At 29.7% G+C, this 519,349-nt stretch overlaps 7 protein-coding genes, 2 long non-coding RNA genes and 2 other non-coding genes across 21 annotated transcripts; 5 read left to right on the top strand and 6 right to left on the bottom strand.

Annotated features, from left to right (window-relative positions):
- Window positions 1-25,391: 25,391 nt before the first annotated feature.
- Window positions 25,392-37,662, top strand: LOC135128697 (uncharacterized). The gene is made up of 4 exons (XM_064055721.1): window positions 25,392-25,878; window positions 36,629-36,803; window positions 36,856-37,249; window positions 37,304-37,662. The coding sequence occupies exons 1-4, from the start codon at window positions 25,828-25,830 to the stop codon at window positions 37,536-37,538; spliced, it is 855 nt and encodes a 284-aa protein (XP_063911791.1). The 5' UTR covers window positions 25,392-25,827; the 3' UTR covers window positions 37,539-37,662.
- Window positions 35,551-79,124, bottom strand: LOC135128703 (uncharacterized). The gene is made up of 3 exons (XR_010280457.1): window positions 79,081-79,124; window positions 78,957-79,028; window positions 35,551-35,779 (listed from the first exon to the last, which is right to left on the bottom strand). It is a non-coding gene; the product is annotated as an uncharacterized LOC135128703 (long non-coding RNA).
- Window positions 57,925-58,946, bottom strand: LOC135129092 (protein spaetzle-like). The gene is made up of 3 exons (XM_064056174.1): window positions 58,902-58,946; window positions 58,570-58,845; window positions 57,925-58,507 (listed from the first exon to the last, which is right to left on the bottom strand). The coding sequence occupies exons 2-3, from the start codon at window positions 58,637-58,639 to the stop codon at window positions 57,984-57,986; spliced, it is 594 nt and encodes a 197-aa protein (XP_063912244.1). The 5' UTR covers window positions 58,640-58,845; window positions 58,902-58,946; the 3' UTR covers window positions 57,925-57,983.
- Window positions 70,983-78,348, top strand: LOC135129062 (protein spaetzle-like). The gene is made up of 6 exons (XM_064056144.1): window positions 70,983-71,067; window positions 71,137-71,194; window positions 71,347-71,713; window positions 71,772-72,020; window positions 72,072-72,237; window positions 78,097-78,348. Exons 1-4 carry the CDS (start codon window positions 71,029-71,031, stop codon window positions 71,968-71,970), a joined length of 663 nt encoding a protein of 220 aa, XP_063912214.1. The 5' UTR covers window positions 70,983-71,028; the 3' UTR covers window positions 71,971-72,020; window positions 72,072-72,237; window positions 78,097-78,348.
- Trnaf-gaa (transfer RNA phenylalanine (anticodon GAA)) lies at window positions 72,273-72,354 on the bottom strand. The gene is given in 2 exon segments: window positions 72,273-72,308; window positions 72,317-72,354. It is a non-coding gene; the product is annotated as a tRNA-Phe (tRNA).
- Window positions 78,787-426,010, top strand: LOC135128696 (RYamide receptor-like). Of its 6 annotated transcripts, none has more exons than XM_064055715.1 (8): window positions 78,809-78,872; window positions 167,466-167,585; window positions 194,017-194,449; window positions 215,443-215,669; window positions 276,794-276,998; window positions 412,068-412,136; window positions 419,584-419,794; window positions 425,683-426,010. In XM_064055715.1, exons 3-8 carry the CDS (start codon window positions 194,120-194,122, stop codon window positions 425,889-425,891), a joined length of 1,251 nt encoding a protein of 416 aa, XP_063911785.1. In that variant the 5' UTR covers window positions 78,809-78,872; window positions 167,466-167,585; window positions 194,017-194,119; the 3' UTR covers window positions 425,892-426,010. The 6 variants fall into 6 exon arrangements, with proteins under 6 accessions (XP_063911787.1, XP_063911785.1, XP_063911789.1 ...); XM_064055719.1 differs by having other exon boundaries at window positions 425,692-426,010; XM_064055720.1 differs by having other exon boundaries at window positions 425,696-425,851.
- Trnaf-gaa (transfer RNA phenylalanine (anticodon GAA)) lies at window positions 184,541-184,613 on the bottom strand. The gene has a single exon. It is a non-coding gene; the product is annotated as a tRNA-Phe (tRNA).
- LOC135128695 (luciferin 4-monooxygenase-like) lies at window positions 332,755-412,645 on the bottom strand. 3 transcript variants are annotated; one of them, XM_064055711.1, is made up of 5 exons: window positions 348,469-348,952; window positions 348,292-348,413; window positions 340,236-340,931; window positions 333,395-333,691; window positions 332,755-333,342 (listed from the first exon to the last, which is right to left on the bottom strand). In XM_064055711.1, the coding sequence occupies exons 1-5, from the start codon at window positions 348,482-348,484 to the stop codon at window positions 332,830-332,832; spliced, it is 1,644 nt and encodes a 547-aa protein (XP_063911781.1). In that variant the 5' UTR covers window positions 348,485-348,952; the 3' UTR covers window positions 332,755-332,829. The 3 variants fall into 3 exon arrangements, with proteins under 3 accessions (XP_063911781.1, XP_063911783.1, XP_063911782.1); XM_064055713.1 differs by lacking the exons at window positions 348,292-348,413; window positions 348,469-348,952 and adding an exon at window positions 412,396-412,645; XM_064055712.1 differs by lacking the exon at window positions 348,292-348,413.
- Window positions 426,011-426,270: 260 nt separating the features above from the next.
- On the bottom strand, window positions 426,271-466,890 carry LOC135128702 (uncharacterized). The gene is made up of 2 exons (XR_010280456.1): window positions 466,795-466,890; window positions 426,271-426,964 (listed from the first exon to the last, which is right to left on the bottom strand). It is a non-coding gene; the product is annotated as an uncharacterized LOC135128702 (long non-coding RNA).
- LOC135128698 (leucine-rich melanocyte differentiation-associated protein-like) lies at window positions 436,289-465,985 on the top strand. 3 transcript variants are annotated; one of them, XM_064055723.1, is made up of 5 exons: window positions 436,289-436,555; window positions 449,453-449,680; window positions 449,747-449,886; window positions 456,914-457,125; window positions 465,868-465,985. In XM_064055723.1, exons 1-5 carry the CDS (start codon window positions 436,493-436,495, stop codon window positions 465,945-465,947), a joined length of 723 nt encoding a protein of 240 aa, XP_063911793.1. In that variant the 5' UTR covers window positions 436,289-436,492; the 3' UTR covers window positions 465,948-465,985. The 3 variants fall into 3 exon arrangements, 2 of the variants coding, with proteins under 2 accessions (XP_063911793.1, XP_063911792.1); XR_010280455.1 differs by lacking the exon at window positions 436,289-436,555 and adding an exon at window positions 448,989-449,150 and having other exon boundaries at window positions 456,955-457,125; XM_064055722.1 differs by lacking the exon at window positions 436,289-436,555 and adding an exon at window positions 448,989-449,150.
- Window positions 466,891-474,125: 7,235 nt separating the features above from the next.
- LOC135128704 (SH3 domain-containing kinase-binding protein 1-like) lies at window positions 474,126-515,751 on the top strand. Of its 2 annotated transcripts, none has more exons than XM_064055728.1 (4): window positions 474,126-474,281; window positions 474,342-474,815; window positions 493,673-494,251; window positions 514,028-515,751. In XM_064055728.1, exons 1-4 carry the CDS (start codon window positions 474,278-474,280, stop codon window positions 514,732-514,734), a joined length of 1,764 nt encoding a protein of 587 aa, XP_063911798.1. In that variant the 5' UTR covers window positions 474,126-474,277; the 3' UTR covers window positions 514,735-515,751. The 2 variants fall into 2 exon arrangements, with proteins under 2 accessions (XP_063911798.1, XP_063911799.1); XM_064055729.1 differs by having other exon boundaries at window positions 474,345-474,815.
- Window positions 515,752-519,349: the final 3,598 nt, after the last annotated feature.

Here is a 519,349-nt window from a genome sequence, read left to right on the forward strand (position 1 = left end):
AGTATTATACGTAGGAATTTCCTTTGAGTGAGAGTGAAATGAACTTATAGCCAAATTTGCTTAAACCAGTCAGTCAAATGTAGCTCCATGATGAGCAACGTGGTCAGTGACCACAACCCTCCGAAAATTTTTAAAGACCAACAACTTTAAATAATAATAACTCCTATTCATTTACTAGAATATTCAAACCAGTTTGTCTGGAACCTATCAGAAAACAATTCTTTGTGCATTGTTATTGTCCGTTTTTGTTTATTTATGCCCATAAATCTCTTTACTTCTTGCAAAGGTGAACCAGACGGAAGATTTTGTTGTTTTCGGAACGTGTTTGTCGAATACATTATACAATACATAGTAAAATTCATTTACACCACAATCTACATGATGCACGTAGTTTGGATAAAAGCAGTCGATGCTACATAATGCATGGAAAAGTTTGTTTTGTGAAAACAACTTTACGATCTACACGAACAATATTGTAGTGACCTAGTAAAAATTCATGATTAAATAGAGAACTTCGATAAAACATTTGACACACAAAGAACTTCTGGATACATTTTCATAAACCGTCTACTAATGGTCGACCAGATTTAACTTGTTGTTCGGTCAAACTCATATCCGAAACCAAATCAGCAAACAATTTAGCATATTGATCTAGGTATTCCTGCTTGGAATTACCGCTTTCAATTCCGTGTGTGGTATTAAATTATTTAGTCTGTTATTATCTGCCGAAATTTCCTTACTAATTTTTTTTCGTGCTTAATAGAAGAAATTATTACACTTCAAGTTTCAATAGGAAGTTTCAGACTGGATTTATTATGTACCATAAATATTGCTGACTGATAATATTACTCAATAACCGCAAATTGTCTCATTTGTCTGTTTTAATTCTCGTTGAAACCACTTGACTAAGTCATGTTTATTTCTAAGGATTTTAACACTTTTTCCAGGAAAGTACTCCAGATCAAAGAAATACTTAGTAATAATATCTTTATGCCCATTTATAGTGGGATTGTGGTCTATGTTTGTTACCAAAAATACGTCATTTCTATTTGGACATGTACATACATCGATGTGTCAACTACACTGAAATAGGGTTTAAACACCTCCAAACCTCAACATTTCCATCTGGTGGTCTCTAAATGTCAATATATTATAAATTAGTCTACTTATCAGTACCACGAACAGTACCATAAATCTTTCTAACCACTTTCCTGTAGGTTCGCCACTGGAATGCTGTTTATTTGCCAACTTGACATTTCAAGAATCCACCACGCTTGCTGGTGTCTTCAGGAAGATGGAATATTGTGGTGAAATTGTTCATTTGCGTATTTTCAGCGTTTTTAGAGTACTAATTTCAGCAGTAAAATAATTACATTTTAGTATTTCTCCAAGTTTTCTGGTTTTGGCTATTAATAATTAAACTCAATTGCCTCTGTCGAGTGATTTTCTTGTCCAAAAAACACCATAGACCTCCTAGATTCTTTCAAATTCTATTACCCAAAAAAAAAAACAAATTTTTTTTCAAGAAAACATTAGAGATCCTCGAAATTTTGTCAAATTCTTCGAAACAAGACCATCTACCACAAAAAATATTTTCAATTCTTCAAGAAAGTTTCTTTAAAATTTTTCAAAAAAAAAAATGGAGGCCACCGATATTTTTTTGTATTCTTAAAAAAGACCACTGGGATCTCTAAAATTCTTTTAAATTTTTAAAAACAAAAGACCAGAGACTTCCGAGATTCTTTCAAATTCTTCAAAAACAAAATACCATGAACCACCGAATTCTTTGCAGTTCTTAAAAAAAAAGAAGAGTTTTCAATTTTTAACTTTTTGATTTGCAATTTTTTCATTTGGTTTTTATTTTTTTCGTTTTTTAATTATTCGATTTTTCAATGTTTTGATTTTTTAATTTTAATTTTTTCAATTTTTCGTTTCTTCAGTTTTTCATTTTGCGATTTTTCTGCTTCATTTTTCTTGTTTCTTTATTTTTTAGTTTTACAATTTTTCCATTTAAAATTTGAAAGTTTTAAAGCTCTCAATGTTTAATTTTTCAATTTTTAGATCCTCAAATTTTTTATTGCTCCGAATTTTGGATTGGAAATTTTTCATTTCTGTTTTTCATTTACTTTATTTTTCTTTTTTGCAAGGTGATACTTTTTGATTTTTCAACTTTCAGACTTTTTATTTTTCGTTTCTTCGATTTTTGATTAGAAATTTTTCTAGTTTTCATTTTAAATATGTATCTAATAATTATAATAATTATTGAAATTTTGTTAATTTTTTCAATTTTTCAAGATTTTAGAATTTTTCCATTTTTCAATTTTTAGATTTTAAAACTCTTTCATTTATTTGGTTTTTCAATTTTACACCTTTTGAATTTTTCAAATTTTTGGATTTTGCAATTTTCCGATTTGAGTCTCTCGAGTTTTCAATTTTGAATTTTTCGATTTGAAATTTTTCGTTTCGGTTTCTATTTTCTATATTCTTTCGATGGTTCTGTGTTTTTTTGTGTTTTAAATGTTAATTTTTTTAATTTTCCATCTCTTTAGTTTTTCAATTTGCGATTTTTGAATGTTTCATTTTTCTTATTTCTTCAGTTTTGGTTTTTGGAGTTTTCAATTTTAATTTTTCAGATTCTCCAATTTTTCATTTCTTCAAATTTGCGACATGCAATTTTTCGTTTCGTTTTTTTATTTTCTTTATTTTTCAACTTTTCGGTTTTTCAATATTTCATTGGGAAATTTTTAAATTTCTCGATTTGCAATTTTTCTGTGCTGAATTTTTCGATTGTTTTAAATTTTAGATTTTTTCAATTTTAAATTTTTAGTTACTCGATTTTTCAATTTTGCCTTAATTTTTTATTTGCAATTTTTCATTTTAAATGTCTAATAATTATAATTTTTAAATTTTAATTTTTCAATTTTTTCGGTTATTAAATTTTGAATTTCCCGATATTTAATTTTTCAATTTTTTGATTTTTCAATGTCACATTTTTCCACTTTACAATTTTGACGATTCTATATAATTTTTCGATTTTACAATTTTTGGGTTTTTTAATTTTTCGATTCGACTCGTCGTTTCTTTTTTCCAATTTTTTCGATTCTTTTTTAACAATACACCAGAGATTTCCAAATTCTTTCATGTTGCTCAAAAAAAAAAACATAACAGACAACATCGACCTCAAATCCTCAGAACACTATAATCCTCAAATGTTTAAAATAACGTAATCCCGAATTTGTCAGAACACCGTAATCCTCAGATCCTTAAAACATCATAATCTTCAAATTATTAGAACAACATAATCCTCAAATTCCCAAAACACCCGATCGTCAAATTTTGAAAACGCCATAAACTTCAAGTCCTTAGAACACCATAATATTTAAATCCTAAGAACACTATAAGGCTCGAAACCTCAAAACACCATAATCATACAATCCTCAGAAAACCAGAATTCGCAAATCCTCAGAACAACATAAACTCAAAATCCTCAAAACTCCAAAATCCTCAAAATTCAGAACACCAAAATGCTCGCATCCTTAAAACATCATAATCCTCAAATCCTCAGAGCACGATATTACCCGAATCCGCAAAACATTATAATCATATACGGATTCCTGAAATTCTTCAAAAACAAAAGACTAAGGCCAACAGGAATTTTTTATTTCTTAAAAAAACATTAAGAGTCTTAAGGTTGTTTCAAATTTTCTCTAACGAAACACCTGGACCTCCAAGAATTTTCCATATTTTCGAAAAATAAAATCATCGAGATTCTTTTAAATTGTTAAAAAATGTCCATGGAGAGCTCTAAAATTCTTCCAAATTTTTTTAAGAAAACACCAGAGACCATCGAGATTCTAACAAATTTTTCAAAAACAAAAGTACCACGGACCACAAAGATTATTTTCAATTTTACAAAAAAGACACAAATAGCCTCCGATATTCAAGTAAAATTAAAAAAGAAAGACAAAGTCGATATTCTTTAAAATCCTTAAAAAGGACACTGGCATCCCTAAAATTCTATCAAATTTTTTAAAAACAAATCGCTAGAGATCTCTGAGATTAATAAAAATTATTCAAAAACGAAACAGCATTGACTACTGTAGAATCTAGAATTCTTAACAAAGACGCAAACAACCTGGATGTTCTTTTAAAACAACCATTGAATTTCTTTCTTTTACTCTTGAAAAAAGAACACAGGTTGCTATAAAATTGAATTCTTTAAAGTTTTTTTAACAAAACATCAGGAATTCCCAAGATTCTTCCATATTCTTCAAAAAAAAAACAACAGAGACCTTCGACGACAAATCCTCAGAACACTGTAATCTTTTAATCCCTAAAAGATCATAATTTTCAGTTTATCAGAACACCATAATCCTCAAAATCTCAGAACACCATAACCCCAAAATAATTAATCAAATCACCATAATCCCCAGATCCTCAGAACGCCATATTCCTCAAATACTCAGAATACCATAATGCTTTAATGCTTAAAACATCTTAATCCTCAAATGCTTAAAACATCATAATCCTCAAATAGTCAGAACACCATAATCCTCAAATACTCACAACTCCATAATCCTCAGATACTCAGAATACCATAATCCTTAAATACTGAGAACAGAATAATACTCAAATCCTCAGCACACTAGAATCCTCAAATCCTCAAAACACCATAATTCTTAAATCGTCAGAATACCACAATCCTCAAATCCTCAGAACACCATAATCCTTAAATCACCATAATCACCAAATCCCCATAATACCATAATCATCAAATAAACAAAACATCATAATCCTCAGATACTCAGAACTCAATAATCCTCAGTTACTCAGCACACCCATAATCCTCAGATCTTCAGAATACCATAATCCTCAAATCCTCAGAACAACATAATCCTCAAATCCTCAGAACAACATAATCCTCAAATCCTCAGAACTAAATAATCCTCAAATCCTCAGAACACCATATTGGTCGAATACTCAAAACATAATAATCCTCAAATCCCCAGAACACCATCATCCTCAAATCACAGAACACCATAATCCTCAAATTCTCGGAACACCATATTCCTCAAATCCTCAGAATAACATAATCCTCAAATTCTCAAAACTCCATAATCCTCAAATACTCAGAATAGCATTATACTCAAATACTCAAAACACCATAATACTTAAATTCTCAGAACACCATAATCTTTAAATCCACAGAACACTATAACCTTTACATCTTCAGAATTTCATAATTCTCAAATAATCAGAATAGCATAATCCTCAAATCCTCAGAATATCATAATCCCTAAAACCTCAAAACCCCATAATCCTTAAATCCTCGGAACATCATGGTCCTCAAATCCTCAGAACAGCATAATCTTCTAATTCTCTGTACACCAGGATTATGGTGTACAGAGAATTAGAAGATCCCCAGAACACTCTATTGCTCGAATCCTTAAAACATCATAATCCTCAAAACCTCACAACACCAGACTCCTCAAAACTTCAGAAAACCATAATCTTCAAATCTTCAGAACTCCATAATCCTAAAATACTCAGAACACTATAATCCTTAGATCATTAGAACTCCATAATCCTCAGTTACTCAGAACATCATAATCCTCAAATACTCAGAATACCATAATACTCAAATCCTCAGAACACTATAATCCCGAAATCCTCAGACCACCATGATCCTTAAATACTTAAAAAACCATGATCCTCAAATCCTCAGGACTCCATACTCCTCAAATCTTCAGAACACTAAAAACATCATCATCCTCAAATCCTCAGAACACCATAATCTTCAAATCCTCAAAACACCATAATCCTCAAATCGTCAGAATATCATAATCTTAAAATTCTCTGAACACCATACTCCTCAAATCACCAGATTCCTCAAACCTTGAGAACATCATAATACTCAAATCTTCAGAACTCCATAATCCTCAAATACTCAGAATAGCATAATAGTCAAATACTTAGAACGCCATATTCCTGGAATCCCCAAAACTTCAAAATCCTCAAATCCTCAGAACACCGTAATCCTTAAATCCCCAGAACATTGTATTACTCTCATTCTCAAAACATCTTAATGCTCAAATCCTCAAAACACCATAACCTTCTAATCCTCAGGACACTATAATCCTCAAATCCTTAGAATTCCATAACCCTTAAACACTCAACAGAATAGCACAACACTCATACACTCAGAACACCATAATCGCCAAATCACCATAATCCTCCAATTCTCAGAGCACCATATTGCTCGAATCTTCAAAACATCATAATCCTCAAATCATCAAATCATCATAATCCTCAGAACACCATAATCCTCAAATCCTCAAAACATCACAATCCTTAAATCCTTGGAACACCATATTCTTCAAATCCTGAGACTCCATTACCTCGAGATACTCAGAATAGTATAATAGTCAAATCCTCAGGACACCATAATCCTCAAATCCTTAAAACTTCAAAATCTTCAAATCCTCAGAACACCATAATACTCAAATCCCCAGAACACTATATTACTCGAATCCTCAAAGCATCATAAATCTCAAAACCTCAAAATACCAGATTACTCAAATCTTCAGAACACCATAATCCTCAAATCCTCAGAACATCTAAATCCTCAAAACACTATAATCCTTAAATCCTCAGAACACAAATTTCAAATTCTCTGAATACATAATCCTCAAATTCTCAGAACCCAATATTGCTCGAATCCTCAAAACATCATGTTCCTCAAATCCTCAAAACACCACATTCCTCAAATCTTCACAACACCATAATCCTCAAATCCTCTGTGCACCATAATCCTCGAATCCCCAGAACATTATATTCCTCAAATTCTCAAAACATCCTATTCTCAGATCCTCAAGAGACCATAATCTGCAAATTCTCAAGACAGTATTATCCTCAAATCCTCAAAACTCCAAAATCCTTCAATACTCAAAATAACATGATACTCAAATCCTCAGTACATCATAATCGTCAACCCGTCAAATCACCATAATCCTCAAATCGTCAGAACACCATATTGCTTGTTCTAAAAAACATCATAATCTTCAAATCGTCAAATCACCATAATCCTCAGAACACCATAATCCTCAAATCGTCTGTACACCATGATCCTCAAATCCTCAGAACATTATATTATTCGAATTGTCAAAACCTCATATTCCTGAAATCCTCAAAACACCATAATCCTCAAATCCCCAGGACACTATCATCCTCAAATCCTCAGAATTCCATAATCCTTAAATACCGAGAATAGCATAATCCTCACCTCCTCAGAACAGCATAATCCTCAAATCGTCAAATCACCGTATTCTTCAAATCCTCAGAACACCATAATCCTCAAATCATCAGAACAGGGTAATCCTTAAATCCTCAAAACTCCATAACCCTAAAATCCTCAAAACTCCATAATCCTCAAATACTCAGAACACTATAATTCTTAGATCCTCAGAACTCCATAATACTCAGATACTCATAATACCATAATCCTCAAATCGTGTGTACACTATAATCCTCAAATCCCCAGAACACTATATTTCTCGAATCCTCAAAGCATCATAAACCTCAAAACCTCGAAGTACCAGATTCCTCAAAATTTCAGAATTCCATAATCCTCAAATATTAAGAACACTAAATCCTTACATTCTCAGAACACCATAATCCTCAAATCGTCTGTACACCATAATCCTCAAATAGTTTGTACACCATAATCTTCAAATCCTCAAAACACCATATTGCTCGAATCCTCAAAACAACATAGTTCTCAAATCCTCAAAAAACCATGTTCTTCAAATCGTCAGAATACCATAATTCCCCAAAACTTCCGGAACTCCATAAACCTCAAATCCTAAGAACACCATAATTCTCTAATCCCCAGAACACCATACTCCTCCAATGCGCAAAACTCCATAATCTTCAAATACACAGAATATCATATTCCCTAAATCTTCAGACCACTATAATCCTTAAATCCTCAAAACACTATAATCCTTACATTCTCAAAACACAATTTTCAAATTCTCTGAACACCATAATGCTCAAATTCTCAGAACACAATATTGCTCGAATCCTCAAAACACCATAATCCTCAAATCTTTAAAACATCATAATCCTCAAATCCTATGGCACCATAATCCTCGAATCCCCAGAACATTATATTCCTCGAATTCTCAAAACATCCTATCCTCATATCCTCAAAACACCATAATCTGCAAATCCTCAGGGCAGTATAATCCTCAAATCCTCAAAACTCCAAAATCCTTCAATACTCAAAAGAACATGATACTCAAATCCTCAGTTCATCACGATCGTCAAATCGTCAAATCACCATATTCCTCAAATCCTCAGAACACCATATTGCTTGTTCTAAAGAACATCATAATCCTCAAATCGTCAAATCACCATAATCCTCAAATCGTCTGTACACCATGATCCTCAAATCCTCAGAACATTATATTATTCGAATTGTCAAAACCTCATATTCCTGAAATCCTCAAAACACCATAATCCTCAAATCCCCAGGACACTATAATCCTCAAATCCTCAGAACTCAATAATCCATAAATACTCAGAATAGCATAATCCTCAAATCCTCAGAACACCATAATCCTCAAATCGTCAAATCACCGTATTCTTCAAATCCTCAGAACACCATAATCCTCAAATCATCAGAACAGGGTAATCCTTAAATCCTCAAAACTCCATAACCCTAAAATCCTCAAAACTCCATAATCCTCAAATACTCAGAACACTATAATTCTTAGATCCTCAGAACTCCATAATACTCAGATACTCATAATACCATAATCCTCAAATCGTGTGTACACTATAATCCTCAAATCCCCAGAACACTATATTTCTCGAATCCTCAAAGCATCATAAACCTCAAAACCTCGAAGTACCAGATTCCTCAAAATTTCAGAATTCCATAATCCTCAAATATTAAGAACACTAAATCCTTACATTCTCAGAACACCATAATCCTCAAATCGTCTGTACACCATAATCCTCAAATAGTTTGTACACCATAATCTTCAAATCCTCAAAACACCATATTGCTCGAATCCTCAAAACAACATAGTTCTCAAATCCTCAAAAAACCATGTTCTTCAAATCGTCAGAATACCATAATTCCCCAAAACTTCCGGAACTCCATAAACCTCAAATCCTAAGAACACCATAATTCTCTAATCCCCAGAACACCATACTCCTCCAATGCGCAAAACTCCATAATCTTCAAATACACAGAATATCATATTCCCTAAATCTTCAGACCACTATAATCCTTAAATCCTCAAAACACTATAATCCTTACATTCTCAAAACACAATTTTCAAATTCTCTGAACACCATAATGCTCAAATTCTCAGAACACAATATTGCTCGAATCCTCAAAACACCATAATCCTCAAATCTTTAAAACATCATAATCCTCAAATCCTATGGCACCATAATCCTCGAATCCCCAGAACATTATATTCCTCGAATTCTCAAAACATCCTATCCTCATATCCTCAAAACACCATAATCTGCAAATCCTCAGGGCAGTATAATCCTCAAATCCTCAAAACTCCAAAATCCTTCAATACTCAAAAGAACATGATACTCAAATCCTCAGTTCATCACGATCGTCAAATCGTCAAATCACCATATTCCTCAAATCCTCAGAACACCATATTGCTTGTTCTAAAGAACATCATAATCCTCAAATCGTCAAATCACCATAATCCTCAAATCGTCTGTACACCATGATCCTCAAATCCTCAGAACATTATATTATTCGAATTGTCAAAACCTCATATTCCTGAAATCCTCAAAACACCATAATCCTCAAATCCCCAGGACACTATAATCCTCAAATCCTCAGAACTCAATAATCCATAAATACTCAGAATAGCATAATCCTCAAATCCTCAGAACACCATAATCCTCAAATCGTCAAATCACCGTATTCTTCAAATCCTCAGAACACCATAATCCTCAAATCATCAGAACAGGGTAATCCTTAAATCCTCAAAACTCCATAACCCTAAAATCCTCAAAACTCCATAATCCTCAAATACTCAGAACACTATAATTCTTAGATCCTCAGAACTCCATAATACTCAGATACTCATAATACCATAATCCTCAAATCGTGTGTACACTATAATCCTCAAATCCCCAGAACACTATATTTCTCGAATCCTCAAAGCATCATAAACCTCAAAACCTCGAAGTACCAGATTCCTCAAAATTTCAGAATTCCATAATTCTCAAATATTAAGAACACTAAATCCTTACATTCTCAGAACACCATAATCCTCAAATCGTCTGTACACCATAATCCTCAAATAGTTTGTACACCATAATCTTCAAATCCTCAAAACACCATATTGCTCGAATCCTCAAAACATCATAGTACTCAAATCCTCAAAAAACCATGTTCCTCAAATCGTCAGAATACCATAATTCCCCAAAACTTCCGGAACTCCATAATCCTCAAATCCTAAGAACACCATAATCCTCTAATCCCCAGAACACCATACTCCTCCAATGCGCAAAACTCCATAATCTTCAAATACACAGAATAGCATATTCCCTAAATCTTCAGACCACTATAATCCTTAAATCCTCAAAACACTATAATCCTTAAATTCTCAAAACACAATTTTCAAATTCTCTGAACACCATAATCCTCAAATCCTCAAAACTCCAAAATCCTTCAATACTCAAAAGAACATGATAATCAAACCCTCAGTTCATCACGATCGTCAAATCGTCAAATCACCATATTCCTCAAATCCTCAGAACACCATATTGCTTGTTCTAAAGAACATCATAATCCTCAAATCGTCAAATCACCATAATCCTCAAATCGTCTGTACACCATGATCCTCAAATCCTCAGAACATTATATTATTCGAATTGTCAAAACCTCATATTCCTGAAATCCTCAAAACACCATAATCCTCAAATCCCCAGGACACTATAATCCTCAGAACTCCATAATCCTTAAATACTCAGAATAGCATAATCCTCAAATCCTCAGAACACCATAATCCTCAAATCGTCAAATCACCGTAATCTTCAAATCCTCAGAACACCATAATCCTCAAATCTTCAGATCACAGTAATCCCTAAATTCTCAAAACTCCGTAATCCTAAAATCTTCAGAACTCCATAATCCTCAAATACTCAGAACACTATAATTCTTAGATCCTCAGAACTCCATAATACTCAGATACTCAGAATACCATAATCCTCAAATCGCCTGTACACTATAATCCTCAAATCCCCAGAACACAATATTTCTCGAATCCTCAAAGCATCATAATCCTCAAAACGTAAAATTACCAGATTCCTCAAATTTTCAGAATTCCATAATCCTCAAATATTAAGAACACTATAATCCTTAGAGCCTCAGAACACCATAATCCTCAAATCGTCTGTAAACCATAATCCTCAAATAGTTTGAACATTATAATCTTCAAATCCTCAGAACACCCTATTGCTCGAATCCTCAAAACATCATAGCACTCAAAGCCTCAAAACACCATGTTCCTCAAATCATCAGAATACCATAGTCGTCAATTCTCCAGGACTCGATAATCCTCAAATCCTGAGAACACCATAATCCTCTATCCCCAGAACACCATACTCCTCCAATGCGCAAAACTCCATAATCTTTAAATACACAGAATAGCATATTCCCTAAATCTTCAGACCACCATAATCCTTAAATCCTCAAAACACAATAATCCTTAAATTCTCAGAACACAATTTTCAAATTCTCTGAACACCATAATCCTCAAATTCTCAGAACACAATATTGCTCGAATCCTCAAAACACCATAATCCTCAAATCTTTAAAACATCATAATCCTCAAATCCTATGTGCACCATAATCCTCGAATCCCCAGAACATTATATTCCTCGAATTCTCAAAACATCCTATCCTCATATCCTCAAAACACCATAATCTGCAAATCCTCAGGGCAGTATAATCCTCAAATCCTCAAAACTCCAAAATCCTTCAATACTCAAAAGAACATGATACTCAAATCCTCAGTACATCATAATCGTCAAATCGTCAAATCACCATATTCCTCAAATCTTCAGAACACCATATTGCTTGTTCTAAAAAACATCATAATCCTCAATTCGTCAAATCACCATTATCCTCAGAACACCATAATCCTCAAATCGTCTGTACACGATGGTCCTCAAATCCTCAGAACATTATATTATTCGAATTGTCAAAACCTCATATTCCTGAAATCCTCAAATCACCAGGACACTATAATCCTCAAATCCTCAGAATTCCATAATCCTTAAATACTCAGAATAGCATAATCCTCAAATCCTCAGAACAGCATAATCCTCAAATCTTCAGAACACGGTAATCCTTAAATCCTCAAAACTCCATAACCCTAAAATCTTCAGAACTCCATAATCCTCAAATACTCAGAACACTATAATTCTTAAATCCTCAGAACTCCATAATACTCAGATACTCAGAATACCATAATCCTCAAATCGCCTGTACACTATAATCCTCAAATCCCCAGAACACTATATTTGTCGAATCCTCAAAGCATCATAATCCTCAAAACCTCAAAGTACTAGTTTCCTCAAATTTTCAGATTTCCATAATCCTCAAATAAGAACACTATAATCCTTAGATCCTCAGAACATCATAATCCTCAAATCTTCAGAACACGGTAGTCCTTAAATCTTCAAAACACCATAATCCTCCAATTGTCTATACATTATAATCCTCAAATCCTTAGAACATCACATTGTTCGAATTTTCAAATCGTCATAATCCTCAAATCTTCAGAACATCATAATAATCAAAACTCCATAATCCTCATATCCTCAAATTCTTTCTACAAATCTTAAAAAAAATTTATACAAAGGGCCCCTGAAGTTCTTTAAAATCTTTACAACAGACACTAAGAGCCGCAAAATTCTTTCAAATTGTTTCAAATTCTTAATAAAGTAAAACACGACCCCACCTACTCTCAGTATTGTTTTAATTTGTTAACAAAAACTGCGGCCTAAAAGATTTCTTCAATTTGTTCAGAAATAAAACCATCAGAAGCCTCCAGATTCTTTTTCTACTTATCTTTTTTTTTACATATCGACATAGCCACTCCTTTATTTTTCTTGGCCCTTTCAAGGTTCATTTCTTATCGACCATTTTATAACCAAAACAAGAGGTATTTTTTCAGAATTGACTGGGCTCAAACGTATAGCTGAGACTTCAAACTTTGACTTTCACTACGCCCAATCAGTCTCTAAATGAATGGCTATCAAAAAGACCCAGTGACAACTTTGAAGTCAATGAAACAAGGATCGATCCGTACAGGATAATCATAGCATTAAAACGCAGTCCAATTTTTTTGGGTAAGGACAGAATAAGGAGGATATAAAACTATATCGGACAAAATGTTTTATGTCAGGTTCGAATTTATTAACAGCTCGTTGAAAATTACTAGTCGTTACAAAATATCGCTAGTACCACGACCATGAACCCCTGTATTAACCAACATACAACATTTCAACTCAAAGAATTTGTGACATTTCGAAACTCGACCCGTGACACCTGTGTGACGCTCACAAAAAACACGAAAAGTGCCCAAGGACCCAATAACGGGCAAGGGCCTCAAATCGCACTTTCCTGGAAAAACCAGATCGTCGCGTCCGGTCACGACTCCGAAATCGAAAGTACTGAAGCAATCGAATCAAACCCGAAGAAGATTTGTTTATTTTGTGTTACTTTCACGAACACAGAACAACAGAATACTCAAATCCTTAGAACACCATGATCCTTAAATCCTGAAAACAGTATGATCTTCAAATCCTCAGCACATCATGATCCTGAGATCCTCAGAACACCATAATCTTCATAACCTGGAAACATCATAATCTTCATATCCTAAGAATACCTTCAATTCCTCGGAACATAATAATCCTTATTTCCTACGAATACCATAATCTTCAAATCCTAAAAACACCATAATCATACGATCCTCAGAACACCATGATCCTTAAATCCTCAAAACACCATGGTCCTCAAATTCTCAATATCATAATCCTCAAATCCTCAGAACATCATGATTCTCAGATCCTCAGAACATCTTATTCCTCAAAACCCCAGAACATCATTATCCTTGTATTTTCAGAACACCATAATTCCCAAATCCTCAGAATATCATAATTTTCATTTCCTCAGAACACCATAGTCCTCAAATCCTCAGATCTTCAGAACATCATAATCCTCAAAACCTCAGAACATCATAATCCTCGTACCCTCAGAACACGATAATTCCCAGATCCTCAGAACATCATAATCCTCATTTTCTCAGAACACCATAATTCGTACATCGTTAAAACGCCATAATCCTCAAATCCTCAAAACACCATGATCCTCAAATCCTCAAATCATCAGAGCACCATAATCGCTAAATCCTCAAATACCCAGGATACTATTATTCTCAAATCTTCAGAACACCATAATTTTTAAATCCTCAAAACGCCATAATCCTCAAATCCTCAGATATTCAGAACACCATAATTCTCATAAACTGAGAAAATCATAATCTTTATATCCTCAGAATACCGTAATCCTCGTATCCTCAGAACTTCATAATCCTTATTTCCTTCGAACACCATTATCTTCAAATCCTCAAAACACCATAATCATACAATCCTCAGAACACCATGATCCTTAAATCCTCAAAACACCATGGTCCTCAAATTCTCAGAATATCATAATCCTCAAATTCTCAGAACATCATGATTCTCAGATCCTCAGAACATCTTATTCCTCAAAACCTCAGAACATCATAATCCTCGTATCCTCAGAACACCATAATTCCCAAATCCTCAGAATATCATAATTTTCATTTCCTCAGAACACCATAGTCCTCAAATCCTCAGATCTTCAGAACATTATAATCCTCAAAACCTCAGAACATCATAATCCTCGTATCCTCAGAACACGATAATTCCCAGATCCTCAGAACATTATAATCCTCATCTTCTCAGATCACCATAATTCGTACATCGTTAAAACGCCATAATCCTCAAATCCTCAAAACACCATAATCCTCAAATCCTCAAATCCTCAGAGCACCATAATCGCTAAATCCTCAAATACCCAGGATAATATTATTATTCTCAAATCTTCAGAACACCATAATTTTTAAATCCTCAAAACGCCATAATCCTCAGATCCTCAGATATTCAGAACACCATAATTCTCATAAACTGAGAAAATCATAATTTTTATATCCTCAGAATACCGTAATCGTCAATTCCTCAGAACATCATAATCCTTATTTCCTTCGAACACCATAATCTTCAAATCCTCAAAACACCATAATCATAGAATCCTCAGAACACCATGATCCTTAAATCCTCAAAACACCATGGTCCTCAAAATCTCAGAATATCATAATCCTGAAATCCTCAGAACATCATGATTCTCAGATCCTCAGAACATCTCATTCCTCAAAACCTCAGAACATCATAATCCTCGTATCCTCAGAACACCATAATTCCCAAATCCTCAGAATATAATAATTTTCATTTCCTCAGAACACCATAGTCCTCAAATCCTCAGAACACCATAATCCTTAGATCTTCAGAACATCATAATCCTCAAAACCTCAGAACATCATAATCCTCGTCTCCTCAGAACATGATAATTCCCAAATCCTCAGAACATCATAATCCTCATTTTCTCAGAACAACATAATTCGTACATCGTTAAAACGCCATAATCCTCACATCCTCAAAACACCATGATCTTCAAATCCTCAAATCCTCAGAGCACCATAATCGCTAAATCCTCAAATACCCAGGACAATATTGTTATTCTCAAATTTTCAGAACACCATAATTTTTAAATCCTCAAAACGCCATAATCCTCAGATCCTCAGATATTCAGAACACCATAATTCTCATAAACTGAGAAAATCATAATCTTTATATCCTCAGAATACCGTAATCCTCAATTTCTCAGAACATCATAATCCTTATTTCCTTCGAACATCATAATCTTCAAATCCTCAAAACACCAAAATCATGCAATCCTCAGAACACCATGATTCTCAGATTGTCAGAACACCATATTCCTTAAAACCTCAGAACATCATAATCCTCGTATCCTCAGAACACCATAATTCCCAAATATTCAGAACATCATAATTTTCATTTCCTCAGAACACCATAATACCATATCATAATATTCACATCCTCAAAATAGCATAATCCTCAGATCCTCAGATATTCAGAACACCATAATTCTCATAAACTGAGAAAATCATAAACTTTATATCCTCAGAATACCATAATCCTCAGTTCCTCAGAACATTATAATCCTCATTTCCTTCGAACACCATAATCTTCAAATCCTCAAAACACCAAAACCATGCAATCCTCAGAACACCAGGGTCCTCAAATTTTTAGAATGTCATAATTCTCAAATCCTCAGAACACCATGATTCTTAGATCCTCAGAACACCTTATTCCTGAAAACCTCAGAACATCATAATCCTCGTATCCTCAGAACTCCATAATTTCCAAATATTCAGAACATCATAATTTTCATTTCCTCAGAACACCATAACACCACATCATAATCTTCACATCCTCAAAACATTATATTCCTCATTTTCTCAGAACACCATAATTCGTACATCGTTAAAACGCCATAATCCTCAAATCCTCAAAACACCATGATCCTCAAATCCTCAAATCCTCAGAGCACCATAATCGCTAAATCCTCAAATATCCAGGATACTATTATTCTCAAATCTTAGGAACACCATAATTTTTAAATCCTCTAAACGCCATAATCCTCAGATCCTCAGATCCTCAGAGCACCATAATTCTCATAAACTGAGAAAATCATAATCTTTATATCCTCAGAATACCGTAATCCTCAATTCCTCAGAACATCATAATCCTTATTTCCTTCGAACATCATAATCTTCAAATCCTCAAAACACCAAAATCATGCAATCCTCATAACACCAGGATCCTCAAATCCTTAGAATATCATAATTCTCAAATCCTCAGAACACCATAATTTTTAAATCATCAAAACGCCATAATTCTCAGATCCTCGGATATTTAGAACACTATAATCCTCAAATCCTCAGAATTTCATAATCCTCAATTCCTCAGAACATGACAAGCCTTAAATTTTCAGAATATCATAATGTTCCGATCCTCAAAATATCATAATCCTCAAATCGTCAAACCACCATAATTCTCCAAACACCATAATCCTTAAATCCTCAGAACTCCATGATCCTCAAATACTCAGAATACCATAATCCTCAAATTCACAAATTACCATAATCCTCAAATCCTCAGATCATCATATCCTTAAATCCTCAAAACACAAAAATCCTCAGATCTTCAGAGCTAGATAAAAATTCCTGACCTGACCTGACGTTCCTTCAAATCTTAAAAACAGACACTAAGAGCCCCAAAAGTCTTTCAAACACCCGGGGCCCCTGAAATTCTTTCGAATCCTTAAAAAATTTGTTAACAAAAACTGAGGTCTAAAAATTCCCTCAATTTTTTCAGAAATAAAACCATCAAAAGCGTCCAAATTCTTTGAACTACTTTTGTTTCACATATCGACATAGCCACTCCCTTATTTTTGTTTTGAAATTGAAAAATCAAATAATCCAAGCGTCGAAATCTCAATAAAGCGAAAAATCCAAAAATTCACAAATTGAAAAATCAAAAATTTTAAAAATCGAAAAATTGAAAAACTGAAAAATTTAAAACCGAGAAGTCGAAAAATCCAAAGAAGAAGAAATCGTAACATCAAAAAAATCTAAAATTTAAAAATGCAAAAAACTGAAAATTAGATAAATCGAAGAACTGAAAAATTGGAAAATTGAGAAACGAAAAATTAAAATATAGAAAAATTTGAAATTAGAAGCATAAAAAAATCTGGAATTAAAAAATCGAAAAATTGAAAAATTACGAAACTGAAATATAGATAAATTCATAAATCGAATAATAGAAATAGTGAAAAAAAGATATAAAAAAATTGAAAATCTGAAAATCTGAAAATTTAAACTAATGAAAAACATCAAAAAGGCTAGAAATCGAAAAATGGGAAACTCCAAAAATCAAAAATCTATAAATCGGGAAATCGAAAATTTACAAAGAGAAAACTAGAAAAATTGAAGAATCAAAAATGAAGAGTTCAAAAATGAAAGAATCGTAAATCATAAATACTGGAAAATTGAAAAATTGACGAATCGAAAAATCAGAAATTTTAAAAATAGAAAAATTGAAACATGAAAAAACTAAGAAATCGAAAAATCCAAGAATTGCAAAATTAAAAATCAAAAACTCAGATTTTGAAAGATCCAAAGAACAAGAAATCGAAACATCAGAAAACTGAAAAACCAAAAGTTTAAAAAATTGAAAAATTGAAAAATCGAAGAATTGAAAGTTGAAAAATCGATAAAACGAAAAATTAAATATCGAACACTGCAGAAGCGAAAAACTGAAAAATCTAAAAATCGAAGCATTAAAAATCGGAAAATTTTAAATCGAAAAATCTAAAATTATTTAAATCACCGAAAAATTGAAGAGTCCGAAAACTGAAATATCGAAAAACTGATGAATCTCAAAGTGAAACACCAAAAAATCGAAAAACTGAGAAATCGAGAAATCGAAAAGTCAAAAAATCGAAAATTTTAAAAATCGAAAATTTTAAAAATCGAAAATTTTAAAAATTGAATATTTAAAAATCCGAAAATTGAAAGATGGAGAAATGAAATAATTGAATAATCGAAAAATCAAAATTGTTAAAAAACGAAAAAAAATTGTTAACAAAAACTGCGGTCTAAAAATTCCTTCAATTTTTTCAGAAATAAAACCATCAAAAGCCTCCTAATTCTTTGAACTACTTTTTTTTCACATATCGACATAGTCACTCCCTTATTCTTGTAAACCCTTTCAAGGTTCTTCTCTTATGGACCAATGTATAATCAAAACTCAGTTTGATAAAATTGAACATCAAGAAAATGAGATCGGGCAAGACATTTTTTTTTAGAATTGACGAATTGGGCTCAAACGTATAGCTGAGATTTCAAACATTTTCAGTAAACTTGTCTTTCACTACACCCAATGAGACCCTAAATGAATGGCGACCAAAAAGGACCCAGTGACAACTTAGAGGACAATGAAACAAGGATCGATCTACAGGATAATCACAGCATTATAACGCAGTCCAATTTTTTGGGGTAAGGACAGAATAAGGAGGATATAGAACAACATCAGACAAAATGTTTTATGTCAGGCTCGAACTTATCAACACCTCGTCGTACTTATATACACTAGAAAATTACTAGTCGTCATAAAATATCGCTAGTACCACGACCATGAACCCCTGTATTAACCAACATACAACATTTCAACTCAAAGAATTTGTGACATTTCGAAACTCGACCCGTGACACCTGTGTGACGCTCACAAAAAACACGAAAAGTGCCCAAGGGCCCAATAACGGGCAAGGGCCTCAAATGGCACTTTCCTGGAAAAACCAGATCGCCGCGTCCGGTCACGACTCCGAAATCGAAAGTACTGAAGCAATCGAATCAAACCCGAAGAAGATTTGTTTATTTTGTGTTACTTTCACGAACACAGAACAACAGAATACTCAAATCCTCAGAACACCATGATCCTTAAATCCTGAAAGCAGTATGATCTTCAAATCCTCAGCACATCATGATCCTGAGATCCTCAGAACACCATAATCTTCATAACCTGGAAACATCATAATCTTCATATCCTCAGAATACCTTAAATTCCTCGGAACATAATAATCCTTATTTCCTACGAATACCATAATCTTCAAATCCTCAAAACACCATAATCATACGATCCTCAGAACACCATGATCCTTAAATCCTCAAAACACCATGGTCCTCAAATTCTCAATATCATAATCCTCAAATCCTCAGAACATCATGATTCTCAGATCCTCAGAACATCTTATTCCTCAAAACCCCAGAACATCATTATCCTTGTATTCTCAGAACACCATAATTCCCAAATCCTCAGAATATCATAATTTTCATTTCCTCAGAACACCATAGTCCTCAAATCCTCAGATCTTCAGAACATCATAATCCTCAAAACCTCAGAACATCATAATCCTCGTACCCTCAGAACACGATAATTCCCAGATCCTCAGAACATCATAATCCTCATTTTCTCAGAACACCATAATTCGTACATCGTTAAAACGCCATAATCCTCAAATCCTCAAAACACCATGATCCCCAAATCCTCAAATCATCAGAGCACCATAATCGCTAAATCCTCAAATACCCAGGATACTATTATTCTCAAATCTTCAGAACACCATAATTTTTAAATCCTCAAAACGCCATAATCCTCAAATCCTCAGATATTCAGAACACCATAATTCTCATAAACTGAGAAAATCATAATCTTTATATCCTCAGAATACCGTAATCCTCGTATCCTCAGAACATCATAATCCTTATTTCCTTCGAACACCATTATCTTCAAATCCTCAAAACACCATAATCATACAATCCTCAGAACACCATGATCCTTAAATCCTCAAAACACCATGGTCCTCAAATTCTCAGAATATCATAATCCTCAAATTCTCAGAACATCATGATTCTCAGATCCTCAGAACATCTTATTCCTCAAAACCTCAGAACATCATAATCCTCGTATCCTCAGAACACCATAATTCCCAAATCCTCAGAATATCATAATTTTCATTTCCTCAGAACACCATAGTCCTCAAATCCTCAGATCTTCAGAACATTATAATCCTCAAAACCTCAGAACATCATAATCCTCGTATCCTCAGAACACGATAATTCCCAGATCCTCAGAACATTATAATCCTCATCTTCTCAGATCACCATAATTCGTACATCCTTAAAACGCCATAATCCTCAAATCCTCAAAACACCATAATCCTCAAATCCTCAAATCCTCAGAGCACCATAATCGCTAAATCCTCAAATACCCAGGATAATATTATTATTCTCAAATCTTCAGAACACCATAATTTTTGAATCCTCAAAACGCCATAATCCTCAGATCCTCAGATATTCAGAACACCATAATTCTCATAAACTGAGAAAATCATAATTTTTATATCCTCAGAATACCGTAATCGTCAATTCCTCAGAACATCATAATCCTTATTTCCTTCGAACACCATAATCTTCAAATCCTCAAAACACCATAATCATAGAATCCTCAGAACACCATGATCCTTAAATCCTCAAAACACCATGGTCCTCAAAATCTCAGAATATCATAATCCTGAAATCCTCAGAACATCATGATTCTCAGATCCTCAGAACATCTCATTCCTCAAAACCTCAGAACATCATAATCCTCGTATCCTCAGAACATGATAATTCCCAAATCCTCAGAACATCATAATCCTCATTTTCTCAGAACACCATAATTCGTACATCGTTAAAACGCCATAATCCTCACATCCTCAAAACACCATGATCTTCAAATCCTCAAATCCTCAGAGCACCATAATCGCTAAATCCTCAAATACCCAGGACAATATTGTTATTCTCAAATTTTCAGAACACCATAATTTTTAAATCCTCAAAACGCCATAATCCTCAGATCCTCAGATATTCAGAACACCATAATTCTCATAAACTGAGAAAATCATAATCTTTATATCCTCAGAATACCGTAATCCTCAATTTCTCAGAACATCATAATCCTTATTTCCTTCGAACACCATAATCTTCAAATCCTCAAAACACCAAAATCATGCAATCCTCAGAACACCATGATCCTCAAATCCTCAGAATATCATAATTCTCAAATATTCAGAACATCATAATTTTCATTTCCTCAGAACACCATAACACCATATCATAATCTTCACATCCTCAAAACATCATAAACCTGAAATCGTCAAAACACCATATTTCTCGAAACCTCACAACACCATAATCCTAAAATCCTCAAAACACCATAATTCTTACATCGTTAAAACGCCATAATCCTCAAATACTCAAAACATCATAATTCTCAAATCCTCAAATTCTCAGAGCACCATAATCGTTAAATCCACAGAACTCCATAATTTTCAAATACCCAGAATACTATAATGCTCAAATCTTCAGAACACCATAATTTTTAAATCGTCAAAACGCCATAATTCTCAGATTCTCAGATATTCAGAACACTATAATCCTCAAATCCTCAGAACATCATAATCCTCAAATCCTCAGACCATGACAAGCCTTAAATTTTCAGAACATCATAATATTCACATCCTCAAAATAACATAATCCTCAGATCCTCAGATATTCAGAACACCATAATTCTCATAAACTGAGAAAATCATAATCTTTATATCCTCAGAATACCATAATCCTCAATTCCTCAGAACATTATAATCCTCATTTCCTTCGAACACCATAATCTTCAAATCCTCAAAACACCAAAATCATGCAATCCTCATAACACCAGGATCCTCAAATCCTTAGAATATCATAATTCTCAAATCCTCAGAACACCATAATTCTTAAATCATCAAAACGCCATAATTCTCGGATCCTCGGATATTTAGAACACTATAATCCTCAAATCCTCAGAATTTCATAATCCTCAAATCCTCAGAACATGACAAGCCTTAAATTTTCAGAACATCATAATGTTCCGATCCTCAAAATATCATAATCCTCAAATCGTCAAACCACCATAATTCTCCAAACACCATAATCCTTAAATCCTCAGAACTCCATGATCCTCAAATACTCAGAATACCATAATCCTCAAATTCACAAATTACCATAATCCTCAAATCCTCAGATCATCATATCCTTAAATCCTCAAAACACAAAAATCCTCAGATCTTCAGAGCTAGATAAAAATTCCTGACCTGACCTGACGTTCCTTCAAATCTTAAAAACAGACACTAAGAGCCCCAAAAGTCTTTCAAACACCCGGGGCCCCTGAAATTCTTTCGAATCCTTAAAAAATTTGTTAACAAAAACTGAGGTCTAAAAATTCCCTCAATTTTTTCAGAAATAAAACCATCAAAAGCCTCCAAATTCTTTGAACTACTTTTTTTTCACATATCGACATAGCCACTCCCTTGTTTTTGTTTTGAAATTGAAAAATCAAATAATCCAAGCGTCGAAATCTCAATAAAGCGAAAAATCCAAAAATTCACAAATTGAAAAATCAAAAATTTTAAAAATCGAAAAATTGAAAAACTGAAAAATTTAAAACCGAGAAGTCGAAAAATCGAAAGAAGAAGAAATCGTAACATCAAAAAAATCTAAAATTAAAAATGCAAAAAAACTGAAAATTAGATAAATCGAAGAACTGAAAAATTGGAAAATTGAGAAACGAAAAATTAAAATATTGAAAAATTTGAAAATAGAAGCATAAAAAAATCTGGAATTAAAAAAATCGAAAAATTGAAAAATTACGAAACTGAAATATTGAAAAATTCATAAATCGAATAATAGAAATTGTGAAAAAAGATATAAAAAAAATTGAAAATCTGAAAATCTGAAAATTTAAACTAATGAAAAACATCAAAAAGGCTAGAAATCGAAAAATGGGAAACTCCAAAAATCAAAAATCGATAAATCGGGAAATCGAAAATTTACAAAAGCAAAAAATTTAAAAAGAGTAAACTAGAAAAATTGAAGAATCAAAAATGAAGAGTTCAAAAATGAAAGAATCGTAAATCATAAATACTGGAAAATTGAAAAATTGACGAATCGAAAAATCAGGAATTTTAAAAATAGAAAAATTGAAACATGAAAAAACTAAGAAATCGAAAAATCCAAGAATTGCAAAATTAAAAAATCAAAAACTCAGATTTTGAAAGATCCAAAGAACAAGAAATCGAAACATCAGAAAACTGAAAAACCTAAAGTTTAAAAAATTGAAAAATTGAAAAATCGAAGAACTGAAAGTTGAAAAATCGATAAAACGAAAAATTAAATATCGAACACTGCAGAAGCGAAAAACTGAAAAATCTAAAAATCGAAGCATTAAAAATCGGAAAATTTTAAATCGAAAAATCTAAAATTATTTAAATCACCGAAAAATTGAAGAGTTCGAAAACTGAAATATCGAAAAACTGAGAAATCGAGAAATCGAAAAGTCAAAAAGTCGAAAATTTTAAAAATCGACAATTTTAAAAATCGAAAAGTTGAAAAATCGATAGATGGGAAAATCAAAAATTTTTAAAAATCACAAAATTAAAAAACCGAAAAGTCGAAAAAGAAAGGATGGAGCAACCGAAACGTCAAAATCTAAAATTTAAAAAATCAAAAGCTTGAAATTTCAAATTGTTTATTTAATTGAAACATTCTAAAAATTGAAATATGAAACAGTGAGAAATAGAAAACTTGAAAACTCGAAAAATCGAAGTTCAAACATCTAAAAATTAGATAATCGAAAAATCGAACAATCGGGATCGAAAAATTGAAATGAGAAATGAAATAATTGAATAATCGAAAAATCAAAATTGTTAAAAAACGAAAAAAAATTGTTAACAAAAACTGCGGTCTAAAAATTCCTTCAATTTTTCAGAAATAAAACCATCAAAAGCCTCCAAATTCTTTGAACTACTAAATCACATTATCAACATAGCCACCCCGTTGTTTTTGTTAACCCTTTCAAGGTTCTGCTCTTATGGACCAATTTATAATCAAAACTCAGTTTGATAAAATTGAACATCAAGAAAATGAAATCGGGCAAGAATGTTTTTTTAGAATTGACGAATTGGGCTCAAACGTATAGCTGAGATTTCAAACATTTTCAGTAAACTTGTCTTTCACTACACCCAATGTGTCCCTAAATGAATGGCGACCAAAAAGGACCCAGTGACAACTTAGAAGACAATGAAACAAGGATCGATCTACAGGATAATCATAGCATTAAAACGCAGTCCAATTTTTTGGAGTAAGGACAGAATAAAGAGGATATAGAACTATACCGGACAAAATGTTTTATGTCAGGCTCGAACCTCGTCGTACTTATATACACTAGAAAATTACTAGTCGTCATAAAATATCGCTAGTACCACGACCATGAACCCCTGTATTAACCAACAGAACATTTCAACTCAAAGAATTTGTGACATTTCGAAACTCGACCCGTGACACCTGTGTGACGCTCACAAAAAACACGAAAAGTGCCTAAGGGCCTAACGGGCAAGGGCCTCAAATCGCACTTTCCTGGAAAAACCAGATCGCCGCGTCCGGTCACGACTCCGAAATCGAAAGTACTGAAGCAATCGAATCAAACCCGAAGAATATTTGTTTATTTTGTGTTACTTTCACGGACACTGCCAGTACGCTTCTAATTGCAGCAGTGATACGTAAGTTTCCACACACAAAACCCATATATACATAGAAACGGAACTCCTCCCCAGCAGTGTGTGTTGTGCACCTACCAAGACCAGAAATGACTCCGCTGGTATGCCGGAACAAAGTGTGATCGAGTTTATGCCCCATGATATTTGCCGACAAACTCTGAATATAAATAGTGTTCTACTTATCACAATCAATCCCGGTTACGTTGATTACCGTGTGCAGTGTTGTGATAACTGATTTCGCACGGATCCGTAATCCAAAATTATATCCCAGTAGCTATGTATCAAATTGTTGTGTTGATGCCTTTTAATGGGAATTCAGTATATCAGGAGGCTTTAAACGCTGCGGCAAGGAGTCTTTCCGAACTAGTGCACGTAACTGTTAATACGTCTTCGGCGACTTATTGTAGAAGACGATGTTGAAAATTTCCTGCCGGCTGTTTATTTCGGTTGTGCTCTCCGCAACGGTGAGTCCCCTATCATTAGCTAAATGCGCTGAAAATCTTCGATTGCTAACAGTTCCAAGAAGTGAGTAAACCTGTTGTTCAAGTTTATGCGGTTGTTATGTTCATGAACACCGCAATTATTACGTTTATAATTACACCGTTTTATCGATTCGCTTGGACGCGCAACAAGTGTCAATTTCCCCCCTAATCCTATCGAGTGTTTTAAAAAGGATTATCAAAACAAGTCATGTTGGAACCGCCAAATCGTGTTTGCACAAGGTGATATTCATGAGGAGAAAAGTGAAAATGGTTGAAACAGAGTCGGTTAATGCGTCCTCGATGGATGTCGTCTCCAGGGGTTTTATGAATTTTAAAATTGGCGTTTTCGAAAGGATGTTAATGTTGTTCGTTTTTGTCAAGCACTCGTGATTTCACTTCTTGTACGCTATCTATACAGTTATGTTGTTAAATAAAAACGCTAATTTAGTACGTGAAAGGTCGTGCAAGTTTGGTCTACAATTTTTTGAAGAATCGAGTTTTAACACTAAAGCTGGAAAAGTGTGACTCTTGTGGTTGCGTAAGGTGTCGTAAAACCATCGTTAAATGTCACACTCGAATGGAAAAATTAAATGTAATTGTTTAAACAATTTAGTGCGTGAGAATACACGGACTGTGTTTAAGCGAAACAAACACTGTTCATCATCATCAAGCGAAACGCTGAAAAATTTCGTTTATTTTTGCAAGCATTTTGCTTTGTAATGATAGGGTAAGTGTGGAGTAATTGGTGCTTTTAGGTGGGAGGTTCGCTAGTTTTTCTCTGAAACTGTTATACACTTTAAAAGTGGTTAACAACCTCGCAGCTATACCGAGCGTTTTATTTTTGAGACATAATAACACAATATTGTTAATTTTTAGCAATGCACAGTTCAATGTTACGATTTTCAAATATTGTTTTTTTAGTTTTTTCAAATAGAACAGACTGTATTGAGATATTGAAAAATTGGTCCAAGGTTATTTCGACACAACTTTCCTGAAATAGAGATTTTTGAAAATTTATAAAGTTTATTTTTTTTTATGTCGAAAATTTTTACAAACTGAAAAATCGAAAAACTTTGAAAATCGAAAAACTGAGATGCCAAGAAATTGAAAAATTGATATACTAAAAAACTTAATAATCGGGATATCGAAACAGCAAAAGGTTTGTTTTTTTTTCTCATTACATTTTTGTAGTGGGAATTTAAAAAAAAAATGTGATGACGTCATCAACATTTTTGCAAGGACACGTATATCAGTTGGGATAGATGTAGTGTAATACTAAGAATAAAATTATTGTGTTCCCAAATTTTCGGGAAAATGAATTGGGTCGTTTTGAATATTGATTTCTTATAATCAATAAAATAACGAAACAATTTACTCACGTATACGGCGCCGGTGTGTAGAGAGCGGATTTCTGTCGGGCTAGGCAAGGCCAAACTCGGTACGGCTCGCACGGGATGCGAATTCATTGCCGTTGCGGACTGCACTTCGTTTATTTGAGATTAGAATAACGTTGTTTCGTTGCACTCTGCTGTTAATTCCCGTTCTCATTTACTTAGCCGTTTGATTAATAAATCGTTAATTATATTTATGGAATCCAGCACGTCCCCCCCTATAATCGTGACGTAGCCCGACAGAAATCCGCTGTCTAGTAATATGAGGGGCAACTAAAAATCGATTATGTATAAACATTCTTAATTTAAGATGACAAGCGTAACAGCATACGTAAGAGCCAAACAGAGAAACTGTAAACAAAACGACCATCGGTTTTATTGCTTCGACTTCCGCTTATTATATAAAACATTGCGTTTTATTTTAATTCTTGACGGTGAAATTCACAATTGGTTGATTATAAACATGTCTATTTCGCATTCGCGGAACCAAGTGACCGCATAAAACAAATGCAGGTCTGTAATGTTAAAGTCGATGTAAATAAGCGTGCTACCCTTATGTTTCAACCGAGTTTTTCCTTTAACAAATTTTGTGTCTACCAAATTGGGTTGGTTGGGGTGTAATACTAATAATAAGTGTTGCCTTTAATTTAATCAATAAAATAAATTGACTTCATTAATTTTTTTGAACCACCTCTTAAGAAAATCTAAAAAATATGAATGGAATGATAAATCACAAGTACAAACTCATCATATTTTTGCATTTTAGATAGGATTTATTCAGCAAAATTTAAGGGTGACGTCATCAATTTTTTTAGGAGGGATGAACAAATACATTTTGAACAAAAGTTTACCATGCTTATAATAACTTTAAAATATTCCCAAGATTTCAAAGCATTCGGTTTTGTAATTCCTGATTAAATCGATAAAATAAATTCACGCCTTCATTAATTTTTTTGAGTCACCCTGCATATGCAAATCCAAAAATATGAATGGAATGATAAATCACAAGTACAGACTCATCATATTTTGTACATTTTAGATACGATTTATTCGGCAAGCTGACGTCATCAGTTTTTTGTAGAAGATAACCAAATATATTTTGACTAAAAATTTATTATGCTCTTTATAACCTTACAACATCTGCAAGATTTCAAAGCATTCGGTTTTGTAGTTCCTGATTAAATCAATAAAATAAATTTACGCATTCATTAATTTTTTTGAGTCACCCTGTATATGCAAATCGAAAAAATTTGAATGGAATGATAAATCACAAGAAGAGACTCACCATATTTTGTACATTTTAGATAGGATTTATTCAGCAAAATTTTGTGGTGACATCATAAATTTTTTAGGGGGGACGACCAAATACGTTTTGATCAAAAATTTACCATGCTTATGATAATTTTAAAATATCTTCAAGATTTCGAAGCATTCGGTTTTGTAGTTCCTGAGTAAATCAGTAAAATAAATTTACGCTTTCATTTATTTTCTTGAATCACCCTGTATATGCAAATCCAAAAAATATGAATGGAGTGATAGATCACAAGTACAGACTGATCATATTTTGTACATTTTAGATATGATTTATTCGGCAAATTTTCGAGCTGACGTCATCAAGTTTTTGGAGGGGATAAGCAAATATATTTTGACTAAACATTTATTATGCTCTTTATGACCTTAAAACATCTGCAAGATTTCAGAGCATTCGGTTTTGTAGTTCCTGATTAAATCAATAAAATATATTTACGCATTCATTAATTTTTTTGAGTCACCCTGTATATGCAAATCCAAAAAATATGAATGGAGTGATAGATCACAAGTACAGACTCATCATATTTTGTACATTTTAGATATGATTTATTCCACAAACTTTTGAGCTGACGTCATCAAGTTTTTGGAGGGGATAAGCAAATATTTTTTGACTAAAGATTTATGATGCTCTTTATAGCCTTAAAACATCTGCAACATTTCAAAGCATTCTGGTTAGCAGATTAAAAATTAAATTTCAAAATATTGTTTTATAATTTTGATTTTTTTTCCAAAAATCTGGACGTTTCGGGTGAAAAGTCGATTCAGAGTTGTAAACTACATGTGTAGGACTATGTTATTTTATTCAATTGAAAACCCATTTACTATGTACAATTTTGAAGTGACGTCATCGCATTAGTGGTGGGGATGATTAGACAAATTTTGGTTAGCGTTTTACCATCTACATGATATTTTTAATACAAGTACAAAATTTCACAACAATCGGTAGAGTACTTTCGGAGATTATCTGTCTAATAAAAATCCGGGACAACAGACGGACAGACGGACAGACGGACAGACGGACGGACAGACGGACAGACGGACAGACGGACGGACAGACGGACAGACGGACGGACAGACGGACAGACGGACAGACGGACAGACGGACAGACAGACGGAAATGGGAGACCTATTTCTTCGTCTTCTAGGGGTCATGAAAGATCGAGAAAACGTAAAAGTAGAGAGTCGGCCGACGGACTCGATTACAATACTTCCTTTGCTTACGCTCGGGAAGTAAAAACAAAAATTTTAAAAATCGAAAAACTGCAAATTTGAAATTTTAAAAATTGAAAAATTTGAAAAACGTTGAAAAATTGGAAAATCAAAAATCGAACAATCGCCATCGAAAAATCGAAACATGAAAAGATCGAAAACGAAAAATTGAAAAACCGGAAAATCTAAAACTCAAAAGTCGAAAGAACGAAAACTGAAAATTCTAAAATTAAAAAATTTTAATAATTGAAAAACTGAAGAGTCAAAAAACTGAGAAATCGAAAAATCGAAGCATTACGAAATCGGAAAATTTTTAAATTTAGAATTTAAATTACCGAAAAATTAAAGTCCCAAAATTGAAATATCGAAAAACTGATAAATTGATAAATCGAAAAGTTAAAGAATTGAAAAACTTAAAAATTCAAAAATTGGGAAATCAAGGAGTTGAAATATCGAAGAGTTGAGAAATCGAGAAATGGGAAAATCAAAAAATCGAAAGAAATTAAATAAAGAAATCGTAGCGACAAATTGAAAAATTGCAAAATCGAAAAATTGCAAAATCGAAAAATCGAAAAATTGAAAAATTTAAACATCGAGAACTCAAAATATGCAAAGATCCAGAAATCAAAAAATTAAAAATCTCCAACTGAAACATCGAAAAATCGAAGACTGAAAAATTGAAAAGTCGATGAAACAAAAAATTAAAACGTCGAAAAATTGAAAAAGTGAAAAATCTAAAACTCAAAAGTCGAAGGAACGAGTGATCAAAACATCAGAAAACTGAAAAATCTAAAATTTAAAAATTTAAAAAATTAAAAAACTGATGAATCAAAAAACTGAAAAATCGAGAAATCGAAGCACTAAAAATGGGAAAATTTTAAAATTGAAAATCGAAACATCAAGAATTTAAACTATCGAATAATCGAAAATCAAAAGTTTAAAAACGAAAAATTGAAAACCCAAAAAATCTTAAACTCAAAAGTCGAAAGAACGAGTAATCGAAACATCAGAAAACTGAAAAATCTAAAATTAAAAAAATTGAATAATTGAAAAACTGGAGAATCAAAAAATTGAAAAAGCGAAAAATCCAAGCATTAAAAATCCGAAAATTTTAAAATTTAGAATTTAAATAAGTGAAAAATTAAAGTCCCAAAATTGAAATATCGAAAAACTGATAAATCGATAAATCGAAAAATTGAAAATCGAAGAAAAATTGAAAAACTGAAAAATTGAGAAATCGAAAAGTTAAAAAGTTGAAAATTTAAAAAATCGAAACATTACAGAATTGAAAAACTTAAAAATTCAAAAATTGGGAAATCGAGGAGTTGAAATATCGAAGAGTTGAGAAATCGAGAAATGGGAAAATAAAAAAATCGAAAGAGATTAAACAAAGAAATCGTAGCGACAAATTAAAAAATTGCAAAATCAAAAAATCGAAAGTTTAGAAACGCAAAAAATTAAAAAGTTGAAAAATTAAAAATAAATTGAAGAATCAAAAATTGTATACTCGAAAACTTAAAAAATCGTAAATAATCATAGGTAAACTTAAAAAATTGAAATATAAAAAAATTGTGAAATCGAAACTTTTAAAAGTCCAGTGATTGAAGATTCGAAAAATTGAAAACTCGGAAAACAAAGAAATCGAAAAACTGAAAAATGGAAAAATCGAAAAATCGAAAAATTCAAACATCGAGAAATCGAAATATGAAAAGATCCAGAAATCGAAAAATTTAAAATCTCGAAATGAAACATCAAAAAATTGAAGAACTAAAAAGTTGAAAAGTGGATAACAAAAAATTAAAATGTAGAAAAATTAAAAAACTGAAGAATCTAAAACTGAAAAATCGAGAAATAGAATCACTAAAAAATCTAAAATCGAAACATTTTGAAGTTAAACAACCAAAAAATTGAAGTCCCAAAATTGAAATAACGAACAACTGATAAATCGATAAATTGAAAATCGAAGAAAAATTGAAAAATCTCAAACTGAAACATCGAAAAACTGAAAAATCGAGAAATCGAAAAGTCAAAAAATCTAAGAATTAAAGAATTGAAAAACCTAAGAATCCAAAAATTGGGAAATCAAGAAGTTGAAACATCGATGAGTTGAGAAATATTTGGGAAAATCAAAAAATCGAAAACAGATTAAACAAAGAAATCGTAGCCACAAATTGAAAAATTGAAAAATCGAAAAATCTAGAAATTGAAAAATCTAAAATTTTAAAAATTAAAAAATTGAAAAATTGAAATATTGAAAAACCCAAAACCGAGAAGTCAAAAAATCCACAAAGTGAAAAATCGAGAAATTCAAAAGTCAAAAAACCGAAAATTCAAAAAATCGAAAAATTCAAGGATTGAAAAACTTTAAAATGCAAAAATTGAGAAGTCGAGGAGTTGAAACATCGAAGAGTTGAGAAATCGAGAACTGGGAACATCAAAAGGTCGAAAAATTAAAACTGTAAAATCTAGAATTTTAAAAATCGAAAAATCAAGAAATCGAATCATCAAAAATTGAAAAATCTAAAATTTAAAACTTTGAAAATTATAAATCAATGAACTGAAAAAGTGAAATGTCGCGGAAACGAAAAATTAAAGTAGCGAAAAATTGGGAAATCGAAGCATTACAAAATCTGAAATTAAAAAATCGAAAAATTCAAAAACCACGTAACTGAAATACCGAAAAATTCATAAATCGAAAAATAGAAACAATGAAAAATCCCAAAATTGAAACATTCAAAAAAATTTAAAAATCGAAAGATTGAAAAATTCAGAAATCCAAAAGTCAAAATATCTAAAAATCGAAAATCAAAAAAACTAAAAAACATCGAAAAGTATAGAAATCTAGAAATGGGAAAAATTACAAATCAAAAATCGAGAAATCGAAAAATCGAAAATTTATGGACACAAAAAATTAAAAACTTGAAAAATTTAAAATTGCAGAATTAAAAATTGAAGAGTTCAAAAAGTAAATAATCGTAAATCGTAAATACTGGAAAATTGAAAACCTGAAATATGAAAACGTCGTGAAATCGAAAATTTGAAAAGTCGAGTAATTGAAGAATTGAAAAATCAAAAATTTTAAAATCGAAAAATTGAAACATCGAAACATCAAAAAATAGAAAAATTGAAAGATCGAAAATTCGAAACATGAAAAGCTAAAGAAATCGAAAAATTGAAAAATCTAAAACCGAAAAGTCGAAAACCCGAAAAATCGAAAAATTGAAAAAATTAAAATTTAAAAATTCAAAAAAACTAAAAATTAGAAAAATCGAAGAAGTAAAAAATTAGTAAGTCCAGGAATCGAAAAATTCAAGATTGGGAAATCGAAGCATTAAAATATCTGGCATATTAAAAAATCGAAAAATTGAAAAATTACAAAATCGAAATATCGAAAAATTCATAAATCGAAAAATAGAAACATCGAAAAATCCCAAAACTGAAACGTGAAAAAACCGAAAAATCGAGAATTCCAAAAGTCCAAATATTGAAAAATCGAAAATCTGAAAATCTATAAAACTGAAAAACATCGAAAAGTCTACAAATTGCTGAATGGAAAAATCTAAAAATCAAAAATCGATTAATGAAAAAATGGAAAAGTCTAAAATTTAGAAACGCAAAAAATTAAACAGTTGAAAAATATAAAAATTGAAGAATCAAAAATTGAACAGTCAAAAAATTAAAGAATCATAAATACTGGAAAATTAAAAAACTGAAATATAAAAAAATCGAGAAATCGAAAATTAAAAAAAAAAACGGGAAATAGAAAAATCGAAAAATTGAAAAATTCTAACATCGAAAAATCCAAACATGAAAAAATTGAGAAATCGAAAAATTGAAAAAGCAGATAATCGAAACGTCGAAAACTCAATAAATTGAGAAATCCAAGAACGGGGAAAAATGATAAACTGAAGAATCAAAAAATTTAAAAACCTAAAAATCAAGTTTTAAAAAACGAAAAATTGAAAAACCGAAAAATCTATAACTCTAATGTGGAAAGACCGAATGAATGAGAAATCGGAACATCAGAAAACTAAAAAATCTGAAATTTAAAAAATCGAAGAATTTAAAATTTAAATAACGAAGAATTGGAAAGTCCCAAAACTGAAATATCGAAAAACTCATAAATCGATAAATTGAAAAATCTCAAATTGAAACATCGAAAATTCGAAAACTGAAAAATGGAGAAATCGAAAAGTCAAAAAATCGAACATTAAAAAAATGGAAAAATTAAATAATTGTAAAACCAAAAAATCCAGAAACGGGAAAATCAAAAAATTGAAAAGAGAAATCTAATCGAAAATTTGAAAAATGGAAAAATCTAAAAACTGAAAAATCGAAAATTTTATAAACGGAAAGATTGAAAAACTGAAAATTTAAAATCAAAACGTCAAAGAACTCAAAAATTGGAAAGTCAACGAAACAAAAAATTAAAATATCGAGAAATTGAAGAATTGGAAAATCGAAGTATCAAAAAATCTGACATTAAAAAAATCTAAAAATTGAAAAATCAGGAAACTGAAATATGGAAAAATTCATAAATCGAAAAATAGAAACATTCAAAAATCTTAAAATTGAATCATCAAAAAATTTAAAAATCGAGAAAACGAAAAGTCGAAATATCGAATAATCAAAAATCTAAAAAACTAAACGCCGAAAGTCGAGAAATCCATAAATGGGAAAATCTAAAACTCAAAAATAGATTAATTGGAAAATCAAAAACTCAAAAATTGAAAAATCGTGAAATTTTACAATCAAATACTCGAAAAATCGAAATCTCGATAAATCAAGAAATCAAAAACTAGAAAAATTGAAAAATAAAAAATTTTAAATAACGAAAAATTGAAAAACCGAAAAATCTAAAACTCAGAAGTCGAAACATCGAAAGAACGAGAAATCGAAACATCAAAAAACTGAAAAATAGAAAAGTCCCAAAACTGAACCATTGAAAATTTTGAAAATCTAAAAATTGATAAACTGAAAAATCTGAAACCGGAAAGTCGGAAAATCGACAGATGGAAAAGTCGAAATATCAAAAAATAAAAAAATTGAAACTTAAAATTTCAAAAAATTGAAAAATATAAAAATTTCGGAGGACTGAAAAATCAAAAAGTGAAAATTTACAAAATTGAACAATCAAAAACCTGAAAAATCGCAAAATTTAAGAATTGAGAAACTGAGAAATCAAAAATTCGAGAAATCGACAAATCGAGAAACGGAAACATAAAAAAGTGGAGCAATCGAGCAATGGGAAAATCAAAAGTTGAAACAACAAAACATCGAAAAATCTAGAATTTAAAAAATCAAAAAATTAAAATTTCGAAAAATTGAAAATTCTAAAAGATAAAACATTCCAAACATTGAAATACATACTGAGAAATCGAAAAGTCGAAAATTTTTCAAAATCAAAAAACTCCAATATTTCAATGGGCGATTCGGCAAATATGGTAGGAGTCATCGAAAAAATGAAGCCGAAATTATAGTTTTTGCAAACTATATTAATTAAGCAAGAAAGACAACCCTAATCGGATTACAACGTACCGAAAATTATGACACTACGTCTTTTAGCCGGTCGCTGGGCGATTTACCTAAAAAATTCGAGAAACGACACTCAGGACAGGACCCATAATTACGTTTTCTACATTTCTACTTAGCTAAATACCTCAGTATAAAGTTGTAAATAAATGTTTTATTCTTTTATACTCGTACATTATAATGTAATTACAGTTATAATTAACGCTAAAATTATCAAACCAGTTTAAATGTTTTTATCATTAGTTCACTAAAACTTGGTGAATACGGACCTGGCGAAGCCCCGAATGCAACACAATAGCAACGGAGATTTTATTTATGGTAGGGTCTTGGGACCTACCGCCTTTCTTAAGACATAATTGCGGTTTTCACTGTTGCTTAATTTTTATGATCTTCCCTGTCCAGTGGTAGTCTGAAAAACTATACTTTCTAGATGTCGATATCTGTAATCTTTAGTAATTTTTTTTTTCAACATCTTTGATTATTTGTCTATATCCTTTGTGGTTCATTTATGTAAATGTGGGGAAAAGTTGAAATTTTTTGGCTACCTTCCCCTAGTAACACCTTTTTCCCTCACTAAAAAACTGTTACAAAATTAGCTAGACACTGGCTTCCATAAAAAATTCACACAAAATAGACCGATTTTACGGTTATCCTTTTTACGATTTGTGACATCCTCTGCATTTGGTTCACCGTCATAAAACGAATAATTCCAGACAGATCTGATTTTATAATTTAGATGCAGTTTTTACCATTTTTATTGGTTTGCTATTTGAAAATATACACAAATGCAATTGGAAATCCAGTCCAATTTTTCTGGTATAACGGAAGTGACAGGAATATGAATATAAATTTAAAACTAATTGGAAATAGAACTAGCAACTAGACATTTATTTTGAAGTGCTTTAAAATCAAACGGCGTATTATTGAGTCCACTGAAAAAGAGGAATCCGGGTTTATGCCTATGATATAAGCCACCTGTGACAGTATTTAATATATCATTCCCGAAGGAAAAGAAATAATATCCTAGATACGTTGACCCGCCGTCATAAATTTTTCGTCGGATACATTCATCAAAATTCAAACGAAATTTATCGCTTCAAGAAAACAGTACGAATTTCCGGCAAAAAGTAATTCGTGCTTCTATTAAAATAATACTTTTACCGTCAACACTAAAACAAAATTTACGACGTAAAACTTAAAGTAGTCGCGCTTTTATTCATTTATTATTAAAAATACGAATTCATACCCATATGAATTTAAGCTCATGAATAATGAAATCACTTTTTCAGGTATTCTCTGTGCTCGTGAAAGCTCGACCCCAGTTGACGGTTCCCATACAAGCTTTTAACAAAGTCGGCAGCGTTTTGAACGACTCTGCAGCCACTTTCATCAAGAAGTTAACCACTTCCAATGCATCCAGAGACGACGGGAACAACAAAACCAGGACGAGGATCCTCTTTCGAGGTAAAATTCGGTTCATGTTTTTCGTACAAAGCAAAGAAGAGATTGTTTTTAGGGGACTTGCTTAGCGACTTCAGCGACCAAGACATCATCTTCCCCGACGCTTATCAAGTGATTTTTGAGAACGTCCCCCGGATTAACACCGCCCCCAAGTGCGCTAAGGGTAAAACCTACTGCGAGGACTTCGATCCTTACCCGTACAACCAAGTCAAAGACATGCTGCAGCGGAAACACATCCGGAATGACCTCTTCGGGAAGGACGAGCCTCCGGAGGATCGGTATAGCATCACGAACAGGAACGGCGACTTCGAGTCGTTCGTGTGTACGAGTGTCCAGAAGACGGTGTTCCCGCGGGTTGGCAAAAACAAGAACAACAAGTGGAAGTTTATAATCAACCAGGAGGAGAGCGATGGGTATGTCCAGGGGATCCGGATCGAAGTCTGCAGAAAGTAAAAATTAGCGACGGGAGAATGCGTGTTTGCTGATGATGGGTTTTTTTGTAGAGAGGGGTCGGCGTGCGATTTAATCGGAGAGAGAGTAAATGGGTATATAACGAGCTGTAAGCAGAAATACATGTTGAGGAGGATGATGTCTTTGTCGGAGAATGGCGATCCGATGCCGGATACTTTTCAGTTACCGTCAGCTTGCTGCTGTTCGTATAGGAAGGATTTGAGTTTTTTGTCGAGGTTTGGGATCGAGGATATTTCGGCGAGGAGTAAGGCGAAGACGAGGCCGTGATTTGGCACCAGATGATGTGTGCGGGTGTTGTGATATTGTAGCTTTTTCATGGTACGAATTATTTTACAAAATTTATTCTGTACATAAATATACAATATTTTTTTATTATACGTTTGTCTAACGATGTGGGTTTTTTTTGAGTTAGGCAACCAAGTATACACCAGAGGATTTGTTGTGTGTTCTTTCGGGTGAAATCTTATTCAATTTTTTTTTATGCAAAAGAGCATGAAAAATGTCTAAACATAGCGCGTTTGTGTTTTCCAGTTAACATTAAAAATTTTCGGTTTGAAAATCAATTTTTTTAAAATCCAAAAAATTCGAATATTTTATTGAGCTATTATGGAAAAGTGGAAGAAGCTGTCGACGAAATGAGCTTCGAAATTTGTCGAAAGTTGTCCGAGATTTCTATATTTTGTTATCTTATCTAATACTAGCCCCACCCACCCTTTATCTTCTGAGAAGGTATGTCATCTGCCAAAATCAGTCTTTTCTTATCAAATACTAGACCCGCCCACCCGCCCTCTATTTTCTTAGAGGCTATTTGATTTGCCAAATCAGTCGTATCTTATCTAATACTAGCCCCACCCACCCTTTATCTTCTGAGAAGATATATCATCTGCCAAAATCAGTCTTATCTTATCTAATACTAGCCCCACCCACCTACCCTCTATCTTCTTAGAGGGTATCTCATTTGCCAGAATCAGTTTTTTCTTATCAAATACTAGTTTATTATTTTACAAAATTTATTCTGTACATAAGTATACAATTTTTTTTTATTATACGTTTGTGTAACGATGTGGGTTTTTTGAGTTAGGCAACCAAGTATACACCAGTGGCTTTGTTGTGTGTTCTTTCGGGTGAAATCTTATTGAAAAATTTTTAAACAAAAATGTAATGGTAATTGTTAATTGTTGTCTCATAATGGTATAACGAGAAGTCAAGTGAGTCTCATTTAGAACAAGTTAAGCTTTTAAAATTAAGTATGTACTTATAAGTCAAATGTATTGTTTTGTTTTTCTGTAGGAATCGTTTACCTGGCCTGTTGGGATTATTATACCTGAGGGAGTTTAACACAGAATTTGTTAGGAAACCATGATATACAGAGTGTTTCTTTTATTTGATACAACCCGTGTAGTCAAAATTGTCAAAAAACCCAAAAAATTGCCATAATTCAGTGAACGATTATGAAAGAATGGGGGAAGCTATTGAAGAAACGAGGCCCAAAGTAATTTCCGGAGTTCAAAATCCCTATCAAAATGTTTTTAGATAAATTTCGAAAATTATCGAAATTTAGCAGAGTTTTTATATTTTTAATTTGAAATATTTTGTTCACTGAGAAAAATTTCTCGGTTTGAAAATCTTTTTTTTAACCCAGAAAGTTGAAATATTTTAGTGAGCGATTCAGGAACAATGCAGGAAGGTTACAGAAGGACCGAGGTAGAAAGTAATTTCTGGTCTTTGATATTCGTAAGAAAATGTCTCTAGTGAAATTTTGAAAGTTGTGTAAAATTGGCCGAAATTTTTTTAGTTTCATTTTGAAACATTTGTTTTTGAAAAATTTGACAAAAAAAAATCAAACAAATTCTGGGTTATCGATTTCATCGTGCTGATTCTGAAAACATCGTGCGTTTCTGCTCTCCGGATAAGATTAAACATTTCCCGCTTGATTACCAATTTTTTTAATCCAAAAAATTGAAAAATTTGACTAAAAAAACCAAAAAACTTCTGAATTATAGATTTTGTCGTGGTGATTCCAAAAGCATAACCGGGTAAGATTTGAAATTTTCGATTTGAAATTTTTTTTTAATCGAAAAAATTGCAATATTTTTTAGTAAGCGATTTTGGAACAACAGAGAGAACTATTAAAACAATCCCGAAAGTAACTTGTAAGAAAATGTTTTTGGTTAAGTTTCGAAAATTGACCGAAATTTTTATATATTTTTTTTTTGAAAAATTTGACAGAAGAAACTCAAAAAAAATCTGGCTTTAAGATATCATCGTGCTGACTCCAAAAACGTTTTATATTCTCTTGGTAAGATTAAAAATTTTCGATTTGAAAATCAATTTTTTTTAAATATAAAAATTGCAATACTTTATTAAGCGATTCTGGAATAATGGAGGGAGTTATCGAAAAAAAAATAGGGCCAAATGTAACTTCTGGAGTTCGAAGTCCGTAAGAAAATGTTTCTAGTTAAATTTTGAAACTTGCCGAAAATTGGCCGAAATTTGTATGTTTATATTGAAACATTTTGTTTTTGAAAAATTTGCAAAAAACCCAAAAAAAGTTCTAAAAGGATAAGATTAAAAATTTTCAGTTAGATAATCATCTTTTTTTATTCCAAAAAGTTGAAATATTTTAGTGAGCGATTTTGAAACAATTGGGGTAGGTTATCGAAAAAATGAGGCCGAAAGTATGTCTTCAGTTAAATTTCGAAAACTGTGGAAAATTGGCCGAAACTTTTATATTGTTATTACACATTTTATTTATGAAAAATTTCCCAGAAAACAACAAAAATTCGTCGTGCTGATCCCAAAAACGTAGTGTTAAGCTTCTTATTGAAACATTTTGTTTTTTAAAAATTTGCTAAAAAAAAACAAATCCAAAAACCTATTTATGGAAATGATAAAAAAAATTTGATTTAAAAATCAATTTTTTTGAAGTCCAAAAAATTGCAATATTCTAGTCAGCGACTCTGGAACAATGGAGGGACCTATCGAAGAAATTAGGGCGAAAGTAGCTTCAGGAGTTAGAAATCCTTAAGAAAATCTCTGCAGTTAAATTTTGAAAATTGTCTAAAATTGTTCGAAATTTCTATATTTTTATACTGAAAGATTTTGTTTTTGAAAAATTTTCCGAAGAAAACCCAAAAAATTCTGACACAGATTTCGTCGTGCTGATTTCAAAACCATAGGGCGTTTATGCCCTCCGGTTAAGATTAAAAGTTTTCGATTTTGAAATCAATTTTTTTTAATCCAAAAATTGGCAATATTTTCAAAATGTTTTCCGAAAATTCGCCAAAATTTTTATATTTTGATATCGAAACATTTTGATTTTGAAAAATTTTCCATATGGTGTGTTTATGCTCTCTGGGTACGATTACAAATTTTCGGTTTGAAAATCATTTTTTGAAAACCGAAAAAATTAATATTTTAGTGAGCAATCCTAAAAGAATGGGGGGATCTAGCGAAGAAATGAGGCCGAAAGTAACTTCTGAAGTTCGAAATCCGTAGGAAAATGTCTTTCGTTAACTTTTGAAAATTGTCGAATTTATTATACAGGGTGTCAATTTTACTTGACAGTAGTTTTTTTATTCTTAAAAATAAATGTATGGTTCTTTGAGCAAATTGGTATTATGTTAAAAGATCTATGTGATGGTAGCCACACATTTTTATTATCACTTCCGGTAGAACCGGAAATGACATCAACTGAATTTTTTTTAATAGCACATTTGTTAAATTTTTTCATAAATGGAAATATTGATTTTTTTCCTACAAAAAATCAAAGGCAACCAATATTCTAAAGTTAATAATAAAAAAGCAATTTAGTAAAATATCTCAAAAATTTTCCATTTAATCTAGTTGCTTGTAAAATTCAGTCTGAAAATCTTTTTTTTTATCCAAAAAATTTCAATAATTTAGTGAACGATTCTGGAAGAATGGGGGGAGCTATTGAATAAATAAAGCCAAAAATAACTTCTGGAATTCAAAATCCGTATAAAATGTCTGTGGTTAAATTTCGAAAATTGTCAAAAATTTGCCGAGTTTTTATATTTTTTAATTTGAAGTATTTTGTTCACTGAAAAATTTCCCAAAAAAATTCTGGCATATAGATTTCGTCGTGCTGATTCCAAAAACACAGATGAAAGTAAAAATTTTAGGTCTGAAAATTAATTTTTTGAAAATCCAAAAAAATTAATGTTTTCGTGGGCAATTCTGACAGAATAGAGGGATCCAGCGAAGAAATGAGGTCGAAAGTAACTTCTGGAGTCCGAAATCCGTAAGAAAAAGTCAAAATTTTTATATTTGTACATTGACACATTTTGTTTGTGAAAAATTTGACTAAAAAAAACAAACAATTTCTGAATTATAGATTTCGTTGTGCTGATTTTAAAAATATCGCGCGTTTCTGCTCCGGATAAGATTAAAAATTTTCGTTTTGATAATATATTTTTTTTTTAATCCAAAGTGAGCGATTTTGAAACAATGGGGAAGGGTTATCGAAAAAATTAGGCCGAAAGTAATGTCTCCAGTTAAATTTCGAAAACTGTGGAAAATTGGCCAAATTTTTTTATTTTTATACTAACACATTTGATTTATGAAAAATTTCCCAAAAAACAACAAAAATTGAAAATTGGCCGATTTTTTGTATTTTTGTATTGAAACATTTTGTTTTTAAAAATTTAGATTTGCCAAAAAAGAACAACAGAAATTCTGACATGTAGGTGTGCTGACTCCAAAAACTTGCGTTATGTTCTCTGGGTAGGATTAAAAATTTTAGATTTGAAAATCACGTTTTTGTCAAGTCTAAAAATTTACGATATTCTAGTGAGCGATTCTGAAACAATGGAGATAGCTGTCGAAGAAATGAGACCTCTAAATCCGTAAGAAAATGTCTTTGATTAAATTTCTAAAATTATGGAAATTTGACCTAAATTTTTGTATTGAAATATTTTGTTTTTAAAAAATTGACAAAAAGACCCGAAGAAATTCTGAATTGTGGATTTCTTCGTGCTGATTCTAAAAACATCGTCTGTTTCTGACCTTCGAATGAAAATAAAAGTTCTCCGTTTGATCAACCACTTTTTTTTATCCAAAATATTAAAAAGTTCACTGAGCGATTCTAAAACAATGGAGTAAGGTAATCGAAAAAATGAGACCGAAAGTAACTTATAGGGTTAGAAATTCGTAAGAAAATGTCTTTAGTTAAGTTTCGAAATTTGTCGAAAATTGTCCGAGATCTCTATATTTTTTTTATTGAAACTTTTTTTGAAAAATTTTGACAAAAAAATCTAGATTATATTCTTCGGGTAAGATTAAAAATTTTTGGTTTGAAAATCTTTTTTTTAACCCAGAAAGTTGAAATATTTTAGTGAGCGATTCAGGAACAATGCAGGAAAGTTACAGAAGGACCGAGGAAGAAAGTAACTTCTGGTCTTTGATATCCCTAAGAAAATGTCTCTAGTGAAATTTTGAAAGTTGTCTAAAATTGGCCGAAATTTTTTTAGTTTCATATTGAAACATTTGTTTTTGAAAAATTTGACAAAAAAAAAACAAACAAATTCTGGGTTATGGATTTCATCGTGCTGATTCTAAAAACATCGTGCGTTTCTGGTCTCCGGATAAGATTAAACATTTCCCGCTGGATTACCATTTTTTTTAATACAAAAAATTGAAAAATTTTACTAAAAAAAAACAAAAAAGTTCTGAATTATAGATTTTGTCGTGGTGATTCCAAAAGCGTAACCGGGTAAGATTTAAAATTTTCGATTTGAAAATTTTTTTTAATCCAAAAAATTGCAATATTTTTTAGTTATCGAGTTTGGAACAACAGAGGAAGCTATCAAAACAATGCCGAAAGTAACTTGTAAGAAAATGTTTTTGGTTAAGTTTCGAAAATTTACCGAAATTTTTTTATTTTCATTTTTTTGAAAAATTTGAAAGAAGAAACAAAAAAATCTGGCTTTAAGATATCATCGTGCTGACTCCAAAAACGTTTTATATTCTCTGGGCAAGATTAAAAATTTTCAATTTAAAAACCAAAATTTTTAAAATACAAAAATTGCAATATTTTATTAGGCGATTCTGGAATAATAGAGGGAGTTATCGAAAAAAATTAGGCCAAATGTAACTTCCGGAGTTCGAAATCCGTAAGACAATATTTCTAGTTAAATTCTGAAACTTGCCGAAAATTGGCCGAAATTTGTATGTTTATATTGAAACATTTTGTTTTTGAAAAATTTGCCAAAAACCCAAAAAAAGTTCTAAAAGGATAAGATTAAAAATTTTCAGTTAGATAATCATCTTTTTTTATTCCAAAAAGTTGAAATATTTTAGTGAGCGATTTTGAAACAATTGGGGTAGGTTATCGAAAAAATGAGGCCGAAAGTATGCCTTCAGTTAAATTTCGAAAACTGTGGAAAATTGGCCGAAACTTTTATATTGTTATTACACATTTTATTTATGAAAAATTTCCCAAAAAACAACAAAAATTCGTCGTGTTGATCCCAAAAACGTAGTGTTAAGCTTCTTATTGAAACATTTTGTTTTTTAAAAATTTGCTAAAAAAAAACAATTCCAAAAACCTATTTATGGAAATGATAAAAAAAATTCGATTTAAAAATCAATTTTTTTGAAGTCCAAAAAATTGCAATATTCTAGTCAGCGAATCTGGAACAATGGAGGGACCTATCGAAGAAATTAGGGCGAAAGTAGCTTCAGGAGTTAGAAATCCTTAAGAAAATCTCTGCAGTTAAATTTTAAAATTTGTCTAAAATTGTTCGAATTTTCTATATTTTTATACTGAAAGATTTTATTTTTGAAAAATTTTTCGAAGAAAACCCAAAAAATTCTGACACAGATTTCGTCGTGCTGATTTCAAAACCATAGGGCGTTTATGCCCTCCGGTTAAGGTTAAAATTTTTCGGTTTTGAAATCAGTTTTTTTTTATCCAAAAAATGGCAATATTTCCAAAATGTTTTTCGAAAATTGGTCGAAATTTTTATATTTTGATATCGAAACATTTTGTTTCTGAAAAATTTTCCATATTGTGTGTTTATGCTCTCTGAATACGATTACAAATTAAGGTTTGAAAATCAATTTTTTGAAAATCGAAAAAATTAATATTTTAGTGAACAATCTTAAAAGAATGGAGGGATCTAGCGAAGAAATGAGGCCGAAAGTAACTTCTGAAGTTCGAAATCCGTAGGAAAATGTCTTTCGTTAACTTTTGAAAATTGTCGAATTTATTATACAGGGTGTCAATTTTACTTCACAGTGGTTTTTTTATTCTTAAAAATAAATGTATGGTTTTTTGAGCAAATTGGTATTATATTAAAAGATCTATGTGATGGTAGCCACACATTTTTATTATCACTTTCGGTAGAACCGGAAATGACATCAACTGATTTTTTTAATAGCACATTTGGTAAATTTTTTCATAAATGGAAATATTGATTTTTTTCCTACAAAAAATCAAAGGCAACCAATATTCTAAAGTTAATAATAAAAAAGCAATTTAGTAAAATATCTCAAAAATTTTCCATTTAATCTAGTTGCTTGTAAAATTCAGTCTGAAAATTTTTTTTGTATCCTAAAAATTTCAATAATTTATTGAACGATTCTGGAAGAATGGGGGAAGCTATTGAAGAAATGAAGCCAAAAGCAACTTCAAAATCCGTATAAAAATGTCTTATTTTCAAAATCCAAAAAAATTAATGTTTTCGTGGGCAATTCTGAAAGAATATAGGGAGCTAGCGAAGAAATGAGGTCGAAAGTAACTTCTGGAGTTCGAAATCCGTAAGAAAAAGTCAAAATTTTTATTTTTGTATATTGACACATTTTGTTTGTGAAAAATTTGACTAAAAAAAACAAAAAATTTCTGAATTATAGATTTTGTCGTGGTGATTCTAAAAACGTAACCGGGTAAGATTTAAAATTCTCGATTTGAAAATTGCAATATTTTATTGAAAGCGATCCTGGAACAACAGAGGCTATTAAAAAAATGCCGAAAGTAACTTGTAGAGCTAGAAATTTGTAAGAAAATACCTTCAGTTAAGTTTCAAAAATTGACCGAAATTTTTATATTTTTATACTGAAACTTTGTTTTTGAAAAATTTAACAGAAGAAACCCAAAAAAAGTTCTGGATTATAGATTTCGTTGTGCTGATTTTAAAAATATCGCGCGTTTTATTTTTATACTAACATATTTTATTTATGAAAAATTTCCCAAAAAACAACAAAAATTGAAAATTGGCCGATTTTTTTGTATTTTTGTATTGAAACATTTTGTTTTTTAAAAATTTAAATTTGCCAAAAAAGAACAACAGAAATTCCGACATGTAGATATGCTGATTCCAAAAACTTGTTTATGTTCTCTGGGTAGGATTAAAAATTTTCGATTTGAAAATTAGTTTTTGTCAAGTCTAAAAATTTACGATATTCTAGTGAGCGATTCTGAAACAATGGAGATAGCTGTCGAAGAAATGAGACCTCTAAATCCGTGAGAAAATGTCTTGGTTTAAATTTCTAAAATTATGGAAAATTGACCTAAATTTTTGTAGTTTTTAAAAAATTGTCAAAAAGACCCAAAGAAATTCTGGATTATGGATTTCTTCGTGCTGATTCTAAAAACATCGTCTGTTTCTGACCTTCGAATAAAAATAAAAGTTCTCCGTTTGATAAACAACTTTTTTTTATCCAAAATATTGAAAAGTTCACTGAGCGATTCTAAAACAATGGAGTAAGCTTATCGAAAAAAATGAGCTTCGAAATTTGTTGAAAATTGTCCGAGATTTATATATTTTGTTATTGAACCCTTTTTTTATGTAAAATTTTGACAAAAAAATCTAGAATATATTCTTCGGGTAAGATTAAAAATTTTCGGATTGAAAATCAATTTTGTTTTAATCCAAAAAATGGCAATATATTATTTAAATGAGCGATTCTGGAAATATATAAAGCGCTATGGAAGAAATGAGGCCAAAACTAACTTTTTCAGTTCGAAATCCGTGAGAAAATATTTTTACTGAAGTTTCGACAATTAGCCGAAATTTTTATATTTATTTTTATATTGAAACATTTTATTTTTGAAAAATTTGACAGAAAAACCCAAAAAAATTCTGGATTATAGATCTTGTAATGCCAATTTAAAAAAAAACAAAAACATAGCGCGAATAAAAATTGCAAAGTGTTTAATCACACCAAAGATTCATTAAAAATGTTCAGTCTGAATATCATTTTTTTTTATCCAAAAATTGAATAATTTAGTGAACGATTCTGGAAGAAGAGGGGGAGTTATTCAAGAAATAAAGCCGGAAGTAACTTCTGGAGTTCGAAATCCGTAAAAAATGTCTTTAGTTAAATTTAGAAATTATTGAAATTTGGGCAAAATTTTTATATTTGTACTCGTATATTGAAGCGTTTTTTTTTTTATGAAAAATTTGCCAACAAAAAAAAAACAAAAAATCGCCGGCATTAGATTTTGTCGTGCTGATTCCAAAAAACACAGCGCGTTTGTGTTTTCCAGTTGACATTAAAAATTTTCGGTTTGAAAATCAATTTTTTTTAAATCTAAAAATTCGAATATTTTATTGAGCTATTCTGGAAAAGTGGAAGAAGCTGTCGACGAAATGAGACCGAAACTAACTTCTGGAGGTCGAAATCCGACGAAAATGTCTTTAGTTAAATTCCGAAAATTGTAGGAAATTGGCCGAAATTTTTATATTTTTATACTGAAACATTTTTTCTTGAAAAAGTTGCCAAAAAAAACCAAAAAAATTCTGGATTATAGATTTCTTCGTACTGATTCTGAAAACATCGTCTGTTTCTGGTTTTCGAATAAAAATAAAAGTTCTCCGTTTGATAAACACTTTTTTTTTATTCAAAAGATTGAAAAGTTCAGTTAGCGATTCTAAAACAATGGAGCAAAGTTATCGAAAAAATGGGCTTCGATACTTGTCGAAAATTGTCCGAGATTTATATATTTTGTTATTGAATTTTTTTTTTTATGTAAAATTTTGACAAAAAAATCTAGAATATATTCTTCGGGTGAGATTAAAAATTTTCGGTTTGAAAATCAATTTTGTTTTAATCCAGAAAATGGCAATATATTATTTAAATGAGCGATTCTGGAAATATATAAAGCGCTATGGAAGAAATGAGGCCAAAACTAACTTTTTCAGTTCGAAATCCGTGAGAAAATATTTTCACTGAAGTTTCGACAACTGGCCGAAATTTTTATATTTATTTTTATATTGAAACATTTTATTTTTGAAAAATTTGACAGAAAAACCCCAAAAAGTTCTGGATTATAGATCTTGTAATGCCAATTTCAAAAAAACAAAAAAATAGCGCGTCTATGTTCTTCGGGTAAGAATAAAAATTGCAAAGTGTTTAATCATACCAAAGATTCATTAAAAATGTTCAGTCTGAATATCATTTTTTTTTTTATCCAAAAATTGAATAATTTAGTGAACGATTCTGGAAGAAGAGGGGGAGTTATTCAAGAAATAAAGCCGGAAGTAACTTCTGGAGTTCGAAATCCGTAAAAAATGTCTTTAGTTAAATTTAGAAATTATTGAAATTTGGGCAAAATTTTGTTTCTGAAAAATTAGCCAACAAAAAAAAAAATTGTTGGCATATTGATTTTGTCGTGCTGATTCCAAAAAACATAGCGCGTTTGTGTTTTCAAGTTAACATTAAAAATTTTCGGTTTGAAAATCAATTTTTTTAAAATCCAAAAAATTCGAATATTTTATTGAGCTATTCTGGAAAAGTGGAAGAAGCTGTCGACGAAATGAGACCGAAACTAACTCCTGGAGGTCGAAATCCGACGAAAATGTCTTTGGTTAAATTCCGAAAATTCTAGGAAATTGGCCGAAGTTTTTATATTTTTATACTGGAACATTTTGTTTTTGAAAAAGAGATCTTTGAAAAATTATACAGTTTTATTATTTTTTTGGCGAAAATTTTTAAATATCATAAAATTGAAAACCGAGAAGTTGAAAAAAGAAAAATCACGCTATCGAAACAACAAAATTTTAAAATTTCCAAACAAAGTAACAAATTGAAAACTTAAAAAAACTTGAAAAATCGGAAAATTTTGAAAGTCGAAGAACTGAGATGTCAAGAAATCGAAAAATTGATATACTAAAAAATTTAATAATGGGGATATCGAAACGGCAAAAAGTTAAATAAAAAGAAAACAAAAAACTGTAAATTTGAAATTTTAAAAATTGGAAAATCTGAAAAACATTGAAAAATTGGAAAATCAAAAAATCGAACACCGGACCGAAAAATCGAAAGCGAAAAATTGAAAAAGCGAAAAATCGAAGCATTAAAATAACGCAAAATTTTAAAATTTAAAACCGAAAAATTTAGAATTTAAATAACTGTCAAAAATTTGAAATTTTAAAAAATCGAAAAATTAAAGAACTGAAGAACTTAAAAATCCAAAAATTGGGAAATCGAGTTGAAACATCCAAGAGTTGAGAAATCGGAAAATGAGAAAATCTACAAACTAAAAAATCGAAAATTTTAAAAATCGAAAAACTGAAACATTCAAACATCGAGACATCAAAAAATTGAAAAAGCGGGAATTAAACAATCAAATAATCGAAACGTCGAAATCTTAATACATCAAGATATAAAAAAACTGAAAAATTGAACAATTAAACATTTTAAAAATCGAAGAATTGGAAAACCGAAAAATCGAAAACCGAGAAGTCGAAAAATCGAAAGAACGAAAAATCGAAACATCAAAAAAAAGAAAAATCTCAATTTTTTTAAATTCGAAAAATTAATAATTAGAAAAATCGAAAAACAGAAAAATTAAGAAATGGAAAAATTGAAAGTTTAGAAACGCAAAAAATTAATAAGGTGAAAAATAAAAAAAATTGAAGAATCAAAAATTGAATAGTCGAGAAATTAATGAATCGTAATCAATAATACTGGAAAATTGAAAAACTAAAGTATAAAAAAATCGAGAAATCGAAAATTTGAAAAATTGGAAAATCGAGAATCCGAAAAATCAGAGAACCGAGAAAATCGAAAAATTGAAAAGTTCAAACATCGAAAAATCGAAATATGAAAAAATCCAGAAATCGAAAAATTTAAAAATCCCAAACTGAAACATCGAAAAATCGAGGATCTGAAAAACTGAAAAGTCCAGGAAACAAAAAATTAAAATATCGAAAAATTGAAGAATCGAAAACTCTAAAACTCAACAGTTGAAAGAACGAAACATCGGAAAACTGAAAAATCTAAAATTTAAAAATTTAAAAAATTAAAAACTCAAGAATCAAAAAACTAGAAAGTCGAAAAATCGAAGTATGTGTTAAAAAATTGGAAAATTTTAAAATTTAAATGGAAAAATTTAGCATAACTGAAAAATTGAAATATCGAAAAATCGAAATATGAAAAGATACAGAAATCGAAAAATTTAAAAATCTCGAACTGAAACATCGAAAAATCGAAGAACTAAACTGAAAAGTTGAGGAAACGATAAATTAAAATATCGAAAAAGTGAAAAATTGGAAAATCGAAACATCAAAATATTGGAAATTAAATCAATCGAAAAATTGAAAAATCACAAAACTAAAAAAAAATTGAAAGATCGAAAAGGCGAAACATCAAAAAATTAATAATAATAATAATAATAATAATAATCATTTTATTTCCAGAGAGACAAATACATTTGTATGGAAATCGTCAGTATAAAAAATAAAACAAAAGAGAATACATTACGAAGACATACATCAAACTAAGAATTCATTCACTGTATACAAACACTTCTTAACTAAATAATATTTTAGCTTATTTTTAAAGAGCCGCAAATTTGTAGTAGCTGTAATTTCCATAGGTAACCTATTATACATTTCTAAACCTGATACAAACAAACAATTTTTACAAATGGTTTTTTTCTTGAATGGAACATGAAACAGATTTTTTTGTCTTGTATTTTTGTCATGGATTTCATAATTTTTGATGAATTTATCCCGACTTTTATGTACATATGTGCAACACTCATAAACATACAATGATGGTAAAGTTAGAATTCTTAATTCAGTAAAGTATACCTTACATGATTGTCTCTGTGATACCCCTACCATAACTCTCACAATTCTTTTTTGCAACAGAAAAACCTTTTGTAATGATGATGATGAGCCCCAGATACAAATCCCGTACCTGAGCTGAGACTCTACTTGAGCATAATAAATCATTAGCAAATGCCCTATATCGAATACACTTCGGATATTACGGATTAAAAAACATGTCTTAGATAATTTATTTGTTAATTTTTCACATTGCGTGTACCAGCACATGTTATCATCTATAGCTAGACCTAAAAAATTAACATTGTCATCTCTCGATATGTTGTTATTATTCAGCGATAAGGTTATATTATCTAGGTCAAACTGTATATTTTTTAGGTGAAACCGGAGATATTTGGTTTTATTTTGGTTCAAATATAAAGAATTTGCCCTAAACCAGTTTAACATCGTGTGTGTAGTTTCATTACAGATACGCTGCATTTTTGTTGGGTCTTTGTCTGAGATGAGTAATGTTGTATCATCCGCGTATAAGGTGAGATGAGTATCAGGACCAACATTCTTAAATAAATCATTGATATATAGGACAAACAAAATTGGCCCGAGAACAGACCCTTGAGGTACTCCCATTGTGGTAGTTAACGTGTCTGAATTTACATTATATACAGAGTTCTTTTCAACATTTAAATACTTTATCGAGACGTACTGAGAGCGCTCATCCAGAAATGACTGTAGCCATTCCTGAGCCACTCCACGGATACCATAATGTCCTATCTTTTCCATTAATTTTCCATGATTAATGCAGTCGAAAGCTTTGCTCAAATCACAAAAAAGAGCAATAGGATGCTCGTCATTATTTATTCGATTTAAAAGAGTTTCATAAAAGTGACTTACTGCATCAAGCGTGGATAAATTTGGTCTGAAACCATACTGATTTTTATCTAGAATGTCATTTATATCTATATAAGTTTGCAATCTGGATAGAAAACAGTACTCAAAAATTTTTGAAAAGCTAGAATTAAGTGTTATTGGTCTGTAGTTATTAGCATCATAGGTTTCACCTTTTTTGTGGATTGGAAGAACTTTACTCAGCTTTAGTTTTTGTGGAAAGCACCCGGTTTCAAAGGATAGGTTAATTAAAAATGTTAATTCATCCGCCACGTATGCAATAACTCGCTTTATCAGATATGTCGGTACATCATCAGAGCCTGAGGATTTTTTGCATTTGAGTTTATTGATTAAGAGAGTTATTAATTCATCTGTTGTAAATGGCATCAAGAACATGCTATTATGATACTGTTGTTGAAAGTGTAAGTCTGTGGCATTTGCAATTTGGTTCACCACCTTCTTAGGTGCATCTCGGAAAAATGTGTTAAATATATTAGCAACCTGATATGGGTCATCCACAGATTCACCTTTAGATCTCAAATTAATATTTGTATGATTGGTGGTTTTGTTAGACATTTGCTTAAACACATCCCAGGCACGTTTCAAGACATTGAGAAACTGAAATCGAAAATTCAAAAAATCGACTAATTGAAGAATCGAGTAATTAAAAATTTTAAAAACCGAAAAATTGAAAAATCGAAAAACCGAAAAATTGAAAAATTCAAACACCGAAAAATCGAAACATGAAAAGATTGACAAATTTGAAAAAGCGGGAAACTGAATAATCAAATAATCGAAACCCCGAAATCTCAATAAATCGAGAAATCCAAGAATTGAAAAATTGAAAAATAAAAAACTGAAAAATCAAAAACTCAGAATTCGAAAGATCCAAGGAACAAGAAATCGGAACATCAGAAAACTCAAAAATCTAAAATTTGAAAATAAAAAAATTGAAAAAGAGAAAATCGAAGAACTGAAAGTTGAAAAGTCGATAAAACGAAAAATTAAAAAATCGAACACTGAAGAAGCGAGAAACTGAAAAAACGATGCGTCGGAAAATTTAAAATTGCAAAACCGAAAAATCTAAAATTATTTAAATAACTGAAAAATTGAAGAGTCCCAAAACTGAAATATCAAAAAACTGATAAATCGAAAAATTGCAAAATCGATGAAAATTTGAAAAATCTCAAACTGAAACATCGAAAAATCGAAAAAGTGAAAAACCGAGAAATCAAAAGGTCAAAAAATCGAAAATTTCAAAATTGAAAATTTAAAGATCCGAAAAATTAAAAAATTGAAAAAGTTAAAACCTAAACATTGGGAAATCGGGGAGTTGAAACATCAAAATCTAAAATTCACAAAATTGAAAAATGGAAATTTCAGAAAATTGAATTGAGACATTCCCAACATTGAAATGTCGAAAAAGTGAGAAATTTAAAACTCGGAAAATCAAAAAATTTTGAAAATCGAAAAACAGATACCAAGGAATTGCAAAATTGAGATGTTTAAAAATTTAAAAATCGTAAAATCGAAAAAACAAAAAAGTTAAATCGAAGGAAACAAAAATTTAAAAAATCGAAAAACTGAAAATTTGAAGAATCAAAAAATCGAAATTAAAAAAAATCGAAAAATAGGGAAATCAAAAAACCCAACAACCGACATTGAAAAATCGAAATATAAAAATTTGAAAAATCGAGAAATTAAACAATCGAACAATGGAAATCTCAATGAATCGAGAAACCAAAAAATTGAAAAATGAAAAACTGATAAATCAAAAAATAGTTAAAAACTGAAAAATCTAAAAAATTCTGGATTATAGATTTCTTCGTACTGATTCTGAAAACATCGTCTGTTTCTGGTCTTCGAATAAAAATAAAAGTTCTCCGTTTGATAAACAATTTTTTTTATCCAAAAGATTGAAAAGTTCAGTTAGCGATTCTAAAACAATGGAGTAAGGTTATCGAAAAAATGGGCTTCGAAATTTGTCGCAAATTGTCCGAGATTTATATATTTTGTTATTGAACCTTTTTTTTTATGTAAAATTTTGACAAAAAAATCTAGAATATATTCTTCGGGTAAGATTAAAAATTTTCGGTTTGAAAATCAATTTTGTTTTAATCCAAAAAATGGCAATATATTATTTAAATGAGCGATTCTGGAAATATATAAAGCGCTATGGAAGAAATGAGGCCAAAACTAACTTTTGGAGTTCGAAATCCGTGAGAAAATGTGTTTACTGAAGTTTAGACAATTGGCCGAAATTTTTAAATTTATTTTTATATTGAAACATTTTATTTTTGGAAAATTTGACAGAAAAACTCAAAGAAAATCAGGATGATAGATTTTGTAATGCTGATTTCAAAAAAAAAAAAAATATCGCGTCTATGCTCTTCGGGTAAGAATAAAAATTGCAAAGTGTTTCATCACACCAAAGATTCATTAAAAATGTTCAGTCTGAATATCATTTTTTTGTATCCAAAAATTGAATAATTTAGTGAACGATTCTGGAAGAAAAGGGGCAGTTATTCAAGAAATAAAGCCGGAAGTAACTTCTGGAGTTCGAAATCCGTAAAAAATGTATTTAGTTAAATTTAGAAATTATTGAAATTTGGGCAAAATTTTTATATTTGTACTCGTATATTGAAGCGTTTTTTTTATGAAAAGTTTGCCAACAAAAAAAAAACAAAAAATTGCTGGCATTAGATTTTGTCGTGCTGATTCCAAAAAACACGGCGCGTTTGTGTTTTCCAGTTGACATTAAAAATTTTCGGTTTGAAAATCAATTTTTTTAAAATCCAAAAAATTCGAATATTTTATTGAGCTAAACTGGAAAAGTGGAAGAAGCTGTCGACGAAATGAGACCGAAACTAACTCCTGGAGGTCGAAATCTGACGAAAATGTCTTTTGTTAAATTCCGAAAATTGTAGGAAATTGGCCGAAATTTTTATATTTTTATACTGGAGCATTTTGTTTTTGAAAAAGTTGCCAAAAAAAAACAAAAAAATTCTGAATTATAGATTTCTTCGTGTTGATTCTAAAAACATCGTCTGGTTCTGCTCTTCGAATAAAAATAAACGTTCTGCGTTTGATAAACAATTTTTTTATCCAAAAGATTGAAAAGTTCAGTGAGCGATTCTAAAACAATGGAGTAAGGTTATCGAAAAAATGGGCTTCGAAATTTGTCGAAAATTGTCCGAGATTTATATATTTTGTTATTGAACCTTTTTTTTATGTAAAATTTTGACAAAAAAATCTAAAATATATTCTTCCGGTAAGATTAAAAGTTTTCGGTTTGAAAATCAATTTTGTTTTAATCCAAAAAATGGCAATATATTATTTAAATGAGCGATTCTGGAAATATATAAAGCGCTATGGAAGAAATGAGGCCAAAACTAACTTTTTCAGTTCGAAATCTGTGAGAAAATATTTTTACTGAAGTTTCGACAATTGGCCGAAATTTTTATATTTATTTTTATATTGAAACATTTTATTTTCGAAAAATTTGACAGAAAAACCCAAAAAAATTCTGGATTATAGATCTTGTAATGCCAATTTCAAAAAAACAAAAAAATAGCGCGTCTATGTTCTTCGGGTAAGAATAAAAATTGCAAAGTGTTTAATCACACCAAAGATTCATTAAAAATGTTCAGCCTGAATATAATTTTTTTTATCCAAAAATTGAATAATTTAGTGAACGGTTCTGGAAGAAGAGGGGGAGTTATTCAAGAAATAAAGCCGGAAGTAACTTCTGGAGTTCAAAATCCGTAAAAAATGTCTTTAGTTAAATTTAGAAATTATTGAAATTTGGGCAAAATTTTTAGATTTGTACTCGTATATTGAAGCGTTTTTTTTCTGAAAAATTTGCCAACAAAAAAACAAAAAATTGCTGGCATTAGATTTTGTCGTGCTGATTCCAAAAAACACAGCGCGTTTGTGTTTTCCAGTTGACATTAAAAATTTTCGGTTTGAAAATCAATTTTTTTAAAATCCAAAAAATTCGAATATTTTATTGAGCTATTCTGGAAAAGTGGAAGAAGCTGTTGACGAAATGAGACCGAAACAAACTTCTGGAGGTCGAAATCCGACGAAAATGTCTTTTGTTAAATTCCGAAAATTGTAGGAAATTGGCCGAAATTTTTATATTTTATGCTGACATATTTTGTTCTTGAAAAAGTTACCAAAAAAACCAAAAACATTCTGTATTATAGATTTCTTCGTGCTGATTCTAGAAACATCGTCTGTTTCTGCTCTTCGAATAAAAATGAAAGTTCTCCGTTTGATAAACAATTTTTTTTACTAAAAAATTGAAACGTTCAGTGAGCGATTCTAAAACAATGGAGTAAGGTTATCGAAAAAATGAGCTTCGAAATTTGTCGAAAATTGTCGGAGATTTCTATATTTTGTTTTTGGAACTTTCTTTTTTTGAAAAATTTTGAGAAAAAAAATCTACATTATATTCTTCGGGGAAGATTAAAAATTTTCGGTTTAAAAATCATTTTTTTTAATCTAAAAAATGGCAATATATTATTTTAATTAACGATTCTGGAAAAATATGAGGAGCTATGGAAGAAATGAAGCCAAAACTAAGTTTTGCAGTTCGAAATTCGTAAGAAAATGTGTTTACTGAAGTTTCGATAATTAGCAGGAATTTTTATATTTATTTTTATATTGAAACATTTTATTTTTGAAAAATTTGACAGAAAAACCCAAAAAAATTCTGGATTATAGATTTTGTAATGCTGATATAAAAGAAAATAAGGCGTCTATGTTTTTCGGGTAAGATTAAAAATTGCAAAGTGTTTAATCACACCGAAGATTCATTAAAAATGTTCAGTCTGTATATCAATTTTTTTTTATCCAAAAAATTGCGATAATTTAGTGAACGATTCTGGAAGAATGGGGGAACTATTGAAGAAATGAAGCCGAAAGTAACTTCTGGAGTTCGAAATCCGTAAAAAATGTCGTTAGTTAAATTTAGAAATTATTAAAATTTAGCCAAAATTTTTATATTTATACTCGTATATTGAAGCGATTTGTTTCTGAAAAATTTGCTAACAAAAAAAAAACAAAAATTGCTGGCATATTGATTTTGTCCTGCTGATTCCAAAAAACACAGCGCGTTTGTGTTTTCCAGTTGACATTAATAAAAATTTTCGGTTTGAAAATCAATGTTTTTTAAATCTAAAAAATTCCAATATTTTATTGAGCTATTTTGGAAAAGTGGAAGAAGCTGTCGACGAAATGAGACCGAAACTAACTTCTGGAGGTCGAAATCCGACGAAAATGACTTTGGTTAAATTCCGAAAATTGTAGGAAATTGGCCGAAATTTTTATATTTTTATACTGGAGCATTTTGTTTTTGAACAAGTTGCCAAAAAAAAAAAACAAAAAAATTCTGAATTATAGATTTCTTCGTGTTGATTCTAAAAACATCGTCTGGTTCTGCTCTTCGAATAAAAATAAAGGTTCTCCGTTTGATAAACAATTTTTTTTATCCAAATTATTAAAAAGTAACTTCTAGGGTTAGAAATTCGTAAGAAAATGTCTTTAGTTAAATTTCGCAATTTGTCGAAAATTGTCCGAGATCTCTATATTTTTTTTATTGAAACTTTTTTTGAAAAATTTTTACAAAAAAATCCAGATTATATCCTTCAGGTAAGATTAAAAAATTTCGGTTTGAAAATCTTTTTTTTTAACCCAGAAATTTGAAATATTTTAGTGAGCGATTCAGGAACAATGCAGGAAGGTTTCAGAAGGACCGAGGAAAAAAGTAAATTCTGGTCTTTGATATCCGTAAGAAAATGTCTAGTGAAATTTTGAAAGTTGTCTAAAATTGGCCGAAATTTTTTTAGTTTCATATTGAAACACTTGTTTTTGAAAAATTTGATAAAAAAAAAACAAACAAATTCTGGGTTATGGATTTCATCGTGCTGATTCTAAAAACATCGTGCGTTTCTGCTCTCCGGATAAGATTAAACATTTCCCGTTTGAGTATCAATTTTTTTAATCCAAAAAATTGAAAAATTTGACTAAAAAAACCAAAATAATTCTGAATTATAGATTTTGTCGTGGTGATCCCAAAAGCATAACTGGGTAAGATTTAAAATTTTCGATTTGAAATTTTTTGTTTAATCCAAAAAATTGTAATATTTTTAGTAAGCGATTTTGGAACAACAGAGGGAGCTACAAAACAATGCCGAAAGTGACTTGTAAGAAAATGTTTTTGGTTAAGTTTCGAAAATTGACCGAAATTTTTATATTTTTATTTTTTTGAAAAATTTGACACAAGAAACTCTAAAAAAATCTGGCTTTAAGATATCATCGTGCTGACTCCAAAAACGTTTTATATTCTCTGGGTAAGATTAAAAATTTTCGATTTGAAAATAAATTTTTTTAAAATACAAAAATTGCAATATTTAATTAAGCGATTCTGGAATAATGAAGGGAGTCATCGAAAAAAATGAGGCCAAATGTAACTTCTGGAGTTCGAAATCCGTAAGAAAATGTTTCTAGTTAAGTTTTGAAACTTGCCGAAAATTGGCCGAAATTTTTATGTTTATATAGAAACATATTATTTTTGAAAAATTTGCCAAAAACACTAAAAAAGTTCTAAAAGGATAAGATTAAAAATTTTCAGTTTGATCATCAATGGAGGAAGCTATCGAAAAAATCAGTTCATCCAACTTAAAGAAAAAATATCAAAGCCTACTTTACTATATAAACATCGTGAATTGATAATATTGTACCATTTAATACATAATATAATATACAAAATAAATAAAAAATAACACTAAGTAAAATTCATGTCCATTACATGCCCGTACGCGCAAATACACGCCGTAGGAAACCAGAACACATCCCACACCGGCTTTCCCTCCCCGTCGGCCACCAATAGCAACGCGTCACTGTATTTTTGCACACACTTAGTCCTAACCCCTCTCGGAAATTCTTGCAAGTGAGTACAAGAAGTCTCACCAACGCATTCCTCCGTTGTAATTTCTTGTTTATATTTGTCGAAATTATAAACAAACTTGCATTCGTTCTTCGAATTGCAGGCAACTTTGGGGTGGTACCTCGTGGTTCGAGACACGCAAATGAGGTTTTCTTTGTCGGGATGAAATCTTTCGGCGAGATGGTCTTGGTCTGAGTAATGAAAGTACTCTTTCTCGTAGGTACTGTTTCGAAGGTGTGGGTAAAACAGGTGTTCCGGGTACATTGTTACGTCTTCGCAGAATGTTCGGTTGTTGGTGCAGTGAGGAACGTAAGTTGCTAGAGTGTCGGAATCGTCAGGGAAAATTATGTCGTGGGTGGTACCTGAAACGGAATGAAGTTTACTTATTTTAAAAACTGAAGGTAATTTTTTTAGAAACACCTACCTTTTTGTAGTGGAATTGCCTCAGAAAAACTTGCAAGAAAGCAAAAACAGAAAATAATATTGAAAGACATGCTTGCGTCGTCGTGTTTAAAACTGAAGTGAGTAGTTTGGTTGTCGAAACTACCTGATTCGAGTCCACCCCACCCCCCATGGAACCGTAAGTTGGAGAGAATAAGACATAGTAAGAGTGAAAGAAAAATATACCACTACACAGTTTCCTCGTTATTTTCAAAAGTGATTTCAAAAGTGATTCTCGGAAAGTAAAAACGAGTTTCCGCTGTAAAAACATTTGTTGTAACTACATTATTTATTACTGGCTGACTGATGTCTTACTTATTGAATTTGTTCTCGTGTGGAACTTCCAGTGTCCGAATTTTGCTGAAACATGCAAATTTAAAAGGATTTGGGGATAAACGAATCTCATTAAAAACTTTTTCGAGCAATAGTTTGACGGAGACTTCTCACATTCCCTGAATATAGAATTATTTCTAATCAGATCGCGAACTTTTATGTGTCCTTTTACAAACTGGGAAACGTAATTTACATTTTTTTTTACTTTACGAGCAATAACTAAATACTGTGGTGTCACTGTGGTGGTTAAATTTACGAAAATTAATGTTCTGCTAAAATATTGAAAAATTGATTTGATTTTTAAATCGAATTTTTTTTATCTTTTCCATAAACAAGTTTTTGGAATTGTTTTTTTGGCGAATTTTTAAAAAACAAAATGTTTCAATAAGAAACTTAACACTACGTTTTTGGGACCAGCACGACGAATTGTTGTTGTTTTTTGGGAAATTTTTCATAAATAAAATGTATAACAATATAAAAGTTCCGGCCAATTTTCCACAGTTTTCGAAATTTAACTGAAGACATACTTTCGGCCTCATTTTTTCGATAACCTTCCCCCATTGTTGCAAAATCGCTCACTAAAATATTTCAACTTTTTGGAATAAAAAAAAATGATTATCAAACTGAAAATTTTTAATCTTATCCTTTTAGAACTTTGTTTGGGTTTTTGGCAAATTTTTCAAAAACAAAATGTTTCAATATAAACATAAAAATTTCGGCCAATTTTCGGCAAGTTTCAAAATTTAACTAGAAACATTTTCTTACGGATTTCGAACTCCAGAAGTTACATTTGGCCTCATTTTTTCGATAACTCCCTCCATTATTCCAGAATCGCTAACTAAAATATTGCAATTTTTGTATTTTAAAAAAATTGATTTTCAAATTGAAAATTTTTAATCTTACCCAGAGAATATAAAACGTTTTTGGGGTTAGCAAGATGATATCTTAAAGCCAGATTTTTTTGAGTTTCTTGTATCAAATTTTTCAAAAAAATAAAAATATAAAAATTTCGGTCAGTTTTCGAAACTTAACCAAAAACATTGTCTTCCAAGTTAATTTCGGCATTGTTTTGATAGCTCCCTCTGTTGTTCCAAAATCGCTTGCTAAAAAATATTGCAATTTTTTGGATTAAAAAAAATTTTCAAAACGAAAATTTTAAATCTCACCCGGTTACGCTTTTGGAATCACCACGACAAAATCTATAATTCGGAATTTTTTTGGTTTTTTTAGTCAAATTTTTCAATTTTTGGATTAAAAAAATTGGTAATCAAGCTGGAAATATTTAATGTTATCCGGAGAGCAGAAACGCACGATGTTTTTAGAATCAGCACGATGAAATCCATAACCCAGAATTTGTTTGTTTTTTTTTGTCAAATTTTTCAAAAACAAATGATTCAATATGAAACTAAATAAATTTCGGCCAATTTTAGACAACTTTCAAAATTTCACTAGAGATATTTTCCTACGGATATCAAAGACCAGAAGTTACTTTCTACCTCGGTCCTTCTCTAACCTTCCTGCATTGTTCCTGAATCGCTCACTAAAATATTTCAACTTTCTAAGTTAAAAAAAACAGATTTTCAAACAGAAAATTTTTAATCTTACCCGAAGAATATAATCTAGACTTTTTTGTCAAAATTTTTCAAAAAAAAAGTTTCAATAAAAAAAATATAGAGATCTAGGACAATTTTCGATAAATTTCGAAACTTAACTAAAGACATTTTCTTACGAATTTCTAACCCTAGAAGTTACTTCGGTCTCATTTTTTCGATAACCTTACTCCATTGTTTTAGAATCGCTCAGTGAACTTTTTAATATTTTGGATAAAAAAAGTTGTTTATCAACCGGAGAACTTTTATTTTTATTCGAAGGTCAGAAACAGACGACGTTTTTAGAATCAGTACGAAGAGATCTATAATCCAGAACTTCTTTGGGTCTTTTTGTCAATTTTTTAAAAACAAAATATTTCAATACAAAAATTTTGGTAAATTTTCCATAATTTTAGAAATTTAATCAAAGATATTTTCTTAGGGATTTAGAGGTCTCATTTCTTCGACAGCTATCTCCATTGTTTCAGAATCGCTCACTAGAATATCGTAAATTTTTAGACTTGACAAAAACTGATTTTCAAATCGAAAATTTTTAATCCTACCCAGAGAACATAAACAAGTTTTTGGAATCAGGACATCTACATGTCAGAATTTCTGTTGTTCTTTTTTGGCAAATTTAAATTTTTAAAAAACAAAATGTTTCAATACAAAAAAATCGGCCAATTTTCACATTTTTTAAAACTTAACACTACGTTTTTGGGATCAGCACGAAGCATTTTTGTTGTTTTTTGGGAAATTCTTCATAAATAAAATGTGTTAGTATAACAACATAAAAGTTTCGGCCAATTTTCCACAGTTTTCGAAATTTAACTGAAGACATAATTTCGGCCTCATTTTTTCGATAACCTTCCCCCATTGTTTCAAAATCTCTCACTAAAATATTTCAACTTTTTGGAATAAAAAAAAATGATCATAAAACTGAAAATTTTTAATCTTATCCTTTTAGAACTTTTTTGAGTTTTTGGCAAATTTTTCAAAAACAAAATGTTTCAATATAAACATAAAAATTTCGGCCAATTTTCGGCAAGTTTCAAAATTTAACTAGAAACATTTTCTTACGGATTTCAAACTCCAGAAGTTACATTTGGCCTCATTTTTTCGATAACTCCCTCCATTATTTTAGAATCGCTTAATAAAATATTGCAATTTTTGTATTTTAAAAAAATTGTTTTTCAAATCGAAAATTTTTAATCTTACCCAGAGAACATAAAACGTTTTTGGAGTCAGCACGATGATATCTTAAAACCAGATTTTTTTTGAGTTACTTCTATCAAATTTCTCAAAACAATAAAAATATAAAAATTTCGGTCAATTTTCGAAGCTTAACCAAAAACATTTTCTTACAAGTTACTTTCGGCATTGTTTTCATAGCTCCTTCTGTTGTTCCAAAATCGCTTACTAAAAAATATTGCAATTTTCTGGATCAAAAAAAATTTTCAAATCGAAAATTTTAAATCTTACCCGGTTATGCTTTTGGAATCACCACGACAAAATCTATAATTCAGAATTTTTTTGTTTTTTTTAGTCAAATTTTTCAATTTTTTGGATTAAAAAAATTGGTAATCAAGCCGGAAATGTTTAATCTTATCCGGAGAGCAGAAACACACGATGTTTTTAGAATCAGCACTATGAAATCCATAACCCAGAATTTGTTTGGTTTTTTTTGTCAAATTTTTCAAAAACGAATGATTCAATATGAAACTAAATAAATTTCGGCCAATTTTAGACAACTTTCAAAATTTCACTAGAGACATTTTCCTACGGATATCAAAGACCAGAAGTAACTTTCTACCTCGGTCCTTCTCTAACCTTCCTGCATTGTTCCTGAATCGCTCACTAAAATATTTCAACTTTCTAAGTTAAAAAAACAGATTTTCAAACAGAAAATGTTTAATCTTACCCGAAGAATATAATCTAGACTTTTTTGTCAAAATTTTTCAAAAAAAAAGTTTCAATAAAAAAAATATAGAGATGTCAGACAATTTTCGATAAATTTCGAAACTTAACTAAAGACATTTTCTTACGAATTTCTAACCCTAGAAGTTACTTTCGGTCTCATTTTTTTGATAACCTTACTCCATTGTTTTAGAATCGCTCAGTGAACTTTTTAAAATTTTGGATAAAAAAAGTTGTTTATCAACCGGAGAACTTTTATTTTTATTCGAAGGTCAGAAACATACGACGTTTTTAGAATCAGTACGAAGAGATCTATAATCCAGAACTTCTTTGGGTCTTTTTGTCAATTTTTTAAAAACAAAATATTTCAATACAAAAATTTTGGTAAATTTTCCATAATTTTAGAAATTTAATCAAAGACATTTTCTTAGGGATTTAGAGGTCTCATTTCTTCGACAGCTATCTCCATTGTTTCAGAATCGCTCAGTAGAATATCGTAAATTTTTAGACTTGACAAAAACTGATTTTCAAATCGAAAATTTTTAATCCTACCCAGAGAACATTAATAAGATTTTGGAATCAGCACATATACATGTCAGAATTTCTGTTGTTCTTTTTTAGGAAATTTAAATTTTTAGAAAACAAAATGTTTCAATACTAAAATACAAAAAAATCGGCCAATTTTCAATTTTTGTTGTTTTTTGGGAAGTTTTTCAAAAATAAAATGTGTTAGTATAAAAATAAAAAAATTCGGCCAATTTTCCACAGTTTTCGAAATTTAACCAAAGACATTTTCATACGGATTTTGAATTCCAGAAGTTATTTTTGGCTTCATTTTTTCAATAGCTCCCCCCATTCTTCCAGAATTGTTCACTAAATCATTGCAATTTTTTGGATTAAAAAAAAGATTTTCAGACTGATAATTTTTGATCTGCGATGGGACTAAACACTTTACACTTTTTCAAGCTACTAGATTAAATGGAAAATTTTTGAGAAATTTTACTAAATTACTTTTTTATTATTGACTTTTTGATTTTGAGAATTTTAAAACTTACCCGGTTACGTTTTTAGAATCACCACCACAAAATCTATAATTCAGAAATGTTTTGGTTCTTTTAGTCAAATTCTTCACATACAAAATGTGTCAATATACAAATATAAAAATTTTGACTTTTTCTTACGGATTTCGGACTCCAGAAGTTACTTTCGACCTCATTTCTCCGCTAGCTCCCTCTATTCTTTCAGAATTGCCGACGAAAACACTAATTTTTTTGGATTTTCAAAAAATTAATTTTCAGACTAAAAATTTTTACTTTCATCTGTGTTTTTGGACTCCGCACGACGAAATCTATATGCCAGAATTTTTTTGGGAAATTTTTAAGTAAACAAAATGTTTCAAATTAAAAAATATACAAAATTCGGCTAATTTTCGACAATTTTCGAAATTTAACCGAAGTCATTTTTATACGGACTTTGAAGTTATTTTTGGCTTGATTTATACAATAGCTTCCCCAATTTTTCCAGAATCGTTCACTACATTATTGAAATTTTTTGGATAAAAAAAAGATTTTCAGACTGAATTTTATAAGCAACTAGATTAAACGGAAAATTTTTGAGATATGTTACTAAATTGTTTTTTTATTATTGACTTTAGAATATTGGTTGCCTTTTATTTTTTGTAGTAAAAAAATCAATCTTTCCATTTATGAAAAAAATTACCAAATGTGCTATTAAAAAAAATTAAGTCGATGTCATTTCCGGTTCTACCGGAAGTGATAATAAAACTGTGTGGCTACCATCACATAGAACTTTTAATATAATACCAATTTGCTCAAAGAACCATACGTTTATTTTTAAGAATAAAAAAACTACTGTCAAGTAAAATTGACACCCTGTATAATAAATTCGACAATTTTCAAAAGTTAACTAAAGACATTTTCCTACGGATTTCGAACTTCAGAAGTTACTTTCGGCCTCATTTCTTCGCTAGACCCCTCTATTCTTTTAGGATTGCTCACTAAAATATAAATTTTTTCGGTTTTTAAAAAATTGATTTTCAAACCGAAAATTTGTATCGTATCCAGAGAGCATAAACACACTATATGGAAAATTTTTCAAAAACAAAATGTTTCGATATCAAAATATACAAATTTCGGCAAATTTTCGAAAAACATTTTGGAAATATTGCCATTTTTGGATTAAAAAAAGTTGATTTCAAAACCGAAAAATTTTAATCTTAACCAGAGAGCATAAACGCCTTATGGTTTTGAAATCAGCACGACGAAATCTGTGTCAGAATTTTTTGGGTTTTTTCGGAAAATTTTTCAAAAACAAAATCTTTCAATATAAAAATATAGAAATTTCGAACAATTTTAGACAATTTTCAAAATTTAACTGCAGAGATTTTCTTAAGGATTTCTAACTCCTGAAGCTACTTTCGCCCTAATTTCTTCGATAGGTCCCTCCATTGTTCCAGAGTCGCTGACTAGAATATTGCAAGTTTTTGGACTTCAAAAAAATTGATTTTTGAATTGAAATTTTTTTATCTTTTCCATAAACAAGTTTTTGGAATTGTTTTTTTTGGCAAATTTTTAAAAAAACAAAATGTTCCAATAAGAAACTTAACACTACGTTTTGGGATCCGCACGACGAATTTTTGTTGTTTTTGGGAAATTTTTCATAAATAAAATGTGTTAGTATAAAAATACAAAAATTAGGCCAATTTTCTAGTTTTCGAAATTTAACTGGAGACATTACATTGGCCTCATTTTTTCGATAACCTTCCCCCATTCTTTCAAATTCGCTCACTGAAATATTTCAACTTTTTGGAATAAAAAAAATGATTATCAAAAAATTTTTAATCTTATCCTTTTAGAAACTTTTTTTGGGTTTTTGGAAAATTTTTCAAAACAAAATATTTCAATTTAAACATAAAAATTTCGGCCAATTTTCGGCAAGTTTCAAAATTTAACTAGAAACATTTTCTTACGGATTTCGAACTCCAGAAGTTGGCCTACTTTTTTTCGATAACTCCCTCCTTTATTCCAGAATCGCTTAATAAAATATTGCAATTTTTGTATTTTAAAAAAATTGATATTCAAATCGAAAATTTTTAATCTTACCCAGAGAATATAAAACGTCTTTGGAGTCAGCACGATGATATCTTAAAGCCAGATTTTTTTTTAGTTTCTTCTATCAAATTTTTCAAAAAAATAAAAATATAAAAATTTCGGTCAATTTTCGAAACTTAACCAAAAACATTTTCTTACAAGCTACTTTTGGCATTGTTTTGATAGCCCCCTCTGTTGTTCCAAAATCGCTTACTAAATAATATTGCAATTTCCTGGATCAAAAAAAATTTTCAAATCGAAAATTTTAAATCTTACCCGGTTATGCTTTTGGAATCACCACGACAAAATCTATAATTCAGAATTTGTTTGTTTTTTTTTGTCAAATTTTTCAAAAACAAATGTTTCAATATGAAACTAAAAAAATTTCGGCCAATTTTAAACCACTTACAAAATTTCACTAGAGACATTTTCTTACGGATATCAAAGACCAGAAGTTACTTTCTTCCTCGGTCCTTCTGTAACCTTCCTGCATTGTTCCTGAATCGCTCACTAAAATGTTTCAACTTTCTGAGTTAAAAAAAAAAGATTTTCAAACCGAAAATTTTTAATCTCACCCGAAGAATATAAGCTAGATTTTTTTGTAAAAATTTTTCAAAAAAAAGTTTCAATAAAAAAAAATTGAAATCTCGGACAATTTTCGACAAATTTCGAAACTTAACTAAAGACATTTTCTTGCGACTTTCTAACCCTAGAAGTTACTTTTGGTCTCATTTTTTCGATAACCTTACTCCATTGTTTTAGAATCGCTCAGTGAACTTTTTAATATTTTGGATAAAAAAAGTTGTTTATCAAACGGAGAACTTTTATTTTTATTCGAAGGTCAGAAACAGACGATGTTTTTAGAATCAGCACGAAGAAATCCATAATCCAGAATTTCTTTGGGACTTTTTGTCAATTTTTTTAAAAACAAAATATTTCAATACAAAAATTTGGTCAATTTTCCATAATTTTAGAAATTTAATCGAAGACATTTTCTTATGGATTTAGAGGTCTCATTTCTTCGACAGCTATCTCCATTGTTTCAGAATCGCTCACTAGAATATCGCAAATTTTTAGACTTGACAAAGACTGATTTTCAAATCGAAAATTTTTAATCCTACGCAGAGAACATAAACAAGTTTTTGGAATCAGCACATCTACATGTCAGAATTTCTGTTGTTCTTTTTTGGCAAATTTAAATTTTTAAAAAACAAAATGTTTCAATACAAAAATACAAACAAAGTCGGCCAATTTTCAATTTTTGTTGTTTTTTGGGAAAGTTTTCATAAATAAAATGTTTTAGTATAAAAATAAAAAAATTCGGCATATTATCCACAGTTTTCGAAATTTAACTGGAGACATTACTTTCGGCCTCATTTTTTCGATAACCTTTCCCCATTGTTTCAAAATCGCTCACTTTGGATTAAAAAAAAATGATTATCAAACCAAAAATTTTTAATCTTATCCGTGAGCAGAAACGCACGATATTTTTAGAATCAGCACAACGAAATCTATAATCCAGAACTTTTTTTGGGTTTCTTCTGTCAAATTTTTCAAAAACAAAGTTTCAGTATTCGGCATTTTTTTAATACCTCTCTCTGTTGTTCCAGGATCGCTTCCAAAAGAATATTGCAATTTTTTGGATTAGAAAAGATTTTCAAATCGAAAATTTTAAATCTTACCCGGTTACGTTTTTAAAATCACCACGACAAAATCTGTAAATCAGAAATTTTTTGTTTTTTTTAGTCAAATTTTTCACAAACAAAACGCATCAATATACAAATATAAAAATTTTGACTTTTTCTTACGGATTTCGAAATTCAGGAGTTACTTTCGACCTCATTTCTTGGCTGGCTCCCTCTATTCTTTCAGAATTGCCCACGAAAACATTAATTTTTTTGGATTTTCAAAAAATTAATTTTCAGACCTAACATTTTTTTTCATCTGTGTTTTTGGAATCAGCACGACGAAATCTATATGCCAGAATTTTTGTGGGAAGTTTTTCAGTGAACAAAATGTTTCAAATTAAAAAATATAAAAAACTCGGCTAATTTTCGACAATTTTCGAAATTTAACCGAAGACATTTTTATACGGACTTTGAAGTTGTTTTTGGCTTCATTTCTACAATAGCTTCCCCCATTTTTCCAGAATCGTTCACTAAATTATTGAAATTTTTTGGATAAAAAAAAGATTTTCAGACTGAATTTTACAAGCAACTAGATTAAATGGAAAATTTTTGAGATATTTTACTAAATTGCTTTTTTATTATTGATTTTAGAATATTGGTTGCCTTTGATTTCTTGTAGTAAAAAAATCAAACTTTCCATTTATGAAAAAATTTGTGTGGCACCATCACATAGATCTTTTAATATGTATAATACCAATTTGCTCAAAGAACCATAAGTTTATTTTTAAGAATAAAAAAACTACTATCAAGTAAAATTGACAGCCTGTATAATAAATTCGACAATTTTCAAAAGTCAACTGAGACATTTTCCTACGGATTTCGAACTTCAGAAGTTACTTTCGGCCTCATTTCTTCGCTAGATCCCTCTATTCTTTTAGCATTGCTAACTAAAATATTAATTTTTTCGGTTTTCAAAAAATTGATTTCCAAACCGAAAATTTGTAATCGTACCCAGAGAGCATAAACACACGATATGGAAAATTTTTCAAAAACAAAATGTTTCGATATCAAAATATAAAAATTTCGGCAAATTTTCGAAAAACATTTTTGAAATATTGTCATTTTTTGGAATAAAAAAAATTGATTTCAAAACCGAAAAATTTTAATCTTAACCGGAAGCCATAAACGCCCTATGGTTTTGAAATCAGCACGACGAAATCTGTGTCAGAATTTGTTGGGTTTTTTTCTGAATATTTTTCAAAAACAAAATCTTCCAGAATAAAAATATAGAAATTTTGAACAATTTTAGACAATTTTCAAAATTTAACTGCAGAGATTTTCTTGAGGATTTCTTACTCCTGAAGCTACTTTCGCCCTAATTTCTTCGATAGGTCCCTCCATTGTTCCAGAGTCGCTGACTAGAATATTGCAATTTTTTGGACTTCAAAAAATTTGTTTTTCAAATCGAAATTTTTTTATCTTTTCCATAAACAAATTTTTGGAATTGTTTTTTTGGCAAATTTTTAAAAAACAAAATGTTTCAATAAGAAATTTAACACTACGTTTTTGGGATCAGCACGACGAATTGTTGTTGTTTTTTGGGAAATTCTTCATAGACATACTTTCGGCCCCATTTTTTCGATAACCTTCCCCCATTGTTGCAAAATCGCTCACTAAAATTTTCAACTTTTTGGAATAAAAAAAAAATTATTATCAAACTGAAAATTTTTAATCTTATCCTTTTAGAACTTTTTTTGGGTTTTTGACAAATTTTTCAAAAACAAAATGTTTCAATATAAACATGAAAATTTCGGCCAATTTTCGGCAACTTTCAAAATTTAACTAGAAACATTTTCTTACGGGTTTCGAACTCCAGAAGTTACATTTGGCCTAATTTTTTTCGATAACTCCCTCCATTATTCCAGAATCGCTTAATAAAATATTGCAATTTTTGTATTTTAAAAAAATTGATTTTCAAATCGAAAATGTTTAATCTTACCCAGAGAATATAAAACGTTTTTGGAGTCAGCACGATGATATCTTAAAGCCAGATTTTTTTTGAATTTCTTCTGTAAAATTTTTCAAAAAAATAAAAATATAAAAATTTCGGTCAATTTTCGAAACTTAACCAAAACATTTTCTTACAAGTTACTTTCGGCATTGTATTGATAGCTCCCTCTGTTGTTCCAAAATCGCTTACTAAAAAATATTGCAATTTTTTAGACTAAAAAAATTTTCAAATCGAAAATTTTAAATCTTACCCGGTTATGCTTTTGGAATCACCACGACAAAATCTATAATTCAGAATTTTTTTGATTTTTTTAGTCAAATTTTTAAATTTTTTGGATTAAAAAAATTGGTAATCAAGTGGGAAATGTTTAATCTTATCCGGAGAGCAGAAACGCACGATGTTTTTAGAATCAGCACGATGAAATCCATAACCCAGAATTTGTTTGTTTTTTTCGTCAAATTTTTCAAAAACAATTGTTTCAATATGAAACTAAAAAGATTTCGGACAATTTTAGACAACTTTCAAAATTTCACTAGAGACATTTTCTAACGGATTTCAAAGACCAGAAATTACTTTCTTCCTCGGTCCTTCTCTAACCTTCCTGCATTGTTCCTGAATAGCTCACTAAAATATTTCAACGTTCTGGGTTAAAAAAAAGATTTTCAAACCGAAAATTTTTAATCTTACCTGAAGAATATAATCTAGATTTTTTTGTCATAATTTTTCAAAAAAAAAGTTTCAATAAAAAAAATATAGAGATCTCGGACAATTTCGACAAATTTCGAAACTTAACTAAAGACATTTTCTTACGAATTTCTAACCCTAGAAGTTACTTTCGGTCTCATTTTTTCGATAACCTTACTCCATTGTTTTAGAATCGCTCAGTGAACTTTTTAATATGTTGGATAAAAAAAAGTTGATTATCAAACGGAGAACTTTTATTTTGATTCGAAGGTCAGAAACAGACGATGTTTTTAGAATCAGCACGAAGAGATCTATAATCCAGAATTTCTTTGGGTCTTTTTGTCAATTTTTTAAAAACAAAATATTTCAATACAAAAATTTTGGTCAATTTTTTATAATTTTAGAAATTTAATCGAAGACATTTTGTTACGGATTTAGAGGTCTCATTTCTTCGACAGCATCTCCATTGTTCCAGAATCGCTCACTAGAAAATCGTAAATTTTTAGACTTGACAAAAACTGATTTCCAAATCGAAAATTTGTAATCGTACCCAGAGAGCATAAACACACTTACTTTGCAGTTTTTTGGAAAACTTTTAGGCTCATTAGACAGCTCAGTTTTGTTCTACACATATTTCAAAACCACCCTGTATAGTAAGATCACGTCATATTGCTGATATTACGAAAATAATAATTTTATTTACTCAAATTCAACACCTAATATTTACGGAACTCATGAAAATTCTTAAATCCGACCGGCGAAATTTGTTAATTGTGTTTGATTTATAGCAGACGTTGTTTTTTCCTTCAGCTTTATTAATCAGTTTACATTTTATGTACATTGTACATTTTTAAGCCTAAGCTTTGTAACGAAGTTTCACAAATTTCCGTTAATAGGTATTAAATTTTTTTTTTTTTTTTTAAAGAAAAATTAAAACATCTAAGATTACGGTCTGGTATTTGTGGCGCCGACCGTCCATAAACCCTTTTAAATCGACTCTCGAGTGTCCCAACCCACAACATTATACCTCCATCATTACAAGAATAGAACCCAGGTAAGTGTCGTTACAAACTTAATCCTCACTAATCCGCCAAATACCTGTTTCTCCTCCAAGTCACCAGACAACTTCCAGCGGTGTCCGTGGTGCGTGTTAGTCGTTTCTGTGAAATTATGTGTAGGTTTTTTATGTACCCGATGTTTCTTGTCAAGGTAGATACGAACGACTTAACGACTGAAAAAATTACGCCACGCTGTATAAATAAAGTGTTTTCGTTTTAGCTCAGTATTTATGGACTATTTGTAGCGGCGCATCCCTCTCCCAATTTACTCGGAAAGGGTAAGTTTGATCTGTTTATCAACGGTAAATTAATTACGGAGCTTTGGTTATTTACTACGCAGCGAGATACTGTAATACCGTAAATGTGGCGCAATTATTTATTTGGTTAAATATTTGATGCTGACTGACTAAAACACGAACAATATTTTCAGGAAACCCCGGACCCAGGCGAAACCTAATATTTCCGGATTCGGCCGAAAACGACGCTTTTGAGTTGTATCCGGAAGCGTCTCCGTGGTGTCCCAATCGCACTTTCTGCGAACACGTGACGAATTATCCGGCGGATTTGTTCCACGAGATTCTAGAAAGCACGAACTACGGCGAAAAGTATTCGCTTTATTTTCGGAAAATCGAGGACGACGGGTTCCAGGCCCGGATTGACGACAAAGATGAGAACTTTTTGTGCCCTTCGACGAAAATGGTGGTGTATCCGCAAGCGGCCTACAATGTAAAACACCAGCTGAAGTTTATCTACAACATGGACAGTTACAAACAAGGGGTGATTATAGAAGTTTGTGTGTAAGTTAGTGCAAAATGAGGGTTGGAATGTTCATAATTGACTAAATTACCGTTTTAGAAAAAAATCCAGGTGTAGACTTTACGAAAACGTCAGAAATTTTAAAACTAAGTGCACTCAGAAGTTTGTCCAGAAGTTGCTACTGACAGCAGACGAAAATGGGAAACCTTACGTCGATCGGTATATTTTCCCAGTGGCGTGCGTTTGCTCCTATAAAACTTTGACCAGTTATTCGAGGTTTTCCGACTTGTATAGGTGAAGCTCCGTTGGACGGAGGAAATGGTGTAAATCGCTGATAGTCGAAAAAGGGTAAGGAATTACGAAACAATATAAGTTAAATCGAAATAAAAAAGAATCTAGATTTTCAGACTTCAAAACTTAACAACAAAAAATGTTATGTATATATTTCTGGATTCAGCTGGAAACTGAATCAAATTCACGAAAATAGAAGACGTTTTCTCGTTATTTGTGGAACAAAATGTGGACAAAAAAACTGATGGTTGTGGCAGACTATAATACTTGAAGGGTAAGTGCATTAAAAAACAAAACAAAAGTAAAATCGGGCTCGTGCGGGATTCGAACCCACGTCCTCCGAGTATGTCATTGTTCAGTTCGGTGCTCTAACCAACTGAGCTAACGAGCCAGTGCTTTTGGGTGTCTTCAGAGCTCGTAATCAATAGTGCAAAGACATCGTTTTCCGTCCTATCAAACACATGTTGCATTTTCAAAATATTACTTATTCTGTCCGGATTTTTATTAGACATGTAATCTTCGAAACTACTAGACCGATCGTTGTCCAATTTTGTGTAGGTGTACTCAACCAAAAAAATGTAAATTTGTTTTTATTTACTAAAATAAGATACTTGTGGTGTATGAATCCGTATTGAATTTTCACTCTAGACACCTAGATTTTTATAAAAAAAAATTTTTCGTTTTTTCAGTTTTCAGATTTCTCCAAATTTTTCAATTTTTCATTTCTATCTGCAATTTTTTTATTTTGAAATTTTTCGATATTGCAACTTTTTATTCAGTTTCAATTATTAATTTTTCGATTTTTCAAATTGTCGTTTCCTTAGTCTTTCAAGTTCTTGTTTTTTATTTTTTCTTCTCGATTTTATCACAATTTTTCGTTTTCTCATTTCCCTTATTTTTTGTTTCTTTCTATTTTATAATTTTTTGTTTATTCAATTTTTCAAATTTTCGTTTCTTGAATTTTTCAAGTTTGATTTTCACTTTTTACATTTTGCAATTGCTCGACTTCCAAATTTTTAAATTTTTCGATTTACAGTTTTTCAATTTTTAATTTTATCCTTTTCCGATTTTTCGTTTCCACAATTTTTCAAGTTACCGATGTTATTGTTCATTTTCCCGAGTTAATATTCGTTTTTCTTTATTTTACAGTTTTTCGTTTATTCAATTTTTCAAATTTTCAGGCTTTGAGTTGTCATTTCGTCGATTTCCTAATTTTGAAATTTATCAATTTGCAGTTTTTGGATTTCCAGTCATTCAATTTTCCGATTCCTTTAATTGTAAATTTTTGGATTTCATAATACAAAATTTGAAATTTGAAATTTGAAACTTCAAACTTGAAACTTGTGAATTTGTGAATTCGTAAATTCGTGAACCTGAAATCTGAAATCGCAAATCTGAAATTTGAAATTTAGAACTTGAAACTAGTGAATTCGTGAATTCGTAAATCTGTAATCTGAAATTTGAAATCTGAAATTTGAAATCTGAAATTTGAAATCTGAAATTTGAAATCTGAAATTTGAAATCTGAAATTTGAAATCTGAAATTTGAAATCTGAAATTTGAAATCTGAAATTTGAAATTTGAAATTTGAAACTTGAAACTAGTGAATTCGTGAATTCGTAAATCTGAAATCTGAAATCTGGAATTTGAAATCTGAAATTTGAAATCTGAAATTTGAAATTTGAAACTTGAAGCTTGAAACTTGTGAATTCGTGAATTTGTAAATCTGAAATTTGAAATGTGAAGCTTGAAGCTTGGAGCTTGAAACTTGAAACTTGTGAATTCGTGAATTCGTGAATCTGAAATTTGAAACTTGAAATTTGTGAATTCGTGAATCTGAAATTTGAAACTTGTGAATTCGTGAATTCGTAAATCTGAAATCTGAAATTTGAAATTTGAAGCTTGAAGCTTAAAGCTTAAAGCTGAAAGCTTGAAACTTGAGACTTTAAATTTGAAACTTGAAACTTGAAGTTTTTGGGTTTGTGAATTTTTGAATTTGTGAAATTGTGAATTTATGAATCTGAAATCTGAAATCTGAAATCTGAAATCTGAAATTTGAAATTGAAATTTCATTTTCTCGATTTTATACCACAATTTTTCGTTTTTTCACTTCCGTTATTTTTTGTTGTTTCTTTAGATTTGACAGTTTTTCGTTCATACAATTTTTCAAATTTTCAGGCTTTGAGTTGTCAATTCGTCGATTTCCTAATTTTGAAATTTATCAATTTGCACTTTTTGGATTTCCAGTCATTCAATTTTCCGATTTCTTTAATTGTAAATATTTCGAGGTCATAATACATATTGAAATTTGAAATTTGGAACTTGAAACTTGAAACGTGTGAATTTGTAAATTCGTGAATCTGAAGTCTAAAATCTGAAATCGGAAATCTGAAATTTGAAATTTGGAACTAGTGAATTCGTGAATTCGTAAATCTGATATCCGAAATCTGAAATTTAAAATCTGAAATTTGAAGTTTGAAATTTGAAATTTGAAACTTGAAACTTGTGAATTCGTGAATTCGTAAATCTGAAATCTGAAATTTGAAGCTTGAAGCTTGGAGCTTGAAACTTGAAACTTGTGTATTCGTCAATTCGTGAATCTGAAATTGGAAACTTGAAACTTGTGAATTCGTGAATTTGTGAATCTGAAATTTGAGACTTGAAACTTGTGAATTCGTGAATTCGTAAATTAGAAATTTGAAACTTGAACCTTGTGAATTCGTGAATTTGTGAATCTGAAATTTGAAACTTGAAACTTGTGAATTCGTGAATTCGTAAATCTGAAATTTGAAAATTGAAGCTTGAAGCTTAAAGCTTGAAACTTGAAACTTGAAATTTGAAGTTTTTGGGTATGTGAATTTGTGAATTTGTGAATTTATGAATCTGAAATATGAAATTTTAAATCCGAAATTTGAAATTTGAAATTGAAATTTCATTTTCTCGATTTTATACAATTTTTCGTTTTTTCACGTCCTTGATTTTTTGTTGTTTCTTTAGATTTTACAGTTTTTCGTTTATTCAATTTTTCAAATTTTCAGGCTTTGAGTTGTCAATTCGTCGATTTCCTAATTTTGAAATTTATCAATTTGCAGTTTTTGGATTTCCAGTCATTCAATTTTCCGATTTTTTTAATTGTAAATATTTCGACTTCATAAGACATATTGAAATTTGAAATTTGAAACTTGAAACGTGTGAATTCGTAAATTCGTGAATCTGAAATCTAAAATCTGAAATCGGAAATCTGAAATTTGAAATTTGGAACTAGTGAATTCGTGAATTCGTAAATCTGATATCCGAAATCTGAAATTTAAAATCTGAAATTTGAAGTTTGAAATTGGAAATTTGAAACTTGAAACTTGTGAATTCGTGAAATCGTAAATCTGAAATCTTAAATTTGAAGCTTGAAGCTTGGAGCTTGAAACTTGAAACTTGTGTATTCGTGAATTCGTGAATCTGAAATTTGAAACTTGAAACTTGTGAATTCGTGAATTCGTAAATCTGAAATCTGAAATTTGAAAATTGAAGCTTGAAGCTTAAAGCTTGAAACTTGAAACTTGTAACTTGAAGTTTATGAATGTGAAATATGAAATCTGAAAGCTGAAATCTGACATTTGAAATTTGAAATTTGACATTTGAAATTGAAATTTAATTTTCTCGATTTTATACCACAATGTTTCGTTTTTTCACTTCCTTTATTTTTTGCTGTTTATTTAGATTTTACAGTTTTTAGTTTCCACAATTTTTTCAAATTTTCAAACTTTGAGTTTCAATTCGTCGATTTCCTAATTTAGAAATTTATCAATTTGCAGTTTTTGGATTTCCAGTCATTCAATTTTCCGATTTCTTTAATTGTAAATATTTCGACTTCATAATACATATTGAAATTTGAAATTTGAAACTTAAAACTTGAAACTTGTGAATTCGTGAATTCGTAAATTCGTGAATCTGAAATCTAAAATCTGAGGGCAGAAATCTGAAATTTGAAATTTGGAACTTGAAGCTAGTGAATTCGTGAATTCGTAAATCTGAAATCTGAAGTTTGAAATTTGAAATTTGAAACTTGAGGCTTGAAACTTGTAAATTCTTGATTTCATAAATCTGAAATCTAAAATTTGAAATTTGAAGCTTGAATCTGAAATTTGAAACTTGAAACTTGTGAATTCGTGAATTCGTGAATCTGAAATTTTAAACTTGAAACTTGTGAATTCGTGAATTCGTGAATCTGAAATTTTAAACTTGAAACTTGTGAATTCGTGAATTCGTAAATCTGAAATGTGAAATCTGAAATCTGAAGCTTGAAACTTGAAATTTAAAACTTGTGAATTCATGAATTCGTGAATTTGAACTTGAAACTTTAAATTTGAAACTTGAAACTTGAAATTTTTGGGTTTGTGAATTTTTCAATTTGTGAATTTATGAATCTGAAATATGAAATCTGAAAGCTGAAATCTATAATTTGAAATTTGAAAATTTCGTCAACAATTGGTCCTAATTCGAATAGATTTTAATTTCAGAGACCGATTCTAGAAAAACGGTTGTAGTTATCGAAGAAATGATGGCGAAAGTGACTTTCGTTTTTTTTTGGATTTATCACTTTTTCGATTTTTAAGTTTCTCTTCGATTTTTCAAATTTTTGTGTCTTCGGTTTTTTAAGTGATTTTCACTTTTTAATTTTTTAAGTGTTCATTTTCACGTCACTTTTTCGTTTTTTCATATTTGGTTTTTCAATTTTACAATTTGGAATTTTTTTGATTCGAAAAATTGAATTAAAAGTCGAAGAATTGAATGAACGATAACTTGAAACACTGAAAAGTTGAAAAATTTCACACCGAAAAAATTAAAATTACAAAATCGTTCTGATTTTGAAAAATTAATAAATTGAAAAATTGCATGTTTTTTGTTATTTTCAATTTTATAATTTTCCGTTTGTTCAATTTTTCAAATTTTTGGTCTTTGATTTTTCAGTTCCTGGATTTTCCAATTCTTAAATTTTTCAATTTTGTAATTTTTGGATTTTGGATTTCCAAAAGCTGAAATATTTAAAAATGAAAACTCGAAGAGTTGCATGTCGTAAAATTGAAGAATGAAAAAAAAAATTTGAAAAAACTTAAACTGAGAAATAAAAAATTATAAAATCGAAATACGGGAAATTGTAAATCGGAGAACTCAAGAAATGAAGGATTTGAAGAATCGAAAAATCGAAAAATTGTAAAAGTGAAATATTTTAAAAATTATATTTATTACATATTTAAAATCAAAACTAGAAAAATTGCAAATCAAAAACTGAAGACACGAGAAATGCAAAAATCGAGAAATTGAAAAATCTAAAATTGAAAAGCTGAAAAATGTAAAAAATAAAAACTCGAAGAGTTGAATATTGTAAAATTGAAAAAACAAAAAAAGCAAAAATTGATAAATTGAAATTGAGAAACCGAAAAATTTTAAAATCATGAAATTGAAAAAGTTAAGTATTTTAAAAATCATAATTATTACATATTCAAAATTAAAACTAGAAAAACTGCAAATCATAAATTGAGGCAAGGAAAAATTGAAAAATCATGAAACTGAAAAAATGAAAAATAAAAAAATCTAAAAGTTGAAAAATCGGTAAATTGGAAACCGACATATTAAAGAAATGAAAACTTGAAGAAAAAAAAATTATAAAATCGCAACACTGAAAAATCGAAAAATTGTAAAAATAAAGAAAATAACAAACCGAAACTAAAAAATTTGAAGAAATGAAAAACTAATGAATCGGAAAATTATAAATTGAAAACTCAAGAACATTCAAATCGAAAAATTTCAAACTCAAAAAATGAAAAATTCAAAATACCGTAATTTCGTTCCTATTCAAGGTGTAAGGTTGACAGCAGATTTACCTTCAGCGAGAAGGACCGCCAGATATATAAATAATATATAAAAATATACAGGGTGTCTCATTATGTAAACTAAAGTTAAAAAAGTCTGCATATATCAACAACTACGTTCTTTACTGTGAATTCTCGTCTTCTTTCAATATTTTTTTTTAATCAATGTATTCAATTAAGATCTTTTTGAAATAGACAGTAAACACTGATATATTAATTTTTCTAAGTCGAATATTCCTCTTAATGTCGATTTTTCCGTCATTTCAGGGCATCATCGAAACGGCTTTTTCCCCAAGTCCGGAGTATCAAACAAAATATAAACATAAAACTGTGGGAAGGATACAAGTGATGCAGGACTCGGAAGGCCGTATTATGTAGATGTCACAAATTTGCATCTGTTTGATGTATGGCCGGCTATAAATAGAAGAAACATTTTTCCACATTATATTCATACTTAAACCTTGGACTGAAACGGAATGGAAAAGTGGCATTGTTGATGCAGAGAAATTTTAAAGCTTTGTAGACACATCACAAAGAACAAAATAAAAAACAGGAACACGAAAAGTGCGTTTTTTTCCGCATGTAGGTACATAAAAGTTTCTCTTTAGAGACGAACAAAAACTCTAAATAAACAGTCACCTCGATTGGAGTCATTAACTCCGCGAAATATTAGTTTATATCTTGAAGGTAGTCGGTAAATAAACTATTACGGGTTTTCGGTTTACACTAGAAAGTGAACTTGAAATTAGTATTACAAAGTACACAAAATAGTGCATCTATGTTAATAGTCGTCTATAAAGTAGGAAATTTATTCTAAAATGTCTAAAATGTTGTTTAGGGAAAGAGTCAACTTTGTTTCAAAAAGCAGTTAAATATAACATCCGATTAAATTTATAACAATCTTTGGTCTATTAATAAGTGAAACATGAATGATTTAGACTTAGTTTTCGGTGAGATGCGTGCTACGTTGGTGCGTGATTGTGAGTAAGTGTGTGTTTTGCTCAGGTAACGCCAGGATTAATCGAGTTGGACTTTTTGAAGTGGTAAGTACTATTAAACAACGAATAAATAAATAAATAAATAAATAATCACAGTATTTGTTTTTCTAAAAAAATAACAATACTCACAATCAAGTTGTTCCTGGTCTAACAAAAAACTTGTCACTAACACTTCGCAAAAATTCTTCCATGTTGACCCAACTAGTTTATAATAATAATAATAAAATACACATATTTCTGATTTATTACCTACCGTGTTATTTTTAAAGAAATATTATGTTAAAAGTCAAAGCACGCTAAATAAACCATAAATTCTTAGTGCAAAGCTGTTTTTAACATTAATTTACAATCGGATTGATTTTGTGCGATAAATCCTCCGAGCTTGTGCTAGTACAAATATTGTCACCAATTTAATCAATGTAAATTACAAAAGAAATACCACCAAACAACAACAGCCAGTTTAATTCTATTTGTTCAATGATTTCGTGGATTAAACCACACAATACCAGCTTATCTCCTAATAAAGATAACACAATTCGCGTGAAGATCGCTATCAATCCGCCAGATGATGATAATCCGGTTTAATTTCGCTTGGTTCGATTTTTCAATCAAAACTTTATAATGATGAGACACAAATCTTACCACTTGTCGTTAAAAGTGCATTCTTTTTTTGATGGATTGACAGCTGATAACGTTCGAGAACGCAGCCATTGATTTTTGCATTTTATTGATTTACGTAATGCGGTTTTTTCCAAAGAATTCAAAAATAAATAAGAGCTTTCGAATTTCGTTCTGAATAGGTGCGGACAGTTTAAAAGTTGCGAACTCGTGATCGACTGATTAAAATAAGTCGGGGCTAAATTTGGACAGCGACCCCATAAAAGTTGTAAATCGCGTGCTGAACGGATCCGGAAGGGTTTTTTAATCAGTGGTTGGGACGAGTCAGAGAAAACCGAAAACCGAAGCTGGTTAATTAAAAGCGCTGAAATGCAGTTGGCAAATACGTGGAAATTAATAATAAAATATTGGGGACGAATGAGCTGGTGATAAAGATTTAGTGAAATAAATTTCTGCACAGGTTATCGTCTTGTTTTTCGTTCTCTGCGATTTACGATTCAGTAGGAAGGTGTCGAAGCGAGTGATTAATGAGATTTTTCAGCTTTTCGATTTCTTGATTTTTTTATTTTTCCATTTCTCAATTGTACGATTTTTAAATATTTCGATTTTTTATTTTTCAAATTTTGATGTTTCTAAAATTTTCAGTTTTCCGATTTCAGTACTATTTTTTTATGTTTCTATTTCTCGTCTTCCCAAATTTTCGATTTTTTTCAATTCTTCAGTTATATTTTTCAGGATTTTTGATTTTTCAGTTTCTCAATTTTTACTTTTTCCCTTTTTCAATTTTTCAAGTTACCGATTTTATGTTTCATTTTTTCGATTTTTTAATTATCATATTCTCGATTTCACAATTTTTGGTTTTTTTATTTCCTTAATTTTTTTGCTGTTTCTTTCGATTTGCAATTTTTTATTTATTCACTTTTCCAAATTTTCGGGCTTTGATTTTTCAATTTCATGATTTTCTAATTTTAAAATTTTTCAATTTGCAATTTTGGATTTAAAGTCTTCCGATTTTTCAATTTCTTTGATTTTCAATATTTTGATTTTACAATACATATTTCTTTTTTTTTATTTTTAACTTTTTCGAATTTTCAGTTTCTCAATTTTTAATCTTTCGATTTTTCAAATTTTCGTTTCTTCAAATTTCCAAGTTTGATTTTCATTTTTGACATTTTTTAAATTTTCATTATATGCTTTTTCGTTTTTCTATTTTTCAAGTCCTCGATTTTTATTTTACATTTTCTAGAATTTTTTAATTTTCATTTTCTCGATTTAATATCACAAATTTTTATTTTTTCAATTCCTTTATTTTTTGTTGTTTCTTTCGATTTTTCAAATTTTCGTTTCTTCAAATTTTCAAGTTTGATTTTCACTTTTGACATTTTTAAAATTTTCATTATATGCTTTTTCGTTTTCCTATTTTTGATTTTTCAATTTTAGAGTTTCTTGACTTCTTAATTTTGCTATTTTTCGATGTTACAATTTCTCATTTTTCGATTTTTCACATTCTCAGGCTTTAATTTTTCTCTTTTTCAATTTTTTGTTTCCTCAATTTTTCAAGTCCTCGATTTTTATTTTACATTTTCTAGAATTTTTTAATTTTCATTTTCTCGATTTTATATCACAAATTTTCATTTTTTCAATTCCTTTATTTTTTGTTGTTTCTTTCGATTTTTCAATTTTTCGTTTCTTCAATTTTTCGAATTTTCAGTTTCTCAATTTTGGGTTTCCGCAAATATTTCGTTTCCGCAATTTTTCAAGTTCCTGATTTTATGTTTCATTTTTTTAATTTTTTATTTTCATCTTCTTGATTTCACAATTTTTGTTTTTTATTCCCTTTATTTTTTGTTGTTTCTTTAGATTTGCAATTTTTTATTTGTTCAATTTTCCAGATTTTCGGGCTTCAATTTTTCAATTCCATGATTTTCCTGTTTTAAAATTTTTCAATTTGCAGCTTTTGGATTTGAAGTCTTCCGATTCTTCAATTTCTTTGATTTTCAATATTTTGAGTTTACAATACATATTTCTTTTTTTTATTTTTAATTTTTCGAATTTTAAGTTCCTCAATTTTTAATCTTTCGATTTTTCAAATTTTCGTTTCTTCAAATTTTCAAGTTTGATTTTCACTTTTGACATTTTTAAAATTTTCATTATATGCTTTTTCGTTTTCCTATTTTTGATTTTTCAATTTTAGAGTTTCTTGACTTCTTAATTTTGCTATTTTTCGATGTTACAATTTCTCATTTTTCGATTTTTCACATTCTCTGGCTTTAATTTTCTCTTTTTCAATTTTTTGTTTTCTCAATTTTTCAAGTCGTCAATTTTTATTTTAGATTTTATAGAATTTTTAATTTTCATTTTCTCGATTTAATATCACAAATTTTCACTTTTTCATTTCCTTTACTTTTTGTTTTTTCTTTTGATTTTTCAAATTTTCGAATTTTCAGTTTCTCAATTTTTAATCTTTCGATTTTTCAAATTTTCGTTTCTTCAAATTTTCAAGTTTGATTTTACTTTTGACATTTTTTAAATTTTCATTATATGCTTTTTCGTTTTTCTATTTTTGATTTTTCAATTTTAGAGTTTCTTGACTTCTAAATTTTGCAATTTTTCGATGTTACAGTTTCTCATTTTTCGATTTTTCACATTCTCAGGCTTTAATTTTCTCTTTTTCAATTTTTTGTTTCCTCAATTTTTCAAGTCGTCAATTTTTATTTTAGATTTTATAGAATTTTTAATTTTCATTTTCTCGATTTTATATCACAAATTTTCATTTTTTTATTTACTTTATTTTTTGTTGTTTCTTTCGATTTTTCAATTTTTCGAATTTTCAGTTTCTCAATTTTTAATCTTTCGATTTTTCAAATTTTCGTTTCTTCAAATTTTCAAGTTTGATTTTCACTTTTGACATTTTTTAAATTTTCATTATATGCTTTTTCGTTTCTCTATTCTTGATTTTTCAATTTTAGGGTTTCTTGACTTCTAAATTTTGCAATTTTTGGATGTTACAGTTTCTCATTTATCGATTTTTCACATGGTCAGGCTTTAATTTTTCTCTTTTTCAATTTTTTGTTTCCTCAATTTTTCAAGTCCTCGAAGAAAATGTACTCAGTTAGGTTTCGAAAATGTCAAAATTTCGGCGAAATTTGAAGAAGGGGGGCCCATTGGAAAATTTTCACTTTTAAAAAAGTCGTCTACAAATTCTGAAAAAATTCAGGGACGTAGATCTCGACGTGCTGATTCCAAAAATATAGCCTGTTGATGGTCGCGGAGCGACATTTTCGAAAAAATCGGTACGAAATGCCTAATTTATCGAATTATCAAAAATTTCGATTTTTCAACCGTCGATTCTGGAAAAACGGTTGCAGCTATCAAAAAATCGAGGCCGGAAGTGAGTTCTAGAGCTCGAAATCTACAAGAAAATGTACTCAGTTAGGTTTCGAAAATGACAAAATTTGGCTGAAATTTGAAGAAGGGGGGACCATTGGAAAATTTTCACTTTTGAAAAAGTCGTCTACAAATTCTGAAAAAATTCAGGGACGTAGATCTCGACGTGCTGATTCCAAAAATATAGCCTGTTGATGGTCGCGGAGCGACATTTACGAAAAAATCGGTACGAAATGCCTAAATTATAGCAATTTCAAAAATTTCGAAATTTCAACCGTCGATTCTGGAAAAACGGTTGCAGCTATCAAAAAATCGAGGCCGGAAGTGAGTTCTAGAGCTCGAAATCTACAAGAAAATGTACTCAGTTAGGTTTCGAAAATGACAAAATTTCGGCGAAATATGAAGAAGGGGGGACCATTGGAAAATTTTCACTTTTAAAAAATTCGTTTAAAAATTCTGAAAAAATTCAGGGACGTAGATCTCGTCGTGCTGATTCCAAAAATATAGCCTGTTGATGGTCGCGGAGCGACATTTACGAAAAAATCGGTACGAAATGCCTAATTTATAGCAAATTTCAAAAATTTCGATATTTCAACCGTCGATTCTGGAAAAATGGTTGCATCTATCAAAACATCGAGGCCGGAAGTGAGTTCTAGAGCTCGAAATCTATTAGAAAATGTGGTCAGTTAGGTTTCGAAAATGTCAAAATTTCGGCAAAATTTGAAGAAGGGGGGACCATTGGAAAATTTTCACTTTTAAAAAATTCGTTTAAAAATTCTGAAAAAATTCAGGGACGTAGATCTCGACGTGCTGATTCCAAAAATATAGCTTGTTGATGGTCGCGGAGTGAGATTTTTGAAAAAATCGGTACGAAATGGACAATTTATCGAATTTTCAAAAATTTCGATATTTCAACCGTCGATTCTGGAAAAACGGTTGCTGCTATCAAAGAATCGAGGCCGGAAGTGAGTTCTAGAGCTTGAAATCTACAAGAAAATGAACTCAGTTAGGTTTCGAAAATGTCAAAATTTCGGCGAAATTTGAAGAAGGGGGGACCACTGGAAAATTTTCACTTTTGAAAAAGTCGTCTAAAAATTCTGAAAAAATTCAGGGACGTAGAGCTCGTCGTGCTGATTCCAAAAATATAGCCTGTTGATGGTCGCGGAGCGACATTTACGAAAAAATCGGTACGAAATGCCTAATTTATAGCAATTTCAACAATTTCGATATTTCAACCGTCGATTCTGGAAAAACGGTTGCAGCTATCAAAAAATCGAGGCCGGAAGTGAGTTCTAGAGCTCGAAATCTACAAGAAAATGTACTCAGTTAGGTTTCGAAAATGACAAAATTTCGGCGAAATATGAAGAAGGGGGGACCATTGGAAAATTTTCACTTTTAAAAAATTAGTTTAAAAATTATGAAAAAATTCAGGGACGTAGATCTCGACGTGCTGATTCCAAAAATATAGCCTGTTGATGGTCGCGGAGCGACATTTACGAAAAAATCGGTACGAAATGCCCAATTTATAGCAATTTCAAAAATTTCCATACTTCAACCGTCGATTCTGGAAAAACGGTTGCAGCTATCAAAAAATCGAGGCCGGAAGTGAGTTCTAGAGCTCGAAATCAATTAGAAAATGTGGTCAGTTAGGTTTCGAAAATGTCAAAATTTCGGCGAAATTTGAAGAAGGGGGGACCATTGGAAAATTTTCACTTTTGAAAAAGTCGCCTAAAAATTCTGAAAAAATTCAGTGACGTAGATCTCGACGCGCTGATTCCAAAAATATAGCCTGTTGATGGTCGCGGAGCGACATTTACGAAAAATCGGTACGAAATGCCTAATTTATAGCAATTTCAAATATTTCGATATTTCAACCGTCGATTCTGGAAAAACGGTTGCAGCTATCAAAAAATCGAAGCCGGAAGTGAGTTCTAGAGCTCGAAATCTACAAGAAAATGTATTCAGTTAGGTTTCGAAAATGACAAAATTTCGGCGAAATATGAAGAAGGGGGGACCATTGGAAAACTTTCACTTTTAAAAAATTCGTTTAAGAATTCTGAAAAAATTCAGGGACGTAGATCTCGACGTGCTGATTCAAAAAATATAGCCTGTTGATGGTCGCGGAGCGACATTTTCGAAAAAATCGGTACGAAATGCCTAATTTATCGAATTATCAAAAATTTCGATTTTTCAACCGTCGATTCTGGAAAAACGGTTGCAGCTATCAAAAAATCGAGGCCGGAAGTGAGTTCTAGTGCTCGAAATCTGCAAGAAAATGTACTCAGTTAGGTTTCGAAAATGACAAAATTTGGCTGAAATTTGAAGAAGGGGGGACCATTGGAAAATTTTCACTTTTGAAAAAGTCGTCTACAAATTCTGAAAAAATTCAGGGACGTAGATCTCGACGTGCTGATTCCAAAAATATAGCCTGTTGATGGTCGCGGAGCGACATTTACGAAAAAATCGGTACGAAATGCCTAAATTATAGCAATTTCAAAAATTTCGAAATTTCAACCGTCGATTCTGGAAAAACGGTTGCAGCTATCAAAAAATCGAGGCCGGAAGTGAGTTCTAGAGCTCGAAATCTACAAGAAAATGTACTCAGTTAGGTTTCGAAAATGACAAAATTTCGGCGAAATATGAAGAAGGGGGGACCATTGGAAAATTTTCAGTTTTAAAAAATTCGTTTAAAAATTCTGAAAAAATTCAGGGACGTAGATCTCGTCGTGCTGATTCCAAAAATATAGCCTGTTGATGGTCGCGGAGCGACATTTACGAAAAAATCGGTACGAAATGCCTAATTTATAGCAAATTTCAAAAATTTCGATATTTCAACCGTCGAATCTGGAAAAATGGTTGCATCTATCAAAACATCGAGGCCGGAAGTGAGTTCTAGAGCTCGAAATCTATTAGAAAATGTGGTCAGTTAGGTTTCGAAAATGTCAAAATTTCGGCAAAATTTGAAGAAGGGGGGACCATTGGAAAATTTTCACTTTTAAAAAATTCGTTTAAAAATTCTGAAAAAATTCAGGGACGTAGATCTCGACGTGCTGATTCCAAAAATATAGCTTGTTGATGGTCGCGGAGTGAGATTTTTGAAAAAATCGGTACGAAATGGACAATTTATCGAATTTTCAAAAATTTCGATATTTCAACCGTCGATTCTGGAAAAACGGTTGCTGCTATCAAAGAATCGAGGCCGGAAGTGAGTTCTAGAGCTTGAAATCTACAAGAAAATGAACTCAGTTAGGTTTCGAAAATGTCAAAATTTCGGCGAAATTTGAAGAAGGGGGGACCACTGGAAAATTTTCACTTTTGAAAAAGTCGTCTAAAAATTCTGAAAAAATTCAGGGACGTAGAGCTCGTCGTGCTGATTCCAAAAATATAGCCTGTTGATGGTCGCGGAGCGACATTTACGAAAAAATCGGTACGAAATGCCTAATTTATAGCAATTTCAACAATTTCGATATTTCAACCGTCGATTCTGGAAAAACGGTTGCAGCTATCAAAAAATCGAGGCCGGAAGTGAGTTCTAGAGCTCGAAATCTACAAGAAAATGTACTCAGTTAGGTTTCGAAAATGACAAAATTTCGGCGAAATATGAAGAAGGGGGGACCATTGGAAAATTTTCACTTTTAAAAAATTCGTTTAAAAATTCTGAAAAAATTCAGGGACGTAGCTCTCGACGTGCTGATTCCAAAAATATAGCCTGTTGATGGTCGCGGAGCGACATTTACGAAAAAATCGGTACGAAATGCCCAATTTATAGCAATTTCAAAAATTTCCATACTTCAACCGTCGATTCTGGAAAAACGGTTGCAGCTATCAAAAAATCGAGGCCGGAAGTGAGTTCTAGAGCTCGAAATCAATTAGAAAATGTGGTCAGTTAGGTTTCGAAAATGTCAAAATTTCGGCGAAATTTGAAGAAGGGGGGACCATTGGAAAATTTTCACTTTTGAAAAAGTCGCCTAAAAATTCTGAAAAAATTCAGTGACGTAGATCTCGACGCGCTGATTCCAAAAATATAGCCTGTTGATGGTCGCGGAGCGACATTTACGAAAAAATCGGTACGAAATGCCTAATTTATAGCAATTTCAAATATTTCGATATTTCAACCGTCGATTCTGGAAAAACGGTTGCAGCTATCAAAAAATCGAAGCCGGAAGTGAGTTCTAGAGCTCGAAATCTACAAGAAAATGTATTCAGTTAGGTTTCGAAAATGACAAAATTTCGGCGAAATATGAAGAAGGGGGGACCATTGGAAAACTTTCACTTTTAAAAAATTCGTTTAAGAATTCTGAAAAAATTCAGGGACGTAGATCTCGACGTGCTGATTCAAAAAATATAGCCTGTTGATGGTCGCGGAGCGACATTTTCGAAAAAATCGGTACGAAATGCCTAATTTATAGAAATTTCAAAAATTTCGAAATTTCAATCAGCGATTCTGGAAAAACGATTGCAGCTATCAAAGAATCGAGGCCGGAAGTGAGTTCTAGAGCTTGAAATCTACAAGTAAATGTACTCAGTTAGGTTTCGAAAATGTCAAAATTTCGGCGAAATTTGAAGAAGGGGGGACCATTGGAAAATTTTCACTTTTGAAAAAGTCGTCTACAAATTCTGAAAAAATTCAGGGACGTAGATCTCGACATGCTGATTCCAAAAATATAGCCTGTTTATGGTCGCGGAGCGACATTTACGCAAAAATCCGTACGAAATACCTAATTCATAGCAATTTCAAAAATTTCGACATTTCAACCGTCGATTCTGGAAAAACGGTTGCAGCTATCAAAGAATCGACGCCGGAAGTGAGTTCTAGAGCTCGAAATCTACAAGAAAATGTACTCAGTTAGGTTTCGAAAATGACAAAATTTCGGTGAAATATGAAGAAGGGGGGACCATTGGAAAATTTTCACTTTTAAAAAATTCGTTTAAAAATTCTGAAAAAATTCAGGGACGTAGATCTCGACGTGCTGATTCTAAAAATGTAGCTTGTTGATGGTCGCGGAGTGAGATTTTTGAAAAAATCGGTACGAAATGCCCAATTTATCGAATTTTCAAAAATTTCGATATTTCAACCGTCGATTCTGGAAAAACGGTTGCAGCTATCAAAAAATCGAGGCCGGAAGTGAGTTCTAGAGCTCGAAATCTACAAGAAAATGTACTCAGTTAGGTTTCGAAAATGACAAAATTTCGGCGAAATATGAAGAAGGGGGGACCATTGGAAAATTTTCACTTTTAAAAAATTCGTTTAAAAATTCTGAAAAAATTCAGGGACGTAGATCTCGACGTGCTGATTCCAAAAATATAGCCTGTTGATGGTCGCGGAGCGACATTTACGAAAAAATCGGTACGAAATGCCCAATTTATAGCAATTTCAAAAATTTCCATACTTCAACCGTCGATTCTGGAAAAACGGTTGCAGCTATCAAAAAATCGAGGCCGGAAGTGAGTTCTAGAGCTCGAAATCAATTAGAAAATGTGGTCAGTTAGGTTTCGAAAATGTCAAAATTTCGGCGAAATTTGAAGAAGGGGAAAATTTTCACTTTTGAAAAAGTCGTCTAAAAATTCTGAAAAAATTCAGGGACGTAGAGCTCGTCGTGCTGATTCCAAAAATATAGCCTGTTGATGGTCGCGGAGCGACATTTTCGAAAAAATCGGTACGAAATGCCTAATTTATAGAAATTTCAAAAATTTCGAAATTTCAATCAGCGATTCTGGAAAAACGATTGCAGCTATCAAAGAATCGAGGCCGGAAGTGAGTTCTAGAGCTTGAAATCTACAAGTAAATGTACTCAGTTAGGTTTCGAAAATGTCAAAATTTCGGCGAAATTTGAAGAAGGGGGGACCATTGGAAAATTTTCACTTTTGAAAAAGTCGTCTACAAATTCTGAAAAAATTCAGGGACGTAGATCTCGACATGCTGATTCCAAAAATATAGCCTGTTTATGGTCGCGGAGCGACATTTACGCAAAAATCCGTACGAAATACCTAATTCATAGCAATTTCAAAAATTTCGACATTTCAACCGTCGATTCTGGAAAAACGGTTGCAGCTATCAAAGAATCGACGCCGGAAGTGAGTTCTAGAGCTCGAAATCTACAAGAAAATGTACTCAGTTAGGTTTCGAAAATGACAAAATTTCGGTGAAATATGAAGAAGGGTGGACCATTGGAAAATTTTCACTTTTAAAAAATTCGTTTAAAAATTCTGAAAAAATTCAGGGACGTAGATCTCGTCGTGCTGATTCCAAAAATATAACCTGTTGATGGTCGCGGAGCGACATTTACGAAAAAATCGGTACGAAATGCCTAATTTATAGCAAATTTCAAAAATTTCGATATTTCAACCGTCGATTCTGGAAAAATGGTTGCATCTATCAAAACATCGAGGCCGGAAGTGAGTTCTAGAGCTTGAAATCTACAAGAAAATGAACTCAGTTAGGTTTCGAAAATGTCAAAATTTCGGCGAAATTTGAAGAAGGGGGGACCATTGGAAAATTTTCACTTTTGAAAAAGTCGTCTAAAAATTCTGAAAAAATTCAGGGACGTAGATCTCGACGTGCTGATTCCAAAAATATAGCCTGTTGATGGTCGCGGAGCGACATTTACGAAAAAATCGGTACGAAATGCCCAATTTATAGCAATTTCAAAAATTTCCATACTTCAACCGTCGATTCTGGAAAAACGGTTTCAGCTATCAAAAAATCGAGGCCGGAAGTGAGTTCTAGAGCTCGAAATCAATTAGAAAATGTGGTCAGTTAGGTTTCGAAAATGTCAAAATTTCGGCGAAATTTGAAGAAGGGGGGACCATTGGAAAATTTTCACTTTTGAAAAAGTCGTCTAAAAATTCTGAAAAAATTCAGGGACGTAGATCCCGACGTGCTGATTCCAAAAATATAGCTTGTTGATGGTCGCGGAGCGACATTTTCGAAACAATCGGTACGAAATTCCTAATTTATAGAAATTTCAAAAATTTCGAAATTTCAAGCGTCGATTCTGGAAAAACGGTTTCAGCTATCAAAGAATCGAGGCCGGAACTGAGTTCTAGAGCTCGAAATCTACAAGAAAATGTACTCAGTTAGGTTTCGAAAATGTCAAAATTTCGGCGAAATTTGAAGAATTGAAGACCATTGGAAAATTTTCACTTTTAAAAAAGTCGTTTAAAAATTCTGAAAAAATTCAGGGACGTAGATCTCGTCGTGCTGATTCCAAAAATATGGCCTGTTGATGGTCGCGGAGCGACATTTTCGAAAAAATCGGTACGAAATGCCTAATTTATCGAATTTTCAAAAATTTCGATTTTTCAACCGTCGATTCTGGAAAACGGTTGCAGCTATCAAAAAATCGAGGCCATAAGTGAGTTCTAGAGCTTGAAATCTACAAGAAAATGTACTCAGTTAGGTTTCGGAAATGTCAAAATTTGGCCGAAATTTGAAGAAGGGGGGAAAATTTTCACTTTTGAAAAAGTCGTCTTCAAATTCTGAAAAAATTCAAGGACGTAGATCTCGACGTGCTGATTCCAAAAATATAGCCTGTTTATGGTCGCGGAGCGACATTTTCGAAAAAATCGGTACGAAATGCCTAATTTATAGAAATTTCAAAAATTTCGATATTTCAACCGTCGATTCTGGAAAAACGGTTGCAGCTATCAAAGAATCGAGGCCGGAAGTGAGTTCTAGAGCTTGAAATCTACAAGAAAATGTACTCAGTTAGCTTTCGAAAATGTCAAAATTTCGGCGAAATTTGAAGAAGGGGGGACCATTGGAAAATTTTCACTTTTGAAAAAGTCGTCTAAAAATTCTGAAAAAATTCAGGGACGTGGATCTCGACGCGCTAATTCCAAAAATATAGCCTGTTGATGGTCGCGGAGCGACATTTACGAAAAAATCGGTACGAAATGCCTAATTTATAGCAATTTCAAAAATTTCGATATTTCAACCGTCGATTCTGGAAAAACGGTTGCAGCTATCAAAGAATCGACGCCGGAAGTGAGTTCTAGAGCTCGAAATCTACAAGAAAATGTACTCAGTTAGGTTTCGAAAATGACAAAATTTCGGCGAAATATGAAGAAGGGGGGACCATTGGAAAATTTTCACTTTTAAAAAATTCGTTTAAAAATTCTGAAAAAATTCAGGGACGTAGATCTCGACGTGCTGATTCCAAAAATATAGCCTGTTGATGGTCGCGGAGCGACATTTACGAAAAAATCGGTACGAAATGCCCAATTTATAGCAATTTCAAAAATTTCCATACTTCAACCGTCGATTCTGGAAAAACGGTTGCAGCTATCAAAAAATCGAGGCCGGAAGTGAGTTCTAGAGCTCGAAATCAATTAGAAAATGTGGTCAGTTAGGTTTCGAAAATGTCAAAATTTCGGCGAAATTTGAAGAAGGGGAAAATTTTCACTTTTGAAAAAGTCGTCTAAAAATTCTGAAAAAATTCAGGGACGTAGAGCTCGTCGTGCTGATTCCAAAAATATAGCCTGTTGATGGTCGCGGAGCGACATTTTCGAAAAAATCGGTACGAAATGCCTAATTTATAGAAATTTCAAAAATTTCGAAATTTCAATCAGCGATTCTGGAAAAACGATTGCAGCTATCAAAGAATCGAGGCCGGAAGTGAGTTCTAGAGCTTGAAATCTACAAGTAAATGTACTCAGTTAGGTTTCGAAAATGTCAAAATTTCGGCGAAATTTGAAGAAGGGGGGACCATTGGAAAATTTTCACTTTTAAAAAAGTCGTCTACAAATTCTGAAAAAATTCAGGGACGTAGATCTCGACATGCTGATTCCAAAAATATAGCCTGTTTATGGTCGCGGAGCGACATTTACGCAAAAATCCGTACGAAATACCTAATTCATAGCAATTTCAAAAATTTCGACATTTCAACCGTCGATTCTGGAAAAACGGTTGCAGCTATCAAAGAATCGACGCCGGAAGTGAGTTCTAGAGCTCGAAATCTACAAGAAAATGTACTCAGTTAGGTTTCGAAAATGACAAAATTTCGGTGAAATATGAAGAAGGGTGGACCATTGGAAAATTTTCACTTTTAAAAAATTCGTTTAAAAATTCTGAAAAAATTCAGGGACGTAGATCTCGTCGTGCTGATTCCAAAAATATAACCTGTTGATGGTCGCGGAGCGACATTTACGAAAAAATCGGTACGAAATGCCTAATTTATAGCAAATTTCAAAAATTTCGATATTTCAACCGTCGATTCTGGAAAAATGGTTGCATCTATCAAAACATCGAGGCCGGAAGTGAGTTCTAGAGCTTGAAATCTACAAGAAAATGAACTCAGTTAGGTTTCGAAAATGTCAAAATTTCGGCGAAATTTGAAGAAGGGGGGACCATTGGAAAATTTTCACTTTTGAAAAAGTCGTCTAAAAATTCTGAAAAAATTCAGGGACGTAGATCTCGACGTGCTGATTCCAAAAATATAGCCTGTTGATGGTCGCGGAGCGACATTTACGAAAAAATCGGTACGAAATGCCCAATTTATAGCAATTTCAAAAATTTCCATACTTCAACCGTCGATTCTGGAAAAACGGTTGCAGCTATCAAAAAATCGAGGCCGGAAGTGAGTTCTAGAGCTCGAAATCAATTAGAAAATGTGGTCAGTTAGGTTTCGAAAATGTCAAAATTTCGGCGAAATTTGAAGAAGGGGGGACCATTGGAAAATTTTCACTTTTGAAAAAGTCGTCTAAAAATTCTGAAAAAATTCAGGGACGTAGATCCCGACGTGCTGATTCCAAAAATATAGCTTGTTGATGGTCGCGGAGCGACATTTTCGAAACAATCGGTACGAAATTCCTAATTTATAGAAATTTCAAAAATTTCGAAATTTCAAGCGTCGATTCTGGAAAAACGGTTTCAGCTATCAAAGAATCGAGGCCGGAACTGAGTTCTAGAGCTCGAAATCTACAAGAAAATGTACTCAGTTAGGTTTCGAAAATGTCAAAATTTCGGCGAAATTTGAAGAATTGAAGACCATTGGAAAATTTTCACTTTTAAAAAAGTCGTTTAAAAATTCTGAAAAAATTCAGGGACGTAGATCTCGTCGTGCTGATTCCAAAAATATGGCCTGTTGATGGTCGCGGAGCGACATTTTCGAAAAAATCGGTACGAAATGCCTAATTTATCGAATTTTCAAAAATTTCGATTTTTCAACCGTCGATTCTGGAAAACGGTTGCAGCTATCAAAAAATCGAGGCCATAAGTGAGTTCTAGAGCTTGAAATCTACAAGAAAATGTACTCAGTTAGGTTTCGGAAATGTCAAAATTTGGCCGAAATTTGAAGAAGGGGGGAAAATTTTCACTTTTGAAAAAGTCGTCTTCAAATTCTGAAAAAATTCAAGGACGTAGATCTCGACGTGCTGATTCCAAAAATATAGCCTGTTTATGGTCGCGGAGCGACATTTTCGAAAAAATCGGTACGAAATGCCTAATTTATAGAAATTTCAAAAATTTCGATATTTCAACCGTCGATTCTGGAAAAACGGTTGCAGCTATCAAAGAATCGAGGCCGGAAGTGAGTTCTAGAGCTTGAAATCTACAAGAAAATGTACTCAGTTAGCTTTCGAAAATGTCAAAATTTCGGCGAAATTTGAAGAAGGGGGGACCATTGGAAAATTTTCACTTTTGAAAAAGTCGTCTAAAAATTCTGAAAAAATTCAGGGACGTGGATCTCGACGCGCTAATTCCAAAAATATAGCCTGTTGATGGTCGCGGAGCGACATTTACGAAAAAATCGGTACGAAATGCCTAATTTATAGCAATTTCAAAAATTTCGATATTTCAACCGTCGATTCTGGAAAAACGGTTGCAGCTATCAAAGAATCGACGCCGGAAGTGAGTTCTAGAGCTCGAAATCTACAAGAAAATGTACTCAGTTAGGTTTCGAAAATGACAAAATTTCGGCGAAATATGAAGAAGGGGGGACCATTGGAAAATTTTCACTTTTAAAAAATTCGTTTAAAAATTCTGAAAAAATTCAGGGACGTAGATCTCGACGTGCTGATTCCAAAAATATAGCCTGTTGATGGTCGCGGAGCGACATTTACGAAAAAATCGGTACGAAATGCCCAATTTATAGCAATTTCAAAAATTTCCATACTTCAACCGTCGATTCTGGAAAAACGGTTGCAGCTATCAAAAAATCGAGGCCGGAAGTGAGTTCTAGAGCTCGAAATCAATTAGAAAATGTGGTCAGTTAGGTTTCGAAAATGTCAAAATTTCGGCGAAATTTGAAGAAGGGGAAAATTTTCACTTTTGAAAAAGTCGTCTAAAAATTCTGAAAAAATTCAGGGACGTAGAGCTCGTCGTGCTGATTCCAAAAATATAGCCTGTTGATGGTCGCGGAGCGACATTTTCGAAAAAATCGGTACGAAATGCCTAATTTATAGAAATTTCAAAAATTTCGAAATTTCAATCAGCGATTCTGGAAAAACGATTGCAGCTATCAAAGAATCGAGGCCGGAAGTGAGTTCTAGAGCTTGAAATCTACAAGTAAATGTACTCAGTTAGGTTTCGAAAATGTCAAAATTTCGGCGAAATTTGAAGAAGGGGGGACCATTGGAAAATTTTCACTTTTGAAAAAGTCGTCTACAAATTCTGAAAAAATTCAGGGACGTAGATCTCGACATGCTGATTCCAAAAATATAGCCTGTTTATGGTCGCGGAGCGACATTTACGCAAAAATCCGTACGAAATACCTAATTCATAGCAATTTCAAAAATTTCGACATTTCAACCGTCGATTCTGGAAAAACGGTTGCAGCTATCAAAGAATCGACGCCGGAAGTGAGTTCTAGAGCTCGAAATCTACAAGAAAATGTACTCAGTTAGGTTTCGAAAATGACAAAATTTCGGTGAAATATGAAGAAGGGTGGACCATTGGAAAATTTTCACTTTTAAAAAATTCGTTTAAAAATTCTGAAAAAATTCAGGGACGTAGATCTCGTCGTGCTGATTCCAAAAATATAACCTGTTGATGGTCGCGGAGCGACATTTACGAAAAAATCGGTACGAAATGCCTAATTTATAGCAAATTTCAAAAATTTCGATATTTCAACCGTCGATTCTGGAAAAATGGTTGCATCTATCAAAACATCGAGGCCGGAAGTGAGTTCTAGAGCTTGAAATCTACAAGAAAATGAACTCAGTTAGGTTTCGAAAATGTCAAAATTTCGGCGAAATTTGAAGAAGGGGGGACCATTGGAAAATTTTCACTTTTGAAAAAGTCGTCTAAAAATTCTGAAAAAAGTCAGGGACGTAGATCTCGACGTGCTGATTCCAAAAATATAGCCTGTTGATGGTCGCGGAGCGACATTTACGAAAAAATCGGTACGAAATGCCCAATTTATAGCAATTTCAAAAATTTCCATACTTCAACCGTCGATTCTGGAAAAACGGTTGCAGCTATCAAAAAATCGAGGCCGGAAGTGAGTTCTAGAGCTCGAAATCAATTAGAAAATGTGGTCAGTTAGGTTTCGAAAATGTCAAAATTTCGGCGAAATTTGAAGAAGGGGGGACCATTGGAAAATTTTCACTTTTGAAAAAGTCGTCTAAAAATTCTGAAAAAATTCAGGGACGTAGATCCCGACGTGCTGATTCCAAAAATATAGCTTGTTGATGGTCGCGGAGCGACATTTTCGAAACAATCGGTACGAAATTCCTAATTTATAGAAATTTCAAAAATTTCGAAATTTCAAGCGTCGATTCTGGAAAAACGGTTTCAGCTATCAAAGAATCGAGGCCGGAACTGAGTTCTAGAGCTCGAAATCTACAAGAAAATGTACTCAGTTAGGTTTCGAAAATGTCAAAATTTCGGCGAAATTTGAAGAATTGAAGACCATTGGAAAATTTTCACTTTTAAAAAAGTCGTTTAAAAATTCTGAAAAAATTCAGGGACGTAGATCTCGTCGTGCTGATTCCAAAAATATGGCCTGTTGATGGTCGCGGAGCGACATTTTCGAAAAAATCGGTACGAAATGCCTAATTTATCGAATTTTCAAAAATTTCGATTTTTCAACCGTCGATTCTGGAAAACGGTTGCAGCTATCAAAAAATCGAGGCCATAAGTGAGTTCTAGAGCTTGAAATCTACAAGAAAATGTACTCAGTTAGGTTTCGGAAATGTCAAAATTTGGCCGAAATTTGAAGAAGGGGGGAAAATTTTCACTTTTGAAAAAGTCGTCTTCAAATTCTGAAAAAATTCAAGGACGTAGATCTCGACGTGCTGATTCCAAAAATATAGCCTGTTTATGGTCGCGGAGCGACATTTTCGAAAAAATCGGTACGAAATGCCTAATTTATAGAAATTTCAAAAATTTCGATATTTCAACCGTCGATTCTGGAAAAACGGTTGCAGCTATCAAAGAATCGAGGCCGGAAGTGAGTTCTAGAGCTTGAAATCTACAAGAAAATGTACTCAGTTAGCTTTCGAAAATGTCAAAATTTCGGCGAAATTTGAAGAAGGGGGGACCATTGGAAAATTTTCACTTTTGAAAAAGTCGTCTAAAAATTCTGAAAAAATTCAGGGACGTGGATCTCGACGCGCTAATTCCAAAAATATAGCCTGTTGATGGTCGCGGAGCGACATTTACGAAAAAATCGGTACGAAATGCCTAATTTATAGCAATTTCAAAAATTTCGATATTTCAACCGTCGATTCTGGAAAAACGGTTGCAGCTATCAAAAAATCGAGGCCGGAAGTGAGTTCTAGAGCTTGAAATCTACAAGAAAATGAACTCAGTTAGGTTTCGAAAATGACAAAATTTCGGCGAAATATGAAGAAGGGGGGACCATTGGAAAATTTTCACTTTTAAAACATTCGTTTAAAAATTCTGAAAAAATTCAGGGACGTAGATCTCGACGTGCTGATTCCAAAAATATAGCTTGTTGATGGTCGCGGAGGGAGATTTTCGAAAAAATCGGTACGAAATGCCTAATTTATAGAAATTTCAAAAATTTCGAAATTTCAACCGTCGATTCTGGAATAACGGTTGCAGCCATCAAAGAATCGAGGCCGGAAGTGAGTTCTAGAGCTTGAAATCTACAAGAAAATGAACTCAGTTAGGTTTCGAAAATGTCAAAATTTCGGCGAAATTTGAAGAAGGTGGGACCATTGGAAAATTTTCACTTTTGAAAAAGTCGTCTTAAAATTCTGAAAAAATTCAGGGACGTAGATCTCGACGTGCTCATTCCAAAAATATAGCTTGTTGATGGTCGCGGAGGGAGATTTTCGAAAAAATCGGTACGAAATGCCTAATTTATAGAAATTTCAAAAATTTCGATATTTCAACCGTCGATTCTGGAAAAACGGTTGCAGCTATCAAAGAATCGAGGCCGGAAGTGAGTTCTAGAGCTTGAAATCTAGAAGAAAATGTACTCAGTTAGCTTTCGAAAATGTCAAAATTTCGGCGAAATTTGAAGAAGGGGGGACCATTGGAAAATTTTCACCTTTGAAAAAGTCGTCTAAAAATTCTGAAAAAATTCAGGGACGTGGATCTCGACGCGCTAATTCCAAAAATATAGCCTGTTGATGGTCGCGGAGCGACATTTTCGAAAAAATCGGTACGAAATGCCTAATTTATAGAAATTTCAAAAGTTTCGAAATTTCAATCAGCGATTCTGGAAAAACGATTGCAGCCATCAAAGAATCGAGGCCGGATGTTAGTTCTAGAGCTTGAAATCTACAGGAAAATGTACTCAGTTAGGTTTCGAAAATGTCAAAATTTGGCCGAAATTTGAAGAAGGGGGGACCATTGGAAAATTTTCACTTTTGAAAAAGTCGTCTACAAATTCTGAAAAAATTCAGGGACGTAGATCTCGACGTGCTGATTCCAAAAATATAGCTTGTTGATGGTCGTGGAGGGAGATTTTCGAAAAAATCGGTACGAAATGCCTAATTTATAGTAATTTCAAAAATTTCGAAATTTCAACCGTCGATTCTGGAAAAACGGTTGCAGCTATCAAAAAATCGAGGCCGGAAGTGAGTTCTAGAGCTCGAAATCTACAAGAAAATGTACTCAGTTAGGTTTCGAAAATGACAAAATTTCGGCGAAATTTGAAGAAGGGGGGACCATTGGAAAATTTTCACTTTTAAAAAAGTCGTTTAAAAATTCTGAAAAAATTCAGGGACGTAGATCTCGTCGTGCTGATTCCAAAAATATTGCCTGTTGATGGTCGCGGAGCGACATTTTCGAAAAAATCGGTACGAAATGCCTAATTTATCGAATTTTCAAAAATTTCGATTTTTCAACCGTCCATTCTGGAAAAACGGTTGCAGCTATCAAAGAATCGACGCCGGAAGTGAGTTCTAGAGCTCGAAATCTACAAGAAAATGTACTCAGTTAGGTTTCGAAAATGTCAAAATTTGGCCGAAATTTGAAGAAGGGGGGACCATTGGAAAATTTTCACTTTTGAAAAAGTCGTCTACAAATTCTGAAAAAATTCAGGGACGTAGATCTCGACGTGCTGATTCCAAAAATATAGCCTGTTGATGGTCGCGGAGCGACATTTTCGAAAAAATCGGTACGAAATGCCTAATCCCATTTTCCAATTTTTTCATTTCTCAATTTTTTGAATATTCCTTTCAGTTTTGAGATTTTTTAATATTTCGATTAATCGACTTTTCGGTTTTTGGACTTCTGGATTTCTTTTTGATTTCTCGATTTTTTACTTTTTGAATTTAGAAATTTAGATTTTTCAAATTTTCGGGAACTTTATACTTCGATTTCTCAACAATTTACCAATTTCTCAATTTTTTACTTTTCTTCTCGGTTTTCTACTCCTCAATTTCTCAATCCTCTGATTTTTCTATTTCTCGAGATCTCAGTTTTTGGAATTTGAAATTTGAATTTTTCGATGTTTCGATTTTTTGATTTCTCGATTTTTTTATTTTCCAGTTCTTTAATATTTCTATTTTCCAATTTTTCCCGTTTCTCGAATTCGCAACGTTTCGATTTTTCAGTTCTTCAGTTTTTCGATTTTTGGATTTTTCGGTTGTCTAATTTTTTAGGTTCTCAATTTTTGGATATTTGTTTCAGTTTTTGGATTTTTTAAACTTTAGATTTTTCAATTTTCGACTGTTTTATATTTTCATTTCTGAATTTTTTGAGTTTTCAGTTTTTGTATATTTTAATTTTTGATTTTTCATTTTTCCAATTATTTAAATTTTGGAGTTTCGATTTCTCGATTTTTCGATTTTTCAGTTCTCCAATGTTTTTTAATTTTTCAAATTCTGACGTTTCTGAATTTTCAGTTTTCCGATTTCTCAATTAATCTATTTTTTCATTTTCCCATTTTCCTTGCCAAAGTTTCGATTTCAGGCTCCAGATTTTTCAATTTTTTAATTTCCCAACTTTTCTTCAGTTTTTCAATTTTTCGATATTTCCATTTTGGGATTTTTTAGTAATTCAACTTTTCGACTTTTTACTTTTTGGATTTTCAATTTTCCGACTGTTTTATACTTCAATTTCTCAATCTTTCAACTTTTCGATATTTTAAGTTTTCAATTTTTTAAATTTTGGGTTCTCGAGAATTTTTCAATTTAATGGTTACTTTCTTAAAAGACACATTAGAAAAACACGAACAAAAACAGAGTAAGATACAGTAATAAAATACAGGGTGTGAGTGAGTGAGATAGGTATGTTTAAAAATTTGGCTATTGAAATTCCATTTATCATCGGATTATGGCAGTCTAAAATTTCAATTTTTATTAAGCAAACTGAAATACTGTTAAAATTCTGATTTGCTGAAGTGACTAAATCACTTCGTGAGTTGTTCGTATAACGAAACCGCTTAGTCTTGATTTGACGTTTGAAATATTTATAAGAATTTATAACTTCCCTTGTTTCTCTCCATTCTTCTACACAGGATCTACAGCCCGCCACAAAAAATAAAGTTTCCAATCTCTGCCCACATATTTTAACACGTTTTACCTCTGACTTGTTTGCTCATCGAACACTTTATAGAGTTCTCGTTTAATGTAAAAGCACTTTGTTTGAACGTGAAATCTTGGAGGCGGAAATCGCCACCATTTATTTCGTTTTTGCCACACATGAGGCTGCGGAAGAACTTCGTGTTTATTTATTTTCTGACAAATTGCCTCAAATTACGTCTTATTATGTTTCCACACAATTAACCATTCGTTATGATGATTCACTAGATTGGACACAAAAAGTCAAATAAAACCAGTTCGGTAACTTACATATTTCCACTAAGATAATACAGGGCCGGCTAAAATTAGGCACAAATCGTAATTTCATTTGTTATGAATACGAGATTCTTTCAAATTACGTCAAAAACAAAATCTTTCAAACCACTTGAAAAACAAACCAAAAGGGAATTTTATACCAAATTTTTAGTTCTATCTACAAAAAAGATCTCTGGGTAATTTTCGCGAAGTACTTGTAAATTGAGATTTTTGAAAAATTGTCAAAAAATTCTGGAAAATATTTCGACGACCAGATTTGAAAAATACAACGTACTAATTTACTTAATGGGAATTTTCGAAAAGGCCGGTTTGAAAATGAAATCTTTTTAATATCTCGAAAATTGTCATTTTTCATTTTAACAACTTTGGAGAATTGTTGGAATTTTTGAAGAATTGACACCGAAAATAAGTTTTACAAGTGGAAATCTACAAGAAAATGTCTTAAAAAAATATTTTAAAAAATCATATTGTCAAGTTATTGAAATTTTTGAAAAATTGACAAAATCGTCCAAAAATTCTGGAAAATACATTCCTATAACTTGATTCAGAAGACATAATCTGTTGACTAAGATTTCCGAAAATCTGTACTAGAAAAATTGTGGGAATTTTCTATAAAATCAAGCCGAAAATATCTTCCACAAGCCGAGGTCTACAAAAAATGTCTTTGGGTAATTTTCTAAAATGCTAAAAAAATTGACTTATTTTAAAAATTGCGAAAAAGTTGTCAAAAAATTCTGAAAAATAAATTTCGAGGTCCTGATTCGAAATAATGTGTTGATGGTCCACGGTCAAGATTTCAGAAATATTCGGTTTAAAACTGAAATATTTTCAATATTTGGAACATTGTCATTTTTCATTTTATCGATTTTTGAAAAATTGTTTAAATTTTCAAAGAATTGAAGCCGAAAAAAACTTCCACAAATGCAAATCTACAAGACAATGCCTTTAGGGAATTTTCACTGTGTGCCGAAAAATAGTTAAAAAATTCATATTGTCAAATTGACATTTTTGAAAAACTGACTAAAGGTTGTCAAAAAATTCTAGAAAATAAATTGACTAAAAATCGTCAAAAAATTGTGGGAAATACATCTCGAAGGGGTGATTCCAAAAACATAGTGTTGGTGATCCTGGACCTAGATTTTAGAAAAATTTCGTATCAATATCTCGAAAATTGTCATTTGCCATTTTATCAAAAATCGGGAAATTGTGGGAATTTTCCATGAAAACAAGCCCAAAATAACTTCTGCAAGTCGAAATCTACAAGAAAAGATTTCTGGGTAATTTTAGTAAAGTACTTGTAAAACAGTAAAAAAAAATTCATATTGAAAAATTGAGATTTTTGAAAAATTGTCAAAAAATTCTTGAAAATATTTCGACAACCAGATTTGAAAAGTACAAAGTACTAATTTATTTAATGGGACAATTTCGGCTCGGCCAAAATTTTCGAAAAGGTCGGTTTGAAAATGAAATCTTTTTAATAAGTAGCTCGAAAATTGTCAATTTTATTTTAACTACTTTGGTAAAATTGTTGGAATTTTTGAAGAATTGACGCCGAAAATAAGTTTTACAAGTGGAAATCTACAAGAAAATGTCTTAAAAAAATATTTAAAAAAATCATATTGTCAAGTTATTGAAATTTTTGAAAAATTGACAAAAATGGTCCAAAAAATATGGAAAATACATTTCTATAACTTGATTCAGAAGACATAACCTGTTGACTAAGATTTCCGAAAAACTGTGCTGGAAAAATTGTGGGAATTTTCTATTCGAGGTCCTGATTCGAAAAAACAACGTGCTGATGGTCCACGATCAGGAATATTCGGTTTACAACTGAAATTTTTTCAATATCTGGAACATTGTTAATTTTTATTTTATCGATTTTTGAAAAATTGTTGGAATTTTCAAAGAATTGAGGCCGAAAATAACTTCCACAAATGCAATCTACAAGACAATGCCTTTAGGGAATTTTCGAGGTGTGCCGAAAAATAGTTAAAAAATTCATATTGTTAAATTGACATTTTTGAAAAACTGACTAAAAATTGTCAAAAAATTCTGGGAAATACATCTCGATGGGCTGATTCCAAAAACATAGTGTGTTGGTGATCCTCGATCTAGATTTTAGAAAAATTCCGTATCAAAATGTTTTTTTTATTGTATCTCGAAAATTGTCAATTTTCATTTTACCTAATCAGGAAAAAATTTTTGGAATTTCATAAGAAATGAATCAAAAATGACTTCTACAACTCAAAATCTACAAGAAAATATCTTTGGGTAATTTTCGAGGAGTGCTCGAAAAACAGTCAAAAAATTCATATCGTCCAATTGAGATTTTTCAAATTTTCCAAAAATGATAAAAAAATTGTAGAAAATATATTTCGACGAGGTTTCGAAAAATGTAACGTGTTGGCGGTTCTCGATCAAGATTTTCGAAAAATGAGGTTTGAAAATGATTTTTTTTTAAATCTCGAAAATTGTCAGTTTTCATTTTATTGATTCTTGAAAATCTGTTGAAATTTTCAAAGAAATGAAGTCACTCAAAAAATTGATTTGAAAAATTGCCTAAAAATGATAAAAACATTTTGAAAAATACATTTCGAAAATCTAATTGCAGACATAAAGTGTTGAAGGTCTCGGAGAAAGATTTTTTAAAAAATCGGCTTAAAAATGAAATTAATTTAATTCATATGTCGAAAATTGCCAATTTTTATTTTAACTACTTCCGAAAAATTGATGGAATTTTCCATGAAATCAAGCCGAAAATAATTTCCACAAGTCGAAATGCACAAGAAAATGTTTTTGGGTAATTTTGGCAAAGTGCTCGAAAAATTCCTATTGAAAAATTGACATTTTTGAAAAATTGCCTAAAAATTGTCAAAATATTTAGAAAACTTATCGACGACCCGGCCCGGCCAAAATCTCCAAAAAGTTCGGTTTGAAAATGAAATCTTTTTAATATCTCGAAAATTGTCATTTTTCATTTTAACAATTTGGGAAAAATTGTTGGAATTTTTGAAGAACTGAGGTCGAATAAGTTCTACAAGTGGAAATCTACAAGAAAATGCCTTAGAGAAAGATGTGGTTGAAAAATACTTAAAAAATTCATCTTGTCCAATTATTGAGATTTTTGAAAATTGTAATTTTTCATTTTATCGATTTTTGAACAATAGTTGGGATTTTCAAAGAATTTAAAAATTGACAAAACATTATCAAAAAATTCCGGGAAATAGATTTTGATGAGCTGATTCGAAAAACATAACGTCTTGGCGGTCCACAACCTAAACTTTAAAAAAATTCGGTTTCAAAATGTTTTTTTGAATCTCAAAAATGGTCATTTTTCATTTTACTGGTTCTTGAAAAAAGTTTTGGAATTTTAGAAAAAATTAAGTGAGGAAGTAATCTACAGTTCCAAATCTACAAGAAAATGTCTGACTAATTTTTGAAGAGTGCTCGAAAAAGTCAAAAAGGAATTCAGGGAACAAATTTTGATAAGCTGATTCCAAAAACAACGTGTTGATAGTTCTGAATTAAAATTTGGCCAAAAATAGATTTGAAAATACATTTTTTTAATTGCATATTTCGAAAATTGACATTTTTCGTTTTATTGATACTGGAAAAAATATTAGAAGTTTCAAAAAAATGAAACCAAAAGTAACTTTCCCGGGTCGAAATTTACAAGAAAATATCTGGGTAATTTTTTAAAAATGCCCTAAAAACAGTAAAAAAATTCATATTGCAAAATTGAGATTTTTGAAAAATTGTCTAAAAATTGTCAAAAAATTCAGGAAAATATTTCGACGACCCGATTTGAAAACTACAACGTGGCAATTTATTTAATGGGACAATTTTGGGCCAACCAATGTTTGGAATTTTAGAAAAAATTAAATGAAGAAGTAATATACAGCTCGGAATCGACAAGAAAAAATCTTTGGCTAATTTTATAACAGTACTCGAAAAAGTCAAAAAAATCACATTGAAAAATTTAATTTTTTTCTAAAAATCATCAAAAAATTCAGGGAACAAATTTCGACAAGCTGATACCAGAAACATGACGTGTTGATAGTTCTGGATTAAGATTTTGGGAACAATCGATTTAAAAATAATTTTTTTTATTTGCATATCTTCAAAATTGACATTTTTGGTTTTATTGATCTTGGAAAAAATTGTTGGAATTTTCAAAGTAATGAGCCAAAAGTAACTTTCACGGGTCGAAATTTCAGAAGAAAATGTCTGCGTAATTTTCGATTAGTGCTTGAAAAAGTAAAAAATTTCATACTGAAAAATTCAGTTTTTTGAAAATGTTTTTAAAATTCGTCAAAAAATTCTGGGAAATACATTTTGATGAGCTGATTCAAAAAACATAACGTCTTGGCGGTTTGCAACCTAGATTTTGGAAAAATTCGGTTTCAGAATGTTTTTTTGAATTTAAAAAATGGTCAGTTTTCATTTTACTGGTTCTTGAAAAAAGTTTTGGAATTTTAGAATCTACAGTTCGAAATCAATTAGAAAATGTCTGACTAATTTTCGAAGAGCCCCAAAAAAAGTCACAAAGTCAAAAAAATTACATTGAAAAATTTAATTTTTTCTTAAAAATCATCAAAAAATTCAGGAAATAAATTTCGACAAGCTAATTCCAGAAACATAACGTGTTGATAGTTCTGAATTAAATTTTTGGCAAAAAGAGATTTGAACATACTTTTTTTAATTGCATATCTTGAAAATTGACATTTTTCGTTTTATTGACACTGGAAAAAATATTGGAAGTTTCAAAAAAATGAAAAATAACTTCCCCAGGTCGAAATTTACAAAAAAATGTCTTTTGATAATTTTTGAAAAATTCCCTAAAACAATAAAAAAATTCATATTGCAAAATTGAGATTTTTGAAAAATTGTCTTAAAAATTGTCAAAAAATTCAGGAAAATATTTCGACGACCCGATTTGAAAACTACAACGTGGGACAATTTTGGGCCGGCCAAAATTTCCGAGAAGTTCGGTTGAAAAATGAAATCTTTTTAATATCTCGAAAATTGTCATTTTTCATTTTAACAATTTTTGAAAAATTGACAAAAATCGTCAAAAATTCTGGAGAAAAATGTCTGTAACTTGATTCAAAAAATACCGAAAAAATCTTCCACAAGCCGAAATTTACAAGAAAATGTCTTTGGGTAATTTTTGAAAAGTGCTCAAAAAAGAGTAAAAAATTCACATTAAAGAATTGATATTTTTTGAAAATTGCGAAAATATTGTCAAAAAATCCTGGGAAATACATTTTGATAAGATGATTCGCAAAACATCGATCCCCGACTTAGATTTTCGAAAAATTCAGTTTTAGAATGTTTTTTTAACATCTCGAAAATGGTCAGTTTTCATTTAATATCAAATGATATCAAATCCCCAAAATTACACAGGGAAAAGGAAACGCGAGAGCACAATCAAAATACGTCTTTATTCCTCAAGAAGAAAGAACAGACTGCCCCCTTCACTGCTTCCCTTGCATCTTATCTAATGTTTATATTAACCGACGATAATCAACCCTCAGACGGCTGGAATTTCGGCTGGCGCGACATCATATCGGAGCACCAGCGAGGTCCCATTGCTAACACATTTTACTGCTTCTGGAAAAAATGTTTGGAATTTTAGAAAAAATTAAGTGAAGAAGTAATCTACAGCTCGAAATCTACAAGAAAAAAATCTTTGACTAATTTTATAAAAGTCCTTGAAAAAGTAAAAAAAAATCACTTTAAAAAATTTTATTTTTTTTTCTAATAGTCATCAAAAAATTCAGGAAACAAATTTCAACAAGCGGATACCAGAAACATAACGTGTTGATAGTTCTGGATTAAGATTTTGGCAAACATCAATTTAAAAATCATTTTTTTAATTTTCATATCTTGAAAATTGACATTTTTGGTTTTATTGTTCTTGGAAAAAATTGTTGAAATTTTCAAAGTAATGGGCCAAAAGTAACTTTCATGGGTCGAAATTTCACAAGAAAATGTCTACGTAATTTTCGATTAGTGCTTGAAAAAAGTAAAAAATTTCATCCTGAAAAATTCAGTTTTTTGAAAATGTTTTGAAATTCGTCAAAAAATTCAGGGAAATACATTTTGATGAGCTGATTCGAAAAACATAATGTCTTGGCGTCTACAACCTAGACTTTCGAAAAATTCGGTTTTAAAATGTTTTTTTGAATCCAAAAATGGTCACTTTTCATTTTACTGGTTCTTGAAAAAAGTTTTGGAATTTTCGAAAAAATTAAGTGAAGAAGTAATCTACAGTTCGAAATCAATTGGGAAATGTCTTTGACTAATTTTCGAAGAGCCCCAAAAAAAGTCACAAAGTCAACAAAATTACATTGAAAAATTTAATTTTTTCTTAAAAATCATCAAAAAATTCAGGGAACAAATTTCGACAAGCTAATTCCAGAAACATAACGTGTTGATAGTTCTGAATTAAAATTTTGGCAAAAAGAGATTTGAAAATACTTTTGTTTAATTGCATATCTTGAAAATTGATATTTTTCGTTTTATTGATACTGGAAAAAAAAATGTAATTTTCAAAAAAATGAAACCAATAGCAACTTCCCTAGGTCGAAATTTACAAGAAAATGTGTTTGAAACGGTAAAAAAAATCATATTGCAAAATTGAGATTTTTGAAAAATTATCTAAAAATTGTCAAAAAATTCAGGAAAATATTTCGACGACCCGATTTGAAAACTACAACGTGGGACAATTTTGGGCCGGCCAAAATTTCCGAGAAGTTCGGTTGAAAAATGAAATCTTTTTAACATCTCGAAAATTGTCATTTTTCATTTTAACAATTCTTGAAAAATTGACAAAAATCGTCAAAAAATTCTGGGAAAAATTTCTATAACTTGATTCAAAAAAGCCGAAAAAATCTTCCACAAGCCGAAATTTACAAGAAAATGTCTGGGTAATTTTTGAAAGGTGCTCAAAAAAGAGTAAAAATTCACATTGAAGAATTGATATTATTTGAAAATTGCGAAAATATTGTCAAAAAATCCTGGAAAATACATTTTGATAAGATGATTCGAAAAACATAACGTGTTGGCGGTTCCCAACCTAGATTTTCGAAAAATTCAGTTTCAAAATGTTTTTTAATATCTCAAAAGAGAGCCCCAAAAAAAATCGCCAGCTCAAAAAAACTACATTGAAAAATTTAATTTTTTCTTAAAAATCATCAAAAAATTCAGGAAATATGTTTGGACAAGCTAATTCCAGAAACATAACGTGTTGATAGTTCTGAATTAAATTTTTGGCAAAAAGAGATTTGAAAATGCTTTTGTTTAGTTGCATATCTTGAAAATTGATATTTTTCATATTATTGATACCGAAAAAAAAAATAAAATTTTCAAAAAAATGAAACCAAAAGCAACTTCCCTAGGTCGAAATTTAGAAGAAAATGTGTTTAGGTAATTTTTGAAAAATGATCTAAAAACAGTAAAAAAATGTATATTAAAAAATTGAGATTTTTGAAAAATTGCCTAAAAATTGTCAAAAAATTCAGGAAAATATTTCGACGACCCGATTTGCAAAATACAACGTGCCAATTTATCGGGCAATTCTGGCTCAGATAAATTTTCGGAAAAGTTTGGTTTGACAATCTTTTTAATATCTCGAAAATTGTCATTTTTCATTTTAACAACTTTGGAAAAATTGTTGGAGTTTTAGCATAATTGAGGTCGAATAAGTTCTACAAGTGGAAATCTACAAGAAACTGCCTTAGAGAATTTTCTAGGTGTGCTCGAAAAACTGAACTTGATTAAAAAAAACCGGAAATATCTTCCACAAGCCGAAATTTACAAGAAAATGCCTTTCGGTAATTTTTAAAAATGCTGGAAAAACAGTAAAAAATTCACATTGAAGAATTGGTTGGTATTTTTTAAAAATTGCGAAAATATTCTCAAAAAATTATAGAAAATACATTTTGATAAATTGATTCGAAAAACATCGGTCCCCGACATTTTTCGTATTATTGATCTTGGAAAAAATTGTTGGAATTTTCAAAGTAATGAGCCAAAATTAACTTCCACTGGTCGAAATTTTACAAGAAAATGTCTTTGGGTAATCTTCGCAGAGTGCTCGAAAAAAGTAAAAAATTTCATAGTGAAAAATTCAGATTTTTGAAAATGTTTTTAAAATCCGTCAAATACATTTCGACGAACTGATTTCAGAAATAACGTATGAATGGTCCTGGACTAAGATTTTCTTTCTTTGATCTAATCTGACGTTGACCTGACCTGACTTGACTTGCTTACTTTCTCCTAAAAAAATATTTAGAAAATTTTCAGGTCCTCTAAACTTCTTAATTTATTTAAAAAATCGATGAACAATAACTATTGATCCTGAAATACCAAAATCATCACTACAATTTTGACAAAAAATGCCTCACTCGAGTTTTTCAGTTTTAACCCCCTATCTACTAAACTGCGTCAAAGCAGCCTCCCTAATTAAAATACCACCGCTCCAAATTCGCGCATTCCTCCAATCTAAAGCTACATTCACTACAACTCATCCAACCCACAAAACACATACATCTCCCTTTACATAACTTTATGAATATGGAACACTTATTCCACCATAAAAGACAGTTTCGTGAAATTAATAGAACGCAGTAAACCGAATAGCGCATCTAATTTAAACGTTCTTGTAATTGTGGCAAACTTAGACGTCATTGTTACCCCGTAATTTCCGACCGCCTGTATGTAAAATCAATGTTCCTGCAGAGCTAAACGCCGCTGTAACAATAAAGACGGGATTTAATTGTTTTTAAATGGACCCATAATCACAGAGAAAAGTAAGCTTTCAGCTGTCGTAATGGGGATTAGGACCGGTGACGTCATTAGAGGGTTCAAGAGCGACTGCTTACGCAGAACAAAGAAGTAATAGTTTCAGGCGGCACTCTCAAAATAAAGTCTAGTTAGCTTTGAGGTCTCTTTGTTTTCATGTAAGAAGATAACAGGAAGCTGAGCTCGTAACGAATACTCACTCTCAAATGCTAAAAAGTTTAGTTACAGCGTTTCGTCGGGGTTTTCATTGTTACTTAAAACGAAGTAGTGTTTTTACCCCTGGCCCGGTCCTGCCCAGGCACTTTTTTTAATATATGGAATCCGATTGATGCCTCGCAAACGTTTACATAACGCATTCTAATTTCATTTGATTTTTAAATATTTACCGAGAATTTCAAAATTGTATTTCGCGAGTAGTGAGAGCTAAGTTGTCCAGATGTGTGTTATAAACTTGAAGTCGACTCCTCTGCAATATATTCATTTTACGGGATTGGTATTAACTTTCATTGTTTGGAATGCTGTATGGTGTTTAATAACAAATAAATTAAATCGAAGCTATTTACTCAAAACCGATTAGTGTAAATATTTGGGTATTCGTAACGTTTATGGGGACTATAAATGAGTGTAAATGCGCATTTGCACCTATTTGCTTTAATCACAGTCGTAAGAAAATAAACCGCAGAGTTGATTCATGTGATATTCATGGGAAGCAACTACGGACAGGTTTGTGTGGATTCGATTAAATGTGGCTTTTTTATTCGAATTGGCGAAAAATTCGAGGTAAATATCTTGGAACAACAAAGCTGTTCAGATTTTTTGTTTATATTTGGAAGATTACTAAAACTGAATAAATTGAACCCCTGGAAAAAAATTCTTTAAAAATCTACTATCGGGGTGACAATTAATTGTTGCTAGGTTTCTTATCGTTTGCTTATCAGATTACAACTGGTTGATTTTCAAAATTTCAAAATACTCATGCTAGGAACCTGAGATTTTTTTTTACAAGAAAAGTTTTCTGAATTATCACAATCAATCAGTTTTGACAGTACTAAAAATGTTATCACATTAACAAGGCACTTCAAGTTCTTTTGTTGATAACTCGTTATCCAGAAACGTTTCTGTTATCAAATTAAATCTCCTAGTTTTGAAAATTAAAATTGATTACGTTGTGTTTCTGCTTCCAAGAAAAACATTCAATTAAACCCAGACCAAGTCCTGGAAAAAATAAACTCTGTCTGATCTAATTTAATAACAACTATAATTTAATGAGTTTCAAATATACAGAGTGTTTCAGAAAGTTATACGAATATATAACACCCTATATATTGTTATAGATCTAGATTTTTAACAATAACTTTCAACATATTTATAATTTTTATATAAATAGAGTTTAAATTTGTTTGTACAAAGTGACCAAACATGTAAATTTTTTTTTTCATATCAAGTTTGAAAGTGAGTTTTTTTATATCTCGAAAATTGTGTTTTCCTTTTTTTCAATCCCCGAGAAATTTTGGGAATTTTCAATGAAATCAAACCGAAAATAACTTCCACAAGTCGAAATCTACAAGAAAATATCTTTAGGTAATTTTCGAAAAATTCTTAAAAAACAGTAAAAAAATCACATCGAAAAATTGACATTTTTTAAAAAATAGGAAAAAATTGTCAACAAATTCTAAACAATACATTTCGACGTCCTGATTCGAAGAAACAACGTGCTGATGGTCCACGGTCAAGATTTCAGAAAAGTCGATTTGAAAATGAAATTTTTTCAGTATCTGGAAAATTTTCATTTTTCATTTTATCGCTTTTTGAAAAATCGTTGGAACTGGAGCCAAAATCACTTCTACAAGTGTGAATCTACAAGAAAATGCCTTAGGGAATTTTCAAGGTGTACTCGAAAAATGGTTCAAAATTCACATGTGTTGTCAAATTGAGATTCTTGAAAAATTGACAAAAAATCGTCAAAAAATTCTGGAAAGAAGTTTAGACGAACTGATTCTAAAAAACATAGCAGGTTGATGGTCTCAGATCAAGATTTTCAAAGAATTCAGTTTTAAAATGAAATTTGTTTAATATCTAGAAAATTGTTATTTTCCATTTTTAATCGCAGAAAAATTGTGGGATTTTTCCATGAAATCAAGCCGAAAACAACTTCTAATAGTCGACATCTACAAGAAAATATCTTTGGATAATTTTCGGAAAGTGCTCGAAAAACAGTCAAAAAATCCAAATTGAGATTTAAAAAAAAATGCCTAAAAACCGTAAAAAATATTTCGATGACTCCTTTTGAAAAATACAAAGTGTTGAGGATTTCCGAAAAATTGCTTAAAGATCGTCAAAAAAATTCTGAAAAATATTTCGAGAACCCGGTTTGAAAACTACAACGTCTTGATCATGCTCGACCAAGATTTGCAAAAAATTCCGTTTGAAAATGAAGTTTTTTCAAAATTCGGAAATTGTCATTTTTCATTTGAACAATTTTGAAAAAATTGTTTGAATTTTCAAAGAATTGACTCCGAAAATAACTTCTATAAGTGGAAATCTACAAGAAAAAGTCTTTAGGAAATTTTAAAGGTGTGCTCGAAAATTAGTTAAAAAATTCAAATTGTCAAGTTGAGATTTTGAAAAATGACAAAAAATCGTCAGAAAATTCTGGAAAACATATTTCTAGGGCTTGATTCAAAAAAACATGATAACGAGTTGGCGGTCCCTGACTAAGATTTACGAAAAATTCGCTTTGAAAATAAATAAATCAATAACTCGAAAATTGTCATGTTCCATTTTTTCAATATCGAAAAAATTGTGAGAATTTCGGATCAAATTAAGCAGAAAATATCTTCTACAATCCGAAATCTGCAAGAAAATGTCTATTGGCAATTTTCAAAGTGTGCTCAAAAAATAGTTGAAAAATTCGAATTGTCAAATTGAGATTTTTGAAAAATTGTCTAAAAATTGTCCAAAATTTCAGGCAATACGTTTCGATGTCCAGATTTGAAAAAAAAAACAAGGTGTTGATAGTCTCCGGTCAAGATTCCGGAAAAATTCGGTTTTTTTATTATCTGGAAAATTGTCATTTTTCATTTAATCGATTTTTCTAGAATTGCGGGAATTTTCAAAGAATTGAGGCTAAAAATAACTTCTATGAGCGTAGATCTACAAGAAAATGCTTATAGAGAAATTTCAAGGTGTAGTCGAAAAATAGTCAAAAAATTCATATTATTACATTCAGATTTTTGAAAAATGTACTAAAATTGGTCAAAAAATTCTGGAAAATACATCTGGATAAGCTAATTCGACAAACATATTTTTTAATATTTCGAAAATTGTCAGTTTTCATTTTACCTAATCTTGAAAATATTGTTGGAATTTTATAAACAATGAATCAAAAATAATTTTTACAAGTCAAGTCTTTAAGAAAATGTCAATATGATTAGGTAATTTTCGAAGACTGCTCGAAAAACAGTCAAAAAATTCATATCGTCAAGTTGAGATTTTTCAAATGTCCCAAAGATCGTCAAACAATTTTGGAAAATATATTTCGACGAGCTGATTCTAAAAATATAACTAGTACTTGCCTAGATTTTCGAAAAATGCATTTTGAAGATGTTTTTTTTAACATCTCAAAAATGATCAGTTTTAATTTGATTGAACCTTGAAAAAAGTGTTGGAATTTTAGAAAAATCAAGTTAAAAAATCTAAAAGAAAATGTCTGAATAATTTTCGGAAGAATGCTCGAAAAACAGTCAAAAAACTCATTTTAACGAAGTGAGATCTTTGAAAAATTGTCTAAAAACTATCAGAAAAATCTGGAAATAAGTAGGTGCATTTCGATGATAAGGTGTTGATGATTTTGCATTTAGATTTTCGAAAATATGTCATTATCAATTTGTCGATCCTGGAATTTTCAAAGAAATGAATTCAATCAAAAAATTCTTATTAAAAAATTGAGATTTTTGAAAAATTGCCTAAACATAGTAAAAAATTTGAGAAATATTTTGATGATTCCTTTTGAAAAATACAAAGTGTTAAGGATTTTCGGCCAAAATTTCCGAAAAATTCGATTTGAAAATGAAACTTTTTCAGTTTCTGGAAAATTGTGTTGGAATTTTCAAAGAATTGAGGCCGAATTTCTACAATTGGAAATCTGAGAGAAAATGCCTTCAGATTATTTTCAAAATATGTTCGAAAAACAGTAAGTTGAAAAATTCGGTTTCAAAATGTTTTCTGTTATAATATCTCGAAAATTATAAGTTTGTAAGTTTTCTTTTTATCTAATCTTGAAAAATTTGTTGGAAGTTTAGAAAAAATCAAGTCAAAAATGTCTTCTACAAGTCGAAATCTACAAGAAATGCCTTTAGATAATTTTCGAAACGTGCTCGTCAAAAAACATTTCGTCAAATTGATACTCTTTAAAAATTTCTAAAAAATCGTCAAAAACTTTTTATCAAGATTTTCGAAAAATTCGATGGGAAAATGACTGTTTTAAAATATCGGCAGTTTTCACTTTATTGATTCTTCGAAAAAAATTGTTGGAAATTTAGAAGAAATGAAGTCAAAAATTAATCTACGAAAAATACAATCTGAATAAAAAATAATCTAAAAGAAAACATCTATAAATAATTTTCGATGAGTGCTCGAAAGCAGTCAAAAAACTCATACCGAGTAAGTGGGATTTTTGAAAAACTTCTAAATGTCATCGGATAATTTTGAAAACTGACATTTTTGGAAAATTGTCTAAAAATGGTGAAAAAATTTTGGGAAATATATTTCTGAGAGCTGATTCCAGACACAGAGTGTTGACAACCCCAGGCTAAAATTTTTGAAAAAATCGGTTTCAAAATGAAATTTATAAATTCATATCTCGAAAACTGCCATTTTTCATTTTATCTGTTCCGGAAAAATTGTTAATTTCTGAAGAAATGAAACCAAAAGTAAATTATACCGGTACGAATTTAAAACAAAATGTCTTTCATGCAATTTTCGAAGATACGCAAAAAATAATCAAAATTCATACTAAAAAATTGAGATTTTTAAAAAATTGACCAAAAACGTCAAAAAATTCTGGAAAATACATTTCTATGACTTGATTCTAAAGACATAATAACGAGTTGGCGGCCTCTGACTAAGATTTACGAAAAATTCGGTATGAAAATGAATTTTTTTAACATCTCGAAAATTTTTTTGTTCCATTTTATCAATCCCGAAAAAATTGTGTGAATTTTCGACGAAATCAGCGCGAAAACAATTTCTACAAGTTGAAATCTGCAAAAAATTATCTTTGGGTAATTCTCGAAAAGTGTTCGAGAAACAGTCAAAAATTGAGAATTTCGAAAAATTGCTTAAAGATGGTCAAAAAAATTCTGAAAATATTTCGACAACTCGGTTTGAAAACTACAACGTCTTGATCATGCTCGACCAAGATTTGTAAAAAATTCTGTTTGAAAATTAAGTTTTTTCAAAATCCGGAAATTGTCATTTTTAATTTGAACAATTTTGAAAAAATAACTTCTATAGGTAGAAATCTATAAGAAAATGTCTTTAGGAAATTTTCAAGGTGTGCTCGAAAAATAGTTAAAAAATTCTAACTGTTAAGTTGAGATTTTTGAAAATTGAGAAAAAATCGTCAGAAAATTCTGGGAAATACACTTCTAGTGCTTCATTCAAAAAGCATGATAACGAGTTGGCGGTCCCCGGCTAAGATTTACGAAAAATTCGATTTGAAATTAAAATTTTTTCAATAACTCGAAAATTGTCATGTTCCATTTTTTCAATCCCGAAAAAATTGTGGGAATTTTGGATCGAATTAAGCAGAAAATATCTACTACAATCCGAAATCTGCAAGAAAATGTCTACTGGTAATTTTCAAAGTGTGCTCAAAAAATAGTTGAAAAATTCAAATTATCAAATTGAGATTTTTGAAAAATTGTCTAAAAATTGTCCAAAATTCCGGGCTATACGTTTCGATGTACTTACAGATTTGAAAAAAATAACAAGGTGTTGATAGTCTCCGGTCAAGATTCCGGAAACATTCGTGTTTTTTTTAATATCTGGAAAATTGTCATTTTTCATTTCTTCGATTTTTGTAAAATTGTTGGAATTTTCAAAGAATTGAGGCTAAAAATAACTTCTATGAGCGTAGATCTACAAGAAAATGCCTATAGGGAATTTTCAACGTGTGGTCGAAAAATAGTCAAAAAATTCATATTATTAAATTCAGATTTTTGAAAAATGTACTGAAATTGGTCAAAAAACTCTGGAAAATACATCTGGATAAGCCGATTCGAAAAACATAACGTCTTGATAATACCCGGCCTAGATTTTCGAAAAGTTCCTTATCAAAACAAACTTTTTAATATCTCAAAAATTGTCAGTTTTCATCTTACCTAATCTTGAAAATATTGTCGAAATTTCATAAGCAATGAATCAAAAATAACTTTTACAAGTCGAGTCTTTAAGAAAATGTCAATGTCGTTGGTAAGTTTTCGAAGACTGCTCGAAAAACAGTCAAAAAATTCATATCGTCAAGTTGATATTTTTCAAATTTCCCAAAGATCGTCAAAAAATGTTGGAAAATATATTTCGATGACCTGATTTCAGATGCTAAGTTGTTGATGGATGATCCCGGACTGAGGTTTTCAAAAAAATCGGTTTGAAAATGAAATTTGTTAAATTCATATCTCGAAATTTGTCATTTTTCATTTTATCTATTCCGGAAAAATTGTTGGAATTTATTTATTCGTTTTCTCCAAAAAAAAATGTATATTACCACTAACTACGCCAAAAACGCAGATCATTTGAAAAATCTTTTTTCTTAACTTCACACTGTTCCCTTTGAACTTTATACTTTATTTAAAGTTTAATCAAAAGTGTACATACATAAGTTAAACAAAGTTTAACCTGTTTTCAACTTTTAGTCCCTCACAGCGACAATATTCTAAAAAACAAATTACGGTTTCTCTATTTGATTGCATTTCATTTGCTCTTTTCAAGTGTCGTGTTTATTCCATTGACGAAAAGAATTTATTTAGGGTGCTGGAGCTTTAGGTGCTTGATGAAAGTCGGGCTTTTTTAGGCCATATATCTTTTCAGACGTCTCGTTTAACCCAGACAGTGGCAAGCGTCGCGTCTCTAGACACCAAGTAATCGGCCAAAATCTCCCATTGTGCAAGTGGTAACATTCAGCTGATTCTTGGGGTGTTCCATTGTAGATAAAGACATCTTTTTTAATCGTGTGTCTACAGCTCGAAAAATAGCATTATTTGTGTCACCGAATCGAGCGAGCTTTTTAAAGATTTCGCAGTAATAAATATATATATCTAAGTAATCATGTAAGAATAATATTTTTTATATTCACATAATTTACGTTCAGAGCTGGGAATTGTGTCCGTAAAATGATATTTTATTTTCTTATTTAAAAGTATTATTTTCTCATACTGTGAACAAATATATCAAGGTATTTACAAGTACGAAATGTCAACAAACATGAGATTGGTAAAATAAGCAGGCAAGGTGTATTTGTTTGAAATGTTCATTGTTTTAAGCTTGTAATCCCCGTTCGGGTAAATGTTTGTAATATAGGATGTGATTTAATTTAGGGTTTGTACAATGTTTACTTGAAGCTTTTAAAGATTAGAGAAAAAGTATGACGATATTTCAAGAGATATTTTTTGTACATTTCCGGCTTTGTTTTTACGAAATTTAGAATTGAAAAAAAAATGAATACTGAATTTTTCTAAAATAGTAGCCAAAGAATATTAACACGCTATGTTTTTCGTTGTCCTAGAATTTTTTGAGAATTTTTGGGTAACTTTTCGAAAAGATCAGAGATTTTTTTGACTTCATTTTTTAAAAATTTAACAATTTTTCTAGGATAATAAAATGAAAATGACATTAAAAAAATCATTTTTAAACCGATTTTTTCGACAACACCTTATATTTCATCGAAATGTATTTTCAGATTTTTCTGATAAATTTTAGAGAATTTTTTAAAAATCCCACTTACTCAAAATGAGTTTTTTTATTGTTTTCAAACATTCTTACAAAAATATATTCAAAGATATTTTCTTTCAAATTTTTTAACTTCATTGTTTCTAAAATTCCAACACTTTTTTCAAAAATCAATCAAATGACAACTGACGATTTTCGAGATATTAAAAAAAACATCTTCTAACAGCATTTTTCGAAACTCTTAGTCGAGGACCACCAACACGTTATAATGTTGAAATCAACTAATCGAAATATATTTTCCAAAATTGTTTGACGATTTTTGGGAAATTTGAAAAATCTCAACTTGAGTTTTTTGACTGTTTTTCGAGACTTTGACTTTCAGGAGTTATTTTTGATTCGTTTCTTTTGAAATTCCAACAATGTTTTCAAGATTAGATAAAATGAAAACTGACAATTTTTGAGACATTAAAAAAAAATTTTTGATAGGGAATTTTTCGAAAATCTAGGTCGAGGATTACCAACAATCAACTTATCTCATTCTAAAAACATGGAATGAAAATGGAATTAATATTTGTAATTAATTCCATTTTCATTCCATGTTTTTAGAATATCTCCAAAATTGTCATTTTTCATTTTAACAATTAAATATTAATTTGGAAAAATTGATGGAATTTTTGAAAAATTGGAGTGGAATAAGTTCTACAAGTGGAAATCTACAAAAAAATGCCTTAGATAATTTTCAAGGTGTGTTCATAGTTAAAAATTTCGTCTTGTCAAATTATTGAGATTTTTGAAAAATTGACAAAAATCGTCCAAAAATTCTGGAAAATATATTTCTACAACTTGATTCAAAATAGCCGAAAATATCTTCCCCAAGCCGGAATTTACAAGAAAATGTCCTTGGGTAATTTTTGAAAAATGCTCGAAAAAGTCAAAAAGTCAAAAAAATCACATTTAAAAATTTAAATTTTTTCTAAAAATTATCAAAAAATTCAGAGAACAAATTTCGTCAATCTGAATTAAAATTTTGGCAAAAATAGATTTGAAAATACATTTTTTTAATTGCATATTTGAAAATTGACTTTTTTCGTTTTATTGATACTGGAAAAAAAATTTGGAATTTGCAAAAAAATGAAACCAAAAGTAAATTTCCTATGTCGAAATTTACAAGAAAATGTGTTTGGGTAGTTTTTGAAAAATGGTCGAAAAACAGTAAAAAAATTAATTCTGAAAAATTGAGAGTTTTGAAAAATTGCCTAAAAATTGTCAAAAAATTCAGGAAAATATTTGGACGACCCGATTTGCAAAATAAAACGTGCCAATTTATTTAATGGCACGTTGTAGTTTCGGCAAAGTTCGGTTTGAAAATCTTTTTAAAATCTCAAAAATTGTCATTTTTCATTTTAACAATTTTGGAAAAATTGTTGGAGTTTCTGAATAATTGAGGTACAAGTGGAAATCTACAAGAAACTGCCTCAGAGAATTTTCTAGGTGTGCTCGAATAATAGTTAAAAAATTCCTATTGTCAGATTATTGAGATTTTTGAAAAATTGACAAAAATCGTCTAAAAATTCCGGAAAATACATTTCTATAACTTGATTCAAAAAAGCGGAAATTTACAAGAAAATGTCTTTGGGTAATTTTTGAAAAATGCTCGAAAAACATTAAAAAGTCACATTGAAGAACTGATATTTTTTAAAAATTGCGGAAATATTGTCAAAAAATAATGGAAAATACATTTTGATAAGTCGACTTAAAATGGTCAGTTTTCATTTTCTACTTCAAAATAAAAAAAATCACATTGAAAAATTTAATTTTCTAAAAATCGTCAAAAAATTCGGGGAACAAATTTCGACAAGCTGATTCCGGAAACATTGTAGATAGTTCTGGATTAAGAGTAGAGATTAAGAGATTTCGACCCCCAGAAGCAATTTTCGGCTTCATTTCATTAAAAATTCCTACTATTTTTTCTTCAAAAATTAGAACTTTCAGAATTAACAACTGAAATTTTCGAAAATATTGGCCAAAGAATACCAATAGGCCATGTTTTTCGAATGTTCAATTTTTCGATGCACAAATTTTTCACAAATTTTAGATTTTTGTTTAATTTGAATTTAAAAGCGACTATTTCGAAAAAAAAATTTTTCAATTTTTCTTTTTTCTTTTTCCTATTCGAACAACTCTGAAAATGACTTCAAGAGAATCTTTTTGATAATTTCGACGTCTAGAAATTCATCAAAGGTTCCATTTGTAGATTTTTGAGCAATTTTACCAAAAACAATTCTTCAATTTTCGATAAATTTGAAGATTTTGAAAAAAAGTTGAATCTAAAAGCGGATTTCTCGAAAATATTGGGTTCTACATTATAATTTTTTTTTTTTGTAGATTTTTGGGCAACTTTTTAAAAATGTAATCTTTCATTTTTTGACCTATATGTATATTTTAGAGCAGTTTTGAAAACGACCCAAACATATATTTTTGTAGATCTTGACCTTTGGCTTGATTTCTCAAAAATTCCAACCATTTTTTTTTTTTAATTTCAAATACCAAAAATTACGATTTTTGTAAAAATTAGAAATTAAACTTGAATTTTTCGAAAATATTGGACAGAGACCATCAAAATATGGTGTTTTGGGATCGAGACCTATACCATAGAATTTTTTGTGAATTTTTGGGAAAGTTACGCTTTTTTTATCGTCAATATAAAACAATAACAAAAAAACGGTCATGTTTTTGGGATTCTTGGCAACTTTTCAAAAACTAGATTGCTCAATTTCTGACCTCTTTCACGAACAACCTGAAAGCTTTTTTCTAAATTTCGCCTTTCTGAAGTCATTTTCGGATTTAATTCATCAAAAATTCCTTTAATTTTTGGGTAACTTTTCGAAAAGTTCAATTCTTCGAGATCCCAATTTTGAATTTCAAATGATGATAATTTCGGAAATGTTGGATAGGGACCATCAAAACGTGATATGTTTGGATTCTGTTCGTCCAAAAAAGATTCATTGTTAATTTTTGGGCAACTTTTCCAAAACCAAAATTTTTCAGTAAAATGAATGTAACATGAAACTTATGACCTCTTTTCGAGTACCTTTGAAATTGACCGAAAAAGGTTTTTTTGTAGATTTCTTCCCCCAAAAATTATTTTCGGCTACATTTCATCAAAAATTCCTATTTTAAATTTTTTCCCTGATTTTTTATCTCTCTTCGAAGACATTTAAAAATTACTTAAAGAGAATTTTTTGTACATTTTCGACTCCATTTCTTCGAAACTTCTACCATTTTTTATAAGTCGCCAATATAAAAAATGACAAAGATTAAATTAAAATCAACATAATGTGCATTTTATTTGCAGATTTTTCGGCAATTTTTCCAAAAAGTTAGTTCTTCAATGTTTGACAAATTTGAAGATTAAAAAAAATTTGAATCTGAAAGTGGATTTTTCGAAAACAACACACTACATCTTCAATTCATCTCATCCAGATCTATATTATAGATTTCTTGTAGATTTTTGGACAACTTTTCCAAAACTTTAATCTTTCAATTTTTGACCTATTTATTTTAGAGCAATTTTGAAAATGACCTGAAGATAATTTTTTGTAGATCTGGACTTCGGGAAGTTATTGTTGGCTTGATTTTCTCAAAAATGACAAATTGTAGGATTTCTTAAAAAACTGAAATTTAGAAAAGAATTGTTCAAAAATATTAGGAGTATTTTTGACTTTTTGAGCAAGTTTGAAAATGACCTGAACAGAATTTTTATCGAGTTCGGGCTCCATTAGATATTATCAACTTGATTTCATCAAAAATTCGTACCATTTTTTTTAATAACCCATTATATAAGTTTAGGATGTTTAGATTTAAAAAAAAAATGTGTGTTTTATAAAATAGAATGTTTAAACCAATTTTCGAAAATATTGATTTTTTATTCGTTCACGAAATCTATATGAATTTTTGGAGATTTCCACAAACTATTTTCGACTTGATTTCATCTTTGAAAAAATTCAAAAAATACGATTTATTTCTTCTAGAAGGTAATTTTTTTTCTCATAAACTCGAGTGACTTCTTTGACCGCTAATCAAACCCCCAAAAGCTTTGTTGCTATTTTTGGATTGCTAATATAAAAAATGATCAGTTTTACAATAAAAAAAAAAATGAATTTGAACCGATTCTTCAAAAAATCTAAAAATTTAATGTATGATTTTCGAAATTAGTGTAACAAATGTAGGAAAAGTCGAAAACCATTTTCGAGATTTAAAAAAAAAACATCTTCAAACCGCATTTTTCCAAAATCTTGGTCGAGGATCACCAACACGTTATAATGTTGAAATCAACTAATCGAAATATATTTTCCAAAATTGTTTGACGATTTTTGGGAAATTTGAAAAATCTCAACTTGAATATTTTGACTGTTTTACGACTTTGACTTTCAGAAGTTATTTTTTATTCATTTCTTCTGAAATTCCAACAATGTTTTCAAGATTAGATAAAATGAAAACTGACAATTTTTGAGACAATAAAAAAAATTTTTTTGATGGGGAATTTTTAGAAAATGTAGGTCAGGGATTACCAACAATCAACTTATCTGATTCCAAAAACATAATGTGTTGGCAATCCTCAACCTGGAATGAAAATTAAATTAATTACAAATTAGTATCTCGAAAATTGTCATTTTTCATTTTAACAATTTTGGAAAAATTGATGGAATTTTTGAAGAATTGGGGTCGAATAAGTTCTACAAGTGGAAATCTACAAAAAAATGCCTTTGATAATTTTCAAGGTGTGATCATAGTTAAAAATTTCGTCGTCATGTCAAATTATTGAGATTTTTGAAAAATTGACAAAAATCGTCCAAAAATTCTGGAAAATATATTTCTACAACTTGATTCAAAATAGCCGAAAATATCTTCCCCAAGCCGGAATTTACAAGAAAATGTCCTTGGGTAATTTTTGAAAAATGCTCGAAAAAGTCAAAAAGTCAAAAAAATCACATTTAAAAATTTAAATTTTTTCTAAAAATTATCAAAAAATTCAGAGAACTCGTCAATCTGAATTAAAATTTTGGCAAAAATAGATTTGAAAATACATTTTTTTAATTGCACATTTGAAAATTGACTTTTTTCGTTTTATTGATACTGGAAAAAAAATTTGGAATTTGCAAAAAAATGAAACCAAAAGTAAATTTCCTATGTCGAAATTTACAAGAAAATGTGTTTGGGTAGTTTTTGAAAAATGGTCGAAAAACATAAAAAAAATTAATTCCGAAAAATTGAGGTTTTTAAAAATTGCCGAAAAATTGTCAAAAAATTCAGGAAAATATTTGGATGACCCGATTTGCAAAATAAAACGTGCCAATTTATTTAATGGCACGTTGTAGTTTCGGTAAAGTTCGGTTTGAAAATCTTTTTAAAATCTCAAAAATTGTCATTTTTCATTTTAACAATTTTGGAAAAATTGTTGGAGTTTCTGAATAATTGAGGTACAAGTGGAAATCTACAAGAAACTGCCTCAGAGAATTTTCTAGGTGTGCTCGAATAATAGTTAAAAAATTCATATTGTCAGATTATTGAGATTTTTGAAAAATTGTCAAAAATCGTCTAAAAATTCCGGAAAATACATTTCTATAGCTTGATTCAAAAAAGCCGAAATTTACAAGAAAATGTCTTTGGGTAATTTTTGAAAAATGCTCGGAAAACATTAAAAAGTCACATTGAAGAACTGATATTTTTTAAAAATTGCCAAATTATTGTCAAAAAATAATGGAAAATACATTTTGATAAGTCGACTTAAAATGGTCAGTTTTCATTTTACTACTTCAAAATCAAAAAAATCACGTTGAAAAATTTAATTTTCTAAAAATCGTCAAAAAATTCGGGGAACAAATTTCGACAAGCTGATTCCGGAAACATTGTTGATAGTTCTGGATTAAGAGTAGAGATTAAGAGTAGGATTATGATTAAGAGAGACTCTAAAGAGGATTATACACAGATTTCGACCCCCAGAAGCAATTTTCGGCTTCATTTCATTAAAAATTCCTACAATTTTTTCTTCAAATATTAGAACTTTTAGAATTAACAACTGAAATTTTCGAAAATATTGGCCAAAGAATACCAATAGGCCATGTTTTTCGAATGTTCAATGTTTCGATGCACAAATTTTTCACAAATTCTAGATTTTTGTTTAATTTGAATTTAAAAGCGACTATTTCGAAAAAAAAAATTTTTCAATTTTTCTTTTTCCTTTTTTCTTTTCGAACAACTCTGAAACTGACTTCAAGAGAATCTTTTTGATAATTTCGACGTCTAGAAGTTCATCAAAGATTCTATTTGTAGATTTTTGAGCAATTTTACCAAAAACTTAATTCTTCAATTTTCGACAAATTTGAAGATTTTGAAAAAAAAGTTGAATCTAAAAGCGGATTTCTTGAAAATATTGGGTTCTACATTATAGATTTTTTTTGTAGATTTTTGGGTAACTTTTTAAAAAATGTAATCTTTCATTTTTTGACCTATATGTATATTTTAGAGCGGTTTTGAAAATGACCTAAAAATATATTTTTGTAGATCTTGACCTTTGGCTTGATTTCTCAAAAATTCCAACCTTTTTTTTTTAATTTCAAATATCAAAAATTACGATTCTTGTAAAAATTAGAACTTAAACTTGAATTTTTCGAAAATATTGGATACAGACCATCAAAATATGGTGTTTTGGAATAGAGATCTATACCATAGAATTTTTTGTGAATTTTTGGGAAAGTTACCGTTTTTTTTTTATCGCCAATATAAAACAATAACAAAAAAACTGCCATGTTTTTGGAATTCTTGGCAACTTTTCAAAAACTAGATTGCTCAATTTCTGACCTCTTTCACGAACAACCCGAAAGACTTTTTCTAAATTTCGCCTTTCTGAAGTTATTTTCGGCTTTAATTCATCAAAAATTCCTTTAATTTTTGGGTAACTTTTCGAAAATTCATCGGGATCCCAATTTTAAATTTCAAATGATGATAATTTCGGAAATGTTGAATAGGGACCATGAAAACGTGATATTTTTGGATTCTGTTCGTCCAAAAGAGATTCATTGTGAATTTTTGGGCAACTTTTCCAAAACCAAAATTTTTCAGTAAAATGAATGTAACATGAAACTTATGACCTCTTTTCGACTACCTTTGAAATTGACCGAAAAAGGTTTTTTTGTAGATTTCGTCTCCCAAAAATTATTTTCGGCTTCATTTCATCAAAAATTCCTTTTTTTTATTTTTGATCTATCTTCGAGGACCTTTAAAAATTACTTAAATAGAAGTTTTTGTACATTTTCGACTTCATTTCTTCGAAACTTCTACCATTTTTTAAAAGTCGCCAATATAATTAAAATAATATCAACATAATATGCATTTTATTTGCAGATTTTTCGGCAATTTTTCCAATAACTTAGTTCTTCAATTTTTGACAAATTTGAAGATTAAAAAAAAATTGAATCTGAAAGTGGATTTTTCGAAAACAACACGCTACATTTTCAATTCATCTCATCGAGATCTATATTATAGATTTTTTGTAGATTTTTGGACAACTTTTAAAAAACTTTAATCTTTTTTAACAACCCATTATATAAGTTTAGGATATTTAAATTAAATGTTTTTTTTTGTGTTTTATAAAATAGAATTTTTGAACCAATTATCGAAAATATTGATTTTTTTATTTGTTCACGAAATCTATATGAATTTTTGGAGATTTCCACATCCACAAACTATTTTCGACTTGATTTGTTTATTAAAAAATTCAACAAATACGATTTATTTCTTCTAGAAGGTAATTTTTTTTCTCATAAACTCGAGTGACTTCTTTGATCGCTAATCAAACCCCCAAAAGCTTTGTTCCTATTTTTTAATTGCTAATATAAAAAATGATCAGTTTTATAATTAAAAAAAAATGAATTTGAACCGATTCTTAAAAAAATCTAAAAATTTAATGTATGATTTTTGAAATTAGTGTAACAAATATAGGAAAAGTCGAAAACCATCCTAAACCGAATTACTGATTTAGTTGTTATTGTTGCTATTATTTTGACACAAATATTACCAACTCACAATTAAAAAAAGAACTAAAAACACCCCCTAACGACGAAACTCCGACCCCGAAAGGATGCAATCTCTCTGTTAATTTAGTTTCCGAAAAAATTGTATTTGTTTTCGGCTTAATTTTAATCAATCATTTCATGGCAATGACAGAATTAAGTGGTTCTGCACCACGTACAAATTAATCTGTCATAATAACAAACAGTTGGCTTTCTTTACATAAAAATCATATAAATGATAAGCGACCAAGATAAATGATGCTGAAGTTTAATTTAATTAAAAATTGCTGGGACCTGTAATTAAAAAAATCGTCACGTGAATTCCATATTAAATTGTAATCGCGGTGTCGCATGATTTAAGCTTAATTACACACGATACAGGTAAAAGTTATAACATAATTCCAAGCTAAAACACCTGAACTGGCTATTAATAAGCGAAAAATGCTAAAGTTATTCTGTATTAAAATTTACCTTCATTAATAAATATCCATTAATTATTTGCTTGATCAGACGCTCGGTAACGTTTAAAAACGACAAGCCCTTATTAATTTCCGACAACTTTTGCAAAAATAAATGTTCACATAACTTTCCTGATTGATTATAGCTTTAATGTCTAAGCTCGCCTGTATCCTGGAGTAATCCTTTTCTTCAAGGAGCTAAACTTTAACAATGCAGCAGTACACAAAAGCAAATTTTCTCGCCGCAGGCCACAATCTATTAAATGATAGAAAAGTACATTAGCCTTATGTTCCTATGAGTTTGTTTTTTCTCGTCTTAAAGTTTATTTTCACACAATAAAACGTTTCATGATTATTATTATGGGGAAGCAGTGACGTGAGCTTTTTTTATAGAGTTGAGAAAGTTCCCGTACCTACATGAGCCTCGGTTTTATTGTCGCCGGGCTAAATTTAAACCCGGAGGAGGCGTTAATTCGTGTCCCATTATTATTATAAGAGCGAATTTGATCCATTATTTTATAGAGAGGGAAATAAATTGTCTTACCGCACTGTGCGTCATTGCCGCACTGCGGCAAGTTGCGTACTCCCATAGGCGTGCCCTGTGTATATTTCATTTAGCGATTTTTGTTTTCCGGTAACCAAAACACTCGGTATATATTCCTCATTATGAGTACTAGCTCTCGTGAAAATCATCTCGGACACAGCGTTAAAACCAAAGTTCTAATAAGACAAAATGAAACCCCTAGAACTACCACTATTAACATTAGGCAAATATCTCTAAAATTAAAGCCTCCCTGGTGTATTTAATGAATTTCAGTCTAGCTTGTATAAATACGACTGCAGTTTGGTAAGTACACACACCTCACGTGTTTAACTTTTCCTACGAAATTCCGCTTGAGCAGAAATAAAAAAAAACTGAAAATTATTTGCGTCTCACTTGAACCTGAATTAATTCACCTATATAGGTACTACAATACATTATATTAAATGTGTTGTATTAAAAATTTCATGATTCTCCCTCACAACCCTTCAGAATCGACTTACTCCAATAAAGCGCCGTATTTTCCCACTACTGAATAAAACAACAACCGAATTCACCTGACGTTTACTCAGGCATGCCGCGTTGTCGAAATAAGGGGATAATTTCCCGGAAAATTAAAGCTCGCTACTGTGTTAGCCATAAACGAATAAAATTCTTGAACCGGGGCGACACATTGCTACCTTGAGCAAGCCAATCTTCAGATTTATAAACGGTATTTGGGAGGCGAGCTTTGATGTTGACTGCTTTGACAACAACCTAAACTTCAAAGTAGGCGAATTTGCACGCATGTTTCAATGCTGAGTCGCTTTAGCGTATTCCTGACATTATTCAATAACGCGGAACGACGCTAATGAGCATGTACGAGTGCTCCTTTCGGAATAAATTAAGGGTGGAAGTGTGACTGTTGCGGGGGATAAACCCGAAGCAATGAATAACGGAGTTTTTTTACTCTTGTGGTTTTTCGATGTTTCGTGACGCCTAGAGTACGAAGAAATAGGTCTCCCGTTTCGTTCTGTCTGTCTGCCGTCTCTGTGGATTTTTATTCCACAGATAACCTTCGAAACTACTGGAAAAAAGTTGAAAAATCAGAAAATCAAAAATTTTACAAATCGAAAATTATTGGATAACCGAAAAATCAAAATTCGAGGAGTCGAAAAATCGAAAAACTGAGAACAGGATAATTAAAAAATCGGAAAACTTAAAACAAACGCGTATTTTAACTTACGATGGATCTCATAAAAAATGAAATTCGCGTAATCAAACCCTATAATTTTCGAAAAAATATTTATTTATTTGCCTTCGACCAATTTTTCGCTTTTCCGTTTTCTTCAATTTTATAGTTATTTGATACCACAATTTTTTGGGTTTTCCATTTTCCGAAGTTTTGGTTTCATAACTTTTCGTGTCTGCAACTTTAATTTTCTCAACTTTTCAATTTCCCAACTTTCCAATTTTTCAGTTTTTCGTTTCCTCAATTTTTCAAGTTCTTGATTTTTATTTTCCATTTTCCAGATTTTTGTAATTTGCATGTTCTCGAAAAATTGAAACATTGAAATTTCGATAAATCAAAAAACTGAGAATCAAAATATTTAAAAATGTGAAAAATTTTAAAATCGAGATGTCAAAAATTTTAATATCGAAAAATATTGAAAAACCCAAAAATCACAATTTGAAGAGTCGAAAAATCTAAAGATCAAGGAATCGTAACACCAAAAATCGGTAAACAGAAAAATCGAAAATCCAAAATTTAAAAATCACAAAAATTGATGACATTGAATAATTAAAAAATTGTGAAATCTAGAAATTGAAAAATTCCAAAACCGTAACATCAAAACATGGAGAAATCGAAAACTTGAGAAGTCGAAAAATCAAAAAATTGAGAAATCAACAAAAATTAAAAGTCAAAAATTGAAAAATTTGAAGTAAAAAAAACGATAAATCGGGAAATTGAACAATCACAAAATCGAAACATGGAAATCTGGATATATCGAGAAATCGAAAAATTTAAAAATCGAAATAGGTACCAAAAATTTTAAAATTCGAAAAATTGAAAAATCGAAAGAAAATTCGAAAAGTTGAAAAATCAAAAGAACGATCAAACAATCGAAATCTAGAAATTGAAAAATCGAGAAGTGGAAAAGACCGAGAAATCGGGATATTGAAATTCCAAAATCTAAAAAAATTGACTAATTGAAAAATTCCAAAACTGAATGGCGAAAAATTGGTAAATCAAGACATCGAAAAATCGAAAAATTGAGAAATCGAAATAGGCCAAATTGGAAAAATCGAAAAGTTAAAAATTAAAAAATTGAAATCTTGATTTAAAATAATCGATCAATCGAAAAATTGAAACATCGAAATTTCAATAAATCGAGAAATTGAGAAATCAAAAAAAGATTAAAATGGAAAAACTAAGAAATAGAAAAACTAAGAAATAGAAAAATTCGAAAATTGAAAAACTGACAATAAGCGCTTATTTTAAATTATGATGGTTCCCATAAAAACATAAAATTCCCAAAATCAAACCTTATAATTTTCCAAAAAATTAATATTTATTTACCTTCGACCAGTTTTTCGTTATTCGTTTTTCTTCCATTTTACAATTATTTGGTACTACAATTTTTCCTTTTTTGATTTTCCTTAATTTTTCAATTGTTCAATTTCTCGACTTTCCAGTTTTTCAATTTCTCAATTTTTAGTTTTGCGATTTTTCAATTTTTAGTTTCACCAATTTTTCAATTTCTTGATTTTTATTTTCCATTTTCCCGATATGATATGATTTTTGATTTCTCAGTTTCTCGATATGAAAATTTAAAAATCGGGAAAATGGAAAATAAAAGTCAAGAACTTGAGAAATTGAGGAAATGAAAAATTGAAAAACTGAAAATTGAGAAATCGAAAAATAAAATAAAATTAATAACTGAAAAATTGAGAAATCTAAAAATTTAAAAGCCAAAATATCAAAAATTTTAAAAATCGAAAAATTGAAAAACCATAAGATCGAAATCCGAGAACTCGAAAAATCAAAAGAACGATCAAACGAAACATCAAAAAATCTAGAAATTTTGAAAAATCGAAAAGTAGAAAAGACCGAGAAATCGATAAATTAAAATTCCAAAATTTAAAAAACTGCAAAAATTGAAAAATCGGAAAATTGATTAATTGAAAAACTGAAATATAGAGAAACTGAAAAATTTGGAAACTGATTGACGAAAAATTGGGAATTCAAGTAATCGTAAAACCGAATAATCGAAAAATAAAAAACTGACACATTGAGAAATCGAAATATCGAAAGATCGAGAAATCGAAAACTCGGGAAATCCAAAAATCGAAAAATTGAGGAATCGAAAAGTTAAAATTTCAGAAACTGATAAAACGTACAATTAAAACAATCGAAAAATTGAAAAGCCGAGAGACAGAACAATCGAAACGTCGAAATTTCGATAAATCGAGAAATTGAGAAATAAAAAAAAATTTTAATCGAAAAATTAAAAAATTGAAAAATCGGAAATTAAAAAATCGAAAAATTCAAAAGACCGAAAAATCAGGCGAAAAATCAGGCGAAAAATTGGGAAGTCCAGGAATCCAAACATTCATTTCTTCAATTTTTCGATTTTTCAATTTCCGAATTTTTAATTTTTTGATTAATTTCATTTTTTCGTTTTTGCAATTTTTCAAGTTCTTGATTTTTATTTTCCATTTTCCCGATTCTTTAATTTTCATGTTCTTAAATTGAAACATTGAAATATCGATAAATCGTAAAACTAAGAAATCAAAAAAATTTAAAATCGAAATATTGGAAAATCGGAAAATGACAAATTATAAAAATCCAAAAATATTGGATAACCGAAAAATCAAAATTCCAAGAGTCGGAAAATCCAAAGATTGAGCAATCGTAACAACAAAAATCGAAAATGCAAAATTTAAAAATCGCAAAAATTGATAAGTTGATTTTTGATTGAATAATCAAAAAATTGTAAAATCGAGAAATTGAAAAATCCCAAATCTGAAACGACGAAAAATTAGAAAATCGAAATATCGATCTCGATTTTGTATCATAATTTTTTATTTTTTCATTTTTTTTTTAATTTTTTAATTTTTCCATTTTCCAAAGTTTCGTTTTTATAAACTTTTTTTTTTTTCAATTTTCCGATATCTCCACTTCCCAATTTTTCATTTCTTTAATTTTTGGATTTTTTAATTTCTCAATTTTTAGTTTTTCGATTTTTCAATTTTTCCATTCATCAATTTTTCAAGTTCTTGATTTTTATTTTCCATTTTCCCGATGAAATGCTGATAAATCGAAAAACTGAGAAATCAAAAAAATTTTAAAATCGAAATATTGAAAATCCGAAAATTCAAAATTCGAAGAGTAGAAAAATCGAAAGATTGGACAATCGTAACACCAGAAATCGAAAAATCGGAAAATCTAGAATCCAAAATCCAAAAGTAGGAAGTCGGAAAAACCGAGATATCGAAAAATTCAAACATTGAAAAATTGAAAAATTGAAACATCTAGAAATGGATTTTTAAAATTTCCGACTTTCCGATTTTTCAATTTTTCGAGTTGAAATTTTTTTGATTTCTCAGTTTTTCGATATATGGATATTTCAACGTTTCAATTTTTCGAGGACATGAAAATTTAAAAATCGGGAAAATGGAAATTAAAAGTCAAGAACTTGAAAAATTGAGGAAATGAAAAATTGAAAAACTAAAAATTGAAAAATAGAAAAGTCGAGAAGTTAAAAATTAAAACATTGATAAAACTTGAAGTTGAAAAAATTGATAAATTGAAAAATCGAAAAACCGAGAAATGGAAAAACTCAAAATCGACGCGTATTTTAACTTACGATGGATCTCATAAAGACATGAAATTCGCATAATCAAACCCTATAATTTTCGGAAAAATATTTATTTATTTCCCTTCGATAAATTTTTCGTTATTCCTTTTTCTTCGATTTTACACAATTTTTCGGTTTTTAATTTTCTTTATTTTTTTTGAATTTTTCCATTTTCCAAAGTTTTCGGTTCATAACTTTTCGTTTTTGCAACTTTAATTTTTCCTGTTTTTCAATTTGCCGACTTTTCAATTCTTCAGGTTTTCGTGTCTTCAGTTTTTCATTTTCTCAATATTTAGTTTTTCGATTTTTCAATTTTTCGTTTCCTCAATTTTTCAAGTTCTTGACTTTTTTTTTCCATTTTCCCGGTTTTTCTAATTTGCATGTTCTCGAAAAATTGAACCATTGAAATTTCGATAAATCAAAAAACTGAGAATCAAAATATTTAAAAAAGCGAAAAATTGAAAAATCGAGAATTGAAAAATTTTGAAAATCGATAAATATTGAAAAACCGAAACATCAAAATTTGAAGTGTCGAAAATTCTAAAGACTAAAGAATCGTAACACCAAAAATCGAAAAACAGAAAAATCGAAAATCCAAAATTTAAAAATCGCAAAAATTGATAAGATATTGAATAATCAAAAAAATTGTGAAATCGAGAAATTGAAAAATCCCAAAACTGAAACATCAAAAGATAGAGAAATCGAAAACATGAAAAGTCGAAAAATAAAGAAATTGAGAAATCAAAAACTTCAACAATTGAAATGGAAATTTTAATAAATCGAGAAATTGAGAAATCAAAAAATTTTTACAATCGGAAAACTAAGAATAGAAAAATCCAAAAATCGAAAAATTTAAAACAAGGGCGCATTTTAAATTATGATGGTTCCCATAAAAACATAAAATTCCCAAAATCAAAATTTTCCAAAAAATTATTATTTATTTACTTTTGACCAGTTTTTCGTTATTCCTTTTTCTTCCATTTTACAATTATTTGGTACTACAATTTTTCCCTTTTTGATTTTCCTTAATTTTTCAATTTTTCCATTTTCCAAAGGTTCAATTTTGTTACTTTTCATTTTTGCAGCTTTAATTTTTTCAATTGTTCAATTCTCGACTTTCCAATTTTTCAAAATCTCAATTTTTAGTTTTTAGATTTTTAATTTTTCGTTTCTTCAATTTGTCAAGTTCTTGATTTTTATTTTCACTTTCCCGATGAAATATCGATAAATCGAAGAACTGAGAAATCAAAAAATTTTTAAAATCGAAAAATTGAAAAATCGGAAAATCAAAAATGTTTGAAACAGAAAAATATTGAAAACCTGAAAAATTAAAATTCGAAGAGTAGAAAAATTGAAAAACTGAAACATCTAGAAATGGATTTTTTAATTTCTGATTTTCCGATTTTTCAAATTTTTCGAGTTTTAATTTTGATTTCTCAGTTTTTCGATATATGGGTATTTCAATGCTTCAATTTTTCGAGGACATGAAAATTTAAAAATCGGGAAAATGGAAATTAAAAGTCAAGAACTTGAAAAATTGAGGAAATGAAAAATTCAAAAACCAAAACTTGAAAATTCGAAAAGTCGAGAAGTTGGAAAATCAAAAAATTGAGAAATCGAAAAATTGGAAAGTTAAAAGTTGAAAAAATTAAAATAAAAAAAAAATGATAAATCCGGAAATTGAAAAATCACAAAATCAAAACATCGAAATCCCGATATATCGAGAAATCGAAAAATTTTAAAATTGAAACACCAAAAATTTTAAAATTCGAAAAATTGATAAATCGGAAGATCGAAATCCGAAAAGTTGAAAAATTAAAAGAACGATCAATCGAAACATCGAAAAATCTAGAAATTGAAAAATCGAAAACTGGGAAACTGAAATTCCAACATTTAAAAAACTGCAAAAATTGAAAAATCGGAAAATTGACTAATTGAAAAACTGAAAAATCGAAAAATTGAAAAATTCCACAACGGAATGGCGAAAAATTGGGAAATCAAGAAATCGAAATATCAAATGATCGAGGGAACGAAAATTGAACAAGTGAAACATCGAAATTTCAATAAATCGAGAAATTGAGAAATAGAAAAATTCAAAAATCGAAAAACTTAAAACAAGCGCGTATTTTAAATTATGATGGTTCCCATAAAAACATAAAATTCCCAAAATCCAACTTTATAACTTTCCAAAAAATTATTACGTATTTACCTTGGATGAGTTTTTCGTTATTCCTTTTTTTTCCATTTTACAATTATTTGATACTACAATTTTTCCTTTTTTGATTTTCCTTACTTTTTCAGTTTTTCCATTTCCCAACGGTTCAATTTCATTACTTTTCATTTCTGCAACTTTAATTTTTTCAATTGTTCAATTTCTTGAGGTTCCAATTTTTCAATTTCTCAATTTTTAGTTTTTCGATTTTTCAATTTTTCATTTCACCAATTTTTCAAGTTCTTGATTTTTATTTTCCATTTTCTCGATGAAATGTCGCTAAATCGAAAAACTGAGAAATCAAAAAATTTTTAAAATCGAAAATTTGAAAACCCGAAAAACAAAATTCGAAGAGTAAAAAATTCGTAACACCAAAAATCGGAAAATCTAAAATCCAAAAGTGGGAAAGTTGGAAAAACCGAGATATCGAAAAATTCAAACATTGAAAAATTGAAAAACTGAAACATCTAGAAATGGATTTTGAAAATTTCTAATTTTCCAATTTTTCAATTTTTCGAATTTTAAAATTTTTTGATTTCTCAGTTTTTTGATTTATCGATATTTCAGTGTTTCAATTTTTCGAGGAAAGTAAAAATCAAGAACTTGAAAAATTAACGAAATGAAACATTGAAACACTAAAAAGTCGGGAAGTCGGAAAATCAAAAAATTGAGAAATCGAAAAATTGAAAAGTTAAAAATTGAAAAAATTAAAATAAAAAAGAACGATAAATCGAGAAATTGGACATCGAAACATGGAATATGAAATTGAGAATTCAGAAAATTAAAAAAAAATAGATAATTGAAAAATGGAGAAGAAATTTAAAAACCGAAATATCAAATATTTTAAAAATCGAAAACTTGAAAAATTGAAAGGACGAAATCCGAGAACTCAAAAAATCAAAAGAATGATCAAACGAAACATCAAAAATCTAGAAATTGAAAAATCGAAAAGTAGAAAAGACCGAGAAATCGATAAATTGAAATTGCAAAATTTAAAAAACTGCAAAAATTGAAAAATCGAAAAATTGATTAATTGAAAAACTGAAATATAGAGAAACTGGAGAAAATTTGGAAACTGGAAAAATTGGAAAATCAAGTAATCACAAAATCGAATAATCGAAAAATAAAAAACTGACACATTGAGAAATCGAAATATCGAAAGATCGAGGAATTGAGAAATCGAAATAGAAATGGAAAAATCGAAGAGTTAAAATTTAAAAAACTGATAAAACTTAAAATTAAAATAATTGAAACATTTTTTTCAATTATTTTAATCGAAACGTCGAAATTTCGATAAATCGAGAAATAAAAAAAAAATTATTGAAAAATAAAAAACTGAAAAATCGAAATCCGAGAAGTCCAAAAATCAAAAGAACGATCAATTTAAACATCAAAAAATCTAGAAACTCAAAAATCGAAAAGTGAAAAGGACCGAAAAATTGGGAAATTAAGAAATCCAAAAATCGAATCATCGAAAAATAAAAAAAAAAGACTTAAACATTGAGACAAAGAAATCAAAAGAGTCAGGAATCGAAAACTCGAGAAGTCGCAAAATCGAAAAAATGAGAAATCGACATAGGCTAAAATGGAAAAAATCGGAAAATTAAAAATTAAAACGTTGATAAAACTGAAATTAAAAAAAAATGAAAAATCAAAAAATTTTAAAAATAGAAAAACTTGAAACAAACGAGTATTTTAACACAATTTATCACAATTTTTCGTTTTTTCATTTTCTTTAATTTTTTAATTTTTAGATTTTGCAAGATTTCGCTTTCATAATTGTTCGCTTTTTCATAATGGTGCTCATAAAAACATAAAATTCGTGAAGTCAAACCTTATAATTTTCCGAAAAATATTTATGTATTTACCTTCAATCAACTTTTCGTTTTTTCATTTCTTCAATTTTTCGATTTTTCAATTTTTAAATTTTTAGTTTTTTGATTTTTCATTTTTTCGTTTTTGTAAGTTTTCAAGTTCTTGAATATTATTTTCCATTTTCTCGATTTTTAAATTTTAATGTTCTCGAAAACTTGAAACTTTGAAATATCGATAAATCGTAAAACTGTGAAATCAAAAAAATTTTAAAATCGAAAAATTGGAAAATCGGAAAATGAAAAATTTTAGTAATCGAAAAATATTGGAAAACCGAAAAATCAAAATTCGAGGAGTCGAAGAATCCAAAGATTGATCAATCGTAACACCAAAAATCGAAAATGCTAAATTTAAAAATCCCAGAAATTGATAATTCGGAATATTGAATAATCAAAATTTGTAAAATCGAGAAAATGAAAAATTCCAAAACTGAAACGACGAAAAATTGGAAAATCGAAATATTGTTCTGATTTTATATCACAATTTTTCGTTTTTTCATTTTCTTTAGTTTTTTAATTTTATCCATTTTCCAAAGTTTCGTTTTCATAAGTGTTCGCCTTTGCAACTTTAATTTTTTTCAATTTTTCGATTTCTCCACTTCCCAATTTTTCATTTCTTCTTTTTTTCGATTTTTTAATTTGTCAATTTTTAGTTTTAATTGCTCAAAAAATTGAAACATTGAAATATCAATGATTCGTAAAACTGAGAAATAAAAAAAAAATGAAAATCGAAAAACTGAAAAATCGGAAGATTGAGCAATCGTAATACCAAAAATCGACAAATCGAAATTCCAGAATTCAAAAATTGCAAAAAATTGAATATTGAATAATCAAAAATTTGTAAAATTAAGAAATTGGAAAATTCCAAAACTGAAGCGAGGAAAAATTGGAAAATAGAAATATTGTCCTCCAATTTATATCACAATTTTTGATTTTTTTATTTTCTTTATTTTTTCAATGTTTGTCGATTATATAATTTTATTTACTTCTTCAATTTTTTTTTCTTTTCTATGTTTTTATAGCTTTTTGATTTTGCAGTTTTTCAATTTTTAATTTTTGAATTTTCAAAATATTGCCTTTCATACCGGACCATAATGGTAGTGGTCTTAGACACTCAGATTTTAAAAATGTTACAATGTTACATAAGAAATAATGTCCACGTTCGCTGAGTTAAAACGCCACCAAGTCAATTATCGTTAAAACCGAGTCAAACGGATTTAATTCAAACCTAACCAAGAATAAGAAAATTAATTCTAGCAAAGATCGTCACGAATAGCAGGAAAATTAAAAGTTGCTCTATAAAATCCAAGACTAAAGCGCGAATTTCGAGCATAAAAATTTAGATTCCGTAAAGAAACAGGGGATAAACACCACAACTATCAAACTGAAAAAATATGCGTGAGTAATTGCGGGGAAGCAATAAATCGTGAAGCTACAAGCCGTGGAAATTGGAAAACGCCTGTAAATAAAACAAGCCGAAATGGGATACCTAAAATTAATAAAATTTTGCATTTGACATCAAGTGTAAATAACTGTAAGTGCGCAACTTGAAGACTTAATATAGCATCGTTTAACCTCATTTATTCGCACGACGAAATTATGCATTTTCATAAAAAGAAAAAATCTAAAAGCCACGCTCGTCAGCGTTAAATTAAATTTTTAAATACACTCCTAGACTTTCCGCCACCTCCACACCAACAACAACAAAAATCGAACTCTCTAAACAAGTCTCGTTTTCTTGACTCATTACCGCACTACATACTTTATAGATCGGAAAACTCGATTTGCTATCACGGCAGAACCTAACGTGATAATCTACATCTCGTCGACGTGCATCAAATTTAATTTTCCACTTCATGTTTTTAAGTCAACTCGGGCTAGACACTCCAATGAAGAATGATCCATGCACACGATTTAAAGCTAGTTATACAAGTACGAAAAATAATTTTTACAGTAAGTACGTAGACAAGGGTCGACTGCGCCATTTTCGCGTCTGGCTTTTTTCGTGCTCATTTGGCGAAGTGCTTCGTATTAAATTTCGCAATTTAATTCGACACAACCACATTCTTTTGTGGTTTGTTGAATACATTTTCTTAAATGAAAGTGTTTTTTAGTGTTATTATAGCTTAATACAGTTTTAAAGCTAGGAGTCATCACGTTAATGGAACTTAGTAAGTAAGTAAGTAAGTAAGTAAGTAAGTAAGTAAGTAAGTAAGTAAGTAAGTAAGTAAGTAAGTAAGTAAGTAAGTAAGTAAGTAAGTAAGTAAGTAAGTAAGTAAGTAAGTAAGTAAGTAAGTAAGTAAGTAAGTAAGTAAGTAAGTAAGTAAGTAAGTAAGTAAGTAAGTAAGTAAGTAAGTAAGTAAGTAAGTAAGTAAGTAAGTAAGTAAGTAAGTAAGTAAGTAAGTAAGTAAGTAAGTAAGTAAGTAAGTAAGTAAGTAAGTAAGTAAGTAAGTAAGTAAGTAAGTAAGTAAGTAAGTAAGTAAGTAAGTAAGTAAGTAAGTAAGTAAGTAAGTAAGTAAGTAAGTAAGTAAGTAAGTAAGTAAGTAAGTAAGTAAGTAAGTAAGTAAGTAAGTAAGTAAGTAAGTAAGTAAGTAAGTAAGTAAGTAAGTAAGTAAGTAAGTAAGTAAGTAAGTAAGTAAGTAAGTAAGTAAGTAAGTAAGTAAGTAAGTAAGTAAGTAAGTAAGTAAGTAAGTAAGTAAGTAAGTAAGTAAGTAAGTAAGTAAGTAAGTAAGTAAGTAAGTAAGTAAGTAAGTAAGTAAGTAAGTAAGTAAGTAAGTAAGTAAGTAAGTAAGTAAGTAAGTAAGTAAGTAAGTAAGTAAGTAAGTAAGTAAGTATTTATTAATGACCGTTAGGGTACATAAGTCAAGTCAGATGAAATTACAATATAAAGAGTTTAAAATTATACAATTTATTACAAGATAATTCAAATCGAATGGTAAAAACTACACAGGACATCGCTACAATTTAAAAATTCATCGAGAGAGTAAAATGCGTTTTTTAATAAAAAATTTCTTATAGTACGGCTAAATTGCGAAAAAGGTAAGTTAGCAATACGTTTCGGTAATTTATTGAATAATTTGGGCCCATAATAATTGATGGCATTTCTACTTCTACCTACACGATAGAATTCGGTGTAAATGCTATGGGTAGATCTCGTGATTAATGACATATTTGTGAGATTATTATAAGTGGTGAGATTAGACTTCACATATAATAAAGCATATAAAATATAAAGACAGGGCACGGTGAGAATACTTTTTTCTTTAAAATAATTTTTAACACAAGCTCTGTAAGATAGACCTCCAATAATTCGAACTACTCGGCGCTGCAATTTAAAAACGGTTTTTAAATGACTGCTGTGGCCCCAGGTTATAATGGCATAGCTAAAAATACTTTGAAATAAAGAGTAGTATAGCATCATAAGGATCTGCTCACTAACCTCATATTGCAAATTCCTAATAAGAAAAGTTGACTTGGACAATTTTTTACAGATATCAATGACGTGATTATCCCAGCATAATTTCGGATCCAGTGTCACACCAAGAAATTTGACACACCTCGGATTGTCAATCTCAGAAATGTAACGAAGGGAAAACACCATTTTTTGAGTTTTCAGTACATTAAGCGTTAATCTGTTTGAAGTAAACCATTCACTAGCAGCATTAATATCTTGTTCCCTCCTGTCCAAGAGAGAAGGGATGTCTGAGTCCACACTATAGCAAGTAGTGTCATCCGCAAAAAGTATGATTTTATTGTCTAGATGTTTAGCCAAGTCGTTAATGTATAACAAAAAGAGCAACGGACCTAAAATCGAGCCTTGTGGCACTCCTATGTTAACTATTGTCATTTCGGAGTATACATTATTAAACAGAACAACCTGCTGGCGATTGTGGAGAAAACTAAAAATAAGCTGTAAGGCTCCATTTGACAATCCGTACAACTCAAGCTTGTTTATTAGAATGTTGTGATTAATACTATCGAAAGCTTTTGACAGATCACAAAATGTGCATCCTAAGAATTGTTTTGTTTCGAAACAGGTAATGACCTCATCAACAAGCCTATTAATAGCCATGGTTGTACTTTTGCCATGTTGGAAACCAAATTGGCGTTGGTTCAATATGTTTTGTTTAGTAACGTATTCCTCAAGTTGTTTAAGCATAATCTTTTCTAAAATTTTCCCAAAAATAGGCGTTATAGAGATTGGTCTATATTTATCAACATCATCTACGTTGCCCTTTTTGTGGATAGGGATTACTTTGGTCACCTTGAGACAGGATGGGAAAAGATTTTCATTAATACACCGATTGATCAATCTTGTGAGTGGAACTAGAATGAGATTCTTAATATTCCTAACAATGGTGATACTTATGTTGTAGTAGTCCTTACTTTTCTTTTTTTTGATGGAATCAATTGTATCTCTTACTTCATTAAATGTTATCTCTCTGAAATTGAAAACAGAGTTCACCGGAGTCAAATTTTTGTGCATTAGCTGAATTGGATCCGTATTTGATAATTTTAAATTATTCTCCAAATTATGTGGGATATCACCAAAAAATGTAGAGAAGTCCTCCGCAGTCAGTTTTTCTGAATAATTATTGCTACTAGCTAATCGTTTGCTATTGATTAATTTCCAGCTGTCCTTTGCTACATTAGTAGAATTTTTAATTAGGTTGTCATTAAAGGTTTTTTTTCTTTTCTTAACTTCGGTTCTAAACAATTCTCTATATTTTTGAAAATAGGTCACAAAAGTTGGGTCATTAGGATTTTGATTGTGTAATTCGTGTAGCAGGTCTACATTTTGTTTCATTTTATGTAATTTCTCATCATACCAGTAAATATCATCCTTTTTAACATTTTTTATTCTTTTTACTTTTATAGGAAAGGCCATGTTTACTTTATCAGAAATTAATTTGGTGAATAAGTTAAATTTGGTATTTGTACCAAGTCCAGCATCATTGATAAAATCAAAATTGCAATCACTAATAATATTAAAAAAATTAAAGAATCCTACTTCCGTAAAAGGTTGATATGATACAACTTTCGAGCAGTCTTTTGACTTATGACGATTATGTGGAATTTCTACAGTAGCAGCACGATGGTCAGATAAATGAGTCTCCATGACCTGGTGCCTACAATCATGTGCGATATTTGTAAGTATATTATCAATACACGAATTTGCTCGCGTGTTCTCAAAGATTAGAGGTCTCAAATTATAAGATTTTAAAAAGTTAAGGAACTCTAGAGTCTGTTTGGTTTTGCGGTCAAAATGTATGTTAAAGTCTCCATTAATAATAACATCTGAATCGATTATATTGATAAAATTAAATAAATTAGTCAAATTAGAGTATAAAACTTCCAGATTGCCTTTTGGTGCTCTGTATACAGTTATTATGATTAGTTTGGGTTTATTAACTTTAATGGCTGCAAGCTCAATGTCAATTACATTACAAAACTTTGAAACATCAATAACTTGGTATTTAATTTTATCGTTTACTAGTATCACAACACCGCCATAACCATTATCTTTCCTGGTATAGGCAGAGGCTATCTTAAAACTACCCAATTTTAATAAATCCAACTCATAGTTTGTTAACCAATGTTCTGTAAAACATAAAACATCATAAGATTCTTCAATGTTATGTAAAACTACCTCTACTTCATCAACTTTGTTCCTAATCGATTGTACATTTAAATGGAAAATTGAAAAATAGCTATCACTAACTTATCGCTGGATGGTGAAAAAAAGTTTGGGAATCTCTGGATAGCTAATCTGTTGGGAAAAAACAATGTAATAAATCTTCCGCACCGATTATCAGCCAAATTCGCCGTACCCATGTGCATGACCATATTCTGTCAACGTTATATTAGAGATTGCGGAATTAAATATCTAATAGCCATAAAACATTTTGTTATCATCGTAATAGCAACATTTTACGTCTTCCCGTCTTAGTGCAGTCGAGTTTAATCTAAGTCCAAGATTACTCCGACATCATTTTATAGGCGATAATTTCAGTTGTGTTCAGAAAACGTTTGTAACAAACGTGACTTGAAACAGTTCTCGAATACGGTTATGTCGGCAGTTATGTTTAACTGCTCCGAAATATAGTGGCTGTTTAAAAATTATGTAAGAAAAACGCTTCTCGAGCTTTCGTACCCACACTTTATACCTCGAGGCAATAAAACGTTGCGATTTTAAAATCGAGCAGCTCGCTTAAAATCAGGAACTGACGAATCACGTGACGCTTAAAATATTCAAGGACAGATCTTGCTCGCTCAGTTCCCCCAATATATTGGCAATTATCTCCTTTCGTTTAGCATCCAAAATCAATTACACGGTTCGTAAGCTAATATCCACGTTATTTTTTATTTAGCCCTTTTATGGGTTGATTAAACCATGTCGTCGATTAAATTCACTGGAGTTATTTTAGGAAGTCTAGGTACAGAAAGGGATCGCGCTTTCAAGGACGTTATTTTTGTGGAACGACTTACACCTGCACAGATAAAATAATTAATGAATAGAGCGATTTCCTTATTGACTCAATCAACAACACTTTATCTACTTTATCTGAACTTCTACGAACACAATATTGTCGTTATTAGTGTTGTGCGCTACGTATCAAAATTTATGTTTGGATGACGTTATCACGAATTTTTCTAATAAAATTCTAGTATGAATACGGACGTAGACACAAAAAAAACAATAAAAGAAACTTTAATTAAAAAAAAGTTGGGAGTCTAAGTGGCATTAAACTTTAAATTGGTTTTTGGTTAACATTTTTAGTTTTTTTGGGCAAATCTGGTTTTATTACGATGGGGCGTAAAGTTCGCAGAGAACCGAAAACATAACGCAGGACCGTAACCATAAAAGGAGTACTTGCAACGCGCCAACGGCAAATGAACACCCAAATTATAGACACAGTGTATTTTTATTGGTGTACAGTATCGATCACGATTTTTTTGTTTAAATTATAACAAAGGGTTTTTCCATGAAGTCACTGCAACCCCTTACTTTATTTATTTCAAGAACTGCTGATGTTGAGTTAGAAAATCGTGGAACAATGTTTGGATATGTCTGAGATAAATTAATAATAATAATAAATTTTATTCCAACAGACGTTACTTTCTTCCGATTCTCTCAATCCTTCACATCCTTCCAGCATATGCTCTATTGTTTTCACCTCTCTCCAACATATCCTACACTTCTGTCAATTTCATTCATCCAAAAATTATTCCCTTTCTCTTCATTTCCATACCTCATTATACATATAATTTATGTTATACATATTTAAATGGACCCTGCAGTGTGAAAATGCATATAATTTAGCTAAACAAGTAATTAGTTCTGATTTAGTATTGGCATATTTTAACCAGAATTTGCCTATTGCATTAAACTGTGATACATCTAATCGTGTTATTTCATGTTTCCATCAGTAATGTTTTTCCAAATGAGGATAGAAAACCAATTGTGTTTATTTCTAGGATTCTGACTAAAGCGGAACAGAATTATTCAATTACTGTAGATCACGCAAGTCCATTTCAGAATTTTTTTTTCAATAGTTGATTGGTGCTTACACCAAATGGCCTGAAATATTTGAGGTAAAATTTGTGAATTCTTCAGAAAAGTTTCATAAATTACGACAAGTATTTGCAATATCTGGGATTCAAAAATAACATTAAGCAAGTTTTTAGTCCACTTTATCATTCACAACCAGTGATTGGGCAGAAAATAGCATTAAATCATTTAAAATTGTATTAAAAAGGCTTTGTCTGATAGTAAAAATAGAAATATTCCGTGTTCTACTTTTTATTTAATAGATATTTATTTGCATATTAAACGACTCCCCATTTTACAACAGGTGAAGCTCCGGCGAAGTTAATGGTTAATAGAGAATTAAATGAAAAATTTATTTTAATGCCCAATTATCTGGAAAATTCTGTAGAAAAACAAGTTCAGTATTTTAGGAGGCACAGAAACATATCATTTTTAGAAGGAAGTAATCTTTTTCTGGGAATTGTTGAAAAATTTTACACTCAAAGAAATGATCTTATTCGCACTGCGTGCTCGTGACCTCAACATCTTTTCCTGAATTAACGTATGTTTAATTCACTGGCTGTATAATATTTATTACAAGTATCAGGTTAATAATTAATTATCCAAACATCATAAATAATCTTAAATGTAATAATTGCTGTTTTAAATTCAGCCGCCGTATTAATAACCAAGGAAATTTTCACTTTTATATTCATTGAAATTCAAAATTTAGCTTTTTCATCAACATCTTAACTGAACTAGCACTTCTTGCAAATCTTAAGAAAATAATTAAAATTAATGGCTCGTCTAGTAAAGATTTGCAATTATTTACATTTTTTATTGGCAAATTAGATACTTTTCTAAATTTTTGGCAGAAAATTTTTCTTCTTGTCTGTTAGGACATTTTTATACCTAGAGAAGTATCTTTCAATATCACACGATGTTAAAGGAGAATATTTAAAATTAATACTCTCTTTTTACAGAGTCTTATAAGCAAGCGGTAGGCCCACCCACCCACGCCATCTTCATTCCAATGACTACTCTTAATATTGTTTAGCCTTATCTTAGCAAATACTAGCCCCGCCCACCCACCCTTAATTTTCTTAGGTTGTATGTGATTTGCCAAAATCAGTCTCATCTTAGCAAGTACTGGCCCCACCCTCCCGCTATGTTCTCATTCTAACGATTTTATTTCTCTTCAATATAAGATCCACCTTTCGTTCAGAGCCGATAAAATCAATCACTGAAATGGAGGCGGGGTGGGTGGGTCGGATTAATTATATGTTCTTCTGTAGAATGGGAATAGAAACTAATAGAACCTAGGCTGTAAGCGTAGTTTTTTGTAATACTATTTTTTTACTACTACAATCAAAACTGGTAATTTTAGAGAAGTGTGGGGGACAAAATTTACCATCTTATACATCTTTTTAACTGTTTGTTGTGAAAAGAAGACTGCATATTAAGAAGAAAAAACAGCAAAATGTAAGCCTCACCCACCCGCCCGGTCTCAATTGTAACGATTTTTCCTATTTGTCGTGAGTCACGAGAGGCGGGGTTTAAGTTTATTCTTTTTTCTGTAGATACGTAATCATCTTCTCACAAGATATTTAAAACATATTGAAAATGGTAAATTTTTGTCGTGAAATACTGATTTTCCAATTAAGCTCCACCCCTCGCTCTGAGAACGAATGAAAAATCACATTTGAAGTTGGGGCGACGAGTGGATTATTATTTTTTTTTATGACATATATAATTTTATTTCAATAATATGACACTTAAAAACATGTTCCATATGGTAGATTCTTGTAGAAAAATAAACATTTTGCAATTAAATTCCGCCCCTCAGCTCGTAACGAATAAAAAAATTCATCACAATTGGGATGAGGGTGGGTGGGCGGGGTTAATATTTTGCCGTTTTTCTCTAATACACGCAATTTTCTTTTCATGATAAGAAACTAAAAATATGCGTAAAAATTGTAAATTTGTAAAGGAGAGTGTTGGATAAAATTTACCATTTTATACATGTTTTCAATTTTTTGTTGTGAAAAGAAGATTATGCATATTTTGAAGAAAAAAAAGCAAAACGTAAGCCCCACCCACCCACCCGGTCTCAATTGTAACGATTTTTCCTTATTTGTTGTGAGTCAGGAGGGGCGGGGCTTAAGTTTATTTTTTTTCTGTAGATACGTAATCTTCTTTTCACAAGGTAATTAAAACATATTGAAAATGGTAATTTTTGTCGGACCATACTGATGTTATAATTAAGCTCCGCCCCTCGCTCTGACAATGAATAAAGAATTCATCACAATTGAGATGGGGGTGGGTGGGCGGGGTTAGTATTTTGCTTTGTTTCCCTAATATACGTAGTTTCCTTTTCATGATACGAAACTGAAAATATGCGTAAAAATTGTAAATTTGTAGAGAAGAGTGTGGGATAAAATTTACCATTTTATACATGTTATCAATTGTTTGTTGTGAAAAGAAGACTGCATATTAAGAAGAAAAAAAAGCAAAACGTAAGCCCCACCTACCCACCCAGTCGCTATTGTAACGATTTTTCCTTATTTGTCGTGAGTCAGGAAGGGCGGAGCCTAAGTTTATTCTGTTTTCTTTAAAGACCTTATCTTCTTCTCACAAGATATTTGAAACATATTGAAAATGGTAATTTTTCTCGGGAACTACTGATTTTACAATTAAGCTCCGCCCCTCGCTCTGACAACGAATGAAAAATTCATCACATTTTTTGTTGTGAAAAGAAGACAATGCATATTAAGAAGAAAAAAAATGCAAAACGTAAGCCCCGCCCACCCACCCGATCTCAATTGTGACGATTTTTCCTTATTTGTCGTTATTCAGGAAGGGCGGAGCCTAAGTTTACTTTGTTTCTGTAGATACGTAATCTTTTTTTCACAAAAAATTTAAAACATATTGAAAATGGTAAATTTTTGTCGGGAAATACTGATTTTACAATTAAGCTCCACCCCTCGCTCTGAGAACGAATGAAAAATTCATCACATTTGAGGTTGGGGCGGGCGGGTGGGGCTTATTTTTTGACTTTTTTTTCTTGACATATATAATTTTCTTTCCACAACATGACACTTAAAAACATATTTCACATGGTAGAGAAAAAAGCATTTTGCAATTAAGCTCCGTCCCTCGACTAACGATGAATAAAAAAAGTCATCACAATAGAGATGAGGGTGGGTGGGCGGGGTTTGTATTTTTTTTCCTAATATATGTACGTAGTTTCCTTTTCATGATAAGAAACTGAAAATATGCTTGAGAATGGTATATTAGTAAAGAAGAGTGTGGCATAAAATTTACCATTTTATACATGTTTTCAATTTTTTGTTGTGAAAAGAAGACTGCATATTAAGAAGAAAAAACAGTTAAATGTAATCCCCACCCACCCGCCCGGTCTCAATTGTAACGATTTTTTCTTATTTGTCGTGAGTCAGGAGAGGCGGGCCTTAAATTTTGTTTTTTTCTGTAGATACGTAATCTTCTTTTCACAAGATATTTAAAACATATTGAAAATGGTAATTTTCTCGGGAAATACTTATTTTACAAATAAGCTCCGCCTCTCGCTCTGACAACGAATGAAAAATTCATCACATTTGAGGTTGGGGTGGGCGGGTGGGGCTTATTTTTTTTTCTTGACATATACCTATATATTTCTTTCAGCAACATGACACTTAAAACATGCTTCATATGATAGATCCTTGTAGAGAAATAAGCATTTTGCAATTAAACTCCGCCTCTAGGCTCACGACGAATAAAGAAAGTCATCACAATTGAGATGAGGGTGGGTGGGCGGGGTTTCTATTTTGCTTTTTTTTTAATATATGTACGTAGTTTTCTTTTCATGAGAAGAAACTGAAAATATTCATAAAAATTGTAAATTTGTAGAGAAGAGTGTAGCATAAAATTCACCATTTTTGACATGTTTTCAATTTTTTGTTGTGAAAAGAAGACTGTATATTAAGAAGAATAAAATGCAAAACGTAAGCCCCGCCCACCCACCAGTGGCGGAACTAGCATGAAATTCTAGGGTGGGCCAACGGTTGGGCCCTCAAGATCTTAATTGGGCACGCATTGCAATGTTATATGTATAACCGCATAGAAGTGACTTACCCCTAATGAAGTAATATTCGACGATTGTTGTGAGCAGCATCGAATTCTTTAACAATATCTTCGATGTTTAAAGATTTTGCCACGGAAGATTCGACGTTGGTCACAGCAAGATGAATTAGTCTTTCATTGGTCATAGAATTACGCACACATGTTTTTAAACGTTTTAAAGTGGAAAAAGTACGTTCACATGCAGTACTGGATACTGGAATTGTAGCACTAATAATCGCTAGTTAGTAAGTTTCAATAAATGCAATTTTATAAATTTTTAACATGTCTAAAAGGTCCATTATTGTCGTGATTTTCACGTTTTTTTTCATTTTCATACCTTGTCAACGTTGTTGGCCGTATCATAAGTTCTGATTTCAACAAATCCAAATTACTTTGATAAAAAGTGGCTAAAGGAGTTAAGGCGTCAAAATTTAAAAATAAAGCATTGCTAGGATGCAAAGCTGCAACATCATCTGTGGGCACCGTCTTCATTGGCGGGGACTAAAAAAAATATTTTCGAGATTTTTTTACAAAACAAGTTAAAAATTTACACCGCTATTCCTAGAAAAATTGAGGTGGGCACTAGGGTGGGCCGCAAAGTTTTTGGTTGGGCCATGGCCCACCCTGCCCCCCCCTCAGTTCCGCCACTGCCACCCACTCGATCTCAATTGTGACGATTTTTCCTTATTTGTCGTGAGTCAGGAGAGACGGGGCTTAAGTTTATTCTATTTTTTGTAGATACGTAACGGCAATTTTTGTCGGGAAATACTGATTTTACAATTAAGCTCCGCCCCTCGCTCTGACAACGAATGAAAAATTCATCACATTTGAGGTTGGGGTGGGCGGGTGAGGCTTATTTTTTTTTCTTGACGTATATAGTTTTCTTTCAGCAACATGACACTTAAAACATGTTTCATTTAATAGATCCTTGTAGAGAAATAAGCATTTTGCAATTAAGCTCCGCCTCTCGGCTCACGATGAATAAGAAAAGTCATCACAATTGAGATGAGGGTGGGTGGGCGGCGTTTGTATTTTTTTCCCTAATATATGTACGTAGTTTCCTTTTCATGATAACAAACTGAAAATACGCTTAAGAATGATATATTAGTAGAGAAGAGTGTGGCATAAAATTTACCATTTTATGCAAATTTTCAATTTTTTGTTGTGAAAAGAAAACTATGCATATTAAAAAGAAAAAAAAACAATACGTAAGCCCCACCCACCCACCCGGTCTCAATTGTAACGATTGTTCCTTATTTGTCGTGAGTCAGAAGGGGCGGAGCCTAAGTTTACTTTTTTTATTGAGATAGGTAATCTTTTTTTCAAAAGATATTTAAACTAATTGAAAATGGTAATTTTTCGCGGGAAATATTGATTTTATAATTAAGCTCCGCCCCTCGCTCTGACAATGAATAAAAATTTTATCACAATTGAGATGAGGATGGGTGGGCGGGGTTAGTATTTTGATTTTTTTCCCTTATTATACGTAGTTTTCTTTTCGTGATAAAAAACTGAAAATATGCTTAAAAATTGTAAATTTGTAGAGAAGAGTGTTGCATAAAATGTACCATTTTACACATGTTTTCAATTCTTTGTTGTGAAAAGAAGACTGCATAATTATTAAGAAGAAATACCCGATCTCAATTGTGACGAATTTTCCTTATTTGTCGTTAGTCAGGAGGGGTGGAGCTTAAATTTAGTTTTTTTCCGGAGATACCTAATCTTCTTTTCGCAAGAAATTTACAACATATTGAAAATTGTAAATTTTTATCGAGAAATACTGCTTTTACAATTAAGCTCCGCCCCTCGCTCTGTGAACGAATGAAAAATTCATCACATTTGTGGTTGGGGCGACGAGTGGCTTATTTTTTTTTTTTCAAGACATATATAGTTTTATTTCAACAATATGACATTTAAAAACATGGTTCATATGGTAGATTCTTATAGAGAAATAAGCATTTTGCAATTAAGTTCCGCCCTTCAGATCGTGACGAATAAAAAAATTCATCAGAATTGGGATGAGGGCGGGTGGGCGGGGTTAGTATTTTGCTTTGTTTCCCTAATATACTAGTTTTCTTTTCATGATACGAAACTGAAAATATGCTTAAGAATGGTATATTAGTAGAGAAGAGTGTGGCATAAAATTTACCATTTTATACATGTTTTCAATTGTTTGTTGTGAAAAGAAGGCTGCATATTAAGAAGAAAAAAAAAATGCAAAACGTATGCCCCGCCCACCCACCCGATCTCAATTGTGACGAATTTTCCTTATTTGTCGTTAGTCAGGAGGGGTGGAGCTTAAATTTAGTTTTTTTCCGTAGATACATAATCTTCTTTTCGCCAGAAATTTACAACATATTGAAAATTGTAAATTTTTGTCTGGAAATACTGCTTTTACAATTAAGCTCCGCCCCTCGCTCTGTGAAAGAATGAAAAATTCATCACATTTGAGGTTGGGGCGGGCGGGTGCGTCTTATTTATTGACTTTTTTTTAACATATACAGTTTTCCATTAACAACCTAAAGGCATGTTTCACATCGTAGATTCTTGTAGAGAAATAAGCATTTCCTTATTCGTCGTGAGCCAGAAGGGGCGGAGCTTAATTGCAAAATCCATATTTCCTTACGAAAATTTATCGTTTTAGAAATATTTTAAGTGTTTTGTTCTGGACAGAAAACATTCCAGAGATTTTTTTCCATTATTAAATAGATCAAAAAATTGGTTGAAAGTTGTTTCGACAGAACTTCCCTCGCACGTAAAGCACAATGAATCCTTATGCTTATTTTCATGTTGAAGAACATGGCTTTTTTTGGCATGAAATCTACCTACAACATATTTTATTTATTTATTTTTCAAAAATTGATATATTATTATGCGAATTTAAAAATCCTGTCGTGACCCACACTTTGGTAATCGCTGATCTAACGTTTACAAAAAAATCCCCCACGCGACATCAGTTTTCATGTTTGCAAATGACAGAGCTTTCATGAACAGTCTTACCATAAATTTGCTATTTAACTATATACTTGTATACATCCATTAGCAAATAAATGTCCCTAAAAGCAGCATATTTTTAGAACGAAAATTAGAGCTTTCGCCTCCCGTCTCTGATTTTCCCAATCATACTTTGATGTCTCCGTGACACGTATACAATAACCGGCCATCAACAGAAATAAAAAAAAAACAAGCCAAAGCTCTCCCGTCGCCGCCACATTCGCCATTTCTCGCCTAAAATCAACAATTGTTGATTCATCCCCCGCATTTTTTTCAATTCATTAATACTTCCAGATAGTAGCGCGCACGCGCTTTTCAACCCAACGCCAACTTCCGAAAGCTCCCAAGCTCGTGTATATAGTATCGCGCGGACTTTCGCAGCATCGGCTCCCGAAGCTCGCCTGCAACCACCTGTCGCACGTTTCCCGCTTATTAAAAATTCCAAAGGACTTTCCGTCGATCGGCGAGTGACTGTTCGGACTAACGAGCTTTCGGCTAACAAAGTGCGCTCGAAGTTGAATGGGAATCCGCTGAAGTAAGAACAAAATAATTTCATTCGATGATACTTGTTGAATAAAAGCTTCCGGATCGGGCGTCTGGCGCTTTATTTATGGCCCGCCGCCGCGCCGACAGAATTGGGAAGTCGGACGTGGAAGCGTCCACATGAGCCGCAAAAAATAAGTTGTCACTGGGACGTGAAAAATGGAGGGCGGGAGGTGGGGGTGGGTTGCGGTGGGGGTCTAAGTCGATTAAAGTTTTTTATTTTGTTTTCAGGAGTGTCTTGGTTTTAAAATAAATTTTGCGGGACGGACGGCGGCGTAAAAATAGAGAAAAGTGATGGGAAAACACGAGATAAGTGTTGAAAGAGTCGTTATTTTGGAGCCAGAATTTTATATTTGTTGCAGTTGCATTTTTTGAGCTGGCAGTGGCGAAGTTTTGAAAAATTAGTGATATTCAAATCGTCATCGGTGGCCATAAATCGATATATTTTTAACCGTTCTTGCGCATTATTCGGACTTTGTTCACGATCGACAAGTTTAATTTTTTGTGGCACGACAAAAGTAACAGTGAAAATACTAAAGAACAAAAATATCTTGGTATAAAACTCCAGTGTTTGGACCACCTCTGCTATAAATTAGCAACAAGTAGAAGTAGCACAAAAGGTATCAAAAATACAAAAAATTAAAATGAAAAATTAATTAATATACCTACTTAATATAATTAAATATCCTAACTAGAACAAAAAATTGGTCGGATATTATTCATGCATTATAATATTATAATTATAATTTTTTGTTGGGTTGTTTGTTTTCTGTAATATCTATGAAGTAAAAACCAGTGGTGTGAAGTCTTTTTGTTTCTTCAGTTTTTCGATTTGCAATTTTTCGAGTCTTCAAGTTTAAATTTAGTGTGGACCGAATTTTGAATTTTCAATGAATCTATTATCATGTTAAGACTTATCTTTAACCTCCCAACGGGTTTTGAAATCTGAGACTATTTCGAACTTGGCCCTTATTTGGTTCTGAATTATCTCCACTGATTACGGGAATTATGCCACGTCCTGAGTCTCTTCGACTTGGAGTTTTGCCATCAGAAGTTCTTAATCTTTGTTGAAATCGATTTGGAGCATTTGTGTGTAATACATTTATACGAACTTGTATACGGGCGTAGCATTTTAAATAATTTAGTTAATTGCTTGCTTGTCCTACCCAAAATATTCTATTTAATCCGGTTATTTATCGCTTCGTAGTGACAGATCTCTGAATTACGTGGAATTTTAACAAAATGAAACACAATATTTCAACCTCTGGTGATGATATTTTAAGTCATCGAATTTAATCCCAAAAGTTGACAAAAATTTTTCGCTGATCCCTCTTCTGCCTGATTTTTGAAATAAATCAGGTATCAATCAATCCTTGGACACAAGTCCGAATGTTGAAAAAATTTTTCGTTAATCCCCCTTCTGTGTGCTTATTCTAATCATGAATTATTGTGGTTAAACGCGTCTTAAGGGTGCTTTTGGACACATTTTGAACAATTGATGTAACGTGATTAGTATTATTTTGTACGGTAGTAACACCTGTTTCCCGTTTGTAAAATTTAAGTCACACATATTTAGATAAAACATTTTTGTTTAATTAGCATTATTTTGTTATTTCGGAAATTTGCTTTGCTGTTATTATCGTGTTCAAAATATATTTATAAATACCTTGGATTTTGTTTTTGAGGTAGTTTGAAAAAACCTCAAGAACTTAATTTGTTTTGTTTTTGAAGTAATTTGAAAGAATCACTGGGAAACCTTTTTTTTTGTTTTGTTTTGTTTTTGAAATAGGTTGAAACAATCTCGGTTTTTGAAGTAAATTGAAAAAATCTTGGGGATGCCTTGTGTGTTTTTTTTAAGTAATTTGATAGAATCTCGTGGACCTTTGTCTTCTTTTGAAGTAGTTTGTAAAAATCTTGAGTACACTTGTGTTTTGTTTTTTAAGTAGTTTGAAAGAATCTTGAGGACACTGGGTCTGGTTTTTGAAGTAATTTGAAAGAATCTCGGGGAAACCTTGTTTTGTTTTGTTTTGTTTTTGAAGTAGGTTGAAGCAATCTCGGCTTTTGAAGTGGATTGAATCTTAGAGACTCATCTTTTTTTTAAGTAATTTGATTGAGTCTCAGGGGTACCTTGTCTTTTGATTATGAAATATATAGTTTGAAAGAATCTCGGAGAATCTGTCTAGATATTGTTTTAGGTAATTTGAAAGAAACTCGGGGAACTTTTCTGTGTGGTTTTTGAAGTAGTTTGAAGGAATCTCGTGGACCTCCTTTGTCTTGTTTTTGAAGTAGTTTGTAAGATTCTTGAGGACCTTCGTGTTTTCTTTTTTAAGTCGTTTGAAAGAGTCTTGAGGACACTGTGTCTTGTGTTTGAAGTAATTTGAAAGATTCTCGGGGAAACCTTTTTTTGTTTTGTTTTGTTTTTGAAGAAGGTTGAAACAATCTCGGTTTTTGAAGTAAATTGAAAGCATCTTGAGCATTCCTTGTGTGTGTGTTTTTTTAAGTAATTTGATTGTGAAACATATAGTTTGAAAGATTCGGGGAGAATCCACATAGATCTAGTTTTTGGTAATTTGAAAGAAACACGGGGAACATTTCTGTCTGATTTATAAGTAGTTTGAAAGAATCTCGTGGACCTCTTTGTCTTGTTTTTGAAGTACTTTGTAGGAATCTTGAGGACCCTTGTGTTTTGTTTTTTAAGTAGTCTGAAAGAGTCTTGAGGGCACTGTCTCTGGTTTTTGAAGCAAATTGAAAGAATCTTGAGGATTGCTTGTGTGTCTGTCTTTTTTTTAAGTAATTTGATAGAATATCGGGGGTTCATTGTCTTTTGATTTTGATATATATAGTTTGAAAGATTCTCGGAGAATCCATGTAGATCTTGTTTTTGGTAATTTGAAAGAAACTCGGGGAAATTTTCTGTCTGGTTTTTGAAGTAGTTTGAAAGAATCTCGTGGACCTCCTTTGTCTTGTTTTTGAAGTACTTTGTAGGAATCTTGAGGACCGTTGTGTTTCGTTTTTTAAGTAGTTTGAAAGAGTCTTGAGGACAGTGTCTCGGGTTTTTGAAGTAATTTGAAAGAATCTCAGGAAAACCTTTTTTTTTTGTTTTGTCTTGTTTTTGAAGAAGGTTGAAACAATCTCGGTTTTTGAAGTAAATTGAAAGCATCTTGAGCATTCCTTGTGTGTGTGTTTGTTTAAGTAATTTGATTGTGAAACATATAGTTTGAAAGATTCGGGGAGAATCCACATAGATCTAGTTTTTGGTAATTTGAAAGAAACACGGGGAACATTTCTGTCTGATTTATAAGTAGTTTGAAAGAATCTCGTGGACCTCTTTGTCTTGTTTTTGAAGTACTTTGTAGGAATCTTGAGGATCCTTGTGTTTTGTTTTTTAAGTAGTCTGAAAAAGTCTTGAGGGCACTGTCTCTGGTTTTTGAAGCAAATTGAAAGAATCTTGAGGATTGCTTGTGTGTCTGTCTTTTTTTTAAGTAATTTGATAGAATATCGGGGGTTTATTGTCTTTTGATTTTGATATATATAGTTTGAAAGATTCTCGGAGAATCCATGTAGATCTTGTTTTTGGTAATTTGAAAGAAACTCGGGGAAATTTTCTGTCTGGTTTTTGAAGTAGTTTGAAAGAATCTCGTGGACCTCCTTTGTCTTGTTTTTGAAGTACTTTGTAGGAATCTTGAGGACCGTTGTGTTTCGTTTTTTAAGTAGTTTGAAAGAGTCTTGAGGACAGTGTCTCGGGTTTTTGAAGTAATTTGAAAGAATCTCAGGAAAACCTTTTTTTTTTGTTTTGTCTTGTTTTTGAAGAAGGTTGAAACAATCTCGGTTTTTGAAGTAAATTGAAAGCATCTTGAGCATTCCTTGTGTGTGTGTTTGTTTAAGTAATTTGATTGTGAAACATATAGTTTGAAAGATTCGGGGAGAATCCACATAGATCTAGTTTTTGGTAATTTGAAAGAAACACGGGGAACATTTCTGTCTGATTTATAAGTAGTTTGAAAGAATCTCGTGGACCTCTTTGTCTTGTTTTTGAAGTACTTTGTAGGAATCTTGAGGATCCTTGTGTTTTGTTTTTTAAGTAGTCTGAAAAAGTCTTGAGGGCACTGTCTCTGGTTTTTGAAGCAAATTGAAAGAATCTTGAGGATTGCTTGTGTGTCTGTCTTTTTTTTAAGTAATTTGATAGAATATCGGGGGTTTATTGTCTTTTGATTTTGATATATATAGTTTGAAAGATTCTCGGAGAATCCATGTAGATCTTGTTTTTGGTAATTTGAAAGAAACTCGGGGAAATTTTCTGTCTGGTTTTTGAAGTAGTTTGAAAGAATCTCGTGGACCTCCTTTGTCTTGTTTTTGAAGTACTTTGTAGGAATCTTGAGGACCGTTGTGTTTCGTTTTTTAAGTAGTTTGAAAGAGTCTTGAGGACAGTGTCTCGGGTTCTTGAAGTAATTTGAAAGAATCTCAGGAAAACCTTTTTTTTTTGTTTTGTTTTGTTTTTGAAGTAAGTTGAAATAATCTCTGTTTTTGAAGTAAATTGAAAAAATCTTGGTAACCCCTTGTGTGTGTGTTTTTTTAAGTAATTTGATAGAATCTCGGAGGTTCCTCGTCTTTTGATTCTGAAATACATAGTTTGAAAGGTTCTTGGAGAATTCATGTAGATCCTGTTTTTGGTAATTTGAAAGAAACTCGGCGACTTTTCTGTCTGGTTTTTGAACTAGTTTGAAAAAATCTCGTGGACATTCCTTGTCTTGCTTTGAAGTGGTTTGTAAGAATCTTGAGGACCTTCGTGTTTTCTTGTTTAAGTCGTTTGAAAGAGTCTTGAGGACATTGTGTCTTGTGTTTGAAGTAATTTGAAAGAATCTCGGGGAAAGCTTTTTTTTTGTTTGGTTTTGTTTTTGAAGTAGGTTGAAACAACCTCGGTTTTGGAAGAAATTGAAAAAATCTTGGGGGCTCCTTGTGTGTATGTGTTTTTTTCAAGTAATTTGATAGAATCTCAGAGAATTCATGTGGATCTTGTTTTTGGTAATTTGAAAGAAACTCGGGGAACTTTTCTGTCTGGTTTTTGAAGTTGTTTGAAAGAATCTCGTGGAAATCCTTTGTATTGTTTTTGAAGTAGTTTATAAGAATCTTGAGGACCCTGAGGACCCTTGTGTTTTGTTTCTAAGTAGTTTGAAAGAGTCTTGAGGACATTGTGTCTTGTGGTTGAAGTAATTTGAAAGAATTTCTAGGAAACCTTTTTTTTTGTTTTGTTTTGTTTTTGAAGTAGGTTGAAACAACCTTGGTTTTTAAAGAAATTGAAAAAATCTTGGAGGCTCCTTGTGTGTATGTGTTTTTTTAAATAATTTGATAGAATCTCGGAGAATTCATGTAGATGTTGTTTTTGTTAATTTGAAAGAAACTCGGGGAACATTTCTGTCTGGTTTTTGAAGTAGTTTGTAAGAATGTTGAGGACCCTGAGGACCCTTGTGTTTTGTTTCTAAGTAGTTTGAAAGAGTTTTGAGGACATTGTGTCTTGTGTTTGAAGTAATTTGAAAGAATCTCGGGGAAACCTTTATTTGTTTTGTTTTGTTTTTGAAGTAGGGTGAAACAACCTCGGTTTTTGAAGAAATCGAAAAAATCTTAGGGGCTCCTTGTGTGTATCTGTTTTTTTAAGTAATTTGATAGAATCTCGGAGAATTCATGTAGATCTTGTTTTTGGTAATTTGAAAGAAACTCGGGGAACTTTTCTGTCTGGTTTTTGAAGTGGTTTGAAAGAATATCGTGGAACTCCTTTGCCTTGTTTTCAAGTAGTTTGTAACAATCTTGAGGACCCTGAGGACCCTTGTGTTTTGTTTCTAAGTAGTTGAAAGAGTCTTGAGGACATTGTGTCCTGTGTTTGAAGTAATTTGAAAGAATCTCGGGGAAAACTTTTTTTTTGTTTTCTTTTTGAAGTAGGTTGAAACAACCTCGATTTTTGAAGAAATTGAAAAAATCTTGGAGCTCCTTGTGTGTATGTGTTTTTTTTAAGTAATTTGATAGAATCTCGGAAGATTCATGTAGATCTTGTTTTTGGTAATTGGAAAGAAACTTGGGGAACTTTTCTTTCTGGTTTTTGAAGTAGTTTCGAAGAATCTCGTGGAACTCCTTTGGCTTGTTTTTGAAGTAGTTTGTAAGAATCTTGAGGACCCTGAGGATCCTTGTGTTTTGTTTCTAAGTATTTTGAAAGAGTCTTGAGGACATTGTGTCTTGCGTTTGGAGTAATTTGTTTGGTTTTGTGTTTGAAGTAGGTTGAAACAACCTCGGTTTTTGAAGAAATTGAAAAAATCTTGAGGGCTCCTTGTGTGTATGTGTTTTTTGAGTAATTTGATAGAATCTAGGAGAATTCAAGTAAATCTTGTTTTTTGTAATTTGAAAGAAACTCAGGGAACTTTTCTGTCTGGTTTTGAAGTAGTTTGAAAGAATCTCGTGGACATTCTTTGTCTTGTTTTTGAAGTAGTTTGTAAGAATCTTGAGGACCTTCGTGTTTTCTTTTTTAAGTTTGAAAGAGTCTTGAGGTCACTGTCTCAGGTTTTTGAAGTAGTAATTTGAAAGAATCCCTGGGAAAGATTTTTTTGTTTTGTTTTGTTTTTGGGGTTGAAACAATCTCGGTTTTTGAAGAAATTGAGAAAATCTTGGGGGCTCCTTGTGTGTATGTGTTTTTTAAGTATATTGATAGAATCTAGGAGAATTCATGTGGATCTTGTTTTTGGTAATTTGAAAGAAACTCGGAGAACTTTTCTGTCTGGTTTTTGAAGTAGTTTGAAAGAGTCTCGTGGAACTCCTTTGCCTTGTTTTTGAAGTAGTTTGGAAGAATCTCGTGAAACTCCTTTGCCTTGCCATTTTGAAGTAGTTTTTAAGAATCTTGAGGACCCTGAGGATCCTTGTGTTTTGCTTCTAAGTAGTTTGAAAAAGTCTTGAGGACATTGTGTCTTGCATTTGGAGTAATTTGTTTGGTTTTGTGTTTGAAGTAGGTTGAAACAACTTCGGTTTTTGAAGAAATTGAAAAAATCTTGAGGGCTCCTTGTGTGTATGTGTTTTTTTTAAGTAATTTGATAGAATCTCGGAGAATTCATGTAGATCTTGTTTTTGGCAATTTGAAAGAAACTCGGGGATCTTTTCTGTCTGGTTTTTGAAGTAGTTTGAAAGAATCTCGTGGAACTCCTTTGTCTTGTTTTTGAAGTGGTTTATAAGAACCTTGAGGACACTGAGGACCCTTGTATTTTGTTTCTAAGCAGTTTGAAAGAGTCTTGAGGACATTGTGTCTTATGTTTGAAGTAATTTGAAAGAATCTCGGGGGAACCTATTTTTTGTTTTGTTCTGTTTTTGAAGTAGGTTCAAACAACCTCGGTTTTGGAAGAAATTGAAAAAATCTTGGGGGCTCCTTGTGTGTATGTGTTTTTTTCAAGTAATTTGATAGAATCTCAGAGAATTCATATGGATCTTGTTTTTGGTAATTTGAAAGAAACTCGGTGAACTTTTCTGTCTGGTTTTTGAAGTAGTTTGAAAGAATCTCGTGGAACTCCTTTGCCTTGTTTTTGAAGTAGTTTGGAAGAATCTCGTGAAACTCCTTTGCCTTGCCTTTTTGAAGTAGTTTTTAAGAATCTTGAGGACCCTGAGGATCCTTGTGTTTTGTTTCTAAGTAGTTTGAAAAAGTCTTGAGGACATTGTGTCTTGCGTTTGAAGTAATTTGAAAGAATCTCGGGGAAACCTTTTTTTTTTGTTTGGTTTTGTTTTTGAAGTAGGTTGAAACATCCTCGGTTTTTGAAGAAATTGAAAAAATCTTGGGGGCTCCTTGTGTGTATGTGTTTTTTAAGTAATTTGATAGAATCTAGGAGAATTCAAGTAGATCTTGTTTTTTGTAATTTGAAAGAAACTCAGGAAACTTTTCTGTCTGGTTTTTGAAGTAGTTTGAAAGAATCTCGTGGAACTCATTTGTCTTGTTTTTGAAGTAGTTTATAAGAACCTTGAGGACCCTGAGGACCCTTGTATTTTGTTTCTAAATAGTTTGAAAGAGTCTTGAGGACACTGTGTCTTGTGTTTGAAGTAATTTGAAAGAATCTCGGGGAAAACTTTTTTTTTGTTTTGTTTTTGAAGTAGGTTGAAACAACCACAATTTTTGAAGAAATTGAAAAAATCTTGGAGCTCCTTGTGTGTATGTGTTTTTTTTAAGTAATTTGATAGAATCTCTGAAAATTCATGTAGATCTTGTTTTTGGCAATTTGAAAGAAACTCGGGGATCTTTTCTGTCTGGTTTTTGAAGTAGTTTGAAAGAATCTCGTGGAACTCCTTTTACTTGTTTTTGAAGTGGTTTATAAGAATCTTGAGGACACTGAGGACCCTTGTATTTTGTTTCTAAGCAGTTTGAAAGAGTCTTGAGGACATTGTGTCTTATGTTTGAAGTAATTTGAAAGAATCTCGGGGAAACCTTTTTTTTTTGTTTGGTTTTGTTTTTGAAGTAGGTTGAAACAACCTCGGTTTTAGAAGAAATTGAAAAAATCTTGGGGGCTCCTTGTGTGTATGTGTTTTTTTAAGTAATTTGATAGAATCTCGGAGAATTCATGTAGATCTTGTTTTTGGTAATTTGAAAGAAACTCGGGGAACTTTTCTGTCTGGTTTTTGAAGTAGTTTGAAAGAATCTCGTGGAACTCATTTGTCTTGTTTTTGAAGTAGTTTATAAGAATCTTGAGGACCCTGAGGACCCTTGTGTTTTGTTTCTAAGTAGTTTGAAAGCGTCTTGAGGACATTGTGTCTTGTGTTTGAAGTTATTTGAAAGAATCTCGGGGAAACCTTTTTTTTTTTTTTTGTTTTGTTTGTGAAGTAGGTTGAAACAACCTCGGTTTTTGAAGAAATTGAAAAAATCTTGGGGGCTCCTTGTGTATTCCTTTTGGTGATCATATTACTCCATATTTGAGATCTTTTGGTTTACTTAAAATGAACGAACAACGTTGTATTCATTACAGTTGTTTTCTTAACAGTGTCTTAAAGGAACATGCACCAGTTTATCTTTACGATAAAATATTGAAAAGAAGTCAAGTTCATTCCAGAAAATTACGATTTGTCGATGCACAACTTGATATACCTTCGCATAAAATGTCAATGTTTAAAACTTCATTTTCTTACTTGGCTAGTTACGTTTTCAATAAGTGCCCTGAGTTAGCATGTGGGTACTCTAATTTTAATCTTAAAAACAAAATAAATAAACAAATTTTGAGCAATAATTTCAACATTGACACAATAAAATTTTAATGTGTTTCTTTTTTCTCGTCTTATTTTATTTTGTATACTCTTGTTTGTATTTACGGGTTTGGTTCTTAGAAATGTATCAGCGTTGAGCTGTAGCCGAACCTTTTGTTCTCACATTGTCTCTTTTGTAGAACAATAAACGCTTTTATTATTATTATTATTATTATTATGTGTGTGTGTTTTCTTTTTAAGTAATTTGACAGAATCTCGGAGAATTCATGTAGATCTTGTTTTTAGTAATTTGAAAGAAACTCGCGGAACATTTCTGTCTGGTTTTTGAAGTAGTTTGAAAGAATCTCGTGGAACTCATTTGTCTTGTTTTTGAAGTAGTTTGTAAGAATCTTGAGGACCTTCGTGTTTTCTTTTTTAAGTTTGAAAGATTCTAGATGTCACTGTCTCTGGTTTTTGAAGTAGTGATTTAAAAGAATCCCTGGGAAACATTTTTTTGTTTTGTTTTGTTTTTGAGGTTGAAACAATCACGGATTTTGAAGAAATTGAAAAAATTTTGGGGGCTCCTTGTTTGTATGTGTTTTTTAAGTAATTTGATAGAATCTAGGAGAATTCAAGTAGATCTTGTTTTTTGTAATTTGAAAGAAACTCGGGGAAATTTTCTGTCTGGTTTTGAAGTAGTTTGAAAGAATCTCGTGGACATTCTTTGTCTTGTTTTTGAAGTAGTTTGTATGAATCTTGAGGACCTTCGTGTTTTCTTTTTTAAGTCGTTTGAAAGAGTCTTGAAGTCACTGTCTCTGGTTTTTGAAGTAGTAATTTGAAGGAATCCCTGGGAAACATTTTTTTGTTTTGGTTTGTTTTTGAGGTTGACACAATCTCGGTTTTTGAAGAAATTGAAAAAATCTTGGGGGCTCCTTGTGTGTGTGTGTTTTTTAAGTATATTGATAGAATCTAGGAGAATTCAAGTAGATCTTGTTCTTTGTAATTTGAAAGAAACTCGGGGAACTTTTCTGTCTGATTTTGAAGTAGTTTGAAAGAATCTCGTGGACATTCTTTGTCTTGTTTTTGAAGTGGTTTGTAAGAATCTTGAGGACCCACGTGTTTTCTTTTTTAAGTCGTTTGAAAGAGTCTTGAAGTCACTGTCTCTGGTTTTTGAAGTAGTAATTTGAAAGTATCCCTGGGAAACATTGTTTTGTTTTGTTTTGTTTTTGAGGTTGAAACAATCACGGTTTTTGAAGAAATTGAAAGCATCTTGAGAACCCCTTGTGTGTGTTTTTTTAAGTAATTTGATCGGGGGTTCCTCGTCTTTTAATTTTGAAATATATAGTTTGAAAGATTCTTGGAGAATTCATGTAGATCCTGTTTTTGGTAATTTGAAAGAAACTCGGGGAACCTTTCTGTATGGTTTTTGAAGTAGTTGGAAAGAATCTCGTGGACATCCTTTGTCCTGTTTTTGAAGTACTTTGTAAGAATTTTGAGGACCCTCGTGTTTTCTTTTTTAAGTAGTTTGAAAGAGTTTTGAGGACACTGTCTCTGGTTTATAAACTAATTTAAAAGAATCTCGGAGAAACCTTTTTTTGTTTTGTTGTTGAAGTAGGTTGAAACAATCTCGGTTTCTGAATTAAATTGAAAGAATTTGGAGGATTCCTTGTGTGCTTTTTTAAGTAATTTGATAGAATCTCGGGGGTCCTTTGTCTCTTAATTTTGAAATAAATAGTTTGAAAGAATCTCGGAGAATCCATCCACGTAATAAATACTGTACTATACTATATACTATCTTGTTTTTGGGAACTTTTCTGTCTGGTTTTTAAAGTAGTTTGTAAGAATCTCGAGGACCCGTTTTCTTTTGTATTTGAAATAGTCTGAAAGACTTTTGAGGACCACTTGTTTTTGAAGTATGTAGTTGAAAAATCTCGGGAACCCCCTGTAGGTCTTGTTTTTGAAGTAATTTGAAAGAATCTCTGGGATCCTTTGGGTTTTGTTATTGAAATAGTTTGAAACAATCTCAAGAATTCAATTTTTCTTATTTTTGAAGTAATCTAGATAATCTCGGAAACCTTTTTTGTTTTTTTTTTTAAATAGTTCATGTTAATTTTAGAGTAATTTTAAAGGATATCATGGTCCTACGAATAGACATTATACAACGCGAAAAAAAGTTTTGTTCTACTTCTGGATAAAGTCGTCAAGTTCCCGTGTACGTACACCGTTCGAAAAGCCCTGTCTTCACGTAAATTTAAACCCATAATTTAGTTAAGCCTGGTAAATTGGAGATGCACCTCGCTTAGTTACGTGGTTGATTTAATAATACAAAATCGATACCTCGATGTAGAAGAATCGGTCTCAACCAAGAATCATTAACTTGCTGAGGGATTATTTAAAGGGGATTGTGTGGAAATAATTTAGGTTGCAAAAATGAGCAAATTCGTTAAAAGTTGAGATGAATGAGTCGTTTTGTGTGGGACTGTTCCGATAAGGGGATAATGAGCTAACAGGGGACGTAACTGAACCAATTTATTTCCGATGTGTTTACCCTTCCTTGTTTTTTTAGCAGTAGGTAACTGGTCAACTCATTATGTAAGTTTATTTACTCACAGAGTTAAAAGGTATTTGTGACGCAACAATGTTCAAAGGTATTTTATTAAATTACAGAGTACATTAATGAAATTCATTGCAAATTAAATTTAGTTTGATTATTGTGCTGCTTCTCACATGTTTAATTTTACTAATTTTACCTTTCTCATTGCTAATTTCGTGCTGCGGTAGACAGCTATTCCGATATAAAATGCATAATGCAATTAACAGTAGCACTAATCGCTCATGTATGTGGCGTAATAATCAACAATTCGTGCATTTAAATTAAGTTAATTTGGATTAAATTTTGCTTTATTAATAAAAGATGTATTCGAGCTATCTAGTGTAGCTATTGTTTTATTTATAACAGGGTAATTTTTTTCGGAAATTGAGTAGAAATGGGAGAGATTCTTTCAAACTACTTCAAAAACAATATACACGGAGCTCTTTAAATCCATCCAAGCTACTTCAAAAACAAAACCCAAGGGATCCCAGAGATTCTTGCAAATTACATCAAAAAACAGAACACAAAGAGTCCTCAAAATTATTTCAAAGTATGTATTTCAAGCACGAAACCAAAAGGTTCCCCAAGATTCTTCCAAATACCCCAAAAACCAGACACAAGGGATTTCCAAGGTTCTTTCAAACTAAGAACCTCTAAGAAAATAGAGGGTGGGTGGGTGGGCTTAGTACCTGCTAATCTACGATCGATGTGTTTAAAAATCGAAAAATTGAAAAACCCGGAAATCAAAAACTGAGAAGTCGAAAAATCGAAACATCAAAAAACTGAAAAATCTAACATTTAAAAATTAGAGAAACTAAGACAGAAATATTGAAGAACTGAAAAATAGAAAAATCTAAAATTTAAACGAGTGAAAAATTCAAATATAGAAAAATTGAAGACTTGAAAAACTGAAAAATAGAGAAATTGGAATATCAAAAAAAAAGCAGAAAAATCAGAAACCGAAAAAGTGAAGTACTGAAAAATCGAAAAATTGAACAATCTAAAAACTGAAAAATCACAAAATAAAACATCGAAAGTTAAGAAATCAAGAAAGCGGAAAATCCAGAAATCGAAAAATTCAAAACTTAAAAAAGCGAAAATTTTGAAAATTGGACAATTGAAGAGTCAAAAAAGTAAAAAATTCCAAAACTGAAATGACGAAAAATTGGGAAATCGAAAACTGAAAAACTGAAAAATCGTAAAATCTAATAAGCAATCGAAAAGCCGAAAAGTCGAAAAATCCAGAAATCAAACAATCGAAACATCCAAAAATTGAAAAATTGAAACATCGAGTAATAGAGAAATTGAAAATTCGATTTTTCGTTTTTCGGTTTTTAAATTTTATCTTTTCAAATTTTTCAACTCTTTCGATTTTTCAATTAATCGATGTTTTGATTTTCTCATTTCAATTTTTTTTCGATTTTGGCTTGTTTCGGTTTCTCAATTTGTCGACTTGTCAACTTCTCGATTTCTCGATCTTAGATTTTTCGATTTTCCGATTTTTTACTTTTCGGATTTTCCGTTTTTCGGTTTTCCAATTTTTCGATGTTTCGATTTTTCAATTTTTCGATTTTTTGAATTTTAGAGTTTCGATTTTCCATTTTTCGGTTTTTAAATTTTGGATTTTCAAATTTCTTTGAAGCCTAAAATCGAAAATTCGAAAAGTGAGTAATCAAATAAACGAAACATCCAAAAATTGAAAAACTGAAACGTTGAGAAATCCAAAAGTTAAAAATTGAAAAATTGAAAATTTGAAACTAAAAAAAAATTGATTTAAAAAATATCGATATAAAAGGCGAAAAATTGAAAAATCGAAAAACTGAAAAATATAAAATTTTGAAAATCAAAAAATTGAAAAACCGAAAAATCAAAAGCTGAGAAGTCGAAAAACTGAAAAATCTAACATTAACATAAAAATTAGAAAAATTAAACAAATATTGAAAACAGAAAAATCGGAAAATCTGAAATTTAAACAAGTGGAAAATCAAAATATAGAAAAATTGAAAAATCGAGAAACTGAAATATCAAAAAATCGAAAAAGCAGAAAATCCAGAAACCGAAAAAGTGAAAATTCGAGTAATCGAAAAGTCGAAATATCGAAAAATTGGAAAATCGAAAAATTGAAGAGTCTAAAAACTGAAAAATCACAAAATCAAAGCATCAAAAATTGAAAAATCAAAAAACTGGAAAATCGGGAAATCGAAAAATTCAAAAATTTAAAAACCGAAAATTTTAAAAATAAGAGTCAAAAAACTAAAATATGGATAAAGAAAAAAAATGCCAAAACTGAAATGGCGAAAAATTGGGAAATCGAAAAACTGGAGAACTGAAAAATGGAAAAATCTAAAATTTAAAAAAGTGAAAAACTAAAATATAAAAAAAATTGAAGACTTGAAAAATTGAAAAATCGATAAATTGAAATATCAAACAATTGAAAAAACAGAAAATTCAGAAACCGAAAAAGTGGAAAATTGAGAAAATGGAAAGTAAAAAAATTGGAAAATCGAAAAATTCAAGAATTTAAAAACTGAAAAATCACAAAACTAAATAAAAAAATTGAGAAATCTAAACATTGGTAAATCAAAAAACCGGAAAATCGAGAAATCGAAAAATTCGAACTTTAAAAAATCGAAAACTTTAAAAATTGGAAAATTGAAGAGTCAAAAAAGTAAAAAATGGATAAAGTAAAAAATTCCAAAACTGAAATGACGAAAATTAGGGAAATCGAAAAACTGAAGAACTGAAAAATCGAAAAATCTAAAATTTAAAAAAGTGAAAAATTAAAATATAGAAAAATTGAAGACTTGAAAAATTGAAAAATCGATAAATTAAAATATCAAAAAATCGAAAAAGCAGAAAATTCAGAAACCGAAAAAGTGAAAAATTGAGAAATCGAAAAGTCGAAACATCGAAAAATTGAAAAATCACAAAACTAAATCAAAAAATTGAGAAATCGAAAAATTGGAACATCAAAAAACCGGAAAATCGGGAAATTGAAAAATACAAAATTTTAAAAATCGAAAATTTTAAAAATTGGAAAATTGGGGAGTCAAAAAACTAAAAAATGAATAAAGTGAAAAATTCAAAAACTGAAATGACGAAAAACTGAGAAATCGAAAAACTGAAGAACTGAAAAATCGAAAAATCTAAAATTTAAAACAGTGAAAAATTAAAATATAGAAAAATTTATGATTTGAAAAATTGAAAAATCGATAAATTGAAATATCAAAAGATCGAAAAAGCGGAAAATTTAAAAACCGAAAAAGTGAAAAATTGAGAAAATGAAAAGTCGAAAAATTGAAGAATCTAAAAACTGAAAAATCACAAAACTAAATCCAAAATTGAGAAATCTAAACATTGGAAAATCATAAAACCGGAAAATCGAGAAATCGAATAAATCAAACTTGAAAAAATCGAAAATTTTAAAAATTGAAAAATTGAGGATTCAAAAAACTAAAAAATGGATAAAGTACAAAATTCCAAAACAAAAATGACGAAAAATTGGGAAATCGAAAAATTCTAGAATCAAAAAATTGCAAAATCACAAAACTAAAACATCAAAAATTGAGAAATCTAAAAATTGGAACATCAAAAAACCGATAAATCGGGAAATCGAAAAATTCAAAACTTTAAAAATTCAAAATCTTAAAAATTGGAAAATTGAGGAGTCAAAAAACTAAAAAATTGATAAAGCAAAAAATTCAAAAACTCAAATGACGAAAAATTGAGAAATCAAAAAATGAAGAATTGAAAAATCGAAAAATCTAAAATTTAAAAAAGTGAAAAACTAAAATATAGAAAAATTTAAGACTTGAAAAATTGAAAAATCGATAAATTGAAATATCAAAAGATCAAAAAATCGGAAAATTCAGAAACCGAAAAAGTGGAAAATTGAGAAATCGAAAAGTCGGAATACCGAAAAACTGTAAAATCGAAAAATTGAACAATCTAAAAACTGAAAAATCACAAAACTAATTCAAAAAATTGAGAAACCTAAACATTGGAAAATCAAAAACCGGAAAATCGAGAAATCAAAAAATGGATAAAGTAAAAAATTCTACAACAAAAATGATGAAAAATTGAGAAATGGAAAAACTGAAGAACTGAAAAATCGAAAAATCGATTGTAGATTTTCAAATTTTTCAATTTTTTTTAATGTTTTATACTTCGATATTTCGATTTTCAGTTGTTTGATATTTCAATTTTTCGACTTTTGAATTTTTCGGTTTCTTGACATCTTTGTTTTTCGATTTTTTAATTTTAAAAGTTTTTAAATTTCTCGATTTTTCCAGTTTTGGATTTTTCAAGTTTTGGATAATTTTTTTCTCAGCGTTAATATCACACAATGTATCGAAAATAAACACAAAAATTTGTCACTAAAAACATTTAAAAATCCATACAAAGTAGAAGACAATGTTTCCAAAACATAAAAATAACTACATTTTCCCGAAAAAAATCCATGGATTATTTCTCAGCTAAAGAAAAAAATAGTTGTACGTCAAATACGAGTAAAATATGTGATATTATATTTTCAAATAACACCATCTAAATATGTACCAAAAATGTTCACTTATTCGTTGTAAAATCAGACCAAACGGCTATTTCAGTTCAGACCGGTGTCGGTGTCGGTGTCGGTGTCGAACTCGACATCCTATTCCGGCGCGCGTCGTATACGTGTACAAAAAAAAAGGAAAATGTTGTGTAATAATTAATTAGTCTTACTTTTATGTGGATTGTAAATCTAGTTAGATACAACAGTAGTTATCTAGGAAACGAAAGAATATAATAAATAAGACATATTTTGAAAATAAAGACATTTTGAAAACCTATGACTTTCAATATAATACACAATACTACACTCACTGCAAACAGAACACTTAATCATATTGTTGACTGCACAACATCTTGACTACTCTATACATTACTACTATTATAGTGCAGTTTAAATTTTATTGTGCTAACCTATTAATTTGCATAGCTGACCCTACTGGTACGCTCGCAAAAAATCTACCCCGGAATCAAATTACAGATCTCGCACTAAGCCAACAGCAGGAGTCTCATAATGTTGAATGCAAATTTGATGGTTTGCTGGTCGGGCGTACGGTGAAGTGGATAACCCATTCATGCAAATGACTGTACCAAATAGTGCCGAATCCATTTAATTTAATGGGTCAAGCATAATCGCGTGTGCATTTCCTACAATAATTGATAACTATCGCAGCAATTCGACGCAACGCCAACGTCACAACAGGTTTGCGCGAAATTTTGTATATTTATTTTGCAAAACGCACGAGCACTTAACGTGATTTACCGCATAGTAATGAGAGCTACAGTGAAAGACATTGTACATCAAAAACAAGCTGATGGCTGGTCATAATCATTTCCGCTTAGAAAACCCCTTGGATCCATCTTTATCGCTGTTTTTGCTCGGACTGGTGGGTTTAGCTCAGATCCGGTTAATTTTCTCAAGCGAAGGGCGAAAAAGTTGGGTTTAATTAAAGTTCGAATATTGCTGGTGGTATTCATTTTGTAAAGTAGTGGAGTTATTTCGGCGCGGCTTAAGTAAGAAATTGGGGGATTATTGAGGGTGATTTTTATGTGTGTGAAGCGCCGACTGTGCGGGATTTTATTATTCACGTCCATTGACCTTAGATAAATTGTTTAAGTGCTAAATTACGTTAACATTTCTAGGAAGCTATTTTGAAGCCGTTAGTGTCTCGTTGGATGGTAATCTGATTGAGCAAGATTTGACGTGGTTATGAGTGATCGGAGTGCTTTATGGGGCGTTGCAGCTGAAGGATGTTGATTTAAGTAAGAAATATTGCAATTAGATTGCGTAAATTGCGACAGGGGCCGAAAGTTACAGTAAAATGGCCATTCTTGACATCCCATCGCAGCTTTTTTTTGTTTTAATATAATTTTTCGGAATTTAATCCCTTCCAAAAGCTTGATGACGTCATCTCAAAACTCATTTAATTGTGTTTGGTCAAAGATGGCAATGGAATTTTCCCGTCTCGTTGAAAACAACTTACTTAGTTGAAAACAATCGGTCCAAAGAATTTATACAGTACTTCCCTCATATTCTGAACGGTGACCTGATGCTTGTCAAGTCAGATTCCTTTGGTGATAATTTTTATCAAATTAACTGATTCTTAGTTTTTTTTTTACAAATTAGATAAAAAACCTACGTATAAAATAATTAAAAACAGATGATACATTATTATAAAAATTTTAGGTGTTATAAAACTAACCTGCAAAAAAAAGAACGCTTATATTGAGAGCGCAGCGAGCACGTTGCGGTTTTATTAAATATAATTCACTGCTGTCCCTGAGAATCTGAATTATTAACAAAAAAATTTGAAAATGAAAAATCGGAAAATCCAAAAATCGAAAAATCAAATAACTGAAGAATTATAAAATCGAGAAATCGATAAACCGAAAAGAAAAAAAATTGAAAATTTGAATATAGCAATTTCGAAAAACTGGAATATTAAAAAATAGAGAAATAAAAAAATCGAAAAGTAAAAAAAAAAATTAAAATTGCAATATCGAAAAATCGAGATATAGAAATTCAAAAAAATGGAAAAATCGAAAATTTTCCAAAAAGTGTAAAAATCCAAAAATTAAGAATGAAAAAACTGAAAAATCGAAAAGTAGAAAAAATCGAAAATTCGAATATTGAAAAATCGAAAAGTACAAATATTTAAAAATTAAAAAGCCAAAGAATGGAAAAACTGAAAATCGAAATTTCGAAGAATCAAAAATGGAAAAAATCGAAGATTGAAAAATCGAAAATCGAGGAATCTATAAAGCGAAAAGAAAAAGTGGAAATTGCAATATCGAAAAATCCAGAATTCAGAAAATCGAAAACTCGAGAAATAAAAAAATCGAGAGGTAAAAAAAATTAAAAATGAAAAACCTGAAGAATGGAAAATCAAAAAACCGGAAAATCGGGAAATCGAAAAATTAAAACTTTCAAAATTCGAAAATTTTGAAAATTGAAAAATTGAGGATTCGAAAAACTAAAAATGGATAAAGTAAAAAATTCCAAAACTGAAATGACGAAAGATTGGGAAATCGAAAAACTGAAGAACTGAAAAATAAAAAAATCTAAAATTTAAAAGAGTGAAAAATTTAAGACTTGAAAAATTTAAAAATCGAGAAACTGAAATATCAAAAAATCGAAAAATTAGAAAATCCAGAAACCGAAAAAGTGAAGAATCGGGAAATCGAAAAGCGAAATATCGAAACATAAAATAATTAAAAAAAAAATTATACAATATTTTTTTAAATTTTAGATGTTATTAAAACTAACCTGCAAAAAAAAAGAACGCTTAGATTGAGAGCGCAGCGAGCACGTTACGGTTTTATTAAATTAAATGCACTGCTGTCCCTGAGAATCTGAATTATTAACAAAAAAATTGAGAATGAAAAATCGGAAAATCCAAAAATCGAAAATTTCAAAAATTTTGAAATCGATAAACCGAAAAAAAAACAATTGAAAATTTGAATATGGAAAATTCGAAAAACTGGAATATTAAAAAATAGAGAAATAAAAAAATCGAGAAGTAAAAAAAATTAAAATTGCAATATCGAAAAATCGAGAAATAGAAATTCAAAAAACAGAAAAATCGAAAATAGAAAAGTCGAAAGTCGAAAAATCTAAAAATCAGAAACTGAAATATCAAACACCGAAAACAGAAAAATGAAAAATTTTCAAAAAGTGTAAAAATCCAAAAATCAAGAATGAAAAAACTGAAAAATCGAAAAGCAAAAAAAATCGAAAGTTCGAATACTGAAATCGAAAAGTACATATATTTAAAAATTAAAAATCTAAAGAATGGAAAAACTGAAGATCGTAATTTCGAAGAACCAAAAATGTAAAAAATCGAAGATTGAAAAATCGAGGAATCTATAAAGCGAAAAGAAAAATTGGAAATTGCAATATCGAAAAATCGAAGAATGCAGATTCGAAAAAAAGAAAAATCGAAAATTCGATGAATCAAATATGCGAAAAAATTACAATCCGGAAAATGGACTATCAAAAAATTCAAACATCGAAAATCGAAAAATTGAAAAAATAAAAAAAATCTTCCAGAAAGTCGAGAAATCGAAAATGGAAAAATGAAAAAAATCGAAAAATTTAAAATTCAAAAAATTCGAATACCGAGGAAGCGAAAATTTCGAAAATCAAAAAATTGAAAAATCAGAAAGACGAAAAATCGAGACGTAAAAAAATTAAAAAAGAAAAACCTGGATAATGGAAAAACTGAATAATCGAAAAGTTAAACCGTAAAATTCAAATACCCAAAGATAGGAATGTCGAAAAATCGAAACTCGAAAAATCAAAATTAAAAAAATAAAAAAAAACAAAAACAGAAAATTAAAAAAATCGAAAAACCTAAAATTCGAAAAATCGGAATACCGAAAAATGGAAAATTCCAAAAATCGAAAATCGAAAAATTGAAAATTAAAAAAATCGAAAATTAAAAAATCGAAAATCGATAGATTTATAAAGCGAAAAGAAATATAAATTCAAAAAATAGAAAAAACGAAAATTCTAAAATCTAAAAATCGGAAAACTGAAATATCAAATCTTCGAAAAATGAAAAACCGGAATAGAAAATTGAAAAATTATCCAAAAAGTGTAAAAATCCAAAAATCAAGAATGAAAAAACTGAAAAATCGAAAAGTAAAAAAAATCGAAAATTCGAATATTGAAAACTCGAAAAATTAAAAATTGGAACATCGTGAAACCGTAAAACCGAAAAGTAAGGTAAGTAAATTTAATTCGAAATTCAAAAAATCGAAAGGTAAAAAAATTAAAAATTGAAAACCTGAAAAATGGAAAAACTGAAACATCGAAAAGTTACACCATTAAAATTCAAATACCCAAAGATAGGAATGTCGAAAAATCGAAAATTCGAAATCAAAATTAAAAAAATAAAAAAACCAAAAATAGAAAAATAAAAAATCGAAAAACCTAAAATTCGAAAAATCGGAATACCGAAAAATGGAAAATTCCAAAAATCGAAAATCGAGAAACTGAAAATTCAAAAAATCGAAAATTGAAAAATCGAAAATCGAAAAATTTATGAAGCGAAAAGAAATACAAATTCAAAAAATAGAAAAAACGAAAATTCTAAAATCTAAAAATCGGAAAACTGAAATATCAAAACTTTGAAAAATGAAAAACCGGAATAGAGAAATGAAAAATTTTCCAAAAAGTGTAAAAATCCAAAAATCAAGAATGAAAAAACTGAAAAATCGAGACGTAAAAAAAATTCAGAAAGAAAAACCTGGATAATGGAAAAACTGAAAAATCTAAAAGTTAAACCATAAAAATTCAAATATAAAAAAAAAACAAAAATAGAAAAACAAAAATAGCGAAAAACATAAAACTCCAATAAACGGAACACCGAAAAATGGCAAATTCTAAAAATCGAAAATCGAAAAACTGAAAATTCAAAAAATCGAAAAGTGAAAAAAAATCGAAAATTCGAATATTGAAAAATCGAAAAATTAAATAATTGTAACATCGGGAAATCCTAAAACCGAAAAGTAAGCAAATTTTAAATTGTTCCAATGTGAATAAATCGAAAATTGATATTCGAAAGATTGAAAACTACAAAAATCGAAAAATAGAAAATTGGAAAAATCGGAATTTAAAAAATTAAAAAATTTAAAATCGAAAATGGAAACATTAAAAATTCTAAAAATCGAAATTCGAAAAAATAAAAAAATCTCCCAGAAAAGAAAAAACGGAAAATAATTGTATTGTTATTGAAAAATCGACAACTTGGGAATTCAAAAAGTAGAAGTAAAAAAGTTTAAAAATCGAAAAACTGAAAAATCGGAAAATAAAAAACTGAAGTCTCAAATATCGAAAAATCAAAAACTTGAAAATTGGGCAATATTTCAAAAATTAAAAACCAAAAAATCGAACAAATCTACAAATCTTCCAAAACAAAAAATCAAAAAACAGAAAATTCGAAAAATCGGAATTTGAAAAATGAAAAAAACCAAATTCGAGAAACGAAAAATTGAAAAATCGAAAATTCAAAGAAATAGAAAAATCTCCCAGAAAGTCAAGAAATCGAAAAACTGCAAAATCGGAACAACGAAAAAACGAAAAGGGGATTGAAAATTCGCATGTCGAAAAATCGAGAACTTGAGAAATCAAAAAAATCGAAGTAAAAAAATTTAGAAATCGAAAAACTGAAAAATTGAAAAACAGAAAAATGCGAAAGTAAAAAAACTGAAGACTCAAATGGAGAAAAATCGGAGAATCGAAAATTCGATTAATTAAGTATTCGAGAAAATGAAAATTCGGAAAACTGACAATCAAACTTTCCAAAAATCGAAAATTAGAAAAAGTGAGAAAATAAAAAAGTCTACCAGAAAGTCGAGAAATCGAAGAGTTGCAAAATTAGAAAAATGAAAAAACGCAAGGAAAAAAATAAAAAAAGAAAAGTAAAAAAGATTAAATCTCCAATATCGAAAAATCGGAAATTTGAAAATTGAGAAATCGAAAATGGAAAAAAGGAAAATTTAAAATTCAAAAATTTCAAAAATCGAAAATTAAAAAATTAAAAAATCGGAACAAACGAAAAATCGGAAAGTAAAAAGTTTGAAAAACCAGATGTCGAAAAATCCAAAATTCAAAAAAACGAAGACTCGAGAAATTAAAAATCGAGAAGTAAAAAAAATTAAAAATAGAAAACTTGGAAAATCCAAAAGTTAAACAATTTAAGTCTAAAAGCTAAAAAATATAAAATCTAAAATTCGGAGAAAAATAGGAAAGTCGAAAAATCGATATTAGAAAAATGGAAAAACCAAAAATCGAAAAACCTAAAATTCGAAAAATCGGAACAGCGAAAAATGGAAAATACCAAAAATGGAAAATCGATAAATTGAAAAAAATAAAAAAATCATCCGAAAACTCGAGAAATAAAAAAAAATGAAAAATCGGGTAAACGAAAAATGGGAGAGTAAAAAGATTGATAGTTTGAAAAGCGATATATCGAAAACTCGATAAATTAAAGAATCGAAAATTAAAAACATTTAAAAATTAAAAATCTAAAGAATGGAAAAACTGAAAATCGAAAAACGAAAATTTGAAAAATTAAAATTTTAATCTGAAGGATGGAAAAATTAAAAAAACGAGAATTCGAACAACCAAAAATCCAAAAAATCGAAGATTGAAAAATCGAGAATCGAGGAATCTATAAAGCAAAAAGAAAAACTGCAAATTCAAATATCGAAAAATCGAAAAATGCAGATTCGAAAAATAGAAATCGAAAAGTGGCAAAATCGGGAAAATGAGATTACGGAAAGTAAATAGATTGAAAATTCGGATATAGAAAAATCGAAAACTTGAGAAATCAAAAAATCGAAACGTAAAAAATAAAAAAATCGAAAAACTGAAAACTCCAGTATCGAAAAATCGGAAAACGGAAATTCGAAAATCGAGAAATCGAAAATGAAAAAAAAAAATCAAAAAATTTCCAATTAAAAAAATCGAAATATCGAAAAAGCCAAAATTTCGAACATCGAAAGTCAAAGAAAGAAAATGATAAATCAGAAAAATGAAAAATCGGGAAGTAAAAAGATTGTAAAATCGGATATCGAAAAATCCAAATTTTAAAAAATCGAAAACTCGAGAAATTCAAAAATCGAGAGGTAAAAAAGAATAAAAAAATGGAAAACCTGAAAAATAGAAAAACTGAAACATCGAAAAGTTAAACCATTAAAATTCGAATACCGAAAAACTGAATCTGAGAAAAATCAAAAATCAAAAAATCAAAAAGTCAAAAAATTTGTCTAAAATCTGAAGAATATAAAATCGAAAAATCGGAAACCGAAAAATATGAAAGTCGAAAAATTGATAATTCCAAAAATCGGAATGCAGAAACATGGAAATTTCCAAAACTCGAAAATCGAAAAAATGAAAAAATAAAAAAATCATGCGTAAACGCGAAAAATAAAAAAATTGAAAAATTGGCTAAACGACAAATCGGGAAGTAAAAAGATTGATAGTTTGAAAATCAATATATCGTAAACTGAAAACTCCAATACTGAAAATCCGAAAATCGAGAATTCGAAAATGGAAAAATGAAAAAAATTGAAAAATTTAAAATTCAAAAAATCGGAAAATCGTAGAAAATTTTGAAAATCAAAAAATTGAAAAATAGGAGAAACGAAAAATCAGGAAGTAGAAACATTGAAAAATCGGATATCGAAAAATCCAGAATTCAAAAAATCCAAAACCCGAGAAATTAAAAAATCGAGAGGTAAAAAAAAATCAAAATGAAAAACATGATTAATGCAAAAACTGAAAAATCGAAAAGTTAATCTATTAAAATTTGAATACCGACAGATACAGATGGGAATGTCAAAAAAAAGAAAATTAGAAAAAAAACAGAAAATAAAAAAATCAGAAGAATAGAAAAATTCAAAAATCAACATCGAAAATCGAGAATTCTATAAAGCGAAAAGAAAAATTGATAGTTCCAATATCAAAAAATCGAAAAATGGAAATTCGTAAAATAGAAAAATCAAAAATGGAAAAATGAAAAAATCGAAAAATTTAAAATAAAAAAAACAGAATATCAAACAGCGAAAAACCAAAAGTTCAAAAAAATCGAAAATTGAAAAATCGAGAATCGAGGAATCTATAAAGCGGAAGAAAAATTGGAAATTCCACTATGGAAAAATCGAAAAATGCAGATTCCAAAAATTGAAAAATCGAAAATTCGATAGATCAAACATTGAAAAAAAATGAAAATTTTACAGAAAGTCGAGAAATTGAAAAGTTGCAAAATCGGAAAAAGAAAAAACGGAAAGTAAATAGATTGAAAATTCGGATGTAGAAAAATCGAAAACTTGAGAAATTAAAACATCGAAAGGTAAAAAAATTTAAAAATCGTAAAATTGAAGAATGAAAAAATTGGAAAGCAAAAAAAAATAAAAATTCCAGTATCAAAAATTCGAAAATCGAGAAATCGAAAATGGAATAATGAAAAAATCAGAATATCGAAAAAGCGAAAATTTTGAAAATCAAAAATTTGAAAAATCAGAAAAATGGAAAATCGGAAAGTAAAAACATTGAATAATCGGATATCGAAAAATCCAGAATTCAAAAAATCCAAACCTCGAGAAATTAAAAAATCGATAGGAAAAAAACCTAAAAATGAAAAGCCTGAAGATTGGAAAAACTGAAAAACCGAAAAGTGAATCCTTTCAAATTCGAATACCGACAGATGGGACTGTCGAAAAATGGAAAATTCGAAAAATCAAAATTAGAAAAATCAAAAAATCGAAAATCGAAAAAAATTGATAATTAAAATTAAAAAACCAAAATTCTAAAAGTTGAAAATCAAAAATTCGAACTAACAACGTCCTATTTAACTAATAGGCTACAGTATGTTAAAATTAATGATATATCTTCGTTTAGGTACCAGTCATAAAAGTATATGGTGTTTCGCAGGGAGCCGGTGCTTGTTTTTCTACAATATTAACGATCTACCGATATATACATCATTTCATGATTCTTCTGAAGTAGACTTATAGTAAGCAAACAAATTTTTACATTCTTGCTGTCGTTACAGTAGAAAAAAGCTACAACATGATTCTCCAGCAATCAGTTAAGCTTAAAGGAAATCAAATCTTAAAAGATAAAAGAGATCTAATACCAGCGTTGACTCGCACGGTCAATTTGTTAAATGTTTAGTTATTTTATAGATGCTGATTTATCTTGGAATAAACATGGTGATTAGGTGGCAGAAACAGTAGACAGAAACACATATTTTCTTAGAAATTCATCCAATAATATATCTTCAAATATTTTTAAAACAACATATTTTGTCTGATCCTGCGTCAAATTTATTAATATTCTCCCAACTAACCACAAAACGTTCTTATATTACTTAAAATGTTCAAAAAATTGTTGTCAAATTTTCATCGTGCTTGTTTTACCCTGCCGAATGTCAGTTACACCCATCTGTTCAGGATCCCACGGTTTATTTTTTCTTTTCATATAATTTACTACAGATACTCGTAGTGACTGAAGTGTTTGAATTATTTGGCTGTTTCCTTTTACCTTCATGTCCCAGTTATTTTTTGACTAGTTGGCGCGTTCTTTGTTCTCAAATCAGCTTGTTTGAAGTTCGTTATTTTCGCTTTTCCGCCAGTTACAAAAAAAAAAAACGTAAAAAATAATTAGAAGAAGAATTGCTATGGGTGAACCACGCTGCCACATTATCCCCAATAAAATTTTATAAGCCGAAAACACAAACGAAAGGCTTTTAGTGTACAGTTATTTAATTTTCTCAAATCGGTGGTTTGCCGAAGTTAAAGCGTCTTGTAGAAACCGCTTAAAATATGCAAATTAAATGGCGGCTAAATATAGAAACTTCAACCACTCCAGAAATATTTTGGAATGAATAAAAGCCTCGTTATCAGATTAAAATTTTGCAATTCATGGTAAGCCGAAGAGGTCCCGAATATTTATATAGCTTTGATCCTGTTTGTGGGGAGAACTTACGGAAATGCAAATGCGCCAAATTTAATTGAAATTTTCACTAGTCTCGAGAAGTTTTCTTTAAAAATTAATAAATCGCATCGAATAAATTCGTTCACGCAAGAGAAATGAAATAAATTTATTTCCGCGCGTTCCAAAATTAGCCCCCGCAATTTAGAGAAAAAAGCACGGAACTTAACAAATCTAGATCATTAGTGATGGATCTATTCAAACGCGTTGCGAAGATTACAGGGGTGAAATTCCTGAACTTAGTCTTGGTGGAAGGAATGATGGATTGAGCTTGCCAGTCAGCGAGAGCTTAATATAGAAAATGGACTAACTATTCTTATATCTGGAATAGCGACATAATAATCGATGGTCTGCGTAATTAAGCTGATAATTGCTTTCGTCTGCCGCACCCACAAGAAGGCTTGCTTTATGAACTAGTTAAAGGAATGCAAATATGGGTTTCAGTGGCGACCGGAAGCCACCCAACCCGGAAATTTGTCTATCTGATACTTAGTTAAGTCTGAAGTGAACTTTCAAACAAATAGCGACCTCGTTTTTCATTACAAGTAGATGTTTAGTTTTTTTTTGTAGTAAAATTTCCATACTATTAAACTAAGTTTGGAACTTGCATCGGAAAATCCAGTCTAGGTCCTTTTTTAATCACAGTTCCATTAGCAACGTGATAAATGAAGTCCACCCGTCGTCGCTACAACGTGGCTTGAACTCAAACATTACCAAAGAGTGCACTCTAAATACAAACAAGAAAGTACGGCTCTACGATTTAAATTAAAAGTTTTTATAAAAAGTTGAAGAGTGGGATGATGATTAATAACAATTTTTTGTTAGAGGCAATGTCATCTCTACTTGTAATAGCTCGCTTAAAAGAGGAATTAGTTTAAAACACGTCAACGTCACCCATATTACATCAACATTGTCGTATAAATAATCCGAGAAAAATTCAATTTACGATGAAATGAGGAGAAAACTGGGAGACTGCTGTCAACGTAACTTTAATAAAAAGCTAAAAAATTATTTACGATGAGTCATCTAACTTTTCCTTCTTAAAGGGCAAACAAAAGGGGAATTAGTCTCCGAGTGAGGGTCTCATTACGAGAGAAAAACTTTAGTGGTGGTTGTAAGATAAAGTTATTTTTTACATAGATTAAACATTCATAAATATATAAAGTTGGCAGTTCGATCTTTCAGTTTTTTAGTTTCCTCAATTTACAGTTTTTTGATCTTGAAACTTTTCGAGTATCGGGTTTATCAACATTTTAATTTTTCGCTTCAGTTTTTCTGTTCGGAATTTCCTTATTTTAATTTTTCATTTCTTCAGATTTTTGATTTGGTAATGTCTCAATTTTCAGTTGTTCGAATTTTCAATTTTTTTTGTCGTTTTTCGAATTTCTCAGGCTCTTAATATTCATTTTTCATTTCTTCAATTTTTCGATTTTTCCACTTTTGAAAGTTTCGATTTTTCAGCTTTTTGTCTCTCCAATTTGTAATTTTTTGATCTTGCAGTTTTTGGCTTTTTTTATTTGGAATTTTCTTATTTTAGTTTTCTTTTCTTCAGTGTTTTTTCATTTCTCGATTTTCGATTATTCGATTTTTCACTTTTACAAATTTTGGATCTGTCAGTTCATTGTTTTTTTTTGTTTCAATTTGAAATTTTCTGATCTTGCAATTGTTCAACATTTCGGTTTTTCTATTTGGAATTTTCCCATTTTAATTCTTCATTTTCTGTGTTTTGATTTTTTAGTTTCTCGATTTCAATTTTTGACTATTCAGTTTTTCAGATTTTAGATTTTTTGAGTTATTATATTTTCGGTTTTTCGAACTGCGATTTCACAAATTTTTAGTTTTCAGTTTTCATTCTTTAATTTTTGGACATCAATCTTGCAACTTTTACATAATTTTTAGTTTTCTACTTTCATTTTGCAATTTTTCGAGTTTTCACTTTTCAAAATAGTTAATTTTTCCAATTTTCAACTTTCGAAAAATCTAAACTTCCAGTCTTTTATTTCTTCAATTTGTAATTTTTTGATCTCGCAATTTTTCGGATTTTCAGTTTATGCAAATTTCAAATTTTCAGCTCAATTTTTCTATTTGAAATTTTCCCATTTTAATTTTTTATTTTCTCAGTGTTTTGATTTTAAGTTTCTTGATTTTAAGTTATTCGAATTTTAAATTTTTCAAATTTTATCTCTTATTGTTTTTCGAATTTTTTGATTTGAAATTTCTCAAGTTCTTAATTTGTATTTTTCATTTCTTCAAATTTTCGACTTTTCAATTTTCGAAAGTTTGCATTTTTCAGTTTTTTATTTCTTCAATTTGCAATTTTTTGATCTTGCAGTTTTTCGTTTTTTCAGTTTATCAACATTTCAATTTTTCACTTCAGTTTTTCTATTTGGAATTTTCCTATTTTAATTTTACTTTTCTTTAATTCTTAGATTTTTCCTTTCCCGGTTTTCGATTATTCGATTTTTTCAATTTCTCAAGTTTTTGATCTTCATTTTTTATTCCTTTAATTTTTGGGTTTCAATCTTTCAACTTTTAAAATCATCGATTTTCCGACTTTCGAAAGTTTCGATTTTTGAATTTTGTTTCAATTTGCAATTTTTTGAGGTTGCAATTTTTCAACCTTTCAGTTTTTCTATTTGGAATTTTTCCATTTTAATTCTTCATTTTCTCAGTGTTCTGATTTTTTGGTTTCTCGATTTTCAATTTTTCAGATTTTAGATTTTTCAGTTTATTATTTTTTCAATTTTTGGATATGCGATTTCACAAGTTTTTAATGTTCTTTTTCATTCTTTAGTTTATGGATATCAATCTTTCAACTTTTACTTAATTATTCGATTTTTTCAATTTCTCAAGTTTTTAATTTTCGTTTTTTATTTCTTCAATTTTTGGGTTTCAATCTTTCAACTTTTAAAATCTTCGATTTTCCGACTTTCGAAAGTTTCGATTTTTCCATTTTGTTTCAATCTGGAAATTTTTAAGGTTGCAATTTTTCAAAATTTTAGTTTTTCTGTTTGGAATTTTTCCATTTTAATTCTTCATTTTCTCAGTGTTCTGATTTTTTGGTTTCTCGATTTTCAGTTTTTCAGATTTTAGATTTTTCGGTTTATTATTTTTTTAATTTTCCGATATGCGATTTCACAAATTTTTAATTGTCATTTTTCATTCTTTAGTTTTTGGATACCAATCTTCCAACTTTTACTTAATTTTTACTTTTAATTTTTTTTTCAATTTTTCGACTTTCATTTTTGACTTTTTTCAAATTTGCGATTTGTCAGTTGATTGTTCTTTCAATTTCTAAAGTTTTTAATTTTCATTTTTCGTCTCTTCAATTTTTGGGTTTCAATCTTTCAACTTTTAAAATCTTCGATTTTTCAACTTTCGAAAGATTCGATTTTTCAATTTTGTTTCAATTTTTAATTTCCATTTCCCATTTCTTCCATTTTTGGATTTCAATTGTTGAAATTTTGGATTTTTTTCTTTTCGTTTTTGTCAATTTTCGACTTTCATTTTGCAATGTCGCGAGTCCCAAACTTTTCTTTTTCAACTTTTGAAAGTTTAGATTTTTTCGTTTTTTGTTTCACTTTGCAATTTTTTGATATTTTAATTTTTCAACATTTCAGTTTTTCTATTTGAAATTTTTCCATTTTAATTCTTCATTTGACTTCATTCATTTTTGGATCTTTATTGTTTATTTATTATTATTAATATTTTTTTTTGTTTTAATTGTAACAACATACCTTATTATTTTTTTTTCCTTTATTACTACTATTATTATTAAGTTCGCATATATTTGTATTTTTGTTCCCATAAGGACGTTAAATGTCTGTGGGAAAATAAACTACCATTATTATTATTATTATTATTATTAATCATTTCTCAAAGTTTCGATTTTTTAGTTTCTCGATTTGCAATTTTTCGACTTTTCAATTTTTCTGAATTTTTGGATTTTTCGGTTCATTTTTTTTTCAATTTTTTGATCTGCGATTTCACAGGTTTTTAATTTTCATTTTTCATTTTTTAGTTTTTGGATATCAATCTTTCAACTTTTACTGAATTTTTAGTTTTCATTCTTTTAATTTTTTCGCCTTTCATTTTGCAATTGTTGGAGTTTTCATTTTTCAAAATTTTTAATTTTTCCAATTTTCAACTTTCGAAAGATCGAAACTTCCAGTCTTTTATTTCTTCAATTTGTAATTTTTTGATCTTGCAAATTATGAGCTTCCAATTTTTCATTTCAGTTTTTCTATTTGGGATTTTCCCATTCTATCTTTTATTTTTTCAGTTTTTGGATTTTTTTAGTTTCTTGTTTTTCAATTTTTCAATTTTTCGATTTGCTATTTCTCAAGTTCTTAATTTCCATTTTCCATTTCTTCAATTTTTAGATTTCAATCGTTCAGATTTTAGATGTTTTTACTTTTCAAGTTATTTTCGAATTTCAACTTTCATTTTGCAATGTTTCCAGAATCAAATTTTTCGATTTTTCAACTTTCGAAAGTTTAGATCTTCCAGGTTTTTCTTTCAGTTTGCAATTTTTTAATCTTGCTATTTTTCGGGTTTCCAATTTTTCTACATTTCAGTTTTTGCCGCAATTTTTCTGTGTGGAATTTTCCAATTTTAATTTTTCATTTTCCCGTTTCTTTATTGTAAATTACTCTTTTTGCAATATTTGGATCTACCATTTCAAAAGTTTCTAATTTTCATTCTTTATTTTTCAATTTTTTTATTTTTCGCCTTCCAGATTTGGTTTCAGTACCTACGTAATCTTTTGATCTTGCACTTTTTCGGTTTTTCAATTCATCAATATTTGAATAATTTACTTCAATTTTTGCAATTTCGCATTTTTTATTTTCGTTTTTCATTTCTTCAATTTGTCGATTTTTGCGACTTTCGAAAGTTTCTATCTTTAAATTTTTTGTTTCTTCAATTTGCAGTTTTTCGGGTTTTCCACTTTTCAGCATTTCAATCTTCCTCTTTGGAATGTTCGTATTTTAATTTTTTTCGTTTTTCGATTTTCTCAATTTTTAAAATTTTAGATCTTTTTGTAACGTTTGTTCAATTTTTTTTTCAAGTTTTTAATTTTTTTCATTTTCCATTTCTTCAATTTTTGGATTTCATTCTTTGAACTTTCTTCTTTTCGTTTTCTTCAATTTTGCGACTTTCACTTTGGAATTTTACCAGTTTTAGATTTTTAAATTTCAATTTTTTGATTTTTCAACTTTCAAAAGTTTAGATCTTTCAGTTTTTTAGTTTCGTCAATTTGAAACTTTTTGATTTTGCAATTTTTCGCGTTTTCGATTTGTCAACATTTCAATTTTCGCTTCAGTTTTTCTGTTTGGAATTTTTCTATTTTAATTTTTCATATACATATATTCACGTTTTTGAATTGTTAGTTTCTCGATTTTCAGTTATTCGACTTTTCATTACTTCAAATTTTAGGTCTTTCTTATCGTTTTTTCAATTTTTTAATTCGTAATTTTTCAAGTTCTTAACTTTCATTTTTATTTTTTTTTATTATTTTATTTGGAATTTTCCTATTCTAATTTTTCTTTTTTTTTGTCTGTTGATTTTTCTTTTTTCAATTTTTCGATTTTTTAATTTTTCGAATTTTGTATTTGTCAGTTCATTATGGTTCCAATTTTTCAAGTTCTTAATTTTCATTTTTACTTCTTCAATTTTCGTTTCTTCACTTCTTCGACTTTCATTGTGCGATGTTTCGATTTTAAAATTCTTCGATTTCCCAAATTTCGAAAGTTTGGAAGTTTTTGTTTCAATTTACAATTTTTCAATATTTCAGTTTTATATCTGCAATTTTTCCATTTTAATTTTTCATTTTCTCGGTGTTTTAAGTTTTTAGTTACTTGATTTTCAATTTTTCGACGTTTCAAATTTTCAGATTTTACATTTTTTCAATTTTTAGATTTACAATTTCACAAGTTGTTAATTTTCATGTTTTTTCTTTAGTTTTTGGATTTTAATCTTTGACCTTTTAGATATTTTTTTTCCCGTTTTCATTTTGCAATTTTTCGAGTTTTCAATTTTCAAAATTTGTCATTTTTCCGTCTTTCAACTTTGTAAAGTTTCGATTCAGTCTTTTATGTCGTGAATTTGAAAATTTTTGATGTTGTAATTTATCGGGTTTTCATTTCAATTTCTCCATTTGGAATTTTTCCATTTTACTTGTTTTCAGTTTTTTGATTTTTTGGTTTTTCGGTTTTCAAATTTTAGATGTTTTTAATTACCATTTTCCATTTTTTTCAACTTTTAAATCATTCAGCTATTAATTTTTTTTTCTTTTCGTTTATTTCAATTTTCAGTTTCGAGTGCCAGATTTTTCAATTTTTCAACTTTCACAAGTTTAGATCATTCAGTTTTTTGTTTCCACTTTCAAATTTTTTATCTTGCAATTTTTCGGGTTTTCAATTTTTCAACATTTCAATTTCTCTCTTTGGAATTTTCCTATTTTAATTTTTATTTTTTTCATTCTTTTTGGTTTTTCGATTTTCAATTACTCGATTTCTCAATTTTTTAAATTTTAGATCTTTTTGTATTATTTTTTAAATTTTTTGCTCTAGTTTTTAATTTTCGTTTCTCATTTCTTCAATTTTTGGATTTCAATCTTTCAACTTTTAGATCCTTATTTTCTTTCCGTTTTTGTAAAGTTTTCGATTTGGATTCCTCGAGTTCTTCATTTTAATTTTTGATTTCTTTAATTTTCGGATTTCAGTCTTTCAACTTTTAAATACTACTTACTTTTCGTTCTCTTCACTTTTCGAAAATTTCGATCTTTCTATTTAAATTTTTTTGATGGTGCAATTTTTCGGGTTTTCAGGTTATCAACATTTCATTACTTCGCTTCAGTTTTTCTATTTGTAATTTTCCTGTTTTAATTTTTCTTTTTTAGTGTGTTCATTTTTCGTTTCCCGATTTTCAATTATTCGTTTTTTGACTTTTTCAAATTTTCGATCTGGCAGTTCATTGTTTTTTCAATTTCTTAAGTTCTTCATTTTCATTTTTCAATTCTTCGATTTTCCATCTTTCGGAAGTTTCAATTTCTGTTTTTTGTTTTAATTTGCAATTTTTTGATCTTGCAATTTTTCAAAATTTCCATTTTGTGTGGAATTTTCCCATTTTAATTTTTCGACTGTTCAATTTTTCGATTTGCAATTTTACAAGTTTTAATTTTCATTTCTTCAATTTTTGGATTTCAAAATTTCAATTTTTAAATACTTTTTACTTTTCGTTTTTCTATTTTTCGACTTTTATTTTAGAATTTTAACAATATTCAATTTTTCGATTTTTCAACTTTCGAAAGTTTCTATCTTTTAAGTTTTTTGTTCTTTCAATTTGCGATTTTTTGATTTACACTTTCTCGGATTTTTTTTGGCTTCTATTTTACCATTTAGAATTTCCCAATTTTAATTTTTTGGTTTTTCAGTTTTGATTTTTTAGTTTCTCGATTTTCTAATTTTAAATCTATCAGTTTGTTGTGTTCTCAATTTTTCGATTTGCAGTTTATCAAGGCCTCAATTTTCATTTTTCAATTTTTCGAAAAAATCACAAGTTTTTAATTTTCATTTCTCATTCTTATGTTTTTGGATTTCAATATTTCAACTTTTAGTTGATTTTTATTTTCGGTTCTTTACAATTTTTCGACTTTCATATTTCAATTTTCAAATTTTTTTATTTTTCCATCTTTCAACTTTCGAAAGTATATAGTCAGTCACGTGGTAGTTTAACGTCGTGTTAAAAATTTAATTGCAATTAAATATTTAATTGAGCTTCTGTAAAACCCATCTAAATAAACGAAGAGAAGAATTAATCGCCAATAAAATTTATTGATCTTCAAATTTAGTTGATTTTTAAACACTATTTACAATTTTTTCAACAAGTTCGTCGATTTTTTGAATTTGAAAAAAATATCAAAAATTCCAAAAGTTGTAATATTTTTGTATTTATAAATTTGGAAATGTTGATTTTGCAAACTTTTTTTACAAATATTTACTTCCTTATATGGATGAAACTTTTTCCATTTTTTTATGACGAAATATGTTTTACTTGTTGCTAAAAAAATGAAACAAAAACTTTGTGAAAAAACATTGACCTCATTTGTTTTATTCTTAGGTTACTCAGATTATTTATCAGTATACATTGTTAGCTAACCTTTTATACTATTGTGCAAGAAACTTTATCTTATCTTATACAATAAAAAAATTAATGCCGAAACCCGGGATTGAACCGGGGACCTTTAGATCTTCAGTCTAACGCTCTCCCAACTGAGCTATTTCGGCTGATGATACTACAACCATTCAAATAAAAAGCGACAAACAAACGTTTCCTCTCACAATAAATCACACCTGAATTGGAACGAGATTTTACAATTTTTTGATCTTGTAATTTTTCAGGTTTTCAATTTATCTACATTTCAATTTTTGGCTTTATTTTCTCTATTTTTAGAACTTTTAGTTATCCAATTTTTTAATTTTGCATTTTTTCAAGTTTTCGTTTTTTCAACATTTCAATTTTTCGCTTCCATTTTCTATCTCAAATTTTCCAATTTGTCGGTTTTTTGGTCGTAAAATTTCCCGATTTCAACTTTTCGATTTGCAATTTCCAAAGTTTTTAATTTTCATTTTTCATTTATTTAGTAATTTAATTTTTGATTATTGTTGTTTATATCTGGCTCGTTTTTCTTATTACCAATATTTAGTAATCCTAAACACACTTTAATAAAATAGTGGTGCAAACGTGAACAGTGAACGCTCACTAAACCTCGAACGACGCTTTGTTAAAAATTCATTTTTCAGGATTTATTCCCGTCGATCGCTCTTCGTCTATCCATTACATTTTTATTACCCGGGTTTTCACAAAATCCCGTTAAATGGGTTGTCGCCAAATTTCATTGTTTCTAGATTTGTAATATTTCATCCTCTTGGTGTTTGTCGAATAAATCTGAACCCCGAGCCTTCCACAAATATCACCAGAAAAATATTCTCCACTAGTAAAACATCGAAAACTAAGCCACAAGATCAGCTTTATTAACCCCACATTGCACTCTGCAAGATTAAATTTCAAATTTAAATGTTGCTTTTGACGGCTCTCCCTTCATTACATTTTTCACGCTTTTAAATAATTAACTTGAAATTTGAATAATGCGTTCCACCTCGAAACCACTACAAGTACACTCCGAATATTATTTCTCCCAACATGATTGTTTTTTTTATCGCCGCCGAATTCCTGAATTATTCCCCTGCAGTTTGTTGAACCGCACAATTCGGGACAAAACCATTTGGCGGAATGTTTCATCCTGGAAACGAAACACACGCTAGTGCGCTGCCGAAATTGCGCTTTAAGTGACCCCGTAAATTTTTCAGGGTTTTGTTTAGCTGCTGATAATATTTTTGCCCTTTATGGAATTTAATTAAGTAGGATCTCAATTTTCTTGATTGCGAGCGTGGAGATAATCTCCGAAAGTTTCAACAAGTTATGTACAAGGGGATGCGATATTTTCGGAATAAATTGATACGGGAAGGGCGCCAGACATAGTTAGTTGAGAACACAGGCGCTGTTAAAACTGTCAGCGTGGTTGTTGGCACCCGGTTTGCGTTCTCAGAAAATTTTTAACAATAATAATAATAGTGATTTATTCATCCAACAGACAAATTGTCTATAAAAATATAATAAACAAGGGTGGACCCAAATTGGAACCCTTGAATAACCCCACTATTACAGAAAAATTCCGGCGACTGATATCCGCTATATTCACCGTATTGATAATAATTGATTTCTTAAGCAATACTACATAATCCGATTTTTTTTTTGAAATATTTGATCAGACATGATCCTTTCGTTGACCGTACCTGATGTTTGTGTTTTTTGTGTTTTCAGCTGTTCAATTCCTATTCAAAGTTTCTTGTTTTCTACTATAAGTTCATTGATAATAATTTTTTTTTTTGACTTACCGCCGCTGATAAGTGTTTAATGTCAAAGTCAAACTTTTCAAAGTATAAAATTACAAAGACAATCATCTTACTTTCTTCTGTATATTCTGCAAATTTACTAGAGGCTATTTTATACATATTTTATTGTTTGTTGTGCTTTTGTTTGTTTGGAATTAGCCTCGGATTAAGCCAAACCTAGAATATATATTGAAACTTGTAATTTAGAGCAATTTTTAAAAAACTTTATCTAAATTTTGGAATTTTGATCGTAATAATTTTTTTCGATCGCTTAGCGTATCCATCTAACGATGATCTTGCTGTGCAAAGTGAAAAAAGTACTGCCTAATATTCTAATAATAATTTAGCCCTAAAACACCAGGGAAAACTAGCGGAATCACCCGAATCTCCGCAAATTACCTATGCTTCTACATGTCAAGATAAATCCTGTTCATAAACAGTCGTTTTATTAAGGTACTATTTTATTAAATTAACATTAAAACGATGGAAATAACTCATTACTTTTTCGTCCTTATTATCCTTTTTCGTCCTCTTTCGTCCTTTTTCGTCCTTTTTCGTCCTTTTCGTCCTTTTTTGTCCTTTTCGTCCTTATTCGTCCTTTTAGCCCTTTATTCGTTCTTAGTACTTTTTCGTCTTTTTCGTCCTTTTTCGTCCTTTTTCGTCCTTATTATGCCCTTTCGTCATTTGCGCGCTCTTCCATCCGTTTTCGTCCTTTTTATGCTTTTTCGTCGTTTTTATGCTTTTTCGTCCTTTTTCGTCCTATTTCGTTCTTTTTCGTCCTTTCTCGTCCTTTTTCGTCCTTATTCGTCCTTTGTCGTTCTTTTCGTTCTTTTCGTCCTTGTCATGTTTTTTCGTCCCTATTCGTCCTTTGTTGTACTTTTCGTTATTTCCGTCCTTTTTGTGTTTTTTCGTCCCTTTTCGTCCTTTTTTGTCCTTTTCGTCCTTTTTCGTCCTTTCAGTCCTTTTTTCGTTCTTAGTATTTTTCGTCCTTTTCGTCCTTTTTCGTCCTTATTATGCCCTTTCGTCATTTGCACGCTCTTCATCCTTTTTCGTTCTCTTCATCATTTTTCGTCGTTTTTATGCTTTTTCGTCCTTTTTCGTCCTATTTCGTTCTTTTTCGTCCTTTCTCGTCCTTTCTCGTCCTTTTTCGTCCTTTTACTGCGTTTTTCGTCCTAAGTATCCTTTTTCGTTCTTTTGGTCCTTTTTCGTCCTTATTATGCCCTTTCGTCTGTTTCGTCCTCATCGTCCATTCTCATCGTCCATTCTCATCGTTTTTATGCTTTTTCGTCCTTATTATCCTGTGTCGTTCTTTTTTGTTCTTTTCGTCCTTATAGTCCTTTTTTCGTCATTAGTATCCTTTTTCGTCCTTTTCGTCCTCATTATGCCCTTTCGCCTTTTTCGTCCTCTTTATGCTTTTCGTCCTTTTCCGTTATTTTTCGTCCTGTTTCGTCCTTTTTCGTCCTTTCTCGTCCTTTTTCATCCTTATTCGTCCTTTGTCGTCCTTTTCGTTCTTTTCGTCCTTCTTATGTTTTTTCGTCCTCTTTCGTCCTTTTTATCCTTTTCGTCCTTTTACTGCTTTTTTCGTCCTTAGTATCCTTTTTCGTTCTTTTCGTCCTTTTTCGTCCTTATTATGCCCTTTCGTCTTTTTCGTCCTCTTCGTCCTTTTTCGTCGTTTTTATGCTTTTTCGTCCTATTTCCTTCTTTTTCGTGCTTTTTCCTTTTAGTTTTTTTCGCCCCTTTCGTCCTTTTCGCCCTCTTCGTCTTTTTTCGTCCTTGTTCGTCCTTATTTGTCCTTTTTTGTCATTTTCGTCCTTTTTCGTCCTGTTAGTCCTTTTTTCGTTCTTAGTATACCTTTTCGTCCTTTTCGTAGTTTTTCGTCCTTATTATGCCCTTTCGTTTTTTGCGCACTCTTCATCCTTTTTCGTCCTTTTTATTTTTTCGTCATTTTTCGTCTTTATGCACTTCGTCTTTTTCCGTCGTTTTTCATCCTGATTCGACCTTTGTCATCCTTTTCGTTCTTTTCGTCCTTTTTATGCTTTTTCGTCCTTTCTCTTCCTTTTTCGTCCTTATTCGTCCTGTGTCTTTCTTTTCGTTCTTTTCGACCTTTTCATGTTTTTCGTCCTTTGTTGTCCTTTTCGTCCTTATTCGTCCTTTTAGTCCTTTTTTCGTTCTTAGTATTTTTCGTCCTTTTCGTCCTTTTTCGTCCTTATCATGCCCTTTCGTCTTTTGCGCGCTCTTCATCCTTTTTCGTCCTGTTTATGCTTTTCCGTCCTTTTTCGTCCTCTTTATGTTTATCGTCTTGTTCCGTCGTTTTTCGTCCTGTTTCGTCTTTGTCATGTTTTTTCGTCCTTGTTCATCCTTTTATTGCTTTTTTCGTCCTTAGTATCCTTTTTCGTTCTTTTGGTCCTTTTTCGTCGTTATTATGCTGTTTCGTCTTTTTCGTCCTCTTCGTCCTTTTTCGTCCTGTTTCGTTCTTTTTCGTCCTTTCTCGCCCTTTTTCGTCCTTTGACGTCCTTTCCGTTCTTTTCGCACCTTTTCGTCCTTTTCGCTCTCTTCGTCCTTTTTCGTCCTTTTTATGCTTTTTCGTCATTTTTCGTCCTCATTCGTCCTTTGTCGTCCTTTTTCGTTCATTTAGTCCTTTTTTCGTCCTTAGTATCCTTTTTCGTCCTTTTCGTCCTTATTATGCCCTTTCGTCCTTTTCGTCTAAATTATGCCCCTTCGTCCTTTTCGTCTTATTATCCTCTTTCGTTTTTTTTGTCCTTTTCGTCCTTCTCGTCCTTCTTCGTCCTTATGCTTTTTCGTCCTTCTTTGTCCTTTTTCGTCCGTTTTTGTCTTTTACGTCCTTTTCGTTCTTTTCGTCCTTCTCGTCCTTTTTCGTCCTTATGGTCCTTTTTTCGTCATTAGTATCCTTTTTCGTTCTTTTCGTCCTCATTATGCCCTTTCGTCCTTTCCGTCCTTTTTCGTCCTTATTATCCTTTTTCATCCTTTACCGTCCTTTTTTGTCCTTTTCGTCCTTTTAGTCTTTTTTTCATCCTGTTTCGTCCTTTTTCGTCCTCTTTATGCTTTTCGTCCTATTCCGTCGTTTTTCGTCCTGTTTCGTCCTTTGTCGTCCTTTTCGTTCTTTTCGTCCTATTGATGCTTTTTCGTCCTTTCTCGTCCTTTTTCGTCCTTATTCGTCCTTTGTCGTCCTTTTCGTTCTTTTCGTCCTTTTCATGTTTTTTCGTCCTCTTTCGTCCTTTTTTATCCTTTTCGTTCTTTTACTGCTTTTTTCGTCCTTAGTATCCCTTTTCGTTCTTTTCGTCCTTTTTCGTCCTTGTTATGCCCTTTCGTCTTTTTCGTCCTCTTCGCCCTTTTTCGTCGTTTTTATGCTTTTTCGTCCTTTTTCATCCTATTTCGTCCTTTTTCGTCCTTATTCGTCCTTTGACGTCCTTTTCGTTCTTTTCGCCCTTTTCGTCCTTTTCGCATTCTTTGTCCTTTTTCGTCCTTGTTCGTCCTTTTTCGTCCTTTTTTGTCCTTTTCGTACTTTTTCGTCCTTATTATGCCCTTTCGTCTTTTGCGCGCTCTTCATCCTTTTTCGTCCTTTTCATGCTTCTTCGTCCTTTTTCGTCCTCTTTATGCATTTCGTCTTTTTCCGTCGTTTTTTGTCCTGTTTCGTCCTTTGTCGGCCTTTTCGTTCTATTCGTCCTTTTTATGTTTTTTCGTCCTTTTTCGTCCTTTTTCGTCATTTTAGTCCTTTTTTCGTTCTTAGTATATTTTTTCGTCCTTTTCGTCCTTAATCCTTTTTTTACTGCTTTTTTCGTCCTTTTTGTTCTTTTCGCCCTCTTCGTCCTTTTTCGTCCTTTTTATGCTTTTTCGTCCTTTTTCGTCCTTTTTCGTCCTTATTCGTCATTTGTCGTTCTCTTTCGTCCTTTTAGTCCTTTTTTCGTCCGATTTCGTCCTTTTTCGTCCTGTTTATGCTTTTCGTCCTTATCCGTCGTTTTTCGTCCTGTTTCGTCCTTTGTCGTCCTTCATTTGTACAACACCCGAAACAAAGAAAATTTAGTTCCCAATTCAAATCGTTTGAAGAGGGTACAAACTGGCACAAGATACTTCGCTGTGAAATTTTTTAATGTGTTACCCGAAGAATTTCGTAATAAGCCTATTAATATATTTAAAAAAAAACTCAAAACTTTTCTTATTATGAATTGTTTTTATAGTTTTCAGGATTATCTTCGGTGTAAAAATTTTAATAGTTTATTGATTTAATTTAATGTGTTTGACTTGTGTAAAACTCTATTTGTAGTTTTGAACACCAATAAAGTATTGATTGATTGATTGATTGACTCTTTATGCTTTTCGTCTTTTTCCGTCGTTTTTCGTCCTGTTTCGTTCTTTGTCGTCCTTTTCGTTCTTTTCGTCCTATTTATGCTTTCTCGTCCTTTCTCGTCCTTTTTCGTCCTTATTCGTCCTTTGTCGTTCTTTTCGTTCTTTTCGTCCTTGTCATGTTTTTTCGTCCTTTTTCGTCCCTTTTTATCCTTTTCGTCCTTTTTGGTACCTTTTTATCCTTTTCGTCCTTTTTCGTCTTGTTACTGCTTTTTTCGTCGTTAGTATCCTTTTTCGTTCTTTTGGTCCTTTTTCGTCCTTATTATGCCCTTCCGTCTTTTTCGTCCTCTTCGTCCTTTTTCGTCGTTTTTATGCTTTTTCGTCCTTGCTCGTCGTTTTTGTCCTTATTCGTCCTTTGTCGTTTTTTTCGTTCTTTTCGTCTTTGTTATGTTTTTTCATCTTTTTTCGTCCTTTTACTGCTTTTTTCGTCCTTAGTAGCCTTTTTCGTTCTTTCGGTTCTTTTTCGTCCTTCTTATGCCTTTTCATCCTTTTTTGTCCTTCGTCCTTTTTCGCCCTTTTTTGCCCTTTTCGTTCTTTTAGTCCTTTTTTCGTCCTTAGTATCCTTTTTCGTACTTTATGTCCTTTTTCGTCCTTATTATGCCCTTTCGTCCTTTTCGTCCTTTTCGTCCTTTGCGTCCTTTTTCGTCCTTTTTATGCTTTTCGTCCTTTTTCGACCTTTTCGTTCTTTTCATCCTGCTGGTCCTTTTTCGTTATTTTAGTCCTTTTTTCGTCCTTAGTATCCTTTTTCGTCCTTTTGGTCCTTATTATACCCTTTCGTCCTTTTTTGTCCTTATTATCCTTTTTCGTCCTTATGGTTCTTTTTTGTCTTTTTTCGTCCTTTTCGTCTTTTTACGTCCTTTCGTCCTTTTTCGTCCATCTTCGTCCTTTTCGTCTTTTTCGTCCTTATTATTATTTATTATTATGATTGTATTTTTTATATTTTGTTCTGTAATTAGGGAAACCTGTGGGATAATAAACTCTTTTTTATAATTATGATTATTCTTTTTCGTCCTTTCTCGTAATTTTCGTCCTTTTTTCGTTCTTAGTATCCTTTTTCGTCCTTTTTCGTCCGTTTCTTCCGTGTCGTCCTTTCCGTCCTTTTTTCGTCCTCTTCGCCTTTTCGTCCTTTTTCGTCCTTATTATCCTTTTTGGTGCTATTTCGTACTTTTTCCTACTTTTCGTCGTTTGCGTCCTTTTGGTCCTTTTTGTCCATTTTCGTCGTTTTTCGTCCGTTTCTTCCGTGTCGTCCTTTCCGTCCTTTTTTCGTCCTTATTATCCTTTTTCGTCCTTTTGGTCCTTTTTCGTTCTTTTTCGTCCTTTTCGCTTTTTCGTCCTTTTTCGTCCTTATTATCCTTTTTGGTGCTATTTCATCCTTTTTCCTCCTTTTCGTCGTTTGCGTCCTTTTCGTTCTTTTTGTCCTTTTCGTCCTTTTTCGTCCTTTTTCGTCCTTTTTCGTCCTTTTCGTCCTTTTCGTCCTATTCAATGTTGGCAACCTATTGCCCATTAGAATTTGTAGTTTCATCTACTGCTATCCAAATATCGTGAACCCCAATATCTCTTCTAAATCTATTAATCACCTATACAAGTACATGCTGGTTTCCCGGCTTGAAACCGTGTTAATTGAGTTTTTGGGCTCAACGTTTCGCACAATTTCGTAGGTGGCATCTTCAGAAGCAGGGCTAAGAATCTCTTTTTGAAAGGTGTCGCCTCTGGTACGATTGACATACTGAGATACCGTACTCTTTACCCTTATTCTTAACCCTGCTCCTGAAGATGCCACTTACGAAAGTGTGCGAAACGGAAAACGATCATGTATTGATTCCGACCGTAGAAGCCTCCAAAATTATTACCTCTACAAGTACAATGTAAAATAACTGTCTAAATAAATAAAATAGTAAAAATTAGGATGTTCCCAATCTTAAGTTTCTATTACGTCATCGTAAACTGAGAACAAGTAATTATTTCGCAAAGTTAATTCCTCAGGAATGTTATTTTTGCAGTTTCTCTCCAAAAATACGCGGCAGTAAAAATTTTTCTTATGGTTTTTACTATGAAATGAGGAAATTAAACTTTGCCTAGTACCTTTAGCAAGATTTGTTTTTGGCAACAAGCTCCACTCCTCGGTTCACGACGAATAAAAAGTAACCACAATTGAGATGAGGGCGGGTGGGCGGGGTTTGTATTTTGCCATTTTTTCCAAATTGTACGTAGTTTTCTTTTCATGATAAGAAACTGAAAATATGTGTTAAATTTATGATTTTAAACACTTTTTCATTTCTTGTCTTGTTGTGAAAAAAAGACTATACGATTATACATATTAAAAAAAAAGCAAAACGTAAACACTTACAAATTTAAGGTAGCGAAGTGGAACGCCCTGTTTCATCTCCCCAAGTCTGTCCTTTCCACCAAAGGACTATTCCCTTTTTGTTAATATAGAAGTATTTAATATCGACGCCGTCCCCGTGCCTTTCGACCAAAGTGAGCAAAAAAACAGCGCAAATTCGAACAAGTCACTGCCACTTTTGTTCCTTGATATCCGCCTTTGTGCGGTGGTACAATGGAATTATTTTCTACGACCGTCCTTTGATGTCGCGTTTTTGCTAGACTGTAACGCAAAAATTACACTAATAATTTAAAAGCCGGCTGCAGTCGCTGTAGATTGTTCAGGCGACGTTTTTTTACCAACTTCATCAGTTCACAGACTGTTTAAATTGTTTCATAAATTTTAATACATTACCTGCAATAACTCGCTAAAAGTTGGCGGAATTTATCGCCCACACAGCGCATTTTACTCTCTGACATGCCTAATACTGTGAAGATTTACATTTAATTGCGGGATAGCTACGTATTCAAACAAAATTACTCGAGGAAGATTTCGTCATGCAGGAGTGTTAAGTCTGGTGGAAGTGTCTTAAAGCGGTTTATTGTATCGGATACGGTTAGGAAGAAGAATGGTATTATTATTTCGGGCTTAACTAGAACCGCAAGGACACGGAAGGCAACAAGGACGAAAATCGGAGACTGTCAACGTTTCAAAGTTAAATTGCAACAATTTTGTTTTTTTTTTTTTTTCGAAAAACGTAGATGTTTAGGGTAAAAATTCGACACGGATTCATAAACTACAAGTACAGGAGTATGTTATTCTATAAAATTTAAGTTACATTATTTTGTTGTTGTGAATTTTGTAAATCTATTAGTCTATTATTGCAATTTTTACCAAGTATAATAGGTACTTTGAGGTGCTATTGTTCCCTTTTATTAGAGAAGTTCCATTGTTAGATAAGCAAAAATCGATAGTGAACTTCCTTTGAACTCTATTAAATAACATTCTCAGCTTAGAGAAACCGTTAACACTATGTGTTTTTTTTTTCAGGAATGTCGAGAATGTTGCACTCCCGAACATCCACGAAATCCCCCTGCGCTGGCTAGATCTCTGCGATGAAGACCCGCTGACCCGACGCACTCTAGACTAGACCATGGAATACAGCAACCAAACCGAAAATGATAGCTTCGTCAACTGCCAGTTACTCCACCCTTCCAGCCCGCTCGCCTCCGTGTATTTCCAGAGCGCCGTTTATTCCATGTACGCTGTCATATTTGTGGTGGCGCTAATCGGCAACAGCTTCGTGTGCTACATGGTTCTGTCATCACCGCGAATGCGAACTGTAACAAACTACTTTATAATGAATCTGGCAATCGGCGATATGTTGATCACCATCCTGTGCGTTCCCTTCACTTCCGTGTCGCTTCTCAAGCAGTACTGGCCCTTCGGCAGCGTGCTGTGTCCTGTCGTCAACTACTCGCAGGTAGGGGGTGTGTTGTGCCATAAATATTTATTAAATTTTATAAAATAATATATTCGTGTACTTGTGGTCTATGAATCCGCTTTGATTTTTTATTATGATTACGTTACAAAACGCGATTTTTCTGACTTTTTAATTTTTTTAATCAAAAAAACGAAAAAATTGCATTATTGTAAAACTGAACAATTAAAAATTAAAAATGAAAATGTATAAAATGAAATTGGAAACCAAAAAGTTGGAAAATAGAAGAAACGAGGAATTGAAAAATCGTTGAAATCGAAGAAATGAATGCGGATATGAGAAAATGTATTTTGTAAAATTTCGAAAATTTCGTTGAAAATTGGTGGAACATTGGTGGTATTTTGCATATTTTCGTGTACTTCAAAGGACGATTCTGGAAAAACCAATGGAGTTATCGAAGAAATGAATGCGGATATGACTTCTACGGCCCGAGATCTACAAGAAAATGTATTTAGTGAAATTTCGAAAATTTTGTCGAAAATTGGTCGAAAATTGGTGGAATTTTGCATATTTTTGTATAATTAATGGGACGATTCTGGAAAAACCAATGGAGCTATCGAAGAAATGAAAACGGTTATTACTTCTACAGCGCGAAATCTATAAGAAAATGTATTTAGTAAAATTTCGAAAATTTTGTTGAAAATTGGAGGGAGATTGGTAGTATTTTGCATATTTTCCTGTATTTCAAAGGACGATTCTGGAAAAAACAAAGAAGTTATCGAAGAAATGAATCTGGATATCACTTCTGCGGCTCGAAATCTGCAGGAAAATGTATTTAGTGAAATTTCCAAAATTTCGTTGAAATTTGGTGGAAAATTGGTGGTTTTTGGCATATTTTCGTGTACTTCAAAGGACGATTCCGCAAAAATCAATGGAGTTATCGAAGAAATGAATGCGGATATGACTTCTGCGGCCCGAAATCTACAAGAAAATGTACTTAGTGAAATTTCGAAAATTTCGTTGAAAATTGTTGGAAAATTGGTGGTATTTTGCATATTTTCGCGTATTTCAAAGAACGATTCTGGAAAAACCAATGGAGCTATCGAAGAAATGAAAGTGGAAATGACTTCTGCGGCCCGAAATCTACAAGAAAATGGATTTAGTGAAATTTCTAAAATTTTGTTGAAAATTGGTCGAAAATTGGCGGTATTTTGCATATTTTCGTGTATTTCAAAGGACGATTCTGGAAAAACCAATGGAGTTATCGAAGAAATGAGGCTGGATGTAATTTCTAGAGGTCAAAATCTACAAGAAAATGTATTTAGTGAAATTTCGAAAATTTCGTTGAAATTTGGTCGAAAATTGGTGGTATTTTGCAAATTTTTGTATAATTCAAAGCACGATCCTGGGAGAATAATTGAATTTATCGAAGAAATGAAAGTTGATATGACTTCTGCGGCCTGAAATCTACAAGAAAATGTATTTAGTGAAATTTCGAAAATTTTGTTGAAAATTGGTTGAAAATTGGTGGTATTTTGCATATTTTCGTGTATTTCAAAGAACGATTCTGGAAAAACCAATAGTGTTATCGAAGAAATGAATGCGGATATGACTTCTGCGGCCCGAAATCTACAAGAAAATGTATTTAGTGAAATTTCCAAAATTTCGTTGAAATTTGGTGGAAAATTGGTGGTTTTTGGCATATTTTCGTGTACTTCAAAGGACGATTCCGCAAAAATCAATGGAGTTATCGAAGAAATGAATGCGGATATGACTTCTACGGCCCGAGATCTACAAGAAAATGTATTTAGTGAAATTTCGAAAATTTCGTTGAAATTTGGTCGAAAATTGGTGGTATTTTGCACATTTTTGTATAATTCAAAGCACGATCCTGGGAGAATAATTGAATTTATCGAAGAAATGAAAGTTGATATGACTTCTGCGGCCTGAAATCTACAAGAAAATGTATTTAGTGAAATTTCGAAAATTTTGTTGAAAATTGGTTGAAAATTGGTGGTATTTTGCATATTTTCGTGTATTTCAAAGGACGATTCTGGAAAAACCAATGGAGTTATCGAAGAAATGAGGCTGGATGTAATTTCTAGAGGTCAAAATCTACAAGAAAATGTATTTAGTGAAATTTCGAAAATTTCGTTGAAATTTGGTCGAAAATTGGTGGTATTTTGCACATTTTTGTATAATTCAAAGCACGATCCTGGGAGAATAATTGAATTTATCGAAGAAATGAAAGTTGATATGACTTCTGCGGCCTGAAATCTACAAGAAAATGTATTTAGTGAAATTTCGAAAATTTTGTTGAAAATTGGTTGAAAATTGGTGGTATTTTGCATATTTTCGTGTATTTCAAAGAACGATTCTGGAAAAACCAATAGTGTTATCGAAGAAATGAATGCGGATATGACTTCTGCGGCCCGAAATCTACAAGAAAATGTATTTAGTGAAATTTCGAAAACTTTGTTGAAAATTGGTGGAAAATTGGTGGTATTTTGCATATTTTCGTGTTTTTCAAAGCACGATTCTGGAAAAACCAATGGAGTTATCGAAGAAATGATTGCGGATATGATTTCTGCGGCCCGAAATCTACAAGAAAATGTGTTTAGTGAAATTTCGAAAATTTTGTTGAAAATTGGTCGAAAATTGGTGGTATTTTGCATATTTCCATGTATTTCAAAGGACAATTCTGGAAAAACCAATGGAGTTATCAAAGAAATGAAAGCGGATATGACTTCTGCAGATCGCAATCGACAAGAAAATATATTTAGTGAAATTTCGAAAATTTCGTTGAAAATTGGTGGAAAACTGGCGGTATTTTGCATATTTTCGTGTATTTCAAAGGACGATTCCGGAAAAACCAATGGAGTTATCGAAGAAATGAATGCGGATATGACTTCTGGGGTCCGAAATCTACAAGAAAATGTATTTAGTGAAATTTCGAAAATTTCGTTGAAAATTGGTGGAAAATTGGTGGTATTTTACATATTTTCGTGTTCTTCAAGGGACGATTCTGGAAAAACCAATGGAGTTATCGAAGAAATGATTGCGGATATGACTTCTGCGGCCCGAAATCTACAAGAAAGTGAATTTAGTGAAATTTCGAAAATTTCGTTGAAAACTGGTGGAAAATTGGTGGTATTTTGCATATTTTCGTGCATTTTAAAGGACGATTCTGGAAAAACCAATGGAGGTATCGAAGAAATAAAAGCGGATATGACTTCTGCGGCCCGAAATCTACAAGAAAATGTATTTTTTAAAATTTCGAAAATTTCGTTGAAAATTGGTGGAAAATTGGTGGTATTTTACATATTTTCGTGTTCTTCAAAGGACGATTCTGGAAAAACCGATGGAGTTATCGAAGAAATGATTGCGGATATGACTTCTGCGGCCCGAAATCTACAAGAAAATGCATTTAGTGAAATTTCGAAAATTTTGTAAAAAATTGGTGTGAAATTGGTGGTGTTTTGCATATTTTCGTATATTTCAAAGGACGATTCTGGAAAAACCAATAGAGGTATCGAAGAAATGAAAGCGGATATGACTTCTGCGGCCCGAAATCTACAAGAAAGTGAATTTGGTGAAATTTCGAAAATTTCGTTGAAAATTGGTCGAAAATTGGTGGTATTTTGCATATTTTCGTGTATTTCAAAGACGATTCTGGAAAAACCAAAGGAATAATCGAAGAAATGATTGCCGATATGACTTCTGCGGCCCGAAATCTACAAGAAAATGTATTTAGTGAAATTTCGAAAATTACATTGAAAATTGGTGGAAAATTGGTGGTATTTTGCATATTTTCGTATATTTCAAACCACGATTTTGGAAAAACCAAAGGAGTTATCGAAGAAATGAAAGCGGGAGTGACTTCTACGGTCCGAAATCTACAAGAAAATGTATTTATTGAAATTTCGAAAATTTCGTTGAAAATTGGTGGAAAATTGGTGCTATTTTGCGTATTTTCGTATATTTCAAAGCACGATTTTGGAAAAACCAATGGATTTATCGAAGAAATGAAAGCGGATATGACTTCTGCGGCCCGAAATCTACAAGAAAATGTATTTAATGAAATTTCAAAAATTTTGTTGAAAATTGGTCGAAAATTGGTGGCATTTTGCACATTTTCGTGTATTTCAACGACGATTCTGAAAAAACCAATGGACTTATCGCGGAAATGAAAGCGGATATGATTTCTGCGGCCCGAAATCTACAAGAAAATATATTTAATGAAATTTCGAAAATTTTGTTGAAAATTGGTGGAAAATCGGTGGTATTTTGCATATTTTCGCGTAATTCAAAGGACGATTCTGAAAAAACCAATGGAGTTATCGAGGAAGTGAAAGCGGCCCGAAATCTACAAGAAAATATATTTAGTGAATTTTCGAAAATTTTGTTGAAAACTGGTCGAAAATTTTTGGTATTTTGCATATTTTCGTGTATTTCAAAGGACGATTCTGGAAAAACCATTCAAGTTATCGAAGAAGTGAAAGCGGATATGACTTCTGCGGCTCGAAATCTACAAGAAAGTGTATTTAGTGGAATTTTGAAAATTTCGTTGAAAATTGGTCGAAAATTGGTGGCATTTTGCACATTTTCGTGTATTTCAAAGGACGACTCTGGAAAACCCAATGGAGTAATCGAAGGAATGAATGCGGATATGATTTCTGCGGCCCGAAATTTACACGAAAATGTATTTAATAAAATTTCGAAAATTTTGTTGAAAATTGATGGAAAATTGGTGGTATTTTGCATATTTTCGTGTACTTCAAAGGACGATTCTAAAAAAACCAATGGAGTTATCGAAGAAGTGAAAGCGGATATGACTTCTGCGGCCCGAAATCTACAAGAAAATGTATTTAATGAAATTTCGAAAATTTTGTTTAAAATTGGTCGAGAATTGGATGTATTTTGCATATTTTCATGTAATTCATGGGACGATTCTGGAAAAACCAATGGAGTTATCAAAGAAATGAAAGCGGATATGATTTTTGCGACCCGAAATCTACAAGAAAATGTATTTAATGAAATTTCGAAAATTTCGTTGAAAATTGGTGGCAAATTGGTGGAATTTGGATATTTTCTTGTACTTCAAAAGACAATTCCTGAAAAACCAATGGAGTTATCGAAGAAGTGAAAGCGGATATGACTTCTGAGGCCCGAAATCTACAAGAAAATGTATTTAATGAAATTTCGAAAATTTTGTTGAAAATTGATGGAAAATTGGTGGTATTTTGCATATTTTCGTGTACTTCAAAGGACGATTCTGAAAAAATCAATGGAGTTATCGAGGAAGTGAAAGCGGATATGACTTCTGAGGCCCGAAATCTACAAGAAAATGTATTTAGTGAAATTTCGAAAATTGTGTTGAAAATTGTTGGAAAATTGGTGGTATTTTGGATATTTTCGTGTACTTCAAAGGACGATTCTGAAAAAACCAATGTAGTTATCGAGGAAGTGAAATCGGATATGATTTCTGCGCCCCGAAATCTACAAGAAAATGTATTTAGTGAAATTTCGAAAATTTTGTTGAAAATTGGTCGAAAATTGGCGGTATTTTGCATATTTTCTTGTATTTCAAAGACGATCCTGGAAAAACCAATGGAGTTATCAAAGAAATGAAAGCGGATATGATTTTTGCGACCCGAAATCTACAAGAAAATGTATTTAGTGAAATTTTGAAAATTTCGTTAAAAATTGGTGGCAAATTGGTGGAATTTGGATATTTTCTTGTACTTCAAAGGACAATTCCTGAAAAACCAATGGAGTTATCGAAGAAGTGAAAGCGGATATGACTTCTGAGGCCCGAAATCTACAAGAAAATGTATTTAATGAAATTTCGAAAATTTTGTTGAAAATTGATGGAAAATTGGTGGTATTTTGCATATTTTCGTGTACTTCAAAGGACGATTCTGAAAAAATCAATGGAGTTATCGAGGAAGTGAAAGCGGATATGACTTCTGAGGCCCGAAATCTACAAGAAAATGTATTTAGTGAAATTTCGAAAATTTCGTTGAAAATTGGTCGAAAATTGGTGGTATTTTGCATATTTTCGTGTATTTCAAAGACGATTTTGGAAAAACCGATGGAGTTATGGAAGAAATGACAGCGGAAAAGACTTCTGCGGCCCGAAATCTACAAGAAAATGTATTTAGCGAAATTTCGAAAATTTTGTTGAAAATTGGTGGAAAATTGGTGGTATTTTGCATATTTTCGTATATTTGAAAAGACGATTCTGGAAAAACCAATGGACTTATCAAAGAAATGAAAGCGGATATGATTTTTGCGACCCGAAATCTACAAGAAAATGTATTTAATGAAATTTCGAAAATTTCGTTGAAAATTGATGGAAAATTGGTGGTATTTTGCATATTTTCGTGTACTTCAAAGGACGATTCTGGAAAAACCAATAGAGTTATCGAAGAAATGAATGAGGATATGACCTCCACGGTCCGAAATCTACAAGAAAATGTATTTATTGAAATTTCGAAAATTTCGTTGAATATTGGTGGAAAATTGGTGCTGTTTTGCGTAATTTCGTATATTTCAAAGCACGATTTTGGAAAAACCAATGGAGTTATCGAAGAAATGAAAGCGGATATGACTTCTGCGGCCCGAAATCTACAAGAAAATGTATTTAGTGAAATTTCGAAAATTTTGTTGAAAATTGGTCGAAAATTGGCGGTATTTTGCATATTTTCTTGTATTTCAAAGACGATTCTGGAAAAACCAATGGACTTATCGCGGAAATGAAAGCGGATATGATTTCTGCGGCCCGAAATCTACAAGAAAATGTATTTAGTGAAATTTTGAAAATTTCGTTGAAAATTGGTCGAAAATTGGTGGCATTTTGCACATTTTCATGTATTTCAAAGGACGATTCTGGAAAACCCAATGGAGTAATCGAAGGAATGAATGCGGATATGATTTCTGCGGCCCGAAATTTACACGAAAATGTATTAAATGAAATTTCGAAAATTTTGTTGAAAATTGGTCGAAAATTGGCGGTATTTTGCATATTTCCTTGTATTTCAAAGACGATTCTGGAAAAACCAATGGACTTATCGCGGAAATGAAAGCGGATATGATTTTTGCGACCCGAAAATTACAAGAAAATGTATTTAATGAAATTTCGAAAATTTTGTTGAAAATTGGTCGAGAATTGGATGTATTTTGCATATTTTTATGTAATTCATGGGACGATTCTGGAAAAACCAATGGAGTTATCAAAGAAATGAAAGCGGATATGATTTTTGCGACCCGAAATCTACAAGAAAATGTATTTAATGAAATTTCGAAAATTTCGTTGAAAATTGGTGGCAAATTGGTGGAATTTGGATATTTTCTTGTACTTCAAAGGACAATTCCTGAAAAACCAATGGAGTTATCGAAGAAGTGAAAGCGGATATGACTTCTGAGGTCCGAAAACTACAAGAAAATGTATTTAGTGAAATTTCGAAAATTTCGTTGAAAATTGGAAAATTGGTGGTATTTTGCATATTTTCGTGTATTTCAAAGGACGATTCTGGAAAAACCAATGGAGTTATCGAAGAAATGAATGAGGATATGACCTCCACGGTCCGAAATCTACAAGAAAATATATTTATTGATATTTCGAAAATTTCGTTGAAAATTGGTGGAAAATTGGTAGTTTTTTGCATATTTTCGTGTACTTCAAAGGACGATTCTGGAAAAACCATTGGAGTTATCGAAGAAATGAAAGCGGATATGACTTTTGCGGCCCGAAATTTACAAGAAAATGGATTTAGTGAAATTTCGAAAATTTTGTTGAAAATTGGTCGAAAATTGGCGGTATTTTGCATATTTTCGTGTATTTCAAAGCACGATTCTGGAAGAACCATTGGAGTTATCGAAGAAATGAAAGCGGATATGATTTCTGCGGGTCGTAATCTACAAGAAAATGTATTTAGTGAAATTTGGAAAATTTCGTTGAAAATTGGTCGAAAATTGGTGGTATTTTGCATATTTTCGTGTATTTCAAAGGACGATTCTGGAAAACCCAATGGAGTAATCGAAGGAATGATTGCGGATATGATTTCTTCGGCCCGAAATTTACACGAAAATGTATTTAATGAAATTTCGAAAATTTTGTTGAAAATTGGTCGAAAATTGGTGGTATTTTGCATATTTTCGTATATTTGAAAAGACGATTCTGGACAAACCAATGGACTTATCAAAGAAGTGAAAGCGGATATGACTTCTGAGGCCCGAAAACTACAAGAAAATGTATTTAATGAAATTTCGAAAATTTTGTTGAAAATTGGTCGAGAATTGGATGTATTTTGCATATTTTTATGTAATTCATGGGACGATTCTGGAAAAACCAATGGAGTTATCAAAGAAATGAAAGCGGATATGATTTTTGCGATCCGAAATTTACAAGAAAATGTATTTAATAAAATTTCGAAAATTTTGTTGAAAATTGGTCGAGAATTGGATGTATTTTGCATATTTTTATGTAATTCATGGGACGATTCTGGAAAAACCAATGGAGTTATCAAAGAAATGAAAGCGGATATGATTTTTGCGACCCGAAATCTGCAAGAAAATATATTTAGTGAAATTTCGAAAATTTCGTTGAAAATTGGTGGCAAATTGGTGGAATTTGGATATTTTCTTGTACTTCAAAGGACAATTCCTGAAAAACCAGTGGAGTTATCGAAGAAGTGAAAGCGGATATGATTTCTGAGGTCCGAAAACTACAAGAAAATGTATTTAGTGAAATTTCGAAAATTTCGTTGAAAATTGATGGAAAATTGGTGCTATTTTGCGTATTTTCGTATATTTCAAAGCACGATTTTGGAAAAACCAATGGAGTTATCGAAGAAATGAAAGCGGATATGACTTCTGCGGCCCGAAATCTAGAAGAAAATGTATTTAGTGAAATTTCGAAAATTTTGTTGAAAATTGGTCGAAAATTGGTGGTATTTTGCCCATTTTCGTGTATTGGAAAAGACGATTCTGGGAAAAGCAAAGGAGTTATCGAAGAAATGAAATCGGATATGACTTCTGTTCCCCGAAATATACAAGAAAATGTATTTAGTGAAATTTCGAAAATTTCGTTGAAAATTGGTGGAAAATTGGTGGAATTTTGCATATTTTCGTGTATTTCAAAGGACAATTCTGGAAAAATCAAAGGAGTTATCGAAGAAATGAAAGCAGATTTGACTTCTGCGACCCGAAATCCACAAGAAAATGTATTTAGTGAAATTTCGAAAATTTCGTTGAAAATTAGTGGAAAATTGGTGGTATTTTGCATATTTTCGTGTATTTCAAAAGGACGATTCTGGAAAAACCAATGGAGTTATCGAAGGAATGAATGCGGATATGACTTCTGCGGCCCGAAATCTACAAGAAAATGTATTTAGTGAAATTTCGAAAATTTCGTTGAAAATTGATGGAAAATTGGTGGTATTTTGCATATTTTCGTGTATTTCAAAGGACGATTCTGGAAAAATCAATGGAGTTATCGAAGAAATGAATGCGGATTTGACTTCTAAGGCCCGAAATCTACAAGAAAATGTATTTAGTGAAATTTCGAAAATTTTGTTGAAAATTGTTCGAAAATTGGCCGTATTTTGCATATTTTTGAATATTTAAGAACACGATACTGGAAGAACCATTGGAGTTATCGAAGAAATGAAAGCGGATATGACTTCTGCGGCCCGAAATCAACTGGAAAATGTATTTAGTGAAATTTCGAAAATTTTGTTGAGAATTGGCAGTATTTTGCATATTTTCGTGTATTTCAAAGGTCGATTCTGGAAAAACCAAAGGAGTTATCGAAGAAATGAATGCGGATATGACTTCTGCGGCCCGAAATCTACAAGAAAATGTATTTTGTGAAATTTCGAAAATTTCGTTGAAAATTGGTAGAAAATTGGTGGTATTTTGGATATTTTCGTGTATTTCAGAGGACGATTCTGGAAAAACCAATGGAGTTATCGAAGAAACGAATGCGGATATTACTTCTGCAGCCCGAAATCTACAAGAAAATATATTTAGTGAAGTTTCGAAAATTTCGTTGAAAATTGGTGGAAAATTGGTGGTATTTTGCATATTTTCGTGTATTTCAAAGGACGATTCTGGAAAAACCAATGGAGTTATCGAAGAAATGAATGCGGATATGACTTCTGCGGCCCGAAATCTACAAGAAAATATATTTAGTGAAATTTCGAATATTTTGTTGAAAATTGATGAAAAATTGGCGGTATTTTGCATATTTTCGTGTATTTCAAAGGACAATTTTGGAAAAACCAATAGAGTTATTGAACAAATGAGTGCGAATATGAGTTCTGCGGCCCGAAATCTACAAGAAAGTGTATTTAGTAAAATTTCGAAAATTTTGTCGAAATTTCGTCGAAAATTCGTGACATTTTGCATATTTTGAAAAATAAAAATCCAAAACTTTAAAATTTGAGAAAATGAAAAAATGAAAAATCGAAAATTGGAAAATTAATCAAATGAAAAATTGTCAGGGGCCACCAACTACAAATTTCAAAATTAAAGAAACGAAAAACTGAAAAATTTGAAAGTCGAAAATTTGGAAATTTTTAGCAAAAACAAAAAATTGTGATACCAAAATCGAGAAAATGAAAATTAAAAAATCGGGAAATTGAAAAATAAAAATTGAAATGAAATGAAGTTGAAAATCTGAGGAAACAAAAAATAAAAATCGAAAAATTAAAAATTGCAAAACTGAGAAATCTAAAGATGAAAAATTGTAATACCAAAAATTGAAGAAAAGAAAGACTGAAAAAATTGTAATTTGAAAACTTAAAAATCTGAAAAATTTTGAAACCGAATCATTGAAAAATACAAAATTGAAACAGGAAAAAGCGAAAAATTGTGACATAAAATCGAGAAAATGAAAGTTAAAGCATGGGGAAATTGAAAAATAAAACTCAAGGACTTGAAAAATTGAGTAAACAAAAAAACGTGAAATCAAAAAATTGAAATGAGAAATTAAAAACTGTAAGACCGAAGAATTGCAGATTTCAAAAACTGAAGAAACGGAAAACTGAGAAATTTTGAATTTGAAAAATAGTAATATCAAATCGAGAAAACTAAAACTAAAATATTTCAAAAATGAGAAATAAAAATCAAGAACTTGAAAAACTGAGGAAACGGAATAATGAAAATCGAAAAATGAAAATTTGAGCAAATAAAAAATCGAAAAATTAAAAATTGTAATAGCGAGAATTTTAGGAAATGAAAATTTGAAAAATTTTGACACTGAAGCATTGACCAATGAAAAAATGAAACACTGATATAAAATCGAGAAAATGAAATTAAGAAATTTGGAAATTGAGAAATTAAAATCAAGAACCTAAAAAATTGAGGAAACAAAAAATTGAAAAATTTGGAAGTCGAAAAATTGCAAAATTGAAAAATTATGAAACAGAAATATTGAAAAATGTAAAAACTGAAAAATCGAAGAATTAAATAATTGATAAATTTTTAAACCGAAACATAGAAAAATGGAAACTTGAAAAGTAGAAAAACGAAAAATTTGATATAAAATCGAGAAACTGAAAATTCAATAATCGGGAAAATTAAAAACTGAGAAACTGAAAAATCAAAAAATGAAAAATTTTTAGATCGAAAAATTGCAAAATTAAAAAACTTCAAATCAAAAAATTTAATATATGAAAAACTGAAAAATTTGGAAACTGGAAAATTAATAAAATTAAAAATCGTACACTGAAACATCGAAAATTGAAAAATTGCAAAATTGGAGAACTGCAAATAGCAAAATTAAAGAAACGGAATAATGAAAAATTAAAAGTCTAGAGACTGAAAAAACGAAAAATGAAAAGTTGCAAAATTGAAAAAATGACCCATGGCCCGGAATTTATTTATTTATATATTTAAGGTAATAATAAATAAATAAATATAAAATACTATAAAACAAAAATTGACTAATTATTAACTATCGCAGAATTCTTTTAATTTTGGCTACATGTTGTAAAACTGTACCAGCTCGGACACCTGGTATGACAAAATTAAAAAAAAAACATTTCTTCTCAAAATATTTTGATGAGAGGTACACAGAAATCGTCCACTCATTCAAATGCTCACTTGAAACCACAACGACGAACACCGTTTTACCTTATTTCTGAGTCTCGGTAGGTGAAATTCTGCCTTAAGTGTTTACAAATCCACTCACTCTAAAGTGGCCATTATCTCCTAAATATTTATTGTTGCGGTGGAGAAAAATCGGTGTCGTCATGTCTGATTCACCCGAGAAGTTATGCTGTGAGTATTTTAAGGATCTCGTAACTCGGCTACTTGAGAATATGTAAATGAGATTCACAATATACGGTTTATTTGGCGTAGATAATCCTGCACTGACCGTTTTAAAGTACGAATAAAGAAAATTGAATTCGCTTTTTCTGATTTTATTTTCAGATTTGCTTTTAGTTTGAAGTGGCTGTATTTGTTTAGATTGGTATGTGCGTAACGATCCACATGTAATGCGAATGTAAGGAAATTTGTTGTGGCAATATTTCAAGCTTTATATTTTAGAGGCTTGACAGGTTGTACAGACGGGGATTTTAATATGCAGGCTAGACCGAATGACAAATAATGAGAAAATCGTGGTCACGTAATAAATTTGATTTTAAAATATGTGTATTCGTTATTGTTGCAATCGTGGTGCAGAAGTGACCGGAATTATTAGCAGGTCAAAAATAATTTTGATTGTAAATATTTTAAAATCTTCTAACGTCTAATTTTTCATATTTTCTTAAATAAATCGCTCCAGTCAGCTTCGCATGTAGTAAAAAACTGCTGATTTTATCATATAGCCTGGGGTTTATCCACTCCCAATCTCTATTTTAAGTATTTTTCTTGTATTACATATTTCCACCTACTCATATTTTCTCCGCCCCCATTATTTTATCTCCAGTACGGTACTCTTAACTAGACATTCGAATAACATTTTTTTTTATGTCACACCCAAATCATCTTTCCTCTATTCCTCACACAAGGCCTATACTTTTATGTACTTATTTAGATTCTCTACTAAAAAAAGGAAAAAAAAAAACAAATATCAGATACAGTTTTTTTCACCTCAATTTTCAGAACATTGCATTTTTATGTAAAAAAGGGCGTTGTTCAAGATGCTCGTCTGGAATTTTCCACAAATCTTTCCTTGCTTTGATAAACGGTTAAAAAATTAATTTTGCAGTTGTCAGTTACTTATATATACAGGGTGGTTAATATATTATTTAAATAATGTCAAAGGAACTTCCAGGATGAAACAAAATATATAGTTCAATTAATATAAATGTAAAAATAAAGTTTAATAATTTTTCGATTTTACAATGATTAATTTTGTAATTTTACAAAATTTTAATTTTTTCATTTTTTATTGTTCAAAATTTCAGTTTTAATATTTCAAGTTTTTCATTTTTCAGTTTAATTATCTTACCATTTTTCGTTTTTAGAAGTATCCAATTTTTCATTTTTTCGATTTTACATGTCTTTGATTTTCCAATTTTAGATTTTATTACAATCTTTGGCTGTCTCAACTATTCGGTTTTTTATTAATCAGTTTCTCAATGTTTAGTTTTATATTTTTCGTTTTAAAATTCTTTGTTTTTTCAATTATTCAGTTTTTGATTTTTCAAATAACCGAATTTCATTGGTTTTTAAGTCTTCAAAATTTCAATTTTCCATTTTTCGTCTTTGATGTTTCAAGTTCATAAATTAAACTTTGTAATTTCTCTATTTTAGAATTACTTGATTTTCCAATTTCTCGATTTTTCAGTTTTCACTTGTTTCATGTTTGAATTTTACAATTTTTTCGATTTCAAAATTTTTAGTTTTTTCAATTTTTCGATTTTACATTTTTTTCATTTCTCAGTTTTACAATTTTTTGATGTATCAACTATTCGATTTTTAATGAATTAATTTCTCAATTTCCAATTTTTTATTCTTTTGCTTTTACAAACATCCGAATTTCATTGTTTCGAATTTCCAAATTTTTATTTTTGAGTCTTCAAGATTTCAATTCTCAGTTTTTCAAATTGGATGTTTCAAGTTTATAAAATAAAATTTTGTAATTTTTCTATATTACAATTACTGTCTAATTTTTAAATTTTCAGTTTTGTAATTTGTTCAAATTGATGTTTAAATTTTAGAGCTTTTTCGATTTTAAAATTTTTTGATTTTTCAGTTACCAGATTTTTAAATTTTTTTATTTTTTCAACTTAAAGATGTTTTGATTTTACGATGTTATAATTTTTCCATTTTACCGTTATTCGATTTTTTAATTTTATAACTCCGCAGTTTTTCATTTTTAGAATTAAATAATTTCTCGATTTTACGTTATCCAAATTTCCAATTTTGTAATTTTACAAATTTTTAATTTTCAGATTTTTTATTATCCAAAATTTCAGTTTAAATATTTCAAGTTTTCGATTTTTCAGTTTAATTATTTTACCATTTTTCTATTTTTCGATTTTACATTTTTACAATTTTTTGCTGTCTCAACTGGTTTTTAATTAATCCATTTCTTAATTTCCAATTTCATATTTTTCTAATTTTCAAATATCCGAATTTCAGTGACTTAAGTTTTCAAAATTTTAATTTTCAAGTTTTATGTTTTATGTTCATAAATGTCTGATTTTTCAGTTTTTCGTTTTTTTTTTAATTATTCGATTTTCAATTTTGTATTTTTGCAGATTTTCAGTTTTACAGTTTAATAATTTTTCGATTTGACAATTATGCAAATTTTCAATTTTGATTTTTTATTGTTCAAAATTTTAATGTTGATATTTTAAGTTTTTGGTTTTTCAGTTTAATTATCTTACCATTTTTCATTTTTAAGGGTATCAGGTTTTCCAATTTCTCGATGATTTTTCATTTTTCAATTGATTGATGTTTGAATTTTCGAACTTTTTCGATTTCAAAATTTTTAGATTTTTCAGTTTTTGATTTTATGGTTTTTTTCAATTTAATATTTCAATTAACGATTTTGTAATTTTTCGATTTTAGCATTATTCGATTTTTCAATACGTATTATAATTTTGCAATTTTTCATTTTTAGAGTTTAATAATTTTTTGATTTTACCTTATCAAAATTTTCAGTTTTTAATTTTAGAAAATTTCAATTTTTTGAATTTTTATTGTTCTAAGTTTCAGGTTTACTAATTCAAGTTTATTATTTCTCAATTTAATTATGCTACTATTTTTCGTTTTGAAAGGTAGCCGATTTTTCGATTATTCGAATTTACAATTCTTTGATTTTTCAATTTTTGGCTATTTCAACTACTTATTCAGTTTTTAATTAATCAATTTCCTAATTTCCAATTTTATATTTTTCGTTTCTTCAATTATTCAATTTTTTTGATTTTCAAATACCCGTATTTTATTTTTAAGTGTTCAAAATTTAAAATTTTAATTTTTCAAGTTCATAAACTAAGTTTTGTAATTTTTCTGTTTTACAATTATCTGAGTTTTAAATTTTTCGTTTTCTAAATTTTTCGATTTTGAAATTACTCGATTTTCAATTTTACGGTTTAATAACTTTTCCATTTTACAATTACTATCCAACTTTTCAATTTTGTAATTTCGCAATTTTTTGATTTTTCACATTTATATTGTTTATGTTTTTTTTTGTTTTCTCAGTTCATCGGTTTTTAGTGATTTGATTTTCAATATTTGCTTTTTCGATTATCAGATTTTCCAGTTTTTCAATTTTTCATTTTTCAATTGCTTGATACTTAAATTTTAGAGTGTTTTCGATCTCAAAATTTTTAGATTTATCAATTTTTGGTTTTACAGTTATCAGATTTTTCAATTTTTTAATTTTTCAACTAATGATATTTCAATTTTTTGATTTTATTATTATCCTATTTTTCAATTTTTTAGGTTATCCAAGTTTTAAAATTTCTAGTTTTACACATTTTTTAATTATTTTATTTTTATTATTCAAAATTTCAGTTTTAATATTTCAAGTTTTTGCTTTTCAGTTTAATTATTTCACAATTTTTCGATTTTACACTTTCTTGATATTTTAATTTTACATTTTCACAATTTTTGGATATCCCAACTATTCGGTTTTTAATGAATCAATTTCTCAATTTCCAATTTTATATTCTTCGACTTTAAAATTTTTCGTTTTTTTCAATGACTTAATTTTTGTTTTATCAAACCACGGAATGTCGTTGTCTTCAAAACGTCAATTTTTAATTTTTCATTTTCATAAATTAAATTTTGTAATTTTTCTATTTTAAAATTACTTGATTTTTCAATTTTTCGTTTTTTAAATTTTCGATTTAAAAATGATTCGATTTTCAATTTTATAGTTTGGCAATTTTTCAGTTTTACAGTTTAATAATTTTTCGATTTTGCATTTACTATCCAATTTTTCAATTTTGTAATTATGCAATTTTTTGATTTTTCACTTTTATGTTTTTTACGTTTTATTTTTCAATTTTTCAATTCTCCGGATTTCAATGAATTGATTTCAATGTTTGGTTTTCGATGAGCAGATTTTCCAATTTTTTATTTTTCATTTTTTAGTTGCTTGATGTTTGAATTTTAGTTTTTTTGATTTCAAAATTTTTATATTTTTCAATTTTTGATTTTACAGTTATTAGACTTTTCAATTTTTGAATTTTTAAACTTATTGATGTTACAATTTTCCGTTTTAAAGGTATCTGACTTTTCAATTTTTAGATTTTACACTTTTTTGATTTTTCAATTTTACATTTTTACAGTTTTCGGATGTCTCAACCATTCGGTTTTGAATTAATCAATTTCTCAATTTTCAATTTTATATTTTTCGATTTTAAAATTTTTCGTTTTTCAATTATTCAGTTTTCGATTTTTCAAATATCCGAATTTCATTATTTCGATTTTTTTATTTTTAAGTCTTTAAAATTTCAATTTTCAATTTTTCAAATTCGATGTTTCAAGTTTATGAATTAAATTTTGTAATTTTTCTATTTTACAATAATTATCCCATTTTTCAATTTTGTAACTTTACGATATTTAGATTTTTCAGTGTTATATTTTTTAGGGTTTTTTTTCGATTTGACCTTATCTAATGTTTCAATTTTGTAATTTTACAAAAATTTTTATTTTTTTATTGTTCAAAATTTCAAATTGAATTTTTCAAATTTTTGATTTTTCAGTTTAATTATCTTAGCATTTTTCGTTTTTAAAGGTTTTTCAAATTTTCGATTTCACAATTTCTTGAATTTTCAAATTTAAATTTTTACAATTTTTATCTGTCTCAAGTATTGAGTTTTTAATTAGATAATCAATTTCTAAATTTCCAATTTTATACTTTTCGTTTTAATATTTTTCGTTTATTCAATTATTAAATTTTTGACTTTTCAAATATCGGAATTTCAGTGATTGTTAAGATTTCAAAATTTCAATTTTTAATTTTTCTGTTTGATGTTTCAAGTTAATAAATTAAATTTTGTAATTTTTCTGTTTTACAACTATCTGATTTTTCAATTTTTCATTTTTAAAATTTTTCGATTTTTAAATTGTTCGTTTTTCAATTTTATATTGTTGAAATTTTTCTGTTATAAAGTTTAATATTTTTTCGATTTTACAAGGATTATCCAAATTTTCAATTTTGTAATTTTTCAAGTTGTCGATTTTACATTTTTTGGATTTTGAAATTTTACATTTTTAGGGTTTTTGGCTGTCTAAACATTTGGGTTTTCAATTAATTAATTAGTTTTTTAATTTCCGTTTTTTTTTTAGTTTTCGTTTTGAAACATTATGTTTTTTAAATTATTCAGTTTTTAATTTTACAAATATCCGTCTTCAAAATTTTTATTTTCAAATTTTCAAGTTCGTAAACTAAATTTTCTAATTTTTCTATTTTACAATTAACTGATTTTTCAATTTTTCGTTTTTGAAATTTTTCGATTTTAAAATTATTTGATTTTCAATTTTATATGTTTACAATTTTTCAGTGTGACAGTTTAATAAATTTTCGATTTTACAATGATCATGCAAATTTTCAGTTTTTTAATTTCACGATTTCTTAATTTTTTGATTTTTGTTGTTCAAAATTTCAGTTTTAATATGTCAAGTTTTTGATTTTTCACTTTAGTTATTTTACAATTTTTCGTTTTTAAAGGTATCCGATTTTTCAATTTTTCGGTTTTGGACACTATCTTGATTTCTGAATTTTACATTTTACAATTTTTGAATATCCCAACTATTTGGTTTTTAATTAATCAATCTCTCAATATCCAATTTTATACACATTATTCAAATTTTTCGTTTCGCCAATTATTCAATTTTTGATTTTTCAAATAACCGAATTTCATTGATTTTAAAATTTCCAAGTTCATATATTAAATTTTGTAATTTTTCTATTTTAGAGTTACCTACTTGACTTTCCAATTTCTCGTTTTTAAAATTTTTCGATTTAAGATTAATCGATTTTCAATTTTATAGTTTTGCAATTTTTCGGTTTTTTAGTTTAATTATTTTCCGATTTTACTATCCAATTTTTCAATTTTGTAGTTTTGCAATCTTTTGATTTAATACATTTACATTTTTTACGTTTTTTCCGGTTTTTCAATTCAATGTTTGCATGTTTGTTTTTCGATGCTAAGATTTTCCAGTTTTTCGATTTTTCATTTTTCAGTTGTTACTTAAACTTTAGTGTTTTCGATTTCAAAATTTTCAGATTTTCTGTTTTTGATTTTTCAACTTAATGATATTCCAATTTTACGATTTTGTCTTTTTTGTTTTTTAGTTTTTAGAGTTTAATAATATTTTGATTTTACGTTATCCAAATTTTCAATTTTGTAATTTTACATTTTTTTTCAATTATGTGACTTACTATTCAAAATTTCAGTTTTTTTACCATTTTTAGATTTTAAAGGTATTCGATTTTTAAATTTTTCGATTTTACATTTTCTTAATTATTCAATTTAACTTTTTTACAATTTCTGGGTGTCCTAACTATTCACTTTTTAATTTATCAATTTCTCAATTTCAAATTTTATATTCTTCGTTTTTAAAATTTTTCTTTTTCGGTTCTTCATTTATTAAATTTTTGGCTTTTCAAATAACCGAATTTCATTGAGCCAAGTTGATAAATTAAACTTTGAATTTTTTCTATTTTAGAATTACCTACTTGATTTTCCAATTTCTCGTTTTTTAAATTTTTCGATTTAAAAATTATTCGACTTGCAATTTTCGCGCTTTTTCGGTTTTGCAGTTTAATAATTTTCCGATTTTCCTATCCAATTTTTCAATTTTGCAATTTTTTGATTTTATACTTTTATATTTTTACGTTTTTTCCGTTTCTCAATTCTCCGGTTTTTAATGAATTGATTTTTTTCAATGTTTACTTTTTCGATGATCAGATTTTCCAGTTTTTCGATTTTTCATTTTTCAGTTGCATACTTAAATTTTGGAGTGATTTCGATTTAAAAATTTTTAGATTTTTCAGTTTTTGATTTTACATCAGTTATCAGATTTTTCTGTTTTTTAATTTTTCAACTTAATGATGATATTTTTCTTTTACGACTTTGCAATTTTTTAATTTTACTATTATTCTATTTTTCAGTTTTAAGATTTTACAATTTTTATTTTCAGAGTGTAATAATATTTTGATTTTACGTTATCCAAATTTTAAATTTTATAGTTATACATATTTTTGAATTATTTGATTTCTATTATTCAAAATTTCGGTTTTAATATTTTAAGTTTTTGATTTTTCAGTTTAATTATTTTATAATTTTTCGTTTTTAAAGGTATCCGATTTTTCAATTTCTTAATATTTCAATTTTACATTTTCACAATTTTTGGATATCCCAACTATATATATTTTATATTCTTCGACTTTAAATTTTTCGTTTTTTTCAATGACTCAATTTTTGTTTTATCAAACCACCGAATTTCGTTGATTTTTATGTCTTTAGAATGTCAATTTTCAATTTTTCAAGTTCATAAATTAAATTTTGTAATTTTTCTGTTTTAGAATTACTTGATTTTCCAATTTTCCGTTTTTTAAATTTTTCGATTTAAAAATGATTCGATTTTCAATTTTATAACTTTGCAGTTTTACAGTTTAATAATTTTTCGATTTTACAATTACTATCTAATTTTTCAATTTTGTAATTTTACAATTTTTCGATTTTTCCCTTTTATATTTTTACGTTTTTTTTTTCTGGTTTCTCAATTGTCCGGGTTTTAATGAATCGATTTTCAATGTTTGATTTTCGATGAGCAGATTTTCCAATTTTTTTATGTTTCATCCGGTTTTACAGGTATCTGACTTTTCAATTTTTAGATTTTACACTTTTTTGATTTTTCAATTTTACATTTTCACAGTTTTTGAATGTTTCAACTATTCGGTTTTTAATTAATCAATTTCTCACTTTCTAAGTTTCTATTCTTCGATTTTAAAATTTTTCATTTTTTCAACTATTTCACTTGTGATTTTTCAAATATTATCCAAATGTCATTGTCCCGATTTTCCAATTTTTTGATTTTTAAGTCTTCAAAATTTCAATTTTCAATTTTTTTTTCTAGTTTGATAAATCAACTTCATAAATTAAATTTTGTAATTTTTCTATTTCACAATTATTATCCAATTTTGTAATTTTGCATTTTTTTTATTTTTCATTTTTCCATTGTTCGATATAGTAAATTTTTTTCGAGTTTCCAAATTTATGGATTTTTCAGTCAAAGTACCAGACATTCACTAATTTCCTTAAATTTAGTTAAATTAAGTTAAATTAAGCATCTTACCCCCAGCGACCTCTTCCTTCAACTTCACCCTAATTGGCCATGTTTGTAGCCCCACTAGGTGTTGTGCCAACTTCGCAACATTTTAAACCCCATGTCTGAGTACCCACACAAAAATAAAAAACCGCGTCGCGTTGTCATCTCAGAGACCACGTTTGCCGCCCCCAGACGTAAAACCCCAAAACCCCGTCACACATAACTAATGTATGCGACCCACCCCCAGCACACGTCTCTCTCCTAACCGCCTCTCTCCATTCCAGGCTCTCGCCGTCTTCGTCAGCGCTTACACCCTCGTGGCCATCAGCATCGACAGATACATGATCATCATGTGGCCCATGAAGCCGCGGATTTCCAAGAGCTTCGCCACCTCCATCATCGCCCTAGTGTGGCTAATCGCCGGGATCACCGTGCTGCCGACGGGCACCTTCGCCACGCTTTCCAACAACAACTACACCCTGGGGACGGACATCTACGAGAAATGCGACATGTAAGCCGGCTTTCCTATTTAAAAGAACAAGTACCCTCGAAGAATTTAAATCTCTGGAAGCGGCATCGATTTTGTGTTAAATGCGAGCTTTATAGGGGAGGAATGTCGAAGGGTTGAATTAGGCCGCGATGCATGTCGGTTTCAACACGCTGTGCATCTTCGTGGGGTTGGAAGCCCGATTGTCGGGGGTTGGTGTTTAGTTAAAGGATTGACGATTTTTCGAGAGAAGCATTTTACGGACGACTCGAAAGCTTGAAAGCGTCGGCGGAGGGATTAAAAGGCGCGGGAAAAAGACAGTTTGCAAATTGGTCGATAAATAGGGGAGTTTGCATTTAAAATAGACTGTTTAGAGGGAGGTTTAAATATTCTAACGGGGTTTATTGCGATGTTTGGGTTGTTTGCTGCTAAATAAGTGAGTGCATGTTTCGTTGCTTTTTTTATTTCTTGACAAAAAAGCCGAGGAAGGAACTAATCTTGAAACTTACAACCCTTAAGTAAGCTAAACAATGTACAAAAGGGTTAGATTGTTCGCATGTACCCACGTATTTCTACTTTTTTCAAACGAAATATTTTTTTTATAAAACACGTTTGTGATTGTATTTTTTTAGCAAAAAGCGGCAATATGCCTTTGAAGTTGGGGAAAAAATAAACACAGTAACAGTATTCGATTTTGCTCAAATATTCAAACGGGGTTTTATTATTTTTGCGAACAAAGCTGTCCAATTTCACCACAATTTTTGCTCACATTTCCTCTGTAAACCTTGAGGAAACATGGAAAACAAAAAATCTTACAAGCTATCAAAACAATTTGAAAGGATGTACCGAAAAATAGAAGAAGAAAACTCTAATAGTGTAATTGTGGGATTTATAACTAAACACTTAAATCAATTATAATTTTGCGGTGCACTTACTTGTAAGATTTTTTTTTTGGTCAAGAAGTAATTCTGGATAGAATAAGTGAAATTTAAAAAACAATCTTAGGGACTTCTATTGTTTTATCTAAAGAATGAAAAAAATCTTCGGAGCACTTTGGTTTTTAAAAGAGTTTGTAAGAACCTTAGATACTCCAAGTGTCCTTTTTGAAATAGATACATTAAAAAAGACACAGAATCTTTCAGATTCATTCAGAAGCAAGAACACAAGGAATCTCAAAGGTTCTTTTAATTCTTTGGAAAAAAAAGACGCTAGCAGTTCCTAATATTCTTTAAAACTCCCTAAAGAAAACACTAGGGATCTCTGAGATACTTTCATGTTCTTTAAAAAAAAAAAACACTACAGGCCCTTGAGATTCTTTCGAAATCTTTCAGAAACAAAATTCAAACGGCACTGGAGATTACATATTTCAAACTCTTTCAAAAACAAAACACAAGGGATCATAAGGATTCTTTTAATTCGTTGGAAAAACATTCACTAGAAGTCCCTAAAATGCTTTCAAAAGCTAAACAACAAATGTCTCAATGATTCTAACAAAAATACACTAGAGGCTGCTGAGATTCCTTCAGACTTTTTCAAAAACAGATACAAAGAATTCTAAACATTTTTTTATTCTTTCGAAAACACTAGGAGTCGTCAAAATTCTTTCAAAAACCAAATATCAAAACACTAAGTCCCTGAGATTTTTTCAGATACTTTCAAAAATAAAAGACAAGAGGCCCTGGAGTTTCTTCGAAACTCTTTCAAAAACAAATCACCAAAACATATTATTATTTCTCTAGAAAATTCTACCCTTTTAAGAACATATTTCATACGTTCATTTCTTGTAGAGAATTATTATAATTGACAATATGTTTAACTATCCTGTTGTTGAAAGAAAACTCTCTGTTTAAAAAAAAATAGAAAAATTAAGCCTTCGAAAAAAGAGTTCCTTAAATTCTTTCAAAAACCCAACGCCAGGACTCCAGGTTCTTCAAAAAAAGGCGCTAGAGGCCACTGAGAATTTTTCTGACTATTTAAAAAGAAATCACAAGGGACGCCTAAGATTCTTTCAAACTCTTTCAAAAACTAAACACCAGAAGTCTCCGATATTTCTCCACGCTCTTTAATTAAAAGGCATTAGAGGCCTCTAATCATATTTTTAATTTTTTCGAAAAAAAGACGTTAATCCCTAAAATTTTTTCAAAAACCAAACATCAGACGCCTTCAAATGTCTTTCATATTCCTCAAAAAAAAAGACACCAGAGGTCCCTGAGATTCTTTCTGACTATTCCGAAAACAAAACCCAGGGGATCCCAAAAATTCCCTCAAGTTCTTTAAAAAAAGTTACTGGGGATCCTAAAGATTCTTTCAATCTCTTTCATAAACAAAACAAGATGAATTCCAAAAATAATTGTAAGTCTTTCGAAAAAAAAAAACACTAGGCGTCCCAAAAATTCTTCAAAAACTAAACACTAGGAGTCTCCGATTTTTTTCCACGTTTCTTTAACAAAAAGACATTAGGGACCCCTGAAATTCTTACACAGTCAGTCAAAAACCAGCAAAGATATCCCGATCATTCTCTTAATTCTTTAATTCTTTCAAAAACCCAACATCAAGAACCCTCAAGATTTTTTTATGTTCTTTAAAAAAAAACACCAGGATTCTCTGAGATTCTTTAAAAATAAGACGCTATGGGGCCCTAACGTGCTTTCAAATTTTTTCAAAAACAAGTCAATGGGACGTCGTTTTTTCTGATTTCAACACTAGGACCCTAAAAATTCTTTCACATTAAAACAGACTAGGGACCCCTAAGATCATTTAGAAGTCGTGTGTATTTGTAAATATTCTGAGTAACCAAAGTAAAAGAACACCAAAAAGGAATCATCAATCTAAAAATTGATTACAATTTCAATGCCATATGTCCGTTAGTTTTAGGGATTTTTTTCTTATACGATGAAAAAGCACAGGTGCATTTCCTAACACTTTGTGGTATTAACATGCAGTCATTAATATTTTCCTGGGACATTTTAAGCCATGGCATCTGGACACATAAATCTCGACAAGATGATTTGAAAAACATGAGTTCGTAAAATTTCTTCAAAATCTAAACACCACGGTTATCCGTTCTTAAAAAAAGTAAGTGTCCAATATTATTGCATGTTTAAAAAAACCTTACTCATATACTAGAAGACCTTGCAATTCCTTCGGACTTTTTTAGAAACAAAACACAAAAAGCCTTGAAGATTCTTTCAAACTCTTTCAAAACGATAATACAAGTGATCCCGAAGATTCTTAAATTTCTAAACCGAATTTTTGAAAAATCTTAGTTTGGGTCTATTAACATGTTATATTTTTTGAATCAGCTCGTTGAAAAGTATTTTCCACATTTTTTTAAGCAGATTTTTAAGCCAGTTTTCAAAAATTCGAATTTTCCAGTATCCCCCTCCTTTTACCATTTTCTTCTATAATGAAAAATAGCAATTTTTAAAATAAAAAAAAAATCACTTTCAAATCCAGTTTATTGAAAATCTTGGTTTGGGACAACCAATATGCTATGCTTTTCAATTAACTCATCGAATGAATTTTTTGAAAATTTTTGAGCAATTTTTCAAAATTTTCAATTTTTAAGTATCAAAATTATGTACTATAAAGTTTTTTACCATTTTTCGAGCACTTCTCGAAAATCACTTAGACATTTTCTTGTAGATTTCGACTTTTAGAAGTTATGTCCGCTTTATTTCGCCGAAAATTTCAACAATTTTTCCAGAATCGATAAAATGTAAAATGACAATTTGCGAGATATAAAAAAAATCACTTTCAAATTGAATTTTTGGAAAAATCTTGGTCTGCAAGCGCCAACACGCTGCCTTTTTCGAATAAACTCGTCTAAATATATATATTTTTTTAATTTTGACGATTTTTATAAAAATATTTTTTTGGCGATTTTTGGGTAAATTTTTAACATCCTAGCGTATGCATTTTTGACTTTTTTTCCTCACTCTTCGAAAATTACCTAAAGTTTCGTGTAAATGTCGACGAAATTTTTGTTTAATTTTTTCGAAAATTTCAAAAAATTTTCCAGAATCGATAAAATGAAAAATTAGCATTTTTGAAATAGGAGTATTAAACAAAATATTTGTAACCAATTTTTTGGAGAATCTTGATCCGGAACAATTACTAGCCGTTTTTCGAATCAACTCGCCGAGATGTATTTACAAAAAATTTTTACAAATCTTCAAATTTTTCAGTTTTTCAATATCAAAATAGTATAATTTTTTTGCCGTACTTCGAGCACCCTTCGAAAATTACATAGAGACATTTTCTTGTAGATTTGGACATGTATATATATAGTTATTTTATTTATTCCCATATTTAAAAAAAATCAATTTCAAACCGAATTATTGGAAAATCCTGGTCCTGGAATCAACTCGTTGAAATGTATTTACAACAATTTTTTGAAGATTTTTGGTTAAAATTTTCAATTTTTCAATATCCCTCTTAATTTTTTGACCATTTTTTCGGCACCCTTCGAAAATTCCCGAAGGACATTTCCTTGTAAATTTCGATTTGTCGAAAATTCCAAAAATTTTTCCACATTGGATAAAATCAAAAATCACAATTTTCGGGATATAAAAGAAATTGATTTTCAAACCGAATTTTTAGAAAATCTTGGTCGAGGACCATCAAGAACCTATGTTTTTCGAATCCATTTTAAAACGACTTTTTAAAATTCTCCAATTTTCTTGTGAATTGTTTGACCATTTTTCGAGCATCTTTCGAAAATTAACTAAAAATATTTCCTTGTAAATTTTTACTTTTACAAGTTATTTTTGGCTTACTTAGAACATTGTAACAATTTTTCCAGAACGATAAAGCGAGAATTTTCGTGACAAAAAATTCAGTTTCAAACCGAATTTTTGGAAAAACTTGATCCGGAACCATTAATATGCCATGGTATTCAAATCATCTCGTCGAAATTTATTTACAAGCATTTTTTGAGTATTTATTAACAAATTTTCAAAAATCTCGATTTTTCTATACGAGTTTTTAATCAATCTTTTGATCTTTTTTTTCAGCACCATTCGAAAATTACCTAAAGACATTTTCTTGTAGTCTTCGACTTGCGCAAATTATTTTCGCCTTCGTTTCTTCGAAGATTCCAACAATTTTTCCTAAATCGATCAAACAAAAATGAAAAATTTGGGTTATTTAAAAACTTTCATTTTCAAACCCATTTTTTAGAAAACCTTAATTCGAAACCACCAACAACTTACAATTTTTCAAAACATTAGATTTTTTTCAGTTTCAAGCATCCGTCGAAAATTAGCTAACGAAATTTTCTTATAGATTTTGGCTTTTAGAAGATATTTGCAGCCTTATTGCTTTGAAAATTCCAAAATCGATAAAATGGAAAATGACAAAATTGTAAAATTTTTTTTTTTTAAACCGAATTTTTCAAAAATATTTATTCGGGCCTATCAACACCTTTTTTAGGAATTTTAGTCATCTTTTCAGAAATTTCAGTGTTTCATTTCTGACCTGACGTGATCTGACGTGACATGATGTGACCTGACCTGATCTGAATTTTTTCCAAAAATTCCAACAATTTTTTCATGATCTAGAAAACAAAAAACGGCAATTTGCTAGTTACTTAAAAATGTAGTTTTAGGATTCTCATTGTAGTTTAAGCAACTTCCGTTTTTTAATTTTTACGTCAACCACGACACAATTATACCCAAATTCCATAACGAAATGTTGATATTGCTATGAGCTGATTATTCCCACGTAAACAAAATATTTACTGATATGCTGATAACAGAACAAACTTCATCACCCCGAGCAAATAAAAATTCGCACAAAGCTGTGTAGGTTTGACGCAAAATCAATTTAAACTGTGATCTAGCATTCGAATCCAGTTATATAGTTCGGAGCAATTTTCCGATGAATTAATTGGCCCTGTCTGTGTTTATTTAACAAGGAAAATCCAAACCTCCATACTTTTTTAATTAATAATAAAAATAGATCCTAGAAACGAGCCAAAGCGCATTTTCTCGTTGCAGTAACGAAGATTTAAGACAACATTCTCCCCCGGAACACAGCTGCTCACATTCTTTAATTTTACGAGTACAGAATACTTTTCTAAATTGTGGCCATACTTCGTTCGAAGCAAATTTCAACACAACGTTTTATTGCAAATTTTGCATTATCTGACACGAACCCGCGCCAGTTCATCCTCAAAATTAACAGAGAACGAAGACTCGGTTTATTTTCCGGAAGTCGGGTTAATCGACGCTGATAAAAAATTCCCCCAAGAACGTTCTCGAGAAGACTTTTTTCGCTTGAAATACGACAACTTCGTATGAAAATTTAAAAAAGCTGGGATATGGTGCGATGTTTGGCGAATTTCGTCGGTCATCGCTATTTAATTGCGAAAGGAAAAAATTGTAACACGGCGATTTTGCTAATCGAATTGCTTCCGCTGGCCACGTCTGTTTGAGAGGGCATCAAAAGAAAACGTGATGGCCAGACTCATGCGGGTGAAATGTAGGCGAGCAGCGAAATAGGGGCGATAATTACGGCGGGTCCGGCATGAGTCGTTCCGGGAAATGTTCGGCGATTTTCGTTTACGTTGAATTAGTATTTGTTTTTATGAATTTTTTACTGGGAGGCGACCGTGTTTGGCATTTTTGGCATGTTTATTGTGTGGTGGATTTCGTAGTAAAGTTTGGAACTTGGAACGTTGCTGATCATATTAGAAAAATTTATTCTGGAAAATGGGTGACGATAATCATATCAGCTCAGGTCAGATCAGATCAGGTCAGGTCAGGTCTACAAAAAAATATCTTTAGGTATTTTCGGAGGGTGCTCGAAAGACGGCTATTAAATGCAAACGGGGAAATAGAAAAAAAAATAATAATAAAAAAAAAATAAAAAAACGAATCGATTCGAAAAACGTAACGTGTTAATAATCTCGGACCACAATTTTTAAAAATTCATTGTCATTTTTCATTTTATCGATTATGGAAAAATGACCGGAATTTTGACGAAATGAAGGCGAAAATTCTACCAGCAGATTTACAAGAAAAGGTCACAAAATTCATAGGATATACTGGAAAATGAAAAATTTTGTAATGTTGCCTTAAAATCTTCAAAAAATTGTTTAATTTTTCGAAAGTTGGCAAATTCGTGTTTATCGATTCTGGAAATATTTTTGGAATTTTCGAAGAAATGAACCCCAAATAACTTCTAAAAGTGGAAATTAATAAGGAAATGTTTCTAGGTCTGTAATTTTCGAAAGGTCCGAAAAAATAGTCAAAAAATTCATGCTATTGATGCTTGTATACACGATTTTCCAAAAATTCAGTTTGAAAATATATATATTTTTTTAAATCTGGAAAACAGTTATTTTTTATTTTATCGATTTCGGAAATTTTGTTGGCATTTTCGAACCTAAAATAACTTATAAAAGTCTAAATTTACAAGGAAATGGCTCTATGTAATTTTGGAAAATTGCTCGAGAAACGTACAAAAATTCATATTATTTTGATATTAAAAAATTTTGAAGTTTTCCAAATGTCTTAAAAATTCTTGTAAATAGATCTCGACGAGTTGATTTGAAAAACAACTTGTGATTGTTCCGGACCAAGATTTCAAAACATTTGGTTTCAAAATTAATTTTTTTGGATTTTTCATTTTATTCATTTGAAATTGAATTTTTTTAAAAATAGGTTAAAATATAGTTGTTTTTCATTTTATTGATTTTAGACAAATTGTTGGCATTTTCGAATAAATGAGGCATAATATAATCTATAGAAATCTAAATCTACAATGAAATGTCTGTATAATTTTCAAACTGTGCTCGAAAACGGAAAAAACGTTCATACTAAGTAATTTGATATGGAAAAACCTAAAATTTTGAAGAGTTTCCCAAAAATCTTCAAAAAATTCTTGTAAATAGTTCTCGACGAGTCGATCTGAAAAGCAGCCTTTGATTGATGCGGACCAAGATTTTCAAACAATTTTGTTTCAAGGTTCATTTTTTTAATATTTCAAAAATGATCATTTTTCATTTGATCGATTCTGGAATAATTTTTGGAATTTTCGAAAAAATGAAGCTGCAAAAAACTTCTAAGAGTTGACATTTACAAGGAAATGTATTTAGGTAATTTTCAAAGAGTGATGAAAAAATCTTCAAAAAACCACAATCATTACACAAAAATGAAAAAAATTTTAAATTTACTCAAGAATTGTCAAAAAATTCTTGTAAACACATTTTGACAACTTGATTCAAAAAACATAACGAGTTTATGTTCCAAGACCAAAATTTTCCAAAAATTCGATTTGAAAATGATTTTTTTTTTTTAATTCGGAAAGAGTTATTTTTGATTTTATCGATTTTGGAAAAATTATTGGTATTATCGAAGAAGAGAAGCCAAAAATAACTCATGAAAGTCTAACTCTAGAAGGAAAGATCTTTATTTTCTTAATTTTCGAAGGATACTCGAAAAACGTAAAAAATTCATACTATTTTGATATTCAAAATCTGAAAATTTTGAAGAGTTTCCCAATAATGTTGAAAATTCTTTTAAATAGATCTCGACAATGATGATATGTATTTTGATATTGAAAAACTGAAAATTTTGAGGAGTTTCCCAAAAATCTTAAAATTCTTGTAAATATATCTCGACGAGGTGGTTCGAAAATCGTAACGTGTTAATATTCTCGGACCACAATTTTCAAAAATTCATTGTCATTTTTCTTTTTATCGATTATGGAAAAATGACCGGAATTTTGACAAAATGAAGGCGAAAATTCCACCAGCAGATGTACAAGAAAAGGTCACAAAAAATCATAGGATATACTGGAAAGGGAAAAATTTTGAAAAGTTGCCCTAAAATCTTGAAAAATTTTTTAAATTTTTCGAAAGTTGGCAATTACGTTTTAATCGATTCTGGAAATATTCTTGGAATTTTCGAAGAAATGAACCCGAAATAACTTCTAAAATTGGAAATTAACAAGGAAATATTTCTAGGTCTGTAATTTTCGAAGGGTGGCGAAAAAATAGTCAAAAAATTCATACTATTGATGATTGTATACATGATTTTTCAAAAACTCAGTTTGAAAATATATATTTTTTTAAATCTGGATATTTTATCTATTTCGGAAATTTTGTTGACATTTTCGAAACTAAAATAACTTATAAATATCTAAATCTACAAGGAAAGGGATCTATGTAATTTTGGAAAATCGCTCGAGAAACGTACAAAAATTCATATTATTTTGATATTGAAAAATTTTGAAGTTTTCCAAAAATCTTACAAATTCTTGTAAATAGATCTCGACGAGTTGATTTGAAAAGTAGCCTGTGATTGCTTCGGACCAAGATTTTCAAAAAATTTTGTTTCAAAATTTTTTTTTAATAGGTATTTCAAAAATGATCATTTTTCATTTTATCGATTCTGGAATAATTTTTGGAATTTTCGAAAAAAATTAAGCTGAAAATAACTTCTAAAAGTTGACATTTACAAGGAAATGTCTTTGGGTAATTTTCAAAGAGTGACGAAAAAATCTTAAAAAAATCATAATCATTATACAAAGATCGAAAATTTTTAAAATTCACCGAAAAATTGTCAAAAAATTCTTGTAAACACATTTCGACGAGTTGATTCGAAAAACATAGCGTGTTTATGTTCCAAGATCAACATTTTCCAAAAATTCGATTTGAAAATGAATTATTTTAAATCCGGAAAGAGTTATTTTTTATTTTATCGATTTTGGAAAAATTATTGGTATTATCGAAGAAATGAAGCCAAAAGTAACTTATAAAAGTCTAACTCTAGAAGGAAAGATCTTTATGTAATTTTCGAAGGATACTCGAAAAACGTAAAAAAAATCATACTATTTTAATATTTAAAATCAGAAAATTTTGAAGAATTTCCCAAAAATGTTGAAACATTCTTTTAAATAGATCTCGACGAGTTGATTTGAAAAACGTCTTGTGGTTGTTGCGGACCAAGATTTTCAAAACATTTGGTTTCAAAATGATTTTTTTTTAATATTTCAAAATTGGTCATTTTTCGTTTTATCGATTCTGAAATAATTTTGAAATTTTCGAAAAAATTAAGCCGAAAATAACTTCTAAAATTCGACCTTTACAAGAAAGTGTCCTTCGGTAATTTTAGAAGAGTGACGAAAAAATTGTCAAAAAGTGCAAAGGGCTATGAAAAACTCAAATTTACTCAAAAATTTTCAAAAAAGTTTTTGTAAATACATTTCGACAAGTTGATTGGATGAACACATGAAGATAATCCAAGACTAAGATTTTCAAAAAATTCAGTATGAAATAGAATTTTTTTTAAATCCGGAAAATAGTTATTTATCATTCTATCGATTTTCGAAAAATTGTTAGCATTTCCGAAGAAATGAAGCCTAATATAACCTATAGAAGTTTAAATCTACAAGGAAATGTCTCGGAAAAAAAATCATACTATGTATTTTGATATTGAAAAACTGAAAAATTTGAGTTTCCCAAAAATCTTAAAATTCTTGTAAATATGTCTCGACGAGTTGATTTGAAAAACGGCTTGTGATTTAATTTTTTTTATACTTACATATTTCAAAAATGATCATTTTTCATTTTATCGATTCTGGTACAATTTTTGAAATTTTAGAAGAAATAAAGCTGAAAATAACTTCTAAAATTTGACATTTACAAGGAAATGTTTCTGGGTAATTTTCAAAAAGTGACGAAAAAATCGTCAAAAAAAAATCAGTTATTACACAAAAATGGAAAATTTTTTAAATTTACCTAAAAATTGTCAAACAATTGCTGTAAATACATTTCGACGATTTGACTCGAAAAACATAGCATGTCTATGTTCCAGGACCAAGATTTTATTGAACAAATGAAACCTAAAATAACTTCTAAAAGTCTAAATCTACAAGGAAAACGTAAAAAAGATTCATACTATTTTGATATTGGATATCTGAAAATTTTGAAGAGTTGGCCTAAAATCTTTAAAAAATTCTTGTAAATAGATCCCGATTTTCAAAAAATTTGGTTTAAATTTTTTTTTAATAACTATTTCAAAAATGATCATATTTAATTTTATCGATTCAGCAACAATTTTTGAAATTTTCGAAAAAGTGAAGCCGAAAATAACGAAAAACGTAGCGCGTTAACGTTCCAGGATCAAAATTTTCCAAAAATTCAGTTTGAAATCGATTTTTTTTTTAATTCGGAAAAGATGTACTTATTTTTCATTTTATCCATTTCCGAAAAATTGTTGGCATTTTCGGAAAAATGAAACCTGAAATAACTTATAAAAGTCTAAATATGGAAGGAATTGTCTGTCTGTAATATTCGAAAAGTGCTCGAAAAACGTAACAAAATTCTATTTAGATATTGAAAAACTGAAAATTTGGAAGAGTTGCCCAAAAATCTTCAAAAAATTTTTGTAAATAGATTCGACGAGTTGATTCGAAACACGTTGCGTGTTTATGGTTGCGGACCAAGATTTTCCAAAAATTCCATTTGAAAGTATGTTTTTTAATATCTCGAAAATTGTTATTTTTCGTTTTATCGGTTCTGGAAAAACTGTTGCAATTTTCGACGAAATGAAGCCGAAAATAACTTCTAAAAGTCGAAATCTACAAGAAAATGTCTTTCAGTAATTTTCGCAAAGTGCTCGAAAAATGGTCAAAAAATTCATTGATATTTTTAAAAATGGAAAATTTTTAAAAATCTCAGAAATCTTCAAAAATTCGGGTATATAGATTTCGACGTGTTAATGGTCCCGGACCAAGACCAAGTTGTCATTTTTTATTACATGTAACAATTCTAGAAAAGTTGTTGGAATTTTCGAATTAATAAATCCAAAAATAACTTTCTAAAATTCCTAAATACCTACTAAAAAGTTAAAAAATTTGCCTAAAAATCTTCAAAAAATTCGTCCTAACACATTTCTACAAATTTATTCGAAAAACATAGCCTATTGATGAAGCCAAAAATAACCTCCAAAAGTCAAAATCTAGAAGGAAATGTCTTTAGTTCATTTTCGAAGGGTGCTCGAAAAATGGTCAAAAAATTCATAGTAAGTATTTTGATATTGAAAATTCGAAAATTTTGAAAAATCCCACAAATATTCAAAAATTCGTGTACCTAAGTTTATTATATAAAAATTCAAATTTTTGAAACTTGTCTAGAAATTATGGGCAATATATTTCTGCGACCCGATTACTTCGACATCGCAGACGTTTGTTTACCCTCTTTAAAAAATATATGACGTCATCCAACGCTCTTATTACATAGACATCACGTAAAATCTACAACATCAAATATGAAAATTTTGTGTGGGTGGCTGGCGGCACGAAAAGGAATCGTTTCTCGCCTAGTGCAATAAGACATTACAAACACAACTTAACACTTACAAAGTCGCGGTTCTCGACGTAAATGGTAAAACATTATCTAACCTAAGGCGCATTTCTCGCCGAACATAGCAAACTCCCTCCATTAGCTATAAATGTTGGCAATAATTCATACCAAGTCGGAATTAAGTTCATCAAGTTGAAAAAGTTAGGCAAAACGACGTAGGCATTAAATTTACCGCAGTTAACTCTTAATCCGATGTAGTACACATTAACATGCCATTAACTTCGCTTAATCCTGACATTAATGGCTTCCCCCATGATTGACAAAGTAATCTGTTTAATTGAAGCAGCCTGCGCTAATTATCTAAACAACTTCCAAATGAAATTTCTTGCGTTTTTATTTCGCGAAGAACGCGCACCGAAATACCCGTCGTTATTTGTTTTTCCCCGCTAATCGTTTCCAGGATTTCAGGTGAGCGGTTCTAGGAAAAACGAATTTCCCACAACGAATTATCTATTCAGAGTGGAAACGTCTGAAGCAGCCGCATACACAATGCTAAATTTTAATGAGAGTGCTGCAACGTAACGCAACTCAGCTTCTTGTGTGGTACGCTGGGTACAATTTATATCAAAGCTGTATTATCAGCGTGACGTCACAACGCCGGGCTCACATGTCAAAACGTATTTCGTCTACAATACTCTGCCTGGAATTAGAATTCCCGTCGTAACTTAATTTCACACGGTATTGTTGTCGGATGGGCTTGGAGTGCAGTAATTAAACAATTATTTGTCACAAAGAACACGATTTGATTTCGTGAGGGCAAATTATGGATGGAAGTTTACGGGGCGGAAATAATGGCACAGTCCGTGGGAGTTGGGCTCGAACTTGAAATTTTTCGGGTTAATACAACTGGGGCATTTGTTTTGAGAACGAGGTGTATTGATCGTTGGTTGAGCTCCAAACTGGTCAGGTCAGAGTAGCGAGGAACGGGTTAGAGAATAGTTGTAGCACAAATTCCTTCAATTCTTGGAATTTGAAATTTTTCGATTTGATTATATCGATTTTTAAATTTTTAATTAATTTATTTTGCAATTTTTGGATTTCCAATTATTCGATTTTCCGATTTTTTTATTTTCAATATTTAGATTTTAGAATAGTCATTTCGCTTTTATGAATTTACATTTTTTCGATTTTTAAGTTTCCCAATTTTTAATCTTTCGATTTTTCAATTTTTCGTTTCTTCAATTTTTCAAGTTCTTGATTTCCAGTTCTTTTATTGCAAAAGTTGAAAAATTAAAAAATCGAAAATTCAAAAAATTCAAAAATTCAAAAATTGGAGAAATTGCTAAATCCAAAAAGTAGAAAATCGAAAATTTTTAATAATTGTTTCTTCAATTTTAATTTTTTGAATTTTTCGTTTTTCCACTCTTTCTATTTTCGATTTAATAATAATAATAACAATTTTTACTGTTTTTCGTTTTTCTAGTTTTTTCAATTTTTAGATTTCGTATTTTTTCGATTTAGAATTTTTCCAGTTTTGAATTTTTAATTTTTTAGTTTTTGCAATCTTTAATTTAAATTATTTGTTTTCTCATTTTCAATTTTTTCAATTTTTGTTTTTCCACTTTTTCGTTTTGCGATTTTTTCATTTTTCATTTTTCTAGTTTCTTCAATTTTTAAACTGTGCAGTTTTTCGATTTAAAATTCTCTAATTTTCATTTTTAATTTTTCGATTTTTCAACTTTTGGATGCTTCAGTTTTTAGATTTTCAGTTTTAAGAGGCTTCAATTCTTAATTTTTCAATATTTCGACTTTTTTTATTTTTCATGCCTTTAATTTTCGATTCGCAATTTTTCGCTTATGTCTTTTATTTTCTTTATTTTTAAAATTATTCGACAATACAATGAGGAATTTTGAATTTTTGAATTTTCAATGTTTCGGTTTGGAATGTTTTGGTTTCAATTTTTGATTTTTTCACTTTCAGTTTCATGATTTTTCAGTTTTTAGTTTCTTGAGTTTTTGAATTGTAATTTTTCTTGTTTTTATTTTAAATACGTAATAGTAATTTTAAATATTTTTTCACGCTCTGAATTTCACAATTTTCTTTTATCGATTTTAACAGTTTTCATTTATTCTGCTTCACAATTTTTCAGTTTTTGATTAAACTTTTCATTTCTTCAATTTTTTGTATAATTTTTGTTTCCTAAATTATAATTTTTCAATTTTTCGTTTCTTCTCTTTTTCGATTTTTCTATTTTCATTTTTCTAGTTTCTTCAATTTTTTGATTTTGTAATTTTTCGATTTATAATTTTTCAATTTCTTAATTCTTTAATTTTTGATTTCTTCAAATTTCCGATTTGCAATTTTTCGTTTCGGTTTTTTATGTTCTTTATGTTTATGATTTATTGATTTTTCAATGTTCCGATTTTATAATTTTTGTTTTTTTTTTAATTTAGCAATTCGCAATTTTTCGTTTCGGTTTATTGTTTTCTTTATTTTTTTTTTCGATTCGAATTTTCAGTGGTTCGTTTTTATAATTTTTTGTTTTCTCAATTTAAATTTTTTCAGTTGTTTTTTTCACTTTTTCGATTTACCATTTTTATATTTTTCATTTTTCTAGTTTCTTGAATTTTGAAAATTCCCGAATTTTCATTTTTAAATTTTCGATTTTTAAACTTTTGGATGTTTGAGTTTTTAGATTTTCAGTTTCAAGAGATTTCAATTTTTAATTTTTGAATATTCCGATTTGTTTATTTTTATGCCATCGAATTTCGATTTGCTATTTTTGGCTTGGGTCTTTTATTTTCTTTATTTTTAAAATTTTTCGGTTATTCAATGAGAAATTTTTTAATTTTTGTAATTTTTCAATTTTTCGGTTGGCAATTTTTTGATTTTCAATTTTTGGTTTTTTCACTTTCAGATTTATTAATTTTCCGTTTTTTGAATTTTTGATTTTCCAGTTTTTAGTTACTTAAATTTTTGGATTGCAATTTTTCTAGTTTTCATTTTAAATATGTAATAATAACTTTAAATATTTTTTCACTTTTTGAATTGGATATTAAAACTTATTATTTATTAGAATTTAGAATTTTTCAATATTTAGTTTTTAAGTTTTTGGATGAAATTTTTCATTTCTTCAATTTTTCAGTTTGCAATTTTTAGAGTTTTCATGTTTTAATAATTCAGTTTTTCAATTTTCCAACTTATCATGATTTAAATTTTTTTATTTTGCAATTTTTGGATTTCCAGTTATCGGATTTTCCGATTTTTTTCATTTTCAATATTTCGATTTTAGAATAGTCATTTCGCTTTTATGAATTTACACTTTTTCGATTTTTAAGTTTCCCAATTTTTAATCTTTCGATTTTTCAATTTTTCGTTTCTTCAATTTTTCAAGTTCTTGATTTCCAATTTTTTAGATTTTTCAAAGTTTTCATTTTATAGGTTTTTGTTTTTTCAATGTCACATTTTTTTAATTTTTCTATTTCTTTTATTCGAAAAGTTGAAAAATAAAAAAATTGAAAACTCAAAAAAATCAAAAATTCAAAAATTGGAAAAACTGCTAAATCCAAAAAGTGGAAACTCGAAAATTTTTAATAATTTTTTGTTTCTTCAATTTTTAAATTTTGAAATTTTTCGATTTAGAATTTTGCCAGTTTTGAATTTTTAATTTTTTAATTTTTGCAATCTTTAATTTTTTGTTTCTTTTTATTATTTTTTTTCAATTATTCGAATTATGAATGTTTTGATTTAAATTATTTGTTTTCTCATTTTTAATTTTTTCAATTTTTGTTTTCTCACTTTTTCGTTTTGCGATTTTTATATTTTTCATTTTTCTAAGTTTCTTCAATTTTTAGAGTGTGCAGTTTTTCGATTTAAAATTCTCGAATTTTCATTTTTAATTTTTCGATTTTTCAACTTTTGGATGCTTCAGTTTTTAAATTTTCAGTTTCAAGATATTTCAATTTTTAATTATTCGAAATTTCGATTTTTTTATTTTTCATGTCTTCAAATTTCGATTGGGAATTTTTCGCTTCGCCTTCTATTTTCTATGTTTTTAAACATTTTGGGTTATTCAATGAGAAATTTTTGAATTTTTCAATTTTTTGGTTTGCAATTTTTTGATTTTCAATTTTTCAAATTTTTAACTTTTAGATTTTTTAATTTTCCGTTGTTTCAATTTTAGATTTTTCAGTTTCATGATTCATTTATTTATTAGACTTCACAATTTTTCGATTTTTAATTTTTCAGTTTTCGTATTGAATTTTTCATTTCTTCAATTTTTCAATTTGCAATTTTTCGTTTCGGTTTATTTATTTTCTTAATTTTTTTTTAATTATTCGAATTTTCAATGTTTCGATTTGATAATTTTTTGTTTTCTCAATTTTAGTTTTTTCAATTTTTCGTTCCTTTACTTTTTCGATTTTCGATTTTTCTATTTTAATTTTTCTAGTTTTCGGTTTCTAATTTTTTAACTTTCACAATATTTCGGTTTGCAATTTTTCAATATTACATTTTTTTTGTTTCTCCAATTTCATGACTTTTCGTTGTTCAATTTTTCAATATTTCGATTTTACAATTTTTCATATCTTCAAATTTCAGTTTGCATTTTTTTTAATTTTGTTTTTTTTCAATTGTTCGGTTATTTAAAGTGAAAATTTTCAATTTCTGGATTATTCAATTTTTGGATTTGCTATTTTTTGGTTTTCAGTTTTTTGATTTTTTAACTATCAGGTTTTTTAATTTTTCGTTCTTTCAATTTTAGATTTTTCAGTTTTACGATTTCTTAATTTTTAGTTTTTCCAGTTTTTAATTTTTCGATTTTTTTTTTTTTGGTTTTGTTAGTTACGTTTGCTGTGTTCTTTATTTTTACTCCATTCCGATTTTATAGTTTTTGTTTTTTTAATTTATCTATTCGCAATTTTTCGTTTCGGTTTATTGTTATCTTTATTTTTTTGTCAATTATTCGAATGTTGATTTTATAATATTTTATTTTTTCATTTTCAATTTTTTTAATTTTTCGTTTTTTCGCTTTTTCGATTTGCGATTTTTCTATTTTTCATTTTTCTAGTTTCTTCAATTTGTACATTTTCGATTTAAAATTTTCGAATTTTTATTTTTAAATTTTCGATGTTCCAATTTTTCGATGGTTCAATTTTTAGATTTCCAATTTTAAGAGATTTCAATTTTCAATTTTTCAATATTTCGATTTTTTTATTTTTCATGCCTTCAAATTTTCGATTTGCAATTCTTTGCTTCAGTCTTTTATTTTCTTTATTTTTAAAATTTTTCGGTTATTTAATGAGAAATTTTTGAATTTTTGAATTTTTGAATTTTTGAATTTTTCGGTTTGCAATTTTTTGATTTTCAATTTTTCAATTTTTAACCTTCAGATTTTTTAATCTTCCGTTGTTTCAATTTTGGATTTTTTAGTTTCATGATCTTTCAGTCTTTAATTTTTTCAAGTATTGAACTGCAATTTTTCTAATTTTCGTTTATTATTTTCTTAATTTTTTTTTGGATTTTCAATGTTTCGGCTTTGTAATTTTTTGTTTCCTCAATTTTTATTTTTCAAAATTTTCAATTTTCAGTTTTTCTATTTTTATTTTTCTAGTTCACTTTTTCAAATTTTCGATTCGCAATTTTTCGTTTCAGCGTTTTTTTTCTTTATTTTTAAAATGTTTCGATTTTAAAAATTTTGTTTTTCCAATATTTCATTTTGCAATTTTTCAATATTACTTTTTTTTTGTTTCCCCAATTTCATGACTTCATTGTTAAATTTTTCAATTTTTCAATTTTTCAATTTTCCAACTTTTTGGTGCTTCAGTTTTTAGATTTCCAATTTCAAGAGATTTCAGTTTTTAATTTTTCAATATTTCGATTTTTCAATTTTTCATATCTTCAGATTTCGATTTGCATTTTTTCGTTTAAATTTTTTTTTAATTTATCGCTAATTTAACTGTGAAATTTCTGGATTATTCAATTTTTCGATTTGCTATTTTTTGGTTTTCAGTTTTTTGATTTTTCAACTTTTAGATTTTATAATTTTTTTCATTATTTTTCAATTTTTCGATTTTTCAACGTTTGAATTTTTCATTTTTCTTTATTAGTTTTTTCAGTTTTTCAATGTATTAATTTCTTTCATTTTTGAATTGCAAAATTTTTAGTTTTTTTCAGTTTTCAATTACTGTATTTTAAAACTTTTTCAATACGTAATCGTTTTTTCAACATTTTCGATTTTTAATTTTTCAGTTCTTAGACTTTATTATTTTGATGATTTTTCGATTTTATAATTTTTGGATTTTGTAAAATTTCGATTCGATTCGTCTTTTCTTCTTTCCAATTTTCGATTCATTAGTTTTTTTCAATTTTTGAGTTTCTGGATTTTTAGATTTTCGATTTTCAATTTTTCGATTTTGCACTTTTTCAATTTTGCAATTTTTGATTTTTTTCCACTTTTAACTTTCGAATAAAAAATAAATAAAAATTGAAAAATCAAACATTAATTAAGTAAACATGAAAAAATGAAAAAATATAAATTGATAACTTGGAAAAACCTAAAAATTTGGAAAACTGAAGAAACGAAAATTGTAAAATCGAAATATTGAAAATTAATGAAATCGGAAAATCGGATAATTGGAAATCCAAAAATTGCAAAATAGAAAATTTTCAAAATTGGAAAAATGAAAAATTGAAAAAAGATATCAAATTTGGAAAAATGAATAAAGGAAAAATTATAAAATCGAAAGAACACTGAAAAAATAAAGGAAAATGTTGAAAAAACAAAAAATTGTGAAATAAAATCGAGAAAATGAAAATTAAAAAATCTGGGACTTGAAAAAAAAGACAACAAGAGCTTGAAAAATTGAAGAAATGAAGAACAAAAAATTAGAAAAATCGAAAAATTAAAAATTGAGAAACTGAAAAATCAAAAATCAAAAATTGTAATAAAGTAGGCAAAATGTTGAAATGACGTCTTCAATTTTTGAGAGAGGATAACGAAACGATTTTGATTAACGGTTTACCATTCGTAATATACGTACGAAATTTGTTCACAGTTATTCCAGTAGTTAATTGATATAGACGACAGACAGACAGACAGACAGACGACAGACAGAAGGAAACAAATTTACTTATTTATTTATTTATTTAAAACAGGAAACCACTTTTTTCGTACTCTAGAAATCATTAACCCTAGCTTGCGCTCATGAAGCAAAAAACAATAATAAAAGCTCGTCCCAGCTAATGACACACCAACAGTCATCAATAAAACAAGATGACGGGAAAAATTGCCTCGATTATATTTATCCTCTAATGAAAATATTCAGTGTCAGATCTAATTAAGTGTCAGCTTTCTGCAAACCTAATGAACAATTCGTTATCGATATTGAAAAAAAAATCGTTACCGGATGAATCCAGAACAAATTGCGTTTATTACAATCTGGATTGTTTTCAATGGCCGGAGCACAAAATTAATATCATCTATTTGTTTTATCTAATTCCACAAATCATCTAAGCAAACACACCCATCACAGAACAATTAAACTTCGTTCATTGTTGACGTTATCTCAGCAAAAGAAATACTCACTCAACTGACATTTACACTTTTAATTGATTCACTTGATCGACATTTGCTTATTTTCTCGTTTCTTTGAAACCGGTTGTGAAATTTCAATTATTGCAAAATTGAACGTTTCAGCTGACGCTTGGTCCGAAAATGCGCAGATTTTCTTTCAGAAAGCTAAGAAATTTCAACTTTGTAAATCATTTTCGAATTTTTGAGCATTTGAGGGTTGTAATTATTAATTAATGATTAAAAGAATGTAAAGTTTATAAATAAAGTTTGTTTCAAGTAGGAGTCGGGCTAATTACTCGAACGTTGAAATTATCTCGCTGTATCAAAATAACAACATTTTAGGTGGGTTCGCTTTTCGGATATTTTTAAATAAATGTGGAAGTTGCCAGGTTGATTTTTTTTACATCGCATTATTAAGGGCATTTCCGTTACGTTGATTTACGGTTTTTACAGACATTGGATATGGAAAGGAAATTTTGAGGATCTTGCGGCAATTCGTGACTTGTGTAGAAAAATCCAGTAGTATTAGTTTGATACTTTTTATTGCATGTTTTATTTCTCAAATTTTCTTATGGCTGTGATATGCGTTTTTAATGTATAAACGTAAATCAGGAAACGAATTACTCTTAATGCAGGGATCAGTCATAAAACCTGATGTGTACAAGAGATAAGGACGAATTGTTTATGACTAAAATACTACGATAAACATGAATTTATTAGGTAATAAACGGAGTAATTTGTATATATCATTTAATGTTTATACATATAACTTGAAAGTACAGGGTGTTCCATCGCTCTGGTGGTGGAAGTTCACTCATTTATTAATTATTAATAAGAGAACTCAATACGAAATTATTCACAAGTATACACAGCATATCACAAAAAACGGAACCGCCTATATATGTTTTTGAAAGACTTCGAAATAATCTTAGATCTAGTGTTTTATTTTTAAATAATATGAAAAAACGTTGGTATTTCTTTGGAAAAAATATTGAAAGCCTCTTGAGTTTTTTTTGAAAAGTCAAACAGAAATTCAGGTCAGGTCAAGTCAGGTCAGGTCAGATCAGGTCAGATTAGGGTTTGAAATAGTCAAAAAGTCATTTTTTTAAAGAACATAAAGGTATTTTGGAGATCCTTCTAGTGTTTTTCTTTTCAGAACTTGAAAGAATCACAAAGATCCCTGATATTTTGTTTTTGAAAAAATTTGAAATAACCTCCTGGGAATCTTGTGTTTTTGTTTTCGAAAGAGTCAGAAAGAGTCTTAGAAGCATCTAGTGCCTTTTTTTTAAGAACATGAACAAATCTTGGAGAGAATTTTGACAATCACTAGTGTTTTTATTCGAAATATTCAAAAAGAACCTCAGAGACCTTTTGAAAGAAAATAAAGAAGTTTAGAGATCTTTGGTGTTTAATTTTTGAAACAATTTTAAAGAATCTAGTCAAAAAGAATCTCAATCTTTTTTTTTAAGACATGAAAGGATCGCAGGATCCCTGGTGTTTGAGTTTTATAAGAATTTTAGGGTACACCTGTTTTTTTTTCGAAAGATTATAAAAAATTCAGGACCCCTTGTGCTTCGTTTTTGAGAGTCAGGAAGAATATCTGGGACCTCCAGGGCCTTTTTTTTAAAACACATAAGAATTTCGGAGACCTGTGTTTATTTATTTTTTTAAAGAAATTTATTGATCCCTAGTGTTTTTTTTTTAAATTAACGGAATCTTAGGGATCTCATATATTTTATTTTTAAAACAATCAGAAGGAATCTCTGAGGCCTCTAGTTTCCCTTTTTTAAAGAATACTGAAAAATCCCTAGTTTTTTTTCGAAATAATTAAGATAATCTTCCATGTTCGAAGTGTTTTTTTAATGTGTTTGAAAGAATCTACATCACTCCTTGCGATTTATTTTTAAAGAGTCAAATATATATTCAGGGACTTCTAATGTGGTTATTTTAAGAACATGGAAGGAATACGTAGACTCCTGATATTTGGTTTCTGAAAAAATTTCAAGGATTTCTAGTGTTTTTATTTTCAAAAAAAAAAATTGGGATCCCTTGTGTATTGTTTTTGAAAGAACATGAAGAATGTTCGGAGTCTCTTGAAACACGAAGGAATCTTGAAGACTCCTGCTGTTTGGTTTTTGAAGGGGCTTTAAGGATCCCTAGTACCTTTTTCGAAAGATTCAAAAGGACTTTTAGGGTCCCCGGTGTTTTGTTTTTCGAAAGTAAAAGCTTTGTTTTTGAAATAGTCAAAAACAACCTCAGTGACTTCTAGTGCCATTTTTTAAGGAAGATGCAGGAGTGTTGAGACCCTTGGTGTCTGATTTTTGAAAGAATTTTGAGGATCACCCTTGCCTTTTTACGAAATATTAAAAAATAATTTCAGGGACTTGTCTTTTTGAAAGAAAATGAAGACATTTTGGAGATCTTTGGGTTTAGTTTACGAAACAATTATAAGGACTCTTGTGGTTTTTTTTTTTCAAAAGTATAAGAATCTTCTAGGTCTCATGTATTTTTTTTTGAAAGAGTCAAAAAGAATCCCAGTCTTTTTGTTTAAAGGACATGAAAGAATCACGGAGATCTGTGATGTTTGATTTTTTAAAAAATTTTAGGGACACCTTGATTAGTTTCTAAAAAAAATCAGGATCGTTTGTGTTTTGTTTTTGAAAGTCAGAAAAAATCTCTGGGACCTACAGGGCCTTTTTTTAAAAAAGACGAAAGAATTTCGGAGACCCCTGTTTATCTGTTTTTTTAAAGAATTTTGGGGAGACTCGGTGCCTTTTTTTGAAAGAATTAAAAAATCTACAGTATATACTGTGTTATCTTTTTAAAAGGGTCAGAAGGAATCTCTAGGGCCTCTGGTTCCCCTTTTTTTAAAGAAGACGGAAGAATTTCGGAGAGCCTTTAGTGTTTGATTTTTCAAAGAATTTTAGGGATTCCTGGTGTTTTTTTTTTCGTTTCAAAAAGAATCTCAGAAACCTCTAATGGAACTTTGGAGAACCCTGGTGTTTAGTTTTGAAAACAATTTTAAGCACTCTAGTGTCTTTATTTGAAAATAAAAGAATCTTTTGGATCTCATTTATTTTGATTTTGAAAGAATCAAAAAGAATCTCAGTCTTTTTTTTAAGGACATGATGGAATCATGAAGATTTCTGGTGTTTGATTTTTGAAAAATATTTACGGATTTCTGTTGTTTTTTTTTTTCGAAATAATTAAAATAACCTGAGATATCCTTTGCGTTTTATTTCTGAAAGAGTTTGAAAGAATCTTCGGGGTCCCTTATGTATTTTTTTAAGAGTCAGAAAGAATCTTGGGGACATTTAATGCATTTTTTTTAAACATGAAGAAATCTTGGTGTTTAGTTTTTGAAAGAATTTTTTTAACCCTAGTGTTTTTTTTTAGAAAGAATTAAAATAATTTTCTTTTTTTAGAGAAAACGATTTCTTGACATCTCAGCTTTTTGATTTTCAAAATTTTTCCATTTTTCGAGTTTTCAAGTTTTCAATTTTTCACTTTTTCAACATTTCAATTTTGAGAATGTCTCAATTTAACTTTTTGAAATTTTAATTTTTCGATTTTTTAAATTTTAGATTTTGAGGTTTCGATTGCTCGATCTTTTTTTACACTTTTCGTTTCATTTTTATGATTTTTAAAAATTTTTGATTTTTTGATTTTCCCATTTCTCGATTTTTCAACTCTTTGATGTTTCAACTCCTTGATTTCCCAATTTTTGGGTTTTTGATTGTCCAATTCTTTAATTTTTCGGATTTTTAAATTTTTTAAATTTTCGATTTTTCAAATTTTCGATATTTTGACTTTTCGATTTCTAGATTTTTTAGTATTTCAGTTTGAGATTTTTCAATTTTTCGATTTATCGATTTATCAGTTTTTAGATATTTCAGTTTTGGGAGTCTTCAATTTTTCAGTAAATTAAAATTTTTATATTTTGTATTATTCAATTTTCTGATGTTTCAATTTCTTATTCCTTGGATCTTTCGAATTCTGAGTTTTTGATTTTTCAGTTTTTCAAATTTTCGATTTCTCAATTTTTTTGTATTTCAATTTTTTAATTTTCCAGTACATATTTATAATTTATGATTCTTTCATTTTTGGACTCTTCATTTTTGATTCTTCAATTTTTCGAGTTTTCTCTTTTTAAATTTTTTGCTTCTGTAAATTTTCGATTTATCGATTTCTCGATTCATGGATTTTTGATTTTTAGCATTTCCCATTTTTCGATTACTATACTTTTCGATGTTTTTCATTAGTTTAAATTTTCAGATTTTCAATTTTTCAATTTTTTCATTGGGATTTTTCACTATTTCGATTTATGAATTTTTCGATATTTCCGTTTCGTATGTTTTCAATTTTTCGATTTCTTTTAATTTCAGATTTTTTTATGCTTCCATTTCCCAATTCTTCAAATTTTTCTATATTTCAATTTTTCGTTTCCTCAATTTTCCAATTTTTCAGTTCTTCGATTTATCTAATTTTCAGTTTTTGGAATTTTGAAATTTTAGATTTTTAATTTTTTTGATGTTCCCATTTCTTATCCTCTCGAAAGAATTACGGACACCCCTGTTTATTCGGTTTTTGAAAGAAATTTGTTAATTCCTAGTGTCCTTTTTTTTCGAAACTAAAGGAATCTTCGGGGTCGCATATATTTTGTTTTTAAAAGAGTCCAAAAGAATCTTAGGGATCTCTAATGTATTTTTTTAAAATATTTGAAAGAATCACGGATATCCCTGGTGTTTAATTTTTAAAAGAATTTTAGGGACACCTAGGGTTTTTATGAAAGAATTAAAATATCTATACGATACATTGTGTTATGTAAGGGTCAGAAGGAATCTCTGGGGCCCCTAGTTCACTTTTTTTTTAAGAAGAAGGAAGGATTTCAGAGAGCCCTTGTGTTTGATTTTTGAAAGAATTTTAGGGATCCTTGGTGGTTTTTTTCGAAATAATTAAAATATTCTTCAATATTCTTTATGTTTGGTTTTTGAAAGAATTGGAAAGAATCTTCGGGATCCCGTCTGTGTTTTTTTTAGGAGTCAAAAAGAATCTTAGAGGCCTCTAATCCATTTTTTTTTAGTTTTTGAAAGAATTTTTGCAGCCCTAGTGTCTTTTTTTAGAAAGAATTAAAAGAACCTTCGGAATCTCTTGTACTTTGTTTTTGAATGTATTTTAAATAACCTTCTGGGTCTCTTGTCCTTCGTTTTTCGAAAGAGTTAGAAAAAGTCTTAGTGCCTTTTTTAAAGAACGTAAAGAAATTTTGGAGAGAATTTTGAAGCTCACTTTTGTGTGACTTTTTTCGAAAAATTTAGTAAGAAACTCAGACACCTCTAATATCTTTTTTAAAGAAAATGAAGGAATTTGAAGATCCCTGGTGCTTAGTTTTTATCACGCTTTTATTAGCTTGGGTTGTATGTATGTATGTAACGGAATCTTTGAGCTTAATTTTCATCGGTTTCTAAAAGTCTGATCATCTTGAAACTTTGCACACGTCTCAAGGATCGATGACAATGCAATAATTTGATAACAGTTTCCCATTATCCTTATTAGGACCGCCAGGATTTATAAATTCTTTTATGGATCCTGTGTAGTGGAGTAAAAGAGATAAAGCTAGCGCGCGATCTGCGCATGCTAATTAATTCCCCAATTTATGAATTTGTCGCAGACTAAAAAATGAAAAATAAATAATAGTTTAAAAAACTAAAAAAACACGCTTTTATTGCTAATCGAACTAAAAACTAGAAAATAATTTTTAATGAAAGAGTTTAATATTACAGTAGTAGAAGATCAAACAATCAATCATAATAAATCACCTCAAATTAAAATTATAATAAAATTTAAGTTATTAACAGAATAATTCAATTCAGAGTAAAAAGCGTGGGGTGCATTTTACTGCGGTTCATAACTATCCTCTCATAGATAGTTGCCAATAGAATGATCGTAATATTTAAAATATCAAGCACCCCACGCTTTTTACTCCGAATTGAATTATTCTGTTAATAACTTAAATTTTATTATAATTTTAATTTGAGGTGATTTATTATGATTGATTGTTTGATCTTCTACTACTGTAATATTAAACTCTTTCATTAAAAATTATTTTCTAGTTTTTAGTTCGATTAGCAATAAAAGCGTGTTTTTTTAGTTTTTTAAACTATTATTTATTTTGAAATAAGTTTAAGAATTCTAGTGCCTTTTGTCGAAAATAAAACAATCTGAAAGATCTCATGTATTTTGTTTTTAAAAGAGTCAAAAAAATCTGAGTCTTTTTTTAAAGGACATGAAATTATCACGTGTTTGATTTTTGAAGGAATTTTAGAGACACTTTTTTTTCGAAAGATTAGAAACAATTCAGGATCCCTTGTTCTTTGTTTTCGAGAGTAAGAAAGAATTTCTGGGACCTCCAGTGTCTTTTATTTCGAAACTAAAAGAATCTTCGGGATCTCTTGGATTTTGTTTTTAAAAGATTCAAAAAGAGTCTCAAGAGCTTCTAGTGTATTTTTTTTTAAGAACTTGAGAGAATCACGGAGACCCCTGGTGTTTAGTTTTGGAAGAATTAAAAAATCTTCAGGGTACATTGTGTTATGTTTTTGAAAGAGTCAGAAGGAATCGCTGGGGCTTCTAGTTTCATTTTTTAAAGAACACGGGAAAAATTTCGGAAACCCCTGGTGTTTGAAGAATCTGGGTCCCTTGTGTTTTTTTAAAGGCTCAGAAAGAATCTTAGGAGATTCTAATGCATTTTTTTAAACATGAAGAAATCTTGGTGTTTAGTTTTTCCAAGAATCTTTGGATTCCTAGTGTCTATTTTTAGAAGGAATTAAAAGGATTTTCGGGATCCTTTGTGTTTAGTTTTTGAAAAAAATTAAAATATCCTTCTGGGCCTCTTGTGTTTTGTTTTTGAAAGAGTCAAAAAGAGTCTTAGTCTTTTTTAGTCTAGTGTCTTTTTTTAAAGAGCATGAAATGATCTAGGAGAGCTTTTTGAGGATCACTAGTGTCTTTTTTTCGAAAGATTCAAAAATATTCTCAGAGACCTTTAGTGTTTTTGTTTTTTTTTAAGAAAATGGAGGAATTTTGGAGATCCCTAGTATGTATTTAGTTTTCGAAACAATTTTAAAGACTCTAGTGTTTTTCTTTTTTTCGAAAATAAAAAAAATATTCTAGATCTCATGTATTTTGTTTTTGAAAGAGTCAAAAAGAGTCTTAGTCTTTTCTAGTCTAGTGTCTTTTTTTAAAGAACGTGAAAGGATCTTGGAGAGCTTTTTGAGGATCACTAGTGTCTTTTTTTCGAAAGATTCAAAAATATTCTCAGAGAGCTCTAATGTTTTTTTTTTAAGAAAATGAAGGAATTTTGGAGATCTTAGGTATTTAGTTTTCGAAACAATTTTAAAAATTGTAGTGGTTTTTTTTTTTCGAAAATGAAAAAGAATATTCTAAATCTCATGTATTTTGTTTTTGAAAGAGTCAAAAAGAGTCTTAGTCTGTTTTAGTCTAGTGCCTTTTTTTAAACAACATGAAAGGATCTTGGAGAGCTTTTTGACGATCACTAGTGTCTATTTTTCGAAAGATTCAAAAATATTCTCAGAGACCTCTTAATGGTTTTTTTTTAAGAAAATGGAGGAATTTTGGAGATTCCTGGTATTTAGTTTTCGAAACAATTTTAAGGACCCTAGTGAAAAATAAAAAAAAAATATTGTAGATCTCATGTATTTTTTTTTTTTTTGAAAGAATCAAAAAGAGTATTAGTCTTTTTTACTCTAGTGTCTTTTCTTAAACAACATGAAAGGATCTTGGAGAGCTTTTTGAGGATCACTAGTGTCTTTTTTTCGAAAGATTCAAAAATAACCTCAGAGACCTCTACTGTTTATTTTTTAAGAAAATGGAGGAACTTTAAAGATTCCTGGTATTTAGTTTTCAAAACGATTTTAAAGACTAGTTTTTTTTTTTTCGAAAATAAAAACATCTTCTAGATCTCATGTATTTTGTTTTAGAAAGGGTCAAAAAGAATCTCTGCCTTTTTTTAAAGGACATGAAAGATCACGGAAATCCATGGTGTTTGATTTTCAAAAAAATTTCAAAGATCCCGGTTTATTTGATTTTTGAAAGGAATTTCTTGATAACTGGTGTTTTTGTGTTGAAACTAAAAAAATCTTCGGGATCACATGTATTTTGTTTTTAAAAGAGTCAAAAAAATTCTCAGGTTTTCAGGGGCCTCTTGTGTATATATTTTTTAAGAATTTGGTGTTTGGTGTTTGAAAGAATTTTAAAGACACCTAGTATTTTTTTAATTTAGAAAGAATAAAAAAATCTTCAGTACTTATATATTGTGTTATGATTTTTAAAGAGTCAGAGGGAATCTCTGGGACGTCTAATTTCCTTTTTGTTTTAAGAACACGGAAGAATTTTGGAGACCCTGATGTTTGATGTTTGGAAGAATTTTAGGGATCCATGGTGTTTTTTTTTTTTGAAATAATTTAAATAATCTTCAGGATCCCTTGTGTTTAGCTTTTGAAAGGATTTTTGAAACCCTAGTTTCTATTTTTTTCCGAAAGAATTAAAATAATCGTAATAAATTGTGAGCCAGAGAATATCTCAGGAGTCTCTAATACCTTGTTGTTAAAGAACATGAAGGAATCTCGAAGACCCCTGGCATTCAGTTTTTGGAAGAAACTTTTAGGGACCTCAACATCCTTTTCTCCAAAAAAGACACTGGGGTCCCTAAAATTCTTGTCTTTTTAATATATTTCTTAAACCAAAAGTTTGACAGAACCTTAGAAAACTTAGAAAACCCTAGTTCTACAAAAAACATCATTCATTATAAACAATTCTAAAAGCACATTTTCGGTAGGATTTATACAAATTTTGAGATGAATCATCAAGTTTACTTGACATATCCTGACAAACTAATACATTTTGATTAAAGATTGATGTATTAAGGACTCGGATTAAATTGTAAAATATTGTTTTCAAAAATCGTGATATCCAGGTAAAAACAAAGACGGATCCATAAACCACAAGTATAGTACCAAGTTGCTTTATAAAAGTCTAAAGTCGTCAAATTGGTGGGATGATAAGACAAATTTTGCTTAGCGTCTTATCATCAACACTAAACTACAACAGCTTACGCTCGGGAAGTAAGCGAACTGCCGCTTTAGTTTAGTAAAGGAAATGTTATACCAGTCGTAAAAAACTGAAATTACTTGGAGAATATAATTTACATACCTACATAAAGTTACTTAATAGACTCTACACTCTAGGAAGACTTAACTCTGCACGTAAATCATCTCACTCCAAAGCTAATTAAATACTGTTACAAATCACGTTGATACGAGAAGCACTAATATTCATGTAATTACCTGGCTAAATACAAGATTATAAATTCGGAGCTTTATTCTCACAAGTTCTCCCTTCCTTTTGTCCGTCTTTCTTACAACCATCGACTAATTTCACCTATAAATACTAAAATCGGGCTAAACCGGAAAAAGTGCCGTTAAACGAAACCTACGTCGTAAATAATCCAACCTGTAGTTGGTAGTTCGTGGTAGCCGCAACTTCATATTTATTTTAGAGCTTTTTAACTCCCCTATACGTTATACAAACCGCTCGACCCAATAAATAAATTCCACTTTCCGCGTGTCGGAGAAACTTTCTTAACGAGGCTTACCAACTCCAAAACATCCCTTTCAATCCATCTTTCCTATCGAAAATTTCACATGGATACACAAGAGCCGGCCCACTCGTGGAAAATGCGGAAAACGTGTCAAGTCTGAAATATCGGCGACACAAAGGTGCTGCCGAATTCGATAATCGGCACGAGCAGGGCGTTATTAAGACTAATAGTTCCACACTGCTAATTTTGTCGGACCAAACTCGGTCCGAGATGAAATTACGAACTTCGATGCTTTGTAACCGTGAATAATTTTCTTTCGAACTTTCACCACGGTTTCCAACTTGTCGGCTCCAATTCGTGCGGCTAATTTGAAAGTTGACACAAGTTTTGCAAAATTTCGAAATTCGCATCAGGTCATAAATTAAAGTCTCGAGTTAAAGCAGCTTGGAGTGCGAGTGTTGAACTTAAAAACGAAGTTTTAATCACGTAACAAGATATAAACTTGCGATTTGAGTGTTGTTCCCAATTCTTAATCATCCGATTTTATTGCTTTTGACGTTTTACGGTCCCTTAAACGTCCGCCGTAAAATAAAAAAAGCTAAAATACATTTTTATATTGAAAGGGAAATTTTATAAACGCTAAAGTGGTTTTTAATTGACTTAAATTGTACTGAGAATATACAGAGTGACCTGGTTCCATCTGGTGTTCTGGACCTAGTTTAATTAATTTTTATCCCACAGTTCACCCTGCCAACTTTTCGCTGAATTTATTCTGTATTCTTAAAATCTGGCACAGATCCGTTCCAACACCCTCTAAACCTAAACTACTCTGAACGATTTTTATTTGTGACTTCCATATATATTAGAAACATGTGGGAAGAATTTTTTTTATTACCCCTTCTGGTTTTGCCAACTTGAGGGGGTGGTGCGACAAAAGGGAAAAATTAGTTTGCGATCAAGTGTGGGGCGTGAGTTAGGGCGAAAAGAAGTTTGAAATTGTTGCCATTACGGTGAATGTAGCTCATTTTGTCTTTTTGTTGAGGGGAGACGTGGGCGTTTTATTTCATTCGAACATGGTGTTCCTACATTTGTCATTTATGGCTAGGGGAGGGTGGGACCGAGCGGAATAACCAGCAACTACAGCTTTTTGCGTCAACTGGCATGAATTATTCAACTGCTGATGATCAACAGGTGGTGAAATATAATGCGTTTGGCTGCAGAATTGGGTAAATAATAGCGCTCTATTTTTAATAATAATAATAATAATAACTTTATTGATTCCAACAGGTATGACACCCATTTACAGGATCAAATAAACATCAACTTAATAAGTAGTAACAGTACTAAACTAACAAAATATAAATTGTACAACTATTAATAGTACAGAAATAAACATGCTTCATTGCGACATAAATATACATCTGAACAATAAGATAGGCAGATGCAGGAGGAGAAAAAAAGTTATTCTAAGTTTATAACACATGAAACAATATGTCGAAGTGAATCAAGGTTCATATCGCATAAGTGTGAAATTTTATTAAATAAATTGGACATAATTATAATAGGCGATCGCATAGACATATTGGTTCTGCTAAAGTTAGCGTAAAATAACATCTGTTGTCTGGAGTTTACGCGGGGTACTAGTAAGTTGAATTGGCTGAGAAGCTCAGCACAATCGATTTTGTTATGAAAAAGATTATATACAAATCTAACAGCAATTATATTACGACGAGTTTCTAATGATAGTAAATTATAACGCGACAGTAATAGGGATTGCTCACAACCTCTCGGAGGGTAAATACCATCTTCTAGATATACCATAAATTTGAGGAAACGTCTCTGAACCGATTCTAAACTAAGACAGTGTACATCGTAAATAGGATACCAGATTAAGGAAGCATATTCCAATCTCGACCTTACAAGCGAACAAAACAATAATCTGATAGTTTCAACATTGGAAAAGCGACAACAGTTTCTATAGATAAAACCATATATTTTAGAAGCACTGTTAACGGTTGTATTAATGTGGTCAATGAAAGCAAGTTTGCTGTCAAAAACTACACCTAGGTCTTTGAATGTTTGTGAACGCTCCATTAGAATACCATTTACATTGTACGAGTAGGTGATAATGTCTTGTTTTCTTGAGTAAGAGACTACTCTGCATTTGGAAATATTGAGTTGGAGACGATTGCTGTCGCACCAGCGGGTCACCGAGTTTAAATTTTGTTGGAGAAGAAAACAATCACTGACTGAATTGATGATTGAAAAGAGTTTGAAATCGTCGGCGAACAATGACTTTTTACAAGATACAGATTCAGCAAGATCGTTGATAAACAATAGAAAAAGCAATGGACCCAGATTGGAACCCTGTGGCACGCCCGAAGTGGGTACAAATGCAACAGATGTAAAATTACGATATCTAACTCTGAATTCTCTATCAAATAAATAGGATTGAATCAATTTTAATAGTGGTTCGGAGAAACCGAAACGGCTGAGCTTTTCCAGTAAAACGTAATGATCAATCCTGTCAAAAGCTTTTTGGAAATCAGTGTATATTACATCGACCTGACATTTATCATCCAGGGAATCCGACAAATACTGGGAGAAAACAGCAAGATTCGAGACCGTTGAACGGTTAGCCATAAAGCCATGCTGATATGAAGAGATAAAAGGTTTGACTGAATTGTAGATAGTTTCGTAAATAATTGACTCGAAAGTTTTCGCAAAATTGCACAGCAAAGAGATCGGTCTGTAGTTTGTAACGTCATTGGTTTTGCCTTTTTTAAGTACAGGACATATAAAGGCTTTTTTCCATATATCTGGAAAAGTTGAATACTGCAACATCCGATTGAAAATTTTAGCTAAGGGAGCAGCAAGAACAGAAGCACAATCACGTAGGAGAAAACTGGGAACACCATCAACACCTGTAGTTTGCGAATTTTTGGATCGCTGCAAGTGTTTTAGAACATCATCGACGGAGATCTCATTGACTGAAACGGTATTATTGAAGACGCATTGTTGAAGTGATAGGGAAGCTGGGTCGATGGGAGTAGAATGTATAAAAACACTATGAAAGTAATTGCCAAAGGCGTTAACAATGTCTGCAGGATTTGAGATTTCTTCGTTGTTATAACACATGACTCCTGGGATACGCGTAGAACCTTTTTTGTTTTGGATGTAAGCCCAAAATTTGCTCGGATCATTGATGATTGAATTTTCTATAGATGAAAGGTAGTGATTGTGTGCCTCTTTAATAAGTTTCTTGCATTTTGCACGCTGAGTATTAAATAGGTGATAGGACTGGTCACTTCTGAGTTTTTTATGCTGTTTGTATGTAGACCACTTAAGGCGTAAGTTGCTTATAATTTCGGATGAGAACCAAGGTGGGTAGTACCGGCGATCACGATAAATAGATTTCGGAACAGATAAATCAAAAAGACTGTACAATTTATCATAAAATTTTTTACATGCTAAATTGACATTGTTAATATTTTCCAAAAAGGACCAATCAGCGTTTGTAATTAGTTCATAGAGAAGAGGAAAGTTCGCTTTCTTGAAATTGTAGTTCGAAACACTATTATTCATACGGAAAGAGCTGGGAGGTTTGCCAGACTGGAAATTTAGATTCAGCTCAAGCGCTGGGTGATGGAAATCTTCGTCGACCAACGGACAGATAGCATTTTCGACAGAACATTCAAGATTAGAATATATCAAGTCCAAGAGCCTTCCATATCTATTTACAACAGTATTAAATTGCTGTAGGTTGTTGAAATTCTGAAATATATTCAAAGTAGTACTAAATCCACTATTACTCCTAGTTATGAATTCAGGAACATTGAAATCACCAAGAAAGATAACTTGATTATTGCAACGCAGTGGTGCTAGCCGATTGAGTGCATCAAAGAAGAGTTCAAAAGAAGGGAGAGAAGTAGCAGGCGGAATGTATAGCACAAATACAAATAATTTATTGTTACAATTATCGCTAATTTTCACACATAATAAATCTATAGAGGGAAAAGCAATATTTATATCAGTGACATCTATTTCATTACACTTAAACGAACTCTTGGCGGCTAAAAGTACACCACCACCTCTAGTGAGTACATTCCTGTCCTTTCGAAAAACAGTGTAATTACAAGAGAACAGCTCTGAGTTATTAATATCAGAATTAAGCCAAGTTTCGCTTAATGCGATTAAATCAAAATCATTTTCATGAACAGTATTACAGAAATCTGAGATTTTTGACCTTAAACCACGAACATTTTGGTAGAGTATAAGTGAAGAACTGCGGCAATAAATGGGTGTCTGTACTAGTTTAATATTTTTGGAACGCCTTTAACATATCTAATTTTCAAACCAGTTTCGCCGTTTGTAGTACGAAGATCCATTTCATCTTTCAATAGCTTGTAGTATTCAATCTGCCTTGGAGTGCGGTCAAAGGAAACAAAGATATGTTTATATTGAGTCGAATTTTTTAGTTGCTTAGCGAAACGAATAATATTTTGTACCTCTTGTTCATTCTTAAGAAGGACTTTAACAGGCCTATTTTTACCTGCTAAATATTTTCCCATACGTTGAATTGATCCACTGCTAACGTCGTAAGCTGAATTAATATGTAAGAGAATGTTATTGACAGAGTCACGGTCACGTATCAGAGCTTCATCGCGAGACAGATTAATCGGTTGTTCAGGTACGTTAAACAAGACAAGATTTTGTTTTCTGATTTGTCGTTCCATCACCTCACTAACGACATCTTCAAACACTACTGGAGCTATTTCTTGTTTAGGAGTTAATGACGATTTTAAATTATTAATTTGAACTTCAAAGCTAGCTTTAAGGTTATCAATAGCAGTGTTAAAATCACTGCGAATAGAAGAAATCAGCGTCTTAATGTCTTTGAACTGAGCTATGTTATTGCTGCACGAGTTGCATACAACTTTAATGGATTTCGATTTATTACGAGTAAATTTGACATCATTGTCAGGCAACCCAGCGCATTTGAAATGGAGAAGCTCTTGGCACACATCGCATGGAATCGTTGGGGCGTTTTTGTTATCAACACTGCATTGATTTGCACACGAACTCATGTTTATCAGGAGATAGGATGAACAGGGAGACAAAATTCTTCAGCACCCAGGGGCCGGTCAGGGTGACTAACTATAAAACAGACAAGCGGGCCACGGGTAGGTTTATTGAGGAAAAAAAACAGAGGAGAGATTTATTTAATTAAACGATAAACTAACGCCACAGTACTTCGCCTCAGACGCAAAAACAAAATGTGCGGATAAAATGACCGACAAAAAGTAGCGATAAGAATTAATTTTTGCTAGATTTATAATAGCAACTTGGCTTGATTCAATTTAAGGTTCTGATTTATGGGTTTTGGGTGAAATTTTTGCCGTTTCGTGTCGACAATGTGTTTTTTTTATTTATTATGGTTTCGCATAAATGCGGAATGAACGTTATGCCTACATAAAGTGATGCTTTTAGAAATGAAGACGCTTTGATGCCACCATAAGATTTTTTATTTTTTATTTGAAACGTACTAAAATGTTAAAGCTTGTCTAACGATTTGTCGTAAAATGGCAGTAAAACTTACGACTTATATCCATAAATTGAAATGAGTGATTTTGTAAAGAGTAGTGATGTAAACATTAAAAAAGTCGATTATGTTGGTTTGTACTAAAATTTTAGAAAGCGAAAATTTGACCCATATGATTACTTTTTTTTTCATTATATTAACTTTTTTACAAATTCTTTCGAAAATAGAACATCAAGAGACGTCTTTAACATTTTTTCAAAATCAAACATAATTTTTTCAATCTTTGAAAAATAAAACACAAGGAAACTGAAGATTCTTTCAAAACCCAAACCAAGGGATTTTGAAGTATTTTTCACATTGTTAAAAACCCCGTTAGAAACCCTAAGATTCCTTCGAGTTCTTTCAAAATACTTCCAGAAAATTCTTTCACATTATTTAAAAAATATTCTAGGGACTCCTGAGTCTCTTTCAAACTCTTTGAAAGACTTTAAAATACCAATGTTCTATAAGATTCTTTCACATTCTTTAAAATAAGACACCACTCCTCAAGATTGTTTCGTTAAAAAAAAAACAAAATACTAGAGATCACTTTTAGTTTCCTCAATTTTTTTCAAAAATAGAACAAAAAGTTTCGAAAATCTTCAAGAGCTTTAAAAAAACCACTAGGGATCCCTAAGATTCTTTCAGTCTCTTTTAAATCATTTTCAAATTCTTTCAAAGGGACCTCCAAGATTTTTTAAAACAAGACACTTTCAACAGATTTCCAGAAGATTCTTTCACATTGTTTAAAAAATACACTAGGAATCCCTAATTATTTTCCAAACTTTTTAATAAACAAAACGCAAGGATTCCTGAAGATTCTTTCATATTCCTTAAAAAAAGACACCACTTTTCAACTTTGTTTCTTAAGAAACAAACCACCTATCTTCCACATTCTTAAAAGGTTTTTTTTTAATTATTTCAAAAAGTCCTCTAAGATTTTTTCAAATCTTTTAAAACAGGACACTGAAGACCCCTGAGAATTTTTAACTCTTTCGAAAACAAAACAAAATGAAACTGAAGATTTTTTCACATTAAAAAATAGTTAGAGACCCCTAAGATTGTTTCCAGTTCTTTCAACAGGGTTCTAGACGATTCTTTCACATTATTTAAAAAATACACTTGAGACCCTTAATATTCTTTCGAACTCTTTGATAGACAAAAACAAGGTTTTTTGAACACCGTAACTTTCTTCAAAATTTTTCCAATATTTTTTTCACATCTTTTACAACAAGACACTAAGCGCCCCTGGGATTTTTTCACTTTTTCAAAATCAAAATAGAATGGAATTGAAATTATTTCACATTCTTAAAAAAAACGTTAAGGAAACTTAAAATTATTTCAAGAATAATTCCAGAAGTTTTTTCACATTCTCTAAAAAATACACTAGGGATCCTTAAGATCCTTTCAAACTCTTTAAACAAAACACCAAGGCTGACCGTAACTTTCTTCAAATTTTTTCAAAAAGAGAACAAGAAGTTTCAAAAATTTTTTAATATCCTTTAAAGAAGAAGCCATGAGGGATCCGTAACATTTTTCCAATCCCTTTAAAATTACAAGGGCTCTCGAAGATCCTTTCACATTCTTTAAAGATATTTTTCAAATTATTTCAAAGGGGCCTAAAAGAATATTCCTCTTTTAAATTAAGACACTAAGGACCTCTGAGATTTTTACATTTTTTTCAAAAATAAAACAATGATTTTTTCAAATTATTTCAAAAGGACTTCCAAGGTTTTTTCACATCTTTTAAAACAAAACACCTGAGATTTTTTCACTTTTTCAAAAACAAAACACTATGGAACTGAAATGATTTCACATTCTTAAAAAAGAGAAAACGTTAGGGACCCCTAAGATCTCTTAAGTTCTGTCATAAGCCAAACCCAAGGGACCTTGAGGATTCTTTCACGTTAAAAACAAGTTAGGATCCCTAAGATTATTTCAAATTCTTCCAAAAGAAACCCAGAAATTTTTTTCATATTATTTAAAAAATACACCAGAGATCCTTCAGGTTCTTTTAATTCTTTTGAAATCACAAGCGTCCTCGGAGTTTCTTTTGCAATTTTGAAAGATTTTTTTCAATTATTTTCAAAAGGGCTTCAAAGGATTTTTCCACATCTTTTAAAATAAGACACTAAGCAGCCGTGAGATTTTTTTCACTTTTTCAAAAACAAAATAGATTGGAATTGAAATTACTGCACATTCTAAAAAAAAAAAACGTTAAGGAATCTTAAAATTATTTCAAGTTCTTTCGAAAGGATTCCAGAAGCTTTCTTCGCATTTTCTAAAAAATACACTAGGGATCCCTAAGACTTTTTCAAACTCTTTAAACAAAATACCAGGACTTACCATAACTTCCTTCAAATTTTTTCAAAAATAGAAGGAGTTTCAAAAATTTTTTAATATCATTTAAAGGAGAAGCCACCAGGGACCCCTAACATTCTTCCAATCCCTTTGAAATTACAAGGGTCCTCGAAGATCCTTTCAAATACTTTAAACATGTTTTTCAAATTATTTCAAAGGGGCCTAAAAGAATTTTCTTCTTTTAAAGCAAGACACCAAGGACCCTTGAGGTTTTTTCATTTTTTCAAAAACAAACAGAATGAGTTTTTCCAAATTATTTCCAAAGGACTTCCAAGGTTTTATTCACATATTTTAAAACAAGACACCTGAGATTTTTTCACTTTTTCAAAAACAAAGCTAAATGGAACTGAAATGATTTCACATTCTTAAAAAAGAGAAAACGTTAGGGACCCCTAAGATCTTTTAAGTTCTATCAAAAGCCAAACTCACGGGACCTTGAGGATTCTTTCACGTTAAAAAAAAGATAAGATCCCTAAGATTATTTCAAGTTCTTCCAAAAAATCCCAGAAAATGTTTTCATATTATTTAAAAAATGCGCCAGAGATCCTTCAGATTCTTTTAATCTCTTTGAAATCACAAGCGTTCTCGGAGTTTCTTTTGCAATTTTGAAAGATTTTTTCAATTTTTTTCAAAAGGGCTTCAGAGGATTTTTCCACATCTTTTAAAACAAGACACTAAGCAGTCGTGAGATTTTTTTCACTTTTTCAAAAACAAAATAGATTGGAATTGAAATTACTTCACATTCTAAAAAAAAAAACGTTAAGGAACCTTAAAATTATTTCAAGTTCTTTCGAAAGGATTCGAGAAGATTTCTTCGCATTTTCTAAAAAATACACTAAGACTTTTTCAAACTCTTTAAACAAAATACCAGGACTTACCATAACTTCCTTCAAATTTTTTCAAAAATAGAAGGAGTTTCAAAAATTTTTTAATATCATTTAAAGGAGAAGCCACCAGGGACCCCTAACATTCTTCCAATCCCTTTGAAATTACAAGGGTCCTCGAAGATCCTTTCAAATACTTTAAACATGTTTTTCAAATTATTTCAAAGGGGCCTAAAAGTATTTTCTTCTTTTAAAGCAAAACACTAAGGACCTCCGAGATTTTATCATTTTTTTAAAAGCAAATAGAATTTTTTCTTTCAAATTATTTCAAAAGGACTTTCAAGGTCTTTTAAAACAAAACACCTGAGATTTTTCACTTTTTCAAAAAAAAAGACAATGGAACTGAAAAATTTCACATTCTTTAAAAAGAAAAAACGTTAGGGACCCCTAAGATCTTTTAAGTTCTGTCAAAAGCCAAAGCCAAGGGACCTTGAGGATTCTTTCACGTTAAAAAAAAGATAGGATCCCTGAGATTATTTCAAGTTCTTCCAAAAAATCCCAGAAAATTTTTTCATATTATTTAAAAAATGCGCCAGACATCCTTCAGATTCTTTTAATCTCTTTGAAATCACAAGCGTCCTCGGAGTTTCTTTTGCAATTTTGAAAGATTTTTTTCAATTTTTTTCAAAAGGGCTTCAAAGGATTTTTCCACATCTTTTAAAACAAGACACTAAGCAGTCGTGAGATTTTTTTCACTTTTTCAAAAACAAAATAGATTGGAATTGAAATTACTTCACATTCTAAAAAAAAAAAAAAACGTTAGGGAACCTTAAAATTATTTCAAATCCTTTCGAAAGGATTCCAGAAGATTTCTTCGCATTTTCTAAACAAAGGGGCCAAAAGAATTTTCTTCTTTTAAAGCAAAACACTAAGGACCTCTGAGATTTTATAATTTTTTCAAAAGCAAATAGAATTTTTTCTTTCAAATTATTTCAAAAGGACTTTCAAGGTCTTTTAAAACAAAACACCTGAGATTTTTCACTTTTAAAAAAAAAAGACAATGGAACTGAAAAATTTCACATTCTTTAAAAAGAAAAAAGGTTAGGGACCCCTAAGATCTTTTAAGTTCTGTCAAAAGCCAAAGCCAAGGGACCTTGAGGATTCTTTCACGTTAAAAAAAAGATAGGATCCCTGAGATTATTTCAAGTTCTTCCAAAAAATCCCAGAAAATTTTTTCATATTATTTAAAAAATGCGCCAGAGATCCTTCAGATTCTTTTAATCTCTTTAAAATCACAAGCGTCCTCGGAGTTTCTTTTGCAATTTTGAAAGATTTTTTTCAATTTTTTTCAAAAGGGCTTCAAAGGATTTTTCCACATCTTTTAAAACAAGACACTAAGCAGTCGTGAGATTTTTTTCACTTTTTCAAAAACAAAATAGATTGGAATTGAAATTACTTCACATTCTAAAAAAAAAAAAAACGTTAAAGAACCTTAAAATTATTTCAAGTTCTTTCGAAAGGATTCCAGATGATTTCTTCGCATTTTCTAAAAAAAAATACACTAGGGATCCCTAAGACTTTTTCAAACTCTTTAAACAAAATACCAGGACTTACCATAACTTCCTTCAAATTTTTTCAAAAATAGAAGGAGTTTCAAAAATTTTTTAATATCATTTAGAGGAGAAGCCACCAGGGACCCCTAACATTCTTCCAATCCCTTTGAAATTACAAGGGTCCTCGAAGGTCCTTTCACATTCTTTAAACATGTTTTTCAAATTTTTTCAAATTATTTCAAAGGGGCCTAAAAGAAATTTCTTCTTTTAAAGCAAAACACTAAGGACCTCTGAGATTTTATCATTTTTTCAAAAGCAAATAGAATTTTTTCTTTCAAATTATTTCAAAAGGACTTTCAAGGTCTTTTAAAACAAAACACCTGAGATTTTTCACTTTTTCAAAAAAAAAAGACAATGGAACTGAAAAATTTCACATTCTTTAAAAAGAAAAAACGTTAGGGACCCCTAAGATCTTTTAAGTTCTGTCAAAAGCCAAAGCCAAGGGACCTTGAGGATTCTTTCACGTTAAAAAAAAGATAGGATCCCTGAGATTATTTCAAGTTCTTCCAAAAAATCCCAGAAAATTTTTTCATATTATTTAAAAAATGCGCCAGACATCCTTCAGATTCTTTTAATCTCTTTGAAATCACAAGCGTCCTCGGAGTTTCTTTTGCAATTTTGAAAGATTTTTTTCAATTTTTTTCAAAAGGGCTTCAAAGGATTTTTCCACATCTTTTAAAACAAGACACTAAGCAGTCGTGAGATTTTTTTCACTTTTTCAAAAACAAAATAGATTGGAATTGAAATTACTTCACATTCTAAAAAAAAAAAAAAACGTTAGGGAACCTTAAAATTATTTCAAATCCTTTCGAAAGGATTCCAGAAGATTTCTTCGCATTTTCTAAACAAAGGGGCCAAAAGAATTTTCTTCTTTTAAAGCAAAACACTAAGGACCTCTGAGATTTTATAATTTTTTCAAAAGCAAATAGAATTTTTTCTTTCAAATTATTTCAAAAGGACTTTCAAGGTCTTTTAAAACAAAACACCTGAGATTTTTCACTTTTAAAAAAAAAAGACAATGGAACTGAAAAATTTCACATTCTTTAAAAAGAAAAAAGGTTAGGGACCCCTAAGATCTTTTAAGTTCTGTCAAAAGCCAAAGCCAAGGGACCTTGAGGATTCTTTCACGTTAAAAAAAAGATAGGATCCCTGAGATTATTTCAAGTTCTTCCAAAAAATCCCAGAAAATTTTTTCATATTATTTAAAAAATGCGCCAGAGATCCTTCAGATTCTTTTAATCTCTTTAAAATCACAAGCGTCCTCGGAGTTTCTTTTGCAATTTTGAAAGATTTTTTTCAATTTTTTTCAAAAGGGCTTCAAAGGATTTTTCCACATCTTTTAAAACAAGACACTAAGCAGTCGTGAGATTTTTTTCACTTTTTCAAAAACAAAATAGATTGGAATTGAAATTACTTCACATTCTAAAAAAAAAAAAAACGTTAAAGAACCTTAAAATTATTTCAAGTTCTTTCGAAAGGATTCCAGATGATTTCTTCGCATTTTCTAAAAAAAAATACACTAGGGATCCCTAAGACTTTTTCAAACTCTTTAAACAAAATACCAGGACTTACCATAACTTCCTTCAAATTTTTTCAAAAATAGAAGGAGTTTCAAAAATTTTTTAATATCATTTAGAGGAGAAGCCACCAGGGACCCCTAACATTCTTCCAATCCCTTTGAAATTACAAGGGTCCTCGAAGGTCCTTTCACATTCTTTAAACATGTTTTTCAAATTTTTTCAAATTATTTCAAAGGGGCCTAAAAGAAATTTCTTCTTTTAAAGCAAAACACTAAGGACCTCTGAGATTTTATCATTTTTTCAAAAGCAAATAGAATTTTTTCTTTCAAATTATTTCAAAAGGACTTTCAAGGTCTTTTAAAACAAAACACCTGAGATTTTTCACTTTTTCAAAAAAAAAAGACAATGGAACTGAAAAATTTCACATTCTTTAAAAAGAAAAAACGTTAGGGACCCCTAAGATCTTTTAAGTTCTGTCAAAAGCCAAAGCCAAGGGACCTTGAGGATTCTTTCACGTTAAAAAAAAGATAGGATCCCTGGGATTATTTCAAGTTCTTCCAAAAAATCCCAGAAAATGTTTTCATATTATTTAAAAAATGCGCCAGACATCCTTCAGATTCTTTTAATCTCTTTGAAATCACAAGCGTCCTCGGAGTTTCTTTTGCAATTTTGAAAGATTTTTTTCAATTTTTTTCAAAAGGGCTTCAAAGGATTTTTCCACATCTTTTAAAACAAGACACTAAGCAGTCGTGAGATTTTTTTCACTTTTTCAAAAACAAAATAGATTGGAATTGAAATTACTTCACATTCTAAAAAAAAAAAAAACGTTAAGGAACCTTAAAATTATTTCGAGTTCTTTCGAAAGGATTCCAGAAGATTTCTTCGCATTTTCTAAAAAAATACACTAGGGATCCCTAAAACTTTTTCAAACTCTTTAAACAAAATACCAGGACTTACCATAACTTTCCTCAAATTTTTTCAAAAATAGAAGGAGTTTCAAAAATTTTTTAATATCATTTAAAGGAGAACCCATGAAGGATCCCTAACAATCTTCCAGTCCCTTTGAAATTACAAGGGTCCTCGAAGATCCTTTCACATATTTTAAACATGTTTTCCAAATTATTTCAAAGGGGCCTAAAAGAATTTTCTTCTCTTAAAGCAAAACACTAAGGACCTCTGAGATTTTATCATTTTTTCAAAAGCAAATAGAATTTTTTCTTTCAAATTATTTCAAAAGGACTTTCAAGGTCTTTTAAAACAAAACACCTGAGATTTTTCACTTTTTCAAAAAAAAAAAGACAATGGAACTGAAAAATTTCACATTCTTTAAAAAGAAAAAACGTTAGGGACCCCTAAGATCTTTTAAGTTCTGTCAAAAGCCAAAGCCAAGGGACTTTGAGGATTCTTTCACGTTAAAGAAAAGTTAGGGTCCCTAAGATTATTTCATGTTCTTCCAAAAAATCCCAGAAAATTTTTTCATATTATTTAAAAATATTATTTAAAAAATTCGCCAGAGATCCTTCAGATTCTTTTAATCTCTTTGAAATCACAAGCGTCCTCGAAGTTTCTTTTGCAATTTTGAAAGATTTTTTTCAAGTTTTTTCAAAAGGGCTTCAAAAAATTTTTTCACATCTTTTAAAACAAGACACTAAGCAGCCGTGAGATTTTTATCACTTTTTCAAAAACAAAATAGATTGGAATTGAAATTACTTCACATTCTAAAAAAAAAAAAAAACGTTAAGGAACCTTAAAATTATTTCAAGTTCTTTCGAAAGGATTCCAGAAGATTTCTCCGCATTTTCTAAAAAATACACTAGGGATCCCTAAGATTTTCCAGGACTTACCATAACTTCCTTCAAATTTTTTCAAAAATAGAAGGAGTTTCAAAAATTTTTTAATATCATTTAAAGGAGAAGCCACTAGGGACCCCTAACATTCTTCCAGTCCCTTTGAAATTACAAGGGTCCTCGAAGGTCCTTTCACATTCTTTAAACATGTTTTTCAAATTATTTCAAAGGGGCCTAAAAGAAATTTCTTCTTTTAAAGCAAAACACTAAGGACCTCTGAGATTTTATCATTTTTTCAAAAGCAAATAGAATTTTTTCTTTCAAATTATTTCAAAAGGACTTTCAAGGTCTTTTAAAACAAAACACCTGAGATTTTTCACTTTTTCAAAAAAAAAAGACAATGCAACTGAAAAATTTCACATTCTTTAAAAAGAAAAAACGTTTGGGACCCCTAAGATCTTTTAAGTTCTGTCAAAAGCCAAAGCCAAGGGACCTTGAGGATTCTTTCACGTTAAAAACAAGTTAGGATCCCTAAGATTATTTCAAGTTCTTCCAAAAGAATCTCAGAAATTTTTTTCATATTATTTAAAAAATGCACCAGAGATCCTTCAGATTCTTTTAATCTCTTTGAAATCACAAGCGTCCTCGGAGTTTCTTTTGCAATTTTGAAAGATTTTTTTCAAGTTTTTTCAAAAGGGCTTCAAAAAATTTTTTCACATCTTTTAAAACAAGACACTAAGCAGCCGTGAGATTTTTTTCACTTTTTCAAAAACAAAATAGATTGGAATTGAAATTACTTCACATTCTAAAAAAAAAAAACGTTAAGGAACCTTAAAATGATTTCAAGTTCTTTCGAAAGGATTCCAGATTTCTTTGCATTTTATAAAAAATACACTAGGGATCCCTAAGATTTTTTCAAACTTCTTAAACAAAATACCAGGACTTACCATAACTTTCCTCAAATTTTTTCAAAAATAGAAGGAGTTTCAAAAATTTTTTAATATCATTTAAAGGAGAAGCCACCAGGGACCCCTAACATTCTTCCAATCCCTTTGAAATTACAAGGGTCCTCGAAGGTCCTTTCACATTCTTTAAACATGTTTTTCAAATTATTTCAAAGGGGCCTAAAAGAAATTTCTTCTTTTAAAGCAAAACACTAAGGACCTCTGAGATTTTATCATTTTTTCAAAAGCAAATAGAATTTTTTCTTTCAAATTATTTCAAAAGGACTTTCAAGGTCTTTTAAAACAAAACACCTGAGATTTTTCACTTTTTCAAAAAAAAAAGACAATGGAACTGAAAAATTTCACATTCTTTAAAAAGAAAAAACGTTAGGGACCCCTAAGATCTTTTAAGTTCTGTCAAAAGCCAAAGCCAAGGGACCTTGAGGATTCTTTCACGTTACAAAAAAGATAGGATCCCTGGGATTATTTCAAGTTCTTCCAAAAAATCCCAGAAAATGTTTTCATATTATTTAAAAAATGCGCCAGACATCCTTCAGATTCTTTTAATCTCTTTGAAATCACAAGCGTCCTCGGAGTTTCTTTTGCAATTTTGAAAAATTTTTTTCAATTTTTTTCAAAAGGGCTTCAAAGGATTTTTCCACATCTTTTAAAACAAGACACTAAGCAGTCGTGAGATTTTTTTCACTTTCTCAAAAACAAAATAGATTGGAATTGAAATTACTTCACATTCTAAAAAAAAAAAAGCGTTAAAGAACCTTAAAATTATTTCAAGTTCTTTCGAAAGGATTCCAGATGATTTCTTCGCATTTTCTAAAAAAAGATACACTTGGGATCCCTAAGACTTTTTCAAACTTTTTAAACAAAATACCAGGACTTACCATAACTTCCTTCAAATTTTTTCAAAAATAGAAGGAGTTTCAAAAATTTTTTAATATCATTTAAAGGAGAAGCCACCAGGGACCCCTAACATTCTTCCAATCCCTTTGAAATTACAAGGGTCCTCGAAGATCCTTTCAAATACTTTAAACATGTTTTTCAAATTATTTCAAAGGGGCCTAAAAGAATTTTCTTCTTTTAAAGCAAAACACTAAGGACCTCTGAGATTTTATCATTTTTTCAAAAGCAAATAGAATTTTTTCTTTTAAATTATTTCAAAAGGACTTTCAAGGTCTTTTAAAACAAAACACCTGAGATTTTTCACTTTTTCAAAAAAAAAAAAGACAACGGAACTGAAAAATTTCACATTCTTTAAAAAGAAAAAACGTTAGGGACCCCTAAGATCTTTTAAGTTCTGTCAAAAGCCAAAGCCAAGGGACCTTGAGGATTCTTTCACGTTAAAAAAAAAGATAGGATCCCTGAAATTATTTCAAGTTCTTCCAAAAAATCCCAGAAATTTTTTTCATATTATTTAAAAAATGCGCCAGAGATCCTTCAGATTCTTTTAATCTCTTTGAAATCACAAGCGTCCTCGGAGTTTCTTTTGCAATTTTGAAAGATTTTTTTCAATTGTTTTCAAAAGGGCTTCAAAGGATTTTTCCACATCTTTTAAAACAAGACACTAAGCAGTCGTGAGATTTTTTTCACTTTTTCAAAAACAAAATAGATTGGAATTGAAATTACTTCACATTTAAAAAAAAAGAACGTTAAGGAACCTTAAAATTATTTCAAGTTCTTTCGAAAGGATTCCACAAGATTTCTTCGCATTTTCTAAAAAAAAATACACTAGGGATCCCTAAGACTTTTTCAAACTCTTTAAACAAAATACCAGGACTTACCATAACTTTCCTCAAATTTTTTCAAAAATAGAAGGAGTTTCAAAAATTTTTTAATATCATTTAGAGGAGAAGCCACCAGGGACCCCTAACATTCTTCCAATCCCTTTGAAATTACAAGGGTCCTCGAAGATCCTTTCAAATACTTTAAACATGTTTTTCAAATTATTTCAAAGGGGCCTAAAAGAATTTTCTTCTTTTAAAGCAAAACACTAAGGACCTCTGAGATTTTATCATTTTTTCAAAAGCAAATAGAATTTTTTCTTTCAAATTATTTCAAAAGGACTTTCAAGGTCTTTTAAAACAAAACACCTGAGATTTTTCACTTTTTCAAAAAAAAAAGACAATGGAACTGAAAAATTTCACATTCTTTAAAAAGAAAAAACGTTAGGGACCCCTAAGATCTTTTCAGTTCTGTCAAAAGCCAAAGCCAAGGGACCTTGAGGATTCTTTCACGTTAAAAAAAAGATAGGATCCCTGGGATTATTTCAAGTTCTTCCAAAAAATCCCAGAAAATGTTTTCATATTATTTAAAAAATGCGCCAGACATCCTTCAGATTCTTTTAATCTCTTTGAAATCACAAGCGTCCTCGGAGTTTCTTTTGCAATTTTGAAAGATTTTTTTCAATTTTTTTCAAAAGGGCTTCAAAGGATTTTTCCACATTTTTTAAAACAAGACACTAAGCAGTCGTGAGATTTTTTTCACTTTTTCAAAAACAAAATAGATTGGAATTGAAATTACTTCACATTCTAAAAAAAAAAAAACGTTAGGGAACCTTAAAATTATTTCAAATCCTTTCGAAAGGATTCCAGAAGATTTCTTCGCATTTTCTAAAAAATACAGTAGGGATCCCTAAGATTTTTTCAAACTCTTTAAACAAAATACCAGGACTTACCATAACTTCCTTCAAATTTTTTCAAAAATAGAAGGAGTTTCAAAAATTTTTTAATATCATTTAAAGGAGAAGCCACCAGGGACCCCTAACATTCTTCCAATCCCTTTGAAATTACAAGGGTCCTCGAAGATCCTTTCACATACTTTAAACATGTTTTTCAAATTATTTCAAAGGGGCCTAAAAGAATTTTCTTCTTTTAAAGCAAAACACTAAGGACCTCTGAGATTTTATAATTTTTTCAAAAGCAAATAGAATTTTTTCTTTCAAATTATTTCAAAAGGACTTTCAAGGTCTTTTAAAACAAAACACCTGAGATTTTTCACTTTAAAAAAAAAAAAGACAATGGAACTGAAAAATTTCACATTCTTTAACAAGAAAAAACGTTAGGGACCCCTAAGATCTTTTAAGTTCTGTCAAAAGCCAAAGCCAAGGGACCTTGAGGATTCTTTCACGTTAAAAAAAAGATAGGATCCCTGAGATTATTTCAAGTTCTTCCAAAAAATCCCAGAAAATTTTTTCATATTATTTAAAAAATGCGCCAGAGATCCTTCAGATTCTTTTAATCTCTTTAAAATCACAAGCGTCCTCGGAGTTTCTTTTGCAATTTTGAAAGATTTTTTTCAATTTTTTTCAAAAGGGCTTCAAAGGATTTTTCCACATCTTTTAAAACAAGACACTAAGCAGTCGTGAGATTTTTTTCACTTTTTCAAAAACAAAATAGATTGGAATTGAAATTACTTCACATTCTAAAAAAAAAAACGTTAAAGAACCTTAAAATTATTTCAAGTTCTTTCGAAAGGATTCCAGATGATTTCTTCGCATTTTCTAAAAAAAAATACACTAGGGATCCCTAAGACTTTTTCAAACTCTTTAAACAAAATACCAGGACTTACCATAACTTCCTTCAAATTTTTTCAAAAATAGAAGGAGTTTCAAAAATTTTTTAATATCATTTAGAGGAGAAGCCACCAGGGACCCCTAACATTCTTCCAATCCCTTTGAAATTACAAGGGTCCTCGAAGGTCCTTTCACATTCTTTAAACATGTTTTTCAAATTTTTTCAAATTATTTCAAAGGGGCCTAAAAGAAATTTCTTCTTTTAAAGCAAAACACTAAGGACCTCTGAGATTTTATCATTTTTTCAAAAGCAAATAGAATTTTTTCTTTCAAATTATTTCAAAAGGACTTTCAAGGTCTTTTAAAACAAAACACCTGAGATTTTTCACTTTTTCGAAAAAAAAGGCAATGGAACTGAAAAATTTCACATTCTTTAAAAAGAAAAGACGTTAGGGACCCCTTAGATCTTTTAAGTTCTGTCAAAAGCCAAACCCAAGGGACCCTGAAGATTCTTTCACGTTCAAAAAAAATAGGATCCCTAAGATTATTTCAAGTTTTTCCAAAAAAATCTCAGAAAATGTTTTCATATTATTTAAAAAATGCGCCAGAGATCCTTCAGATTCTTTTAATCTCTTTGAAATCACAAGCGTCCTCGGAGTTTCTTTTGAAATTTTGAAAGATTTTTTTCAATTTTTTTCAAAAGGGCTTTAAAGGATTTTTCCACATCTTTTAAAACAAGACACTAAGCAGCCGTGAGATTTTTTTCACTTTTTCAAAAACAAAATAGATTGGAATTGAAATTACTTCACATTCTAAAAAAAAAAAACGTTAAAGAACCTTAAAATTATTTCAAGTTCTTTCGAAAGGATTCCAGAAGATTTCTTCGCATTTTCTAAAAAATACACTAGGGATCCCTAAGATTTTTTCAAACTCTTTAAACAAAATACCAGGACTTACCATAACTTCCTTCAAATTTTTTCAAAAATAGAAGGAGTTTCAAAAATTTTTTAATATCATTTAAAGGAGAACCCATGAAGGATCCCTAACATTCTTCCAGTCCCTTTGAAATTACAAGGGTCCTCGTAGATCCTTTCACATTTTTTAAAGATATTTTTCAAATTATTTCAAAGGAGCCTAAAAAATTTTTTTTCTTTTAGGGGCAGACACTAAGGACCCTTGAAATTTTCTCATTTGTTTCAAAAACAAAACAGAATGATTTTTTTCAAATTATTTCAAAAGTACTTCCAAGATCTTGTTCACATCTTTTAAAACAATTCACCTGAGATCTTTTCACTTTTTCAAAAACAAAACACAATGGAACTGAAATGATTTCACATTCTTGAAAAAGAGAAAACGTTAGGGACCCCTAAGATCTCTTAAGTTCTGTCAAAAGCCAAACCCAAGAGACCTTGAGGATTCTTTCACGTTAAAAACAAGTTAGTATCCCTAAGATTATTTCAAGTTTTTCCAAAAGGATCCCAGAAGATTTTTCATATTATTTAAAAAATACACTAGAGATCCTTCAGATTCTTTTATTCTCTTTGAAATCACAAGTTCTTTCCAAAGAAGAAGATTTGTTCACATTTCCTAAAAAATACACTAGGGATCCCTAAGATTTTTTCAAACTCTTTAAACAAAATACCAGGACTTACCATGACTTCCTTCAAATTTTTTCAAAAATAGAACAAAGAGTTTAAAAAAAATTTTAATATCCTTTAAAGAAGAAGCCATGAGGGATCCTTAATATTACTTAATTACAAGGGCCCTCGAAGATCCTTTGACATTCTTAAAAATATTTTTCAAATTATTTCAAATGTGCCGAAAAGAATTTTCTTCTTATAAAGCAAGACACCAAGGACCCTTGAAATTTTTTCATTTTTTCAAAAACAAAATAGTATGATTTTTTTCAAATTATTTCTAAAGGACTTCCAAGGTTTTTTTCACATCTTTTAAAACAAGACACCTGAGTTTTTTTCACTTTTTCAAAAACAAAACACAATGGAACTGAAATGATTTCACAGATTTTTTCACATCTTGTAAAAAATACTCTAGGGATCCTTAAGATCCTTTCAATCTCTTTGAAATCACAAGACTCCTCGAAGTTTCTTTCACATTTTTTAAAACAAGATACTAAGGACCTCTGAGATTGTTTCACTTTTTCAAAAACAAAACAAACTGAAACTGAAATTATGCGTGAATTTATTTATTGATTTAATCAGATACTACAAAACCCGAATGCTTGGAAATCTTGGAGATGTTAGATAAGGCTAGTAAATTTTTAATCAAAATGGATTTGCTCATCCCCCTTAAAAAATTGATGACGCCACCCCAAAATTTTGCTGAAAAAGTGTTATCTTAAATGTGCAAAGTATGATGAACCTATACTTGTGATTTATCACTGCATCAATATTTTTTAGATTTTCCGTATTTTGTGAATTATAAGCTTATCATATTTAAACATTCTAAATTATATGAATTGTGTTTAAAAATTATTTAATTATATTGTGAAAATTTATAGCGTTGACAGACCAACTTCAATCGTTTCGAAAATTTCCCCCAAATTTAAACATTGTCGAGTAAACGAATCACGGAACCCGATAAATCGTACTTACTCCGTTTTCAGTCCTTTTCGGAAAAATATCCATTTTCTTTCGTGTTCACAGTACCAACACAACACATTTTCACTAATATTTATTAATAATAAACTAGAAATTCGCGAAAATAAGCCAAACCAGAGCTTCGATGTTGCTGCCATCAGACCGAAATCTAAACTTAACATAAGGGGCCGAAAAATGTGACCTTTGACCAGGTAGATCACGTGACAGTGACGTCATCGTACGTCACGAGGAGACTGCAAAAATTATTTTTCAAATTTCGGGCGGGAAATTGTACATTTTCGGGGTTAATTTAATAATATTTAAACAAATTGCTTTGTTTTTAGTAATTTTGCGTTTTGAAGAAAACGGTGCTCGATTTAATTATCATATATTAATACCTATCGTATTTAAACATTATAAATAATATTAATTATGTCTAAATTTTATTTAATTATATCGTGAAAATGTATAGCTTTGACCGATCAACTTCAACCGTTTCGAAATTTTTTTCCAAAATTTAAACATTGTTGAGTAAACGAATCACAGAACTTGTTAAATTAAAACTGAAGTCATACTTCCCCGTTTTCGGTCATTTTCGGAAAAATATCCACTTTCGTTATTCGTTGTGAATATTGAAATTCTAAAAAATTGTTATATTTCATGCGTTCTCTCGAAACAACTTTCAATCAATTTTTTTAATTTTTCGAAGAAGCAACCACTTTTTTTAGACAAAATTTGTTACTACTACTCGAACTGAAAAATCTTGAATCTTATTAGTCTCCCTATTGCCTCAAGCATTGAACTTTAAAAGATTCTTTAAGCGTTTCAGTGCCAAATCAAGCGAGAATAGTCATTTATCGATCTCTTCATTAGCGTGGTCTTTTTTCAGACCAACTTCTAAAAGTTGTAAATCAAAGAACTCTTGTGAGTCGAACTTTCTCCTAATATTGGCTCAATCTAAAAATAGTTAAATCCCGTCACCGGAAGCAAATTTGTTGAGGAAACTTTCCACAGGACAGTCTTAATTTTAATTTTTTTTTGGGGACAGATTTAAACCAACACAGTTTATGGGAATCGTGCAAAATTGGAGTATTAATTATGTGCTCGTTAATGGTAATTTTATTTCGATGTAGATACTAGTTTGTCATCCTGGAGCACCTGTATCTGGCAGACGAGCGTCGTTCCATTATTTATTTTATTGATTCAGCATTACGTCGTGATTTATTACTAGATGTGTCGTGCGTAGGGACATTAACAATTTTTATTAGGGCTGGCATTGCGGAAAAAATGTGGTGTACAGTATTTATGATCTGGTGGTGTGTACGTAGAATAAGCGCAAATCCGCGATTTACTGAAATGGAAAAAGTTGTTGCTTAATTTAGAGATAAATTTGGCTAACCCAATTTTGACATTCCTAATATATGTATATACAAAATGTGACAACAATCGGTCTAGTAGTCGTAGTCTTAGCTTACGCTCAGAAGTAAAAAAGATACAAAGAATGTCTTAACAAAAGAAAACACCCAAGGGTCCCGGAAACTTTTCACGATTTTAAAAACGGACACTAGGGGCTGCTAAAATTCCTCCTCTAGAGTTCTCTTAACTTCTTAAAAAAATTCAGAAGTTGTCGCTTGGACCTTTAAAAAATAACCTCAGTGGTAAAGCTTTGTCTTTGAAGGCAAAATCGTTTCAGCAAATCGCACGACTAATTTTTTAATTATTGCCAGCCCTTCCTCTTCCTCTCCATTAGTTTCCTCGCCGATTTCCAGCCCCGTCAGGCCGTCACGCGACTTCCCATTAATTAAATCCGAGACATTTATTTAAGGCATTACTCCGCCGAAATTGATACAATTTTTTTATAACCAAGCCCGAAATGTACAAATCATAAATCTGCCGCAACGACCGAAAACTAAATAAAAGAAATCAGGTATCATCTATCTCGAAATTAAATTCCCATTTAGCTCATCTCATACGTCGTAACTTTTTATTAACACTAAAGATTGCGCTCTCATTTATGGGCGAATAATAAATAAAAACGGCAGCGACGAAAACGCGCCGGAAGCCTGTAATATGAAGATAATGGGGCTGTTGCAGCCAAGAGATCCCGGACCGGCCATCACCGGAGTATGTAACAGGGATGGAAACATGGGTCTGGGCGTGTTAGTCGTGGGGTCGGGGGGTCATGGGGATGTTCTGGATCGGGTTAAACAGTATGGAACAATCTTCGAAGACTCTTCTGTTTTGAAGTACTTTTTTGTTTTGAAGTACTATTTTTGCAAGAATTTGAAAAATCATAATAACCACTAGTGTTTTTACCATATGCATGATATTCCTAATATAAATACAAAATTTGACAACAATCGGTCCAGTAGTTTCGGAGATTATCCATCTAATAAAAATCCGGGACGGCAGACAGACAGACGGACAGACAGACAGACGGAAACGGGAGACCTATTCTATTTTTTGTATTCTAGGGGTCATGAAAGGTCGAGAAAAAGTAAAAGTAAAGAGTCGGCCGACGGACCTTTGCTTACGCTATGGAAGTAAAAATTAAAAAATTGTAATTATAATTTTTTTTTACATAAATAAAGTAAAATCCACTGGTGTAAGTAACAACTCGGAAAATTCCAATATCGAAAAATCGAAAGTGAAAAATTGAAAATCTGAAATTTTGAAAAACTGAAGAATAAACAACTCGAAAATCAAGATTTCGAAATATCGAAAAATAGAAAATTTAAAATGTAGAAAAATCAAAATTTCTAAAACTGAAAATTTGAGAAATCGAAAAACAGAAACTTCCGAAAAGTCAAAAATCAAACATGTAAAGTATCAAAAAATTAAGAACTCGAGATTCAAAAAACTGAAAAATCGAAAAATTGAAGAATGGAAAGATTGAAATATTGAAAACCGAAAAGTAACAAAATTCAGAAGTGAACAATGGAAAAATTGTAAAATCGAAACATCAAAAAATTGAACAATCGAAAAGCTGAAAAGTCGAAAAATCGAAAAAGTTGGAAAATTGAAACATTGACAAATCGAGACATCAAAAGAGCGAGAAATCAAAAGGTCGACAAGTCGAAAGATCGAAAAATCGACAATTCGAAAAATGGAAAATAGAAAATTCGGAAGTTCGAATTCGACAACATGAAAAATCGAGAGCTCCAAAACTTAAAAAGTCGAAAAATCGAAAAACTCAAATCAAAAAAAGGAGAAATTGAGAAATCAAAAAATCTACATTTTAAAAAATCAAAAAACTGAAAAATCTAAAAACTGAAAAATTCTAAAGCTGAGATGAGGAAAAAGTGGAAAATCGATAAATTGAAAAGTCCCAACATTGAAAATTAAATAATCGATAAAAACGGGAAATCGAAAAACTGAAAATTTGAGAAACTAAAAATGGCGAAATCAAAATAGCTTAAAATCGAAAGACTAGAATTTGAAAAATTAAATTTACAAAAATTCGATAATAGAAAAAACGAAAATTCAAAAAATGGAAAAGTCGAAAATTCTAAATTTCGAAAATACTGCCAAAATTTCGAAAAACAGAAATCGAGAAACCGAAAAGTTGAAAAGTCGAAAAGCCGAAAAATCGGGAAATCGAAAAACCGAAAAATAAAACAAAAATCGATTTATCGAAAAATCGAAAATTTAGAAACACCAAAAACTGACGTATTGAAACATCGAAAAAATTTAAGCATTGAAAAATCGAAAAATTGAAATTTCGGAAAATAGAGAAATCGAAAAATTCGAATAACAAAACTGACAATTTGAAAAGTTGAAAATCGAAAACCGAGAATTGCAGAAATCGAAACATCGAAAAAGATTGAGAAGTCGAAAAATCGATAAATCGAAAAGTAAAAAAATCAAAACATCGAAAAATCGATTAATCGAAAAATGTAAAATTTGGAAACGCCAAATTTGAAAAATTGAAAAACTGAAAAATCGTAAATCTGAATTATTGGAAAATTGAGAAATCGAAAAACAAAAAAAGGAGAAGTCGAAGGAATCTCAAAAATGTAGTATCAAAAAAATGAATAATCGAAAAATTGAAAATCGCGAATTTGAAACATTTTAAAACCGAGGGAACTGAAAAGTCAAAAAATAAAAAATTGAACAAAAAAGAAATCGAAATTAAAAAATTCGAATATCGGAAAATCGAAAATTCGAAAAATGGAAAAAACGGAAATTCGAATCTTCGAAAATTAATATTTGAAAAATCGAACAATCGAAAAACAGAAAAATAGAACAATAAATCGAGAAGTCGAAAATTTGAAAAATTGAGTTACTGAAGAATCGAAAAACTGAGTAATCGAAAAATTGAAAAATTAAGACATCGAGAAATCGAAACGTAAAAAGATCTAGAAGTTAAGAAATCGAAAAATTGATAAATCCAAGAGTAAATGAATCAAAAATTCGAGAAATCGAATAATCGGAAAATCTAAAATTTGGTAATATTGCAAAATCGAAAAACGGAAATAAAACTGAAATATTGGAAAATAGGGGAATCGAAAACAAAAAAAATCTAGAAATTAAAGATTTGAAAAACGGGAAAATGAAAAATCGAAAAATGAAAAAGTTCAACAAACGAGAAATCAAAATATCGAAAGATCGAAAAATCGAAAAGTAAAAAAAATAAAAAAATTAAAAAATAGAAAATTTAGAAACACCGTAAAATCGAGATATTGAAGAATCGAAAAATCGAAAACTAAGGAATTGAAAAACTGGAAAATTGGAAATTTGAAAATTCAAAAAATATAAAAAAATAAAAACTGAAATATTTAAAAATTGAGAAAAGTGAAAAATTGAAAATTCGAATATAGGAAAACCGAAGAGTAACAAAATTGAAAAGTGAAGAATAGAAAAACTGAAAAATAAAATTCAAAAAACAAAAATTGAAGAATTGAAAAATTTAAAAATCGATAAATCAATAAGGAAGCAAATTCGTTTAACCAAGTGTTCAAGAAATCGGAAAAGCGGAAATTCGAAAATCTAAAAATCAAAAATTCGAAAATCAATATTCCGAAAAGTCCAAAAAACGAAATATCGAAAGTCGAAAAATTTAAAAACCGAGAATTTGAAACACCACAAAATCGAAAAATTGAAATATCTAGAAATCGAAACATTAAAAGATCGAGAAATCCAAAAGCTAATCTACAAACCAAAAAATCAAGAACAGTTGAGAAACCGAAAACTTAAAAAATAGGGAAATCGAAAAATTTAAAGCATTGAAAAGCCGAGATGTCGAGAAATGGAAAATTAGAAAAATCGAAAAATTGAAATAATAAAATATTAAAAAATGATTAAAAAAAATTAAAAAATCAAAAAATGAAAAACTTAAAAATCAAGGAAACCAGAAACCGAAAAATCTAAAATAAAAAAATTGGACAATCGAAAAGCCGAAAAGTCGAAAAGTCGAAAAAGTTGGAAAATTGAAACATCAAAAGAGCAAGAAATCAAAAAGTCCAGAAGTCGAAAAATAGGAAAATCGACAACTAGGGAAAATGAAAAATAGAAAATTCGGAAGTTCGAAATCGAAAACATGAAAAATCGAGAGCTCCTAAAATTAAAAAGTCACAAAATGGAGAATTTAAAAAAACTAAACCGAATAATCAAAAAACTCAAATTAAAAAAAAACCAGTAATGAAGAAATCAAAAAAATCTATATTTTAAAAAATCGGAAAACTCAAACTTGTAAAGTTAAGAATCGAAAAACTGAAAAATTCTAAAGCTGAAATGACGAAAAACTGGAAAATCGATAAATTAAAAAATCGAAACATTGAAAATTTAATAATCGACAAAAACGAAAAATCGAAAGACTTAAAATTTGAGAAATTAAAAATGGCGAAATCAAAGTAGCCTAAAATCTAAAAATTAGAATTTGAAAAATTAAAATTTACAAAAATTCGATTATAGAAAAAACGAAAATTCGAAAAATGGAAAAGTCGAAAATTCCAAATTTCGAAAATTGGAAATTTGAAACTGCGAAAATTCAAAAAACAGAGAAATCGAGAAACCGAAAAGTTGAAAAGTCGAGAAGCCGAAAAATTGGGAAATCGAAAATCCGAAAAATAAAAAAAAAAGGAAAACCGATTAATGGAAAAATCGAAAATTTAGAAACGCCAAAAACTGAAATATTGAAAAATCAAAAAAATTGAAATATTAAAAATCCAAAAATTGAAATTTCGGAAAATAGAGAAATCGAAAAATTCGAATAACAAAATTGAAAATTTTAAAAGTCGAAAATCGAAAACCGAGAAATGCAGAAATGGAAACATCGAAAGATTGAAAAATTGAGACATCAAGAAATCGAAACATCAAAAAAGATCGAGAAGTCGAGAATTTGGAAAGACGGGAAATTGAAAAATCTAAAAATTAAAAAATGTCAAGAATGTAGTATCAAAAAATTGAATAATCGAATAGTTGAAAATCGCAAATTTGAAAAATTTTAAAATCGAGAGAATTGAAAAATCGAAAAATTGAACAAACGAGATCTCGAAATTAAAAAATTCGAATATCGGAAAATCGAAAAGTAAGAAAATTGAGAAGTGAAAAATGGAAAAATTGAAAAATAAAATTCAAAAAATAAAAATTTAAAAATTGAAAAATTTAAAAATCGATAAATCAAAAAGGAAGCAAATTAGAAAATCTAAAACTCCAAAAACCGAAAAATCAAAAATTGGAACGTCAATATTTCGAAAAATTCAAAAAACGAAATAAAAATACGAAATATCCAAAGTCGAAAAGTTTTTAATTTCAAAAAATCTAAAATCAGAAAAATGAAAAAATCTCGATTTCTAAAATTGAAAATTTGAAAAATCGAAAAGCTAAAAGGACAAAAAATTGAAAAAATGAAAAATTGAAACATCACAAAATCGAAAAATTGAAAAATCGAGAAATCGAAACATTAGAAGATCCAGAAAATCTAAAGCCGAGAATTGAAAAATCTATAAACCAAAAAATCAAGAAAACTTAAAAAATGGGGAAATCGAAAAATTTTAAAGATTGATAAACTGGGATGTCGAGAAATGAAAAATTAGAAAAATCGAAAAATTGAAATAATAACGTATTAAAAAATAATAAAATAAAAAATTGAAAAATCAAAAAATGGAAAACTTAAAAATCAAGGAAACTGGAAACCGGAAAATCTAAAATTTAAAAAATCCAAAAATTCAAGAATCGAATAGTTAAAAGATTGAGAAACTGAAAATCCCAGAATTGAAATGCAGACAAATTGCCAAATCGAAAAACTGAAAAATCGAAACATCAAAAAATTGGACAATCGAAAAGCCGAAAAATCGAAAAATCGAAAAAGTCGGATAATTGAAAAATCGACAATTCGAAAAATGGAAGATAGAAAATTCGGAAGTTTGAAATCGAAAACATGAAAAATCGAAAGTTCCAAAAATTAAAAAGGCGAAAAATCGAAAAACTCAAATCAAAAAAACGAAAAATGGAGAAATAAAAAAAATCTTGGTTTTAAAAAATCGAAAAACTGAAAAATCTAAAAGCTGAAAAATTCTAAAGCGGAAGTGACGAAAAACTGGAAAATGGATAAATTAAAAAATCGAAACATTGAAAATTAAATAATCGACAAAAACGAAAAATCGGAAAATGAAAATTCAAGAAATTAAAAATGGCAAAATCGAAATCTCCTAAAATCGAAAAATTATAACTTGAAAAATTAATATTACAAAAATTCGATTATAGAAAAAACGAAAATTCGAAAATTGAAAATTTGAAACTGCGAAAATTCTGAAAGCAGAGAAATCGATAACCAAAAAGTCGAGAAGCCGAAAATTCTGGAAATCGAAAAACCGAAAAATAAAAAAAAACCGATTAATGGAAAAATCGAAAATTTAGAAACGCCAAAAACTGAAATATTGAAAAATCCAAAAAAATTGAAGTATTGAAAAATCCAAAAATTGAAATTTCGGACAATGGGAAAAAAGAAAATTCAAAATTTCCATAATTGAAAATTTGAAAAATTAAAAATTAAAAATCCGAGAAATGCAGAAAGCGAAACATCAAAAAATTGAAAAATTGAGACATAAAGAAATCGAAACATCAAAAAAGATCGAGAAGTCGAAAAATCGATACATCGAAAAGCAAAAAAATCAAAACATCGAAAAATCGAAAATTTGGAAACGCCATCTTTGAAATATTGAAAAATCGTAAATCTGAAATAATGGAAAATTGATAAATCGGAAAACAAAAAAAAAGGAGAAGTCGAGAATTTGGAACGACGGGAAATTGAAAAATCTAAAAATTAAGAAATCTCAAAAATGTAGTATCAAAAAATTGAATAATCGAAAAATTGAAAATCGCGAATTTGAAAAATTTTAAAATCGAGAGAACTGAGAAATCGAAAAATAAAAAATTGAACAGACGAGAAATCGAAATTAAAAAATTCGAATATCGGAAAATCGAAAATTCAAAAAATGGAGAAAACGAAAATTCGAATCTTCGAAAATTAATATTTGAAAATTCGAATATCGGAAAACCGAAAAGTAAGAAAATTGAGAAATGAAAAATGGAAAAATTGAAAAATAAAATTCAAAAAATAAAAATTTAAGAACTGAAAAATGTAAAAATCGATAAATCAAAAAGGAAGCAAATTCGAAAACCTAAAAATCCAAAAACCGAAAAATCAAAAATTGGAAAGTCAATATTTCGAAAATTCCAAAAAACGAAATATCGAAAGTCAAAAAATCGAAAATCAGAAAAATGCAAAAATCTCGATTTCTAAAATTGAAAATTTGAAAAATCGAAAAGCTAAAATGACAAAAAATTGAAAAACCGAGGAATTGAAACATCACAAAATCGAAAAATTGAAAAATCGAGAAATCGAAACATTAGAAGATCGAGAAATTCAAAAGCCGAGAATTGAAAAACCTATAAACCAAAAAATTAAGAAAACTTAAAAAATGGGGAAATCGAAAAATTTAAAACATTGATAAACCGGGATGTCGAGAAATGGAAAATTAGAAAAATCGAAAAATTGAAATAATAAAATATTATAAAATAATAAAATAAAAAAATTGAAAAATCAAAAAATTGAAAACTTAAAAATCAAGGAAACGAGAAATCGAAAAATCTAAAACTCAAAAAGTTGAAAAATCGAAGAATCGAATAATTAAAAGATTGAGAAACAGAAAAATCCCAGAAGTGAAATGTAGACAAATTGGGAAATCGAAAAGCCGAAAAGTCGAAAAATCGAAAAAGTTGGAAAATTGAAACATCGACAATTCGGAAAATGGAAAATAGAAAATTCGAAAATTCGAAATCAAAAACATGAAAAATCGAGAGCTCCAAAAATTAAAATGTCGAAAAATGGAAAATTTAAAAAATCAAACCCAATAATAGAAAAATTCAAACCAAAAAAACGAGAAATGGTGAAATAAAAAATCTACATTTTAAAAAATCGGAAAAATGAAAATCGAAAAGTTAAGAATGGAAAAACTGAAAAATCTAAAAACTGAAAAATTCTAAAGCTGAAATGACGAAAAATTGAAATTAAAAATGGAAACATTGAAAATTAAATAATCGACAAAAACGAAAAATCGAAATACTGAAAATTTGAGAAATTAAAAATGGCGAAATCGGAATAGCTTAAAATCGAAAAATGAGAATTTGAAAAATTAAAATTACAAAATTTCGAAAAATGGAGAAGTTGAAAATTCCAAATTTCGAAAATTGAAAATTTGAAAGTGCGAAAATTCGAAAAACAGATAAGTCGACAAACCGCAATTTGAAAATTCGGAAGCCGAAAAATCTGGAAATCGACAAACCGAAAAATCGATTAATCGAAAAATCGAAAATTTAGAAACGCCAAAAACTGAAATATTCAAACATCGAAAAAATTGAAATATTGAAAAATCGAAAAACTGAAAAATCGTAAATCTGAAATATTGGAAAATTGAGAATTTGGAAAGCTAGGAAATTGAAAAATCCAAAAATTAAGGAATCTCAAAAATGTAGTATCAAAAAATTAAATATTCGAAGAATGGAAATAAAGGAAAATCGAATTTTCGTAAATTAATATTTGAAAAATCGAATAATCGAAAAATCGAATAATCGAAAAATAGAGAAATAGAAAACTAGAACAATAAATAAATAAATCAAGAAGTCGAAAATTTCGAAAAATTGAGATACTGAAGAATCGAAAAATTGAGTAATCAAAAAATTGAAAAATTGAAACATCGAGAAATCGAAACATAAAAAGATCTAAATGTTGAAAAGTCGAAAAATTGAAAGAAGAAAAGTAAAAAAACAAAAATTCGAAAAATCGATTGATCGAAAAATCTAAAATTTGGTAATATTGCAAAATCGAAAAACGGAAATAAAACTGAAATATTGGAAAATAGAGAAATTAGAGATTTGAAAATCGGGAAATTGAAAAATTTGAAAATCGAAGAATTGAAAAATAGAAAAATTAAAAAGTTCACCACACGAGAAATCGACATGTCAAAAGATTTAAAAATCGAAAAGTGGAAAAATCAAGAAACTGAAAAGTAAAAAAGTCAAAAAATCGGAAACTAGAAAATTTAGAAACACCAAAAAATAAAACTGAAAAATTGAGATATTGAAGGATCGAAAAATCGAAAACTAAGGAATTGAAAAACTAGAAAATCGGAGAATTGAAAATTCAAAAAATTAAAAAAAATTAAAATTGTAATATCTAAAAATTGTACAGTTTTGATTAACTCGAGAATCGTAAACCACAAATGCAGGCGTATCTTATTTTATAAATTGTAAATCACATTTACTAATGTAAATTTTGGAGACCACGTCATCCTATTCTTGGTGGAGATAATTATCTAACCGGGAGACCCATTTTTTCGTACTCTAGGAGTCATGAAACCTCAAAACTAAAACTTAAATTTGGTTTTTCATTTCAGGTACATCTGCCTCGAAGACTACTCAAACGTCGGCGTGGAGTACGGCCGCATGTACACAACAATCCTGATGTTCCTCCAGTACATAATTCCCTCGGTGGTCCTCCTCTTCACCTACACCAGCATCGGAGTGGTGATATGGTGCCATCGCATACCCGGAGAAGCGGAAAACTCGCGCGATCAGAGAATCGCCAGATCGAAAACTAAGGTAAGAGAAAATCTCTATATTTGCGTAAAACACGAATAACGTTTCGCCGATTTGAGCTGTCACCTTTTTCCGTTTTCGTCGTTGCGACGGCTCTCGGGCGAACATTATAAATGTATTGAAGCTTTGCATTCAACTCCCCGATCTAATTTGAATCTTAAGACGAATTCCTAATGCAATATTTAGACACGACAAGAATGTATTTCATCCGCTTTGATCTACACGCCCTGCAAGGATCTATTCGCAATTTAAGGCTTTCAATACCGTTATGAACGCACTTCATACATAGTAAAAATGTCTGCGGAGTGCTTGAGAGTTCGGATTTATTTCGGCTGCGATGGTGTAAAGATAAAGTGTTTTTTGGGGCGGCTTGAGGGCGGTAAATCACAGTTTTATCGGTTCGGTAGGAGTCGTACGACTTTTTTTTTTAATTTATGCTGTACACTAACTACGTATTTGTATTATAATCGGTTGGTGTAAAGCCCAAAGGGCTACATTTTTCCGTTCCGGTGTTATCAGCCCCTAAATTCAAAAAAGGTTTTTACAAATCGAGAAAATCCTACAAATTCCGGGTGAAGTTAGAGGAATAGCGAACAATTGATGACAGAAAAGAATTTAACGGCACCAAAGGACCAATAAACCAGAATTTCAAGCCTGATACGACTGAAAATTTTTATTTTTTTGTGTTAAATATTTTGCAAAATATCGACATATTTTCTGATTTAACTAATGGTTAACTGTCCCGTTTATACGAGCATAGAATTTTTTGAAATCGTGTTCTCTAAATGAGGATGAAAAGTGAGCTTCCGATTTCCAAAATATTTCCAAAAAATACTCAAAATTGATTCAATCGACTAAGAATTGATTACCGCCGACACGAGATCTAGCGTGAAAAAGGAGTTCTAAATTTTCAAAAATTTTCCAAAAAAATAGTTAACGTGGGTTAGTCGATTGAAAATTGGTGTTAAATTGTAGATAATCTTCAGCTAATTAGAATCTGAACTCGCCGTCAGGATATCTACTTATATAACCGTGAAAGGTGAGTTCAAAATTTTCAAAAAAAGTTGGTTAAAATGGTTTCAATTTATTGAGAATTGGTGTGAAATTGTAGATAATCATCCGCCAATTACCAATCCGAAATCGCGAACATGACATCTAGTCAAATAAACGTGAAAAGTGAGTTCAAAATTTTCAAAAATTTTCCAAAAAAATTGTTAAAATGGGTTCAATTGACTAAAAATTGATGTCAACCCATAGATAATTTTCGTCAATTGGGAATCCGAAATCGCCATCACGACATCTAGTCAAATAAACGTGAAAAATAAATTCAAAATTTTTCCAAAAAGATGGTAAAATGGGTTTAAAGGCTAAAAATTCGTGTCAACTCGTAGATATTTTTTCGCCAATTAGGAATGCGAGACTTCCATCACGACATCTAATCAAAAGAACGTGAGAAGTGGGTCCAAATTTTCAAAAATTTTCCAAAAAAATGGTTAAGATGGGTTTAAGGGATTAAAAATCGGTGTCAAATTGTGAATAATTTTTCGCCAACTACGAATCTGAAATCGCCATCATATCTAGTAAATTAAACGTGAAAAGTGAGTTGAAAATTTTCATAAAATTTTCCAAAAAAATGCTTCAAGTGGGTTTAATGGACTAAAAATTGATGTCAAATTGTGGATAATTTTTCATCAATTACGAATACGAAGTCACCGTCACTATACATATGTAGTCAAATAAACGTAAAAAGTAAGTCCAAAATTTTTAAAAATTTTAGAAAAAATTGTTAAAACGGGTTTAATTGACTAAAAATTGGTGTCAACCTGTGGACAACTTTTGGTAAATTACGAATCCAAAATCGCCATCACCAACTCTAGTCAAGAAAACGTGAAAAGTGGGACTAAAGTTTTCAAAAACTTTCCAAAAAAAATGAGTAAAATGGGTTCAATAGACTAAAAACTGGTGCCATATTGTAGATAATCTTTCGCCAGTTACGAATCCGAAATTACTCTCACGACATCTCGCCGAATAAACGTGAAAACCGAGTTCAAAATTTTCAAAAATTTTCCAAAAAAATGGTAAAAACGGGTTTATTCGACTCTAAATTGTTGTCAAATTGTAGATAATTTTTCACTAATTATGAATCTGAAATCGCCATTACAACATATTTATATGTTGATTATAATCAAATAAACGTGAAAAGTGAATTCAAAGTTTTAAAAATTTTTTCAAAACAATTGATAAAATGGGTTTAATTGACTAAAACTTGGTGTCAACCTGTCGATAATTTTTCGTCAATTACGAATCTAAAATCGCCATCACGAAGTCTAGTCAAAAAAACGTCAAAAATGGGACTAAAATTTTCAAAAATTTCCAAAAAAAAATAGTTAAAATGGATTTAATCGATTAAAAATCGGTGCCAAATTATGAATAATTTTTCACCAATTGCGAATCTGAAATCACCGTCACGACATCTAGTCAAGAAAACTTGAAAAGTTGAACTCAAGTTTTCAAAAATTTTCCAAAGAAATGTTTAAAATGGGTTCAATCGATTGAAAATTGATGTCACACCTATGGATAATATTGCGCAAATTACGAATCCAAAATCACCGTCACGATATCTAGTCAAACAAACATGAAAAGCGAGTTCACAATTTTCAAAAATTTTCCAAAAAAATGGTTAAAATGGATTTAATCAACTAAAAACTGATGCCATGTTGTGTATACTTTTTCGCCGATTACGAATCCAAAATCACTGTCACGATATATATCAAATAAACGTGAAAAATGAGTTCAAAATTTTCAAAATTTTTCCAAAAAAACGGTTAAAATGAGTTTAATCTACTAAAAATTGGTGTCAACTTATGGACAATTTTTGACTACTTACGAATCCAAAATCGCCACCACGAAGTCTAGTCAAGAAAACTTGAAAAGTGGAACCAAAGTTTTCAAAAATTTTCCAAAAAAATGCTTAAAATGGGCTTAATCGAATAAAAATTGGTGTCAATCTATAGATAATTTTTTGGCAATTACGAACCCAAAGTCGCCATCACGTCATGTAATCAAAAAAACGTGAAATGTAGGTCCAAAATTTTCAAAAATTGTCTAAAAAGTTGGTGTCAAATAATAAATAATTTTTCGCCAATTACGAATCTGAAATTATCATCACATCTAGTAAATAACCGTGAAAAGTGAGTTGAAAATTTTCAAAAAATTTTCAAAAAACCTGCTTGAGTTTAATCGATTAAAAGTTGATGTTAAATTCTAGATAATTTTTCATCAATTACTAATCCAAAGTCACCGTCGTGATATCTAGTGTAACAAATGTGAAAAGTGAGTCCAAAATTTTCAAAAATTTTCCAAAAAATTGGTTAAAATGGGATTAATCGACTAAAAATTATTATCAAACTGTGGACAATTTTTCGTCAATTACGAATCCAAAGTCGCTGTCATGAAGTCTAGTCAAAAAAAGGTGAAAATTGGGAGCAAAATTTTCACAAATTTTCCAAAGAAATGGTTAAAATGCGTTTAATCGACTAAAAATTGGTGCCAAATTATAAATAATTTTTTGGCAATTACGAAGCCAAAGTCGTCATGACGTCATGTAATCAAAAAAACGTGAAATGTGGTTCCAAAATTTTCAAAACTTTTCCAAAAAATTGGTTAAAATGGGTTTAATCGACTAAAAATTGGTGTCGAATTATAAATAATTTTTCGCCAATTACGAATTTGAATTTGTCATCACATCTAGTCAAATAAACGTGAAAAGTGAGCTGGAAATTTTCAAAAAATTTTCCAAAAAAATGCTTGAAATGAGTTTAATCGATTAAAAGTTGATGTCAAATTGTAGATTACTTTTCATCAATTACGAATTCGAAGTCGCCGTCGTGATATCTAGTGTAATAAACGTAAAAAGTGAGTCCAAAATTTTCAAAAAATTTCCAAAACAAATTTTTAATTGGTGTCAACCTATGGATAATATTTCGCCAATTACGAATCCAAAAATCGCCATCCCGAAGTCTAGTTAAAAATCGTGAAAATTGGGACCAAAATTTAGAAAAATTGTGCAAAAAATGGTTAAAATGGGTTTAATCCAGGAAAAATTGGTGTCAACCTATAGACAATTTTTTGGAAATTACGAACCCAAAGTCGCCATTACGAAATTTAATTAAAAACACCTGAAATGAGGGCTCAAAATTTTCAAAATTTTTCCAAAAAAATTTTGAAAATGGGTTTAATCGACTGTAAATTGTTGTCAAATTGTAAATAATTTTTCACTGATTATTATTAATCCGAAATCGCCATTACAACATATAATCAAATACCTGAAAAGAGAATTCAAAATTTTCAAAAATTTTCCAAAAGAATGGATAAAATGGGTTTAATGGACCAAAACTTGGTATGAAAAATCTCCATCACGAAATCTAGTCAAAAAAAAACCTCAAAAGTAGGACTAAAATTTTCAAAAATTTTCCAAAAAAATAATTAAAATGGGTTCAATCGATTGGAAACTGGTGTCATATTGTAGATAATTTTTCGCCAGTTATGAATCCCAAATCACCGTCACGACATCTAGTCAAATAAGCGTAAAAGACGAGTTCAAAATTTTCAAAAAATTTCCAAAAAAATGGTTAAAATAGTCTTAATTCACTAAAAATTGGTGTCAATTTATAGATAATTTTTCGCCAATTACTAATCCAAATCGACGTTATGACATCTAATAAAAAAAAAATTAAAAGTGGGTCCAAAATTTTCAAAAATTTTCCAAAAAAATGGTTAAAATGGGTTTAAAATATTAAAAACGGACGTCAAATTGTAGATATTTTTTCACTACCAACAAATCCAAAATCGCCATCACGAAATCTAGTCAAATAAACGTGAAAACTGCGTTCAAAATTCTCAAAAAATTTTCCAAAAAAATTGTTAAATTGGGTTCAATCGACTAAAAATTGAGGTCGTATTGTTGATAATTTTTCGCCAATTACGAATCCAAATTCACCGTCACGATATCTAGTCAAATAAGCGTAAAAGACGAGTTCAAAAATTTCAAAAAATTTCCAAAAAATGGTTAAAATAGTCTTAATTCACTAAAAATTGGTGTCAACCTATAGATAATTTTTCGCCAATTACTAATCCAAATCGACGTTATGACATCTAATAAAAAAAAAAATGAAAAGTGGGTCCAAAATTGTCAAAAATTTTCCAAAAAAATGGTTAAAATGGGTTTAAAATATTAAAAATGGACGTCAAATTGTAGATATTTTTTCACCACCAACAAATCCAAAATCGCCATCACGAAATCTAGTCAAATAAACGTGAAAACTGCGTTCAAAATTCTCAAAAAAATTTTCCAAAAAAATTGTTAAAATGGGTTCAATTGACTAAAAATTGGTGTCGTATTGTTGATTATTTTTCGCCAATTACGAATCCAAATTCACCGTCACCATATCTAGTCAAATAAAGGTAAAAAGAGAGTTTAAAATTTTTCAAAAATTTTCCAAAAAAACGGTTAAAATGGTTTCAATCGACTAAAAATTCGTATCATAGTGTAGATAATTTTTCGCCAATTACTAATCCACAATGATCGTCACGACATCTAGTCAAATAAACATCAAAAGCGGACTCAAAATTTTCAAAAAATTAAAAAAAAATTGTTAAAATGCGTTCAATTGAGAATTGGTGTCAATAATTACAAATCCGAACTCACCATCACACCTAATCAAATAAATGCGAAAAGGATGTTCAAAATTTCCAAAAATTTTCCAAAAAATGGTAAAATAAACCTGAAAAGTGGGTTCAAAATTCTCAAAAGAAAAAACAAAAAATCGAGAAATCGAATAATCAAAAATTTCAAAAATCAAAAAATTGAGAAATCGAAAATAAAAATTTGGAATATCGAAAAATCGAAAATCCTAAAATGGAAAAGTCGAAAACTCGAAATTTCGAAACCTTGAAAAATCGAGAAATTTTAAATTTTAAGCATTAAGAAAAATTGAAAAATGTAAAATTTAAAAAAAAGACATTGAAAAAACGAAAAATTGAAGTAAAAAATTGGAAAATCGATAAATTAAAAAATCAGAACATAAAAATTTTGGAAATCGAAAAACCAAGTCGAGAAATCAAAAAACCGAGAAAAAAACATCGAACAATTGGAAAATTGAAACTTCGAAAAATCGAAAGATCAAGAACAAGAAATCTAAAAATTCGAAAAATTAAAATTTCCAGAAATCTAAAATTGTCAAGTCGCGACAGCTCAAAATCGAGAAATCCGAATTAAAAAAATCGAATGTAGAAAAATCGAAGCTCCGAAAAATGGAAAGTCGAAAATTGAAAATTTGAAAATACAAAAAATCCAGAAACCAAGAAATCCAGAAATCCAGACATCAAATGTTCGGAAAATCGAAAAGTCCAAAAATTAAAACATCAAAAAATCGATTAATCGAAGAATAGAAAGAACTGGTTAAAATGGATTCAATCGACTGAGAATTGGCATCAAATTTTAGATAATCTCTACCTAAATACAAATCCGAAATCGGGGTCACGACATCTAGTCAAATGAACGTGAAAAGTAAGTTCAAAATTTAAAAAAAAAATCCAAAAAAATAATTAAAATGATTATTTACAAAAATTTTCCAAGAAAAAAAGATAAATGGGTTAATTCGACTGGGAACCATCCGACATATCCGTTCCTCGAGATTAAACGAATTCAGAATGTGGAGTGACAATCAACCAATTCCACTGAAAAATTCCAAGGCATCGACTGGTATAAAGCTCAAAGCACTACGTCTCCCCATTCCGGTGTTATGAGCCTCTAGATCCAAAAAACATTGCGTCAGATCCGGAAAACCCCGGATTCCTGGTGAAGTTAAATGAATAGTGAACACCTGATTGCAAGTTAGCTAAAAACCAGAAATCCTGGGGGTTCTGAAGACTTTCAGTTTTTCGGGAAATGACAAAGCCATGGAAGTATAATACGAAAAAAAATATAATTTTTTCAAAACGTTCGGGAAACAGCGTTGGAGCGACGTTCCAAAACCAATTCCGGTTTTATTAGTCTCACACAAAGCTCCCCTTTAAATCAACTCTATATTCAGAGCCCCTTAAAAGGCCATGTAAGACACTTATAAGCTAGGAATAAAGCACCTCGTTACCGCTTTTTTCGCAAGCCCCAGGGGCCCAAGTCCCAACCTGCAATCTCCACACGAAAATTGACATTGTACATAAATAACGACAAAATTACCAAATCAGCTGAAAATGGCCACACCGAAACCTGCAACTTCGCAAGTTAAATTGTTCCTTGAATCGAATAATAGTCCGGACTATAAATCCCGGATCGTCCTAGTTGTTTCACTGCTTTCTGTGCAACCCGAACCTAATAATCGAGCAAGACAATAAAAACTGTTCTTGCTACACGAAATTTCCACATTACTCCTCCTGAGCTTTTTTCGTTTTACATAGGAACTTTTTAAAACTTCGCCGAATTTACGTTACAATAGTTGGAAAAGTTGGACGAATTTCTTCGAGCATCGGATGCCTCCAGGTCCCACTATGAGGGAGTCGATCACGAAGAGTGCTTGTCGCATATCTTAGTGCCCTCTCCCGCAATAAATTGCGACCCAAATCCACGACGTCACGTTTTACAACTTTATTGTGACTTGGTTATTGTGCGTAAAATGGGGAAATTATAATGTGAAAATTTATTACTATAGTTTCATATACCTACTCGGACAACAAATCTGACGGCTTACGAGTCCTTTTCGAACGTGTAAAAATTTCGAGTCGCGAATTTATTTTCGGCGTTAATCCAATAAGCCGCGTATTCTTGTACAGAGCGTTCTGAATCAGTTGTGTCGCAAAAAGTTTAGATGAGTTTTGCTTTTACAATAAACTGATTAAGACCTGCGAACTTTCGGCATTGGAAAAGCTGAAAGCACTGTAAATACAGCGTTTTTAAATAAGTTTGTTCAAAAGTATTCTCGTGTATGCGAGATATTTTTATAGGTGTTTTATTAATATTGTGGAAATAAATCCTATTTATAGCTAACGTGTCTGCTCTGTTTCTCCGGGGGCGGAAAGGAGTGAAAAAATAAATAGCTTTGCGCGAAACGTGCATACAATACCAGAAGAGTAAGCTGCGTACTAATCATTATTGATTACCTCGTTGTCAAAATTTTGCTGTAGAGAAGCGCGAAGCTCGAGTGCTTTTTGGCTCGCTGAAGAAATATAGACGCCGTTACTCTTTGTCATGCAAATAACCGCTATGAAAAAATCCGATGATACTAAACACAAAAAACACTAAAAATAATTAAATTTTACCTCCTCTCTAAAACAAAACATCAGAAGATTCTTTCAACTTTTCAAAAACAAAACACCTGAGAGCCTGGAGATTTTTTAAATAGTTTCAAAGACTAAACCCCAAAAGTCCCAGAAATCCTTTTAATTCTTTCAAACATTAGACACCAATGATCCCAGAATTCTTGTCTTCTTTCAAAAATAGAACATCAAGGAGCTCCAAGTTTCTTTAAATTCCGTCAAAAACAAAACACCAAAAACCACTGACTACTTTCAGTTTTTTTTTTAATTAAAAAAAAAAACACTTCGTAGCTTGGAGATTCTTTTAAAATCTTTCAAAACCAAAACACAAATGAACCCTGGAGATTCGTTTAAACTTCTTAAAAGAAATCAGCAGAGATCCCAAATATTCTTTCAATTCTTTCACAAATAAAACATCAAAAACCCCAAAGACCATTTTAAGTTCCTTCAAAATAAAAAAAAAACACTTGGGGGGCTGAGGATTCTTCTAAATTCTTTCATAAATACAACAGAAAATATTGTCAATTTTTTTTTAAATTGTATCAAAAACAAAACTCCAGGTTTCGCCGAGATTCTTATAAACTCTCTCAAAAATGAAACACCAAAGGTCCCCGAGATTCTTTTAAAATCTGTCAAAAACAAAACATCAAGAACTCCCCCGATCATTCTAAAAGCTTCAAAAACACAACAGAAAGGACTCCCAACATTCTTTTAAATTCTTTTTAAACACTAAGGGCCCTAGAGATTCTTTTAAGTTAATTGTATTCTTTCAAAAACAAAACACTAGGGACGCCAGAGATCTTTTCAATTATTTCAAGGACTTGGGCAAGATTCTTGGAAACTCTTTCAAAAACACAACAGAAAAACCCTGAGATTCTTTTAAATTGAAAAAAAAAAAAACAAAAAACAGGGATCCACAAGATTCTTCTAAAAACTTTCAAAATGAATACAGCAGGGTCCTCGGAGAGTGTTTAAATTTTTTCAACAATAAAACACCAAGGGGCCCGAGATTCTTTCCATCCTTTCAAAAACAAAACAGCAAAGATCCCAGATATTCTTTAAAAAATAAACCACCCAAAATATCCGAGATTCTTTTAAAATCTTTTGAAAACAAAACACCAAGGATTTTGCTGTTCTGAGAATTTAAGGATTATGGTGTTCTGAGGCATTTGAGGATTCTGGTGTTCTGAGAATTTGAAGATTACGGTGTTCTGAGGATTCGAGGATTCTAAGGAATTGAAGGTTATGGAATGGAAGAATTTCATTTGATTTGAGGATTTGAGGTTTATGGAGCTCTAAGGATTTGAGGATTTTGCTGTTTTGTGTATTTGAAGATTTTACTGTTCTAAGGATGCAAGGATTATGATGATTTGAGGATTGTGATGTTCTGAAGAGTTGAAGATTGTGGTGTTCTGAAGATTCGAGGATTTTGCTACTTGGAAAATTTGGGGATTATGAAATGTTGCGGATTTTGCTGATCCGAGGATTTGAGGATTGTGGTGTTCTGACGATTTGAGGATTATGGTGTTCTGATGATTTGAGGAATGTGGTGTTCTGAGGATTTGACGAATGTGGTGTTCTCAGACCTAGAGCATTTTGGTGTTCTGAGAATTTAAGGATTTTATCATGCCGAGGATTTGAGGACTATGGTGATCTGAGGAATTGAGAATTTTGCTGATTTGAGGATTTGAGGATTATGGTGTTCTGAGCATTTGAAGGTTATGGAGTTTTGCGGATTTGAGGATTATGGTGTTCTGACGATTTGAGGATTGTGACGTTCTGACGATTTAAATATTATTGTTTCCTGAGGATTTGAGCATTATGGTGTTCTTATTATTTGAGGATTTAAGTATTCTGAGGATTTGAGGATTATGGTGTTCTGAAAATTTGTGGATAACGGTGTTCTGGGGATTTGTGTATTATGGAGTTCTAAGGATTTGAAGAATATGAGGTTCTCAGGATTTGAGGATTTTGTTGCTTTGAGGATTTGAAGGTTTTAGCATTCTGAGGTTTTGAGGAGTTTGCTCTTCTGAGGTTTTGAGGATTTTGCTGTTTTGAACATTTGAGGATTATAGTGTTCCGAGAATTTGAGCACTATGGTGTTCTGAGGATTTGAGAATTATGGAGTTCTGAGAATTTGAGGATTTTGGTGTTCTGAGGATTTGAAAAATTTAGTGTTCAGAGTATTTGAGGATAATGGTCTTCTAAGAATTTCAGGATTATAGATTTCTGAGGATTTGAGGATTTTGCTATTCTAATGATCTGAAGATTTTGTTGTTCTGAAGATTTAAGGATTATGATGTTCTGAGAAATTGAGGATTATAGAATTTTGAGGATTTAAGGATCATGGTCTTCTGAGGAATTGAGAATTATGGAGTTCTAATAATTTGAGGATTTCGCTGTTCTGAAGATTTGAGGATTATGATGTTTTGGGAATTTGAGTATTACGGAATTCTAAGGATTTGAGGATATGGGGTTCTGAAGATTTGAGGGTTTTGGTGTTCTGATTACTTGAGTATTATGGTGTTCTATGGATTTGAGGATTATGGTCTTCTGATGATCTGTGGATTTCACTATTCTGAGGATTTGAGGATTATGGAGTTCTGAGGATCTGAGGATTTTGCTGTTATGAGGATTTGAAGATTTTTGTGTTCGGAGAATTTGAGGATTTTGCTGTTAGAAGGATTTTGGGTTATGAGGATTTGAGGACTAGGTTGTTCAGAGGATTTGAAGATCATGGTCTTCTGGGGATTTCAAGATTATGGATTTCTGAGATCTTGGGTATTTTGCTATTCCGAGAATTTGAAAATTTTGGTGTTCTTAGGATTTGAACATTTTGCTGTTTTGAGTATTTGCGGATTTTGGTGTTCTGAGGATTTGAGGATAACAGAGTGCAGAACTTCTGAGGATTTGAGGAGTTTGGTGTTCTGAGGATTTGAGGATAATGGAGTGCAAAACATCTGAGGATTTGAGGATTATGATTTTCTGAAAATTTCAAGATTATACATTTCTGATCTTTGGGGTTTCGCTGTTCTGAGGATTTGAGGATTATGGAGTTCAGAGGATCTGAAAATTTTGCTGTTATGAGGAATTGAAAATTTTTGAGCTCGCAGAATTTGAGGATTTGAGGATTAGGTTGTTCTGAGGATTTGAAGATCATGGTTTTCTGGGGATTTCAAGATTATGTATTTCTGAGCTTTTGGAGATTTTGCTGTTCTGGGGATTTGAGGATTATGGACTTCAGAGGATCTGAGAATTTTACTATTCTGATTATGGTCTTCTAGGGGTTTAGGGATTATGGATTTCTCAGCTCTTGGGTATTTTGCTGTTCTAAGGATTTGAAAATTTTGGTGTTCTTAGAATTTGAACATTTTGCTGTTTTGAGCATTTGCGGATTTTGGTGTTATGAGGATTTGAGGATAATAGTGTGCAGAACATTTGAGAATTTGAGGTTTTTGGTGTTCTGAGGATTTGAAGATTATGGAGTTCGGAGGATCTGAGGATTTTGCTTTATGAGGATTTGAAGATTTGTGTGTTCGCAGAATTTGAGGATTTTGAGTTATGAGGATATGAGGATTAGGTTGTTCTGAGGATTTGAAGATCATGGTCTTCTGGGGATTTCAAAATTATGGATTTCTAAGCTTTTGGGGATTTTGGTGTTGTGAAGAATTGAGGATAATAGAGTGCAGAACATCTGAGGATTTGAGGATTTTGTTGTTCTGAGGATTTGAGGAATATGAAGTTCAGAGGATTTGAGGAATTTGCTGTTCTGAGGATTTGAAGATTATGGTCTTCTAGGGGTTTAAGGATTATGGATTTCTGAGCTCTTGGGTATTTTGCTGTTCTGAGGATTTGAAAATTTTGGTGTTCTTAGGATTTGAGCATTTTGCTGTTTTGAGCATTTGAGGATTTTGGTGTTCTGAGGATTTGAGGATAATAGAGTGCAGAACTTCTGAAGATTTGAAGATTATGATCTTCTGAAGATTTCAAGATTATGGATTTCTGACCTTTGGGGCTTTGCTGGTCTTAAGTTTTGAGGATTATGGACTTCAGATGATCTGAGGATTTGAGGATTATCGAGTTCAGAGGATCTGAGGATTTTGCTGTTATGAGGATTTGAAGATTTTTGTGTTCGCAGAATTTGAGGATTTTGGGTTATGAGGATTTGAGGATTAGGTTGTTCTGAGGATTTGAAGATCATGGTCTTCTGGGGATTTCAAAATTATGGATTTCTGAGCTTTTGAGGATTTTGCTGTTTTGAGGATTTGAAGATTATGGTTTTCTAGGGGTATAAGAATTATGGATTTCTGAGCTCTTAGGTATTTTGCTGTTCTAAGGATTTGAAAATTTTGGTGTTCTTAGGATTTGAACATTTTGCTGTTTTGAGCGTTTGCGGATTTTGGTGTTCTGAGGATTTGAGGATAGTAGAGTGCAGAACATCTGAGGATTTGAGGATTTTGGTGTTCTGAGGATCTGGGGATAATGGAGTGCAAAAGATCTGAGGATTTGAGGATTATGATCTTCTGAAAATTTCAAGATTATGGATTTCTGACCTTTGGGGTTTCGCTGTTCTGAGGATTTGAGGGTTATGGACTTCAGATGATCTGAGGATTTTGATGATAGGAGGATTTGAAGATTTTTGTGTTCGCAGAATTTGAGGATTTTAGGTTCTGAGGATTTGATGATTAGGTTGTTCCGAGTATTTGAAGATCATGGTATTCTGGGGATTTCAAAATTATGGATTTCTGAGCTTTTGGGGATTTTGCAGTTATGGAGATTTGAGGATTATGGAATTCAGAGGATTTGAAGATTTTACTATTCTGAGGATTTGAGGATTATGAAGTTCAGAGGATTTGAGGATTTTGCTGTTCTGAGGATTTGAAGATTATGGTCTTCTAGGGGTTTAAGGATTATGGAATTCTGAGCTCTTGGGTATTTTGCTGTTCTGAGGATTTGAAAATGTTGGTGTTAGAATTTGAGCATTTTGCTGTTTTGAGCATTTGAGGATTTTGGTGTTCTGTGGATTTGAGGATAATGGGGTGCAGAACATCTGAGGATTTGAGGATTTTGGTGTTCTGAGGATTTGATGATTAGGTTGTTCCGAGGATTTGAAGATCATGGTGTTCTGGGGATTTCAAAATTATGGATTTCTGAGCTTTTGGGGATTTTGCTGTTCTGGAGATTTGAGGAATATGGAATTCAGAGGATTTGAAGATTTTACTATTCTGAGGATTTGAGAATTATGAAGTCCAGAGGATTTGGGGATTTTGCTGTTCTGAGGATTTGAAGATTATGGTCTTTTGGGGGTTTAAGGATTATAGATTTCTGAGCTCTTGAGTATTTTGCTGTTCTGAGGATTTGAAAATTTTGTGTTCCTAGGATTTGAGCATTTTGCTGTTTTGAGCATTTGAGGATTTTGGTGTTCTGAGGATTTGAGGATCATGGAGTGCAGAACATCTGAGGATTTGAGGATTTTGGTGTTCTGAGGATTTGAGAATAATGGAGTGCAATAGACCTGAGGATCTGAGGATTATGATCTTCTGAAGATTTCAAAATTATGGATTTCTGACCTTTGGGGTTTTGCTGTTCTGAGGATTTAAGGATTATGGACTTCAGATGATCTGAGGATTTTGCTATTCTGAGGAGTTGAGGGTTATCGAGTTCAGAGGATCTGAGAATTTTGCTGTTATGAGGAATTGAAAATTTTTGTGTTCGCAGAATTTGAGGATTTTGGGTTATGAGGATTTGAGGATTATGCAATTCAGAGGAAATGAGGATTTTACTATTCTGAGGATTTGAGGAATATGAAGCTCAGAGTATTTGAGGATTTTGCTGTTCTGAGGATTTGAAGATTATGTTCTTCTAGGGGTTTAAGGATTATGAATTTCTGAGCTTTTGGGTATTTTGCTGTTCTAAGGATTTGAAAATTTTGGTGTTCTTAGGATTTGAGCATTTTGCTGTTTTGAGCATTTGAGGATTTTAGTGTTCTGAGGATTTGAGGATTATGATCTTCTGAAGATTTCAAGATTATGGATTTCTGACCTTTGGGGTTTTGCTGGTCTTAAGTTTTAAGGATTATGGACTTCAGATGTTGTGAGGATTTGAGGATTATGGAGTTCAGAGGATCTGAGGATTTTGCTGTTATGAGAACTTGAAAATGTTTATGTTCGCAGAATTTGAGGATTTTGGGTTATGAGGATTTGAGGATTAGGTTGTTCTGAGGATTTGAAGATCATGGTCTTCTGGGGATTTCAAGATTATGGATTTCTGAGATTTTGGGGATTTTGCTGTTCTGGGGATTTGAGGATTATGGAATTCAGAGGATCTGAGGATTTTACTATTCTGAGGATTTGAGGATTATGAAGTTCAGAGGATTTGAGGATTTTGTTGTTCTGAGGATTTGAAGATTATGGTCTTCTAGGAGTTTAAGGATTATGGATTTCTGAGCTCTTGGGTATTTTGCTATTCTGAGGATTTGAAAATTTTGGTATTCTTAGGATTTGAACATTTTGCTGTTTTGAGCATTTGAGGATTTTGGTGTTCTGAAAATTTGAGGAATATGGACTTCAGATGATCTGAGCATTTTGCTATTCTGAGGATTTGAGGATTATGGAGTTCAGAGGACCTGAGGATTTTGCTGTTATGAGGATTTGAAAATTTTTGTTTTCGCAGAATTTGAAGATTTTGGGTCATGAGGATCAGAGAATTAGGTTGTTCTGAGGATTTGAAAATCATGGTCTTCTGAGGATTTCAAGATTATGGATTTCTGAGCTTTTGGGGATTTTGCTCTTCTGTGGATTTGAGAATTATGGACTTCAGATGACCTGAGAATTTTACTACTCTGAGGATTTGAGGATTTCGCTGTTCTGAGGATTTGAAAATTTTGGTTTTCTAACGATTTGAGGATTGTGCAGTTCTGAGAATCTGGAAATTTAGCTATCTTTCAAAAAAAAAAAACACCAAGACGCCAGAGATCTTTTTAATTGTTTATAGATCTCGGTAGAAACCCTTTCAAAAACACCACAGAAAAAATCATGAGATTCCCTTAAATTAAAAATTTAAATAACAAAAAACCAAGGGTATACAATATTTTTCTAAAAACTTTCAAAATGAAAACACCAGGGGTTTCCGAGTTTCTTCAAATTCTTTCAACCATAAACCACCAGGGGGACCGAGAGTCTTTCAATTCTCTCAAAAATAAATCACGAAAGATCTCAGAGATATTTTCAAAAATAAAACACCAAAAAATCTGAGGTTCTTTTAAAAAAAATTAGAATCAAAACGCTAAGAATTCACTAGGTAGATTCTTTTTTAATAAATAAATATTTCAAAAACAAAGCGCTAAGGGTTCCAAAGACCCTTTAAATTCTTTTAAAAGCAAAACACCAAGGACACCAGAGAATATTTAAAATTATAAATAAATCACCTCGAGTCCCTGGAGATTCTTTTATTCTTTCATAAATTAAACACCAGAGTTAGACCAATGAGACTCTTTGAAAATTTTTCAAAAACAATACACTAAAGCCCTTACAAATTCTTTTATGTTCTTCAAAAAAAAAACACCAAGGGCCACAGCGATTGTTTCAAATTTTTTTGGAACTCCATTACCCCAAATCTTCTTCTAGTTCTTTCAAAGTAAAGATCCTAAGTTTTTTTTTTATTTCTTTCAAGATAAAAACAGCAAGGACTACTCTCAAGTTTATTTTACTTACATCGGCTAATAATAGTAATATTAATACTGTTTTATTGATGTAATGATGATGATAATAATAATAATAATAATAATAACCTGTAATTTCGTAAATTTCACACTTTTCCTTGAATTCTATTTACTTTCTCCATAAAAAATCCAACTATGCTCTAGAAAATCGGTCCTAAAGGACAAATTCATCCCTGAACTGTAGAAAAAATTGCCCGTTGAATTGAAAAATGATACAAACGCTTGAATATTCCCAGACGTGTTATCGATCCAAGCCGGAAACTTTGACAAGTTTGAATTTTTCCAACACGGTGAAGTTTTATCGTATAACTAGCAAAAATATAGCTCATAATTCAGAATTAACGGTTAATGGCCCGTTAAGACGCGATGTGGAGAATTTAAATTATTTGACGATTTGATAACAAGCGTTGTTCCGAAACGAGCTCTAGTTTGTAATTTAATGTCTGAAAAACTCTAATTCTCAGTCACACATTTTTCGAGCAAAAGCCTGGGTTGTAGTTTTTTTTAGTTTCTTGGTTTACATTATGAAATTTGAAGAGGAAACTTTTTATGGCTTCGTTGGAACGTGCCAAAGTTGTACACCAGACTACAAAGTGATGGAAACATTATTATTAAAAAACTTTTCATTACCATATAGCAGTTTAGCGAAAATGAAGCTCCTATTATTATCGTAGTTTATCGCCTGCGGTGCATTATTTTATCATCACTATGCACAAAATTCAATTATATACACTGCGCTAAAAATAAAACGGCCGAACTTCGCTGTTTCCACACAAAGACTCCAGCCTTGAATAAGAAGTTATTAATTAGATATGAAACTGGCTGTGGAACTCCTATTACGAACACTTTGCTCCAACATCAAGTCGAGGTCTAATTACTAAAATTAATATTCGATTTTATCTTTCACAAACATCGCAGTTCAACTCTACTCCAACCGTGTACTTAGAAAATTAAATTTCAATTTCACCGTCGACAAAAGACATCGCGATACAAACTAACTTTCTCAACTTTATAATAGAGAGTTTTTATTGCGATCCTAAGACAATAAGTTCTTGCTAACGCTATAACTCTGAATTATATTTTTTATACGAGGCCGTAAAAGGATCCTCAACATTGATTAAATTTTAACAGCTCTGTCAGATAAAGAAAATTATTATTGCCCCGACCGTTTCGGAATAATTAATTCGGGATGTTGGAGCAAGAAATTTAATTAGATAACCGCAAATTAGCGCACATTATTTTCATTTTCTCGTAATCGCAGCAATGAAACTAATAATGTCTGGGGTAAATTTACCGCGATTATCGATTTCTTCACGCACAAAGCAAGGTTGCGAGAAATTTGTTTTAATTTACCGCCCGCGAGGACTTGAATTGGTCGTCGAAACTTTAAGCACGTAGTAGGACGAAGCTCCCTTGAAACCGAAAAAAATGTAAGCTTAGGCGTTTATTTTCGGAGCACAAAAAATTCAGCGCTTCCAGCTCCGTGAAAAATTTTATTTTAAACACTTCATTTCTGTTTTTAATTAAACTCAAACATTCTATTTCGGGAGCGCCGGAATGTGAATTATCTGCCTAAACGGGCGAAAAAATGGTAGACTGTTTGGATGGAACCTCCCTCGGTCTTAAAACAAAGCCCACTAATTAATATCGCTTCATTGAAAATTTATAAAATTTGATTTTGCGATTTTTGTTTTTTACCTCTATCAAGTGAAAGCCAGTGGTGTAAATGACAACTTCGAAAAATCAAAAAATCGGAAAACACTGAAAAATCTTCCGGAAAGTCAAAAAAACAGAAAATTCGAAAATCGAAATTTCGAAAACTGAAAATTTCGGAAACTGAAAACCTGAAAAGTCGAAAAATCAACAAACCGGAAAATCTAAACTTAAAAAAATCAAAAAATTGAAACATTCGGAAATGGAATAATTGAAAAACTGAAACATTGACGCAACCAAACATCGAGAAATCGAAAAGTCGAAAAATCGAAATATTGAGAAATCGAAATAGCTCAGAATCGAAAAGTTAATATCGAAAAACTGAACAATTTTAAAATAGAAAAATCGATAAATAAAAAAATTTTAAAATTGAAAAATTGAAAAATTGGATAAAAATTGAAGACTCAAGAACTGAGAAATCAAACATCAAAAAATCGAAAAATTTAGAAATTGAAGATTGAAAAATCGAAAAAAATAAAATATCGAGTAACCTAAATATCGAAAAATCAAAAAACTGAAGAATCGAGACATTGAAAAATCTCAAAACTGACATATCGAAAAATTGTAAAATCCTAGAAAAATTTAATCGAAAAATTGACTTTTCGATTTTTCAAGTTTCGACTTATAAATTTTTCATTCAATTTTTGATTTTTCCATTTTTGGATTTTTCAGTTTTTCAATTTCTCAATTTTTCGAAGTTTCAATTTTTGAAATTATAATTTTTTCAACACTTTGATGTTTAGATCTTCCCATTTTTCGACTTTTTCTTTTTCAACTTTCGATTTCTCAATTTTTCAATACTTTAGTTTTGGGGTTTTTCGGTTTTTTCAATTCTTCAATTTTTAATTTTTGCATTTTTTGATTATTCAGTTTTTCAATTTCTCATTTTTTCGAAGTTTCAGCTTTTTAAATTATGCATTTTTCGACTTTTTAATGTTTCGATCTTTCGATTTTTCGACTTTTCTTTTTTCAACTTTCGATTTCCCGATTTTTAGATATTTCGGCTTTCGGATTTTTTTGTTTTTCAATTTTTTATTTCTCCATTTCTTGATTTTTTTTTTTCGTTTACTCAAATTTTCGATATTTCAGTTTTGAAATTTTGCAAATTTTCGATTTCTAGAATTTTTTATATTGGGATTTCTCTATTTTCCAATATTTCAATTTATCGAATCAAACATCAAAAAATCGAAAAAAATAAAATATCGAGTACCTAACCTAAATATCGAAAAATCAAAAAACTGAAGAATCGAGACATTGAAAATTTTCAAAACTGACAATCGAAAAATTGTAAAATTGTAGAAAAATTTAATCGAAAAATTGAAAAATCGAGAATTCGAACCATTTTAAACATTGAAAAACCGAGAAGTTGACAGATGAAAATTGAAATTGAAAAGTTAAAAAAAAAAGAAATCCAGAAATCGAAAAATCGAAAAATCTAAAACTCAAATATTGAAAAAATTGAAAAATTGAACAGTTAAAAAATTGAAAAATTGAACAATTAAAAAATCGAGAATTTGAAAAATGCTAAAACTAAAATGTAAAAAAATTCGAAAGTCTACACATCGAACATCGAAAAACCGAAAAATCAAAAATTCGAAAATCCAGATTTCGAAAAATCCAAGAATCGAAATATAGAAAAAACTGAAGTCCAAAAATCGAAAATTCTACAATATAAAAATCGAGAAGTGGAAAAATGCAACAATTGAAATTTCGAAATTTCGATAGGAATTAAAAACCTGATAATTTGAAATGTCGAAAAATCGAAATAAACCGAGAAATCGAAACATCGAGAATTTGAAAATCTGAAAACATGGAGAAATCGAAACATCAAAAGATTGAGAAATCGAGAAATCGACAAGTAGAGAAGTGGAGAAATCGACAAACCGAAAAATCTAAAATTAAAACATCCAAAACTTGAAAATTACAGAAATTGAAAAATTCCCAAAATTTCCAAAAATCGATAAATAAAACAAATTTAGAGATTGCAAAACGAAGAAAATAAAAGGACAATTGAAAAATGGAAGAACCGAAAAATCAAAAAAACCAGAAATCGAAAACCGAAAAATCTAAAAGTTAAAACATCGAAGAAATAGTGAAGAATTCAAAAATCGAAAGACTAGAAACCTTAAAAATTCAAGAATTGAAAATCTGAAATCGAAAAATCGAGACTTCGGGAAACCGAAACATCCAAAAATCGAGAAAACGAAAAATGAAAAAATCAAAATATTGAAATATCGAAAAATCTAAAAGTCGAGAAATGGAAAAATGAACAAAATAAAAAGTCGAGAAATCAAAAAATCGAAAAATAGATTTAACGAAAAATCAAAACTTTAGAAACCTCAAAAACTGAAATATTCAAAAATCGAGAAATAAAAAAATCGAGAGATAGAAAATTTGAAAAATCGGGAAACTGAAGAAAAAAATTGAAAAATTTCACAACTTGAATGCCGAAATTGAATTGGTCAATCGGTAAATCGAAAAATTGAAAAATTCAGAAATCAAAACCTCAAAATATCGAAAAATCAAAAAATTGAAAAACGTAATAATTAAAAATTAAAAATTGAAAAATCGAGAAAGTAAAAAATGCGGAAGTCGAAAAATCTAAAATCCAAATAATCAACATAGTGAAATTTCTCAAAACTGAAGTATTGAAAAGATGAAAAATTGAAGAAAAATTGAAGAATCAAGAAATGAAAACTTCAAAAAATTGAAAAAATGAAAAATTGAAAATTCTAAAATTTTGAAATTGAAGAATTGGAAAATCAAATAAAAAAAATAAAAAATTCGACAAATCTAAAAGTAAAAAAATTGAAACTAAAAAAAATTAAGTCTAAAAACTGAAGAATGGAAAATTACAAAAATCTAAAACTCAAAACATCGAAAAACAGAAAAGTCGAGAAATCGAAGAATCGAAAATTAAAAAAACTGAAAATCCAAACAGGGAGATCCAAAGAATGAAAATTCAGGAAATCGAAAAGTAATAAATTGAAAAATCTGGAAATTGTAGCATAGAAAACTGAAAAAGTCTAAAATCGAGAAAACGAAAAGTAAAAAAAATGAAAATTCAAACTCAGGAAGATCAAAAAAACGAAAATTCGGGAAATCGAAAAATCGTAAAGAAATAAATCGAATTACCGAAAAACTATAGAATGGAAAACTGAAAAATCGAATAATTAAAAAATTGAAAAGTCGAAACATTGAACAATTCAAAACTGGAATATCGAAAAATTGAGAAATCGAAAACTTGAAAAATCGAGAATTTAAGGAATTTTAAACATCGAAATACCGAGAAGTCGACAATTGGAAAATTAAAATTGAAAAGAAATAAAAACCAAGAAATCGAGATATCGAAAAATCTAAAATTTACAAAATTGGGAAAAATACGAAAAATTGCATCGAAAAACTGCAAAATCGAGGATTTAAAAAATCCTAAAACTTAATTATAGAAAAATTCTAAAATCTAGAAATCGAAAATCGAAAATCCGAAAAATCAAAAATTCTAAAATCGATATTTCGAAAAATCGAAAAATGCAAAAATCGAAATACAGAAATAAACAGAATATCGAAAGTCCAAAAATCTAAAATTTTAAAATAAAAAAAATCGAGAAGCCAAAAAAAATTGAAAAATTGAGAAATCCAAATTAAAAAAATTCGAAGAAATGTCGGAAAATTCGAAAAAAGGGGCAATAGAAAATTCTAAAAATCGAAAAACTAAAAAATTGAAAATGAGAAATCGAAAGATTAAAAGATCGAGAAATTCCCAAAATTGAAGTCTTGAAAAGTTGAGAAATCGAAAACTGAAAAATCCATAAATCGAAACATTTTTAACACTGCAAAAGTGACACAACAATTGAACAAAACAACATTAAAAAGAAAAAGAAAAATTGAAAATTCGAAATACCGAAAAATCAAATAAACAAGAAATCGAAAAATCTGAAAGTAAAAAATCAGAGAAAAATTGAAAAATCGAAAAAGTGAAAATTCCCAAAACTGAAATATCGAAAAACCGAAAAATCAAAAAACTGAAAATTCGAAAATTTGAACATCTGGAAGCCGAAACACCCAAAAATCTATAAAAGGCAAAATGGAAAAATCAAAAAATCTAAAAGTCGAAAATTAGAAAAATCAAGAAAACGAAAAAACGCAAAATCCGAAAATCGAAATATTTAAAAATCCAAAATCAAAGAATCAAAAAATTTAAAAATCGTGAAGTAAAAATATCGGAAATAGAGAAATCGATGAATAAAAAGATTAAGGGAGAAAATTTGGAAAATTGAGAAATTTAAGAAAAAAATCGAAAAACTAAAAAAAAATCCAGAACTCGAAAAGTCGAAAAATTGAAAAATTAAGGACCTGGAAAATCGAAAAATTGAGATATCGGGAAGTGGAAAAATCTAGAAAACGAAGAGTCGAAAAACATTAAAAATTGAAACACCGAAATATGAAAAACTTAAAAATCGAAAAAGTGAAGAGTCGAAAAATTGAAAAATCGAAAAATTAAGAAATCGAAGACAAATTGAATAAAAAAACTGAAAAATTCCAAAATCGGTAAAACAGAGTTAAAAAAAAATCGAAAAATCCAGAAGTCGGAAAGTGAAAAAATTGAAAAATCAAACCTCTTGAAAATCGAAAAATTGAAAATCTGAAAATCGAAAACCCGAGAAATCTAAATATGTATTGGGAAATCGAAATAACACAAAATAGAAAAGTCGATATCAAAAAATTGAAAAAGTCAATAAAAAATTAACAAACGAAAAATCGAAAAATTTAATAATCTAAAAATCGAAACATCGAAATCTCGAAGAACCAAAAAATCGAAAAATTTAAATACGAAAAATTGGAAAATCGAGAAAATAAAAAATCTAGAAATCGAAAAATCGAAAGGTCAAAAAATCGAAAAATGGAATAAAAACGTTGAAATTTCTCAAAATTGAAATAGCAAAAAATTGAAAAATTGAAAAATTGAAAAACTGAAAAATTGAGAAATCGAAACACAAAAAAATCAAAATTTGAAAAATTGAAAATTCAAAAATTCAGAAATTGAATGAGATAAAAAATCAAGAAACCTAAATATCGAAAAACAGAAAAATTAAAGAATCGAAACATTGAAAAATCTCAAAACTGAAATATCGAAACCCAAGGAAAACTGAAAAAGTGAAACATCACAAAATTGAAACATCAGTAAATTGAGGAATCGACAAATGAAAAATTGAAATTTGAGAATCACAAAAAAAGAGAAATCGAAAAATGTAATATTTAATATATCGAGATTTTGAAAAATCGAAAAATCGAAAACTCCAGAAATCGGGAAAACAAAACATGGAAAAATTCAGACATTGAGAAGTAGAAAAGTCGAGAAAGCGAAAAGCTAAATGTTAAAAATTGAAATATTGAAGTATCGAAAAACTTAAAAATTTCGGAAAATAGAGAAATGGGTAAATAAAAAAATCGATACATCGAAAACTTGAAAGATCGAGAAATTAAAGAATAAAATTGAAAAATGAAAAAATTCCAAAATTTCATATCAATCGATAAGTTGAAAAATTGAAAAATCGAAAAATTAAGAAATCGAAGGCAAATTGAATCAACAATTCAGAATCGAAAAATGGAAAAATTGAAAAATCAAACCCCTGGAAAATTGAAGAATTGATCTGAATCAATCTGAAAATCGGAAAATCGAGAAACTGAGAACCAAAGCATTGAAAAATCGAGAAATCAGAAATGGTAAAGCCACAATATAAAAAAATCGATTAACAAAAAAATCGAAAATTTAGAAAGGCCAAAAACTGGAACATCGAAATATTTAAAAAACGAAAAATTGAAGAATCGTAAAACTGAAATGTCAGAAAATAGAGCAATTGAGAAATCGAAAATTTGAAAAATCGAGAAGTTGAAGAAAAAATAAAAATTGGACAATCCCAAAACTCAAATATCAAAAAATTGATCAATCGATAAATCGCAAAATTTTTATTTTTTTTACCAGTATACACTGTCGGCTAACCTTTTGTACTATTGTGCAATAAATTGTATCTATCTAAAAATCTAAAAATGAAAGAAGCGAAGGAAGATTGAAAAATCGAAAAACTGAAAAATCCCAAAAATGAAATATTAGAACAGAAAAATCTAAAAGTGAAAGATCGACAAATCGAAATCTTGAAAAACTGAAAAATTGAGTAAACGAAAAATTTTGCAGCTTCAAAGTTAAATTGGCAAAGGTGGTTATACCTACAATTTGATTTTTTCTACAAAAACCGGATGTCTGAGGTAAAAATTCAACACGGATTCATAAACCACAAGTATCTTATTTTATGATATTTAAATAACATTTACTATTGAATAATTTTGGTTAGCGTTTTTCCATGTACACGATCAATCGAGTAGTTTCTGTGTTTATCTGTCTAATAAAAATCCAGACAGACGAGCGATAGACGAAAACGGGAGACTTATTTTTTCGGACTCTAGAGGTCATGAAACCTCGAGAAAACGTAGCAGTAGCCAGTCGCCCGACGGACTCGATCCTTAGCCTACCCTCGGCAAGTAAAAATCAATCCCGACTGGCTTATACCATAAATAAACACCATCTCCTTCTGTCAATAAATATCCAAAAGATTGCATATTTTTTATTTTTAGCTCTGACGTTCCATTTCGTCAGAAATCGCATCTCGACGGAAATGAGATTTCCCCTAAATACATTGTTTTTGATAATAGAAAAGGCGCCGGTGCGAAATAGACTGGGCGCTTTCTGACTTGTGGACAGAAAGCGTCATTTTTAAATCCCGCCGGAGAGCATTTTTGCGACGAAATAGCATTTCGCTGTCTTGACTCGGCCAATCAATAAAACGATGAACTTGAAGCTAAATATAGCGTAATTTCCCGACTTTCCATCGACGCTTGATGCACAACTTTCTGCGAACTAGGCTGCGTCGTGCAGCGGGGATTCCGCATAATTATTCGCGGTTTTGGGGTTTTACCAACAAGTTGCATGCAATTATCCCGCTGATTTGCATTTATACAGAAGCTTCACCTGCGAATTTCCCGGAGACGCTTTTTGATGCTGCGGATTCGGAGCAACTTCAACATTAATAATTCGCTGTTTGATTTATAAGTACCTGGAGTAGTGGAGTAGAAAAGGCAGGAAAGTTTCTGGAGCGGGTGAGCATTTTCACCTTTAAGTTGCCAGCTGTCTTACTGGTTTTATAACTTGGGTTATATTTTTCACCAGCGATTTTAAATTAAATATGAAGGGTCCTGGGATGTGTCTATGACATCTGGTTTTCGATATAAAACGATTACTTGGGGGATAACGGATCGGTTTTTTAACTTTCGGGGTAAGTTGACGTAGATGTTTAGGCGACGTTTAACGTGTCGAGAACAAACGAAAATGCTGAAAGGATTGCTTTATCAATTTTATCATTTGTGGTTTTTTATTGTAAACGAAATACAATACATCAGAATTATCACTTGCAGCTTCACTAAAATAATGTATCAAACAACAGTAAAATAAATCACAGCTGAGCAGTCATTATAAATAGTAATTTCGAATAACTGTCTAAATAGGATTAATTGCAATGAGATAACAATGCTCTCATTTTGTAATGCAGAAACCATACAATTAATGGAATATTATTGAATAAATACCCTAATAATATAGCAAATTCAAAATTATTAAATTGGCTTCAAAATATCTACGTCGTTGATCACATTGTTGCCAGTGGTTGAACGTTTCTGTTTTTACGCTTGATGACTCCTAGAGTACGAAATAACAGGTCTCCCGATTCCGCCTGTGTGTCTGTTCGCCGTGTGTCTATTTTTATAATCCTAAACGTCACAATTTTTGAAAAAAACTTCATTTCTCAATTTTTCGAGATTTCAGTTTTGGGATTTTTCAATTTTTTAAATTTTAGATTTTTCAATTTCTCGGTCTTTTGATTTTTAAATTTCCAAGTTTTAGATTTGTTGGATCTTCAATTGCTCGATTTTTTATTTTTTTGATTTTTTGATTTTTAGATTTTTCGATTTCTCAAATTCTGGCTTTTTTAATTTTTTTAATTTTTCTATTTCCATAATTTTACACTTTTCAATTTTACAATTTTCTGATATTTCGATTTCCCAATTTTGAAATTTTTTAATATTACAATTTTTCGAATTTTTTAAGTTTTCGATTTCTCAATTTTTCAACTTTTGATTTCCCAATTTGTCTATATTTCAGTTTTGGGATTTCTGGGTTTTTTGATTTTTCAATCTTTGATTATTGCACTTCTCGATTTTCATTTTTCGTTTACTCAAATTTTGGATTATTCAGTTTCGGGGTTTTTCAATTTTTCAATTTTTCAAATTTTCGATTTCTAGATTTTTTCTATTTCGATTTCTCTATTTACCCAGGTTTCAGTTTTACATTTCAATTTTTCGATTCTTCTATTTTGAATTTTTCCACTTTTCAATTTCACAATTTTTCAGTTTTTCGATTCTTCAATTATTCGAGATTTGAGTTTTGGAATTTAAAAAACGAAAAATTGGGAAATGGATAAAACGAATAGAATCGAAAAATTAAAAAACCCAAAAATTATAAAATCGTAAAATGATACAAACGTCAACATTATAAAGTCGAAAAAATGTACTTAACATTGAAAAATCTAAAATTTGAAGAATCCAATAAATGAAAATGTTTTAAAATTGGGGATTTTCAGTTCTAGATTTTTCAACTTTTCGATTCTTCATTTTTTGTATTTTTTTTTCGGTTTCTCATTTTTTTGATTTTCCAATTTTTTAATTTCTGCCATTTTACAATTCTTTGGTGTTTCTATTTCCCAAGGTTGATATTTCGGTTTTTCGATTTTTAAAACTTCTCGACTTTTTACTTTTCCAATTCCTATTACTGATTGTTTTTTTAATTTTAAATTTTTCGATTTCTCGATCCTTCGATTTTTCGGTTTTTCAATTTTTTCATTTTTGCATTTCTCTATTACTTGACCTTTCGATGATTTTCAACTTTTCGATGTTTCAGTTTAGGATTTTTTCAATTTTTGGATTTTTCAACTTTCTTCAATTTTTCAACTTTCGAATTTATCAGTCTATCAGTATTTCGATATTTCAATTTTGGGATTCCTCAATTTTTGAATTTTTAAAATTATTGAATTTTTCAATTTTAACATTTCAATTTTTCGATTATCCAATTTCTGGATTTTTCAGTTTTTCAATTTCCCCATTTTTTCGAAGTTTCAACTTTTTAAGTTATGCATTTTTTGAGTTTTTCGATTTCTCAATTTTTCGATATTCAGTTTTGGAGTTTTTCGGTTTTTCGTTCAATTTTTGATTTTTCCATTTCTTGATTTTTCAGTTTTTTAAATTATAGATTTTTAGACTTTTTGATCTTTCAATCTCTCGATTTTTCGACTTTTCTTTTTACAACTTTCAATTTCTCAATTTTTCGATATTGCAGTGTCCGGATTTTTTTGTTATTCAATTTTTTATTTCTCCATTTCTTGATTTTTTAATTATACATTTTCTCGATTTTCTTTTTTGTTTACTCAAATTTTCGATATTTCTGTTTTGGGATATTTGAATTTATCGATTATTCAATTTTGCGATTTTTCGATTTTTCAATTTTTGTATTTTTAAAATTTCTGGTTTTCTGATTTTTAGATTTCTCGATCTCTCAACTTTTCAATGTGCCGATTTCTCAATTTTTCGATTTATGGATTTTTCATTTTTCGATTTTTTCGATGTTTAACTTTTGGAATTTTTTAATTTTTCAATTTTTCAATTTTTCTCCGTTTTTTAAACTTTTCAATTTTGCGATTTATCGGTTAATCGATTTTTCGATTTTTCGAATATTTGATTTTTCGAATATTCGATTTTTCGATTGCTTGATTTCCCGACTTTCCGATTTCTTTATTTTTTGGTTTTTCGATTTTTCAATGTTTCAGTTTTGGAATTTTTCAATTTTTTCAATTTTTCTTGGATTCAACTTTCCGATTTTTCGATTTATCAATTTTTCGGAATTTCAATTTTAGGATTTTTCACTTTTTCAATTTATTAAATTTATAGTTTTTCGATTTGTCTATTTTCCAAATTTTCTCTTCATATTTTTCAATTTTTCGGTATTTATGTTTTGGGATTTTCCGTCCACGATTTTTTATCTTACGATTCCTCAATTTTTCAATTCTTCTATTTATGAATTTTTCGGAATTTCAATTTTTGGGATTTTTCAATTTTCCGATTTTTAAAATTTCTGGTTTATCGATTTTTCGATTTCTCCATCTCTCGACTTTTCAATATTTTGATTTCTCGACTTTTCGATTTGTCGATGTTTCACTTTTGGAACTTTCTAATTTTTCAAATTTTCAATTTTTCCTCGATTTTGCAACTTTTCGATTTTTCGATTTATCAATTTTTTGGGATTTCGATTTTAGCATTTTTCACTTTTCAATGTTTTAAATTTCTGGTTTTTCGATTTGTCTATTTTCCAAATTTTCTCTTTCTATTTTTTAATTTTTTGGTATTTCTGTTTGGGATTTACAGTCCACGATTTTTTATCTTACGATTCCTCAATTTTTCGATTTTTGTATTTATGAATTTTTCGAAATTTCAGTTTTAGGATGTTTTCAATTTTTCGTTTTTTAAAATTTCTTGTTTTTTCTATTTTTAGATTTCTTGATTTCTCGACTTTTCAAAGTTTCGATTTCTCGACTTTTCAATGTTTCGATTTCTCGATTTTTCGATTTATGGATTTTTCATTTTTCGATTTTCTCGATGTTTAACTTTTGGAGTTTAATTTTTCAATTTTTCGATTTTTCTTGGTTTTTTCAACTTTTCGGTTTTTAAAATTTCTAGTGCTTCGATTTTTCAATTTTCCAAATTTTCTGTTTCGATTTTTCGATTTATGATTTTTTGAATTCTAGATTAAATTTGTCGATTTCTCAATTTCCCGTTTTATCATTTCCCAATTTTTCGATTTTTTAAATTCTGCATTTTTCAATTTTCGCGATTTTACGATTTTTTAATGTTTCTACATATTTCCCAATGTTGAAATTTTCGTTTTTCGATTTTTAAAACTTCCCGACGTTCCGATTTTCCGATTTCTCGATTTTTCAAGGTTTCTGTTACCCAATTTTTGGAAATTTTAATTTTTCGATTTTGTAAATTTTATATTTTTTGACATTTTGATTTTTCGACTTTTCAGTTTTTCAGTTCTTCGATTTTTGCAGTTTTTGATTTTCGATGTTTCAAAAAATTTTCCAAAACAAAACGCGCTACATTTGAAAGGAAAAAAACTCAAAAATTTAGAAAATTTTCGATAGTATTTCCAAAAAGTGTTAAAACGGCCTCCAATCGAATGGGATTTTCAAGAAAACTTGGCAAATTGTCAACTTGGGGTTATTTTTGAGGTACCTCTTTAAATAAACCAAAAATAAAAAATGATTTCCAAAAATTTTTAAAAACTTTATTCGAAATTTTCAAGAAAAACGAAATTCTAATATATAGAGAAAAAACTTGTATACAAAATAAGTTATTAAATACATTTCAAGATATATTTTTCGGATTTTTAAAATGGCATCACCAATTTTCTAGCAGAGATAACTAACTTAACCAAAATTTGAATAAGTCTTCCGTTATCTAAATTGCGTGATAAAATAAAATGCGATCTATAAAAATAATCCTCTAGTTGGCACTGAAAGAGTTCTCATTCCCCGCTATGAATATACAACGTACTCGTCCAGTGCCAACTTGACGACGCGGTTTATTGATCGCACTTCATAAAATTTGATAAAACATATTTTTTGTGATGATTTTTTACATGTAGTTTAACCAGACTTTTACCTTCCACAAAATATTGTTAAAACATGGCTAGAATTTCAAAGTAATCGATACGTTAGTTTCGGGAGTGGTTTATCTAGATGGCATTTCTAGACGACTATGGCTAAATCTAGTGTAATCATGAGTTAATATCTGACACAACAACCAAATACCAAACACTCGGGAATGAATCGATTCACCGAATTCCAGACGAAAGGGATTAAATAAAGCACCAACAAAAAAACACTGAAATGACCCCATTTAATGAATAGCAGTTTTCACAAGCCAAATATTTTTTTTTTTGCTTTTGTTGCGTCCCTCTGTGTTGATATTCGCCGATGTTTTTGTTCACTGTTCACTTCACGAGTGCTCTCGACACGTGGACCGTCCACTTGACAACTCGTACACTTAATAAAACGTATCCCAATAGCATACAGTGCGTTCGGAAAACAGGTGGCTAAGGATGCTTATCCTCCCCTAGATCTAGCTAGACAAACTATAATTAACCAAATGTGAATTACAACATCGAAAATCAAAATAAAATGTAGTGTTTTAATCAATAAGCGGAAGTCAGAGCAATAAAAAAGTCTGGACCGTCGGCATTGCAATCCGGTTATTGCAATTCTTTTAATTCTGTTTCTGTTTCGCTCAATCAAATCTTTTAATTTTCATGGGCGAGGGAAGTTCTGTCGACCAATTTTTTGAATGAAGAGAAGTCCAGGAATATCTTCATCCTTAATTTTATTCCTCCACCAAGAGTGAAATATTGCAGCAAATCCCTCACTGACAACCAATGATTTTGTAAATTCACGAGTGCAATCCGGCGTCCCCGAAGACCCGCTCGATCCACAACTCTCCTTCTTTTCACGTTTTAGATTACACAATTCCTGGATTAAAAGTGAAAATCTTCGAAATACCTGGACTGGAGCATTTTCTTAATCAGCTTAAAATATTTCCGTGGAGATCAAAGTTAATTGTAAAAATATTAATTCCCCGCATGAAAGCACGCCAAAATTGAACGAATGCTCGCATCTGCAACTGTAATTTCCACTCGGAGGAATATCCAAGAATCGCCATAAGCGCTGCAAAAGTTGTCGTTTTCGTGATTAAAGTGTGCTAAAACCCGTGAAAAATTCTATCAGGAGACTGATTTATGTAATTAACTGAGAGATAAATTAGATGAGTGCGATAAAACGTAGGCTTTGGTATTATGTGCTTTTAACAAAATTGGAGCCAAAGTCTTATTTTCCTACTTAGATCCCGTGTAATTAAAGTTGCGAAGTCTCACGACAATTCGGGAACTAAAGCGGCAAATTAAATTTTAGTAACTTTTATTCTGGGCTTAATCCGGTGCTGCGAATCACAGCTTAGGCGTCTAATTTTCGGGGAGTTTATGATATGTTGGAGAGTGTTGGGTAATTGAAGTTGTGAGGACTACAAACTGGGGGGGATTAAGGAGCATGAAAAACGCAAAACAAATAAGATAGTGTATGTAAAGTCGTTCGACTGTTTAATTGTGCCTCGTCTTCTCATCCAAACACAGTTTTCGAGTAGGTAGACGTTTAAAGAAATATTGTTGTATACAAATAGTACGCTATTTTTACTCGAGTTCAAGTTTATGAATTACGTAGATTTTTTTCGAAACATGAAATCGAAAAATTATAAATTCGAAAAAATTGGAAAATAGAAAAATATAAAAATTAAATAATGCAAAAGTTGAAAAATCCGGATATAAAAAGCGTAATTTAAATTTTTTCATTCAATTGCGTTTCCAACTTTTCGATATTTAATTTTTGAATTTTTCGATCGTAAAATGCAACAGTTTTATAATTTTTCAGTTTATCTATTTTTTACGATTTTTCAATTTCTCGACAACTCCGTTTTTCGATTTAAAAAATTGAAAAATCGCAAAATTGAAAAATCGAAAATAGAAGAACCGAAAGATTGAGAAATCGTAAAACTGAAATATCGAAAAAAAAATTGGTCTAAAGAGTTTAGACAGTACTTCCCTCGCTGTCGGAAACTTGACGACTGCATGCCTATTGTGTTTTTTTTCTCATTACATTTTTGTAGTGGGAATTTAAAAAAAAATTGCGATGACGTCATCAACATTTTTGCAAGGACACGTATATCAGTTGGGATAGATGTAGTGTAATACTAAGAATAAAATTATTATATTCTCAAATTTTCGGGAAAATGAATTGGGTCGTTTGAATATTGATTTGTAATAATCAATAAAATAACGAAACAATTTACTCACGTATACCTACGTATCAGAGGCAACTGAAAATCGTGTATGTATAAACATTGTTAATTTAAGATGACAGGCGTAACAGCATACGTCAGAGCCAAACACAGAAACTGTAAACAAAACGACCGTCGGTTTTATTGCTTCGACTTCCGCTTATTATATAAAACATTGGGTTTTATTTTAATTCTTGACGGTGAAATTCACAATTGGTTGATTATAAACATGTCTATTTCACATTCGCGGAATCAAGTGAACGCATAAAACAAATGCAGGTCTGTAATGTTAAAGTCGATGTAAATAAGCGTGCTACCCTTATGTTTCAACCGAGTTTTTCCTTTAACAAATTTTGTGTCTACCAAATTGGGTTGGTTGGGGTGTAATACTAATAATAAGTGTTGCCTTTAATTTAATCAATAAAATAAATTGACTTCATTAATTTTTTTGAACCACCTCTTAAGAAAATCTAAAAAATATGAATGGAATGATAAATCACAGGTACAAACTCATCATATTTTTTGCATTTTAGATAGGATTTATTCAGCAAAATTTAAGGGTGACGTCATCAATTTTTTTAGGAGGGATGAACAAATACATTTTGAACAAAAGTTTACCATGCTTATAATAACTTTAAAATATTCCCAAGATTTCAAAGCATTCGGTTTTGTGATTCCTGATTAAATCGATAAAATAAATTCACGCCTTCATTAATTTTTTTGAGTCACCCTGCATATGCAAATCCAAAAATATGAATGGAATGATAAATCACAAGTACAGACTCATCATATTTTGTACATTTTAGATACGATTTATTCGGCAAACTTTTGAGCTGACGTCATCAGTTTTTTGTAGAAGATAACCAACTATATTTTGACTAAAAATTTATTATGCTCTTTATAACCTTAAAACATCTGCAAGATTTCAAAGCATTCGGTTTTGTAGTTCCTGATTAAATCAATAAAATAAATTTACGCATTCATTAATTTTTTTGAGTAACTCTGTATATGCAAATCCAAAAAATATGAATGGAGTGATAAATGACAAGTACAGGCTCATCATATTTTGTACATTTTAGATATGATTTATTCGGCAAACTTTCGAGCTGACGTCATCAAGTTTTTGGAGGGGATAAGCAAATATATTTTGACTAAACATTTATTATGCTCTTTATGACCTTAAAACATCTGCAAGATTTCAGAGCATTCGGTTTTGTAGTTCCTGATTAAATCAATAAAATATATTTACGCATTCATTAATTTTTTTGAGTCACCCTGTATATGCAAATCCAAAAAATATTAATGGAGTGATAGTTCACAAGTACAGACTCATCATATTTTGTACATTTTAGATATGATTTATTCCACAAACTTTTGAGCTGACGTCATCAAGTTTTTGGAGGGGATAAGCAAATATTTTTTGACTAAAGATTTATGATGCTCTTTATAGCCTTAAAACATCTGCAACATTTCAAAGCATTCTGGTTAGCAGATTAAAAATTAAATTTCAAAATGTTGTTTTATAATTTTGATTTTTTTTCCAAAAATCTGGACGTTTCGAGTGAAAAGTCGATTCAGAGTTGTAAACTACATGTGTAGGACTATGTTATTTTATACAACTGAAAACCCATTTACTATGTACAATTTTGAAGTGACGTCATCGCTTTAGTGGTGGGGATGATTCGACAAATTTTGGTTAGCGTTTTACCATCTACATGATATTCTTAATATAAGTACAAAATTTCACAACAATCGGTCGAGTACTTTCGGAGATTATCTGTCTAATAAAAATCCGTGACAACAGACGGACAGACGGACAGACGGACAGACGGACAGACGGACAGACGGACAGACGGACAGACGGACAGACGGACAGACAGACGGAAATGGGAGACCTATTTCTTCGTCTTCTAGGGGTCATGAAAGATCGAGAAAACGTAAAAGTAGAGAGTCGGCCGACGGACTCGATTACAATACTTCCTTTGCTTACGCTCGGGAAGTAAAAAGAATTTAGTTTTGAAATTGTTTAACTTTTGGGTTTTTAAATGGTGCAGTTTTTTAAAATTCTTCAATTTTTTAATTTAAAATTTTAGATTTTTCAATTTTTCGTTTTTTCAAATTTTCGACTTCTATATTTTACGAATTTTAAATTTTTTATTTTTCCCATTTTTCGATTTCTCAACTTTTGAATTTCTCGATTGTTCAATTTTTCGCTGTTTTGGAATTTTTTAGTTTCTGGATTTTTTATATTTTCTTCAATTTTCCAACTTTTCGATTATTCGATTTATTGACTTATCAATGTTTCGTTATTTCAGTTTTGGGATTTACAATTTTTTTGAATTTTTCAATTTTAGATTTTCGTTTCGTTTTCTCGGACTTTTGATTTTTCGATTTCCAGGTTTTAGATTCTTCAATTTTCCAATTTTTCAGTTTATCTATTTTTTACGATTTTTCAATTTCTCGACAACTCCGTTTTTCGATTTAAAAAATTGGAAAATCGCAAAATTGAAGAATCGAAAACAGAAGAACCGAAAGATTGAGAAATCGTAAAACTGAAATATCGAAAAATAAAGAATTTAGTTCTGAAATTGTTTAACATTTGGGTTTTTAAATTTTGGAGTTTTTTAAATTTTTCAATTTTTTGAATTTTAAATTTTGGTTTTTTCAATTTTTTTATGCATCGATTTCTCGGTCTTTTGATTTTTCGATTGCCGGGCTTTAGATTTTTAGTTTTTTCACTGTTTCGGTTTTCACAATTTCTATTCGATTTGTCAATTTTTCGATTTTTTTGAGTTTTGGTTTTTTTTAGTTTTAGATTTTTTGATTTCGCGATTTCTCGTTTTTTATTTTTCAATTTTACATTTTTTTAAGTTTGTTGACATTTCGGATTTTGAATTTTTGAAACTTTTTGACTTTTCGATTTTTCAATTTTTCGTTTTTTCAAATTTTCGACTTCTAGATTTTTTTTTATTTTGTATTTTTTCCATGTTTCGATTTCTCAATTTTTGGATTTCTCGATTGTTCAATTTTTCGCTGTTTTGGAATTTTCTAGTTTCTGGATTTTATATATTTTCTTCAATTTTTCAACTTTTCGATTATTCGATTTATTGACTTAACAATGTTTCGAAATTTCAATTGGGATTTACAAATTTTTTGAATTTTTCAATTTTAGATTTTCGTTCCGTTTTCTCGGACTTTTGATTTTTCGATTTCCAGGTTTTGGATTCTTCAATTTTCCAATTTTTCAGTTTATCTATTTTTTACGATTTTTCAATTTCTCGACAACTCCGTTTTTCGATTTTTAGAATTTTTCGACTTTTCGGTTTTTTGATTTTTCGATTTTTCAATTTTTTTTTTATTATTTGTCGTTTACTCAATTTTTCAATTTGTCGATTCTTCAATTTCTCGATTTTTAAAATTTTCGATTTCTAGATTGTTTTATTTATCGATTTCTCTATTTACCAGTACCGATATTTCAATTTTTCGATTTTTCCATTTTGCGATTTTTCATTTTTTTAATTTTTGGCGTTTCTAAATTTTCGATTTTTCCATTTGTAGATTTCTCGACTTTTCGTTTTTCGGATTTTCGGCTTCTCGACTTCTCAGTTTCTCGATTTTTCAGTTTTTCGATTTTTCAATCTCTCGAGTTTCAGTTTTAGAACTTAAAAAACCAAAAATTGTAGAGAAGATGAAACGAATCGAATCGAAAATCAAAAAATTATAACTGAAAAATCGAATAAATTAAAAAGTTTTAAAATTGGATCTTTTCAATTCCAGATTTTTCAATTTTTCATTTTTTTGAATTAAGGTTTTTCGTTTCTCGTTTCCTTAATTTTCCAATTTTTTAATTTTTTCGATTTTAAGGTTTCTGTTTCCCAATGTTGACATTTTGATTTTTAAACTTTCTCGACTTTTGGCTTTTCCGATTTCTCAATTTTTCAAGTTTCCTAGTTGTCAATTTTTCCATTTTTTGAATTTTAAATTTTTCAATTTTTCAATTTTTTCATTTTTCCATTTCTCGATTTTTGACTTTTCGATATTTTGATCTCTTGGTTTTTCAGTTTTGGAATTTTTCAATTTTCTTCGATTTTCCAATTTATCTGTTCATCAAAAGCGAAAAGTCGAGAAATCGAAAAGTCGAAAAATGGGCAATGAAGAAAATCGAAAATTCGAAAATTTAGAAAAGCCAAAAATCGCAAAATTGAAAAATCGAAAAATTGAAAAATCGAAAAACTGATATATCGGAAAATAGGGAAATCAAAATATAAGAAAATCTAGAAATCGAAAATTTGAAGAATCGAAAAACTGAAAAAGCCCAAAAGTAAAACATCGAAAATTTGAGTAAACAAGAAATAAAAATTAAGAAATCGAAAGTTGAAAAATCGTGAAATCGGAAAATCGAAAAGTCGAAAAGTTTAAAAAATCGAAAAACCGCAACAAACATCGAGGAACTGACAAACCAAAAAGTGAAATATTAAAAAAATCAAAATTGGGAAATCGAAACATCAAAAAATTGTAAAACTAAAGAATTGAAAAAAGTAAAATTAAAAAAAATTGAATAATTCAAAAAATCGAGAAACTGAAGCTTCCAAAAATTGAAAAATCGAACAATCAGAAATTTAAAAAATAGAAACACTGAAAATTGATAAGTCCATTAATACGAAAATCGAAAACCTAAAGAAAATTTAAAATCCAAAAATTCTAAAACTGAAACACCGAAAAATTGAAAAATCGAAAAACTGAAAAATCGAGAAATCGAAAAATAGTGAAATCAAAAGATGGGAAAATCAAAAAACTGAAAAGTCGATGGAAATGGAAAAACCGAAAAACCGAGAAATCGCAAAATTGAAGAAACGAAAATAGAAGAATCGTGAAATTGAAATATCGAAAAATAGAGAATTCAAAATATAAGAAAATCTAGAAATCGAAAATTTGAAAAACCGAAGAATTGAAAAATTTCAAATTCCTAAACTAAAAAATCGAAAATTTGAGTAAACAAGAAATGAAAATCGAGAAATTGAAGAGTCAAAAACGGAAAAGTCCCAAAAGCTGAAATATCGAAAAATTGAGAAATCGAAAGTTGAAAAATCGTGAAATAGGAAAATCGAAAAAGTGAAGCATTAAAAAAAATCAGAATTGTGAAATCAAAAATTTGTAAAACTGAACAATTGAAAAAAGTAAAATTTAAAAAATTGAATAATTCAAAAAATCGATAAATTGAAGCTTCGAAAAGTTGAAAAATTGAACAATCAGAAATTTTTAAAATACAAACACTGAAAACCCAAAAAAAATCCCAAGTCCATTAATAGAAATATCGAAAAGTTAAAGAAAATTAAAAATCCAAAAATTCTAAAACTGAAACACCGAAAAATTGAAAAATCGAAAAACTGAAAAAAGTCATGAAATCAGAAGATGGGAAAATCAAAAACTGAAAAGTCGATAAATCAAAAAATCGATTAATGGAGAAACCGAAAAACCGACAATTTAGAAACCCCAAAGAAAAATATTTGAAAAATCGCAAAACTGAAATATCGAAAAACTGAGTAAACGAAAAATGAAAATCAGAAATTGAAGAATCAAAATTCCAAAAAATCCCAAAACTGAAATATCGTAAAATTGAGAAATCGAAAAATCGAAAGATCGAGAAATAGCAACATCAAAAAGTTGAAAAATCAATAATTTGAAAAACTGAAACTTCGTAAAATAGAAAAATTGGGAAATTGAAAACTCGAAAAACCCAGACGTCGAGCAACTGGAAATTAAAAATTTGAAATACATAAAAAAAAATTAAAATTGGGACATCAAAATATCAAATAATTGTAAAGTTTAATATTTAAATATCCAAAAAATTGAAAAATTCCAAAAGTGAAATATCGAACATTGATAAGTCCATTAATAGAAAAATCGAAAAGTTAAAAAGTAGAAGAAAATTGAAAAATCCAAAAATTGAAAAATTCTGAAACTGAAACATCGAAAAATTGAAAAATCGAAAAACGGAAAAATCTAAAAATGGGAAAATAAAAAAATTAACAACGTGATAAATCGAAAAATCAATTAATGGTGAAATCGAAAAAAAATTAAAAAAATTTAATATCGAAAATTTGAGTAAATAAAAAATGAAAATTGAGAAATTGAAAAACTGAAACTTCGAAAAATCAAAAAATTGAAATACAAATAAAAAAAATTGAAAATTGAGAAATCGAAACATCAAAAAATTGTAAAATTCAATAAATCAAAAAATTGAAAATTTGGAAAAAAATGATTTTTTAACATACTTGGATCTTTCATTTTTGGATTATTTAAGGAGCTGTGGCAAAAATTATTCTAAATTGGCAATTTACGAAAAATTCTAGAAAATCCAGTTGGAATAGTTTCGTTTTAACACTTTTTTAGAAAAAAATTAGAAGATATTGTGGCTTCAGATTCGTAATCCAGTAAAACTTTTCTAAATCTTTCGATATAAATTATAATTTTTTCATTCGAATTGAATCCTTGCAGCATTTTTTTTTTGTAAAATTTCGGGATTTTTTTTTTTGGTTATTTAGGACAAAAGCCTAAATTAATTCGCAACAAACAAGGAATTCTTAATAAAAATTGATATTTCTTCGTTCAGTTTTTCTTAGTTATTTGAAGAGGAATTATTTAAATAAAAATTCACCGCGTTTTATCTTGTTTTTTTTTTTGAGGAGTTTTGGAAATTATTTTCACATTTTTCCACGTAGTTTAGTATTTTTAAAAATTTTTGGAAACGATTTTATCGAAGTACCTTTTCTCTGTTATTTGAAGTGAAAAACCAGAAGTAATTTTATTCGGAATATGGAGAAAATTTTTGAAACTTTTTTTCTTATTTCTATAAAAGAACTTGTATATTACCTCAATCAGTGTTATTCAGAGGATGTGATCACTTTAAAAATTATGCGCGGAAACGAGTACGTAGCTTTCCTGCCTAGTTAAATAAAGAGAGAGTGTTTGGATGAGAAGATAAGGCACAATCACAAAATTTTTTAGAAATTTTTGGCCAGAAAACATTTTTTTTTCTGGATATGCTTAATGTTTACAATTATCTTCCACAGTTATTAATTTACCCAATTTTACTCTACTTTTCTCCCTCTGGACTTACAAATCCGATCTTGTTCCTTTAGCTCCGGTCCGCCGCCTTCCAATTACGCCTTCACGAAAATCGTGAGACAAACGCTCACAAATATTTGTATTTATGTGAAGAATCCTTCCTGTAGGTGGCAATCAATACGTCGTCAATCCCCCAGCCGAATTCCCAGCACGCGCTAAATCTGATATCTTCATGTGACATGCCGCAAATTAAGCATCTCTCTTCGTATTAACAATGGGCTTAATAATGTCTTTTATTCAGTTCCGCGTGACAGGTAATTAGATGTGAAGTATGCGGTAAGTGGTACTATTTGATTAATTGCTCGTCAACGAGCAAATATGAGTAGCGTTGAAATTCTCATTTAGCGAATAGTTTTCACGGTGTAGTGGTTGTTTGAGTTGATACATGGAGCAACAACTGCGTCAAATTCGCACTCTTCGGCGGAGCGCGCGAACCGGGTTTGATTTCAATCTACACAGCGTTGTTAATTCAGACAAGGTAATTGGGATCGATTAGAGCTGTTTGCGTCAAACAGGAAGCGGGGCTTTGTTCGGTTTTTATGGAGGAAATCGAGCTAATCCGTTTTTTGGTTCTATATTTAAGCGAGCGGAGCGCGCTTTAGGAATTACACTATCTTTACAAAGTTCGTAGGCTGGAGGTTTAATTAGTGGCGGCTAGATGGAAAAAAGTTTGGGAAATTTTTTCTCAGTTTGTTCAACACCCACTAGAAATTTTAAAAGTAACCTATTCAAACTTTAAACAAAAAATTGTCAATTTGTTGCGTTATTCTTGCTCCGACGCTTCAAACTGAACTGAAAATCATTTATGGTACACGGAATTAAGAAAAAACCGAATCACAATGCCGACGGTCCAGACTTTTTTATTGCTCTGACTTCCGCTTATTGAATAAAACACTAAATTTTATTTTGATTTTCGATCTTGTAATTCACATTTGGTTAATTATAACTTGTCTAGCTAGATCTAGGGGACGATCAGCATCCGTTAGTCTCCCCCTAGTTACGGCCTTGACTAGGGGCTATGAAATATCCAAAAAAATTTGAAAGCACCAAATTGCCCGATGGTCTCCATTCCTGTACGTCCTTAGGTTATCCTCGATAAGAAAAACAACTTGAAAATGTTTATGTTTATACATCGGAAGAATGTCACGTAGAAATTAGTTTGATTTGAATGAGCTCGTCCCCTCAAAACACAGGATCAAAACTATTAAGTAGTAAGTGAAAAAGTTTAAAAATTGGATATTTTCAATTCCAGATTTTTCAATGTGTCAATTCTTCAATTTTTCAATTTTTTTAATTAAGGTTTTCCGTTTCTCAATGTTGACATTTCGATTTTTAAACCTTCTTCACTTTTGGCTTTTCCGATTTCTCGATTTTTCAAATTTCCTATTGTCAATTTTTCCATTTTTTGAATTTTAAATTTTTCAATTTTTAAATTTTTTCATTTTTCCATTTCTCGATTCTTTGACTTTTCGATATTTTGATCTCTCGGTTTTTCAGTTTAGGAATTTTTCAAATTTTGGATTTTTCAATTTTCTTCGATTTTCCAACTTTTCGATTTTCCATTTTATCTGTTCATCAAAAGCGAAAAGATGAGAAATCGAAAAGTCTAAAATCGTCAATGGAAAAATCGAAAAATTGCAAAATTGAGAATCGAAATATTGAAAAATCGTAAAACTGATTAGATCGGAAAATAGGGAAATCAAAATATAAGAAAACCTAGAATCCGAAAATTTGAAGATTCGAAAAACTAAAACATCCAGGAACTGACAAATCCAAAAAAGTGAAATATTAAAAAAAAATCAAAATTGGGAAATCGAAACTTTTAGAACTTAAAAAAACCAAAATTGGAAAGAAAATGAAACGAATCGAATCGAAAATCCAAAAATTATAAAATCGAATAAATGAAAAAGTTTTAACAATTGGATCTTTTCAATTCCAGATTTTTCAATGTGTCAATTCTTTAATTTTTCAATTTTTCGAATTAAGGTTTTCCGTTTCCCGATGTTGACATTTCGATTTTTAAACCTTCTTCGCTTTTGGCTTTTCCGATTTCTCGATTTTTCAAGTTTCCTATTGTCAATTTTTCCATTTTTTGAATTTTAAATTTTTCAATTTCTCGATTTTTTCATTTTTCCATTTCTCGATTTTTTTACTTTTCGATATTTTGATCTCTGGTTTTTCAGTTTTGGAATTTTTCAAATTTTGGATTTTTCAATTTTCTTCGATTTTCCAACTTTTCGATTTTCCATCTTATCTGTTCATCAAAAGCGAAAAGACGAGAAATCGAAAAGTCTAAAATCGTCAATGGAAAAATCGAAAAATTGCAAAATTGAGAACCGAAAAATTGAAAAATCGTAAAACTGATTAGATCGGAAAATAGGGAAATCAAAATATAAGAAAACATAGAAACCGAAAATTTCAAGATTCGAAAAACTAAACAACCAGGAACTGACAAATCCAAAAAAGTGAAATATTAAAAAAAATCAAAATTGGGAAATCGAAACATCAGAAAATTGTAAAACTGAAGAATTGAAAAAGTAAAATTTAAAAAATCGAATCATTGAAAATTGAAAATAGCGACATATTAAAAAACTGAAAAATCGAAGAATCAGAAATCTAAAAAATCGAAACATTGAAATACAAAAACTCTAAAACCTGAAAATCTAGAAATCAAGTGATCGAGAAGTCGAAACATTTAAAAATTGAAAAATTGCAAAACTGAAATTTCGAAACATTGATAAATCCATTCATGGAAAATTCGAAAAATTGAAAAATTCTAAAACTAAAACATTGAAAAATCGAAAAACTGAAAAATTGGAAGACGAGAAATCGAGAAATGGGAACAATCAAAAAACTGAAAAGTACATAAATCGAAAAATCGATTAATGGAGAAATCGAAAAATCGAAAATTTAGAAATCCCGAAAGTAAAACAAATTGAAAAATCCCAAAAAATTGACATGGACTATATTCGAAAGGAACGAAGCTTTTGTATATCAAGAGCTGTATGTACATATATTAAAAATTTGAAGTCACTTTTGTCCTATCTCTTCAAATAACCAAAAAATATTCGAATAGTTTCCTTCAAATGACAAAGAAAATGATTTCCAAAATTTTCCAAAAAACATAACAATAAATCCTCTTCAAGTAGAAGTGACATTTACTATTTTTCTTCAATTAAGGAATGAAAATGTGAAAGTAATTTTGAAAAATTTTCAAAAAAAAAAGTTAAAACAGACTATTCAATATCCCGAAAACGCTAGTGTATATAATATTTTTTGAATAATAATGTTTGTTATATATTTAGTTAGCAGGGGAAAATGGAACAATTTTAAAAAAATTTCCAAAAAAAAAATTAAAACGCGCTGCCTTAAAAAATGTTTAATCATGTGAAGAATTCGTCGCTTATTATGAACCTGAAGTTAGTTAGTGCTATATTTCTTCAAATAATAGATGAAAGAAAAAAGGAAAATTCCCAAGATTTTCCAGAAAATAAAAAAACAAGTCCCATTCAAACGGAAAAAGCGCTATAATGTGGAAATAATTTCCAAAAATTTTCGAAAAAAGTGTGGAAACAAGTCCTATTCAAACAGAAAAGGCGCTATATTATGGAGAATTCGTCCTAGTTTACAAATCTGCTATATCCCTTCAACTAATAAAGGAAACTGGAAAAATAATTTCCAAAAAGTTTCCAAATATTTGTTTGAAAAAAGCGCTAATGTAAAGAAAATTTTTTCTTCGAAGCAGAAGTAATGTTTGCTACCAATTTTTAAATTACCGAGGAAAATGGCATAATTTCCAAATTTTTTCAAAAAATAGTCAAAATGGGCTAAAGCGCAATGATACGGAGAAATGAAGCAACTTTTATGATATTTCTCCAAATAAAATGGGAAAATATTTTCCAAAAATTTTACAAAAAGGTGGAGAATTCGTCGCATATTACAAACATTAAGAAAATAATTTTTTGCATAATATATAAATATCGAATTTGAAGTAATGTTTGCCATATATCTTTAAATAATAGAGGGAAATTCCCAAAAATTTTACAAAAAAAAAAAAAATTGAAAAGGGCTATACTCAAAAGATAAAAGTTCCAGTATATGAAAAATTGGTCGCATACTAGGACCTTGTAATTACTTTGCCTATATTTCTTAATATAACAGACGAAATGAAAAAGATAATTTCCAAAAATTTTCCAAAAAAAAAAAATAATTGAAAGGGCTATATTCAAAGAAAAAGTCTAGTACATTGAGCACTTTTTTCCAAAAATTGTGGAAACAAGTCCCATTCAAATGAACAAATCGGTATGATACGGAGAAATCTTCGCAGATCACCAATCTAAAATGACATTTGCTATATTTGTTCAACTAACAAAGGAAAATGGGAAAATAATCTTCTAAAATTTTCCACGAAATCTAATATCGAGTGCCATTCACATGCAACATGCCCTATAATATGGAGAATTTTTCGTAGATTACGAATCTGGGGTAACATTTACTGACTTCTTCCAACTAAGGAATGAAAATGGGAAAATAATTTTCAAAAATTTTTCAAAAATAAAACTTGAACCTCTACTACTGTGCATAGAAAATTTTTTCTATAATATCTAGTTATTGAATTTAAAGTACCTAATGTTTGTTATATACCTGTAAATAACCGGAAAATGGCCACAATTTTCAAAAATTTTTTAAAAACAAAATTAAAACGAACTACATTATACAAAAAATGTTCTAGCACATGAAGAATTCGTTGCATATTGTCAACCTGAAGCTACTTCTGCTATATAATTTACAATTTTTCTTTCCATTGCGTTTCCAATTTTTCGATATTTAATTTTTGAATTCTTCGATCTTTCAATGCAACAGTTTTATAATTTTGACAATTCCATCATTTTTCGATTTGACATTTGAAACATCAAGAAATCGAGAAATGCGAAAAGCGAAAAGTTGAAAATTTAAAAAGGTAAAAAATTAAAAAAAAATTAAAGAATCGGAAATAGAAGCATCGAAAAATGAAAAAATCGTAAGACTAAAATATCAGAAAATAGAGAAATCAAAATATAAGAAAATCTAGAAATTCTTCTATTTTCGGAATTTCTAAATTTTCGATTTTTCAATTTTTTGTTTTCCCATTTCTCGATTTCTTGACTTTTCGTTGTTCCGATTTGTCGAGTTTTTAGTTTTGGAATTTTTTAATTTTATGGTTTTATGAATTTTAGAGTTTTTTATTTCAAATTTTCAAATTTTGCAATTTTTTGCATTTTAAATTTTAGATTTTTCAATTTTTTAATGTTTCGATTTCTTGGTCTTTTGTTTTTTCGAATTCCCGGTTTTAGATTTTTAGATTTTTCAATGTTTCGATTTTTCACATTTCTATTCGATTTTCCAATTATTCGATTTTTTGAGTTTTACATTTCTTGAATTTTAGATTTTTCGATTTCGCAATTTCTCATTTTTTATTTTTCATTTTTACAATTTTTTGATATTTCTTGACATCTCGGTTTTTATATTTTTAGAATTTTTTGGCTTTACGATTTTTCAAGTTTTCCATTTCTCAATTTTTCAGGTTCGGGATTTTTCGGTTTTTTGAGTCTTCAATCTCTGATTTTTCCAGTTCTCGATTTGTCGATATTTCAGTTTTGGGATTTTACAATTTTTCGATTTTGTATTTTTCCCATTTTTCGATTTCTTGAATTATCGATGTTTCGATTTCTCGACTTTTGGATTTCTGGATTGTTTTTCGCTGTTTTGGAGTTTTTCAGTTTCTGGATTTTATGTATTTTCTTGGATTTTTCAACTTTTCGATTATTCGATTTATTGACTTATATATGTTTCTATATTTCAGATTTAGGGTTTTAACATTTTTCGTATTTTTCAAGTTTAGATGTTTCAGTTTTTTATTGTTTCGTTTTCCCGGTCCTTTGATTTTTCGGTTTCCATGTTTTAAATTCTTCAATTTTTCAGTTTTTCAGTTTTCCTATTTTTTTACGATTTTCTGATGTTTCGATTCAAAAGAAAAAATTGTAATGATAGGAAGAATTCTTCGTAGATTATGAATCTAATGTGATATTTGCTATGTGTATTCTTTTAACTAACGAAGAAAAATGGGGAAATTATTTCCAAAAATTTTCTAAAAAATGTAAAAATGAATCCTATTCAAACGAAAAAAGCTCTATATTACAAAGAATTCATTGTAAATTACGGATCTGGTGACATTTGCCATATTCCTTCACCTAACAAAGGAAAATGGAAAAATAATTTTCAAAAAGTTTCCAAAAATATATTAGAACAGATCGCATTTAAAAGACAAAAGCGCTAAGATGTAGCAACGTCTTCTTTTCGTACCAGAAGTAATATTTGCTATATGTATATGTATTTTTAATTAAAAGAAGAAAGATAGCATAATTTCCAAAAATTTTCGAAAAAAAATAATTGAAAGGGCTATATTGAAAAGAAAAAAATCTAGTACATTGAGCCCTCGTCGCATACTACGAGCTTGAAATTACTTCGTCTATATATCTTAAAACAGACGAAAGGAAGAAAATGATTTCCAAAAATTTTCCAAAAATTGTAGAAAGAAGAAACAACAATTCAATTTTTCATGAAATCTAATATCTAGTGGAAAGTTCGCTATAATATAGAGACTTTTTCGTAGATTACGAATCTGAGGCAATATTAACTGACTTCCTCCAACTAAGGAAGGAAAATGGGGAAATAATTTCCAAAAATTTTACAAAAAAGTACTAGCATATGGAGAATTCGTCGCATATTACAAACACGAAGGAAAGATTTTTTTTGCATAATATATAAATATCGAATTTGAAATAATGTTTGGCATATATCTTTAAATAATAGAGGGAAATTCCCAAAAATTTTGCAAAAAAAAAATTGAAAAGGGCTACAGTCAAAAGATACAAGTTCCAGTATATGAAAAATTCGTCGCATAGTAGGAGCTTGTAATTACTTTGCCTATATTTAATAACAGACGAAATGAAAGAAAATTATTTCCAAAAATTTTCCAAAAAATGTGGAAACAAATTCTATTCAAAAGAAAAAATTGCAATGATAGGAAGAATCCTTCGTAGATTATGAATCTAATTTGATATTTGCTATTTGTATTCTTTTAACTAACGAAGAAAAATGGAGAAACAATTTCCAAAAATTTTCCAAAAAATGTGAAAACAAATCCTATTCAAACGGAAAAAGCTCTATATTACAACGAATTCATTGTAAATTACGAATCATTTGCCATATTCCTTCAACTAATAAAGGAAAACGGAAAAATAATTTTCAAAAAGTTTCCAAAAATTTGTTTGAACAAAGCGCTAGTGTATAGACATTTTTTTCTTTCAAACCAGAGGTAATGTTTGATATAATTCTTTAAATTATAGAGGAAAACGTCATAATTTCCAAAAAATTTTCAAAAAAACTATCAAAATGGGCTAAAGCGCTATGATACGGAGAAATGAAGTCACTTTTGTGATATTTTTCCAACTAAAATGGGAAAATGGGAAAATAATTTCCAAAAATTTTACAAAAAAGTGCTAGCATATGGAGAATTCGTCGTATATTACAAACATGAAAAAAATAATTGTTTTGCATAATATATAAATATCGGATTGGAAGTAATGTTTGCCATATCTCTTTGAATAGTGGAGGGAAATGGCACAATTTCAAAAAATTATGTGAAAAAAAAATTAAAAGGGCTATATGCAAAAGATAAAAGTTCCAGTATATGAAAAATTCGTCGCATACTAGGAGCCTGTAATTACTTTACCTATATTGATTTAACATAACAGACGAAAGGAAAAAAATAATTTCCAAAAAATTTCCAAAAAATGTGGAAACAAATTCTATTCAAAAGAAAAAATTGCAATAATAGGAAGAATTCTTCATATATTATGAATTTAATGTGATATTTGCTATATGTATTCTTTTAATTAACGAAGAAAAATGGGGAAATAATTTCCAAAAATTTTCCAAAAAATGAGAAAACAAATCCTATTCAAACGGAAAAAGCTCTATTTTACAAAGAATTCATTGTAAATTACGAATCTGGTGACATTTGCATATTCCTTCAATTAACAAAGGAAAATGGAAAAATAATATTTAAAAAGTTTCCAAAAATATATTAGAACAGATCCCATTCAAAAGACAAAAGCGCTAAGGTATAACAACGTCTTTCTTTCATACCAGAAGTAATATTTGCTATATATCTGTCCTTATTTAAAAGAAAAAAGATGGCATAATTTCCAAAAATTTTCCAAAAAAAATAATTTAAAGGGCTAAAATTTTCAAAAAATTTCCAAAAATTGGCTTGAAAAAAGCGGTAGTGTATAGAAAATTCTTTCTTTCGAACCAGAAGTAGTTTGTTATAAATTTTTAAATTACAGAGGAAAATGGCACAATTTCCAAAAATCTTCCAAAAAAAGATTGAAAAGCGCTATACGCAAAAGATAAAAATTATAGTACATGGAAAATTCGTGGCATACTAGCCTGCAATTACTTTGGCTATATTTCTTAAAATAACAGACGAAAGGAAAAAAATAATTTCCAAAAAATTTCCAAAAAATGTGGAAACAAATTCTATTCAAAAGAAAAAATTGCAATAATAGGAAGAATTCTTCGTATATTATGAATCTAATGTGATATTTGCTATATGTATTCTTTTAATTAACGAAGAAAAATGGGGAAAGAATTTCCAAAAATTTTCCAAAAAATGTGAAAACAAATCCTATTCAAACGGAAAAAGCTCTATTTTACAAAGAATTCATTGTAAATTACGAATCTGGTGACATTTGCATATTCCTTCAATTAACAAAGGAAAATGGAAAAATAATATTCAAAAAGTTTCCAAAAATATATTAGAACAGATCCCATTCAAAAGACAAAAGCCCCAAGGTATAGCAACGTCTTCCTTTCGTACCAGAAGTAATATTTGCTATATATGTATCTTTAATTAAAAGAAGAAAGACTGCATTATTGCCAAAAATTTTCCAAAAAAAAAAGTTGAAAGGGCTAAAATTTTCAAAAAATTTCCAAAAATTGGCTTGAAAAAAGCGGTAGTGTATAGAAAATTCTTTCTTTCGAACCAGAAGTAGTTTGTTATAAATTTTTAAATTACAGAGGAAAATGGCACAATTTCCAAAACTCTTCCAAAAAAAAAAATTGAAAAGTACTATACTCAAAAGATAAAAATTCTAGTATATGGAAAATTCGTCGCATACCAGCCTGCAATTACTTTGGCTATATTTCTTCAAATAACAGACGAAATAAAGAAAATAATTTCCAAGAAAATCCCCAAAAATGCTAGAATAACACTCATTCCGATGGAAAAAGTGCTGGAACACTAAAATTTGTGCGTAGATTATGAATTCACGTTTGTTATAGTTGTCCAACCATCAAACTAAAAAAAAAAACATTTTAATCTGCTTTTGTTTTTTTTCTGGAATAAATTCAGCCATCAAAAAATAATTTCCGAAAATCTTCGCCTCACAATAATTAAAATAAACCAATGAAATTCAAAATTGTAGTTGATCTCGTTCTGTGTATTAGTCTTCATAAAGTTGATTATTCCTACTAGTGCATCTGACAGCAACCCTAACTTCTGTTTACAACACACTCAGCATCCCTCGTTTCGTTTTGCGCCACAACCCCTAATATTACATTATGCCAGACTTATCTAAAATTAATTCGCTTATTCAGCGTTACAATACGAGATCCAAGAAAACACTCATTCATTCACGAAAGTTCGTTACGGCAATACCTTTATCAAGTTTACATCGTTAAAAAGGCATCCGCCTCGTACGCAGCATTGTTAAGCGTTATACTTAATAACGCATCCGTCACGATAAACAACATTACCCAACTCCCGCAACTCGACTTCGGCGTTTTATTCATACTCCTTATTAGTTTGTGAGCGTGTAAGAGAACTTACGGCAGTTCAGGGGCGAATTCATTTAATTAATGAGAACGCGTATAATCAAGTTTCAGTTCTACAACGTACAGTCAATATTTTACGACCCTACGCAGGACAGCAATAATCAGCCCTCATTATCATGTAGACGCGCACCCTCGAAATTCTTAACAAAAAACACGACCTCCCAAGTTTTCTGATTAATATAATTAATATTTCGGCGTTGTAATTTATTGGCGATAAATTTTGCGCAGGATGCGTTAAGTTTGATTGCATATGCAACAAACTATCGTGTAAGATTCAATTTTGGCTCTGTATCTCGTTTGCCATCTCTGGGCGGAGGAAATTATCGCCTGATAACGGTTGCCCGCTGTGGACACGTCCTGTTGAAAAGGGGCGGAGAACACTGCAGATTACTCCATTACACAAGCACAACACGATTAATTATATCTCGGCCTTTATTTACGTTCGGTTTAAATTAATTACTTGCTGCAAGATGTTAAAATCTAGCTAGTTTCAGCGGCAAAAAGTGGGTTTACTTTAGCGCACGTGGAGCAAAAAACGCACGCCAAAAGTTAGACTGCAGACAGATTTAATTAACTAGTAAAAACGTTCAGAAAAATATCGCTGCGGAATTAATTTCATCGGTCAAAGTTTACTCACCCTCGTTTGTTCGGGAGAACAGACAACAGTTTATTAATTAACTCAAGTTCAAAGCACTACACTGCAACTATTTTTCCATTTCTCGGTTTATTGAGTAGACGTAGTCGAATTTGTGTTCTACGTGGATATTCTTTAAAGCTTTTTGACAATCTTTTGCAATTATTTTTCATTTCTCGATTATTTAAAGAGGCAAATTTGACTTTAGAGTCGTAATTTGCGTAAATGCGAAGAATTCTCGAAATCCGTTGCGTTCCCCATTCGAATAGAGGCCATTTTAACACTTTATTGTAAAATTTTTGGAAAGTGGTTAATTTGTAACGTATCAAGAATTTTACATGTGTGCATTTTTTTTCTTTCAAATATGATACGCGTTGTCTTTTTTCTGAAAAATTTTTGGAATCTATTGTCACATTTTTTCGCGTATTGCACAAAATGCAAAAATAGCCTGAGAATTATAATCTACGGAGCTTTTTCTATAGACTTGCAATTTTTTCATTTGTCTGCAGCATGTTTTTGTAAAATTTTCGGAAATTATTTTTTGTTGGGTTAATTTATTCAAGAGAAAAACCAAAAGTAACTTCAAATTCGTAATATATTAAGAATTCTTGACAATGAGTGCGTTTTCCTTCCAATAAAATATAGCAGGTTTTATTATTATATATTTTTTTTTTAGTAATTTTATGGACATTATTTTCCCACTTCCTCTGTTATTTAAAGAAATACTTTTTGGAATGTTTGGAAATTTACCTGTTACAGCACTTTTCTCATTTGAACAAGTTTTTCTTTTATCTGTTGAATATAGCCCTTTTCATTTTTTTTTTTTTTGGAAGATTTTTGGAAATTGTGCCATTTTCGTCTGTTATTTAAAGATGTATGGCAAACGTTACTTCAAAATCGATATTTATATATTATGCAAAAAAATTATTTTCTTCATGTTTGTAATATACGACGAATTTTCCATATGTTAACACTTTTTTGAATAGTGTGTTTTCGTTGCTTTTTTATAAATTTTTTGGAAATTATTTTCTCATTTGATCATTTTTTTGGAAAATTTTTGGAAATTATGCCATTTTGTCAATCCATCCAAACTATACTTCGAAGTGACCCCACCTACCCACCCTGGTTTCTTCGTGATCGTTCATTTTATTGGATGAAAAGTGGATATTATTAAAAAAAAAATTAATCTAAACAAAAAAGGTAAAATTTGCCCCAACCACCTCCTCTTTTCCAATTCATTGAATTTTTTTATCTACTTTGAGATATTTGATTAATCGATTTTTCGAATTTTCGAATTCTCGATTTTTCTTTTTTCATCATTTTGATTTTTCGATGTTTCGGTTTCTTGAATTCTTATTGTTACAGTTTTTGATTTTTTCAGGTTTTCGATTCTTTAATTTTTCTTCGCTTTTTCAATTTATCCATTGATCAGTTTTTCAGTTCAGCAATTTTTTTGATAATTAAATTTTTTAATTTTCTAAATTTTACATTTTTCGATTTCTTGATATTTCGATGATTCGGTTTCTTGATTTCTCGATTTTTAATTTTTTGATTATTCAATTTTTAGATTTTTCAGGTTTCTGATTTTGCAATTTTAGATTTTTGGATTTTTGGACTTTTTGAATCCTCGATTTTCAATTTTTCGATATCTAGGTTTTTGATTTTTCAATTTTTCTTCACTTTTTCAATTTATCGATTGACCCATTTTGTTTGATATTTTAATTTTTTAATTTCCTAAATTCTAGATTTTTCGAGTTCTTGACTTCTCGTTGTTTGATATTTCAATTTTCCATTTTTCAATTTTTCATTTTTTCGATTTAGAATTTTCGAATTTTCAATTTATTTCCTTTTCGATTCCTTAATTCTTCCCTTCTTAAATTCTTCGATTTTTAGAATTTTCAATTTTTGATGTTTTAATCCAAATATCGAAAAATCGATACTTAAAAATTGAAAATTGATGAAGTTAAAATTTCGATTTTCCAGTGTCTAGATTTTTGATTTTCTAAATATTCGATTTAACAATTTTCACATCAATGGACAAACTGGCAATTTTAAAGATCGAAAAATTAGGGAAACTGAAAAATAAAAAATCAAGAATATGGAAAATTAAAGTTAGAAAACCTGAAAATTTCTATGGTTATTTTTTAATTTTGATTAATTTTTTCTTTAATTTTATTATATAATCGAACATTGAATGTATCGATTTTCGTTCATTGAAAATTGAAATTAAAAATTCTAAAGATCGAAAAATCAAAGAACTTAAAAATTCAAAATGCTAAACTGACGAAAGAAGAGAGTGACAAATCGATAACTTCATAAATCAAAAGTTAGAAAATTTAGATTTTTCAAGTTTTAATGATTACATTTTTCGATTTTTCAAATTGTCTATTTTGGTTTTCTAATTATTCGATTTTAGAATTTTGAGTTGAATCGAAAAACTGGATAATTTTAAAAATCGAAAAATCGAAGAACGAAAAAATGAGGAACTTGAAAAATTAAAAACCAAGAATTGGAACAGTTAAACTAGAGGAAAAGAAAATTTCAATGATTAATTCTTAACTTTCGTTAATTTAATTTTAAAATTAATTATCCGATTTTACTTTCCGTTTCTCGAATCTAATTTTTCAAATATTCTATTTTTCGAACTTTAAATTTTTGAATTTATTAATTTGTCATTTTTCGATTTTTTATTCTATAAATTTTCCAACTTTTCGATTTTTCCAAGAAAACAGCTTATTGTGATGTACAGTTTTAGATTTTTTCGGTTTTTCGATTTTCAAATTTTTCTTCGCTTTTTCAATTTATCCATTGATCATTTTTTCAATTCAGCAATTTTTTTGATAATTTAAATTTTTAATTTTCTAAATTTTAGATTTTTCGATTTCTCGAGATAAACACTGAAGTGCCCCCCCCTGCCCTATTTTCTTCGTGATCCTTCATTTTATTGGACGAAAAGTGGATTTTATATTAATAAATAGTAGAATCTAAACAAAAAAGGTAAAATTTGCCCCAACCACCTCCTCTTTTCCACTTCATTGACTTTTTTTATGTGCTTTGAGATATCTTAATCGATTTTTCGACTTTTCAAATTCTCGATTTTTCAACTACTCCTTTTCAACATTTTGATTTTCCCATTTTTCGATTTCTTGATGTTTCGATGTTTCTTGATTTTTCGATTTTCAGGTTTTTGATTTTTTAATTTTTTGATTATTCAATTTTTAGGTTTTTCAGGTTTCTCATTTTTCAATTTTTAGATTTTTGGATTTTCGGACTTTTCGAATCTTCGATTTTCAATTTTTCGATATCTAAGTTTTTTATTTTTCAATTTTTCTTTGCTTTTTCAATTTATCGATTGACCAGTTTTCTAATTCAGCATTTTTTTTATATTTTAATTTTTTAATTTCCTAAATTTTAGATTTTTCAAGTTCTTGACTTTTCGTTGTTTGATATTTCAATTTTCCATTTTTCAATTTTTCGTTTTTTAAATTTTCATTTTTCTATCTTTCAGTTTTACCAATTTTTCGATTTTTTGATTTTTTCATTTTTAAATTTTTTGTGTTTGCGATTTTTTGTATTTTCGATTTTAAATTTTCGAATTTTCAATTTATTTCCTTTTCGAATTCTTAATTCTTCCCTTCTTAAGTTCTTCGATTTTTCGAATTTTCAAGTTTTGATGTTTTAATCCAAATATCGAAAATTGACGAAGTTAAAATTTCGATTTTCCAATGCTCAGATATTTCCATTTTTAATTTTCAGTTTTTTATTATTACATTTCTCGATATTCCAATGTCTCGACTTTTGATTTTCTAAATCCTCCATTTTACAATTTTCACATCAATCGACAAACTGGCAATTTTAAGGCTCGAAAAATTAGGGAAACTGAAAAATAAAAAATTAAGTATGTGGAGAATTAAAATTAGAAAACCTGAAATTTCTATGGTTAATTTTCAATTTTGATTAATTTTTTCTTTAATTTTATTATATAATCGAACATTAAATTTATCAATTTGGTAATTTTCAAATATAATGCTAAACTGACGAAAGGAGAGAGTGACAAATCGATGACTACATAAATTGAAAGTTAGAAAATTTCGATTTTTCAATTTTTCATTTTTTGATTTTCTAGTTATTCGATTTTAGAATTTTCAGTTGAATCGAAAAACTGGATAATTTGAAAAATCGAAAAATTGAAGAACGAAAAAATGGGGAACTTGAAAAATTTATTTTTAAAATTAATTATCCGATTTTACTTTCAGTTTTTCGAATCTAATTTTTCAAATATTCTATTTTCCGAATTTTCAATTTTTTAATTTATTAATTTGTCATTTTTCGATTTTCTATTGTTTACATTTTCCAATTTTTCAATTTATCCATTGATCTGTTTTTCAATTCAGAAACTTTTTTGATAATTTAACTTGTTAATTTTCTAAAATTTAGATTTTTTGATTTCTCAAGATAAACATTGAATTCCATTGTCAAAAGGTCGAATCTACACTTAAAAACTTACAAAGTGCCCCACCCACCCACCCTGTTTTCTTCGTGATCATTCATTTTATTGGACCAAAAGTGGATTTTATATTAATAAATAGTGGAATCTAAACAAAAATGGTAAAATTTGCCCCAACTACCTCCTCTTTTCCAATTCATTGAATTTTTGTTTCTACTTTGAGATATTTGGTTAATCGATTTTTCGACTTTTCGAATTCTCGAATTTTCAACTACTCTTTTTCAATATTTTGATTTTCCCATTTCTCGATTTCTTGATAATTTTTGATGTCTTGATGTTTCGGTCTCTGGATTTCTCGATTTTTAATTTTTATTTTTTTGATTGTTCAATTTTTAGACTTTTCAGGTTTCTGATTTTTTCAATTTTTAGATTTTTGAATTTTTGGACTTTTCGAATCCTCGATTTCCAATTTTTCGATATCTAAGTTTTTGATTTTTCAATTTTTCTTCGCTTTTTCAATTTATAGGTTGACCCGTTTTTCAACTCAGCATTTTTTTGATATTTTAATTTTTTAATTTCCTAAATTCTAGATTTTCCGAGTTCTTGGCTTCTCGTTGTTTGATATTTCAATTGTCCATTTTTCAATTTTTCGTTTTTTAAATTTTCATTTTACTATCTTTCAGTTTTGTCAATTTTTCCATTTTTTAATTTTTTCATTTTTGATTTATTTTTGTTTGCGATTTTTCGTATTTTCGATTTTAAATTTTCGAATTTTCAATTTATTTCCTTTTCGATTTCTTAATTCTTCCCTTCTTAAGTTCTTCGATTTTTCGAATTTTCAAGTTTTGATGTTTTAATCCAAATATCGAAAATTGACGAAGTTAGAATTTCGATTCAAATGCTCAAATTTTTCAATTTTTAATTTTCAATATTTTATGATTACATTTTTCGATATTCCAATGTCTAGATTTTTGATTTTCTAAACGATTTCGATTTAACAATTTTCACATCAATCAACAAAGTGGCAATTTTAAAGATCGAAAAATTAAGGAAACTGAAAAATAAAAAATCAAGTATGTGAAGAATTAAAATTAGAAATCCTGAAAATCTCTATGGTTAATTCTTTGTTTTGATTTCTTTTTTCTTTAATTTCATTATATAATCGAACATTAAATTTATCGATTTGGTAATTTTCAAATATTCCGATTTTTTAATTTTTCGATTCAAAATTTTTCGCTCATTGAAAAATTGAAATTAAAAATTCTAAAGATCGAAAAATCAAAGAACTTAAAAATTCACAATGCTGACGAAAGGAGAGAGTGACAAATCGATAACTTCATAAATCGAAAGTTAGAAAATTTGGATTTTTCAATTTTTAATGACTACATTTTTCGATTTTTCAAATTTTCAATTTTGATTTTCTAATTATTCGATTTTAGAATTTTCAGATGAATCGAAAAACTGGATAATTTGAAAAATCTAAAAATTGAAGAATCTAATTTTTCAAATATTCTATTTTTCGAACTTTAAATTTTTGAATTTATTAATTTGTCATTTTTCGATTTTTTATTCAATAAATTTTCCAATTTTCCGACTTTTCCAAGAAAACAGCTTATTGTGATGTACAGTTTTTGATTTTTTCGGTTTTTCGATTCTTTAATTTTTCTCCGCTTTTTCAATTTATCCGTTGATCAGTTTTTCAGTTCAGCAATTTTTTTGATAATTTAATTTTTTAATTTTCTAAATTTTAGATTTTTTGATTTCTGAAGATAAACATTGAATTCCATTGTCAAAAGGCTTCAGACCCAACAAAACAACCCTCGTTCCAAAAATTTATTGTCCAAACAATCACAAAAACAAAAACTCGACTCTTAACAAAAACACAGCACCAACTCTTCAGTCAACCGAACAACAAACTCTTCACTTCTTGCCTCCTCGGCTTCCCGTCCAGCGTGTAGGGAATTTCACTGACAATCATCACGCCGGCCCGAAGTTGCTGTTTGTTGCTCAAAATCGAGTTGGCATATTCTTCCAGATCTTGTTCCGTCACTCTGCCCTTCATCCCTTTGTTCAAACTAACAATTCCCATCGGTTTTTCGCCCATGAGCACGTTCCTGTGCGGTTTCCCAATGACAACTGCGTCTTTGACAGCTACGTGCGATCTAAGGACGGCCTCGACAATCGAAGGTACGATGTGCCAGCACTTGTACTGGAAAACGTCTTCGTAGGGGCCCAGCACGAAAATGCAGCGTCTTTCGTCGTACATCGCGATTTGGCCGCTTTTACACCAGCCTTTGGCGTCGGAATTGGACGACTCTTCTTTGAAATGGTCGTTGATTTTGAAGTCGGCTTTGTAGCGGAGTTCGCCGGCGGTGTTGGCGCTGAGGGTCATTTCGGTGATGGGGTCCACGATCTGTATTGTTTTGGAATTGAAGCACACAAAATTATTTAAAAAAATTGTTTACCTTGATTGTTATTCCAGGGAATAATTTTCCACAAGAGGTGGGTTTCTGGTATTGATCTCTTATGTCAACTGGTTTGTTGTAGTTGTACATAGACAAGGCTCCACCGACCTCCGGGTTTTGGTAAATGTTGGTGATAAAACAAAAAGGGAAGCGTTTTCTTAATTCCAGTAAGGATACTCGTCTTAAGGACGTCCCTGTAGTTACCAACATTTTTAAGCTTTTGCCGGTCACAGCTTCCGGTGTTTCGTTTGTGTATAACTCGCAGACTTCCTGAGTAGTACAGATGATAAACGAGACCTGTATTTATAATTTTTTCGTTAGACTAACCAACCACAACGTTCAAAACGTAACATTTAAAAAAATTTTTGTAGATTTCGATTTCAGCATTTTCGGTTACAATACTTTTGAAAATCCCTGCTAGAAAACTCAGTAACACGTAAATCCCTATGACCAGTGTTAAAAAAGACACCGTACCGGGTGATTTCGAAATGCGTGCAATAAAAATATTGTGTCAAGTTCACGTTTCTAAAGGTCTAGAAAAAATTATTTGGAATTAAAAATAAAATGTTATACACGCCACTGGTAGTGTTTATTGATATACCATTACATATTTCGGAGCAAAATTTAGCTTTTTTCTAGTTTTATGAACAAGCAGTAGCCCCGCCCACCCACCTCTTTTTCGATCCAGTGACTACTCTTCATATTGTTCAGTCCTATGTTAGCAAGTTATAGTCCGCAGTCTTCCATTTTTTTTATTTTTAAAATTTTTCGATTTTTCAATATTTCAATTTTTGGCATTTCTGTATGTATTTTCGATTTTTCGATTAAATCATTTTTCGGCTTCAATTTCTCGATTTTTGGACTTTTCGACTTTTTTCGATATTTTGATTTTCTCATTTCTCAATTTTTCCATTTTCAGATTTTCAATTCTTCAATAATTCGTTTTTCAATTTTTCGATTTTTTGATTTTTTGATTTTTCAGTTTGAAGATTTTCGATTTTTCAATTTTTCAATATTTCAGTTTTTCTATGTTTCAATTTTGGAATTTTTCAGTTTATTTAATTTTCTATTTTTCAGTTTTTACATTTTTCGAATCTTCAGTTTTATCAATTTTTGGATTCCTCGATTTATTGAGATTTCGATGTTTCGAGCTTTCGATTTTTTCTTAAATAAAAATTTTTCAATTTTTCAAATATTCCTTTTTCGATTTTTTAGATTTCTGGATTTTTCAGTTTATCGCTTTTTCGACGTCTCGATGTTTTCGTTTTCCAATTGCTCAATGTTTCGAATTTTCGATTTTGCGGTTTCTCGATTTTTCGATTCCCCAGTGTTTTGATATTTCGATTTCTCAATTTTTCGAATTCCCAATTTTTCTACAATCCACTTTTGGGATTTTTCAATTTTTTAGATTATAGATTTTTCTGTTCTCCGGTTTCTCGTTCTTTAGATTTTTCAGTTTTTCAATTTTTCGGTTTTACGATCTTTTAATTTTTTAATAGGTACATCAAATTTTCGATTTTTCAATTTTTCGATTTCTCAGCTTTTCAACACCCCAGTTTTGGGAATTTTTTTCAATTTCTGGATTTTACAATTTTTCAATATTTTAATTTTAGATAATTGTGGGTTCGTCGATTTTTCGACTTTCGGATTTTTGATTTTTCAAGTTTTCAATTGCTGAAACTTTGATTTTTCGATATTCAAATTTTTTTAATTTCGAGTTTTCATTTTCAATTTTCGAATTTTTTATTTTTCGTTTTTTCGTTTCAAATGTTCGGTTTTCCAATTTCTCGAATTTTCGATTGTTCGATATTCGAATTTTCAACTGTTTCCTTTTCAATCACTCGATTTTTCAATTTTTCAGTTCTTCGATTTTTCAATTTTTCGATTTTTCGACCTTAATTTTTGATATTTTGAATTTTCTGTTTTTAAATTTTTCATTTTTCAGTTTTTCGATTTCTACATTATTTTACTTCGAAACCTTGAAAAATAAAAGAGAATAAAAACGAGTTCGAAATCGAAAAGCTGAAAAACTGAAAAACTGAAAATTGAAAAATTTAAAATCAAGAAGGTGAGATTTCAAAAAAGAGCTAAATCAAAACATTGAAAAATAGAAAAGCTGAGAAATCTAAAAATTGAAAAACCGAAAAACGAAATATTGAAAAAGCAAAAATCGAAAAACTTAAAACTCGAAAAATCCAAAAATCGAAAAAGTGCAGAACTGTAAAACTGAAAAATCTAAGTCACTAAATTCAAGAATTAAAAATTGAGAAATCAAAAAGTGGTTATCTATTATCTGTATATAGATAAAATCAAAGCTAAGCACCAAATATCTATATCTAGATAAAAAATAAATACCACAGAGACATTTTCGATTTTTTAATTTTTGGCGTTTCTAAATTTTCAGTTTTGCGATTTTTCGATTTCTTGATTTCTCGACTTAATTTCAATTTCTTGATTTTTCAGTTGTTCGATTTTTCAATGTTTCGATGTTTTTAGTTTTGGAATTTTTCAGTTTTTCATTTTTTCTTCGATTTTTCAACTTTTCGATTTTTGGATTTATCAATTTTTCGGAATTTCAGTTTTCGAATTTTTCAATTTTTCCATTTTTTAAACTTTACATTTTTCAATTTTACGATTTTTTCGATTTCTTAATTTTGAAATTTTTTAACACTGCAATTTTTTGATTTTCCGATTTTTGGACATCTCGGTTTATGGATTTTTAAAACTATTATAAGACTTCGATTTCCAAATTTCACGATTGTTCAAGTTTTGGATTTCTCAATTTTTCGAAGTCTCAGTTTTTTAAATTATACATTTTTTCGACTTTTTGAGTTTTCGATTTTTCGATTTTTGGACATTTCAATTTTGAAGTTTTTCGGTTTTTTCATTAAAGTTTTGATTTTTCCATTTCACAATTTTTCGAAGTTTCAGTTTTTTAATTTAAATTTTTTCGACATTTTGATGTTTCGATCTTTCGATTTTTAGACTTTTCCTTTTTCAAATTTCGATTTCTCAATTTTTCAATATGCATTTCAGTTTTGGGGTTTTCGGATCTTTTAATTCTTCAATTTTTGATTTTTCCGTTTCTTGATTATTCAGTTTCTCAATTTCCCATTTTTTCGAAGTTTCAGTTTTTTAAATTATAGATTTTTTTTCGACTTTTTTAATTTTTCAGTTTCTCAATTTCTCAATTTTTCGAAGTTTCAGTTTTTTAAATTATATTTTTTTCGACTTTTTGATCATTCGATTTTTTGACTTCTCCTTTTTCAACTTTCGATTTCTCAATTTTTCGATGTTTCAGTTTCCGGATTTTTCGGTTATTTTTTATTTCTCCATTTCGTGATTTTCTAGTTTTTCAATTTCTCGATTTTCATTTTTCAAATATTTTTCGATTTTTCAACTTTTCAATTTTTCGATTTATCAATTATTCGAAATTTCAGATATAAGACTTTCCAGTGTTTAGATTTCTCGACTTTTTGATTTGTCGATTTTTCAGTTTTTAAATTGTTTCGATGTTTCACTTTTGGAACTCTTAAATTTTTCAACTTTTCAATTTTTTTCGATTTCTGAATATTTCGATTTTCCGATTTATCAATTTTTCGGAATTTCAGTTTTAGGATTTTTCAATTTTTCGATTTTTATAATTTCTAGTTTTTCGATATTTCGGGTTCTCGATCTCTCGACTTCTTAATGTTTCGATTTCCCGACTTTTCGATTCGTCGATTTTTCAGTTTTTCGATTTTTTCGATGCAGGATTTTTTTATTTTTGAATTTTTCTTCGATTTTTCAACTTTTCGATTTTTCGCTTCATCAATTATTCGAAATTTCAGTTTTATGACTTCCCACTGTTTCGATTTCTCGGCTTTTTGATTTGTCAATTTTTCAGTTTTTAGATTGTTTCGATGTTTCACTTTTGGATTTTTTTTAATTTTTCAATTTTGCATTTTTTTTTTCGATTTCTGAATTTTTAGATTTTCCCATGTATCAATTTTTCGGAATTTGAGTTTAAGGATTTTTCAATTTCTCGATTTTTAATTGAAAAATCTGGTTTTTCAATATTTCGATTTGTCGATTTTTCAGTTTTTAGATTCTTTCGATGTTTCACTTTAGGAATTTTTTAATATTTCCGTTTTTTCGACTTTTCGATTTTTCAGTTTTTCGATTTTTTCGATGCAGGATTTTTTTTATTTGTAAATTTTTCTTCGATTTCTCAACTTTTCGATTTTCCGATTTATCAATTATTCGAAATTTCAGTTTTAGGACTTTCCAATATTTCGATTTCTCGACTTTTTGATTTGTCGATTTTTCAGTTTTTAGATTGTTTCGATGTTTCACTTTTGGAATTGTTATATTTTTCAATTTTCCAATTTTTTCGATTTTTGAACTTATCGATTTTTCGATTTATCAATTTTTCGGAATTTCAGTTTTAGGATTTTTCAATTTTTCGATTTTTAAAATTTCTAGTTTTTTTTTATTTCGATTTCTCGACTTTTCGAGATGTCGATTTTTTTTTAATAATAATAAATGGAGCTTTATTCCAACAGACAATTAGTCCATAGTGGAAACAAATAACATAACAAAAGTATTCAGAGGAAAAAAAACATTAAAAATATAAATCTTACTAAACTTAAACTAGATAAAGGAGTAAACAAATTGCAAAATAACATAAACGAGAATATACATACAAAGAAAACAACAGAATTACACATTCTTCTAATCTTAAACAGTTTTAAAAATTTTTCAATTTTTCGAATTTTTCGATGCAGGAATTTTTTTATTTTTCAATTTTTCTTCGATTTTTCAACTTTTCGATTTTTCGCTTCATCAATTATTCGAAATTTCAGTTTTATGACTTCCCACTGTTTCGATTTCTCGGCTTTTTGATTTGTCAATTTTTCAGTTTTTAGATTGTTTCGATGTTTCACTTTTGGATTTTTTTTAATTTTTCAATTTTGCATTTTTTTTTTCGATTTCTGAATTTTTAGATTTTCCCATGTATCAATTTTTCGGAATTTGAGTTTAAGGATTTTTCAATTTCTCGATTTTTAATTGAAAAATCTGGTTTTTCAATATTTCGATTTGTCGATTTTTCAGTTTTTAGATTCTTTCGATGTTTCACTTTAGGAATTTTTTAATATTTCTGTTTTTTCGACTTTTCGATTTTTCAGTTTTTCGATTTTTTCGATGCAGGATTTTTTTTATTTGTAAATTTTTCTTCGATTTCTCAACTTTTCGATTTTCCGATTTATCAATTATTCGAAATTTCAGTTTTAGGACTTTCCAATATTTCGATTTCTCGACTTTTTGATTTGTCGATTTTTCAGTTTTTAGATTGTTTCGATGTTTCACTTTTGGAATTGTTATATTTTTCAATTTTCCAATTTTTTCGATTTTTGAACTTATCGATTTTTCGATTTATCAATTTTTCGGAATTTCAGTTTTAGGATTTTTCAATTTTTCGATTTTTAAAATTTCTAGTTTTTTTTTATTTCGATTTCTCGACTTTTCGAGATGTCGATTTTTTTTTAATAATAATAAATGGAGCTTTATTCCAACAGACAATTAGTCCATAGTGGAAACAAATAACATAACAAAAGTATTCAGAGGAAAAAAAAACATTAAAAATATAAATCTTACTAAACTTAAACTAGATAAAGGAGTAAACAAATTGCAAAATAACATAAACGAGAATATACATACAAAGAAAACAACAGAATTACACATTCTTCTAATCTTAAACAGTTTTAAAAATTTTTCAATTTTTCGAATTTTTCGATGCAGGAATTTTTTTATTTTTCAATTTTTCTTCGATTTTTCAACTTTTCGATTTTTCGATTTTGCGAATTCTCAATTTTTTAATTTTTGGCGTTTCTGTCAATTTTGCGATTTTTAGATTTCTTGATTTCTCGACTTTTCGATTTCTTGATTTTACAGTTTTTCGATTTTTCATTTTTCAATGTATTTAGTTTTGAAATTTTTCAATTTTTCAACTTTTCCATTTTTCGATTTAATAATTTTTCGGAATTTCGATTTTAGCATTTTTTAATTTTTCGATTTTTAAAATTTCTGCTTTTTCAACTTTTCGATTTCTCGATCTCTCGACTTTTTAATGTTTCAATTTCTCGATTTGTCGATCTTTCAGTCTTTCGATTTTTTCGATGTCTGGATTTCTCGACTTTTTGATTTATCGATATTTCAGTTTTTAGATTGTTTCGATGTTTCACTTTTGGAACTTTTTAATTTTTCAATTTTGCAAATTTTTTTCAATTTTCGAACTTTTCGATTTTCCGATTTATCAATTTTTCGGAATTTCAGTTTTAGGATTTTTCAATTTTTCGATTTTTAAAATTTCTAGCTTTTTGATATTTCGATTTCTCGATCTCTCGACTTCTTAATGTTTCGATTTCTCGACTTTTCGATTTTTCGTTTTTTTTTGGATGTTTCACTGCATAAATTTTTTAATACTCCAGTTTTTCGATTTTTCTTCGATTTTTCGATTTATCTAAGGTGGGAATCGAACCTCACGTCACCCGCTTGCCGGGCAGGTATCCTGACCACTAGACTACGAGGCCGCTTATCTTTCTCCGCTTACCAACGTGTTATTGTGCCGCCACAGTACTGACAGATCAAGTAACTTATGGACAATAAAGTGTATTTATCAATTTAATTATTTTTTTATAAACAAAACTAGACACTTTCAGAACCACCTGAAAGAACATGCCAGACAATTTAAACACCCAATTCCCACCACCTTTAAAGCCAGCCTAATAAACCACGTCGCATAATTCTGCCGCAGTCTCCCTCGAAAACCCAAACAATTGGCAAAATTCCACACACTCACGTCATATTTATCCACGAGCTTCCAAGTAGTCGCAGGTTCAAACTTCTCGCACACAACCCTCGTTATCCCCGTCATCGTGCTACAAATAAGCAGCGTCAACGCCGTCAGCGTGTGAAAACTCCCGAACCCCATGGCCACCTTAAACCCCTCCCCCAGGTGCCAGCACTCCGCCGCGTGCACCGTCTGCACCAAGAGGGTGTAGTAGCTCAAGCACACCCCCTTCGGGGGCCCCGACGACCCCCTACTGAACAAAATCACCGCAGTCTGGTGAAGATCTCCAATCGGCAACGGTTTGAATGCGGGCTCGTCGTCCGTTTCCTCCACGAGAGTGTCGAACTCGATGAAATCCTCGACGTACGAAGAGCCGAACACGACCACGGCGCAGTCGATGTCCACTTCGTCGATTGCGTCCACCATTAACTTGAGGCCTTCGTTGCAGACGAACATGATTCTAGGGCGGATTTTGTTTAGGATGTGGATGGCGTCGTCGAGGGGGAGGGAAGGGTCGAGGTTGGCCACGGGGAGGCCGAGGAGGAAGCCGGAGATGACGGGGATGGAGCTGTCGAGGTGGTTGACGCTGCACTGGCAGATGGTGTCGTCTTTGGTGATGCCCATGTGGAGAAGGTTGAAGCATACGCGGGAGCTGCGGAGTAGGAGGTCGTCGTAGGTGTAGGAGGTGTTGGTCGTGGGGTCGATCTGGGGGAGATATAAAAATGACAAGAGGGCGTCGACTTGGCAACACCTATTAATGGATTTTACTCGAAAACTAGCAAATTTTTAAGTTTAAATTTTTCAGTTTTTCCATTTTCCAACGTTTAAATTTTTCAGATTTTAGATTTTTTACAATTTTTCGATTGGAAATTTTCAATTTTTCATTTTTTTTTGTTTCTTCAACTTTTAAGTTCTGCATTCCTTCGATTTAAAATTTTTTGATTTTTCGATTCTTAAATTTTTGATTTTTTCAAAATTTCGATATGCAATTTTTCGATTCTTCAATTTTTCGCAAAAATTTTTATTTTCTTCCTTTTCCAATTTTTTGGATTTCAGTGCTGTTTTTATAATTTTTCTTCTTTTCAATTCAATTGATTTGTAGTTTTTCTAGTTTTCATTTTAAATATGTAATAATAATTATAACTTTTACAGAGGTTTCACTTTTTCAATTTTACAATTTTACAATTTTCCAGTTTTACAATTAATAGATTTTCAAACATTTTCATTTATTCGATTTTTCAATTTTTCTATTTTAAATTTAATTTGCAATTTCAAGAGTTTTCAATTTTTAAATTTTCAATTTTCATGTCTTCAATTTTTCGATTTGCAATTTTCAATTTTTCATTTTTTTCTTCAAATTTTAAATTCTGCAGTATTTCGATTTAAAATTTTTTGAGTTTTCAGTTTTTAAGTTTTCGATTTTTCGATACTTTAATTTTTGATTTTTTCAAAATTTCGATTTTTCAATTTTTCTATTCTTCAATTTTTCGTTTCGCAAGTTTTCAATTTTTTTTGTTGCTTCAGTTTTATATATTTTTTGTTTTCCGATTTTCCAACTTTTGGATGTTTAAAAATTAGATTTTGCAATTTTTCCACTTGAAATTTCCCGGATTTCTCAATATTTAATTTTTCAATTCTTAGATTTTTCAATTTTTCATGTTTTCAATTTTTCATTACAATTTTTATTTTCTTCTTTTTCCAATTTTTTCGATTTCACTGCTGTTTTTATAATTTTTCTTCTTTTCAATTGAATTGATTTGTGGTTTTTCTAGTTTTCATTTTAAATATGTAATAATAATTGTAACTTTTAAAGAGGTTTCACTTTTTCAATTTTACAATTTTACAATTTTCCAGTTTTACAATTAATAGATTTTCAAACATTTTTATTTATTCGATTTTTCAATTTTTCTATTTTAAATGTAATTTGCAATTTCACGAGTTTTCAATTTTTAAATTTTCAAATTTTCGAATTTTCAATTTTCATGTCTTCAATTTTTCGATTTGCAATTTTCAATTTTTCATTTTTTTTCTTCAAATTTTAAATTCTGCAGTATTTCGATTTAAAATTTTTTGTGTTTTCAATTTTTAATTTTTCGATTTTTCGATTTTTTAATTTTTGATTTTTTCAAAATTTCGATTTGCAATTTTTCAATTCTTCAATTTTTCGTTTCGCAAGTTTTCAATTTTTTTTGTTGCTTCAGTTTTATAAATTTTTTTAGTTTTCCGATTTTCCAACATTTGGATGTTTAACAATTAGAGTTTGCAATTTTGCCATTTTAAATTTCCCGGATTTCTCAATCTTTAATTTTTTAATTCTTAGATTTTTCAAATTTTCATGTTTTCAATTTTTCGTTACAATTTTTTATTTTCTTCCTTTTCCAATTTTTGGATTTCAGTGCTGTTTTTATAATTTTTCTGCTTTTCAATTGAATTGATTTGTAGTTTTTCTAGTTTTCATTTTAAATATGTAATAATAATTATAACTTTTAAAGAGGTTTCACTGTTTCAATTTTACAATTTTACAATTTTCCAGTTTTACAATTAATAAATTAATAACATTTTCGTTTATTCGATTTTTCAATTTTTCTATTTTAAATTTAATTTGCAATTTGACGAGTTTGCACTTTTTCAAATTTTCGAACTTTTATTTTTCATGTCTTCAATTTTTCGATTTGCAATTTTTCTTTCCGGTTTTTTTTTTTTTTAATTTTTCAATTTTTCGGTTTTTCAATGTTCTGATTTTATAATTTTTCTTTTTTTAGTGTGAAATATTTCAATTTTTGGATTTTTCGATTTTTGGATTTTTTTGTTTTAGATTTTCCAGTTTCTCGATTTTTCAGATTTTCATTGCCTTATTTCTTATTTGCGATTCTTCTAGTTTTCATTTTAAATATGTAATAATAACCATAATGTTTTCTAATTTTTCCATTTTTCAATGACTGAATTTTAAAATTTTTCATTATTCGATTTTTAATTTTTCAATTTCTAGATATTTAATTTTTCAATGTTTCGATCTTTGGGTGTTATAGTTTTTCAAATATACAATTTTGACGATTCTATAATTTTTAGATTTTACAATATTTGGGTTTTCCAATTTTTCGATTCGATTCGTTTTTTCTTCTTTCCAATTTTTCGAATATTTGATTCAACGAATTTTTGATTTTTCGATATTTCAAGGTTCCGAATTTTCGACTTTTCGAATTGCAATTTTTTATTTCCCGCTTTTTCGATTTTCGACTTTTCAGCTTTCGATTATTAGGTTTTTCAATTTTTCAAATTTTCGAATTTTTATTTCGCGCTTTTTCAATTTTCTAATTTTCAATTTTCGATTATTCGGATTTTCAATTTTTCGATTTTTTGATTTTTGATCTTCCGATTTCTCGATTTTTCAAATTTCGATTTTTTCGAATTTTTGATTTTTTGTTTCCAATTTTTCTAATTTTCGATACTTTTAGTTTTCCGTTTATTCAGTTTTTTGATTTTCAACTTTTCAAATTTTTTGTTTTGTTTTCGATTTTTACAATTTTCAACTTTTCATTTATTTTTATTATCGATTTTTCGAATTTCGAATTTTCAGTTTTATTGATTTTATATTTTTTTCCGATTTTCCAATTTTGCCATTCTTCGGTATTTTTCAATTTTTTTACATTTCGAATTTTTGATTTCTCAAGTTATCGATTTTTCGATATCCAAATTCTTCCATTTTTTGAATCCCCGATTTTTCGATTTTCGATTATTATCGAATAACCAATTTTTTTCCTTATCGCTTTTTCAAATTTTCAGTTTTTCGATATTCGAATTTTCATTCTTCACACTTTTCGTCTTTTCTTCTTTCCATTTCGATTTTTCTTTCGAATCAAAAAAATGGAAAAATTGCAAAATTGCAAAAAAAAATGAAAAAACGAAAATGGATAGAATGAAAACTTCGAAAAATCAAAAATTTGAAAATGAAAAACTTGAAAATTTGAAGAAACGAAAAATTCAAAAATCGAAAGATTAAAATCCAAAAACTTGAAAGATCGAAAAAGTGCAAAATCGAAAAGAAGAAATATACTGTGAAATCGCAATATTGAAAATCAGGAATTAAATCCAAAAATTGCGAAACTGAAAAATTTAAAAATTTGAAAACCGAGAAAGAGAAAAATCTAAGATCGAAAATTGGACAAATTGAGCAAACGAAATTTTGTACAAGCAACAAAAACATTGAAACAGTAAAGGAAATGAAAAACGAAAAATTATAACACAAAATCGAGAAAATAAAAATTAAAAAATTGGGAAAATTAAAAACAGGAAACGAAAAATTGAAAAATCGAAAAAATTGTAACATCGAAAAATTGCAAAATTAATTTTTCACATCGAAAAACTGATGAAAAGAAAAACTGAAAAATTAAAAAGTTGGGAAGTCGACAAATTGGAAAACTAAAAAAATTTCAAGTTAAAAAAACGAAGAAAAATTATGAAATTGAAACATTGAAAAATGGAAAAGTTGAAAAATGAAAAACTGAGGAAACGAAAAATTGAAAAATCGAAAAATTGCAAAATTAATTTTTCAAATCGAAAAACTGAAGAAAAGAAAAACTGAAAAATTAAAAAGTTGGGAAGTCGAGACATTGGAAAGTTGAAAGATTAAAATAGAAAAAACAAAGAAAAATTATGAAACCGAAACATTGAAAAAGAAAATAAAATAAAAGAAGGAAAAATTGGGACACAAAATCAAAAAAATCGAAATTAAAAAATCGGGAAAATGAAAAATTGAGGCAACGAAAAAGTGAAAAATTCAAAAACTGTAAAGTCGAAAAATTGCAAAATTGAAAAAAAGAAAAACTAAAAAGTTGAGAAACTGAAAAAAATTAAAGTTGAAAAAACGAAGAAAAATTACGAAACCCAAACATTGAAAAATGGAAAAATTGAAAAATAAAAGAAAATAAAAAACGAAAAATTGTGACACAAAATCGAGTAAATGAAACTTAAAAAACCGGAAAAAAAATAAAAATTGAGGAAAGGAGAAATTCTAAAATAGAAAAATTGCAACCCGAACAATTAAAGAAAAACTGAAAAACAAAAAGTTGGAAATCGACAAATTGGAAAACTAAAAAAATTTTAAGTTGAAAAAACGAAGAAAAATTATGAAACTGAAACACTGAAAAATGGAAAAGTTGAAAAATAGAAGAAATGAAAAAATGAAAAATTGTGACACAAGATCGAGAAAATAAAAGTTAAAAAATCGAAAAAACGAAAAATTGTAATATCGAAAAATCGAAGAAAAGAAAAATTGAAAAACTAAAAATTTTGAAGTCGAAAAAACTGGAAAATTGAAAAGGTTATAGTGAAAAAAAACAAAAAAAAACGAACAATTATAAAACCGAAACATTGAAAGATTGAAAAATAAAAGAAAATAAAAAAACGAAAAATTGTGATACAAAATCGAGAAAATAAAAATTAAAAAATCGGGAAAATGAAAAACTGAGGAAACGAAAAATTTAAATATCGAAAAATTGTAATATCGAAAGATTCCAAAATTGAAAAAACGAAAAACTGAAAAACTAAAAAGTTCTGAAGTCGATAAATTGGAATACTGAAAACATTAAACTTGAAAAAACGAAGAAAAATTACAAAACCCAAAAAATGAACAATGGAAACACTGAAAAATAAAAGAAAACAAAAAAAAAACGAAAATTGTGACGCCAAATCGAGCAAATGATAATTAAAAAATTGGGAAAATGGAAAATTGAGGAAACGACAAAATGAAAAATCGAAAAATCATAACATCGAAAAATTACAAAATTGAAAAATTGCAAATCGAACAATTGAACAAAAAACTAAAAGTTCAGAAGTCGAAAAAGTGGAAAGTTGAAAAATTAAAATAAAAAAAACGAAGAAAAATTGTGAAACCGATATATTGAAAAATGGAAAAATTCAAAAATAAAAGAAAATAAAAAAACGAAAAATTGTGACACAAAATCGAAAAACATGAAAATTAAAAAATCGGGAAAATGGAAAATTGAGGAAACGAAAAGTCGAAAAAAAGATTGTAATATCGAAAAATTGCAAAACTGAAAAATTCCAAATCGAACAATTGAACTAAAAGTTCAGAGGTCGAAAAACTGGAAAGTTGAAAAAATTAAAATAGAAAAAACGAAGAAAAATTATGAAACCGAAACATTGAAAAATAAAAGAAAATAAAAAAACGAAAAATTGTGACAAAATCGAGTAAATGACAATTAAAAAATCGAAAAACTAAAGTTTGGATATCGACAAATTGGAAAACTAAAAAATTTTAAGTTGAAAAAACGAGGAAAAATTATGAAATTGAAACATTGAAAAATGGAAAAGTTGAAAAATAAAAGAAAATGAAAAAACGACGAATTGTGACACAAGATCGAGAAAATAAAAATTAAAAAATCGGGAAAATGAAAATTTGAGAAAACGAAAAATTGAAGAAAAGAAAAATTGAAAAAGTGAAAAGTTCTGAAGACGAAAACTGGAAAATTGAAAAAATTAAAGTTAAAAAAACGAAGGAAAATTATAAAACCGAAACATTGAAATATGGAAAAATAAAAGAAAATGAAGAAACGGAAAATTGTGACACAAAATCGAAAAAATTAAAATTAAAAAATCGGGAAAATGAAAAACTGAGGAAACGAAAAATTGAAAAACCGAAAGATTGCAAAATTGAAAAAACGAAAAAACTAAAAAGTTCGGAAGTCGAGAAATTGGAATACTGAAAATATTAAAGTTGAAAAAACGAAGAAAAGTTACGAAACCCGAACAATGAAAAATGGAAAAGTTGAAAAATTAAAGAAAATAAAAAAACAAAAAATTGTGACACAAAATCGAGTAAATGAAAATTAAAAAATCGAAAAAAAAATAAAAATTGAGGAAAGGAAACATTGCAAACCGAAAAATTGAAGAAAAGAAAAACTGAAAAACTAAAAAGTTTGGAAGTCCAGAAATAGGAAAATTTAAAAAATTTAAGTTGAAAAAACAAAGAAAAATTATGAAATTAAAACATTGAAAAATGGAAAAGTTGCAACATAAAAGAAAATGAAAAAACGAAAAATTGTGACAAAAGATCGAGAAGATAAAAATTTAAAAATCGGGAAAATGAAAATTTGAGAAAACGAAAAATTGTAATATCAAAAAATTGAAGAAAAGAAAAATTGATAAACTAAAAAGTTCTGAAGTCGAAAAACTGGAAAATTGAAAAAATTAAAGTAAAAAAAAAATATAAAACCGAAACATTGAAAGATTGAAAAATAAAACAAAATAAAAAAACGAAAAATTGTGACACAAAAACGAAAAAATGAAAATTAAGAAATCGGAAAAATGAAAAATTGAGGAGACGAAGAATTGAAAAACCGAAAGATTGTAATATCGAAAGATAGCAAAACTAAAAAACGAAAAACTGAAAAAAAAATTGTGTTATCGACAGAGGGCAATTGAAAAATTGAAGAAAAGAAAAACTAAAAAACTAAAAACTCGGAAGTTGATATATTGCAAAATTGAAAAAATTAAAGTCAAAAAACGAAGAAAGATTATGAAACCGTAAACACTGAAAAATAGAAAAATTAATAAAGAAAATGAGAAAACGAAAAATAGTCATATCAAAAAATTGTGAAATTGAAGAACGAGGTAAAGCGAAAAATTTGTCTAAGGTCCAAATTTTTCGAAACATTTAAGAAGTAAGATGTAATTTTTGCGAGTTTTACTTTTGTTTCAAGTTTTGTTGTAAATTTTTGACATGACAGCATTGCATTGGTGGTGGGAATAATTAGTCAAATTTTGGTGTCTAATAAAAATTGATACAGACGACAGACAGACGGAAATGGGAGACCACTTTTTTCGGACTCTAGAGATCATGAAATTTATTAATAAAAAAAAAAGTGGAATCTACTTTTTTGTTTATATTATTATTATTATTTGCGATGGTAGCTTTTGAGTGAAACTCATCGTTGCCAAGTTGACGGCCCCAAACTACAAAACCTGCGTCAGACGCAGCCTTAATTGAGCACGATCTAACGCTAATCCGATTATCCGCAAGATGAATCAAAGACGCTCTGAATACCTGTGCCACGGCGTTTTTATTCCGCAACATCGACTGGTAGAACTCGAAGCCCAAACCGCGAGGATCTGGCACGTAATCAAGACTTTTCTCGGTAATAATGCGCGATTTCTCTCTGGGTGTTACTGGAAACCGTAATTTTGCATGTAGATCCTGCGGAAAAGAAAATTAGAGGCTCACGTTTGGAAGGATCCATTTTCGCACGACAATTTGGAATTAAAACACTGAATTTTGGGGTGGTTCCGGGTGGAGGCGTTCAAGCCGTCATAATGACAACAGCGAATTTGTCGGGGTTTTGTTGCTACGGATCGATGGGTCAGGTGGTGACGGGCGGTCAACAATATTTCTAGACATCTCGGCAGACGTGCTCGTGTTCTCTTTTTTTTTTATAAATTGTTGAACGGTTTAGCGCGGGTTCGTAATTGAAGTTTTTTATGCTTTTGCAGAGTCGTGGAGCTAAAACAGGAATAGCGTAACATAAAAGCTCATCTTTTACATGAATAATTTCAAAACATGAATGTATCAGAGAACATCAAGATTAATAACCAGTGTTGCGAATAAATGAGTTGATGGATCTTTTGTGCACGTGCAAATGCGTTATTCGCAGAATATCGATAACTGGATCTACTTTTTTTAATAACGCGTTATCGACGCTTCCGAAATAAAACACGAAAATTTACAGTGTACAACAACAGCGTTGCAATTTAAAACATAAATTTGAATTAGACACTAAAGTGCTAAATTTTCTTTGGAAAGAATTTCAAGTAATTTAAAAATGGATGTAAAAATCTGAAAATTTGCTAAGGACGTAGAAAGCTTAAAGAATCGAATCCTTCAAACCGCAATATAGTGCCGTTTTGGGGTTATGTCCTGTTAAATTTGAAAAAAGCCAAAAATATACACATAGGTAATATATTCACTTTTCCCTACCAAATTAATCTAGTATCCGGTCTGAAAACTTGCTCATAGAACTAGAAACGTTCAAGGAGTGGAACGCTTCAAACCGCAGATTTTTGAAAAAAATATCAAAACTGTATAATAAGATTTTCCTATTTTTCGATTTTTCAAATATTTAATGTAATGTAATCTTTATTAACGATTAATATACATTCACATAGATTTATATATAAGCACATAAAATTACTTATAAATGTACAAATACATATTACAAAGAAAAACAAAGAATTTTCGATTTTTCGATATTTCAAATTTTCGAATTTTCGGCTTTCCAAATTGCAACTTTTTTTCCATTTTGCGGTTTTTCATATTTTCAAATTTGGGATTCCTCGCTTTTTCGATTTTCGATTAGTCGGTTTTTTATTTTTTCTGACAGTTTTCAATTTCTCAATTTTTGATATTTGATTCCCAATTTCTCTAATTTCCAGATTTTTGGTTTTCCGATTATTCAATTTTTTGATTTTCCATTTAGAATATTTGATTCATGGAATTTTCGATTTTTCAAATTTTTCGAATTTCCATTTTTCGATTTTTCGATATATTTAGTATTTACTTTACGATTTTTCGATATCTCGAATTTTGGTTATATCAATTCTCAATTTTTGGGAAGTTTCAGTGTTAAATTTTTTTATTTTTTCTTTTTTTTTCTATACCTACAATCTTCGATTTTTCGATTAATTTGATTTTCGATTTTAAAATTTTTCCACTCCTCGGTTTTAGACTTTTCTTTTGATTTCTCGCTTTTTCGATTTTTTCGGTGTTTCAATTCTTCGATGTGCCGATTTTTCAAATTATCGATTTTTGGAACTTTCCATTTTTCAATTTTCGACTGCTTGATTTTCGATTTTTCGATTTTCAATTTTGCTAATTTTCGAATTTTTGACTTTCTGACTATACAATTTTTTGAAATTTCGAATATTTGATTAATAGAATTTTCGTTTCTCCGAATTTCCGATTTTTCATTCGTAATTTTTACTTTATGGATTTTTCAAATTTTCGACTCTCAATTTTCTTCCATTTTCCGATTTTTCTATATTCACCTTATCAATTTTTCGATCTTCCAATATTCGAGTTTTAAATTTTCTTGGTTTTATATGTTTGGATTTTTCAGTTTTCCAACCTTCGGTTTTCAGATTTTTCAATTTTTTTACCTTTCGATTTGTCGCATTTTTGATTTTTCAAATTTTCGATTTTTCGATACTCAAATTTCCCATCTTTTTACTTTTCGATTTTTCAATTTTCCGATTTCGACTTTTTCATTTTCGATTTTTGGAATTTTCGATACTAGAATTTTTGAATTATCGTGTGTCTAATTTTTCGATTTTTCGATATCCAAGTTTTCACTTTTTGTACTTTTGGATTTTGCCATTTCTCCATTTTTTTTTTTCTATTTTGGCAATGTTTTATTTTTAAGTTCTCGATTTTTCGACATTCAAACTTTCAGATTTTTGACTCCAATTTTGGATTTTTTGAATTTTTGATATTCGAGTTTCCATTTTTTTAATTTTCGTTTTGGATTTTTAGGTGTACGATTTTTTCAATTTTTCAGTTTTTGCATGCTTCATTTTTTACATTTCAATTCTTTAACTTTTTGACTTTTCGAATTTTGAATTTTCGATTTCCGATTTATGAATCTTTTGAATTCTTGATTTTACTATCTTTCTATTTTTCAGTTTCTAAACTTCTCAATCTTTTTACTTTTTAATTTTTCGATTTTCGAGTTTTTAGTTTTTCACGTTTTCAATTTATTTTAGGTGTCAATTTTTCGATATTGCGAGTTTTCGAAGTTTTTAATATTCCATTTTTCGAGTATCAAATTTTCAAACTTTTCGATTTTTCGACTTTCAGAAACATTTTTCGATTTTTCGACTTTCAGAAACATTTTTCAATTTTCGGTTTTCGGATTTTCGATCTTCCGTTCTTTGATTTTTCGAACTGTCCAATTTTCAATTTTTTTCATTCTTCAGATTTGAGGCTTTTCAGTTTTTTACCTTTTGATTTTTTGATTTTTCAGTTTTAAGTTATTTCAACATATCGAAGATTTTTTCCAATTTTTACTTCTTGATTTTCGGCTTTTGGAATTATCAATACTCTCGTGTGTTCAATTTTTCAAATTTTCGATTTTTCGATATCGCAGTTTTCATTTTTTACTTTTAGATTTTTCGATTTCTCTATTTTTCGATTTTCCGGAAGATTGTTTTATTTTTCCAATTTTTTGCTTTCGATTTTTCGATTTTTTGAATTTTCCTTCTTTGAGTTTTCGATGTTTCCATTTTTAAATTTTCAAATTTTTGACTCCAATTTTCGATTTTTTGAATTCTTGATATTCGAGTTTCCATTTTTTTACTTTTCGATTTTTCGCTCTCTAGAATTTCTATTTTTGGATTTTTCGGTTTTTGATTTTTAGATGTAGGTACGAGTTATTTAGATTTTCAATTTTTACATTCTTCATTTCTTAGACTTCCATTTTTTTACTTTTCGATTTTTGATTTTTCGAATTTTCGACCTTTCATTTTTTCCATTGATCAGTTTCTAGAGTTTTAATTTTTTTGCTTTTCGATTTTTCGATTTTTGATTTTTCGAATTTCGATTTTTGAATTTTTTGAATTCGCGATTTTACTATTTTTTCATTTTTCAGTTTCTAAACTTCTCAATTTTTTTACTTTTTAATTTTTCGATTTTCGAGTTTTCAGCTTTTCAATTTTTCAATTATTTTCACGTATCGATTTTTTGATGTTGCGAGTTTTCGATTTTTTTATTATTCCATTGTTCGATTACCGAATTTTCAAACTTTCCGTTTTTTCAATCACATGAATTCTCAATTTTTCGATTTTTCGACTTTCAGAAACATTTTTCGATTTTCGGTTTTCTGATTTTCGATTTTCCGTTTTTTGATTTTTCGAACTGTCTATTTTTCAATTTTTTTCATTCTTCAGATTTTAGGCTTTTAAATTTTTTACTTTTTGATTTTTCGATTTTTCAGTTTTCCATTCTACAGTTTTTCGATTTATCGATTTTTCGATTTTCCGAATTTTCGTTTTTTCGATTTTCTTGTTCGACGTATAGATTTCCCGCGTTTTTGATTTTTCGAATTTTCGAATTTCCCATCCTTTTACTTTTAAATTTTTCGATTTTCCGATTTTTCAGTTTTTCGCTTTTTCAACATTCCGAAACATTTTTCTGTTTTTCCGTTATTTTACTTTTCGATTTTCGATTTTTGGAGTTTTGGATATTCGAATTTTCAGTTTTTTTACTTTTCAAATTACTGAATTCTCGTGTGTTCGATTTTTCAAATGTTTGATTTTTCGATATCCGAATTTTCAATTTTTTTACTTTTAGATTTGGCGATTTCTCTATTTTTCGACTTTTCGGAAGATTTTCCTATTTTTCCGATTTTTGGAATCAAAAAATAGGAAATCCAAAGAAGGAAAATTCTAAAAATCGAAAAACCGGAATTTTTGACTCTCCGATTTTCGATTTTTATGATATACGAATTTCCATTTTTTTTACTTTTCGATTTTTCGCTCTATAGAATTTCGATTTTTGATTTTTCGAATTTTTGGACATTTCATTTTTTCTATTCTTCAGTTTTTAAATTTTCGATTTTCGATTTTTTGAATTTTCGATTTTACAATTTTTCCATAGTTCAGTTTCTAAACTTCTCAAATTTTTTACTTTTCGATTTTTCGCGTTAAAAATTTTTTTTTATTTGAATTTTCAATTTTTTACTTTTCGATTTTCGAGTTTTCACTTTTTCAAATTTTCATTTTTTACGTATCGATTTTTCGATTTTTTGAGTTACCGAAACATTTTTCGATTTCTTGATTTTTCGATTTTCGGTTTTCCGATTTTCCATTTTTCGATGTTTGATATTATTTTCAAATTGTCTATTTTTCAATTTGTTTCATCTTCCGTTTTTAGGCTTTTCAATTCTTTACTTTTTTTCAATTTCTCAATTTCTCAATGCATCAGTTTTCGATTTTTCGATTTCCCGATTTTTCAGTCTTGCGATTTATTTAGAGTTTTCGATTTTTCAATTTTTCCATTTCTCAGTTTTTAGACTTCAATTTTTTTAGTTTCGATTTCTTTATTTTTCGATATTCGATTTTTTTTGAAGTTTCAATATTTGAATTTCCAAATTTTTGTTTTTAAATTTTTCGTTTTTCTAATTCTCGATTTTCGGTTTTTCGAATTTTTTGTTTTTCAATTTTTTCACTTTTAATTTTTTTACAGAAAAATCGGGAATCTTGATTTTTTGTTTTTTCATTTTTCAGTTTTCCTATTTTTTAAGTTAACTTTTTCCATTCTCCAATTACTCGAATTTAATTTTTTAACTTTTCGATTTTTACACCCTTCGATTTTTCGATTTTTCGATTTTAGATTTTTCTATTTTTTGACTTTCTGGAAGATTTTCCCATTTTTCCGATTTTTTGTTTTCGATTTTTCGATTTATAGAATTTTCCTTCTTTGGAATTTCGATTTTTCGATTTCAAATTTTCAAATTTTTTACTCTCCAATTTCGTTTTTTTGAATTTTTGATATTCGAATTTCCTTTTTTTTTTAATTTTCGATTTTTCGGTTTTTGGTTTTTAAATGTATGATTTTCCAATTTTTCAATTTTTTCATTCTTCATTTTTTAGACTTCCATTCAATTTTTCAGTTTTCCATTTTACAGTTTCTCGATTTTTCAGTTTATTACTTTTCGATTTTTCGATTTCCAGAATTTTCGTTTTTCCGATCTCTCTGTTTGAATTTTCAATTTTTTTACTTTTCGATTCTTCGATTTCCCGATTTTAAATTCTGGATTTTTCTATTTTCGATATTCGATTTTTGAAATTTTCAATATTCGAATTTCCAATTTTTTGCTTTTAAATTTTTTGAATCCTCGAGTTTCGATTTTTCGAATTTTTTATTTTTCAATTTTTTCATTCTTTGGATTCTAGACTTTTCGATTTTTCTGTTTTTCAATTTTTAGATTATTCGTTATTTCGACTTTTCAGTTTTTAGACTTCAATTTTGTGACTTCAATTTTCGATATTACGATTTTTCGATTTACCGATTTGTAGAATTTTCGATTTTCAATATCCGAATCTTCACACTTTTACTGTTCGATTTTTTGATTTCCTGGTTTTTTTAATATCCGAATTCTGGATTTTCGATTATTTCATTTTTAAATTATCCGATTTTTCGATTTTCAATTTTTCCGTATTTCGATTTTCGATTCCCCAAAATTTCGATTTTTGGGAGCTGTTATTTGCGCCACTGGTTTTTACTTATAGTCATCACAAAACAAAAATCAAAATAAAATTTTATCATTTTTCAAAGAATTTTTTAACTCAAAAATCACCATTTCTTAGGTACTAAACTAATCACGTGTCGAGCGTAAGCTAAGGAATTATTGTAATGGAGTCCATCGGACGACTGGCCACTTTTCATGTTTTCTCGACGTTTCATGACCCCTAGAGTCGAAAAAGTAGGTCTGTCGTTTCCGTCTGACTGTCTGTCGTCTGCCCGCATAGTGTTGACAGATAATCGCCGAAAATTGTCTAACCAAAATTCCAAAAATCATCTCACCAACAACTTTTACAGTTGCAAATGTTATTTAAATTCTCCTACACTGGTAGTTTATGAATCCGTGTTGTGTTTTTCCCCAGGGCATCTGGATTTTTAACTTTCAACCAATTTTCAGTCTACATTTCCCAAGATCTAACAATTACACCCGTAATTTATATTTTAGTCAGCTATTTTAATTAAATTAAACAGGATTCCATTACCATTTAAACTGTCTGAAAGTTAATAAATGGCACAAGTTGGATTATAGTTCTTGTTTAAATTTGTCACACCGCTCATATTTTACGAAAACCTCCAAAGACAATCTTTTTGTGCTTCCCCCCTCAAATAGTCCATTCTTTTTAAATTAAACCTATGCAGAAAACTGGAATATCAAAAAATTCTGAAAACTGGGAAAAACGAAAAATGGAAAATTGAAAAATTGGTAAATTTCAAATCGAAAAACTGAGAAATTAAAAATCGAGAAATTGAAAAATTGTACAATTGAGAAACCCAAAATTTGTAATATTGTAAAACTAAAAAATCTAAAAACTGAAAAGTTGAGAAATTGGAAAATCCAAAACTGAAAAATCTAAAAATTGAAAGCTTTAAAAATGGAAAATCAAAAAACTGGAAAATCGAAAAATACTGAAAATTTGGAAATACGAAAAATGGAAAATTGAAAAATTGGTAAATTTTAAATCGAAAAACTGAGAAATTGAAAAAGTGGATAATTGAGAAATCCAAAAATTTCCAAATTCTAAAACTGAAAAATCTAAAAATTGAAAGAACAAAAGATTTAAAAATTGAAATATCGAAAAACTGAGAAATTAAAAATTGAGAAATTGAAAAATCGGATTATTGACAAATCCAACAATTTCAAAATTGTAAAACTAAAAAATTTAAAAACTCAAAAATTGAGAAATTCGAAAATCGAAAACTGAAAAGTGTAAAAATTGAAAGGTTTAAAAACTGAAAAATCGAAAAACTGGAAATTTGAAAAATACTGAAAACTTGGAAAAACAAAAAATGGAAAATTGAACATTAGTACATTTCAAATCGAAAAAATGAGAAATAAAAATCAAGAAATTGAAAAATTGGACAAATGAGAAATCCAAAAATTGGACAATTGAGAAATCCAAAAATTGTAATATTGTAAAACTGCAAAATTTAAAAACTGAAAAGTTGAGAAATTGGAGAATCGAAAACTGAAAAATCTGAAAATTGAAAGCTTTCAAAATTGAAAAATCGAAAAACTGGAAAATCGAAAAATACTGAAAGTTTGAAAATACGAAAAATGGAAAATTGAAAAATTTGTAAATTTTAAATCGAAAAACTGAGAAATTGAAAAAGTGAATAATTGAGAAATCCAAAAATTTCCAAATTCTAAAACTGAAAAATCTAAAAATTGAAAGAACGAAAGATTTAAAAATTGAAATATCGAAAAACTGAGAAATTAAAAATTGAGAAATTGAAAAATCGGATTATTGAGAAATCCAACAATTTCAAAATTGTAAAACTAAAAAATTTAAAAACTCAAAAATTGAGAAATTCGAAAATCGAAAACTGAAAAATGTAAAAATTGAAAGGTTTAAAAATTATTTCATTTGTAGATTTCGATTTTTGCTATTTCCGATTTTTCGATTTTCACAATTTTTCGATGTTTCGAATTTCGTTTCTTCAAAATTTCGATTTTTGGGAACTGTTATTTACACCACTGGTTTTTCTTATGGGATTTATTGGACCAATTTTTTAACTCGAAAATGACACCTTACAATTTATATATTCGCCATTTCTTAGGTACCTACTAAACTAATCAAGTCTCGAGCGTAAGCTAAGGAATTATTGTAATGGAGTCCATCGGACGACTGGCCACTTTTCATGTTTTCTCGACGTTTCATGACCCCTAGAGTCGAAAAAGTAGGTCTGTCGTTTCCGTCTGACTGTCTGTCGTCTGCCCGCATAGTGTTGACAGATAATCTCAGAAAATTGTCTAACCAAAATTCCAAAAATCATCCCACCAACAACTTTTACAGTTGCAATTTTATTTATATTCTCCTACACTGGTAGTTTATGAATCCGTGTTGAGTTTTTACCCAAGGCATCTAGATTTTTAACTTTCAACCAATGTTCAGTCCACATTTCCCAAGATCTAACAATTACACTCGTAATTTATATTTTAGTCAGCTATTTTAATTAAATTAAACAGAATTCCATTACCATTTAAACTGTCTGAAAGTTAATAAATGGCACAAGTTGGATTATAGTTCTTGTTTAAATTTGTCACACCGCTCATATTTTACGAAAACCTCCAAAGACAATCTTTTTGCGTTTCCCCCCTGTAATAGTCCATTCTTTTTAAATTAAACCTATGCAGAAATATTTCCATTAGTGGTTTCATTGTGAAACATTGTGTGCTAACTAAAAGTTCCAAACTCACGTGTTTATTATTTATGAACAAAACTTTTGATATTAACGCAAGGCTTGTCCTCCACACAATGATTACGCTCGACTTGCCAAATTACCACGCATCTATTTCGCACGAAACACTGCTTTCAAACACCATAACCCAGTTTTTTTAGAGTGAATTATAAATTTCGTGGCAACAAACTAACGAACGAAAAAAACTGACACTATACGTGAGAAGTAATTAACTCAAACTATTTTCATCTCGTCTGTATGCAGATCAGATTAAGTGGTGTACAAAGAAGTTTATTCATGAAGTTAGGGATTTCCGAAACTTTATGGACATGCCTATCTCCTTCCGAGTTTAATCAATAAGAGCCATCTGCGAGCGAGTCGTTTCTTAAGAAATACTTCAAATTTATTTAGTTTTTTCTTGCTCTTAATTTCGAGCCCGCTTTATGCATACAGGATGTACTCAAACTTTTCTAACGAGGTTTAGACTACGGCTGTTTTGCATCTCATCTGAACACGCGGGGTAGAATTAATAGATCTTTGTAAGATCACAAACAAGTCGGGCTAAATGTAACATGTCTGAGGCAGTTCGCTAAGTGGAAATTGCAACACTCCATTAACTTCGGAAATTACATATCGGTGACTTTTAGACGCTCCGGGACGGTTCCAAGGCATCTAATTCTATATTCGTTCTTTAAATACGGCGCCCTTTGTTAATAAAGTCGGCATAAAATTACGATTTATAATTAATGCCAAGAAATGTAACCCAACACTGGCATGATTGTTCTGAGACCTTTGTACGAAAATATATAATTCAAAATTTTCGCCTAAAGTACGGACTGGAGAAAAGGGTTATAATGAATGGGACCGCAAAACACGAAGGGCTGCAAAAAGAAAGCTTTTGATTATAGACGGTGTTTAATTTTGTAGACTGCCGCAGGGACTAGTTACTACTACTATCACATACGTTATTAATGTTACGTTCCGTAAAAATTCGATTTAGTGTTCCACACTCCGTAGTTGAACTATACGTATTTCGTTTAAAATGAAATATTGACGGAACGAATTTTGACCGGGAGATATTTCAAGCCAGGGGAAACTTTAATGCTGTATCGACATTTATATAATTCTTGTAGATGCTGGCCATAAACGTCGCTACGTTTACGAAAGATTTAAAGTTCTTTGACGTTTCTACTTAATCATGACTCCGGTGAACTATTCAACGAATAAATTTTTTTCGGTTTCTTTGTCCGGATTCTGAATCTCGCAATCAGTTCTGTGGATGCCTTATTGTATTGGCTTAAGTGGCTTGTGTTAGAGTTTAACTAAAGAGCGGGTTTATACATCAAAAGTTTCGTCCACTACACAATATATGATTTTTTACAATTTATTTAATGCTAGAAATGTTTTATTTCAAAACAACAACTAGTTAAAATAGTTAAAAAAAATTTAAAAACTAGTCATATCCAGCATTTTTGAGTTGAATCTTTACGCAATTTTGTAATAACCTGATAACGTCACCAATATTTTTGCAAGGACACGTATATCAATTAGATTGGTGTAGTGTAATGCTAGAAATAACAGTATTGTATTCCCAAATTTTTTTCGGAAAATGGAGAGAGCCGTTCCTGATTTAATCAATAAAATAAATTGACTCATTCATTAGTTTTTTGAGCCACCTGTATAAGCAAATCTAAAAACTATTAATGCAATGATAATCACAAAATCGGATAATTGAGAAATCCAAAAATTGCAAAAATCTAAAAACTTAAAAGTTGAAAAATCGAACACTGAAAAATGTAAAAATTGAAAAATCGAAAAACTGGAAATTCGAAAAATTGGATAATTGGGAAATCCAAAAATTTCCAAATTCTAAAACTGAAAAATCTAAAAATTGAAAGAACGGAAGATTTAAAAATTGAAAAATCGAAAAACTGAGACATTAAAAATAGAGAAATTGTAAAATTGCACGATTGAGAATCCAAAATTTGTAATACTGTAAAACTAAAAAATCAAAATGCTGAAAATCTGAGAAATTGGAAAATCGAAAACTGAAAAACCTGAAAATTGAAAGCTTTAAAAATTGAAAAATCGAAAAACTAAGAAATTAAAAATCGAGAAATTGTAAAATTGGACGATTGAGAAATCCAAAAATTGTAATATTGTAAAACTACAAAATCAAAAAAACTGAAAAACTGAGAAATTGGAAAATCGAAAACTGAAAAATTTGAAAATTAAAGGCTTTAAAAATTGAAAAATCGAAAAACTGGAAAATCGAAAAGTACTGAAAATTTGGAAAAACGGAAAATGGAAAATTGAAAAATTGGTAAATTTTGAATCGAAAAACTGAGAAATTGAAAAATTGGATAATTGAGAAATCCAAAAATTTACAAATTTTAAAACTGAAAAATCTAAAAATTGAAAGAACGAATTTTTAAAAATTGAAAAACCGAAAAACTGAGAAATTAAAAATTGAGTAATTGAAAAATCGGATGATTGAGAAATCCAACCATTTCAAAACTGTAAAACTGAAAAATTTAAAAACTCAAAAATTGAGAAATTGGAAAATCGAAAACTGAAAAATGTAAAAATTGAAAGGTTTAAAAATTGAAAAATCGAAAAACTGAAAATTTGAAAAATACTGAAAACTTGGAAAAACAAAAAATGAAAAATTGAAAATTAGTACATTTCAAATCGAAAAAATGAGAAATAAAAATCAAGAAATTGAAAAACTGGACAATTGGGAAATCCAAAAATTGGAGAATTGAGAAATCCAAAAATTGTAATATTGTAAAATTGCAAAATCTAAAAACTCAAAAGTAGAGAAATTAGAAAATCAAAAACTGAAAAATGTAAAAATTTAAAGGTTTAAAAATTGAAAAATCGAAAAACTGGAAATTCGAACAAATACTGAAAACTGGGAGAAGCGAAAAATGGAAAATTGAAAAATTGGTAAATTTCAAATCGAAAAACTGAGGAATTAAAAATCGATTAATTGAAAAATCGAATAATTGAAATATCCAAAAATTTCCAAATATTAAAACTGAAAAATCTAAAAATTGAAAGAACGGGAAGATTTAAAAATTTAAAATTGACAAATTTAAAAACTGAAAAGTTGAAAAATTAGAGAATCAAAAACTGAAAAATCTGAAAATTGAAAGCTTTAAAAATTGAAAAATCGAAAAACTGGAAAATCGAAAAGTACTGAAAATTTGGAAAAATCGGATTATTGAGAAATCCAACAATTTCAAAATTGTAAAACTGAAAAATTTAAAAACTCAAAAATTGAGAAATTGGACAGTCGTAAACTGAAAATGAAAAAATTGAAAAATCGAAAAACTGGAAATTCGAAAAATACTGAAAACTTGGAAAGATTAAATATGGAAAATTGAAAAATTGGTTCATTTCAAATCGAAAAACTGAGAAATAAAAAGCAAGAAGTTGAAAAATCGAATAAATGAGAAATCCAAAAATTGCAAAATTGTAAAACTGAAAAATCTAAAAACTCAAAAACTGAGAAATTGTAAATTGAAAAACTAGAAAATCAAAAAATACTGAAAACTGGGAAAAACGAAAAATGGAGAATTGAAAAATTGGTAAATTTTAAATCGAAAAACTGAGAAATTAAAAATCGATAAATTGAAAAATCTAATAATTGAGATATCCAAAAATTTCCAAATTCTAAAACTGAAAAATCTAAAAACTGAAAGAACGGATGATTTAAAAATTGAAAAATCGAAAAACTGGGAAATTAAAAAACGAGAAATTGAAAAATTGGACAATTGAGAAATTCAAAAATTGCAATAATGTAAAACTGAAAAATCTAAAAACTGAAAAGTTGAGAAATTGAAAAATCGAAAACTGAAAAATCTGAAAACTGAAGGCTTTAAAAATTGAAAAATCGAAAAACCGGAAAATCGAAAAATACTGAAAATTTGGAAAAACGAAAAATGGAAAATTGAAAAATTGGTAAATTTTAAATCGAAAAACTGAGAAATTGAAAAATTGAATAATTGAGAAATCGAAAATTTTCCAAATTCCAAAACTTAAAAATCTTAAAATTGAAAAATCGAAAAACTGAGAAATTAAAAATTGAGAAATTGAAAAATCGGATTATTGAGAAATCAAAAAATTTCCAAATTCTAAAACTGAAAAATCTAAAAATTGAAAGAATGGAAGATTTAAAATTGAAAAATCGAAAAACTGAAAGAGTGAAAATCGAGAAATTGTAAAATTGGACGATTGAGAAATCCAAAAATTGTAATATTGTAAAACTAAAAAATCAAAAAACTGAAAAGCTGAGAAACTGGAAAATCGAAAAATACTGAAAGTTTGGAAAAAGGAAAAATGGAAAATTGAAAAATTAGTAAATTTTAAATCTAAAAACTGAGAAATTGAAAAATTGGATAATTGAGAAACCCAAAAATTTCCAAATTCTAAAACTGAAAAATCTAAAAATTGAAAGAACGAAAGATTTATAAATTGAAAAATTGAAAAACTGAGAAATTAAAAATCGAGAAATGAAAAATCGGATGATTGAGAAATCCAAAAATTTCAAAATTATAAAACTGAAAAATCTCAAAACTCAAAAGTTGAGAAATTGGAAAATCGAAAACTGAAGAATGTAAGAATTGAAAGGTTTAAAAATTGAAAAATCGAAAAACTAGAAATTCGAAAAATACTGAAAACTTGAAAAAATAAAAAATGGAAAATTGAAAAATTAGTAGATTTCAAATCGAAAAAATGAGAAATAAAAATCAAGAAATTGAAAAATTGGACAATTGAGAAATCCAAAAATTGTAATATTGTAAAACTGCAAAATTTAAAAACTGAAAAGTTGAGAAATTGGAGAATCGAAAACTGAAAAATCTGAAAATTGAAAGCTTTAAAAATTAAAAAATCGAATAACTGGAAAATCAAAAAATACAGAAAATTTGGAAAAGCGAAAAATGGAAAATTGAAAAATTGGTAAATTTTAAATCGAAAAACTGAGAAATTGAAAAATCGGATGATTGAGAAATCCAACAATTTCAAAATTGTAAAACTGAAAAATTTAAAAACTGAAAAATTGAGAAATTGGAAAGTCGTAAACTGAAAAATGTAAAAATTGAAAAATCGATAAACTGGAAATTCGAAAAATACTGAAAACTTGGAAAAATTAAATATGGAAAATTGAAAAATTGGTACATTTCAAATCGAAAAAGTGAGAAATAAAAAGCAAGAAGTTGAAAAATCGAATAATTGGAATATCGAAAACTGAAAACTCTAAAAATTGAAAGGTTTAAAAATTGAAAAATTGAAAAACTGAAAATTCGAAAAATACTTCAAACTTGGAAAAACAGAAAATGGAAAATTGAAAAATTGGTAAATTTGAAATCGAAAAACTGCAAACTCCAGAAACTGTGAAATCGGACAATTGAAAAATCCAAAAATTTCAAAATTGTAAACTTAAAATATCTATAAATTGAAAGAAAGAAAAATTTAAAAATTGAAAAATCGAAAAACTAAGAAATTAAAAATCGAGAAATTGAAAAATTGGATAATTGAGAAATCCAAAAATTGCAAAATTGTAAAACTGAAAAATCTAAAAACTCAAAAGTTGAGAAATTGGAAAATCCAAAAGTGAAGAATCTAAAAATTAAAAGGTGTAAAAATTGAAAAACCGAAAAATACAGAAAACTTAGAAACGCAAAAAATGGAAAATTGACAAATTGGTAAATTTCAAATCGAAAAACTGAGAAATTGAAAAATTCGATAATTGCGAAATCCAAAGTTTTCAAAATTCTAAAACTGGTAAATCTAATATTTGAAAGAACGAAAGATTTAAAAATTGGAAAACCGAGAAACTATAAGTAAAACTAAGGGTAATCTAAAAACTGAAAAGTTGAGAAATTAGAAAATCAAACACTGAAAAATCTAAAAATTGAAAGATTGAAAGGTTTAAAAATTGAAAAATCGAAAAATACTGAAAGCTTACGTCAATTAAAAAAGCGAAAAATTGGTAAAACGAAAAATGGAAAATTGAAAACTTGGTAAATTTCTAGCCGAAAAACTGAGAAATTAATATAAAAATCCTGAAAATTGAAAAATCGAATAATTGAGAAAAATCGTGAAACTGAAAAATATAAAATGAGCAATCGAAAAATATTGACAATTTACGTAAATAAAAAAAGTGAAAAATTGGAAATCGGATAACTGAATTCTCGAAAAATTATAACCGGGAAAACAGAAAACAGGCAAAAAGAAAAATCACAATTCAAAAAAATTATAAATCGAAAAATTGATCGAAAGTAAAATTGAAAAATTTAGAAATCGAAAAATTGAGAAATTAAAATTCGAGGAACTGAAAAGCCCTAAATTGAAAAATCGGAAATTGCAAAATCGCAAAATTGAAAGTCGACTACTGAAAACTGAAATATCGATAAACGAATATTAAAAAATTGAAGAAACGAAAAACTACGAAATTAGAGCCGGAAAAATTTAAACGAAAAAATTGTAAAACAGAATATTGCAATTCGAAAAACTGAGCAAAAGTAAACTAGAAAATTTGAGAAACTGGAAAGTTGAAAATTGCACGATTTTTGTAGGGGCTTCATTTCAAGTAAAATATATTTTTCCGGCGCCTCCACCATTTTATGGAAAATTTTATATTTGACAAAATTGTTTCGAAAAGAGTTTTTTTTTAATTCCCTAAGGATCGCTAACAAAAAAATCGACTTGAGTGGAATTGGACATGCATCAAAATCCTTGTTTATATTAGTTCAAGTTTGTTTATTATTTTATTTAGATAATGAGTTAAACAAAAGATGGTTATTTCTAGTAAATATAGTAAACATTATCATTATTAGATGTGAAATTAGTTCACTAGTTGTGGTTCTGGTGGAAAATTCTCCCAGCGTCACGAATCTGCACTGAGTTTTCCCATATCTGGTCAAAAATAACGAAGAAAAATGTGTTTCAAAGTAAACAAATTGATGCTGGTCAAAGCGGTCCTAATGAACGTTGTCATTTATTTTATTTTAAACAGTCCTCGTTCCTTATTTTTCTTTAGAAATAAAAGATCCATTTTGTTATATTCTAGAAGCAACCTACACTCCAGAAGTAAAATGAGATTCTCCCTCATGAATTTGCGTTAGCAAAAGCTTACATATTATTCCATTCGACAATCAGAAATATTCCCATACAAAAAAAAATTACGATTCGTGCACATTCTGGAAAAGCGCTCCCAGAATTCGCAAACACATGTAAATGCGGTTTATATGATACGTCTCTAAAAATTTAAAATTTCTAAACATTTCAGTTTACAATGTCGTGAAGAATTTATTGTGTTGGAAAAATCAGGTCACGGCGTCGATATGGCCACAAGTACTCTTATATCGGGCAACACCACTGAATAAAGGAAGTGGCGCTTCTGGCAGCAGCGGAAATGCGCTGTAAACGCGCTACTTTTTATTACTTTTTTAATATCCTCCCACCTTTTGTACTATTACCAAACCTACGAACCGAACAACTCCTATAAAATCCGAAATGTAAAAAAACGCCGCATGAACAATTCATCAGCACGCTTGATTAAACCCTGTTAATTTCAACAAGCACAATACAGCCCGCCCGAACCGGATTAAAATTTCACAAACCGATCCGGAATCGGCCGGAAACGCATATTTGATCAGCGGCATTTTTCTATTTGAGGTAAAGAGCGTCGTCGCCGGAGCACGAGAACTGTGAGATCCTCCGGTTTACGTCGAGTCCCCGAACGCCGATAATGCATTATGAAGTCTCCCTTCGTCCGTAAAAGTAAACGTTGCTATTTCATTTAAAAAAACAAAAATAAATGAAACAAATGCCCACGACGGTGGTTGTAACCGGGAACAAGATAGAGACGGATTGACGGTTTTCTTTGACTGAAGGAATATTGGAACGATGTGTACAAAGAAATGTTATTACTTGCTCAAGGGGAAAAGGGATAATGGGGCCGCTATCAATTTTTATGCTGTTTGGCTTTATTTTATGTAATGATCCGTTAAGTATTTATCGGGGGTGATTCGATTTTATTAATGCGATTGATTGTGGTGTTAAATGCAGTGCTTCCGGTTATTTTTGTATTAATACGCAATGTTAAAATTAGGAAGAGTGACAGAAAGATTAGGCTCGGTTTCTTGGTGCTGAAACAACATTTCCTTTCTTGTCATTCCTGTGGATTATGGATCGGAATTTCAATTACGATAATAGCTCTTTCACAATCAATACGAACCGTCAAGCCTAAGACAAAGCAAGTTTCAGAGTGTTTTTGACCACATTTCATTTAGGTACAGTTTATATTTTAGAAAGGGATGAGTTAATAATATGGTAGGTATAGGAGTTTCGTCGATCCTAGAAGTGTTTTCCTTTATATCTTGATTTTTCCAACACAATAAATTCTTCACGACATTGTAAACTGAAATGTTTAGAAATTTAAAATTTTTAGAGACGTATCATATAAACCGCATTTACATGTGTTTGCGAATTCTGGGAGCGCTTTTCCAGAATGTGCACGAATCGTAATTTTTATTTTTTGTATGAGGGTATTTCTGATGTTCGAATGGAATAATGTGTACTCTTTTGATGAGGCAAATTCGTGAGAAAGAAGCTCATTTTACTTCTAGAGCGTAGGCTGCATTGCTGGCATATAAAAATAGATCTCTTATTTCTAAAGAAAAATAAGGAACTAGGACTGATTTAAAAGAAAATAAATGGCAACGTTCATTAGGACCGCTTTGACCAGCTTCACTTTGTTTACTTTGAAAGTCATTTTTCTTCGTTATTTTTGACGAGGTATGGGACGGCTCAGGACAAATTCGTGACCCTTGGAGAATTTTCCACCAGAATCACGAATTAGATAAACCAAGTTTACATTTAATTATTTGAACTATATTTTACTAGAAATAACATTCTTAAGATGATTTTGTATATTTTTTTCTATGACTTTTTAATTAGAGAAAATAATGAACGACGTTAAATTCGACTAAAGTTGATTTTTTGTTAAAGATTTTTATAGAATTTTTGAAAAAAGAAATATTGAAGCCTTAAAACCGAGGATTGGAAAAATTGAAAAACTGAAAATCGAAAAACTGAAAAATCGAAAAGTTGAAAAATTACGTAAATTAAAAATTGGAAAATTGGAAAACTCGACAAATCGTATTATTAAAACATCCAGAAATTGAACAATTAAAACTCAAGAAACTGAAAATTCTAAAAATAGATAAACTGAAAACCTGGAAAATAGCGAAATTGAAAAATCGAAAATTACAAAATCGTGAAATGAAAGTTGTGTACTGAAAACTGAAATAACGATAAATTGTAAATCGAAACTCGAAAAATTTCAATAAAAAAAAATGTAAAACCAAAAAATTGCAAATCGAAAAAGTCAAAAAACGTCAATAAAATTATTAAATTTCGATTTTTTTCTTGTTCGTTATTATTTCTAGACAAGGAGGTAGTAAAAAAAATGCACAATTAATTTTAATGGCTTTATTCCAAGTAAAATATATAACAAATTCTGAATATCAAATATATGTAAAAAAATATATCGTTCCGGCGCCTCCACCATTTTATGGAAAATTTAAATTCTCTAGGAATCATCGACAATGTAAAAATCCAAGCAACGAAATATCGAAAAATTGAATAAAGGCAAACCCGCGAAATGGAAAAATTACAAAAACGAAAACTGCAAAAGTTAAAAAATTGGAAAATTCAAATTGAAGACCGAGAAATTAAAAATCGTGAAATTGAGAAATCCAAAATATGCAAAATCGTACAACCGAAAATACAAAAAAATGAAAAGTTTAGAAGTTGGAAAATCGAAAAACTGATAAATCGAAAAATATCGAAATCTTGAAAAACTCGAAGTCGGAAAAACAGGAGATACGAAAAATTGGTCAAAAGTAAAATTTAAAAATTGATAAATTAAAATTCGAAAAAATGAAAAGTCGAGCCAATGAAAAAACTCATAATTTAAAAATCTAAATATTGTAAAAATCGGCAAACTGTAATACTAAAATATCCAAAAACTGAACAACTGAAATTTGAGAAAATGAAAAGTCTAAAATTTGAAAAGTCGAAAAATTTCAAAATTGAAAAATTATAAATTGAAAGATTCAAGGAATGAAGAACCGAAAAACAAAAATCTGGATACTAAAAATTGAAAAACTAGAAATGGAAAAATTAAATCAAATAAACATTGAAAGCCACTAAATCGAAAATTGCAAAACTGTTACACTGAAATTCGATTTGGAAAATCCAAAAATTGAAAATCCGAAAAACTAAAAATTGGGAAGTGGACCAATTTTTATCGAAACAATTGAATAATTATAAATCGAGTAACTGAAAAACCGAAGAACTGAAAAAACCATTATTTAAAATATTTAAATATCGTAAACTCAGGAAAGAAAACGTTCATTAATAAAAAAACCGAAAAATTGGAGAAACGAAATTTCGAAAAATGGAAAAATCGAAAATCGAACATGGAGAAACTGAAGATGGAAAAATGGAAAATTGAAAAACTGAAAATCGCAAAATCAAAAAATTGAAATATGTACAATTCGAAAATCGTAATATCGAAAAATTAAAAATCGAGAAACGGAAATCTGGAAAAATTAAAAAAATCTCAAGGAAAGTTGCAAAACGAAGACTGAAAATTCGGATACCGAAAATCAAAAACGCGTAGAAAGTAGAAAAATTTAAAATCGAAGAATCTAAAAATTGAAAATTCGAGAAATTGGCGAATCGAAGAGTAAAAAAATTAAAAAATCGGAAAACTGAAGAATGTAAAAACAGAAAAATCGATAAATTGACAAGTAAAAGATATGAAACTCTAAAACAAAACTGGAAATTCGAATATTGAAAATTCCAAAAATCGAAAAATAAAGAAATTATAACTAAAAAATTTTAACTCTAACAACTGAAGAATGGAAAAATTGAAAAATCGAAAACTCAGAATATCGAAAAATTGAAAAATCGGGAAATCGAAGAATCGAAAAGTAAAAAAATTGAAAATTCAAACGGAGACCGAAAAAACGAACAATCGGAAAATCGAAAAATCGAAAAGTAATAATATGAAAACCGAAAAACTGTAGAATCGAAAACTGAAACATCGAAAAATCAAAAAGTAAAAGATTGAAAAGCCTAAAAACTGAAGAATGCAAAAAATTGAAAAACAGACAATTCGAAAAATCAAAAATCGAAAATCGGAAAACAAAAACTCGAAAAATCAAAAAATCAAAAAAACTTGAAAACTTGGAAATTCATGAGATCGAAAAAACGTAAAGTGCGAAAATTCCGTAATCGAACAATGGGATATTAAAAAAATCGAAAACTGGAAAAATCAAAAAATTGATACGTAAAAAAATTAATTGAAAATCGGAAACACTGAAAACTTAAAGATAGACAGTATGAAAAATCGGATAACTGGGAAATCCAAAAATTGCAAAATTGTAAAACTGACTAAAAACTGAAAGAACGAAAGATTTAAAAATTGAAAGATTTTAAAACTGAGAAATTAAAAATAGAGAAATTGAAAAATTCGATAATTGGAAAATCCAAAAATTTCAAAATTGTAGAACTGAAAAATCTAACAATTGAAAGATCGAAAAATACTGAAAACTTACGTTAATTAAAAAAATTGAAAAAATGAAAAATGAAAAATTGAAAAATGGGTAAATTGCAAATCGAAAAACAGAAATTAAAAATCGTAAAATTGAAAAATTGAATAACTGAGAAATCCAAAAACTGCAAAATTGTAAAAGTGAAAAATCTAAAAATCGGAAGGACGAAAGATTTAAAACAGCAGTCGAAAAATATTGAAAATTTACGTAAACTAAAAAATTGAAAAAATGGAAAAATGATAAAGTGAAAATCGAGTAACTGAAATCTCGAAAAATTAGAACCGGGAAAGTAGAAACTACGAAAAATGAAAAATCACAATTAAAAAAAATGACAGAAAAATTATAAATCGAAATTTGGAAAAATAGAAAATTCTTAAGGAAAGGTGAAAAACGGAGACTGAAAATTAGGATACCGAAAATCAAAAAGACGAAAGGTAACAAAATTGAAGTCTAAAAATTGAAAAGTAGAAAAATTTAAAATCGATGAATCTAAAAATCGAAAAGTAAAAAAATTGAAAATTCTAGAAATTGCCGAATCGAACAGTAAAATAATTAAAAAATCGGAAAACTGAAGAATGTAAAGCCAGAAAAATCGATAGATTGAAAAGTAAAAAATTTGAAACTCTAAAAACTAAAGAATGAAAAAACTGGAAATTCGAATATTGAAAATTCCAAAACTCGAAAAATAAAGAAAGTGGAACTAAAGAATTTGAAATTTAACAACTGAAGAATGGAAAAATTGAAAAATCGAAAACTCAGAATATCAAAAAATTGAAAAATCGGGAAATCGAAAAATCGAAAAGTAAAAAAATTGAAAATTCAAACGGAGATCGCAAAAAGTAACAATTTGAAAACCGAAAAACTGTAGAATCGAAAACTGAAACATAGAAAAATCAAAAAGTAAAAGATTGAAAAGCCTAAAAACTGAAGAATGAAAAGAATCGGAAAACAGAAAATCGAAAAATCAAGAAATCAAAAAATGTTTCTGAAAGTCGGAAAATCGAAAACTTAAAAATTTATGAGATCGAAAAAACGAAAAGTGTGAAAATTCCGTAATCGAACAATGGAATATTAAAAAAATCGAAAACTCGAAAACTCGAAAAATTGATACGTAAAAAAATTAAAAATCGGAAATACTGAAAACTTAAAAATCGACACTATGAAAAATTGGATAACTGAGAAACCCAAAAATTGCAAAATTGTAAAACTGACTAAAAACTAAAAGAACGAAAGATTTAAAAATTGAAAGATCGAAAAACTGAGAAATTAAAAATAGAAAAATTGAAAAATTCGATAACTGGGAAATCCAAAAATTTCAAAATTTTAGAACTGTAAAATCTAAAAATTGAAAGAATGAAAGGTATAAAAATTGAAAAACCGAATAACAGAAATTAAAAATCGAGAAATTGAAAAATCGGATAATTGAGAAATCCAAAAATTGTTAAATTGTAAAACTGACAAATTTAAAAACTGAAAAGATGAGAAATTAGAAAATCGAAAACTGAAAAATCTAAAAATTGAAAGGTGAAATATCGAAAAACTGGAAATTCGAAAAATACTGAAAACATGAAAAAACGAAAAATGGAAAATTGAAAAATTGGTAAATTTCAAATCGAAAAACTGAAAAATTAAAAATCGAGAAATTGAAAAATCGAATAATTGAAAAATTCAAAAATTGCAAACCTGTAAAACTGATAAATCTAAAAACTGAAAAGTTGACAAATTTGAAAATCAAAAACTGAAAAATGTAAAAATTGAAAGAACGGAAGGTTTAAAAATTGAAAAATCGAAAAATACTGAAAACTTACGTTAATTAAAAAAGCGAAAAATTGAAAAATGGGTAAATTACAAATTGAAAAACAGAAATTAAAAATCGTGAAATTGAAACATTGAATAACTGAGAAATCCAAAACTGCAAAATTGTAAAAGTGAAAAATCTAAAAATCGGAAGGACGAAAGATTTAGAACAGCAATCGAAAAATATTGAAAATTTACGTAAACTAAAAAATTGAAAATTTGGAAAAATGAAAAGGTGAAAATCGAGTAACTGAAATCTCGAAAAATTAGAACCGGGAAAGTAGAAACTACGAAAAATGAAAAATCACAATTAAATAAAAAATTATAGAAAAATTATAAATCGAAATATTGTATTGAAAAGTCAAAAAAGAATTAATAAGTTGAAAAATCTAAAATGTGCAGAAACTGAACAATTAAACATCAAGAAATTTAAAAATCTAAAAATAGAAAACTCGAAAATTTCAAAATTGATGAATTATAAATTGAAAAACTCAAAGAACTGGAAAATAAAAATCAGGATACTAAAAATGGAACAGTGGATAATTTTTTTATCGAAACAATCGAATAAATAATTAGAAATCGAGTAACTGAAATACCTGAGAACAGAAAATCGAAAATTTAAAATACTGGAAAACCGAAAATTCGGAAACTGAGAAAGCAAAAACATTAATAAATTAAACAATAAAAAAAGAGAAAATATCTTTCGAAAAATGGAAAAATGGAAAAATTGCTAAAGGGTAAAATCTAAAAATTGTAGCACTAGAACATCGAAATTGAGAAATTGAAAATCGATACCTGAAAACTGAAATATCGAAAAATTGTAAAACAAAAAAAATTACAAATCGAAAAACTCAGGAAAAGGGAAATTGAAGAATCGAGAATCTGAAAAGAGAAAAATTACACAATTTATTTTTAGGGGCTTTATTTTAAGTAAAATACATTTGAAGTTCTCAATATTTAATAAATTTAAAAAAATATTATTGATGTTCAACTTTTACCGTATTTAGAGGGGTTGTAGAAGAAAAGTCGAGGATTTAAGTTGATTACTACAAAAATTTACCATTTTTTTAAAGATATATTTGCAGTTTCTTGTTGTCGAAATAAGTCCTATATCAATTGTGATGATTTTTTTTTATTCGTCGTGAGCCAAGAGGGCGGAGCTTAACTGTAAAATCCTTATTTCTGTACGATAAATTAAAAACATATTTTTGAGTATCGTGATGTTCAAAGAATACTATGTATAATAAGAAAAATAAAGCCAAAGATTAGGCCCCACCCATACCCGCCCCCATCTCGATTCTCAATTGTGATGAAATTTCATTCGTTATCAGATCAAGAGGCGGGGCTTAGTTGCAAGATCCACATTGGTCCACAAAAAGTTACCATTTCAAACATGTTTTTACTTTCTTGTTCTGAAAAGGCTACGTGGGTGGGGGGGGGGGTAGGCTGTTTTAAAAGAAAAACAAAAGAGCGCTAATCGTAACAGCAGCCTGGAAAAATTAAAATTAAAATAATTGTGTGAAGTTATAGTGTTTTCCGCAGCTGAGCAACCAGTTGTCGCTGCACACGAATTATACTCCTCTCGATAATTTAACTTTCGAATTTGATATTTTTAGAATCGCGTCAATCACAGCTCGAACTAATTAAAAGTTTTAATTAAAATCTGTGCCACGATAAACCGGACAATATTGACCCTACAAATAAAACACGATTTATTTTTTTCGTCCGATGGGTATCTGAGCGTGCATAAATCTCTAAAAAAATAAGTGCTTTCTTAAAACGCGTGTTTGCGCATCGAAATTTAGGTTTCTTCTTCTCCCCTTAAAACCGTTGTCCTACGCAGAATTATTGTCACTCCTGAGAGATGTTCATTTTAAATAAACATTCCCGATTGCAGACTTATTCGAGAAATGCACTCAAACAGTCGGAGTGAGTTTAATAATGCAGGAAAGGCATATGTGATAAGCTGAGTTTGAAAGTAAATAAAAATGAAGGCTTGAGTAGATGCCGGGGACTGGAAATTGTGTTGCCTGGGACGAAATAAATTTCTCACATCGAAAACTTTACAGAAAGTGCGTACGATTTGTTACCTATATTGATGCGGAGCGGAATAAATCTTAGAACTTAGAACACGCATTTCCAATTTCGGGAAAGTTAACACGCGATTCGCAGTCGGATTTGTCCATTCGAATAACACACAAATATTCTCTCAAACAGCTGAAAAGCAATTTAAGATTCCGGTTTTTCCGCCAAAATTAGCTCCATTTAAATGTGTCCATCACCGGCACGATTGTAACGAGTATCTCAGACGTTATTTGAAATTCAGGCCGACTTCTCCGATATCTCGCGAACTCTCAAAGGAAAAAGGGTTGTCGATTATCATATTTCAGGCGGACGAGAATGATTTCGTTTTTACGCTCACCTCCCACGTTTAATAGATGTGGTAAATTACGGTGCGCTTTAATAATTGCGAGCGATAACGAGCGGGTTCAATAAACACCGTAATTTAACTTCGGTTATTGTGTTGTAGTAAATTATGGCGCTGTTTTCTATTTATTTATTAGCATAACAATGCAGGGGAAATTTCTTTCTGGACATAAAAGGTTTTCGACAAATCTTGCAAACCGTCACCGCCCCACGCAATAAATAAAGCTGATGCCCGTTTCGTTTTTATACCTTCTGCAATAAAACGGGTTGCTGACAAATGGCAGGTTAAAACATGACGTTGTATAGATATTGGTTGGGAGAGATGACGCGTTTTGGGGGAGGGTAGGTGGACGGAAGGGATGGTGAGTGGAGGTAAAAAATATTGGTTACTAAATCATTAATCATCGTTGTTAGTAGGAAAAGAAATTCTTTAACCAATTTTTCTAAATATTGATACATATTTATAATAACATTAAAAATTATTATTATTATTAATTGTACAATGACAATAACTCGACTAGTGAAATCATCAAAGCTTGAAATGTACACAAATATTTGGGTCTTCAACAAAAAAACGAACTAAGGTGATTTAAAAAAAAATGTTATCCCGGCGCCTCCACCATTTTTGTGCAGATATTTTAAAATTAACTAATTTGGGCTCTTTTATGGCAAATTTTCTCAGGATGATCAACTTGTGGTCATTTTACTGTATCTGGCAACATCATGCAGAAAAACCGGTCTAAATGATAAAATTTACTTTGGAAAAATCCGTGCGGACCAACGTCATCAAAGTCCAAATTTGTTCCTCTTCGCTATTTTCTCTAGACAACGAGGCCGTGAAAAGAATGCAGTATTTATGCTTAAAGGCTTTATTTAGAACAAAATATATTTAGAATTGTGAATACGAAATAAATTTTTAAAAATATTATCCCGGCGCCTCCACCATTTTATGATTTTTTTTAAATTTTTTAAAATTGTTTCAGGAGTTATTTCTTTGAAAAATTTTATTAAATATGCATGAAAAAGTCTATCAGGGAAAATATTCCAAATCCAAAATGCGGTTTACAAGTTTTTTAAATTTCATATACCTATCTATTATTTTTGTTGAAAAATCGAAAAATTGAAAAATTGGAAATTAACTAAAAATTGAAAAACACCGAGAAATTAATAAACTAAAAATCGAGAAAGTGAAAAATTAAACATCCAAAATCGAAAAATCGAAGAAACGTATAACTGGAAAATGACAAAGTTGAAAAAGCGAAATGTAAATTCTAAGCACTTGAAAATCGAAAAATTGGATAATCAATAAACGGTGAATTCCTAAACTGCGAAACTGAAAACCAGAAACTAAAAAATCGAAAAATTGTATCATTCAAACATCCAGAATTTAACATTAAAAATTGAAAAATCTGCAATTAAAAAAAAATTAAAGTTAAAAAAGAAAAAAATTCTGAAATCGCAAAATGGTAAAATCGAAAAATTGCAAATTAGAAAAATAAAATTCGAGAAATCAAAGAATTAAGAAGTAAAATAATTGGAAAATGGAAAACCCGAACAATGGAAAATTTGAAAAATCCAAAAAGCGAAAAGGAAAAAATTATTCAATTATAGAAAATCGAAAAATAGAAAATCGAAAAATCGGAGATTCAAAAAATCGAAAAATAATAAGTTTGAATATTTGGATATCGAAAAATCGAGAACTCGAGAAATCAAAAAATCGATAAGTCAAAAATTGAAAAATATGAAAACAGGAATTGGAAAAACTGTAAAATCCAAAAATATAATCGAAAAGTGAAAGAATAGAAATATCGAAGTTTTAAAACCGAGGAATGGGAAAATTAAAAATCGAAAAGCTCAGAAATTGAAAAATTGAAAAATTACGTAGATTAAAAATTGGAAAATCGAAAAATTGTAAATCGACTAACTAAAATCTCGAGAAATCAGACAATAGAAGATACGAAAAATAAAAAATCGCAATTCAAAAAATTTAGATAGAAAAACTGCGGGTCAAAAAATCGATAGAAAGTGACATTGAAAAATCGAAAAATTCGAAAAACTGAAAAGTCGAAAAATTGTAAAATCGATTCACTGAAAAATCACAATTGAAAAATCCGAAAATTTAAACACTGAAAAACCAAAAAAATTCAAAACTGAAATTGGAAAATCGAGAGATTGTAAAAATCGACAAAATTGTGTTATTAAAACATCCAGAGAGTTAAAGCTCAAGAAATTGAAAATTCTAAAAATAGAAAAAACTAAAATATTAAAACTCGAAAAGTCGAAATACTGAACAACTGGAAAATTAAAAACTGAAAGTGGATAATGTTCATCTCGAAAAATTGAAAATCTCAAAAGTTCAAAAATGGAAAAATTTAAATTGGAAAAATCCAAAGAAATCCTGAAATAACGAAAATTTCCATAATTTAAAAACTCGGAACATTGCAAAGTGTCTAAATTGTAAAATCGAAAACTTGTAACACTGAAATATCAAAAAATTGGAAAATTAAAAATAGCGAAACTGAAAAATCGAAAATTACAAAATCGTGAAACTGAAAGTTGAGTACTGAAAACTGAAATATCGATAAATCGGAAATCGAAACTTGAAAAATTTAAATAAAAAAATTGTAAATTCAAAATTATGAAAAGAGAGAATTTGTAAAATCGGAAAATTGAAACATGCAGAAATTAACGTTAAAAAACGAAAAATCGAAAAAACGAAATCAAAAATTCGTAAATTCGAAAAATTGCAAAACAAATAATTAAAAATCAAGAAACTGAAAAGCGAAAAACTTAGAAACCTAAAAATTGAAAAATTACGTAAATTGATAAGTTGGAAAAACGAAAAATTGTAAATCCACTAACTAAAATCTGGAAAAATCAGACAATGGAAGACACGAAATAAATCACAATTCTAAAAATTTAGATAGAAAATTTGTAAATCGAAAAATTTATAAAGTAACATTGAGAAATCGAGAAAATAAAATTCCAGAAATTGAGAAGTCGAAAAATTGTAAAATCGAAATACTGAAAAGTCTCATAACCGAAAAATCTAAAAATTTAAACATCGAAAAATCTGGCAACTGAAACCAAAGAAAATTCAAAGCCGAAATTGGAAAATCGAAAAATTATTAAATTTGACAAATCGTAGTTTTATTAAAACATCCAGAAATTGAAAGTCGCAAAACTGAAAAACTGGAAAATTAAAAACTGAGAATTTCAAAAGTTGAAAAATCGAAAAATTTAAGTTGGAAAGGTCCGAAAATTGAAGAAATAAAAATCTGAAACACCGAAATATAAAACATCGGGTATCTGTAAATTAAATTGGGGTAATTGGAAAATCGAAAAATTGTAACATTGAAATATCAAAAAGTTGGAAAATTAAAAATAGCGAAACTGAAAAATCGAAAATTACAATATCGTGGAATGCAAGTTCAGTACTGAAAACTGAAATAACGATAAATTGGAAATCGAAACTGGGAAAATTTCAATTAAAAAATTGCAAATCGAAAAAGTCAAAAAATGTCAATAATTATTAAATTTTGAATTTTTTCTTGTTCATCATTTAAAAATGCATAATTTATTTTTTGGGTCTTTATTTCAAGTAAAATATATCCGAAATTCCGAATATCAAATTTAAAAAAAATATATTATCCCGGCGCCTCCTCCATTTTATAAATTTTTTTTAAATTTTTTAAAATTGTTCTAGAAAGAGTTATTTCTTTGAAAAATTTTCTCAGCATCAAGAACCGGAACTTATCGCATATTTTGATAAATTTTGGAAACGATTTTTTCCTAAACAAAAAAATTCGACGTTAGTCGTACACTGCTCAAAATCCATATTCATATTAGTTCGAGATTATTCTTGTTTATTATTTTCTCTAAATAAGAAGCTAGATAAAAGATTGCACAATATCTTCGTAAGAACATTATTTCTAGTAAAATGATTTTAAAATTTCGGCTCTTTGAAACTGATAAAATTTCTCACTCTAATTAAAACTTTCATCATCCATATTTGTATTGTGTAGTCTGAGCATTATTATTATAATTTTTATTTTTGTACTTTTGAATTTTTTATTTTTTGTTTCCTCAATGTTTCGATTTTACAATTTTTCTATTTTTCAGGTTTCATAGGTTATGCATGAAAAAGTCTACCAGGGAAAATATTCCAAATCTAAAATGTGGTTTACAAGTTTTTTAAATTTCATATATCTATTATTTTTGTTGAAAAATCGAAAAATGTAAAAATTGAAAAATTGGAAATTAACTAAAAATCGAAATACACCGAGAAATTAATAAACTAAAAGTCGAGAAAGTGAAAAATTTAAACATCCAAAATCGAAAAATCGAAGAAACGTATAATTGGAAAATGACAAAGTTGAAAAAGCGAAAAATGTAAATTCTAAGCACTTGAAAATTGAAAAATTGGATAATCAATAAACGGTGAATTCCTAAGCTGCGAAACTGAAAACCAGAAACTAAAAAATCAAAAATTGGAAGAATGAAAGATTTGAAAATTGAAAAACCGGAAATTTGAGAAATCAAAAAATTGAAAAGAGAGAAACTGTAAAATCGAAAAACTGTATCATTCAAACATCCAGAATTTAACATTAAAATTTGAAAAATCTGCAATTAAAAAAAAACTTAAAGTTAAAAAAGAAAAAATTCTGAAATCGCAAAATGGTAAAATCGAAAAATTGCAAATTTGAAAAATAAAATTCGAGAAATCAAAGAATTAAGAAGTAAAATAATTGAAAAATGGAAAACCCTAACAATGGAAAATTTGAAAAATCCAAAAAGCGAAAAGGAAAAAATTAGATATTCAATTATAGAAAATCGAAAAATCGGAGATTCAAAAAATTGAAAAATAATAAGTTTAAATATTTGGATATCGAAAAATCGAGAACTCGAGAAATCAAAAAATCGATAAGTCAAAAATTGAAAAATATGAAAACAGGAATCGGAAAAACTGTAAAATCCAAAAATATAATCGAAAAGTGAAAGAATAGAAATATCGAAGTTTTAAAACCGAGGAATGGAAAAATTGAAAATCGAAAAGCTCAGAAATTGAAAAATTGAAAAATTACGTAGATTAAAAATTGGAAAATCGAAAAATTGTAAATCGACTAACTAAAATCTCGAGAAATCAGACAATAGAAGATACGAAAAATAAAAAATCACAATTCAAAAAATTTAGATGGAAAAACTGCGGGTCAAAAAATTGATAGAAAGTGACATTGAAAAATCGAAAAATTCGAAAAACTGAAAAGTCGAAAAATTGTAAAATCGATTCACTGAAAAATCACAATCGAAAAATCCGAAAATTTAAACACTGAAAACCCAAAAAAATTCAAAACTGAAATTGGAAAATCGAGAGATTGTAAAAATCGACAAAATTGTGTTATTAAAACATCCAGAGCTTGAAGAAATTGAAAATTCTAAAAATAGATAAAACTAAAATATTAAAACTCGAAAAGTCGAAATACTGAAAAACTGGAAAATTAAAAACTGAAAGTGGATAATGTTCATCTCGAAATAGGCGAAAAATTGAAAATCTCAAAAGTTCAAAAATGGAAAAATTTAAATTGGAAAAATCCAAAGAAATCCTGAAATAACGAAAATTTCCATAATTTAAAAACTCGGAACATTGCAAAGTGGCTAAATTGTAAAATCGAAAAGTTGTAACACTGAAATATCAAAAAATTGGAAAATTAAAAATAGCGAAACTGAAAAATCGAAAATTACAAAATCGCGAAACTGAAAGTTGAGTACTAAAAACTGAAATATCGATAAATCGGAAATCGAAACTTGAAAAATTTAAATAAAAAAATTGTAAATTCAAAATAATGAAAAGAGAGGATTTGTAAAATCGGAAAATTGAAACATGCAGAAATTAACGTTAAAAAACGAAAAATCGAAAAAACGAAATCAAAAATTCGTAAATTCGAAAAATTGCAAAACAAATAATTAAAAATCAAGAAACTGAAAAACGAAAAATTAGAAACCTAAAAATTGAAAAATTACGTAAATTGAAAAGTTGGAAAAACGAAAAATTGTAAATCCACTAACTAAAATCTGGAAAAATCAGACAATGGAAGACACGAAATAAATCACAATTCTAAAAATTTAGATAGAAAATTTGTAAATCGAAAAATTTATAAAGTAACATTGAAAAATCGAGAAAATAAAATTCCAGAAATTGAGAAGTCGAAAAATTGTAAAATCGAAATACTGAAAAGTCTCATAACCGAAAAATCTAAAAATTTAAACATCGAAAGATCTGACAACTGAAACCAAAGAAAATTCAAAGCCGAAATTGGAAAATCCAAAAATTATTAAATTCGACAAATCGTAGTTTTATTAAAACATCCAGAAATTGAAAGTCGCAAAACTGAAAAACTGGAAAATTAAGAACTGAGAATTTCAAAAGTTGAAAAATCGAAAAATTTAAGTTGGAAAGGTCCGAAAATTGAAAAAATAAAAATCTGAAACACCGAAATATAAAAAATCGGGTATCTGTAAATTAAATTGGGGTAATTGGAAAATCGAAAAATTGTAACATTGAAATATCAAAAAGTTGGAAAATTAAAAATAGCGAAACTGAAAAATCGAAAATTACAATATCGTGGAATGAAAGTTCAGTACTGAAAACTAAAATAACGATAAATTGAAAATCGAAATTGGGAAAATTTCAATACAAAAATTGCAAATCGAAAAAGTGAAAAAATGTCAATAATTATTAGATTTTGAATTTTTTCTTGTTCATCATTTAAAAAATTGCATAATTTATTTTTTAGGTCTTTATTTCAAGTAAAATATATCCGAAATTCCGAATATCAAATTAAAAAAAATGTTATCCCGGCGCCTCCACCATTTTATGATTTTTTTTTAATTTTTTAAAATTGTTCTAGAAGGAGTTATTTCTTTGAAAAATTTTCTCAGCATCAAGAACCAGAACATATTTTGATAAATTTTGGAAACGATTTTTTCCTAAACAAAAAAATTCGACGTTAGTCGAACTTTGCTCAAAATCCATATTCATATTAGTTCGAGATTATTCTTGTTTATTATTTTCTCTAAATAAGAAGCTAGATAAAAGATTGCATAATATCTTCGTAAGAACATTATTTCTAGTAAAATGATTTTAAAATTTCGGCTCTTTGAAACTGATAAAATTTCTCACTCTAATTAAAACTGTCATCATCCATAATTTGTAAAAATTGGAAATTAACTAAAAATCGAAATACACCGAGAAATTAATAAACTAAAAATCGAGAAAGTGAAAAATTTAAACATCCAAAATCCAAAAACCGAAGAAACGTATAATTGGAAAATGACAAAGTTGAAAAAGCGAAAAATGTAAATTCTAAGCATTTGAAAATCGAAAAATTGGATAATCAATAAACTGTGAATTCCTAAACTGCGAAATTGAAAACCAGAAACTGAAAAATCAAAAATTGGAAGAATGAAAGATTTGAAAACTGAAAAACCGGAAAATCGAGAAATAAAAAAAATTGAAAAGAGAGAAACTAAAATCGAAAAATTACATCATTCAAACATCCAGAATTTAACATTGAAATTCTAAACATCTGAAATTAAAAAAACACCTAAAAGTTCAAAATGAAAAAAATTCTGAAATCGCAAAATGGTAAAATCGAAAAATTAAATCAAATTCGAGAAATCAAAAAATTAATAAGTAAAAAAATTGGAAAATGGAAAACTCAGACATTGGAAAATCTGAAAAATCCAAAAAGCGAAAAAAAAAAAATCGGATATTCAACTATCGAAAATCAAAAAATAGAAAATCAAAAAATTGGAAATTCAAAAAATCGGAAATTCAAAAAATCGAAAAATAATAAAACTGAAAATTAGGATATCGAAAAATCGAAAGCTCGAAAAATCAAATAATCGATAAGGAATAAAATCGAAAAATATGAAAACAGGAATTGGGAAAACTGAAAAATCGAAAAATATTAAGCTAATAAAATTGGAAATTCGAACATCGAAAAGTGAAAAAGTAGAAATAATAATAAGTAAATTTATTTCCAGCAGACAGTTATGTCTATAGTGGATACAACGACATTACAACACAGCTACTAAAATCAAAGTCCAAATTTTTTCTTCTTCGTTATTTTCTCTAGACAACGAGGCACTGAAAAGAATGCACTATTTATGCTTAAAGGCTTTATTAAAAATAAAATATATTTAGAATTCTGAAAATGAAATAATTTTTTAAAAATATTGTCCCGGCGCCTCCACAATTTTGTGGAAAATCATTAATTTGGTAAAATTGTTTCAAAAGGAGTTATTTCTTTGAAAAATTTTCTCAGGATCAAGAACCAGAACTTATCGCATATTTTGTAAAATTTTGGAAACAATTTTTTTCTAAACAAAAAAAAACGGTAGTCGAATTTTGCTCAAAATTCGTATTTATATTAGTTCAAGCTTATTCTTGCTTATTATTTTTTCTAGATAAGAAGATAAACAAAAGAATGCACAATATCTTCCACCAGTTTTGTGTTTATTTTTCAACTTTTGAATTTTTAATTTTTCGATTTTACAATTTTTCGATTTTTCAGGTTTCATAGCGTGTTATACGTGAAAAAGTCTATCAAGGAAATTATTACTAAATGTGGTTTACAAGTTTTTTAAATTTCATATATCTATTATTTTTGTTGAAAAATTGACTAATCAAATTATCTAACCGAAAAATCGAAAAATGGAAAAATTGAAAAATTGGAAATTAACTAAAAATCGAAAAATTGAAAAATTACAAACTGAGAAATTGAATAACTAATCACATAATTGAGATGACGAAGTTTGGAAAAATTGTAAAATTCAAAAACGTAAAAATTTAATTATCAAAAATTGAAAAAAAAATATCGAAAAATTTAACAATTGGAAAATGCAAAATTTGAAAAACCGAAAAATTGGATAATCAATAAACTGTGAATTCCTACACTGCGAAATTGAAAACCAGAAACTGAAAAATCGAAAATTGGAAGAATGAAAGATTTGAAAACTGAAAAACCGGAAAATCGAGAAATAAAAAAATTGAAAAGAGAGAAACTAAAATCGAAAAATTACATCATTCAAACATCCAAAATTTAACATTGAAATTCGAAACATCTGAAATTAAAAAAAAACCTAAAAGTTCAAAATGAAAAAAAATCTGAAATCGCAAAATGGTAAAATCGAAAAATTAAATAAAATTCGAGAAATCAAAAAATTAATAAGTAAAAAAATTGGAAAATGGAAATCCCGGACATTGGAAAATTTGACAAATCCAAAAAAAAATAGAAAATCAAAAAATCGTAAAATAATAAGATTGAAAATTAGGATATCGAAAAATCGAAAGCTCGAGAACTCAAATAATCGATAAGTAAAAAAATTGAAAAATATGAAAACAGAAATTAGAAAAACTGCAAAATCTAAAAATATTAAGCCAATAAAATTAGAAATTCGAACATCTAAAAGTGAAAAAGTAGAAATAATAACAAGTAAATTTATTTCCAGCAGACAATTATGTCTATAGTGGATATAGCGACATTACAACACAGCTACTACAATCAAAGTCCAAATTTTTTCTTCTTGCTTATTTTCTCTAGACAACGAGGCAGTGAAAAGAATGCACTATTTATACTTAAAGGCTTTATTTAAAATAAAATATATTTAGAATTCTGAATACGAAATAAATTTTTAAAAATATTATCCCGGCCCCTTCACCATTTTGTGGAAAATATTTAATTTGGTAAAATTGTTTCAAAAGGAGTTATTTCTTTGAAAAATTTTCTCAGGATCAAGAACCGGAACTTATCGCATATTTTAATAAATTTTCGAAACAATTTTTTTCTAAACAAAAAAAACGGTAGTCGAATTTTGCTCAAAATTCGTATTTATATATTAGTTCAAGCTTACTATTGCTTATGATTTTTTGTAGATAAGAAGATAAATAAAAGAATCCATTATTACGTGAAAAAGTCTATCAGGGAATTTATTACTAAATGTGGTTTACAAGTTTTTTAAATTTCATATATCTATTATTTTTGTTGAAAAATTGCCTAATCAAATTATCTAACTGAAAAATCGAAAAATGGAAAAATTGAAAAATTGGAAACTAACTAAAAATCGAAAAATTGAAAAATTACAAACTGAGAAATTGAATAACTAATCACATAATTGAGATAACGAAGTTTGGAAAAATTGTAAAATTCAAAAACGTAAAAATTTAATTATCAAAAATTGAAAAAAAAATCGAAAAATTTAACAATTGGAAAATGCAAAAGTTGAAAAACCGAAAAATTGAATAATCAATAAACTGTGAATTCGTAAACTGCGAAATTGAAATCCAGAAACTGAAAAATCGAAAATTGGGAGAATAAAAGATTTGAAAACTGAAAAATCGGAAAATCGAAAAAAAAAATGAAAAGAGAGAAACTAAAGTCGAAAAATTAATAAACATTAATTTCGAAAAATCTGAAATTAGAAAAAAACAAAGGTTAAAAATGAAAAAAATTCTGAAATCGCAAAATGGTAAAACCGAAAAATTAAATAAAATTCGAGAAATCAAAAAATTAATAAGTAAAAAAATTGGAAAATGGAAAACCCGAAGATTGGAAAATTTGAAAAATCCAAAAAGCGGAAAGGAAAAAATATTAAATTATCGAAAATCAAAAAATAGAAAATCGAAAAAGTGTAAATTCAAAAAATCGAAAAATAATAAAATCGAAAATTTGGTTATCGAAAGATCGAAAGCTCGAGAATCAAATAATCGATAAGTAAAAAATAGTTAAATATTCAGAATATGCAAAAATATGCTTTCACTAGCTCACATTACACATGTGTTTGTTTAATTGCATAATCTGAAAAGTATGCGAAACCGAGAAGACATACGTTCGAAATCGCAGAGCATTCTTTGATCTAAATAATGAATGATACGGTATGTTGTGTGTATCCTGCTATCTTATTATTATAATCCTGGTCAATTACACTATCGAGTCGATAATCAGCCCTGATCATCGTCAGCGAATGGTTTAAATTCAGCCGGGTGCTGGGTGTAATTGCGTCGAGTGCAAATTACCTGTTGGGGCAAAGTTTGTCGGCGGCGATGCGGCTGCATAATTAACGCAGATGATGGAAGACAGAACACGCTAGTCGCTGATAAAGTAACTTAACATCAAACGCAACAACTTTGCTGTTGTGACTTCACTTTCCCCTATAAAGCGGCTTTCGTTGGGAAAGAATCTGGGCAAAGTTTTTAATTAAACTCTACTGTCCTTTATCTCGAACGCACCCGCAGACGTTGACTGCCACCCCCGAAAAACGCGCAGAAATAAATAGTTGTAGGTTTTGGCGTTGTTTTGATCGGGTCTAACATTTAAAACAACAAAAACGACGGTCGAGGGATTTTTAATTTAACAATGAGATTCCGGCGCGTTGTTGGAAGAGAGGAGGATCTTTGGAGGACAATTATTTTATTCCTTGAGGACGACGTTTTTGTGGATTCGCGCTGCCGGGGAGCTTCCGATATTGAATCTAAACGGGTCGTCTTAAGAGAGATTTCAGACGTGGATAAATCTGCGCATTTGTCAACGTAAATGTGACATTTGGGGTCAAGTTCTTGAGGATGTTTTTTTTTTTGTTAAGTTGTACAAATGAATTAATATTATTTTGTTTGTTGCTTCATGAAATGTTCACATTTTCTCTAAAAGCAAGATTTTTTTACTGCAAAAAATTGACCTTTTATTTTAGTTCAACTTTGTCTTGTTTATTATTTTCCCTAGATAACTAGACAGTGAAAAGAATGCGCAATTTAGTAGATCGAGAAATCAAAAAATCGAAAAATTGATGAATTCAAAAATCGAAAAACTGAACCGTCAAAAAATTGACAAATATAAAATTTAAAAATTCGAAAACTTGAAAAACAGAAAAATCGACGAACTAAAGAAATGAAAAATTGAGAAAACGAATAATTAAAATATCGAAACATTTGATAATGTAAAAATCGAAAAATTCAACAATCGAAGAATCGAGAAGTCTAAAAATGGACAAATCCCAAAACCGAAATGTCGAAAAATTGTAAAATCGAAAAATTGAATTACTGAAAAATTAAAAACTCGAGAAATTGAGTAGTTGAATAATTGGAAAATTGAAAAATTGAAAAACTCGGTGCTGAAAAATATCCACTTTCCTTCGTGTTCACAGCACTTAACACAAAGCACTTTTGCTAATATTTATTAACAATAAATTAGAAATTCTCGAACACGTGCTACTTTTAACCCAAAACGGAGCTCCAGTGTTGCTGCTACCAGACCGGAATCAAAACTGAACACAAAGGATCGAAAATGTGACCTTTTATCAGGTAACTCACGTGACAGTGACGTCATCGTTCGTCAGGATGAGATTGCAAAAATTATTTTTCATATTTTAACTCAGAAATTGTACATTTTCGAGGTTAATTTAACAACGTTTAAACAAACTAATTTGTTTTTGCTAACCTCGTGTTCTTCGGGAAATGGTTTTCGGTTTAATTATCATATATTAATAGTTATCATATCTGAACATTATGAATTATGTTAAATATGTTTAAATTTTATTTAACTATATGTATCGCAACTTCAATCGTTTCGAAAATTTTTCCAAAATGTAAACATTGTCGAGTAAACGAATCACGGAATCTGATAAATTAAAAGTTAAATTGTAAAAAAATGGAAAATCGAAAAACAGAAAATCCCAGAGAAATTAAAAAGTCTCAAAATTGAAGGGTTGAAAAATTGGAAAATCGAAATATTGAAAAACTGAAAAATTGACAGAGCGAGAACTCGAAAAATTGAAACATCGAATAATTGAAAAATTAAAACTTCGAGAAATCGAAAAATTGGAAAACCGGGAAATTGAACAATCGCATAATCGAAACGTCGAAATCTGAACAGAGACGTCAGAACACTGAAAAACGGAAAAATTGAAAAACTGAAAAATCGAAAAATTTAGAAACTGAGAAATGGAAAAATCGAAAATTTTAAAAATCTAAAAATTGAAAATCCGAAAAACAGAAAATAATAGAACTGAAAAATTGAAAAAACCAAAAGTCAAAATGTCAAAAAATGAAATAATCGAAGAAAATCGAAAAACTGAAAAATCCCAAAACTGAAACGTCGAAGCAATGAAAAACCGAATAATTGAAAAATCAAAAATTTGGAAAACCAAAAAATTGAAAAGTGAACAACTAACAGATTGAATAATCGAGATATCGAAAACTCAAGAACTCGAGAAATCGAAACGTCGAAAAGTCGAAAAATCGAGCAATGGGAAAATCCAAAAATCGAAAAATCGGAAAGTGAAAACTCGAGAAGTCGAAAAATCAGAAAATCGAAAAATTGAGAATTAGAAGATTCGGAAAATTGGGAAATTAAAGAATCGAAAAAGTGAAATATCCGAAAAATGAAACAGAAAAATTCAAAAATAAAAAAAAACTGAAAAATTGGAAAACGGAAAAATCCCAAAACTGAAATATCGGGTAAACAAAAAATCGGAAAAGTAAGAAATCGACATATCGAAAAGTCGAAAAACTGAAAATTTGAAAAACCATAAAATTGTAAATGAAAAATTTGAACAATTGAAAATCTGAAAAATTGGAAAACTTCCAAAAGTCAAGAAATCGAGGAATAGGAAAATCAAAAAATCGAAAATTCAAAAGGTCGAAAATTCGATAAATCGAAAAATTTGACAATTGATAATTGGAAAATCCAAAAATTAAGAAACGGTAATATCGGAAAATTGAGAAATCGAAATAAAAAATCAAAAATTAGAAGATTTGAAAAATTGGGAAGTTGAAGAATGAAAGATTCCAACACTGAAACATCAAAAAATTCAAAAATCAAAAACACTGAAAAATCGAAAAAAGGACCGAAAAATCGAAAAGTCAAAAAATTGAAAATTTAAAAATCTAAAAAATGAAAAATCAAAAATTTGGAAAATCGAAAAACGCAAAAATTGAAAAATTGAATAATTGGAAAACTGAAAAATCAAAGAGCTAGAAATTGAAAAATCGAAACATCGAAAAATTGAAAAACTAAAACTTCGACAGAAGACATCAGAAAAATGAAATATTGTAAAGTCGAAAAACTGAAAAATCGAAAAATTTAGAAATCGAGAAATGGAAAAATCGAAAATTTTAAAAATCAAAAATCTGAAAAATAGAAAATTGAAAAGATAAAAAATTGGAAAATCTAGAAAAATAAAAGTAAAAATATCGAAAACGTTAGAAATCGTCAAAAGTGGAAATTGAAAAACAGAAAAATCCGAGACTAAAACATCGAAACAATGGAAAACCGAATAATTGAAAAAACGAGAAATTGAAAATTCGAAAAATCGAAAATTTCAAAAATCAAAAATTTTTAAAATCAAAAAATTGAAAAATTGAAAAACTGAAGAATTGAAAAATCGAGAAATCCACAACTTAAGAACTCGAGAAATCGAAACGTCTAAAAATCGAAAAATCGAGCAACGGGAAAATTGAATAATCGAAAAGCGAAAACTCGAAAAACAGAAATGTTGAAAAGTCGAAAAATGGTAAAATCCCAAAATTGATATGTCGAAAAATTGTAAAATCGAAAAATTAAAGAATTGAAAAATTAAAAATGAAGAAATTAAAAAATCTCAAAATTGAAGGATTGAAAAATTGGAAAATCGAAACATTGAAAAACTGAAAAATCGAAAGAGCGAGAACTCGAAAAATTGAAACATCGAATATTTGAAAAATTAAAACTTCGAGAAATCGAAAAATCGAAAAATCGAAAAATTGAAAAATCAAAAATTTGGAAAATCGAAAAATTGAAAAGCTGTCAGCTTGAAAAATCGAGAAATCAAAAACACAAGATCTCGAGAAATGGAAACGTCGAAAAGTCGAAAATTCGAGCAATGGAAAAATCCAAAAATCGAAAAATGGAAAAGCGAAAACTCAAGCAATCGAAAAAACGAAAAATTTAAACATTGGAAAATTGAGAAGTCGAAAGATAAAAATCAAGAATTGGAAGATTTGAATAATTGGGAAATTGAGGGATCAAAAAATTGTAATATTCGAAAAATGAAACAGAAAAATTGAAAAATTAAAACTTCGACAGAAGACATCAGAACATTGAAGTATTGTAAAGTCGAAAAATCGAAAAATTTAGAAATCGAAAAATGGAAAATTCTAAAATTTTAAAATCTCGAAAAATCTAAAATTTTAATAATTGAAAATCTAAAAAATAGAAAATTGAAAAAATGAAAAATTGAAAAATCGAGAGAGCTAAAAGTAAAAATATCGAAAAATGAAACATCGAAACAATAGAAAACCGAATAATTAAAAAAACAAGCAATCGAAAATTCGAAAAATCGAAAATTTGAATAATAAAAAAATTTGAAAATCCAAAAATTGAAAATTGAAAAAAACTGAAGAATTGAAAAATCGAGAAATCGAAAACTTAAGAACCCGAGAAACCAAAACGTCGAAAAGTCGAAAAATCGAGCAATGGGAAATCCGAAAAATTGAAAAGCGAATACTCAAAAAATCGAAAAGTCGAAAAATAGAAAATCCCAAAACTAAAATGTCGAAAAATTGTTAAATCTAAAAGTTAAAGAAGTGAAAAATAAAATGGAGAAATCAAAACCTTTCAAATTTGAAGGTTTGAAAAATTGGAAAATCGAAAAATTGAAAAACTGAAAAATCGAAAAATTGAAAGATCGGGAAATTCAACAATCGAATAATCGAAACGTCGACATCTGAACTGAGATATCAGAAAATTGAAAAATTAAGAAATCGGAAAACTGGAAAATCGAAAAATTTAGAAACCGAAAAGGGAAAAATCGAAAATTTTAAAAATCTAAAAATTGAAAAACAGAAAAATCTAAAACCGAGAGGTCGAAAAATCAAAACCTCGAAAAATCGATAAAATCTAAAATTTAAAACATCCAAAATCTGAAAAATAGAAAATTGAAGAGCTATAAAATAGAAAAATCGAGAAAACCAAAAGTCAAAATATCAAAAAATAAAAGAATCGAAAAAATGAGAACTCTAGTAATCGAAACATAGAAAAATGGAAAAAACGAAAATATCCAAAATCAAAAAATTGAAGAAACATCGGAAAATTGAAAAACCGAATAATCGAAAAATTGAACATCAAAAATTTGGAAAATTGAAAAACGAAAAATTAAAAAATCGAGAAATCGAAAAGTCGGAAAATTGAAAATGTAAAAAATTGAAAATGTAAAAAGTTGAAAAATCGAAAAATCAAAAGGTCGAAGACTCGAAAAATCGAAAAATGGGAAAATCAAAAAATGGAAAAATGGAAAAATGAAAACTCAAGATATCGAAGAGTCGAAAAATCGAAAAATTTAAGAATTGATAATTGAAAAATTGAAAAATCGGAAAATTGGGAATTAGAGACATAAAAAATTAAGAAATAGAACATTTGAAAAATTGGGTAACTGGAAAATCGAAAAATTTAAATATCCCAAAACTGAAACATCGAAAAATTCAAAAATCAAAAACACTGAAAAATCGAGAAATCGAAAAGTCGAAAAATTGAAAATGTGAAAAATTGAAAAATTGAAAAATCAAAAATTTGGAAAATCGAAAAACTGAAAATTTGAAAAACTTAAAGAACGAAAAATCGAAAAAAGTCTAAAAGTCGAGAAATCGAGGAATGGCAAAATCAAAAAATTGAAAACTCGAAAAATCGGAAACTTGAAAAATTAAAAAACTGAAAGATCGAAAATCGAGAAATCGGGATCTAGACAGCATCAAAATTTGCATAAAAACACATGTTCAGCCAAAAATAAGTATTCGTCTAGAACAAGGTTATCACTGTTATAAATGCAACAAAATATTAAAATGTGCATTTTTAAATTAAAGCCCCCAACTGTGCATAAAACACGCCATTGTCGTCCAAAGCGTCACCATTGACCCAAAAAATTCCTATATTCATACCGCTTCGAAATCGGCCCCGTCCTACCCCAAAACAAATTTCCTCCTGCTTTTTTTGTTGTTGCTGATTTCGTTAAACACACACTTGTAAAAAATGTATTACGATAAAATTTTAAATTTCCCTTCTGTACCTGTTTCGAACTTGTTGACAATTAGTCCCAGCCGTGTTTTAAAATTTATATTGTTTCGGCATTCAAATGAAATTTAAATCACGACATACTTTTATTACGGGCAGCACGAGAATTCAGTTTATTACAATTTAAAATTTCATTACATCTCTTTGAAATCAGCGTAGTAAATTAGAGTTACTACGTGAATGTAAATATATACCGAACAGCAGCTGAATTATACAAAAAATCACATTAGCATGCCGAAGCGAAGTCATTGTAGGCGAATTTCGCCCGAAAACCAATATACAAATAACCGAAATCAAAGCGTAATGAATGCTTTTACTTGTTCGGTTTTTGTTTTCGGGAGGGGAGGCGCTTTTTGCAAGATCGAACCTCATTCATCCGACTCGTAAATCCTGCAAAAGTACCCCAATTTACTGTTGCATCATTTATGACTGTGGCGGTGGGGCCGTAAAACACTTTTATGGAAAAGGAGATCGACGGAAAGCAAGACCATTGTTGGCGTGTAAACAAAAATCTTATTTGGTACGTAATACATATTTTTCGCAAACACTGTGCTTCCTAGTACAAAAAGGGAAAAAACTTCGTTGCATCAATGTTGGCTCCGGACTGATGAATAATAAAGCGAATGAAAAACTAGATGCTTAATCGGAGGAGTGGTTGCACGTAGGTTCTTTTTATCCTCTGTTCTTCGAGAGGTATAATTTTCAATTATCCCAATAGGTCGCTACGTTAAAAATAAATAATTCGTGTACGTCTAGGATATTTCCATGATCGTTCGTCTTCGGATACCGGGAAGTTAAATACAAAATCGATGTTCGGTTTTATGGTGATCCGATCTAACTTCTAGACTGATACGTACTTTCACCATATCAAATAATTGAAAAAGAGTGGATAAGATACGAGTTCCTGACGAAGCGAGTTTTCTATTAGTCTATTTCCAACAATAGCATCCGGTGCAGGGTGTTTCGTTTTCATACTTTCTGGTGTTACCAACTGAAGTGTTGTTGTTTGTTTTATTTTTTGTACTTTGTTCCCGTTTGACCTATATCCTATGATAACACCTTTTAGATTAGAGACGAATTTATAACCCATTTCTGTGAACTCTATGAAATTTTTATTGATGGATTTTTAATACAACTAAGTAATGGTATTATAATGGACTTTTTGTCTTATTATTATATATAATGTCTACGAAAGATATAGCTAATTTTTCTTCTTTCTTTAAGTTATTTTCAGACAATGGTATTTCTTGGTAATAATCTATGTGATATTGATTGATATGCTGCAAGTTTATGGAACCATGGATATGATTGATTTTGTGTGGGTTTACGAAACAAATTAAATTCGTAATAGTTGTTGTAACGCGTAATTGCTAGATCTAAATATTTCAGAGCTTGTATTTTATGGAAAACATTTATTACGAGTGTGGAAATATATTTTAGGCTTTTTAGTAAAAATATACGCAAAAAATAGATCTTAAGTTGTTTAAACAAAATTTTTTCGCCTCTGTTCATTATCTTAAACGAATTCTCAACTTTTCGATTATTTAAATTTTACATTTTTCGACTCTTTGATTTCTCGATTTTTCAGTTTTTAGATTTTTGAATTTTTCGATTTTTCGGTTTATTGATTTATTAATGTTTCGATATTTCTGTTTTTTTTAAATTTTCTATTTTTCAATTTTCCGATTGTTCAATTTCCCTTTTAATTTTTCGATTTTTCGGCTTTTCGATTTACGGATTTTTCAGTTGTTAGATTTTTCAATGTTTCTATATTTCAGTTTTGACATTTTTCAATTTTTCGATTTAAATTACCGATTTTTCGATTTTTTGACGCTTCAATTTCTTGATTTTTCAATTTTTCGATTCTTCAATTTTTCGTTTTCTCGAATTTTCAATTTTTCAGTTCTTCGGTTTTTCTATTTTTTTAATTTTTCCAATTTTAGATTTATCAGTTTTTTCATCTTTCAATTGGTCGACTTTGCAATTTCAGATTTTTCCATTTTTCGATTTTTTAATTTTTCAATTTTGCGATTCCTCAATTTCTCGATTTTTCAATATTTTTCCGATTTTCAACATTTCGATCACTCAGTTTTTCGATGTTTCAGTTTGGAATATTTCAATTTTTCGATTCTTCAATTTCCCTTTTAATTTTTCGATTTTTCGATTTATGGATTTTTCAGTTTTTAGATTTTTCAGTTTTTTTTCGATTTTTGAATTCAATTTAAGAGTTATTGATTTATCAATGTTTCATATATTTCAGTTTTGACATTTTTCAATTTTTCAATTGTCTAAATTACCAATTTTTCGATTTTTTGATGCTTCGTTTTCTCGAATTTTCAATTTATTTATTTTTCCAAAATTTTGGATTCAAATTTATCAGTTTCTTGAATTTTCAATTTTTTGGCTTCCCAACTTTAGGTCTTTCAGTTTTTCAATTTTTTGATTATTTAAATTTTTGATTTCTCAATTTTTCAGTTTTTCGATTTTTGAAATTTTCGATCCCCCAATTTCTCGATTCTTCAATATTTTTCCGATTTTCAACTTTTCGTTTTTTGATGTTTCCAGTTTGGGATATTTCAATTTTTCGATTCTTCAATTTCCCTTTTATTTTTCGATTTTTCGGCTTTTCGATTTATGGATTTTTCAGTTTTTAGATTTTTCAGTTTTTTTTTTCGATTTTTGAATTCAATTTAACAGTTATTGATTTATCAATGTTTCATATATTTCAGTTCTGACATTTTTCAATTTTTCAATTGTCTAAATTACCGATTTTTCGATTTTTTGATGCTTCGTTTTCTAGAATTATCAATTTTTTTATTTTTCCAAAAGTTAGGACCTTAATTTATCAGTTTCTTGAATTTCAAATTTTTTGTCTTCCCAACTTTAGATCTTCTAGTTTTTCAATTTTTTGATTTTTAAAATTTTTGATTTCTCAATTTTTCAGTTTTTCGATTTTTGGAATTTTCGATCCCCCAATTTCTCGATTCTTCAATATTTTTCCGATTTTCAACTTTTCGTTTTTTGATGTTTCAGCTTGGGATTTTTCAATTTTTCGATTCTTGAATTTCCCGATTTTTAAACTTTCTATTCTCGATGATATTTCGATTTTTCAATTTTCCGAAATTTCAGTTTTACGATTTGTGAATTTTTCAATTTCCGACTGTTAATTTTTCGATTTTAAATTACAATTGTTTCAAAAAGAAATTTTTTCAAATTCTTTTAAAAAAGACAATTTGGGCCCCGAGATTTTTTCACATTCTTTAAAAAAGAAACACATTTAAGGCCCCTAAGATCCTTTCAAACTTTTTCAAAAACAGAACACCAGGAGCCTCCGAGACTTTTCCAAATTCAAAACACCAAAGAATCCTAGAGTACTCACATTCTTAAAAACATTTTTTGAAATCTAAAAAAAAAACAACAACAAAAACTGGAACTCACCAAGAACCTTTCACATTCTTAAAAAAATATATAAAAAAAAAATACAACGATAAAGGACAAAAAGGGCAAAAGGACGAAAAAGACGAAAGGGTCGAGAAGGACGAAAAAGGAGGAAACAGAACGAAAGGGACGAAAAAGACCGAAAAGGACGAAAAAGGACGAAAAGGACGAAAATGACGAAAAGGACGAAAAAGGATGATAAAGAACGAAAAAGATGAAAAGCACGAAAAAGGGCGAAAAGGACGATAAGGGCGAAAAGGACCATAAGGACGAGAAAGGACGAAAAAGGACGAAAAAGGACGAAAAAGGACGAAAAAGTACGACAAGGACGAAAAGGACGAAAAGGACGAAAAGGACGAAAAGGACGAAAAGGATAAAAAGGATAAAAAGGATAAAAAGGACAAAAAGGACAAAAAGGATAAAAAGGATAAAAAGGATAAGAAGGATGAAAAATTACGAAAAGGATGAAAAAGGACGAAACAGAACGAATAAGGACGAAAAGGACGAAAAGGACGAATAAGGACGGAAAGGATGAAAAAGGACGAAAAGGAGAAAAAAAGGACATAAAGGACGAATAAGGGCGAAAAGGAGGAAAAAGGACGATAAGGACGAAAAAGGACGAAATAGGAAGACAAGGACGAAAAAGGACGAAAAAGGACGAAAAGGTCGAAAAGGACGAAAATAACGAAAAAGAACCAAAAAAGACGAAAAGGACGAATAAGGGGGAAAAGGACGAAAACGGACGAAAAAGGACGAAAAGGAGGAAAAAGGACAAAAAGGAAAAAAAGAACGAAAAAGACGAAACTATCGAAAAGGACGAAATAGGACAAAAAGGAGGAAAAAGGACGAAAGCGGACGAAAAAGGACGAAAAATGACGAAATGGACGAAAAAGGACGAACCGGACGAAAAGGACGAAAAAGGACGAAAAAGGACGGAAAAGGACTAAATGGACGAAAAGGGATAAAAAAGGATAAAAAGGATCAAAAAGATAAAAAGGATAAAAAGGATGACAAGGATGAAAAATTACGAAAAGGAGGAAAAAGGTCGAAAAGGACGCAAAGGACGAAAAGGATAAAAAATTACGAAAAGGACAAAAAAAGGACGTAAAAGGACGCAAAAAGGACGAAAAAGAACGAAAAGGAGGAAAAAAGATGAAAAGGACGAAAAAGGAAGAGAAGGACGAAAAAAACGAAAAGGTCAAAAAGGACGAAAAAGGAGGAAAAGGACGCAAAGGATGAAAAAGAACGAAAAAAGACAAACAGGAGGAATATGGTCGAAATAGGACGAAAAGGACGAAAAAGGACGAAAGGACGAAAAAGGGCGAAAAGAACCAAAATGTCGAAAAGGACGAAAAGGACGAAAAGGGATAAAAAGGATAAAAGGATGAAAAGGATAAAAAAGATGATATTCTTTCACATTCCTTCAAAAATAGAGTACCATTAATAATAGAACCTAAAATTCGTTCAAATTCTCTCAAAACCTAAACACCATTGGTTCTGGAGATTCTTTCAAATTCTTTTAAAAACAGACTTTGGGTCCCCAAGTTTATTTCACATTTTTTAAAAATTGCACCAAAGAAGCCTAAGACTCTTTCAACCTTTTTCAAAAATCAAACACTAGAAGCCTCCCAAATTTTTCCCAGCTTTAAAAAAGGGGCACTAAAGAACCGTAGGATTCTCAAATTCTATAAAAACAAGACATTAGAGAATTCACATTGCTTCAAAAAATCACTAAAGATTCTTAAATCCCTGGGATGTTTGTGAAATTTTTTAAAAAAACTTTTGGACTCGACGAGAATCTTTCGCATTGTTAAAAAGAAGACATTACAAGATTTTTTTATTGTTTCAAATAAAACACCAAGGTCCCCTGAAATTCTTTCAAATTCTCTGACAATCGAAACACCAGAGATCCCTGAGAATTTTTAAATTTTTGTTTTAAACAAGATTTTCCAAATTCTCTAAAAAAGACATTATTTTTTCAAAAAGAAAACACCAAGAGATTCTTTCAAATTAAGTTAAAAAAGACACTTTGGGTTCAAAAATTCTTTCACATTCTTTAACAAAAAAAAACACCTGAGGCTCCTAGGATTCTTTCAAACTTTTTCAAAGATAAAACGCCAGGGGTCTCAGAGATTTTGCAAAATTCAAAAAAAGAAACATTAAAGAATTATAGGATGCTCTAATTCTTAAAAACATTTTTGGATTTTTTTTAAAAACACCAGAACCCACCGAGACTTAAAAAAAACTTCAAAAGTCTTTCACATTCCTTCAATAATAGAAGACCAGTGGCGTTTAAAATTGGTTCAAATTCTCTCAAAACCTAAATCCCTAGAGAGTTTTTTCTTTTTTTTTTCAAAATTAAACACCGAAGCACTCTTAGAACCCTCCCAACAACAATAAAACAATAAAGATTCTTTTAAATTCTTCTTAAATTAAAACCTCGGAAGCTCAAAGATTCTTTTAATTTTTTCAAAAATTCTTTCAAAATGAAGAAATTTTCAAACTCTTTCAAAAACCAACACCACGAGCTCTCGAGATCATTTTAAAACTTTTCAAAAACGCAACACAAGGGGTCCCCGACATTATTTTAAATTCTTTCAAAATATCAGGGGTCTCACAGATTCTTTTAAATTCTTTCAACAACAAAACACTAGAAACTCTTTCAGAAACGAAACATCAGGGGTCCAAAAGATGCCGTTTAAGTTCTTTCAAAAATAAAACACCCGATGTACGCAAGACTTTTCACATAAAAAAAATTATCGAAAGTTATTTACACAGAACTTCCCTTGCCCTTGAAGCACAACCTTTCTAAATTGACGTAAAATTAGAAGTGGGATATAAAGTCTTGGTAAAGTAGCAGGATCTGCGTATGTTGAAAGTTTCACAATTTAATCCACTGGATTTGCGTAGCTTATAGTCTTAACAGGGTTGTCGAAAATGTTAAAATTCAATCCAACAGTTTAGTACAGGCTTATAAAGAAACAATGACTGATCTACCATTACCAACACAAGAAAGAAAACAAAAAAATGACGAACAGTTTAAAAAAAAATGACTTAACAATGATTTTAAACGATGGCAAACTATTTGAAAAAATATTTAGTATAACAGTTTAAAACTTTTCTTTCGTATTTAAATAACGAAACTCTTGTAAAATGCTAAATATGTTGCGTTCTCCAAATCCAGCCCCATAAATTTGTATAAAAATTATTTCAAAAGCGTTGGCAAGTCGTAAAACTCGATTCATATCAACCTTTGTAAACCTAACACACGTGTTATAAAATTGCAGATAACTGTGTCAAAACGAACCGCATGCCACGCCATAAAAAACGCGAGAGATAAGCAAATAAACACATTAAACACCTAAACAATGTCAAAAATAAACAGACCCAATTTATCATTTTAAATTGCGCCCGGGTATAAATTTTCATTTTAAGAAAACCCCAGGTACTTGCATTATCATTACTAATGTAATGTGTTTTTGTCTGTTCATATCGCTACAAAAAGGAATAATTCAAAACGCCGATAACACAATTCAAAGTTCCAGATTTTTAATAACACCCATGATTGAAATATCTCGTACGAATCTCAAGTTTACGATCAGTTCGAACCCTAAGGCTTATCGAATATACAATTATGTCAAGAAGCTCACGCATATATAGTAGGAGCTTGAAAGTTGATGGAAGTAAATTCAGCGAAATCCTCGACGGTAAGTGTCCGCGCGAAATAGACATCAAAAACGTAGTTTACAATAATTATTTTTGAAAAAATTTATTAGATTGTATTTTCTGTCAGGAGGAATGAGATAAATTGCACATAGAAGATTTTCGTTCCCCTTCAAGCCGAATTTATGGTTTTTAATTATTTCGTTGCTGGGCTATAAATAACAATAGCGGAGATGAACACAAAGACAGTAATATCTAAACGGGCACTACAACAAATTGGAACGTAATTCTCGAAGTCGCACTAACACGTTTTCTCGTTTCTTGCGTTTCGTCGTGTTTTATTGTTAAGAGCGCCTCGGTTTTATAACGTACTTAATTTGCTTACATGGAAAGAACGTGTGAAAAATTCTACATTTTAATGTTGCGTTAAGTGCTGCAACACGATACTACACGGCGATAAAAAATTATAATGGGGATTAAATTTTATTAGAAGGCGAGAAATGTTCAAGGAGGAAATAAAAAATACAAAATAATAGAAACAGGATGTGCTATGTCGAAAATGTGGTACAAAAAATTAACAAAAAGAAACAAATCCTTGAGCCTAAACCCCGACTTAATAACGAAATTATTACCAGTAGCCTAAAATTAAAAGGTATGAATAAAATCGCTAAAATTTACCATGAGGTTGTAAACTTATTACAATTTTATAATTTTTCGTTTCTTCAATTTTTCAGTTTATCATTACTCCAATTTCTCGTTTCGGATTTTTGTTTTCTTTATTTTCTCAATTTTTCAATATTCTAATGCAATATTTTTTCAAATTTTTGATTTGAAATTTTTCGTTTCGGTTTATCATTTTCCAGATTTTTTCAATTTTTCGAATTTTCAATGTTCTGCTTTATAATTTTCCTTTTTTCAATGTGAAAAATTTCAGGTTTTGGATTATTAATTTTTCGATTTGCAATTTTTCGGGTTTCAATTTTTAGACTTTTTAGTGTTTCGATTTTATAATTTTTTGTATTTCCAGTTTGAATTTTTTCAATTTTTCGTTCCTTCAATTTTTTGAAATGCATTTTTTGAGTTTTCATTTTTTTTGGTTTGTGAATTTTCGGTATACAACACTTCGAATTTTCATTTTTGAATTTTTCAATTCTCCCATTCTCCAACTTTTGGATTTTTCAATTTTTTTATTTTGAAATTTTTTGATTTGCGATTTCACAAGTTTTCAGTTTTTCGATTTGCAGTTTTTCGGTTTTTTAAATTTTTGATTTTTTAATAATAATTTCCTTTGGATTTTTTAATTTTTCGCTATTTCAATTTTGAGATCATTCACTTTTTCAGTGTATTGATTTTTTTTTTAATTTCAATTTTTTGATTTCTCGATTTTTAAATTACCAATTTTTTAAATTTTAGATTTTTCGAGTTAAAACTTTTCAGTTTTTCAGTTCTTCATTTGTTCGATTTTTCTATTTTGCAGGTTTTAGATTTTTTCAAGTTTTCGATTTTTCCATGTAATTTTTCGTTTTTTAAATTCCCAGTTTTTTAATTTCCAGCTTCAAGTTTTTCGTTTCGGTTTTTATTTTTTATTTTCTTCAATTTTTCTGTTTTTCAATATTTTGATTTTATAGTTTTTCGTTTTTCTATGTGAATTTTTCATTTTTGGATTTTTCAATTTTTTTGTTTGCAATTTCTCGGTCTTCAATTTTTTGGATTTGACAACTTTTGGATGTTTCGATTTTTAGATTTTGAAATTTTTTGATCTGAAGTTTCGATTTTTTTATTTTTTCAATTTTTCGGTTTTTCAATGTTTTTCAAAGTGAAAGTTTTCAATTTTTCGGTTTTTCAGTTTTGAGATTTTTAAATTTTTCGACATTTTTAAATTTCAGTATTTTGATTCCCCGATTTTTTTTAAATTTCAATTTTCTGATTTCTCGATTTTTTAAATTTTAGATTTTTCGCTTTAAAATTTTTGAATTTTTCAATTTTCGATTTTTGATATTTGAATTTCTCTTCTTCCGACTAATCCATTTTTCGACTTTTATTTTTATTTTTCCAATTTTCGATGTTATAGAAATTTCGATTTCTGGATTTTTCAGTATTTGAATTTTTCACTTTTTCAGTATTTCTGTTTTGAGATATTTTTGTTTTAAATTTTGAGTTTTGGGATTCGCAATTTCTCGATTTTTAATCTTCAAATGTTTAAAATTTTAAATTTTTCTGTTTAAAATTTTTCAATTATTCGATTTTTCTGTTTTTCAGATCTTTTGTTTTATTTTGTAGATTTTAGATTTTTCAATTTTTCGTTGCAATTTTTCGCTTTTTTAAATTTTCAGTTTTTAATTCCCAGAGTTTTCAATTTTTCGATGTTTTAAATTTAAATTTTTGGATTTAAATATTTCAATTTTTCGATAAGTATTTTAATTTTTTTATTTCGCGAATTTTTCGTTTTTGATTTCCCGATTTTTAATTTTTCAATTTTTTACATTTTAGATTTTTGATTAAAAATTTTTCAATTTTTTTTTTCGACTTTTCAGTTTTTTTATTTTTCCATTTTTCTAATTTTCGAGATTTCGATGTTTCGATTTTTCGACTTTTCAGTTTCTCAATTTTTTGATTTTTCGACTTTTTGATGTTTCATTTTCGGAAATTTTAAATTTTTCGGTTTTTCAGTTTGTCGATTTTCAGTATCTCGATTTTTAATTTTTCAATTTTTAAAATTTTGGATTTTTCGATTGAAAACTTCAATTTTTCGATTTTGCAGGTTTTCAGTTTTTAGTTATTCGATCTAATTTTTCGCTTTTAAATTTAAGATTTTTTAATTTTAAATTATTCCATTTTTCGATTCTTTAATTTTTCCATGTTTTAATTTTATTATTTCGCGAATTTTTCGATTTTTCAGTTGGTTTTTTCTATTTTTGAATTATAAATAAATTATTCTATTTTTTGAAGTTTCGATATCTCCATCTGTAGATTTTTCGACTTCCCGAGTGTAGATGTTTTGCGTTTTTTAAAAACCATAATTTTTCAATTTATCGGATTTTCACCTTTTAGATATTTTTAATGATAATAATAATAATTTCTTTTGGATTTTTTAATTTTTCGCTATTTCAGTTTAGAAATCTTTCAATTTTTCGATATTTTTAAATTGCAGATTTTTGATTATTAGATTTGTTAAGTTTTTGATTTTTGGATTTATTTAATGTTTGAATTTTTCAATTTTCAATTTTTGATGTTTGGATTTCTCGATTTTTCAATTTTTCGTACTTTCAAATTGTAGATTAATCGATTAATCGATTTTTCGACTTTTCAGAATTTTTATTTTTCCAATTCTGGAATTTTTTCAACTTTCAGATTTTTTTAATGATAATAATAATAATTTCTTTTGGATTTTTTAATTTTTCGCTATTTCAGTTTAAAGACCTTTCAATTTTTCGATATTTTTAAATTTCAGATTTTTGATTTTTTGATTTTTTAAATTTTTGATTTTTGGATTTAAAATTTTTGAATTTTTGAATTTTCAATTTTTGATATTTGGATTTTTCGATTTTTCAATTTTTCGTACTTTTAAATTGTAGATTAATCGATTAATCCATTTTTCGACTTTTCAGAATTTTTATTTTTCCAATTCTGAATTTTATCGAGATCTCGATGATTCGAGTTTTCGATTTTTCAATTTTGCAGGTTTGGATTTTTCAATTTTTTGACTTTTGGTTTCCAAATTTTTCAATTTTTGGCGTTTTACTTTCGGGAATTTTCGGTTTTTCGATTTTTCGTTCTGTCGATTTTTCAATATTTCTGTGTTGAGATCTTTCGATTTTTTTTTTTTTAATTTTCAATTTTTGGATTTCCAAGTCTCTCGATTTTTAATTTTTCAATTTTTAAAATTTTAGATTTTTCGATTGAAAGCTTTTCAATTTTTCGGTTTTGCAGTTTTCCAGTTCTTTAGTTATTCGATCTAATTTTTCGCTTTTTCAATTTAATAGTTTCGAATTTTAAATTTTTCGATTCTTCAATTTTTCTGTTTGATTTTTTTTTTTCGCGAATTTTTCGATTTTTCAGTTGGTTTTTTCTATTTTTAAATTGTAAATTATTCTATTTTTTGACGTTTCGATATCTCCATCTTTAAATTTTTCGACTTCCCGATTGTAGATGTTTTGTGTTTTTCAAAAACCATAATTTTTCAATTTTTCGATTTATTCCATGTTTGGAAGTTTCGATTTCTTGATCTTTTTTTTTGCTTGTTAAAACCAATAATTTTTTGATTTTTGAATTTTTCGGTTTTAAATTTTTCAGTTTTTCGGTTTCTCAATTTTTTTTCGAAATTTCGATGTTTCAATTATTTTATTAACATTTTAAATATGTAATAAAAATTACAATTTTTAAAAATTTCCACTTTAATTTACAATTTACGATTTTGAAAATACATATAAGAATTCTTCCATTTTTCACTTACTTACACGATTTTTAATTTTCCAGTTAAGTGTAGAAGCTTTGAAAAATTTAAAACAGGAAATCAAGAACTTGAAAAATTGTTGAAACGAAAAAAGAAAAATCCAATGAATAAAAATTACACAAATCGTAAAATCGGCTGATTGAGAAATCCAAAAACTGCAAAATTAAAATTTTCAAAATTGGATAATCAAGGAACTGAAAAATCAGATTTAATGAACAAAAAATTGAAAGATGAAAAAACGAAAAATTATGAAACCCAAACACTGAAAAATGGAAAAATTGAAAAAAATTGAAGAAAATGAAAAACTGTGATGTAAAATCAAGAAAATAATATGAAAAAATCGGGAAAATGAAAAATAATTTATTATTTAGTATTTAAATTATGAGCTTGTTGTGGTTATTCTTTTTGAGGTTATGTAACCTCTGCTTTTATTTACTTCCCTCCAACAGGTGTTACAATCAAAACTTCGCTGAACTTCCACCAAACGCTAGTTGCTTAATGTAAAATATATTAGCGCATTTTCGGCATACTTCTCTAACAACTACCCCTAAACTTGCCTCGTTAATTGGGTGGAAATCGCGGAAGCTCTCTGAATTACATTTTTGAGCAGATTTAATAACAGTCATTGTTGGAGAATTACGTTCCGTTTTCCACTCGAGCGAGTTTAGTCTAGATTTTTTCGGTGAATTGCCTCTAATTGATTTTTCTTATTTAATGTCTAGTTTGAAAATGAACCTTCCTCCCCTTTGTTAAAAAAGCGGCCCCCATAACGGAAATGCAGCTTTTACGCTGACACGCCATTAGTCTAAAAGTTGCGCTGTTGGAGGCCACAAGGGCGCTCTTTACTCCAATTTGCGGTTCGTTAAATTTTAAAAATTATTAGCTGGGTGAAACAAAGCGAAAATGTAAATGACCACCAGAAATGTAAATTGCAGCGTGTTTTTTAAAGTCTGGGTATTTAGAAATTAGCCGAATGATAACGTTAGCACGTTTCTTATTATACGATTCACAATAAGTTTGTTTTCGGAGGATGCTTGCGCAAACAGAATGTAGAGAAAATTTACCTAATACAAATTTTGCATCAGTAATATGTAAATATATTTACTCAGGACGAAGATCAATTTCGTTAGTGATTTAATACAATGTACTTACGTCAAAGATAGTGCGGAAGCTATTTCCGCCAGGTACTTTGTTATCCATCACAAAAAGGATCGATCATCGTTCGAATTTAGAAAGAATTATCACACACAAAAATTGCTTCTGACTGAAACAAGCCCCATTTTGAGGAAATCGTAACTTATTTTTTCAGATTTGATTGCCCGGATACACTCAATTCATTGTTTGCTTTTCCGGGGTCGTCAGGCTTTTGTTTTCAAGTATTTTCAAATCACTTTACTCTGTCGCAATTTTCCTTCGGAAAACAACATTCCTGTGATTAAACACTAAACATGAAAATTTCGTGTTTATGCTGTCGTATCAATTTACACCCAAATTAAACCGGAATGACTATTTTATGGAATAATCAAAGTCATAATTGCTTCTATTTCAGTTATAGTGGCGGCATTATAAAAACGGGCTCATTTTCATTTTGATGCCAGGATTTTGCAATAATTAGCCACGAGATTGAAAATTGTAGAGAGACAACCGGATTGATGCGGCAACAAATCCGGGTATTTTACGAACATCAGTTAAAACCCTTGGAAATAAAAAGGGCCACGCACTTAGTAAAATTACTCTGGGCAATTAAAAAATCGATGGCAGAAATAGAAACACTTTCATTTGATAAATGTAATTCATCGGTTTAATCAATTTAAAGAGATAGTTTCCCGATAATCAAGAATTACACGTAATTGAAATTGCAAATATTCAAGATAACAACAAAAAATAATCCAAGAATTGCAACTGAAGCTCGTGAAGATATAACAAATGTCAGCTGGATTTAAATGATTCGGCAGTTTTCTGAAAATGGCTCGAAGGGAGTTGTGGTGATTTTAATTTTTATAAATATTCTTTCAAATTCTTTCAAAAATAAAAGGCTCCAAAGATTCTTTCACGTTCTTTAAAGAGAAGATACCCCAAGATTCTTTCAAATTCTTTCAAAAACAAAACACCCAGGCCCTCAGAAATTCCTTTAAAAATAAAACACCAGAGATTCGCGATTCTTTTAAATTCCTCAAAAATAAATTACCAGAAGTCCTCGAGACTCTTTTAAATTCTTCAAAAACAAAACACGGAAAAGCTCAAGGATTCTTTTAATTCTCATAAAACAAAATATTCTAGCCCGCAGAAATTCTTTTAAATTCTCTCAAAAATAAAACATCAGAAGCCCCCGAGATTCTTTCACACTCTTTCAAAAACAAAACACCAGGAGCCCCAGAGATTCTTAGAAAAATCTTTAAAAATACACAAAAAACGCCAAGACTCTTTTATATTCTTTCGAAATACCAAGCTCCCCAGAGGTTCTTTTAAAATCTTTGAAAACACTCCAAAGATTCTTATAACTTCATCAAAAACAAAAGAGCAAAGGTATAGATGATCCTTTTAAAATCACCAAAGACCTCCACGATTCTTTTATACTCTTTCAAAAAGAAACACCAAGGAGCCCCGAGATTCTTAAAAATCTTTTAAAAACAACATAAAAGACCCTCGGATTCTTGTATGTTCTTTTGAAATACTAAGTGCCCCAAAGATTCTTTTAAAATCTTTCAAAGTACCATAGGCATCAAAGATTCTATTAAATTCTTTCACAAACAAAATACCGAAGCGTCCAGAGATTGTTTTAAATTGTTTCAAAATCAAACCAGTGTAAGTCCCAAAGATTCTCTTAAACTCTTTCCAAAATAAAACACCAGTGGCCAGAGATTCTTTTAAAGTCATTCGAAACACCACAGATTCTTTTAAATTCTTTCAAAAATAAAACACCAGAAGCCCCAAGATTCTTAAAAAAAATTTCAAAACACAACACAATTCTTTCTTCTTTTTCTAGATTCTTTTATATTCTTTGGAAATACCAAATGCCCCAGAGGTTATTTTAAAATCTTTTAAACCGTCATAAGCCCCAAAGATTCTATTAAATTCTTTCACAAACAAAACACCAAAGGTTTCAGAGATTGTTTTAAATTCTTTCAAAACTGAACTAGTATAAGTCCCAGAAATCCTCTTAAACTCTTTCAAAAATAAAACACCAGTGGCCAGAGATTCTTTTAAAGTCATTCGAAACACCACAGACTCTTTTAAATTCTTTCAAAAATAAAACACCAGGAGCCCCCAAAATTCTTAAAAATCTTTTCAAAACACAACACAATTCTTTCTTCTTTTTTCTAGATTCTTTTATATTCTTTCGAAATACCAAATGCCCCAGAGGTTATTTTAAAATCTTTTAAAACGTCATAAGCCCCAAAGATTCTATTCAATTCTTTCACAAACAAAACACCAAAGGTTTCAGAGATTGTTTTAAATTCTTTCAAAACTGAACTAGTATAAGTCCCAGAAATCCTCTTAAACTCTTTCAATAATAAAACACCAATGGCCAGAGATTGTTTTAAAGTCATTCGAAACACCACAGATTCTTTTAAATTATTTCAAAAATAAAACACCAGGAGCCCCCAATATTCTTAAAAATCTTTTCAAAATACAAGACAATTATTTCTTCTTTTTCTAGATTCTTTTATATTCTTTCGAAATACCAAGTTTATTTTAAAATCTTTTAAAACGTCATAAGCCCCAAAGATTCTATTAAATTCTTTCACAAACAAAACACCAAAATTGTTTCAAAACTGAACTAGTATAAGTCCCAGAAATCCACTTAAATTCTTTCAAAAATACAACACCAATTCTTTCAAGTCATTTCAAAACACTAGGGACCCCAGATTATTTTCAATTCTTCTAGAAACAAAACAAAAGGTCAAAGCTTTTTAGTTCTTTCTAAAAAAAAGCAACAAAGCTTTCAGAAATTCCATTAAATTCTTTTAAAAATAAAACACCAGGAGCCCCCGACATTCTCAAAATCATTCAAAAACCCAACATAAAAGATCTCCAAGATTGTTTTAAATTATTTCAAAAACTAAACACCAAGAGCCCCAAAGATTCTTTCAAGTTCTTTCAAAAACAAATCAACAAAAGTCCCGGAATTCTTTTAAATTCTTTAAAAACTAAGTCATCAACGACTCCAGATATTTTTTAATTCTTTCAAGAACAAAATATCAAGGCCCTCAGAAATTCCTTAAAAAATAAAACACCAGGAGTCCCAGAGATTCTTATATATTCTTTCGAAATACCAACACCCCAAAGATTCTATTAAATTATTTCACAAACAAAACACCAAAGATTGCAGAGGTTGTTTTAAATTCGACCGAAACACTAAAGGCCCGTGAGAATGTTTCAAATTCTTTCAAAATGGAACCAGTGTCACTCCCAGAAATCCTCTTAAATTCTTTCAAAAATACAACACCAAAGGTCCCAGAGACTCTTTTAAATTATTTCAAAACACCAAGAACCCCAGATTCTTTTAAATTCTTCCAAAAACAAGCTCAAACATTCTTTTAGTTCTCTCAAAAACAAAAGGCCCTCACAAATTGTTTTAAATTTTTTCAAAAATGAAACAATTCATGAAATTCGTTTACACTCTTTCAAAAACAAAACACTAAGAGCCCCCGAGATTCTTAAAGAATCTTTTAACAACACACAAAAAAATCCAAGACTTTTTCATATTATTTCAAAATACCAAGTGCCCCAGAGGTTCTTTTAAAATATTTCAAAAACAAAAGACTAAATGTCCCAGTGATTTTTTTAAAATTATTCGAAACACCAAGGGCGCCAGATATTCTTTTAAATTCTTACATAAACAAAACACGAAAAGCCCTCAGAAATTCTTTTAAATTCTTTCAAAAATAAAACACCATCTTTCAAAAACACAACACCAAAGACCTCCACGATTCTTTTATATTCTTTCGAAATACCAAGTGCCCCAGAAATTCTTTTAAAATCTTTCAAAACACTATAGGTTCCAACAATACCAATAATTTCTTTCACAAACAAAACACCAAAGATTCCAGAGGTTGTTGTAAATTCTTTCAAAATACCAAGGCCCCTTGAGGTTCTAAATTCTTTCAAAATCAAACTAGTATAAGTCCCACACATCCTTTCAAGTTCTTTCAAAAATAAAACATCAAACAGAGATTCTTTCAAATTCTTTCGAAACACTAAGGACACCATACTCTTTCCAATTCTTCTAGAAACAAAACACTTGAAACTCAAAGATTCTGTTAATTCTCCGAAAAACAAAATATTAAAGCCTTCAGAAGGCCTTTAAAATCTTTCAAAAATAAAACACATGAAGCCCCCGAGATTCTTTTACACTCTTTCAAAAACCAAACACCTGGAACCCTCGAGATACTTAAAAAAGCTTTTAAAAACACACAAGAAACCGCAAAACTCTTTTATCTCTTTTCGAAATACCAAATGCTCCAGAAGTTCTTTTAAAATCTTTCAAAACACCAAGACTTCCAGATATACTTTTAAATTCTTTCCAAAACAAAACACAAAAGCCCTCAGATTTTTTTTAAAATTCTTTCAAAAATAAAACACCAGGAGCCCCCGAGATTCTTATAGAATCTTTCAAAAACACAGCACAAAAGATCATCGAGATTCTTTTATATTCTTTCGAAATATAGAAGTTCCTTTAAAATCTTTCAAAACGCCGTAAGTCCCAAAGATTCTATTAAATTATTTCCCAAACAAAACGCCAAGGATTCCAGAGGTTGTTTTAAAGTCAATCGAAATGGAACCAGTATCACTCCCAGAGGTACTCTTAAATTCTTTCAAAAATAAAACACCGAAGGTTCCAGAAATTCTTTTAAATTCTTTCTTCAAAAACAAAACACTTGAAAGGACAAAGATTTTTGAATTCTTTCAAAAACAAAAGACCCCCGAGATTCTTTTAAATTATTTCAAAAACAAAAAACCAAGGGCCCCAAAGATTTTTTCAACTTTTTTCAAAAACAAAATAGCAAAAGTCCTAAAATTCTTTTCAATTTTTTCAAAACATCAACGGCTCCAGAAATTCTTTTAATTCTTTCAAAAAAAACTAAGGCATTCAGAAATTACATATTTTAAATTTTTTCAAAAATAAAACACAAAGGACCCCCAGGTCCTCTAAAAATCTTTCAAAAACACAGATTCTTTAAAATTCTTTGGAAACACTAAGAGGAGCAAAGAATATTTTAATTCTTTTGAAACACCACGGGACCCAGGGATTCTTTTAAATTCTTTCAAAACATCAAGAGCTTCAGAGATTCTTCTAAATTCTTCCAAAAGCAAAACATGGCCCATGAGATTCTTTTCAAATCTTTCAAAAACACAACACAACGGACTCCTAATTTTTTTTTAAATTCCTTGAAAAAAACAAGTGTTCCCAGATTATTTTAAATCCGTACAAAAACAAAACTCTCAAAAGTTGCAAGATTTTATTAATTCGCATTTTCAAAAAAAAATTAACCTTAAAAATTCTTTGAAATTATTTCAAAAATAAAACACAAGGAGCCCCCGGAATTCTTTTTAATTTCTTTCAAAAACAAAACAGTCAGGTCATCGAAATTCCTTTAAAAATAAAACACCAGAAACTCTCGACATTCTTTTAAATTCCTCAAAACGAAAACTCCAGAAGTCCCCGAGATTCTTATATATTTTTTCGAAGTACCAAGAAACCCAGGTTCTTTTAAATCCTTCAAAAAACAAAACACTTGGAAGCTCAACGATTCTTTTAATTATCTCAAAAACAAAATAATAAGGCCCTCAGAAATTCTTTCGAAAATAAAACAAAACACCAGGAACCCCCGAGATTCTAATAGAATCTTTCAAAAACACAACAGAAAAGACCATCGAGATTCTTTTATATCCTTCCGAACCACTGAGTGCAAGAGATTCTTTTAAAATCTTTCAAAACGCCATATGTCTTAAAGATTCAGTTACATTCTTTCAGAAACAATACACCAAAGGTTCCAGAAATTGTTTTAAATCCTTTCAAAATCGAACCAGTATAAGTCTTAGATTTTTTCAAAAATAAAACACCAAAGGTCCGAGAGGTTCTTTTAAATTATTTCAAAACACCAAGAACCCCTGATTCTTTTAAATTCTTTCAAAAACAAAAGACTGGGAAACTCAACGATTCTTTTAATTCTCTCAAAAACAAAATAATAAAGCCCTCAGAAGTTCTTTCAAAGATAAAATAAAACACCAGGAGCCCTCGAGATTCTAACAGAATCTTTCAAAAACACAACACAAAAGACCATCGAGATTCCTTTATATTCTTCCGAAATACTGAGTGTCCCAGAGATTCTCTTTAAATCTTTGAAAACACCATTGGTCTTAAAAATTATATTAAATTCTTTGACAAACAGTAAAAGGTTCCAGAAATTGTTTTAAATTCTTTCAAAATCGAACACAGTATACGTCCCAGAAATCCTCTTAGATTATTTCAAAAATAAACACCAAAGGTCGTAAAGATTCTTTTAAATTCGTTCGAAACACTAAAGATTCTTTTCAATTCTTCTAGAAACAAAACGCTGGAAAGCTCACACTAGAAAGCTCGAAAGTTTTTTAATTCTTTCGAAAATAGAACGCCAAAGCCCTCAGAAATTTTATTCAATTATTTTAAAAATAAAACACCACGAGCCCCCGAGATTTTCAAAATCATTCAAAAACACAATATAAACGACCTCGAAGATTCTTTTAAATTATTTCAAAATAGAACCAGCAAAATTCCCGGGATTCTTTTCAATTCTCAAAACACCAACACCCTCAGAAATTACATATTTTAAATTCTTTCAAAAACAAAACACAAAGGACCCCCAGGTTCTTTTAAAAGCCTTCAGAAACATAATACACAAAGGACTCCCAAGATTGTTTTAAATTCTTTAGAAACACCAAGGTCGACAAAGATTATTTTAATTCTTTTGAAACACCAGGAGACACACGAATTCCTTTAAATTTTTTCAAAACATCACGAGTTTCAGAGATTCTTTTAAAATCTTTCAAAAACACAAGAGAAAGGACTCCTAAAACTCTTTTAAATGCTTTCCAAACATCAAGGGCGGCAGAGCTTATTTTAAATTCTTTTCAAGACATTAAGGATCCCACAGATTCTTTTAAATTCTTCAAAAAACCCTCAAAAACTTTAAGATTCTTTCAATCCAAAAGCCCTTAAAAATTCTTTTAAATTATTTCAAAAATAAAACACAATGAGCCCCCGGGATTCTTTTTAATTTCATTCAAAAACAAAACACCCAGGTCCTCAGAAATTCCTTTAAAAATAAAATACCAGAACCTCTCGAGATTCTTTTAAATTCCTCAAAAAGAAAACTCCAGGAGTCCAAGAGATTCTTATATATTTTTTCGAAGTACCAAGAACCCGTGATTATTTTAAATTCTTCCAAAAACAAAAGACTTGGAAGCTCAACGATTCTTTTAATTCTCTCAAAAACAAAATAATAAAGCCCTCAGAAATTCTTTCAAAAATAAAATAAAACACCAGGAGCCCACGAGATTCTAACAGAATCTTTCAAAACGCCATAGGTCTAAAGATTCAGTTAAATTATTTCAGAAACAATACACCAAAGGTTCCAGAAATTGTTTTAACTTCTTTCAAAGTCGAACACAGTATAAGTCCCAGAAATCCTCTTTGATTATTTCAAAAATAAAACACCAAAAGTCGTAAAGATTCTTTTAAATTCGTTCGAAACACTAAAGATTCTTTTCAATTATTCTAGAAACAAAACGCTGGAAAGCTCATACTTGAAAGCTCAAAGATTTTTTAATTCTTTCGAAAATAAAACGCCAAAGCCCTCAGAAATTTTATTCAATTCTTTTAAAAATAAAACACCACAAGCTCCCGAGACTCCCAAAATCATTCAAAAACACCTCCGAGATTCTTTTAAATTATTTCAAAATAGAATCAGCAAAATTCCCGGGATTCTTTTAAAGTCTCAAAACACTAAGACCCTCAGAAATTACATATTTTAAATTCTTTCAAAAACAAAACACAAAGGAACCCCAGGTTCTTTTAAAAGCCTTCAAAACACTTAGAAACACCAAGGTCGACAAAGATACTTTTGAACCACCAGGAGACACACGGATTCCTGTAAATTTTTTCAAAACATCAAGAGTTTCAGAGATTCTTTTAAAATCTTTCAAAACACAAGAGAAAGGACTCCTGAAACTCTTTCTCTCATCAAGGGCGGCAGAGCTTATTTTAAATTATTTTCAAGACATTAAGGATCCTACAGATTCTTTTAAATTCTTCAAAAAACCCTCAAAAGCTCTAAGATTCTTTCAATCCAAAAGCCGTTAAAAATTCTTTTAAATTATTTCAAAAATTAAACACAAGGAGCCCCGGGATTGTTTTTACAAAAACACTGGAGTCCCTGACACTCTTTTAAACTCTCTTAAAAAGAAAATACAAGAGACCTCGAAGATTCTTTTAAACTCTTTCAAAAACACAAGGAATCTCTAAAATTCTTTCAAATTAGCTCAAAAACAAAGCACCCAAAGCCTCAGACATTCATTTAATTGTTTCAAAAATAAAACATCAGGGGTCCCCAACATTCCTTCATGTTAATTTAAATGTTACACAAAAAGCCGCAAAAATTTTTTCAAATTCTTAAAAAAAAGATACCAAGGGACCCTGAGATTCCTTCAGACTCTTTCAGAAACAAAATACCAGAAATTCAGAAAAACTTTTTCCAAATTCTTTCAAAATCGAAATATCAAACAATTTTTAAAAAATTGTAGGACCAGAAAGTTTGGTGACAAAAAAAATTATCTAAAAACAGAAATTGTAACTGAAAATCTATAAACACTCTCCCTTGAACAACAACAAGAATTTTAAAATGAAAAACTCAAAAAAAATCAAGTGTGCTCACTGCTCATACTATACAGTGCAAAATTAAAAAAAATGATGAAGAAGGACGATTATAGGAAATTAAAGTAACAGTACACATAATGGAGGGGATCTTCAAAAATGGTATAAATATTATAAAATAAAGAAGGAAAACCTCAATTCACAAAGAATAAGGAATTAAAAAAAGGGAATATTTTGTAAATCGCCTCCAACTTTAGATTTGAAAGGACTATTCTACACAAAAGGAACAAAATAATGACAACTTGATAGTTCTGTAAACAATGAATATAATAAAGAAATTTACACAAATAACGTATTATTTTATTTTTTAAACCAAAATTGTGATACACAACTGAAAAAACTCTAAACATTCTGTTCTAGTTATAACTGACAAAAAAATGAAACTTTTTCAAATTTTTAAATCTTTTCTTTTTTTGTTTCAGATGATTAAAATGATGGTCATCGTCGTTTGTGGATACACACTTTGCTGGCTCCCCTACAATATTCTACTGGTAAGTATTAAACATGCAAACGATTTTAATAAAACCGCTCCTTCCCGGAGAAAATCATTCTCATCTTCCCTTGAGAGAACAAGATAAACTTTCACCTTTGAATCTAGCAACTACTTTACCCTCAGTGAAACTGTGTGTGCAAAATTGGCTCAATTTTTAATAAAACCTCGCCACATAATCACGAAAATCAACCTCAAACATAATTTTCTTGACTCTTAACCCTCAACTAAAACATTTGAAACAAACTTTGACCACTTACTTTTTGACTTAGAAGATTTTCGGTTAATTAATCGGACGAAATTCAAATGCTAAATCGGCCGAAAAATCTCGCCCGTGGAACACCTGCTGCTCGGGGACCGAAATAAAGTAATAATTACTTTAGAATGGGGCGAATAAAAGTCAATAACAAACTGTTCGCGAACTTGGCGAGGGAGTAATCAAATTATTATCTCGGATTAAATCTCGCGATAACACCGGTGTAGATTTAACCGCGAAAAGCAATCGTGAAAATTATTAAGTTAATATTGACTTAATGTGATTACTTCATTTATAAAATCATTTCGCAAATTCGCTGATTGAATCTGGCGAATGTAAAACCTAAATTTATAATTAACCGCACAGAGGAATGCAAATTTGGCTAAATCCGGCCGGCACGAGGCGACGCAGGGCCGGAATTACGCCCTGGGCGTTTTAGCGGACGCATTATTGTTATACTGGGCGTCCGTAAATGTTTGTCCATCAAGTTGGCCGCGACGGAAATGTCAAAAAGGTTTTGAGTCAATTTTGCCGCTCTGAAAAAATCGTTGCAAAATTTAGCAATTACAGAAGTGTATTACTGGTTGCCTAACAACAGGTGTCTCATTTTAAAATTGTTTCCAACACAACTTTTTTTAATAATAATAATAACAATAACAGTCAGTGGTACGATTGGCACTTTTTTAATTTTTTAACTAACCCCGCCCACCCACCCGTTCTCCATTTCAGTGATATATATTTTATGTATTCTGGAAATACTGGAGAAATCGAAAAATCAAAAGGTTAAGAAATTGAAAAGCCAAAAAGTCGAAAAAATGAAAAATGGAAAAGTTCAAAATTGCAAAAATTGATAAATCGAAAAGTTGAACAATCGAAATACTTAGACCAAAATCGAAAAACGAAAAGTTGAAAGTTGAAAAATCGGAAAATCGAAAAATCTAAAAGCGGAAAAGTAAAAAAACGAAAAAAACGGAAGAATTGAAAAACTGGGAAACCGAAATAGGCCAAGATAAAAAGTCGAAAAGTTATAAACTGAAAAATCCCAAAACTGAAATTTCCAAAAACTGAGAATCTAAAAATTGAAAAACTGAGAAATCGAAAAATCGAAAAACTGAGTCGAAAAATCGAAACCTTAAAAAAAATCGAAAAATTGAATGATCAAAAACTCGAAAAATTAAAGAACAGGAAAATCGAAACATTGACTCATTGAAAAATCGAAAATTTGAAAAAACGAAGAATTAAAAAAGAGAAAACTTAAAATCGGGAAGTCCAGAAATCGAAACATTTGAAAAATCCGAAAACTTGAAAAATTGAAATATCGAGGAACTGAAATGAAAAATCGAGAAATCGAAAAATCAAAAATTTTAAAAATTGAAAATTTAAAATACCAAAAAATTTAACAATCTAAAATTTTAAAAACGAAAACTTGAAATATCAAAAAAGTTAAAAAATCGACACATCGAGAAATCAAAAGTCAAACCTTCGAAAATCGAAACACTCGAAAGTCAAGAAATGGGAAAATCAAAACATCGATTCATTGAAAAATCGAAAAATTGGGAATCTAAAGATCAAATTTGAAAAATTGAAAAATCAAAAATTTTAAAAAACGAAAAATTGAAAAATTGAAATGAAAACTCGAGAAATTGAAACATCTAAAATTTAAAAAATTGAAATATCAAATTGAAAAATCGAAAAAATAAAAAAATCGACACATCGAAAAATCCAGAAGTCAAAAGTATATCCGAAAATTCCAAAAGTGAAATTTCGAAAAACCGAAAAATTGAGAAATCGAAAAATCAAAAAAGTGAAGGCGAAAAATCAAAACTTGAAAAAAATCGAAAAATTTAAAAATCAAAAACCCGTAAAATCGAAAAATTAAAGAATTGAAGAACTGGAGAATCGAAACAGTCGCAAGTCAAAAAATGGGAAAATCAAAACATCGATTAATCGAAAAATCGAAAAATTGAGAATTTGGTCAAGTCAAAAATTGTAAAATTGAAGTTTTGAAAATTCTAAAATTTAAAAATTCTAAAATTGAATAATAAATATTCTAAAAAATCCCAAAACTGAAATTTCGAAAAACTGAAGAATGGAAAAACTTGAAAATCTCAAAATTGAAATATCCAAAAAATTAAGAAACCAAAAAGTCAAAAAAGTAAATTCGAAAAATCAAAACTTTAAAAAATTGAAAAATTGAAAAACCTCAAAACTGAAACATCCAAAAACCGAGAATCTAAAAAATTGAAAAATTAAGAAATCGAAAAATCAAAAAAGTGAAGTCGAAACATTGGAACCTTAAAAAAACTCGAAAAATTGAAAAACAGGAAATCTAAAACCGAAAGTCGAAAAATCGAAAATTTTGAAAAATTTAAAAAATTTGAAAAATTTAAAAATTGAAATATCCAAGAACTGAAATGAAAAATCGAAAATTTTAAAATTGAAAAAAAATCAAATTATTGAAAAATCTGAAATTGAAAAATCGAAAAAATAAAAAAATCAACACATTAAAAAATCCAGAAGTTAAAAATCGAAAAGTATATCGAAAAATCCCAAAAGTGATATATATATAGAAAAACTGAGAAATGAAAGAAAAACTGAATAATGGAAAAACTGAAAAATCACAAAACTAAAATATCCACAAAATGAGAATCCAAAAAACTGAAAAATTGAGAAATCGAAAAATCGAAAAAGTGAAGCCGAAAAATCTTTAAAAAAAACGTTAGAAACTTAAAAAAAATCGAAAAATTAAAGAATTGAAGAACTGAACAATCGAAACAATCGCAAGTCAAGAAATGGGAAAATCAAAACATCGGTTAATCTAAAAATCAAAAATTGAGGATTTAGAAAAGTCAAATTTGAAAAATTGTAAAAACCAAATATTCAAAAATAATAAAATTGAAGAGGAGAAAAATTGAAAAACTGAGAAATTGAAAAATCGAAAAATTGAATAATAAATAAACTGAAAACACCCCACAACTGAAATTTCCAAGAATTTAAAAATAAAAGAAAAACTGAAAAATCTCAAAACTGAAATATCCAAAAACTGAGAATCCAAAAAACTGAAAAATTGAGAAATCGAAATATCAAAAAAGTGAAGTCGAAAAATTGGAATCTTAAAAAAAGATCAAAAAATTGAAAAATAAAAAACTCGAAAAACTGAAAAATTGGAGAAGAGAAAAATCGAAACATTCGAAAGTTAAGAAATGGGGTAATCAAAACAACGGTTAATTGAAAAATCTAAAAATTGGGAGTTTGTAAGTCAGATTTGAAAAATTGAAAATTTGGAAAAACGAAAAATTGAAAAACAGGAAATCTAAAACCGGAAAATCGAAAAATCGAAAGAATATGAAATCGAAACATTTGAAAAATTCGAAAAATTGAAATATCGAAGAAATGAAATGAAAAATCGAGAAATTGAAAAATCTAAAATTTTAAAAATTGAAAAATTAAGATTTCAATAAATTGAAAAATATATAATTTAAAAAACGAAAAACTGAAAAATCAAAAAAATTAAAAAATATATTAGAATATACTAGAATTCAAAAATCGAAAAGTATATCGAAAAATCCCAAAAGTGAAATATCCAAAAACTGAGAATCAAAAAACTGAAAAATTTAGAAATCGAAAAATCAAAAAAGTGAAGCCAAAAAATGGAAACTTTAAAAAAAATTGAAAAATTGAAAAACCAAAAACCCATAAAATCGAAAAATTGAAGAATTGAAGAACTGGACAAAAAAATCAAAATATCGATTAATTGAAAGTTCGAAATATTTAAAAATGGTAAAATCGAAGTTTTAAAAATTCTAAAATTGAAGATCGAGAAATTGAAAAACTGAGTGAATCGAAAAACTGTGAATTTGTAAAAGTCAAATTTGAAAAATTGAAACATCGGAAATTTCAAAAAACGAAAATTTGAAAAACAGGCAATCTAAAACAGGAAAGTCGAAAAATCAACAGAATAAGGAATGAAAACATTCGAAAAATTCGAAAAATTGAAAAATTGAAATATCGAAGAATTGAAATGAAAAATCGAGAAATCGAAAAATCTTGAAGTCAAAAATAGAAAAGTATATCGAAAAATCCCAAATGTGAAATATCGAAAAACTGAAAAATTAAAGAAAAGCTGAAGAATGGAAAAACTGAAAAATTCCAAAAGTGAAGTATCCAAAAACTGAAAACCCAAAAAATCGAAACTAAAAAAATATCGAAAAAATTAAAAATTAAAAACCCGTAAAATCGAGAAATTGAAGAATTGAAGAACTGGACACAAGTCGAGAAATGGAAAAGTCAAAACATAGATTAATCGAAAAATCGAAAAATTGAGAATTTAGTAAAGTCAAAAATAGGAAAATTGAAAAACCGCAATATTTAAAAATTGTAAAATTGAAGCTTTTTGAAAATTGTAAAATTAAAAAATTCTAATATTGAAGATCGAGAAATGGAAAAACTGAGTAATTGTAAAATCGAAAAATTAAACAATAAATAATCAGAAAAATCCCAAAACTGAAATTACGAAAAATTGAAAAATGAAAGAAAAACTGAAGAATGGAAAAAATTGAAAACCTCAAAATGAAATATTCAAAAACTGAGAAATTAAAAAATTGAAAAATTATAAAATCAAAAAGTCAAAAAGTGAATTCGAAAAATCAAAAGCTTAATGAACTGAAAAATTGAAAAACCATAAACCTAGAAACTTTGAAAATTGAAGAATTGAAAAAATGAAAAATAGAAAAACTGAGAGTTTATAAAAGTCAAATTTGAAAAATTGCAAAAACCAAATATTAAAAATCGTAAAATTGAAGAAGAGAAAAATGGGAAAACTAAAAAATTGTAAAATCGACAAATTGAATAATAAATAAGCTGAAAAATCCCAAAATTGAAATTTCCAAGAATGAAAGAAAAACTGAAAAATCTCAAAACTTAAATATCCAAAAACTGAGAATCTAAAAAATCGATGAATTGAAAAAAGGAAAAATTGAAACACAGGAAATCTAAATCCGAAAAGTCGAAAAATCGAAAGAATAAGAAATGGAAATGTTTGAAAAATTCGAAAAATTGAAAAATCTAAATATCGAAGAATCGAAATGAAAAATCGAGAAATCGAAAAATCTCGAAGTCAAAATTCGAAAAGTATATCGAAAAATCCCAAAAGTGCAATATCCAAAAACTGAGAATCCACAAAATTGAAAAATGGAGAAATAGAAAATTCAAAAAAGTGAAGCCGAAAAATTGAAACTTAAAAAAATCGAAAAATTGAAAAATCAAAAACTCGAAAAATTGAAGAATTGAAGAACTGGACAATCGAAACAGTCGCAAGTCAAGAAATGAGAAAATCAAAACAATTTAGTAAAGTCAAAAATTGAAATATTAAAAAATCGAAATATTTAAAAATTGTAAAATTGAAGCTTTGAAAATTCTAAAATATCGAGAAATTGGAAAACTGAGTAATTGTAAAATCGAAAAATTGAATAATAAACAATCTCAAAAATCCCAAAACTAACATTACGAAAAATTGAAAAATGAAAGAAAAACTGAAGAATAGAAAAACTTGGAAATCTTAAAATTGAAGTATCCAATAACTGAGAAATTAAAAAATTGAAAAATTATAAAATCAAAAAGTCAAAAAGTGAATTCGAAAAATCAAAACCTTAAAGAACTGAAAAATTTAAAAATCATAAACCTAAAAAACTTTAAAAGTGAAGAATTGAAATAATGAAAAATAGAAAAACTGAGAGTATATAAAAGTCAAATTTGAAAAATTGTAAAAACCAAATATTTAAAAATCGTAAAATTGAAGCAAAGAGAAATTGTAAAATCGACAAATTGAATAATAAATAAACTCAAAAATCCCAAAACTGAAGTTTCCAAGAATTGAAGAATGAAAGAATTACTGAAATATTTCAAAACTGAAATATGCAAAAACTGAACATTTAAAAAAATTGAAAAATAGCAAAATAGAGAAATCAAAAAATTGAAAAACCAAAAAACCGAAACAGTCGAAAGTCAAGAAATGGGAAAATTAAAACATCGATTAATTGAAAAATCGAAATATTCAAAAAATCATAAAACTGAAGAGAAGATAAACTGAAAAATCGTTAAAGTAAAACATCGGAAAAATAAGAAATCGAAAAAGAAAAAAATCTAGCAATCAAAAAATTGAAAAATTCCACCACTAAATATCGGAAATTGAGTAATTGAAAATTAAAACGTGTGAAATCGAAAGCTGAAAAAAGCCGAAAAATTCAACACGGCTTCATAAACCACAAGTTCAGGACTATGTTACTTTTTAACATTTAAAGGAGTTATTTTACTCTTGCATAATTTAGAAATTTTTCAAAAAGTTCCAAAAATGTCGATATTTCAACAGCCGTTTCTAGAAAAAACGGCTGGAGTTATTAAAGAAACGAGATCGGAAGTGAGTTTTAGAACTCGAAATTTGCAAGAAAATATATTTAGTTAAATTTCGAAAATCGTCCGAAAATCAGTCTAAATTTCAGTTGTGAAAAAGTCGTCTAAAAATTCTCAAAAAATTCAGGGTTACAGATCTCAAGGTGCTGATTCCAAAAATATAGCGTGTTTATGGTAACGAAGCAATATTTTCGAAATATTCGGAGTGAAATTCGAATTTTTTGAATTTTTTACAAATGGCGATATTTCAGGTGTGATTCTGGAAAAACGATTGGAGTTATGGAAGAAATGAGGAGAGAAGTGACTTCTCTTCTCATTCATTCGCAGCTTCAAGCTATTTTAGTGACGAAATTATTACAGTACGCATAGTTCAATTTGGTCCCATAACCTGTTATAGCATGAAACTGACTTTCAAAATCATTAGAAAGACGATATGATTATCTTGATTGTATTCTTGTCTCGTCAACAAGACTGAATGCGATGAATATTTTCATCAGCACGCAATTCATACACTCCAGGTTTTTTACCCAACGAAAACTAATAGCTCACCAGAGCAGATCTGACTTAACCCGACACGCAACAAATCACGTACCCAAAAAATAACCATCTTAAACGCTGTTTATAAATTACGTATAAGCAGCTGCTAGACTTGCCCCATGAAAAATGATGCTCCAAGCATTTATATTAAAAGGAAATTTTCATTACTTTACGGAGGACGCGTCGTCCGACGAGAAGGACGATCCTGCCGGGAATTTCGTGATTGTAGTTTTTTCATTTTTTTTAGGTTGTCAAAGAGATGATTAGTCCGGGGGTTATGATCTACTTATATTTTCCACTACACGGTCTGGCGATGTCACATGCTTGCTACAATCCCATCATTTACTGCTACATGAATGCTAGATTTCGAGATGGGCTGGTGCAAGTGCTGCGGTCTATACCAGGACTGCGGAGATGTGTAAATCCATTATCGACGTCGTCGGGATTTCCACACACAGGTGAGAGTCGTCTTCGTCAAGTGCTTTTACTTTTATCAAAGCCGTGATAAATTTCGTAGCTGCGCGACTCAATTTTTTTGTGTGATAATTGTCGTTCCATCACTGAAATTAACCACGTTTCTGTAATGGAATTATTATGCGACACAAACAGCATCAGCATTCAAACTCTGTTTCCGGATTCAATATTTCAAACAATTAATTACTGCCACGACCACAACAGACTGCGGCTAAATTCGCTACGTTCAATAAAATAAAATCTGTGCTCGTAAAATTAATTTTGGTTTGATTTCATTTTAAACTCTTATCGGGTTGCAGCAGTTTGAAAATTTGTGGAGTCGTGCGACGAACTCGCCGCTTTGTTTTGATAAAGACGCACGAAACAATTTTTATTGTTGACACACGCTCGGAGCTAATAAATTGGAATAATAATCCCCTTCAATTCGAAAGCTAACAATGCTTTTTGCTCGTCGTGTGAACGACAAACAAATTATGGGAGCTTCGGGTTCGTTAAAATGGAGCTTGGGACTTTTAAGCTGCTTTGGTATCGAATGTTATTACACGTAGTGTGGAACACTTAACTTGGAAAGTGGTCGATTTTACTCGGTACGTAAAAAGAAGTCTTTAGATTATTTAAACCATGTCGGAGGAGATAAATACGCACTTCAATATTTATTCCTCTTAAATGGAAAATTTAATTTTGTAATAATGTCATCTGATTGATATCAAAGAAACGAAGTTCGAAGTGAGTTCTAGAGCTCGAAATCTACAAGAAAATGTGTTTAGTTGAGTTTCGAAAATGTCAAAATTTGGCCGAAATTTGAAAAAATTTCACTTTGATAAAAGTCGTCTAAAAATTGCGAAAAAATTCAGGGACGTAGATCTCGACATGCTGATTCCAAAAATATGACATGATGATGGTCTCGGAGCAAGATTTTCGAATGAATCGATACGAAATGCGAATTTTTGAGAATTTCTAAAAATTTCGATTTTTCAACGGTCGATTACGGAAAAACGGTTGCAGTTATCGTAGAAACGAGGCCGGAAGTGAGTTCTAAAGCTTGAAATCTACAAGAAAATGTGTTTAGTTGAGTTTCGAAAATTTCAAAATTTGGCCGAAATTTGAAGAAGAGAGGACCATTGAAAATTTTTCACTTTTCAAAAAGTTGTCTAAAAATTGTGAAAAAATTCAGGGACGTAGATCTCGACATGCTGATTCCAAAAATATGGCATGATGATGACCTCGGAGCAAGATATCCGAATGAATCGGTACGAAATGCGAATTTTTGAGAATTTCTAAAAATTTCGATATATTTCAACGGTCGATTCCGGAAAAACGATTGCAGTTATCGTAGAAACGAGGCCGGAAGTGAGTTCTAGAGCTCGAAATCTACAAGAAAATGTGTTTAGTTAACTTTCGAAAATGTCAAAATTTGGCCGAAATTTGAAGAAGGGAGGACCATTGGAAAAATTTCACTTTGAAAAAAAGTCGCCTAAAAATCGCGAAAAAAAATTCAGGGACGTAGATCTCGACATGCTGATTCGAAAAATATAGCATGATGCTGGTCACGGAGCAAGATTTCCGAATGAATCGGTACGAAATGCGAATTTTTGAGAATTTCTAAAAATTTCGATATTTCAATGGTCGATTCTGGAAAAACGGTTGCAGTTATCAAAGAAACGAAGTCCGAAGTGAGTTCTAGAGCTCGAAATCTACAAGAAAATGTGTTTAGTTGAGTTTCGAAAATGTCAAAATTTGGACGAAATTTGAAGAAGGGACCATTGGAAAAATTACACTTTGATAAAAGTCGTCTAAAAATTGCGAAAAAATTCAGGGACGTAGATCTCGACATGCTGATTCCAAAAATATGGCATGATGATGGTCTCGGAGCAAGATTTTCGAATGAATCGGTACGAAATGCGAATTTTTGAAAATTTCTAAAAATTTCGATATTTCAACGGTCGACTCAGGAAAAACGGTTGCAGTTATCAAAGAAACGAAGTCCGAAGTGAGTTCTAGAGCTCGAAATCTACAAGAAAATGTGTTTAGTTGAGTTTCGAAAATGTCAAAATTTGGCCGAAATTTGAAGAAGGGGGGACCATTGAAAATTTTTCACTTTTCAAAAAGTTGCCTAAAAATTGTGAAAAAATTCAGGGACATAGATCTCGACATGCTGATTCCAAAAATATGGCATGATGATGACCTCGGAGCAAGATTTCCGAATGAATCGGTACGAAATGCGAATTTTTGAGAATTTCTAAAAATTTCCATATTTCAACAGTCGATTCCGGAAAAACGGTTGCAGTTATCAAAGAAACGAAGTCCGAAGTGAGTTCTAGAGCTCGAAATCTACAAGAAAATGTGTTTAGTTGAGTTTCGAAAATGTCAAAATTTGGCCGAAATTTGAAGAAGGGGGGACCATTGGAAAAATTTCACTTTTCAAAAAGACGTCTAAAAATTGCGAAAAAATTCAGGGACGTAGATCTCGACATGTTGATACCAAAAATATGGCATGATGCTGGTCACGGAGCAAGGTTTTCGAATGAATCGGTACGAAATGCGTATTTTTGACAATTTCTAAAAATTTCGATATTTCAACGGTCGATTCCGGAAAAACGGTTGCAGTTATCGTAGAAACGAGGCCGGAAGTGAGTTCTAGAGCTCAAAATCTACATGAAAATGTATTTAGTTAAGTTTAGAAAATGTCAAAATTTGACCGAAATTTGAAGAAGGGGGGACCATTGAAAATTTTTCACTTTTCCAAAGTTCCCTAAAAATTGCGAAAAAATTCAGGGACGTAGATCTCGACATGCTGATTCCAAAAATATGGCATGATGGTGGTCTTGGAGCAAGATTTTCGAATGAATCGGTACGAAATGCGAATTTTTGAGAATTTCTAAAAATTTCGATATTTCAACGGTCGATTCCGGAAAAACGGTTGCAGTTATCAAAGAAACGAAGTCCGAAGTGAGTTCTAGAGCTCGGAATCTACAAGAAAATGTGTTTAGTTGAGTTTCGAAAATGTCAAAATTTGGCCGAAATTTGAAGAAGGGGGGACCATTGAAAATTTTTCACTTTTCAAAAAGTTGTCTAAAAATTGTGAAAAAATTCAGGGACGTAGATCTCGACATGCTGATTCCAAAAATATGGCATGACGATGACCTCGGAGCAAGATTTCCGAATGAATCGGTACGAAATGCGAATTTTGAGAATTTCTAAAAATTTCGATATTTCAACGGTCGATTCCGGAAAAACGGTTGCAGTTATCGTAGAAACGAGGCCGGAAGTGAGTTCTAAAGCTCGAAATCTACAAGAAAATGTGATTAGTTGAGATTCGAAAATGTCAAAATTTGGCCGAAATTTGAAGAAGGGGGGACCATTGAAAATTTTTCACTTTTCAAAAAGTTGTCTAAAAATTGTGAAAAAATTCTGGGATGTAGATCTCGACATGCTGATTCCAAAAATATGGCATGATGATGGTCTTGGAGCAAGATTTCCGAATGAATCGGTACGAAATGCCAATTTTTGAGAATTTATAAAAATTTCGATATTTCAACGGTCGATTCCGGAAAAACGATTGCAGTTATCAAAGAAACGAAGTCCGAAGTGAGTGCTAGAGCTCGAAATCTACAAGAAAATGTGTTTAGTTGAGTTTCGAAAATGTCAAAATTTGGCCGAAATTTGAAGAAGGGGGGACCATTGGAAAAATTTCACTTTGATAAAAGTCGTCTAAAAATTGCGAAAAAATTCAGGGACGTAGATCTCGACATGCTGATTCCAAAAATATGGCATGATGGTGATCTCGGAGCAAGATTTTCGAATGAATCGGTACGAAATGCGAATTTTTGAGAATTTCTAAAAATTTCGATATTTCAACGGTCGATTCCGGAAAAACGGTTGCAGTTATCAAAGAAACGAAGTCCGAAGTGAGTTCTAGAGCTCGAAATCTACAAGAAAATGTGTTTAGTTGAGTTTCGAAAATGTCAAAATTTGGCCGAAATTTGAAGAAGGGGGGACCATTGGAAAAATTTCACTTTGATAAAAGTCGTCTAAAAATTGCGAAAAAATTCAGGGACGTAGATCTCGACATGCTGATTCCAAAAATATGGCATGATGATGGTCTCGGAACAAGATTTTCGAATGAATCGGTACGAAATTCGAATTTTTGAGAATTTCTAAAAATTTCGATATTTCAACGGTCGATTCCGAAAAAACGGTTGCAGTTATCAAAGAAACGAAGTCCGAAGTGAGTTCTATAGCTCGAAATCTACAAGAAAATGTGTTTAGTTGAGTTTCGAAAATGTCAAAATTTGGCCGAAATTTGAAGAAGGGGGGACCATTGGAAAAATTTCACTTTGAAAAAAGACGTCTAAAAATTGCGAGAAAATTCAGGGACGTAGATCTCGACATGCTGATTCCAAAAATATGGCATGATGATGGTCTCGGAACAAGATTTTCGAATGAATCGGTACGAAATGCGAATTTTTGAGAATTTCTAAAAATTTCGATATTTCAACGGTCGATTCCGGAAAAACGGTTGCAGTTATCGTAGAAATGAGACCGGAAGTGAGTTCCAGAGCTCGAAATCTACAAGAAAATATGTGTAGTTAAGTTTCGAAAATGTCAAAATTTGGCCGAAATTTGAAGAAGTTGGCAAAATTGCACTTTGATAAAAGTTGTCTAAAAATTCTGGAAAAATTCAGGGACCTAGATCTAGACATGCTGATTCCAAAAATATAGCATGTTGATACATTATGAAGTGGCTTTCCAAAAAAAAAGTTAACACGTTGTTCATTATACATATTATGGCGTAAATTACAAATTTAGACTGATTTTTGTTCTAGCGAAAAGTGTCAAAATGGTTTATATTCAAATGGAAAAACTAGTTTGTTGAGAATTTGTTATAAATTATGAACCTTCAGGTGTTTTTGTTACAGTTTTCATTGAATTACAGAAAAAATAATTTCGCATTGAAAAAAGCTTTGTAGATTACGAATCTGAAGTACCTTCGACCAGTCTTCTTCTTCAAATAAACGCAAAAATTAGAAAATAATGTTTAAGAACTTTCCAGAAAAATGTTCAAATGAAAATAATGTTCGTAAATTCCGTATCTCGAAGATGCTAAAACGGGTTCTGTTTACACCAAATTCTCATAACAATCAAGTTTGTAGTTTGCTTCTACGATAACTCGTAATCGTTCTAATCAAATCATCGGTTCATCGTTCCGGAGCGAGTTTCGAAAATGGATTTCACAGTACAAAATCCAGAATTAGGCCTGCTAAAAGCTGCTCGACGAGTCTTAATCCTGATAACAACTTTGATGGCGCACTCACGGCCTGCAATAAAGGATGCCTTAACATTAACCTCCATATCTTAAATTGACCATAAATTATATTCACTACAGCAATCCCGCGAAGCTACAGCTCATTACGTCCTTTAATCGCCATTATGCGCCGCCTCCGAGACTTTTCCGACATTAAAATGAAACATGTTTTCTTTCCGCTTTATTAAACCAACAAGAATAAATAGTGATTTCGACACTTTCCCGCCTAACGAAGTTGTGCGACGAAACGAGAACCCATTTTAGTTTCATATTTTCGGGTCTTAAGCGTTTGACGGAATTGGAAACCCTTATTTAGCGAGTAGTACAAGCTCTGGAATAAAAAAGCCAACATTTATGCTTGTTTTCGATTGAATTTTCACTTTCCTTTATCAACCTAATCCTCGAACCGAGTATTGTCCTGGAGGATGAATTCAATTGTCGCTGGGTCAAGGAGCTCGATAAAGTATATTCTATTTTTGCGGGATACGACTTTATAGGGGTTCGACCCGAGTCGCTCGCTTGCATCGCACTATTCCTTTTAAAACTCCTTGTTGTTACTTATTGCAGGGATGGAAGGCAGCACTGAAAGTACATTTCTCCAGAGAACGAACACCTGTACAACGTATATCAGTATGAAGCGCAAGAACTGTAATCGGACGTCCACCTGCAACCACCAGCTGCCGGTGCGGTCGGCGTCTTTGTTGAGGACCTCGAACTCGCACAACGGGGTCCGGAGGATAAGGTACCCCCCGAACGTCCTCGACGAACAGATGTAAAGTGTGTTTACGAAGTATATGTGATTAATTTAATTTAAGTTAAGACTAAGTTAAAGAATACATGTCCAATTTATGTAGTTCCGAAATGACACATTTTGTTTATTAAATGATTAGAGAACTGAGTGCGTTTCTCTTCGTCGATTCCGGAATCTCCCGGATTTCGTTCGACTTTTATAGACAAAACGGAGCACTTCCAACGGAATTTACGGCTTCTTCAATTCTCGGTTATTACCGACTGAGTGAATACTCTACGTTGCACCAGCTGCTCGAGCTCTACACTTGGCGTTGCAATTTTCGTAAAGCGATGGAACTGTTTTAAAATAAATCCAGACGATTGTAGCAGAAGCTTTAAACGAAGGGCAAAACAGGTAAACCAAAATAAAGCAAACATCTATAATAAAATATTAACAGAAGCATATCCTTAATTCTTGAAAATTCTGAAACTTTTCACACAAATAATTACTCACACATCATTGTCGTCATAGAAACTGCATAATCAGAAAGAAAACGAGACAAATCATGACTACGATCACGAAAAAAAATTGTTTCAGTTCGGGTCATTTTCCTGCTTTGCGTAGAAATCTTTCTGTTGATTTTTCTCAAAACTTTGTAGGTGGAAGTCTGAGCAACTTGACTAGAAGCGGTCACTTCGTTGTCTTCTCGTTTCAAAGCCAAACTAGATATTATTTTCTCCAAGTTTCGCGATTTTCTGTTATTTAGAGTCAGTTCGATTGGTTTCTCGGTGTTTACCGAAGACGTGAAGATTTGTTTTTGGAAATTGGATAAATTCAAGCGTTCTAAATTGACCACGAGTTGTGGATTTTTTTCTTGTTTGGGTGTTTTTTGAATTTTGCGCAAATCTAAACGTTCTAATTTAACCACTAGTTGCATATTTTTCTCTTGTTTGATATCAATAGATGGAGATATTTTCTTAGTGGTGCCAGACGACTTCAAATCTTCTATGTTGTCCAAATTCTCTTGTCGCATTTTTTTTATGCTATTCGAAACAGATATTTTCCTCTTAACCATTCTAAAGCAATCTGTGGTGGATGATCCTTATTCTTGATTTGTATCTGAAACAAAAATGATCGTAGTCAATATGGTTACAAAATAAGTGTTTCATTCAAAATAAACAAAATAATATGCACATGACGTCATTGTGACATCCAAGCTTGACAGCCTGCGTCAAGTGAATTATTGCAAACGGATCGTTGTCTTTCTAACAATGTAATTATTAAAGAAATTGCACAACTTCGTACAAAAAATTCGGGTTCTTGCAGAACTAATATAAGACTGTTGGACGGCACACGCTAAAAATAAAACAGGACCGGTGACATGGGCCTTATATTTCTTGTTGCTTGAAAAACACTTGATTTATAAGGACTCTTAGACTTTATTGCGAATAGCATAGAAATGTAAAAATATAATATATAAGCTGTCGGCAGTATATGAAACGAAAACGTCCAAACGCTTTTGTACAAAGAAATTTAGGGTTTTTTAAATTAGTTTTTAGACAGAAAACAAAATAACACCACCCTTCAAAAAAAATTACGTTACACATCTCTATAACAGACATCTGGAAACTTGTAAGGGTCACTTTGACAATGAAAATATCGTGAACCATTTTTGAATAATAAGAACGTCGCAAACCAAACCTTTCGTAATTTATTCTCAAAGTGTATTTGGTGTGAAAAATCGTACAGCGTGTTTTAAGATTTCATTTTTTTTCCTGTCTGTCTCTGCTCCTTTATCTCTGTCTTCGTGTTCGCCTCCGCTTCTGTACCTGTAGCTTTGTTTCTGTCCTCTACTTCTGCCTCTATATCTATCGGTCTCTCCATTCCTCTTTTCTTTGTTTTTGTGTCACTCTCTCTATGTGTTTCTTTCTCTATCTATCTCTACTTCTCCACTTCTCCCTGTGTCCCTCTGTCTTTGTCTCTCTTTCTATCTCTGTAGCCGCATCTATGTCTTCGTCGCTTGGATTCTGTATTTTTTGTTTCTATCTCTTTTTATTTATCTGTTTTCCTCACTGTGTCGCGTTGTCTTTATTTTTCTATTTTTAGTTTTGTCTTTCCCACCTCCTCTGGCTCTATTTTTCTGCCTTTGTCTCTTTTTGTCTGCCTCCCTTTCTCTGCGTTTCTTCATTTCTTTGTCTCTCCCTCCCTCTAGATCTCGGGCTATGTGTTTACGTCTGTTTTTCTGTATTTGTCTCTTGGTTCTTGTCACTTTTTATCTCTATTTCCTTTTCTCTCTCCCTTTTTCCGTCTCTATCCTTGTTATTGTCTCTTTGTTTTTTTCTCTATGTCTGTCTCTGTCTATCTCCGATTTCGTCTCTAGTTCTCTGTCTCTGCTGCTCTATCTCTAGCTTGTCTTTCCCCTCGCCTCTTTCTCTATTTTTCTGTCTTTGTCTCCTTGCCTCTTTTTCCCTATATTTGACTATCTCTCTATCCCTCTTCTCCTCTGTCCCTATGTCTTTTTCTCGTGTCTTCTGACCTTTTTTGTCTCTGTCTTTGTTTCTATCTCTGTCTGTCGCTTTGTCTCTCCCCGTCTATTTCTTTCCCTCTCTCTATATCTACCACTCTGCCTCTGCCTGTCTGTCTCTATTTTTGGTCTACTCTCAAATTTATTCCCCCTTATGTTTCTATTCTTCTGTCTTTGTCTACATGTCTCTTTTTCTCTATATCTGACTGTCTCTATATCTCTCTTCTTACCGTTTCTCCGTTACTGTCTCTCTGTCCTTCTGCCTCGCTGACCTTCTGAATCTCTGTAGTTGCCTCTACATTTGTGTCTTTTTTGTCTATGTCTCCTTTGTCTCCTTCTGTTTCTATCTCTCTGTGGCGCTTTCTTCTCCTCCTCTGTTCCTCCCCCTCTACATCTACCCCTATATCTATAGTTTTGTCTCTGGCTCTGTCTCTGCTGATGAACCTCTAGCTTTGTCCTTGGCTCTGCTTCTGTCTTTATCCTTCTGTGTTTGTCTCTTTTTCTTTTTCTCCATCTCTGTGTTTCCGTGTCACTCTCACCCTGTTTCTTTCTCTACCTCTACTTCCCCACCTCTCCTTGTGTGCTCTGTATTTGCTTCCCTGTCATATGCCTCTGAATCTCTGAACCTCTATGTCTTCGTCGCTTGGATTCCGTATGTTTTTGTCTCTATCTCTCTGAATATCTATTTTTACTTTTCTTTTTCCCCACATTTAGCTCTCTTTATATCCTTCTTCTTTGTGTTTCTCCGCATTTCTAACTTTGTATCTTGATTTCCGTCTCTTTTCGTCTGCTTCCCTTTCTCTGTGTTTCTTCACTTCTGTCTCTCCCCCCTCTAGATCTCGGGCTCTCTGAATCTCTGGCTCTATTTTTTAGCCGCCTCTATGTCTTTATGTCCGTTTTTCTGCCTTTGTCTCTTGGTTTTTGTCATTTTTTATCTCTATCTCCTTTTCTCTATCCCTGTTTCTATCTCAATGTAAATTTCTCTTTTTGTTTTATCTGCCCTATCTCTGCTCCTCTGCCTCTACCATACTGTCTGTTTTCGTCTCTGGATCCCTGCTCCTGCCTATCTGCGTTTTTCTCTATGTCTGTATGTCTCCCTATCCCCCTTGTCTCTATTGCTCAGTCGTTCCCTGTTTCTTTCCCTTGCTATCTCAGAATTTGTATCTGGTACTCTGTCTCTGCTGTTCTATCTCTAACCTGTCTTTACCTTCGCTTCTCAATCTGACTATATCTCTATCCCTTTTCTCTTGGTTTCTCCAGCTCCGTCTCTCTGACTCTCGGACCTTATGGCTCTCTGAATCTCTATTTCTATCTCTATAGCCACATCCACTGTCCCTCTGTCTTTTCGTCGTGTCTTCTGATCCTTTCTATCTCTGTCTGCTTATCTCTGTCTTTGTTTCTATCTCTGTGTGTCGCTTTGTCTCTCCCGCTCTATTTCTTTCCCTCTCTCGATATCCACCACTCTGCCTCTGCCTGGCTGCCTCTGTTTTTGCTCTACCCTTAGATTTATCTTTCCCTCCCCTGTGTCTCTAATCTTGTCTTTGTCCACATGTCTCTTTTTCTCTATATCTCTCTTCTTACCGTTTCTCCGTCACTGTCTCTCTGTCCTCTTGTCTCGCTGACCTTCTGAATCTCTGTAGTTGCCTTTATATTTGTGTCTTTTTTGTCTATGTCTCATTTGTCTCTCTCTGTTTCTATCCCTCTCTGTCGCTTTGTTCTCCTCCTCTGTTCCTCCCCCTCTACATCTGCCCCTCTATCTATATTTTTGTCCTTGGCTCTGCTTCTGTCTTTATCCTTCTGTGTTTGTCTCTTTTTCTTTTTCTCCATCTCTTTCTTTCTGTGTCACTCTCACCCGATGTTTCTTTCTCTACTTCTGGTTCTCCACCTCTCCCTGTGTCGCTCTGTATTTGCTTCCCTGTCACATGCCTCTGAATCTCTGAATCTCTATGTCTTCGCCGCTTGGATTCCGTATTTTTTTGTCTCTATCTCTCTAAATATCTATCTTTACTTTTCTATTTCTAGCTTGGTCTTTCCCACCGCCTCTGTCTCTATTTTTCTGCCTTTGTCGCTCTATCTCTTTTTCTCCACATCTAGCTCTCTTTTTATCTCTCTTCTTTGTGTTTCTCCGCATTTCTATGTTTGTTTCTTGATTTCCGTCTGTTTTCGTCCGCTTCCCTTTCTCTGTGTTTCAACATTTCTATCTCTCCCTCCTTTTAGACCTCGGGCTCTCTGAATTTCTGGCTCTATTTGTTAGCCGCCTCTATGTCTTTACGTCGGTTTTTCTGCCTTTGTCCCTTGGTTTTTGTCACTTTTTTTCTCTATCTCCTTTTCTCTATCCTGTTTCTGTCTCTATGTAAATTTCTCTTTCTGTTTTTCCTACTCTATCTCCTTGTTTTCGTCTCTGGGTCCTGCCTATTTGCTATCCCTCTTGTCTCTGTTTCTCAGTCGTTCCCTGTTTCTTTCCCTTCCTATCTCCGATTTTATCTCTTGTTCTCTGTCTCTGCTGCTCTATCTTTAGCTTGTCTTTCCCCTCGCATCTGTCTCTATTTTTCTGTCTTTGTCTCCCTATATCTGTGTTTTTCCCTATATCTGACTATCTCTCTATCCCTCTTCTCTAGGTTTCTCCAGCTGTCTGTCTCACCTTATGACTCTGAATCTCTATCTCTATCCGCATCCTCTGCCGCTCTGTCTTTTTCTCGTGTCTTCTGACCCTTTTTGTCTCTGTCTCCTTATCTCTGTGTGTCACTTTGTCTCTCCTTCTCTATTTCTTTCCCTCTCTCTATATCTACCACTCTGCCTCTGCCTGTCTCTATTATTCTGGCTTTGTCTACCTGTCTCTTTTTCTCTATGTCGGACTGTCCCTATGTCTCTTTGAATCTCTACAGCCCTCTCTTAATTTGTGTCTGTGTCTCTCTGTTTTTGTCTCTTGATTTGTCTTTTTTTGTCTATGTCTCCTCTACTTCTTTTTGTTTCTACTGTGTCGCTTTGGGTCTCCTCCTCTATTCCTGTCCCTCCACATCTGCCCTTCCGTCTATATTTTTGTCTCTGGCTCTGTCTCTGCTGCTGTTCCTCTAGCCTTGTCCTTGCCTCTGCTTCTGTCTCTATCCTTCTGTATTTGTCCCTTTTTCTTTTTCTCTGTCTGTTTGTTTCCGTGTCACCCTCACGCTATCTTCTTTCTCTATCTCTACTTCCCCACCTCTCCCTGTGTCGCTCTGTCTTTGCCTCCCTGTCCTATGCCTCTGAATCTCTGAATCTTTATGTCTTCGTTGCTTGGGTTCTGTATTTTTTTGTCTCCATCTCTCTGAATATCTGTCTTTACTTCTCTATTTCTAGCTTTGTCTTTCCCACCGCCTCTGTCTCTATTTTTCTGCCTTGTCGCTCTATCTCTTTTTCCCCACATCTAGCTCTCTTTTCTCTGTGTTTCTTTATTTCTGTCTCTCCCCCCCTCTAGATCTCGGGCTCTCTGAATCTCTGGCTCTATTTTTTAGTTGCCTCTATGTCTTTATGTCCGTGTTTCTGTCTTTATCTCTTGGTTTTTGTCACTTTTTATCTCTATCTCCTTTTCTCTATCCCTGTTTATGTCTCTATGTAAATTTTGTTTTTCCCAGTCTATCTCTGCCCCTCTGCCTCTACCACACTGTTTGTTTTCGTCTCTGGATCCCTGCTCCTGAGTATTTGCGTTTTTCTCTGTATGTATGTCTCCCTATCTCTAGCGTGTCTCTATTTTTGTGTCTTTGTCTCCTTGTGTGTTTTTCCCTATATCTGACTATCTCTCTGTCCCTCTTGTCTAGGTTTCTCCAGCTGTCTGTCTGACCTTATGACTCTCTGAATCTCTATCTCTATCTCTGTGGCCATATCCTCTGTCCTTTTGTCTTTTTCTCGTGTCGTCTGACCCTTTTTGTCTCTGTCTCCTTATCTCTGTCTTTGTTTCTATCTCTGTGTGTTGCTTTGTCTCTCCCCCTCTATTTCTTTCCCTCTTTCTATATCTATCACTCTGTTTCTGCTTGTCCGTCTCTATTTTTGCTCTACCGTTAGACTTATCTTTCCCTGTCCTGTGTCTATTCTTCTGTCTTTGTCTACCTGTCTCTTTTTCTCTACATCTAACTATCTCTATATCTCCCCGAATCTCTGTAGCCGCCTCTAACTTGTATCTGCCTTCATCTGTTTTTATCTCTTGATTTGTCTTTTTTGTCTATGTCTCCTTTGTCTCTCTATGTTTCTATCTCTCCTTCTACATCTGCTCCTATGTCTATATTTTTGTCTCTGACTCTGTTTCCGCTGCTATACCTATAGTTTTGTCCTTGCCTCTACTTCTGTCTCTATCCTTCTTTGTGTATCTTTCTTTTTCTTTTTCTCAATCTTTTTGTTTCCGCATCACTCTTTCTCTATGTTTCTTTCTCTCCCTGTAACACTCTGTCTCTGCCTTCCTGTCCTATGACTCTGAATCTCTGAATCTCTATGTCTTCGTCGGTTAGATTCTGTATTTTTTGTCTCTATCACTCTTTATTTATCTGTCTCCATCACTTTGTCTCGTTATCTCTTTCCCTCTGTTTCGTTCTTTTTCTATCTTTACCTCTCTGTATTCCTTTTTACCTCTGGATCTCTGTCTTTACCTCTCTTTTTCCCTACATCTAGCTGTCTTTATATCACTCTTCTTTGTGTTTCTCCGCATTTCTATATTTGTCTCTCCGCCTTTGTTTCTTTCCTTCTCTCTGTATCTACCTGTCTGCTTCTGTATGTCTCTCCTTTTCTTTTTTTCTATATCTGTTTGCTTCTCCATCTTCTTCTTGGTCTCTCTCTCTCTCTCTATCTTTCGGGCTCTCTGAATCTCTGATTCCAACTTCAGCCGCCTCTGTCTTCATCTCGGTTTCTCTGTATTTGTCTCTTGGCTTTTGTTACTTTTTGTCTTTATCTCCCTCCCTCGGTCCCTGTTTTTGTCTATCTGTAACGTTCTCCCTCTTTTTTTTTGCCTCTCTATCTCTACCCCTCTTCCACATGGTCTGTTTTCATCTCTAGGTATCTGCCCCTGCTTGTCTTTGTCTCCTTGCATACTTTTCTCTATGTCTGTATGTCTCTATCCCTCTTGTCCCTATTTCCTCGTCTCTTTATCCATTTCTTCCTTTATCCCTCTGAATCTCTGTTTCTGTCTCTCTGTATCCCATTGTCTCTGTTCCTCTATTTCTTTCCTTCTCTGTCTGTCTCTCTTTCTCTGATTTTGTCTCTGCCTCTTGTCTCGGCTGCTCTATCTCTAGCTAGTTTTTCCTCTCGCCTCTGTCTCTATTCTCCTGTCTTTGTCTCTTTTTCCCTATATCTATCTGAATCTCTATCTCTACCTCTATAACCACCTTCTTTGCCCATCTGTCTTTTTTCCTGTTTTCTGACACTTTTTGTTTCTATCTCCTTTTCTCTGTATTTGTTGTCATGTCTTTGTGTTACTTTGTCTCTCTCCTCTGCCTCTATTCTCCAGTTTTTGTCTATCTGTCTCTTTTTCTCTATATCTAACTGTCTTTATATCTCCCTTCTTACCGTTTCTCCGTCCCTGTTTCTCTGTCCTTTTACCTCGCTGACCTTCTGAGCCTCTGCAGCCGCCTCTATATTTGTGTCTCTGTGTCTTCGTCTTTTGATTTATTATTTTTGTCAATGTCTCCCTTTGTCGGTCTCTGTTTCTACCTCTCTGTACCGCTTTGTTTCTTCTCCTCTGTTCCTCTCCATCTACATGTACCCCCTGTCTGTTTTTGTCCCTGATTCCTCTATGTCATTTCCTCCCCCTGTTCTTTTCTTCTCTATCTCTACCCCTCTGCCTCTGCCACCATGTCTCTGTTTTTGTCTCTGGATCCCTACCTCTACTAGTATATCTATATTTTCTCTGTATCTGTATGTCTCTCCATCTCTCTTCTCTTCGTTTCTCCATTTCTCTGTGTCTCTGTCCCTCTATCCATCTTTTATCATATGTATCTGCTTCTATATCTCTGTGTCGCTTTGTCCCTATTTCCTTGTTTCTTTTCCTCTCTCTCTTTCTGTCTTTGTCTACCTGTCTCTTTTTCTCTATATCTGACTGTGTCTATAGCTCTCTTCTTACCGTTTCTCCTCCCCTGTCAATCTGTCTTTCTATCTCGTTGGCCCTCTGAATTTCTGTAACCGCCTCTATATTTGTGTCTCTGTCTTCGTGTCTTGATTTGTCTTTTTTTGTAGATGTCTCCCTTTGTCTGTCTCTGTTTCTATTTCGGTGTCGCCTTGTTTCTCCTCCTCTGTCCCTCTCCCTCTATATCTACCCCTCTACCCCTCTGTCTTTATTTTTGTTTCTGATCCTCTACTGTTGTCTCTCTTTATCTTCCTTGGTTTTTCATCTCTCTGTCTCTTTCCCTTTATCTCTCAAGTTCTCTGAATTTCTGGCTGTATCTCGGTAGTCGCATCTATGTCTTTAACTCCACCTCTCTATCTACTACTCAATCTTTGCCTCCTCCTTTGTCTCTATCCTTGTCGATTTGTCCACCTGGCTCTTTTCTCTATATTTGTATGTCTCTCTATCCCTCTTTTCTTCGTTTCTTTGTATCTCTGTCCCTCTATCTTCTTTCATCTATTGCTCCACCTCTTTGATGTCCTGAATCTTTATCTGCATAGTTTCCCCAGTTCTAATTTCGGTTTTTACCCTCTCTGCTTTTGTCTCTGTATCTGTTTCTATATATCTGCCCCGTTTTCCTTGTTTCTTTCCATCTGTCTCTATTTTTGTCTCTGACTCTAACTTTCTGCCTCCATTTCTCGATTTCTGTCTCTCTGTCTTACTGTTTCTCTACCTCGTTTCTCTGTCTGTCTTTCTATCTATTTCTGCCTGTCTGTTTCTGTCTCTTTATCTCTATATTCCTCTCTACCTCTGTCCGTTTGTTTCATTGTCTCTTTATCCCTTTATCCTTTTGCCCCTTGCCTCTCTGTCTCTATATTTCTGAATCGCTGTGGCTCTATCGCTATCTGCGTCTCAGTGTCTCCGTCTCTATATCTCTATCTCACAGTCTCTATATATCTATATCTGTAATTTTCTGTCTCTGAGTGTGTACCTGTTGCTATTATTTTGATCTTTTGAATCCTCTTTAAATTTATCAACCCATCTTCTCCAAAAAATTCATTCAAATCATTAATTTCAAAGTTCTAACAACATCTTGTACAATATTATTGACACATTAAAATACGAATTATCAAAAACCCGGTAATACAACGGGAATTTTTAATGCAATTTACTTTTATTTTGTATTAATAAATTATTATTAAAATAAAAATTAAATTATTATTTGTGGTAAACGTGAAAAAACTGAGTCAAGCTAGGTCAATTTTTTAGACTTTTTTAAACAAAGTTGTGCCTTCATTTGACACAAAACTATTAACGATTTTAAAACCGTGAGGTGCTCGATTTATCATCCAACACCACATATATTATTTATTTTATTAGATTTAGATGCGATGCTGTACATTTTTCCAGCCATCACGGTTCAGAGCCTAAAGCGAATAATGTCATTTTTGCTAACGCCAACCCAAATTGGATTTTTTCAATATGTAATACGAAACCCACAAAAATCTAATCTATCAATAACCTGCGACGCCCGAATTTTTCACAAACGTTATCTAATCCCAAAAAGAACAAGTGTAACTCCTAAACTTCCCAAATATTTGTGTCTACATAACTTCTGTTAACCGTAAACACGCCAAACCACACACAAAGACCTAATTCCAAGAAGTGCACTCCAGCTTTCTTTGATCCGTCCAACATTGTCAGCGTCAAAGCGCGTTCGACTAGAAACATCCACAAGCTGCCAAAAAACCTCCGGAATAACGTAATTTCGATAAAATCCACGACAATCCTCTACGCTAATTCCAGGGCCCGATAACGAGCACGACGCACCGACTTTGTTTTTGTGTTAAGACAGTGATAAACGGTCTTATCAGCCCGTCACTGCCTACTCCAGCTCCTTGCGCAGTATGTTTACAAATATGTACATGCGAGAACCCGATTATCGATGCGGTTGTAGTTAATCTCTGGTGTACGGTGGATTTAATAAGTTGTTTATCGAGTTTAATAGCGATATTGTTACCTGGGAAAGTCGTGCGAGTGTTCAGAATTATGTCAAGCTTGAATGAGCTCAAACATGGCCGACATACAAATGCTTCCTAGTTCTGTGACGTTCGTCGACAATCGTGTAAGTATGAACGAGTGCTTTATTGGAACGTAATTGCTTTTTTGCAATTAAAATGTGACGTTGGTGGGAGGATGATGGATTATTTTAATTACACGTGATTTGTGACCTGTTTCTAATGACAGGCGTTCGAATTCGTTTAAGACACTTGATTTAAATTGGGTGAATAACAACTGAATTAAATAGTCGTTGGAGTGATGTTAAATGAACTGTTTTTACATAACACAATTTCAAGTCGTCTCAAAAATAGAAATATATACATAATTAATAGCAGAAAAGCGTTTTTTGGTTCTTCAAGTCAGGTTAGATCAGATCAGGTCAAGTCAGGTCAGGTCAAAGCAGGCCAATTCAAGTCAGGTCAGGTCCTCTGAAGAAAAGATTTAAATACATCCAAAATCGTATTATTTTACAATCTCTACAACTTCGACCTTTGGACTAATTTAGCCCATTACATCTTTAATCGAGTAACTAAATCAAAGTGGTGATCTAGATATTCAAAATTATCTGATTTCGTGTTTAAATCAGTCTACTCTAACTTTTTAAAATATTTTTTTACTATTTACTACGAAAAAAAAAACTGTGGGAAAAATAATTATATTAGTCTTTTGAAAATAGACTGTTTTAGGCACAGTAGTGTCGGAGATTCAAAAGAAAAAACTATGTTTAATGATAAGTTGAATAATATACAGGAATTTGACAAAAATGTCAGTCCTAATTTTTAAATACTACATGGAATTATGGATTTTCTTGCAACTCATCAGGTACAGTTTTAATTTGAGTCATATTTTCATCAACACCAACACTCTTTTTTTATCTCTGGCTCACGATCTTTATCTATCTATTTCTGTGTGTTTCTGTTTGTAACTGTTGTCATTATTTTATATATTTAAATTTTCGGGCATTTTCGAAATTTAACTGGATATTTTCAAAAAATTTTCAATTTGAAAAATAGCATGAAAATTTACGCAAATTTTTGACAATTATCAAAATATAATTAAAGACGTTTTCTTATGGATTTCGACCTCTAGAAATTACTGTCGGCCTCCTTTCGTCGATAGTTTCCACTATTTTATCAATCAAATATTTGAAATTTTTAATATGAAAAATGGTAATGAAAAGTTGTACCAATTTTCAATAAATTTCGAAATTTAATTAATAATAATAATAACTTATAGATTTCGACTTCAAGAAGTTTGTTTCAGTCTTATTTCTACCATAATTCCTATGATTTTTCCAGAATCGTTCGCTAAAATATTGCAATTTTTGGATTTAAAAAAAATATACTCCTATATTTTTAAACTGAATATTATTCAATCTAGCACTTGGAGCATTAAAACGTTACATTTTTGAAATCAGCACGACTAAATCCATATCCCAGAATTTTTTCGGAATTTTTTCAACTTTTTCAAATCCAAAATTTTATCAATGTAAATCCCTATAAAAATTTTGGTCAATTTTCCAGCTTTTAAAATTCAACTGAAGACATTTTTTGATGGTTTTAGACCTCCAGATGCACGACGAAATATCCCAGAATTGTTTTGAAATTTTCCAAATCCAAAATTTCCAAATTTAACTAAATACATATTTTAATTGATTTCGACTTCCAAAATATGTTGTAGGCTCATTTTTTCAGAAGCAAGACGAAATTTACATCTATCCCAAAATTTCTTCGGAATTTTTAATGTCATGCACCTCTTCAAAACCAAATTTTTTTTTCCAATAGCCGTCCCAATCAAAATTTCGACCAGTGTTCCACAATTTTCGAAATTTAACTAGACATTTTTTTAGATTTCAACCTCCAGAAGCACGACGAAATCTACGTTTATTCCAAAATTTTTGGACACTTTCAAAACCAAAAGTTTTCAATTTTTCTTTTTATTAAAAAAAAATATTTTCAAACGAATATTTTTAAATCTTTATATCTTTGGAATCACCACAACAGAATCTATATCTCAGAATTTTTTGGAAATTTTTTGACATCTTTCTCGAATATAAAATTTTTCAAAATAAACAATTATATGAAAAGTTCGGCTATTTTTCGACGATTTTCTAAATTTAATTAAAGACGTCCTTTTTAATGTCACCTCTTCAAAACCAAAATTTTTCTTCCAATAGCCGTCCCAATCAAAATTTCGACCAGTGTTCCACAATTTTCGAAATTTAACTAGACATTTTTTTAGATTTCAACCTCCAGAAGCACGACGAAATCTACGTTCATCCCAAAATTTTTGGAAACTTTCAAAACCAAAAGTTTTCAATTTTTCTTTTTATTAAAAAAAATATTTTCAAACAAATATTTTTAAATCTTTATATCTTTGGAATCACCACAACAGAATCTATATCTCAGAATTTTTTGGAAATTTTTTGACATCTTTCTCAAATACAAAATTTTTCAAAATAAACAATTGTATAAAAATTTCGGCTATTTTTCGACAATTTTCTAAATTGAATTAAAGACATTTTTTTTATAAATTTCGAACACCAAAAATTATATTTGGCGTCATTTCTTCGGTAGTTCCCACTATTTTCCCAGACTTTTTCTCAGAATTTTTGTGAATTTTTCCAAAACCAAAATTTTACAATATGAAAATTTTCGCCACTTTTCCTCAATTTTCGAAATTCATCCAGACATTTTTTTATAGATTTCGACTTCCAAAAGTTAGTTTGAGCTTCATTTCTTCGTTAGCTCCTACCATTTTTCCAGAATCACTCACTGAAATTTTAAAATAATATTTTTTAGAGATTTCAACCTTCAGAAGCAAGACGAAATTTCCGTATATCCCAGATTTTTTTTTGGAATTTTTTGGCAAGTTTTCAAAACCAAAAATTTTTAATACCCCCCAGCCCCATGAAAGTTTCTGCCAATCTTCCACAATTTTCAAAATTCAAATTAGTTTCGATACCTCTTTTCGGAATAGTTCACTGAAATATTGAAATTTTTTTGGAAAAAATATTTTCTATCCCAATAGTTTTTAATCTATGTTTTTGGCAATTTTTCCAAATCAAAAAATTTTCAAAAAAAAAATTTTATATTTTATAATTCAACCAAAGACATTTTCTTATAGATTTCGACCTTCGGAAGTTAGTGTTGATCTCATTTTTTCGATAACTCCTACTATTTTTCTAAAATCGCCTACTGAAATATTGAAATTTTGTGGATTAAAAAAAATATATATACATATTTTCAAATCGAATATTTTTCATTCTTGCTCAGGCTATATTTCTGGAATCAGCACGACGAAATCTATATCTCAGATTTTTTTGTGAATTTTTTGGCAACCTTTTCAAAAGCAAAATTTTTCAATGTTTTTTTAATTTCGGCCAATTTTCTACAATTTTCGAAATTTAACGAAAAACATTTCTTGATGGATTTCGACCTCCAGAACGCGACAAAATCTACGTAGATCCCAAATTTTTTTACCAATTTTTCAAAACCAAAATTTTTCGATATGAAAATTTCGGCCAATCTTCCAAAATTTTAGAAATATATAATAGTTTTCTATAGATTTCAGCTGCATTTCTTCGACAGCTCGTCCCATTTTTCCAGAATTGCCTACTAAAATATGTACTGATTTTTTGAAAAAAAAAATATCTTCAAACGCTATATTTTTAAATCTTGCACTGGGGCCATAAGAACGCTAGATTTTTGGAATCAACACGACGAAATCTATATTTCAGAAATTTTTTGGATATTTTTGCCAACTTTTTCAAAGCACAAAATTTTTCAAAATAAAAAATGGAACGAAAATTCCAGCTAATTTTCGACAATTTTCGAAATTTAATTAAAGACAGTTTTTTTATACATTTCGAACTCCAAAAGTTATATTCGGCGTTATTTCTTCATTTCTTCGGTAGTTCCTGTTTCCTATAAACGCTTTGGACTAAAAAAATTCAAATCCAATATTTTTAAATCATACCCTTGGAGCATTACCACGGAATATTGTTGGAATCAGCGCAACGAAATTTGTATCCCAGAATTTTTGTCAATTTTTCCAAAACCAAAATTTTTCAATATGAAAATTTCTGCAAATTTTTCACAATTTCCAAAATTTGACCACAGACATTTTTTATAGATTTAGACCTCCAAAAGATAGTTTAAGTCTCGTTTCTTCGTTCGCTGCAAACATTTTTCCAGAATCGCCCACTGAAATATTGCAAATTTTTGGATTTAAAAGAATATAAGTAGAAAAAATACGCATTTTCAAAACGGATATTTTTAAATGTTGCACCTGGACCATTAAAACGCTATATTTTTGGAATCAGCATGACGAAACCTACGTCCCGGAATTTTTTGAGAATTTTCTGCCAATTTTTCAAAAAGCAAAATTTTTCAATTTGAAAATTTAGACCAATTTCCCATAATTTTCGAAATTTAACTAAATACTGTTAATTGACTTCGACTTCCAGAATTTGTTCTAGACTCATTTTTTCGATAGCTCCTACTACATATTTTTTAAGAATTTTTTTTTAATTATTGCACTTTTTTGGATTTCAAAAATTGGTGTATATTTTCACACCGAATATTTTTAAATCTTGCACATGGACCATAAAGACGCAATGTTTTTGGAATCAGTACAACGAAATCTATATCCCAGAACTTTTCGAAAATTTTTTCAAAGAAAAATTTTTCAATAGGGAAATTTCGGAAAATTCCACAATTTTGAAATTTACTTAAAGATACTTTCTTATAGATTTCGGCCTTCAGAAGTCAGTGTTGACCTCATTTCTTCGACAGCTCCTACTGTTTTTCCAGAATACTCCACTGAAATAATTATTTTTTTTTTATTTGAAAACCGAATATTTTTTAAACTTGCCCAGGGAGCTATATTTTTTGAATCAGCATGACGAATTCTATATCCCAGATTTTTTTGAGCATTTTTTGGAACTAAATTTTTTAAATTTCAATATTTCGGCCAATTATAAATAAAGACATTTTTGATAGATTTAGGCCTCCAGAAGCAAGACGAAATCTACGTATATCCCAGATTTTTTTTGTAATTTTTTAAAACCAAAATTTTTCAAAATCCCCTCTTTTGACTAATTTTCCGCAATTTCCTAAATTTAACGAAAGACATTTTAATGACATATACCTGGGTATCGACCTCCAGAAGCACAACAGAATCTAAGTATATCCCAGAATTTTTTGTGAATTTTTTCAAAACCAAAATTTTTCAATATGAACGTTTCGGCCAATTTTCCAAAATTTTCGAAATATAGGTCTATAGATTCCGACCTCTAGGAGTTAGTTTCAGCTTCATTCGTCTTCGATAGTTCCCACCATTTTTCCAAAAACGCCCATTGAAGTATTACGTTTTTTTGAATTTGAAAAAAAATCAAACCGTGGGCATAAACCCACTATATTTTGGGACAAATTTGAAGGATTTTCGACATTTAATCAGACATTTTCGCATTTTTTAAGATTTCGACCTCCAGAAGTTAATTTCGACGTCATTTCTTCCATAGCTTCTACTATTTTGCACGACGAAATCTATTTCTCAGAATTTTTTTGGAACTTTTTTGGCAACTTTTTCAAAAGCAAAATTTTTCAATAGTCCCATCCTATAAAAATGTCGGCAAATTTTCCACAATTTCCGAAGTTTAACTAAATACGGATAATATGGATTTCGACGTCCAGAAACACGACAAAATCTACATCTCTGACAATTTTTCCAAAACTTTTTCGATATGAAAATTTCGAACAATTTTCCAAAATTTTAGAGATATAACCAAAGACAGTTTTCTATAGATTTCGACCTCCAGAAGTTAGTTTCAGCTTCATTTTTCCAGAATTGCCTATTTTCAAACCCAATATTTTTAAATCTTCCACGTGAAGCACAAAAAAGCTATGTTTTTGGAATCGGCACAACGAACTCAGAATCCCAGAAAAAATTTTTCATTATGAAAAATAGCATAAAAATTTAAACAAATTTTCGACAATGTTCCATAATTTTCAAAATTTAATAAAGACCTTTTTTATACATTTCGATTTCAACTTCATTTCTTCGATAACTTCTACCATTTTTCCAGAATCTACCACTCAAGAAGTATTGAAATTTTTGGATTTAAAAAATATATATTTTATAGCCGATATATATCTCAGAATTTTTTCTGAATTTTTTGGCAACTTTCTCGAGACCAGAATTTTTCAATAACCCCTCGCTATGAAAATTTCGGCCAATTTTCCACAATTTTATAAACTTATCTATACACATTTTTCTATAGATTTCGACCACCAGAAAATAGTTTCCGCTTCATTTCTTCGATAACTTCCACCATGTTTCCAGAATTAAAGTATTGCAATTTTTTGGATTAAAAAAAATATATAGGGGTACATATTTTCAAACGGACAATTTTAAATCCTGCACCAATTTTTTTTGGAATTGTTTTTGGTAACTTTTTCAAACGCAAAATTTTTAAACCTCCAGGGCCTCATGATTATTTCGGCCAATTTTCGACAATTTTTGACAATCTAACTAAAGACATTTTCTTATAGATTTCGACCTCCAGAAGTTGATTTCGGCTTCATTTCTTCGATAACTCATCCCATTTTTCCATTTTTTTTTCGAACATTAATCAAAGACATTTTTTTATAGAATTTGACTTCCAGAAGTTAATTTCGATCTCGTTTCTTCTATAGTTTCTACTATTTTTCACGACGAAATCTATATCTCAGAATTTTTTTGGGAATTTTTGGCAACTGTTTCAAAAGCAAAATTTTTCAATAGTCCCTCCCTATAAAAATGTCGGCCAATTTTCCACAATTTTCGAAGTTTGACTAAATACGGATAATATGGATTTCAACGTCCAGAAACACGACAAAATCTACATGTCTCACAATTTTTTTGGAAAATTTTTGACAATTTTTCCAAAACTTTTTCGATATGAGAATTTCGGACAATTTTCCAAAATTTTAGAATTATAACCAAAGACAGTTTTCTATAGATTTCGACCTCCAGAAGTTAGTTTCAGCTTCATTTTTCCAGAATTGCCTATTTTCAAACCCAATATTTTTAAATCTTCCACGTGAAGCACAAAAACGCTGTTTTTGGAATCGGCACAACGAACTCAGAATTCCAGAAAAATTTTTTCATTATGGAAAATAGTATAAAAATTTAAGCAAATTTTTTCCAAAAGAAAACTTCATTTCTTCAACAGCTTCTACTTTTTTTCAAGGATCACTCACTGAAATCTTGAAATTTTCTTGAAAAAAAAAATCCAAACCGAGTATTTTTAAATGTTGACCAGGAAGCATAAACACACTATATTTTTGGAATCAACATGACGAATGCTATGTCCCAGAATTTTTTGAGTATTTTTTTGCAATTTTTTCAAAACTAAATTTTTTCATCGCGAAAATTTCGGCCAGTTTTAACTAAAGAGATTTTTGATAGATTTCGACCCCCAGAAGCAAGACGAAATCTACGTATATCCCAGAAGTGTTTTGGAATTTTTTGGCAACTTCATCAAAACCAAAAATTTCTGCAAATTTTCCACAATTTTCGAAATTCTACAGAAGACATTTTTTAATGGATTTCGAGCTCCAGAAGCACGACGAAACCTACATATATCCCATAATTTTTTGGGAATTTTTCAAAACCAAAATTTTTCAATATGAAAATTTCGGCCGATTTTCCAAAATTTTTGAAATTTAACCAAAGACAGTTTTCTACAGATTTCGACCTACACAACTTAGTTCCAGCTTCATTTCTTCGATAGTTCCTACTATTTTTCCAGAATCGCCTACGAAAAGATCTATTGCAATCTTTTGGATAAAAAAAAATTCAAAAAAATTTAGACAAATTTTCCCGGATTTTCGAAATTCAATTAAAGATATTTTATTTTCTATAGATTTCGACTTCCAGACATTAGTTTCTGCAGTTTTCTAGATTAAAAAAAACACATTCACACCGAATATTTTTAAATCTTCCAAATATCAGAAATTTTGAAAATTTTTTGGCAATTTTTCCTAAACCAAAATTTTTCAATGTGAAAATTTCGGCCAATTTTCCATAATTTTCGATATTCAACTTCATTTCTTCGAACTCCTACTTTTAACACTTTTCCAGAAAAAATGATGCAGTTTTTTTATTTAAAAAAATATATATTTTCACACTGAGTATTTTTAAATCTTGCCTAAGGAGCATAAACACGCTGTTTTTGGAATCAGCACGACGAAATCTGTGTCCCAGAAATTTTTGATAATTTTTTAGCAAGTTTTCCAAAACCAAAATTTCTCAATTTTTTTAAAATCTCGGCCAATTTTCCACAATTTTAGAAATGTATCTACTAGAAAACTAGATAAATTGCAAATTAAAAATTGAAAAATCATGAAACTGAAAACTCTAAAACTGAAAAAACGATTAATAGCAAATCGAAAAATTGAAAACTACAATAATTGGAAAATTTATCAAAATTTCGGCCAATTTTCCACAATTTTCAAAATTCTACGAATGATATATTTTGATGGATTTCGATCTCCAGAAACACGACCAAATCTACATATATCCCAGAATTTTTTGGAAAATTTTCAAAACCAAAATTTTCTAATACGAAAATTTTGGCCAATTTTCCAAAAATTTGAAACTCCTACTTTTAACACTTTTCCAGAAAAAATGTTGCAATTTTTTTTATTTAAAAAAAATATATTTCCACAAAATTTTTTCGGAATCCTATGAAAATTTCGGCCAATTTTCCACGATTTTCGAATTTTAACTTGACCTCCAGAAGCACGACAAAATCTACATTTATCCCAAAATTTTTGGAAACTTTTTCAAAACCAAAATTTTTTAATAGCCTCCCACCCATGAAAATTTCAGGCAATTTTCCGAAATTTAAAAAATTTAATGAAAGATGTTTTTTGAAAGATTTATTAAAAAATATATGTTTTCAAACGAATATTTTTAAATCTTCATGTTTTCAGAATCACCACGATGAAATCTATTTCCCAGAATTTTTTAGAAAATTGTTGGCAACTTTTTCAAAACCAAAATTTTTCAAAACTCCTCCCTTATGAAAATGTCGTCTTCCTCTCTGTGTCTATTTTTGTCTCTACCTATATCTCTGTGTGTTCTATATACCATACCGAGTGTTTTGTTTACAGTGTGCCTCAACAATTAATGATATATCGGAAACGCACACTTAGTGAGTCACCATGTATAACAGAAAAAATAGACATTTTTTTAGATTTCAACCTCTAGAAGCACGAGGAAATCTACGTTTATCCCAAAATTTTTGGAAACTTTCAAAACCAGAACTCTTCAATTTTTCTTTTTCTTAAAAAAAATATTTTCAAACGAATATTTTTAAATCTTTATATCTTTAGAATCACCACGACAGAATCTATAATTCAGAATTTTTTGGAAATTTTTTGACATCAAATACAAAATTTTTCAAAATAAAATATTGTATGAAAATTTCGGCTATTTTTCGACAATTTTCTAAATATAATTAAAGACATTTTTTTTATAAATTTCGAACACCATAAATTATATTTGGCGTCATTTCTTCGGTAGTTCCCACTATTTTCCCAGACTCGCTTTGGATGAAAAAAAATTCAAATCGAATATTTTTAAATCATGCCTAGGAAGCATTACCAAGCGAATATTTTCGGACTCAGCACAACGAAATCTATTTCTCAGAATTTTTTGAGAATTTTTTGTGAATTTTTCCAAAACCAAAATTTTACAATATGAAAATTTCCGCCACTTTTCCTCGATTTTCGACATTTATGCAGACATTTTTTTTATAAATTTCGACTTCCAAAAGTTGATTTGAGCTTCATTTCTTCGTTAGCTCCTATCATTTTTCCACAATGGCCCACTGGTGCTGAGTTTCAGTACTGCAAATTTTTGAATTTAAAAAAATGTATTTTTTCAAACCAAATATTTTTAAATCTTGCACCTGGGGCATTAAAACGCTATGTTCTCCAGAACTTAGTTTCAGCTTCATTTCTTCGATAGCTCTTACTATTTTTCCAGGATGCAATTTTTTGAATTTGAAAAACCGAATATTTTTCAATCCTGCACCGTGGGCATAAACTTGCTATATTTTGGGAATCCGATAACAAAATCTACATCCCAAAATTTTGTGAGATTCTTTTTGGTGACATTTTCAAAAGCAAAATTTTTCCAAATGATTATTTCGGCCAATTTTCGACAATTTTCAAAATTTAACGAAGACACTTTCTTATAGATTTCGACCTCCAGAAGTTGATTTCGGCTTCATTTCTTCCATAACTCATCCCATTTTTCCAAAATCGCCCACTAAAATATGTACTGCGATTTTTTGGTTTAAAAAAAATATTTTCAAACCCAATATTTTTTAGATCTTGCACCGGAAGGACAAAAACGCTGTTTTCGGAATAGCACCAGAATTTTTTGGAATGAATTTTTTCAGAGTTTTTCCAAAACCAAAATTTTTCGATATGAAAATTTCCTCCAATTTTCCACAATTTTAGAAATTGATCTGAAGACATTCTTCGATAGATTCCGACCTCCAGAGTTAGTTTCAGCTTCGTTCTTCTTCGATCGTTCCCACCATTTTTCCAGAAACGCCCATTGAAGTATTGCGATTTTTCGGATTTGAAAAAAAAAATCAAACCCACTATATTTTGGGACAAATTTGGAGGATTTTCGACATTTAATCATTTTCACATTTTTTAAGATTTCGACCTCCAGAAGTTAGTTTCGACCTCATTTCTTCCATAGCTTCTACTATTTTTCACGACGAAATCTATATCTCATAATTTTTTTGGCAACTTTTTCAAAAGCCAAATTTTTCAATAGTCCCTCCCTATAAAAATTTCGGCCATTTTTCGACAATTTCCAAAATTTAACTAAATACGGATAATATGGATTTCAATGTCCAGAAACACGACGAAATCTACTATGTCCCACGATTTTTTTTGGAAAATTTTTGACAATTTTTCCAAACCAAAATTTTTCTAGAGCTCTTCCCTATATTTCGGCCAATTTTCCACAATTTTGAAATTTTAAGCAGACATTTTTTTGAGAATTCGACCTCCAAAACCACGACGAAATCTACGTTTATCCCAGAACTTTGGGAAACTTTTTCATTAAAAAATATATATTTTCAAAGGAATATTTTTAAATCTTTATGTTTTCAGAATCACGACGAAATTTTTTTGGAAATTTTTGGAAACTTTTTCAAAACCAAAATTTTTCAAAACTTCTCTGCCTGTTTTTGTCCCTACCTCTTTCTACCTTAATTTCTCGATTCCTGTCACTTTATGTATGTACATCCCTGTATCTTCTCTTCATCCCTCTGTCTCTTTATCTGTCTGTTTCTGATTTTGTTTCTCTGTCTATCTATTTTTTTGTATTTCTTTATTTCACTATCTCTCTATATCTATCTTTCTATTAGAGATAAAAAAAATCTTAAACTGCACAAACTGAAATTATTTTCAACCATGCCGAGTGTTTTGTTTATCGATCCATAAAATTTAATTAAAATAAAATGTAACAGAAAATATGTTGGCGTTATAAAAAAAATCTTGGACACTCGGTATACTAATATGATTACCATTTTTAGATTTATAAAGTTTTAAAATTTGAAAATTTATGTGGATCACTAGGACGGTTGTTGACCTAGGTTTCGTCCTTTATGCTTAATCGTCGACAACCGTAATATAAAAATACTTACTATGTATTATTGAGAAATCCGCTTGTCTTATCTATAACGTATTGTTAATTATAACAACAAAATGATATTCGAATTGTAATAAAGAAAATATTTAATTTAATAGATTATTGACAACTCTTGAAGTGAAATTTTTCAAAAACGGTTTAATGATTATTATTTTTTGAGGAAAGTTATATGAAGGGTAAATCAATTCAAAGAACATTGACTTATTGATAAAAACTTATTACCAAATATATCAATAATTAAAAATTTGTATTAATTATTATCTGCCTATCTTCGACTTTTATTAATAAACCCACAAAAATAAAAAAAAAAACGATAACGACATACAATTTAATTTGAACCTTTGAAATAAAGAAATTATCATCGAGTAAGTATTTTTGTACAATTATAACAAACACCTATACGACCTTAACGATAACTTACTGACCTTAGATTTATTAACCCGAGTGGAAATACACTTGCTCCACCCAAGTTCTATGAACTTAACACACTTCTATCACTCTAGTCGGTCCTTTAGATTTTTATCCTGTAAAAAAGCACTTTTCGGCTAAACCAATAGAAATCAGTAGAACTAGATTTCACTTAATTAACGAGCTTAAAACTCCAGGGGCTTCCACACGCCATTAACACAATTCCGAGCGAGTCAGTCCGAGTCGATACTCAAGTGTTACTAAAACCCCAACACACTGTATGAATAATAGCATGTAAGGATAAAACGAACACACTCTTTATAAATAATAAAAGTTATCGGTGTTTATGACGATGCTCGTAACAACAGCGGTTATTAATGTCAGAAAAAGCCGCTTCGACCCCAGTCAGACGCTCCTTCAGCTGTAACATAGTCGTGGAAACCAAAGTGAAAAATAAATCGAATTATTCTCAAATCAGCTACTCCAGACAAATGAACGGCTTAGACCGAACGAAATACGAAAAGGTGAGGAAAAATTCTACACACATCTGACGAAACCGAATTATCGCTGAATCAGACTTAATTAAAGGAAGCTTTTATAAGTTTTACGCGAAACAATGCACCCGCTCCATTCATACAAGAATTTGTTAAAAATAAACCCAACTGGGAGATAATCCCGGACTGACGAACCAATTAAATGGGTGTGCGGCCCGAAATTGAATTAATACTTAGAGAATGTTGGAGTTTTAATGGGAGTGAATAATTCATCGCATTATTAATTCGGAGACTTATCGTTTTCTGCAGTAATAATGTGCAAATTGTTTCAGTTATGCTACAGTGGACAAAAGTGCCAGAGAATTCCGGAGGCTTTAGTAAAATTATATGGGGCTAAAGTACAAAGCCTGGATCTGAGTTACAATGAATTAGTCACTTTGAAAGGTTTGGAAGGATTTCCCTTGCTGAGGGAGCTGGTATTGGATAATAATCAACTTACAGATGCACTCGTGCTGCCGTACTTGCCGCACTTACACACGCTTTCGCTCAACAAAAACCAGGTCAGTATTATATTGTTGCCATAGGCGTCCCATACATATTTATTTTCGTTCTATTGTGATTTTCAGATAACTGATATTGAATCTCTCATTACAAAAATCCGACATAATCTACCAGCTATTACTTACTTAAGTATATTAGGAAACAAAGCTTGCCCTAACCAGCTCTCTAATATCGACAACGATGAAGAGGATTATCAAAGATACAGGTGAGCTTGTTTCTAAATTGTAAGACGAAAGTGGCGTAGAAAATTCGCTGAATACAATTTGTTTAGTTTTTGTGGCCCTAGATTTAAAATTGGAATTTCGAAACGACAATAAATGCAGTTCAGAGTGTATCATCGCCATCGGTTCAATAGGAAAATTACTCCTCGTTTCAGAAAAAAACAGCAACAAACTTGCGATAAAAGAATATAATCTGAATATCAAAAACAAAAATTTATATTTGCGTTCTATTTAAAGAAAAAATAAAGCGCCAGTTTAAGAACTGTCAAAACGGAGATCTTCAATTTTTTCGTATTTTGTTACAATATTTCATTTTAATTTTGCTTCTTTTACATTGTTTCTATTTTATTTAGATTCTCCTTCCAACGATTTTTCAATTCTCTTGTTTAATGATATATATTTAGTTCTAAAATCTAAATAGAATCTATGCGAATTTTTTGTCCATTTTTTGACAATTTTCCAAAATTTCAACCATTTTTCGAGCAACTGTATACAAAAATCACCTGGAAAGATTTTTTGTAGATTTCGAGGTCCAGAAGTGGTTTTCAACTTCATTTCTTCAAAAATTCCTACCATTTTTCCAAAATTTGACTCTGAAACCAAATATTTCGAAAATCTTAATCTGAAACTATAAAACTCTATATTTTTCAATTCAACTCGTCGAGATTTATATTTCAGATTTTTTTGTCGATTTTTAATCAACTTTCCAAAAGCTCAGTTTTTCGATGCCATGAAAATGATAAAATTTCCAACCATTTTTCGACTAACTTCGAAAATTATTTAAAGGGATTTTTTGGAGATTTTGACATCCAGAAGTCATTTTTGGTTCCATTCTTACGATTTTTCCAAAATTTCGGCTTTCCATTTCTTCAAAAATTCCTACCATTTTTTTTCAAAATTTGACTTTCGAAAATCTTAATCCGGGATTAAGTTCAGCTCGTCGAAATTTAAATTCCAGGTTTTGTTGTGGATTTTAGTCTACTTTTCATAAGCTTAATTCTTCAATGGAATTTTAAAAATTATTAAATTTTCAACCATTTTAAAAGGATTTTTGTACACTTTTTTAAAATCTCAATTTTTCGATGAAATTATGAAATTTTCAACCTTTTTTGGACCATCTTAATTTTTGGCTTAATTTCTTCAAAAATTCCTATCATTTTTCGAAAATTTTCTACCAGTTTTTCAAAATTTGACTTTGAAACCCAGTATTTTGAAAATCACAATCCGGGACTCTAAACCTCCTATATTTTTCAATTCAGCTGGTCGAGATTTATATTTCTGAATTTTTTTTTTTGGGGGGATTTTTAGGCAACTTTACGCTAGCCCAATTTTTCGATGTATTATCACAATTCTGAAATTTTTTTGCAATTTTTTGACCACGCTCGAAAATTAGTTGCAAGGATTTTTGTAGATTTTGACCTCGTCGAGATTTATTTATATTGCATAATTTTTTTCTGGATATTTAGCATTACTTTTCAAAAGTTATTAATTAAATTAAGAAATTTTCAACCATTTGTCGACGATGTTCAAAAATTACCTGAAAGTATTTTTTTTTGTAGATTTTGACCTCCAGGGAGTATTTTCGGCTCCATTTTTTCGAAAATTCTTACCTTTTTTCCAAAATGTTATTTTGAAACCAAGTCGAAATTAATATTATGAAAATTATGAAATTTTCAACCATTTTTCGACCACCTTCGAAAATTATCTGCAGGAATTTTTTGTAGATTTCGGTGTTCAGAAGTCATTTTCCGCTTCATTTCTTCAGAAATTCCTACCATTTTTCTAAAATTTTACTTTGAAACCGAGTATTTCAAAAATCTTAATCCGGGACTATAAACCTCCTATGTTTTTCGATTCAACTAACCGAGATTTATATTTCAGATTTTTTTGTCAACTTTCCAAAAGCTCAGTTTTTTGATACCATGAAAATGATAAAATTTCCAACCATTTTTCGACTAACTTCGAAAATTATTTAAAGGGATTTTTTTGTAGATTTTGACATCCAGAAGTCATTTTCGGTTTCATTCTTACGATTTTTCCAAAATTTGTCTTTAAAACCGGGTATTTTGAAAATCGTAATCCGGGACTCTAAACCTCCTGTATTTTTCGATCCAGCTCGTTGAGATTTATAATCCAGAATTTTTTGTGGATTTTTAGGTAACTTTTCGAATGCCTAATTTTTCTACGAAATTACGAAAATTATGAAATTTTCAACCATTTTTCGACCACTATGTCTGAAATTATCTGAAGGGATTTGTTTGTAAATTTAGAGGTCCAAAAGTCATTTTCGGCTTTCCATTTCTTCAAAAATTCCTACCATTTTTTTTTTTTTTCAAAGTTTGACTTTAAACTGAGTATTTCGAAAATCTAAATCTGGGATTAAGTTCAGCTCGTCGAAATATACATTCCAGATTTTGTTGTGGATTTTAGTGTACTTTTCATTAGCTGAATTCTTCAATGGAATTATAAAAATTATGAAATTTCCAACCATTTTAAAGTGATATTTTGTACACTTTTTTAAAATCTCAATTTTTCGATGAAATTATGAAATTTTCAACCTTTTTTGGACCACCTTCAAAATTATCAAAAAGAATTTTTTGTAGATTGCGACGTCCAAAAGTCATTTTTGGCTCATTTCTTCAAAAATTCCTATCATTTTTCCAAAATTTTCTACCAGTTTTTCAAAATTTGACTTTGAAACCCAGTATTTTGAAAGTCGTAATCCGGGACTCTAAACATGCATATTCAAAAATTTTTTGTAGATATTTTTCGACCACCTTATCTGAAATTATCTGAAGGGATTTGTTTGTACATTGAGAGGTCCAAAAGTCATTTTCGGCTTCATTTCTTCGAAAATTCCTATCATTTTTTTCCAAAATTTGTCTTTCAAACTGAAAATTTCCAAAAACTTAATGCGGAACTTTAAACCTATATTTTTGGATTCAACAGAATTTTCCAAGATTTGTTTGTGGATCCTTAGGCAACTTTTCTAAAGCTCAGTTTTTCGATGACATAAAAATTATGAAACTTTCAACCATTTTGAAGGGATTTTTTGTAGATTTCGACATTCAGAATCATTCTTTTCTTCGGAAATTGCTACCATTTGTCCAAAATTTGACTTTGAAATCGAGTATTTCGAAAATTTTAATACGAGACTATAAACCTATATTTTTGGATTCAGCTGGTCGAGATTTATGTTCCAGATTTTTTTGTGGATATTAGTCCACTTTTCAAAAGATCAATTTTTCTATTAAATAATAAAAATTATAAATTTTAACCCATTTTTCGACCACATTTGAAAGTGATCTGAAAGGCTTTCTGTAGATTGCGACGTATAAAAGTCATTTTTGGCCTAATTTCTTCGAAAATTCCCTCTATTTTTCCAAAATTTTACTTTAAAACCGAGTATTTTAAAAATCTTAATCTGGGACTCTAAACCTCCTGCATTTTTCGATTCAACTCACCGAAATTTATAATACAGAATTTTGTGTGGATTTTTAGGCAACTTTTCGAAAACCCAATTTTTCGATGTAATCATAATTTTTTAACCATTTTTCTACCACGTTGGAAATTTTTTTTTTCAAATTTTGACTTTGAAACCGAATATTTTGAAAATCTTAATCTCCTATATTTTTCGATTCCGCTCGTCAAGATTTCGTATTCCAAATTTTTTGTGAATTCTCAGTCAAATTTTCAAAATTTTTCGACCATTTTTCGACCACCTCCTAAAATTATTTGAAAAGTGTTTTTTGTAGATTTCGACCTCCAGAAATAATTTTCAGCCTCATTTCCTCGAAAATTCCTACCATTTTTCTAAATTTGACTTTAAAACAGGGAATTTCAAAAATTTTAAGGGACTATAAACCTATATTTTTGGATCCACCTTGTCGAGATTTATATTCCAGAATTTTTTGTGGATTTTTAGGCGACATCCAGAAATCACAAAAAATCATCAGTTTTCCTCTAATCAATGTACCAGAATTGTTTCATTAGAGAAATAAAAATTAAAAAGTTTCATCAAATTTTCCTTTGGTTTAAAAAAATTAAGTTCGAATATTTCATTTTTAATTTTACTTCGTCTACATCTTTTCTATTTTTTCGATTCTTTTTTGGATTTTAAGGCAAGTTTTTAAAAATTCAGTTTTTCCATCACATGAAAATTTTCAATTTTCAGCCATTTTTCGACCACCTTTAAAATTACCTGCAAAGACTTTTTTGTAGATTGCGACGTCCAAAGGTCACTTTTGGCTTAATTTCTTCAAAAATTCCTAACATTTTTCCAACAGTTTCTACCAGTTTTTAAAAATTTGACTTTGAAACCGAGTATTTTGAAAATCGTAATCCGGGACCCTAAACCTCCTATATTTTGCGATTCAGCATATTCCAGAATTTTTTATGTGATTTTAGGCAACTTTTCGAAAAGATTTTTTTATAGATTTCGACAACCAGAACCTATTTTTAGCTTCACTTTTTCGAAAATTCCTTCCATTTTTTTATCGAATGTTTCGAAAATCTTAATCCGGGACTACAAACCACCTACATTTTTCGAATCAACTTGTCGAGATTCATATTCTAAATTTGTCTGTGGATTTTTAAGCAACTTTTCGAAAGCTCAATTTTTCAGTGACATGGAAATTATGACATTTTCAGCCATTCTTCGACCCCCTTCAAAAATTATCTGAAGGGATTTGTTTGTAGATTTAAACGTCTAAAAGTCATTTTCGACTTCATTTTTTCGAAAATTCCTACTATTTTTTTCCAAAATTTAACTTTGAGACTCAGTATTTCGAAAATGTTAATCCGGGACTTTAAGCCTACATTTTTCGATTTAACTCCTCGAGACAGAATTTTCCAGAATTTTTTGTGGATTTTTAGGCAACTTTGCAAAAACTCATCTTTCCAATAAAATTATGAAAAACATGAAATTTTCAACCCTTTTTCGATCACGTTGAAAAATTACCTCCACCAAGTCATAAAAGAACTTATATTAGTAACTAGTAGTAAAAAAAAAAAAAACACCACATTCGAAACATTTTGTATATTCACAAAACAACAAAGTTCGATTTTCCTCCAATGAAAAAAAAAATCACAAAGGTTCTTCAAATTTTCTTCGACTTCAAAAAAATTATATTCGAATATTTCATTTTTGTTCTAACGGGTTTTCAGTTGTCTTGTTTTAATTGTTTTCTATGCTTAGTTCTGTAAGTTTTTACCTTCATTATCGATTTTATTTTCCTTCACCTTTTTTTTTTGTTCTTCGTTATCCTCGCAGTCCTTACTGAGAATTTTAGTTGGAGAAATCCTTGTTTATTATGACCTTAACTAGATAAAAATGGATTTATTTTTAAAAATTTGCGTTAATTAAAAGTTTTTGTACTTAGGTGAACTATTTGTATTAACTCAAGCCAAATTTTTTATCCCTTTAACTTTTTTCTGTAACATAACATTAAAAAAAGTCTGTGGTAAACCCAATCCGTGGACATACTGTATATTGAGAAAAATTTTAACTTTCTTGTAATAAGACTACAATATCTCATATGAAAAAAAATAATCACAAAGTTCTTCAAAAATTCCTTTGGCTTTGAAAATATTTTGTTCGAATATTTCTACTTCTTCTAAGGACTTTTTCGTTCTTTTAATTGCTTTTCTTTGTATCCCAGAATTTTTTGTGGATTTTTGGACAAATTTTCCAAAAGTTGTAAAATTTTCAACATTCTTTCAACCACATTCAAAAATTACCTAAACAGATTTTTCTATAGATTTCGACCTCCATAAGTTATTATTGACTTCATTTCTTCGGAAATTCTTACCATTTTTCTAGAATCATTAAATGAAATAAATACGGCAATTTTTTAAACTTTAAAATAATTTAATTTGAAACAATTTGTTTCGGGACCATCAAGACGTTATCCACATTTTTTTTGTATATTTTTAAGCAACTTTTCCAAGAACGTTAAAAAGTTTTTTTTTTAATGAAATATGGCAATTTTAGAAATTTTTACAAAATTGAAATTTTAAACCGAGTATTTCAATTTCGAAAATCTTTTTCGACTCCTTTTCGATCATCTTCAGAAATTATCTGAAGAGATATTTTTGTAGATTTCGACGTGCAGAAGTCATTTTCCACTCTATTTCTTTGAAAGATCCTACCATTTTTCCAAAATTGCCACATGAAATATAGCAATTTTAAGCATTTTTACAAAATTTGACTTTTGAAGTGAGTATTTTGAAAATCTAAGACCGAGACCATAAATATCCTATATTTTTGGATTCAGCTCGTGAAGTTCTATATCTCAGAAATTTTCGACGATTTTTCAAAGAATTTTTTTTGTAGATTTTCGCCTCCAAATGAAAAATACGTCCACTTTGTGTATTTACAAAACAATACGGTTCAATTTTTCTCTAGTTATCTTCCTTATTTATTATGATCTTTTTCTTTTTCTTCACACTCTTGTTTTTTTTTTTTTGTCAAACAAAAATCTTCTTTTTACCTATATTTCCCTCGAGGCGTCCATTTTATCCTATTTCTACTTTTTAAAACAAGAATCCACACTGTAGGAATGTTATAAATGTTATAGACTAGATCAACAGTTATGCACGAATTGAAAACTAGGTCGGAAAATTTACGATTTTCCACGACACGGGTCATTAAAACGAACTATGACAGCACCCATAAGTAAACAACTTCCAGGATGCCAAGAATCTGGTCAACCTGGCGCGAAATTACTAAAAAACACAAGAGAAGTGATGCCTCGAGATTCGAGCGAAATGACCTCGACGACCCCTTTGTTCTCCGCGATAAGGGCCACATTCGCTTAATGTAGTGTCTCTAACATTGATGCGGTCGCTCATCGGAATTTTCTAGCCACAAAAAAAATTTGAACATTTTCGTTCTAAGAAGTCTAAAACTTGAGTAACACAATGTACATTTATGTGTCAGTCGTAGCATTTACTTTTGCCTAACAAATAAAACTTTATGTCGTCTGATAGTGTAAAGTTTCGTTTTTTCAGATATTACGTGTTGCATTATCTCCCAACATTGAAGTTTTTAGATTCGAACAAAGTGCGGGACTGGGAAAAGGACGAAGCACGACGTCGAGGGCAATTTATGAAAATTGTCAGGCCCAACACATCAAACATAAATGAGAACGTTCCAAACAATACCATTCCAAATTCTTTTACACCATTACCCAAGTCAATAAGGAACCCCAACGACTACAGAGGTATGCGCTATGGAAGTTATGGCTACGGAACATTATCGAAATCGTATTGACGTATTTCGTCGCCAGTGAACGGAAGCATATAAATTTCAGGAATAAATGAGACGTAACGTAAATTCACAGACTTTATAAAATCGAAATAGAACCTGCATTCCTAATACATACGAATCGGAGTCTCACTTCCATATTTATTCAGTTTCATTATTCAAGCATAGATTAATATAGATGCGACATATAGGCTGATTTTGCAAAACCACCCTTATTGACATTGGAGGCAAGCGCCAAATTTAAATAGTCGATGCCAATAAAAAAACTTGTTTTAATACAATTCGTCGCCTGAGAACTTGTTTGATCTACTGACCGGAGCGCGCTCAAGCCAATGTCGACTCTAAGCGTTCAGTAGCGATTTGGTTGGTTTGGACTATAATTTGTGCGGGAAATAGTTGTTTTTTGCATATTTTGTTTAACTAAGAATTAATTCTTTATTTGTGTTTTATACTAGCAAAACGTCTCAAACTAAGAATATTGTTGAAATCGTAATAACCCAATGGATTTTTTTCGGGAAAATGTTTTGGAAACACTGTGTATGAATTTTTAAATGTTTTTAGTGACCATTTTTGTGGTTGTTTCGATACACTGTATGATATTAACAGTGAGAAAAAAATAATGAAAAATTAAAATCGAAACCTTAAAAATCGTAACACCGCATTTAAAAAATCGGGTAACCGAAAAATCGAAACATCGAAAAACTGGAAAATCGAAAAATCAAAAGATGAAGAAATCGTGGAGTCGAAAAGTCGTACAATTGAGAAACCGAAATAGGCCAAAATCTAAAAATCGAAAAGTTAAAAATTGAACAATTTATAAATTCAGAAATTGACAATCAAAATATCGAAAAATCCGAATCTCGATAAATCGAGAAATCAAAAAACCTAAGAATTCGAAAAATTGAAAAATTGAGAGATTGAAAGATCAAAACAACGGGAAATCGAAAAATAGAGAAATCGACAAACAAAAAGTTAAAAGTTGAAAAATTGGAAAACCGGAAAAATCAAAAAACGAAAAAATGGAAAACTGGAAAAACTGAGAAAGCGAAATAGGCCATAATAAAAAATTGAGAAAATGATAAATCGAAAACCTGAACCTGAAATCGGGAATGAAAAATCGAAAAATTGAAAAACAAAACATCTAAAACCAGGAAATCGAAAAATAGAAAGATTAAGAAATATTGAAAAATTAAAATATCAAAAACTTTAAAAATCCAAAAATTTAAAAATCGAAGAAGTAAAAACGTAGACACATCGAAAAATCCAGAAGTCAAAAACAGAAAACCCGAAGAATTGAAATACTGAAAAATCCTAAAACTGAAATATCTAAAAACTGAAAAATCGAAAAATCAAAAAGTGAAGTCGAAAAATAGAAACCTTAAAAATCGAAAAATTGAAAAATCAAAAAATTAAAGAATTGAACAGCAGGAAAATCGAACCACTCGAAGGTCAAGAAATGGGAAAATCAAAACATCGATTAACTGAAAAATCGAAAAATTGAGAGTTTATAAAAGTCAAATTTGAAACATTAGAAAATCGAAAATTTGACAAAATGATAATTGAAAAACAGAAAATCTAAAACCGGGAAGTCGAAAAATCGAAAGATTAAGAAATCGAAACATTTGAAAAATTCGAAAACTTAGAAAAATTGAAATATCCAAGAACTGAAATGAAACCTCGAGAAATCTAAAAGTGATAAAGTCGAAAAATCGAAAAATAGAGAAATCGACAAACAAAAAGTTAAAAGTCGAAAAATTGGAAATGCGGAAAAATCAAAAAACGAAAAAATGGAAAACTGGAAAAGCTGAGAAATCGAAACAGGCCAAAATAAAAAATTAATCGAAAAGCTGAACAATTAACTCTCGATAAATCGATCGGGAATGAAAAATTTACAAATCGAAAAATTGAAAAACAGAAGATCTAAAACCAGGAAATCGAAAAATCGAAAGATTAAGAAATATTGAAAAATTAAAATATCAAAAAGTAAAAAAATTGAAATATCGAAGAACTGAAATAAATGAAAACTCGAGAAATCGAAAAATTAAAAATTTTAAAAACCAAAAATTTTAAAAATCAAAAATTCTAAAATTTAAAAATCGAAAAATTGAAAAATCTAAAAAATAAAAAAATCGACACATCGAAAAATCCAGGAGTCAAAAATCGAAAAATTGAGAGTTTATAAAAGTCAAATTTGAAACATTAGAAAATCGAAAATTTGACAAAATGACAATTGAAAAACAGAAAATCTAAAACCGGGAAGTCGAAAAATCGAAAGATTAAGAAATCGAAACATTTGAAAAATTCGAAAACTTAGAAAAATTGAAATATCCAAGAACTGAAATGAAACCTCGAGAAATCTAAAAGTGATAAAGTCGAAAAATCGAAAAATAGAGAAATCGACAAACAAAAAGTTAAAAGTCGAAAAATTGGAAATGCGGAAAAATCAAAAAACGAAAAAATGGAAAACTGGAAAAGCTGAGAAATCGAAACAGGCCAAAATAAAAAATAAATCGAAAAGCTGAACAATCAACTCTCGATAAATCGATCGGGAATAAAAAATTAACAAATCGAAAAATTGAAAAACAGAAGATCTAAAACCAGGAAGTCGAAAAATCGGAAGATTAAGAAATATTGAAAAATTAAAATATCAAAAAGTAAAAAAATTGAAATATCGAAGAACTGAAATAAATGAAAACTCGAGAAATCGAAAAATCAAAAATTTTAAAAATCAAAAATTTTAAAAATCAAAAATTCTAAAATTTAAAAATCGAAAAATTAAAAAATCGAAAAAGTAAAAAAATCGACACATCGAAAAATCCAGGAGTCAAAAATCGAAAAGTCGAAGAATCGAGATATTGAACAATCCCAAAACTGAAACATCGAAAATCTGAAAATTGAAAGAAAAACTAAAAACGGGGAACTAAATCGGGAAATGGAAAAAAAAATTCGAAAACTTGGAAAAATTGAAATATCCAAGAACTGAAATGAAAACTCGAGAAATCGAGAAGTGATGAAGTCGAAAAATCGAAAAATAGAGAAATCTACAAACAAAAAGTTAAAAGTTGAAAAATTAGAAAAGCGGAAAAATCAAAAAACGAAAAAATGAAAAACTGGAAAAATTGAGAAACCGAAATAGGCCAAAATAAAAAATTGAAGAACTAATAAATCGAAAACCTGAACAGTCAAATCTCGATAAATGGATCGGGAATGGAAAATTAACAAATCGAAAAATTGAAAAACAGAACATCTAAAACCAGGAAGTCGAAAAATCGAAAGATTAAGAAATATTGAAAAATTTAAATATCAAAAGATTGAAAAATCTAAAATTTTAAAAATCAAAAATTCCAAAATTTAAAAATCGAAAAATTGAAAAATCTAAAAAGTAAAAAAATCGACACATCGAAAAATCCAGGAGTCAAAAATCGAAAACTCGAAGAATCGGAAATATTGAACAATCCCAAAACTGAAACATAGAAAATCTGAAAATTGAAAGAAAAACTAACAATGAGGAGCTAAATCGGGAAATCAAAAAAAAATTCGAAAACTTGGAAAAATTGAAATATCCAAGAACTGAAATGACAACTCGAGAAATCGAAAAGTGATGAAGTCGAAAAATCGAAAAATAGAGAAATCGACAAACAAAAAGTTAAAAGTTGAAAAATTAGAAAAGCGGAAAAATCAAAAAACGAAAAAATGAAAAACTGGAAAAACTGAGAAACCGAAATAGGCCAAAATAAAAAATTGAAAAACTAATAAATCGAAAACCTGAACAGTCAAATCTCGATAAATGGATCGGGAATGAAAAATTAACAAATCGAAAAATTGAAAAACAGAACATCTAAAACCAGGAAATCGAAAAATCGAAAGATTAAGAAATATTGAAAAATTAAAATATTAAAAGATTGAAAAATCTAAAATTTTAAAAATCCAAAAATTGAAAAATCGAAGAAGTAAAAACGTAGACACATCGAAAAATCCAGAAGTCAAAAACAGAAAACCCGAAGAATTGAAATACTGAAAAATCTGAAAATTGAAAGAAAAACTAACAATGAGGAACTAAATCGGGAAATCAAAAAAAAAATCGAAAACTTGGAAAAATTAAAATATCTAAGAACTGAAATGACAACTCGAGAAATCGAAAAGTGATGAAGTCGAAAAATCGAAAAATAGAAAAATCGACAAACAAAAAGTTAAAAATTGAAAAATTGGAAAAGCGGAAAAATCAAAAAACGAAAAAATGGAAAACTGGAAAGGCTGGGAAAACGAAACAGGCCAAAATAAAAAAATGAAAAACTAATAAATCGAAAAGTTGAACAATCAAATCTCGATAAATCGATCGGGAATGAAAAATTAACAAATCGAAAAATTGAAAAACAGAACATCTAAAACCAGGAAGTCGAAAAATCGAAAGATTAAGAAATATTGAAAAATTAAAATATTAAAAAATTGCAAAACCTAAAATTTTAAAAATCAAAAATTCCAGAATTTAAAAATCGAAAAATTGAAAAATCAAAAAAGTAAAAAAAATCGAAAAATCCAGGAGTCAAAAATCGAAAAGTCAAAAAATCTAAATATTGAACAATCCCAAAACTGAAACATCGAAAATCTGAAAATTGAAAGAAAAACTAACAATGAAGAACTAAATCGGGATAACAAAAAAAAAAATTCAAAAACTTGGAAAAATTTAAATATCCAAGAACTGAAATGACAACTCGAGAAATCGAAAAGTGATGAAGTCGAAAAATCTAAAAATGGAGAAATCGACAAACAAAAAGTTAAAAGTGGAAAAATTGGAAAAGTGGAAAAATCAAAAAACGAAAAAATGAAAAACTGGAAAAACTGAGAAACCGAAATAGGCCAAAATAAAAAATTGAAAAACTAATAAATCGAAAACCTGAACAGTCAAATCTCGATAAATGGATCGGGAATGAAAAATTAACAAATCGAAAAATTGAAAAACAGAACATCTAAAACCAGGAAGTCGAAAAATCGAAAGATTAAGAAATATTGAAAAATTTAAATATCAAAAGATTGAAAAATCTAAAATTTTAAAAATCAAAAATTCTAAAATTTAAAAATCGAAAAATTGAAAAATCGAAAAAGTAAAAAAATCGACACATCGAAAAATCCAGGAGTCAAAAATCGAAAAGTTGAAGAATCGAAATATTGAACAATCCCAAAACTGAAACATCGAAAATCTGAAAATTGAAAGAAAAACTAACAATGAGGAACTAAATCGGGAAATCAAAAAAAAAAAATCGAAAACTTGGAAAAATTGAAATATTCAAGAACTGAAATGAAAACTCGAGAAATCGAAAAGTGATGAAGTCGAAAAATCGAATAATAGAGAAATCGACAAACAAAAAGTTAAAAGTTGAAAAATTGGAAAAGCGGAAAAATCAAAAAACGAAAAAATGGAAAACTGGAAAAGCTGAGAAACCGAAACAGGCCAAAATAAAAAATTGAAAAACTAATAAATCGAAAAGCTGAACAATCAAATATCGATAAATCGATCGGGAAGGAAAAATTAACAAATCGAAAAATTGAAAAACAGAACATCTAAAACCAGGAAGTCGAAAAATCGAAAGATTAAGAAATATTGAAAAATTAAAATATTAAAAGATTGCAAAATCTAAAATTTTAAAAATCAAAAATTCCAAAATTTAAAAATCGAAAAATTGAAAAATCGAAAAAGTAAAAAAATCGACACATCGAAAAATCCAGGAGTCAAAAATCGAAAAGTCGAAGAATCGAAATATTGAACAATCCCAAAACTGAAACATCGAAAATCTGAAAATTGAAAGAAAAACTAAAAATGAGGAACTAAATCGGGAAATCAAAAAAAAATTAGAAAACTTGGAAAAATTGAAATATCGAAGAACTGAAATGACAACTCGAGAAATCGGAAAGTGATGAAGTCGAAAAATCGAAAAATAGAGAAATCGACAAACAAAAAGTTAAAAGTTGAAAAATTGGAAAAGTGGAAAAATCAAAAAACGAAAAAATGGAAAACTGGAAAAACTGAGAAACCGAAATAGGCCAAAATAAAAAATTGAAAAACTAATAAATCGAAAACCTGAACAGTCAAATCTCGATAAATGGATCGGGAATGAAAAATTAACAAATCGAAAAATTTAAAAACAGAACATCTAAAACCAGGAAGTCGAAAAGTCGAAAGATTAAGAAATATTGAAAAATTAAAATATTAAAAGATTGCAAAATCTAAAATTCCAAAATTTAAAAATCGAAAAATTGAAAAATCGAAAAAGTAAAAAAATCGACACATCGAAAAATCCAGGAGTCAAAAATCGAAAAGTCGAAGAATCGAAATACTGAACAATCCCAAAACTGAAATATCGAAAATCTGAAAATTGAAATAAAAACTAAAAATGGGGAACTAAATCGAAAAATTTAAAACGACAATTGAAAACAGAAAATCTAAAACCGGGAAGTCGAAAGATCGAAAGATTAAGTAATCGAAAAATTGAAAAATCGAAGAAGTAAAAAAATCGACACATCGAAAACTCCAGAAGCTAAAAATTGAAAAGTCGATGAATCGAAAAATTGAAAAATGCCAAAACTGAAATATCCAAAAACTGAGAACCTAAAAAGTCGAAAAATTGAGCAATCGAAAAATCCAAAAAGTAAAGTCGAAAAATCGAAACCTTAAAAAAAACTAAAAAATAAAAAATCGAAAAATTAAAGAATTGAAGAACAGGAATATCGAAACCCTCGAAAGTCAAGAAATGGGAAAATCAAAAAACATCGATAATTTGAAAAAACGACAGTTAAAAAACTGAAAAATCCCAAAACAGAAATATCCAAAAACCGAGAATAAAAAAAATCAAACAATTGAGAAATCGAAAAATAAAAAAAGTGAAGTCGAAAAATTTAAAAAATCAAAAACTCGAAAAATTGAAGAGTTGAAGAAGAGGAAAATCGAAACACTCGAAAGTCAAGAAATGGAAAAATCAAAACATCGATTAATTGAAAAATCGAAAGACTGGGAGTTTGTAAGTAAAATTTGAAAAATTGAAAAATCGAAAATTTGATGAAAAAACGAAAAATTGAAAAACAGGAAATCTAAAACCGGAAAGTCGAAAAATCAAAAGGATAAGAAACCGTAACATTTGAAAAATTCGAAAAATTGCAATATTGAAGAATTGAATTGAAAAATCGACAAATCGAAAAATCTAAAATTTTAAGAATTGAAAAACTAAAATATCAAAAATTGAAAACTCTAAAATTTTAAAAACGAAAAATTGAAAAATCAAAAATGTTAAAAAATCGACACCGAAAAATCCAGAAGTCAAAAATCGAAAAATTCCAAAAATTAAATATCGAAAAACTGAAAAATTAAAGAAAAACTGAAGAATGGCAAAACTGAAAAATCCAAAAACTGAAATATGCAAAAACTGAGAATCCAAAAAACTGAAAAATTGAGAAATCGAAAAATAAAGAAAGTGAAGTCGAAAAATCGAATCTTTAAAAAAATCGAAAAATTGAAAAATCAAAAACTCGTAAAATCGAAAAATTGAAGATTGAAGCAGAGGAAAATCGAAACACTTGAAAGTCAAGAAATGCGAAAATCAAAATATGGATTAATTGAAAAATCGAAAAATTGGGAGTTTGTAAAAGTCAAATTTTAAAAATTGAAAAATCGAAAATTTGAAAAAAAAAGCGAAAATCTAAAGTCAGGGGGTCGAGAAATCGAATGATTACGAAATCGAAACATTTGAAAAATTCTAAAACTTGAAAAATTGAAATACCGAAGAACTGAAATGAAAAATCGAGAAATCGAGAAATCTAAAATTTAAAATATTGGAAAATTAAAATACCAAAAAATTGAGAAATCTAAAATCTGAAAATCGAAAAAGTAAAGTCGACACATCGAAAAATCCAGAAGTCAAAAATAGAAAAGTCGAAGAACAGAAGTATTGAAAAATCCCAAAACTGAAATATCGAAAAACTGAAAAATGAAAGAAAAACTGACGATCGAAAAACTGAAAAATCCCAAAACTGAGAATCTAAAGAATCGAAAAATTGAGAATCAAAAAAGTGGAGTCAAAATATCGAAACCTTAAAAAAATCGAAAAATTGAAAAATCAAAAACCTGCAAAATTGTAAGATCGAAAAATTGAATAACAAGTAAACTGAAAAATTAAAAATTGAAAAATTGAGAAATTGTAAAATCAAAAATTGAATAGGAGTAAACTGAAACGTCCCCAAACTAACATTTCGAAAAACTGAGAATTCGAAAGTTGAAATAGCAAGACGCTTAGAGTCGACATTGGCTTGAGTGCGCTCTGGTCTGTAGATCAAACAAGTTCTAAACGATGAATTGTAATTCGTGTGACTGAATTAAAGTGAAGGAAACAGCAAGCAACTTGTAATATTCTGGTAAATCTAGTGTCAATTTATCGAAAGTAAAACGCGACATTAAAAATATGACATTTTTTCTAGTTAATTTTATTCCTAGTAAGAAACAAACACTGTTGCCAACATAAGTCGAAGAGTCCTCAACCGTCATTTAATTTCAACTATGACGCTTTTCTATGTTCTCTGATTCAAGTGTCAAACGGGGAATTTGCCGCTTCCTAGAGATATGTAGCAATTCGCGATGTATAATTGGTTGCCTAATTTTATTTGTATTTTATAATAATTTCTGCAATTGTTTGATTAACGCTGTTTGTTTTAGGTGCATATGGCAAATGCAGATATCGATACAACGGTAAACATTCAGAGGGAAACAGGTTCATTTGTAACAGTGACCTTTAAAATTTACATATGAATTAAAATTCTAATATAAGCAGCTAGTTGCAGCGTTATTATTAGTCCACCCCACTAAAACCCGATGACGTCTTTATAAAAATTATTAAACAATTAAAACTGTGCAGAAAAGGTCACATGAATCCAAATTTAAATTAGAACTCATCCATCTCGCACTAATTCAATATAACTGGTTTGGCAATCAGTGTATTGGGAAAACATAAATCCCGATTCTCATATTCCTACCAACAAACTCCATAAAAACAACGCAGTCTTGTTTGCATTTGTACAGAGACCAATGGAACGGATTAATGTACCACTAGTAATGGAAGTTTCGATGAAAGTAGTTCGCAGCTGCAGTTTTCTCACGTAAAACATTGGAAATACCTAAAATTTATTTCCGTTGTTGGCGTCGTGACGCATCAAAAATGAAGTTTTACAAACAAACGAGGAACAAATGGTACGTGCTGATCCATGTCAGCGAGGATTAACAGATGTCGTCAAAGGACTTTTTTATTAAAAATTCCAGACTTATATTTTCAACTTCATCAACACTGTTATCACATCGCAGTCAAAATATACCTACTCGTTTTAATAGATATACTTAATCTATGTTGTTCCTAGGTTTATGATTCAGTAATGCGTCTTCAATTGTTCTCGACCAATTTTTGTGACAATCTGTTACAATATCGATGTAAAAACCGAAAGAAATGATGTCTTAAAAACATTTAAAACAAGTAAAATTGTTCAATGGTCAACGGGTTATGCCGACTTGGTGGCTTTTTGATTTATACACCAGATACACAATTGTAACAGAAATGAAGAATGAAACTGATAGAAAATAATTAAAACTTACCACAAGAAACACTAAGCCCCAAAGATCTCACCAAGTAATTTGTTTCTCTTGCTGAGATAAATCACCTGTTTTTCACACAAGAGACGGTAGGTAAGTTTTAAGATTTTCTGGATGTTGGTTTCAAGCTTTCGCTACTCTTTTGTAGATGGAGCTCCTAAGCAATTTCGAATTAGGTGACTAGATTGTAATTATTTTCAAGAAATAAATAAGGCTTTGGAATCCCACTTGAAGAGTAATTTATTATTAACTGGGTTCGTTTTTTTAAACGGTTTTTTTCTGTTATAAACTTTTAGTAGTTTTAATTAAATAGCTTTTTCTCTAAACTAGTGAGTATTTGTTATTTAACAGAGTCAAGGTTTCCTTAAAATTTTTAAAAATTTTAAAATTTGTGATGGCGCCATCTTTGGACTTACACTTGAACTACCTGGATGTCAATAAAACTGCAATTTCCTTGGAATACTATTCATTAAAGAAATTAATTTCATTAATTTGTATATTGTTCTAAAATTTTTAAAATTAGATCTGAAAAAGTTAGTTAAAAAAAAATAAATATTAATATATTTTTTTTTAGAATATATTATTTGTACTGTCAAAAAAAAGGAGATTAGGATGATCATGACTTTCATTCAAAACACCTTGTTTTTATTTATTTTATTCTGGCATTTTTGTCATGATTTTTCAGATTTGAAGTTTTTTGTGCTCTCAATAAATATTTCGATTTTTCAATTTTTGATTTGAACTCTCAATTTTTCGATTTTTCAATTAATCGATGTTTTGATTTTGCCATTTGGAGACTTTTTCTATTTTTCAGTTTTCAGTTTTTCAGTTCTTCAATTTTTTTCATTTTTCAGGTTTTCCTATTTTTTAAGGTTTCGATTTTTCCACTTCAGCTTTTTGATTTTTCGATTTTTCAATTTTTCAGTTTTTGGATATTTCAGTTTTTCCATTCTTCAGTTTTTCTTTCGTTTTTCAATTTTTCGTAATTTCAGTTTTGGGATTTTTCAGACTATTTATTATTCAATTTTTCGATTTTACAATTCCTCAGTTTTTTAATTTCTTGATTTTCAATTTTCCGATGTTTCAGTCTTACGTTTTTCAATTTTTCTCCTCTTCAATTTTACGATTTTTAAATATTTCGATTTTTCGATTTTTCAATTTTTGACTTACTTAAATTCCCAATTTTTCGATGGTTTTTTGATTTTCCCATTTCTTAACTTTCGACTGGTTCGATTTTCCAGTTCTTCAATTGTTCGATTTTCAATTTTTCAGTTTTTTGATTTCTCAATTTTTCTCCTCTTCAATTTTACGGTTTTTAAATATTTCGATTTTTCAATTTTTGACTTAAACTCCCAATTTTTCGATTTTTCAATTAATCGATGATTTTCCCATTCCTTGACTTTTTCAGTTTTTCAGTTCTTCAATTTTTTTATTTTTCAGGTTTTCCTATTTTTTAAGGTTTCGATTTGTCCACTTCACTTTTTTGATTTTTCAGTTTCCCAATTTTTTAATTTGTCAGATTTTGGATATTTCAGTTTTGGGATTTTTCAGTTTTTCTTTCATTTTATTTATTCTTCAATTTTCCGATGTTTCAATTTTACGTTTTTCCAATTTTTGTCCTCTTCAGTTTTACGATTTTTAAATATTTCGATTTTTCAAATTTGACTTTTATAAACTCTCACGTTTTCGATTTTTCATTTCTTCAATTCTTCAATTTTTCAATTTTTTGTTTCTCAGATTTTGGATATTTCAGTTTTGAGATTTTTCAGTTTTTTCATTCTTGAGTTTTTCAGTTATTCAATTTTTCGATTTTTCAGATTTTCCTATTTTTTAAGGTTTCAATTTTTCCACTTCACCTTCTTGATTTTTCGGTTTCTCAATTTTTCAATTTTTTAATTTCTCAGATTTTGGATATTTCAGTTTTGGAATGTTTCAGTTTGTCTTTCATTTTTCTATTTCGAAATTTTAGTTTTGGGATTTTTCATTTTATTTATTCTTCAATTTTTCAATTTTACAATTTTTCAATTTCACAATTTTCAATTTTTCGATTTCTCAATTTTCCAACGTTTCAATTTTCCGATGTTTCGATTTTACGTTTTTTCAAATTTGACTTTTATAAACTCTCACGTTTTCGATTTTTCATTTCTTCAGTTCTTCAATTTTTCAATTTTTTAATTTCTCAGCTTTTGGATATTTCAGTTTTGAGATTTTTCAGTTTTTTCATTCTTCAGTTTTTCAGTTCTTCAATTTATCGATTTTTCAGGTCTTCCAATTTTTTAAGGTTTCGATTTTTCCACTTCAGCTTCTTGATTTTTCGGTTTCTCAATTTTTCAATTTTTTAATTTCTCAGATTTTGGATATTTCAGTTTTGATATTTTTCAGTTTTTCTATTTCGAAATTTTAGTTTTGGGATTTTTCACTTTATTTATTATTTAATTTTTCGATTTTACAATTTTTCTCCTCTTGAATTTTACGATTTTTAGATATTTCCATTTTTCAAATTTGACTTTTATAAACACTCACTTTTTCAATTTTTTTGATATTTTTCAAATTATTTATTATTCAATTTTTCGATTTTACAATTTCCCAATTTTTCAATTTCTCGATTTTCAATTTTCCGATGTTTCGGTCCTACGTTTTATCGATTTTTCTCTTTAATTTTACGATTTTTAAATGTTTAGATTTTTCGATTTTTCAATTTTTGACTTTCCTAAATTCTCAATTTTTCGATTTCTCAGTTAATCGTTGTTTTGACTTTCCCCTTTCGACTGCTTCGATTTTCCAGTTCTTCGATTCTCCAATTTTTCAATTTTTGAATTTTCGATTTTTCGACTTCATTTTTTTCATTTTTCGATTTCTCAATTTTTCAGCTTTTTAGATTCTCCGCTTTTGGATATTTCAGTTTTGGGTTTTTTCAGTTTTTACATTCTTCAGTTTTTCTTCCATCTTTCAGTTTTCGGATTTTTGGATTTTTGACTTCTGGATTTTTCGATGTGTCGATTTTTTACTTTTACGATTTTTGAGTTTTTCAATTTTTAAATTTTAGATTTTTCCATTTATCGATTTTCCATTTTAATTCTTCGATATTTCAATTTTTGAATTTCTCGAGTTATCAATTTTTCGATTTTGGCCTATTTCGGTTTCTCAATCTTTTAATTTTTCGATTTTTCGGTTTTTCGATCTTTTGCTTTTCCGATTTTCGGTTTTTCGATTTTCCAGTTTTTTGATGTTTGGATTTTTCAAGTATCCGATTTTTCAATTTTTTGATTTTCAAATTTTTTGAAGTCGAAAAATATCGAAAAACAAATACTCCAAAATCGAAAAATCCAAAAGTTAAAAATTGAAAATTTGAAAATTTAAAACTAATAAAAAATAAAAACTTCAATAGAGCAACCCAAAAATTTAAAAATCGAAAAACTGAAAATTCAAAAATTTTAAAAATCGAAAAATTGAAAAACCGAAAAATCAAAAACTGACAAGTCGAAAAATGAGAAAAATTAAGACGGAAATATTGAACAACTGTAAAATCGAAAAATCGAGAAATCGAGAAATCGAGAAATCGAGAAATCGAGAAATCGAGAAATCGAGAAATCGAAAAATCCAAAGTTTAAAAAATTGAAAAATTAAAATATGTACAGAAAAACTGAAAAATCATAAAATTGAAATATCCAAAAAATCGAAAAAACAGAAAATCCAGAAATTGGAAAATCGAAAAAAATTGCACAATCTAAAAACTAAAAAATCGCGAAACTAAAACAAAAAAATTGAGAATTCTAAAAATTGGAAAATCTAAAAATTAAAAATTTAAAAAATCGAAAATTGGGAAATCGAAAAACTGAAGAAGGAACTAAAAAGTCTAAAAATCTAATAATTGAAAAGCCGAAACATCAAAAAAGTCTAAAAATATCGAAAAACAGAAATACACCAAAGTCGAAAAATCCAGAAGTTAAAAAATCAAAAATTGAAAATTTAAAACTGAAAAAAAAAAGAGAAAAATTAAAATTTCAATAGAGAAATCCAAAAAGTTAAAAATCGAAAAACTGAAAAATCAAAAATTTTCAAAATCGAAAAAGTGAGAAATCCAAAAATCAAAAACTGAGAAGGCGAAAAATCGAATCATCAAAAAACTGATAAAATCTAACATTTAAAAATTAGAAAAATTAAGACGGAAATATTGAACTGAAAAATTGAAAAATCGAGAAATCGAAAAATCGGGAAATCTGAAATTTAAAAAATTGAAAAATAAGGAAATTGAAATATCAGAAAAATCGAAAAAGCAGAAAATCCAGAAATTGAAAAAGTGAAAAATTGAGAAATCGAAAAGTCCAAATATCGAAAAATTGGAAAATCGAGAAAAACTGAACAATCTAAAAACTGAGAAATCGCAAAACTAAAACATCAAAATATTGAGAATTCTAAAAATTGGAAAATCAAAAATCCGAAAATTTAAGAAATCGAAAAATTCAAAATTTAAAAAATCGAAAATTGGGAAATCAAAAAACTGAAGAACTGAAAAATCGAAAAATCTAATAATTGAAAAGCCGAAAAATCGAAAAAGCGAGAAATCAAAAAATCGAAACATACAAAAATTGAAAAACTGAAACGTCGAGAAGTCGAAAAATATCGAAAAACAGAAATACCCCAAAGTCGAAAAATCCAAAAGTTAAAAATTGAAAAATTTAAAATTTAAAATTAAAAAAAATGATTAAATTTAAATTTCAATAGAGAAAGCTAAAAATTTAAAAATCGAAAAACAGAAAAATCAAAAATTTTAAAAATCGAAACATTGAAAAATCCAAAAATCAAAAACTGAGAAGGCGAAAAATCGAAATATCAAAAAACTGATAAAATCTAACATTCAAAAATTAGAAAAATTAAGACGGAAATATTGAACTGAAAAATTGAAAAATCGGGAAATCGAGAAATCGGGAAATCTAACATCTAAAAAATTGAAAAATCAAGAAATTGAAATATCAGAAAAATCGAAAAAGCAGAAAATCCAGAAATCGAAAAAGTGAAAAATTGAGAAATCGAAAAGTCGAAATATCGAAAAATTCGAAAATCGAAAAAAATTGAACAATCTAAAAAATGAAAAATCGCAAAACTGAAACATCAAAAAATTGAGAATTCTAAAAATTGGAAAATCAAAAATCCGAAAATTTGAGAAATCGAAAATTCAAAATTTAAAAAATCGAAAATTGGGAAATCGTAAAACTGAAGAACTGAAAAGTCGAAAAATCTGATAATTGTAAAGCCGAAAGATCGAAAAAGCGAGAATTCAAAAAATCGAAACATCCAAAAATTGAAAAACTGAAACGTCCAGAAGTCGAAAAATATCGAAAAACAGAAATACCCCAAAGCCGAAAAATCCAAAAGTTTAAAATTGAAAAATTGAAAATTTAAAACTATATAAAAATAAAAAAATTAAAAGTTCAATAGAGAAATCCAAAAACTTAAAAATTGAAAAACTGAAAAATCAAAAATTTTATACATCGGAAAATTGAAAAATCCCAAAATTAAGAACCGAGAAGTCGAAAAATCGAAAGATGAGAAAATCGAAATATCAAAAAACTGAAAAATTTAACATTTAAAAATTAGAAAAAATAAGACGGAAATATTGAACAACTGAAAAATCGAAAAATCGAGAAATCGAAATATCGAAAAATTGGAAAATCAAAAAACCGAAAAATCGAGAAATCGAAGCACTGAAAAGACCAACAATCTAATAACTGAAAAACCAAAAAGTCAAAAAAATCGAAAAGCGGTAAATCAAAAAATCGAAACGTCCAAAAATTGAAAAACTGAAACATCGAATAATAGAGAAATTGAAAAGTCGATTTTTCGTTTTTTGGTTTTTAAATTTTAGATTTTTCAATTTTTCATTTTTTAAATTTTGAAGTTTCGATTTTTCGTTTTCGGCTTTTAGATTTTAAATTTTCAGTTTTTTTGAAGCCGAGTAATCCAAAAATCGAAACATCCAAAAATTGAAAACCTGAAACGTCCAGAAGTCGAAAAATCGAAAAACTGAAAAATCTAACATTTAAAAATTAGGAAAATTAAGACAGAAATATTGAACTGAAAAATCGGAAAATTGAAATAGTAGAAAAATCGAAAAGCAGAAAATCCAGAAATCGAAAAAATGAAAAATTGACAAATCGAAAAATTGAAAAGTCGAAATACCGAAAAATTGGAAAATCGAACAATTCAAAATTTAAAAAATCGACAATTGGGAAATCGAAAAACTGAAGAACTGAAAAGTCGAGAAATCTAATAACTGAACCACTGAAACATCGAGTAACAGAAAAATTAAAAAGTCGAATTTTCCTGTTTCAGTTTTTAAATTTTAGATTTTCAAATTTTTCATTTTTTCGATTTTTTAAATTACACATTTTTGATTTTGAAAACTTAGATGTATGTTGTGAATATCGAGTACATAGTAAAATGCTACTCAAAATTAGATAGATGTTATAAAATAACAAAGTCCTGGACTTGTTGTTTATGAATCCGTTGAGTTTTTATACTACACATCCAGATTTTTGACAATTTAATTTTGAAGTTGCAAATTTATGACATCCTTTTAGGATTTTGACGAATAAATATTATTTAAAACGTTTTTTTATTAAATGGATTCGTTTTTTGTTTTAAAACATGTTTTTTTGACGTTTTTTTCCAGTGTTTTTTGTTTTAGCACTTTTAATTAAATGAATATTTAAAGTACACGTAAACTAGCAAGTATTTGTTATTTAATATAATCAAAGATAATTAAAATAATAATAAAACAAAAAATACGTCTCGCGTTTTATAACAAAAAAACCTGTTAAAAATAAAACAAACTGTACACAATAATTAAGATTTGGTGAATTTTGCCAAGCGCCAAATCAGATATGGTGTATTATGTGTTGCCTATACAAGAACCCTGAAAGAGCATAGAAAGTAGAAAAAAATTGATAAACAAAATATCCAGCTATTATTACAATTTTTATGTGTAGTTGTATGATTTAGCACCTCTCCTTTTTCAAACGCAGTGTAAAAAGCTGATATTGCAATTATTCACCCGTCTTGGGACATTGGCATTTTTATATTGTCGGCCATGAAAACCCCAAATTTCTAGACAGTGCCGCCTCGTTAAAACGCAACTAGTAATTAATTTCTCTAGGATAAAAACTAACTTAAGCCACCTGTCTTTGTATGCGAATGTGTTACACAGTGATTGCAATTAATGAGAAATTTTGATAAAAACCTAAGCGGTTTGACACTGTCGTTCTGTGAATTGGTGTCACTGCTACGAACGCCACTGTCCATTTACATAATCATGATCTGTCAGTGACATTTCTAGGGAATTTGAGTGACAGGCAAAACAGTAAACGTCGTTTGTTAAAGTTAATAAATATTAGAATATATTTATTATGATATCATAAGGGTAGGGCAAGTGCGACTATGTCCGATAATGCATTAAAACTAATAATTTTATAGTTCGTGGCACAAAATGGGTTAGTACAATGTTTACGTTAATGTTGTAAGTCAAAAACGCAACTTTGAACATGTTTCAGTAGAAGTGTTAGTGGAACACGACTACACCGCAAAGGAACCCAACGAATTAACAATCACGAAGGGCGATATTATCAAAGATGTGACCAAGAAGCAGGGCGGCTGGTGGGAGGGCACCTTGAGGGACAAGAAGGGCCTGTTCCCGGACAACTTCGTCAAAGTGATAGACAAAGACTCGTCGGTAGTGTTAAGGAACAGGAAAGACGCGTCCAGGATACGGCAGTGTAGGGTTGTGTTTAGCTATAAGCAGGACCACGAAGATGAGCTTAATTTAAATGTGGGTGATATCATCGATATATTGGGAGAGGAGGAAGAAGGCTGGTGGAGAGGGCTCCTCAACGGGAAGGAGGGCGTGTTTCCGTCGAACTTCGTCGAAGAAATTGTGCCTGTCCCAACTAAAATTAATACTAGCAGGGAAAACCTTACTAATAATAGCGGGAGCCATGAGCCAGTGCCGCCGCTTTTCGCTAAACCTGGTGAGTGGACACTTTCGAGATCGAGGTCTAGGTCTTGTGGTATTTGTTGCATAGATTCATGGCTCTAAAATCTCTGCTAATGCAGTTCTGGCTCAAGGATAAAATCATTCAGAATCTAAAAAATAGTTTGCTTTCTTTTTTTTTTTTTTTAAAACATAATTGGGGAACAATTTCCTGAAATTAATTATGTCTTGAAATTCACAAAGTATTCCAAATATGAATACGTGTTATGTGCGTTATTAGTGTAAAAATCAAATTATGAATGAGTCACACCAGCCAGTCACTTTGATTACATTTTTACATTATTTGTTTGATAACAAACTTGTCATCCACATTAACATACTCCTTTATTTTCTTGTACATAATTCTTGAGCAATTGATTTTTTTATATCTAGAACTGTCTGAAAAAAAAATTGGGAAAATGGTCATTAAGGCGAAATTTAAATATTAATACTATGAGATGACGTCACCAGTTTTTTAACGGGATCAAGAAACAAATTTTACCGTCCATACAGCTACAAGTACATATCAAGGTAATCAATTCAGCGGTCTCGGAGATAATCCGTGTCATAAACTCGCCAACACCTATATTTTACAATGCGTGAAATGCCAACAAAACATGAAATCAAAATGGTACTTTTATTAATTATTAGTTATCGCTCAGGAATTAAAAATAACAATAGTTAAGATTTTTTTATCGCGTGTACAGTAATAAAATAACAGTAAACTCCGAAACTACTGAACTGATTGTTGTCAAATTAATTATTTAATATTAAGGGAAATTTGATGATAAAAAAAAGAAGGCAAGACTTCTATCATTACGGGTACTAATAATTAATAACAACTAATAATAATTTAATACCATTATTAGTGATCAATTATTTTCGATATTCAATGTATATTTCAACGTAAAATGCTTTTTATTAAAGACCATTTAAATTTTATACTTACTATTATACTTGTACTTGTGGTTTATGAATCTACCCCGATTTTGATAATTATTAATGGATTCTTTCTTGTTTAAACTATCTTATTCGTTAGACACATTATACGAACTTCAATTGATAATTAAATCAAAGAATTTGAGAAATCTAGAAATCGAAAAGTCAAAAAATTTTAAAAATCGAAAAACCGAGATCTCAAGAAATCGAATCAAAAAATGGAAACATGGAAGAATGTAAAATTTAAAACGTTAAAAAATTGAAAAATCGAAAAACGAAAAATCTAAAATTAAAAAATCGGAAAATTGAAGAATCCAGAAACTGAAAAATCGCTATAAATCGAAAAATTCCAAAACTGGAAGGATGAAAAATTGGGACATAGGAAAGTCGGAAAATCGAAAAACGGACAATTCGAAAAGTAAAAAATTAAAAAATGGGGAATTGAACTTGAAATAATTGAAATTTAAAAATTGAAAAATGGAAAAAGTAATAACTTGAGAAATCGAAATTTTGAAAAACCGAAGAAAAAGTGAGAAGTGGAAAAATTGAACAATCAAATATTTCAGAAATCCAAAAGTTGAGGAATCGAAAAATCAAAAAGTCGATTAATCGAAAAATTGAGGAGTTGAGAAATCGAGATATTGAGAAGTAGGGAACACGAAACAGTAAAAAATCGAGAAATGGAAAATCAAAAAATCGTAAAATCGAATCAAAAAGGTGAAAAATTCTAAATTAAAAAATTCGAAAAATTTAAAAATCGATCAAATGAAATATCTGAAATTTAAAAATTGAAAAATGAAAAAAGTAAAAAGTCGAGAAATCGAAATTCTGAAAAACCGAAAAGAAAAATGAGAAATAGAAAAAATGAGAAATCGAAATTCGAGAAATCAAAAAGTCGATTAATCGAAAAAGTGAGAAAAATCGAAAATTTGAAAAACCGAAAAATCGTAAAATCGAGAAATCGAGACATCAAAAAACTGAAATATTTTAAATTAAAAAATGTTGAAAAATCGAATAATGGAAAAAGTAAAAACTCATGAAATCGGAATTTTGAAAAATCGAAGGCAAATTGAGAAGTAGAAAAATTGAAAAATCGAGAAATACAAAAATCGAAAAATCAAAAAGTTGATTAATCGAAAAAGTGAGAAAAATCGAAAATTTAAAAAGCCGAAAAATCGTAAAATCGAGAAATCCAAACGAAAAAATCGATCAAATGAAATAAGTGAAATTCAAAAATTGAAAAATGGAAAAAGGAAAAACTTGGGAAATCGAAATTTTGAAAAATCGAAGAGAAAGTGAGAAGTGGAAAAATTGAACAATTAAATACTTCAGGAATCCAAAAGTTGAGGAATCCAAAAATAAAAAAGTCAATTAATCGAAAAATTGAGGAGTTGAGAAATCGGGATATTGAGAGTAGGGAAAACGAAACAGTAAAAAATCGAGAAATGGAAAATCAAAAAATCGTAAAATCGAATCAAAAAGGTGAAAAATTCTAAATTAAAAAATTCGAAAAATTGAAAAATCGATCAAATGAAATATCTGAAATTTAAAAATTGAAAAATGAAAAAAGTAAAAACTTGAGAAATTGAAATCGATTAATCGAAAAAGTGAGAAAAATCGAAAATTTTAAAAATCGAAAAACCGAGATCTCAAGAAATCGAATCAAAAAATGGAAACATGGAAAAATGTAAAAATCGAAAAAACGAAAAGTCCAAAATTTAAAAAATCGAAAAATTGAAGAATCGAGAAACTGAAAAATCGATAAATTGAAAAAATCCAAAACTGAAATGATGAAAAATTGGGACAGAAAAGTCGGAAAATCGAAAAACGGACAAATCGAAAAGTTAAAAATTAAAAATTGAAGAATTGAGCAATCGAAATCTCGATAAATCGAGAAACCGAAAATCGTAAAATGGGGAAGTTGAAACATCAAAAAACTGAAAAATTTTACATTAAAAAATTCGAAAAATTCGAGAAATCCAAAACTCGAAAAATCAAAAAGTCAATTAATCCAAAAAGTGAGAAAAATAAAAAATTTTAAAAACCAAAAAATCGTAAAATCGGGAAATCCAGACGAAAAAATCGATCAAATGAAATAATTGAAATTTAAAAATTGAAAAATGGAAAAAGTAAAAACTTGAGAAATCGAAATTTTGAGAAACTAAAGAAAGAGTGCGAAGCAGAAACATTGAAAAATCAAATATTTCAGAAATCCAAAAATTGAGAAATCGAAAAATCAAGATGTCGATTAATCGAAAAAGTGAGAAAAATCGAGAAATCGAAACATCAAAAAACTGAAAAATTTTAAATTAAAAAATTTGAAAAATCGGGAAACCCAAACATCAAAAAACCGTCCAAATGAAATATCTGAAATTTAAAAATTGAAAAATCGAAAATTCGAGAAATCCAGAAGTCGAGAACTCGAAAAATCAAAAAGTCGATTAATTGAAAAATTGAAAAAAATCGAAAATTTAAAAAACCGAAAAATCGTAAAATCGAGATTTCGAAACATCGAAAAACTAAAAAATTTTAAATAAAAAAATTTCTGAAAGTTTAGATTTTTCAATTTTTCGAATTTTTCAATTGTAGATTTTAAATTTTTTGTTGTTTCAATTTCTCGATCTTTTGATTTTTCGATTTCAGCATTTATCGAGATTTGGATGATTCTATGTTTCTCCACATCTCAATTTTTTCATTTTTCAAGTTTTCGATTTCTCAATTTTTCAAATTTTCAATATTTTTCTGTTTTAGGATCTTTTTGTTTTCTTCAATTTTTCAGTTTTTCGATATTTCAATTTTATCAATTTTTCGATTTTTCGATTTGTCGAGATTTCGATTTTTCAATTTTTCGACTTCTCAACTTTTTGATTTCTCGATCTTTTGATGCTTCGATTTCTCGATGTTTCTTTTTTTCAATATATTGCTGTTTCGAATTTTTCATATTCGGTTTTTTTTTTATTTTCGACTTTTCGATTTTAGAATTTTATATTTTTCCACTTTCGATATTTCGTTTTTTCTGTATTTCTATTCTTGGATTTTTCGGCCAAATGAAACATCTGAAATTTAAAAATTGAAAAATCGAAAATTCGAGAAATCCAGAAGTCGAGATGTCGAAAAATCAAAAAGTCGATTAATTGAAAAATTGAGGAGTTGAAAAATCGAGATATTGAGAAGTGGGGAAAACGAAACACTTAAAAATTGAGATGAAAAATCGAATGAAAAATTTTAAAAATTTTAAAATCGAGAAATCTAAACGAAAAAATCGATCAAATAAATAATTGAAATTTAAAAATTGAAAAATGAAAAAAGTAAAAACTCGAGAAATCGGAATTTTTAAAAACCGAAGAAAAAGTGAGAAGTAGAAAAATTGAAAAATCAAATATTTCTGAAATCCAAAAGTTGAGAAATCGAAAAAGTGAGAAAAATCGAAAAATCCGGAAATCCAAACATCAAAAAATCGGTCAAATGGAATACCTGAAATTTAAAAATTGAAAAATCGAAAATTCGAGAATTCGAAAAATCAAAAAGTCCATTAATCGAAAAATTGAGGAGTTGAAAAGTCGAGATATTGAGAAGTGGAGAAAACGAAACACTAAAAAATCGAGAAATGGAAAATCGAAAAATCGTAAAATGGAATAAAAAAAGTGAAAAATGTTAAATTAAAAAATTCGAAAAATGGAAAAATCGATCAAATGAAATATCTGAAATTTAAAAATGAAAAAAGTAAAAACTCTAGATATCGAAATTCTGAAAAACCGAAAAAAAATTGAGAAATAGAAAAAATGAGAAATTGAAATTCGAGAAATCCGAAAGTCGAAAAATCGAAAAGTCGATTAATCGAAAAAGTGAGAAAAATCGAAAATTTAAAAAACTGAAAAATTTTAAATTTAACAATTTGAAAAATTAAAAAATGCAAAAAGTAAAAACTCGAGAAATCGAAATTTTGAAAAACCGAAGAAAAATTGAGAAAAGTAGAAAAACTGAAAAATCGAAAATTCGAGAAATCCAAAAGTCGAGAAATCGAAAAATTAAAAAGTCGATTAATCGTAAAAGTAAGAAATACGGAAAAATTGAAAAATCGAGTAAGCGAAACATCAAAAATCGATCAAATGAAATACCTGAAATTGAAAAATGGAAAATGTAAAAACTTGAGAAATCGAAATTTTGAAAAACTGAAGACAAAAATGGGAAGTAGAAGAATTGAAAAATCGAAAATTCGAAAAATCCAAAAGTCGAGAAATCGAAAAACTAAAAAGTCGATTAATTGTAAAAGTGAGAAATACCGAAAAATTGAAAAATCGAGTAATCCAAACATCAAAAAATCGATCAAATGAAATACCTGAAATTTAAAAATTGAAAATTGGAAAATGTAAAAACTTGAGAAATCGAAATTTTGAAAAACCGAAAACAAAATTGAGAAGTAGAAAAGTTGAAAAATCGAAAATTCGAGAAATCCAAAAGTGGAGAAATCGAAAAATTAAAAAGTCGATTAATCGAAAAATCGAGAAAACGACACATAAAAAATCCGAAAAATTGAAAAATCGAGAAATCCAAACATCAAAAAATCGGCCAAATGAAATATCTGAAATTTAAAAATTGAAAAATCGAAAATTCAAGAAATCCAGAAGTCGAGAATTCGAAAAATCAAAAAATCGATTAATCGAAAAATTGAGGAGTTGAAAAATCGAGATATTGAGAAGTGGGGAAAACGAAACACTAAAAAATCGAGAAATAGAAAATCGAAAAATCGTAAAATCGATTCAAAAAAGTGAAAAATTTTAAATTAAAAAATTCGAAAAATTTAAAAATCGATCAAATGAAATATCTGGAATTTAAAAATTGAAAAATGAAAAAAGTAAAAACTCGAGATATTGAAATTCTGAAGAACCGAAAAAAATTGAGAAATAGAAAAAATGAGAAATCGAAATTCGAGAAATCAAAAAGTCGATTAATGGAAAAAGTGAGAATAATCGAAAATTTAAAAAACCGAAAAATCGTAAAATCGAGAAATCGTGACATCAAAAAACTGAAATATTTTAAATTAAAAAATTTTGAAAAATCGAAAATGGAAAAAAGTAAAAACTCATGAAACCGGAATTTTGAAAAATCGAAGGCAAATTGAGAAGTAGAAAAATTGAAAAATCGAAAAATCCAAAAATCGTGAAATCGAAAAATCAAAAAGTCGATTCATCGAAAAAGTGGGAAAAATCGAAAATTTAAAAAACCGAAAAATCGTAAAATCGAGAAATCCAAACGAAAAAATCAAATGAAATAATTGAAATTTAAAAATTGAAAAATGGAAAAAGTAAAAACTCGGGAAATCGAAATTTTGAAAAATCGAAGAAAAAGTGAGAAGTGGAAAAATTGAACAATCAAATATTTCAGAAATCCAAAAGTTGAGGAATCGAAAAATCAAAAAGTCGATTAATCGAAAAATTGAGGAGTTGAGAAATCGAGATATTGAGAAGTAGGGAAAACGAAACAGTAAAAAATCGAGAAATGGAAAATCAAAAAATCATAAAATCGAATCAATAAGGTGAAAAATTCTAAATTAAAAAATTCGAAAAATTTAAAAATCGATCAAATGAAATATCTGAAATTTAAAAATTGAAAAATGAAAAAAGTAAAAAGTCGAGAAATCGAAATTCTGAAAAACCGAAAAGAAAAATGAGAAATAGAAAAAATGAGAAATCGAAATTCGAGAAATCAAAAAGTCGATTAATGGAAAAAGTGAGAATAATCGAAAATTTAAAAAACCGAAAAATCGTAAAATCGAGAAATCGTGACATCAAAAAACTGAAATATTTTAAATTAAAAAATTTTGAAAAATCGAAAATGGAAAAAAGTAAAAACTCATGAAACCGGAATTTTGAAAAATCGAAGGCAAATTGAGAAGTAGAAAAATTGAAAAATCGAAAAATCCAAAAATCGTGAAATCGAAAAATCAAAAAGTCGATTCATCGAAAAAGTGGGAAAAATCGAAAATTTAAAAAACCGAAAAATCGTAAAATCGAGAAATCCAAACGAAAAAATCAAATGAAATAATTGAAATTTAAAAATTGAAAAATGGAAAAAGTAAAAACTCGGGAAATCGAAATTTTGAAAAATCGAAGAAAAAGTGAGAAGTGGAAAAATTGAACAATCAAATATTTCAGAAATCCAAAAGTTGAGGAATCGAAAAATCAAAAAGTCGATTAATCGAAAAATTGAGGAGTTGAGAAATCGAGATATTGAGAAGTAGGGAAAACGAAACAGTAAAAAATCGAGAAATGGAAAATCAAAAAATCGTAAAATCGAATCAAAAAGGTGAAAAATTCTAAATTAAAAAATTCGAAAAATTGAAAAATCGATCAAATGAAATATCTGAAATTTAAAAATTGAAAAATGAAAAAAGTAAGAACTCGAGAAATCGAAATTCGGAAAAACCGAAAAAAAAAAATTGAGAAATAGAAAAAACGAGAAATCGAAATTCGAGATCAAAAAGTCGATTAGTCGAAAAAGTGAGAAAAATCGAAAATTTAAAAAACCGAAAAATCGTAAAATCGAGAAATCCAAACGAAAAAAAATCGATCAAATGAAATAATTGAAATTTTGTATGTTTTTATTATTGTAATTGTTTTTTTTTTGACCGTTAATAAACATCATCATCGAAATTTAAATATTGAAAAATGGAAAAAGTAAAAACTTGAGAAATCGAAATTTTGATAAACCGAAGAAAAAGTGAGAAGTAGAAAAATTGAAAAATCAAATATTTCAGAAATCCAAAAGTTGAGAAATCGAGAAATCAAGAAGTCGATTAATCGAAAAAGTGAGAAAAATCGAGATTTCGAAACATCAAAAAACTGAAAAATTTTAAATTAAAAAATTTGAAAAATTGAAAAATCGTAAAATCCAGGCATCAAAAAATCGATCAAATGATATATCTGTAATTTAAAAATTGAAAAATGGAAAAAGCAAAAACTCGAGAAATTGAAATTTTGAAAAACAGAAGAAAAATTGAGAAAATAGAAAAACTGATTAAATCCAAAATTCGACAAAAATCAAAAGTGGAGAAATTGAAAAATTAAAAAGTCGATTAATCGTAAAAGTAAGAAATACGGAAAAATTGAAAAATCGAGTAATCCAAACATCAAAAAATCGATCAGATGAACTTGAGAAATCGAAATTTTGAAAAACCGAAACAAGCGAAAATTCGAGAAATCTAAAAGTTGAGAAATCGAAAAATCAAAAAGTCGATTAATCGAGAAAGTGAGAAAAATCGGAAATTCAAAAAATCGATGAATTAAAAATTTGAAAAATTGAAGAGTTGAAAATCGAGAAATTGAGAAGTCGTGAAAACGAAACACTAAAAAATCGAGAAATGGGAAAATCAAATAATCAAAAAATTGAAACATCGAGAAATAAAAAGTCGAAAAGCCAAAAAATCGATTAACCGAAAAATTGGAAACGGAAAAATCGAAAAATCAAACATTTTAAAAATTGAAACACCGAAAATTTAAAACTGAAAAGACGAAAAATCGAAAATGAGCAATTGAAATATCTACAATTTAAAAATCCCAAAACTGCAACAAAGATCGAGCTCTCGAAACATCAAAAAAATTGAAAAATTAAAATATCGAAAAATTGAAAAATACAAATATTGAAAAATTCCCAAAATAGAAATGTTGAACAATTGGGAAATGGAAAACTTGAAAAATATGTATAGAAATGTAGAAACCCAAAAGTCAAAAAATTTTAAAACTCGAAAAACCGAAAAATCCAAAATTTAAAAAATTGGAAAATTAAAGAATCGAGAAACTGAAAAATCGATAAATTGAAAAATTCCAAAACTGGAATGATGAAAAATTGGGACCGAAAAGTTGGAAAATCGAAAAACGGACTAATCGAAAAATTAAAAATTAAAAAATGGAAAATTGAGCAATCGAAATCTCGACAAATCGAAACACCGAAAAATCGTAAAATGGAGAAGTCGAAACGTCAAAAAACTGAAAAATTTTAAATTAAAAAATTCGAAAAATTGAAAATTCGTGATATCCAGGCATCAAAAAATCGATCAAATGAAATATCTGGAATTTAAAAATTGAAAAATGGAAAAAGTAGAAACTCGAGAAATTGAAATTTTTGAAAAACCGAAGGAAAATTGAGAAGTAGAAAAATTGTAAAATCAAAAAATTGAAGTCGGGAAAACGAAACACTAAAAAATCGATAAATGGGAAAACCTAAATATCGTAAAATCGAGAAATCGAATCAAAAAACTGAAAAATTTTAAATTAAAAATTCGAAAAATTGAAAAATCGAGAAATACAAACATCAAAAAGTCGGTCAAATGAAATAACTGAAGTTTATAAATTGAATAATGGAAAAAATGAAAAATTGAGAAATCGAAATTTTGAAAAAGTAATTGAGAAGTAGAAAAATAAAAAAATCGAAAATTCGAGAAATCCAAAAGTCCAGAAATCGAAAAAGTAAGAAAAATGCGAAATATGTAAAAAATCGAAAAATTAAAAATTTGAAAAATCGAAAAATTGAGAAGTCTGGAAAACGAAACACTAAAAAATCGAGAAATGGGAAAAAAATCAAATAATCAAGAAACTGAAAAATGGAAAAATCAAACATTTTAAAAATTGAAACACTTAAAAATTTAAAACGGAGAAGTCGAGAAATCGAAAATGAACAAATGAAATATTTACAATTTAAAAATCCCAAAACTGAAATATCGAAAAATTGAAAAATCGAAAAATCCAAATATGGAGAACTAGAAAAATTGAAAAATCAATAAATTGAAAAATTCCAAAACTGAAATAATGAAAAATTTGCAAATTCACAAGTCGAAAAATTGAAAAACTGAGAAATCGAAACATCAAGCATAAAAAAATTGAAAAATCGAGAAGTCGAAACAGCCCGAAATTGAAAATTTAAAAATTGAGAAACCAAGAATTGGACATTCGAAATCTCGTAAAATCAAAAAATATTTAAATTCTAAAAATTGAAAAATCGGGAAATCCAACATCAAAAGTCGAAAAATTGGATTATCTGAAATTTAAAAGACGAAAAATTGGAAAATCGAAGAAAAATTGAAAAATCGAAAATTCCAGAAATCCACAAGTCGAAAAATCAAAAATCGGTTAATTGTGAAAATCAAATCGAAAATTTAAAAAATGGAAAAATAAAAGCCTGAAAATTCGAAATATTGAATAGTTGGAAAATCGAGAAATTGAGAAGTTGATGAAGCGAAACACTGAAAAGTCTAAAAATCAAGAAATGGGAAAATTAAATAATCGAAAAATTGAAACGTCGAGAAATTGAAAACTTAGAAACGTCAAAAATTAAAAAATCGAAAAATTCAAATATCCCACAACTGAAACATGGAGAAATAGAAAAATTGAAAAATAGAGATATCGAAAAATTGAAAAATTAAAATATCGAAAAATTGGAAGAATCTAGAAACTGAAAAATTCCCCCAGTGTTAAACAATTGAGAAATGGAAAACTTGAAAAATCGGGAATCGTAAAATCGAAAGTAGAAACACCCAAGAGTGTAAAATTTAAAACTTCGAAAAATTTTAAAAAATTGAAAAACTTAAATATAAAAAAAAACGAGAATTCGAAAGATGAATTTGAAAAATCGAAAAATGATAAATCGCTAAATTGAAAAATTTCAAAACTGTAATAATGAAAAATTGGGAAATCGAAGTCAGAAAATCGAAAAACGAAGAAATTGAAACATTGGGAAATCGAAACAGCCCGGAATCGAAAAGTTAAAAATTGAAAAATATAAAAACCAATACGAAGAATTGGAAAATCGAGAAATCGAAACATTAAAAACTGAAAAAATCTAAAATTAAAAAATTCTAAAAATTGAAAAATCGGGAAATCGGTTAAAAAAGAAATCTAGAACTGGAAAAATAGAAAATTTGAAGCATCAAGAAACTGAAATCGAAAAACCCAACATTTTAAAAATTGAAAAACTGAAAAATTTAAAATGGAGGAGTGGAAAAATCGTAAAATTGAACAACTACATTTAAAAATCCCAAAACTAAAATATCGAAAAATTAAAAAATCCCAGAACTGAAACATTGAGAAATAGAAAAGTTGAAAATGTAAAAAATGTAGAACCTTAAAAATGGAAAAATTAAAAAGTCGGGAAAACGAAACATTGGAAAATCGAAAAATGGGAAAATGAAAAAATCGAGAAGTCCAAAAATCGCAAAATTGAGAAACAACCCCATGTTAAATTATAAAACGTTGTTATACAATTTTAATTTTTTTCAAAAAATCTGGGTGCCCAAAGTAAAAATTCAACACGGATTCGTCGTAAACCACAATGTTGACGACGTCATAACAATATTTGGTTATGGAAAACTCACTTGAAGCATATGCATAACATACTTCTTTATCTGCAGTCCACACGTCGCTTTATATCAAGTTATAGATGAAATCTAAAATTAAATTTGATAATTTTTCGAAGGTTTGTTAATTAATGAAAATTTGTTCCCTACTGTTTCACATCACATCTTGTAGATTACAGATATGTGTTGACGATTTTATTACACGGATTATCTCCGAGATCGCTAAATTGATGACCTTGAAGTTTTATATGTATTTCTAGATACCGTAAAGACCGTAAGTTGTTGATATAATGATATAAAAAAAAACTATTCAAGATTTGTGTTCGAATCACTAGGTACTTAATATTTTATTGTGAATGACAAATTAGTTATCGAATTCAAGAAAGAGTAAAAATAGAATTGAAAGGATTGAACGCTGTGACTCATTTAGTCATTATTGATTCACAAGTTTTATTTTTACCACTTATAATGCATCCAACACTTGATAAGGCTATGCACATTTTGAACAGTGCTTAATTCAAACAATTTTGTTAAACGTATACGTAAAACAGTTACCTATAAATATGCATCGTTGCATTTTTTATAATTAAAGAAAAAATCGTTTTACACACATTACTAAACCTTCAAATTTTGGGCGTAGTGCAAATTAAATTGTATATATTTAACAAACGATATCAAAGAAAATGTTGTTGGTTTTTGATAATTATTTCGCAAGCAGTTGCTATACAAACAAAAATACATAAATAATGTCTGTCTTCTCTTCGTCTACACACACGTTTCTTTGACCATTGTTACTACTGGCTTACTCAACACTACGTGAGAATTATTCATTTCCGAAGTAGACGTTAAAACAAACCTTGTTGACACAATGTACATACAGGACGGAGCATCCATTTCAAACACAGCTACTCGACAGGTCTAGATGTTATCACATATTTTTGCGGCATATGTACAAATAAGAACATCAAACAAGATAAGGACAAAGTACTCAATTCTTTCACGTTACGCTTTCCCTGAAATGGCTGCCAATACTTAAAAATTGTGGAAGTTGTAATTATGATTTTGATGCCGCTGTTGACTTTTTTGTCCAATAATCTCGGTTTTTTTTTTTTCATTTTCTTTTGATCTGGCCGTCAACGCAGCTGTGTTGGCAGAGATGAGATCGAATTATTTGGCCTTCGGCAAGATATATATCACCAGTGTATGTTTGTATAAAATGATCACAGATATTTCGTCTCCACAGGTTGGCACAAATTTGGCCAAAACTGCCACTGTGCCGGATACAAACGGTATAATGCAGAATCGAAAAAAGGTTTTTTGTTTCCTTGCTTTTTTCCAAAGACAGTCTTGACCATATTTTTTTTCCATTGAAGATTGTTCACGTTTTGTGATGAACCCCAAAGAATTCAGCATTTTTCTTATTCGAACTAAGATTTATCTTCAACTTTAATGGCGTCATTGCAAAATTTTCCTGAATAAACCATATCTAAAATGTGCAAAATATTATGAGTCCTGCACTTGTGCTTTATCAATACATTCATATTTTTTTTTGTTATCGTTAATATTCATCAAATCCCATTTAATATGGATATTATCTGTTGCTGTTTCCATGCTATTAGCAATAAGTTTCGTTGCTAGTACTTTGTTTACCTATTTCTGATATACCTACGTAAGTTCGCTAAATCTCCTTGGGTTTTTTCGCTTTTATTAATCAAATTGACCTTTATTAACCTTTTCCTTATAGTAATTTCTACTCATATTACATTATGTTTAAGTTAAATCTTCAAATTTTCTTGTATAATTTTGATTTTTGCTTCCGTCTGTCTATCTGTGTGTTTATCGGTCTGTCTGTCAAGATTTTTGGAAAAAGAAATCTAAATTGTATCACATTTTCCAATTTAACTTTGAAACTGCAAAAGCGACGTTTTAAGGTTATCGTAGAAAGGGTAAATCGTTAATCACAATTTATTCGTTCATGAATAAGTGTTATTTAAATGTAAATGAAATAAACTAATACGAATCCGTCTTCGATTTTTATCCAATCGTCGAGATTTTTGGAAAAAAACAAATGTACGATTTTTTGTTTTCTCAATTTTTCGAATTTTCAACTTTTCGGCCTTTCGATATTTAAGTTTTGGGATTTTTCAGTTTTTTTATTTTTAGATTTTGGATTTTTCAATTCCTCGATTTTTCAATTTTTCGGTATTCAAATTTTCGGGGTCTAGATTTTTTATTTTTCAATTTCTCAAATTTCGATATTTCAGTTTTAGGATTTTTTCAATTTTTCGATTTTTCAATGTTTAAATTTTTGGCATTTCTATCTAGATTTTCGGTTTTTCAATTTTTCGAGATTTTTCGACTTTTCGATTTTTCAAATTTTCAAGATTTCTGTTTTAAAATCTTTGTTTTCTTCAATTTTTCGGTTTATCGATTGATCATTTTTCGATTTTTGAGTTTTGAGATTTTTCAGTTTTTCGATTCTTCAATTCTTTGACATTTTAATCGTTTGATATCTTAAATTTTAGATTTTTCGATTTTTGACTTTTAATTTTTCAGTTTTTCTATTTATCCATTTTTCCTTTTTGAAATTTTACATTATTCAGTTTTAACAATTTTTAGATTTCTCATTATTTAGATTTTTCAATTTTTTAAATTTTAATTTTTCGACATTTCGATTTCTGGATGTTTTTTTTTTCAATATTTCGATGTTTCAATTTTTTTGTTATTCGAAATTCGATTTTTCAATCTGGATTCTTCGATTTTTTTATTTTTCGACTTTTCGATTTTTCAAGTTTTCAATATCCCAGTTTTTCGATGTTTCAGTTTTAGGATCTTTCAAATTTTCTTCAATTTTTCGATTTAACGATTGATCAATTTTTTGATATTTTAGTCTTTTGGTTTCTTAAATTTTCGATTTTTTTGCTTTTCGATTTCTCGGTCTTTCAATTTTTGGATATTTCAGTCTTGGAATCTTCCAACATTTCGATTCTTAAATTTTTCGATTTCTCGATTTTTGAAATTTTAGATTTTCGATTTTTCGATTTTTCGCTTTTTACATTTTTTCATTTTTTTTGTAGTTTCATTTTCCCGATCTTTTGATTTTTGGATTTTTGAAATGTTTGATATTTTGAATTTTCAATTTCGGTTTTTTAATTTCTCATGTTTTAATGTTCCGATTTTTCGATGTTTTGACGTTTCTCTCGATTTTATCATTTTTCAATTTCGGATTTTTCAATTTTTCGATATTTAATTTTTTGATTTTTCTCCTTTTCGATTTCTCGATCTTCCAATTTTTCGACTCTCGATATTTTATTTTGTACCTAATTTTTGTTAATTTTCAATTTAACAATCTTTTGATTTTTCGACTTTTCGATTTCTCGATTTTTTCATTTTTCAGTTCTTTGATTGTTATATTTTTCAGTTTCTCGATTTTTCGATTTTTAAAATATTTGATATTTTGAATTTTTCGGGTTTTAAGTTTTCAATTTCTCGATGTTTCAATGTTCGGATTTTCCGATTCCTCGCGGGTTTTCAATTTATCGGTCTTCTAATTTCTATGTTTTGACTTTTCAATTTTTCATGATAACTGTTTCGGGATTTTCCAATTTCTCGATTTTTCAGTTTTTCGTTTTTTTTCAATTTTTCGATTTTACAATTTATTTGGTCTCATGATTTTCCTTCTTTTTTAATTTTTAATGAGTATTTCAATTTTCCAATATTTCAATTTTGGGAATTTTTCAATTTCGGGATTTTAAAATTTTTTTGCTTTTCAATATTTTGATTTTGCGACTTCGATTTCTCGATTTTTCAAATTTTTAATATCTCAGTTTTTCGATGTTTCAGTTTTAGGATCTTTCTGTTTTCTTCAATTTTTCCATTTATCGAGTGATCAGTTTTTCGATCTGTGAGTTTTTAGATTTTTCAGTCTTATCAATTTTTCGATTCCTCGATTTGTCGAGATTTTGATGTTTTGATTTTTCAATTTTTCAAATTTTGATTTTTCGATTTTTCAATTTTTTAATTTCTCAACATTTCGATTTCTCAATCTTTTGATGCATCGATTTCTCGGTGTTTCTTTTTTTCAATATATCTCTGTTTAGAATTTTCCTTATTCCTTATTTTTTTATTTTCGACTTTTCGATTTTTCGAAATCTCGATTTTCGATCTTTCGAAATCTCGATTTTCGAATATTTGGTTCATCGAATTTTCAGTTCATCACGTCTTCGATTTTTCAAATTTTCGAATTTTGGATTTTGATTTTTGAAATTATCAATCTCTCGATTTTTGATTTTTCGACTTTTCGATTTTTCAGTTTTATCAATTTTTGGATTTCCCGATTTCTCAAGATTTCGATGTATCGATTTTTCAATTTTTTAAATTTTAATTTTTCGATTTTTCAAATTTTGGATTTTTCTTAATTTTTTGAATTTTCGATTTATCAATCTTTCGATTTTTTGATTTTTCGACTTTTCGATTTCTCGATTTTCCAAATTTTCAGTATCCCAGTTTTTCGATGTAAAGTTTTAGGATCTTTGTGTTTTCTTCTATTTTTCGATTCCTCAACTTTTTAATTTTTTAATCTTTTGTATTTTAAAATGTTCGATTTTTCAGTTTTTCAATTTTTCGATATTTAAGTCTTTGGATTTTTCAGCATTTCGATTCTTAAATTTTTCGATTTCTCGATTTTTTAAATTTTAGATTTTCGATTTTTCGATTTTTTCATTTTTCAGTTCTTCGATTTTTATATTTTTCAATTTTTAAAATTTTTTAATTTGACATTTTTAATTTTTTTGTAGTTTCAATTTCACGATTTTTCGATTTTTAAAATGTTTGATATTTTGAGTTTTCAACTTTTTCGGTTTTTAAGTTCGATGTTTCAATGTTCCGTTTTTCCGATTTTTCGGCTTTTCGATTTATCCAATTTTTCGATGTTTTGACTTTTCAATTTTTCGTGATTTCTATTTCTGGATTTTTGTCAATTTCTCGATTTTCCAATTTTTTTGGGGTCACGATTTTCCTGTTTTTCAATTTTTAATATTTCAATTTTTCAAGATTTCAAATTTTGGGAATTTTTCAATTTCGGGATTTTTCAAGTTTTCGATGTTTTAGTTTTTCGATTTTTTTGATGTTTCGATTTTTCTGCTTTTTGATTTCTCGATCTTCCAATTTTTCAATTCTTGTTTTTTTGATTTTCGACCTAATTTTTGTTAATTTTCGATTTTTTGATTTTTCGACTTTTCGATTTCTCGATTTTTCAATATCTCAGTTTTTCGATTTTTCAGTTTTAGGAGCTTTGTGTTTTCTTCAATTTTTCGATCTTTGAATTTTGAGATTTTTGAGTTTTTTGATTTCTCGATTTTTGATTTTTTAATTTTACATTTTTCGATTTTTCAGTTTTATCAATTTTTCGATTTCTTGATTTGTCGAGATTTCGACGTTTCGATTTTTCAATTTTTCAACTTCTCAAAGTCTCGATTTCACGATATTTCTTTTTTTCAATATATCGATGTTTCGAATTTTCCATAATCGATTTTTTTTATTTTCGACTTTTTGATATTCGAATTTTCAATTTATCAATTCTTTGATTTTTCAAATTTTGGGTATCCCAGTTTTTCGATGTTTCAATTTTGGGTTTTTGTGTTTTTTCGATCCTTCAATTTTTCGATTTTTCAATTGATCAATGTTTTTAAATTGAAATATTTTGTTTTCTTAAATTTTAGATTTTTCACTTTCTGTATTGTTTTTTTCGATTTCTCGATTGATCGAGATTTCCATTTTTTTTTTAATTTAAATTTTTCCATTTTGGGCTATTTCGATTTTTCAGTTTTTCGACTCTTTGACTTTTCGAGATCTCGGTTTTTCGATTTTTTAAATTTTAGATTTTCCGATTTCTAGTTTTTTACAGTGTTTCAATTTTTTCGTTTTTTTTTTTTTAAATGTACCATTTTTCGATTTTTCCATTCATAGACGTTTCTGTTTTTCAATGTTTAAAATGGACTATTTCTCAATTTTTCAAGTTTTCGATTTCCCAACTTTTTAACACCTCACTATTTCGATTCTTGGTTTTTTTGATTTTTCGAAATCTCGATTTTCGAATATTTGATTTATCTATTTTTCGATATTCGAATTTTCAATTTATTTCTTTTTCTATTTATCAAATTTAAAATTTTTTTGAATTCTTCGTTTTTTCAAATTTCCGAATTTTCGATTTTTTTTCAGTTTTTAGACTTTGCAATTTTTTTTACTTTTCGATTTTCAATTTTGCATTCGTCAGTTTTTAGATTTTTCAATGTTTCGATTTCTCCACTTTTGGTTTTTTAAATTTTATATTTCTCGATTTTTAAATTTCTCAATTTTTCAGTTTTATCAATTTTTTTTTATTGTCGTTTCGATTTTTCAATTTTTCGAGTTCTCAACGTTTCGATTTCTCCATCTTTTGATACTTCGATTTCTCGATGTTTCTTTTTTCCATATTCGAATTTTTTAATTTTCGACTTTTCGATTTTTGATATTTCCTTTTTTTCTGTATTTCTATTCTTGGGTTTATCGACTTTTCGAAATCTCGATTTGGTTCATAAAATGTTCGATTATTCGATATTCGAATTTTCAATTTGTCAATTCTCCAGTTTTTCAGATTTTTGAATTTTGGAGTTTTGATTTTTTAAATTATCAATGTTTGGATTGTTTAATTTTTCGACTTTTCGATTTCACGATTTTTAAATTTTCGGTATCTCAGTTTTTTTTCCATGTTTCAATTTTGATTTTTTTCTGTTTTTTCCATTCTTCAATTTTTTGATTTTTTAAATTTTAGGTTTTTCGCATTCTCGATTTCTCGTTTTTTGATTTTAAATTTTTTGGTTTTTAAATTTTTCAATTTCCGTTTTTATTCATTTTTCGATTTTTTTTCTTTAAATTTTTCGACTTCATGATTTTTCGATTTTTCGAATTCTCAGGTTTTCGATTTTTTAAATTTTAGATTTTTCGATTTTTAATTTTTTACAGTTTTTCAATTTTTCGTTTTTTGAAATGTTACATTTTTCAATTTTTCCATTCCTAGACGTTTCTGTTTTTCAATGTTTAAAATTTTCTATTTCTCAATTTTTTTAGTTTTCGATTTCTCAACTTTTCAACACTTGGGTATTTCGATTTTTCAATTCGATACCTAGTTCGTTTTTTCAATATTTCGATTCTTGGGTTTTTCGATTTTTCGAAATTTCGATTTTCGAATATTTAACTTATTTTTCGTTATTTGAATTTTCAATTTTTATATTTTCCGATTTTTTTTACTTTTCGATTTTCAATTTTTTCAGTCTTTCGAATTCTCGATTCTTCAGTTTTTAGATTTTCCAATTTTTTTTTTATTTTCGATTTTTTGATTTATGAAATTCTCGATTTTTCGACTTTCTGGGAGGTTTTTCTATTGTTTGAGCTTTACTTCTAAGGCTAGGGAAGTTTTATCGAAATAACCTTCTACCAATTTTTTTCCAAGAATACAACGTCAAAGTTAAAAAATAACGCCGCCTTCATAGCCCACCAATACCACTAACACCAACCACCCCCTTTTCCAGTTAAAACCTTCTGCGAAGTCAAATTCCCGTACAAAGCACAAAACGAAGACGAGCTGACGCTGAGAGAGGGCGACCTCGTCACCCTCATCAGCAAGGACGGCCAGGACCCGGGCTGGTGGAAGGGCGAACTCAACGGCTTGGTCGGCGTTTTCCCCGACAACTTCGTCACGCTCTTGCCCCTGTTCCCCGACGACGGCACGACGAAGGACGAGAAAAAACCAAAAAGCCACGTGGAGCCGGTCTCCGTCAAACCTAGCGCGATAAATGCACAACGAAAGTCGTTGGAGGTCCTGAATAACGAAAAAGACGGCGAGAGCGCGACCACCAAGACCACCCCGCCGCTGCCCGGCAAGAAACCCAGCATCCCGCTGAAGAAGTCGCCGTCGAGCGGCAGCTCGTCGGGCGGCATCTTCTACGGCTTGAAGAAGAAGCTGGTGGACGTGGTGGACGGCGCCACGGGCAGCAAGATTTCGCCGCCGAAGACTGAGAGCGAGAGCGCGGCGCCGGAGAATGTGTTCGACGACGTCCACAGGAGGCCGCTGCTGGCGGACGTGAGGGCCAGCCGACCTAAAGCACCAGGTAAAGAAAATAGTCAAAACTTCATTACAGACGTCGTAAATAAATATGGACCCAAGACATGTCCCTGGAATGTGCGAGTTTATCGAAAAACTAAATATGCTTTCTGATAGTTTGATAGTATTGAAAAATTGCAATCTAAACAAAATATCCTAAAATATGTGTCATTTATTATTGACATATCTTTGGTAGGTAGACGTCGTATCTGATCCTAAACGAAGTACGTGCTCTTGAATGTATCTGATAAAAATCAGTACTTACTGTGGAAATTCATCATTGATAAAGCGACATTTTATTATTACTAATATTTATTTTTTACTGTATGCCCACTAAATTTTAAAAAGTGGTGGATTTTTTAACTACGAGGTTGGTAATATGCTAAATGCCGTGCTTGATCAGTTCTGAATGTCGTGATTTGGTGCATATTATTAAAAAAAATTAAAAAAATCGAGCATGTTAGGAAAAATATCCACTTTCCGCGCTGCTTTTAAGCCAAAACGGACCTCCGATGTTGCTGCCACTAGACCGAAATCAAAACTGTACACAAAGGACCGATGAGATTGCCAAAAATATTGTTTGTATTTTGGCCGGGAAATTGCACATTTTCGGGGTTAATTTAACAATGTTTAAACCAAGTGAATTATTTATTAAGTCATGATAATTTATAAGCAGCGTTTGCACGGATTGATTTCACTATATTAACTAAAAATCGTAAATACTAATTGTTGATATTAATTTTTAATTTATGATCGAAAAAAAAAACAGTCTTGCAGTAGGCCGTAAAATTTATTATCAAAAAAAAAATTTCATAGCCTACTTGAGGCCTTTTGATTCTTCCACTTCGTTAAAATTCGCTGCTGTTAATCGTAGGAAGCGAAAATGGTCAGCAACCATAACATACTATATATAATTTTCCTTTCATACTTTGTTGACGTTTCGAAAAATTAAAAATTTAAAAAATTGGCGAGAAAAATCTGAAACTTGAACACTCGATACATCGAAATCTCGATAAATCCAGAAATCGAAAAATTTAAAATGATACAACAACATTTTATGACAATTTTTCTTGGAAAATACATACCCAATTTTCACATTCTTTAAGGTTATCGTGAAGATTGTGAATGTTTAATAAGAAGTCGTGTGTGCATCCCCCTCCAAAACCTCGATGACGTCATCTCAAAATGCTTATGATCTAATAATTCACTCCTTTTGTAGACACAATGCCTGTATATTTTTTAAAAATATTAAAAAAAAAATACAACAAAATTTAATAATTTAAGTGTGACTCAAAATAATTCTGTTCGTCCCTTCCGGAAATTTTTCAATTTTTCGACTTTGCTGTTTTTCGGTTCTTCAGTTTTTCAATTTTCGAATTCGATTTCTCCTCTTTTCGAGTTTTCGATGTTTTGATTGCCAGAGATTTTTCAATTCTTCAATTTTTTCGATTTTTCTTTTTCCTCTTTTCTGGTTTTTGGGTTTTTCAATTTTTCGATTGTTCCACTTTTCGATTTCTCGATCTTTCAGTTTTTCAGTTTAATTTTTCCATATTTCTTAAATTTTCGATTTTTCGAGTTTTTAATTTTAGATTTTTAAATTTGTCAATTTCTCGGTTTTTTGATTGCTCGATTTGTCGATCTTCGAATTTTTCAATATTTTGACTTTTGAGTTTTTAGATTTCCCAATTTTTCGTTATTTCAGTTTCGGGATTTTTCAATTTCTCGATTTTTCAGTATCTAAATATTCTGGAATTCGATTTTTCGATTTTTTATCTTTTTGACTTCTAGATTTTTCGTTTTTTTTCCAATTTCTCGATTTCTCAACTTTTTAATGTTTCGATTGCTACATTTTCTAGATTTATAAGTTTTACAATTCCTTAATTTTTTCTATTTTTCCCCATTTTTCAGGTTTTTGGTTTTTTAATTTTTTCGATTTTTTAAATTTTTGATATTTCTTCTTTTCGATTTCTCTGTCTTTTAATTTATCAATTTTCGTTCGGTTTTGTTTAATTTTTAGTTTTTTCGATTTCTCGATTTTTTTCATTTTTCAGATCCTTGAATTTTATATTTTGCACTTTTTCGATTTTTAAAATTTTTGATTTTTTCCACTTTCGATTTTTCAATTTTTTCTCATTTTAATTTTTCGAATTTTTCAATTTTTAATTTTTCAATTTTTTTTTTATTGTTTCAATTTCTCGATCTTTCGATTTTTCTTTTTTAAAATGTTTGACATTTTGATTTTTCAATTTTTCGGTTTTTAAATGTTTCGATTTTTTAATTTTTCTATTTCGCTGTTTATCGAGATTAGATGTTTCAACTTCTCGTTGTTTCAATATTCTGATTTTCCGATTTGTTGATCTTCTAATTTTTCGATGTATTGACTTTTCAGTTTTTCCATTTCCCAATTTTTCGTTATTTTACTTCAGGAATTTTTCAATTTCTCGATTGTTCAGTCTTTCAATTTTTGACGTTTCTAAATTTTCCGAATTCGGTTTCTCCATTTTTTGCCTTTTTGACTTTTAGATTTTTCGATTTTTTTTTTTATTTTTCCGTTTCTCTATTTCTCAACTTTTCAATGTTTTGATTGCTACATTTTCGAGATTTTTAAGTTTTTCAACTTATTAATTTTTTCTATTTTTTCTCCATTTTTCAAGTTTTTGGTTTTTCAATTTTGCGACTTTTAAAATTTTTCACTTTTCGATTTCTCGGTCTTTCAATTTTTCGATTCTTCAATTTTCTTTCGATTGCTCAAATTTTCAATTCATCAATTTATCACTTTTTCGGTTTTTTAAGTTTTAGATTTTTAGATTTTCCCAATTTTCAGTTCTTGCATTTTTTTGTTTCAATTTCTTGATCTTTCGATTCTTCTACTTTTAAAATGTTTGATATTTTGATTTTTACAATTTTTCGATTTCGGCATTTATCAAGATTTAGAGGTTTCAACTTCTCTGTTTCAATATTCCGATTTCTCGATTTTTCGATTTTTCCGCTTTTCGATTTATCGATCATCGAATTTTTCGATATTTTGACTTTTCAGTTTTTCGATTTCCCAATTTTTCGTTATTTGAGTTTCGAGATTTTTTAATTCCTCAATTTTTTAGTTTTTCAATTTTTGCGTTTTTAAATTTCGAATTCGATTTCTAGATTTTTTGCCTTTTCGACTTTTAGATTTTTCGATTTTTTATGTTTTTCAATTCATTATTTTTTTCTATTTTTTCCCCATTTTTCAAGTTTTTGGTTTTTCAATTTTGCGATTTTTAAAATTTTCGACTTTTTTCACTTTTCGATTTCTCGGTGTTTCAATTCTTCGATTCTCCAATTTTTCTTCGGTTTTTCAAATTTTCAATTCATCAATTTTTCGGTTTTTTAAATTTTAGATTTTTCGATTTTTCCATTTTTCAGTTTTTCAATTCATCGATGTATCAATTTTTCGATATTTCAGTTTTGGGATTTTTTAGCTTTCCGATTTTTCAGTTTTTCATTTCAATTTTTGGATTTTTTAAATTTTGGATTTTTCAGTTTTTTCATTTTTTAGTTCTTCCATTTTTTTATTTTTCAATTATTCGAATTTTTAAATAGATTTTTTTGTTTTTAAAATGTTTAGTTATTTTGACTTTTCAGTTTTTCGATTTCCCAATTTTTGGCGTTTTAAATTTTCGGATTCCATTTTTTCGATTTTTTGCCTTTTCGACTTTCAGATTTTTCGATTTTTTTTATTTTCCCATTTCTCAATTTCTCGACTTTTCAATGATTCGATTGCTACATTTTCTAGATTTTTAAGTTTTTCCATTCTTTAATTTTTTTCGATTTTTTCCCCATTTTTCAGGTTTTTGGTTTTTATATTTTGGAATTTTTGAATTTTAGATTTTTCAAATTTTTGTTTCTATTTCTAGTTCTTTCAATTTTTAAAATGTTTGATACTTTGATTTTTCAATTTTTTGGCTTTGAAATTTTTAGATTTTTCGGTTTCTTGATTTTTTAGCTTGTCGATTCTTGAATTTTTCGGTTTTTTAAATTTTCGATTTTTTCATTTTCGAGTTCCTTGATTTTTAAAACTTCCGATTTTTCCACTTTCGATTTCTCGATTTTTTCATTTTTCACTTCTTCGGTTTTTATATTTCCCAATTTTTGGAATATTTGAATTTTAGATTTTTTAAATTTTTGATGTTTCTATTTCTCGATTTTTCAATTTTTCGGTTTTGAAATTTTTCGGTTTTTTAAATTTTGGATTTTTCGATTTTTTCATTTTCCAGTTCCTTGATTTTTATATTTTTTAATTATTTGATTTTTAAAATTTTCGATTTTTCCACTTTCGATTTCTCGGTCTTTCAATTTTTTGATTCTTCAATTTTTCTTCAATTTTTCCGTTTTTCCATTTATCTATCAATTTACCAATTTTCGATGTTTCTGCACTTTTGGGATTTTTCAACATTTCGATTTTTCGGTATCTCGATTTTTTATCTTTTCGATTTTTCGGTTTTTCGTCATTTTAATGTTTCGATTTTTCAAATTTTAGATTTTTCGATTTCTCGATTGTTTTCATTTTATATTTCTTTTATATTTTCCAATTTTTGGAATTTTTGGGATTTTTCAACATTTCAATTCTTAAATTTTCCATTTTCGATTTCTCGATTTTTTAGCTTTTCGAATTTTCATTTTTTCATCATTTTAATTTTTCGATTTTTTAAATTTTAGACTTTTCAATGTCACGATTTTTTCATTTTTCAGTTCTTTGATTTTTATGTTTTCCAATTTTTGGAATTTTTGAATTTTAGATTTTTCAGATTTTTTGTTGTTTCAATTTCTCGATTTTTCAATTTTTGGATTTTACGATTTTTTGATGTCTCGATTTTTGGGTTTTTTTACTTTTTTTTTTTCTCCATTTTTCAACATTTCAATCTCGGGATTTTTCGATATTTTAGTTTTTCGATTTTTTAAATTTAATTTTCTGATTTTTTTGATCTTTCGATTTTTCCAATTTCTCGGTTTTTCAATTTTTTGATTTTTCAATTTTCCTTCGATTTTTCGATTTCTCGATTCTTTAACTTTTTGATTTTTCGATGTTTCTATTTTTTAATTTTTAATTTTTTCGATTTTTCGGTTTCTCGATTTTTACTGATTTGACAAACGTAAGTTATTTTGGGTTTTTTTAATATCTCGAGAGGTCCAAAAACACTCAAAAATGCATTGAAAATTAGAAATTTTTGAGGATTTTGGTGATCTTAAGCCAATTTTCGGGAAATTTCGGTTCGAATTTTTGTTTTAATAACTCGAAAATTTTCATTTTTCATTTCATCTATTCCGGAAACGTTGAAGGAAGTTTGGAAAAAATGAAGCCGAAAATAATTTCTACAAATCGAAATGTGCAAGAAAATATCTTTGGAAAATTTTCGAAGGATGCTCGAAAAACGGTCAAAAAATTCAAATTGAAAGATTGAGATTTTTGAAAAATTGCCAAAAAACGGTATTTCAAACTATAAAACGTAAATTCTTTTCCGGATCAAGATTTTCTAATAATAATCTCGAAAACTCCAAAAACAGTCAAAAATGCATTCAAAATTTGAAATTTTTGAAAAGTTACCTAAAACCCCTGAAAAAAATTCTGAGCATTACATTTCGACCAGGTGATTAAAAAAAAAACGTGGTAATGATCCCAGAGCAATATTTATGAAAAATTTTATAAAATTTAATTTAAAAATGAAATTTTGAAAAACTTGGAAAATCGAGATTTTTGAAAACTTGTCTAAAAAATCTCAAAAAATCTGGGGCATACATTTCGACGAACTAATAAAAAAACGTGCTGATGGTCCTTGACCAAAATTTTCGAAAAATTTGGGTTTTTCCTCGAAAATTGTATTGGTTTTTCAATTTTATCAATTCTGGACAAACTGTTGGACTTTTAGAAGAAATGAAATCGAAAATGACTTCTACAAATCGAAATTCACAAAAAACTACCCTTGGCTAATTTCCAAAGTATTCGAAGTACAAAAAACAGTTTTTTTTTTAATTATTTCTTCGGTAATTTCGGAGATTATTGAATTATCTTGGCAAGTAGCTTTAATTTCTCGATCTTTCGATTTTTTTAATTTTTTGATTTTCAACCAAATTTTTGTCAATAAATTAGCTTCTCAGGACGTTAGTGGATTATTTTACATCTGTAGCCTTTCCTCAACTTGATTTTATGCGTAGAATTTTTTTTACCACCAAAATAGTCTGAGCTGACTGGTCTGAGTGTGACCATTTGTTTTGGAACTTCAGTCACCTTTTTTTTTTTGGAAAAAATCAATATTTCTGCCAATTAAAAATTCGTCCGATTCACTAATTACGTACTTTTCAAGTATGAACATTCACCGGTACAAAATTAATCAAGCAATGAATCACCGATTTTATATCGAGTTAATTAAAACGCGACATGTGTGCGAAAAAAATTTTAAATGACTCTCGAAGTGCTAGTTTTTCGTTTTCCTTGCCATCGTTCGAGTTAATCCTGAAACCGTTCACTTGATTCGCTTCATGTTTGCATTTCTTGCCTTTGGTACGTTTTTATATCCTCTTTATCACCACTATTTTGCTCTAGCGTATCGATCTCGGTTTCGCTGTAACTGCCAACAACGAATCGTGTTGTCATCACCCTCCATCTGCATAAGCGGAGCTCCGCAGGGCTCTGCTCTACAAGTGACTTAATTTTTAATTTAAACGACTGATTTTTCAAAGCGATAATAAAATTGCGCAAAAATTACACATGATGTCTCGGAATCTTGCTACGTATGTAGTTATCAAAATGAATAAGATCTTTTTATCTAGTGATACGTGTTGATAATATAGGTGTGACAGTGTTGAAATTAATTGACGGACAGAAACGGAAGACCACTTTTTTCGTATTCTAGAGGTCATGAAACGTCGAAAGATATGAAATTTGTTACTAATGGAAGTAGAAATAGCAATCTTGGGCTTTCTTTGTTATCACTAATTAATTTAATCTAGATCTGCACCTAGAGACAAATATGGGTATTTTCACTATAAGCTGCAGGATATTTATTTTGTGATAAGATTAACCACCAGTGATTAATTTAATTTCACCTGTGTGCATGTGTACGTAATTCGTAAGGGCTTTATCGAGTTTAATGGAGTACAATTTTGTTAACGAAATGGAAATTGACAGTGACCACGCCAATATTTTGGGAATGAACGATGAGGGTGTTTTTTTAGGTGAGGAATTAGAATTATTATTATAAGAACGCTGTAGATAAAGTAAGTCGACGTTAGTAATTAATTAAATCCTTTAAAGTTGACACAGTTTTGCGATATTTAACAGTTATACAAAGTTTCTAGACAGAAATAAGCTGCACTTAAAATTAGTATTAATAATGACAAACACCGATGTGAGATCACTTGCCGAAATAAACATTGTGTACAATATGAAGTCATAGCTTGTGGTTCTTATAACGTGAAATGTGCCTGCGGGCAAAATATTTAAAAACTCGCACAAAAGAAAGAATAGTCTCTGAGTAACGGTTCTCCGGTGCCTTGTTTGGTTAATTTATTCAAATACCAAACAAGTTATGAAATGCATTTCAATGTATCGTATTCGCGATCAAGAATTCCCGCCAAAACAACCGTCTTTAAGTTGGCGTCAGTGGCGTTATAATTTTTATTAGAGTTGTTCACTTTTTCAATTTTTCGTTTTTGGAATTTTTTGATTTTTCGATCTTTGAATGTTAGTTTTTGGACTTTACGAACATTTTTCGATTTAATTCGTTCTTTGATTCATTAATTTTTTCTCGATTTCTAGTTTTTCAAATTTCAAATTTGTCAAATAAATGTTATATAAATTAAAAAAAAGTAACAGTGTACCTATGGTTTATGAATCCGTGTTGAATTTTTATCTTCGACATTGAAATTTTTGTGGAAAAATAAAACAAAATTGAATTACAATTTTTCGATTTCTTGATTTCTCGATTTTTAGTTTACTTAATTTTTCGATATTTCAGTTTTACAATTTTTGCAATTTTAAAAAGAATTTCATTTTTACATTTCTCAATTTCTCTATTAATCAATTCTTTGAGTTTTCGATTTTTCCTCTTTCCAATTTATCGATTTTTCAGTTTTTCGATTTCTCAAGTTTTCGTTGTTGCAATTTTGGGATTTTTCAATATCTCCAATTTTTTAATTTAAAATTTTCACTTTTTTGATATATCGATTTCTCGATCTTTCAATTTTTAAAATTTCTGATTTTTCGATTTTTGAATATTTTGATTTATCGTTTTTTTTTTCAGTTTTAAATTTTCCGGTTTTTCGATTTCTCCATTTCTCGGATCTTTTGATGTCTCAATTTTTTAATTTCGATTTCTCGGCTTTTCCATTTTTCAATTTTTTATTTCTTCAAGTTTTTAGATTTTTAAAATTCTCCATTTTTCGATTTTATGTTTTGTTATGCTTCGATCTCCCGATTTTAACCTTTTTAACGTGTATTCCAATTTTTCGATTTTGGAATTTTCGATTTCTTACATCTCGATTTTTCGTTTTTTCGATTTTAAAATGTTTTTACTTTTCGTTCTTTTTTCGATTTCTGGATTTTTCAAGTTTTCGATTTCTCAATGTTTCAACATTTCAATTTTGAGAAAGTCTATGTTTTTCAGTTTTTTGATATTTTCATTTTTCAACTTTTTAAATTTTGATTTTTCGACTTACCGGAAATTGATTTTTGGGTTTTTCAATTTTTCGACTTTTCAGTTTTGAGATTTTTCAATTTGTCGATTTTTTAGATTTTCATTTCTTCAGTTTTTCGGTTTTTCAAGTTTTCGAATTTTTAAATTTAAAATTTTTCAATTTTTCGATTTTATTTTTTTTATGTTCCGATTTCCCGATTTTAATTTTTTTATGCTTTTCAATCTTTGGTTTTTCTAAATTTTCATTTTTCCATTTCTCAATTTCTCGATTTTTCGACTTTTTGATTTTGTGTTTGTTTTAATGTTAAATTTTTCGTTATTGTAATTTTTCTTTTTTTAAATTTTAGATATATAGATTTTTCGACATCTTGAATTCTCGATCTTTTTTCAGTTTGAATTCCTCGGTTTTTCGATTTTCCAAAGTTTCGATTTTTCAATCTTTCGACTTTTCCGTTTTGAAAATTTTCGATTTCTCGATATTTCAGTTTTTGATTTTCCAACCTTTAGATGTTTCAAATTTTAGAGTTTGCAAATTTCACGAGTTTCAGTTTTTAATTTCGTCAATTTTTCGATTTGCAATTTTTCGTGTGGGTTTTTAATTTTCTTTATTTTTTCAATTTTAGGCTTTCAATTTTCCGTTTTTTTAATTTTTCATTTACAGTTTTTCTAGTTTTCATTTGAATTATGTAACACTCCTAATAATTATAATTTTTAAAGTTGTTCACTTTTTCAGTTTTTTGTGTTTGGAGTTTTTCAATTTTTCGGTGTTTGAATGTCACAGTTTTTGGACTTTACAATGTTCAAGATTCTATAATTTTTCGACTTTTCAATTTTTGGATTTTCCAATTTTTCAATTCGAAAAATCAAGAAATCGAAATCGAAAACTTGAGACTTCAAAAGATCGACAAATCGAAATAGGCCGAAATCGGAAAATTCAAAATTGAAATATTTATTTAAAAAAAAGATAAACGGAAAAATCGATAAACCTAGATATGAGACACAGAAAATTCCAAAAATCGAAAAATTGAAATACAGATTAAAAAATTTAAAAAATCGAAGTTAAAAAATCGTAAAAACAAATTCCATTCGATTTTCCGTTTTATCGATTTTGCAATTTTTTGTTTTTTCAATTTTTTCCAATTTTTTAATTTTACGATTTTTCAATTTTTAGAATTTTGTACTTTCCGAATAAACAAAATGGAAAATTTATAAAATAGAAAAATTGTAAAACTGAAAAAGTACAAAATGAAAGCTGCGAAAAATAAAAAAATTGGAAATCAAGAACTTAAAAAATCAAAGATTGAACATGTAAAAAATTGAATAAACAAAAAATTAATAAAATCCAAACAAACATTGAAAAAATAAAGGTAATGGAAAAATGAAAAATTGTGATATAAAATCAAGAAAATGAAAATTACAAAATCGGCAAAATGAAAATATGGAAAATCCGAAAAATATAGAAATTGCAAAATTCCCGAAATTGCGATGTTTAAAATTGAGATAGCGAAAACTTAAATATCGAGAAATCGAAAAATTTTTTAAATTGGAAAATTGAGATATGAGAAATCGAAAATTCCAAAAATGGAAAAATTGAAACACATTAAAAAATTAAATCGGGAAATCGAAACATAAAGATTATAAAAGGGAAAAATGAAAAATTTGAAACGTCGAAAATTTAAAATATATACTAGAAAAATCGAAAATTTTGAAAATCGAAAAATCAAGAAATCGAAATCGGAAACTTGAGACTTCAAAAGATCGAGAAATCGAAATAGGCCGAAATCGGAAAATTCAAAATTGAAATATTTATTTAAAAAAACACTCCCAATAATTATAATTTTTAAAGTTGTTCACTTTTTCAGTTTTTCGTTTTTGGAATTTTTCAATTTTTCGGTGTTTGAATGTCACAGTTTTTGGACTTTACAATGTTCAAGATTCTATAATTTTTCGACTTTACAATTTTCGGATTTTCCAATTTTTCAATTCGAATGGTTTTTCTTCTTTCCCATTCTTCGATTCATTAATTCTTTTTAGATTTTTAAGTTTCTCGGTTTTTAGTTTTTCATTGCTTCAATTTTTCATTTTTTCGAGTTTTTAACTTTTCGAATAAACAAAATCGAAAAATTATAAAATAGAAAAATTGTAAAACTGAAAAAGTACAAAATAAAAGCTTTGAAAAATAAAAAAATTAAAAATCAAGAATTTATAAAATCCAAAGAAACACTGAAAAAATAAAGGTAATGGAAAAATGAAAAACTGTGATATAAAATCAAGAAAATGAAAATTACAAAATCGGGAAAATGAAAATATCAAAAATCTGAAAAATTTAGAAATTGCAAAATTCCCAAAATTGCGATGTTTAAAATTGAGATAGCGAAAACTTAAAAATCGAGAAATCGAAAAATTTTTTAAATTGGAAAATTGAGATATGAGAAATCGAAAATTCCAAAAATGGAAAAATTGAAACACATTAAAAAATCAAATCGGGAAATCGAAACATAAAGATTATAAAAGGGAAAAATGAAAAATTTAAAACATCGAAAATTTAAAATATATACTAGGAAAATCGAACATTTTGAAAATCGAAAAATCAAGAAATCGAAATCGAAAACTTGAGACTTCAAAAGATCGAGAAATCGAAATAGCGAGAAATCGGAAAATTCAAAATTGAAATATTTATTTAAAAAAAAAGATTAACGGAAAAATCGAAAAACTCAAAAAAATCGATAAACCTAGATATGAGAAACAGAAAATTCCAAAAATCGAAAAATTGAAACACAGATCAAAAAATTTAAAAAATCGAAGTTAAAAAATCGTAAAAACAAATTCCATTCGATTTTCCGTTTTATCGATTTTGCAATTTTTTGTTTTTTCAATTTTTTCCAATTTTTTAATTTTCCGATTTTTCAATTTTTAGAATTTTCTACTTTCCGAATAAACAAAATGGAAAAGTTATAAAATAGAAAAATCGTAAAACTGAAAAAGTACAAAATGAAAGCTGCGAAAAATAAAAAAAATGGAAATCAAGAACTTAAAAAATCAAAGATAGAAAATGTAAAAAATTGAATAAACAAAAAATTAATAAAATCCAAACAAACATTGAAAAAATAAAGGTAATGGAAAAATGAAAAATTGTGATATAAAATCAAGAAAATGAAAATTACAAAATCGGCAAAATGAAAATATCGAAAATCTGAAAAATATAGAAATTGCGATGTTTAAAATTGAGAAATCAAAAACTTAAAAATCGAGAAATCGAAAAATGTTTTAAATTGGAAAATTGAGATATGAGAAATCGAAAATTCCAAAAATGGAAAAATTGAAACACATTAAAAAATTAAAATCCGGAAATCGAAACATAAAGATTATAAAAGGGAAAAATGAAAAATTTAAAACATCGAAAATTTAAAATATATACTAGAAAAATCGAAAATTTTGAAAATCGAAAAATCAAGAAATCGAAATCGAAAACTTGAGACTTCAAAAGATCGAGAAATCGAAATAGGCCGAAATCGGAAAATTCAAAATTGAAATATTTATTTAAAAAAAAGATAAACGGAAAAATCGATAAACCTAGATATGAGAAACAGAAAATTGCAAAAATCGAAAAATTGAAATACAGATTAAAAAATTTAAAAAATCGAAGTTAAAAAATCGTAAAAACAAATTCCATTTGATTTTCCGTTTTATCAATTTTGCAATTTTTTTGTTTTTCCAATTTTTTCCAATTTTTTAATTTTCCGATTTTTCAATTTTTCGAATTTTCTACTTTCCGAATAAACAAAATGGAAAAGTTATAAAATAGAAAAATTGTAAAACTGAAAAAGTACAAAATGAAAGCTGCGAAAAATAAAAAAATTGGAAATCAAGAACTTAAAAAATCAAAGATTGAAAATGTAAAAAATTGAATAAACAAAAAATTAATAAAATCCAAACAAACATTGAAAAAATAAAGGTAATGGAAAAATGAAAAATTGTGATATAAAATCAAGAAAATGAAAATTACAAAATCGGGAAAATGAAAATATGGAAAATCTGAAAAATACAGAAATTGCAAAATTCCCAAAATTGCGATGTTTAAAATTGAGATAGCGAAAACTTAAAAATCAAGAAATCGAAAAATTTTTAAAATTGGAAAATTGAGATATGAGAAATCGAAAATTCCAAAAATGGAAAAATTGAAACACATTAAAAAATTAAAATCGGGAAATCGAAACATAAAGATTAAAAAAGGGAAAAATGAAAAATTTAAAACATCGAAAATTTAAAATATATACTAGAAAAATCGAAAATTTTGAAAATCGAAAAATCAAGAAATCGAAATCGAAAACTTGAGACTTCAAAAGATCGAGAAATCGAAATAGCCCGAAATCGGAAAATTCAAAATTGAAATGTTTATTTAAAAAAAAGAAACGGAAAAATCGAAAAACTCAAAAAAATCGATAAACCTAGATATGAGAAACAGAAAATTCCAAAAATCGAAAAATTGAAATACAGATTAAAAAATTTAAAAAATCGAAGTTAAAAAATCGTAAAAACAAATTACATTCGATTTTCCGTTTTATTGATTTTGCAATTTTTTGTTTTTTCAATTTTTTAATTTTCCGATTTTTCAATTTTTAGAATTTTCTACTTTCCGAATAAACAAAATGGAAAAGTTATAAAATAGAAAAATTGTAAAACTGAAAAAGTACAAAATGAAAGCTGCGAAAAATAAAAAAAATGGAAATCAAGAAGTTAAAAAATCAAAGATTGAAAATGTAAAAAATTGAATAAACAAAAAATAATAAAATCCAAACAAACATTGAAAAAATAAAGGTAATGGAAAAATGAAAAATTGTGATATAAAATCAAGAAAATGAAAATTACAAAATCGGGAAAATGAAAATATGGAAAATCTGAAAAATATAGAAATTGCAAAATTCCTGAAATTGCGATGTTTAAAATTGAGATAGCGAAAACTTAAAAATCGAGAAATCGAAAAATTTTTTAAATTGGAAAATTGAGATATGAGAAATCGAAAATTCCAAAAATGGAAAAATTGAAACACATTAAAAAAGTAAAATCGGGAAATCGAAACAAAGATTATAAAAGGGAAAAATGAAAAATTTAAAACATCGAAAATTTAAAATATATACTAGAAAAATCGAAAATTTTGAAAATCGAAAAATCAAGAAATCGAAATCGAAAACTTGAGACTTCAAAAGATCGAGAAATCGAAATAGGCCGAAATCGGAAAATTCAAAATTGAAATATTTATTTAAAAAAACACTCCTAATTATAATTTTTAAAGTTGTTCACTTTTTCAGTTTTTCGTTTTTGGAATTTTTCAATTTTTCGGTGTTTGAATGTCACAATTTTTGGACTTTACATTGTTCAAGATTCTATAATTTTTGGACTTTACAATTTTTGGATTTTCCAGTTTTTCAATTCGAATGGTTTTTTTCTTTCCCATGCTTCGATTCATTAATTTTTTTTAGATTTTTAAGTTTCTCGGTTTTTAGTTTTTCATTGCTTCAATTTTTCATTTTTTAACTTTTCGAATAAACAAAATCGAAAAATTATAAAATAGAAAAATTGTAAAACTGAAAAAGTACAAAATGAAAGCTTCGAAATATAAAAAAATTGGAAATCAAGAACTTAAAAAATCAAAGATTGAAAATGTAAAAAATTGAATAAACAAAAAATTAATAAAATCCAAACAAACATTGAAAAAATAAAGGTAATGGAAAAATGAAAAATTGTGATATAAAATCAAGAAAATGAAAATTACAAAATCGGGAAAATGAAAATATGGAAAATCTGAAAAATACAGAAATTGCAAAATTCCCAAAATTGCGATGTTTAAAATTGAGATAGCGAAAACTTAAAAATCAAGAAATCGAAAAATTTTTAAAATTGGAAAATTGAGATATGAGAAATCGAAAATTCCAAAAATGGAAAAATTGAAACACATTAAAAAATTAAAATCGGGAAATCGAAACATAAAGATTAAAAAAGGGAAAAATGAAAAATTTAAAACATCGAAAATTTAAAATATATACTAGAAAAATCGAAAATTTTGAAAATCGAAAAATCAAGAAATCGAAATCGAAAACTTGAGACTTCAAAAGATCGAGAAATCGAAATAGCCCGAAATCGGAAAATTCAAAATTGAAATGTTTATTTAAAAAAAAGAAACGGAAAAATCGAAAAACTCAAAAAAATCGATAAACCTAGATATGAGAAACAGAAAATTCCAAAAATCGAAAAATTGAAATACAGATTAAAAAATTTAAAAAATCGAAGTTAAAAAATCGTAAAAACAAATTCCATTCGATTTTCCGTTTTATCGATTTTGCAATTTTTTGTTTTTTCAATTTTTTAATTTTCCGATTTTTCAATTTTTAGAATTTTCTACTTTCCGAATAAACAAAATGGAAAAGTTATAAAATAGAAAAATTGTAAAACTGAAAAAGTACAAAATGAAAGCTGCGAAAAATAAAAAAAATGGAAATCAAGAAGTTAAAAAATCAAAGATTGAAAATGTAAAAAATTGAATAAACAAAAAATAATAAAATCCAAACAAACATTGAAAAAATAAAGGTAATGGAAAAATGAAAAATTGTGATATAAAATCAAGAAAATGAAAATTACAAAATCGGGAAAATGAAAATATGGAAAATCTGAAAAATATAGAAATTGCAAAATTCCCGAAATTGCGATGTTTAAAATTGAGATAGCGAAAACTTAAAAATCGAGAAATCGAAAAATTTTTTAAATTGGAAAATTGAGATATGAGAAATCGAAAATTCCAAAAATGGAAAAATTGAAACACATTAAAAAAGTAAAATCGGGAAATCGAAACAAAGATTATAAAAGGGAAAAATGAAAAATTTAAAACATCGAAAATTTAAAATATATACTAGAAAAATCGAAAATTTTGAAAATCGAAAAATCAAGAAATCGAAATCGAAAACTTGAGACTTCAAAAGATCGAGAAATCGAAATAGGCCGAAATCGGAAAATTCAAAATTGAAATATTTATTTAAAAAAACACTCCTAATTATAATTTTTAAAGTTGTTCACTTTTTCAGTTTTTCGTTTTTGGAATTTTTCAATTTTTCGGTGTTTGAATGTTACAATTTTTGGACTTTACATTGTTCAAGATTCTATAATTTTTCGACTTTACAATTTTTGGATTTTCCAGTTTTTCAATTCGAATGGTTTTTTTCTTTCCCATGCTTCGATTCATTAATTTTTTTTAGATTTTTAAGTTTCTCGGTTTTTAGTTTTTCATTGCTTCAATTTTTCATTTTTTAACTTTTCGAATAAACAAAATGGAAAAATTATAAAATAGAAAAATTGTAAAACTGAAAAAGTACAAAATGAAAGCTTCGAAAAATAAAAAAATTGGAAATCAAGAACTTAAAAAATCAAAGATTGAAAATGTAAAAAATTGAATAAACAAAAAATTAATAAAATCCAAACAAACATTGAAAAAATAAAGGTAATGGAAAAATTAAAAATTGTGATATAAAATCAAGAAAATGAAAATTACAAAATCGGCAAAATGAAAATATGGAAAATCTGAAAAATATAAAAATTTCAAAATTCCCGAAATTGCGATGTTTAAAATTGAGATAGCGAAAACTTAAAAATCGAGAAATCGAAAAATTTTTTAAATTGGAAAATTGAGATATGAGAAATCGAAAATTCCAAAAATGGAAAAATTGAAACACATTAAAAAATTAAATCGGGAAATCGAAACATAAAGATTATAAAAGGGAAAAATGAAAAATTTAAAACATCGAAAATTTAAAATATATACAGAAAAATCGAAAATTTTGAAAATCGAAAAATCAAGAAATCGAAATCGGAAACTTGAGACTTCAAAAGATCGAGAAATCGAAATAGTCCGAAATCGGAAAATTCAAAATTGAAATATTTATTTGAAAAAAAGATAAACGGCAAAATCGAAAAACTCAAAAAAATCGATAAACCTAGATATGAGAAAGAGAAAATTCCAAAAATCGAAAAATTGAAATACAGATTAAAAAATTTAAAAAATCGAAGTTAAAAAATCGTGAAAACAAATTCCATTCGATTTTCTGTTTTATCAATTTTGCAATTTTTTGTTTTTTCAATTTTTTCCAATTTTTTAATTTTCAGATTTTTCAATTTTTAGAATTTTCTACTTTCCGAATAAACAAAATAAAGTTATAAAATAGAAAAATTGTAAAACTGAAAAAGTACAAAATGAAAGCTGCGAAAAATAAAAAAATTGGAAATCATGAACTTAAAAAATCAAAGATTGAAAATGTAAAAAATTGAATAAACAAAAAATTAATAAAATCCAAACAAACATTGAAAAAATAAAGGTAATGGAAAAATGAAAAATTGTGATATAAAATCAAGAAAATGAAAATTACAAAATCGGCAAAATGAAAATATGGAAAATCTGAAAAATATAGAAATTGCAAAATTCCCGAAATTGCGATGTTTAAAATTGAGATAGCGAAAACTTAAATATCGAGAAATCGAAAAATTTTTTAAATTGGAAAATTGAGATATGAGAAATCGAAAATTCCAAAAATGGAAAAATTGAAACACATTAAAAAATTAAAATCGGAAAATCGAAACAAAGATTATAAAAGGGAAAAATGAAAAATTTAAAACATCGAAAATTTAAAATATATACTAGAAAAATCGAAAATTTTGAAAATCGAAAAACCAAGAAATCGAAATCGAAAACTTGAGACTTCAAAAGATCGAGAAATCGAAATAGGCCGAAATCGGAAAATTTAAAATTGAAATATTTATTTAAAAAAAAGATAAACGGAAAAATCGAAAAACTCAAAAAAATCGATAAACCTAGATATGAGAAACAGAAAATTCCAAAAATCGAAAAATTGAAATACAGATTAAAAAATTTAAAAAATCGAAGTTAAAAAATCGTAAAGACAAATTCCATTCGATTTTCCGTTTTATCGATTTTGCAATTTTTTGTTTTTTCAATTTTTTCCAATTTTTTAATTTTCCGATTTTTCAATTTTTCGAATTTTCTACTTTCCGAATAAACAAAATGGAAAAGTTATAAAATAGAAAAATCGTAAAACTGAAAAAGTACAAAATGAAAGCTGCGAAAAATAAAAAAATTGGAAATCAAGAACTTAAAAAATCAAAGATTGAAAATGTAAAAAATTGAATAAACAAAAAATTAATAAAATCCAAACAAACATTGAAAAAATAAAGGTAATGGAAAAATGAAAAATAGTGATATAAAATCAAGAAAATGAAAATTACAAAATCGGCAAAATGAAAATATGGAAAATCCGAAAAATATAGAAATTGCAAAATTCCCGAAATTGCGATGTTTAAAATTGAGATAGCGAAAACTTAAAAATCGAGAAATCGAAAAATTTTTAAAATTGGAAAATTGAGATATGAGAAATCGAAAATTCCAAAAATGGAAAAATTGAAACACATTAAAAAATTAAATCGGGAAATCGAAACAAGGATTATAAAAGGGAAAAATGAAAAATTTAAAACATCGAAAATTTAAAATATATACTAGAAAAATCGAAAATTTTGAAAATCGAAAAATCAAGAAATCGAAATCGAAAACTCGAGACTTCAAAAGATCGAGAAATCGAAATAGGCCGAAATCGGAAAATTCAAAATTGAAATATTTATTTAAAAAAACACTCCTAATAATTATAATTTTTAAAGTTGTTCACTTTTTCAGTTTTTCGTTTTTGGAATTTTTCAATTTTTCGGTGTTTGAATGTCACAGTTTTTGGACTTTGCAATGTTCAAGATTATATAATTTTTCGACTTTACAATTTTTGGATTTTCCAATTTTTCGATTCGAATGGTTTTTCTTCTTTCCCATTCTTCGATTCATTAATTTTTTTTAGATTTTTAAGTTTCTCGGTTTTTAGTTTTTCATTGCTTCAATTTTTCCTTTTTTCGAGTTTTTAACTTTTCGAATAAACAAAATCGAAAAATTATAAAATAGAAAAATTGTAAAACTGAAAAAGTACAAAATGAAAGCTTCGAAAAATAAAAAAATTGGAAATCAAGAACTTAAAAAATCAAAGATTGAAAATGTAAAAAATTGAATAAACAAAAAATTATAAAATCCAAAGAAACATTGAAAAAATAAAGGTAATGGAAAAATGAAAAACTGTGATGTAAAATCAAGAAAATGAAAATTACAAAATCGGGAAAATGAAAATATCGAAAATCTGAAAAATATAGAAATTGAAAAATTCCCAAAATTGAGATAGCGAAAACTTAAAAATCGAGAAATCGAAAAATTTTTAAAATTGGAAAATTGAGATATGAGAAATCGAAAATTCCAAAAATGGAAAAATTGAAACACATTAAAAAATTAAAATCGGGAAATCGAAACAAAGATTATAAAAGGGAAAAATGAAAAATTTAAAACATCGAAAATTTAAAATATATACTAGAAAAATCGAAAATTTTGAAAATCGAAAAATCAAGAAATCGAAATCGAAAACTTGAGACTTCAAAAGATCGAGAAATCGAAATAGGCCGAAATCGGAAAATTCAAAATTGAAATATTTATTTAAAAAAAAGATAAAAATTCCATTCGATTTTCCGTTTTATCGATTTTGCAATTTTTTGTTTTTTCATTTTTTTCCAATTTTTTAATTTTCCGATTTTTCAATTTTTACAATTTTCTACTTTCCGAATAAACAAAATGGAAAAGTTATAAAATAGAAAAATTGTAAAATTGAGAAACTTAAAGATCGAAAAATGCGGTCGAAAACACGAAAATTATTGTAAAATCTAAATATTGAAAATAACAAATTAACAATTTTTAAAAATTATTATGTGTATAAATTATTATCATTTGTAAATCTGTGTTATTCGGCGCCACTACTGGTAAACCAGTAATTTCATATTAATTTTATATTACTTTTTAAATTTGGTGTATGGGGTCGCTTACTATAAACTGCGGGGGGGCGCAGCGGAAGTTAGCTACGCCACTGGTTGGCGTGAACTTCAAAGCTTATCGCAAAACGAGGCCAATAACCTCTTATTGTTCGCGATTTTCGTCGACCATGAATATGGAAGGAGTAATTGACGGTGTGTTTATGCAGGGCGGCGCCCCCCGTCCATGGTGGGCCGCGACCCCGAGCCGGGCCTGGTCAACGGCAACTCCGACCAGCCCATGGAGCCCCTCAGCGAGCCGCCAGAGACGGACTCGACCGAAACCAAGCCCAAACTGCGCGAATGGGAAAAGCACCCGGCGCCATGGCTCGAGGAAATGAAGCTCAATCAGGCCAAGCGCAGCTCGAACGTGCCAGGTCCGGACAAGCTCAAATTGACCCCTACGGAGAAAAGCGACAAGAAGGAACCAAGCCCCATAGATAAATCTAAGTCAATAGCTGCTAGCTTGAGCAGAGTGAAGACCCCGACCAACGAATTTCCAGTCATTCGCAGCAAACCCAACGTGCCAATACCGAGTAGACCTCAGACCATTCAGAACGTGGCGGGATTGAGCGACGTGTATGTCCCGAAGACGCACACGAAGGTGTCGCCGGTGAGCAGCAAGACGCCGATGGTGAAGGCGGAAACGCACGACAGTAGCGCGGGAGGCGACGGCGTGGAGGAAGGCGCGAAGAGCTACGGGGAGCTGGAGCAGAGGATAGCCAGGCTGGAGGAGCTGCTGGAGAAGCAGCAGCAGAACTTCGAAGCCGCCGTAGACGAGCTCCGAGGGAAACTGCAGCTGGAAGCCGAGTTGAGGATGAAGCTTCAAGCGAAATTGGAGAGGCTAACTTTAGACGGTGCAATCCAACAACTTTAATTTTATTTTTATATTATTTATAAGCAAGTAATTCGCCATTTATATTGTAGGGGGTAGTCGATGCCGTTGCGTTTTCGATGGAAAGTCAGCAATTTAATCAGTAGGGGGGCTCGAGGACGCACTTTGTGTTGCTTCACATATCATCGCGCTAAAACTTGACGAAAAATATTGTTCCTATTGTGTTACAACGATTTGTTCCTTGTGGATCTCTTTCATTGTGTGTAGTCCACGAGCACGACTTCTAGTCACTAATAACGTGCTGCCCAATTAAAAAAAAAAAAAAGTTCGTCTTCCTTACTAATTTAGGCTTAAATTTTAACTTTGTGCGAATCATGCATATCCCCCCTGGAGCGTCCATACTAATTAGATTGCCGAAAACGAAAAACGAGAGAGAATTGCAAGATTTTATATAAAACAGCTACCGCAATTTTTATATAGCATTTTTACCACTTAGCCTAATTCAACAGATACCCTATATATTGTGAAAGTATTAAAGATCATTCCATTGCTCAGTAGGATTTTCACCATCTATTTATTTGATCACGTTGTATATTTTATTCCATTTATCTTTTTATATATTATGTATCGCATTTTATTGTTTACTTTATATGTGTGAGGGTTGTATTTCGTACTGTGTTGACGAGTCGCCCCATATTTCAACTATTTTGTTAGTGAGTTCTTGTATTTTTATATTCTTATATGATTAAGTGTTCAAAGACGGTGATAGGCTAGCTTTTAAATAACCCAAAAAGCGCTAAATGGTTTCGTTTGCTTGATTGGTAGCTGAGTTTCTGGGTTCAGTTTTAAAGCGAGATGTCGGCGGCGAACTTGAACCCAGTATTGTTTTGTACATTTGAATTTGATTTTCAAAACAGATACGAACAGCAGATATATAATGTTGTAATTAAGTTTAACATTCCATAATTAACTTAATGTAAATAAAATTAAATTTATTTAAATGAAAGAATTGTACTTAGGAATATTGTTGAGAGAATAACAATAAATAAGATACTTAAAGTGTGGTTTGCAGTACGCTTTAGAGTAGGCCCCTTTTATACTATTAATACCGCGTGATCGAAAAATACTGTAGTAGGCTTGTATTTGACCGTAACTGTCAAATTAATTGCACGGCCTACTAACTTACGTTTTCGATCATTCAAATTGGAGGTGTTAAATGTGTTGCCTAAACACGATTAATATAATTTCTTGTTTTGACAGTTGTGTGAAACTGAATAAATAGTAACTTGTTTCTGGCTTGTTCTTTTTTTTAGGAACCGTTTCCGGCGACGATTTTGTCACTAGAAACTGAGCGAACATATTTTCCCACGAAATCGGCAAAAAATTGCAGTAATAATTTCATAATTTCAGAAATAATTGCGCAGTTTCAGGATATCAGAGATTACGACGGAATCAGAAATATGCTCTAATTAAAGGCGACTCTGAAGACGAAGCCCGACAGATTCTCCCGTGGGAATTACGTTTTTTTTGAATTGTTGAAATTACGTTATCGTACATAGTTGAAAGCCCCAATTTCTGTTATCCGTCACGTGCATATTGATGGATTTATTAATCGACTTTACAGGCGTTTTTTTTTATTTCAGACTCCAGACACCAGGGGAACTCGACGATCGATTATTCTTCCAGCCACTTTTTGCTCCTTGTTATTTACCAGATGCTAATTTCCTCCTCGCGACAAAACTCACCCCATCGCAAAAAACTCATAAGGCACCCTTATTATTAAAGAGCGGATTCTAGGACAAATGCCTTTTCACTTTTTTGAACTATTTAATAATTCTTTGAAAAGTTACATTTTTCTTGTTTTTTTCTTCTTTCCAAAACAAGAAATTGCAAATATGTTTAAAATGGTAAACTATATCCCTCACTCTTCTCTACAAATTTACCATTTTTATGCATATTGTTAGTTTCTTGTCATAATAAGAAAACTACGTACATAATGTTCAGAAAAAAAAGAAAGCCCGCCCACCCGCCCTCGTCTTAATTGTGATGACTTTTTTATTAGTCATGAGCAGAGGGGCGGAGCTTAATTGCAAAATGCTTATTTCCCTACAAGAATCCACCATTTGAAACATGTTTTTAAGTATCAGGTTGTTGAAAGCAAATTATGTATGTCAAGAAGAAAAAATAAGCCTCGCCCGCCCGCCCCATCCTTAAATGTGATGAATTTTTCATTCGTTGTCACAGCGAGGGGCGGAGCTTAATTGTAAAATCAGTATTTCCCAACAAAAATTACCATTTTCAATATGTCTTAAATATCTTTTGAAAAGAAGATTACCTATCCACAGAAAAAAGACTAAACTTAAGCCGCGCCCCTCCTGACTCACGACAAATATGGAAAAATCGTTACAATTAAGACAGGGCGGGTGGGTGGGGCTTATGTTTTGTTTTTTTTTCTTCTTGATATGCACACTCTTCTTTTCACAACAAAAAATTGAAAGCATGTATAAAATAGTAAATTTTATGCCCCACTCTTCTCTACAAATGTACCATTTTTATGCATATTTCCAGTTTCTTCTCATGAAAGGGTACGTACACATATTAGGAAAAAAAAATACAAGCCCCACCCACCCACCCTCGTCTCAGTTGTGATGACTTATTTTATTCGTCGTGAGCCGAGGGGCGGAGCTTATTTGCAAAATGCTTATTTCTTTACAAGAATCTACGATGTGAAACATGTTTTTAAGTTGTTGATGAAAAACTATATATGTCAAGAAAAAAAGTAGAAAGATAAGCCCCACCCGCCCGCCCCAACCTCAAGTGTGATGAATTCTTCATTCGTTGTCACAGCTAAGGGCGGAGCTTAATTGTAAAATCAATGTTTCCCGACAAAAATTTACCATTTTCAATATGTTTTAAATATCTTGTGAAAAGAAGATTACGTAGCTACAGAAAAAAAATTAACTTAAGATCCGCCCTTCCAAACTCGCGACAAATAAGGAAAAATCGTTACAATTGAGACCGGGTGGGTGGGTGGGGCTTACGTTTTTCTTTTTTTTTCTCCTTAATATGCATAGTCTTCTTTCCCAAACAAGAAATTGCAAACATGTTTAAAATGGTAAATTATATCCCTCACTCTTCTCCACAAATTTACCATTTTTAAGCACATTGTTAGTTTCTTGTCATGAAAAGAAAACTACCTACATAATATTAAAAAAAAAAAGAAACCCCGCCCACCCACCCTCGTCTCAATTGTGATGGCTTTTTTATTTGTCTTGAGCCGAGGGGCGGCGCTTAACTGCAAAATGCTTATTTCTCTACAAGAATGCACCATATGAAACATGTTTTTAAGTATCATGTTGTTGAAAGAAAATTATGTATATCAAGAAAAAAAAAATAAGCCCCACCCGCCCGCCCCAACCTCAAATGTGATGAACTTTTCATTCGTTGTCAGAGCGGGAGGCAGGACTTCATTGTCAAATCAGTATTTCCCGAAAAAATTACCATTTTCAATATGTCTTAAATATCTTGTCAAAAGAAGATTACGTATCTACAGAAAAAAAACACTGCACTTAAGCCCCGCCCCTCTTGACTTACGACAAATAAGGAAAAATCGTCACAATTGAAATAGGGCGGGTGGGTGGGGTTTACGTTTTGCTTTATTTTCTTCTTAATATGCATTCTCTTCTTTTCACAACAAAAAATTAATAATATGTAGAAAACGGTCAAATTTACCATTTTTACGAATATTTTCAGTTTCTTATCATGAAAAAAAAACTACATAGATATATTAGGAAAACAAGCAAAATACAAATCCCGCCCACCCACCCTCGTCTCAATTGTGATGACCTTTTTTATTCGTCGTGAGCCGAGGGGCGGAGCTTAATTGCAAAATGTTTATTTCTCTTCAAGAATCTACCAGATGAAACATGTTTTTAAGTATCACGTTGTTGAAAGAAAACTATAGTCATACAAAAAAAAATTAGCCCCACCCGCCCGCCCCAACCTCAAATGTAATGAATTCTTCATTCGTTGTCACAGCGAGGGGCGGAGCTTAATTGTAAAATCAATGTTTCCCGACAAAAGTTTACCATTTTCAATTTGTTTTAAATATCTTGTGAAAAGAAGATTACGTAGCTACAGAAAAAAAATTAACTTAAGATCCGCCCTTTCAGACTCACGACAAATATAGAAAAATCGTCACAATTGAATCAGGGTGGGTGGGTGGGGCTTACGTTTTTGATTTTTTTTCTCCTTAATATGCATAGTCTTCTTTCCAAAACAAGAAATTGCAAACATGTTTAAAATGGTAAATTATATCCCTCACTCTTCTCCACAAATTTACCATTTTTACGCACATTGTTAGTTTCTTGTCATGAAAAGAAAACTACCTACATAATATTAAGGAAAAAAAAAAACCGCCCACCCGCCCTCGTCTCAATTGTGACGACTTTTTTATTTGTCTTGAGCCGAGGGGCGGAGCTTAACTGCAAAATGCTTATTTCTCTACAAGAATGCACCAATGAAACATGTTTTTAAGTGTCATGTTGTTGAAAGAAAACTATATATGTCAAGAAAAAAAAAAAAAGCCCCACCCGCCCGCCCCAACCTCAAATGTGATGAATTTTTCATTCGTTGTCAGAGCGGGAGGCGGGGCTTA

The sequence above is a fragment of the Zophobas morio genome, unplaced genomic scaffold (genome assembly GCF_036711695.1).
Source record: "Zophobas morio isolate AGI-343-1 ecotype UQ-CSIRO unplaced genomic scaffold, CSIRO_AGI_Zmor_V1 ptg000014l, whole genome shotgun sequence".
Taxonomy (NCBI): Eukaryota; Metazoa; Arthropoda; class Insecta; order Coleoptera; family Tenebrionidae; genus Zophobas; species Zophobas morio.

Coding starts and splice junctions, on each gene's coding strand:
- LOC135128697 (XM_064055721.1), top strand. CDS start 25,828: ATGTTGAAAATTTCCTGCCGGCTGTTTATTTCGGTTGTGCTCTCCGCA. Junction 25,879..36,628: donor CGGTTGTGCTCTCCGCAACG/GTGAGTCCCCTA, acceptor TCACTTTTTCAG/GTATTCTCTGTGCTCGTGAA. Junction 36,804..36,855: donor GACGAGGATCCTCTTTCGAG/GTAAAATTCGGT, acceptor GATTGTTTTTAG/GGGACTTGCTTAGCGACTTC.
- LOC135129092 (XM_064056174.1), bottom strand. CDS start 58,639: ATGTCTTTCAATATTATTTTCTGTTTTTGCTTTCTTGCAAGTTTTTCT. Junction 58,508..58,569: donor GGCAATTCCACTACAAAAAG/GTAGGTGTTTCT, acceptor ATTCCGTTTCAG/GTACCACCCACGACATAATT.
- LOC135129062 (XM_064056144.1), top strand. CDS start 71,029: ATGTGTAGGTTTTTTATGTACCCGATGTTTCTTGTCAAG. Junction 71,068..71,136: donor ACCCGATGTTTCTTGTCAAG/GTAGATACGAAC, acceptor TTTTCGTTTTAG/CTCAGTATTTATGGACTATT. Junction 71,195..71,346: donor TCCCAATTTACTCGGAAAGG/GTAAGTTTGATC, acceptor CAATATTTTCAG/GAAACCCCGGACCCAGGCGA.
- LOC135128696 (XM_064055717.1), top strand. CDS start 194,120: ATGGAATACAGCAACCAAACCGAAAATGATAGCTTCGTCAACTGCCAG. Junction 215,670..276,793: donor ATCTACGAGAAATGCGACAT/GTAAGCCGGCTT, acceptor TTTTCATTTCAG/GTACATCTGCCTCGAAGACT. Junction 419,795..425,682: donor GTCGGGATTTCCACACACAG/GTGAGAGTCGTC, acceptor TACTTATTGCAG/GGATGGAAGGCAGCACTGAA.
- LOC135128695 (XM_064055711.1), bottom strand. Junction 340,932..348,291: donor ATAAAAACGCCGTGGCACAG/GTATTCAGAGCG, acceptor TATCTCCCCCAG/ATCGACCCCACGACCAACAC. Junction 333,692..340,235: donor AGCTCGTGGATAAATATGAC/GTGAGTGTGTGG, acceptor TTATAAATACAG/GTCTCGTTTATCATCTGTAC.
- LOC135128698 (XM_064055722.1), top strand. CDS start 449,004: ATGTCAGAAAAAGCCGCTTCGACCCCAGTCAGACGCTCCTTCAGCTGT. Junction 449,681..449,746: donor TTTCGCTCAACAAAAACCAG/GTCAGTATTATA, acceptor TGTGATTTTCAG/ATAACTGATATTGAATCTCT. Junction 449,887..456,913: donor GAGGATTATCAAAGATACAG/GTGAGCTTGTTT, acceptor TCGTTTTTTCAG/ATATTACGTGTTGCATTATC.
- LOC135128704 (XM_064055728.1), top strand. Junction 474,816..493,672: donor GCCGCTTTTCGCTAAACCTG/GTGAGTGGACAC, acceptor CCCCTTTTCCAG/TTAAAACCTTCTGCGAAGTC. Junction 494,252..514,027: donor CAGCCGACCTAAAGCACCAG/GTAAAGAAAATA, acceptor GTGTTTATGCAG/GGCGGCGCCCCCCGTCCATG.